The sequence below is a fragment of the Schistocerca cancellata genome, chromosome 2 (assembly GCF_023864275.1).
Source record: "Schistocerca cancellata isolate TAMUIC-IGC-003103 chromosome 2, iqSchCanc2.1, whole genome shotgun sequence".
Lineage (NCBI taxonomy): Eukaryota > Metazoa > Arthropoda > Insecta > Orthoptera > Acrididae > Schistocerca > Schistocerca cancellata.
In genome coordinates, this window is record NC_064627.1 from 63,843,589 (window position 1) to 64,420,304 (window position 576,716).

Here is a 576,716-nt window from a genome sequence, read left to right on the forward strand (position 1 = left end):
TGACTGACGACTGTGGCGGCAAATACGCTCCCCGATGACACATTTAAATTAAAGATAAATGCCTTTCGCAAAGCTGAAGCTGTCTACAACAACGTCCGTCGGTAACAAGTTTATAACTGAAGTGTTGCTAGAGGAGGCCGAAATGCACGCGTTTAATAACACGCTGACTGGCGTGAGGTCTGGAACAGTTAAGGGAATTAATAGTAGCTAATAAAGTACGTAGTTGATATAATACTTAACTTTAATCCACAATTGGTGTACATCGCTCTTCACGGTACATGTTATAATCTCAATATCAAATGCTATGGCGCCTTGCTAGGTCGTAGCAAATGACGTAGCTGAAGGCTATGCTAACTATCGTCTCGGCAAATGAGAGCGTAGTTGTCAGTGATCCATCTCTGGCTAAGTCGGCTGTACAACTGGGGCGAGTGCTAGGACGTGTCTCTAGACCTGCCGTGTGGCGGGGCTCGGTCTCCCATCACTGACAGTGGCGACACGCGGGTCCGTCGTATACTAGCGGACCGCGGCCGATTTAAAAGCTACCCACCCAGTAAGTGTGGTGTCTGGCGGTGACACCACAATAACAGCAATGGAGCTCTTATGTGGGAGCAGTTTTACCCCTCAGTTCTTGGATTAAACACTGTTGGACGGCAATGAAAGTTAATGAACCACATGATCATAGCTATTCTGTGAAACATTCGAAAACTCATTGTATATCCGCTGTTGCAATACAGAAATCTTAAACTGTATATCTTAGAATCAGACAACGAGTTTACCGTTACCAGTCGCTATTTATTTCTAAAACGCGTTTCAGATGCTTAAACTTCCGTCATCAAGGTAATTTATGTGGTTTGAAATGGCATCTATGTAGTGTGTCACGATTCTGGAGTAACTTGTGACACTGTTTCCAGTAAGTACAGGCTCTTGCTCTCGTGGTACGTCACATACAACATCACATTTTATAAACCACTGGGGGAAAAATCAGTGCTGCAGGTTACTCCGAAGTCGTAATATAATACATACATGCCATATTAATTCACATAAACCCATCTGAAGACGGAGAATCAAACTTCTAAACGCACTGTGGAAACAAACAGTGACTGGTAACAGCAAACTTGCAAATAATATTCGCAATGAAGCCTAACAAAAAATTTTCGCTTTCTCTATCTTCTCTACGCAGTACGTCAGAAACTACAGAAAACACGAACTCCTTAAATGAACTCGGAAAAGATGTACTAAAGGCAGCATTTACTTTCCAAAGGTCTTAAAAAAATAATATGGATCTTTCTTTGTACTGGAAGTATTTGCAGTGTTTGGAGTAAATAATTTGTGGAACTTCAACTCCTTAGAAACACTTCAGTACGAGTCTGACACCCCCTTGTGAGAGCCCGATGACTTTTCCCCTACGTAATTAATGTTCTCGTGTCAAGTCTTTACTGTGTATTACATTCTGTATGAAGCAAATAACCAACCACGTATAAGAATAAATGTTTTCGTGCCAAGTGTAAGTGTTTACTATGTGCAGACACTAGGAGTACTGTCTAAGAGAACCGTGAACGTTGTGCAACGAGGTGGTGATTTTCGTATGACAAAGTACTGTCCGAAGTATTTTCTAATCTTTTATGGTGTCTCTTCTCTCAATTTTTTCCTTTTCTTATGTTGGGGTTCCTTTTTCTGTTGGCTCGCACTCATCTAATAGTACTTTCAGTTAACAGTTGTTTCATCGTGACTGCTTTACGTCTGGCTTATGAACACCCATAGTTACGTAAATTGTTAGTAAATTTCATATTCATAAGGTATTAATCTTTAAAAGTTACATTTTTGTATTCGCCTAGCCCTTTTACGTGTCTTTCTATTATTGCTGAAAATACTCCTGCTCCTTCTTCGCCCACATCAATTTTATCTGTTCTGCTCTCTGTTTCTGGATCTGTTCGATGTTATGAGGCCGTTTTGTTCCTCTTTCTTGTTCATTCTTTGAAGATCACGTTCGGAATTTTGTTGCTGAATTAATTCCTTCTGTGTGTGTCCATTACGTTGGTGTTTGCTTCTTTGTGATCATTTAGTGTCTGAGTAGACCATGCTGGTTGTTCGTTTAGCTTCGTTAGTCTATCATCTATTGTAGCCAAATGTTCGGAGAACGACATTCTCCTTTTGCACACGTTGTGTGTATTACTTTCTCTACATATTCATAGACTGCTTTGTTAGGCCGCGACCTGCTGTTTTCTGGTTCTGTTGTCCACGGGGCAAGTGTACTTGTGATCAGTGTTCTTTCTATTTTCATGATTCTGTTTATGCAACCTTTTGGCACTAGTTTAAGAGTTTCGGCGCCATATGGAGCATCAGTTCTCACTGCTGTACTATAATGTTTAATTTTGGTATCTGAAGATAAAATCGTCTTCTTACATATGTTTCTGGTGTCTGTTTTTATGTTTAAGCTCTCCTTCTCATCATCGTTTATGCTTAGCCACTCATCTAAATAACTGAATGAGCTGACGTCATTGATTTTGTTTTGATTAAAGAGTAATTTCTGTGGACAGTGTTCAACGTTTCTTATAAATTCTGTCTTTGGCTAAGAAACTTGTGAACCGATTTTTCGTGCTTGAATTCTGTTTGTATTTTAGAGTTTTCTGGTAGGAGGAGGTGGGGTACAGTGGACACACTAAGTGAAACTGAATTTTCATGAAACCGTGGCTATTAACTGAAGCTTGTGTGGCATATACCGTAACGTATCGTACAAAATACTTACAGCTAAGGTAAGATTATATTCTAAGGGTCTATAAGCGTTTTTCTGAATGCTTACATAATGGCCATTTTTATCTACCTAATGGGACAAAGTGGCCAAACCTTTGTCACCATTCCGTAATGGTACGCTTATAGTTTTTGTTTCACTATTGACTATTATTAGGAGAGCAATAATACACATAAGAAAGAAACGTGTTGTAATACATATTTTACACAAAATGTCGACAATTACTAATGATATAAACCGAGAAATAAACGATTAATGATGGGAACTATTTCCGTCGAATTCATTCACAGTATATCTGCTCAGAAACACTATTAAGTCATATACAAAATTCACTTGTGGAGTTGCCATCGTATTCGTCACACCTAGGGCACAGTTCATGAGCCTAGCGTTTACAGCTGCCTTTTCAGATTATTCGTTGAAATGATGTGGTATTTTGTTGTGCTCTGCCATGCTAGTCGCCGCAGGTCGTTCATCGGCTTCCCAATTTCAAAAATGTTATTAAGGATTTCTTGGTCTTGTTCTTCACTGAACACTGCCCTTAAGCTGCCAATAATCTTTCTACTGCCAACTGAACCTCTATTTTTCCCTAAAATTCTTCGTGCTAGAGTATTACTTGAAATATTGAATTGTTTTGCTGCTGCTGAAAAAGACATTGTAACATTCTTTACTGCTTCAATTACCTTTTGCATTGCATCAGTGTTCTACGTCTGTTACCCTGTTTTCTGGACGTATTTTCTTGGCAGCCTGAAGCTCTTGCAAACGCTTGCAGAAGAGCAGTATAATGGATATTAGTTTTGCATATAAAACGATTTCCAATGTTTTAATTTCGATTATTATGCGATGCGCAAAATATGGAATTAGGTAATTCTCATTGGAACAAACACTGAAAATGGAATGCCGGGAATAACGACTACCTTTCGGAAAAAGTGGTCATCTTGGCCACTTTTCTTGACGTGTAGCGTGGCCATTTTCCCAATCAAACGCCATGTCTGTATTAGTGGCTCACACGCGAAACAATACAACCGACGTAAACGACAGTGACCTATATTTGTGAGCCAAAGGGCATTGCGTGAACCGTGATGTCGCAAAACCATATTGCTCCACCTAAAAATGAAGCCACTAAAGTAATATGAGTGACTTACCCTACATCAAATGATCGAAAAGGTTTTCACAGGAAGATAACGAGAAAGCTTCCTTTGTCAAACTCACTGACCAATAGAGTCGACTACAGCTAGTGTGGACACTTCTCGGTGGAAAGCACCACTTCTGAAGGCACCAACCTGGTCACTTTATCCTTCTTCTCTCTACGCTTGTTATCAACGCAATGTCATCGGCAAATGCCAAGTCGTCCACATAGTTATATATTATTACGTAGTTAACTGTACTGTTGAGGTCTAAAAATCAGAGCGCACACATACACTCCTGGAAATGGAAAAAAGAACACATTGACACCGGTGTGGCAGACGCACCATACTTGCTCCGGACACTGCGAGAGGGCTGTACAAGCAATGATCACACGCACGGCACAGCGAACACACCAGGAACCGCGGTGTTGGCCGTCGAATGGCGCTAGCTGCGCAGCATTTGTGCACCGCCGCCGTCAGTGTCAGCCAGTTTGCCGTGGCATACGGAGCTCCATCGCAGTCTTTAACACTTGTAGCATACCGCGACAGCGTGGACGTGAACCGTATGTGCAGTTGACGGACTTTGAGCGAGGGCGTATAGTGGGCATGCGGGAGGCCGGATGGACGTACCGCCGAATTGCTCAACACATGGGGCGTGAGGTCTCCACAGTACATCGATGTTGTCGCCAGTGGTCGGCGGAAGGTGCACGTGCCCGTAGACCTGGGACCGGACCGCAGCGGCGCACGGATGCACGCCAAGACCGTAGGATTCTACGCAGTGCCGTAGGGGACCGCACCATCACTTCCCAGCAAATTAGGGACACTGTTGCTCCTGGGGTATCGGCGAGGACCATTCGCAACCGTCTCCATGAAGCTGGGCTACGGTCCCGCACACCGTTAGGCCGTCTTCCGCTCACGCCCCAACATCGTGCAGCCCGCCTCCAGTGATGTCGCGACAGGCGTGAATGGAGGGACGAATGGAGACGTGTCGTCTTCAGCGATGAGAGTCGCTTCTGCCTTGGTGCCAATGATGGTCGTATGCGTGTTTGGCGCCGTGCAGGTGAGCGCCACAATCAGGACTGCATACGACCGAGGCACACAGGGCCAACACCCGGCATCATGGTGTGGGGAGCGATCTCCTACACTGGCCGTACACCACTGGTGATCGTCGAGGGGACACTGAATAGTGCACGGTACATCCAAACCGTCATCGAACCCATCGTTCTACCATTCCTAGACCGGCAAGGGAACTTGCTGTTCCAACAGGACATTGCACGTCCGCATGTATCCCGTGGCACTCAACGTGCTCTAGAAGGTGTTAGTCAACTACCCTGGCCAGCAAGATCTCCGGATCTGTCCCCCATTGAGCATGTTTGGGACTGGATGAAGCGTCGTCTCACGCGGTCTGCACGTCCAGCACGAACGCTGGTCCAACTGAGGCGCCAGGTGGATTGGCATGGCAAGCCGTTCCACAGGACTACATCCAGCATCTCTACGATCGTCTCCATGGGAGATTAGCAGCCTGCATTGCTGCGAAAGGTGGATATACACTGTACTAGTGCCGACATTGTGCATGCTCTGTTGCCTGTGTCTATGTGCCTGTGGTTCTGTCAGTGTGATCATGTGATGTATCTGACCCCAGGAATGTGTCAATAAAGTTTCCCCTTCCTGGGACAATGAATTCACGGTGTTCTTATTTCAATTTCCAGGAGGGTACATTGTGAGCTCCCTGTTCTCCTGCTCAGTAATATGTACGGGATTCAAGTGCTTATAGTTGTGTATAAGATGTTCGTTTGATTTGTAATTTAGTTGCCTAGTATTTTACCACCCCCTTTTTTCTTTCTTTTTAAGCAGACTCGCTGAGGAGTCGAACCGGCGATGGCTCCATTTGTGTGATCCGAGGCTGATAAATACACTAACAGAATTTATTAATTCAGTGCCAGAAACGATATATAGTAGATGCGCTAGTCTCACAACATCAGAAAGACGCAGTTGAAAAACATACTAACCAGTGGATTATATCTGATGAACTATGTTTTCTTTAGATTTTACTCATTAATTTTAGAACGTAAACTATGCTACATTCCTTAGTAAATGGCGGCGATTGCGCAGCACGCCACCTTAGTTCCGCCAGATTAATACTTGTGTTTCACCTATTGGCACTAATGAAGTGAATTGAAGTTGTGTGCCCGATGGAACACTATCCTGATATTTTATCTTTTACGGACAATGTTCACATTAGGAGGTAAGTAAGAGATGGGTATGTGAATCGTGGCTGGATATAACAATGGGTACGAGCTTGCTAACGAAAGGCCTGGTTCCAGTTTCGAGTCCCGGTGGACGGCATAGTTCCACTGCGTCACAAATTTTCAAAACAGCGAACATTCCTCTGAAGATTGTAAGATTTATTCACACTATTAAAGTAGTCGTACTACTATGGCATTGCAGTTGCGTTTGTAAAGTAGTGGGTTTCTGTAGCTGCTGTTCTCCTCACTGAATTCTTCACGAAAATAGTATATTACAATACAGGTATAATGTATAATTGTAGCTAACTTAAGTAATAGCTGCACCTTATTTCTTCATGTACCAGGACTCACATTTGAACTCAGTGTTGTCTGATCTTACCAGTAGTTGCTCACAAGATTTCAATGTGTTTTCAGGGTGATTGCTTCATATCTTTGGTAAATTTACTAACGCTAATAACGTCGTACGATAAAATACGAGAACTTAAAGAATCTTCAAGAACTATTTAAGGGATTATAACCTGCGTTTGACAACCATTCATAGCTCCCTGTTACGTCAGTTTAGATGTTGTGCAGTTATAGTTTGTGTATTTTAATCACAAACTGCCTTGAGGTGGAGGTCTTTCGGTGTGATCGTGAGCGAGAGGACAGCAGGGTGGCTGAAGCTTCCATTTTATATTTTACCTTTCATTGCCTGACTATCAGAAAACAAAACCCCATTTGTATCCAATTAGTTGTGTATGGGCGCTGGTGACGTCACTGTTGAGCGCCCTATAATATCTTCAACACCAGCATCACCTGTATAAGAAAACGTAAACAACGACTGCAACGTTACTGAAACGGCACTTGTTGAGTACGTACACCTTCAAGGACGTATCCCAGTCGCTTTTGTTCCCAACAATGTCTTTGTGTTAACATTGTAAGGTATGAATCAACATCTAGCTGTAAAGCATCCTTGCAAAGTAGGATTCTGAAGCCGATGGAGCAACAGAAGATGTAAATATTTGAGGACCATCGTAACTACATTCTCAGACATCAAGCAACACTTCCAACAGCTCGCAGCTAGATGACTGTTGCTCTTTCTCGTAGCATTTCTATCCAACCAGGGCTTTTCCACCGCTGAAGGAAGTAAAGTTAGTAAAGCGTTATGCATGTGCCACTCTGGTGTATAGAATCAGCTCAGTAAGATGGGTAGACGTGGAGTCGCGGTGTACCTGTCGAAGGAAACTACCATATTTGTACGTGCATATGAGCACCAGTGGTTTTATTTACATTCATTTTTATCTTACACGTCTAGTTCCGCAGGAGCAAATTTCAAGTTCCTGGAACGTTTCAGTACATGAAAAGTAGTAACAGATAAAATAAAATGCTTATGAACCCAAAAAAAAATTACAATCCGTAAGTCTACATAAGCGCAATCAACAATATAATACAGGAATCAGCTTAATTTTTCAAGGAGCTTCTCCACAGAATAGAAGAAATCACCCATGAAGAAACTTTTCAGTTTCTATTTGAAAGCGCGTGGATTACTGCTAAGATTTTTGAATTGTTGTGGTAGCTTATTGAAAATGCATGCAGCAGTATACTGCACGCCTTTCTGCACAAGAGTCAAGGAAGTGCGATCCAAATGCATATTGGATTCCTGCATAGTATTCACTGAGGGAAAGCTGCTAATCCTTGGGAACAAGCGAATATTGATAACGAGGAACGATAGAAACGAATATATATATAAACCGAGAGGCCAGTGTTATAAAAACCAAACTAATGAACAGGGGTCGACAAGAGGTTCGCCAACTTACACCATTTATTGCCCAAACCGCCCGCTTCCGTGCCAAAAATATCCTTTGAGAATAGGAATACACGAAAATACAATACCATACGTCATAAGCAAAGTAGACTACTTTTCATGTCGAACTACTACTTACTTCAGGTATCATTGGAATAGTAAAAATGCCAACATTAAGCCTTTGATCAAAATTCTGAATGTGGGCTTTCCGTGACAGTTTACTATCTATCTGAACACCTAGTAATCTGAGCTTTTCAGTTTCACTAATCATATGCCCATTCTGTGAAATTAAAACGTCGAGTTTTGTTGAATTACATATTAGAAACCGTAAAAACTGAGTCTTACTGAATTTAGCGTTAAATATATTGTCAACAACCTATGGACTTATGTCATGAACTGCACTATTTCAAACAGTGCCATGTTGCACACAACATCCTTTAAAACCAGCTAGTGTTATCAACAAACAGAAACATTTTAGAATCACATTGATACTGGAGGGCATATCATTTACATAAATAAGGAACAGGAGTGGCCCCAGCACTGATCCTTGGGGCAGACCCCATTTGACCATGCGCCACTCAGACCCCACATCATAGCCATTCTGAACACTGTGGATAATAATGTTTTGATGTCTGTTATTAAAGTGAGAGGTGAACCAGTTGTGACCTACTCCCCGTATTCCATAATGGCCCAACATCTGCAACAATATTTTGTGATCAAAACAATCAAACGCCTCAGTTAAATCAGAAAATAAGTCTAGCGTTCGAAAACTTTTGTTTAATCCATCCCGTACCTCATAGAGAACAGAGAATATACAATTTTCCGTTGATAAACCACTTCTAAAACCGAAAAACACATTTGACAGCAAATTATGTGAAATAAAATGATTAATTACCCTTACATACCCCAGCGTTTTCAATAACTTTAGTAAACACTGATGGCATAGAAACAGTTCTAAAATTGTCTACATTATCTCTTCCTCCCATTTTATAAAGCGGCTTTACTACTGAGTAGTTTCATCGTTCAGAGAACTGATCATTCTTAAAGGAAAAATTACAGATATGACTAAGTATAGGGCTAACATGTGCAGCACAGTACTTTAATATTTTGCTTGGCACACCATCATATCCATGAGAGTCCTTAGTCTTCAGTGATTTAATTATTGATTCAATCTCCCCCTTGTCAGTACCACAAAGGACTTTTTCAGACATTAATCTCGGAAACGCAATTTCCAAGGGAGCTATATGATTCCCTGTACAAACTAAGTTTGCATGTAATTCACTGTACATATATCTCACTTATCAGTAACAGAAATATCTTTACTACGAAACGACTTTATGTCGTCGACCTTTTACTGCTGACCAGATACTTCCTTCACCACTCGATCTTACCCGATAAGGGCCAAAGACGACAATTGCGCCTTACTGATCACTGGCTGTTCCAAAATCGAATGTTATTGCATTTGTCACTGAATGGAGTCAATATCAACCAGTTTTCAAGTGAACATGAGGCAAGAAACTGCACGCAAGGGACATATACTGTCTGGTACCCCGCAAAAGTCATTATACACAGTGGTACGTACATCCTCACATTTACAGTGGGCCAATTAGCACAGAGATTCGGCAGTAGCTCACTAGATGCGGGCATTGCGGTCCGAAGAGTCGTGCTTTTTCCTTGTCTCAAGGTGTTGCGCTGCCCAGTGAGGCGTTTAACCACATTGGGTGGAGGGTGTAATTCGGGCCAGTGATGGTTCTGTGGCGTCTTTTTGGTGTTTCCAGTGCTATGACTTGGAGCGACTCATTTGGGTTACTGTATACACCAGAGTGTTTATTTGGTCATTCATAGTGACGAAGCATTGAGTTTTCTCCTACATCATAAAGAACATACTGCCAACACTTCCCTCTTCCAATACGACAATAGGGTTGCACGCCTACGTTGCTGGTTTGACGAACACAGAAGTACACTATCACATATTGACTGGCCGCTACAGTCGCCCGATATTAATGCCATAGAAGATATCTGTTTGAAGTTAATCATTTTAAGAACTTTTTCGATATTCTTACTCGCCAGACTGAAGCCATTATCAAGACTACAGGTAAAACTACATGATATTAATGTGATATCTCCTGGGGGTCACTAATTTTTTGCCTTGTCTGCTTATCTATCTACGTATGTTATGTGGCTGGAATATTATAGTCTCATACACTTAGGTATTAAAATTCATGGAGAAGAAGTAAAAACTTTGAGGTTCGCCGATGACATTGTAATTCTGTCAGAGACAGCAAAGGACTTGGAAGAGCAGTTGAACGGAATGGACAGTGTCTTGAAAGGAGGATATAAGATGAACATCAACCAAAGCAAAACGAGGATAATGGAATGTAGTCAAATTAAGTCGGGTGATGCTGAGGGAATTAGATTAGGAAATGAGACACTTAAAGTAGTAAAGGAGTTTTGCTATTTAGGGAGTAAAATAACCGATGATGGTCGAAGCAGAGAGGATATAAAATGTAGACTGGCAATGGCAAGGAAAGCGTTTCTCAAGAAGAGAAATTTGTTAACATCGAATATAGATTTAGGTGTCAGGAAGTCGTTTCTGAAAGTATTTGTATGAAGTGTAGCCATGTATGGAAGTGAAACATGGACGATAAATAGTTTGGACAAGAAGAGAATAGAAGCTTTCGAAATGTGGTGCTACAGAAGAATGCTGAAGATAAGGTGGGTAGATCACGTAACTAATGAGGAGGTATTGAATAGGATTGGGGAGAAGAGAAGTTTGTGGCACAACTTGACAAGAAGAAGGGATCGGTTGGTAGGACATGTTCTGAGGCATCGAGGGATCACAAATTTAGCATTGGAGGGCAGCGTGGAGGGTAAAAATCGTAGAGGGAGACCAAGAGATCAATACACTAAGCAGATTCAGAAGGATGTAGGTTGCAGTAGGTACTGGGAGATGAAGAAGCTTGCACAGGATAGAGTAGCATGGAGAGCTGCATCAAACCAGTCTCAGGACTGAAGACCACAACAACAACAACATTTATCGTCTACATGGATCTCTTTCTGTTCGCGATAAATGGTGAATATACACTGAAGAGTGAAAAAAAACTGGCACTCCTGCCTAATATCGTTAGGGTCCCGCGAACAGGCAACACCAAGTGGCACGTACTCGACTAACGTCTGAAGTAGAGCTGGAGGGAACTGACACCATGGATCCTGCAAGGCCGTTCATAAAGGGGGTGGAAATCTCTTCTGAACAACACGTTGCAAGGCATCCCAGATGTGCTCAATAAGGTTGATGTCTGGAGAGTATGGTGGCCAGCGGAAGTTTTTAAACTCAATGTTCTTGGAGCCACTCTGTAGCAATTCTGGACGTGTGGGGTGTCGCATTGTCCTATTGGAATTTCCCAAGTCCGTCGGAATGCACAATGGACGTGAATGGATGCGGGTTATCTGACAGGATGCTTACGTACGTGTCACCTGTCAGAGTCGCATCTAGATGCATTAGGGGTCCCATATCATTCCAACCGCACTCGGTCCGTACCATTACAATGCCTCCACCAACTTGAACAGTCCACTGCTTACATGCAGGGTCCATGAACTCATGAGATTGTTCCCATACCCGTACACATCCAGCCACTCAATACAATTTTAAACGAGACTCGTCCGACCAGGTAGCATGTTTCCAGACATCAACAGTTCAATGTCTGTGATGACGGACGTAGGCGAGGTGTAAAGTTTTGTGTCGTGCAGTCATCAAGAGTACACGAGTGGGCCTTCGGCTCCGAAAGCCCATATGGATTATGTTTCGTTGAATGATTCGCACGCTGACACTTGTTAATGGCACAGCATTCAAATCTGTAGCAATTTGCGGAAGGATTGCACTAGTGTCACGTAGAACGGCTCTTTTCAGTCGACGTTGGTCCCCTTCTTGGAGGATAATTTTCCGGCGCAGCGATGTCGAAGATATGTTTTACCGGAATCCTGATATTCGTGGTACACTCGTGAAATGGTTTTATGGGAAAATCCCCGTGTCGTCGCTACCTCGTCGATGCTGCGCCCCATCGCTCGTGGGCCGACTATAACACCACGTTCAAACTCACTTCAGTGTTGATAAGCTACCATTGTAGCAGAAATAACCTATCTAACAACTGCGCCAAACACTTGTCTTATTGTAGGCGTTGCGACCGCAGTGCCGTATTCTGTCAGTTTACATATCTCTGTATTTGAATACCTGTTGACTATACCAGTTTCTTTGACGGTTCAGTGTATAATGGCATATTTGGTGCACAAGATGAAAAAAAGAGATGTGTGTGTGTGTGTGTGTGTGTGTGTGTGTGTGTGTATGTATGTATGTATGTATGTGTGTGTGTGTGTGTGTGTTTTGCGAAACGCGCCAAGCTAAACTGTTACACATGCCTCTTTTATTCCATACGAAGCTGATTAAGGGAGGAGACTTGTTTGATGAAAGAAGAATAAGTGAATTGCAGCCATAGCTGCATTAATAAATGGTAATACAACGTGGAATGTTAAGAATAGGTTGAAGGTTGCTGCATCAACAGATGAAGGTGTGGGTTATTTGTTTATTAAAGAGCATCTTATCCCATGGACTACACGTACTGGACTCTTTCTAGCCTTATTTCTCTTCGTTTTACCATGGTGCTGGAACGGCCTGTTTTTTGGATGACTTTCGTTAGAGTGCGAAGTCACGGCGCCTTGCATTTGGGACAGGACGAACGGATTGTTACAAAAAAGAGCAGTTCTTTGCCATGAGCGGACACTGCGGCCTTGGGTGCCTATGTTCGCTGAAATCGTGTCGCCAGTACACAGCCAGGGCGCCCAGCGGGTATTACGTACTTTACAGCACAGACCTGCCTAGTGGCAGAACTAAGGCCAAATCGCCGTGAAACAGATGGAGAGCGCCGCTTTCCTATGTTTCGAAAAAAGCTTTTTTAGGTAACTATTGCTTGCTTCCCCACAGAAACATGGCGTGCTGAAATAATGGCCCTAGCCTCATGAGTAGCTCTCTAGTCTCAGAGGTTCTCTGATGCGAGGCTACTGCTGGGTACAAAAGCGTTCCAGTGGTAAATTAGTCAGTGAAATCACGGAGCTGAATCGACGGGTTTTTTTTTAGAAGTAGGAAGACGATTTGCAGTATGGTTGGATTTGTACACTCCTGGAAATGGAAAAAAGAACACATTGACACCGGTGTGTCAGACCCACCATACTTGCTCCGGACACTGCGAGAGGGCTGTACAAGCAATGATCACACGCACGGCACAGCGGACACACCAGGAACCACGGTGTTGGCCGTCGAATGGCGCTAGCTGCGCAGCATTTGTGCACCGCCGCCGTCAGTGTCAGCCAGTTTGCCGTGGCATACGGAGCTCCATCGCAGTCTTTAACACTGGTAGCATGCCGCGACAGCGTGGGCGTGAACCGTATGTGCAGTTGACGGACTTTGAGCGAGGGCGTATAGTGGGCATGCGGGAGGCCGGGTGGACGTACCGCCGAATTGCTCAACACGTGGGGCGTGAGGTCTCCACAGTACATCGATGTTGTCGCCAGTGGTCGGCGGAAGGTGCACGTGCCCGTCGACCTGGGACCGGACCGCAGCGACGCACGGATGCACGCCAAGACCGTAGGATCCTACGCAGTGCCGTAGGGGACCGCACCGCCACTTCCCAGCAAATTAGGGAGACTGTTGCTCCTGGGGTATCGGCGAGGACCATTCGCAACCGTCTCCATGAAGCTGGGCTACGGTCCCGCACACCGTTAGGCCGTCTTTCGCTCACGCCCCAACATCGTGCAGCCCGCCTCCAGTGGTGTCGCGACAGGCGTGAATGGAGGGACGAATGGAGACGTGTCGTCTTCAGCGATGAGAGTCGCTTCTGCGTTGGTGCCAATGATGGTCGTATGCGTGTTTGGCGCCGTGCAGGTGAGCGCCACAATCAGGACTGCATACGACCGAGGCACACAGGGCCAACACCCGGCATCATGGTGTGGGGAGCGATCTCCTACACTGGCCGTACACCACTGGTGATCGTCGAGGGGACACTGAATAGTGCACGGTACATCCAAACCGTCATCGAACCCATCGTTCTACCATTCCTAGACCGGCAAGGGAACTTGCTGTTCCAACAGGACAATGCACGTCCGCATGTATCCCGTGCCACCCAACGTGCTCTAGAAGGTGTAAGTCAACTACCCTGGCCAGAAAGATCTCCGGATCTGTCCCCCATTGAGCATGTTTGGCACTGGATGAAGCGTCGTCTCACGCGGTCTGCACGTCCAGCACGAACGCTGGTCCAACTGAGGCGCCAGGTGGAAATGGCATGGCAAGCCGTTCCACAGGACTACATCGAGCATCTCTACGATCGTCTCCATGGGAGAATAGCAGCCTGCATTGCTGCGAAAGGTGGATATACACTGTACTAGTGCCGACATTGTGCATGCTCTGTTGCCTGTGTCTATGTGCCTGTGGTTCTGTCAGTGTGATCATGTGATGTATCTGACCCCAGGAATGTGTCAATAAAGTTTCCCCTTCCTGGGACAATGAATTCACGGTGTTCTTATTTCAATTTCCAGGAGTGTATTATGACACGTTGCCTTGGTGGGATTCTGTGCGCTGAGGAGAGTCCACGCTGCTGGGCCGTTGTTTATGTACATTTCGCTATTGGTCGAAGTGTACGACTTGACAGGGAGCAGGAAGGCGCTAGAAAATAAGAGGGGCGGTGAAGAGGGTGCGCAGTGGACAGAATTCGGACCGCGCGGTCGGGACACTGAAATGGTGGTCCAGAGAGGACAAGAAACTTCCTGGCAGATTAAAACTGTGTGCCGGACCGAGACTCGAGCTCGGGACAACTTAATTAGTGACTGGGGTTCAGAGTTGCAGCCGCAGCAATGTATCCCCCAAGGTCTCTACAGCAGAGCCTTCGCCACGTTACCACTGTTCAGCACAGCTGTCAGATGACATCTTGGGTTGTCGGCTGTTCTGCCGGATATCAGCGTCGTACTTGCACGATACTTGCAAGTACGACGCTGATATCCGGCAGAACACCCGACAACCCAAGATGTCATTAGACCGCCGGGAAAGCCTGAAGAGTTACACACCTGTCAGATAATAATTCCGGTGAGTTTAAGTTGCACGCATCGGCGTGATAGGGCACCGCACTGGCGAATTTCTGTACGATAACCTGTCTCAGATTCAAAGTTGCAGCACTGAGTGCATGAGCCTCGCGGTTAACCAGCAGGTGTCCAGTCATCCCTGTTCGTTTCGAATTAAGGAATTTTCAGACCAAATTACTTTTTTATATTTTTCATTAGAGGGGCTTAGTTATCTCGTTGGTGAAAGTAACCCTGCAAACCATTCAGAATTCTAAAGTCAAAATTATGTACAGTGTTATTACAATTGAAGCGATTTCACAGCTCTACAATAACTTTATTATTTGAGATATTTTCAAAATGCTTTGCACACACATACAAAAACTCAAAAAGTTTTTTTAGGCATTCAAAAATGTTAGATATGTGCCCCTTTAGTGATTCGGCAGACATCAAGCCGATAATCAAGTTCCTCCCACACTCGGCGCAGCATGTCCCCATCAATGAGTTCGAAAGCATCGTCGATGCGAGCTCTCAGTTCTGGCACGTTTCTTGGTAGAGGAGGTTTAAACACTGAATCTTTCACATAACCCCACAGAAAGAAATCGCATGGGGTTAAGTCGGGAGAGCGTGGAGGCCATGACATGAATTGCTGATCATGATCTCCACCAAGACCGATCCATCGGTTTTCCAATCTCCTGTTTAAGAAATGCCGAAAATCATGATGGAAGTGCGGTGGAGCACCATCCTGTTGAAAGATGAAGTCGGCGCTGTCGGTCTCCAGTTCTGGCACGAGCCAATTTTCCGCGGGCTACGCGTGAAACTTGCCCACACGCGTTCAACCGTTTCTTCGCTCACTGCAGGCCGACCCGTTGATTTCCCCTTACAGAGGCATCCAGAAGCTTTAAACTGCGCATACCATCGCCGAATGGAGTTAGCAGTTGGTGGATCTTTGTTGAACTTCGTCCTGAAGTGTCGTTTCACTGTTATGACTGACTGATGTGAGTGCATTTCAAGCACGACATACGCTTTCTCGGCTCCTGTCGCCATTTTGTCTCACTGCGCTCTCGAGCGCTCTGACGGCAGAAACCTGAAAAGCGGCTTCAGTCGAACAAAACTTTATGAGTTTTTCTACGTATCTGTAGTGTGTCGTGACCATATGTCAATGAATGGAGCTATAGTGAATTTATGAAATCGCTTCAATCATTTGTAATAGCCCTGTACATTCAGTATCTAAATCATTCAGCAATCTTGAATAATCTGTTCATTTTTACTATGTTTTACTGAATATGCACCTGCTTCTTTCGCTTCTTCCGTTTCTTTCTTCCTCTGTTAAGACAATTTTGATTTTGATGTCCGGCCACCTGTGACCATCCACCAACCCTTTATACTTCTCCCTGTCCTGTACTATTGCCTGCAGATTCCTTTCTTTTATTCCTACAGCCTTCGAGTCATCTCTGACTTCCTTCACTCAGTTGTTTCCCGTATGACATGTTGCATTCCATATCTTATTAGTCAACCTCTCCCCGTCCATCCTCATGATGTGTCCAATAAATCGTAACCTCTTCTTCCGTATCTCGCTCGATATGGGTGCAATATTTTCATACAATTCCCATCGTGTTCTGTGTATCCAGACATCCCCATGTTTTCTTGTGCCCCAGTGTGTCTCCCAGAATTTTCCGCTCCTCCTTCTCCAGCTATATACAATTTCTCTTGCCTAGTGTGATCGTTTCTGAAGCATACAGAGCAGCATTCCTTGCAGTTGGTGTGTAATGTCGCAATTCGGCATTCCGTGACAGATTTTTCTTGCCATATGTTTTCACTGCATACTGAAGCTTCTGTAGAAGCTGTGCCCTGTCTACTGCGCTACTGTGGCTCCGTATGCCACCAATTATCTTCTCCTCCAGACCAGATAGCCAAAACTGTTGACTTTCTCAACCACTTGGCCATCTGTCTTCCAGTCAGACTCAGTATTCAATGTATTGGTCTTCTTATATGCAGTCTTCAGTCCGACATTTTCTACTGTTTCGGCTAGATTTTTTAGTACCGTCTTTGCCTCTTCTTCTGCCTCATTTAAGAGTGCCATGTCATCTGCGAATGCCAGGCAGTCCACTGTTGCATCATGTTTGACATTGAACCCTATTTGCAAACCTTTTATCTTCATGTTGCTATTTAGTTGTCTCAACTCTCTCACTACTTCATCCAAAATCAGGTTAAATAAAATTGGTGACATTCCGTTCCCTTGCCGGACTCCTCTTTTTGTTTCGAAGCTGTCTGACAGCATACTGGCAGAAGTGTCGCTTACCGTTTCCTTTATTATTGCGTGTGTTTTATCACCCAGCCCTCTATCTTCTAACACAGAGTAGAGTACTTCTATCAACTGAATCGTAGGCCTTTTGAAAGTCCTCAAATGTCACTATTGGCTGTTTTCCTTTTTATTCCAAATATCTGTTCTGCACAGTTCCTCCGTTTTTTAAAACCACACTGATACTCTTCTATTGTTGGCCCCAGTTGCTCTTCAGCTCTGTTCAGCAAGATTCTCGACAAAATCTTGTACCCTATGTTTAAGAGAGAGATGCCCTTGTAGTTATCTAGTACTTTGTTGTCGCCTTTCTTGTGTAGTGGTATTACAATGCTTTCTTTCCAGTCTATTGGTATCTTCTTACTTCTCCAGATATCCATTATTATATTGTACATATTTCTTTCTATTTCAGGCCCACCCACTTGATGTCTTCAGCACAGGTACCATCAATGCCTGATGCCTCGTTGTTTCCGAAGTTTTTAATTGCCTCTGCTACTTCTGCCCTGGTGGGTGCATTGTATGGATTATCCTGACTTTCGTCCATAGAGCGTAAGTGTGTCCATTTTACTGTCGGTGCTTCTGCATTCAGCAAATCCCTAAAATACCTAGCCATTTCCTCACGCACCTCTTTCCCGTAAATATTTATTGTGCCATCTTTTGTCCTATTACGAAAGGTCCTTTTGCCTCGAAGCCTTTAATTCTGCTCTTCATTTCTCTCAAAAGATACGTGATTTGTGTTTCTTGAAGGCTGTGTTTGCTTCTTCAAGTTTCTCATTCCATCTACTTCTCTTGGAATTTTAGATCGTTTTGCTAGCAATTATTCTCGCATTCCGGAGTTTCGACCAGTCTTCTTGCTTGTTACAGGATTGCTGTTTTGTCCATGCTTTCCTCCTGGTCTCGACTGCATTCTCTCATTCATCCGTCCACCACTCATGCTTCCTCTTCTTGTTGTTAGTGGTCAGTCGCACTGTCTCTTCTTCTATCATATCTCTCACTCTCTTCCAATCACTCTGAACTACCATTCTCTTTGCATACTCTGCTCTGGGTTTTTTCAGAAGATCTACGTCTATTTTGTGGGTGTTTATGGTCCTACGTTTCCTTGCTCTGTTGGGTATCCATTTGTATTTTATTTCGACAAAATAGTGATCTGATTCCTCTCTGTGATTCTTGTCACGGATTGCTACATGGTGTAGCTGTTTTTCCCTCTATCCTGTTTCCAGGGCTGGCCCACATTGTTTTCTTGCTTGTCTTAGCTTTGTAATGGGTGGTCATTATTCTCATATTGTATTCCCTATACAGGACCACTAATCTCTCATCATTCTTGTTTGTTCCCTTGTCGGGTAGATAATCTCCCACAGGACCTCTAAATGTCCTTTCCGTGCCTATTTGCTCGTTAAAATCGCGTAGCAAAATAGTGACACTTCTTTTGTCCACATCTATCACTACCTTAACCAAAGTGTACCAAAAATGTTCAGTTCCTGCTTTGTCTTTTTTGGCAGGAGCCAATTCACGGAGTTTGGAGGAAGCCGAAAGGCACGCGTTTAAGCTCACGCAGGCTGGCGTGAGGTCTGGAAAATGACAAGGAATTATAGTAGCCAAAAATAGTACATAGCTTCTGGAATACTTAACTTTAATCGATAATTGGAGAACATCGCTCTTGATGATACATAATTACAATCTCAATATAAACTGGTAATGGCGCCTTGCTAGGTCGTAGCAAATGACGTAGCTGAAGGCTATGCTAACTATCGTCTCGGCAAATGAGAGCGTATTTGTCAGTGTAGCTTCGCTAGCAAAGTCGGCTGTACAACTGGGGCGAGTGCTAGGACGTCTCTCTAGACCTGCCGTGTGGCGGCGCTCGGTCTGCAATCACTGACAGTGGCGACACGCGGGTCCGTCGTATACTAGCGGACCGCGGCCGATTTAAAGGCTACCACCTAGCAAGTGTGGTGTCTGGCGGTGACACCACAGGTTTTGTTTCCTATTTTCATTGTCAGATATGACATCCTCTCATTTATGCCCTTCCACTCAGAGATACTATCCAGGTATCTACGATCTACTACAAAGGTTCTGCCAAACATAACAGGTTGCTTTGGCCCCCCAAATCCGGGTTTCCCTTTCAGAATTATATATCCCTCTGATTCCATCGTGTTTTCGTCCCTGAATGTTGTTTCGTGTAGTGCCCGTGTGGCAATAGCAAGTTCTCTCATACTATCAAGAACTTGCTTTAGCTTGCCCACCTTCATCATAGTCTGCATGTTTATGGTTCCCATTTTAAAAGCCTGTTTCGCTCTGATTTTTTGTCCGTGATTTAGATTGGATTTTTAGGTACTGATAGGTTCGCAGTTTTGTTCCGCACATGATGCAGGCTCCCCATATATATATATATATATATATATATATATATATATATATATATATATATATATATATATATATATATATAGCTAAGGCCATATATAACCGAAAATATTAACTTAGATCTTAAAGGTGCGCCTGGCTCACAATTAGTTTTCTGGGAATGGATAGCATTTTGCGCATAGCGGGTTTCACACATGTATACCAACGAAGAGAAAGTAGAGCCTGATAGTTAAATAACGTGTCGGACAATAGACTACCTAGAATAGCTGGCGAATGGTTGGTAAGGTGCTTAGCACATCTTGTTAATCGTGTTTTTTTTTACAGGCCTCAATTATTGAACTATATGAAATAAAATCGTCAAATCTTTTAGCGGTTTGCGTTAGGACGTTCAACTGCACGGTTGGCCGCGGGGCATGATGGGAATTAGTATACACGTTGTTGTTTGGTTTAGCGACGAAGCACATTTTCATTTGGATGAGTTAGTCAATGAGCAAAATTGGCGCATTTGAGGGAGTGAGAATCCGCAATTTGCGATTGATAAGTCTCTTCACCCTCAACGAGCGACTGTGTGTGGTGTGCAATGTCCACAGTCAAGGAATAATCGGTGCGATATTCCTTGGTAGCACGGTGACTACAGAACGGGTACGAGAATTTTTGGAAGATGATTTCATCCCCATTATCCAAAGCAACCCTGAGTTCCACAAGATGTGGTTCATGCAAAACGGAGCTCGACGCCATCGAAGCAGGAGAGTGTTTAATGTCCTGGAGGAGCACTTTGGGGACCGCATTCTGGCTGTGGGGTACCCAAAGGCCACTCGCATGGACTTGATTGGCAGCCAGATACACCGGATATGAACACATGTGTCCCCTTTTTGAGGGGCTATATTAAAGACAAGGTGTAGAACAACAACCCCAAAACAACTGCTGAGCTGAAAACAGCCTTTCAGGAGGTCATCGACAGCGTCTATGTTCCGACACTTCAGCCGGTCACGCAGAATTTCACTATTCGTCTGCGCCACATCATCGGCAATGATGGCAGGCGTATCGAACATCACATAATCTAAATCCATACATCTGTAGTGACGTTTACATTTTGAATAAAGTGTGTGCACGCCGTAGTTTGTAACTAATTTACGTTTCTTTTCATATAGTTCAATAATTGGCTCCATGTATGTAACGTCTTACCATTGCTAAAGCCTAGTTTACATGGCGACACTACATTGCGAAATTAAGCTTCGAAATTGCTACTAGCCACTGCACTTGCCCAGCCCGCGGTGGCGAAAGTCGTTGAAGAAACAGTTCAGTTTCGGGGCGTTCGAACTTTCACGACACTCAACTACGGTCTTTGGGCAACTGCTCTATACAGAGGTCGTTGTGAATCGTAATGGTAATCATTACAAGAAAAAATAACCACGTAATGGTCCGCTTGAGACAAGTCTTCGCGATATGAGCATCGAAGGATTGACAATGTTGCAGTTATTGACCAAAGTACATCCTGTAAAAAATGAGACATCTACAACTAAAAGAAATATCTTTTTGCATATGAAAACTTTTGTAGATGTTCGCAGGTGAACATCTTGAAGAGATTTACTTCACGAAAGGCGGAGATGCGCAAATGCGAAAGCTATCCAATGGACAGAAAGTGAAACTAACTGTGAATACAGAAAATTTACTACAAGTAGGTACGAAGTGAAAAGATTGATTTCCGAAAGTCAGAGATAAGATGCTTTCGAAAAAAACTGGCATCACGGGCATCCGGAAGGAATTTGGCAACTGTGGACATTGGGACGCGGTTTGAGTACTGCAGGAACGCGGAATTCAAATCCTTACGTACTTACTAGCTAGTGTGACTTCTTTCCTTATAGTATATTTAACTCTGTTAAGGTCGTTGAATCATGCTTCATCGATGGCTGAAATAGGTTCTGGAGTAATCGCTGTGCACGAGAGCTGACATCTTTTCTTTATCCAGTCACAAATTCAGGCACGTTTGTCCCTTTTGTTTTCTACAGGTTTCAATACTTGAAACGACTTAACTCCGCCACTACCAATGAATCTGCTACTCCTTTCATTCCAGAGACGAAAATATTATTTCGATACTCATAAAATCTCATAACTGAAGTGAAGACGAATATCGCTGTGTAGACAGCCATTAAAACTGGTTTCAAGAAACGAGTTTCGTAGTCCGGTGTCGACCGGTAAGTTATCCTTAAGATGCGGTTGCTAATGATCCGTAACAAACGAACAGAAGACACAGCAGTTACTAGTATTGCAGCTTCATGGTAGGTTCTTCGATGTGCCAGTCACTAAAACTGAAAAGCACTGTCATCTCCTCCCATGCTGCAGTGCCTACTCGCGTGTGTATTTATTTACATGTGTGGCTGACTGTGCCCTCACTTTCCCGGCGTCATTACATCCGTCACACGCCACTTCGTGCGCTCACGGTCCGGTAATAGCCCACCTTGCGGCCACTCACCTCGCCGCTTCTGGGCCGAGATGAAGACAAACACCCCTGGGAGCCGCGCGCCACTTTCCTGTGTTCACGCTCTCTCTTGCGGTCCCCGGTCCATTGTGTTCCGACCGAAACAAAAACAGGTCGTGGCCGCCCATCGGTTTACGTCGCCTCAAACCAGTGCGGCAGCTGGGATGTTGGTCTCCAGGTCTCCGACTGTCGTCCACCCGAAATACGACGTCTTCGCCGAAAAGAAAGACGTTCAGCAGAAAAACAGCCTCTAGCGTATGGAACAGCACGCAGCTGTTCAAGGCATATTTATTTGGAATGGGTGTCCGGAGATAAGGGACTATTGTCATTCCCAGCAATACTAGTAGTACTGTTGTTTATCCATGCACCACTTTTACAAGGATGTTGCCCATGTCATGGAATTACAATATCACAACAACAAAAATAAAGTAATTCGCATACGTAGTTATTTACATATTAACGTGTCTACGTTGCGGAGTATATCGAAACAACATAGGTACTGCAATATGTTTATAAATATGAAATGAAGGAACGGGAACAAAGCAAAACGGATAGGTAGAAAACATGACAGATAGCTGCTCAGCTTCTCATTGTGAAGACTGTGTAAGAGAATCACAATTTTAGGAAGCATTCTTGAGTGGAGCACAGCCATCGGTATAAAATGCTAAAAAAACGGTAAAAACAGTCTCGATATCGGTTTCGGCCCTTTCCTCGGACCATCTTCAGGCTTGTCACCGCCATTATGGCTACTGGTGGTGGCAGAAATCTGAAAACGCCTTCGAGACAGTTTCTATAGATTTTAGGAGGAGATTTAAATCAATGCGTAAGTAGCGTCAGTAAGAAACAAAACTGAAGTGGAAGTAAGAACTACCAAATAATTCAAATGGCTCTGAGCACTATGGGACTTAGTTACTGGGCTCATCAGTCCTCTAGAACTTAGAACTACTTAAACCTAACTAACCTAAGAACATCACAGACATCCATGCCCGAGGCAGGATTCGAACTTGCGACCGTAGCGGTCGTGCGATCCCGGACTGAGCGCCTAGAACCGCTTGGCCACAGCGGCCGGCAAGAATGGCCAAATCACTCAGTTACGTTCCGGACACGTCTTCCCGAAGAATATTCCATTTTACCAACCGAGTACTGATGTTACACACTCACACCGAAATCATCTTCGTATCCCTGGGACACCACAGCTGCTGGATTGGGAGGGGGGGGGGGGGCGGCGTCCACGAAGTTACTGCTCATAAAGTTAGCATAGTATTGACGTTATCTTGGATTGTGCACGCTAAAGGTAAATTAATCTTGCAGAAACCTCCAAAGATCAAGAACGCTCTTATTTCCTCCATGAAACAAGTAAGAGATCGACAGGTCTGTTATCAAATTCACTGCGCTGGTCTTCATGGAAAATAGGTCTCACTCTGAAACAGAAATGGCAAGCCGCTGTGGCCCAGCGGTTCTAGGCGCTTCAGTCCGAAACCACGCGGCTGCTGCGGTTGTTACTTCGAATCCTGCCTCGGACATGCATGTGTGTGATGTTCTTAGGTTAGTTAGATTTACGTAGTTCTAAGTCTAGGGGACTGATGACCACAGATGTTAAGTCCCATCGTGCTTAGAGACATTTGAACCATTTGGAAAGAGGTACTTTCAGTGCAATGTCTTGGGGAACCACAAACAGAAGAAAGGCAAGCATGTTCCTCATCAGCTGCCACACCTCTGCAGACGATCAAGTCGATGCTCATTTGTGTCAGGCTTGCGACACTGGAGGCAAAGCGTCGAGTCTGTCACTTTACTGGCACGTAGACGAAGTTGTGTCATGTATTTCCCAACAACAAGCAGATACCAGGTCACTCGAGCATTTGTGTCGACGAGGACATGACGCACAGAACGGCACACTACAGTCCACCATCTGCAGTGTTACAGGAATGGACCAGCGCTCTCCGACGCCACTGATTCTCTGAGAGATGTCTGCATTCTGGATTCTGAAGGTGGGTAACATTCCTCTTCCACATGCCTCGACCATGCCACACTCTCTGCCACTGGACGGAAACAGTGCAAATATAGCGGATGTGGTTTGAGAAGGCGGTAGATCGTGACCCATCATCAAGCATGGCAATTGTGAGCCCTAGAGAAACATTGAATAAGACTTCCTGAATGCCTGGTGACATAAGTGTGTACAGGCCGGTCACCAAGCTTGCAGTCCCAAGTATCCGCACTAGCAAAAAAATACACTCCTGGAAATTGAAATAAGAACACCGTGAATTCATTGTCCCAGGAAGGGGAAACTTTATTGACACATTCCTGGGGTCAGATACATCACATGATCACACTGACAGAACCACAGGCACATAGACACAGGCAACAGAGCATGCACAATGTCGGCACTAGTACAGTGTATATCCACCTTTCGCAGCAATGCAGGCTGCTATTCTCCCATGGAGACGATCGTAGAGATGCTCGATGTAGTCCTGTGGAACGGCTTGCCATGCCATTTCCACCTGGCGCCTCAGTTGGACCAGCGTTCGTGCTGGACGTGCAGACCGCGTGAGACGACGCTTCATCCAGTCCCAAACATGCTCAATGGGGGACAGATCCGGAGATCTTGCTGGCCAGGGTAGTTGACTTACACCTTCTAGAGCACGTTGGGTGGCACGGGATACATGCGGACGTGCATTGTCCTGTTGGAACAGCAAGTTCCCTTGCCGGTCTAGGAATGGTAGAACGATGGGCTCGACGACGGTTTGGATGTACCGTGCAGTATTCAGTGTCCCCTCGACGATCACCAGTGGTGTACGGCCAGTGTAGGAGACGCTCCCCACACCATGATGCCGGGTGTTGGCCCTGTGTGCCTCGGTCGTATGCAGTCCTGATTGTGGCGCTCACCTGCACGGCGCCAAACACGCATACGACCATCATTGGCACCAAGGCAGAAGCGACTCTCATCGCTGAAGACGACACGTCTCCATTCGTCCCTCCATTCACGCCTGTCGCGACACCACTGGAGGCGGGCTGCACGATGTTGGGGCGTGAGCGGAAGACGGCCTAACGGTGTGCGGGACCGTAGCCCAGCTTCATGGAGACGGTTGCGAATGGTCCTCGCCGATACCCCAGGAGCAACAGTCTCCCTAATTTGCTGGGAAGTGGCGGTGCGGTCCCCTACGGCACTGCGTAGGATCCTACGGTCTTGGCGTGCATCCGTGCGTCGCTGCGGTCCGGTCCCAGGTCGACGGGCACGTGCACCTTCCGCCGACTACTGGCGACAACATCGGTGTACTGTGGAGACCTCACGCCCCACGTGTTGAGCAATTCGGCGGTACGTCCACCCGGCCTCCCACATGCCCACTATACGCCCTCGCTCAAAGTCCGTCAACTGCACATACGGTTCACGTCCACGCGTGTTAAAGACTGCGATGGAGCTCCGTATGCCACGGCAAACTGGCTGACACTGACGGCGGCGGTGCACAAATGCTGCGCAGCTAGCCCCATTCGACGGCCAACACCGCGGTTCCTGGTGTGTCCGCTGTGCCGTGCGTGTGATCATTGCTTGTACAGCCCTGTCGCAGTGTCCGGAGCAAGTATGGTGGGTCTGACACACCGGTGTCAATGTGTTCTTTTTTCCATTTCCAGGAGTGTAGTTCAAATGGCTCTGAGTAGTATGGGACTTAACATTTGAGGTCATCAGTCCCCTAGAACTTAGGACTACTTAAACCTATCTAACCTAAAGACATCACACACATCCATGCCCGAGGCAGGATTCGAACCTGCGACCGTAGTAGTCACGCGGTTCCGGACTGAAGCGCCTAGAACCACTCGGCCACCGCGGGCGGCTCCGCACTAGCGGCTTGCGTTCGTGGCACATGGTAAGTCCTTCCGAGATACACAATTTAAGTCGGCCCCAAGAAAAATATGGTCATAACGGCCGACAAAAGAAGGGGCGATCTCATCTGAACAGAATCGCGACCGTCCCTGTCACTCGGCCGTGCCCAAGGAAGTGTAAACTATGACGATTCGGATACCATGGAAGGTCACAGACAGACCCATATCTGATGGCAGGTTCGCGGCTACCCCGCGCGGCGAAGGAATTTATTTTTGGGGTAAAAGAGGTGTAGCTCACGACATGCGGATGCCCAAATTTTTTTCATCCACTATTTGAGAATGAGGGAACTTAGTGATTTCGACAAACTTTATACACAATCTCTCGCTGACGACCCCCACAAAATGATGAAAGGAAAAAAGTGTATCAATTTTCTCTTTTCATGCCGTAAAACTATCGCTTTAATATTATCACTTCTTTCCTACTAACTGTATTCGTGACACATTTTGCAGGCAGTATTCACATATACACCGAATGAATCAGCAAACTGTATCACTGCACGACACATTTTCAGGAGATATGAAGTCATAAAGATTGAGCTCCATGAAAATGAAATTGCAGGGCGAAAATCGCTACAGGTACTAGTGAAATATGTGTACAAATATCTGTGAAAGATGTTAAATATATGTGAACCATATGCTACCTGTGCGTACTCGATCAAAACTACAGGTAAAAAGCTTCTCCTAAGCTCTTTGATCGATTTCAGATGAACTTGATATACATTTTACTTTCTATATGGAGCGAAATACTGTGGGATAAGAATCACCAGCTTGCTGTAGGTGTAGGTGTGATAATTTGTAGATTGAGAGAGAAGGTAGAGGGGGGGGGGGGAGATGGACACAGACAGGACAGAGAAAGAGGAGGAGGAAGCTGACAGAGAAAGGGAAGAGAATGAGAGGAACAGAGAGAAGTGGGAGGGGGAGATGGACAGAGAAAGGTGGAAGAGGAAATGGTGATAGAGAGGGAGGAGCAGAGTGTGGCTTAGAAGGGGTGAGGAGATGATCTTAGAGAGGGGAAGAGGAGATAGAGAGAGAAGGAGGTGATGGACAGAGAACGGTACAGCAGGTGGACAGAGAGAGCCAAAGGAGTAGATGTTAAGAGAGGAGGAAGGAGCAGATAGACAGAGAGAAGGTCTAGAGGGAATGGACTGTAATTTGGGGCAGGTGGAGATGGATACAGGGGAAAGGAAGAGATGGACTAACAGAATATTGGAATACCGTAAATACACACCCGGTCAACGCTGGGTACTGAGCTAGCAAATGAATAAAGCTTCTTTCATGTGTGACCATTGTGTTAGGATGTTCACTCATTTTCGCCACTACAGTTACATTTCCCTAAGACTTTTGTATGCGAAACAGGAAACTCCTGTGTCCTGTGATTTGGCAAAGTGTTTACTTTCACAGTACGAAAAATCCGTTACGTTGAACTTGTCCACACCAGAATCCAGAATGTTTTTCCTTAATTTTTGTTTTCGAGTCTGACACGAACTTCATTCTATAAAAAGCTTAGACTATGAGAGGAATGGCAGCTTGTTCTCTTGTTCGCATCCCTCGTTAAACCATATATGACAGTATCTTTTATTTGAGCTGGATCTCATACTAAACGAAGGCAAGGGTAAAAGAGAGCCAATATGAAGGATGAAGGAAGTTTAGTTTGGCGTATCTTGGGACATGAGGTTGTAAAAATAGAGCCCTCGACAAGAAAGTAATCTCATCGAAGGACATCTCGGCGTTCGCTTGAAGTGATGTAGCTAACCGACATCGCAATAGACAAAAGCAGACTGGAACCCTGCTGCTCTCGGGTATGTGTGATTTTAATCTTCTTCCCCTCTCTGGGTATCTACAGTACGACCAGTGTTCATTATATAGATTCAACTGCTTTCGTTTTCTGTCGTCAGAATTCTTGTCGTTATTTTAAACTCACTAATCCTCTCGAAATTGTAGCGAACTTTGCCTGCATGGCTAAAGAATTCTATCAACCAGATAAGTTGTAGAAACGACGAAACAAACATGCCAAATTCAAACGGACGCAAAATCTCCAAGATTGGCGACCTTTTACAGGCTCGAAATTTAGTGCGGACTTCAATGAGAGATGCTTATAATACATAGTTTCCACAACGAAACTTTGTCTCGGAAACTGGCAGAAAATTCAAGGAGATTCTGGTCGTATGTGAAGTATTCTAGCGGCAAGACACAGTCAGTGCCTTCTCTGCGCGATATCAAAGGAGATATTATCAAAGATAGTGCTGCCAAAGCAGAGTTACTAAACAAAGCCTTCCGAAATCTCTTCACCCAAGAAGACGAAGTAAATATTCCAGAATTCGAATCAAGAACAGCTACCAACAAGAGTAACGTAGATGTAGATATCCTCAGTTTAGTGAACCAACTTACCTTTCAGAGTATGCTGATACAATAGCTCCATACTTAACACTCATACACAACCACTCGCTCCCCAAAAGATCCGTACCCAAAGACTGGAAAGTTGCACAGGTCACACCAATATTCAAGAAAGATAGTAGTAGTAGTAATCCACCATTAACATCGATACGCAGCAGGATTTTGGAACATATATTGTGTTCGAACATTATGAATTACATCGAACAAAATGGTCTATTGACGCACAGTAAACACGGATATAGAAAAAATCGTTCTTGTGAAACGCAACTAGCTCTTTCTTACGCACGAAATGTTGGGTGCTATTGACAAGGCATTTCAGATTGATTCCGTATTTTTGGATTTTCGGAAGGCTTTTGACACTGCACCACACAAGCGGCTTGTAGTAAAATTGCGTGCTTACGGAATATCGTCTCAGTTAAGTGACTGGATTCGTGATTTCCTGTTAGAGAGGTCACAGTTTGTAGTAACTGACGGAAAGTCATCGAGTAAGACAGAAGTGGTTTCTGGCGTTCCCCAAGGTAGTGTTATAGGCCCTTTGCTGTTCCTTGTATGTGTAAACGATTTGGGAGACAATCTGAAGAGCCGTTTGCAGATGACGCTGTCGTTTATCCACTAGTAATGTCATCAGAAGATCAAAACAAATTGCAAAACGATTTAGAAAAAATATCTGTATGGTACGAAAATTTGCATTCGATCCTAAATAGCGGAAAGTGTGAGGTAATCCACATGAGTGGTTAAAGGAATCTGTTAAACTTTGGTTACACGATAAATAAGTCAAATCTGAAGCCAGTAAAATCAACTAAATACCTAGGAGTTGCAATTACGAACCACTTTAATTAGAAGGAACACATAGAAAATGTTGTGGGGTGAGCTAACCAAAGACTACGTTCTATTGACAGGACGCTTAGAAAACGTAACAATATAGTAAGGAGACTGCCTACACTACGCTTCTCCTTCCTCTTTTAGTATACTGCTGCGCAGTGTGGGATTCATATCACATAGGACTGAAAGAGTACATCGAAAAAATTCGAAGAAGGACAGCAAGTTTCCTATTATCACGAAATTGGAGAAAGAGCGTCAATGAAATGATACAGGATTTGGGGTGTACATCATAAAAAAAAGGCTATTTTCGTTGCAGCGGAATCTTCTCACGAAATTTCTATCACCAACTTTCTCGTCCGAATGCGAAAATATTTTGTTGACGCCGACCTACTTAGGAAGGAACGATCACCATTATAAAATAAGGCATATCATAGCTCGCACGGAAAGATATAGGAGTTTGTGTCTTCCGCGCGCTATACGAGATTGGAATAATAGAGAATTGTGTAGGTGGTTCGATGAACCCTCTGCCAGGCACTTAAATGTGATTTACAGAGTATCCATGTAAATGTAGATGTACATGTACATGTAGACGTAAATGTAAAATTATTTAAAAAACAGTCTTGATAGCAGCAGATGTTAACTTCTGACCGGTTTCGGTCTTTTAATTTCGGTTTATCATCAGAATTTGCTCTGTAATAACAAAAGTAAAAGTGGTATGTTACATAGAGAAGTCAATGATGTAAAATTATACTCTAAAGCGATGCATCGTTACCCATCTGGATGACGACGGAGGCGCCTGACCGGCTGTGGAGGCCTCAGTCTCTGTAACTGATTTTGATGGCTCAGCAGCCACGGGTTATACAAGGTAGAGAGAGGCGCTCCAGAGCCTAAGGCACCACCTCAGCTAATGGGGATCGACTTACATATCGTTTTGAGACTTCATTTTTAAATATCTATCCTCTAAATTTAACGAATAAATAAATTCATTTACGGTCCATAATCTATATTACTGCCAGCCTCATAAAGTCCCTGCTCATCAGACTTTTTGTCATTGTCCTGTATTCAGTTCCAAACTGTTCGGCAGTGTTTCATGGATTGAGGGCACGCAATAATATTGCTGGTAATTCGTCCATTGGGTGGAAACGTTAAGCTAGGCGACCTCCTTTGTTCTCTTCCGGAGGGGTAAACACGTGACGGCACCGAATTTCTCACTCTCCCTTCTCTCATGTTCTCCAACACGAAAATATTACCCCACACACGCACCCGTTACAGTCACCAAAACATAACACACTTAGACACACAGCTCACACTTCGCGACGGAAAAATACCCGCGGAAGTGAGGGATAGGAAAAACCTTCCCAATTAGGTGGCTGAATCTGCACTTAGGGTCTCCCAGCCATTCACCCCATGTGATTATAACGCCAGATGTGAATAATGGTCACCAAGTCTCTTTCAACTGTAACTCTTCGGGGTTACGCTAACAAAGACCCAATTGGATCACATTAATAACTGAATCAAATGCATATAACAGAAAAAACTTTCTTATTAGAAATAAAAGTCCTCATATTTCAACGACAATCGGGAACTACAGGGCTTTTAGAGTAATACCCGTTTCACAAGGCATTCTGTAAAAACGTGACGTCATTATGATGTCACACGCAGTATTGGCAACCGCAGGAATTGCTCTCAGTTTTGTAACAAGGAAGAATATGAATCTAATTTTTTCCTCGTTTCAGTCGCAGCGATATATGCTGTCCTACTAGGTACCTGGCTAAGCATGCACTTGGAAATCTGCTCATATTCCGAAATGAAGAGTCAAATGTTTGTTATAAGGAATAATATAATTTTATTGCTGCTCGTATCAGTTGCAGCAATTTAAACCGTCCTCCTAGATTCCTATCTAACCACACACTTGGAAATCATTCGGATATAAAGAGCCAAATATTTCTAGGAAGAATATGAATTTTATTGCTTCTCGTTTCACTCGCGGCAGTTAAAGCTATCCTCTTAGCTTCCTGTCCAACCCACAACCGTTAAAAAAAAAAAAAAAAAAAAAAAAAAAAAGAACCTGCTAAGGTCATCAGTGCCGAAGCTTACACACTACTTAACCTAAATTACCCTGAAGACAAACACACACACCCATGCTCGAGGACTCGAACCCCCGCCGGGACCAGCCGCACAGTCCATGACTCCATGACTGCACCGCCTGAGACCGCTCGGCTAATCCCGCGTGGCTCTCGTAAATCGACAAATATTTATTTGATCCTCCATTCACTCCTAAAAAAATGTAGGCAACATCGAATATTGCAGAACATAGTTGTTTCACATTCATAAGAGAGTCCTAAAATGTGTTAACAACTATAAGATGAAAAACAAAATATTTTCGACTATGCTATCAAATGGTTCAAATGGCTCTGAGCACTATGGGACTAAACATCTGTGGTCATCAGTCCCCTAGAACTTAGAACTACTTAAACCTAACTAACCAAAGGACATCACACACATCCATGCCCGAGGCAGGATTCGAACCTGCGACCGTAGCAGTCGCGCGGTTCCGGACTGAGCGCCTAGAACCGCTAGACCACCGCGGCCGACTATGTTATCCAATACGCTAGCACTTAGCCACGTGGCATTACTCTCTTGTCTTGGTTGTCATAGTACATCTTGAAAGATTATAGCGTAAATGCGTTATTAACTGAATTTAATGATGACTGCGAGTTTCGGCTAAAGTTTGAGTACGTCGTTACCTTCAAATGGAATACTGCAAGTTATTATACAAGCGCATTTCGTGCTTAATTTGTAAATTGTTGATCATAAGAACTCACTCCTGTGACAGATCTCTTATTAGAAAGTATTAACCGTCAATAAATCATTTGTGACGTTTAATTACAATAATAATTGTGAAAGGTCTCTGTTGGATTCCTTTCATGTTTGATTTCTTAAATGTGTTGTCATTTACGGCATAAATTCCTCTTCTAAATTTACTGTGGCGTTTCTGACTATCTGGAAGGAGACTGAGTATTGGAACGTGTTACTTTTACACATAAACAAGAACGATCTGTCACACTACTACACTTTAAAACACAGTTTATATGTAATTCATGTCACACAGTCTCATACAGAACCTACATCCGCTTTCTTTTATATACTGTATATGATAAGATACTGTCATCCCTCTTCCCTTCTGTGTGAGAGGATGAATGAGCTAATGTATTTCTAGTTGCATGCTTGAGGGTAGCAGACAAGCCTGTCTGCTAGAGAACAGTAGGACCAACGTCGGAACAGTATCCTTAGTATGGTCCTGTCCGTCGCTTGTCATGTTGGTATAGGAAGCTGCCCCTCTGGCCACTTCCGTTTGTATTTGTGAGCCACCCTCAGAAAGGGACCAGGTCAGTCTGTCCGTGGCGAGCGTCTGAAGTGGTAAGATCTCCGGCTAAGCGCGTGTCTGCTGAGTCCGTAGGACAATGGATTTCTTAAGTTCAGCCTAACTGAAAATTTAATCACCTTTATTTCAGGTTTAGTTCTAAAATATCTAATGTTATCTTAAATTGCAACGTAGTGTAATTTGTGTGTGAAGTTCAGAATATCTTCCGGTAGTTGCTTTGTCACTACTTTGTGAGTAAAGTGGAACCACGCGTTGATCAGTAACTCTAACTAAGATCATCAATCTTAAATGCGAATGTGCGTGAGATTATAACATCTCGTCTTGACAATATTTTTGAATATAGCAACTTTTCTTTATGTTCAACCCACGTGGGGTGTACTTTGTGAGACCACTATCATGTGCTTATACAATTGTTTGACCCATCAGGTTAATAGTAAGACGTTAGTAACCTGTTCGAGGTTTTTCTTTTGTAAATTGCTTTTCGATCTAATTTATTTTAATTATCAAAATTATTGTGGAGTTACACGCTTTGTGTAAACCAAGTTGACCACGTGAAGCATGTGGTGTAATCATCAAAGTAGCCCTCAGCTATTCTTTTTGGGAAGATTTCACAGAGAGTTAGTATGAATTTAGTATACCAGTGTGTGGTAATTACATGACGGACAGGATTTTGCTACGAACGTAACTTCTTTGGGTGAAAATTGAATCGGTTGGTTGTGGTTAATTTCCTCTTGCATATGTTTCAACGTTCTTCGTGTGTTATTTTATGAATGCAGTGTTGTATGCAGTCTCCCAATCTTGGCTCCATATTTGATGTGTTCCGTAAGATTACAGACTCACATTTTCCACAATCCTAAATAAGGCACCAGTTTAGTTATGAATCAAATTTAATATGCTGAAATTTCAATGGTCAATGTTAAAATAAATTTCCAAACATAAACTGATTTATTTCTTTTTATTTAAAGTCTCTTTTATATATATATCACCGGTTGTCGTATGACTATTAAAAGATTATAATTAATGTTAGTCTAGTTGGGAATTTGGTAAGCTAGGCTGGATACCTGGTGAAACAGTTGCGCAGTAATGCAAGGTTAACTTCCCCAGACAGCTCACAGCTTTTAACCCGCTTTTATTGTCAATCAGTACCGCTTTTATAGCAAATCAAAACTAACAACGTTACAATTGTAATGAATCGTACCAAGAAAGAAACGACGTTTTTTTGTAAATATCCGATACGCATGCATGAATTCTTGTGAGAGACTGTATCGAACGCTAACGAAAATGGTAGCAATTCCTGCGGTCTTCGATATTGCGCGTGACATCAAAATTACGACACGTTCGCAGAAAGCTTTACGAAATGAGTGTTACCCGGGACAGTGCCGCGCCCCACGAGAAAGACCTAGCACATTATGCGACGTCTTCTCTGAGGAGCGATGGCCTTCGACGCACTTACAGCTGGTGGACAGGCACTCGGCACGGATCGGTCAACAGATTGGTTAGCTGGCTGATTAGAGGGGAGGGGAGGTCATCGGTCCCATCGGATAAGGGAAGGATGGAGAAGGAAGTCGGCTACGCCTTTTCAAAGGAACCGACGCGGCATTTGCCTCAAGCGATTTAGGGAAATTACGGAAAAGTTAAATCAGGATGGTCGTACGCGGGTTTGAGCAGTCGTCCTCCCGAATGAGAGTCCACTGTGCTGACCACTGTGCTAGATAGTCTTCAGAGGCATCACACATTCTCCCACTGACCGGCCGTTACCTGATAACCAAAACAGAATTTTTTGTAGTCGAATAATATATTTACATTTAATTTAAAGCATAATAAAGCTTCACAGACTCTATAGTGCAGGGTTATTACAAATGATTGAAGCGATTTCACAGCTCTACAATAACTTTATTGCCGGCTGATGTGGCCGTGCGGTTCTAAGCGCTTCAGTCTGGAACCGCGTGACCGCTACGGTCGCAGGTTCGAATCCTGCCTCGGGCATGGATGTGTGTGATGTCCTTAGGTTAGTTAGGTTTAAGTAGTTCTAAGTTCTAGGGGACTGATGACCATAGATGTTAAGTCCCATAGTGCTCACAGCCATAGTGCTCACGCAATAACTTTATTATTTGAGATATTTTCACAATGCTTTGCACACACATACAAAAACTCAAGAAGTTTTTTTAGGCATTCACAAATGTTCGATATGTGCCCCTTTAGTGATTCGGCAGACATCAAGCCGATAATCAAGTTCCTCCCACACTCGGCGCAGCATGTCCCGATCAACGAGTTCGAAAGCATCGTTGATGCGAGCTCGCAGTTCTGGCACGTTTCTTGGTAGAAGAGGTTTAAACACTGAATCTTTCACATAACCCCATCACTTCATCACTGAAAACAAGTTTCGCACTGAACGCATCCTCTTCCATGAGCGGTTGCAACCGCGCCGGAAAGTCAAAGCGTTTGACTTTGTAATCAGGTGTCAGGGCTTGTAGCAATTGTAAACGGTAAGGTTTCTGCTTTAGCCTTTTCCGTAAGATTTTCCAAACCGTCGGCTGTAGTACGTTTAGCTCCCTGCTTCCTTTATTCGTCGACTTCCGCGGGCTACGCGTGAAACTTGCCCCCACGCGTTCATCCGTTTCTTCGCTCACTGCCGGCCGACCCGTTGATTTCCCCTTACAGAGGCACCCAGAAGCTTGAAACTGCGCATACTATCGCCGAATGGAGTTAGCAGTTGGTGGATCTTTGTTGAACTTCGTCCTGAAGTGTCGTTGCACTGTTATGACTGACTGATGTGAGTGCATTTCAAGCACGACATACGCTTTCTCGGCTCCTGTCGCTCACTGTGCTCTCGAGTGCTCTGGCGGCAGAAACCTGAAGTGCGGCTTCAGCCGAACAAAACTTCATGAGTTTTTCTACGTATCTGTAGTGTGTCGTGACCATATGTCAATGAATGGAGCTACAGTGAATCTATGAAATCGCTTCAATCATTTGTAATAGCTCTGTATATCTCGCCTCGCGATTGCCGCGTATTGCACAAATATCGTCACTGCCCACGGGAACTGCGGATGTCCTGATAACGGTCTTCCGATATACATAAATTTAGTTGGCTATTGCGAGAAATGAGTGTCGCAAACGAGATTTGTAACACTACGAAACGGAGAGTCAAATCTGAGTGGACGACAAGAAAACAGTGGTGTGGACGTTTGGTGTTTATAGAAGCTTCTGGCAGCAGCGTTGTTTACGTCCGCGAGATGCGAGCCCTTTAAACCCCAGCGGTGCAGCCCGGCAACCAGTTCATCGCGCCCCCCCCCCCTCTTCCTGTGTGTACGTGTGTCGGTGAAGCGTGAACCTGCCACCGCACCGGAGGTGGGCGGACGGGTTGGGGAAGCCGTCCCTTGTGGCCCCACAAAAAGAGGAGCGCCGAGCGCAGCGCTCGGTCGAACCGGTCCCCACAGAGGACGCGCTGCCCTTGGTGGCCGACGCGGCTGTTGCCGTTGCTGCTGCGGCCTGGACCACGACGGCCAGGAGGGTAGCCGCCCAGCACTTGCCGTGTAAGGACCTCGAGGATACTAGCTGGCGTCCAAAAGTTCCGAATTATATATGTTGGTGTGGTCTTCAGTCCGAGGAATGGTTTGATGCAGCCGTCCACCCAACTACTGCAAACTACAGCCATTTCAACTTGTTTGCTTTGGTCATCCCTTGGTCTCCTTCTACATCACCTCCAGCCCCACTTCCCTCCATTACCAATTAACGATTCCTTGATTCCTCAGGATGCGCCATATTAACAGATGCCTTCTTTTTGTCGAGTTTGTGACATTCGCTATTTTTGACTTCATTAAAACAGCAAATACGTGTAGTTAATACTTTTAGCCAGAAGGCAAACACTTGTTTATAAATAATGATTAATGTATAATGAGGCGTCGCATGGCGACAGTGGAATTTTCTAAATAATGCAATTCGTCGTCTTTGGGCGGCAATATAAACAGAAAAATACGGATAGATATGCGATCCTTCACTATTTTGTTCGCTGGAGAACAAATGAAGCCTTGAGCGCTAAAAAGACTTGTACTGTTTTTCTCGAGTAAGACGGACGCAGATTTGTGGTAGTCTGATCTAATTTTTACTAAAGGTATATAAACGTCTTATGTCTAAGTTTGAGTGAAGTGTAAAGAACTGTTATAATTTACCGTGACGACGCACGAGCGACTCAAAGAAGACAATGGCTATATAAAAGAGCGCTCAATGGACAGGATATGGACATAAAAATCTACCGTCATTGTAATATTAAGCTTAAGGTACGATATATGTTTTAGTTATAATAAATATTTGTTCTGGGAATACTGAATCATTTAGCAGTGCTCATTTCTATTATCTCCTCAGTATTATTTTCATTTTAATTATGCATTTTGCTAATATTACAGACACCAAGATCAGCAGTCCAATGTGCGTGTTACAATGATAAAAATAAAACTGTTTTATCGTCTTCTTGCATCAGCTTTAATATTGAATTTCCCTTTTGTGTGATGTTACACTTGTTTTTGCGCCCTTAAGAACTTTCTGGTCCCTTAGGAAATTGTTTTGTCATAACAATAACTTCACAACCGGGTATGATCGTATCTACGATCATGAAGTAATTAGAAAGATGATAATGCGATTTCTTAATCAATAGCACGCTAGTTGTGACTGCCTCAAGCCACGCGAAACTGCAAGTAAAAACTAATCACATCTCATAATGCAATATTTTATGACAATGGTCAATCCATGATTCTTACGCCAATTGTGATTGATAAAACAGTAACCTAAATCTCAATTTCCAACTTTCCATTGAATAACAACATCACTTTTATTTTGTAACATCACACTACATCACCTCCAGCCCCACTTCCCTCCATTACCAATTAACGATTCCTTGATTCCTCAGGATGCGCCATATCAACAGATGCCTTCTTTATGTCGAGTTGTGCCATAAATTTCGTTTTCCCCCGATTTGATTCAGTACCTCCACAACAGTTCCTTGGTCTACCCAACTATAACCTGCAGTTTCTTCTGTAACACCATATTTCGAATTTGTTTATTATTATTTTTCTTTTCCCAACTTTCGTACAAGGTTACAAACCTGACAAATAGCTTCAGAAAATACTCCCCAACACTTAAATTCAATGTCAAGAAATGTCTCATTTTCGGAAATTCTTTTCCTGCTCTACCTAGCCTGCATTATACATACTGTCTACTAGGACCATCATGAGTCATTTTGATGACCAAACACCACAGCGCCTCTACAACTTCTATTGCTTCATTTAGTCTAATTCCCCCTGCCTCGTGATGACTGGGTGTTGTGCGATGTCCTTAGGTTAGTTAGGTTTAAGTAGTTCTAAATTCCAAGGGGCCTGATGATCATAGATGTTAAGTCACATAGTGCTCAGAGACATTTTTAGCCCCCCTGCATTTCCCGACTGAATTCGACTACATTCCATTATTCTTGTTTTACTTTTGTTGACGTACATATTATAACCTCTATTCGAGACAGTATCCATCCCATTCACCTGCTCTTTCAAGACTTCTGCCGTCAAAATCTCAAAGTTTTAACTCTTCTTCCTGAACTTGAATTCGTTATACAAATTTTACTTTGGTTCCTTTCACTGCTTGCTCAGCGTGCACACTGAATAAATCTGCATAGGCTACAACCGTGTCTCACAACCCTTTCCCTTTCGTGTCCTCCAACACTTATAAGAGCAGTTTGGTTTATGGTTTATGTAGAAGTTGTAAGTAATCTTTTGCTCCCTGTAGTTTTACTATTACTGTCATAATTGCAAAGAGAATATTACAGTCAACACTGTAAACTGCTTTCCCCAAGTCTACCACTGTTATAAACGTGTGTTTGCCCTTTTTAATGTGTCTGTTAAGACATAGGGTCAGTATTGCCTCAAGACTCCTCTTTACTTCCACCAGTACATTTCTTCCACCTTCAAAAAGTCACAGAACTTCTCCTGTACACCCTGCGGGACTAGCATTCCTGGGAGAAATGATATTGCGAAGAACTGGCTCAGCCAAAGCATATGATGTTCTTTCCAGAATGAATCTTCCGCTCTGCAGCAGAGAGTGTGCTGGTTTGACACTTCCTGGCGGATTAAAAGTGTGTGCTATATCGGAACTCGAAACCTTTGCCTTTTGCAAGTCGATGGCCAACAGACTGAGCTATCAAGGCACGGCTCACGATTCACACCCCCCCCCCCCTCCCCCAAATATCCTTTCTTCTAGGAGTGCCACTCCCGCAAGGTATGCAGGAGAACTTCTGTGAATTTTCTAGGGCAGAAGATGTGAACTGGTGGAAGCAAAGATGCGATCGAGGATCGTGAATGTTTCTTGGATAGTTCAGTCGCTGGAGTGTTTGCTCGAGAAACGCGATTTCGAGTCCCGGTCGGGCACACAGCTTTAATCCACCAGAAAGTTTCAAATCAGCACGCAAGCCGTTGCAATAGGAAACTTCATTCTGGATACTACTGAAGCAGTCCCTTTGGGAGCAAATACACCAATCTCAACGTTTTCTCCACTTCTGAAAATCCCCTAGAAGTTTTCTTTTTTTCTTTTATGTGGGATTTTTAGGGTCCACTGCGATTCCATTTGAATCTCCACCACTGTATCAAATTTTTGCCATTTCAACTAGATTTTCTGGCAAGAGAAAGAAGTCACTCAGCTAAGCGTGGCGAATAAGGCGGGTGCGTAAGAACTGTCACCTTGTGTTTAGTAAAAAAGGAACCTTAATTAATATAGGCTGCATATGGGTGTGCATTGACATAGTGGAGCACCTAGTTGTTTGTACGCGATTTCTGTGGACGTCTTCTTCCAATGTCCTTCCCCAAACGTCGCGATAGAACTCTTTATTGATCACGTGACCATGAGGAACGATATCTTTATGAACCATCCTGTCACTATCAGAAAATGGATCGACAAGGACTTGATGTCATTCTTGACATGTAAAGCATTTTTGGCCAGAGTGAGAAAGAACACTTCCACTGCGGCGAAAGCAGCTTAGTTACAGAGTCATAGCCATAAATCTAACTTTCGGCGTCAGCAACAACATCTGAAAAGAGGTTTTACATCGTTTTGAAGCAGCTGTTGAAGTTCCCTGCAGACTTCCACACATGCTGCTGATTTTCTTGTCGCAGTCGTGGTACAAACTTTGCAGCAATCTTCCAGCTTTCTCATGTTCCATTCAAATGAAGGAATAGGTTCACAGGTATTACAACTTATTGAAAGTTGTTGCAGAGGTCTTGTACGCTCTGTCTACGACTGCATAGTACTCTTCCACCATTGTTATATGTAAAGATCACGCTAAATTTGTCCCTGTCTTTTTGAATACATGCTTCATTCTAAATTTTTCTTGGAATATCATTTGATGCGAAAGGTTACTCTCCCCATCCCACTGTTTAAGGAAGGGTTACCATTACTCGTTACCATAGTACACCATATGGTATGCAACAGTTTGAATATTTATTTACAAACAGAAACTTACCTTAGCCGCTGCCTCCTTGCTGTTTGCTTATGTACTTTCGAGAAATCTGCAAAAGTGTTGTCAAGACAAGAGGTAAGTGGAAATTTTGATTAGGGCCAGATAATTGTTTTGCTGCAGTTGCGCGTTTAATTTAAAGACGGGTTGTGTTCATACCAGTTACGTAAACGTAAATTCCGTCCACAGGGCCTGGCGGAATCAGCGGTACCGACCGGCCGCCGTGCCACCCTCAGCCCACAGGCGTCACCGGATGCGGATATGGAGGTCCATGTGGTCAGCACACCGCTCTCTCGGCCGTATGTCAGTTTACGAGACCGGAGACGCTTCTCTCATTCAAGTTACCCCTCAGTTTGCCTCACAAGGGCTGAGTGCAGCCCTCTTGCCAACAGCGCTCGGCAGACCGGATGGTCATCCACCTAAGTGCTAGCCCAGCCCGACAGCGCTTAACTTCGGTGATCTGACGGGAACCGGTGTTACCACTGCGGCATGGCCGTTGGCTCAGACCAGTTACAGTTCAATTCAAATTAGGTTCTGTTTAGTCAAGAGATAGCGTATACGAGTTTAGGTTGAATAACAGGTTGTGGGTACGTAGTTTTGGTAATACTTAGAGAATAGAATGGGAGGTAATTCTGAGCTAAATTTAAACAGAAACATATAGTGGGGAGGTTGCAAATACACTCCTGGAAATGGAAAAAAGAACACATTGACACCGGTGTGTCAGACCCACCATACTTGCTCCGGACACTGCGAGAGGGCTGTACAAGCAATGAACACACGCACGGCACAGCGGACACACCAGGAACCGCGGTGTTGGCCGTCGAATGGCGCTAGCTGCGCAGCATTTGTGCACGGCCGCCGTCAGTGTCAGCCAGTTTGCCGTGGCATACGGAGCTCCATCGCAGTCTTTAACACTGGTAGCATGCCGCGACAGCGTGGACGTGAACCGTATGTGCAGTTGACGGACTTTGAGCGAGGGCGTATAGTGGGCATGCGGGAGGCCGGGTGGACGTACCACCGAATTGCTCAACACGTGGGGCGTGAGGTCTCCACAGTACATCGATGTTGTCGCCAGTGGTCGGCGGAAGGTGCACGTGCCCGTCGACCTGGGACCGGACCGCAGCGACGCACGGATGCACGCCAAGACCGTAGGACCCTACGCAGTGCCGTAGTGGACCGCACCGCCACTTCCCAGCAAATTAGGGACACTGTTGCTCCTGGGGTATTGGCGAGGACCATTCGCAACCGTCTCCATGAAGCTGGGCTACGGTCCCGCACACCGTTAGGCCGTCTTCCGTTCACGCCCCAACATCGTGCAGCCCGCCTCCAGTGGTGTCGCGACAGGCGTGAATGGAGGAACGAATGGAGACGTGTCGTCTTCAGCGATGAGAGTCGCTTCTGCCTTGGTGCCAATGATGGTCGTATGCGTGTTTGGCGCCGTGCAGGTGAGCGCCACAATCAGGACTGCATACGACCGAGGCACACAGGGCCAACACCCGGCATCATGGTGTGGGGAGCGATCTCCTACACTGGCCGTACATCACTGGTGATCGTCGAGGGGACACTGAATAGTGTACGGTACATCCAAACCGTCATCGAACCCATCGTTCTACCATTCCTAGACCGGCAAGGGAACTTGCTGTTCCAACAGGACAATGCACGTCCGCATGTATCCCGTGCCACCCAACGTGCTCTAGAAGGTGTAAGTCAACTACCCTGGCCAGCAAGATCTCCGGATCTGTCCCCCATTGAGCATGTTTGGGACTGGATGAAGCGTCGTCTCACGCGGTCTGCACGTCCAGCACGAACGCTGGTCCAACTGAGGCGCCAGGTGGAAATGGCATGGCAAGCCGTTCCACAGGACTACATCCAGCATCTCTACGATCGTCTCCATGGGAGAATAACAGCCTGCATTGCTGCGAAAGGTGGATATACACTGTACTAGTGGCGACATTGTGCATGCTCTGTTGCCTGTGTCTATGTGCCTGTGGTTCTGTCAGTGTGATCATGTGATGTATCTGACCCCCGGAATGTGTCAATAAAGTTTCCCCTTCCTGGGACAATGTATTCACGGTGTTCTTATTTCAATTTCCAGGAGTGTATACTGAAGAGCAGAGAGACTGGTACACCTGCCTAGTATCGTTCACGCAAACACGCAGAAGCGCCACAAAACGACGTGGCATGGACTCGAATAATGTCTGAGGTAGTGCTGAAGGGAATCGACACCATGAACCCTGCAGTGCTATCCATAAATCTGTAACAATAAGGTGGAGTTCTCTTCTGAACAGCACGTTGCAAGGCATCCCAGACATGCTCAATAATGTTCGTGTTTGCTGAGTCTGGTTGCCAGCGGAAGTGATTCAACTCAGAAGAGTGTTCCTGGAGCCACTCTCAACAATTCTGGACGTGTGGGGTGTCGCATCGTCCTGCTGGAATTATCCAAGTTCTTCGGAATGCATAGCGGACATGAATGGGTGCATGTGATGAGACATGATGCTTACGTACGTGTCACATGTCAGAGTGGTAACTAGACGCATCGGGGGTTCCATGTCACTCTAACTACAGACGCCGCACACCATTACAGAGCCTCCACCAGCTTGAACAGTCCCCTGCTTGAACATACCATAAACTGGATAAAATAACTAGCATTTTGACAAGCGAGGAAATGATCATTTTAACAGAGCTGACGTAGGAATTTTATGTGCGTCTATTTTCGTAAGCGAATTGTATGATTTGCGAGTGAAAGTCGACTGCTGCCGCTGGAGAGCGTTGAGACCGCAAAATCACGTTAACCAACTCGTCCTCTATGGCTCGTCACGTTGCCTCGTCACGTTGGATTACCCGTCGGCGTTCACATCAAGTTTAGCCCATGTGACGACGGCTTTAGACGTGAGACTGTGCTGTGGCTGGCGCCAGCCTCGCTGCAGTCAACTTGTTAACTCACAATTGCAGTTCATCGCCCGATTGACTATACACAAGTGAAACCAACGATCACTGGGACTATTGCTTGAATTTACGATTTCTACGACAGTAGTAACAGTTCTTAAGCGTGGTTATCAGATTTTCAGTATTTACAAGGATCATCTTCACTTGCATTGATCAACAGCGATATCACCAGAAACAAGTGTCAGTTTTGGAACTTATAAAGAAGTGTATTTAAAACAGCACTTCTTGTTTGTTACTGTAGAGGATGTACAGTCGTCTTCGCCGCTGTCTTTTTCTTCTTCAGCGTTCATTTTTAAAGTATATTAGTTTTAATTCCGTAGCTGTATGTCCTTCCTTTTTTTTCTTACTCTATGTCTAATGAACTTATCCTATTGCTGGCCGCTCCCATTACTAGACTGCAGAGTACCTTCCGGCAGATGTCATTCTTTGTATGAAACATTCTCGTCCTTGTCTCGTCCAATATCGGTAACCTCTCGAGTTTTCGTCAAAATCCTCCATGGTTTTCATCAGAAAGAACTGGAGGTCGATGCTGATGCTGTGATGACTGTTTATAACGACGAGAAAGCTCGTCATTGATTGACATATGTGATCACTCCGTCATGCTGCCAGAGAGTGTTTCCATGCCTGCGCTGGTGTGCCAGTGAAAGAAAAATAGAATACCACACAGAGGCAACACCATGAAGGAAGTGAAGCAAACTGAACAACCCTCGTTCTGTTCTGTATTGACGAAATGAAGGAGCCTATTACGTGATAATATGCGAGGTAATTACGAAATAAATTTCAGCTGTGTTGCAAAAGACGAATAGAAAAATATTAACTGATAACATACTATTCTTTGACGTCTGTGTACGTAATTTTTTTTACATGGGAGCTGGAAAATCTAAAATGCTAGGCACAACATTATAATACTGATCACTTTTGTCATTCACTTCACTCGTACATAAAATTGGCTTCGAAATGTGAAGAACAAGAGTGTGTGTTCTGTAAAAATAACTTTGTGTTCTGCCTTACGGCAGGTCTTGTCATGGAGGAAGCCTCGTCAGAGAGGTCCACCGCATGAGCGTCTAGGGAAGTGATTGCAGTGGTGGTTTCCCGTTGTCTTCCACTGATGGTAATGAAATAATAATGAGGACAACACAACACCCAGTCCCAAAGCAGAGAAAATCTCCGACTCAGCTGGGAATCGAACCCGGGCCCCCTTGGCGTGACAGACCGCCGCGCTGAGCACTTTCTTTTTTTCCCCGTTGGTAATCGTTGTGTTTGGAAGTTGCAGACGACAATTGACACCCGTTCAAGTTTGCTTGCTGATCATTCCACTCAGTTTTTTTATTACAGAGGCCAACCAGCTCTCAGACCGAACACGCTGAACTACCGTGTCGGCAACCACTGAGCTATTGGGGCGGACGTGTTTTCTGTAGGAAACCAATTTTCTTTTCTCATCAGAATAGCCCATTTCTTAGTCAGCTGCTTGGTTTTCGATGTATGTGAAGGGCAAAATCTCTACGATCGTCTCCATGGGAGAATAGTAGCCTGCATTGCTGCGAAAGGTGGATATACACTGTACTAGTGCCGACATTGTGCATGCTCTGTTGCCTGTGTCTATGTGCCTGTGGTTCTGTCAGTGTGATCATGTGATGTATCTGACCCCAGGAATGTGTCAATAAAGTTTCCCCTTCCTGGGACAATGAATTCACGGTGTTCTTAGTTCGAGTTCCAGGAGTGTAAAAAGAAATACGTGGTCTTATAGTTTCTGAGCTTGCTCTTATATGCCAATCAAATGGTAGGTATGATTTTGAAACGAAGCTATTTATCTGACAAGATCATACACCAACTCTGTCACTTTCAAACCAAGCGTAGAATGGGTATACAAACATAGTACAGAGTTGCACCACAGGAAGCGCTGAATGACGTGCCAAAGCCTACCTTCTGTATGTATCTCCTTGGCTAGTTTCGTCGTCGGAACGTAAAGAATTCGGCGTTTTTCTCTGATCTTACCAGCGTCTACAGTTCTTTTCCACCCATTAGCAAGATTATAGCCGTTGTCTCGGTTGAAGCTGTTCTTGAACATTCTAATTTCTACTGGGTACTGCTTCAGTAACAGAATTCCAGCAAGCAGAGATGGGGATACGAGTTTAGATTCATCCAACACTATTCTACGTTTATTTTGGACACTGCGTTCAGATGATTTACCAAGTTTCAGCTTTTTAACGTGCCCTTGATGTTCTGCACAGCGGTCTGTAACGCTACTGAGCTACTGATGGAATGGCCGACTTAGTGCCTTCCACGCTCACATGAATTCCTATATATTCCAGGGAGCCTTAGGCCAAGACTGTCATTTACTGTGCACATCGTTTCCTTTATCTTCATGGGTGGCCCGAAAACAGGTCTCATGCTTCTTCTTCCCAGGATATTATCTGTTTTGCTAGCTGTAGCCCCGCAGAAAGGAAGAAGCGCTATAGGTAATTCTTCACTTGATTGATTCACAAGATTTTTATGTTTTCTTTTCTTGCAGACTGTTAACTTTACATCTGGAACCCCACAGCCATTATTACGTATCACATACTTCCGATAATTAAACTAGGACTGATCATTGTTACAAACATTTGTCGCTCTATATATTAAAGCATTTAAAATAGCTCTCACGTCTGAAAGGGTGTGGAAAGTCTGTGCGCCTAGATAAAACGCAGTGTGCGTCGGCTTGCGGCAGACGGTGCGGCACAGCCGCCAATCTGATTTTCTTTCGAACAAAAAATTTCAAAATGGAATATTTCCTTCGCACTCTGTGTCGATAGTGAGCCACACGTTCGGATCCATGCTATTCATATTAGCGGTGAATTGCCACACAGCTTCGCTGCCATGATCCACAATGTAAATGTGTCGTCCACATCCCTGTAAATACCTGTAAAGCGTAGACGGCTGATGTGGAACCATAACAGATGGAGAATTTCGCCGACGGTGGAGGATTTCGCCGATAGCTCTAGATTTTAGCCAGATCTGATATGACAAGTAAACCAGAGATCCTTTTATTGAATCATGTCGTCGAGAGAAACTTCGATCTCAGATACTATTCCTGTGTCCCTTTCTGACATGGTTCTTCAGGCTCTTTGCGGCACGTGTATACCACGAACCTTTGCCTCAGCTGACCTCTCGGTGGAAAGGACTCATCTGCACTCTTCGTATGTGTACGAGAGAAGGGACACAGACTTGCGTCGGCATGGACCGAGAGCTTGAGACTGGTCACAAAGTATCAGTGAAGACACGATTTAAGGGGCTCCGGAACGCCCTATACTTGTAATGTTAAAATAACGCTTATAAATTACATCTTTCCTCAGATAGTATTTGAGGTAGGAAGTTGAACTTTTTACAGATTATTTATTGGAATATGAGCTACAACTTAACACAGGGATTTTACAAAATTTTAGTTCAGTTATTAAACATGATTTTTTTCAATTGTAATGAAAATTCACAACATTTTTTTTGCAATTTTTTATTTATATATTCCAAAATATACAGTTTTTTGGAAAAAGGCTGTGTTAAATTATGCAGAAGGTACTGTGTAACATTCACTGAAAGTTTGAAACAAATATGTTTGGAAGATCCTTAGAAAACATGTAATTAGTATGAGAAAATAAAAGTTTTGGGAATCGAGCGACAAAGATTGGATTAACTTTTTAATGCATTCCAGGTCCATAGGATGGATTATCTTCATCCTCTGCAAACTCCTCCTCCAGCTTCCTCTTGTTCCTCCTCCTGTTTACTCTTGCTTGTATTTCTAGACTCTTTACAGCCCTGTCTGCAGCCCGAAGGCGTTCCTTGTCTAAAGCAAGCATCGCTCGTACCATGTTAGAACCTATCTTCATTCCCATATTTCTAAATACCTTGCACCTTACAATGTTGCCATCATTGAAAGTCGCAATAGCAACTTTACTTTTACTCATTATTATACTTCAACAAAACAGAGAGTCAAGAAACAGAATTAATTACGAATATTTTCGAGATAACGACAGAGTAAATAAACATGAAACAATCGACAATCACACCAGCGATATATATTGAACCATCACAGGTTAGCCACAACACATACTTTATCTCACATCACTAAAATGTACCTGATGAACACGGACGTTAATTATAACACCATTTGACAGCAGTTTAACAGCGCCACAGTGGGTCACGCCCGTGTAGAACACATTTCAAAAAAAAATTTAAAAATAGTTGTAGTCTTTGGAATTGAATAAATTATATATCTATTAAAAGGTAATAGTCTGCAGATTCAGAAAACGCAAAAAAGTAAAAATTGAACTTTTCATGATTTTGAGCCTTTCTGGAGCCCCTTAAAGAACAGGCAACTGCAGTAGAGCCTTAAATGTCAATCCGACAGAACAGTGTGGGTTTCAATACGAAGGCTTCTCTCAGCGTCTGACGTGTCTCTGGTGGCATCTAGAAGTGGGTGCGACGGCAAGTTGTCCTCTTTATGAGCTTCTTTACATGTTACAGGGGAGCGTTTTCGCAGAGAAATATGCGTCACAAATCATACAGTCTGTCTGATGTTGAAAGGAAGCCGTCAAGTTTTGCACCTAGTCTAATCGCGAGTGTGAGCTTAGTCGGCTCAATGGAAAAGAAGAGACGCTTACTTGAGTAATGATCTTGCTCATCCGTATTGGTCATACGTCTACAGTGAGTCAACTATGCTGTAAAATATCTCAGTCGGTGCTACTAAAACTAATTGCCACAAGTGGGAAATAATGAAGCTTAAAAATCAAAGGCGATGGCATGGGGCGAGGGAGACGGAAGTCTTTCGAATCAGAAAGTATGGCAATTTGAATTTACAAAAAATGATATACAGCAGATACCAATAATTCTAGGTGAAACTCACTCCTCCGAATGCCTTGCAAAATTATTTCTGGTGCATACTAACAAAGATGGAAAAGGAAATCCACAAAAATATACGAGAAAATCAAGGACTTTTTCGCAGCAGAAAATCATGTGCTGAACGAATCTTTCATGTCAGTTCCATAATAAGGCACCACGTGATGACGAGGTGTGTCATCACCTTTAAGAGGTAAAATGAAAATTCCTGAATGCTCCCGACAAGAAGAATTGCAAGAAGGTTCAAATGGTTCAAATGGCTCTGAGCACTATGGAACTTAACTTCTAAGGTCATCAGTCCCCTAGAACTGAGAACTACTTAAACCTAACCAACCTAAGGATATCACACACACCCATGCCCGAGGCAGGACTCGAACCTGCGACCGTAGCGGTCGCGCGGTTACAGGCTGTAGCGCCTAGAACCGCTCGGCCACTCAGGGGAAGCCGTGGTTGGGAAGGGAGTGAGACAGGGTTGTAACCTATCCGCGATATTATACAATCTGTATATTGAGCAAGCAGTAAAGGAAACAAAAGAAAAATATGGAGTAGAAATTAAAATCCATGGAGAAAAAATAAAATTTTAAGATTTGCTGATGACATTGTAATTCTGTCAGAGACAACAAAGAACCTGGAAGAGCAGTTGAACGGAATGGACAGTGTCTTGAAAGGGGAAATTAGATGAACATCAACAAAAATAAAACGAGGATAATGGAATGTAGTTGAATTAAGTCGGGTGATGCTGAGGGAATTAGACACTTAAAGTAGTAAAGGAGTTTTGCTATTTGAGGAGCAAAATAAATGATGATGGTCGAAGTAGAGAGGATATAAAATGTAGACTGTCAATGGCAAGGAAAGTGTTTTTGAAGAAGAGAAATTTGTTAACATCGAGTATAGATTTAAGTGTCAGGAAGTCGCTTCTGAAAGTATTTGTATGGAGTGTAGCCATGTATGGAAGTGAAACATGGACGATAAATAGTTTAGACAAGAAGAGAATAGAAGATTTCGAAATGTGGTGCTACAGAAGAATGCTGAAGATTAGACGGGTAGATCACGTAACCAACGAGGAGGTACTGAATACATTGGGGAGAAGAGACGTTTGCGGCATAACTTGACTAGAAGAACGGATCTGTTGGTAGGACATGTTCTGAGGCATCAAGGGATCACCAATTTAGTTGTTAGGTTGTTTTGGGGGAAGAGACCAAACTGCGAGGTAATCGGTCTCATTGGTTTAGGGAAGGACAGGGAAAAAAGTCGGCCGTGCCCTTCCAAAGGAACCATCTCGAAATTTGCCTGGAGCGATTTAGGGAAATCACGAAAAACCTAAATCAGGATGGCCGGACGCGGGATTGAACCGTCTTCCTCCCGAATGCGAATCCAGTGTGCTAACCACTTCGCCACCTCGCTCGGTCAGCAATTTAGTGTTGGAGGGCAGCGTGGTGAATAAAAATCGTAGACGGAGACCAAGTGATAAATACACTAAGGAGATTCAGAAGGATATGGGTTGCAGAAGGTACTTGAAGATGAAGAAGCTTGGACAGGATAGAGTAGCATGGAGAGCTGCATCAAACCAATCTCTGGACTGAAGACCACAAAAACAACATGTAGAAACACGCCTACCAACTTTCGTTTATGTCGCACAACTCTTTCTTCGTATTGTGATTTTTTTCCGTCAGTGTATTTCAAACTGCAATGACAGCCCTGGGTTTTTAGATAATCTCTGACGATCAGGCATCTACTTACGAGGGTGAGTTCTCAGAGCACCGAACCGTAGTAAGCGTGGAAGGCCGAGGAAATTTGGAAAGAGGGAATGGCAAAAGTAATGGCATCAGGAGATTTAAGAGGAGATCAATAGGACAGTGGAGAATCGTGAACATTGGCATAACGCTGAAAGGTGTAATAATAATAATAACACCCTCTGCCATACACATCAAAGTGGGCAGATGAGTGTAAATGTGGAGGTCTGGCCATGATCCTTATTTATTCTTGCGGTCTTAATCTGCACTCATGTTCAGAAAAAGAGAACACCTTGGTCGACTAGAGATAGGACTTGATACTGACAGAACATTAGCATTAGTATGCAGAAATGATTACCATTTCAGTCACCTTGGTTCAGTGTGTCAACAGACGTCGGAGGAGTGGACGACGGGTGTGAGGAAGTCGAGTGAATGCTTTGCAGACGCCGACATTGTCAAAAGACACGCCCGGAGGGGTCTGAAGTAGCGGCTGGGCTAGAGGTTCCGTTACTTCGCAGAAACTTAGCGAAAACACTTTCTGGCGGGCTACCAGCGAGGCGTAGGAATGACTTGTGTACCCAGACAGTTGTGGCGGGGAAAATTCCCGCGCTTTCTGCAAAATAGTAACTGTGATTGACTTGCTCAGGGCATAGCTCCGTGACGTAGCAAAATCAGCGCAGAAATTGGCGCCAAGAATCTCCATTGGTGGAATGGTAGTGCTCCGGCAATAGAGTGGAATTTTCCGCCGGTTTTCGAGTTGCTGATTGGAACGTTTAACCACGGCTACTGTCGTGGGGGCGGGAATGTTGTGTGTTCGGCCTGTACGGGTGCTCTAGGTAGTCGGCTCTCGCCTTTCAGTCGAGGACGTCGAAGCATCCAGCCATCGCCTCCGGTACGCCAGATCGTGTTCTGGCAGTTAAGAAGACAGTTTGGTAATGTATGTCCGCAGCACCAGCAGATAGGGATTTTCCTAGGTGATAATCAGAGCTCAGTAGATCGCGCCTGTTCGTCTTTTTCTAACTCTGTTCTGTCTTGAGTAGCAGTTATTAATGTTGGATTAGCTGTGTGTCTCTCTTAAGATTTGAGTGGCAAGGAATTGGCTCCACATACCACTTCGTCTTAAACCTCACAATCTAGTTTAGGGACAACTTCACCTTCATAGCGTTTGTTTGAGTATCCAATTTGAGCCAATTTGATGTATTATAAATGTTTCATGTGTTTTTGTTTATTATTTTGAGTTTAGTCTTAATAAATCATATTGTTATTTTGGACAGAACTTTCATTCTGTTAATCGGTAGAGCAACACATCATTTCTCATTACGTTAATGAAACCTTCCTTTATTTAACTTATTTATCAAATTAAATTATTGCAGGTGCCAAACTCTTTTCTACTCCACTTGCAGGCTTGATTACAGTCAGTTCGCGTATATTTTTTAATCCATGTGCAACAGCAAAAGTCGGAGTTAGAATAAGGGGGGTCTTAGGCATCATTTACATATGGAGATTCTAGAAGAATTTAGTGTTAAATACACTGCTTGCCCCGGCACCTCGCAGGCTTTCACCCCTGATAGCGTACCATGTGTTACACTGTTCCACTGTTGCGTGAGAGCCGAGAAAGACGCAGACCTCTCGTGCAATACCATTTGGGTAAGGTGTCAGTCTTCTCGAGGGGTGGTCTGACTGGTGCGACTTGATACATGTCGTCGTGCTCTTTGGCCTTCAGTGAACAATTACGGCAAATACCCGTTGCACTGCCGAAACATTTCGTCCCACACTTGCAGCAATGTCCTGGATGGATGCTTCACATTCTGTCATGCCAATAATGCTCCATCTTTCAATCTCACTGATTTGAAGGTACGGTTCACGCACCCATCTGCCAGGCATCCCGCACGTATGCTCCAGTCACACTGATCTGTTACCTTTGGTGTGTAGTGGCAAAGAGAGCCGCAGGCACATTTTATCAGTATTAGGTGTTGCGATGTCGACTTTGTACACGCAGGCCGACATGGTTCAAACTCTCAACCATTTCTGCAGAACATACTAATGTATATGTCCTGTGAATATGAACGTTCTATCTCCAGTCGTTCAAGGTGTTCCGTTTTTCTGAACATGAGTGCACGTGGACGTCGCAAGAACTCTGCAGCACAAATGGAACCCATTGAAATACTGCTAAGGATTCTGCTTCCGAAAGAAACTTCTGCGACGAAGGGAAATTGTCCCTCATTCGGTATGTCTGCAGCAGAATCCTGTAAGAGGAAGTTGAATTTAAAAGCTCGTGTCTTATCTAGACGAAAGCTACAGTGGGAGGCCATTACGGCCAGGGTCCATCAGCTGGAAGCGGGGCCATAACAGTGTCCGCTATTACCATCTTCATAATCGTGTCTCCTGGGAAGGGTTCGGGGAGGGTGGGAAGGGCAGATAAGGTCGCTTCCTCTCTGCTCTCTCAGCGTGGGCTCCGAAATTGGTCTAGGGCTATGAAAATTGGGCACGCTGATGCGTAACGCGGGGAGCCACCCCCTGCAGGGCCGCCAACCCTCTCATCTCGCCTCCCTCCCCCTCCTCTTCCCAGCCTCCGTCTCGCGCATAATTACCGACTATCAGCGAGCCCCGCTGCAAGTTACGGTGACGTGGACCCCTATTACCCAGCGAGAAAATAACACCGGCTCCGAATTACGACCGGGAAAGGCGGAAAAAAAAGTGAGAAGACCACATCTTTTGGAAAAATTTTGTTTATGGGTCGAGTGGGTAACTCGGTAGCGCCGGGGAAAATTAGACCCCTTAAATCTATCGAGTAATACTGTAAAACCCGCCTTCGGACGAGGATTATTACCTATTAGTCGTGTAGTAAGTGAGGTTATTAAGCAAAGAGAAAAATGAATGTAAATAAAATTTTATGGGATAATCTTGAAAGTACAGATCGAGTGTGAAGAATAAGTCTGGTGTTCGGTAGAGAAATATTCTACCCGCTGTTGATTCTTCGTATTTTCCTCTTACATCTAACCAGCCATTTACATTATATATATATTACTACAAGCATGTTTTAAGTTAAATCTAATACAGAATACAACAGTCACAAACTCCTCTAGTGTAGGGTAAATCACGGTTTAGATTAGCTCACGAGAAGTACAACAATAAGTTCACGTTAGAGGAGTATAAATTTAAAGGATGAGCGTTAGCAGCAATGGACGAGACAGATAGGGTAAAAGATGACGAGAAAAAGGAACATAATAGCAAACAAATTAATGAAGATAGGAGAAATGATAGGGATGTTACTGTTTGAGAAACGGAAAGAGAAAGAATTGTATCTCAGAAAAGACGGGAAAATTTGCTCTGCTGTTTGACTGAGCGAAAACTGTTCATACACTCCTGGAAATTGAAATAAGAACACCGTGAATTCATTGTCCCAGGAAGGGGAAACTTTATTGACACATTCCTGGGGTCAGATACATCACATGATCACACTGACAGAACCACAGGCACATAGACAGGCAACAGAGCATACACAATGTCGGCACTAGTACAGTGTATATCCACCTTTCGCTGCAATGCAGGCTGCTATTCTCCCATGGAGACGATCGTAGAGATGCTGGATGTAGTCCTGTGGAACGGCTTGCCATGCCATTTCCACCTGGCGCCTCAGTTGGACCAGCGTTCGTGCTGGACGTGCAGACCGCGTGAGACGACGCTTCATCCAGTCCCAAACATGCTCATTGGGGGACAGATCCGGAGATCTTGCTGGCCAGGGTAGTTGACTTACACCTTCTAGAGCACGTTGGGTGGCACGGGATACATGCGGACGTGCATTGTCCTGTTGGAACAGCAAGTTCCCTTGCCAGTGTAGGAATGGTAGAACGATGGGTTCGATGACGGTTTGGATGTACCGTGCACTATTCAGTGTCCCCTCGACGATCACCAGTGGTGTACGGCCAGTGTAGGAGATCGCTCCCCACACCATGATGCCGGGTGTTGGCCCTGTGTGCCTCGGTCGTATGCAGTCCTGATTGTGGCGCTCACCTGCACGGCGCCAAACACGCATACGACCATCATTGGCACCAAGGCAGAAGCGACTCTCATCGCTGAAGACGACACGTCTCCATTCGTCCCTCCATTCACGCCTGTCGCGACACCACTGGAGGCGGGCTGCACGATGTTGGGGCGTGAGCGGAAGACGGCCTAACGGTGTGCGGGACCGTAGCCCAGCTTCATGGAGACGGTTGCGAATGGTCCTCGGCGATACCCCAGGAGCAACAGTGTCCCTAATTTGCTGGGAAGTGGCGGTGCAGTCCCCTACGGCACTGCGTAGGATCCTACGGTCTTGGCGTGCATCCGTGCGTCGCTGCGGTCCGGTTCCAGGTCGACGGGCACGTGCACCTTCCGCCGACCACTGGCGACAACATCGATGTACTGTGGAGACCTCACGCCCCACGTGTTGAGCAATTCGGCGGTACGTCCACCCGGCCTCCCGCATGCCCACTATACGCCCTCGCTCAAAGTCCGTTAACTGCACATACGGTTCACGTCCACGCTGTCGCGGCATGCTACCAGTGTTAAAGACTGCGATGGAGCTCCGTATGCCACGGCAAACTGGCTGACACTGACGGCGGGGGTGCACAAATGCTGCGCAGCTAGCGCCATTCGACGGCCAACACCGCGGTTCCTGGTGTGTCCGCTGTGCCGTGCGTGTGATCGTTGCTTGTACAGCCCTCTCGCAGTGTCCGGAGCAAGTATGGTGGGTCTGACACACCTGTGTCATTGTGTTCTTTTTTCCATTTCCAGGAGTGTATATACTCATGTTGAGAAAAAAGAACACTTTGAACGGCTATAACTAGGATGTTCATATTTAGAGGACATGTCGGTTAGTATGTACTATGACTAGCATTTGGACCATGTCTGCCCATGGGTTCAATATCAACATCGCTATCGCGACTCAACACCACCTACGGGTAAAATGTGCTTGCGGCTCTCGTGGTCACTATAAACCGAAGATAAAGGAGCAGTGTGAGTTGAGCAGACGTGCAGGGTGCCTCGCAGGCGTATGCACCGTATGGCGTGTGGTGCTGCTGGGTACAACCACAGATCGCAGTTGGTGCGTGACCGGGACACTGTGACCAGTGTGAATTGCGTGAATGACACCCTTTCTGCACAACACCCCAGACGCAAGATTTTAGCAACACGATGGATGACAGTTCTTTCACGAACACGTGCCTTTTTGTAAGACAATGAAACACGTACAGCTATCCTTAAGCTGTCATTCACTGTGTAGCTACCAGTTTCGACCCGTCAGTGCACCATCTTCAGGCCTTAGTTGATGCTGAAGGAGTTACCACGATCCATATACACAATGCATCAGTGGCGACAACTGGTTTACGCAGACTGTCTGTAACTGTGATGTCGGCTCTCCAATCATCAATGCTAATCATTTCTGTACTACATATTCCGTAAATATGAACGTACTATCTCCAGTTGTTCAACGCGTTTTTTAATTCTGAACATGCGTGTAAGTTAGTTTTCGGGAAACGTTGCGTGGGCAGCAGAAAGGAGGGCTTCACCTTCTCTCTTCTTCTTTATTGTTTTTCTTCTTTTAAGGGGAGGTTTACTATCTTTGGTCCGAAAAAATCATGTTCTTTGAGAATTTTTTTCTCAAGAGGTATCATAGATATCAATGTCAAATTTGGTCAAAATGTTTATTGATATTTCCTCTACAAACTGGAATTTTTTCGACCAGAAATGTCGAAGAGCAAAGGCGGAATGGCCGTCGGAACGAAACAAAATTTCGATGTAGACCTCCACGTGCGGTATGTCACAGATCAGCCGGCTCGTGTGTAATCAAAACTGAGTTGACGTTAGCGAAGTATATAAGATTCTTTAGGAGCTGTAGCTCGCTTAAGTTTTTTGGCCCATAGGAAACAAAATGGCGGCCATTTGAAAAATATAGGGTTTTTTTTCTACGATTTTTCGACTTCGTCGGCCAAGTAAAAATATGTATAATTGATGGATCGGAATAAAAGCGGTACAGCCCCTAGAAAATTTAGTTAGCTTCGTCGGAAACAAAGAATCATGTCAATCGGTTCAATAGATTTGAAGTTACCATACCGCGCAATAACGAAACGTCATTTCGAGAAAAACGCGTTTGAAGTTTTAACCACATATAAATGCAATATTATGCAACATACGTTCAATCTGCTATTCCTGGTCCCTCGACCTGGGTCATCCTGCCTTGCTCCGAAGCCGCTCGTATGGCCGGTGACAAGCGGTTTTCGGCCGCTTGAATCCGGTGGCTGTCCGAATGCTTGGCGCACTGCGTCGAATACAGTCCCAGGGCGACGTCCATCGTTGTAATGGTCTTCAGAATTGCTGAATACCCTTCGTTGAAGCTGCTCACTGCCAGGAAAGTCGCAGTCTCCACAGTCTTTGCACCACAATGCAAATGCTTTGGTGGGGGGGGGGGCTAACTTCCAAACACACGCGTTCAAACTTTCATTTCAGTTTTGTGTGTTTCCTCCCAAGCACCGGTAAAATAACTCGTCCTCTGAAAAAAATGAAACAGTTGCTTGAAAAAGCCCGATTTCAGGCAGGTGCATTTTTTTGTTCAACCGCGAATAATAAACATTTCCGTTCCGTATTCGGAAAAACCGTTTCAGGGGTGGATTCTAAATACTTTTATGGATCCAAAAACGCAATTTAAGAAAAATCGATTTTTGAAGCAAAAGATAGTAATCCTCCCCTACGTTATTTTATGTTTTATGAATGTGAATATTTTGGAAACTAAACTGCCTGGTAACGTATGTGAATGACTCTCAAGTTGATCAGATGTCAATGTAACATTGAAAGGTCTCTGTTGGATTCCTTTCATGTTTGATTTCTTAAATCTGTTGTCATTTATGGAATAAATTCCTCTTCTAAATTTACTGTGGCGCTTCTGACTATCTGGGAGGAGACTGAGTAGTGGAACGTGTTACTTTTTCACATAAACAAGAACGATCTGTCACACTACTACACTTTAAAACACAGTTTATATGTAATTCATGTCACACATTCTCATACGGAACCTACATCCGCTTTCTTTTATATACTGTATATGATAAGATACTGTCATCCCCCTTCCCTTCTGTGTGAGAGGATGAATGAGCAAATGTATTTCTAGTTGCACGCTTGAGGGTAGCAGACAAGGCTGTCTGCTAGAGAACAGAAGAACCAACGTCGGAACAGGTAGCTACGCTTTCTAAAAGCAAAGAGGTTTCTATCCTTAGTATGGTCCTGTCCGTCCGTTGTCATGTTGGTATAGGAAGCTGCCGCTCTGGTCACTTCCGTTTGTATTTGGGAAGCGCGCTCGGTAGGAGCGCAGGTCAGTCGGTCCGTGGCGAGCGTCTGAAGTGGTAAGATCTCCAGCTAAGCGCGTGTCTGCTAAGTCCGTAGGACAATGGATTTCTTAAGTTCAGCCTAACTGAAAATTTAATCACCTTTATTTCAGGTTTAGCTCTAAAATATCTAATGTTATCTTAAATTCCAACGCAGTGTAATTCTCGTGTGAAGTTCAGATTATTTTCCGGTAGTTGTTTTGTCACTACTTTGTGAATAAAGTGGAACCACGTGTTGATCAGTAACTCTAACTAAGATCAATCTTAAATGCGAATGCTTGTGTGATTATAACGTCTCGTCTTGACAATATTTTTCAATATAGCAACTTTTCTTTATGTTCAACCCACGTGGGGTGTACTTTGCGAGACCAGTACCACGTGCTTATATAACTGTTTGACCCGTCAGGTTAACAGTAAGACGTTAATAACGTCCTAAAGTGTTACCTCTCATGTTACTTACAGTGTCGTTGAGCCATTTTTCAACAGGAAAATGCTCGTCCGCAGGTGGTTCGTGTCTCTCCGAATGGTTTTCAGATCTGTGAGACCGCGTCAGATGTCAACTCCATTCCATGCCAGTATACAGCGTATCAAGTACTAGCTACAGTAGTTGTGCACAAGGCTTCCCTCAGGAAAGGATACAATGGCTTTATGACATCCAACCCAACCGAATCAGTACAAACACCCGGGTCAGAGGAGGTGACATGTCATACTGGTACGTGGGCTCATGTTGCTAAGTTCCCTGTAAATTTGATTTAATTTAGTAATCGCTGAAATAACAACATACTCTGTCTCTACACTTGTAGTTTCAGTTTATTTCTTCCTCCAATTCTGGCTTCTTCAGCTTTGCAATCAGGCAGTGTACATAAGTGAGACATTGTATTTCGATTACGATGCAATGACTGGTACGCAATCTCTGACGAAATGTACTGTTGTATAGGGAAATTGGGGTTCAGATTTTTTGGTTACTGCTCTATGAAAAGCAATGAAGGACTACCCACACACGGTAGAGCTTCTTCAACGCCAGTTAGAAGTAACGTACAGCGGTAGGTTTCATGAATCTACGTCGGAGCATCCAGATCTCCGTAAACAAACTGCATCTCACTTTACGGTACACCATTTGCCGCCAGTCCCTACTTACGCAACTGATTGTAACCTAGAACCATGTATTGTCAAAACCAAACCTCAGCCACAGTGGCTATATACTTAACAGGAATAATAAAAAGTTAGGGCTCTAACATACCCCAAGATAATTTTGTAAATTCCATCTAAGAATAAAACTGTGCTGCTTTTTCTTAGAAAACTGTGAAACAAAACAGGAAACATCTTGAAAACAAAAAATAGTTCAGGATCCTCTACAGCTCGAGTACGGTACATAAGTGCGTATTGGATTACAAACGCGTACAGTCTACGTGAGTGGAGTGTGTAGGATGAGGAAATATGTTCACAACTGCGAAATTTAACCACCATCGTCTGCGTTCTGTGTATTGGAGTAACGACAGTGAGAATATGTGCACGACCGGGGCTCCAACCCGGATTTTCCGCTTTCTTTTATTTAGTTTTTTATATGCTTTTTTTTTTATCAACGGTGCAACCTGAAGTTCCACACTTGGCGGTACTAGATATGAACAAGATATATTCGTGTGTCTTCAAAATATCTGTCGGAAGTGGGAAACGAACCCATACCTCGCAACTAAGAAACGAGGATCATTCACCAGCTCACAATATTTTTTTTATACAAATATAAAACTGAACATGTTCGAAGTCTATTCCACGCCTTTCACAAGGAACCACAGCTAATATATGGTGAGTCGCGTAAGACGTAACAACCCCATCATTCCGTTGGTGATTGCACATATCGACAATCGGTGTTCGGCGAATCATAGCCGACTATGGGGCACATACCTTGGAACATTCACAATAATCACAACGTTTATATTGATAATGAGGCAAGTGCATGTTTTTTAAATGGGACGCTGTACTTTTTTTACCATCATTCGAACGATCTGGAAAATATGCGTATAGTGATGTAACGCATGTTGCTATTGTGATTAAAACTTCGCTTAAAAGACGCTGGGAAATTCTGTACGATTGAAGGTCGAGGCGGTCGGAAGCGGCTGCAGACTGTAAACACGCCTCGCGCGACCCGCAGGCCGAGTTGCCGTGCTCTGTGCAGCAAAAAAATGGTTCAAATGGCTCTGATCACTATGGGACTTTACATCTGTGGTCATCAGTCCCCTAGAACTTAGAACTACTTAAACCTAACTAACCTAAGGACATCACACACATCGATGCCCGAGGCAGGAGTCGAACCTGCGACCGTAGCAGTCGCGCGGCTCCGGACTTAGCGCCTAGAACCGCTAGACCACCGCGGCCGGCTCTATGCAGCATGCATGGCCTACGCTACGTAGGTAAAAGGTAAATCCACATCCGCCGTCTTTTAAGCAAAGTTTGAATCACAATAGCAACATGCGTTACATCACTATACGCGTCTTTTCCAGAGCGTTCGAATGATGGTAAAGAAAGTACAGCGTCCCATTTAAATAAACATGTACTTGCCTCATTATCTCGGTCAATATAAACGTTGTGGTTATTGTGCATGTACCAACGTATGTGGCCCATAGTCCGCTATGATTCGCCGAAAACCGCATGCCGATACGTGCAATCACCTCCGGAATAAAGGGATTGTTACGTCTCACGCGACACAGCCTGACGTCATAAAAGACAGAAAACTGTAATAAAGCAATGAGACATGCACTCCCGCAAAAAAACTAACTGACTTGCAACATTATGCCAAATAAAAGAACATCCGAATCTCCAACTCTCCAACAGGGGAGGGCCATTCGGTTTTTCAGAATCCGCAGTCTATAAGGGTTCGTTCGTGTATCCAGTCAAAACTAATCACGAGGTAAAACGTCAGAGAACTGGGACACCCAAACTGTTGAAATGATCCATTAATATTCTTCTCAAGAAACTGGCATAATCTGTTCCAAATTTTGTTTGTCGCAACGTCTTATCTTTTGTTCCGTTTAGTACATCAAAAATTGTAGCTCCTCAATTCCATTGTCCTCATACACTCCTGGAAATGGAAAAAAGAACACATTGACACCGGTGTGTCAGACCCACCATACTTGCTCCGGACACTGCGAGAGGGCTGTACAAGCAATGATCACACGCACGGCACAGCGGACACACCAGGAACCGCGGTGTTGGCCGTCGAATGGTGCTAGCTGCGCAGCATTTGTGCACCGCCGCCGTCAGTGTCAGCCAGTTTGCCGTGGCATACGGAGCTCCATCGCAGTCTTTAACACTGGTAGCATGCCGCGACAGCGTGGACGTGAACCGTATGTGCAGTTGACGGACTTTAAGCGAGGGCGTATAGTGGGCATGCGGGAGGCCGGGTGGACGTACCGCCGAATTGCTCAACACGTGGGGCGTGAGGTCTCCACAGTACATCGATGTTGTCGCCAGTGGTCGGCGGAAGGTGCACGTGCCCGTCGACCTGGGACCGGACCGCAGCGACGCAGTGCCGTAGGGGACCGCACCGCCACTTCCCAGCAAATTAGGGACACTGTTGCTCCTGGGGTATCGGCGAGGACCATTCGCAACCGTCTCCATGAAGCTGGGCTACGGTCCCGCACACCGTTAGGCCGTCTTCCGCTCACGCCCCAACATCGTGCAGCCCGCCTCCAGTGGTGTCACGACAGGCGTGATTGGAGGGACGAATGGAGACGTGTCGTCTTCAGCGATGAGAGTCGCTTCTGCCTTGGTGCCAATGGTGGTCGTATGCGTGTTTGGCGCCGTGCAGGTGAGCGCCACAATCAGGACTGCATACGACCGAGGCACACAGGGCCAACACCCGGCATCATGGTGTGGGAAGCGATCTCCTACACTGGCCGTACACCACTGGTGATCGTCGAGGGGACACTGAATAGTGCACGGTACATCCAAACCGTCATCGAACCCATCGTTCTACCATTCCTAGACCGGCAAGGGAACTTGCTGTTCCAACAGGACAATGCACGTCCGCATGTATCCCGTGCCACCCAACGTGCTCTAGAAGGTGTAAGTCAACTACCCTGGCCAGCAAGATCTCCGGATCTGTCCCCCATTGAGCATGTTTGGGACTGGATGAAGCGTCGTCTCACGCGGTCTGCACGTCCAGCACGAACGCTGGTCCAACTGAGGCGCCAGGTGGAAATGGCATGGCAAGCCGTTCCACAGGACTACATCCAGCATCTCTACGATCGTCTCCATGGGAGAACAGCAGCCTGCATTGCTGCGAAAGGTGGATATACACTGTACTAGTGCCGACATTGTGCATGCTCTGTTGCCTGTGTCTATGTGCCTGTGGTTCTGTCAGTGTGATCATGTGATATATCTGACCCCAGGAATGTGTCAATAAAGTTTCCCCTTCCTGGGACAATGAATTCACGGTGTTCTTATTTCAGTTTCCAGGAGTGTATATGTAATTCACCGCCATTCCTCCGATCCAGTTGATAGCATTGGTTTTTCGCCCAGGGAAGTATGTCATATCTCAGTAAAATCTTTGTGTAAGTGCTGTGGCTAAGAGAGGCTGTGATACGACGTGACCAGGTCCACAATTCCATCGCCTTTCCACACACCGAACGGGGTTCATCTGTGTCCATCGGCCCGCAATGTATGCGAAGAGGTGGATCAGCCATGATTATTACGTGCATCTGGCCCCTGTCATGTAATTTTGATTAACTAGAACTTATCTTGACGATCAAGCCGTCGAGTGCTTGTACGGGGGCTGCAGATAGCGCCACACGGGCGGCATCGGCGGAGTGGCAGGCTCTCATCGGGTACCGCCGTTCCATCTCGGTCCTGTCGTGATATCGCATAAAGAGACGATAAATACCGATGGTATTTTATTCGTCCGACGGTGCCAGATTCTGAGCACTGCCTGCATGAACGGGCCTGAGACTTGAGGCGGACGTTCGTAACGCGATGTCCATCATCTCACGTCACGAGGGTCAAAGTGGCATATGGATTCTTGAGTATCATGCCGTAGCTGACAAAATGTCCGAAGACCGTTATCGGGACAACCGCAGTTCCCGTCGGCAGTGACGATATTTGTGCAATACGCGGCAATCGCGACGCGAGATGTACAGGGCTATTACAAATGATTGAAGCGATTTCATAAATTCACTGTAGCTCCATTCATTGACATGTGGTCACGACACACTACGGATACGTAGAAAAACTCAAAGTTTTGTTCGGCTGATGCCGCACTTCAGGTTTCTGCCGCCAGAGCGCTCGAGAGCGCCGTGAGACAAAATGGCGACAGGAGCCGAGAAAGCCTATGTCGTGCTTGAAATGCACTCACATCAGTCAGTCATAACAGTGCAACGACACTTCAGGACGAAGTTCAACAAAGATCCACCAACTGCTAACTCCATTCGGCGATCGTATGCGCAGTTTAAAGCTTCTGGACGCCTCCGTAAAGGGAAATCAACGGGTCGGCCTGCAGTGAGCGAAGAAACGGTTGAACGCGTGCGGGCAAGTTTCACGCGTAGCCCGCGGAAGTCGACGAATAAAGCAAGCAGGGAGCCAAACGTATCACAGCCGACGGTTTGGAAAATCTTACGGAAAAGGCTGAAGCACAAGCCTTACCGTTTACAATTGCTACAAGCCCTGACACCCGATGACAAAGTCAAACGCTTTGAATCTTCGGCGCGGTTGCAACCGCTCATGGAAGAGGATGCGTTCAGTGCGAAACTTGTTTTCAGTGATGAAGCAACATTTTTTCTTAATGGTGAAGTGAACAGACACAATGTGCGAATCTGGGCGGTAGAGAATCCTCACGCATTTGTGCAGCAATTTCGCAATTCACCAAAAGTTAACGTGTTTTGGGCAATCTCACGGTTTAAAGTTTACGGCCCCTTTTTCTTCTGCGAAAAAAACGTTACAGGACACGTGTATCTGGACATGCTGGAAAATTGGCTCATGCCACAACTGGAGACTGACAGCGCCGACTTCATCTTTCAACAGGATGGTGCTCCACCGCACTTCCATCATGATCTTCGGCTTTTCTTAAACAGGAGATTGGAAAACCGATGGATCGGTCGTGGTAAAGATCATGATCAGCAATTCATGTCATGGCCTCCACGCTCTCCCGACTTAACCCCATGCGATTTCTTTCTGTGCGGTTATGTGAAAGATTCAGTGTTTATACCTCCTCTACCAAGAAACGTGCCAGAACGGCGAGTTCGCATCAACGATGCTTTCGAATTCATTGATGGGGACATGCTGCGCCTAGTGTGGGAGGAACTTGATTATCGGCTTGATGTCTGCCGAATCACTAAAGGGGCACATATCGAACATTTGTGAATGCCTAAAAAAACTTTTTGAGTTTTTGTATGTGTGTGCAAAGCATTGTGAAAATATCTCAAATAATAAAGTTATTGTAGAGCTGTGAAATCGCTTCAATCATTTGTAATAACCATGTACATTGACGTATCATGTCCAGGATTCGTAAGAAATTATCTTGAACCCGAACGCGAATCTGGAGCAGGTGTCGTCCTCCGTAGATCAAGGGTGAATGGAATCCCCGGGCATCTCGGCGTTTCAACCACCCGTAATGGGCCGAGGTCCCCATCCAGTCCGCGTCCCATGGACATTATCGTCCGATTTCGCCATGTTCAAAACTCTGGCTGCCGCGACTCCATACTCCGCAGATCCAATCTACGGACCTTCGCACCTCCTCTGCCGGTCCCATGAGCAACAGCAGATTATCCGCATACGCCCGACAGATGAAACTGTTGCCCGTCAACTCCATGGCACTGATAGCGGGCAACTTGTCTTACTAAGCTCATAATCTGAACGAAACCAACATCTCGGCCGTTCACTACCACTCTGGGGATGCCACCCAATAGCAGAAGCGTGATGGTCTGTGTGTAAACGCCATGCAGCGTATGACCGTCATGGTTACTACTTCCAAATGCTTGATCAAAACCGACAAGAGACTAGAGACGCTCTAAGTCGACAGGGCGGTGTCCAGTGCGATCTCGTCTCTACAGTCGCTGAACGCCGACTGTACATTGCTATGTATTCCAAGACACGTTTTATTTGTGGAAATATTGTGTGACAATACTGTCTCAGGTCGTGTCGCCATCATTCGGGCAAAGATTTTATAAATACCGTTAAGCATGATGAGCGGTCAGTATTGATCCACACTGTGATCTCCAGCTTTTCCCTGCACCTGGGGGAAGGTATCCTATAATGAAGACCGGCCTCAGGCACGAGTCAGGCTACATGAGCTCTTTATACATCGTTAGCCATCGGGCCATCATAATTTTTGTAAAAAATAAAATTCCAGGAATAAGCCGTCCTGTCCTGGTGATTTATTTGCTGCCCCTTTTTTGAGTACCTCCAATATTTGATCTTCCATGATCACTTCCAGGAGCACTTTCTCATCCATCTGGTCCAGTTTCGCCTTTAGTAGTCGCAAGATCTCCTCACCCCGCCATGGGGTCGGTCTGGGCACTAGTGAACAGCCGACGAAATCTGTCCAAAAGTGTGGAAGCAATGTCCATTTGTTACTTCAAACGCAGACCGCGATATGGAATATGTTGATTAATGTTCGGTGGAATCGTCGCTTTTCGTGGAGCACATGATTTAAGGAGAGGGGTGGGATGTTCCATAACAGAAGCGTTTTGCATCAAGGCGGACTCACAATCCCGTATTGTTGTTTTTGTATGCAAACACGGCCTAATGGAAGAGTTTCAAGATAAAATTACTGTCATTGCCTGTTTGTCTGTGGACAGAATTATAGTTACTATAGAAAAATTAGTCTCGAGGGACAGTTACAATAAGACTAAAATAGTGTATAACGAACCATTCAGAAACTGAGAGCCACTCTGCAAACTGTGGAGGTGAGCGTGCTGTGAATTACTGGGAGAATATTTACTTATTTATTATTGCTGCTACCTAATAAACCTGCAATCTCGTTACCTAATGCATGCTCTATAACACAAATTGTAGTTGTACAAATATTGAAACATGCTTTCATGCTATTTTTATTCGGTGTTGAATAATTGGTTTCAACTACAATAAATCCGTTCTACGAATTAACCACCAATCCCTTAAAAGTAAATATCTACATTATGTACCTTCATTACAAGTGCTATTTTATGTAGGAATTACGACTTGGTATTCCTGCAGCGACTGGTGTTCCAGCAATCAGATTATCGTTGAAGAAAAACGAAGTGTAACTGCTCACTATGTTTGTACATTAAATTACTATAGTCTGAGTACAAGTGATTCATTCTTTCCTATATTACCTAATGAACTTCACTAGTAGTCATTCTGACACTACTTAATTTTCTCTCTCGGAGCATGAGTGACCACTAGAGTAGTAGGACAACAAGGATGTCTCCCTAGTCTGCATTTATGCCAAATTTATTCAAGATGTGGATCCAAGATGGCGGCGAGAGATGTGGCACCGTCACAATGACTTCATGGTGAAGATCAAATTTTAGTGGGAAAATAGGTCAACTGGACTACCTCCAGTAACCTAACTGCCTCACCAACCCTCCCTCCCAGCCCACCTCCCACCTCACCACCCTATCCAAGAAAATGGCAGGACATTAAAATTTTAGTGGGGAAAAAAGGGCACTTGGGCTACTTCCACTAACCTAAGAAAATGGCAGGAAGAAAGGTCACTTGGGCTACCTTCACTAACCTAAGTAATCCCACCGCCACCTCTTCCTAGGAATTGACAGGGAAAGGACTCAGCCTGTGCTGGGCTGCTGGACAGGATGGACGTAAGTTTTTATTTTGCAGGCAGTCTTTATATAAACCATTTGAGACAGTAGCTCCCTCCAGTGTGTTCACCATGAGGTCCAGAGTCGAAATGTTCAAATGTGTGTGAAATCTTATGGTACTTAAATGCTAAGGTCATCAGTCCCTAAGCTTACACACTACTTGACCTAAATTATCCTATGGACAAACACACACACCTATGCCCAAGGGAGGACTCAAACCTCCGCCGGGACCAGCTGCACAGTCCATGACTGCAGCATCTTAGACCGCTCGGCTAATCCTGCATGGCCTCCAGAGCCCAAATGATCTAGTACACAGTACTGCCACCAGAGGTTGCTGTCATCCTTTGGCGGTCTGGGGGGGGGGGGGGATGGCGGGAAAAGGGCTCAGCCTGTTCAGACCTGCTGGAGAGAGGAAGGACTGTATTTTATTTATGTTCAAACAATTTATTTAGTGATGGATTTCACATAGTTCATTTATTACTCTGATACAAAACTCTGATGTGCTCAGGGTCACACTAAATAGCCTACATACCTGAAAACAACTCGTAAATCACCAAAATAATACAGTACACTGATGTACAGACACACAAACAACTCGTAAACTGTCAAAATAATGCTGTATAACGCTCTGCCACCATGCTCACAAAGCTTAAATAGCCGAAAATAATGCAGTGTATAAACACTTATTGCACGTAAAATCTCTTTAGAACCATCGTCAACTGCAATGTATCAGCAAACTGCTCCCTACAGAGGCTTCAGATAGCACACGCACCAACGCCAGCCAGATGTGGGCCAGTGCTTGAGAGACAAACGCCGGGGTGCAAACCATCACTCACACGCCACTGCCGGTTACATCCAGCAGGCGAAAGTCGCCCCTATTTTTGGATATACAGTTAGTGTTGTAGGCCTCTCCGTTAGGACAGCTCCTACCGTTAGCCAGAAACGTGGATTATTCCCGCCACAGGTCACCGGCGCAGACATCATAATCCTAGGAAACCAGCCACATATATATTTTATCACCATACTTACAACAAAATATTATAATCGCGATCTCAATTGGACGACATTCAACAGTGAGTGAAGTATTGGAAATGCACCCTGGTGACAACTGTGGCTCTGGAAAGAGAAATGTCTGTATCATTCTTATGACCTGACATAGTTTCCCCTTTGCTATCACAGTGTTCTACGTCAAATCCATACTTTCCTTACGACTGGACATAGTCATTCCCTTTGGACATGAAAGAACGCACACACACATACTATGTATAATACTCTGCCAGTAACTGATTGCTGGCGATACGCCTGCCGGGGTGGCCGAGCGGTTAAAGGCGCTACAGTCTGGAACCGCGCGACCGCTGCGGTCGCAGGTTCGAATCCTGCCTCGGGCATGGATGTGTGTGATGTCCTTAGGTTAGTTAGGTTTAAGTAGTTCTAAGTTCTAGGGGACTGATGACCAAAGAAGTTAAGTCCCATAGTGCTCAGAGCCATTTGAACCATTTTTGCTGGCGATACGAAATAATACCGACCGAAAATCAACGGTGGGTGGACATGTCTCATAAGTTCTTGTGAGTAGTACCACTGTGTCTTAGAAAGAGAGATGTAATCGTCTTACAAACAACCAGATGTTAAAAAATACGACCATATTACTATCACAAGCAGTCTTTCTTCTACAGGCACACACAAGTACCCATCTAGCACATGATGGAACACACACACACACACACACACACACATACTTTATAACTATATAACACTCCGCCAATAACTGATTGTTGGCGATACGAAATAATACTGAGTGAAAATCAACGTTGGGTGGACATGTCTCCATCACCCGTCCACTGGCACGCTCTTGGTTACGACATGATTATTGACTGACAGCGCTTTCTAGAGTTGGAGTTTTCTGGGGGCGGGGGGTGACACATTCTGATGATGGGTAGCACCAAAACAGTGATCGCGTACATGACTGAAACATGAGGAATCAGTCGAAACGGAACGCAGAGCCATCAGCTATTTCGAAAATATGACAGATGAGTTTAAACGTAGTTTGGAAACTCACGCCGACGCCGTAAAACTCTTCCAATTTCCTTATGTTGTAAATGACTTTTATTTGAAATCATTCAGTGTGCACGGTGTGTTATGGTAACAGCAGTAATAATGTGGTTTACATAGTGCGGCGTCAAGAGGTAGCCCAATTGACCTACCTTCCCTCCAAAATTCAAACTTCCCGCCATGGGGGCTTGGCAGAGGGTGTGTGGCACTTTCCAGCCACCTTGGGTAGCGGTATTCACGTCATCAGCTGACGTCATGGCAGTCATGTAGAATGATGTCAATTCCGTCACAGTGCAACATCTTGGATGACTGTACTTTGGGATGATGTTCTTGTTGCCTGCTAGAGGCCACGGATCAGAACGTCTTAATGAATGACGTCGTTCGCGTCATCAGCAGCTTTCTTGAATGACGTCAATCGAGTTACAGTGCGACGTCTTGGATAACGGTACTTTGGGGTGATGTCCTTGTCTGCAGGATGCAGTAGATCAGAGCATCTTAATGTCAGTTTAGAACCTGAAAAAGACCTCGAAGTCTTGGCAGAAAAACAAAATATTTGGCAGTGTACAAAGCGTATTAGAGCAGAAAAAAATAATGTTTCAAACAACGAGACAGGATCACTGGGAGAATCCCTTGTGGCTTACAGTATGGTCTGTGCGATACGATCATCCTCCTACAGCACATGTGATGGAACTTTAAACTGGTCTGTGCAGTTGATCAATACCTGTATATTTAATACGATCGTCACATATGTTCAATGCCTGCGTGGATGAAGTATTTGTTTTCGATATATTGGAGGAGGTAGATGCGGTAAAAAATATTATCTAGTTACCTATCAGATGAAGTTAGTTGAGCTTTTATAGGTCGCAATTTTTCTCTGATGAATGGTACAGAATAACGAAGACAGCATGTTGGGGGCATAGATGCGAATGGACATGTAGTATTTGTATGTAGTTTGGAGAAGCACCACGAAGCAGTAGGAAAATCCACGTCCCTCTTCCAGTTCCCATACTGTCTTTTGTACTACTTTATGTTGCAGGAGCAGGCTTCGTTTCTGTCGAATGGTCAAAACACAGTTCTGCCACAGTAACTCAGCTTCGCGTAGTTTCTCCATGGATTGCAGGAGGTGGTAGATATAGTTTCCTCTGACCCCTACTCAGTTCGTACTTACACTGGAATGATCACGTGGGCAAAGGTGCAGATATGGTACCGTAGAGTCAGGGGAGGCATTTGCAGTATGCATAGGGGCTACCTAAAACAAGGCGGTAATTTTACTGTAGTAGACAGATTCGAGAAACGTGACTCATTTCGGGATATGAGAGTGCCAGTAATACGATTCACTAGTGGCTGTAATCATTAATGGACTTCTCCATAGGATCAAATGCAGGTACGTGCTTGAATAGAAAGACTTGATTCCAAATCCCAGACAACATTTCTAGCGGATAGAGTGGCATTAGAGATCTGAAATTCTTGTGATCATTTCTTACGACCTCAATCATCACACCATCTACTACTGTTTGTGATCTTTCTCAATCAACTATTTCCAATAGCCCGGTGGAGATATCACCGACCCTCTGACATTGCATTCAGACAGAATGCATTACAAATTCTGGAGAAATACCTAGCGGTGAAGGCGTGGGGGAGTTGCAAATATCGGTTTCATACCATGCTCCTTAGCCGAATCACTTTCAAAATGCGGTAATTTTATCACAAGGTTGCACCATCTGATATTGTACACTCCTACAATAAACAACTCTTGTTTGGAAAAAACCACATCAGTCAGAGGTAATGATTGATTTATAAAGCCAGTTTAGCTTTTGACATGGATACTTGTGTGCACCTGTATAACCAAGACCGCTTCTGACAGTAACATACTGTAGTTGCTGTTATCGTGTTTTTTAACATCTGGCCGATTACGTCTCTCTTTCTAAGACACAGTGGTGGCACTCGGAAGAAAAACTTATGAGACATGTCCACCCATCATTTATTTTTGGTCAGTATTATTTCGTATCGACAGTGATCAGTTACTAACGAAGTATTGCACTTAGAAGTAGTATGGGATGCATGATAGGTTCGCCTTGAGCATCAGCCTTATAATGTATGTGTTTGTGTTCTGACATGTGCAAAAGGGAGTGACTATGTCCAGTCGTAAGGAAGGTATGCTTTTGACGTCAAGTACTGTGATAGCAAAGTCATAAGAATGGTACAGATATTTCTATTTCCAGAGCCACAGCCAGTCGTGGTGGCCGAGCGGTTCTAGGCGCTTCTGTCCGGAACCGCGCGACTGCTACGGTCGCAGGTTCGAATCCTGCTTCGGGCATCTATGTGTGTGATGTCCTTAGGTTAGTTAGGTTAAAGTAGTTCTAAGTTCTCAGGGACGGATGACTTCAGATGTTAAGTCCCATTGTGCTCAGAGCCATTTTGCACCAGAGCCACAGCCGTCAACGGGTGTATTTCCGCTACTTCGCTCGCTGTCGAATGTTGTACCAATGAGACCTCAATCGTAACATTTAGTTGTAAGTACAGCGATAAAATATATATGTGACCGGTATCCTAGGGTGATGATTCTACCTGTGCACGCTTGGCGTGCACTGCTGGTGACCTTGTAAGGTGTCAGGCAAATCCAACACCTTCCATGAAAACCCTGACATGATAAGCAAATCCAGTAGTATGTCACATAGCTCTGAATAAATCGTGACATTAAATTAACCAAAGTAATACGAGTAACGAGTGAGCAAATGGAATACCACAGACTAACACAAGAATGCCTAAATGCATGTCATACCTTCCCACCGTGAGACAGGCGCAGTTCCGAGGGGAGAAACGAGAACAGAAGCCGAGAGCAGAACCGTATTAAGCTAGAAGGCCCTACGATAAGGGACGGACACCCACGTTTCCAGCTAACCGCCAGGACCACCCCCCAGCCCATGTTAAAAGCTAGAGCCCTCCAGAAGAACAGTATAGTTCTTACGATAACACTAAAAGGGCACCACCAGCCGCAAGTTTTAGCGTGAGACTTTTTCGCGTGTCTGTTACGTTGCAAACCTAAAAAACATTGCCCCACCACGAAAAGTATAACGTTTCTCATTGGATAGAATTTTTGTAGGCGGAGCTTAAGGTTAACATTGAGACCCTGATTGTTCAGATGAAAACACAGCCAGATAGTTTTTTTTAAAACCAACTTCGGTAAATTGTAGTAAGGAGAAGTTAGAAAAGAGTTGCTTCTGAGACGGCGAGCTGTATGGAGCTGTGCCGGCCGTTGCCCCCTGACGAACACCGACAAGGTAATAAACGCACGCAATGCCGCATTTTTGAGCGCATAAGGCTTCACTCAGAACTGCAGAAGTCTCATCTGTTACATCCCCTTTTTACGTAATACTAGTGTCGATCGTCAATTGAAGCTCATGGTATTCACATTTGCTACGTAAGTTAAAATCTGAAATGCAATTATTTTTCTGTTATATAATTATTGAGAAGCCACATTAGCCACTGTAATTTACGACAAGTTAGATAAGTATTTAAAGGTAATTGAGGGTCACTCTAGACCATTTTGATAGTTTTCTCTTTTGTGAAACTTAATTTAAACCTAGATTATAGATATGATATGGCATAGGTCATCCTTTGATCCATTGTAGAACTTGGAAACCCACTCAGGGAATATTCGTTCACATTTTTGTTGAACGCAGTTGGTTTTTATCATTCTGTATTGAAACATTTCCTTTTATTAATAGTGCAATTTATGAACAATGTTTTGTGAGTAGAATAAAATTTCCAGTGGTAAACTTAACTGCTTTTTCGACGTTATTTTACCAGCTAACTAAAAATAGGAAAGCCTTGAACCCCTTCCACTAAATTTAGTTAGTATTAAGATTCTTTTACAGGGAGTGCAGTGGAGCTGACGCTGAAATCATTAAGTATCTGGTTATATCATCACCAGTCTCACTGAACTCTTCTCAACTCTACATGTCATGTGTGGTCTGGCGTCTCCTTACCAGCAACAGGTCCCAGGTTCAAACTAGTCAGTTCCCTAAAAAACACGCTCAGAGCGTCGTTGCGCGAAAGTGGTAGGGAGACCCGACATAGAACATTAGACATCACTTAGAATGTTAGAACCTGTGCGGGTATGATTCACATTTCCTGTTAATAGTAGAAGCCCTCCAAATGGAGAGACCTTTTGGAGTGCAGGAATGTAGATGAATTAACCATGTTGTCCTCTAGACGATCGAATAGCGAACTAAGAGTGTGTTGGATAGCTTTCGTGATCGCGTGGAAATTTGACGAGATTCAATATGAACATGTGTTTGCGCTGGACCATTATTCCCTCCCATATAAACTGTTTGGTTTACTGTTTCTTCATATTTCCCATCTACATTTAGTTGAGAGAAGATCGATTGTGGTGTGCACATCTAGCAGGCAGAAGACATGTTTGCCAGTTCTCTAGACATGAGAAACACCTTAGTTGACTTTGTAAATTATAGGAATGATTTGGAATCTACTACATCACGGACATTGGTATCCATGAGCAGAAATATCTGTTTCCTCTATTTGTTTCGAGTTCTCTCAGGAAGGTCCTTACAGATAGGATAATTTTCTAGTTACTCAATGGTCTACAGCATGCACCACCTAGCTCAAGTTTGGAGTTTGCTGAGAAATAATTCCCAGTCCTCATCTTCGGAATTCTGTTGCGTGAATGATCGGTAGGATACTGCTGTGTGCAGACCATGCGAGAATATATTAGTTCTTGTAATCCCTAAATCAGGAGATGGGTGTAGAAAAAGCTGGGAAGCAGGTCTGGACCAGAAACAGTAGTGCGTTCGTGTCGAGGGGGAAACGAGGCCGAGTTTGTAGAACAGTTCTGAAAGTGGCTTCGGCCCACTGAGGGCACACTGGTCACCTGCTGGGAGTGGATGCCCACCAACCTCGCAGGGAAACATATTGTCCCGCGAGTGCTGTCTGACTTCGTGGTATACATATGAATGATGTGAAAGGGGTGACTTTAGAATGACGCTTACTAGATCGATATGGTATGTGTTGATATATTGACGGGTCGGAGATTAGTTTCATGTTCTAATATTCAAGCTCCTGTCCTCAGTGGGAGGGCAGTGTAATTGAGTAAGAGTCTTTGCGTATTGGACGATATGTAGGGGCACTTTTCAGGGTTTAATTGTCAGTGCAATATGGCTATCTGTGTAAAATAGTTTCTTGCTGTTGAAAGTGTCATCTGCAGAAAGAAATAGAAAAGGTGGATTGTGCTTTCACATTGAAGGCATTAGTAATTCGGAGGGTAAATTCGATAAGAGCCATTCATAATCCCCCATTTATTCATGTCCTTTGTGCTGGGATATAGAAGTCTCTACATAGTGGTGAGAACGTTTGTGTATGTTGAAAGCATGAAGGGTAACACGTGATGGACAGGGTGCCATGTTACAGCCATCATGAGGATTGCATTCGGCGTTATTCCGCGCTATTTTAGTAAACAGCTTCTATTAGTGCAAGAATTTCTGTGCATTGACTATTTCTGGGGTAATATACAGTTTTCAAGAGGGCGACTTGGCTCCTATTTTACAAAACCATGTGACATCAGATAACATTGAGAACTTAGTTAGATGTGCTTCTGATGATTTGTAGCTAAACACGCGCACTTCACGGTGCTGCGTCAGTCACGTTGAGGCATGTACACACAGCTGGACGCAGCTCGCATGTTCCTTTAGGATCACTAGAGAAAAGCAGCCTGTCCTATTCTGGAACAGATTTCTAGAGCGCGGTCTGTGACGTCAGGTATAGCGGCAGCAACGGTAAACACAAGGCATTTAGCATATGGGATCGTTGTGAGTTCACTTTGGAGTTCTGTGGTGGAGTTGACAGCAGCGTGTGCTATACCTCACGCGATCGGCGAGGACCTGATGGTGGAGGAGGAGACGCTGTGGAATCGGGCCGCTGTGAGCAGCCGAGTTGCTGCAGCCCTACTCTGCTACCCTGAGGGAGAACGGCCGATGGACGCCAGAGCGATGCTGTGGAGGCCGCAGCCGAGGTGGGGTCGGGCCGGGGGCAGGGGCGGCGGCGGCGGCGACGGGGGCGGCTGTGGCTGCGGCTTCGAGCGTCGAGTGACGGATGTGTTTTTTACTATCGATCTTTTGTTTAAATTGTATTCCATCGATTTCACCAACCAATAGGATGCTGCGAATTAAAAAACTATCGCATACAAGTGAAAAAATCGATTTAATTAATTTGCATAAAGTTTTTATATCAGTGTGGTGTTAGTGGTACAATAGCTCACGGGAGGGTGTGTGTGAGTGGGTGACATGGAGCAGAGCAGTAGGTTAAGTACAGAAGACTAGGCTAATTTGCATAATTTTTAGTATGTGAAATGCAGTACAAAAGATTAAGGGGGTGGATAGCAAAGAAGAATGCGCCAGAAATGTCGTTCAAACGCATGTGAAATTCGAAAAGTGTACCAGAAAATGGTGGGATGACATAACTAATTACTTAATTTGGTATCAATAGCGGTAGAATAATTTAAGGAAAAAGGCTTGACATGGAAAACCACCTAACAGAACAATAGGTTAAGTGCCAACAAAGGGCTCAACATTAGGTTAAGACACCCGGAGCACAGTGCCGAACATTCGGTTATGTGTCATGTTTGCTCCATGTAATTAATTCTTACAAGACCCACGTGTTTCCAGACAGCAGAAAATGATGAGCAGGAGAAATCCAACCCCCAAAATCTGATTTTTTATAAATAAACAATATACCCCTGAATATCCTGTTATGAGGCCCTACCTCTCCACCATCAGACCGCCATCTTGGTTAACGTCATGGAGGGGTCGACAGTGCTCTGTGGTGGTGGTACTGTGTTCTAGATCCAGACCTCGTCGTGAACACACTTGATGGTGGTACTGCCTCTAATTGTTTAAATAAATAGTGCATGCAAAATAAAGACTTATGTCCAGCACAGGTTGAGTCCTCTCCCTGCGATTTCCTAGGATGAGGTGGTGGTCAGATGACTTAGGTTAGTGGAGGTAGTCCAAGTGCCCTTCCATTCATGCCATTTTCTTAGGTTAGTAGAGATAGCCCAAGTGGCCTGTCTTCCCTCCAAACTTCCCACCAACCAATCCCTAGGAGGAGGTGGCGGTCGGGTGACTTCAGTTAGTGGAGGTGGTCCAACTCCCCTTTCTTTCCCACCATTTTCTTAGGTTAGTAGAGATAGCCCAATTGATCTATCTTCCCACGAAAATTCAAATATCCCACTAATCCCTAGAATGAGGTGACAATTGGATGAATTAGGTTAGTGGAGGCCCAAGTGACCTATCTTCCTGCGGTTTTCTAAAGTTAGTAGCGATAACTGTGTTGTGATGCATTATTCTGTTGGAATTTGAACTTTCCGCCATTTCTCTGGGGGAGGGGAGGGGGGTTAGGTTAGTGGAGGTAGCCCAATTGGCCTTCTTGCTGCCAAAATTCAAACTTCCCGCCAAAAGCCGCCATCTTGAATGACGTCACAGACGACATCTTGGATGATGTCATGCGCTATTGCGAAGTCTACACGCCACCATCTTGGATGGCCTCATCGCCGCCATCTTGGATACATCTGGCAACAATGGAAAGTGGCGCTCAACATAGGTTGCCCCTATACTCACACTCGACCACGTTGTGACTCAGTAGATGATGTTTTCCACTTTCACTGTCCCGGGTTCGATTCCCGGCGGGGTCAGGGATTTTCACCTGCCTCGAGATGACTGGGTGTTTGTGTTGTCCTCATCATTTCATCATCATCCAGGAAAGTTTCGAAATTGGACTGAGCAAAGGTTGGGAAATTGTACGGGCGCTGATAACCACGCAGTTGAGCGCCCCACAAACCAAACATCATCATCATCATCATTCACTGTATGCGGGGCCGAGCGAGGTGGCGCAGTGATTAGCACACTGGACTTGCTATCGGGAGGACAACGGTTCAAACCCGCGTGTGGCCATCGTGATTTCCCCAAACCACTTCAGGCAAATGCCTGGATGGTTCCTTTCAATGGGCACTCCCGACTTCCTTCCCTAATGGGACCGACGATTTCGCCGTTTGCCCCGCATCACAAAAAAAAAAAATAAAAAAAAAAAAAAAAAAAAAAAAATCAACAAACCAACCTGTATGCGGTATAAATCTTGAAACATCGAACACCTCAGCTACGATGATTACAGATTCAACCTCCAGACGAAATGCAGCAATTTTCCCATGTTCGAATTCACTTATCTCCGTTATAATGCACTCGAAACAATACAGAGTACGGTTGCGACCACGACTGACAGCTGCAACATATTGAAGACATAGCACAGGTGTCGTTCGTGCTCAGATATAACAGCGCGACGTGCAGACTTCGCTGGCACATGCATTTATGTTCAAGCAAGCATTTTTCGGGTGTTTCCATTCTTTTATCCAGCTCCTAAATCTCTTGAAGTTCATTCGGAAGCAGATCAATTTACTTTGCTTTGGTAATCCTTGTGATCTACTTAGACTTTTCAGTTTGTGAGTGGAAGTCTCGCACATAGCAGATTGGGCTACAGAGACAGCGTCATCTGCATAAACGCAGTGGAACAGAGCGAGCCGGCCGGCGGGAATGCTAATGCGGCCTCCGGCGCCGGTCACGCCTTCATTGCCAGCTGCCCGAGGCCACAGGCAGACCGCAGTGTCACCTTTCAACTGTCAGCCCGCCTGCGGCTGGCCGCTTGTTAGTCGGCTGGCTCGTTGCCAGGCAACTAATTTGCAGCAGCTGTTTGCACGTTACAAAAGATCGTTTATCTCCGCGTATTAGCTTGACGTAATGGCATTTACGGCGATTTTATGGCCAGGGTGGGAATGGAAATCTTCAGATTCCTTCGAAACGAGTAAGAATAAATAAATAAATTGCTTGTGCTACTAACAAATGAAAAGATGTCATACGGCATTTCTCTTCCTCTAGGATACCGCTAAGAACGTAGCTCTCTTCCATGAATATCCCACAGAAACCGACCATAATTTGTCAAGACTTAGTAGCACTTATTTACTGTATCATAAAGTTATACTGCCCAAAGTGTACGCAACATTTGTCTACTTTTTGGATTCCTAATGATAACTATTTATCAGACCTCTTCTCTCGACTTCCTTATGTACGACGTCACTTCTTGCCGGCCGTTGCGGCCAAGCGGTTCTAGGCGCTTCAGTCCGGAACCGCGCTGCTGCTACGGTAGCAGGTTCGAATCCTGCCTCGGGCATGGATGTGTGTGATCTCCTTAGGTTAGTTAGGTTTAACTAGTTCTAAGTCTAGGGGACTGATGACCTCAGATGTGGCCACACACTTTTGAAGAAATGCTGATGTGTGTGTGTGAATCTGAAAATATCTTTCAGCACACACCAATATCAACCCACCTTAACTAACGTATACTACCGACGGGGAAAGGGTGGGGGTAATCTATGCCTATCTTAAAAAAAAATTCGTTAACTGTTGCTGAATTACATTCATAACATGCTTTTTAAAGGTGTATTGATGTGTAAATAAAGCCCTGAACCGGAAAACACTGAATATGACATAATGCTTAGAGCCATTTGAACCATTTGATGTCACTTCTGTTCATAGTATCTGACTCTCACTCACCGCGAAGGAACATCCTCAGTATCTTCGTCATTTTACAACCAAACACAGTGTATTCCGTTATCCAGTTGTATTTAATTTTTCTCCTCCATCTCTTCTTCGCTTCTCTCGTAAGTATTCAATGCACATTATCGTGTCCTGTAGAATCATTGTTGCAACTCCCTTTCTTTCCTGTTTCTACTGTGTATTTAGAGCGGTTTAGTAATCTTTGTGCAAAATACTGAGGTTGATTTCGTTTGTAATTTTAAGCTGTGCTCGCAACAACAATTCTGTAAGCAACGTCTACGGCCTTTGATTACTGCATTATGATTATTCTTATCATTGTATAGAGTGAGCTCTCAATACATTCGTTATATTCTTGAAGAAACGTAATGCATCATTTCCTGCTCGGAGCGTACAGACCTCCCCTTTAATACAGTGTTTCAAGTACATTTAACATGGAACTTAATATTTGTTCTTTTTTGAAAGTAATTATAATAACACATTCGAGGGAGAGTAAGATATTTATTTTACAGTCCCTATGCGTTGTGTTCGCGTTGGTTGGGGTCTGTGGCCAGTAACAGCATCTCTGGCGGCCAGCGGGGTTCACTTTACTACTTTACGGCCCATTCTGGAAAACTCTACTTAGAAACGGGGTGACTAACTCAAAAAAATGGCTCTGAGCATTATGGGACTTAATTGCTGTGGTCATCAGTCCCCTAAAACTTAGAACTACTTAAACCTAACTAACCTAAGGACACCACACACATCCATGCCCGAAGCAGGATTCGAACCTGCGACCGTAGCGGTCGCGCGGTTCCAGGCCGTAGCGCCAACAACCGCTCGGCCAATCCCGCCGTCTGACTAACTCAGACGCAGAAATTAAACAGCATTAAAATATTTGTGAAATACATATCCACAAGTATCAATGTAGCTCAAATTACGCTGCTACCTTTCCTAGCTAGCTGATCAGGCGTACTATTCTTAACGTTCTTCACTATCGCAGAACCAAGAGGTCGTCAGGGGGAGGGGGGGGGGGGGGGGGGAGGGAATGGAGGGGAAACTTTGCGCCTACCTATTCATACTTTTAGTAGATGTCACTTTACCCACTGAATCTCATATTCAGTGTTTTCCGGTTCAGGGCTTTATTTACACATCAATACACCTTTAAAAAGCATGTTATGTATGTAATTCAGCAACAGTTAACGAATTTTTTTTAAATATAGGCATAGATTACCCCCACCCTTTCCCCGTCGGTAGTATACGTTAGTTAAGGTGCGTTGATATTGGTGTGTGCTGACAGATATTTTCAGGTTCAGAACCCTACACACACACATCAGCATTTCTTCAAAAGTGTGTTTTTAATATAAGTCAACAATAGTTAACGATTTTTTTACGATGGGCTTAAATTACCTGCGCCCCCCCTCCCTTAGGTAATGTGCGTTATGGAAAGTGATTTGCTATGGCTACAATTAGTGCTTTTACGGCTTTACCATATAGTACACGGTTGTCAAGTACAAATTCTCGACACCATGTCATCGCAAAATATAGGCGCCTGAACGTAGCAGTAAAAAATTACATTCCCAGATACTTACAAAGGCTGCAAATAATGCTATGAAAAACAAATGGCATCTTTACTAACAGATTTCTTCTACTTCTCCTTCCCCCTCCCTCCCTCACTTTCTCTCTCTCTCTCTCTCTCTCTCACTCTGTGTGTATGTGTGTGTGTGTGTGTGTGTGTGTGTGCGTGCGTTACTGATTCTAATTTTACTGTCAGTCCCTTCGCAGAGACGCAAGGTGTACGGAATATACTTAAGGTTTCAGAATATGAACGGGAATCATGTGATTGACAAGTTTAATGTGTCCAAGTAAGGGGATATCAGCGTGAAAGGCGAATACGCAATATCGGACCGTCAACTGCGACGGCAAACGTGAATTGCATGCGAGTGAATTTGTTGATTCGCATATACAAAGTAGGGCTGTTAATAAAATATCGATATTTAGATATTTTTTTCCAAAATTATCGACATATACCGGCAACATATTTTCCCGACATATCGATATTTAAATGGCAATATCGGAGGCCGACATTTTTGTTTTATATTATATTTTTTTCAAAATTTGCGGAACCAATCTGAAGTCGTCCTTTTAAAATTGTAGTAGAACGTAATTTTACTTTCAATGTGTGAAGGAGTCTTACTACTTTTTGGGCTTTCGTCATGTCCAATCTTGCTCCTTGATAGTATGAAGCAAGTAGATACTGTTCCAAAGTAGTAGTCCGGTTGCATGGAGGGAGAGTAGGAGGGGGGCGGGGGTGACGGAATTACAAGTTTTACAGTAGTTGCATAAAAATATAAAGTTATAACATAACTAGTGTACTATTTCTTCACATCGGCATTCTTCAAAAACAGTTGCTGAGAATAATGAACAAAAATGTAAATGATGAGATTGGTCTTTGCGATGGGCGGAGACGTGTGAGAGGAAATGCCAAAATAATCGGCGCACGGCGCTATCAAAAGAAACTGCAACTTTCCGCTTCACAACGCAATTTTGGCACTAGACAACTCCTAGATCACTGGCGATGGCGGACATAAAAAACCAAGGAAGTCGAAACGAATTGTTCTGGACAAATCCGATATGTGACGAAACCGAACGACCGACACCTTTTATTGTCCCACTTACATGCAACTACCATTATTAGTAAAGTGATTCTTGCCAAGTGTGAACATGCATAGTTTTCCCTTCAGTTCTTGCTCTAAAGAGGATAAGCAGGCTGCTAGTTTGTTGATGTACAGAATATGTAACAATAAATCAGTACTTCAATGTACAGCTCTAATATCGGCAGTATATTTACAATGTGAAGCCGATATTTTTATGGGGTGGTACGACGATATTTTTGCCGTCAATAAATTGATACCCTGTCAATATATCGGGAGCCGGCAACGATGCTTTTTAAATATCGATAAATCGGATACCCGATATTTTTTTTAAAATATCAACAGCGCTTTACGTGTCGTCTGCTTGCCACTGTAGAGTCTTGTCCCATGGGAAGCAAGGAGAGGGTGTTGTTTGGTGGACGGCATCCTCTTTCTACAACACAACTGCACACTTGTATTATCAGGGTACTTTATTCATAAGAAGAAGAAGCTACTCATCTTTAAGCAAGTTGTTGCGGTACAAGCTCTCCCGTAATGGTCCACGCTAGCCTCACCGCTGGTGAAGTGCACGTCCCGCTGTGCACTCTCGTGACTGTGCACTCTCGTGACTAATAGTCACTCTCGTGACTATTTGCTGCCTGAGACTGAGACTCTGATTGCCACTGCGACTATCTGCGACAGCAAATGACTGGGCTGCGACTGAATGACTATGACTGACTGGGACCTCCAGTCTGCTATGGCGAACTAGATACTGGTGGTCGAGAGGGCGTTGGAGGCGCGTTGCTTGCGAGTCTGTCTTTGGTTTCTCTCCTGATAGGCGCGCTTGATTCAGCACATGTTGTCGATCTTCTTGCAACGTGTTTGCCGACTGGTGTGCTGGCGCCAGCTTACGTCAGCACGGTCCTAGTACAAAGCCGTCAGTTTCCACCTTAACTGAACCATCGCAATGTACAGAATATAGTGGAAGGCTTGCAGTACTGGAAAGTGTGCGCAAATGGGATATCGAATCCGCAGGTGATCCACATTCACCATACCAATGAGCGACAAGAACCTCTTTCACAATGAACGGGTGAATTAAACTGGTGTGTGCTTCCTCATAGAATGTAAAGTCCGGGTCTGGTGCCTCTCGACTCATGCATGTTTCGTATAATTAAAGTATGTTTTTTGTGGTAACTGTTCTATGTTATGGTTCAGGTGAGAACGATTACCCAAAGGAGGGCAGCACAATGCACATTTGACATTTCAGAAACAGAACAGAAGAGTCGCGATCAATGATGGACCAGATGTTACTCTTATGACATGTAACTGCTATGCGTAGAGGAAGTGTCACTTCAACTACGTGTGCATTCCGAACGATCTGCGGCAGTTAATAACGAAGTTAGAACCATTTTTGCATCACTACAGCTATAGAAATCATTTTACGTTCATGGACATAGCTTTTTTTATTTTGTCGAGCGGTTCTAGGCGCTTCGGTCCGGAACCACGCGGCTGCTACGGTCGCAAATTCGAATCCTGCCTAGGGCATGGATTTGTGTGATCTCCTTAGGTTAGTTAGGTTTACGTAGTTCTAAGTCTAGGGGACTGATGACCTCAGATGTTAACTCCCTTAGTGCTTAGATCCATTTGAACCATTTTTGTTATTTTGAAACCACTTCATTGTTGTAAAAGTACTGTCTTGACTGGAATAGAATTGTCTTCAGTGATGAGCCCCGCTTCCAACTGAGTTGCGATTATCAGTGAAGACATGTCTGCAGACGCCTCTGACGCTTTTGCGGTATCAACATGACTATCGCCCGTCATACAGCCCGACTGTCAGATCTTGGGACCATTTCCTTTCATAGTAGGCGCCCCTTGGTTCTCATCCGCATTTCCCATACAGGACAGCGGCGCGTTGACGGCGTTCTACATCCCGTTTTATTATCCTTCGCGGCTAGCCATGCTGAGCTTACATTTCGACAAGGTAATACCCGCCCGCGAACCATCAGAATTTCTATAATTTGACCTCGTGCTTGCCAAACCCCATATTGGCCAGCAATATCGCCGGATCTCTTCCCATTTCAGAATGTGTGGAGTATTACGGGCAGGACCCTCCGACAAGCTATGAATTTTGATTATCTCAAGCGCCAATTGGAGAGAATTTGTCACGTTATTCCTCAGGAGCACATCCAACAACTCTATCAATCAATTCCAAGCAGAATAATTGTTGCAGAACAGTCAGAAGTGGACCAATGTGTTACTGACTTGCTCAGTGTGTGAAGCTCTTTCTCTTTAATAAATCATACCGAGCGGGGTGGCGCAGTGGTTAGACACTGGACTCGCATTCGGGAGGACGACGGTTCAATCCCGCGTCCGGCCATCCTGATTTAGGTTTTCCGTGATTTCCCTAACTCGCTCCAGGCAAATGCCGGGATGGTTCCTCTGAAAGGGCAAGGCCGACTTCCTCCCCAATCTTTCCCTAATCCGATGAGACCGATGACCACGCTTTCTGGTCTCCTTCCCCAAACAACCAACCAACCAACTTTAATAAATCATCCAGATTTCCCGAAATTGTAGTCATTCATTTGTCTCTACATCTGCATCACATCTAGCGATATCCTCCCATTCAGATAATTAGTTCGCAGCGCGTCGTCTTTTATTATTATTATTTTTTTTTTTTTTTGTCAGGGACCAGCTGAGAGTCATCTCCAGGTAACCGAAATAAAATTCTCCCGTTATCGCCAATTTTTATATTTATATTGCTAGATTACATTGAAAGGGTACAGTACCGCCCGACATTGAAAATACGTACAACATTCTTCGTTATTCTTGTCAGAACAACATACTTTTTGTAATAATAAGTCAATTTCACTTAATACACCGAAGCCGGATACCAGTGTAGGAAAGAAGGACAATTTATTTATTTAATTGATCACATGTGCACTCCCACAACATAAATCCCTACATCCAATTTGGTGAGATCTGCGAAATGAATGAATGTATGGTCGTCTGCTAACCGCAGATAGTGAATGTGCAATATATGATGTAAGTAGGCTGTTTATGTTTTTTTATTAGCAACGTTATGTAGCGCTCTGTACAAAAATCACTGGCTGTGCTGTGTGCAGTCTGTGGCTAGTTTGCATTGTTGTCTGCCATTGTAGTGTTGGGCAGCTGGATGTGAACAGCGCGTAGCGTTGCGCAGTTGGAGGTGAGCCGCCAGCAGTGGTGGATGTGGGGAGAGAAATGGCGGAGTTTTGAAATTTGTAAAAATGGATGTCATGAACTGCTGTATATATTATGACTTTTGATGAATATTAAGGTAAATACATTGTTTGTTCACTATTAAAATCTTTCATTTGCTAACTATGCCTACTAGTAGTTAGTGCCTTCCGTAGTTTGAATCTGTTATTTAGCTGGCAGTAGTGGCGCTCGCTGTCTTGCTGTAGCTTGAGTAACGAAGATTTTTGTGAGGTAAGTGATTTGTGAAAGGTATAGGTTAATGTTAGTCAGGGCCATTATTTTGTAGGGATTTTTGAAAGTCAGATTGCGTTGCGCTAAAAATATTGTATGTCAGTTTAAGCACAGTCTTGTATAAATTTTTCAAAGGGGACGTTTCATATGTTGACCCTTAGCCGAGGATACCTCACTGGAATCTTCTGATTTTTTCTTGTAGTTTGTGTAATTAGTGTAGATTTTGTTTATTGCTAGCGCGTAATTGTAGAGAGAATCTCCTTTGTAGTTGCAGCCTTTCATTGTTGTACAGTAAAACAGTTGTGGCATGCATGTAGATTTGCACCAAGTATTTCGCAGCTGCGCTTGCAATTAACGAGATATTATTTTCAGTGCTATGTAAATGTGTTCTCTTATTGTTGCTCTTCAAATTGTGTTGTCATGTGAAATACTGTGACAATAATGGCGTGTGAAAAACGTAATACTAGGCTCCAAAGTAAACTGAGAAAGGACAGTGAAGACGAAAGCAGTGTGTTAACGCCACCATGTAATGAATTAACTAATATTCAAAGTAGTAATTTGGTAACTGTGCATAGAGAAATGGAGCGGGCGTTAAATAATGGTGTAGACAGTGAAACAGGTAGTGAACAGGGAAGCATTATCGATCGATCGGTCGGCAACAGCTCGCCTCAGGAATCGGGAATGACAGAACACAATATTGCAAATTCTGTAGACTCAGGTTTTGGGTTGTCACCGTTTTCTCAAATGAGTCGAGACACATTTTCCGCTTGTCAAAATATGAATGTGGCCGGTGCAAATTCACTGCCGAAAAGCACTGAGGAACATATTTCAGACACCAGTGCATTGTTATTACAATTAATCCAACAAATGGGACAAAAGCTTCAAAAGTTAGACACAATGGAACAAAATCTTCAAAAGTTAGACACAATGGAACAAAATCTTCAAACGTTAGACACAATGGAACAAAATCAGAGACAAACACAGCAACAGTTAGACACAATGGAACAAAATCAGAGACAAACACAGCAACAGTTACACACATTGGAACAAAATCAGAGACAAACACAGCAAAAGCTTCAAAAGTTAGACACAATGGAACAAAAGCTTCAAAAGTTAGACTCAGTGGAACATACGCTTGAACAAACACGTGAAGATTTAACTACTGAGTTACATAAAATCGAATCGAAATGTCAAAAGGTCTGTAATGACGTAAAAACACAAATTTGTGAGCACTTCCAACCTATTTTTTCACAGCATGAAAATGAATTACAGAATCACGAAGCAGCCATAAAAGAACTGCACACTATTGTTCATGAAAATCACGACACCTTGCAAGCTAAAATTGACTCAGTTGCATCTACCGATTCGGTTACGCAACTTGCAAAAACTCAAGAAAACTTAAAGGACACAGTAGATACGATTTCAACACAAATGGACACTCTGAAACTTGGTTCAGAAAAACACACTGAGGAAATAAGTACACTAACGGAGAAAGTAGCCGAACTTTCGGATCAGTTCACTAACTTATCTGCAAAGGTAAATGATGATCTGAATGACACAAGACCTGTAGCCATCTCTGACACAGAAGAGTATGAACAAATTAAGAAATTCAAACCAAATCAGAATCACATTAATACGCAATACAAAAGAGAAATCCGGGAAGTACAAGATCAGTTGGCACAAGTAATACAAAAATTTCATATTTCAGAGGACACTCGCGCTCCAACACGGGAAGAGGAACTTAGAAATACGGAAAAGCCACAAAATAATAACACAGGGCATTTCGGAAATTATGAAAGAAATTGGCAAGGTGCACCGAATTTTGAAATGGAACCGCCGACACGACGTAACAATGACCGATATGCTACTCGCCGACACGATGATTTTGACTATAAACTGTTCATTACTACATGTAAATTCAAAACGTTTAAGAATTCTGCCAACGACATTCATCCACAAGCGTGGCTCCATCAATTCCCTTATTGTTTTCCTCCCAACTGGTCATTGGAGCACAGGTTAGAATTTATGTGTGGCTACTTGGAGAATGAACCAGCTGTAAGAATGCGATCGGTCATTCACGATTGTCACAGTGAAGGAGATTTTTATCATGCCTTCCTCTCAGCATATTGGTCTCAAACTACACAAGACTGAGTAAAACATAGCATCATAATGCTGAAACATTTCGAACAATCTGAATTTTCCAGTCTTGTCAAATATTTTGAAGACATGTTGCATAAGAATCAGTACCTGTCAAACAGTCTCAGAACTCATCCGCATTTACTTAATCAAATTACCTGAACATTTACGGCATATTATTTTGGCAGGACGTTGCAAAGACGACATTGAAGCTTTTCAGGGACTCTTACAAGAATTAGAAATTGACACAGACAGTCGCAGGATGCGAAAACAGGAAAACAATCACTACAGGTCACATCCGTCACAATTCCGTGATGACAGAAACAATAACTGGACACGACAATTCTATTCTTACAATGTAAATCGTGACCAAAAGAGACACCACCCGTATGACAACCACTGGCGGAGTAATAGTTACAGAGAAAGATCGCATTTCCGTAGTAATGAATATGACAGAGACAATCATAGAAACAGACAATTTGGCAACCAGAACAATTATTATCACGGGAGACAGAATAACTTCAGACGCAACGGTCCACCGTGCAGTGATAATTCAGGGAGAAATTCTCCACCACTTAACCGACAAGAAAGAAACTACAGGAACTACCGACATGACGACAGACGATGTGATCGTAACGACAGACGTGAATTTCATCAGAACTGGCGGGATTTAAACAGGGCTGGGCCCTCTCGGCAAGGCGAATTTGTAGAAGTTAGGTCTCCTAATCCCAATAACGACACGCGCCAACAAAGAGACAGACAATGACTCGCACCACAGGCAGCCACTTGTGCCCGCTGGCTCAGGGAAGAATAACATTGACGCTAACCCTGAGCAAAATTCCAGTATTCTTTACAGACGAATACTGCATGATAATTGCATTCAAGTTGAAATTCTGCGTACTGAGAAGAGCAAAGGGTTACACCACATCTCACATGTAAAACTGTTTATTGAGAGATAAACTGTTTTTTAATTTAGTCTTTGCTATAAAATTTTTCACTTAACGTTACTAGTACTCTTTGTCACACTTACAAACTGTTAACATGCAACTATGTTTTAAAGCTAACTAACTATCCAGTCAAGCACCTAGGTAACTTAGACAAGTAATTGCGAATGCATTGTTATTGCGAACAGATGACACAGTGTTGTTATTTATACATTCTTCCTTGTTAGTTGCACGATTACGTAACGACTATGAGGCTCACATACTTGGAACATATACCGGCACTGCTAATGAGATTTTCATGCAACATTTTGGTTTGCTTGAGAGTGGATTCTGGATTTCAGGTGCTTTCTGTGAAATGCCAGATGACACAGTGGTTGGTTTGTGTGACAGCTACACGATTTTATCACGACGCTACTAATGAGTGACAATTTACAATGTTGCTTTTGGGGTGTTTCTGTTTCATATCTGCACAGTTTTTCTGTATTATTCTGGAAAGTAAAACATGTTTTAGTAGTAACTTTTGTGGTATAGCTACAACGAGACAGCCTTTTCCGTAGCACAACAATACGTTACAGCACAGTAATTTCTTCATCACAACAATAAGCGTAATAACTAAGATATCTATACGCAAAGCATTTCACGTTTGTTTATGATGAGGTGAGAACATTGACTTCAGCAGAACTTTGTTTACAGAGGAAGATAACTACGACACTTCCACAGAGATTATCTTACAGCAAGACGCACATTTAGCGGTACAGTACACGTATTTGAGTGATTAATTTTGTACTTAAATCATTTATTTTTAAAGATATTTGAAGTACAATGATACAAAGGTTTTCCGTAATACATTTCATTCTATTGTTGTAATCTGTAACACCTGAGGGTATAATTACATTAATCCTCAGTGGGGTACACGCCTACTTTGTGTACCATGTGTTTGGCAAGCACAAGGAGCCCTAGCTAATATGGTATTTGCTTATACAACCTTACACATCGGTACCATATTCCTCTAACACACAAATTACACAGCTATCTGATCATTTAACTGAGAGATAAACATTTTTTTTTACTACATCAGTGACAGATGTTTACGCAATTACACAGCTGGATAACTTCACACTTATGAAATTATATTTTGTCTGTACTGTGTGAACCCTTCATATTTTTCAGAACCATTGTGATATTATGAGAGCTTTGAATGATTTATTTGGTATGGGATCATGATTTTTAAAGTACGTTTGAGGTAGATGACACTTTTGAAACGAGCAGACAATTTTTTGTAGGTTTTAAAATATTCAGAAAGCGATGACGATTTTGAAATGTGATTGATCTGTTATGATGTTATTATTATGACAACGATGTGTATTATGCTGTTGAGGTATGCTTATGATCAATGAGATGATGCTATATGAGGAATTTGATTATGATACGTATTTATTATGATGAAATATTGAAGAAGTGTCGACGAATAAGGTAAGGAATAATGAGTAGTGGTTAGGGACTCTGGTTTGTGAAGAAGGTTGTTGGAAACCAAGAATCGTACCTGAAGAGTTATGAAATGTATGTAAATGCGTGAATGTATCACAATGCCGACGAAAGTTTTTTGGACTCTGTTATATCAATAGCATTTTGTCTCTACAGATTTGTAACGCAAATTCTTGACCTGTGAAATATTTTTATATGAGACTGTCACTGTAGCGGAAACTGCTGTCGTAAATATTTCCGTAAGAAAGTTAGCGGACCACCTGCACGTAATGTGTCGTGTGCACCCAGCTGTGTCAGACGCCTGAAAAAAAAGCCATTAGTGAGGGCCTTTTCAGAGGCACAGGTAGAAAAAAAAAGGAAGGCCATTATCCTCGCTAATGACATTCCTTTGTAGAAAGCATCGCAAATACGACACACTCAAACTTGAAAACATATGATAACACTGTGGAGCTCTTACTTTATGATATTTACTGAAATGCCTAATAAAATGACGAGATATATTTTTATGTCTATACACCTGATTATGACTACTGTCTTTCTAGTTGAGAGATTTTTCTACTAACTTATGAAATGCCTCATGACTAATGAATGATGTTTTTATGCATTGGTTTGCGTAATTGCTCATTTCATTTGATATCGGTTTTCCAGTTGTATTGCAGCATTGGTTTTATAAAATAAACTTAAATGCATTTGCTAATGTGAACACTTTCTGTCAACAGATCTATTAAATAATTATTTTATGATCCACATTCTTCGAAAAAGGAGCTCTTGGAATGGAAAGAACAATAAGAAGGGACTAATAACAGTAACTGCATATATAATTTTCTTTTCAAGTACTTGGTAATTTTTTGTAGAATTAGTTTTTGTGGTGCACCACTTTAATTACATAGACATTAAGATGTGATTATACATTTCCCTTATCTGCATTGTTGTCTTTAGTGTACTATTTTTTCTGCTTGTGGATTTGTCATTTTAGATATAAGTTATTACATTTACTGTTGCTTGCTTTGCCAATTTCCATTTTTTTGTCATTGCTGTTTGTGTTAATTGTTTTGTGCTGCTGCATTGCCTCATCCCTTAGTTTAGCTTCTGAGCTCAGTAGATTTAAGTTAGCTTAAGAGGGGGTAGACTATATAAGAGAATGAGTTGCGATGAATTGGAAGAAATGCATTGAGAAGTTATACGAAAAAAGTACAGAAAGCAGGTATAGGGAGTATTTTCTTGGAAATAAATGATGAGGTAAGATAATGGAAAATAAATAATGATGTAAGAAAAATGTGAACATATAAATACAGAAAGCATGCTTGGATAGGATTTTTTTGGTGGAAACAAATGTTGAGATAAGAGGAAAGATCTGTGAAATGAAGTTTTGGGTTGGACTGCAGTACCAAATGTTACACTGAACACGAACCTTGTCTTTCCTTTCGTATTATTCCGCTATGTGTTTATGTACCCTTGTGTATTTGTCTTCTTCCTGTCTTTATGTGTTTAGCTAAAAGATTTACATTGTAGAATTTTTCTGATAATATGTTATTTACCTTGAAAAGATGCTTAGATATTATTTATTATGTTTTGTTTTAATGCTAATGTGTGAAGTTGATGTTCCGAAAGTTATTCTGATCTTTTATGTATGTACTCATGTCATAATTCCTGTAACACTGATGTATATGTTATTTCTATTTTTTTGTAAAGCCTGTATTACTACAAATGTTATCTGTATTGTTATGTTTTTAATGGTGTATTTTGTACCTTTGTAATTGTATTCTCATGTTATAATATTGTAATTGACACCAGTTCATCGAATTAAGTAACTTGTAAGCATTCATTTCACTGCACACATTTCTGTTGGTCATAGTAATGCACAATATGTGAGAAGTTGGGACTGTTAGTGTTTGCACGTGTGTCACTAATTCAGCAAGGGACTGGATAATAGCATTGCTGGTTCTAAGGACAATTCCAAAAACTTTGTGAGTGTACAAGTGATAGTTTATGGACTTGCTATATTCTCCACAAGACTCTTCGATGGTGAATGTGCACCTGCACAGTCGCAACAGATGGCTGCTGGCTGTCTCTACAAGGACTACAGTGGGTCTGCATCTTTGATGACCCACCAATACCATTATTTCTACAAGGACTGCAGTGGGTCTGCACCTTTGGTGGCCCACCAATACCATACTCTCTACCAGGACTACAGTGGGTCTACTCTGTGATGACCTACCTACCAATATTCTTCAAAACGTCGAATGACTCTGCTGTGGGTTTCCTCTGTTGTGGCCCATTACCTGTCACCATGTCAAGAGTCAGCACTGTCTTTCCGTTGGAAGGACAACACTACTTCTTCAAGACTGCATGGAAATCCACTACTTCGTTGTGCATTGTCTTTTACTGCTCAGACTTTCAGAAAAGAAACAGTACTTTTACTGTGATGAATGATCAGGACTGTCTTTATGGACTGTGAGAAAATTTTAGCTTTTGACCAACATTGTATCAATAAGTGTGCGCATTTGATATATTTGTTATTGTAATTATGAAAAATTTTATCAGATCATTACTGGCCACTGCCCAAAACAATTTGTAAAATTTTTTGTGGGGAGCATGGGGGCTATGTAAGTAGGCTGTTTATGTTTTCTTATTGGCAACGTTACGTAGCGCTCTGTACGAAAATCACTGGCTGTGCTGTGTGCAGTCTGTGGCTAGTTCGCATTGTTGTCTGCCATTGTAGTGTTGAGCAGCTGGATGTGGACAGCGCGTAGCGTTGCGCAGTTGGAGGTGAGCCGCCAGCAGTGGTGGATGTGGGGAGAGAAATGGCGGAGTTTTGAAATTTGTAAAAATGGATGTCGTGAACTACTGTATATATTATGACTTTTGATGAATATTAAGGTAAATACATTGTTTGTTCTCTATTAAAATCTTTCGTTTGCTATCTATGCCTACTAGTAGTTAGTGCCTTCCGTAGTTTGAATCTGTTATTTAGCTGGCAGTAGTGGCGCTCGCTGTTTTGCTGTAGCTTGAGGAACGAAGATTTTTGTGAGGTAAGTGATTTGTGAAAGGTATAGGTTAATGTTAGTCAGGGCCATTCTTTTGTAGGGATTTTTGAAAGTCAGATTGCGTTGCGCTAAAAATATTGTATGTCAGTTTAAGCACAGTCTTGTATAATTTGTTCTAAGGGGACGTTTCATATAATTAGTTCGCAGCGTGTCGTCTTTTATTATTATTATTGTTATTATTATTATTATTATTAATATTTTTTGTCAGGGACCAGCTGAGAGTCAGCTCCAGGCAACAGAAATAAAATTCCCCCATTCTCGCCAATTTTTATATTTATATTGCTAGACTACATTGAAAGGGTACAGTACCGCCCGACATTGAAAATAGGTACAACATTCTTCGTTATTCTTGTCAGAACAACATATTTTTTGTAATAATAACTCAATTTCATTTAATACACCGAAGACGGATACCAGTGTAGGAAAGAAGGACAATTTATTTATTTAATTGATCACAAGTGCACTCCCACATCATAAATCCCTATATCCAATTTGGTGAGATCTGCGAAATGAATGAATGAATGGTCGTCTGCTAACCGCAGATAGTGAATATGCAATATATGATAATCTTTGAGACGGTCCTTTGGTCACCTTTGGTGGAATCAAAGAGATGAAGTGTATCTGAGTTTTGAGTGCCTATAATGTGGCTGACCAATACGGTAGCTAGGTGCTCCCACACCACGGCGAAGGTGCGAGATGACCTGAAGAACGGCCATGTTTCAGCACTCTGGCGCTGGATCTTGTGTTAGTAAGACCTGTCTTAGGTGTGCTCCGTATAGACAATAGAGTGGAGAAAATGGTATGCATGTGAAATACTTAAGAGTAGTTTGGAATAATTATTTATCTATTTCAGGAACTTTTTGGGGGAGAATTAAATTACAGGCAGGTAATATTATGGGGATCGTAGTAATCTTCGGAAGTGACCAACGGTCACAGTGAAACCACGTGTAGCAATAAGTTGAAATACTTGCGAGGGCTAGTGCCAAGTTGAAATACTTGCGAGTGCTAGTACTAAGTTGAAATACTTCCGAGTGCTAAAGTTAAGCTGAATTACTGGCGTGTATAGTGTAAGTTGGAAATATTTAAGAAATGGCGTGAGCAGGACTTGAAATTAGAGATGAGCACTTCCACGTGGTGAGTACTGTATGAGTCTCAATCCGGGTATGAGACAAAGGACAAAGAGAAGTGCTCGTCCAAGGTATCAGTTGAGGACTCGCGTGTGTGACGAATATGATCTTAGTATTACTTTGCGTGTTATGTTTCCGTGTGACGCTGGACTCAAACTCTAATACTCTGAGAGAGAAGCAACGTGAGCCAGCCGTCTATCAAAACGCCACTTGGCTTGCATTGCACAGGAAGACGTGCATATATCCTCCAGAGTTCGTAGTAGGAAAGAAAAGTTACGAAGTGGGGCAGTGTCGTGTGAAACTGGGATGAATACTAATTGAAGCGGGAAAGCTGAAAGTGAAGTGATTCTAACGTTGTGACTATTCTTTGTGGTGTATTGTATGTTGCCAGTGTGATGTACACTCCTGGAAATGGAAAAAAGAACACATTGACACCGGTGTGTCAGACCCACCATACTTGCTCCGGACACTGCGAGAGGGCTGTACAAGCAATGATCACACGCACGGCACAGCGGACACACCAGGAACCGCGGTGTTGGCCGTCGAATGGCGCTAGCTGCGCAGCATTTGTGCACCGCCGCCGTCAGTGTCAGCCAGTTTGCCGTGGCATACGGAGCTCCATCGCAGTCTTTAACACTGGTAGCATGCCGCGACAGCGTGGACGTGGACCGTATGTGCAGTTGACGGACTTTGAGCGAGGGCGTATAGTGGGCATGCGGGAGGCCGGGTGGACGTACCGCCGAATTGCTCAACACGTGGGGCGTGAGGTCTCCACAGTACATCGATGTTGTCGCCAGTGGTCGGCGGAAGGTGCACGTGCCCGTCGACCTGGGACCGGACCGCAGCGACGCACGGATGCACGCCAAGACCGTAGGATCCTACGCAGTGCCGTAGGGGACCGCACCGCCACTTCCCAGCAAATTAGGGACAATGTTGCTCCTGGGGTATCGGCGAGGACCATTCGCAACCGTCTCCATGAAGCTGGGCTACGGTCCCGCACACCGTTAGGCCGTCTTCCGCTCACGCCCCAACATCGTGCAGCCCGCCTCCAGTGGTGTCGCGACAGGCGTGAATGGAGGGACGAATGGATACATGTCAACTTCAGCGATGAGAGTCGCTTCTGCCTTGGTGCCAATGATGGTCGTATGCGTGTTTGGCGCCGTGCAGGTGAGCGCCACAATCAGGACTGCATACGACCGAGGCACACAGGGCCAACACCCGGCATCATGGTGTGGGGAGCGATCTCCTACACTGGCCGTACACCACTGGTGATCGTCGAGGGGACACTGAATAGTGCACGGTACATCCAAACCGTCATCGAACCCATCGTTCTACCATTCCTAGACCGGCGAGGGAACTTGCTGTTCCAACAGGACAATGCACGTCCGCATGTATCCCGTGCTACCCTGGCCAGCAAGATCTCCGGATCTGTCCCCCATTGAGCATGTTTGGGACTGGATGAAGCGTCGTCTCACGCGGTCTGCACGTCCAGAACGAACGCTGGTCCAACTGAGGTGCCAGGTGGAAATGGCATGGCAAGCCGTTCCACAGGACTACATCCAGCATCTCTACGATCGTCTCCATGGGAGAATAGCAAGTTGCATTGCTGCGAAAGGTGGATATACACTGTACTAGTGCCGACATTGTGCATGCTCTGATGCCTGTGTCTATGTGCCTGTGGTTCTGTCAGTGTGATCATGTGATGTATCTGACCCCAGGAATGTGTCAATAAAGTTTCCCCTTCCTGGGACAATGAATTCACGTTGTTCTTATTTCAATTTCCAGGAGTGTATTTCATGTAATTTAAGTATGTGTGGTTTGCATGGGAGGAGTAGCAAGATAGGTTCAGAGGCAGTGGATTATGCATGTTCCTTTTTGTACCGCTCGGTCTGGAGGAAATTTTCGTGATGATGGGTGTGAGAGTCGAAGTGTGAGATATAGCAAAAGATCCACCATCCTATCCAGAAAGTGCACTGTAGCGTTAGATAATTACGAGACCATAAGATAGAGACTCACCAATGTAAAGCCAAGCCCACTGGGCGGAGTTTCTCATGTGTAATTATTGTATAAAAATGTAATAATAGAATAATAGAATTTATCGGAATAAAAAAAAATATAGTGAAAAGAAAAAGATTGGTGGCCTTGTTCTTCGAATAGTGTGTAGTCATGATATCAAGAATTTATCATGTGTGCGCCATTCACATTCAGTGCGATGGCCACGTGTTGATCAAAGCCGTTGGGTAAGAAAGAAAATGTGGTATCGCCAGGGCGTAGTGAACAATCAGAGTTGTGTAGTCAAATGTGTGTTATCCGTTTCCGTGGCGTAATATTCAAGCAAGAGAATAATTTGTAGCTTAATTGTGAGTACTAGAGCTCATAATCAGTCATGGATGTTACTCGATAAATAAGAATAAATCCACTCGCTTGGCAGACCACTGATCTTGTAGGCCTGAGTGCTTGATGCCACAGTATGAGCAAGGCATGTGGATGCCTCTCAACATTTACATTTACAGGTTTTCTCAGTAAAAATTACTGATTATTTCTCCTCAAGAATGCCTCTGTGGTACGGGTACAGAAGATACTGTTACAGAGAAATCCAACAAAGTATTACACCGAGGCGACAAGCCATGACATAGCGTGGGATAGCGATATGGCCTTACACAGATGGCGGCAGTATCGCGTACAGGAACTGTAGAAGGGCAGTGAATTGTCGGAGATGTCATTTGTATTCAAGTGACTCATGTGAAAAGGACTCCTACGTGACTATGGAGCACGATGGCAATTAGCACACTATGAAAGTCGAATGGTAGTTGCAGCTAGATGCATGGGACTGCCATTTCAGAAATTGTTAGGGAATACAATATTCCGAGATCCACAGTGTCAAGAGTGTGCCGATAATACTGTGCCGAGAATACTGAATTTCAGGCATTATCTCTAACCACGAGGAACGCAATGTCCGATGGCCTACACTTGGCGACAGAGAGCAGTACCGTTTGCGTAGAGTTGTAAGTGTCAACAGGCAAACAACACTGCCCGAAATCAATGTGGCGGGTACGATGGACGTATTCGTTAGGACTGTGCAGCGAAATCTGGCGTTAATGGGCTACGGTACCATACCACTGACGCGAGTGCCTTTGCTAACAGGACGACAGCGTCTGCAGCGCATCTCCTGGGCTCGTGACCACATCGGTTGGACTCTAGACAACTAAAAATCCGTGGTGTGGTCATATGAGTCCCGATTTCAGTTTGTAAGAGCTGATAGTTGAGTTAGAATGTGGCGCAGATCCCACGAAGCCATGGACCCAAGTTGTCAATAAAGCACTGTGAGAGCTGGTGGTAGATATATAAGCGTGATTACATGGAATGGACTGGGTTCTCTTGTCAACTGAACCGACTATTGACTGTGCGAGGTGCCGGGGCAAGCAGTGTATTTAACACTAAATTCTTCTAGAATCTCCATATGTAAATGATGCTCTAAGCCCCACCTATTCTAACTCCGACTTTTGCTGTTCCACATGGATTAAAAAATATACACGAACTGACTGTAATCAACCCTGCAAGTGGAGTAGAAAAGAGTTTGGCACCTGCAATAATTTAATGTGATAAATAAGTTAAATAAAGGAAGGTTTCATTAACGTAGTGAGAAATGATGGGTTGCTCTACCGATTAACACAATAAAAAGTTCTGTCCAAAATGACAAAAGATTTATTAAGACTAAACACAAAATAATAAACAAAAACACATGAAACATTTATAATACATCAAATTGGCTCAAATTGAATACTCAAACAAACGCTATGAAGGTGAAGTTGTCCCTAAACTAGATTGTGAGGTTTAAGATGAAGTGGTATGTGGAGCCAATTCCTTGCCACTCAAATCTTAAGAGAGACACACAGCTAACCCAACATTAATTGCTGCTACTCAAGACAGAACAAAGTTAGAAAAAGACGAACAGGCGCGCTCTGCTGAGCTCTGATTATCACCTAGGAAAATCCCTATCTGCCGGTGCTGCGGACATACATTACCAAACTGTCTTCTTAACTGCCAGAACACGATCTGGCGTACCGGAGGCGATGGCTGGTTGCTTCGACGTCCTCGACCGAAAGGCGAGAGCCGACTACCTAGAGCAACCGTACAGGCCGAACACACAACATTCCCGCCCCCACGACAGTGGCCGTGGTTAAACGTTCCAATCAGCAACTCGAAAACCGGCGGAAAATTCCACTCCATTGCCGGAACACTACCATTCCACCAATGGAGATTCTTGGCGCCAATTTCTGCGCTGATTTTGCTACGTCATGGAGCTATGCCCGGAGCAAGCCAATCACAGTTACTATTTTGCAGAAAGCGCGGGAATTTTCCCGCCACAACTGCCTGGGTACACAAGTCATTCCCACGCCTCGCTGGTAGCCCGCCAGAAAGTGTTTTCGCTAAGTTTCTGCGAAGTAACGGAACCTCTAGCCCAGCCGCTACTTCAGACCCCTTCGGGCGTGTCTTTTGACAATGTCGGCGTCTGCAAAGCATTCACTCGACTTCCTCACACCCGTCGGCTTAACGCTTTCCAGATCAGCAGAGCCCGCCTGTCACCGGACCACCCGGGTGACGATAGACGCTGCGTGGGAAGTCCGCGTGTGAAGGAATAGCGACTTTTCACTGCATGCAATTAGAGAGGAAAATCGTAAGATAGAAATATGAGAGGGGGCTCATGCCACCTCTCAACTGGAAATTGTTACGTTCGGCTGCTTGGAGACCATTTGCAGCTATTCTTGAACTTCATGTTCCCAAACAGTGACGTCATGTCACCGGGCCACAATTGTTCGCAAGTGGTTTGAACATTCTGAACAATTCGAGCGAATTATTTAGCTATCCAGATCGTCCGACATGCATTCTATTGAACATTTGTGGGAGACAGCCGAGAAGTCAGTTCGTGCACAACGTCATTCCCCTTCAACACTTTTGGAACTGTGGACGGCTGCAGAGGCATCATGGTTCATTATTTCTGTGAGGGACTTCCAGTGACTTGTTGAGTCCCTACCACATCGGGTTGCTGCAGTACGCAAGGCAAAAGAAGGTACGACACGGTATTAGAAGGTACCTATTATTGTCTAACTCAGATTGATTATTGATTACAGATTTCATAAGTGCATAAATGTATGGTGCCAACGGCCTTGCCGCAGTGGTAACACCGGTTCCCGTCAGATCACCGAAGCTATGCGCTGTCGGGCTGGACTAGCACTTGGATGGGTGACCATCCGGTCTGCCCAAGCGCTGTTGGCAAGCGGGGTGCACTCAGCCGTTGTGAGGCAAACTGAGGAGCTACTTGACTGAGAAGTAGCGGCTCCGGTCTCGTGAACTGACGTACGGCCGGGAGAGCAGTGTGCTGACCACATGGTCGTCCGTATACGCAGCGAGTGATGCGTGTGGGCTGAGGTGGCCACGGCGGCCTGTCGGTACCGTTGGGCCTTCATAGCCTGCTCGGTAGGAGTTAAGTTATAAATGTACTGTGACGCTGCAGTTAATACGCCCAGGTACTTACCGAGATGCCTTCAAGATATATGTGTATGAACTTCACACATAATTACCTTATTTGGACAACGAATATGTTTTGCCTACGTGAGTAGTTACCCCAAAGTATTATCCCATAAGGCATTATTGCATGAAAATGTGCACTACATGTTAAATTACTGGCTTCTGTATTATCAAAGATGGCAGTTACTTTTATGGCAAAAGTACGTGAAACGAAACGTTTTGGTATCCGAGGTTAATATGATGTGGAATGTTTTTGATTGTACTGGATGATTTCTTTTTAAGTTTAAAGCTCGCCTACTTGTGCAGAACCTGTCAGTGACTTTCACAAAATATCATATCTGTTTTCTATTCGTCTTTGCTCAGCGTCAGAATTGTACTTGTATCATCTGGAAAAAGCACTACGTCGTCCTCCTGACGGAAATAAAATGACAGGTATTAACATAAGAAAGGACAGTAATGGACCAATAATCGAACCCCGTCGGACTCACCATGCAGGTGATGCGACGTCCCTCTTTGTATGACTCGAACAGCATCCGATAACTTTCTGCATTCTAACAAGTTTGTTTGCGTGACCATCCTCCGCAGCAACCATAGAAATACTTGTTTTGTAAATAAAACCGCCTTTTCCTGCAACAGGTGGTTTTATTCACAAAACAAGTATTTCCGCATTCTGTTTCTTAAGTAAGGACTAACCCTGTGCTGAATACGAATTCCATGAAAATTTAACTTAACTGATACCTTCGATAAGTCGCAGAACAACTGAATCGATGATATTTTATCTTTTAAAGACAGAATGGGAAAAGATCAAGAAGAAGGCATCGTAATAACTGGGAGAATTATGAGAGCGTGCTGAAAAGCAATGCCTTCGAATTTTTTCCTGAAATCTCTTTAAACTTTTTTCATAAAATAAGTTATTAATATCCTAAATCTATACTCTTCATGTCTACATAACTGTAGCCCTTTGTCGCTAAAGCGCTCCGAATTGTAGCGTGTAACATGCCGGTGTTTAAGTAATTACATGGTAACAGTTATTGAACTATATGAAAAAAACGTAAACTAGTTACAAACTACGGCGTGCATAGACTTTATTCAACATGTAAACTTAACTGCAGATATTTTGATTTAGATTATGAGATATTTGATATGCCTGCCATCATTGGCGATAATGTTGCGCAGACGAATAGCGAAATTATGTATGACCCGCTGAAATGTCGGAATATCGATGCTGTCGATGACCTCCTGCATGGTTGTTTTCAGCTCAGCAATGGTTTTGCGTTTACTGCTGTACACCTTGTCTTTAATATAGCCCCACAAAAAGGAGTCATATGTGTTCATATCCGGAGAATATGGCGGCCAATCGAGGTTTATGCCAGTGACCTCTGGGTACCACAGAGCCAGAATGCTGTCCTCATACTTCTCCTCCAGGACATCAGTGAACCATGATTTATTTTCAAAGAATATTCTTAGGAATTTGTTTTATTTACTAGCGAGTCATCAAGAACATTAACACATTTAATCACACTATGTAAGCGTGGAAGTATTTGCTAGTGAGTAACTGATGAAATCATAACCAAATTCCTTTTAACAAATGGGAATTTTATTCACTTTAATAGTGCCTAAACGAATTTTTTTTAAAGTAACAGATTTAAAATTATAATCAGAAAGCACCCTCTAAACATCAAAGTCACAATTTATTCAGAGGCAGAAGGAAACAAGTTCTGACTGTATGAGCTTTCAGGCAGAGAATCTTGCCGCTCCCTTTTGACACGGCCGTAGTTGTGACCGCTCACCACAGCCTCTGAAAGACTACACTGGTGCAAATCTGAAACACATCAGATAACTTTAAACTAAGAGTTTTAACAATTTACACAAGCACACTAAACTATGCACCCCCCGTAGGAGGGATGGAAATGGTACAAAACACTAACAATTAAAATATTAACCTTGCCACCGAAGGTGCAATTTGATTTTAAGTTCTAAGAAAAGTCTTACGGTGAAAGGGTGGCAACTTTATATGCTAAAATGATCATTTAAATGAAAGCCCATGACATGCAATCTTATATAAAATTCTACAAGGTTGGCCAAACAATAGTTAAGATGCGCCACAGTACACAGATACCGCCTCTCAAGATCATAGGCAATAATATCAAAGTTTCCAAAGATCAAAACATATTTCAGGTACTAGGCCGATACATTCCAAGCAATAAATTCTTTAACACACCAAATCCGACAAACATGACAGAGGCAGCTACTAACGTACGGTAGATTGATAGGGAGATTACCGAACAACCCGAACCGCAGGTTGCTCTAACCCGCCCCTACTCCACAAGGGAAAAACGGACCACCCAATTTATAAACAACCACCTTCCCGCGGGTGGGCAAACGGAGAAGAATGGTGGGACGACCCCAAAAGGAAAACTGTCGGTGACCTCACCAAGAAAACAACTAGAATTTAGCAAGAGTAAATCAAAAAACATACCACCACTCACTTAACTTCTAATAAACTGCGATTTCTCGAGAAGATCTGGCGCACCACCCCCAAATCGCTCTCCCGAACCGTCCGCTGCCAGCCGCTTCAACGGACGCAGGAAGGCGCGCCGATCTCCGTCTCACGGCGTCGCAGCTCACACCGGCCAGACTGATGTCGTGGTTGACTCCCGTTGCTCTCGTGTCGACCGCGAAGTCACTACCCCTCGCTATACGCTACGGTCCACTGTACTCACGTGGCGACCTCACGTGCGCCGACGCCCAAATTGGACAAGTCGTCTTGTGTCTCAGTGCGCGACCGACCAATCGATCGATCCAACGGCCAATGAACATTGCCTAAGCAAACTCGAGCAGACTGACGGCCTAACCTGCAGACTCAGATGCAGGAACTAAGCCCCGACCGGCTGACCACTCGCTGAGTTCTCTTACTGGTGGAGTGGAAAGACTCTCATTTTGCCGGGCTTTAAAGGTTGACCCGAACGACAGACATATTAGCACTGCAACCGTCAGACATACTCTAACTGCCTAACAAATGCGGACGAGAGACAGACTAGCAAGCTGGGAACGAGAGACTGACCCAGACTCTCTGACTGGCGAGCTCATAGCGTAGTTTAAATGCACGTGAACAGGCAACCTTTGCCCTTTCCCACCAGAGGGAGACACCAAAGCTGCGATCGCCACAGCGGCGCCACCGCCAGAAACGGAGGGCGACTGCTTCACACTACGCACTGCTGCGCGCTCTTCAAAACAGCAATTTTTACCACGGCTCAATCAGACACTCTCCTGCTTCGATGGGGTAGAGTTCCGTCTTGCTCGAGCCACATCTTGTCGAAATCAGGGTCACTTTAGGTAATGGGAATGAAGTCAGCTTCCAAAACCTTCACGTACCGTACGGTAGTCACCATGCCATGAAGGAATATCGCACCGATTATTCCATGGCTGAACATCGCCCACCACTAGTAATCGTTGAGGGTGAAGAGACTTCTCGATCGCGAAATTCGGATTCTCAGCCCCACAAATGGGCCAATTTTGGTTACTGACGAAGCAATCCAAATGAAAGTGGTCTTCGTCGCTAAACCAAACCACATTAATTGCCATGATGCTCCGCAGCCAGCCGTGCCGTTTGAACGTCTTATCGTAAACGATTCAGAAGTTATGACGATTTTGGATTGAGTTGTTTTGGGGAGGACACCAGACAGAGTGGTCATCGGTCTCATTGGATTAGGGAAGGACGGGGAAGGATGTCCGCTGTGCCCTTTCAAAGGAACCATCCTATCATTTGCCTGGAGGGACTAAGGGAAATCACGGAAAACCGAAATTAGGAAGGCCGGACGCGGGATTGAACCGTCGTCCTCCCAAATGCGAGTCCTGTGTGCTAATAACTGCGCCACCTCGCACGGTATGACGATTTTATTCCATACAGTTCAATAATTGCCATCCTGTGTGTAGTTGCGTGAGACACAGCGCGCTGTGATAGAGTTGTGAATTCGAAGATGGTTCAAATGGCTCTGAGCACTATGGGACTTAACATCTTAGGTCATCAGTCCCCTAGAACTTAGAACTACTTAAACCTAACTAACCTAAGGACATCACACACATCCATGCCCGAGGCAGGATTCGAACCTGCGACCGTAATGGTCACGCGGTTCCAAACTGAAGCGCTTAGAACCGCACGGCCACACTGGCCGGCTTGAATTCGAAGAGCTCGTTCACAAAAGAGGAACCACATTCTACAGCATGAGAACGCCTGACCACCCACGCGTGCTGCGACATCTGCAACAATCCGACGCCTTGGGTTCACTGTCATCGATCATCCTCCGTACCGTCCCCACTTGGCCCCATCCGATTTTCATCCGTTTCCAAATCTTAAAGAACCATGGACCTTGCCGTTGGTGGGGAGGCTTGCGTGCCTCAGCGATACAGATGGCCGTACCGTAGGTGCAACCACAACGGAGGGGTATCTGTTGAGAGGCCAGACAAACATGTGGTTCCTGAAGAGGGGAGCAGCCTTTTCAGTAGTTGCAGGGGCAACAGTCTGGATGATTGACTGATCTGGCCTTGTAACATTAACCAAAACGGCCTTGCTGTGCTGGTACTGCGAACGGCTGAAAGCAAGGGGAAACTACAGCCGTAATTTTTCCCGAGGAGATGCAGCTCTACTGTATGATTAAATGATGATGGCGTCCTCTTGGGTAAAATATTCCGGAGGTAAAATAGTCCCCCATTCGGATCTCCGGGCGGGGACTACTCAAGAGGACGTCGTTATCAGGAGAAAGAAAACTGGCATTCTACGGATCGGAGCGTGGAATGTCAGATCCCTTAATCGGGCAGGTAGGTTAGAAAATTTAAAAAGGGAGATGGATAGGTTAAAGTTAGATATAGTGGGAATTAGTGAAGTTCGGTGGCAGGAGGAACAAGACTTTTGGTCAGGTGATTACAGGGTTATAAATACAAAATCAAATAGGGGTAATGCAGGAGTAGGTTTAATAATGAATAAAAAATAGGAGTGCGGGTTAGCTACTACAAACAGCATAGTGAACGCATTATTGTGGCCAAGATAGACACAAAGCCCATGCCTACTACAGTAGTACAAGTTTATATGCCAACTAGCTCTGCAGATGATGAAGAAATAGATGAAATGTATGACGAGATAAAAGAAATTATTCAGGTAGTGAAGGGAGACGAAAATTTAATAGTCATGGGTGACTGGAATTCGTCAGTAGGAAAAGGGAGAGAAGGAAACATAGTAGGTGAATATGGATTGGGGGGAAGGAATGAAAGAGGAAGCCGCCTTGTAGAATTTTGCACAGAGCATAACTTAATCATAGCTAACACTTGGTTCAAGAATCATGAAAGGAGGCTGTATACATGGAAGAAGCCTGGAGATACTGACAGGTTTCAGATAGATTATATAATGGTAAGACAGAGATTTAGGAACCAGGTTTTAAATTGTAAGACATTTCCTGGGGCAGATGTAGATTCTGACCACAATCTATTGGTTATGAACTGCAGATTGAAACTGAAGAAACTGCAAAAAGGTGGGAATTTAAGGAGATGGGACCTGGATAAACTGAAAGAACCAGAGGTTGTAGAGAGTTTCAGGGAGAGCATTAGGGAACAATTGACAGGAATGGGGGAAAGAAATACAGTAGAAGAAGAATGGGTAGCTCTGAGGGATGAAGTGGTGAAGGCAGCAGACGATCAAGTAGGTAAAAAGACGCGGGCTAATAGAAATCCTTGGGTAACAGAAGAAATATTGAATTTAATTGATGAAAGGAGAAAATATAAAAATGCAGTAAATGAAGCAGGCGAAAAGGAATACAAACGTCTCAAAAATGAAATCGACAGGAAGTGCAAAATGGCTAAGCAGGGATGGCTAGAGGACAAATGTAAGGATGTAGAGGCTTGTCTCACTAGGGGTAAGATAGATACTGCCTACAGGAAAATTAAAGAGACCTTTGGAGAGAAGAGAACCACTTGTATGAATATCAAGAGCTCAGATGGCAACCCAGTTCTAAGCAAAGAAGGGAAAGCAGAAAGGTGGAAGGAGTATATAGAGGGTTTATACAAGGGCGATGTACTTGAGGACAATATTATGGAAATGGAAGAGGATGTAAATGAAGACGAAATGGGAGATAAGATACTGCGTGAAGAGTTTGACAGAGCACTGAAAGAGCTGAGTCAAAACAAGGCCCCGGGAGTAGACAACATTCCATTAGAACTACTGATGGCCTCGGGAGAGCCAGTCATGACAAAACTCTACCATCTGGTGAGCACGATGTATGAGACAGGCGAAATACCCTCAGACTTCAAGAAGAATATAATAATTCCAATCCCAAAGAAAGCAGGTGTTGACAGATGTGAAAATTACCGAACAATCAGTTTAATAAGTCACAGCTGCAAAATACTTACGCGAATTCTTTACAGACGAATGGAAAAACTGGTAGAAGCCGACCTCGGGGAAGATCAGTTTGGATTCCGTAGAAATACTGGAACACGTGAGGCAATACTGACCTTACGACTTATCTTGGAAGAAAGATTAAGAAAAGGCAAACCTACGTTTCTAGCATTTGTAGACTTAGAGAAAGCTTTTGACAATGTTGACTGGAATACTCTGTTTCAAATTCTGAAGGTGGCAGGGGTAAAATACAGGGAGCGAAAGGCTATTTACAATTTGTACAGAAACCAGATGGCAGTTATAAGAGTCGAGGGGCATGAAAGGGAAGCAGTGGTTGGGAAAGGAGTGAGACAGGGTTGTAGCCTCTCCCCGATGTTATTCAATCTGTATATTGAGCAAGCAGTAAAGGAAACAAAAGAAAATTTCGGAGTAGGTATTAAAATTCATGGAGAAGAAGTAAAAACTTTGAGGTTCGCCGATGACATTGTAATTCTGTCAGAGACAGCAAAGGACTTGGAAGAGCAGTTGAACGGAATGGACAGTGTCTTGAAAGGAGGATATAAGATGAACATCAACAAAAGCAAAACGAGGATAATGGAATGTAGTCACATTAAGTCGGGTGATGCTGAGGGAATTAGATTAGGAAATGAGACACTTAAAGTAGTAAAGGAGTTTTGCTATTTAGGGAGTAAAATAACCGATGATGGTCGAAGTAGAGAGGATATAAAATGTAGACTGGCAATGGCAAGGAAAGCGTTTCTCAAGAAGAGAAATTTGTTAACATCGAATATAGATTTAGGTGTCAGTAAGTCGTTTCTGAAAGTATTTGTATGGAGTGTAGCCATGTATGGAAATGAGACATGGACGATAACTAGTTTGGACAAGAAGAGAATAGAAGCTTTCGAAATGTGCTGCTACAGAAGAATGCTGAAGATAAGGTGGGTAGATCACGTAACTAATGAGGAGGTATTGAATAGGATTGGGGAGAAGAGAAGTTTGTGGCACAACTTGACTAGAAGAAGGGATCGATTGGTAGGACATGTTCTGAGGCATCGAGGGATTACAAATTTAGCATTGGAGGGCAGCGTGGAGGGTAAAAATCGTAGAGGGAGACCAAGAGATCAATACACTAAGCAGATTCAGAAGGATGTAGGTTGCAGTAGGTACTGGGAGATGAAGAAGCTTGCACAGGATAGGGTAGCATGGAGAGCTGCATCAAACCAGCCTCAGGACTGAAGACCACAACAACAACAAAGAACACCTTCGAAGACTTCACTTTCATAGTGGTGAAGCAGTAGAAGCAGAGGCAAAGTTGTGGCTCGATCAACAGGATTAAACATGATTCAGTGACGGTATCAACAAACTGGTCTGTCGTTGGTTGGTTGGTTGGTTGATTTGGGGGAGGGTCAAACAGCGAGGCCATCGGTCGTATCGGATTAGGGAAAGGTGGGGAAGGAAGTCGGCTGTGCCTTCTCAAAGGAACCATCACTGCATTTTCCTGAAGCGATTTAGGGAAATCACGGAAAAGCTAAATGAGGATCTCCGGACGCGGATTTGAACCGTCGTCCTCCCGAATGCGAGTCCAGTGCACTAACCACTGCGGCACCTCACTCGGTCTGTTTTTGGGAGAGATGCGTTCGTCGCCAGGGTGACTATGTTGGGAAATAGATATGCAGACATGAAAAATAAAATTGTAGAATATTAATATAACCTTTAAAATTGTTCACGTAAAAAAATTGGGAGGTATTACTTTTCGGCAAGGCCTCACTCATGAAGAACAACAGTGGGTGGATAAAGAAATATGATCGAGTCACACCTGCACCTAGTACGAAGAAATGACGACGAAGACGATGGACTCAGCCGCCAAGAAAACTAGAACGCTCTACGGGCAGCAACCGAGCGAGGCAGCTCGAAAGATTGGGAAATATTAGGGATAAGCGTCGTGCTCCGTCAAGCGTAAAGACTCAATGAAGCAGGCCGCACGTCGAGAGTGGGCGAGACTGGGTGACGGAGGGAGGAAGGGAAGGGGGGGGAGGGGGCAGGTAACAGGCCGGTAGCTGGCCGGGTTCGTCGAACCCTGCGCGGAGCGTGCCTTGGCGGCCCGCTCCTCTGACGTAACGTGGCGCCCCACCTCCACAAACTGCACGACGCCCACGCGCCTTGCCAAGTGAGAAGCCCGCCGCCGCATTGTGCAATACCACCTCCTACCCCCCCCCCCCCCCTCCTCTTCACCACCACCTTACCTCACCTCGGCGCGTAATGAGCGGCAGTATTGTTCCCAGGACGCGGTACCTGCAATCGCCCAGATGAGGTCGCCGGTCGTTGCCGCCAGCGCTCAGAGGTTACCGTGGGGACTCTGCGATTGTCTTCTTTAACCCTACAGACAGTAGCGCCATCCATCGCAGTATGTCATCTCCGCCTGCTCTTGGCTTTCCATCCCTCGATTTAGCCACCTAGATAAAGATACATTCTGCTACCTCTTCCTGCCCTCACCGATATATCCATCTCAAATTAAATGTGTCATTAGCCTAACTATAAAAGTTTAACTCTATGACACATTGGATGTTTTTAAACAGGAATTAAGGGCCCCTCTGAGAGTCTCTAAGATCCGGAATCTGTTGATAGGCTTAGACAACTGCAGGGATATAAACGTCGGAAGACTGACAATAACGAAAAATTACACAAAAACTCTGCTGTAACGCGCAAAGATTACGGTGAACACTGTAAAGAAACGACAAAACAAAGTACATCAAAACACTTAAAGAGGAAAGGTTTAACTACTACAGCAAAACGCCTATCTATAACATACAGAGTGTTTGTATCCATTTGGGACAACTAAATATCTCGAAAACGACGCATCGTATGAAAAAAATGTTCTAAGTGAAAAATTAATATTGCCAAAGGAGATACCTATCTGTGCTGCAACTGGCCACCTCCTAACCTTCTCTCCAGCGTGGGCGAGGTCAACTATATTGTTGTGTCCTGCCCACTCATCTAATTTGGGATGTCTACGAAACTTGCTTCTCGCCTCTCTACACAACAATTCGAGCAAATCCAATTAAAGAATTTTTATTACAGTAAGATAAATGAATATACATTGAGAATTTACAATGATGTATCGCGATCGATGGCCTACAGACACAATAAGAAATCTCATCAGTATAGACAATCCCTAATACAAGTGAAGTTATACAGTTGCCAAGTCGCTGCAGTAGAGCTCATAGCATTGGGGCCCGCTCAGGCGGCCCGGCGCTTACGTTCTCTTCACCTGGTAGCCGCTGCTCTCTCTGTGTCGTCCTAGAGAGGGGTCGGTCAGCTTACTGTAGGCTGACGTCTTCTCCACAGCCCTCTCTCCTCTATCGTACCCACCCGGCGCTTGACTTACTCCGGAACATTTATATTTTCAAATCGGAACCCTCCCGCTTCCCCCTCCCCCAATTTTTATATTGCTATTCTACAGGGTGTTTCAAATATGACCGGTATATTTGAAACGGCAATAAAAACTAAACGAGCAGCGATTGAAATACACCGTTTGTTGCAATATGCTTGGGACAACAGTACATTTTCAGGCGGACAAACTTTCGAAATTACAGTAGTTACAATTTTCAACAACAGGTGGCGCTGCAAGTGATGTGAAAGATACAGAAGACAACACAGTCTGTGGGTGCGCCATTCTGTACGTCGTCTTTCTGCTGTAAGCGTGTGCTGTTCACAATGTGCAAGTGTGCTGTAGACAACATGGTTTATTCCTTAGAACAGAGGATTTTTCTGGTGTTGGAATTCCACCGTCTAGAACACAGTGTTGTTGCAACAAGACAAAGTTTTCAACGGAGGTTTAATGTAACCAAAGGACCGAAAAGCGATACAATAAAGGGTCTGTTTGAAAAATTTCAATGGACTGGGAACGTGACGGATGAACGTGCTGGAAAGGTAGGGCGACCGCGTATGGCAACCACAGAGGGCAACGCGCTGCTAGTGCAGCAGGTGATCCGACAGCGGCCTCGGGTTTCCGTTCGCCGTGTTGCAGCTGCGGTCCAAATGACGCCAACGTCCACGTATCGTCTCATGCGCCAGAGTTTACACCTCTATCCATACAAAATTCAAACGCGGCAACCCCTCAGCGCCGCTACCATTGCTGCACGAGAGACATTCGCTAACGATATAGTGCACAGGACTGATGACGGCGATATGCATGTGGGCAGCATTTGGTTTACTGACGAAGCTTATTTTTACCTGGACGGCTTCGTCAATAAACAGAACTGGCGCATATGGGGAACCGAAAAGCCCCATGTTGCAGTCCCATCGTCCCTGCATCCTCAAAAAGTACTGGTCTGGGCCGCCATTTCTTCCAAAGGAATCGTTGGCCATTTTTCAGATCCGAAACGATTACTGCATCACGCTATCTGGACATTCTTCGTGAATTTGTGGCGGTACAAACTGCCTTACACGACACTGCGAACACCTCGTGGTTTATGCAAGATGGTGCCCGGCCACATCGCACGGCCGACGTCTTTAATTTCCTGAATGAATATTTCGATGCTCGTGTGATTGCTTTGGGCTATCCGAAACATACAGGAGGCGGCGTGGATTGGCCTCCCTATTCGCCAGACATGAGCCCCTGTGATTTCTTTCTGTGGGGACACTTGAAAGACCAGGTGTACCGCCAGAATCCAGAAACAATTGAACAGCTGAAGCAGTACATCTCATCTGCATGTGAAGCCATTCCGCCAGACACGTTGTCAAAGGTTTCGGGTAATTTCATTCAGAGACTACGCCATATTATTGCTACGCATGGTGGATATGTGGAAAATATCGTACTATAGAGTTTCCCAGACCGCAGCGCCATCTGTTGTTGAAAATTGTAACTACTGTAATTTCGAAAGTTTGTCTGCCTGAAAATGTACTGTTGTCCCAAGCATATTGCAACAAACGGTGTATTTCTATCGCTGCTCGTTTAGTTTTTATTGCCGTTTCAAATACACCGGTCATTTTTGAAACATCCTGTATGTCAAAAGAAAAATACGGCTTACGCACACCATTGATTCCCATTCGTGGTAGATGGCGCTGTAATAGACGAACATGAAGTGTGCCTGTTTTTGGAATTAAGAATCGACGCATTTGATCTAAACGTTTGTGTCCTGAATGTTGATACCAATATTCAAACATGCTTGGGTGTTGCAAGTGTGATCGAACACTACAAATAATATGGCTACATATTGACATTTCTAGCAAAAAAGTTACTTGTATGGTAAAGTAGTTTTCTGTTCCCTACGGGGTTAATTACGGTGAGTCCCCAAACCATCGGAACGCTTGATTTCGGTGGCTGCACTCGAACCCCGCCGTCAGGATGACTGATTTCGGTGTGTGTTGCCATCCAACCGCCGTATCTCTACCGCTGGCTTCTGGGAGGCTACCCGCGGAATGCAAACGACAACCATTGCCATAAAGTAAAATGTCCACCAAGTTACTGTGACAGGCGCACCTCGGATGGATACTCACCGAAATCAAGCACCCGAGGCAAAGGGGACTCATCGAAATCAAGCACCCGAAAGGTGAGAAGCAAGGGTATTCACCGAAATCAAGCATCCGTATGGGAACAGAAAGCTGTTACACCCACGTTGTTTTTCCTGGATCGCGATAAACGTAGTTCCTAGCTTGACATTGAAACAGCTAACGGTATTGTACTGTACAATTAAATTAGCAATACTAGAGTAAATTTCAAACATAAACATCAACCTTTAGAATACAAAGGTTTATATTTACAGCGTAGTCCTAAATGAAATGTAGAATCAAAGCCGTCGGTTCTTAACTGCACAAAACAGACACACTTGACATTCGTCCATTACAGCGCCATCTACCATGAATGGAACACAATGGTTTGAGTGAACTGTACGTATTTTTTGACGTGTAACCCGATTATGCAATAAAATGCGAAGGGATTTCCCTATTTGAAAATACAAAAGTTGACGTCTCCCACACTGGAGGGGTGGTTAGGAGGTGGAGAATTGTAGTACAGACAGATATCCCTGGGGTGTGGATCTTAAGAAAACACCGAAAGCACAATGGTAATCCGTTGTAGTTGCCACACAATTTTTTATTCAATCATGAAGCATTATCAAAAAACTATCTCAATAATAAAGGCGATTGCCTTATAAAGGCAGATCACTTGGATAAGTGACGAACAAATTTCTCTAACAAGAACAAGACCCATAAAAACTTGAAAATTGAATATAACTAGTTAAACTAACTCAGATAAACTTCATTACTTAGATGGAACTAATATCCACAAGATTCCTATAAAAACTCTAATTACTTCCAATCAGCTAAAGAATACATTAAGTGCCAGAACACAGTTCTTCTAAGATTTGGCTAGCCAACTTTCCTAAATAAAACACTGTTCCTAAAAGCTTTATTAGAATAAAAATCACTTACACTTCTAAGGAGGTGCTTCAATTTGACCAAACAAATTTTCGAGATTACTTAACTCAGTTGATTAATCGACAATGTTGTTAAAATCATAACTACTAGGACATGACCATGTGACAATAGCCCCTAAAATGAGGCCGCTTCAATACTGTGTGTGAATTAGTGACTGAATCGAGCACACCAAATGATTTTAATCAATACTAGAGATCCACTAGACAGCAAATAAAATAGAAATGTACTCAACTTTCCACTGCAATAGAACTTCAGACACCATAACTCTTCACGGGAAGGATGGAATCACAAATACAGTAACAACATAACCAGAGATGTAAAGTGGGGGAGGGGGGGGGCAGAGCCTTAAATATCACTCTGCCACCGTGGTACTCTGCTCCCAGTTTGCTCGCGTCGACCACTGCCAATGATCTGTTGAAGTTATATATTTATGGCTGAGCGAATAATGTTAGCTGAAATAAGCATTTTGAGGCTGAAAATGTTATCTTGTGTTTGTTCACTAGTAGCTTGATTTCTCGAGACGGTCCGCTTTGAGCTTCATTAAAGGTCCAGCATCATTAGTGGGTTTTTTATTTCTTTCTATAAAACAGGAAAAGTGCTCTCTACTACTTGTAAACATATAAATTTGAGTTCTTAAGACAGTTTTTGCGTATTTGAAAACGACAAAGTTTTGTATATATACCTTGCTGCCACATGCTTTGGATTTCCTGGATTTTTATGCTACGTAATGCATTTGTTTTGCTTCACAGTATGTCATCCGCAGCCACATACAACTTAACGTAGAACAGTTTTTACTTCGAAATTTTACGACTGGAAACGATATGGTCAAAGCTACCATTAATTAATTCTGTGTGAAAGACTGTCGTGCGCGCGCGTGTGTGTGTGTGTGTGTGTGTGTGTGAAGAGGGGTTTGGGGCGTTTATAGGTTGGTTTAGTCTGATTGTCCTTTGAGGGCAGAGAACAGTGTTCTGATGCTGAGAACTGTGTATTCATTTATCACTTGTTTTGCCTCAATTATGGGTTTTTGTGTCAAATAGTTGGCATCAACTATTAGTATTTGTGTGAGGCTGTTGTTGCATTTGAGAATTTTGAAGTCAGTGTTGATGTTAGTTTAGCTGTGTTTCATATCCATAAGACGCCCAACACATGTTGAATGAGAGCTGTTACTTTTTAATGTTTTTCTGTGTTCTTTGTATCTGGTATGAAGTTCCTGCTTGTCTGTCATACGTAAACTGACTTGCCATCTTGGCATGTCAACACCAGATGTGTTTTGTTTGTCTGTACTTGTGGTAGTTACCCTTAGTTTTTGAGTGTGTTGCCTATTCTGAGGGCTGCTTTGTTGTAAGTGATAGTATACCATTTGCTTCTTGTTATGGGTGTTTCTTGCTCATATGTGCTTGTGTGTGTGTGTGTGTGTGTGTGTGTGTGTGTGTGTGTGTGTGTGTGTGTATGCATGTGTGTGCGTGTACTATATGTGTTTGTATTCTGTGTGTCGGTGTTATATGTCTTCATGTGCTCTGTCTCTGTTTTTAAGTTGGTGACAGGTTGTTTGTTTTTGTGTGTTAGATGTCTCCTTTATTTTTACTTTTATTTTTATTTTGTGCTTCAGTTTCTGTCTAATGTTTCTTTCGTATCCATGCTCTATAGCTATTTGTTAGATTGTCTGTAATTCATTTTTGTTATCCTCAGATAGAGGCAGACATTCTGAGGCATGAGATACACAATCCTGTCTAGAGAACAGTGACCAATACTTTCAATGAAATCAGCCTCCGTGAGTTTTTGCCAAGTCACGGACCTTGAAATGTGATTCACCAGTTCGCAAAAGGACCACTAAAATAATGTCCTAAAGTTAAAATGATAAGAATTATCTCGGCACACATTTAAACACCAAACTGCAATAATCAACTACAAGGTAGAATGGAAGAAATATCTCGGCATGGCTTGGAACCCCAGACACCGACTTACGCACTACTCGTTGCACTTCTAGCTACGTATTTAGCCATGCTTCATGATTGGACGTAGCCACACTTCCTTAACTGCCGTAAAGTATCAAGACACGACCCCGAGTCGCGTGATAAACAACTAGAACAATTCCAAATAGTTTTTATTATACTGGCATGTTTAGTTAAGATGCACGCACCCCACCGAAGCAACTCCACGACTCCAATTCATTCGGCCTGTGTAGCTTGTAACAGACTCGAAGGAATTTGTCCTCCCAACCTCTAGGAAAACGCAATGGATCGGCGTTGCACGATTCAACACGCCGCAGCGGCTGGCCACGCTCCTTCGTCGTGCCGACTCGGCCTCTCCGCGTGCTGCCTACGTACACACAGTCCCACGTCACCACGCATCACACGGGCGATACCCACACAAGAGACCCAGCAGAACGCACGCGCTGCCGTTAAATGCCCGCCGCCATAGATATGAAAAAGAGCAATCGACATCGAAGTCGACTTCGAAAATATGAAAATGAGAATCGATGGCAAGTGGCACCAGAAACGCACCAGCTCACTCCCCTTTACTAATATTTACTTTTCATCCACAACATTTTTTTTCGTACGACGTGTTATATTCGAGATATTTAGGTGCCTTGATTTATAAGAAACATCCTATTTACAAATTACAGCCCTCTCTGCGTTTTTCTGTCTATATCTTGCAGATAATCTCCCGAACTGCTGTACAGGTTTTCATACGGTTTTCACTGATAGATTGGCTCATGAGGAACATTTGTGTTTATTATTTGTTGTTCATAATATGATATGTGCGTGATATACGTACGTTTAACTGTTCCATATTTAATTGGCTTTTGAAGTGACATCTCGAATACGTGCTGGAAACTATTTACTGGTCAGCTGGAGTGGAAGTGGTATCTGGCTCGAAATAAATCTAGCTGTAGTCGCAACTCCAGAGAGCAACGAAGCACAAGGAAACTCTCTGCCGGTTCTGGCGAATAAAGAAAATCTGATACAACTGGGCCGTTACAAAAGGTTCTGAATTCAATCCACGACACTGACGCCTAGTCTGGTGGTCATGAAATTTATGCCTTCAACTCTCGTCCATCTCGTTATTCTTGGCCTTATCTCGTAAGTTCAAGGGGTCGGCATCTGAATTTCAATTTGGCAGTTTTAGTAGCAGAGGCTGCCGGGTGCCCTTCCTGTCACTACATCCCCCCTCCTGCCCGGAATTTGTGTACCCTGTCTGCATCTAGTGTTATCCCGTGTGACAGTGTGAGAATGTTTTCTAAAAGGCTGCGAATCGATTAAAAGGTAGAATGTGTGCACCAGTGTGGCGTTCCAATACCAAAATTTTGGAAACCGCCGAAAATCCGTATCCAGGCTAGTCAGCACATCGGCACTCGTCGTTAAATTTCTGGGTGGATTCAACTCAGGGTTGGCGTGCCTCCCCGAATGAGGGGATGAGTATGTTAATGAGTGCGGCTATCCAGGGAGGTTGCTAACTCTCCTTCTCTTGCCTTTAAAATGTTTTTGTCACTAGGTTCAAATGGTTCAAATGGCTCTGAGCACTATGGGACTTAACATCTATGGTCATCAGTCCCCTAGAACTTAGAACTACTTAAACCTAACTAACCTAAGGACATCACACAACACCCAGCCATCACGAGGCAGAGAAAATCCCTGACCCCGCCGGGAATCGAACCCGGGTACCCGGGCGTGGGAAGCGAGAACGCTACCACACAAGCACGAGCTGCGGGCTTTTGTCACTAGGAATCGAACCACCAAACTCTGAGTTAGTCATTACAGCGCGAACAAGCGTTAAAGTCATCTTTACTGCAGTGGCGTAGAAGTTGAAATGAATCGGGCTGGAGCCGATCCGTCGGTTTCATGTTTACTTAGATTGCTAGTTACTGAATCAAGGGACTCAGACATTCTCTCAAATGGTTCAAATGGCTCTGAGCACTATGGGACTCAACTGCTGTGGTCATAAGTCCCCTAGAACTTAGAACTACTTAAACCTAACTAACCTAAGGACAGCACACAACACCCAGCCATCACGAGGCAGAGAAAATCCCTGACCCCGCCGGGAATCGAACCCGGGAACCCGGGCGTGGGAAGCGAGAACGCTACCGCACGACCACGAGATGCGGGCTCAGACATTCTCTCCCTATTCGTATTGGTACGATGCGTTTTCTGGTATACAAACTGATCTCACGTAACGAGTGCAGTGGTTACAGTTTCCCTCTAACAAAATATTTTCAGTTAACTGCATACAGGTTTCTTTGAGGCACCTGGCTAGTCTTGGCTAAGTCGAAGTGCAGAAGCTGGTAGCAAACTTTCCCCGTTTGAAAATTTTCTACGTGGCTGGAACAGCAACCATAGAATGAAATCTTCGTGAAGAAATAGTAGGCAGCCAATCAGGTTGAAAGTAATGTGTAACTACTCAGTGCAGGGCAACACAATGATGTTAAAGTTTGATTTTGTCCGGAACTATGTGGGACTCATGCAATACGGTGCGAAATGTAGACTAGCCAGTACATCAAACACTTTGCCTGCGAGAAGGAAATCTGTTTTCAATGAACTTTATGTATGATACAAACGACCCTGCCGCAGTGGTAACACCAGTTCCCCTCAGATCACCGAATTTAAGTCCGCATCTAGTAGCTGAGTGGTCAGCGCGACGGGATGTCATACCCGGGTTCGATTCTCGGCTGGGTCGGAGATTTTCTCCGCTCAGGGACTGGGTGTTCTGTTGCCCTTATCGTCATCATTTCATCCCCATCGACACGCAGGTCGCCGAAGTGGCGTCAACACGAAAGACTTGCACCAGGTGAACGGTGTACCCGACGGGAGGCCCTAGCCACGCGGCATTTCCATTTTACCGAAGTTCAGCGCTGTCGAGCTGACCTACCCCTTGGATGGGTGACCATTCGGACTGCCGAGGGCTGTTGACAATCGGGATGCACTCAGCCCCTGTGAGGCAAACTGAGGAGCTACTACACTAAGAAGTAGCGGTTCCGGTGTCGTAAACTGACATGCGGTCGGGAGAGCGGTGTGCTGACCGCATGGCACTCCATATCAGCATCCAATGAATGACGCCTTCGGGATGACACGGCGGACGGTCGGTACCTTTGAGCCTTCATGGCCTGTTCCGGCGGAGTCCAGTTCTTTATTTGACTACAAAACAAACGACTCAGATTAAAATATTGGTCTTAATCTTTATCTTAGTCTTCTAAATAATAGCTTTGCCAGAACCGTTAATTTAATTACACAGCAAATCAAACTAAAATTTAATGCATCTGAATTTCTGACAAAACTGCTTGAAAACTCACGAGATAGCACTTTACTGAGATCTTCTACTGGTTAGGTTAGGTTAGTTAGGTTAGTGTTGTTTAACGTCCCGTCGACAACGAGGTCATTAGAGACGGAGCTCAAGCTCGGATTAGGGAAGGATGGGGAAGGAAATCGGCCGTGCCCTTTCAAAGGAACCATCCCGGCATTTGCCTGAAACGATTTAGGGAAATCACGGAAAACCTAAATCAGGATGGCTGGAGACGGGATTGAACCGTCGTCCTCCCGAATGCGAGTCCAGTGTGCTAACCACTGCGATCTTCTACTGGTATTAAGCCTTTGAACTACTCTATCATTCCCACAAATAACATTCTGACAATCACTGTGTCTTACACAGTGAGCATGAATTCTGATGACAATTAACTTCAGTGAGCATTGACCTACCTGTGCGTACGCTGCTTTGAAAACTGACAGTATTAAGATAATGACGAGAATGTCAAAGATCAGACTTCTTTTACTGTACTTGCGATGGGCAATCCAAGGCGGTATCTTATCACTTTTCCTAAAAATGCTTCTGCAGCTTACAACTCGCTATGTGCAGTGCGAGGATACAAGCACATTCATAAAGGTAACAAATGAAAAATGAGGAACTAAACTTAACAACTGATAAACGAGAATAAAGACTCCAAGTATAGCTATGCTTCATTAAGTCAAAGCTACAATACACATCTTCATAAAGTTCATACACCTAGACAAGTTAGCAAAATATTTCTTAATAACTTGCCTTTATACAACTACTTCACTTCACCCTTTTTTTTAATGCAACATATGGTTTTGTCAAATATAAGACGAAACCATATGTTGCATTATAAAATTTCTACGCCAAACTTCAGTCATACCCAATGTTCTAATAATAAGAAACTACACAGTTACAAATATAAAAAAAAAACTTGATTAGCTTACACGATGGCTTACAGAATTCCTCTATTAATACAATTCCACTTAATCAGTATTTTTCATTAAAACATGCTATTGCAAAATCCTTTCTAAATGATGCTGCCTTCACTGCACAGCAAACCGGCTTTCATCCTTTTAAAGCCAAGTACATTGCCAGACTGTCTAACACACACTGCCTGCTATTATCTTCAAAAGAAGTAACCTCTCTGACCAACATGTGTGGTCTCAAGAACAGGCTTGCAAGGAATATAGTTATGTCGATACTACCGAAGTTGAGTACATCTATCACATTCGCAGCTTTATTCAGAATTGTGGCCAAAACTTCTGAAAATCGACATGGCAAATCGGACACCCCTCTTTCAAGTTGTCATAAGGATGGTTTCAACATTTATAAAGAAAGAAATTAGTTACAACTGGATTACATGTTGTAGCGAAAGGACGTTAAAATCCCCGAAAGGCGTCAGTAAAATGTAAAATTTTACCTCCGCAGTATTAAAAACCAGCCCAACAAGGTGGTCGTCATTGGTATACTTCATGCAGCAGCCATTGACGCATGGGGAGGCTTCTGGTTGGCGTTCTGTAAGCATAGGTGGTCTCGGTATCGCGAATGGTGCTGCTTTGCCAAGCGGAGAAACTGTGCCCAGAGAATTTGGTCTGTTGGTAAGAACTTTCAGGGGTCGTGGGAGAGCACTCACTCACACACACACACACACACACACATACACACACACACACACAGTAAACCTGCTTTGTTATTTCACCATATCGCATGTGGCGCTGCGGTAGCGAGCGCACAGAGCATGTCCGGAGACGTTGAACAGTTGTGTCGGGTGCGATAATATCTTGCGGGGGCCGTAGCAGCTTACACATTAAGCCCACTTAGGAATTTCACTGCGTCGCGATTGGTGCAAGTCCGGCGAGCAGGAGCCGCTTCTGGAAATTTTGGACAGTGGTTTGGACTGCAGATAAAATCTTGCGGAGTAATTGGAGCGCTGTCTCGCACATTAGGCCTACTCCTGGATTTCACCACCGCCACCCGGGTGCCAGTACTTGGAGGTTATCAACCCGAGCGTTTGACGCTGGAAATAGTGCACTCGTTGACTGGACGTTGTCTTCCAAGTTATCCAGAGTGGGAGAGCTGTCGTCGACTTTCGCAGAGGCGAAAGCTGGAGTTCTGTGTCAATGGCCATGGCTTCCACAGTTTTCCCAGGTTGGGGCTCAGCACCAAATTATTGTAAATTTGTGTAAACTAAAAAATTTAGACATTGATTCAAGTAATAACGAACTTTACGTAAGAGAGAGATAAATTTCTGCTATGTGGCGTCTCATTGACACTGTTTCCAACAACCTGTCTGACTGAACAACAATTTCTGGCAGCCCTTCCACAGAAAGCTCAAATTAGTGTCATTATTGAAGTGCTCTTGGTCGGGGCTTGAAACAGAATAATAGCCAGGATGTAAAGCAGAATGACACTCTTGGTTGGGACAAAGCCTGCTCTTCGACCGGACGGTGCCCGCAGTGAGAGATTCAACCGTCGTGTTGGACATGGGCAGCTGTTTCAGAGCTGACGCCTTCTTCAGTTGCTGAAGTAACAGTACATCTTTTCGCCTCTCAATTTTGGTACGTTCTGGCACCAAATCTAGGCGAGATGTTAGTGATGAGGTAGGAGTAGGCATGTTTTCAGTTACAGCACGGGGCATCTCGTTTCAAATCGCGCTCTGGCAGTCAATGGCTTAACTGTCACCCAGTTATTAGGGTTCCTGCATGTATTTTCTTAAGTCCACTAGAACAGCGCAATCATCATCTCCGATGCGAAACAGTGTACTTAATTTACCTGAATGACCTCGTTAATCACCACACCCTTCCACGTGGAGTCTGCTGCTCAGTTTTTGTCAACTGTTCAATTGCTAAGGTGGTCATGTACCGATGTACACTAGTCTCCAGTTTGTAAGAGAATAACTATTACATTTTCTTATCATGTGCTCTTCCACCTGTGGAATATTTTGTAACAAATGATGGTCTAAATTTCCGATCTTTCAAATCAGTTTTTAGAGAGGGTCCCCTTTGGCCCTGTTGTCACTATCAACCTCAACATCAACCACATACATGACTCACTTGTCTTGGCTCACTCCCTTCCAAACTGTTTCCGATGCGCACAGTTAATCAAATTCATCTGAGTTTGCTCGGGGGATGGGGAAATATGGGGATTTATTCGATTCACATCACAGCCACAGTTTAACCATAGCCCAGCGGAGGCTTGCACATTAATTAACCAGAGCTTGTGATTCACTTGGTCTATCGTAACGTGTAACATATTAAGAGCAATTCCTAAAAATTTCATTGACAAACCATTCCGTATCGTCGTCTAGCCAACATAGTTTCTATTTAATTTCCTGGTATGAAAGCTATATGCATGATTTTAAGTGGCAGTATTTCTCTACGTAATTAATTTTTCACAGTATTTTCCACTTGCGTGTACTGTAATCCATAGCCAGCATACATTATTATTGGCTAGAAACGGAACTTGTTGTAGGTGATAAACTTAAATAAAAGGGAGGGCAGACAAAGCGATTACATACCAGTAAGTTTTGACTGTATTTTGTGATCAGAATTGCTTTATTAAATTTTCAACAGCTGATTCCAGTGTGGCTAATCGAAACCGGCGGAAACGAAAGTACGTAAATATGCTTAGTTTCTCTGTCTCAGTGTCTCTCCCTCACTCTTTCTCTCTCATCTTCTCTCTCTCTCTCTCTCTCTCTCTCTCTCTCTCTCTCTCTCACACACACACACACACACACACACACACACACACATTCACACAAACACATTCTCCTACCTTTTTTCTTCTCTTCCTACTTACTCTTTTGTTTACACTCAGCACTAAAATCCCCTTCAGAGTACCTTATGTGATCTGCTTACAGAGTAACGGAGGAAAACTAAGATTGTTGTGATCGATTTTTACTGAGATAGGAGCATCATGTAACAGATGCTGAGGCTAAATGTCGGATTCCACAATGGATGTTCATGCTCCACTACTATTTCTAGGGAGCTGTTAAACAGAAGTGGAGAGAGTCTATCACCTCGTCGCACACCAGTTTTTATAGCAGAAAGATGGAAGAGTTATTCGATGAATTTGACTTTGGAGTATGTGTTCATGAGGGTTTCTCTGATTAAGTTAGTCGTTTTATTTAGTATAGACATGAGGGATTTCCGGTCTATCGAGTCGTCTGCTTCCTGAAAGACGAGGAAAGAGCTAACATATGAGTTCTTGTAGAAATAGCATTTGATTTTGCTCTTGATTTTGGGTAGGTGATTGGTTTCTGAATTTTAGATTTGTTCTGAGCAGGGTCTACCTTTCCTGAAACCCACATGGTATTTTCCAAGCTGATGATCTAATTGGGGCTCTGCCCTATTTAGTAGGACTTCAGAGAATATCTTTTTACGTCTTGGAGTGAAATCCCCCCGTAGTTATTAGGGTCTGTTTTGGATCCTTTCTTATAGAGTGGGTGAGTGAGAGCCGTCTTCCACTCAAATGGTTAAAAAATGGTTCAAATGGCTCTGAGCACTATGGGACTCAACATCTATGGTCATCAGTCCCCTTGAACTTAGAACTACTTAAACCTAACTAACCTAAGGACATCACACGAGACCCAGTCATCACGAGGCAGAGAAAATCCCTGATCCCGCCGGGAATTGAACCTGGGAACTTCAAATGGTTCAACTGGCTCTGAGCACTATGGGACTTAACATCTGAGGTCATCAGTCGCCTAGAACTTAGAACTACTTAAACCTAACCAACCTAAGGACATCACACACATCCATGCCCGAGGCAGGATTCGAACCTGCGACCGTAGCGGTCGCTCGGTTCCAGCCTGAACCACCTAGAACCGCTCGGCCACACAAGACGGCAGTTCATCTGGGATTCTTTCATTTGTCCAGATTTCTTCAGGTATGTTTCGGAGAGAGTCTACAGCATTTTTGTTAACATATTTCGAATGTTCAGCTATGATCTGGTTTCCTCTCGTGGCTTTAATTTTTTGAAATTTGAAATGACTATATGCAGTTCCTCGGTGGAAGGTGGTTCATAGCTAGGATTGGTTAGTCTTAGGGTCTTAAAATCCAATCCTCCTATGGGTTCTCAACAGTTTACGTTTTTGAATAAAACTTCTCGGTTTTCCAGCCGCGTCAATTCAAATAAAATACTTGAGCTTTCAATGGCCATCTCCGCCATCGTCGTTAGGAGTTCACTGACTGCCGGGGCTTTTTTTTTTTCTTTATTGTTATTTTTAGCACCTTACACAAGGCGGGCTGTCAGCAGCAGAGTACGCCGCTCTTCAGCCTTGAGTTTTACAATAGTAAGACAGAGAGGGGGCACAGAGAAAACTAACAAAACGGCTGGCAAAACAATGTAGACACTACAAAACAAAAAAACATGGAGCCGTTCACGCTGGACGAGAAAACATCACTGACACTAATGGACACGGCGCACAGAACATGGATGACGGCGATGGTACACGTGAACAGTGGCGGCGTAACGGCGAACAAACACTAAACACAAACGAAGACACACACACGATACACTGATGGCGATGACCTCCGGCGCGCGTATGTTCACTGTGCGTGTACGAGTCCGGGGACCTGCCAAAAGAGGATGAGGAGGAAGGGGAGTGGGAGAGCGAGAGGGGAGAGCAGAGATGCCACGGGCAGGGGAGATAGGGGGGGAGGAAGCGGGAGGGGGAGCCCGGGGGAAGAGGGGTGGAGGGAGGGGATGGGGGAAAAGGAAAGAGAAGGGAAGAGAAGAGAAAGGAGGGAGGGTGCCGAAAGGAAAGGACACCGGAAGTGGGGGGTGGTGCAGGGTCAAAGTTGATAGGAGGGGTAGATGGAGGGGACGACATCATCAGGGAGGGGGAGCTGGCGGAAGCCACCTTGGGAGAGGGTGAGAAGGGTGGAGAGATGGAGACCGGGTGGGACGTGGGAATACAGGTGCGGCAGCGGGTGGGGATGGGAGAGGATCGGGGGTACGAGCGGGTGAGGAGGATCAAGTTTATGGGAGGTGTACAGGATCCGTATCCTTTCATGGAAAAGGAGAACGTGGGGGAAGGGGATGAGATCATACAGGATCCGCGTGGGGGAGGGGAGACGGATGCGATAGGCAAAGCGGAGAGCTCTGCCAGGGCTGTTACGGTCTCTCTTATATAGGCATGATGACATAATCAGCAGCCTATCAGATCGGTCCAATGTGGCGCGCGCGCGTAACTCGACCCGGGAAGCTCGTGGCAACACCGGTGACGTCAGGTGGCGCCAGGGGGAGGCGCCACGTTTGAAACTGCCGCTCCCACGTCGCGCGTCTGTCTCTGCTTTCTTTCGATGTCCAACGGCCGTCCCCATGCCCTGCTGAGTGTATATCCCTGACCGTAACATCCCCGGCAGTCAGTGAACTCCTGACGATGATGGTGGAGATGGCCACTGAAACCTCGAGCATTTTATTTTTGACGCGGCTGGAAAACCGAGAAAGTTTTATTCATGTATGCCGTCGCGAAAGACTCCGAGGACACATAGTTTAGGTTTCTGAAATATTCCGCCAGTATTTTTCAATTATACCCACTGTTGAGGGAAATACTTTCGTTTTTGTCGTGGAGCTGTATGGTCAGTGTTTAAAAGTCTTATAAAATTCCTTGATTATTATTATTACTATTATTATTATTACTATTATTTGCAAAGAATCCTGTTAGGACTATGCAGAGTACATAGAGGTGCGCATTTGCCTTCCTTTGTGCCCATATTTGCTCCACTCTCTACCTGTGGGCTTCCTTTCTCTGTACAGACGATGTTGTCCCAGTTTGTTTCTTCGGTTTTTCCTCTTCGTCAGTTTGCCAACTGTGAATTTTGGACCTGAAGATTTCGCTGTTCTGGATATCTTCTGGAGCTTTTCGTGCCAATTTCAGATCAGTATTTATCTGAGCAGCCCATTTCAGAGTGTCCATTTGGGTTTGCTCCTGTCATCGAAAAAAAAAAAAGAAAAGAAAAGAAATCAAAGAAATTCGATTACTTGATTCGTAATTCTGTCTGGTTTCATCCTTTTAACATATCCATAGAATCTTGACCTTAGTTTCCTAATCTGTGTATGGATATTTGCATACTGCTTGGTTTTCTGCCTACTTCGGTGAGTAGGTATTATCCATCTACAAAATATGGGTCTACAAATTTTTTTGCGATTTTGTGTTCCATTTTCCCATTTTTTACAATGTCTGTTTTGCTTTTCCAAATTAGTGTACCTTATCATTAAATCCATTCTGGTTTAATTAATGTGTTGCAATTTCGTATTTTTTATACTTGGAGATACATTTCTTGTAGATATTTTGAGTAAGTCGGTAAGCAATTTCCATTTTATGGCACTTCATTTCGTTTGATTTTGTTTCAGTGTTATTTTATGGAACTTATGGGACGAAGTATTTAAACTGAATTCTCCTATTTTCGTCTTCACGAATTTTGGTGCTTTTTTCTTGCAGGTCATGTACTCTGATCAGAAGATACCTGGAGACCGACTATTTTTGCAGCTTCTTTCAGTTCCGTAAGATGTTGGGCTGACGGAATGAAACATGTTACGATGGCTGAATTCTCTGCAAATTCTAGGCAATCTATGGACACGGTCTAAGATTTAAAAAAGAAAAAAGAAAATGAAAACGACGCACCACGAAGGAATTATCGGAATACGACGGAAATCGGTAAATATGATGCACGTATACAGGCAAACAAATGGCTACAATTTCAGAAAACATTAATCATTTATTGAAGAGAAACAGCTTCATAATTTGTGTAAGTCAGTATAGCGTTGGTCCACCTCCAGCCGTTGTGCAAGCATGCCGTCTCATTACACAGCAGAAGCCGTTTGTTTGTCGTTCACGGCACCATTACATCACAGTGGTATCTACACGATATCCTATGTCCCGTTTTGTTGCCCTTCATGGCAAGCCATCCTGGTCTTATATTTCAGCAAACAAATACCCGCTCCCTTACGGCGAGGGCTTCTGCTACTTCTCTTCGTGCTTGCTGACCCTAACTTTGCGAGCAAGGTCGCCAAATGTCTTCCCAGTTGAGAACACTTTGAGTATTATGGGCAGAACTCCCCCCTCCGAACCCCCCCCCACCCCCCCCCCCACCCCCGCCCAAACAAACTCGGGATTTTCACGATGTAACGCGCCAACTGAACAGAATTTGGCACAGTATCCCACATGAAGACATCCAACAACTCTATCAATCAATGCCAAGCCGAATACCTGCTTGCATAATGGCCAGAGAAGGACCAAAGCGTTACTGACTTGCTCAGTTTGTGAAAATGTTTCACTTGAATAAATAATCCCGTTTTCCTGAAATTGTAATCATTTGTCTGTCAGTACATACAGGGTGTTTCAAAAATGACCGGTATATTTGAAACGGCAATAAAAACTAAACGAGCAACGATAGAAATACACCGTTTGTTGCAATATGCTTGGGACAACAGTACATTTTCAGGCGGACAAACTTTCGAAATTACAGTAGTTACAATTTTCAACAACAGATGGCGCTGCAAGTGATGTGAAACATATAGAAGACAACGAAGTCTGTGGGTGCGCCATTCTGTACGTCGTCTTTCTGCTGTAAGCGTGTGCTGTTCACAACGTGCAAGTGTGCTGTAGACAACATGGTTTATTCCTTAGAACAGAGGATTTTTCTAGTGTTGGAATTCCACCGCCTAGAACACAGTGTTGTTGCAACAAGACGAAGTTTTCAACGGAGGTTTAATGGAACCCAAGGACCGAAAAGCGATACAATAAAGGATCTGTTTGAAAAATTTCAATGGACTGGGAACGTGACGGATGAACGTGCTGGAAAGGTAGGGCGACCGCTTATGGCAACCACAGAGGGCAACGCGCAGCTAGTGCAGCAGGTCATCCAACAGCGGCCTCGGGTTTCCGTTCGCCGTGTTGCAGCTGCGGTCCAAATGACGCCAACGTCCACGTATCGTCTCATGCGCCAGAGTTTACACCTCTATCCACACAAAATTCAAACGCGGCAACCCCTCAGCGCCGCTACTATTGCTGCACGAGAGACATTCGCTAACGATATAGTGCACAGGATTGATGACAGCGATATGCATGCGGGCAGCATTTGGTTTACTGACGAAGCTTATTTTTACCTGGACGGCTTCGTCAATAAACAGAACTGGCGCATATGGGGAACCGAAAAGCACCATGTTGCAGTCCCATCGTCCCTGCATCCTCAAAAAGTACTGGTCTGGGCCGCCATTTCTTCCAAAGGAATCATTGGCCCATTTTTCAGATCCGAAACGATTACTGCATCACGCAATCTGGACATTCTTCGTGAATTTGTGGCGGTACAAACTGCCTTAGACGACACTGCGAACACCTCGTGGTTTATGCAAGATGGTGCCTGGCCACATCGCACGGCCGACGTCTTTAATTTCCTGAATGAATATTTCGATGATCGTGTGATTGCTTTGGGCTATCCGAAACATACAGGAGGCGGCGTGGATTGGCCTCCCTATTCGCCAGACATGAACCCCTGTGACTTCTTTCTGTGGGGACACATGAAAGACCAGGTGTACCGCTAGAATCCAGAAACAATTGAACAGCTGAAGCAGTACATCTCATCTGCATGTGAAGCCATTCCGCCAGACACGTTGTCAAAGGTTTCGGGTAATTTCATTCAGAGACTACGCCATATTATTGCTACGCATGGTGGATATGTGGAAAATATCGTACTATAGAGTTTTCCAGACCGCAGCGCCACCTGTTGTTGAAAATTGTAACTACTGTAATTTCGAAAGTTTGTCTGTCTGAAAATGTACTGTTGTCCCAAGCATATTGCAACAAACGGTGTATTTCTATCGCTGCTCTTTTAGTTTTTATTGCCGTTTCAAATATACCGGTCATTTTTGAAACACCCTGTAAATTTCACCTGTACCGATTTCCGTCTCATTGTGATAATTCCTCTGCGAGTACTTTTGAAAATTGCCTCTACCTAAAACGATTGGTTGGTTAGTTCTGTGGACTGGTTTCGGACAGCACCATTCTTGCATCACTTTCTCACGTATGCAGCTGAAATGTAATGGAGACATCCCACCTCTTCGTCTTACTCTTCTTGTGTTCGAAAGGAATTGAGAGTTTTCCAATAAATTTATTAGCTCATATTAATGAGTTTTCCCTGTAGTTATTTACACCTGCTCTGTCTCCCTTGTTGAGTAATAAGTGAATTAACGCATGTTCCCAACATTTTAGAATTTTTTCTGTTTGCCAGAAGCTTTGGACGATTTTGGTCATTTATTGTAGTGTTTGAATCTGATGACCTGAGGATTTCCGCTGTGATTCCATCTTCCCCGGATGCTTTTTTGTTTTTGAGTCTTTTCATATAGCTGGCAAATTTCTCGTCGTCTGACGGTAACGAACTTGGACTAGTGGCCTCTGGTTCTTGCGGTGTTGGTTCTCGGCAGTTAAGTAGTTGTTTGAAATACCTAGCACGTTCCTTGACGTTTTCTTGATTGTTTAGGGCCGATTGCGCTTTTTCTCTCTTTCTGGTTGATGTCCTGTGAGGCTATGTTTGAAGTTCTCATAGAAATTTTGTGTGTTGTTTCCTTCGAAAACTTTCTCAATTTCATCTATTTCCTTTTGGTTTCCCCGGTTACTCTGGCGGTATCTTACCTCACTGTCGATAGTGTCTTCCCGTTCTCTTCTATTATTATTATTATTATTATTATTATTATTATTATTATTTCTTTCCTTTCTCAGACGTTATGTCTGGTTAAAAATGGAAAATGACGCGGACCTTGATCAAGCGTGACTTTCTTTATCTGTACGGTATATGTTACATGGCATTTAGGAACTTTCGGGTAATTGAACATGTATCAATAATTACAGATTTCTGTAGTTGTATATATACGTTTGGATGTAGCTGTATTGCGTTGATGTACTGGTGGATATTGCCTGGTATGACTTCTGTAGTTGATAGTAAAATTGGTATAATGTCAACTTTATCCTGATCCCACATGTCCTTGACTTCCTCAGCCAGTTGGATGTATTTTGCAATTTTTTCTCCTGTTTTCTTCTCTATATTTGTTGTGTTGAGTAGGGATATTTCGATTAGTTGCGTTAATTTCTTCTTTTTATTGGTGAGTATGATGTCAGGTTTGTTATATGGTGTTATTTTATCTGTTATAATGATTCTGTTCCAGTATAATTTGTATTCATCATTCTCCAGTACATTTTGTGGTGCATACTTATATGTGGGAAGTGTTGTTTTATTAGTTTATGTTTTATGGCAAGTTGTTGATGTATTATTTTTGCTACATTGTCATGTCTTCTGGTGTATTCTGTATTTGCTAGTATTGTACATCCGCTTGTGATGTGATCTGCTGTTTCTATTTGTTGTTTGCAAAGTCTGCATTTATCTGTTGTGGTATTGGGATCTTTAATAATATGCTTGCTGTAATATCTGGTGTTTATTGTTTGATCCTGTACTGCAATCATGAATCCTTCCGTCTCACTGTATATGTTGCCTTTTCTTAGCCATGTGGTGGATGCGTCTTGATCGATGTGTGGCTTTGTTAGATGATACAGGTGCTTTCCATGTAGTGTTTTCTTTTTCCAATTTACTTTCTTCGTATCTGTTGATGTTATGTGATGTAAAGGGTTGTGAAAGTGGTTATGCAATGGTGTAGCTGATGTATTTATATGACTGATTACTTTGTGTATTTGGTAGTTTCTGTTCGTTCTATAAAGAATTTTTTAAATTGTCTACCTGTCTATAATGTAGGTTTTTTTATGTCGATAAATCCCCTTCCTCCTTCCTTTCTGCTTAATGTGAATCTTTCTGTTGCTGAATATATGTGATGTATTCTATATTTGTGGCATTGTGATCGTGTAAGTGTATTGAGTGCTTCTAGATCTGTGTTACTCCATTTCACTACTCCAGATGAGTAGGTCAATATTGGTATAGCATAAGTATTTATAGCTTTTGTCTTGTTTCTTGCTGTCAATTCTGTATTCAGTATTTTTGTTAGTCTTTGTCCATATTTTTCTTTTAGTTCTTCTTTAAAATTTGTATTATCTATTCCTATGTTTTGTCTATATCCTAGATATTTATAGGCATCTGTTTTTTCCATCGCTTTTATGCAGTCGCTGTGGTTATCCAATATGTAATTTTGTGTGTTTTCCCTTGACTATGCTATTTTTCTTACATTTTTCTGTTCCAAAAGCCATATTTATATCACTGCTGAATACTTCTGTTATCTTTATTAATTGATTGAGTTGTTGATTTGTTACTGCCAGTAGTTTTAGATCATCCATATATAGCAAATGTGTGGTTTTGAGTTGGTATGTTCCAGTAATATTATATCCATAATTTGTATTATTTAGCATGTTGGATAGTGGGTTCAGAGCAAGGTAGAACCAGAAAGGACTTAATGAGTCTCCTTGGTGTATTCCACACTTAATCTGTATTGGCTGTGATGTGATATTATTTGAATTTGTTTGAATATTAGGTGTGGTTTTCCAATTTTTCATTATTATGTTTAGGAACTGTATCAAATTAGGCTCTACTTTGTATATTTCCAATTTTTGTAGTAACCATGAGTGGGGTACACTATCAAAAGCTTTTTGGTAATCAATGTATGCGTAGTGTAGCGACCTTTGTTTAGTTTTAGCTTGATATGTCACCTCTGCATCTATTATCAGTTGCTCTTTGCATCCTCGTGCTCCTTTGCAACAGCCTTTTTGTTCTTCATTTATAATTTTGTCCGCCCCCGGTAGCTGAGTGGTCAGCGCGACGGACTGTCAATCCTAATGGCCCGAGTTCGATTCCCGGCTGGGTCGGAGATTTTCTCCGCTCAGGGACTGGGTGCTGTGTTGCCCTTATCATCATCATTTCATCCCCATCGACGTGCAAGTCGCCGAAGTGGCGTCAAATCGAAAGACTTGCACCAGGCGAACGGTCTACCCGACGGGAGGCTCTAGCCACACGACATTTCATTTTCATTTATATATTTTGTTCTGTGTTGTATGTGTCATTAATTTCTGTGTAATGACTGAAGTTAATATTTTGTATATTCTTGGTAGGCATGATATGGGGCGATATTTTGCTGGGTTTGCCGTGCCTGCTTGATCTTTAGGTTTCAGTTAAGTTATTCCTTGTGTAAGTGTATCAGGGACTGTGTAAGGGTCTGCAATGTAACTGTTAAATAATTTAGTTAGATGTGAATGTGTTGAGGTGAACTTCTTTAGCCAGAAATTTGCTATTGTATCGTTTCCAGGGGCTTTCCAATTGTGCGTAGAATTAATTGCTCAGGTGACTTCATGTTGCAAAATTATCACTTCAGGCATTTGTGGTATCATCTCGTATGTGTCTGTTTTTGCTTGTATCCACCGTGCATGTCTGTTATGCTGTACCGGGTTTGACCAATGTTGCTCCAGAAGTGTTCCATGTCTGTTACGTTTTGTGGATTGTCTATTTTAATGTGTGTGTTATCTGTTCTCTGGTAAAATATCTTTTGGTTTGTGTTGAATGTTTGGTTTTGTTTCCTTCTATTTTCACTTTTTTTGTATCTTCTAACCTTTTTCGATTTGTCTGATATTTCATTTCTCATAAATTGTGTTAGCCGTCCGATGTCTTTTCTCAGTTTTTCTATTCTGATCTGTAGCCTGTGTTGCCATGCTGGTTTTGTGGGTTTCTTCTGTGTGTTGGTTGGTTCTGATCTCTGCCTAGTGTGTATATTTAGTGTAGTGAGTGCTCCACAAAGTCGGCCAGAGGGCGCTGTGGTCGGCGTAGTTAGTCTCCTCTCGTAGTGCCACCCTAAGAGAGCGTGCACCTACGTTGTGGCATCATAAGTATCGACGTCACAACTACATTCAGAACCTTAGGCCCGGAGGAAAAGCCTATCTGAAAAGTAAATTTTCGTCTTCTGTTATGACTGTGTAAATTTCAGTTCAACTGCAATGATTTGACAAGTGAGTGAGAGTTCTAATGTTTTTAGAAAGGCTTCTGCAATATGGTGCTGTTTTCTGCTTTACACAGTACTCTTACTTCTCGCTTCTGCTGAATACACACTTTATTTACTTCAGGTGTATACTGGCCCAGAATATACACTCCTGGAAATTGAAATAAGAACACCGTGAATTCATTGTCCCAGGAAGGGGAAACTTTATTGACACATTCCTGGGGTCAGATACACCACATGATCACACTGACAGAACCACAGGCACATAGACACAGGCAACAGAGCATGCACAATGTCGGCACTAGTACAGTGTATATCCACCTTTCGCAGCAATGCAGGCTGCTATTCTCCCATGGAGACGATCGTAGAGATGCTGGATGTAGTCCTGTGGAACGGCTTGCCATGCCATTTCCACCTGGCACGTCAGTTGGACCAGCGTTCGTGCTGGACGTGCAGACCGCGTGAGACGACGCTGCATCCAGTCCCAAACATGCTCAATGGGGGACAGATCCGGAGATCTTGCTGGCCAGGGTAGTTGACTTACACCTTCTAGAGCACGTTGGGTGGCACGGGATACATGCGGACGTGCATTGTCCTGTTGGAACAGCAAGTTCCCTTGCCGGTCTAGGAATGGTAGAACGATGGGTTCGATGACGGTTTGGATGTACCGTGCACTATTCAGTGTCCCCTCGACGATCACCAGTGGTGTACGGCCAGTGTAGGAGATCGCTCCCCACACCATGATGCCGGGTGTTGGCCCTGTGTGGCTCGGTCGTATGCAGTCCTGATTGTGGCGCTCACCTGCACGGCGCCAAACACGCATACGACCATCATTGGCACCAAGGCAGAAGCGACTCTCATCGCTGAAGACGACACGTCTCCATTCGTCCCTCCATTCACGCCTGTCGCGACACCACTGGAGGCGGGCTGCACGATGTTGGGGCGTGAGCGAAAGACGGCCTAACGGTGTGCGGGACCGTAGCCCACCTTCGTGGAGACGGTTGCGAATGGTCCTCGCCGATACCCCAGGAGCAACAGTGTCCCTAATTTGCTGGGAAGTGGCGGTGCGGTCCCCTACGGCACTGCGTAGGATCCTACGGTCTTGGCGTGCATCCGTGCGTCGCTGCGGTCCGGTCCCAGGTCGACGGGCACGTGCACCATCCGCCGACCACTGGCGACAACATCGATGTACTGTGGAGACCTCACGCCCCACGTGTTGAGCAATTCGGCGGTACGTCCACCCGGCCTCCCGCATGCCCACTATACGCCCTCGCTCAAAGTCCGTTAACTGCACATACGGTTCACGTCCACGCTGTCGCGGCATGCTACCAGTGTTAAAGACTGCGATGGAGCTCCGTATGCCACGGCAAACTGGCTGACACTGACGGCGGCGGTGCACAAATGCTGCGCAGCTAGCGCCATTCGACGGCCAACACCGCGGTTCCTGGTGTGTCCGCTGTGCCGTGCGTGTGATCATTGCTTGTACAGCCCTCTCGCAGTGTCCGGAGCAAGTATGGTGGGTCTGACACACCGGTGTCAATGTGTTCTTTTTTCCATTTCCAGGAGTGTACATCTTGTCACACTACAGTACACAATCACAGTACAGTGCTTTCACTAGAAAATCATGTGTCGGGTTGTACAGTGCGCGCAAGTAATGCCATGTAATTTTCCTGAGCTCGACATCACACTCACCTTGGGACGATGCTGACTCCGTTTCCAAGGCGGACTGAAGGGTGAATACGAAGAAGCGCATAACGCATAGTAGCATTTGTACTGGCCTGGTATCAGTTTTTCTAACGGGATGAAGGGAGTGCAACGTACATAGCAGAAAGTTCGTGGTCCTAGAGTCTATAGTAGGTACTGAGAGATTGTAGTGGCGTAGATCAAAACTATGCCTTGTATTATATGTTATCTAATCAAAACTGTGCGTGGTCAAAATAACACCGTATTACAGGTACCAGAGCAGTTGTTAAAACCCTGGCGTCTTATTCGGGAGGACCGAGTCTGCTATGCCCAGCCATCCTGATGTAAATTTCCCATAATTTTCCCAAATCATTTCAGGTAAATGCTGGAACTGTTCGTTCAGGAAGGCAACAGGTGAAACCTGTCCTACCCTCGTAAAAACATGCAAGTACATGTACATTGGATGTGTATGTACATTTGAATTATCTAAAGTCATGCTATTATGATGACAAATCACACATCATTGTGAAATGATCCTTGAATCAATGAATAAATAAATAAAAAAAATACTTCACTGCTTAACTGTGTTTCAGAAAAAAATTTGGAATTTCATACTCAAAAATCACAAAATTGAACGTATAATTATTCTGCAAAGGAAAACAAATGGATTTAAGATAAGCTGCCTGACTTTTACAGACAACTTTGCAATAATTTCAGAAAATCTGACAGAAGCAGTTACTCAAATAAATGTTCTGGAGAAAAGAACATACACAACTGGAGTCAAAATTTCAGCTTAAAAAACAAAATTCATCGTAAATATGAAAACTACGCAAAAATGTATACAAAAACGAATAGGTAAAATGGGGCACATTAGTAAATTTAAATATATTAGAGAAACTATGCAGCAGAATGGACTGGAAAAACTGACAAAAAGTTTTAAGAGTTAATAAAATGGAAGGAGCATATGGTTTGACAAAAAATATCTACGACAAGAAAAGCATATATCGAAAAACAAAATTAAAATACTTCACCGCAGTGCTAACACCAGAATATTTATATGCATGTGAATGCTTAACGATGAACTATAAGCTGCACAGAAAAGAAGAACCTAAAAGACGGCTGTTTAGAAAGAGAATAGGTGAGGATAAAACAAATTGCAGATGGCTGGAAAAGAAGAGATAACGAGAAGATCTACAAAAACTTTGAGAAAATACAAGAAATACTGGGGAAGCGAAGGTTCATCTTCTTTGGAAAAATCTACCAGACGAATGAGCGAAAGCTTAACGAAAAAAAAAATCCTGTATTTCTGGGAAAAGAAGTGGACAAATGCATAGATTACAGAAATAAGAGAAGAATTAGGAAGAAACAGCCTCATAGAATCGCAAATAGCTAAATGAAATGTAAAGTTAAATTTCGAAGGCTTTCAAGACAAAAGAAACGAGATACTGGGAGAAACTTGAACAGAAGAAAGGAAAAGACAGGATGGAGAGTACCGGAAAAACCGGAAATAACAAATACTTGAGAATAACACTTTGTAGGGACATCAAACGGAACTATTAAGAAAGCTCAGTCGTTGGTAAAGTAGGTAGTAGCTTTCCGTTTATTGGTACTAGAGAAATGCAGTCAGTCTACAAAGGAAATTGCTTACAAATCACTCGTGAGATCCTTCCTAGAATACCGCTCAAGTGTGTTGGAACCGTACCAGACAGGTCTGACTGGGGATACTGAACGTATACAGCACGAATTATCACTAGTTTCATCTGCGGAAGAGTATTACAGACATATTGAAAGAACTGAACTGGCAGACATTTGAAGACAGACGTAAGCTAACACAAGAAACCCTACTCACTAAGTTTGAGGGGCTGGTTTAGAATCATGACTCTAGAAATAGGCTACACCTCCCTTCATATCGCTCCCATTGGGATCGGGAGGACAAGGTCAGACTAATTAAAACACGCACAGAGACACTGAAACAATCGTTCTTCCAGCGCTCCATAGATGAATGTAACGGGGAAGGTTCCTAATAATTGGAACAGTGGGACCATAGGCGCATCCGGAAAAAAAGTAAGACGGTGGAAGGGGCTGCTTAGCTCCCTGCCCACAACAGCATAGGAACTAGTGTTGAAGAAGCCCGGATTCTCAGATCTCAGCCTGAAACTAATTTACATTATACGATTTTTCCAGCAGCCCTGGGGCTGCCAAATGAAACTGCATTGCTCCAGGGACCTATTCAGGTCCGGAATATCTATAACACAAGACCCAGAAGAAGGCCGCTGCAATCGTGGCCGAAACGTTGGCTTTTCTATAGCAGCAGTAGTTTTTTACATTAGGACGCGGTACCAAACCCAGAAAACTTTTATGTCGACTGACTCTGGCCGCGGAAGCCTACGCAATTATATCTATAACATCTGTTATGCACACGCACAGACTGAAGCGAAAATTAAAATTTGTAGCAGTGCCAGGCCGGCCCGGGTGGCCGAGCGGTTCTAGGCGCTACAGTCTGGAACCGCGCGACCGCTATGGTCGCAGGTTCGAATCCTGCCTCGGGCATCGATGTGTGTGATGTCCTTAGGTTGGTTAGGTTTAAGTAGTTCTACGTTCTAGGGGACTGATGACCTTAGAAGTTAAGTCCCATAGTGCTCAAAGCTATTTGAACCATTAGCAGTGCCAGGACGCGAATATGGGTCTGCTGCTCACTAGGCAGAGCACTAACCACTACACGCCTTGGCACAGGGGCTTTGCACAACTGCGCGGACTGCCGTAGGACGTCTCTCTCCTCAGTGCAAATTCCCATTCACGCCTTCGCCCACCGGTATTTGGACACCATCGTAGAGGCTCTCCAACCTGGATTTCAGATAGGATCCCCCGTTCCGTTCGATGCTGAGGTGTTGCGAGGTGCCAGGGCTAGCAGTGTATTTAACACTAAATTCTTCTAGAATCTACCTAAGTAAATGATGCTCTAAGCCCCACCTATTCTAACTCCAACTTTTCCTGTTGCACAAGGATTAAAAAAAATACGCGAACTGACTCTAATCAACCCTGCCAGTGGAGTACAAGAGAGTTTGCCACCTGCAATAATTTAATTTGATAAATAAGTTAAATAAACGAAGGTTTCATTAACATAGTGAGGAATGACGGGGTTGCTCTACTGATTAACAGAATGAAAGTTCTGTCCAAAATACCAATATGATTTATTAAGACTAAACACAAAATAATAAACAAAACCACATGAAACATTTATAATACATCAAATTGGCTCAAATTGGATTCTCAAACAAACGCTATGAAGGTGAAGTTGTCCCTAAACTAGATTGTGAGGTTTAAGACGAAGTGGTATGTGGAGCCAATTCCTTGCCACTCAAATCTTAAGAGAGACACACAGCTAACCCAACATTAATTGCTGCTACTCAAGACAGAACAAAGTTAGAAAAAGACGAACAGGCGCGCTCTGCTGAGCTCTGATTATCACCTAGAAAAATCCCTATCTGCCAGTGCTGCGGACATACATTACCAAACTGTCTTCTTAACTGCCAGAACACGATCTGGCGTACCGGAGGTGATGGCTGGTTGCTTCGACGTCCTCGACCGAAAGGCGAGAGGCGACTACCTAGAGCACCCGTACAGGCCGAACACACAACATTCCCGCCCCCACGACAGTGGCCATGGTTAAACGTTCCAATCAGCAACTCGAAAACCGGCGGAAAATTCCACTCCATTGCCGGAACACTACCATTCCACCAATGGAGATTCTTGGCGCCAATTTCTGCGCCGATTTTGCTACGTCACGGAGCTATGCCCTGAGCAAGCCAATCACAGTTACGATTTTGCAGAAAGCGCGGGAATTTGCCCGCCACAACTGCCTGGGTACACAAGTCATTCCCACGCCTCGCTGGTAGCCCGTCAGAAAGTGTTTTCGCTAAGTTTCTGCGAAGTAACGGAACCTCTAGCCCAGCCGCTACTTCAGGCCCCTGCGGGCGTGCCTCTTGACAATGTCAGCGTCTGGAAAGGATTCACTCGACTCTCTCACACCCGTCGGCTTACCCTTTCAAAGTCAGCAGAGCCCGCCTGTCACCGGACCACCCGGGTGACGAGAGACGCTGCGTGGGAAGTCCGCGTGTGAAGGAATAGCAACTTTCCATCGCATGCAATTAGAGAGGAGAATCGTAAGATAGAAATATGTGAGGGGGCCCATGCCACCTCTCAGTGTTATTCCAATACAATTGGACAGCCTCTGCGATACTCTTCAAGTTTATGGTGCCTACTAGTGGTTTGAGGTGTGAGTGGGAATTTGTATAGAGGAGTGAGGCTTGCTAAGGTAGTCACCGTAGTTGTACAAATCCCCTATGTCTGGGTGACGTAGTGGTTAGCACATCTTCATAGTGAGTAGGAGACTTTAAGTCCACCCTGGTTCCCCCCTGAATGAGACGTACCCTTTCCCATCCACTTCACAGTGGTTTACAGGGTATGGAAGTAGATGCAGATGTGTATGTAGACCAAGGACAGAAGAGGAACCGAACTTGAAGGTATTACTTTTTTTTGTCTCGGATTTAGCTTGTTATTCGACTGGGAAGACCGAGTAAGGAATGAAGAAGTGTTAAGAAGAATTGGAGAAGAAAGTAACATGCTGAAAGTCATCAGAAAGAGAAACTGGAACTGGATTTGACGTTTTGAGGAGAGACTGTTTTTTTTTTTTTTTTTTAGAGGTGGGACCCCTCCACGCCCGCACCAACGTGGTGACCAGACCAAAAGTTCTACTGTCACCTCCGTCAACATGTTAGTTATCTAATAGGTGGATCACATGATGCTGGGCTGTGATGTTATCCGTGCGTCTGGGTAAGACTACGCATTAACATGGTCCATCAGGTGATAGATAGTGGACGAAACGCGAATGAGGGTAGCAATTTGAAGAGCAGAGGGAAAAAAGTGCCAAGGCTCATGCCGTGGGAAAAAAACCTCTGCGACAGTGGTATGGGTAGTAAGAGCAGCAGTGGCTTACTAGCTGCGATAGTTCATGCAAGGTTGGGTTTGTTAGTATGGGTATCATGCATCATTACCGTGGCAAGCGGTGGCGATGTATCCGAGTTTTCTGCAGCCGCTGCATTCCTGGAACACTGAAGATCGTTATATAGTAGTGGGAGATCGGCCATAGATCATCTCACAATGTGGGGTGTGAGTGGAGCTTGTCTGCATGCAGTGTACAGTACGGCTTCCCTGCGTGGTGCCAGTTATTCGGCAAGTGTTTTCGAGCTGGATATCCAGTAATGGTGTCTGATTAAGAGGGGCTCACCTGTACCGTTGTGTTTGCGTGTACTTGGCCATAGATGTTAGGTCCTTACAAGTATGTCTTTTCGTCTTTTATGTTTCCATCTACGGTTGTGGTCGTAGTTCCCTAGATTCAGAATAAACTGGTTCTGCGAATGTCTGGAGTTTCTGTATAGTCTTGTGGTGAGTTTGTGGATTTTCTCCGTGAGAGTCTCATGTCGGTATTCCCGGTGAAGATCCGCGATGCGTGTGTATCGTGGAGCATTGCTTATGATTTTGAGTACTTTGTTTTTTGTCTGCAGACGGCGCAGGCGTGTGGGCGCAGGGTATCCCCAGACAGGAGCAGCGTACGTCATCAGGGGTCGAATAATTGTCACGTACATGGACCTCGACACCCTTCTGTTGAGTGTGCTACGCCTGTTAAGCATAGGGTAGAGCTGTTTGATCCTCGCGCTTGCTCAGTTGGTCATGTGTTGTACGTGGTCCCCCCAGAGTAAATGTCCGGTCCAGCCAGACACCGAGGTATTTGACTTTCTCGCGGAAACGTATTGGGCGTGCATGTAGAGTTATTGGTCTGCAGTATCGGTGTTTGCGCAGTTGCTTGAGGGACTGTTTATTGAAGGACGGAACAGAAGGAATGGTGGAGGGAAAAAGGGGAAGAGGAAAAAGGAGATATCAAATGCTGGACAATATCAGAGGAGACAAATATTCAGAATTGAAGACTGGCTCTGGGCAGACAATAGTGGAAGAGGCTTAATGCATGACAAAACCTGCTGTAAGGCTAAAAACCAATCTACTACTACTCAACTGGGGCCCAAGGAATTTTACGTGCTTTGTTTGGTTTAATGCATGATAATTAATGACTACTTCTACGAGAATGAGGAGTGAGCAAGCCGTTGGCGGTTCCGCACGCCGCGTTCTTGGCTTGGGGCGCGCGTACCTGTTGGCGTACACGGCTTGTTGGTTAAGGGGCTCCGGAACGCCCTATACTTGCAATGTTAAGACAACGCTTATAAATTACATCTTTCCTCACAAAGTATTTGAGGTAGGAAGTTGAACTTTTTACAGATTATTTATTGGAATATGGGCTACAACTTAACACAGGGATTTTACAAAATTTTAGTTCAGTTATTAAAGATGATTTTTTTCAATTGTAATGAAAATTCACATTTTTTGCAATTTTTTATTTATATATTCAAAAATTTACAGTTTTTTGGAAAAAGGCTGTGTTAAATTATGCAGAAGGTACTGTGTAACATTTACTGAAAATTTGAAACAAATATGTTTGGAAGATCCTTAGAAAACATGTAATTAGTATGAGAAAATAAAAGTTTTGGGAATCGAGCGACAAAGATTGGGTAAACTTTTTAGTGCATTCCAGGTCCATAGGATGGATTATCTTCATCCTCTGCAAACTCCTCCTCGAGCTTCCTCTTGTTCCTCCTCCTGTTTACTCTTGCTTGTATTTCTAGACTCTTTACAGCCCTGTCTGCAGCCCGAAGGCGTTCCTTGTCTAAAGCAAGCATCGCTCGTACCATGTTACAACCTATCTTCATTCCCATATTTCTAAATACCTTGCACCTTACAATGCTGCCATCATTGAAAGTCGCAACAGCATCATACACTCCAAAGTGAAGTGTTTCTATTCCAACAAATACAGTCTTGGGGATTCTCGACCATATAACACTATTTACACTTTCATTGGGGTTTTGAGTTTTTCTGTGAATACACTTTTTCAACAGTTCAGGTGCTGATAAGTCTCTGAAAATAGGTTTTATCACCTCCATTATTGCATGAGGCAGACTATGCTTATGAGTGTACACTTCACCAGTTAGCAATCCTTTGTTATATTTACACCAACTGTCTTCTTCTTTGGGACACAAGCTATGTTGTTTACAGTAATAACACATACCTTTGGCTTTCCAACATTTCTCCTTTTCTTAAAAGCCTTCAGAGGATTTCTAATAACTTTACTTTTACTCATTATTATACTTCAACAAAACAGAGACTCAAGAAGCAGAATTAATTACGAATATTTTCGAGATAACGACAGAGTAAATAAACATGAAACAATCGACAATCACACCAGCGATATATATTGAACCATCACAGGTTAGCCACAACACATACTTTATCTCACATCACTAAAATGTACCTGATGAACACGGACGTTAATAATAACACCATTTGACAGCAGTTTTTAACAGCGCCACAGTGGGTCACGCCCCTGTAGAACACATTTCAAAAAAAATTTAAAAATAGTTGTAGTCTTCGGAATTGAATAAATTATATATCTATTAAAAGGTAATATAGTCTGCAGATTCAGAAAACGCAAAAAAGTAAAAATTGAACTTTTCATGATTTTGAGCCTTTCCGGAGCCCCTTAACAAAGGAGCAGCCGCTGCTCTCCAGTAGTCACCTGCCGGCACCCGGGATGGCCACTGGAGGACAGCACAAAGCACTTCCGCCAGCCGCTGGCGCAACGAGCGGCATTCCTGGGACGGGACGGGACAGAGCGCTGCATAGAGGGCGGCCTTCCGGTACACGGGACGGCTGTTTAGCGCCGCATGGGAACGCCCTTATCGCTTACTGCCGCCTTGTCCAGCAGAGCGGCCGAACACCTACTGCCTTTCCCGACAACAGGTCTGCGGGGCTGCCCGAGGGCATGGCGGGAACGCAGCTAATGGAACTGATACCATCATCTACGTGTTTTTGTTGTTGTGTTCTTCAGTACGAAGACTGGTTTAATGCAGCTCTCCACGCTACTACATCCTGTGCGAGACTCCTTATCTCCAAGCAAGTACTGCACCTTTCGTGCTTCTGAACCTGCTTACTGTGTATCTCCCTTGGTCTCCTTCTACAATTTTCACCCTGTATAATTTCCTCCTTTACCGAACTGATGATTTCTTAAATTCTGAGGATTTGTTTCGTCAACCAATCCCATCTAATAGTCTAGTACTCCGTCCTCAGACCACGAGTGGCCTACCCGGACTATCCGACCGCCGTGTCATCCTCAAGTGAGGATGCGGATAAAAGGGGCGTGGGGTCAGCACACCGCTCTCCCGGTTGTTATGATGGTATTCTTGACCGAAGCCACTTAGTATTCGGTCCAGTAGCTTCTCAATTGGCATCACGAGGCTGAGTGCGCCCCGAAAAATGGCAACAGCGCATGGTGTCCTGGATGGTCACCCATCCAAGTGCCGACCACGCCAGTGCTTAACTTCGGTGACCTCACGGGAACCGGTGGAGCCACTACGGCAAGGCTGTTGCCCTTCCAATAGTCTAATAGTGCAATAAATTTATTTTTTCCGCTAACTCTATTCAGTACCTTCTCATTGTTAATCTATCTACTGATTTAATCTTCAGCAGATTCTGCAGCACCATATTTCAAAAGTTTGTAGTATCTCCTAATATGAACTGTTTATTGTTGCGACCAGACGAAAGCACTTTTCTCCGACCAAACCCCCTGGGTTCTTCAGTTATTGTGGGAGAAGTCTCGTCACACTAGAACATATGAAATATTAATTAACTTCAACGCATTAATGAATCATCATCATCATCATCATCATTTAAGACTGATTATGCCTTTCAGCGTTCAGTCTGGAGCATAGCACCCCTTATACAGTTCCTCCATGATCCCCTATTCAGTGCTACATTGGTGCCTCTTCTGATGTTAAACCTATTACTTCAAAATCATTCTTAACCGAATCCAGGTACCTTCTCCTCGGTCTGCCCCGACTCCTCCTACCCTCTACTGCTGAATCCATGAGTCTCTTGGGTAACCTCGCTTCTCCCATGCGTGTAACATGACCCCACCATCTAAGTCTGTTCGCCCTGAGTGCTACATCTATAGAGTTCATTCCCAGTTTTTCTGTGATTTCCTCATTGTGGACACCCTCCTGCCATTGTTCCCATCTACTAGTACCTGCAATCATCCTAGCTACTTTCATATCCGTAACCTCAACCATGTTGATAAGGTAACCTGAATCCACCCAGCTTTCGCTCCCATACAATAAAGTTGGTCGAAAGATTGAACGGTGCACAGATAACTTAGTCTTGGTACTGACTTCCTTCTTGCAGAAGAGAGTAGATCGTAGCTGAGCGCTCACTGCTTTAGCTTTGCTACACCTCGCTTCCAGTTCTTTCACTATGTGGCCATCCTGTGAGAATATGCATCCTAAGTTCTTGAAACCGCCCACCTCTTCTAACTTTGTTCCTCCTATTTGGCACTCAATCCATTTATATTTCTTTCCCACTGACATTACTTTCGTTTTGTAGATGGTAATCTTCATACCATAGTCTTTACATTTCTGATCTAGCTCTGAAATATTACTTTGCAAATTTTCAATCGAATCTGCCATCACAACTAAGTCATCCGCATATGCAAGACTGCTTATTTTGTGTTCACATATCTTAATCTCTCCCAGCATAAATGAATAAAAGATTAATTCTCTTTTGTGGTCCACAAGAATCGTATTAGAAAAGGAACTTAAAATGTGTCAAGTCGTCATTGAACCAATAACCATCTATGATTTGGAGTGCTGTATGATTATGAAGAACTGTAAGAAGGTCGAAACTTCGCCACATGTCTTCGTAACAAGAGTACTGGTTATTACATTTTTCATGCATTAGCAAGCATCAAGTGTTACACCAATTAATAAACAGTTCTGTTACAGTTAAGTGTTCCATATTTAAATGAAGAAGTCCATCAGAAACTTTAACTTTCACGTTAATCCTGTGCTTTGATGTCGACTCCTTTGGACAAGGTTACGAACTGGTAGGGGGGGGGGGGGTTCTAGGTCCACACTATATTGACCTCAGTAAGATGACGCTGCTATCCTGTGGGGGAGGTGTGGTCTTCTGGAACACCTCTCCTATGTTGCTACGGATTGCAGCGAGCCCTCGTCTGTGATATTGAACCGCGTTACCAACTTTGGTGTGCCAATTCGATCTCCGTCCAGTAACACACTTTTCATCAATGTTTCACTTCCGTACGAGGCTACACTCTCGAGAAGTACGTTCAGAAAATACTTCCTCGTATTTAAATTTATATTAGTTGTTAACAAACATATTTTCAAATCTCCTTTCAGAACTGGGAAAAATAAATGCTGTAGAAGTGAAATTCACTTACAAGGCCACAGCGTCTACACACTTTTATATTGGTGGTTGTAACCGATGGAGAAGATATCTCCTAAATGGTGAGGAAATTAATGGAAGAATAATGAAAATGAGGACTCGGGCTGAACATCTACAATACAGAATGTTTAACAAAGGGAATATGGTAGAACTTGAAATATCAAACATTCTAACTGTCAGTAATTGTGGAATTTATAAATACCTAGGTAGTATAAGTAATAAAGATGGACTACACGAAGATTACTTGAGAAACAGATTGAACTCAGGAAGTTTAGAATTTTACTTTTGTTGCTATCTGTCTCATAATCTCGTCTCAAGATTCGTCCCATTCTGTTAAGCTGCTCGTCCGAGTTGTTTCGTGCCTCCGACAGAATCAGCAAACCTCAGAGTTGACATATGTTTTCCCTTAAGTTTAATTCCCTTTCCAGATTTCTCTCTGGTTTACATCACTGCTTGATTAGTCTACAGGATGAATAACATTGGCCGGCCGTTGTAGCCGAGCGGTTCTAGGCGCTTCAGTCCGGAACCGCGCGACTGCTACGGTCGCAGGTTCGAATCTGCCTCGGGTATGGATGTGTGTGATGTCCTTAGGTTAGTTACGTTTAGGTAGTTCTAAGTTCTAGGGGACTGATGACCTCAGATGTTAAGTCCCATAGTGCTCAGAGCCATTTGAACCATTTGATCTGCTGCAACTCTGTCTCATTACGCTCTCAACTTTTCATTTACTTCGACTCTTACAACTGAAGTGTGGACTCTGTATGAGTGATAAATAACCTTTCGTTCCCTGTATTTTATCCCTGCTACCTTCAGAATGTCAAAGAAGATATTCCAGTCCACATTGTGAAAACCCTTATTTAACCTATTTTATAAGGTAAATCATACAGTCAGTATTGCCTGACACGTCCCTGCATTTCTCCGCAGTCCAAACTAATCTTCTCCGAGCTGAGCTTCCTCCACTTTTTGCATTCTTCTCTAAACAATTCGTGTCAGTATTTTGAGAAAATAATTTATTGGAACGATATTTCAGTAATATTCACACGTATCAACGTCTGCCTGCTTTGGAGTTCGAATTAGTACATTCTTCTTGAAATTTGAGGGTATTTCCCCTGTCTCATAATCTGACACATCTGGGGTAACTATTTTGTCGTGGTTCTGCAAGACCACTGCAAAATCGGTGCGTTTGTCTAAGTGCAATTTTGGTAGAACTGGCCTGATGATGCCCCACAATCTTATCGCCAGTGGTCTCACTACCAGTGTGGCTCTCTGGAGTTGACGTCACGTCTCTGGTATATTCAACATCCACCCTCGAAACCTCGAGTACTTGTGCAACCTCATATGCGGTGTGACTCGCGTGCTTTGCACCGTTTATCATCCCACGTTCAAACTGGCAACGAAATGTCATGTTCAGATGTTGTGTTTATACTCGTACCACACAATGCATGTAGCTGTAACCATCGGGCGTCATACACTGCACGTCTTCTGATACGACAGTCCTTCACGTTGCTTTTGGCCACCCAGATTAAGTCGTGCGTTTTTGTGGCTGTGGTACAAATTTCAGGGACCATGAAGTACGAAACATGCTGCAATTTGAGGTCCACTGATCCGGAAAGTACTGAACCGAAAATTACGAAGCCAAATGTGTTGTCTGGCAACTAGGCCAGTGGATTTTTAGAAATTACGAATCATTGTTTATTTGATGCAGAAAAACTGATGGATTTTGTATTTAACAGCTAACATTGTAAGGTAGGAATAAAAGGTAGGGATAAAAATAGGTATCTGCATGTACGTGGTGATTCAAAACACGTTTACAAACTAACACGGCACATCAGCATACAAGGATCAGTAGTCACATACAGGGTGTTTCAAAAATGACCGGTATATTTGAAATGGCAATAAAAACTAAACGAGCAGCGATAGAAATATACCGTTTGTTGCAATATGCTTGGGACAACAATACATTTTCAGGCAGACAAAGTTTCGAAATTACAGTAGTTACAATTTTCAACAACAGATGGCGCTGCGGTCTGGGAAACTCTATAGTACGATATTTTCCACATATCCACCATGCATAGCAATAATATGGCGTAGTCTCTGAATGAAATTACCCGAAACCTTTGACAACGTGTCTGGCGGAATGGTTTCACATGCAGATGAGATGTACTGCTTCAACTGTTCAATTGTTTCTGGATTCTGGCGGTACACCTGGTCTTTCAAGTGTCCCCACAGAAAGAAGTCACAGGGGTTCATGTCTGGCGAATAGGGAGGCCAATCCACGCCGCCTGTGTGTATGTTTCGGATAGCCCAAAGCAATCACACGATCATCGAAATATTCATTCAGGAAATTAAAGACGTCGGCCGTGCGATGTGGCCGGGCACCATCTTGCATAAACCACGAGGTGTTCGCAGTGTCGTCTAAGGCAGTTTGTACCGCCACAAATTCACGAAGAATGTCCAGATAGCGTGATGCAGTAATCGTTTCGGATCTGAAAAATGGGCCAATGATTCCTTTGGAAGAAATAGCGGCCCAGACCAGTACTTTTTGAGGATGCAGGGACGATGGGACTGCAACATGGGGCTTTTCGGTTCCCCATATGCGCCAGTTCTGTTTATTGACGAAGCCATCCAGGTAAAAATAAGCTTCGTCAGTAAACCAAATGCTGCCCACATGCATATCGCCGTCATCAATCCTGTGCACTATATCGTTAGCGAATGTCTCTCGTGCAGCAATGGTAGCGGCGCTGAGGGGTTGCCACGTTTGAATTTTGTATGGATAGAGGTGTAAACTCTGGCGCAAGAGACGATACGTGGACGTTGGCGTCATTTGGACCGCAGCTGCAACACGGCGAACGGAAACCCGAGGCCGCTGTCGGATCACCTGCTGCACTAGCTGCGCGTTGCCCTCTGTGGTTGCCGTACGCGGTCGCCCTACCTTTCCAGCACGTTCATCAGTCACGTTCCCAGTCCATTGAAATTTTTCAAACAGATCCTTTATTGTATCGCTTTTCGGTCCTTTGGTTACATTAAACCTCCGTTGAAAACTTCGTCTTGTTGCAGCAACACTGTGTTCTAGGCGGTGGAATTCCAACACCAGAAAAATCCTCTGTTCTAAGGAATAAACCATGTTGTCTACTGCACACTTGCACGTTGTGAACAGCACACGCTTACAGCAGAAAGACGACGTACAGAATGGCGCACCCACAGACTGCGTTGTCTCCTATGTCTTTCACATCACTTGCAGCGCCATCTGTTGTTGAAAATTGTAACTACTGTAATTTCGAAAGTTTGTCCGCCTGAAAATGTACTGTTGTCCCAAGCATATTGCAACAAACGGTGTATTTCTATCGCTGCTCGTTTAGTTTTCATTGCCGTTTCAAATATACCGGTCATTTTTGAAACACCCTGTAGGAACTGCGGGTCGCAAACGCCCCGAGAAGGCGCTTCGGTCACGGAGACCGTTGCTAAACAAACACGGGCGGAGCACTCGGAAACCGTCGCCAGTCACGCCGTGGAAGCGCTGGGGATCGTATAGTTAACTACACGTGCCGCGAAACGGCTGAGAAGGATTTAATTTACGGCGCGGCCAACTGCAATGGATGAAAAGCCGTGCGATTGTATCGTCGAAATATCCTGATAGAAAGAGGTGTCGCGCCACACTTTACTAACCATCCTGCATCGCCGATTGTGCGAAACCGACTCGCTCCATGTTCACAAGCTGGACACTGGTCACCAACGAACAGCACAGACAGTTGCGGTGAAAGAAAGCATTCTCGAAAGGATGCAGCGTACGCAGTCGGAAATTACACGAAGTGTATCCCGCGCAACTGATATCCCCCAACATTCCCGTCTGGCGCATTGTACACGACGAAGGACTGCCCCCGTTTCATTTCCAACGCGTCCAAGCATTGCAGCCGGTGAACTAAAACAAGCGCATCGGATTTGCGTGGTGGTTTCTGCAGGAATCCGCTGCACACCGAAGGTTCACAGCGAGTGCCCCGTTCACCGATGAGGTTGCGATCTCACTCGACAGTGTGATGAACGTTCACGACCTTCATACTTGGGCGGAAGTGAACCCAAATGCTACACGTACACATGCCACGCAGCGCAAATTTACCCTTAACGCGTGGGCTGGCATCGTCGGAGACGGTTTAATTGGCCGTACATTCTACAGCACTGTCTTGATGGTCGCACGTACCTCATATCGCTGTGAGCAGTTCTACCGGACATGCTGGATGATTTTCCCATGCCTATTCGTCGCTGCATTCGATTTCAACACGAAGGAGCCCTCGAGCGCTTCAGCAGAAAAGTGAAAGAACTTGCCCCCATTCTAACAGCCGTGTACCGCAAGTCTCTAGAGGAACGGAAGCTTCCAAATGATTGGAAAAGAGCACAGGTAGTCCCAGTCTTCAAGAAGGGTCGTCGAGCAGATGCGCAAAACTATAGACCTATATCTCTGACGTCGATCTGTTGTAGAATTTTAGAACATGTGTTTTGCTCGAGTATCATGTCGTTTTTGGAAACTCAGAATCTACTATGTAGGAATCAACATGGATTCCGGAAACAGCGATCGTGTGAAACCCAACTCGCTTTATTTGTTCATGAGACCCAGAAAATATTAGATACAGGCTCCCAGGTAGATGCTATTTTTCTTGACTTCCGGAAGGCGTTCGATACAGTTCCGCACTGTCGCCTGATAAACAAAGTAATCCGCACTGTCGCCTGATAAACAAAGTAAGAGCCTACGGAATATCAGACCGGCTGTGTGGCTGGATTGTAGAGTTTTTAGCAAACAGGACACAGCATGTTGTTATCAACGGAGAGACGTCTACAGACATTAAAGTAACCTCTGGCGTGCCACAGGGGAGTGTTATGGGACCATTGCTTTTCACAATATATATAAATGACCTAGTAGATAGTGTCGGAAGTTCCATGCGGCTTTTCGTGGATGACGCTGTAGTATACAGAGAAGTTGCAGCATTAGAAAATTGTAGCGAAATGCAGGAAGATCTGCAGCGGATAGGCACTTGGTGCAGGGAGTGGCAACTGACCCTTAACATAGACAAATATAATGTATTGCGAATACATAGAAAGAAGGATCCTTTATTGTATGATTATATGATAGCGGAACAAACACTGGTAGCAGTTACTTCTGTAACATATCTGGGAGTATGCGTGCGGAACGATTTGAAGTGGAATGATCATATAAAATTAATTGTTGGTAAGGCGGGTACCAGGTTGAGATTCGTTGAGAAAGTCCTTAGAAAATGTAGTCCATCAACGAAGGAGGTGGCTTACAAAACACTGGTTCGACCTATACTTGAGTATTGCTCATCAGTGTGGGATCCGTACCAGATCGGGTTGACGGAGGAGATAGAGAAGATCCAAAGGAGAGCGGCGCGTTTCGTCACAGGGTTATTTTGTAACCGTGATAGCGTTACGGAGATGTTTAACAAACTCAAGTGGCAGACTCTGCAAGAGAGGCGCTCTGCATCGCGGTGTAGCTTGCTCGCCAGGTTTCGAGAGGGTGCGTTTCTGGATGAGGTATCGAATATATTGCTTCCCCCTACTTATACCTCCCGAGGAGATCATGAATGTAAAATTAGAGAGATTAGAGCGCGCACGGAGGCTTTCAGACAGTCGTTCTTCCCGCGAACCATACGCGACTGGAACAGGAAAGGGAGGTAAAGACAGTGGCACGTAAAGTGCCCTCCGCCACACACCGTTGGGTGGCTTGCGGAGTATAAATGTAGATGTAGATGTAGATCTGCAGGAAACCTTTCCTGGCGGTGGGTTTGTCAGGTGGCCACCACGATCACCCGAATTGGTTCCTAATCCATTGTTTCCTCTGGGGATATATGAAGGGCCTTGTGCGCGAAGCATCGCCGGAGGACCTAGTGAAAAGGACTGTTGCGGCAGCAGGATGTCTTCGAGATACGCCAGATTTCTTTGAGAGCGTGCATCATTCAACACAGCGTCGATGTCAGGCATGTGTCGATGCATCTGCACAAATCATAGAGCATCTCCTGTAGTAATCGTCCATTTGTAGCTTGTGGCTAAATAATTGCAACGCCATTTAGTAGCTCCGGATGACCCACCGTTCCTGTTTGATTACTGATTCCTGTTGTATGCTGACGTGCCATGTCAGTTTGTAAACGTTTTTTTGAACCACCTGTACTCTATCTGATATTGCAAGGCCAGATCCGTCAATTATCTAGACTGGTGTCCCTGCAACTGCCGAAGTGGTACTTCTTCAGGAGTCGCATGTTTGTCTGGCCTCTCTACAGATATCAGTCCACTGCGCAGGCACCTGCAGTTGGCTGTCTGTATCGCTGAGGCACTCAAGCCGTCCTACCTCAGCGACGTCCTTGATTTGTGTGATAGGAAGGTTGCATTCTCACTTTACGCTGACGCTGACTGTAGAGCGATTCTACCGCCGCCAAGGCATATTTGTCGTAGGGAGCACGATGGCTAGTGGAGTACGTACGCAAATGTACTATAAGCATTTTTTCATCAGAGCACTCCTCACTTGCTCTTGCATTCTTCTTCGTTCTTACACATATTCCCCTGTTTCCCCGTGTCTTACACCTATTTTCTGAGTTTTTCCGTCTCGCGCAGTTTAAATTTTTTGAATGCTTTTTCTAAATCGAGAAGACTACTATATCGTCATCACTTTTCTGTGTTGTATTATCTGACAGTGGTTATACGCTGCTTGACAAAAACGTGAAGCACCTGGAAGATATGGTCGGATATCAAAGAACCTTCGTTTACACTATGGCGGATATGTAGATGATTTGGGGTGCAGTTCTTTGTAACTAGCAGAACGACCACGAGACTGCGTAACAATTGTTCTTTTTTAATGCTGTTTCCTGAGCTGGTAGGTTATGCAAGGATTGTAAAAAATGTCAGATGATCACTAGGATGCCACGTATTCGAGGGAGGCAGAGTTGTCAGCAACCGGCAGAGTTTGAAGACCTCATTGTGGGTCTCCACTGGTCCGGCTAGTCTAATCATGCCATATACACATTTGTGGGAGATTCACTATGAAAGTGGGTCAATGCTGGACTAAATTGCAACGTGAGGGCAGGCAAACTCGTCAAAATTCCGACCGAGCACGAGTGACCAACACAAACGAGAATGTTCATATCTTCAACCAGACGCAAAGGAACCGTCACGTCGCTGCACCGTCACATCAAGGTGTCATGGCACGGCACGTCAAGTCAATTTACGAGGTGCATTCAAGTTCTAAGGCCTCCGATTTTTTTTCTAATTAATTACTCACCCGAAATCGATGAAACTGGCGTTACTTCTCGACGTAATCGCCCTGCAGACGTACACATTTTTCACAACACGGACGCCATGATTCCATGGCAGCGGCGAAGGCTTCTTTAGGAGTCTGTTTTGACCACAGGACAATTGCTGAGGCAATAGCAGCACGGCTGGTGAATGTGCGGCCACGGAGAGTGTCTTTCATTGTTGGAAAAAGCCAAAAGTCACTAGGAGCCAGATCAGGTGAGTAGGGAGCATGAGGAATCACTTCAAACTTGTTATTACGAAGAAACTGTTGTGTAACGTTAGCTCGATGTGCGGGTGCGTTGTCTTGGTGAAACAGCACACGCGCAGCCCTTCCCAGACGTCTTTGTTGCAGTGCAGGAAGGAATTTGTTCTTCAAATCATTTTCGTAGGATGCACCTGTTACAGTAGTGCCTTTTGGAACGCAATGGGTAAGGATTACGCCCTCGCTGTCCCAGAACATGGACACCATCATTTTTTCAGTACTGGCGGTCACCCAAATTTTTTTGTGGAGGTGAATCTGTGTGCTTCCATTGAGCTGACTGGCGCTTTGATTCTGGATTGAAAAATGGCATCCACGTCTCATCCATTGTCACAACCGACGAAAAGAAAGTCCCATTCATGCTGTCGTTGCGCGTCAACATTGCTTGGCAACATGCCACACGGGTAGCCATGCGGTAGTCCGTCAGCATTCGTGGCACCTACCTGGATGACACTTTTCGCATTTTTAGGCCGTCATGCAGGATTGTGTGCACAGAACCCACAGAAATGCAAACTCTGGAGGCGATCTGTTCAAGTCATTCGGCGATCCCCCAAAACAATTCTCTCCACTTTCTCGATTATGTCGTCAGACCGGCTTGTGCGAGCCCGAGGTTGTTTCAGTTTGTTTTTCATATGATGTTTTGCCTTCATTAAACTGTCGCACCCATGAACGCACTTTAGACACATCCATAACTCCATCACCACATGTCTTCTTCAACTGTCGATGAATTTCAATTGGTTTCACACCACGCAAATTCAGAAAACGAATGATTGCACGCTGTTCAAGTAAGGAAAACGTCGCCATTTTAAGTATTTAAAACAGTTCTCATTCTCGCCGCTGGCGGTAAAATTCCATATGCCGTACGGTGCTGCCATCTCTGGGACGTATTGACAATGAACGCGGCCTCATTTTAAAACAATGCGCATGTTTCTATCACTTTCCAGTCCGGAGAAAAAAAAATGGAGGCCTTAGAACTTGAATGCACCTCGTAAGTCACGTGATCTGATGTCGCATGGCTGTCTCCAACTGCTTTTCCGCGGGCCTTGCGATCTCTACAAGATGATTTTCAAATGTTTTTTATGCGAGAATAGCACACACAAAACACTGTCGTACATATCTGTGGATGCTGTAGTCCACATTTGTACGAAAATGTCGTTTAATGGAATCAAATGGTTTGCAGCTTTCAGGGGTAGCTTTTACATTAGAGAAGGATGACACAAGTGCAAAACAACGCAAAAAAAAGTTTGGATGCGAAAGATGTCATTACGTGGTACGGAAGGGAAATTTCACACATTATACAAAGAGCTCGCGGAAGAGGGATCTGCATTTTATATTTTAGAGTGTCGAAGCATGAGTTTCTTGATTTATTACGTCAAATTGCTCTCAGAATTAATAAAGGGAACACATAATTACGCGCTGTTATCACATCCAGTGAGAAACTGGTCTGTTTTAGGTTAAGCTTAGTTGCCAGTGCTGTGCAAATTTTTGTTGGGTTGGGTTATTTGGGGAAGGAGACCAGAAAGTGAGGTCATCGGTCTCATCGGATTAGGGAAGGACGGGGAAGTAAGTCTGCCGTGCCCTTTCAAAGGAACTATCTCGGAATTTGCCTGGAGCGATTTAGGGAAAGCACGGGAAACCTAAATCAGGATGGCCGGACGCAGGATTGAACTGTCGTCCTCCCGAATGGGAGCCCAGTGTGCTGCCACTGTGCCACCTCGCTCGATAGATTTTTGAGTAATAGTAACATCTCTCTCAAAACCTGTCCCTTCAAGATGTATAGGTTTTCTTTCAATCTTGTATTTGAATTTTAACAGTTCAAGTGCTTTATTTGTACTGGGGTTAGCTAGCGAAACCACGTAAATATTGATCACTTATGCTTGCAAAACCGTTCCTCACACAATCCATAGAGCCACTTCACAATAAATAAGCCTGCCACTAAAACATATATAAACAAACAATTTTAATATACTACTTGATGTATGCTTCGCAGAAAAAAGCATCTTGCCACCATTAACAGCCTGAAGTTTTTTTTTCCATTTTTTTTATGAAACATTACAAATATCTGACAACATGCAAATAAATCCCACTTATTAATAAGATTCTGTCCGTCACTCGAGGTCTCGCGGTAGTGTTCTCGCTTCCCGAGCACGGGGTCCCGGTTTCGATTCCCGGCGGGGTCAGGGATTTTCACCTGCCTTGGGATGACTGAGTGTTGTTATGTCGTCTTCATCATCATCATTCAACCCCACTACGGCCGGAGAAAGACAACGGCAAAGTACCTCGATTAGGACCTTGCCTAGTACGGCGCACAGTAGTTCAGAACGGCCAAAAGTCGAAAAGTCAGAGTAATAATTCAAAATATCCAGTTTTCGGTTTTTGAGGTCGCTGATTACGAATTTGATATTAAAATTGTGAAATTCAAAATGGCGGACATTTTGGGAAAATTATCACTTCATCGGTCAGAAAATTTGCACCATTGGGTTGTCGGAGTCGCTGATTACGAATTTGAAATTAGATTCATGACAATTGAAATTCTAAAACGAAAAATAATTTTGTGTGATATGTAAATTTCTATTTTATTTCAAGTAAATAATTCCATTAATAGATAGTTCAGTAAACACATTGCTGTCAATGCCAGCGTTAAAATCTGTTAAAGATTTTTTTTATCGACACAAGTGTATTTCTAACGAAGCGAAACAAATGATAATCACGACTACCTTTAGGATAACGTTTCATAAATAACAACAAATATTTTCGCATATTGAAGTACATAAAATGTTTCGACATACCTTCATTAACATTTTCCATTTTGGAAAATAGGAATCGGACGCGTCGTCGTAAATTCTGTATGAATTTCTGAAGCACTGTATAACTGGGCACTGAAGCATCGCATGCGTGTTTCTACGAGAGGCCACTTACGACAGTCGCAGGGAAGCAGGTATACAATATTGTGACCTCTGCTTATAGGATCTGAATGCCCCATACCCACCTCTACAAGAATCCATTCCAAATACATCGATATTTCAACCTTCATTTCTCGACTTATGGCCAGGGAATCGGCGTCCTGAACCACTGTGCGGCGGTGCGGGTCTTCCGCATCGTTTCCCTACGCTCTGTCAAGAAGCATGGGACTTCATTTCCATTCCAAACAAATTCTACCGAAATTACTTTATTCAGTTCATGTTGCAGCTATATTGCTACCCATTACACTGTAAAATAGTAAATAGGGTACCGGTATGAATAAAAATCCACTTTATAAATGCAGCAGAGGGCAAGTAATTTAGTGCGCTCATGTCGTAAAATTCAGACTGCTGCCGCACAGCTTCATTTAATCTTTCTTCATTTATTATAAATTTTAACAAAAGAAGTAACGAAACGAAGCAATTTATAACGAACAATATACAACTGTTATCAACCACGAAAACCACTTCGGAACGAAATATGGAGACCTGAGCGTGACCGTGTATCGCGAGGAAATGAGATTGGACGTCATGTGATCAACAACGGACGAATGACATCACCCGTCAAAACTTTCTACTCCAGAAACCTTGGAGGGACGGGTCGACCAGCGTGGATGCCGCCATTTGAAATGCAATGCAGAATATTTTGATGGGACGTGACGTGACATGACGGGAAGTGTCAACTGGCCTTCACCGCTTCACATCTGCCCCTGCCGTCCGAGAACAAGGGATGGGCTATTTGAAATATTTCGTGTGTCCGAACCACTAGTCGGCGACTAGCTGCAGCCGGATCAGGGCATTACCGTCCCGTGCTTAGGCTGCCCTCAATACCACAACACAGACGGCTGCGTTTACAGTGAACCATGATGGGAAGAATGGACTGTTGATGAATGGCGTCGCAGTGTGCTCAGCGATGAATCATGGTTCTGCACCATTCCGGCTGAGCATCATCGTCGAGTATGGTAGTGCTCTTGGGATAGGTCCCATTCTTCCAATATTTTGAAGAGGCACAGAGGTGTTACTTCTGGCGTCATGGGGCGAGGTGGGGGGTGGGGGGGGGGGAGGGAGCAATCAAGGATGACTTCACGTCGAGGTTGGTAGTGATCGAGCGAATTCTGACGGCACAACGACTGTATGGGACGAACATTCTGCGTCTCCCTGTGTTCCAACTGGACAATGCTCGTCCACAGATGACAATCTCTTTATGAACTGTGTCAATAATGTTTAAGTACTCCCGTGGCCAGAAAGATCCTCAGATCCCTTCCTGATGGAGCATGTGTGGGATTACTACGGTCGTCAATTCTATCCCAGGACCAGGTACAACAGTCGTGGACCGGACTGCCTAAGGAGAGGCAGCAACAGCTTTACGAGACAAAAAATGGTTCGAATAGCTCTGAGTACTATGGAACTTAACTTCTGAGGTCATCAGTCCCCTAGAACGTAGAACTACTTAAACCTAACTAACCTAAGGACATCACACAGCCGGCCGGTGTGGCCGTGCGGTTCTAAGCGCGTCAGTTTGGAACCGCGTGACCACTACGGTCGCAGGTTCGAATCCTGCCTCGGGCATGGATGTGTGTGATGTCCTTAGGTTAGTTGGGTTTAATTAGTTCTAAGTTCTAGGGGACTGATGACCTCAGTAGTTAAGTCCCATAGTGCTCAGAGCCATTTTTTTTTAATTCAAATTGTCACTCATTAACGTTGAAATCATAGAATACTACGCTTTTGCCTTTATTGAAGTGCAAAATTATAAATTTCTCAACATTTAAAGCAAGCAGCCAATATTTTCATCACTTTCAAATCTGATCTAATTGTAACTAAACATTTGTGCCGCTTTTCTCCTACAGTACTTCATTCTGGGCAATATAATCATCTGCAGATAGTCGAGGGTCACTATTAACATTATCTGCTAGGTAATTAAGATACAATATGAACAACAAAGGTCCCAGCAGACTTTCCTGGGGCACACTTTTAGTTACTTCTGCGTCTGTCCATGACTGTCCATCCAAGCTATCACAGTGCCTCCTCAGTACCAAGAAGCCTCAGTCCAAACAAAAATGTCATTTGACACTGATAGTGACTTGGGTTTCTCATGCTCAGTGTTGTCACAAACCAGCCTGTTTTGCACGGGTAAGTTCATTTCTTTCAATTAAGTAATTGTGTTTGAAATCAGAAAATACTTCTGCTACCAATAGGTATTTCCTAAGCTCAGTGCCGCTGTTCTATTTGTAAGGATGTTATCTGTCCCGTTACCCTCCACTGTCGTGATGCACTTATGAGTCATTAGGATTGGAGTCCAACAACTATGCTCCCTATAAGAACAGTCTGTAGTTGGTATGTGGATAAAATAACTTGTTTTATGGCATGTATGCTCAAGACTCAACTTGTTGTTAATAGCCAGATCATAAATCATGCAATTCTTTTGGAGAAGTACTCCAGGAGCAACCCAGCATATATTTAATGAATTTAGGAATAATTGGGACGAAAGCGCCCCGGCTGGGAAGTGAACCACACTCCGCCTAAACAACAAACGTTATACACTCCTGGAAATTGAAATAAGAACACCGTGAATTCATTGTCCCAGGAAGGGGAAACTTTATTGACACATTCCTGGGGTCAGATACATCACATGTTCGCACTGACAGAACCACAGGCACATAGACACAGGCAACAGAGCATGCACAATGTCGGCACTAGTACAGTATATATCCACCTTTCACAGCAATGCAGGCTGCTATTCTCCCATGGAGACGATCGTAGAGATGCTGGATGTAGTCCTGTGGAACGGCTTGCCATGCCATTTCCACCTGGCGCCTCAGTTGGACCATAGTTCGTGCTGGACGTGCAGACCACGTGAGACGACGCTTCATCCAGTCCCAAACATGCTCAATGGGGGACAGATCTGGAGATCTTGCTGGCCAGGGTAGTTGACTTACACCTTCTAGAGCACGTTGGGTGGCACGGGATACATGCGGACGTGCATTGTCATGTTGGAACAGCAAGTTCCCTTGCCGGTCTAGGAATGGTAGAACGATGGGTTCGATGACGGTTTGGATGTACCGTGCACTATTCAGTGTCCCCTCGACGATCACCAGTGGTGTACGGCCAGTGTAGGAGATCGCTCCCCACACCATGATGCCGGGTGTTGGCCCTGTGTGCCTCGGTCGTATGCAGTCCTGATTGTGGCGCTCACCTGCACGGCGCCAAACACGCATACGACCATCATTGGCACCAAGGCAGAAGCGACTCTCATCGCTGAAGACGACATGTCTCCATTCGTCCCTCCATTCACGCCTGTCGCGACACCACTGGAGGCGGGCTGCACGATGTTGGGGCGTGAGCGGAAGACGGCCTAACGGTGTGCGGGACCGTAGCCCAGCTTCATGGAGACGGTTGCGAATGGTCCTCGCCGATACCCCAGGAGCAACAGTGTTCCTAATTTGCTGGTAAGTGGCGGTGTGGTCCCCTACGGCACTGCGTAGGATCCTACGGTCTTGGCGTGCATCCGTGCGTCGCTGCGCTCCGGTCCCAGGTCGACGGGCACGTGCACCTTCCGCCGACCACTGGCGACAACATCGATGTACTGTGGAGACCTCACGCCCCACGTGTTGAGCAATTCGGCGGTACGTCCACCCGGCCTCCCGCATGCCCACTATACGCCCTCGCTCAAAGTCCGTCAACTGCACATACGGTTCACGTCCACGCTGTCGCGGCATGCTACCAGTGTTAAAGACTGCGATGGAGCTCCGTATGCCACGGCAAACTGGCTGACACTGACGGCGGCGGTGCACAAATGCTGCGCAGCTAGCGCCATTCGACGGCCAACACCGCGGTTCCTGGTGTGTCCGCTGTGCCGTGCGTGTGATCATTGCTTGTACAGCCCTCTCGCAGTGTCCGGAGCAAGTATGGTGGGTGTGACACACCGGTGTCAATGTGTTCTTTTTTCCATTTCCAGGAGTGTATATTGCGCAACATCCTGAGGTACTTATACTTCATCTGCGGCTTTCATACAAACCTTCATTGTACAAACTGTGCCCAGCCTTCTCTCTTCCGTAGCCCTATTCAAGCTCACGTGTTATCCCGGTGTGGAAACACGCTGCGGCCACGGTTCCCGTTTCAAAGGCGATACGATACTTCAACCGCAAAGTTACGAGCCGAGGCTGCAGGGCGTCAGAAGGTTTCCATGTACTGGCATACATGCCATCACCCTCCATTGTTTCATCATCTGGGGAGACACAGCTACTAAAGACTGGTTTGTCGTACCTCCTCGGAGGATGTGTCGTCAGTTTTTTCGCCGTAAGTGGGGCTTGCGACTCAGAGGAAACAAAGGACTGGAGGAATTATTTTATAGGTTAAAGATTTTCACCGAAATTAGAATACCTTCTCTACTTTAAGTTTTCTTTTGTCTAATAAAAACAGTACTTCTTTCGCTTAATGACTGCGACAATAACCTGAGTATGTGAAGAACTTAGACTGAGCATCTAGTAGGTGAATGTGACCGGAAAAGTGACGCAGGTGGTTGTCAGAGTTCTGAGTGTGGTCAGTGCTGTCTAGAATTGTAGCTCTATCTGACCCATTCCACTTCCCTTAACCAGTGACACACTAGTGAAAAAAAAAAAAGACTAATCAGCAAAAGAAATACGATTCGACAGCGTGTCCTGTTTTAGCAATCTCTGAAATATTGTTATAAATCGATAAACAGCCTGTTGCAACATTCGAGAGCAATATAGGAAAAAATATATAGAAGATGAACATTAAATGCGAACATATTAGGTTAGGCTTTACTGTGACTGTTACTGGCATTAAATGAAACAGAAAGTTTACTGTTATCACGCACACGTGCACACACACACACACACACACACACACACACACACTAATATTTACCATAAATATTTAGTTATGTCATCACAACAGCACCCGAGTGTACAAGATATGGACCTCATTTAGAAATATATCATCACACCAACAGCTTGTACCCCTTGCCAGCTTGAAACTATTTGTACATCAAGTACTGACACAAATTGCACATCCATCTGCATATTTTTAAGCATTAAGCAATGTATTACCGCAACCTTTAGGCAGTTATTACATGTAACAGATACAGGGTGTTACAAAAAGGGTACGGCCAAACTTTCAGGAAACATTCCTCACACACAAAGAAAGAAAATATGTTAGGTGTCCGGAAACTCTTAGTTTCCATGTTAGAGCTCATTTTATCACTTCTCTTCAAATCACAATAATCATGGAATGGAAACACACCGCAACAGAACGTACCAGCGTGACTTCAAACAGTTTGTTACAGGAAATGTTCAAATGTCCTCCGTTAGCGAGGCTACATGCATCCACCCTCCGTCGCATGGAATCCCTGATGCACTGATGCAGCCCTGGAGAATGGCGTATTGTATCACAGCCGTCCAGAATACGAGCACGAAGAGCCTCTACATTTGGTACCGGGGTTGCGTAGACAAGAGCTTTCAAATGCCCCCATAAACGAAAGTCAAGAGGGTTGAGGTCAGGAGAGTGTGAAGGTTATGGAACTGGTCCGCCTCTACCAATCCATCGGTCGCCGAATCTGTTGTTGAGAGGCGTACGAACACTTCGACTGAGTCCGGCCTCGGTAGCTGAGTGGTCAGCGTGACGGAATGTCAATCCTAAGGTCCCGGGTTCGGTTCCCGGCTGGGTCGGAGATTTTCTCCGCTCAGGGACTGGGTGTTGTGTTGTCCTAATCATCATCATTTCATCCCCATCGACGCGCAGGTCGCCGAAGTGGCGTCAGATCGAAAGACCTGCACCAGGCGAACGGTCTACCCGACGGGGGGCCTTAGCCACACGACATTTCATTTCACTTCGACTGAAATGTGCAGGAGCTCCATCGTGCATGAACCACATGTTGTGTCGTACTTGTAAAGGCACATTTTCTAGCAGCACAGGTAGAGTATCCCGTATGAAATCATGATAACGTGCTCCATTGAGCGTAGGTGGAAGAACATGGGGCCCAATCAAGACATCACCAACAATGCCTGCACAAACGTTCACAGAAAATCTGTGTTGATAACGTGACTGCACAATTGCGTGCGGATTCTCGTCCGACCACACATGTTGATTGTGAAAATTTACAATTTCATCACGTTGGAATGAAGCCTCATCCGCAAAGAGAACATTTGTACTGAAATGAGGATTGACACATTGTTGGAGGAACCATTCGCAAAGTGTACCCGTGGAGGCCAATCAGCTGCTGATAGTGCCTGCACACGCTGTACATGGTACGGAAACAACTGGTTCTCCCGTAGCACTCTCCATACAGTGACGTGGTCAACGTTACCTTGTACAGCAGCAACTTCTCAGACGCTGACACTAGGGTTATCGTCAACTGCACGAAGAATTGCCTCGTCCATTGCAGGTGTCCTCGTCGTTCTAGGTCTTCCCCAGTCGCGAGTCATAGGCTGGAATGTTCCGTGCTCCCTAAGACGCCGACTAATTGCTTCGAACGTCTTCCTGTCGGGACACCTTCGTTCTGGAAATCTGTCTCGATACAAACGTACCGCGCCACGGCTATTGCCCCGTGCTAATCCATACATCAAATGGGCATCTGCCAACTCCGCATTTGTAAACATTGCACTGACTGCAAAATCACGTTCGTGATGAACGCTAACCTGTTGATGCTACGTACTGATGTGCTTGATGCTAGTACTGTAGAGCAATGAGTCGCATGTCAACACAAGCACCGAAGTCAACATTACCTTCCTTCAATTGGGCCAACTGGCGGTGAATCGAGGAAGTACAGTAGATACTGACGAAACTAAAATGAGCTCTAACATGGAAATTAAGCGTTATCGGACACATGTCCACATAACATCTTTTGTTTATTTGTGTGTGAGGAATGTTTCCTGAAAGTTTGGCCGTACCTTTTTCTAACACCCTGTATAATCTTAAGACCCCATGCCTTGTAAAGTTTGCTCTCATACTGCCACTCTTTCCACCCTCTCCCTCCTTCACACTTTCTCTCTCTCTTCCTCCGCCTCCAGCCTTTCATGTCCATCTATGAAACCCTACAAAAATTCTTATTTGTGTATAGTTTTACCATTGTAGCCAATATGATTATTGTACTTAAAGTTAGTAACACGTCAGCTGATTGTGTAAATGAGTATGAAGTTTAAGCTATTTTAACTTGTCAAAATCGGATTTATATACCACCTTAAGTATTTATTCCAACGAATGTATTCAACAATTCAAACACTACCTCCAAAATTTATTCTGTAATAATGTTTTTAGGACTATATTGTTTGTATTTTCTGACAATGTTTTCTCTTCTGCTATACGATCCATGCACCCAATAGTTTCCGACGCCATATTTGTTTACAAAATATGTCAGTGTACATGTGATGTGTTACGATAGTGAAAGCAACTTGTAACCACTGGAGGTACTTTATTTTATTTATTTTATGTATACCGTTAGATACACGTTTAATTTTTTGTCAAAAGAAACTCACAACCATGTTTTGAAACAGTGTTTTGCTTCTCCACTAGACATTGCCACAAGTTTCTCCAAAAAATCGTAAGACAACACACACACAAATGTCATATTAACAAATGTAAATCCACCTGATGATGGAGGTTTATACCTTTGAAACGCGTCGTGGAGATAAATAAACAGTGACTGGTAACAGTAAACTTGTTGTTTCATTCAAAAGATGAACAGTCAAACATTTTTTGAGTAACAGTCTTTTTATGGACTGATAGGTAAGACCACAACGCCTAATTAACAGAACCTATATGAAGAAAAAATAACTGTTCTAGCTACAACGAGTCCAGGTCCGTGAATCGCATATCATACCTCACATACACTGATGAGACAAAATACCGTAAACGCCATGTTGAAAGCTTACTGTTGCCAGTTTGGAACGCAGTTCATGGATACAACAAATCCTTGGTAGGATTCAAGGAGGAAGGAAGATTGGGTTTGTTGTCCCATCGACATCAAGGTCACTGGAGACGGAGCACAAGCTCGGACTGTTTCAAGTAAGGGGCAGGAAATCGGCCATGCGCTTTCGAAGGAACCATCCAGGCATATGTCTGGAGCGAATTAGGTAAATTAAGGAAAACCTAAATGTGGTTGCCCGGACGCGGGTTTGAACCTTCGTCCTCCCGAAAGCGAGTCCAGTGTGCTAACCACTGCACCTGCTCGCTCGGTAGGATTCAAGAGGTATGCGCACGACATTACGCACAGGTCACGCAACTCCCGTAAAATTCGTTCTACGGTTTATGAGTACGGAGTTGGCGCCCGACAGCGTTCCGGATATGTTCGACCGGGTTCAGATCAGGCAAGTTTGTCGGCCAGGACATCAACCTGAGTTGATTATCATGCTTCTGAAACCACTGCAGCACTTTTCTGGCCTTCAGACACGGACAGTTACATGACAGGAAAATGTCATTACCGTTGAGACGGACATTCACATCAGAGATTGTAACATTATGTGATTGCCTTATCATTTTAAATCATTCACTAATCGAGCAGTCGCTCGGCAACAGCTACAGTTAGCAAATAATGTTGCGAGAATGTAAAAGGTGAACGACCTGTGACGTAACTTGTTTATTGTCGAAGCGCCGTCAGAGATGCAGTGAGTTATTGACTTTGAAAACCGCGGCGCGAAAAACGGACAGAAGAAGAACACTTTTACACATTTTTTTTTGAGGTACGAGATATTCTCGATGAACTGTTACTCATTCTTCTCTTGTCTCCTGTAACTTGTGTCGGACGCGCATGTCTTGCCGCCGTATTAATATTGTTAAAATTAATATTGTTCTAGTGTAAAGTAAATGTGTAATACTAAAAGTGCCTAGCAGTAGATTTATTGTGCGACGTGTATGTGAAAACGTCAAAGGAATTGTTTTCATTAAGAGAAGTGCCAGTCAAAACGGCATCCATGTTAAATCCTTCATTGCAGTGTAAGTTCATCTATTAATTGCCATAAATTCAGAGTTAAATGGAACTGGTGTATGGACTATTCATTTACTATAGAATCTATGTCTCACTTCTTCATGAAATTATTTAATTTTCTATATGTTTCTGCCAAATAGAGAGTTCACAGTCACGAATTCTTTCGTCGAGTTCGGAGGGAAGTTGCATGCGGCGAAATATTTTCTCCGCGCCATATTCTACTGGTAATTCATGATAAACTACGGTCCCTTAGGAAATTCATGTTGAACTATCCAAAATAATTATATTTTGAATAGGCATTTACTCTCCTCTGCAATGCAACTTCCGACTGATCAGACGATCCAACAAGAAACAGCCGCACACGGTCGGCGTTCGCAAATACAGGGTGTTTCAAAAATGAACGGTATATTTGAAACGGTAATAAAAACTAAACGAGCAGCGATAGAAATACACCGTTTGTTGCCATATGCTTGGGACAACAGTAAATTTTCAGGCAGGCAAATTTTCGAAATTACAGTAGTTACAATTGACAACAACAGATGGCGCTGCGGTCTGGGAAACTCTATAGTACGATATTTTCCACATATCCACCATGCGTAGCAATAATATGGCGTAGTCTCTGAATGAATTTACCCGAAACCTTTGACAACGTGTCTGGCGGAATGGCTTCACATGCAGATGAGATGTACTGCTTCAGCTGTTCAATTGTTTCTGGATTCTGGCGGTACACCTGGTCTTTCAAGTGTCCCCACAGAAAGAAGTCACAGGGGTTCATGTCTGGCGAATAGGGAGGCCAATCCACGCCGCCTCCTGTATGTTACGGATAGCCCAAAGCAATCACACGATCATCGAAATATTCATTCAGGAAATTAAAGACGTCGGCCGTGCGATGTGGCCGGGCACCATCTTGCATAAACCACGAGGTGTTCGCAGTGTCGTGTAAGGCAGTTTGTACCGCCACAAATTCACGAAGAATGTCCAGATAGCGTGATGCAGTAATCGTTTCGGATCTGAAAAATGGGCCAATGATTCCTTTGGAAGAAATGGCGGCCCAGACCAGTACTTTTTGAGGATGCAGGGACGATGGGACTGCAACATGGGGCTTTTCGGTTCCCCATATGCGCCAGTTCTGTTTATTGACGAAGCCGTCCAGGTAAAAATAAGCTTTGTCAGTAAACCAAATGCTGCCCACATGCATATCGCCGTCATCAATCCTGTGCACTATATCGTTAGCGAATGTCTCTCGTGCAGCAATGGTAGCGGCGCTGAGGGGTTGCCGCGTTTGAATTTTGTATGGATAGAGGTGTAAACCCTGGCGCATGAGACGATACGTGGACGTTGGCGTCATTTGGACCGCAGCTGCAACACGGCGAACGGAAACCCGAGGCCGCTGTCGGATCACCTGCTGCACTAGCTGCGCGTTGCCCTCTGTGGTTGCCGTACACGGTCGCCCTACCTTTTTAGCACGTTCATCCGTCACGTTCCCAGTCCGTTGAAATTTTTCTAACAGATCCTTTATTGTATCGCTTTTCGGTCCTTTGGTTATATTAAACCTCCGTTGAAAACTTCGTCTTGTTGCAACAATACTGTGTTCTAGGCGGTGGAATTCCAACACCAGAAAAATCCTCTGATCTAAGGAATAAACCATGTTGTCTACTGCACACTTGCACGTTGTGAACAGCACACGCTTAGAGCAGAAAGACGACGTACAGAATGGCGCACCCATGGACTGCGTTGTCTTCTATATCTTTCACATCACTTGCAGCGCCATCTGTTGTTGAAAATTGTAACTACTGTAATTTCGAAAGTTTGTCCGCCTGAAAATGTACTGTTGTCCCAAGCATATTGCAACAAACGGTGTATTTCTATCGCTGCTCGTTTAGTTTTTATTACCGTTTCAAATATACCGGTCATTTTTGAAACACCCTGTATGTTTCAACAGCTGATTATAGCTATATGTTACAGCACAAAAGTAACATATTGTTATAATTAGCGACTACGAACGGGGACATTTATAACTGTATGTTTATGTATACACATTACGTAAACATATCGTTATAAGATGAAGGGGCGCAATAATGTTCACGCATTGCAAAGCTGTCGTGGTTTCTCCGACTATTACCACAAGCCCCGTGGCAGCACAGGTGAGTGTTCCCACAGCACAGTACTGCCCCCACCGGCATGCGTGCTGCGGTCCGCGTTTAGAGCAGGTGTTGGCTTGGGTGACTGCGTATCCGCACATGACCGTCGACTTCGTGTAACAAGAAACAGGACACTTGCAACCGGACGGGAGGCTTCTCTACTGTCCGTGTCCACTGCAGGCGTTTTTGACTATATCATTGGATCACCGGGGTAGCACAAAGGAGTTGACTGCTGCGGAACCATATATTCAGTAACGTGCACTCAGAAAAAAATGGTTCAAATGGCTCTGAGCACTATGCGACTTAACTTCTGAGGTCATCAGTCGCCTAGAACTTAGAACTAATTAAACCTAACTAACCTAAGGACATCACACACATCCATGCCCGAAGCAGTATTCGAACCTGAAACCGTAGCGGTCGCTCGGCTCCAGACTGTAGAGCCTTAACTTCCGAGGTCATCAGTCGCCTAGAACTTTGAACTAACTAAACCTAACTAACCAAAGAACATCACACACATCCATGCCCGAAGCAGTATTCGAACCTGAAACCGTAGCGGTCGCTCGGCTCCAGACTGTAGCGCCTTAACTTTTGAGGTCATCAGTCGCCTAGAACTTAGAACTAATTAAACGTAACTAACCTAAGGACATCACACACATCCATGCCCGAGGCAGGATTCGAACCTGAAACCGTAGCGGTCGCTAGGCTCCAGACTGTAGCGCCTAGAACCGCACGGCCACTCCGGCCGGCGCACTCAGAAACACTTCTCCCTGAACCAGTATCACACAACTGTCAGGTCCGTCACAGGTCGCCGCCTATCCTGCTTCACAGAGCGGGCAAGAAGCCTCCGATGTCCACGTACTGTGATGGGTAGTGGACGTTGAGGACCCTGTCAACCACTCGTCGTTTCACCGTCCTTCGACCACTGTCTATAGATGTTCTAGGTAGTGGCTCGCCAACAGCCGCCCAGCTTCGTCGTTACCGAGATGATCTGTCCCTGGCGCAGTGTCGTAACATTTTCCACTTTGTTAAAATCGCTTACGTCAGTGAATTTCCCCATTTGCACCTCGTATATTCCTTACAATAATTTTCCAATGTATTTGCTCGCTTGAGTCGGGGATGTCCAACGTGCAGCCCGCAGCTCGCTTACGGCCCAAAGCAAGTATCAGCGTGGCTCAAGAAGTGAGCGTCTATCAGAGAACTGGTAGAAGACCTTTTATGCTAACTAATGATAAACTGAATATTTTCAGTCGAGACTCTTGCCACACGATACTATACTCCCACTGCCCCCCCTTTTTCTTTTAGTGCTAAGAATATTATGTGGGGCCCAAAAATACCCGTCTTCTTCTATTCTGGCCCAGGTAAGCCGAAAGGTTGACCTGGCTTAAATACTTTCTCCATCATGTCGCGTGCACGTCACAGCATTCATACGATACAGCAGTACCTCTGCATGCCCAAAATAACTGCTCATCGTTATTCGGAATATCACAGTCACTGCAATATCGTATTTATCCGCCGACACCGGGCAAGAGGCTTTCAACTAAAATATCTCCCCTGTACTGGAACATACATAATGGATGTACGAGTACAGGCCGTAGACGCATGGTTGACTACATATAGAAATTTGGGTCTGGCCGTGAGTCGTGTTCAGACAGCCAAATGGCAAGGTGACCACTCATGATCAGCGGAAAATCTGGGTCCGGCACAACTTTTCATTGTCATCACTCCTTTATAAAACTGATATTTGTCCATGTTAGAAACTGCGAATACATTCCTTGTAAACAGCATTCCTAAAGGCAGTGGGAATTGTTATTTTCGATAGTCAATGTATAACCTAAGTGAAGGTGATCTGGCGACCCTCTTAGCACGTGCCAAATTAAACGAAGGCCACCGGCAAGCAGTCACTCTTCTCCAATAAATCTACTACAACTTTTATGGCAGATTAAAACTGGTACCGGATGAGGACTTGAACCCGGGACCATCTCTTTCAGAGACTTAGGAAGGTAGAAGAAAAGCACTGGCCGAAGTGAACCTGTGAGGGTGTGTCGTGAGCCAAGCCTGGAAAGTACATACAGTAAAAACATTGCCCCCGAAAGGTAAGGTTCTGGGTTCGAGTTCCCATTCGGTGCACAGTTTTAATGTGGCAGGGATTTCAGCCTCTGGGTAGATAACAGCTCAACTTAAACCGTCTGAGGTCTTAGTAAAAGTTGTCGCATTTGGGTATAATAAATACTGCTAAATAACTATGAAGGTATTCACCATTTGATACAATAATGATGATTCAGGAAAAAAGTTTTTGACCTTCCTTTGAGCCTTCATTGTGTGCTAGTTTGCGCCACTAATGTCCCCAATCCTTAGTTTAGTTTAATTATTAGCATGCTACGTTCATTATAATTGTGAATTCTCGCTATGATATCTGACAAGTGAATTTAAGTTTCATAAAATATTTTCCCAGTAAAATGTACGAAAACATGCTAAACATTTACACGACTGTCTTACTGTTTCTTTTTTCATAGCGTCATTTATGCATAACTATGTTCAGCCTTTCTCTCACTGTGATATGATTTCAGATTGTGTTTGAAGCTAATTTCACTATCTATTAATTTTTTCATATCACTGTGAACATCTTGAAAGGCTTTTCGGCTAAATACAGCATTTCCTTCTGTGTCACGATAAGGCTGAGTGATGGGTAGTATGAATCATTCCTTCTTACAGTATCGTATCTATCTATGTTACTGTTGTTTCCGAACTATGACTGATCATTCACAACGGATTTCATAAGCTTCTGTTATCCATTTTGGACAGTGGTTTTGAAAATACTACTGCTTATCACATAAAAGATTAATTAAAACACTTATATATGTCAATCACCTTTACTTTCCACGCGACGCGTTTTGATGGCTGAAACCTTCATCTTCAGGTGGCTCAGAGGATTACATTATGTATTTTTCTGCAGGATGGAACCAGCTATCTGTTTTACACTTTATTTCGCCGCAAATCTAGTATTATTTTCACTTGTTTAAAAAAATTAATGTTCCATTAGAAAGAAAGGTTATTTATCACTCGTACAGAATCCATACTTCAGTTGTAAGAGTCGAAGTCAATGAAAAGTTGAGAGCGTAATGAGACAGAGTTGCAGCAGATCAAATGGTTCAAATGGCTCTGAGCACTATGGGACTTAACATCTGAGGCCATCAGTCCCCTAGAGCTTAGAACTACTTAAACCTAACTATCCAAAGAACATCACACACATCCATGCCCGAGGCATGATTGGAACCTGCGCGCGGTTCCGGACTGAAGCGCCTAGAACCGCTCGGTCACAAAGGCCGGCGGAAAGAAGTAAACGAGGCATTCTGTCATGACTTGTGGATGTCAAGAAAGTGAAAGATCTTTCAAATATCGAGGGAACAGACTGCATTAATGTATACCTCCACGCAGAATTGCGTTCTTCTTGTATTAGCTGATATTGCGTCAATGTCATTGTAGCTTATCTTCCCTATTTGAAAGGTTACCTACGATGCCTCTTTCAGTGTGTGGCCAACAACAGATAATAACGATAAAGCCATTTTTGAATGCATGTTCCAGCAAATTGCAGTTCAATAAATGTTACCAGTAGGGAGTTATGATGGTATTAACTAGCATTTAAGCTAATAAGTCTAAGTTAGTTAATGTAAAAGATTGTGTTGTGAGTAAAGCAAGGGTTTCAGTTGCCTAGACAATGTTCAACTGTTTTTTTCTTTAACAAGCAGTAAATCATTTTTTAGTAATGGTAGCCACACTCCTTATCCAGGCGTTTTACATATATTTAATAAAGATTTAATTATTATCATACAGTTCTATGTTTAATTTGCACGCAAAATTATTGTATCTTTTTAACAGTAGTCTACTTACTTCATTTGCCAGAATATTCCATGCCAGGACCTCCCTGTGTCAGTTTTTCAAGACTAACTTGTTTGATGTAAACCTTGTACATTAAAGCAGCTCCATTTCTCTTAAGATGGTACTCTCCTGTACCCTTCACACACGCACACACACACACACACACACACATTTCTTATTATTTTGTAGTGGACACAAATGAACTGAACTTCTTCGTAGATGTACAGTATGATTCAACTGCCCCTACCGCTGGATTTTATGCAATCAGCAACGCCATCTAATATCATATACAAGATTTTCATATTCTTTTGCTGACTATGTCCAGAATATTGGTCTTACAGAAAAAATGGACAGGACTTTTCTGTAGAAGATTTAATGTAGTTAAATTTTGTACTGGGATACGTTTTAATTTGAGGCTGTAGTTTCGAATTATTCAAGAAAAACGTACAAACGTGACCTTCAAGCACGCTTTTCTTAAATAACTTGAAAACTGTGGCCTCTAGCGAAAGCTTATTCCAGTAATTTAACTGCTCTAAATTTCCAGCAAAATGGTTTTTTTTTTTTTTTTTTTTTTTTTTTTTTTTTTTTTTTTTTTTTTTTTTTTTTTTTTGCTGTAGGGCTAATAGTTTGCGCATAGTGAACGAAAGAATAATGTGGTTTTTGAAGGCGTTGCAGGTTGCATAAAACCGATCGGTAGGGACTGCTGAATCACCCCGTGTAATGTGGAGTACATCTTTCAATGAATGCATATTATGTTTTATAAATAACTTTCGTAAGGTTCACTTGCACCAACGATATACAAAGTTGGACCACGTAATAAAATGTCTTGACTGCAAAAAATGAACTTGCCTCGCGAGTGGTGAAGAACAGGCTGATACACTTTATAAGACCTACATAACATTGAATATGCATTCATTTATGTCTCTGTAGGAGCATAATCGCCGTAGTGGATGTGGTACAAGTTCACGCTTCTTGCTGCAGTGGACAGCAATCGACTAGCCGGATGATGTAATCCGTCGACGTGGCGAAAACGGGCCTCTGGGAACATAGCCGTCAGCGCTCAGCAGACCTCCGCGACATACATGAAGCACGTAAAAACAAGTGAAACACTTTGTAATTTACATTAAGCAAAAATATTAGTATAGTGAACTAATTACATTAACTATGTGTAGCGGCAAAATTCTCTGTGATAGTGCACTAAAATTAGATTTTGTCGAAGTTTAGTGACAGCATATATGCAGAGAACCAGTTATAAGCTTCCAGTAGAATGTCATTTTTATTTTCAAGCGCTGAATATTTTCCATCTTAACGGTATTACTGGCATCGTCAGCGAAGATAATTACTTCTTTTGTATGGTCATATCAGGGGCGTTCAATAAGAAATGCAACTCATTTTTTCTCGGCCAATTTTTATTGAAAAGAATGCTCTGGGACATCGTAGAATATTCCCGTTTCAGCCCCTATAGTTTCATGAAGTTCCGACAGACAGCAGCGCTATACGAAAGCTTCGAAACGGCTTCTGTAACGGAGGCGGTTTCCAAGCAGAGGGCTGTCAATGAGTTTCTTTTGGCAGAAAGCCAGAGCAACGCAGATATTCATAGGCGCTTACAAAATGTCTACGGAGACTTCGCAGCGAACAAAAGCACGGTGAGTTGTTGGGCGACGCATCTGTGATCATCCGGCCCCCCACAGCCGCGATTCCTGCAACGCTGAAACAAGCAGACGCTCTCATTCGAGGTGATCGACCGATCACAATCAAACACCTCGCAGCACAACTGGACGTCTGAGTTGGTATCGCTGAGACACCCGCCTACCGGTTGGGATACTCAAAAGTGTGTGCCCGCTGGAGTCCTTGCCACGTAACAGATGATCATAAAGAGCAACGAAGGACCGTATGTGAGAAATAACTTGTGCGTTACGAGGCCGATCGTGACAAGTTTTTCTCGAACATGGTCACAGTCGATGAAACATGGGTTCATCATTTCGAGCCGGAAACAAATCAGTAATTCTTGGAATGGCTCCATACCAACTTTCCTCCGAAGAAAATGTTCAGAGTTGTACCCTCACACGGTAAATTCGTGAGGACTGTCTTTGGACTCTGAGGGGGACTTCCTCCGTCATTGGGTAACGATCAACTCTGAATTCTATTATGATACCCTCATGAAATCGAAGAATCGACTTCAGCGTGTTCATCGCCACAAAAATGCAAAATAACTTCATTGGACTGCTTTTCCTCACCCAAAGTGGATCCACACGTTTCGACTTCCATCTTTTTCGCGCAGTGAAGGATGCTCTCCACGGCAAGCAGGACGTGTAGCGCAATCGGGACGGTAACGACAGTGGGTTGGTTACAAATTGCTGTCAACCTTTATATCGGAGATGAGAGGGAGAGAATCTCCTTGGTTTGAAGCAAAATAAGTTTCCTCAAAATAGGTTACAGAATTGCAGTAGGCAGAAAAGATTGGTTAGTTTCTATCAAGTTTAATCTCACATATACTGATGTTAGGTGTTGGACCATAAACCCCTTAGTAAGATTCAGTCTATTTATTCGGACTTGCTACTTCAAAGCTAACTGCTGGTACATATAAGACACAAGTACAAAGCAATCACTTGTTCTTGGTTAGCACTGAAATCTCTCGAAGTAATTGAGACAAAGACTGACAGCCTCTGTTCAACACTACTCCATAGAAACTCTAAAAATCCTACTTCACCTGCAGTTTCTGAGTGTCCACCCAGAGTCTATCACCGTCTTCTCGTAGTTGAAGTCTTTATCAGCTGTATCGGCTGCTACGGGCCTACTCGGCCCCGCTGGCGTCTCGCTGCGAAATCTCCAAACTGCCGGCACTGGCTCTGAGTATGCATCTGAATCTCTGCCTCTAGGTATTCCGCTGCCTGGCTTTTTATTTTGTTTCTCATGTACTTGAGTGCACACAAGTTAATTTGTTTCACACGACCCTTTCATTTCTAAGTGATCCGATTGCGCAAGAATGCCTATGGTTCCACACAACACTCTCGTTTTTAATTGGTCGGCTTGCGCAAGAATGACTTCGATTCCACATGACACTTTCGTTTCTAGCTGCACACAATTTTGTTCCACACGAGTCTTGTCCGCACGTGACTGACACTCCCTCTTGCTGTATTATCGCCCTGGTGTTTGCGTCTTCCAATGCGCAAGTTTGATTCATGCTGCTTCCTCTGACAGGACGTCAAACACTAAGTTATTTGATCAACAAGCCATACTTGGCAGCCTCCGCCGCTTATCGTGTCCCTTCGTCCTGGTGGACTATTTCTTAATGTCGGCTGGCTGTTTGCCTATGGAGCCTGGACTATTATTATGGTCACAAAAGAAACAATAAAAATTAAAATTTTCTATGGTCACACCAGCACCATGCGGGGATACAGGCCCTTCCAGTAAAAAGGAGTAAGACCGTCGCCTTAAGCTGTTATTGTGTTGAAAAATGGGTTCAAGTGGCTCTAAGCGCTATGTGTCCCCTTGACCTAGAACTACTTAAACGTAAGGCGTGGTGTGCGTACTGTAAGACCTTCAGTACACACACCATCAGATTATTTGACTTGTCGCTCTAACGAAGTAGGCAAGTGTTAGCATTATGTCTCATGGTCTTATCGTGGCATGTTTAATGGCTCTGAGCACTATGGGACTTAACATCTGTGGTCATTAGTCCCCTAGAACTTAGAACTATTTAAACCTAACTAACCTAAGGACATCACACACATCCATGCCCAAGGCAAGGTTCGAACCTGCGACTGGAGCGGTCACGCAGTTCCAGACTGAAGCGCCTAGACAACACGGCCCACACCGGCCGGCGGGCGTGTTTATCTTCTGCCATTAGGTTAGACGATAGAAATGCCACTTGCACGCTTAGAGTAGCAGATTGACGGTGACCAGCTTTAAACACAACTTGATTAATTTTCACACACATTTATTAAAATAATAAAAAGCATAGACAGTACATAACTTGATTCTGGATGCTGTTTACAATTGACAATCTGAAGTTCCTTTGGTCTTGGTACGTTAATCTTATTCTCACATATCTCTGATACTTGACAAAGTGTCTATTCATTTATCTTCATGGCTACGTACAGGAATATGGTAATGTTATTAGGCGCAGACTGAAACTTGACTATAGACTGGTACAGAAATGCAGACTGGTACAGACTAATGCAGACTGGTACAGACTAATGCATACTGACTAATCGGATGTCTGTACACTCATTATAATACCTCATGTGTTCATGTATCACTGCGCGAGTGTGATCCGCGAAGAGAAAAGGCTCTACATTAGCAGCAATCTCATTGGCTGTGTTACATATTAATACGCGGATCGGCGGAAGCAGAATTTGGTCCGTCTCTAAGGCAGCGCCATCTCGTAGTGTGGAGATGGACGAGCGCTGCGCCTGCGCTGTTGTGCTTAGCGGTGCGCGCTCTAGTGGGAAAGTTGTGTACGCGCTGACTACGCGAAACTATGTACACAACATAAGGACATCACACACGTCCATTCCCGAGGCAGGATTCGAACCTGCGACGGCAGCAGCAGAACGGTACTGGACTGCTGCGCCTAGAACCGCTCGGCCACCGCGGCAGGCTGAAAAATGGGATTTTGTAGCCGAAATAGCGGGGAACGATATGATGTATTGGAATCCTGAATAAAACCGACCTCCTTGCGTTAGGTACTGAACGCTCCTCGTAGGTTATTTATAAATAACAAGAACAAGAGAGGAGCTACTATCGAGCCCTGTGGTACGCTGAAACAAAGAGCGGATGCAGCTACCTAGAGAGAGCGTCAGTCTCTAAATATACAGAGGTATGACATAAGGCGAGTAACAAAGAAAGACAGCACAAAGGGAACAGGAGGAGAGAGAAAAGTGGCGGCGGCGAGGGAGTTTAATTAGGCGAGTCCCTCGCGGCGGGGGCAGACAGCGCGGCTCCCGCTGCGAGACGCGGTGCCAGCAGAGGCGTGGCGTGGCGTGCCCCGGAGTCTCAGCTGCCGTCGCGCTGACGGCGCGGGAGGGCTGGGGGCTTCCTGGAAGCGCGCAGCCTCTGCCAGGCCGGCACCAGCCGTATTCATAGCGGCCCGGCTCAGAGCTAATGAACTCCGCTGCCCTGTCCCTCCCTCTTCTGTCCGCACTCTCTGCACGGCGGCGTGCGGCGGGTCGAGTGGCGGCGGCAGCTACTGCCGCTACAGAACTGCACAGAAACACTGGCGTCTCTCGGTTTATTTCTTCTGAGAAACGCGAATCAGTGCCCACCGAAGGGAAGTTTCAGCTGCGTATTTCAATGCTTTCTACATTACTCGGCATTAAAATTGCTACACCACGAAGATGAGATACCACAGACGTGAAATTTAACCGACAGGAATAAGATGCTGTGATATGCAAATGATTAGATTTTCAGAGCATTCACACAAGGTTGGCGCTGGTGACGACACCTACAACGTGCTGACATGAGGAAAGTTTCCAACCGATTTTTCATACACAAACAGCAGTTGACCGGCGTTGCCTGGTGAAACGTTGTTGTGATGCCTCGTCTAAGGAGGAGAAATGCGTAGCATCACGTTTCGACTTTGATAAAGGTCGGATCGTAGCCTATCGTGATTGCGGGTTATCGTATCGCGACATTGCTGCTCGCGTTGGTCGAGATCCAATCCAGAATATGGAATCGGTGGGTTCAGAAAGGTAGTACGGGACGCCGTGCTGGATCCCAACAGCCTCGTATCACTAGCAGTCGAGATGACAGGCGTCCTATCCGCATGGCTGTAACGGATCGTGAAGCCATGTCTCGATCCCTGAGTCAACAGATGGGGACATTTGCAAGGCAACAAACATCTGCACTAACAGTTGGACGACGTTTGTAGCAGCATGGACTATCAGCTCGGAGACCATGGCTGCGGTTACCCTTGACGCTGCTTCACAGACAGGAGCGCCTGCGATGGTGTACCCGACGACGAACCTGGGTGCACGAATGGCAAAACATCATTTTTTCGAATGAATCCAGGTTCTGTTTACAGCATCATGATGGTCGCAACCGTGTTTGGCGACATCGCGGTGAACGCACATTGGAAGCGTGTATTCGTCATCGCCATACTGGCGTATCACCCGGCGTGATGGTATGGGGCGCCATTGGTTACACGTCTCCGTCACCTCTTGTTCGCACTGACGGCACTTTGAACAGTGGACGTTACATTTCAGATGTGTTACGACCCGTGGCTCCACCCTTTATTCGATCCCTGCGAAACCCTACGTTTCAGCAGGATAATGCACGACCGCATGTTGCAGGTCCTGTACGGGTCTTTCTGGATACAGAAAACGTTCGACTGCTGCCCTGGCCAGCACATTCTCCAGATCTGTCACCAACGGAAAACGTCTGTTCAATGGTGGCCGAGCAAATGGCTCGTCACAATACTCCAGTCACTACTCTTGATGAACTATGGTATGGTGTTGAAGCTGCATGGGCAGCTGTACCTGTACACGCCATCGAAGCTCTGTTTGACTCAATGCCCAGCCGTATCAAGGCCGTTAGTACGGCCAGAGGTGGTTGCTCTGGGTACTGATTTCTCAGGATCTATGCACCCAAATCGCGTGAAAATGTGATTACATGTCAGTTCTAGTATAATATATTTGTCCAATGAACACCCGTTTATCATCTGCATTTCGTCTTGGTGTATCAATTTTAATGGCCAGTAGTGTATATCAACGTTCCAACATTCCATTTACGATATGCCATAGTCGTGTGGTAATATGAGAGTTACCTGTGATTAATTTCGGCACCAGAATGACACCAGTCACAGAACCACCCTCCAGGTACATCACTCTGAGGTGACCAAAGTCACGGGATAGCGATATGTACAAATACACGTGGCGGCTGTATCACATAAACAAGGTGTAAAAGGGCAGTCCTTTAGCGCAACTGTCTTTTGCACTCAGCTGAAAATCTTTCCGATATGATTACGGCCGCAAGACAGGAATTAACAGTCTCTAAACGCGGAATGACAGCTGGAGCTAGACGCATTCAGTTTCGGAAATCGTTAGGGAATTCAGTACTCCGCGATCCACAGAGTCGGAACAGCGTGTCGAGAATGCCAAATTTCACCACGACAATGCTGTGGCCCACGGCCTCCGCTTGACGACCGACAGCAGCGGAGTTTGCGTACAGTTTTCAGTGTTAACACTTTGCCGTCCCCACGTCTCGTACAAATTTATTCGCTTGGCGCCAGCAGCGCTAATTCGGATTACTTGGCCTGTCGGTGGCCGCTCTTCACATTTCCTTTGATGACAAGCTTCAAACACATTGACTTTAATTTTTCCGGAAATCCTCTATTTTACCATATCGTTGCACAGACTCGAATATTCTTTTCAAGTAACTTCTCTGCAAGTTCTGCACAGTTATAATAATTATGCATGTAGAGGTGATGCCACTTTCCATAGGAAGGTGTCAATATTTCCATCACTGTTTTTGGTAAAGGTTGTCCAGCGCCGGAATATATCTTGAATGAGGAAATGAGTCCCGTACTCTAATCACAGAGCATCCGAATGAGTATGCCATATTTTCGACAGACTGTAAACTTTAAAATTTAAGTGTCCACGCCACGGTATCATTCCTTCATCAACTGAGATGTTTTGACTTAGATTAAACGTTTCTTTAAACTTTTTGTAAAAATAATCAGTTACGAATTGCACGTTGGAAAGCCCGTCGGTATTATCCGGTTTATTGTTCCTGTCGGAAAAATGTAAAAATGATAATATTTGTCCGAATCGGTTGTGGGGCATCGTTTCGCGAAATATCGGTGTGTCTGTCAACAGATTCGTTGACCAATAATCATCGATCCTTGCTTTTTATACAATTCCCGTAAGGATAGCAAGCCGAAAACATTTTCTAAGTTCGGGTCCCGTAACGTCGACAAATTTGGCACTTTTTTATCCAGTTTCCTTCTATTGCAATTCTGACTGTTAAATTGTTGGTTTCGTTGCTAATATATTCAAACAGATCGTTTCCAATATATAATTCTACGATATCCACTACGCTCTGTGTATCTTTGGGAAATATGTGTGGACCCGGAAATGCTTCAAATTTATTACTGGTCCTCAGTAAATCATAGTCTGTCTTCTGATCTTCTGTCTTCGTCCGAATCAGTTGGCAACCGTAGCGTTCGGCGAATTCTTCTTCGACGTATTTCACTATCAAAAATGGTTGAAAAGGCTCTAAGCACTATGGGACAACATCTGAGGTCATCAGTCCCCTAGACTTAGAACTACTTAAACCTAACTAACCTAAGGACATCACACACACCCATGCCCGAAGCAGGATTCGAACCTGCGACCGTAGCAATGTCATTATCTTCCGACGATTCCACTTCACTTTCATTTTTTGGATATTGAATGTCTTCTTCCCAATCGGCCAAGTCGTCAAAAACGTCGGTCAAGACGACTACACATTCATCGTAAGTAATCGTGTCGTCTCTTTCGTCTGCCATGATGAAAGTGCACAAGTAGTTATAAAAACAAAAAACTTGATAACGTGTGTAACTTTGTTTTTTTCATCAGTCTACTGACTGGTTTGATGCGGCCCGCCACGAATTCCTTTCCTGTGATAACCTCTTCATCTCAGAGTAGCACTTGCAACCTACGTCCTCAATTATTTGCTTGACGTATTCCAATCTCTGTCTTCCTATACAGTTTTTGCCCTCCACCGCTCCCTCTAGTACCATGGAAGTCATTCCCTCATGTCTTAGCAGATGTCCTATCATCCTGTCCCTTCTCCTTATCAGTGTTTTCCACATATTCCTTTCCTCTCCGATTCTGCGTAGAACCTCCTCATTCCTTACCTTATCAGTCCACCTAATTTTCAACATTCGTCTGTAGCACCACATCTCAAATGATTCGATTCTCTTCTGTTCCGGTTTTCCCACAGTCCACGTTTCACTACCATACAATGCTGTACTCGAGACGTACATCCTCAGAAATTTCTTCCTCAAATTAAGGCCGGTATTTGATATTAGTAGGCTTCTCTTGGCCAGAAATGACTTTTTTGCCATAGCGAGTCTGCTTTTGATGTCCTCCTTGCTCCGTCCGTCATTGGTTATTTTATTGCCTAGGTAGCAGAATTCCTTAACTTCATTGACTTCGTGACCATCAGTCCCGATGTTAAGTTTCTTGCTGTTCTCATTTCTACTACTTCTCACTACCTTCGTCTTTCTCCGATTTACTCTCAAACCTTACTGTGTACTCATTAGACTGTTCATTCAGATCATTTAATTCTTCTTCACTTTCACTCGGGATAGCAATGTCATCAGTGAATCGTATCACTGATATCCTTTCACCTTGTATTTTAATTCCACTCCTGAACCTTTCTTTTATTTCCATCATTGCTTCCTCGATGTACAGATTGAAGAGTAGGGGCGAAAGGTTACAGCCTTGTCTTACACCCTACTTAATACGAGCACTTCGTTCTTGATCGTCCACTCTTATTATTCCCTCTTGGTTGTTGTAAATACTGTATATGACCCGTCTCTCCCTATAGACGTGTAACATATTGTTACCTAAACAAAACACCAACAGAATGGAAAAGATACTAAAGTGCTGTCGCCGGCCACTGTGCGATACTGTGCACGGGACACCACTTTGGCGTCGCCGGCCGTTGACCGCTATTTTGCGCCCGACACCAGTGTGGCGTCGCCGGACGGTAAAGTGTTAATACACAAGCAGACTGCGTGAAATACCTGCAGTAGTAAATGTGAGATCTACGACGGACGCACCAGTTACGACAGTGAAGCAACGTTTGGCGTTAATGGGCTACAGCGGCAGACGAACAAAGACAGTGCATTTGCTAACAGCACGATATCGCCTGCAGCGGGTCTCCCGGGCTGGTTACTACATCGTTTACGCCCTAGACGACTGGAAAGCCATAGGCTGATCAGGCGAGTCCCGATTTTAGTTGGTAAGAGCTGACAATAGGGTTCGAGTTCGGTGCTGACCCCACGAACCTATGAAACAGTCGATAAGGCACTGTGCGAGCTGGTGACTCCACAATGGTTTAGCCGGTTTTCGCATGGAATGTGTTGTGGCGTAGCAAGACAGCCACGCCACTCGGAAGTAGCCGAAATGCACGCGTTACACACGCCGGCTGGCGTGAGGTCTGAAACAGGATACGTAATGAATGCTATAAAGAAAAGTACGTAGCTGCTGTAATACTTAACTTTAATCCATCATTGTGGTACATCGCTCTTGACGATACAAATGAGACTCTTTAAATACAAGCGCTGTAAGGCTAATGGCGCCTAGCTAGGTCGTAGCCATGGACTTAGCTGAAGGCTATTCTAACTGTCCCTCGGCAAATGAGAGAAAGGCTTCGTCAGTATAGTCGCTAGCAAAGTCTTCGTACAACTGGGGACGAGTCCTAGTACGTCTCTCTAGACCTGCCGTGTGGTGGCGCTCGGTCTGCAATTACTGACAGTGGCGACACGCGGGTCCGACATGTACTAATGGACCGCGGCCGATTTAAAGCTACCACCTAGCAAGTGTGGTGTCTGGCGGTGACACCACAGAATGTACTGGTTTCTCTGGCCCTGCTGAAGGGGTCATATTATGTTCGGCCATTCATGGACTTTCTTTCCTCTTCGCGGGTAAATGCTACCAATGTAAAGTAGATCCCTTTGGCTTAAACACTTCAGTGCGGGAATTAGACAAGCCCGCATCACGTGGTCGTGCGGTAGCGTTCTCGCTTCCCACGCCCGGGTTCCCGGGTTCGATTCCCGGCGGGGTCAGGGATTTTCTCTGCCTCGTGATGGCTGGGTGTTGTGTGCTGTCCTTAGGTTAGTTAGGTTTAAGTAGTTCTAAGTTCTAGGGGACTGATGACCGTCGATGTTAAGTCCCATAGTGCTCAGAGCCATTTTTGAATTAGACAATGTATATTTCCAAACAAGATTGCATTTTTATGATTGACGATGTGCCATGTCACTGGGCCACAATTGTGTCAGTTCGTGCACAAAATCCTGCACTGATAACTCTTTCGCAGTTATGGACAACTACATAGGCAGCATGGCTCAGTATTTCTGCAGGGGGCTTCCAACGACTTGTTGATTCCATGCTACGTCAAAGTCTTGCACTACAGTGGACAAAAAGGAAGTCCGACTCTATATTAGAAAGTTTCCCATGATTTATGTCACCTCAGTGCAGTATCTACTGAAATGAAGGAGGTTAGTCGTTTTGACATGGATTTATTGCAAAAGATGGTGTATGAAGTTTGATGTTCTACCACAATAATAAAGAGCAGATACGCAGGTAACACAGCGATAAATCACACTCATCTAAGTACTAACGATCAGTTGGAAACGTTGGTGGGACGGGGTGGCATACTCTATACAACGCCTCCCTCCTTGGGTAGCAACGTTAACGCTATCCGACTGATTGTGTCTTAAGCGACAGTGATTGTCAGGCCCTAAACTGTAAGACTGTGCTACATGCATTAATTCAACAACTGCTGCTGCGGATCGGAGGAAAACGTCGCAGAGGGTGCAAAGTACTTTGGAAAGTTCTTAATGTGCTGGAGCTGCGAACTTGCTCACAACAGACAATCACCCATCGTGAGTAAGTCCTGTGCTCGACGCTACAAATTAGGGATGGGGAAAAACCGGCCGGTTAAAACCGAGACCAGTATTTTAGTTCTGAATAACAGCCTTTTTTCTATATTTGTTTGGTATTGGTTATAACAGGTGTTTTTTTTTTAATTTTTTTACTAACAACCGGATTAGAAACGAAATATCAATCAGCCATAATAGCAATCCAAAAACTTTTTCTTTTGCAAACAAACCTTCTTAAGAAAAGAGTAATTTTTATATGTAAAGCTTCGATTTCTCTGAATTATTACGTTATTACATAAACAGGAAAAGGAGATCAGTGCCGTTTTAAGAACAATAGAGACAGAAAGGAGCAACAAACACATGAGATAAGAAGTGGTATAGCATTACTGAGATGTTACCATGTCTGGTGGCCTATTGGGTGGTACACATACACATGCAGTGTACGAGACTCGCCCTATCTGTTCTCGATGATAATTTATCGCTGGTATACTCGGACGTTAGTCGTATTATAGAATGGCACAGTCCCTGCTCTGGAAGTATCTTACAATGAGCGGTACCAATGAAGCGCAGTGCTCCATTTGGTTGGAAAGATTAAGAACGGCAGGAGCCACAACAGATATGCGACTTCATGTAAGGAGAAAACTTAAAACTTAACCACTCATTCGTAGTTAATAATAAAAATTGTAAGCAGCTGATCTGTTGCCTGTGACTACATAATATCCCTTCATCTGCTTGTAGCCCTTGAAAAGGGAGAAATTAACGCAAAAAATAGTCCCCAAGCCTCAGTTTTTCACCGTGTGGGACTGTCTATTCGTAATACCCAAATATTAGTATGATCCACGATTGCAATATGGCTTCTGAGCAGAATTTCAAAAAATTAGAATGAGTAGGTGTGGTGTCACCGCCAGACACCACACTTGCTAGGTGGTAGCCTTTAAATCGGCCGCGGTCCGCTAGTATATGTCGGACCCGCGTGTCGCCACTGTCAGTGATTGCAGACCGAGCGCCGCCACACGGCGTGTCTAGAGAGACGTCCTAGCACTCGCCCCAGTTGTACAGCCGACTTTGCTAGCGAAGCTACACTGTCAAATACCCTCTCATTTGCCGAGACGATAGTTAACATAGCCTTCAGCTACGTCATTTGCTACGACCTAGCAAGGCGCCATTACCAGTTAATATTGAGATTGTAAAACCTGTATCGTAAAGAGCGATGTACACCAATTATGGATTAAAGTTAAGTATTCCAGAAGCTATGTACTGTTTAATTCCTTGTCATTTTCCAGACCTCACGCCAGCCTGCGTGAGCTTTAACGCGTGCATTTCGGCCTCCTCTAGCTATACGGTGTTGGCTCTTCTGCCAACACATCAGTAATAGAACACCAGTGGTTTTGGCAGTATTCAACCACTTATCACTTTTTGAGAAAAACAGCGAGCTTGGACCGACTAAGTTTTCCTTTGTTCGTATATTTAATGTAATATTTGGTTCTATGTATCTTGAAGTTGGGGGAGGTAAAATTATTTCAGTCTTTGTTCGATTTCTAAGTTTATTACAGGAAACAATAGAAATTCAAAAACACGTATTTCAGCAGTTTTACCGCTCAGATTTAACATCGAAAAACACTTATATTACCGAAAACTGGTTGTTCCAGCGATAACCGCCAACCCTAAGCGGCGGCAGCACCTGCTGCAGCTACAGAACTGCTATGGAAGCGGAGATCACTCAGTTTATTTGCTCTGAGCAACACAAAAAGAAACCCACAGAAAGAACGTTTCGGCTGCGTAACTCAACCGTTTTTATACCAACGTTTCAGCGCTCCGTTTACGAAATGCCATGGTGGTGTGGTAATGTGGAAATTAGTTGTGTTAATCCCTGCACCAGAATAGCCCCTGACACAGAATCACTCTTAGGATACATTACTCTAATCTGCAAGCAGGGAGTATATACGCGGTATCGCCTATCGATAACACCCTACTGGCGCATCACACTTGCTAATGGAACTGCAACTTTCCATCCAACACTGACAGTAGCCGTGCGGGATCTGGCGGACCCAGTGGTGCACACCTGCTGTGCCACACCTCCAGCAGCTCTGGACTACGAGCGCCCCCTGCTGCCACCATATAGGACAATCGGCGGCAGCAACATAGCTCACAAGGGAACCTCCCCATCGCACCCCTCTCAGGTTTAGTTATAAGCTGGCACAGTGGATAGGCCTTGAAAAACTAAACACAGACCAATCGAGAAAACAGGAAGAAGTTGTGTGAAACTATGAAAAAATAAGCAAAATATACAAACTGAGTAGTCCATGTGCAAGATACGCAACATCAAGGATAGTGTGGAGCTCAGGAGCGCCGTGGTCCCGTGGTTAGCGTGAGCGGCTGCTGAATGAGAGGTCCTTGGTTCGAGTCCTCCCTCGCGTGAAAAGTTTACTTTCTTTATTTTTGCAAAGATATGATCTGTCCATTCGTTCATTGAAGTCCCTGTTCACTGTAATAAGTTTAGTGTCTGTGTTTTGCGACCGCACCGCAAAACCGTGCGATTAGTAGACGAAAGGACGTGCCTCTCCAATGGGATCGCAAGGTCATAGGTCAACCGATTCCTCCACAGGAAAACACGTCTGATATATTCGATACAACACTGATGACGGCATGTGTGTCACATGACAGGAATATGTTGTCAACCCACCTAACTTGTACACTTGGCGAATGGGTAAAAAGATTCTTCTACCTTGCCCGATTTAGGTTTTCTTGTGGATGTGATAATCACTCCCAAAAAAGTGATGAAGACATAAGCGTTTGTCACATAAACTGAAAAAAGTTAAACTTTTCACCCGAGGGAAGGCTTGAACCAAGGACCTCTCGTTCCGCAGTTGCTCACGCTAACCACGGGACGACGGCACTCCTGATCTTGCTCTTTCCTTGTTGTTGCCTATCTTGCACATGTACTACTCAGTTTGTATATTTTGCTTATTTTTTCATAGTTCCACACAACTTCTTCCTGTTTTCTCGATTGATCTGTGTTCAGTTTCTCAAGGCCTATCCACTATGCCAACTTATAACTAAATTTGAGGGGGGTGCGATGGGGAGGTTCCCTTGTCAGTAGTGCTTGGACCTACGAAGCTACGCAGACGCTGCCTGGTCGCACCTTTGTCACCATCGTTGTTGCTGTGGTATGACCTGAACTCTATCTCTCGTCGCATCATTTGTGGTGAGTCTTCAAGTTCGGAGAAATACAAGTTAAAGAAATCCTCTGTTTGCTATGTTACTTGTTCGCTAATCATTTATGCTACTGTCCGGCTTTTACGACAGTTGCCGCATCACTCTCAACCCCACCTCTTCTTATCATTGTGTACGGAGTCTACATGCGTATTAACAATGAGTGGCCCCAGTAGTGAATTGGCAAATTCGTAATAAAACAATAAATTACATAAAATATCCCACGGTAAAAGGCTCAGACTGTCAAGCGAACAAGACAATTACCAATGGTATTGAAATGAGAAAAGATATTCATTGTGACGACGTATTTATTGTGAAACAACATGCTTGAAGCGTGACGCTCAGTGACAATAATAAAGAGCAGCTACACAACTGAAACACCTATAAATCACAATAACATAAGTACTGATGAGCGGTTGGCAAAGCAGACGGGAACGAGTGGAATTCTCTACACGACGCCTTCCTCTTTGTACATCAACATTAACGCTACCTGGGTCATTGTCTCTTAGGTGACAGTGATTTTGAACCATTAAACTGCAAGCCTTTGTTACATGCATTAATTCAACAACTGCTGCTGCATGGCGGCTGCAAAGCATCTTGGAAAATTCCTGATGTGAGGGAGCTGCAAAAATACTAACCACAGGCAACTGCGCATCGTGAGTAAACACTGTTCTCGGCGCGACAAATCCACAAACCGGCGACCAAAACACCCGAGCACACCCTCGAACGTTGGACTCCTTCTTGATCACCAACTCTAAGCGCGCGTTTCGATCATCACTTCACGGTTTCTGGACCAACCCTCCTAAATGTCTCTCAAAAGCACCTCCTCCAGAACCGCTCCATGTAGAGCACCTCAAAAAATTGTAATTACCAACAGTCTGCGGCGGGATTTTTCCACACCAGTTCCATAATCAAATATCGGCACACACTCTCCTCCCATGAGATTGGTAAAAATTATTCGCCCAATAGAGCGGCTTGCCGTCAAACATTACTGACGCCCCTGGTACGTCTTCTCTTGTCATCATCCGAGCCCCAATCATGGCGCTTATTTTACGTGCACATGAGAAATTCAGGGGGTGTTGTGCATCGGGTTGTCACTCGCCTGCTGTTACAAGCCAACGATCTCTACACAGTGTCGACATGTTGCCTTAGCCGACTCGATTACCAGATCTGTGTCCAGTCAAATACATATGAGACACCATCGGACGACAACTACAGCGTCATCCACAACCTGTATAACTGTACCTGTATTGACTGGCCAAGAGCGACAGATAGGGAACTCCAACGGACAAACTGACCTCCGGCAGCTACGCACCCCTTCATTCATAATTCTGGCGGTCATGCCGGTTATTAATGTACCAACATTTCAAATTTGCAATGACTTATCTCACACATTAACCTGCGACAATGCAAAGTTAATCATATAAATAAGTTATCTAGACAAATGTGATGAAGAAGTTTCATTATTCTACATTAATTATTGCTTTGGTGTTGCGAATTTTTCCACGAGTGTATTTAGACGATAGTGCATTAAATGCCCTCCTACTCATGATATGAATCAGTTAAAAATGAAAGGAGGCAAGCATATAGAACTTGCCATCGTTCACATTTACGAGATTATCTAATACAGGGCGCTTAAAAGATATTCATCCCATTTCGCAACACTATATTGTGTACATAAATGAAGAGAGCGGTAATTTTTGTTGCTGTCAATCACAAGATTTCTTTATTGACATCTTGGGCGAGACCTTTCACTTTCATTCGTGTATTCTGGCATTTATACGTGATGTTTTCACGTGCACAGCGCCATATTATTTTGTTGCCTTTACTGATAGTATGCATATACTGATGAGCCAAAGAAACCGGTACACTTTCCTAATATCGTGTAGGAGCCCTGCGAGCACGCAGAAGTGGCGCAACAAGGCGTGGCATAGACTCGACTAATGTGGGAAGTAGTGCTGGAGGGAACTGACACCATGAATCCTGCAGGGCTGTCCATAAACCCTTAAGAGTACGAAGAGGTGAAGATCTCTTCCGAACAGCACGTTGCAAGGCTTCCCCGATATGCTCAATAACGTTCATGTGTGCGGCGTATGGGGGCAAGTGGAAACGTTTAAACTCATAAGAGAGTTCCTGTAGCCACAATGTAGCAATTCTGGGCGTGTGGAACATCGCATTGTCCTGCTGGAATTGCCCAAGTCTGTCGGAATAGTGATAAGGTGATAAGACAGGATGCTTAATGTGGTGTCACCGACAGACACCACACTTGCTAGGTGGTAGCTTTAAATCGGCCGCGGTCCATTAGTACATGTCGGACCCGCGTGTCGCCACCGTCAGTAATTGCAGACCGAGCGCCACCACACGGCAGGTCTAGAGAGACGTACTAGGACTCGTCCCAGTTGTACGACGACTTTGCTAGCGACAACACTGACGATGCCTTTCTCTCATTTGCCGAGAGACAGTTAGAATAGCCTTCGGCTAAGTCCATGGCTACGACCTAGCAAGGCGCCATTAACCATTTCAAGAGAGAGTCTCACTTGTATCATCCAGAATGCTGTATACAAATGATGGATTAAAGTTAAGTATTCCAGCAGTTACCTACTTTTCTTTATAGCATTCATTACGTATCCTGTTTCAGACCTGCGTGAGCTTAACGCGTGCCTTTCGGCTACTTCCGAGTGGCGTGGCTGTCTTGCTACGCCACAACACTTACGTACGTGTCAAGTGTCAGAGTCGTATCTGAACACATCAGAGATCCCGTTTCACTCCAAGTGCACACGCCCCACAGCATTACAGAGCCTCCACAAGCTTGAACATACCCGTGTTGACATGCAGAATTCATGGGTTCATGAAATTGTCTCCATACCCGTACTCATCCGTCCGCTCGATGCAATTTCAAACGAGACTGCCGGCCGGAGTGGCCGTGCGGTTCTAGGCGCTAGAGTCTGGAGCCGCGGTACCACTACGGTCGCAGGTTCGAATCCTGCCTCGGGCATGGTTAGTTAGGTTTAAGTAGTTCTAAGTTCTAGGGGACTGATGACCACAGCAGTTAAGTCCCATAGTGCTCAGAGCTATTTGAACCAATCAAACGAGAACTCGTCCGACCAGGCCACATGTTTCCAGTCGTCGACAGGCCAGTGTCGGTGTTCACGGGCCCAGGCGAGGCGTAGAGCTTTGCGTCCTTCAGTCATCAAGGGTACACGAGGGGTCTACGGCTCCGAAAGTCCATATCGGTGGTGTTGATGACCCAACATTGAAATCTGCAGCAATTTACTGAAGGGCTGCACTTGCGTCAAGTTGAACGATTCTCTTCAATCGTCGTTGGTGCCTTTCTAGCAAGATCTTTTTCTGGCAGTAGCGATGTTGGAGATTTGATGTTTTACCGCATTCCTGATATTCACGGTACACTCGTGAAACGGTCGCACGGCAAAATCCCCACTTCATCGCTACCTCGGAGAAACCGTCCCGGCCAATGACGCCAAACGCTCATTTCTATTTTTTACTTCACTCTTGATAACCTGCCGTTTTAGCAGCAGTAACCGATGTAACAACTGCGCCAGACGCTTTTCGTCTTATACAGGAGTTGACGACCGCAGCGTGTATTCTGCCTGTTTACGCAGCTCTGCATTTGAATGCGTATTCGTATGCCAGTTTCTTTGGCCCTTCAATGTATATACAAACAGGCGTAATTTTGTAATGAATAATGCATCCTTATATATAGTTAATGATGAATTTTCAGAAAGAATATGTTACTTGCTGTCTTCTTTTTACTTAAATCTTGATAACTTGCCATTGCAGCAGCATTAACCGATCTAACAACTGCGCCAGAAACTTTTTGTCTTATACAGGCGTTGACGACCGGAGTCCGTAATCTGCCTGTTTACGCAGCTCTGCATTTGAATGCGTATTCGTATGCCATTTTCTTTGGCACTTCAGTGTATATACAAACAGGCGTGATTTTGTAATAAATGATGAATCCTTATCTATAGTTAATAATGAATTTGGAGAAAGAGTATGTTACTTGCTGTCTTCTTGTTGTCAACTTACGCTAAGACTCACGCATTTCAAACACCAGTCACGCAATGAACGAACAATAGCAAATAGTCACAAAGTCATTTATATATAGTTAATAGAGTATGTATACTATTCTCCAGCATCGACAGAATTTTTTGTATGTAATATGAATTATTAATAATAATATATAAACGAATAATGATTCGCTTTACAAACGAAAAATATTTCAAGTACGAAAGATTTGTATGCACCGTCTGATCAAAGTATTATACCTGATCAAAAGTATCTATACACTTTTTAATCCCTGCGAACAGGTCTCGGAAGACTCTAACGGTACTGACCGACCGTCATGTCATCCTCTGCCCATAGCCGTCACTGATTGGGATACGCAAGGGCGTGTGATCAGCACATCGGTCTCCCGGCCGTTGTCAGTTTTCGCGTCCGAAGCCGCTACTTCTCAGTCAAATAGCATCTCAGTATGCCTCAAAAGGGCATTTCCTGTATCGGGAGTCCGATTATGGAACACTCATCCTCAAAATATTAGAGAAATTAAAACGCTTTCAAGCTTCAAAGGACAATTTATGGCTCACCTTCTGTCACAATAGCTACTTCTTCTTCTAGCTCTGTGTTGTCAACCATCCCTCTTCCACCACTTTTCCCTCCTTTTGAAATTCTCTTCTTTCCTAACAGTCATTACAGTTTTCATTTCAATCCTCTTCTCTGTCGTTATCCCTTCACTTCTTTTAATACCAAACAAGGCTTCCCAAATGCTGAACTAATCAGTAACTTTCTTAATGTCTCCGTTATTTTATTATTAATGTTACTGTGGTTCTATTATTGTTAATTAATACTTTTGTCAACAATCCTGCCACGCGGAATAGCCGCGTGGTTTGAGGCGTCCTGTCACGGACTTCGCGGCCACTCCCACCGGAGGTTCGAGTTCTCTCCTCAGGCATGGGTGTTTGTGTGGTTCTTAGCATAAATTAGTTTAAGTTAGTTCAAGAAGTGTGTAAGTCTAGGGACCGATGACCTAAGCAGTTTGGTCACATAGGAATTCACACCCATTTGAACATTTAACATTGCTAATTATTATTATTAAGTTTTATGCAATAACAAATAAATATAGTTTTAACTCTTCCACTATTTTGTCATCATTATTAGTATTATTATTGCCAATTACTATTTTTATCAATAATGCAGATTGTTATTATTGTGTTTGTTATGTAATATTTTTTGTATGTGTTGTTCCTCTTCAGATGCAAGACAGGGTCCTAAGGCCCTACTCTGGTCAGGCTAAGTAAGCAATTAATAAATAAATGTACTACGACATTGATCTATCGAAACTAGTTTTGTCTTTTTGTGGACTAGTTCATATACATGGCATGTAATGTGGTGGGACAAATCTGCATACTGGAAGTTTAGGTCAGTACACCTTTAAGAACGTAACAGAGTCGAAATTTTGAAATACCGTTTTCGATTTGCGGCCAGAAGCGCACTTATTACCTACTTGAACTGTGAGATGATTTCAGCTCTCCTCCTACGCTAATCGGTCTTCCACCGCTGTCAGCTCTTTTTATAGACCCTTTACCGTTCTAGTTATAGCGCAGGGGCTTGACTGTGAAGTTTTCTGAAATTGCCCCATCAATCTTCTTAATTGAATGAGGGAGGGGGGCGGGCAGTTCAAATAGCAGCGCGCCCAACTCGTCGCCATGATGGATTGCCACGCGCCCGCAGTTGCCCAGGTGATGATAGCCCCGGTCCGAACATCGTGCCCGATGGTTATCCTTCCACACTGACAGCCACTTCCGCCCAGAAAGCGACCAAAGCTACTTTTTCCTACCAACATTTAGTTAGAAAACGCTGTGTTTATAAATTAGCTATACAAAAGTAATCCTTATAGAAAAGTACCCTAGGGGTAAATATCTTACAGAAATGTTTGTGTATCTTCAAGTTTTATTTACAAAAGTTCAATGTGGATACCTTTTGTAACACGTCAATGTCCCATCTGTAATCAGTTTCCTGCGAGATCCTACACTCCTGGAAATTGAAATAAGAACACCGTGAATTCATTGTCCCAAGAAGGGGAAACTTTATTGACACATTCCTGGGGTCAGATACATCACATGATCACACTGACAGAACCACAGGCACATAGACACAGGCAACAGAGCATGCACAATGTCGGCACTAGTACAGTGTATATCCACCTTTCGCAGCAATGCAGACTGCTATTCTCCCATGGAGACGATCGTAGAGATGCTGGATGTAGTCCTGTGGAACGGCTTGCCATGCCATTTCCACCTGACGCCTCAGTTGGACCAGCGTTCGTGCTGGACGTGCAGGCCGCGTGAGACGACGCTTCATCCAGTCCCAAACATGCTCAATGGGGGACAGATCCGGAGATCTTGCTGGCCAGGGTAGTTGACTTACACCTTCTAGAGCACGTTGGGTGGCACGGGATACATGCGGACGTGCATTGTCCTGTTGGAACAGCAAGTTCCCTTGCCGGTCTAGGAATGGTAGAACGATGGGTTCGATGACGGTTTGGATGTACCGTGCACTATTCAGTGTCCCCTCGACGATCACCAGTGGTGTACGGCCAGTGTAGGAGATCGCTCCCCACACCATGATGCCGGGTGTTGGCCCTGTGTGCCTCGGTCGTATGCAGTCCTGATTGTGGCGCTCACCTGCACGGCGCCAAACACGCATACGACCATCATTGGCACCAAGGCAGAAGCGACTCTCATCGCTGAAGACGACACGTCTCCATTCGTCCCTCCATTCACGCCTGTCGCGACACCACTGGAGGCGGGCTGCACGATGTTGGGGCGTGAGCGGAAGACGGCCTAACGGTGTGCGGGACCGTAGCCCAGCTTCATGGAGACGGTTGCGAATGGTCCTCGCCGATACCCCAGGAGCAACAGTGTCCCTAATTTGCTGGGAAGTGGCGGTGCGGTCCCCTACGGCACTGCGTAGGATCCTACGGTCTTGGCGTGCATCCGTGCGTCGCTGCGGTCCGGTCCCAGGTCGACGGGCATGTGCACCTTCCGCCGACCACTGTCGACAACATCGATGTACTGTGGAGACCTCACGCCCCACGTGTTGAGCAATTCGGCGGTACGTCCACCCGGCCTCCCGCATGCCCACTATACGCCCTCGCTCAAAGTCCGTCAACTGCACATACGGTTCACGTCCACGCTGTCGCGACATGCTACCAGTGTTCAAGACTGCGATGGAGCTCCGTATGCCACGGCAAACTGGCTGACACTGACGGCGGCGGTGCACAAATGCTGCGCAGCTAGCACCATTCGACGGCCAACACCGCGGTTCCTGGTGTGTCCGCTGCGCCGTGCGTGTGATCATTGCTTGTACAGCCCTCTCGCAGTGTCCGGAGCAAGTATGGTGGGTCTGACACACCGGTGTCAATGTGTTCTTTTTTCCATTTCCAGGAGTGTATGAACTAAGAATTGATGTATGGTGACAGCTGCTTGTGTTATCCGTTGTCGCAGCTCAGCGATGTTTCCTGAAAGCGGAGAACAAACACTATGTCCTTAATGTAACTACATACACAGAAAACGATATTTCAGTGCCTGTGTTATTCTGAACTACGATGCAAAGTTCCTTTGGACATGCATGCATTCATGCCTCACCCGTGCGGTAACATACGTAACTGATGTACGAGCACAGGCTGTAGACGGATGGTCGACGATCTATGGAAGTCTGGGTCTGTCAGAGAGTCTTGAATGCATAGTCTAATGGTGAAGCGACCGCTGAGCTCTAGCCCCAATCCGGCACAAATTTTCGTTGTCATCTATCCATTCTACAGCTGATGATTGTCCATATTCGCAATTGCCAATACATTTAATGTGATCTATACACGGAAGTCTATTAGAGCTAAGCGATCGTGGTCGGCAGGATATCGTTGCAACATGTCCAGTACAAGTCGGCACGTTCCTACGGAAATAGGCCACAACTCCGCGATACAATGTGATAATGAGCCGTCTTGCTGAAAAATAAATTCTGTGCTCATATCCTGTCGTAATTCAGGCTTTAGATAATGTTCGAGCATGTCCAGAACTCAGAACTACTTAAACCTAACTAACCTAAGGACATCACACACATTCTTGCCCGAGGCAAGATTCGAACCTGCGACCGTAGCAGTCGCTGGGTTCCGGACTGAAGCGCCTAGAACCACACGGCCACCAAGGCCTCCCACACTTTACAGCACAAAAAACATTTACCTTAGATGAGTATCGTACATGTTCCATTACGTAACGTGGTTTCCGTTCACCCCTTATCCGAACATTTCGGCGATTCACTTAACCGCAGGTATGGAAGGTGGCTTCGTCACTGAACACAATTTCAGTAAGAAAACAGTCTTCAGTCTGTATTTTGTTACACATTTCTACAGAAAACTCAACTGGTTTTTCCTTCTCACTTTCTCTTAAAGCTCCCAACTGTTCCAATTTGCAGGGTTTGAGTGACCTTCCACACTGTAACTCTTGGTAAGTGGGTTGAATGAAAAGTAATGCCTCCACCTTCGTTAATTGGGTTTAGATGCGAATATTTTAATAAATCAAACGCAGAAATAATCCTTATAATGTGATCTTTAATTACCAATATTCACTTTTCCATACAACCACCCGCCAATTGGATACATTTGTGCCAACGACGAACAAGTTTTCTGTAACCGCCACGGAACAAGTCGACACTCTATCTTCGTAACGACAGTCTCACAGTTCTCTCTACGTCTTCATCAGAAGCATAATGATGTTCCCGCAGATCGCCTTTCACTATCGGAAACAGATGGAAGTCAGAAGGTGCTAAATCTGGATTGTATGGAGGATGCCTTAGGGTAGTGCGCTTTCATTTCTGGAGTCAGTATGCGGGGTACCCATCGTGCACAGATCTTCCGACAGCCGATCAAAGCAGTAATGTGACCCACACGTTCTTGTGAAGTGCCGATTGTGCTATCAGTTTCTCTCTGAGTCATACGACGGTCGTCCTGAATCAATCTGTCAACATTTTCCTTGTGAAACTCATGGCTGGTGCCACAGGATAGCAAACTCTTTGATTGTCACGCAGGTCAGATGTTCCCACCTCAAAATCCTTAAAGTTACTCACGCAACGACGCACAGTAAACACATCAACACAATCACCTTACACTGCTTTATTCTCTAATGAATCTCCTTCCTGGTGACACCTTCTGCTGTCAAGATTTCAATGAGTGCACGTTGCTTAAATCTTATTGACCGACCGTCTGCGCAGGGTTCCATACTTTACACTGTAGTTACACAACCGTTCTATGCTGAGGCCTCCCGCCAACTGGAGCTGTAGAGAAGAGGCTACGAAACAAGCCAGTACCTGCTGAATATCAACGCTGCCAAATGTTGAAGAGTGGGTTTACATTACTTTTCAGTCAACTCTCCTGTACTGAATTCTATGCTGGCCTGCCTCTTTGATTTACCCAGACTACGAATACAAGACTGCCTGCCATGTTTAAATGCTGCCTGAGAGACTGCTGATCGACACTCACACGGATTCCCATGTGATACACGGCCAGATTCAGTGAAAACGATTGTGTCAATTAATAACAGTTTGTCTTTGCTGTGGTAGCTTGCGATATTTAGTCCTCAATTCTCCCTGAACTGTAGTAGCGGATTTGGCTTCCTGAAAACATAAACAACACTGAGCACACTCTGCACCGTTAAACGATTCTTTGATGACTATTGAAATAACTCAATCGCTCGTGTCACCTGCCGGGAACGTAGCGAACTAACATTTTTACGAGGGAATTAAACTTGAAGATACACTACATTCAGCGCTGCTTCAACATTTCTATCATTTATTGACCCTTTGCACAATTAAACGTTATTTTGTATAACTAATTTATAATCATCCTGGATTTTATAAACGATTCGCAATAACCATCGTATTGTCTACCGTGTTCCAACATTTCTACGCAATCCAAACTCATCTTCCCCGAGGTTGGCTTCTATCAGTTTTTCCATTCGTGTTAGTATTTTGCACCCGTAGCTTATTAAACTGATAGTTCGGTAATTTTCACATCTGTCAACACCTGCTTGGAATTATTATATTCTTCTTGAAGTCTGAGGGTATTTCGCCTGTCTCATACATCTTGCTCACCAGATGGTAGTGTTTTCTCAGGGCTGGCTCTCCCAAGGCGATCAGTAGTTCTAATGGAATGTGATCTACCCCAGGGGCCTTGTTTCGACTTAGTGCTCTGTCAAACACTTCACGCAGTATTATATCTCCCATTTCATCATCATCTACGTCCTGTTCCATTTCCATCATATTGTCCTCAAGGAAATCGCCCTTTTATAGACCCTCTATATACTCCTTCCACCTTTCTGCTTTCTCTTCTTTGCTTAGAACTGGATTTCCCTCTCGATATTCATGCATGTGGTTCTCTTTTCTCCAAAGGTCTCTTTAATTTTCCTGTAGTCAGTATCTATCTTACCCTTGTGATATACGCCTCTACATCCTTACATTTGTCCTCTAGCGCCGACCGGAGTGGCCGAGCGGTTCTAGGCGCTACAGTCTAGTCCCGCGCGGCCGCTACGGTCGCAGGTTCGAATCCTGCCTCGGGCATGGATGTGTGTGACGTCCTTAGGTTAGTTAGGTTTAAGTAGTTCTGAGTTCTAGGGGACTGATGACCTCAGCTATTAAGTCTCGTAGTGCTCAGAGCCATTTGAACCATTTTTTTGTCCTCTAGCCATCCCTGCTTAGCCATTTCGCACTTCCTGTCGATCTCATTTTTGAGACATTTGTATTCCTTTTTGCCTGCTTCATTTACTGCATTTCTGTATGTTCTCCTTTCATCAATTAAATATCTCTTCTGTTACCCAAGGATTTGTATTAGCCCTCGTCTTTTTACCTACTTGATCCTCTGCTGCCTTCACTATTTCATCTCTCAAAGCTACACATTGTTCTGCTGTATTTCTTTCACCCATTCTTGTCAATCGTTCCCCAATGCTCTCCCTGAAACACTCTACAAGCTCTCGTACTTTCAGTTTATCCAGGTCCCATCTCCTTAAGTTCCCACCTTTTGGCAATTTCTTCAGTTTTAATCTACAGTTCATAACCAATAGATTGCGGTCAGAGTCCACATCTGCCCCTGGAAATGTCTTACAGTTTAAAACCTGGTTCCTAAATCTCTGTCTTGCCATTATATAATCTATCCGAAACACCTTCCAGTATCTCCAGGCTTCTTCCATGTATATTACCTTCTTTCATGATTCTTGCACCAAGTGTTAGCTATGATTAAGTTACGCTCTGTGCAAAATTCTACTAAGTGGTTTCCTCTTTAATTCCTTACCCCCATTCCATATTCACCTACTACGTTTCCTTTTTTTGCTTTTCCTACTATCGAATTCCAGTCACCCACGACTATTAAATTTTCGTCTCCCTTCACTATTTGAATAATTTCTTTTATCTCATCGTACATTTCATCAATCTCTTCGTTATCAAGCCGGTCGCGGTGGTTTAGCGGTTCTGGCGCTGCAGTCCGGAACCGCAGGACTGCTACGGTCGCAGGTTCGAATCCTGCCTCGGGCATGGGTGTGTGTGATGTCCTTAGGTTAGTTAGGTTTAAGTAGTTCTAAGTTCTAGGGGACTTATGACCTAAGATGTTGAGTCCCATAGTGCTCAGAGCCATTTGAACCATTTTTTTCTTCGTTATCTGCGGAGCTAGTTGGCGTATAAACTTGTACTACTGTGGTTTTTTCTTATGAAGTCATTATGCTGAAGTAGGTGTCAGATTAATTTAACTTGTGGTTGCTCCATGACGCCCACGAGAGACAACAGTTTTCTGAAATTTTAGGAGTACATTCAAAGACAAAACAAACACCTTTGGAAGGAGAACTGGAAGTGAAATGATGGTCCACGCATTGAGAAGCTGCTGGGTGTTGCGTTCTGCAACTGTAGAAGTAGGTTCACTGAAAATGGAGTAAAAGCGTCTAGAACGGTAGCAGGTAGCCAAATGAAACTCCACACGTTTCAGTTGGCGGTTTGGTTTCAGCGATCGCAAAATCACTTAAATGAATAACGGAATTGGCAGTTCAAGTGCACTCCTGTTACCTTGCCAGAAGGTTGTTGCATCCATATGAGACGGAATGCAGGCACTGATTGGATTGTGAAGTTCGTCATGCGGCCTCTGTTTTACCTTCCGTGGTAAGCTGACCCATAGCTGTTGCAACTCGCCGCGGATCTCCTCCGTATTGATAATGATACGGAGCTGAAGACCGTGCTGATCTCACGCACGTTAAATCTGGGACGCACCTGGGCACCTTACTTCTAAACACAGTAATACAGCGGAACATCACGGTGGCACGTGCCGTGTGAGGTCGAGCGTAGTCCTGTCGAAAGACTGCACCAAGATTCGGGATCACGAGAGGAAACGCACTTGGACGAATGATGTCTGTGACGTATCGCTGTGTCGCTACAGCTCCCTGAATGGTGCACTGATCCTACACCGAATGAAATCCTCACACAGTGACGCAAAACTTAATGCCGGTGTGTCTTCTCCCTCCGCTGCCGCTATACGAGGTGCATTCAAGTTCTAAGGCCTCCGATTTTTTTTCTAATTAACTACTCACCCGAAATCGATGAAACTGGCGTTACTTCTCGACGTAATCGCCCTGCAGACGTACACATTTTTCACAACGCTGACGCCATGATTCCATGGCAGCGGCGAAGGCTTCTTTGGGAGTCTGTTTTGACCACTGAAAATCGCTGAGGCAATAGCAGCACGGCTGGTGAATGTGCGGCCACGGAGGGTGTGTTTCATTGTTGGAAAAAGCCAAAAGTCACTAGGAGCCAGGTCAGGTGAGTAGGGAGCATGAGGAATCACTTCAAAGTTGTTATCACGAAGAAACTGTTGCGTAACGTTAGCTCGATATGCGGGTGCGTTGTCTTGGTGAAACAGCACACGCGCAGCCCTTCCCGGACGTTTTTGTTGCAGTGCAGGAAGGAATTTCTTCTTCAAAACATTTTCGTAGGATGCACCTGTTACCGTAGTGCCCTTTGGAACGCAATGGGTAAGGATTACGCCCTCGCTGTCCCAGAACATGGACACCATCATTTTTTCAGCACTGGCAGTTATCCGCAATTTTTTTGGTGGCGGTGAATCTGTGTGCTTCCATTCATCTGACTGGCGCTTTGTTTCTGGATTGAAAAATGGCATCCACGTCTCATCCATTGTCACAACCGACGAAAAGAAAGTCCCATTCGTGCTGTCGTTGCGCTTCAACATTGCTTGGCAACATGCCACACGGGCAGCCGTGTGGTCGTCCGTCAGCATTCGTGGCACCCACCTGGATGACACTTTTCGCATTTTCAGGTCGTCATGCAGGATTGTGTGCACGGAACCCACAGAAATGCCAAGTCTGGAGGCGATCTGTTCAACAGTCATTCGGCGATCCCCCAAAACAATTCTCTCCACTTTCTCGATCATGTCGTCAGACCGGCTTGTGCGAGCCCGAGGTTGCTTCGGTTTGTTGTCACATCATGTTCTGCCTTCATTAAACTGTCGCACCCATGAACGCACTTTCAACACATCCATAACTCCATCACCACATGTCTCCTTCAACTGTCGATGAATTTCAATTGCTTTCATACCACGCAAATTTAGAAAACGAATGATTGCACGCTGTTCAAGTAAGGAAAACGTCGCCATATCAAGTATTTAAAACAGTTCTCATTCTCGCCGCTGGCGGTAAAATTCCATCTGCCGTACGGTGCTGCCATCTCTGGGGCGTATTGACAATGAACGCGGCCTCATTTTAAAACAATGCGCATGTTTCTATCTCTTTCCAGTCCGGAGAAAAAAATCGGAGGCCTTAGAACTTGAATGCACCTCGTACTGGCAGACGGTGATCATCCGAAACAGTGCAGAACCGAGATTCAGCACTGAAAAGGAACTGATAACGCTCATCAGCAGTATATTCTTCCCAAGGGTGGCACCACCACAAAGGCACCCACCTGTATTTTAGTTTTAGTGGCAGCCTTGTCGTTGAATACTGATTCGGTGGCCTCGTTTCTACTAGACTCTGACCAATAGTGCGGGATGAACTTGTGTCTTTACTTGTGCTTGGATGGCACGTACAGATGTGGTGGGTTCACCTTGTGCTTGGTGCATAATACGGCAACGCACCCTTCATACGGGCTGACTTATTTAGTCCAGCAGTCGGCTGCTTTCACTTCCAACCCCCCCCCCCCCCCCCCACGTGCTTGGACTTTGCATATTTTCACCAACGAGACTCAACCAGATCCAAAAAAGATGCACTCTTTAAACTCTGTCAAGTTCTGATGATGTTATCTCGCACGAGCATTGACATCCTGCGTGCTCCTTCGCAGTGCTCACTAACCACGTGACAAAGGGCATATCCATACGCATGTGACAGCATGTTCTATTTAATATATTCCAAAACGGCCTCATACAGGGTGTTTCAAAAATGACCGGTATATTTGAAACGGCAATAAAAACTAAACGAGCAGCGATAGAAATACACCGTTTGTTGCAATATGCTTGGGACAACAGTACATTTTCAGGCGGACAAACTTTCGAAATTACAGTAGTTACAATTTTCAACAACAGATGGCGCTGCAAGTGATGTGAAAGATATAGAAGACAACGCAGTCTGTGGGTGCGCCATTCTGTACGTCGTCTTTCTGCTGTAAGCGTGTGCTGTTCACAATGTGCAAGTGTGCTGTGGACAACATGGTTTATTCCTTAGAACAGAGGATTTTTCTGGTGTTGGAATTCCACCGCCTAGAACACAGTGTTGTTGCAACAAGACGAAGTTTTCAACGGAGGTTTAATGTAACCAAAGGACCGAAAAGCGATACAATCAAGGATCTGTTTGAAAAATTTCAACGGACTGGGAACGTGACGGATGAACGTGCTGGAAAGGTAGGGCGACCGCGTACGGCAACCACAGAGGGCAACGCGCAGCTAGTGCAGCAGGTGATCCGACAGCGGCCTCGGGTTTCCGTTCGCCGTGTTGCAGCTGCGGTCCAAATGACGCCAACGTCCACGTATCGTCTCATGCGCCAGAGTTTACACCTCTATCCATACAAAATTCAAACGCGGCAACCCCTCAGCGCCGCTACCATTGCTGCACGGAGACATTCGCTAACGATATAGTGCACAGGATTGATGACGGCGATATGCATGTGGGCAGCATTTGGTTTACTGACGAAGCTTATTTTTACCTGGACGGCTTCGTCAATAAACAGAACTGGCGCATATGGGGAACCGAAAAGCCCCATGTTGCAGTCCCATCGTCCCTGCATCCTCAAAAAGTGCTGGTCTGGGCCGCCATTTCTTCCAAAGGAATCATTGGCCCATTTTTCAGATCCGAAACGATTACTGCATCACGCTATCTGGACATTCTTCGTGAATTTGTGGCGGTACAAACTGCCTTAGACGACACTGCGAACACCTCGTGGTTTATGCAAGATGGTGCCCGGCCACATCGCACGGCCGACGTCTTTAATTTGCTAAATGAATATTTCGATGATCGTGTGATTGCTTTGGGCTATCCGAAACATACAGGAGGCGGCGTGGATTGGGCTCCCTATTCGCCAGTCACGAACCCCTGTGACTTCTTTCTGTGGGGACACTTGAAAGACCAGGTGTACCGCCAGAATCCAGAAACAATTGAACAGCTGAAGCAGTACATCTCATCTGCATGTGAAGCCATTCCTCCAGACATGTTGTCAAAGGTTTCGGGTAATTTCATTCAGAGACTACGCCATATTATTGCTACGGATGGTGGATATGTGGAAAATATCGTACTATAGAGTTTCCCAGACCGCAGCGCCATCTGTTGTTGAAAATTGTAACTACTGTAATTTCGAAAGTTTGTCTGCCTGAAAATGTACTGTTGTCCCAAGCATATTGCAACAAACGGTGTATTTCTATCGCTACTCGTTTAGTGTTTATTGCCGTTTCAAATATACCGGTCATTTTTGAAACACCCTGTACCTCGCGTTCTACTGCATAAAGATAGAGGCAAGCGTTTCGGATAGCCCATGGGCTACGAATCATTCGTATCCCAACAGAAGGATTGTTTTACTGTAATTATGCTACAGTAAAGGATCAAAGTGTGAATGTTACACACTTCTTCCAGCTTAGGGAAATGGAGCAAATCGGTTGGTTCTTTGTCCATTCATTTGGTCTACGGTGCGCCTTAAGGGGCTTACGGAGGTACCACTTAGTTCAATTGCCGGCTCCTCGGGAAACCCGAAAAACATGATTTTTGGGTACCAAAACCGAGCCGCGGGTGCACAGCGAATGACTGTAATTTTTACGATACATTCCTAAGGTCCCGATACCAGCCTTGAAAATTTGTTGCTATCTTTATTTATTCCGAGATACAGAGGTTCAAACTTACCTTACCTGTACACATAAAATACGTATGTAAAATACAGTGTTAGACGAAAGCATAGTTAACACAGGGAAATATGCTGTAAAGTGTCTGCTGTAAAGTATTTCTGTTATCATCAAAAGGTTTCTGGGAATCCCATGTTACAGTACTGAAATATCCACAAAATTGTTGTTCACAAAATAGTACGCTCTAATATACAGGGTGAAGTGAAATTCGCGCACTCGGGTTCCGCAGCTCAACTCCTCACACACCAGCGATAAAAAAATGTCTGTCACAAAATTTCGTCCGGCGAGTACATTCGGATGAAAAAGGGCGCTAAAAAGTGGCAATCTGGCAACACTGTAACCACATGTATGGTAACTATCTCTTTCAGCACAAAGTCTTTGTGTTGTAGAGTTTGTGCAGAGGATAGGGTTTTGGGTGAGCATGCAGCAGGTCGATGGTTCGATCCTGGGTTGAGGCCTATGTTTTTTATTTGGTAAATGTTGTGCAGGTGGTACGGTTTCTGTCATCTTAACCGTCAACAGCTTTCCCACAAAAGTGTATAATAAGCAGTGACAGAGCGAATACACTGAAGTGCCCGTTCAAGAGTAAAGCTATTCTGTAAACAGTTAATTCGCTCAGCTATGCTAGTACAGGTTTATCGCAAAATTACTTTGTATACACATGAGACTGCCTCATTCGGTAACACCGCTCCATGTGGCTCAGTGACGAAAATATTACACTTTCGCTCGGTTGGTAGAGAGCTAAGATGTCCATACAAACATTTTGACTTTTTCCCTGCTTTCTCTAGATCAGTTCAGTCCATTGCTGAACTCCATCTTTTGACACAAACTGGTATAAGTTTTTGACAGTAATGTGTTAGTTTGAAACTTAAGCCGTGTATTTGTATGACCATCAGTAGTATGAGCTGTTAAGTTTCCTTCAAAATGATGGTTATTTTTTACCCAGCTGTCTGTGTGCAAGCTCTGGTTGCTAAGCAGCTACGAGGAATATGCTGAAACCTGTCAGAATATTGTCAAATAAGCAACACATCTAACAGAAGGCGGCGTACATCTGTTGCAGAATAAGATCGTGTTGTGTCGCTGAACTAAAAGTAGCCAAACAATGTTACCGTTACGTGCGACTCTGTCGTGTGAGCGCTTTTAAGACGTCAGGAAACTGAGGTGGGATCTCTATCAGAAGCTAACAGCACAAGTGGAAAACTTCCGTCCCATTTCATGATTGGTGTTTGAAAGGGTTATGTACAATAGACTCTATAAACACTTAGTACAGAAAAATATTCTCATTCGCAGTCAGTTTGGATCTCGGAAAGGATTTTCAATTGATCAAGCTTTATTCACTTTTACAGGTGATATGTGTTGTGTTGGCAGAAGAGCCAACACCGTGTTGCTAGAGGAGGCCGAAATGCACGCTATAAGCTCACGCAAACTGGCGTGAGGTCTGGAACAGGACAATGTAACTAATATAGCCAATAAGGTACGTTTCTGCTGGAATACTTAACTTTAATCCATAATTGGTGTACATCGCTCTTGACGGTACATGTTTTACAATCTCAATATAAACTGGTAATGGCGCCTTGCTAGGTCGTAGCAAATGACGTAGCTGTAGGCTATGCTAACTATCGTCTCGGCAAATGAGAGCGTATTTGTCAGTGATCCATCTCTGGCAAAGTCGGCTGTACAACTGGGTCGAGTGCTAGGAGGTCGAGTGCTAGGACGTCTCTCTAGACCTGCCGTGTGGCGGCGATCGGTCTGCAATCACTGACAGTGGCGACACGCGGGTCCGACGTATACTAGCGGACCGCGGCCGATTTAAAGGCTACCACCCAGCAAGTGTGGTGTCTGGCGGTGACACCACAATATGTTAGAATCAATAAATCAAAAGTTATTACCACTTGGAATATTCTGTGAACTGGCTACAGTTTTTGATTGCGGTAAGCATGATATCCTTATACAAAAGTTAAAATATACCAGGAATAGCAGGCTCATGGTTCTCATCCTGTCTTTTTAATATAAACCATTGTGTGTCTGTATCAGGCTTCCACATAACAATAGTCATTCAAAATATGAAACCATCAGACAAGGGGTGCCCAGGGCTCTATTTTAGGTCCCTTGTAGTTCCTATTATATATTAATGAGTTTCCATACGCAGTATCACAAAATGCAAATTTAATCTTATTTGCAGATGATACAAGTATTGGTATAAAAACAGTAACCGTGAACTCACTGAGCTATCAGCTAATGAAATATTTGTATCAGTGGGTGGCTCACAGAAAATGGATTGTCACTGAATTTTGACAAGACCCAGAACATACAGTTTTAGTACCTCTCAAAGAATACCTGATCCTATAAGAATAATGTATTCAAACAATGAAATTAAAGCTGTAGACAGTGTCAAATTTTTAGGGCTACAAATTGATCACAACCTAAATTGGAAAACCCACACTCTAGACTCAATGAAACGCCTTAGTTCAGCTACATTTGCAGTACGCCTGATAGCAGAAATAGGTGATTTAGAAATGAAGAAGTTAGTTTATTCGGCCTACTTCCATTCACTAATGAGTTATGGAATCATCTTTTGGGGAAACTCCTCTCACAAAGAGAACATTTTCAAAATTCAGAAACGAGTGATTAGAATTATAACTGGTGTCAGTCCTACATCATCATGCAGATACCTCTTTAAGAAACATGCTATTCTAACTACCACTTCTCAGTACATATACTCACTAATGTCCTTTGTCATTTCCAACATGGCTCTTTTTACGCAAAATAGTGCAAAACATGATTATAATACCAGAACCAAAAACAACCTGTACAAGGATTATAAAAGCTTAACATTAGTACAAAAAGGAGTGAAATACACGGGTACTCATGTATTCAATAACTTAGTAGAGCGTATCAGAGGTCTTGTAAGTGATAAAGATCGGTTTCAGAGTGAATTAAAGAACTTCCTGTTGGCCAACTCCTTCTACTCCATCGATAAATATCTTCACAAGGATTATAGCTCATAACTCTGTCTGCGTTATAATTGTACAATATCCATGTATCTGAGTTAAAAAAAAAAAACTTTGACTCTTTCCACATTCCAGAGACTCCTCTCCAACGGATCCATGGAACGATAAACGTAATGTAATAAAGTATAATACTAGAATTTTGAGATGGTAAAAACTGGGATGCAGACTTAGGAGATTCTGAGCGTGCTTCAAGAGAAGCACTACGTTCGATGTAGCAAGTTTTAACACACCGAACGGTAATTACACTTGGGTACACTTAGCCAATAAATGACTAAGTTAAGAACTAAACCGAAAAAATGAATACAATCGTACATGAAATACATTCAGTCGACTGCCAAATGAATTTAATTGCTGCTTATATTCAGTAAAATTCTAAAATACACAGACAAAACTTAGACGAGTAGCGTGGCTATGTGCTTACTCATGCAACGCCTCTCACTGGCTCTTAATTCCTAATTGCCACTAGACTCATCACCCCATATTACGAAGGGCTTTCAACAACTAATGCAGAATTTTTTCCCAAAAGCAGGTTAGTTTTATTCAGGATTCCAATACACCTTATTACTCCCCACTCTTTTAGCCACACAAACCAGTTTTTCAATATAATCTCCGCTCAGTGCGACGACCTTACGCCATCTTATTGGCCTGAATGCCCGCACAACTCTAGTGATCGACTCGGTCAATAACCTCCCCATCATCCACAAACTGCTCCCGCACAGTGCATCTTCCACAGGGCCAAACAGATGGAATGAGGTTCTCGGGTGCGCAGACTTGTATGGGGCCTCGTGTTGTCGTGGAGAAGGAGAAGGCCGTTTGCACTTTGGGGCGATAAACACGCTGAAGTCGTTTCTCCAAAATCCTGGGAGAAGCACAATACTCTCAGACTTGGTCATTGCACCGTGAGGCAGAACATCAAACAGAATAACCGCTTCAGAGTGCCAGAAGACCGTCTGCAGGGCTTAACCGGCTGAGGTTGCGGCTTTGAATTTGTCTTCGGAGAGGTGGCGTAGCGCCACTTCATGGACTGCTGTTTTGTGTCCGGTACGAAATGGTGAACAGATGCTTCATCGCCTGTGACGATATTCGCCAAAAAATTTGACACGATCAGCCTCGTAAAGCGCAAGGAATTCCGCACAGTTGATCCTTCGTTCCTCTTTATGGTCTTCTGTTAGGCGGTGAGGAACCAGAGGGCACACGCCTTTGAGTATCCCAACTGGTGGACGAGTATTTCAGTGTTACGAACAAAGATGTCCAGCTTTACAGGGAGGTGTTTTACTGTGATCCGCCGATCACCTCGAATCATACACTCCTGGAAATTGAAATAAGAACACCGTGAATTCATTGTCCCAGGAAGGGGAAACTTTATTTACACATTCCTGGGGTCAGATACATCACATGATCACCCTGACAGAACCACAGGCACATAGACACAGGCAACAGAGCATGCACAATGTCGGCACCAGTACAGTGTATATCCACCTTTCGCAGCAATGCAGGCTGCTATTCTCCCATGGAGACGATCGTAGAGATGCTGGATGTAGTCCTGTGGAACGGCTTGCCATGCCATTTCCACCTGGCGCCTCAGTTGGACCAGCGTTCGTGCTGGACGTGCAGACCGCGTGAGACGACGCTTCATCCAGTCCCAAACATGCTCAATGGGGGACAGATCCGGAGATCTTGCTGGCCAGGGTAGTTGACTTACACCTTCTAGAGCACGTTGGGTGGCACGGGATACATGCGGACGTGCATTGTCCTGTTGGAACAGCAAGTTCCCTTGCCGGTCTAGGAATGGTAGAACGATGGGTTCGATGACGGTTTGGATGTACCGTGCACTATTCAGTGTCCCCTCGACGATCACCAGTGGTGTACGGCCAGTGTAGGAGATCGCTCCCCACACCATGATGCCGGGTGTTTGCCCTGTGTGCCTCGGTCGTATGCAGTCCTGATTGTGGCGCTCACCTGCACGGCGCCAAACACGCATACGACCATCATTGGCACCAAGGCAGAAGCGACTCTCGTCGCTGAAGACGACACGTCTCCATTCGTCCCTCCATTCACGCCTGTCGCGACACCACTGGAGGCGGGCTGCACGATGTTGGGGCGTGAGCGGAAGACGGCCTAACGGTGTGCGGGACCGTAGCCCAGCTTCATGGAGACGGTTGCGAATGGTCCTCGCCGATACCCCAGGAGCAACAGTGTCCCTAATTTGCTGGGAAGTGGCGGTGCGGTCCCCTACGGCACAGCGTAGGATCCTACGGTCTTGGCGTGCATCCGTGCGTCGCTGCGGTCCGGGCCCAGGTCGACGGGCACGTGCACCTTCCGCCGACCACTGGCGACAACATCGATGTACTGTGGAGACCTCACGCCCCACGTGTTGAGCAATTCGGCGGTACGTCCACCCGGCCTCCCGCATGCCCACTATACGCCCTCGCTCAAAGTCCGTCAACTGCACATACGGTTCACGTCCACGCTGTCGCGGCATGCTACCAGTGTTAAAGACTGCGATGAAGCTCCGTATGCCACGGCAAACTGGCTGACACTGACGGCGGCGGTGCACAAATGCTGCGCAGCTAGCGCCATTCGACGGCCAACACCGCGGTTCCTGGTGTGTCCGCTGTGCCGTGCGTGTGATCATTGCTTGTACAGCCCTCTCGCAGTGTCCGGAGCAAGTATGGTGGGTCTGACACACCGGTGTCAATGTGTTCTTTTTTCCATTTCCAGGAGTGTAGTATTCGCACGTTCCATCATTGTAGGAGTCAACAGCTGTGTGTGTGTGCCGGGCACGCAGCAGATCGGGCAGGTTTTCGCAAACTAGTTGCGATTATGACAGACACATCGCCCAACGACTCACCGTGCTCTTGGTCACTGTCTGGTCTCCGTAGACACCCTGCAAGCGCCTATGACAATCTGTGGACTCTCTTATTTTCCCACCAAAAGAGATTCAGTAACAGCTGTCCACTTGGACCATACCTCCTCAACTAACTCCATTTTCTAGACTACGTGTTGCGCCACTACATGTCGGAATTTCATGAAACTACAGAGGTCAAAGTGGGATGTCCCACAACAGATCCCTAATTTCTCAGCCGAAACTGGCCTTACTCATTGAACGCCACTGATATACTCACTGATTCCCGGACCGCCAGTCCAGGCGTTGTTTTTACTTTCTTAAGCTCACGGCGAAATAGCTTCCAGGTTTCGCAACCACAGAGTTGGGTAGAATCGACGACTACTGGATACACAATCAGTTTGGTCCATAGTATCAGCGAATACCTTTGCTTTTAGGATGCTAGTGGTCAGGCCAAATCGTACATATGCATTGCTGAAACAATTTGCAGACAGTTGCAGCTCTGCGGGTGTATCAGGTGGAGAAAGATTGTCGATTGCATATTGCAGTTCAGTTATCTGGTCTGATTAAATAGTCCTCTGTCAAATCTGTATTTAACTTCCGTACCTGCAATGGCTGAAGACAATGTCTCGTAAACCACGGCTGTGAAGTACGGAGCAAACAATTTTGGGGCTATGAAATATACGTGTTTGATCCCATTGGTAATAAGGAATTTATTATATCTTTCATTCTGTTACAACTCTTGCCCAAACGTGATCATGTAGAGCTTCAATCTGTCCAACAAAGTATTCAGGACAGCCGAAACATAAGGCCTTTCATATAGTTTATCTGGGCACTGTATTAAAGGGCTTTTCTAGATCATCTAACATTAATGATAAGTGAAACTGTATATGGTTCCAGAGACCTTCTCAAGCCTCAAACATCTATGGTCTACACATACAGGGTGGTCCATTGATCGTGACAGGGCCAAATATCTCACGAAATAAGCGTCAAACGAAAAAAAACTACAAAGAACGAAACTTGTCTAGCTTGAAAGGGAAACCAGATGGCGCTATGGTTTGCCCGCTAGATAGCGCTGCCATAGGTCAAACGAATATCAACTGCGTTTTTTTAAAAATAGAAACCCCATTTTTTTATTTCATATTCGTGTAGTACGTAAAGAAATATGAATGTTTTAGTTGGACCACTTGTTTCGCTTTGTGATGGATGGCGCTGTAGTAGTCACTAACATATGGCTCACAATTTTAGACGAACAGTTGGTAACAGGTAGGTTTTTTAAATTAAAATACAGAACGTAGGTACGTTTGAACATTTTATTTCGGTTGTTCCAATGTGATACATGTACCTTTGTGAACTTATCATTTCTGAGCACGCACGCTGGTACAGCGTGATTACCTGTAAATACCACATTAACGCAATAAATGCTCTAAATGATGTCCGTCAACGTCAATGCATTTGGCAATACGTGTAACGACATTCCTCTCAACAGCGAGTAGTTCGCCTTCCATAATGTTCGCACATGCATTGACAATCCGCTGACGCATGTTGTCAGGCGTTGTCGGTGGATCACGATAGCAAATATCCTTCAACTTTCTCCACGGGGACGTCGGATCCGGTGAACGTGCGGGCCATGGTATGTTCAACCGTATGCGAGCTATGTGCTGGACGTCCATCATGTTGGAAGTACATCGCCATTCTGTCATGCAGTGAAACATCTTGTAGTAACATCGGTAGAACATTACGTGGGAAATCAGCGTACAATGCACCATTTAGATTGCCATCGATAAAATGGGGGCCAATTATCCTTCCTCCCATAATGCCGCACCATATATTATCCCGCCAAGGTCGCTGATGTTCCACTTGTCGCAGCCATCGTGGACTTTCCGTTACCCAATAGTGGATATTATGCCGGTTTACGTTACCGCTGTTGGTGAATGACGCTTCGTCGCTAAATAGAACGCGTGAAAAAAATCTGTCATCGAAACGTAATTTCTCTTGTTCCCAGTGGCAGAACTGTACACGACGTTCAAAGTCATCGCCATGCAATTCCTGGTGCATAGAAAAATGGTACGGGTGCAATCGATGTTGATGTAGCATTCTCAACACCGACGTTTTTGAGATTCCCGATTCTCACGCAATTTGTCTGCTACTGATGTTCGGATTAGCCGCGACAGCAGCTAAAACACGTACTTGAGCATCATCATTTGTTGCAGGTCGTGGTTGACGCTTCACATGTGGCTGAACACTTCCTGTTTCCTTAAATAACGTAACTATCCGGCGAACGGTCCGGACACTTAGATGACGTCCAGGATACCGAGCTGCATACATAACACACGCCCGTTGGGCATTTTGATCACAATAGCCATACATCAACACGATATCGACCTTTTCGGCAATTGGTAAATTGTCCATTTTAAAACGGGTAATGTATCACGAAGCAAATACCGTCCGCACTGGCGGAATGTTACGTGATACGTTTGTGACGATTAAAGCGCCATCTATCACAAAGCGAAAAAAATGGTCCATCTAAAACATTCATATTTCTTTGAGTACTACACGAATATATAATAAAAAATGAGGGTTCCAATTTAAAAATACGTAGTTGATATCCGTTTGACGTATGGCAGCGCCATCTACCGGGCCAACCATAGCGCCATCTGGTTTCCCCCTTCAAGCTAGACGAGTTTCGTTCTTTGTAGTATTTTCATTTGATGCTTATTTCGTGAGATATTTGGGCCGGTCACTACCAATAGACCACCTTGTACAGACTAAAGCAATGAATGGAAGTTCGTACCATGGCAGCAGTACAACCAGCCTCTCGTGCTCTCTAGGCACCACTACACCTCCCCGGCACAGTGGCTTTACACAGTTGCATGGGCTGCCCTACCACGCCGCCCTGCTCAATCCAATTCCCATTCGCGCCTCTGCCCACTTGTTATTCCCCCTAAACCACCATTGCAGAGACTTTCCAAATGTATTCCAGTAGCGAGGAGCGAGGTCTTGATATGGTAGTCCACGCAGTTGTGCAAACCCACTGTGCCCAGGGTGACGTAGTGGTTAACGCATCTGCTTAGTCACCTGCAGACCCAGGTTAGAATCCTGGCCTGGTACAAATTTTCATTCGTAGCTTCGGTCTGCATGTATACATCATAGATATCTGAGTCTTGAATAGGTATCTGGAACCATACACAGTTTCATTTGATTAAAGCACCTATGCCTGGCTTTCAGGAAGGATCGCCTATTTCATTCAACGCTCAGGCGCTATTCCATGCCAGCTGGAGATCTTCTACAATGCTGTTTGAATTTAGGGGGAATAGCAACTGAGCTGAGACGTGAATCGGAATTTTGATTGTGGAGGGAGGCGTGCATGGAGAGTCCATGTTGTTGTGCGAAGCCGTATTGGCAGGGTGGCGTAACGGCTACTGCGTCTGCCTGGTGAGTAGTTGACCTGGTATAGAATCCCAGCGTTGATGCAAATTTTCATTCGTAGCTACAGTCTGCTCAAATACTCGTACCCCATAAATAAGGAAGTGCTTGTTCGTTTCTTTCGTTTCTCCTGCAATTGTCGCACACAGAAGATCAAAAAATGGCTATCAGCACTATGGGACTTATCATCAAAGGTCATGTTCCCTAGACTTAGAACTACTTAAACCTAAAGGACATCACACACATCAATGCCCGAGGCAGGATTCTAACCTGCGACCGTAGCAGCAGCGCAGTTCCGGACTGAAGCGCCTAGAACAGCTCGGCCACAGCGGCAGGCTACAGAAGATCATATCTGTGGCGCCTCTGGATGGGCGAAATAAACACAGGGATTCGGAAAGTAAAATTTCGAAAAAAAGTAGAGTCGATTCAACAGAACTCTAGCAAAAGTTTGAAAAGGCACAGAGAGCATGGATATGCCACGGTAGGTATCACAGATGCTTAAGTCTCCCTTTAGAATGATGGTGACAAATGTGGAGTTCTTCTTGTCAGCTGGTATCTTTCAGGTTTCCCATATTGGATGAAACAGAAAGAAGGGTCTGGTTTTTAGAGGCAAGCCAATACTTTGCATGATCTCGAGGAAGAGATGTTGTCTGGTCCGGATGCCTTTTTCGACTTCATACTATCTGCAGCCTTGCTAAATTCATGAAACTTCGGTGGGGCTACCATCCAAGGTTGCGCTGCATGTCGTAGGGCATGTTTGAGTAATCGTCAGCAGTAGTAGGACAACGTGTAACACCATAGCTCATCTGCTGTATGGATCTATTTTGCTTTTGTCTTATTTAATGTTATAACATTGAGTATTTGTAAATATGTGTTTGATTGAACAGATAACACAAAATTGTATACTCTTTTCTTTGTTAAAACTTTGATGTCGTGGTTTGTTTCAATGCAAAGTAGTGTATCTGTACTGTAAATGCTTTGTCCCATTTGGAGGGAACAAAACTTACTGTATATGATTGTAATTTTATGTGAATAATTTTTTGTAGAGATGTCAATATGTGTAAATGTTTTGTTTTATTTAATGTATTTGTTTGCTGTTATGTAAACTGCTGATCCTCACTTAGGATTCTTAGTTATTCTGTATGTAAAAGGTGTAGTGGTTCCCCTCAGGAACGGAACTGTGTAGCGCGCGCAAATGGTGGTTGGCGTAGGTAGAAAAGGTGGAACTGATAGTCAGTCGGGGACGAGCCAGCAGTCGGGGACGAGCTACGAGTCCGTGCACTGCCATGTAACAGATGCATATTGTGCTGATTACGAGAGAGGCTTTTCCTGCTTCTTTCCAAAGCCTCGGATGGATGGATAAATAGCTGGAACTATTCTGGATTGTGTATCTATCATCGCCACCAAGAAATGACAGAGTCCAGCAATTCTGCCTACAATTCCACCTACCAACATGCACTTGCCACCACATTGCGCAATCATTGCAACGTAATACTATAATGATGTACAGTGAAGGATCAGCTTAATGGACGTGCTAATGTGCTGAAATATAAGGTAATTTATATCTGAATTTACGTACCTACCTTGATTTTTCTCCTCATCATACACCTCTCAGGTTCCTCTCCGTTTGAGCTAAAGTGATATCCGAGTGTCCTTACTAAAAGAAATTAAAGCCTAGAGTTTTGCTAATTAATGCCTCTTGAACTTAGTAAAAAGAAAGTTAAAGTTAATGTGGCAATAGAGTGAGTTAAAGTAAATGTTGTTTGCTGAAAATATTCCTATTAAAACTGCTTATTAAAGTGCTGTTGCCAACTTCAAAATTAAAAGTTCTTAAGACTGAGGCTTATAAAGTAAATGATCACATTGTTGCCTATAGTAAATTCTAAAAGGTGAGTCAACAGTGTGTTTCGCTGCAGTAAAAGTGGGAAACTGCAATAGTAGAAAACTATATGTTCATGATTGCTAAGTGTTTGTCTCTCTTGTGTATTAGAAGTGCATATTAATAGTAATGTTATAAAGACCATTCACTTTGTGTAAGTCCTGAAAGTAATAGTGTGTTTCGGTTTATGTTATAATTTTGCAAATAGTTTGTGCTTCTCTAACTGTTAGCTTCAATCTTAAAACATATGTGTGTGTCAGAGTTCATTGCACTCGCATGTGGTTAAGTCTAGGTTGTGTTTGTCCATTATAGTTACTTATACCTACTTTCTTAAACGAGAACGTTAATCTTTCTCTTGCCTAATTAGGCTGGCGACCATTTTCTTTATCCATTAAACAGTGCAGATAAGCAAAATTCCATTTGTTACTGTTCAAATATTAACGTAATTCTGACTTTCATTTCCGATAAGCCACCTCCGTTAGGAACAACACGGTCAAACTAGCAAAATTCCTCTCAGAGGGTAACACTGCTCTGTTGCTTTCTACCATAGTTGATTTTACAAAATAGTTTTATGTCACAACCTGTTTCTGGCATTGAGGTTATGGTGTAGCGGTAGCAGTTAGGAGTGTTATAAACGGTTTTAAAGTGAGCTAAAATCATGCGTACAGTTATTATGAAACGCTTCAAAAATAGCTCTTATTTGTTACAAGATTGCCGATGCTATGGAAGCTTATTTTATGACGGTTGCACATGGCGATGCTCTCATTTCAGCTACTATTTTAAAGTGGTTTTATGCTGATTGTATGCCTGACAGCCGTCATAAGTTTCATTTATCTGGTCTATATGTTCGTACCTGCACAAGTCAGTGGCTTGTGCTCGCACAAGTCAAATGAGTTTCACTGATTCACTGTACGGGTGTAACACCCATTTCTTGAAATTCTGTTATTTTTTATTTATTATTCGGACAATAGTATATGCAATTACGGTCCGTTTCATACAACTACCACTTGAAATGGCTCAACAGCCAAAATTAGCCAATAGCGGAAAATAACTAATAATCGCAACTGAAACACGGCCGCCATCGCGCTATCTTTGTTTCATTCCTGCCTCCCACGAGAGCCACGTGTAACTCACTTGTTCCGCAGAGATTCTCGGTCGGTAGCGAATTACGTGTGCTACAGGAGTATACCTTGCAAGCCATCGCGAGGTATTCTTGGTTGCACGAGCAGCTTTGACCTTTCACAGACAATTAGGACCTCTTCCAGTAAGAAAATGCTCCCTTGGCTCTTGCTCTTCTTCTACTGATCTGGTGTCTGGCGCTGACATGGAAGGCGTATAAGGCCCATGTCTTCTGTGTAGGACGCATTCAGCTTGCTACTACAAAGGATTTGGTAAATTTGCAGGTTGTCTCGTACATCCACGTTTCATCTGAGTCGCTGGAATTCACATACGCTTGGAAACTGTGCAAACTCAAGTTCGTTACGACGTTGCAATTTCATTCGAATTGCTGTGGGTTAAATTGACGCCTCTGTAATTCGATACCACCATAGTACGTGGCAATCTGTATCCGATTCTAGTTCAAACATCGATGCATTCAAGTGATTTAATCATTCTCTATCAGAGAGAGCTGTAAGATGATTCTGAATTTTTTTTTGTATGGTGACGTAAAGCTGGGATGTTGCAAAATTAACTGCCATGCACTGTAACCACCCTTGACAGTATCTGATTCTGAACTCTCTCCTTGATCATGATAACAAGTTTACAGTACATTTGTCACTCCTCAAAATTATTGCTTTTCATACTTGCCTTTGTCTAGGATTCCGAGCACGTACCCCTCTCCTATAATGCGCATACTTAAAACTGCTTCACGGAACAGTTCCCCATCCACTTATATTGCGTTCTACTCAGGAGCAACTACATAATAACGTAGCTTTCTCATTATTTTCTTCTGCAAGATTTTCTCATCACTACATGTAAGACTACGTGATACAATACTGCGAGACATACTGTTGTAGAAGCGGCGTCGCTGGATCTTACTTTCTCCACCACACCAGCTCGCAGATTAATAGGTTTTTCATGCATTATCGATCACAAATGGCAGCCAAATTTGTCCTGCACAAAGTGAATCTAAAAGGAACGGCTGAATACACGAGGAAAAATCACTGTTGTGTCTTAGTATCCAGTATTGAAATCTAAATTATTCTGAATTATTTCATATTAATCCTTGCAGTTGTGCTTGGGAGAGTTGTAACATCCAATATCTACCACTCTTTTAGTCGCATTGCGTTATCGAGCGTCTTATCCAATATATTGAGGTGAATTTCGGTGTGCAAACGGGTTCGTAATTTTCATGAACTTGCTGGTTCAAACAGGGCAATGAATGGTAGGCTTTCAGAGTAGAAGATGTAAAATATCGTAAATACACAGAAGAGATGTTTACGTATGATATGTCAGAACTATATGCAGGAACCAGCAGTTTCGCTGGTAATGTATAGCCAGTTAAGTACCAGCAAGAACAGTTCTTCAATTGAGAAATTAATTAGGTGGAAGTCGGACCTAAACCTCCCACTGACATCCCTCATATTTATTTTCCTTCGAAATCATTTTATATACCCTCACGATAAGGTGGAAATAGACTCGCCTCTCCGTTCAGGGTATGCAGTCAGTTGGTTGACCGAAATGCAAACGGAATTTGGAGTTACTGCCAGCCGTCACGTAAAACAAACTATTGTTGGCAGACAGGAGATTTCAGTTTAGAAGGTCAGTGAGTACCGAACGGTGGACGGAGTGCGACGTGCTTTAGGTGTCTAATTTGAAGTCACTGGTCACAGACGCTGCCTCGCTGCCCGGGCAGAGGAGCAGCGCGTATTTTTGGTGTGAGGCTGGGAAGACCCATCAGTACAAGCAGTCGCTGCCAGGAGGCTTCCTGGAAAGTCGGGAACTGCGCGTCCTTCTCAAGTCGCCAGCGAAAGAGCTCCAACAAACATCGCTCACCACCAGCTCTGGGGTGACAGCGATCCACTCACAGTGGCCGAGATTTTTTTTGCAAAGACTGATCAAAACAGAATGATACTGATTTTTTTCACAGATGTTAATTAATCCATTTAAGTTTTTACAAGATCTTCTTCAAAGTATTCCTCCCCCCCCCCCTCCACCCTATTTGAAAACAATTTTTATAGCGCCTCTGCCAGTGTCATTCTTTGTCGCGTCCTTGAGGGTCGCCTCATTGTTCTTGAGCACTGCGTCAGAATTTTCAAATCGAATAACCCGAAGCTTTGCCTTTAGTTATGGGAATAAAAAAGCAGTCACAGGATGCAGGATCGGAGCTACAAGGCGAATGCGATACATAGGTAATGCTGAATTGAGACAGAAACTGCATGATCGATTTGCGACGTGTGGCCGCGCGTTGTCATGATGGAGTCGCCACCCAGACTGAGAAACTTCTGGTGGTTGCCTTGCAGTGTGCTGCCTCAGTTCAGCCAGAAATGACGTGTAGTGTGATGCTATAACAGTAGAGTGAGAGAGAACTGAAAGCTGGTAAACGATTCCATGACAGCCAAAAATGTGATCACCATCATAGTCGCTGCAGGTGGAACAATTTCGCCATTTTGGTATTGGAGAACCTGGTGACTTCCACGCCGTAATGGTTCGTTTTCCTTCAGGATGATATTGATGCAGCCACGACTCATCACTGGTGATAATGGATTCCAGAAACCCATCCCCTGCATCAGCAGCACCTCACGGCTTGTCTCCATTCGCACAGCCTTTTGTTCGGAAATCAACAAACGTTAACCCAACGGGCACAAACACAGATCATATGGAGATGATCATGAATAATCGTAAAAACAACGCCATATGAAATTCTCAACACACTGCTGAAGTTACGTAATGTTATACGTTCTCCTCTCTGGCGCTGCAGTCCGGAACCGCGGGACTGCTACGGTCGTAGGTTCGAATCCTGCCTCGGGCATGGGTGTGTGTGATGTCCTTAGGTTAGTTAGGTTTAAGTAGTTCTAAGTTCTAGGGGACTTATGACCTAAGATGTTGAGTCCCATGGTGCTCAGAGCCACGTTCTCCTCATGGGCAATCACAGCAGCTGTGGTGATGTTGACTTCAGTCACAGCAGAAGCCGAAACACCAGGCCTACCTTACTTATCACAGACAAGTCGCCCTTCTTTGAAGTCCCTGAACCAGCTAAACACTGGTGCATGAGGTAATACATCTTCTCCTTGCGCTTCCTGCAGTTTTTCGTAGGTATCAGTGGGGTAGCCGTGATCTAGGGGTAGCGTCTTTGATTCATAATCAAAACGTATTTGGTCCCGGGTTCGATCCCCGCAACTGCCTAAATTTTGATAAATGATCAGCATTGGCGGCCGAAGACTTCCGGCATAAGAAGTCAGCCTCATTCTGCCAAAGGCCTTGTCAAAAGAGGGCGGAGGAGCGGATAGAGGTTCAGGGCACTCTCTTGTCCTAGGGGTGGGAAATTGCCCCTAAAGGCGGAAGAATCAGCAATGATCAACGACATGAGGACGCAGAAGGCAATGGAAACCACTGCATTAAAGACACGTAACGTGTATCCACAGGACATGTGGCCTGTAATTGAAGAAGTGTCATGATGATCTCTCCATTGGCAAAAGATTCCGGAATAGTCCCCCATTCGGATCTCCGGTAGGGGACTGCCAAGGGGGAGGCTACCATGAGAAAAAGATTGAATAATCAACGAAAGGATAACGTTCTACGAGTCGGGGCGTGGAATGTCAGAAGCTTGAACGTGGCAGGGAAACTAGAAAATCTGTAAAGGGAAATGCAAAGGCTCAATCTAATTATAGTAGGGGTCAGTGAAGTGAAGTGGAAGGAAGACAAGGATTTCTGGTCAGATGACTATCGGGTAATATCAACAGCAGCAGAAAATGGTATAACAGGTGTAGGATTCCTTATGAATAGGAAGGTAGGGCAGAGGGTGTGTTACTGTGAACAGTTCAGTGACTGGGTTGTTCTAATCAGAATCGACAGCAGACAAACACCGACAACGATAGTTCAGGTATACATGCCGACGTCGCAAGCTGAAGATGAACAGATAGAGAAAGTGTATGAGGATATTGAAAGGGTAATGCAGTATGTAAAGGGGGACGAAAATCTAATAGTCATGGGCGACTGGAATGCAGTTGTAGGGGAAGGAGTAGAATAAAAGGTTACAGGAGAATATGGGCTTGGGACAAGGAATGAAAGAGGAGAAAGACTAATTGAGTTCTGTAACAAGTTTCAGCTAGTAATAGCGAATACCCTGTTCAAGAATCACAAGAGGAGGAGGTATACTTGGAAAAGGCCGGGAGATACGGGAAGATTTCAATTAGATTACATCATGGTCAGACAGAGATTCCGAAATCAGATACTGGATTGTAAGGCGTACCCAGGAGCAGATATAGACTCAGATCACAATATAGTAGTGATGAAGAGTAGGCTGAAGTTCAAGACATTAGTCAGGAAGAATCAATACGCAAAGAAGTGGGATACGGAAGTACTAAGGAATGACGAGATACGTTTCAAGTTCTCTAATGCTATAGATACAGCAATAAGGAATAGCGCAGTAGGCAGTACAGTTGAAGAGGAATGGACATCTCTAAAAAGGGCCATCACAGAAGTTGGGAAGGAAAACATAGGTACAAAGAAGGTAGCTGCGAAGAAACCATGGGTAACAGAAGAAATACTTCAGTTGATTGATGGAAGGAGGAAGTACAAACATGTTCCGGGAAAATCAGGAATACAGAAATACAAGTCGCTGAGGAATTAAATAAATAGGAAGTGCAGGGAAGCTAAGACGAAATGGCTGCAGGAAAAACGTGAAGACATCGAAAAAGATATGATTGTCGGAAGGACAGACTCAGCATACAGGGAAGTCAAAACAAAACGGTCAAATAAGGCAGAAGGGATAGATAACATTCCATCAGAATTTCTAAAATCATTTGGGGAAGTGGCAACAAAACGACTATTCACGTTGGTGTGTAGAATATATGAGTCTGGCGATATACCACCTGACTTTCGGAAAAGCATCATCCACACAATTCCGAAGACGGCAAGAGCTGACAAGTGCGAGAATTATCGCACAATTAGCTTAACAGCTCATGCATCGAAGCTGCTTACAAGAATAATATACAGAAGAATGGAAAAGAAAATTGAGAAAGCGCTAGGTGACGATCAGTTTGGCTTTAGGAAAAGTAAAGGGACAAGAGAGGCAATTCTGACGTTACGGCTAATAATGGAAGCAAGGCTAAAGAAAAATCAAGACACTTTCATAGGAATTGTCGACCTGGAAAAAACGTTCGACAATATAAAATGGTGCAAGCTGTTCGAGATTCTGAAAAAAGTAGGGGTAAGCTATAGGGAGAGACGGGTCATATACAATATGTACAACAACCAAGACGGAATAATAAGAGTGGATGATCAAGAACGAAGTGCTCGTATTAAGAAGGGTGTAAGACAAGGCTGTAGCCTTTCGCCCCTACTCTTAAATCTGTACATCGAGGAAGCAATGATGGAAATAAAAGAAAGGTTCAGCAGTGGAATTAAAATACAAGGTGAAAGGATATCAATGATACGATTCGCTGATGACATTGCTATCCTGAGTGAAAGTGAAGAAGAATTAAATGATCTGCTGAACGGAATGAACAGTCTAATGATTACACAGCATGGTTTGAGAGTAAATCGGAGAAAGACGAAGGTAATGAGAAGTAGTAGAAATGAAAACAGCGAGAAACTTAACATCAGGATTGATGGTCACGAAGTCAATGAAGTTAAGGAATTCTGCTACCTAGGCAGTAAAATAACCAATGACGGACGGAGCAAGGAGGACATCAAAAGCAGACTCGATATGGCAAAAAAGCAAGAGAAGTCTACTAATATCAAATACCGGCCTTAATTTGAGGAAGAAATTCCTGAGGATGTACGTCTGGAGTACAGCATTGTATGATAGTGAAACGTGGACTGTGGGAAAACCGGAACAGAAGAGAATCGAAGCATTTGAGATGTGGTGCTATAGATGAATGTTGAAAATTAGGTGGACTGATAAGGTAAGGAATGAGGAGGTTCTACGCAGAATCGGAGAGGAAAGGAATATGTGGAAAACACTGATAAGGAGAAGGGACAGGATGACAGGACATCTGCTAAGACTGGAGGGAATGACTTCCATGGTACTAGAGGGAGCTGTAGAGGGCAAAAACTGTAGAGGAAGACAGAGGTTGGGATACGTCAAGCAAATAATTGAGGACGTAGGTTGCAAGTGCTACTCTGAGATGAAGAGGTTAGCACAGGAAAGGAATTCGTGGCGGGCCGCATCAAACCAGTCAGTAGACAGATGACCAAAAAAAAATCAGTGGCTGTGTGATTTAAGCGAACACAGAAATTTATTTTGTCGTACTGCTCCTCCTGCGTCAGATCCATTCTTTGGCATGCGAAATACAACGAGCGTCTACTAAACAGTGCATTACTACGATCCTACGCATACGAGAGTGCTGCCACCTAAAGACATTGTACATTTAAAAAAAATCCACTTTTTTCGAGTAGTCGTGGTACAGGTAGGATACTATGACAGAAGCTATAGCAAAAAATCAGTTTCAGCCTTTGTTGATCAGCACTCCTATTTCTTGCACTTATCGTGCTTAAGATTCCACTTTGTAACGTCATTGTAAAAAGTAAAGTCGTATGGCAAAGTTGCCTGCGACATCCCGCAGGGCAGGGACAGCAGCCTAATTGGAAAGCTTTCCCCATCCTCCACGCATTATCACAATTTCTTTCGAAAAGTATAAGAGTTGTGTGTTTAAGTGTAGGTGACCGCGACGGGGCTCTGTGTAGTTGGATGTTGTGTTAAGGGGCTCCGGAAAGGCTCAAAAGCACGGAAAGTTCAATTTTTACTTTTTTGCGTTTTCTGAATCTGCAGACTATTACCTTTTAATAGATATATAATTTATTCAATTCCGAAGACTACAACTATTTTTAAATTTTTTTTGAAATGTGTTTTACATGGGCGTGACCCACTGTGGCGCTGTTAAACTGCTGTCAAATGGTGTTATTATTAACGTCCGTGTTCATCAGGTACATTTTAGTGATGTGAGATAAAGTATGTGTTGTGGCTAACCTATTTTCAGAGACTTAGCAGCACCTGAAGTGTTGAAAAAGTGTATTCACGGAAAAACTCAAAACCCCAATGAAAGTGTAAATAGTGTTATATGGTCGAGAATCCCCAAGACTGTATTTGTTGGAATAGAAACACTTCACTTTGGTGTGTATGATGCTGTTGCGACTTTCAATGATGGCAACATTGTAAGGTGCAAGGTATTTAGAAATATGGGAATGAAGATAGGTTCTAACATGGTACGAGCGATGCTTGCTTTAGACAAGGAACGCCTTCGGGCTGCAGACAGGGCTGTAAAGAGTCTAGAAATACAAGCAAGAGTTAACAGGAGGAGGAACAAGAGGAAGCTGGAGGAGGAGTTTGCAGAGGATGAAGATAATCCATCCTATGGACCTGGAATGCACTAAAAAGTTAATCCAATCTTTGTCGCTCGATTCCCAAAACTTTTATTTTCTCATACTAATTACATGTTTTCTAAGGATCTTCCAAACATATTTGTTTCAAACTTTCAGTAAATGTTACACAGTACCTTCTGCACAATTTAACACAGCCTTTTTCCAAAAAACTGTATATTTTTGAATATATAAATAAAAAATTGCAAAAAAATGTTGTGAATTTTTCATTACAATTGAAAAAAAATCATCTTTAATACCTGAACTAAAATTTTGTAAAGTCCCTGTGTTAAGTTGTAGCCCATATTCCAATAAATAATCTGTAAAAAGTTCAACATCCTACCTCAAATACTTTGTGAGGAAAGCTGTAATTTATAAGCGTTATTTTAACATTGCAAGTATAGGGCGTTCCGGAGCCCCTTAATGTTGGCTGACGATGAGCAAAAGGAGAGGATGAAACCCGGCGCTGGCACCCAGCCTACTGTTCTCGAGTCTCCTCTACAAAAGTTAACGTGGGTTCCGCGAACAGAGATCCTGTGAAACTCAGCTCGATCTGTTCCCACACGAGATCCGTAGCGTTCTAGACAAGGGCGCGCAGGTTGACGCGGTCTTCCTTGACTTCAGAAAAGCATTTAATACCGTCCCGCACTGCCATTTAGAGAAAAAAGTACGAACTTATAGAGTACCGAACCAGATCTGCAACTTGATTCAAGACTTCCTTGCAGATATAACAACATGTCGCTCTTAACGGAATAAAATCGACAGACGTAAAGGTAATTGCCGGAATACACCAACGAAGTGAGATCGGACCGTTACTGTTTACATTTGTGAGTTAACGAGCATTGCGCTCTCTTTTAAATATATGGCCGATAGAGTCAGCCTGCAGGAATTGTGAAATGAACCCTGTCGTCCAGGACCGTGTGCCACAAAGGGCGCAATTCACCACGGGACAGGGAAACTCACAGGCGTCTATTGTCTATTGAGGCCTACGCGCTGTAGTGTGCGAGTGAGACAGACAAGAATCTATGTCATAGGGAAACCCAGGAGAAGGCGTTTGTGGCCAGGGAGACGTAGCAGTGTTAAATGTGGTGAACCTAAGATCGACCATGACGGGAAACATTTATGGAAACTATTTAATTCTGTAGTAGTGCAGGCAATGAAGCCACAGTAATTTTAATCTTCCATCCCAATCTACCTTCCCAACAGAACTTGAATATTGATCATATCCATAATAGTTTAGGATTTACTATTAAAGTGAAATTAACAAGATTTTTATCGATATCTCATATAGAAGCACATAATTAAAATGACAAATGTTGCAAATATCAACTCTGTCACTTCATTTGGTTAAAACTTTGTGTTCTGCCTTACGGCAGGTCTTGTCATGGGGGAAGCCTCATCAGAGAGGTCCACCGCATGAGCGTCTAGGGAAGTGATTCCAGTGGTAGTTTCATTGAAATGATAATGAGCACCACACAACACCCAGTCCCTGATCGGAGAAAATCTCCGACCCAACCAAGAATCGAACCCGGGTTCCTTGGCGTGACAGACCGTCGCGCTGACCACTCAGCTACTGTGGCGGACTCATTTGTTTAAAACATACAGTAAATTTAAATTGTCAGTATTATCAGTTAAGCATCAGATCATTTCCTCCACACAAAACACATTGAACGATGACAGCACGACATCAGACTTACTTTTGATCTTTATTTATTTATCAGAAAGCACACTGGTGCAAGGCTACAGGCCGTGACACTAAAAGTTAAGACGGAAATTGTCTTCATTTTATGTAAAAGAATGTAACGTTTATTATGTAATGGCTATTATTGTTACTTTATTGAGAAAGTGGAAGTGGTCAAGCTTTGATTATTTAAGGGGCTCCGGAACGCCCTATACTTGCAATGTTAAAATAACGCTTATAAATTACATCTTTCCTCACAAAGTATTTGAGGTAGGAAGTTGAACTTTTTACAGATTATTTATTGGAATATGGGCTACAACTTAACACAGGGATTTTACAAAATTTTAGTTCAGTTATTAAAGATGATTTTTTTTCAATTGTAATGAAAATTCACAACATTTTTTTGCAATTTTTTATTTATATATTCAAAAATATACAGTTTTTGGGGAAAAGGCTGTGTTAAATTATGCAGAAGGTACTGTGTAACATTTACTGAAAGTTTGAAACAAATATGTTTGGAAGATCCTTAGAAAACATGTAATTAGTATGAGAAAATAAAAGTTTTGGGAATCGAGCGACAAAGATTGGATTAACGTTTTAGTGCATTCCAGGTCCATAGGATGGATTATCTTCATCCTCTGCAAACTCCTCCTCCAGCTTCCTCTTGTTCCTCCTCCTGTTTACTCTTGCTTGTATTTCTAGACTCTTTACAGCCCTGTCTGCAGCCCGAAGGCGTTCCTTCTCTAAAGCAAGCATCGCTCGTACCATGTTAGAACCTATCTTCATTCCCATATTTCTAAATACCTTGCACCTTAAAATGTTGCCATCATTGAAAGTCGCAACAGCATCATACACACCAAAGTGAAATGTTTCTATTCCAAGACTCAAGACTCAAGAAACAGAATTAATTACGAATATTTTCGAGATAACGACAGAGTAAATAAACATGAAACAATCGACAATCACACCAGCGATATATATTGAACCATCACAGGTTAGCCACAACGCATACTTTATCTCACATCACTAAAATGTACCTGATGAACACGGACGTTAATAATAACACCATTTGACAGCAGTTTAACAGCGCCACAGTGGGTCACGCCCATGTAGAACACATTTCAAAAAAAATTTAAAAATAGTTGTAGTCTTCGGAATTGAATAAATTATATATCTATTAAAAGGTAATAGTCTGCAGATTCAGAAAACGCAAAAAAGTAAAAATTGAACTTTTCCTGATTTTGAGCCTTTCCGGAGCCCCTTAAGTATATTAAAATGTAAAATAATGTAGAACACGCTGTCGCCAAACAGATGGACGGTTTCAGGAATGGGAACTGCCCTAGGCAGTTGAGCGAGGATGTTCGGCGCGTGGGAAACAAGGCCGGGGACGGGCAGAGGGACAGTGCTCGTGCAGACGCGAAAGCTGTAGTAGTAATTCTAAATACGACCATTTTCTTTCTGAATAAACATTATTCTAACCAAATCGCAGCAGTGTGGCCTACATCATTTATGGGTCGTTAATTTAGTTCCCGATGTTATTATGACTGTTATTATATGTTACATTAACTTTGTTCCATACAATTTCGCAAACTTGCCATCAGCCAGACAATTTAACCAAAGGGTCACAAGTGTTTCATTTAGGACGTGTAATGCGACACATGGGTTTCAACCGAAGGTGATTTTGAGCCAAGACATTTCGACGAAGAGGAACCGCATGCGAGCCCGAACATCTTTGGGATGTTAGCTCGCATATTTTACATTAATGATATGCTGAAAATCGCCGGGTGCTCTTTAAGACTGTTCGCGGATGATGCGGTTGTCTACAAAACAGTAGCAACGCCAGGAGGCGGTATCGATTTTCAGGATGCCCCGCTGAGGATTTGTGAATGGTATGGGTTCTGGCACTTGATCTTAAACGTAAATAAATGTAACATATTGCGCACACATAAGAAAAGGAAGTCACTACTGTAAAGTTACAATATTGATGAAAAGCTGCTGGAGACAGTATCTACAATAAAATATCTAGGAATAACTACAGAGAGCGACTTTAATTGGAAAGATAACATAAAACAAACAGTAGGAAAAGCAGATGCAAGACTGAGAAGAATCTTAGGGAAATGTAACTCATCCACGAAGTAAGTGACTTATAAGGCGCTTGTTCGACCAGTTCTTGAGTATTACTCACCAATATAGGACCCTTACCAGGTACGACTGAGAGACGAAGTAGAGAAGATCCAATGAAGAGCGGTGCATTTCGTCACGAGATCGTGTAATCGGCGCGAGAGCGTACCCACATGCTCAACAAAGCCCATTGGCAGTCGTTACAAGAGAGGAGATGGGCATCACAGAGAGGTTCACAACTGAAATTTCGAGAGAGCGCTTCCCAGGCAGATTCAGACAACATATTACTTCCTTGCACATACATCTCACGTAATGACCACAAAGAGAACATTCGAGAAACTAGAGCCAATACAGAGGCTATCTCCATTAACAATGCCACATCTTCACATTTAGTTAGACATTGTGGAGAGGTATGGAATTTAATCCGAAACACCAATCCAAAAACTGGCGAGCAGTAGTTGTATCTCCCTCTTTTCCTTTGCCGTAAAGCCAAAGGGAAAGCTGCCAACAGCACGTGGCATACCCAGACGGTTATCCATCCAAGTACTGGTGGCGCCCTACTTCGCTTTAACGTCAGTGACCTGACGAGAAACGGTGTATCCAACGAGGCAAGGTCGTTGGCATACCTTACTGTTATCGCAATTCTAAGTTTTGTCAGCAGTTTCGCGCCTGAGCAAAATGCTGTCTTAGCTTAGATGTTAGACAAGCACTCGTGATTTCTCTACTAGAGTGCATCCTCTTTCAGGGGTTTCCTTTTTCTGTGTTATATAACCCAGACAAAAAGAACCATGTTTGACATCTTGATGGAAGGTCAGTGACTGTACTAAATACAATCAGAAAGAATATTTTCTGAAATAACTGCAAGCATTCGCCTTTTGTGATGGTTCAATTTTTGTTATACCACGACCGGCTTCAAGTCGGCAAGCGAGTTATCATCATAAGGTAAACAATTTTAATGATACTTTGTCGTACTGTGTGGGGTGGTTGTATATCTGTGGAAAGATACTGAAAACGAAACAAATGAGCACTGTATGTGGCGAGGTATCAGATTATAAAAGAAACACGTCAGTGTCGAATGTGGTGAATGTGGCAAACTATTAGGAATTATTTACATCATAAGATGACTTGAAGTCAATAGCTACAGTTACTATCATCCACACAGGTTTAATCCAGGTGCACATATAGCTCTGGATAACATAATTTATGTTTCTCACGTATGTTAATTCCACAGCACTGTACAAACTTTGCCTCAAACAACAACTCCCGCGTGTTTTACAGGATGTAAGGAGAAAAAAAATACAGTTTTGCGCTGGAGCAGAGATTCTATTTGGTGAAAACTTTCAGTTACAGAAGCTGCGCACTGATTGCAATAAATATGTAAATATCGATTTAGTTTACATTCTTTACTACAAAAGTAACATGTATTCATTGTTGCAATGTTAATATGGGCTATTTAATATATCCATGAAACCAGAGTTCAAGATGACGCTTCTTCTCCAATTTTTGCCACTTAATTTGCATGTAACAGTTTATTCTTGCTTCATATGTGTTAATTATAAACTAGATATCAGAGTTTAGCAAATTTGAAATTTGTGGTAAGTTCCTACGGGACCAAACTGCTAAGGTGATCGGTCCCTAGGCTCACACACTACTTAATCTAACTTAAACTAACTTACACTAACGACAACACACACACCCATTCCCCAGAGAGGACTCGAACCTAGGACGGATAAGCTGCGCAAACCGTGTCAAGGTATCTCAGACCGCACGGCTACCCCGCGCGGCCAGAGTTTAACATGTTGGTGGCTTCTTTTAATTATTATGCTATGTGGGCTGTTGGTAGGGCGGTACTGGGGGTGGAGGGCTTGTGTATGTGTGTGTGTGTGTGTGTGTGTGTGTGTGTGTGTGTGTGTGTGTGTGTGTGTGTCAGGGGAAAATGTTTGTGTGAGCATGTTTTTGTGTGTGTTAAGCTTCAGAGTACCAACTTAGCTTTTCAAGGTTAAAGATTTTTTAACATTCCGAAAAAAGGCTTGTTTGCTAAGTTAATTTCTTCATTTAAGACGGTGTGGAGTGATTTACGCTTAGGGGTGAAAATCTCTGATCGATCCGAAGGAAAACGTTTTATAAATAGAGTTATGTACATAGTTATAGGTCCTTCCAATAGACATGAAGTAGTAATTCCTCTTTCATTACAATGGACTCTCCAGCCAGCAACAGACTAGGTGTGGTAGTTCCTCTTGCATTACCGTGGATGCTAATGGCTCGGTTCGTAGACGCTAGACTATACATCTGGAAGTCAGGAGTACAATCGTCACACGGCCGTAACACTTTTTTTCTGTCCATTGCTGCTTCTTTCCCTCTAGCAAAAATTTGTATATGAGCTAAAATACCAAGTCGCACAGTGCTTTGCAGTCAACTTTAAACTGTAGGTATGACTGCAATAGCCGTGTAAGTCAGTTCAGTGGTCGTACAGGTACGTAGGCAATGACGTACCACTTCCTAAACGATCATGCTGAGTGTAACGTGACGACATATAAATAAGCCTTTGGAACCAGCTTAGCTTTAGCGTAGAAACAGTCAGACTGCTCAAAAACCCACTGTTTGCATGAAAATGTTGTACAGAATCCAAGCATGAACTAAATTTGAAGGCTCCTCATACAGGTAAATATTTTGACGTGCAGCTGAAAAAGTCCAGTAAATGGCTAACTTAGGCAACATCACTATGACTGATGGGGATACTGGGAATGGAGATAACGTAACTCTTATTTCAAGCATGAACGAAAACCTTAGGGAAAGTTGTATTAATGTATAAGAACGACATCACGGATATGGATTCATTCCTCGATTTAAAACATTGCAAATGCTGGGCTGCAAGGATTACCAACATTTGTATTGAAACTTCCTGGCAGATTAAAACTGTGTGCCGGACCGAGACTCGAACTCGGGACCTTTGACTTTCGCGGGCAAGTGCTCTACCATCCGAGCTACCCAAGCACGACTCACACCCCGTCCCCACAGCTTTACTACTGCCAGTATCTCGTCTCCTACCTTCCAAACTCTAAAGAAGCTCTCCTGCGAACCTCGCAGAACTAGCACTCCTGAAAAAAGGATATTGCGGAGACATAGCTTAGCCACAGCCTGGCGGATGTTTCCAGGATGAGATTTTCACTCTGCAGCGGAGTGTGCGCTGATATGAAACTTCCTGACAGATTAAAACTCTGTGCCAGACCGAGACTCGAACTCAGGACCTTTTCCTTTCGCAGGCAAGTGCTCTACCATATTTTTTTTTTTGATCGTTGTGTTTGGTCGTTGCGGACGTCGCAAGACATCCTGTTACAGTTCAGTGGTTGATCCTTCCACTCAGTTTTTTTATTACAGAGGCCAACCGGCTCTCTGATCGAACACGCTGAGCTACCGTGCCGGCTAAATTGTGCTGCCCCCTGTGAGAATCGAACTCACGACCCCTGGTTTACAAGACCAGTGCTCTGCCCCTGAGCATCCCATCTGAGCTACCCAAGCACGACTCACGTCCCGTCCTCACAGCCTTACTTCTGCCAGTATCTCGTCTCCTACCTTCCAAACTGTGTGGGAAAAATGAACATCTAAATCTTTCCGTTCTAAGATTTCTCTTATTTTATTATGATGATCGTTTCTCCCTATGTAGGTGGGTGACAACAAAATATTTTCGCATTCGAGAGAGAAAGTTGGTGATTGAAATTTCGTTAATAGATCTCGCCGCAAAGAAAACCGCGTTTGTTTCAGTGACTGCCACCCCAACTCGCGTATCAGTAACACGCTCACCCCTATTGCGCGGTAACACGAAACGAGCTACCATTCTTTGCACTTTTTCGATGTCCTCCGTCAATCCTACCTGCTAAGGATCCCATACCGCGCAGCAATATTCCTGCAGAAGACGGACAAGTGTAATGTAGGCTGTCTCTTTAGTGGGTCTGTCGCTTCTTGTAAGAGTTCTGCCAACAAAACGCAGTCTTTGTTTCGCCTTCCTCACAATATTATCTATGTGGGCTTTCCAATTTAAGTTGCTCGTAATTGTAATTCCTAGGTATTTAGTCGAATTGACAGCCCTTAGATTTGTGCGATTTAGCGTATACCCAAAATTTATCGGATTTCTTTTAGTATCCATTTGGATGACCTCGCACTTTTCTTTGTTTAGTGCCAATTGCCACTTTTCGCACCATACAGAAATTCTCTCTAGATCATTTTGTAATTGGAATTCATCGTCTGATGATTTTATTAGACGGTAAATTACAGCGTCATCTGCAAACAATCTAAGGGGGCTGCTCAGATTATCACCTAGATCATTTATGTAAATCAGGAAGAGCAGAGGGCCTATGACACTACCTTGCGGAACGCCAGATATCACTTCTGTTCTACTCGATGATTTACCGTCTATCACTACGAACTGTGACCTCTCTGAGAGGAAATATCGAATCCAGTCACACAACTGAGGCGATACTCCGTATGCACGCAATTTGATAAATAGTCGCTTGTGAGGAACGGTATCAATAGCCTTCTGGAAATATAGGAATAGGGAATTGATATGAGATCCCTTGTCGACAGCACTCATTACTTCAGAGCTAGCTGTGTTGCACAAGAACGATATTTTCTGAATCCGTGTTGGTTATGTATCAATAAGTCATTTTCTTGGAGGTGATTCATAAAGTTGGAGTACAGTATATGCTCCAAATTCCTACTGCAAATTGAGGTCAGTGATACAATAAGTAGAATATGTAAGTAATTATTATTATATGCTTTAAGTTGCTGTAACACAGCCTTATAAATTATACAAAGTACAGTTAAGTCACTACTTTATAAATCACCATTTCTGTGAAACTGGTGGACGGTTATAAAGTTTTATTATTAGCGGTGGCTGGCAGGTAAGAAAGGTGTACTACCTCTGCTGCAGACTCACTCACATCATTCTCCTAGGAAATGCCACTTGTACCCCTTCGCTTCTGACCCCCTCAGCTGTAACTCAAGCCAGGTTATAATTTTGAAATAAGTAATGTAAGAAATTATAGATGTCCTGTTGCGTCATCGATCAAATTTTTACAACAAAAACTTCTACCGCACTGGTTTTCCAACCGGTTATCTATGTGAGGAGGGTCCCCATGTAAAAGCGTTAGTGATCACGGGTGCTGGCCAACCAGAGACGTGTTAAGATTATAGCGATCAGAGAGTTCTCACGAACGTTTCCGAGATTAATGAGGTGCCATTTATTTACGAACGCGTTTTCCGTTGAGCAGGCAGCAGCTAACCGCCGCCCTGAATAGCCCGTCTCTCCCGTGGCCCTTTCCGTTCGCTTACCTGCTGCTCCACTGGGGGTCGTGAGATGCGTACGTGACGGACCTCGGACAAGCTGGTCCCTGGCCAGCCGGACAATGGGAGGGCATTTCACGGTCGGCAGGAAAAGGACGCCGTTCTGGTGATGGGGGGGGGGGGGGGGGGGGACGTCACGCCGATGCGTGACCGGCCCCAGAGCGTAGAACCAGACACGCCCCGTCCTAGCCCAACCTGCTGGCCTGCCTGCTTCAACGTCTCATTTTAATTAACAAAAAGGTATCTCCAGGAGGAGCCCAGAGAAGTGTGACGGGACCGCTCTTGTCCCGTATGTCGGTACGCATGCAACAACATGCACTACCAATGTGTTCCAAAAGGTTTACAACTGAAACAGCAATCAGCCATGGTTCAATAAGGTTTATTTCCGACAAACTACGACCGGTTTTGGGTTTTTTTATTTTTTTTGTGCCTTGTAACAACCCTGCCACAACAAAGGTCAAAAATTAATTATGATTGTAGTGTTGCTCACGCTGCTAAATATTGCATTTTCGGGCAACAACAAATTTATATTATGTGGCAGGTGTCATTACAGCACAGTTAATAAAGTCATTTCTTGAAATGATGGATAAACTAGGCTCTCATCTTTTCGTGTCTCCCACGCTGGTCTCGTTGTGAACTCATGGCTCAATCGTCGAAAATCTAGGTAGTGATGATTTCAAGCTCGGATGCAAAGAGGCCTAGGTGTTATTCTGCGATATTCAAAAGTTTTATAGATGTGTTTCATAAACCATTCTTGAAGATTAAACTTTTGAAAGTTAGCACAATGGTGATGTAAAAAAGTAATCAGCACTCCGAATTTAAGTTACACTTATGTTTAATTACTTTTGTTGCAATATCACGTAACTCGTTCCAAAACATCACTTCACAATATAAAACATACTTGAAAATATCTTCCTCACTGTTAAAGTTCACACTTCATAAACTAACTACTATTTGCGTCTTTTAACATGACGACAAAACCTTGACTTTCTAATAACCGCTTACAAGCCCAAAAATCAGAGTTACAAGTACGTCAGAGATCATAGTGACAAAAGAAAGAATACACATAAGAATATCATTGCAATATATACATATCGATGTATCGAAGTACCTCTACATTAATGAAATCAAATCTGAATGTTGTCACAGAAATATGTTAACTATTTTACAGAAACACAGTAGAATATTGCTGGTATCGAGAGGTTGAGGTGAGGTGCCATAATGGTTACGTAATTCAAGTACCATTACAACCTGTTCTTGTTTTGCTGCGCCAGGAAATCAAATCTGAATGTTGTCACAGAAATATGTTAACTATTTTACAGAAACACAGTAGAATATTGCTGGTATCGAGAGGTTGAGGTGAGGTGCCACAATGGTTACGTAATTCAAGTACCATTACAACCTGTTCTTGTTTTGCTGCACCAGGAAATCAAATCTGAATGTTGTCACAGAAATATGTTAACTATTTTACAGAAACACAGTGGAATATTGCTGGTATCGAGAGGTTGAGGTGAGGTGCCATAATGGTTACGTAATTCAAGTACCATTACAACCTGTTCTTGTTTTGCTGCACCAGGACAGGCAGAAAGCATTTTGTTCACTATTTGGTAAAGTATACAAAAAATTTATTTCATATGACCTCTGTTAAAGCACTTATGAAAAGGTTTTAAAAGTTATTAAAACGAGAAATGTGGTGAAAACTTACGGCTGTGTGGTTCTGTGCGACGACCGCATCCTGTGTTTTTGTTGTGAATTTTGAAATTAATACATTTGTGGACGTGCACTATTAGCCTGTTGTTCAGCTCCTTGAAAAACTCCTTACACCACAGCATCCTCTGTCTAATGGCAGCGCACACGATAATCATGTACAAAGCGTGGTCCAGCTCCACGTGAGTAACACAAAAAACGTTTTCAAATGATACAATCGTAAGGATATTAGCATACAGATGCTGTCAGAGTGAATGGGCTTAGTAAAATATGTCTTTGCTAGTGCAATGGAATTAATTTAAAAAACGAAGAGAAGGAAGTAAAATTATTTGCAATAGTTTTCAATATGCTGAATGGTTAGGACCGCACATAGAAAGGTTGTATATATAGACAATATCAAGCCATGTGTACAGTACATAAGCACAAAAACGAAATGAGCCCATGTCACTGTCGGTCGCAACCGGGAAAGTTCGGTCGCCAGGTTGCACGTCTCATTCCAGGTGACGCCACATTGGGCGACGTGCGTGTCGGTGATGATGATGATGATGACAAAACTACACCCAGTCCACGGTCGGAGAAAATCTCCAACCTGGCCGGGACTCGAACCCGGGCCCGCTGCATGCTTACCACTCAACTAAGCTGTGGGACACATAAGCACAATAATATTATAGTGATTAAAGTAAGTTTGAGCATTGAATCTGTGGTTGAGCAAGTTACAATTAGGGGAGCTTGTGGCAGAGAGGTATAAGTTGAATATTAAGAAGATCGCGAATATGTGTAACGTTGTTGGTTTAATTTGCTATGAAAGCGGTGCTTCTATTCAAGACCATAAAAGCGGTTTAAAAGCTGTGAGCTGTCTGGGGAAGTTAACCTTGCATTACTGCGCAACTGTTTCACCAGGTATCCAGTCTAGCTTACCAAATTCCCAACCAGACTAACATTAATTGTAATCTTTTAATAGTCATACGGCAACCGGTGATATATATATATATATATATATATATATATATATATATATATAATATTTGGAAATTTAATTTAACATTGATCATTGAAATTTCAGCATATTAAACTTGAGTCGTAACTAAGCTGGTGCCTTATTTAGGATTGTGGAAAATGTGAGTTTGTAATCTTACGGAACACATCAAATATGGAGCCAAGATTGGGAGACTGCATGCAACACTGCATTCATAAAATAAGACACGAAGAACGTTGAAACATATGCAAGAGGAAATTAACCACAACCAACTGATTCAATTTTCGCCCAAAGAAATTACGTTCGTAGCACAATCCTGTCCGTCATGTAATTACCACACACTGGTATACTAAATTCATACTAACTCTCTGTGAAATCTTCCCAAAAAGAATAGCTGAGGGCTACTTTGATGATTACACCACATGCTTCACGTGGTCAACTTGGTTTACTCAAAGCGTGTAACTCCAAAATAATTTTGATAATTAAAATAAATTAGATCGAAAAGCAATTTACAAAAGAAAAACCTCGAACTGGTTACTAACGTCTTACTATTAACCTGATGCGTCAAACAATTATATAAGCACGTGGTAGCGGTCTCACAAAGTACACCCCATGTGGGTTGAACATAAAGAAAAGTTGCTATATTGAAAAATATTGTCAAGACGAGATGTTATAATCTCACGCACACTCGCATTTAAGATTGATGATCTTAGTTAGAGTTACTGATCAACACGTGATTCCACTTTACAGACAAAGTAGTGACAAAGCAACTACCGGAATATATTCTGAACTTCACACTCGAATTACACTGCGTTGCAATTTAAGATAACATTAGATATTTTAAAGCTAAACCTGAAATAAAGGTGATTAAATTTTCAGTTAGGCTGAACATAATCCATTGTCCTATGAACTTAGCAGACACGCGCTTAGCCGGAGATCTTATCACTTCAGACGCTCGCCGCGGACAGACTGGCGAGGCCCCTATCGAGGGTGCTTCACCAATACAAACGGAAGTGACCAGAGAGGCAGCTCCATATACCAACATGACAAGGGACAGACAGGACCATACTAAGAATAGAAACCTCTCTGCTTTTATAAAGCGTAGCTACCCTTTCCGACGTTGGTCCTACTGTTCTCTAGCAGACAGGCTTGTCTGCTACCCTCAAGCATGCAACTAGAAATACATTTGCTCATTCGTCCTCTCACACAGAAGGGAAGGGGGATGACAGTATCTTATCATATACAGTATATAAAAGAAAGCGGATGTAGGTTCCGTATGAGACTGTGTGACATGAATTACATATAAATTGTGTTTTAAAGTGTAGTAGTGTGACAGATCGTTCTTGTTTATGTGTAAAAGTAACACATTCCACTACTCAGTCTCCTCCCAGATAGTCAGAAACGCCAGAGTAAATTTAGAAGAGGAATTTATGCCGTAAGTGACAACATATTTTAGAAATTAACATGAAAGGAATCCAACAGAGACCTTTCAATATGTTGACGTGCCAAAACTTTTGGGAAAATTTTTAAAGATGCTGCGGAAGGTGGAAGAGGCAGTCAGCTTCTTTTAAACGGGAGCATGTTCGCCTTTTCTTTTTGCTCTGATAGGAGGATTTTTCCGCTGGCACATAAAACGACCTGATGGATAGGGTGAGCACCATCTTCGACTATCTGCTGATGATGCACGAGCATATGACGTTTTTGAATGACTGAAGGAGGATGCAGGATGGCTTGGAGAGAAGCTTTACTTGATTTAATGACTGTCAGTTCGCTCTAAATGGGAGAAAAAATTAATGAAGGCAAGTAGAAAAAAGGTCCTGTAACATTGGAGGACAATAATAGTTGTATGCTGCTTGACGGTGATGTCAATTAAATATCTACACGTATTATTACAAAGTGTCTTGAAATGGAACGAGCACGGAAGTTTGGTTGTTGATAAGACGGATGGTCGACTTCGGTTTATTGAAAAACTTCTAGGAAACTGTAGCTCATCTATAAAGTAGACAAAGTACATGGCACTTGTGCGACCCTTGAGCATTGCTCGAGAGTTATAAATCCCCGTCAGGACGGACTAAATAAAGACGTCGAAGCAGTTCAAAAGTGTGCTATTGCACTTGTTAGCGATAGGCTGAGCAGCACACGAGTACTGCGGAAACTCTCCGTCAACTCTAATGTGAATCCATGGAGGGAAGAAGACATTCTTTTAGCGAAACAGTACTGAGAATGGGAATTTATGTTAAAGAATCGACATTTGTGATAGACTCCACAGCGATTCTGCTGCAGGCAACGTACGTTTCGCGTAAGAACCACGAACACAAGATAAGAGGAATTAGGGCTCGCATGGAAGGATACACACACCCGTTCTCTCCTTTCCCCTTCTGCAAATGGAACAAGAGAAAGGTTTGACTGACAGAAGTATAGGGTATCCTCTGCCATGCACCGGAGGTAGCTTGTGGAGTATGTATGTACGTGTAGATGAAGAGAGTAACAAGTTTGTAGGTGTGGCCATTTTGCACACCAAGCCAAGATTTTTAATTCAAATGTTTCAAATGGCTCTGAGCACTATGGGACTTAACATCTTAGGTCATCAGTCCCCCAGAACTTAGAACTACTTAAACCTAACTAACCTAAGGACATCACACATATCCATGCCCGAGGCAGGATTCGAACCTGCGACGGTAGCAGTCCCACGGTTCCGGACTGCAGCGCCTAGAACAGCACGGCCACAGCGGCCGGCAGATTTTTAATATTCTTATTATACGTTCGAACACCTTTTTGTTTTGCAACATAATATTTACGTTCCAGACGCTTTTTACCTTTACGTTAAAGCAATCTTCAGTGGATTGTTGTTTCTTTTTGTTACTTATCTGTCCTCAAAAATCTGCCTTTTCTCTTGTCTGATCATAGATTACGAGGTGCACACCAATTGCACTTACACTACCTGATCAAGAGCATCTGCCGTTACCTTACTGTACGTTCGGGTCTACCGTCAATCCGTTGACGAATTGCCATTATCTTTGCTATCTCTCTCTCTGCATGTGGCTACAGTTTCCTGGTATTGTGAAATTCCTTCAAACAATAGCACCATCCATGCCGACGGTACGTTACATCTGATCTTTTTCGCTCCGAAGACGAACTGAATTACATTTGCTTGGAAGTTCTTTGTCGATTCACACAGGTGGTGCGATATTCCGTAAGCTGTTGTGGTGTCACTGCAAGGCACCACACTAGCTAGGTTGTAGGATTCAAATCGGCCGCGGTCCATCAGTACACTGTCGACGTTAGCAGACCGAGCGCCGACACTCGGCTGGCCTTACGAGACAAGATAGCGCACTGGCCAGCTCTACAGCCGACTTCAATAGTAATAGCTTCAGAGATCACGTGTGCAAGAAGCTAGTTAGCATAGCCTTCAGCTAAGTCAGTAGCTACGACCTAGCCAGGCGCCACATACAGTTTATGCATTGACAATTGATGTGTATGCGTGAAGCAATCAGAATTGTAAAGACGTATTCGCAGTTCAGTCTACAACTGCACTTGTAAATATTATTGTACAAAGTCGAGATCGACGTTCACCGCTGAATCGGAATTAAAGCTATGTATTTAACTGTATTCCTGTCTACTAACTTTCTAATCAGCTAAGGTGTTCCAGATACATACCATCAAGCATAGTTTATTGATCCTCACGTCAGCCTACGTGATCAACGTGTGCAATTAAGGGGCTCCGGAACGCCCTATACTTGAAATGTTAAAATAACGCTTATAAATTACATCTTTCCTCACAAAGTATTTGAGGTAGGAAGTTGAACTTTTTACAGATTATTTATTGGAATATGGGCTACAACTTAACACAGGGATTTTACAAAATTTTAGTTCAGTTATTAAAGATGATTTTTTATTTATTGTAATGAAAATTCACAACATTTTTTGCAATTTTTATTTATATATTCAAAAATATACAGTTCTTTGGAAAAAGGCTGTGTTAAATTATGCAGAAGGTACTGTGTAACATTTACTGAAAGTTTGAAACAAATATGTTTGGAAGATCCTTAGAAAACATGTAATTAGTATGAGAAAATAAAAGTTTTGGGAATCGAACGACAAAGATTGGATTAACTTTTTAGTGCATTCCAGGTCCATAGGATGGATTATCTTCATCCTCTGCAAACTCCTCCTCCAGCTTCCTCTTGTTCCTCCTCCTGTTTACTCTTGCTTGTATTTCTAGACTCTTTACAGCCCTGTCTGCAGCCCGAAGGCGTTCCTTGTCTAAAGCAAGCATCGCTCTAACCGTGTTAGAAGCTATCTTCATTCCCATATTTCTAAATACCTTGCACCTTACAATGTTGCCATCATTGAAAGTCGCAACAGCAACTTCACTTTTACTCATTATTATACTTCAACAAAACAGAGACTCAAGAAACAGAATTAATTACGAATATTTTCGAGATAACGACAGAGTAAATAAACATGAAACAATCGACAATCACACCAGCGATATATATTGAACCATCACAGGTTAGCCACAACACATAATTTATCTCACATCACTAAAATGTACCTGATGAACACGGACGTTAATAATAACACCATTTGACAGCAGTTTAACAGCGCCACAGTGGGTCACGCCCATGTAGAAGACATTTCAAAAGAAATTTAAAAATAGTTGTAGTCTTCGGAATTGAATAAATTATATATCTATTAAAAGGTAATAGTCTGCAGATTCAGAAAACGCAAAAAAGTAAAAATTGAACTTTTCATGATTTTGAGCCTTTCCGGAGCCCCTTAATGGCCACACCTCGTGATCAGACTAAGAGTCAAATTGCGTGACTCAGCCGGGCTACCCTTTTTCCACGAGGCCCATAGTTCCGCCTCATACGTAACAGTTGTCACGTTCAATAACTACGGAACTTTAAGTCAAGGAAAGCGGCAACATCTGGGCGAGTAGTCTTTGGCCATCAGGATGTCATGGGCGAACGGAGCGAGCTGAGCCTCACGAATCATTTGGAGGAATGCTTGTTGAAAACTATGGACACGTATTTCTATCCTCCACACACACGAGCTAAAACACGTTTCACAATTCTACAACAATCTGGCGCCAGCAATGTAGGCCTACAACAAGTGTGCATGTGTCCGACGGCCCATTTTGGAAACAGGAATGACAGTTACTTTCTTTCAGTCACTTGGAGGGCTTTGTTGCTCCACCGAGCTACAACAGACTGCCACTAGTAAAGGCGTCACGTATCGCTACATATGACCAAATAAAAGACTAAATTCTTGGGTAGTGTCACAAGATAAGTCCCTGCAAGTAACTACATATCGCATGCTCTTCGTTGTAAATGTAGGCTCATTCAGATCGCAGTGATATTAACTACAACTTAACGCTTTAATTGAACAAACTGTTCTACGACGATTCAAATGTCTGACACTGGAACATGTGATTGTACTTTATCGGTCATCAGCATATACGCTCTTCAGCAGACACACCCTTACAAACTGCAAACCCCGTGGAAGTGACGTTCCAAGTCCATTCCGCCTTCCTCAGTGTGCGTCGACTACAGTGCGGTACACTTTTATGTCCCTGGGGAAGGTTCTTGTCGCCGGCCGGAGTGGCCGAGCGTTTCTAGGAGCGACAGTCTGGAACCGCGCGACCGCTACGGTCGCAGGTTCGAATCCTGCCTCGGGCATGGATGTGTGTGATGTCCTTAGGTTAGTTAGGTTTAAGTAGTTCTAAGTTCTAGGGGACTGATGACCTCAGATGTTAAGTCCCATAGCGCTCAGAGCCAAGGTTCTTGTCCATGTGTGTTAATCTCACCCTCCGACGGAAGTCCAGCCGCCAACTGTTGTTTGATCCAAGATCGTTACAGCTAACTGTGACCCATTAACTTGCACAAAATCGCAGTTAAAGTCTGAGATTAGTGGGCAGGCATTGATGTTTAAAGATACACAGAAATAACAACTTCCGTTTTATTCTGCACCTCAGCACAACTTACGAACATGCTCCCACGAATTCAAATATCACGTAGTGTCTTCAGCGCGATGTGGTTTCAAATGTCTACGACACTCCTGAAAGAAGTTTTCTGGAAGGGGGTGAGAAGCAGACTGACTGCTGTTTCATGTCCACCTAATTCTGTGATGCGTGCCGTCGACATCTGGATCATTCGCCATCATACTGGCATGTCTAAAAGTTACGGCAGAGTGGAGCATTAGTGATTTAACTCCCCCCCCCCCCCCCCAGCTATCCGGGGAGTGCAGAAATTGTAAACACTACAAGCTAAGTGAATGAATCCTCTTTGAGCGCACAGGACAACGGAATACATTATCAGGAGTGGCGCATTTATTTGCTCTATAATAATTATACCAGGAGGGAGTAAGGTTGCAGTTTAATGACAGTCGACGGAGCCCTGGCTGCATTGCTCGATAATGAGCTGTACTCTGGTCAATTGGTGCACTCGCCTCACATGACTTGGGAGGCGCTCTTAACTAATATAAGTCTGAAGAGATATGAAATAAAAATGCGGGCCTGCAGAGAAATATCACGCTGGCAAAGGAGCCTTACACGATATCAGATTAATAGAAGGCGAGTGTGGTTGACATCAGTGATTCTTATGTCTTTAAAGCTGTATCTATAATGACTGTTCACAAGTACTGGTACTGTTTTAAGAAATGTGTCAAAAACAAATTTAACATAAACGAATTACCGCCTGATGCATACAACAGCGTTACCATTTAAAAGAGTATTGCAGGATTGTCTTATTCTCCGCTACAAAAAATTGTAATAGAACAAACAATTGAAATGGCATGGGAGTCGGGACAGGTTCCATCAGACTGAACAAAAGCAGTAATCACACCAATCTTTAAACATGGAAACAGAAAAGATTGTAACAACTACAGAGGTATTTCTTTAATCAGCGTTGTGGGCAAAATCTTCTCAGATATTGTTGAAAGGAAAGTGCGAGTATTAGTTGAGGACCAATTGGATGAAAATCAGTGTGGGTTTAGGCCTCTTAGAGGTTGTCAGGACCAGATCTTTAGCTTACGGCAAATAATGGAGAAGTGTTATGAGTGGAACAGGGAATTGTATCTATGCTTTATAGATCTAGAAAAGGCATATGACCGGGTTCCTAGGAGGAAGTTATTGTCTGTTCTACAAGATTATGGAATAGGAGGCAAACTTTTGCAAGCAATGAAAGGTCTTTACATGGATAGTCAGGCAGCAGTTAGAGTTGACGGTAAATTGAGTTCATGGTTCAGAGTAGTGTCAGGGGTAAGACAAGGCTGCAACCTGTCTCCACTGTTGTTCATATTATTTATGGATCATATGTTGAAAACAATAGACTGGCTGGGTGAGATTAAGATATGTGAACACAAAATAAACAGTCTTGCATATGCGGATGACTTAGTTGTGATGGCAGATTCGATTGAAAGTTTGCAAAGTAATATTTCAGAGCTAGATCAGAAATGTAAGGACTATGGTATGAAGATTAGCATCTCCAAAACGAAAGTAATGTCAGTGGGAAAGAAATATAAACGGATTGAGTGCCAAATAGGAGGAACAAAGTTAGAACAGGTGGACGGTTTCAAGTACTTAGGATGCATATTCTCACAGGATGGCAACATAGTGAAAGAACTGGAAGCGAGGTGTAGGAAAGCTAATGCAGTGAGCGCTCAGCTACGATCTACTGTCTTCTGCAAGAAGGAAGTCAGTACCAAGACTAAGTTATCTGTGCACCGTTCAATCTTTCAACCAACTTTGTTGTATGGGAGCGAAAGCTGGGTGGATTCAGGTTACCTTATCAATGAAAGTAGCTAGGATGATTGCAGGTACTAGTAGATGGGAACAATGGCAGGAGGGTGTGCACAATGAGGAAATCAAAGAAAAACTGGGAATGAACTCTATAGATGTAGCAGTCAGGGCGAACAGGCTTAGATGGTGGGGTCATGTTACACGCATGGGAGAAGCAAGGTTACCCAAGAGACTCATGGATTCAGCAGTAGAGGGTAGGAGGAGTCGGGGCAGACCGAGGAGAAGGTACCTGGATTCGGTTAAGAATGATTTTGAAGTAATAGGTTTAACATCAGAAGAGGCACCAATGTTAGCACTGAATAGGGGATCATGGAGGAACTTTATAAGGGGGGCTATGCTCCAGACTGAACGCTGAAAGGCATAATCACTCTTAAATGATGATGATGATGATGAACAAACATTTTTAATTAACTCCATCAAATATCACCACAAATGTGTATAATTCTAAATTTAAACATTTTGTTCATATTAGAGTACTTATTGTGTGAATGTAAACTTCGTTTATATCTGTTATAATATTAATACTGACTTCTTTCTTAGGCGCTGCTGACTATCCAACTCCATAATGTTTATCCTACTCGGTATGCAGTTAAGTTGTCACAGTATGACTTATTGCAGTATGTTATGAGTTAATTTATGGCTTTTCTTATGTACTACCTTAGCTATGTTATCATTTAATTGACGGCTGCTCTCATGTATTACCTTGGCGTCATGGTTTAGATAGCACGTGGTGTATACTGTTTCTTAACCATACCAGTAAAACTCCACTTGTAGGCTTATGTAAAAATGGACTGCGTTCCTCCTGAAAACGTAGGTACCAATACTGTAAACGCATCGTATAACTTACACAGATAACTTAAAGTTCTCTGTAGTGGAAATGGAGACATGTAATATTTAGCGAACGCTCCATACTTGTTTACATCTTTTTGCAGTACGTAAATACTCAAAAGATGTTTCCTTGTCGAACAGTTCCGCTTGCGTTACTATACGCAAATAATCAACGTTAGTGTCTGAATGAAGCTATGGGCTGACGTTGTCGGATAAGCTTAGAATCATTTATACCCTACTGGAGATTCAAACTGTCGAACATATCCAAACCTAAGCAATGAAAAGAAACAAGAAATTTATAGTAGCAGGAAATGTGAACCAGAAGGATATTCCGTAACGCATCACCCAACGTAGTTATTAAGCAGCTATTGACTTTAAACTAGATCCTACCTGATTTTGTTGCGGTAAATTGAGAAAGTATCTCTCTAAACAATTATTGGGGAAGCAATAATAAATCCCTTTTATTATTAAGAGCTTCTCCTCCTACATTTAATAATGGAAATTCCAGAAAATATCTTGATGTTAGGAATTATTATTTTGGGATCATAAATATATTTTACTGCTACGAAAAATTATGTCTGGTATGGATATTAAATGTTTTTCTTTCTGACTCGAAATACATCGAAAATTCTTTGAATTGTGGAACATTTCTTCGCCAGACTCAATTCAAAGTTAACGCAAGGTTCTACTAGTGCGGTTTTACGAGAAGATAAATTTTAAACCATCAAAGATGCTGCGTTAACTGAAAATCAGACTTCGTAAATAAGTTTAAAATGCAGGTTGTTCAGAATGAAGAGCGTGAGAAACGAAAGTAAATTATCTTTGAGCTACTTTGGAATTAAATTAAAATACTACTCATATAACATAGTACAAAGCATTGACCACATTTTCGAAAATCGTAAGGTAGGAAATGATTTCCGTTTCACAGCAAGAACAAATTTTTAAAATTGAACACTGGTAATTATTATTTAATGGTAACTCAACTTACATGAACAGGCAGCAACCCTCTATGCATCGAATGGCTTCCGGAGACACGAGCGTAAGAGAAGACCAGAGCTTCTTTTATATAGTAGTTCATGGGACCTTTATATGTCACCAAGAAATCTAAAGTTACAATACACTATTTGTGACAATTATTCTTTTTTAAGCGTATATCTCTGTAATTACTATTACCGCTAATTAGAGGCGTCACAGCACATTTCATAGGATATAATTTATCGTAAGTCACGCAGATAATATTTTTATACCGGTGGTCGGTAATATATTTCCAAAGTATCCAGATTGTTGAGGGTTGAATAACACTTAGGCGGTTTTTTGTTCTACTGATTTTTATTTGTATGAACTAGTTTTCGGCTTATTAGGCCATCTTCAGGTAACTACTGGCTATTGTTTACAAGGAGCTTATGTTCTTACGAACCAAACATTCTGGACTAAGATACAACGCACTTACATACGATCTTTAGTTGTGGTATTGTCTTTGGAATCGTCAAATGGGTCTTTTGACTTTTTTTTCTGTAAAACTTTTATTTAACATAACAAACCACATTTTATAGTTTTTCAGTACCATGTATGACAACAATTAGAATTACAATACTCATTATTACAAAATTACAATTTTTTGGTTTTTGTTGTGAACAATTGCACTGGACACAAATTGTTGGTTGTACGACAGCGATGTTTCCTTTGGGGGTTACATTTTTGTATTAATAAATACCAAATATTACATTGTTACAGTTGAGTTACAGTTAGGAATGTAAACAAATAAGGGATATTACATTATATAAGGTGTGAATTTGTTTACTATTGGGACAAAAAAATGGTTCAAATGGCTCTGGGCACTATGGGACTTAACATCTGTGGTCATCAGTCCCCTAGAACTTAGAACTACTTAAACCTAACTAACCTAAGGACAACACACACATCCATGCCCGAGGCAGGATTCGAACCTGCGACCGTAGCGGTCACGCGGTTCCATACTGAAGCGCCTAGAACCTCACGGCCACACCGGCTGGCTTTGTGTTGTGAATGTAGATGTTCTAGGAATGTGTTCAGTTGTCTGTTGGTACCTCTCCACATAGACAGTACATCATCTACATATTTGTACCAGTATTTAATATTATTACTGATGGGTTCATTTTCTAGGAACTGTTTTTCAAAATTGTCCACGAATATTTCAGCTATGAACAAAAACTGAAGAGACCCGTTGACAATTCCAAAGACAATACCACAACTAAAGATCGTATACCAGTGAACTGCATCTTAGTCGTAAGAATACCAGCTCCTTGTAAACAATATCCAGTAGTTATCTGAAGATGGCCTAATAAGCCGAAAACTGGTTGATACAAATGAAAATTAGTACAACAAAAAACCGCTAAAGTGTTATTCTGCTCTCAATATGGAAATGTTCTATCAAGAAGCGACGGAAGAATCCATAAATAAGGTATGCAAATTAGCTCGCCCCCGTACAAATAATCTGTTACTGTCTCCCTACATCTCAGTCTTAATACAGTTGGGTTTATAGGTTTCTTCTCGCTGGAAAGATGATAATCTCAGTCCCTCCCTAACAGCTGTGTTTGATTTCGCCCTCACAGCGGGTGAGATTCCTCTAGGTTGCGTTTACCTGCGGTTGCCGAGGATAGTCTTCCACACGACCCACCACAAACGGCTGCTGCAGCCGTCCTCAGATCTTTCACGAATTCCTAATCTCCAGTCCGCCATTTATCTGCCGAATCCTATTCAGAGGGTGAGTGGCATATCTCAATAACAACCTGCCTTCCCACGGCCGGCTCTTTTTTTGCCACCGGCCACCGTTTTACGAGCCGAGTGGACCCCGTCTCGTCTTTTTATGTTTCCCCGATGGCGGTGCGTTTCCCACACCACCCATCCGTCTCGAGCCCGTCCCGATGCTCAACATCCCGCATGAATCAAGTTGCCGCCGCACAAAGCGCACGCGGGGATCCCAAGTAATGCAGGGCGAGTCTTCTGAATGCTCGCCGGACCATTTGTAGCAACCGGCGGGGCAAGAAAGCTCTCAAAAGACGGTATACACACAGCTTCGCTTTGCCTAAGAAACAACTCTCATTTTTATGGCTTCACAACTCTAGCCGAGAGCACCACCTTTTCAACTGATGGCAAGGGTCCCTGCAGGTATACTCTGGAGTATAAATTAAACAGAAACGCAAGGTCTCCAGGTCTTCATGCTGGTAGGACTGAACGTGGTTGTGGTCATATCTCTGCATCTCCCTGCCAAGTATTCAGTCAGTGTAAAGAAATATTTAAAGGAACAGCAGTCACTCTTCTGATCTGTGGCCAAGCTGTCTGGAGGCAGCGAGATATTACTGAATCTACATCTACATACAATTTGTACAGAAACCAGATGGCAGTTATAAGAGTCGAGGGACATGAAAGGGAAGCAGCGGTGGGGAAGGGAGTAAGACAGGGTTGTAGCCTCTCCCCGATGTTATTCAATCTGTATATTGAGCAAGCAGTAAAGGAAACAAAAGAAAGATTTGGAGTAGGTATTAAAATCCATGGAGAAGAAATAAAAACTTTGAGGTTCGCCGATGACATTGTAATTCTGTCAGAGACAGCAAAGGACTTGGAAGAGCAGTTGAACAGAATGGATGGCGTCTTGAAGGGAGGATATAAGATGAACATCAACAAAAGCAAAACGAGGATAATGGAATGTAGTCTAATTAAGTCGGGTGATGCTGAGGGAATTAGATTAGGAAATGAGACACTTAAAGTAGTAAAGGAGTTTTGCTATTTGGGGAGCAAAATAACTGATGATGGTCGAAGTAGAGAGGATATAAAATGTAGACTGGCAATGGCAAGGAAAGCGTTTCTGAAGAAGAAAAATTTGTTAACATCGAGTATGGATTTAAGTATCAGGAAGTCATTTCTGAAAGTATTTGTATGGAGTGTAGCCATGTATGGAAGTGAAACATGGACGGTAAATAGTTTGGACAAGAAGAGAATAGAAGCTTTCGAAATGTGGTGCTACAGAAGAATGCTGAAGATTAGATGGGTAGATCACATAACTAATGAGGAAGTATTGAATAGGATTGGGGAGAAGAGAAGTTTGTGGCACAACTTGACCAGAAGAAGGGATCGGTTGGTAGGACATGTTCTGAGGCATCAAGGGATCAACAATTTAGTATTGGAGGGCAGCGTGGAGGGTAAAAATCGTAGGGGGAGACCAAGAGATGAATACACTAAGCAGATTCAGAAGGATGTAGGATGCAGTAGGTACTGGGAGATGAAGAAGCTTGCACAGGATAGAGTAGCATGGAGAGCTGCATCAAACCAGTCTCAGGACTGAAGACCACAACAACAACAACACATCTACACCTATATACACAGTCCGCAAGCCACCGAAACGTACATGGCGGAGGGTACTCTGTACCACCACTATGCGGGGCGGTGTGGCCGAGCGGTTCTAGGCGCTTCAGTCCGGAACCGCGCGACCGCTACGGTCGCAGGTTCGAATCGTGCCTCGGGCATGGATGTATGTGATGTCCTTAGGTCTGTTAGGTTTAAGTAGTTCTAGGGGACTGATGACGTCAGATGGTAAGTCCCATAGTGCTCAGAGCCATTTGAACCAACCACCACTATTAATCACTTTCCTGTTATTCTCACAAATTGAGCCATGCTAAAACGTATGCCTGCCTATAGGCCTTCGTACCAACCCTAATTTCACTTCTCTTTGTGGTCCTTACACGTAATGTAAGCTGGCGGCCGTAGGAACGATCTACGGCCAGCCGCAGATGTCGGTTCTCTTTATTTTCTTAACGGTGTTCATCATTTGAACTTTCTGCTCTTGCATTTGCCATGTTTATAGTTAAAATTGTTCGATATAAGTTTCGTCTGTTATGCTAAACACTTTTTTCGTGTGACGCAAACTTGCTTCGGCACCTCTGTGCCATCACCAGTGGCTTTTATTTAACAAAATCAGTTAAATGAGAACATATTTTGAGTGATAGCTAATCTACAAAATTAGCCCTAAATAACAGTTTGTTTCGTCATTACAGTAATTGTCCGTCACACTCTTCTTGAGGATCAGTGGTTGCCGAGTAAACACATCATTTCATGTCATCTCGATTAGATCCAGTTAGATCCAGTGTTCTGTCGGTGGTCCGCGTCTTTCGAACACGATATTTCGGAGCCGTTGCTCGACGTCTTAATTAAGTGTTCCCTGATATGAAGACATCGAGTTAAGACGTCGAATATCGTGCTGGGAAGACGTGGGCCACCGACAGAACACTCGATCTTATCGAGATGACATGAAGTGATGTGTTGACACGCCACGTTGCAGATGAGATGCTATCAGTGCATCATAATGCGCAACTGATCCTGTGCCGGCCGGTGTGGCCGTGCGGTTCTAGGCGCTTCAGTCTGGAACCGCGTGACCGCTACGGTCGCAGGTTCGAATCCTGCCTCGGACATGGATGTGTGTGATGTCAAAAATGGTTCAAATGGCTCTGAGCACTATGGGACTCAACATCTTAGGTCATAAGTCCCCTAGAACTTAGAAATACTTAAACCTAACTAACCTAAGGACATCACACACACCCATGCCCGAGGCAGGATTCGAACCTGCGACGGTAGCAGTCCCGCGGTTCCGGACTGCAGCGCCAGAACCGCTAGACCACCGCGGCCGGCTGTGTGATGTCCTTAGGTTAGTTAGGCTTAAGTAGTTCTAAGTTCTAGGGGACTGATGACCACAGATGTTAAGTCCCATAGTGCTCAGAGCCATCTGAACCATTTGAACTGATCCTGTATAAGCGTATAATGTTAAATTAAGATAATAACAAAACAAGTAAAAACTGTTATTTACGCCTAATTTTCGTAGCTATCGCTAAACGTATGTTCTTATTTTCACAAATTTGAATAAATAAAACACACTGATGATGGTACAGAGGTGCTTAAACATGTCTGGGACACACGAAAAAATAGTGTTTAGCGTAGCAAGCGGACGTTATGTTGAATAATTTCTGAACAGTGTTGCGCGAAAAGAACGTTATTTTCCCTCTTTGGATTCCCATTTGATTTCACATAACATTTCCCTAGTACTCGTATGAAATGATAATTACATCAAGACCCTAAGCTGTCTGAAACGTCCCCTTTGAACATTTATACATGACTGTGCTTAAACTGACACACAATATTATTTAGCGCAACGCAATCTGACTTTCAGAAATCCCTGCAAAGGAATGGCCCTGACTAACATTAACCTGTACCTTTCACAAATCACTTACCTCACCAAAAATCTTCGTTACTCGAACTACTGCAATACAGCGAGCGCCACTACTGCCAGCTAAATAAAAGATTCAAACTACTGAAGGCACTAACTACTGATAGGGATAGTTAGCAAATGAAAGATTTTAGTAGAGAACAAACAATGTATTTACCTTAATAGTCATAATATATATAGCAGTTCATAATATCCAGTATAACAAATTTCAAAACTCCGCCATCTCTCTCCCCACATCCACCACTGCTGGCGGCTCACCTCCAACTGCGCAACGCTACGCGCTGTTCACATCCAGCTGCCCAACACTACAATGGCAGACAACAATGCAAACCAGCCACAGACTGCACACAGCACAGCCAGTGATTTTCATACAGAGAGCGCTACGTGGCGGCGGCGTTACCAATATAAGAACCTAAACAGCCTACTTACATAGCCCCCATGCTCCCCACAAAAAATTTTACAAATTGTTTTGGGCACTGGCCAATGCAGATTTGAAAATTTTTTTCATAATCGTAATTACAATAACAACGAAATCAAATGCACACACTTATTGATACAATGTTGGTCAAAATGTTGGTCAAAAGCTAAAATTTTCTCACAGTCCATAAAGACAGTCCTGATAATTCATCATAATAGTAATTACAGTTTTTTTCACAAAGTCTCATTAGTAAAAGAAATTGCACACAGAAGTAATGGATTTCCATGCAGTCTTGAAGAAGCAGTGTTGTCCTTCCAGCGGAAAGACAGTGCTGACTCTTGACATGCAGACAGGTAATGGTCCACAACAGAGCAAACCCACCACAGAGTCAGTCGAAGTTTTGAAGAATATTGGTAGGTAGGTCGTCACAGAGCAGACCCACTGTAGTCCTGGTAGAGATTACGGTATTGGTGGGCCACCAGAGGTGCAGACCCACTGCAGTCCTGGTAGAGATTGTGGTATTGGTGGGGCATCAAAGGTGCAGACTCACTGCAGTCCTAGTAGAAATAATGGTATTGGTGGGTCATCTAAGGTACAGACCCACTGTAGTCCTTGTAGAGACGGCCAGCAGCCATCTGTTGAGACTGTGCAGGTGCACAATCACCATCGAAGAGTCTTGCGGAGAATATAGCAAGACCATAAACCACCACTTGTCCACTCACAAAAAATTTGTTTGAAATGTCCTTAGAACCAGCAATGCTGTTATCCAGTCCAGTCCCTTGCTGAATTATTAACACACGTGCAAATGCTAACAGTCCCAACTTCTCACATATTGTCCATATACTATGACCAACAGAAACGTGTGCAGTGAAATGTAACTTACAAGTTACTTAATTTGATGAACTGGTGTCAATTACATACTTACATGTCGACAGGCGTTGATATACATCAACGGGGACAGTTGGAAATGCGTGCCCCGACTGAGATTCGAACCCAGGATCGCCTGCTTATATGGCAGACGCCCTATTCTTCTGAGCCACCGAGGGCACAGTGGATAGTGCGACTGCAGCAATTTATCCCTTGCACGCTCCCCGTGAAACCCACGTTCCCAACTTAATGTCCACACACTACATTCGGAGCGCCCCTGCCCATTACACTCATTACTCGAGGCAGACAATCTTACCGAGTCCGGTAAGAGTTCGGGCGATGCGTGTGCATCCGGACATTCCAAAAGAACAGATTCCATCTTCATATAGTTAAGGCTAACCGGCCATTGATCCTCTTCTGTGCGGATGCACACGCATTGCCCCAACTCTTACGGGACTCGGTAAGACTGTCTGTCGCGAGTTGAGTGTAATGGGCAGGCCACTACGAATGTAGTGTGCAGACACTAAGCTGGGAATGTGGGTGCACGGGGAGCGTGCAAGAGTTAAATCATTGCAGTCGCACTATCCTCTGTTCCCTAGGTGGCTCAGATGGATAGAATGTCAGCCACGTAAGCAGGATATCCCAGGTTCGAGTCCCGGTCGGGGCACAAATTTTCGACTGTCCCCGTTGATGTATATCAGCGTCTCTCGGCAGTTTAAGGTCTTGATTTAATCATCATTTCATTCTAGAAAGCTGCACGGTCACCGATGGTATCAGTTCTGTCGGACATATCCGAAAGAGCAGACACCATCTTCATATATTAATACTCGTACGTTGATCTAACCTGCTGATAATAATTCTAGCAGAGTCACGTCTAACGGCTTCGATGCATTTCTTTAATCCGACCTGGGGAGGATCCCAATCACGTAGAGCAGTACTTTATCATCGGTCAAGCCAGTATTCTACAGGGTGAGTCACGAAGAAAGCTACATGCTTTGAAGGGCTATAATAGGATATATTAGTGATTCTGAACAAAAAAAAGTCATAAGAGTATATGTCTTCTTGTTGACAGTTTCCCAGGAAACTAATGCAAACAGTGGGGAACAGAACAAATGCAGGTGAAAGCAAATGAAACATTGCGCTTCTATGTTTTGTTTATTTGTGTGTGTTTACTCACAAAATATGTTGAAAAAGTCAACTGTCAACTGCAATCTATTTTGCAGCTTCTGTGTTGATGACCCGAGCTCATTCGTACAGTCCTTTACGTGAGCACAAGCATGTAAAATACTAGCGAGAAGTTCCTCTTTCGTGTCCACTCTGCACTTGTAGGTTTCGCTCTAGTCAACCCCACAAACAATAATTTAATGCTCGCTCCTGTCCAACCAATACATCCTGTCTAAGTGGCTAGTTATCCCATCTGGGGCAGTGCAGAACTGTGATACATCGTTGAACACAATACGACGCCGTTCGTCTGCAGCACTTCCTTTCCGATCATGACATCACCACAAGCACAGCTAAAATAGAGATGGGGCTCCTCCACGCCCGCACCAACGTGGTGACCAAACCAAAAGTTCTACTGTCATCTCCGTAAACATGTTAGTTATCTAGTAAGTGGATCACAGGATGCTGGGCTGTGATGTTGTCCGTGCGTCTGGGTAAGGCTACGCATTAACACGGTCCATCAGGTGATACATAGTGGACGAAACGCGAGTGAGGGTAGCGATTTGAAGAGCAGAGGGAAAAAAGTGCCATGGCTCGTGCCGTGGGAAAAAAACCTCTGCGACAGTGGAATGGGTAGTAAGAGCAGTAGTGGCTTACTAGCTGCGATAGCTCATGCAAGGTTGGATTTGTTAGTATAGGTATCATGCATCATTACCGTGACAAGCGATGGCGATGTGTCCCAGTTGCTGCAGCTGCTACATTCCTGGAACAATCAAGATCGTTATACAGTAGTGGGAGATCGGCCATAGATCATCTCACTGTGTGGGGGATGCGTGGAGCTTGTTTGCATGCAGTGGCTTCCCTGTGTGGTGCCAGTTATTCGGCAGTGTATTTCAGCTGGATATCCAGTAAATGCGTCTGATTAACAGGGGCTCGCCTGTGCCGTTATGTTTGCGTATGCTTGACCATAGATGTTATGTCCTTGCAAGTATGTCTTTTGGTCTTTTATGTTTCCATCTATGGTTGTGGTCGTAGTTCTCCAGATTCAGAATAAACGGGTTCTGCGAATGTCTGGAGTTTCTGTATAGTCTTGTGGTGAGTTTGTGGATAACCTCCGTGAGAGTCTCAAGTCGGTATTCCCGGTGGAGGTCCGCGATGCGTGTGTATCGTAGAGCATTGCTTATGATTTTGAGTACTTTGTTTTGTATGAGCTGCAGACGGCTCAGGCGTGTAGGCGCAGCGTATCCCCAGACGGGAGCTGCGTACGTCATCAGGGGTCGGATAAGTATCATGTACATGGACCTTGACACCCTGCTGTTCAGTGTGCTACGCCTGTTGAGCATAGGATAGAGGTGTTTGAGCCTCGCGCTAGCTCGGTTGGTCATGTGTTGTATGTGGTCCCCCCAGAGTAATTTCCGGTTCAGCCAGACACCGAGGTATTTATTTGACTTTCTCGCGGAAACGTATTGGACGTGCATGTAGAGTTATTGGACTGCAGTAGCGGTGTTTGCGCAGTTGCTTCGGTCTTTTAGTGAACAGAACGGCTTCGCACTTGTCGACGTTTACTCTAACACGCCATTTCTCCATCCAAGGCTAGGGCACTCTGAGTGCAGTCTGTAGGCGTGACGTAATGTTTGATGGTTTCCAATCTTGCGCAAGGATGGCTGTGTCATCCGCGTAGATTGCCATCATTGTGTTGTGTGTGGTTGGGAGATCGTTTATGTAGAGGTTAAACAGTAGGGGCCCTAGGATGCTTCCCTGGGGTACTCCCACGTGTATACCGTGTCGTGTTGATTGTTTTCCCTGCACGTCAGTGTTGAAACTCCTGTCTGTAAGATATGAGTGTATTAAACGCAGCAGCCCGTCGGGGAATCCCGCGTCGCTGAGTTTGCGGATGAGGCCGTTGTGCCATAGACGGTCGAAAGCCTTTTCGATGTCCAGGAACACTGCCCCTGTAGCTTTGTTTATGTTGAAGCCATGTGTTATATGTTCAACGACCCGTAGGAGTTGTTGTGTTGTGGAGTGGTGATTCCTGTTTGTGTTGCGATGTTAACGGCGGCCTACGAATTTCACTTTTAATTCCTTTTCCTGGCTGCTGCTAGTCTGCGCCCAATGCTGTAGGGCACCACAGACTGTAGCAAGGAGACCGTTATTTGATTTCGGATGGGAGAAGCAGATGTGGAGGTGTTACGACGTGCTTGGTGCACGGTACGGCGATCCTCCATAGTGGTGCTCGAACGTCGACGACCGAAACCTTGACGTGGAGTATGACTACCGTCTCTCTCATTCCCATGCAGTCCAACATTAGTCCACCGTCACATCGCAGTGCGCCACAGATCTGGATATTACGCGGTTCGGGCAGCTGGACAAATGACGACTCACAATGAGCGCGCCCCCTTGAGAATCTGTCAGGTGACGCTTACACTGTGTCTCAGACGAGTAAGCGGCATCTGTGTGGTGTCACCGCCAGACACCACACTTGCTAGGTGGTAGCCTTTAAATCGGACCCGCGTGTCGCTACTATCAGTGATTGCAGACCGAGCGCCGCCACACGGCAGGTCTAGTCTAAAGAGACTCCCTAGCACTCGCCCCAGTTGTACAGCCGACTTTGCTAACGATGGTTCACTGTCTACATACGCTCTCATTTGCCAAGACGACAGTTTAGCATAGCATTCAGCTACGTCATTTGCTACGACTTAGCAAGGCGCCGTATTCAGTTACTATAATGTATTCTGAACAGATAATACTGTGAATCATGTACCGTCAAGAGTGACGTTCATCATTAACTGATTAAAGTTAAGTAACAAACTAATTACGTCCACTTTCTGAATTCTAATTCCTTGTCATGTTCCAGACCTCGCGTCAGTATAGTTCTTCCCTCCTCACGCCAGCCTGCGTGAGCTAAAACGCGTGCATTTCGGCCTCCACTAGTAACACGGTGTTGGCTCTTCTGCCAACACAACAATCTGCATGCCCTTCATGGTGATCATTCAACGCATGGCGCCGTTCACACTCCTTACATACCAGGACCGTTCTAAAAAAATTCAGGAAAACTCGTAATTTCGCGCCAGTGGAGTGTTGGAGCGCAATTCCGTTGTCATCCCCGTTGGCATGCCTGAGTTTAATGTGTAACCGCCGGAAGTTCCATTGCTGTATGTCTCTAAATGATGAAGGAGGCGTACTCAAGCAGTACTCGGCGTTACGAGTGGTTCACATGGTTTAAATATGACCGGACGGGAGTTAAAGATGACCGTCGTTAAGGCCGCCCTTCGACGTCTAGCGACGACGTTCATGTCAGGAACGTCAACGAAACTGAGCGTGTCAGTCAAAGAGTGACTGAGAGACTGCGGAAGAATGTAACATGTCAGGTGGATTATGTCATTAAATCTTTGACTCTGCATCTTGGAATGCATCGCGTTGACGCCGAGTTCGTCCCACGGTTCATGACCAGAAAGACCTTCGTCTCACAATCTGTGAAGAGCTTTTGGACAGCGCAAATGAGAACGAGATGACCCTTAAGTGAATCATAACCGGTGATGAGGCGAGGGTCTACGGTTATGATGTTGAGAAAAAGGTTCATTTTTGACAACAGGTAGGGAAAGGTCGTCAGGTCAGATCAAATGTCAAAGCCATGTTTATAGTTTTCCTTCACTTTGAAGCATTAGTTCATCATGCCACAGGAACAAACTTTAATCGATGGTACTATCGGGAAGTGTTGCGAGCCTACGAGAAAATGTGTGAAGGAAACGGTCTGAAATGTGGCGAGACAATTCATGGCTCTTACATTACGATAATGCATTCACATTTTCATCCCGGTTGGTGCGTGAATATCGCACTAAAAACGAAATTACTGTGCTGCCTCATCCTCCGTACTCTTCAAACCTGGAACTTGCGGACTTTTCTTTATTTCCGTAGTCGAAAATCACTTTCAAAGGACGAAGGTTTACAACGATGGACGAGATCGAAGAGTATAGGCAGATCCAGCAAGAGGCGTACCAAGACGGCTTCCGGAAGTGGAAACGGCTTTGGGAGCGGTGTACCAGTTGTGGAGGAGAGAGTATTTCGAAGGAGACGATACACAATAAGTAAAAGGTAAGCGCAGAAAAATCAGTGGTTCCGGAATTTTTTGCCGGCCGTAGTGGCCGTGCGGTTCTAGGCGCTACAGTCTGGAACCGACTGACCGCTACGGTCTCAGGTTCGAATCCTGTCTCGGGCGTGGATGTGTGTGATGTCCTTAGGTTAGTTAGGTTTAAGTAGTTCTAAGTTCTGCCCCCCCCCCCCCCCCCCATGAACCATGGACCTTGCCGTTGGTGGGGAGGCTGGCGTGCCTCAGCGATACAGATGGCCGTACCGTAGGTGCAACCACAACGGAGGGGTATCTGTTGAGAGGCCAGACAAACATGTGGTTCCTGAAGAGGGGCAGCAGCCTTTTCAGTAGTTGCAGGGGCAACAGTCTGGATGATTGACTGATCTGGCCTTGTAACATTAACCAAAACGGCCTTGCTGTGCTGGTACTGCGAACGGCTGAAAGCAAGGGGAAACTACAGCCGTAATTTTTCCCGAGGACATGCAGCTCTACTGTACGATTAAATGATGATGGCGTCCTCTTGGGTAAAATATTCCGGAGGTAAAATAGTCCCCCATTCGGATCTCCGGGCGGGGACTACTCAGGAGGACGTCGTTATCAGGAGAAAGAAAATTGGCGTTCTACGGATCGGAGCGTGGAATGTCAGATCCCTTAATCGGGCAGGTAGGTTAGAAAATTTAAAAAGGGAAATGGATAGGTTAAAGTTAGATATTGTGGGAATTAGTGAAGTTCGGTGGCAGGAGGAACAAGACTTTTGGTCAGGTGATTACAGGATTATAAATACAAAATCAAATAGGGCTAATGCAGGAGTAGGTTTAATAATGAATAAAAAAAATAGGAGTGCGGATTAGCTACTACAAACAGCATAGTGAACACATTATTGTGGCCAAGATAGACACAAAGCCCATGCCTACTACAGTAGTACAAGTTTATATGCCAACTACCTCTGCAGATGATGAAGAAATAGATGAAATGTATGACGAGATAAAAGAAATTATTCAGGTAGTGAAGGGAGACGAAAATTTAATAGTCATGGCTGACTGGAATTCGTCAGTAGGAAAAGGGAGAGAAGGAAACATAGTAGGTGAATATGGATTGGGGGGAAGGAATGAAAGAGGAAGCGGCCTTGTAGAATTTTGCACAGAGCATAACTTAATCTTAGCCAACACTTGGTTCAAGAATCATAAAAGAAGGTTGTATACCTGGAAGAATACTGGAGATACTAAAAGGTATCAGATAGATTATATAATGGTAAGACAGAGATTTAGGAACCAGGTTTTAAATTGTAAGACATTTTCTGGGGCAGATGTGGATTCTGACCACAATCTATTGGTTATGAACTGCAGATTGAAACTGAAGAAACTGCAAAAAGGTGGGAATTTAAGGAGATGGGACCTGGATAAACTGAAAGAACCGGAGGTTGTAGAGAGTTTCAGGGAGAGCATAAGGGAACAATTGACAGGAATGGGGGAAAGAAATACAGTAGAAGAAGAATGGGTAGCTCTGAGGGATGAAGTAGTGAAGGCAGCAGAGGATCAAGTAGGTAAAAAGACGAGGGCTAATAGAAATCCTTGGGTAACAGAAGAAATATAAAATTTAATTGATGAAAGGAGAAAATATAAAAATGCAGTAAATGAAGCAGGCAGAAAGGAATACAAACGTCTCAAAAATGATATCGACAGGAAGTGCAAAATGGCTAAGCAGGGATGGCTAGAGGACAAATGTAAGGATGTAGAGGCTTGTCTCACTAGGGGTAAGATAGATACTGCCTACAGGAAAATTAAAGAGACCTTTGAGAGAAGAGAACCACTTGTATGAATATCAAAAGCGCAGGTGGCAACCCAGTTCTAAGCAAAGAAGGGAAGGCAGAAAGGTGGAAGGAGTATATAGAGGGTTTATACAAGGGCGATGTACTTGAGGACAATATTATGGAAATGGAAGAGGATGTAGATGAAGACGAAATGGGAGATATGATACTGCGTGAAGAGTTTGACAGAGCACTGAAAGACCTGAGTCGAAACAAGGCCCCGGGAGTAGACAACATTCCATTTGAACTACTGATGGCCTCGGGAGAGCCAGTCATGACAAAACTCTACCATCTGGTGAGCAAGATGTATGAGACAGGCGAAATACCCTCAGACTTCAAGAAGAATATAATAATTCCAATCCCAAAGAAAGCAGGTGTTGACAGATGTGAAAATTACCGAACTATCAGTTTAATAAGTCACAGCTGCAAAATACTAACGCGAATTCTTTACAGACGAATGGAAAAACTGGTAGAAGCCGACCTCAGGGAAGATCAGTTTGGATTCCGTAGAAATGTTGGAACACGTGAGGCAATACTGACCTTACGACTTATCTTAGAAGAAAGATTAAGAAAAGGCAAACCTACGTTTCTAGCATTTGTAGACTTAGAGAAAGCTTTTGACAATGTTAACTGGAATACTCTCTTTCAAATTCTGAAGGTGGCAGGGGTAAAATACAGGGAGCGAAAGGCTATTTACAGTTTGTACAGAAACCAGATGGCAATTATAAGAGTCGAGCGGCATGAAAGGGAAGCAGTGGTTGGAAAAGGAGTAAGACAGGGTTGTAGCCTCTCCCCGATGTTATTCTATCTGTATATTGAGCAAGCAGTAAAGGAAACAAAAGAAAAATTCGGAGTAGGTATTAAAATCCATGGAGAAGAAGTAAAAACTTTGAGGTTCGCCGATGACATTGTAATTCTGTCAGAGACAGCAAAGGGCTTGGAAGAGCAGTTGAACGGAATAGACAGTGTCTTGAAAGGAGGATATAAGATGAACATCAACAAAAGCAAAACGAGGATAATGGAATGTAGTCGAATTAAGTCTGGTGATGCTGAGGGGATTAGATTAGGAAATGAGACACTTAAAGTAGTAAAGGAGTTTTGCTATTTAGGGAGTAAAATAAACGATGATGGTCGAAGTAGAGAGGATATAAAATGTTGACTGGCAATGGCAAGGAAAGCGTTTCTCAAGAAGAGGAATTTGTTAACATCGAGTATAGATTTAAGTGTCAGGAAGTCGTTTCTGAAAGTATTTGTATGGAGTGTAGCCATGTATGGAAGTGAAACATGGACGATAACTAGTTTGGACAAGAAGAGAACAGAAGCTTTCGAAATGTGGTGCTACAGAAGAATGCTGAAGATAAGGTGGGTAGATCACGTAACTAATGAGGAGGTATTGAATAGGATTGGGGAGAAGAGAAGTTTGTGGCACAACTTGACTAGAAGAAGGGATCGGTTGGTAGGACATGTTTTGAGGCATCAAGGGATCACAAATTTAGCATTGGAGGGCAGTGTGGAGGGTAAAAATCGTAGAGGGAGACCAAGAGATGAATACACTAAGCAGATTCAGAAGGATGTAGGTTGCAGTAGATACTGGGAGATGAAGAAGCTTGCACAGGATAGAGTAGCATGGAGAGCTGCATCAAACCAGTCTCAGGACTGAAGACCACAACAACAACAACAAGTTCTGGTGGACTGATGACCACAGACGTTAAGTCGCATAGTGCTCAGAGCCATTTGAACCGTAATGTTTTGAGGAGACCTCGTACACTTCCAGGCGCGGAAACAACGCTAATGCACTCTCGTGTCCTTTCTACCTGCCTCAGAGAATTATAGCTCTAGTTGTATACGTACCCAACGATAGCCTCTACCGTTCCAGCGTTACGTTGGCACCCGACCGTGTCTTGGGGCAGTGTATAGCCGCCGTCAGTCAACACTGGACAGCAAAATAATGATACTATCGTAGGATCTACGCACTAGAAAAAGCTTTCTACAAAGCAAAATTATGCAAGGTGTGTGAAGCGCTCAGAAAAAAAGGTATAAGCTGTAGAGAAAGACAGGTCGTCTACAATAAGTACAAGAAAGAAGAGGAACAATAAGAATGGAAGACCGAGAGAGAAGCGCTCGGATTGAAAGGACGTAAGGTAGGTGTTTCCACCCTACTGTGAATCTGTAAATCGAGGAATCAATGTTGGACGTAAACCAAATGTTCTGGAGCGGGAAATAGGGGTGAAAAGAGATCAGTGATAAGATTCGTTGATGATATCACTGTCCTCAGTGAAAGTGGAGGATTATTACAGTATCTATTGTGTGTAACGAACAGTCTACTGAGGACGGATTGTGGAATGAGCGTATACCTGAGAAAGACAAAGGTACTGAGAAAGATCAGAACTGAGACTATTTATGGATTCTACCGTTACTTCTTGGCAAAACAATTCATACACTGTTTCTGTTCTACTGATTTTTGTTTATTTCAAAGTAGTTTTTGGCATATTGGGCCATCTTCAGGAAACAACTGAATACACTGTGAAAGGGACACTAGTTCAAATGGCTCTAAGCACTATAGGACTTAACATCTGAGGTCATCAGTCCCCTAGACTTAGAACTACTTAAGTCTAACTAACCTAAGGACATCACATACATCCATGCCCGAAGCAGAATTTGAACCTGCGACCGTAGCAGCAGCGCGGTTCCGGACTGAAGCACCTAGAACAACTCAACACTAGTTCTTAGGTAACCAAACATTATATCCAGAGAGACAGTTCACTTGGATAGAGTTTTGCGCATCAGACTTGTTTCTTGACGTTGAAATTACACTTTACATAATGGACAATGTTAAGCACAGTAAATAATTCAGCTACACAATATTACAGACTGCCTGTACCATTGTGCGTTGCAGGGAGAGCTGTGTATTGATCGCTAAACAGATACAAAATGGTCTCGAAACACAATATATCCGCTTCGCTTTGTACTGCCGCGATCGCGTTTTCAGATAAACGTATCAGGGGAGTGGGAAAATCGAGTAATAAAACGTGGAAACCAATTGTTGTTGTTCGCTTCTGCTGAATACGCTCGCTCTGTATCGTAATCAGGTTGCGAGTATTCAGCTGGTACGCGCACACATTTTAGCACATCGGATGTAACGCCGGGAAAATAGGAAACGCAGTTAATGCCTCACCTGGGCAGTTTAATTTCTATGAAGCTTAATTTCGAATACACAATTAACGAACCAGAAATTAATAATGTGTGGCAGAGGGAATGAATTCGTAATTTTATTGTTATTACTATTACTAGCTCAGCACCCACTGTTTCGCTAGCATTTGCTTGGTAATTAAAAAAAATTATGAATCCATGTCAGACATATTGAAAAGTTAATACACACATTTCTTTTTCTACGCAATTATGATAAACCTGGTTTGTCGTGGTGATTGCTAAATAGCTTTCTTTGATTTAGTTCACAAACTACAACACCTTCTAAACTATTCACTCTAATTAAGGTCACAGTAGGATGGTCTTCTCCGAATGCACTTCTGACCACAAAGCGATTCTGGTAGCTGGAGTCAGAGGTTTTTCTTAATCCTGCCTTTTGAGTTCTTCTGATGGTACTTCCATAGAAACTTTCATCCCCTAACACACATTTCTTTATTTCCAATCGGGAAAGTCAAATACCGATCGAAGACATGCTCGGAAAAACGGGCTTACAGATAAGTGTTGCCATTTGTTGCTGGGTACGGGAACTGTCAAAACTGACATTGATCTCACACCTAAGTGATACATTAAGTGATCCAAAGTATCCGGACTCTTAGCTGAAAATGAAATACAAGTTCCTGGCGTCCTCCATCGGTAATGCTGGAATTCAATATGATGTTGGCCCACCCTTATCCTTGATGACAGCTTCCACTCTCGCAGGCATACGTTCTATCAGACGCTGGAAGATTTCTTGGGGAATGGCAGCCCATTCTTCACGGAGTGCTCACTGAGCAGAGGTATCGATGTCGGTCGGAGAGGCCTGGCACGAAGTCGGCGTTCCAGTACATCCCAATGGTGTTCTATAGGATTCAAAAAAATGGTTCAAATGGCTCTGAGCACTATGGGACTTAACATCTGTGGTCATCACTCCCCAAGAACTTAGAATTACCTAAACCTAACTAACCTAAAGACATCACACACATCCATGCCCGAGGCAGGATTCGAACCTGCGACCGTAGCAGTCGCGCGGTTCCGGACTGCGCGCCTAGAACCGCTCGGCCACACCGGCCGGCTATAGGATTCAGGTCAGGACTCTGTGCAGGCCAGTCCATTACAGGGATGTTATTGTCGTGTAACCACTCCGCCACAGGCAGTGCATTATGAACAGTGCTCTATCGTTTTGCAAGATGCAGTCGCAATCCCCGAATTGCTCTTCAACAGTGGGAAGCAAGAAGGTGCTTAAAACATCGTTGTAGGCCCGTGCTGTGATAGTGCGACGCGAAACAACAAGAGGTGCAAGCCCCCTCCATGAAAAACACGACCGCACCATAACACCACCGCCTCCGAATTTTACTGTTGGCACACTGATCAGGTTAAATAAATAAATAAATAAAATATACACTCTGGCAGATGACGTTCACCGGGCATACGCCATATCCACACCCTGCCATCGGATCCCCACATTGTGTACCGTGATTAATCATTCCGCACAACGTTTTTACACTGTTCAATCGTTCAATGTTTACGCTCCTTACACCAAGCGAGGCGTCGTTTGGTATTTACCGGTGTGATGTGTGGCTTACGAGCAGCTGCTCGATCATGAAATCCAATTTTCTCACCTCCCGCCTAACTGTCATAGTACTTGGAGTGGATCCTGATGCAGTTTGCCTGGATAGATGTCTGCCTATTACACATTACTACCCTCTTCAACTGTCGGCGGTCTCTGTCAGTCAACAGACGAGGTTGGCCTGCACACTTTTGTGCTATACGTGTCCCTTCGCGTTTCCACTTCACTATCACATAGGGAACAGTGGACCTAGGAATGTTTTGGAGTGTGGAACTCTCACGTACAGATGTATGACACAAGTGATACCCAATCACGTGACCACGCCCGAAGTCCGTGAATTCCGCGGAGCACCTCATTCTGCTCTCTCACATACCTAATGACAACTGAGGTCGCTGATATGGAGTACCTGGCAGTAGGTGGCAGCACATTGCATCTAATAAGAAAAACGTATGTTTTTGAAGTGTCCGGATATTTTTGATCACATAGTGTATTTAGCTGTGATACCAATGTCAGTTTTGATAGACGGCGTATCCAGCAACAGGTGACAACACAAGTTTTCACATTTGTGGGTCAGCCCATTTTCCCGTCCGTATCTTCAGTTTTCGTAGTTTTTAACGAAGTATTTTCATATAAATTTTCATCTCCTATTTCGGTCTCTTAGGGGTCGAATTTCCAAAAACCCTGAAACACATTTTTTTTAAATTTCCAACCGAGAATTCAAATACTAGTTTTCATAGATGTAGCTTTACAATTGCTTTAGTAGTTCCTTAATAATGATTAATTTTCAAAACAATCTTTCACTCACAATTTCACCCCCTTAATGTTTGAATCGCTAAAAATGCTAAAACAATACTTTTTTTCATTTCTGACAGACAAACCAAATATCAATTTTCGTAGTACTAGCTTCAAAATCGTCTCAGTAGCGATAAATTTCCAAAAGACCTTTTACCTTCCAGTTTACGCCCTTGGGAGTCGTATTTCCAAAAATCTGTTCTTAATCCCCACTGTCATGAAACGAGAGCACTACTTTACTCACTGCACTAACAGGCGTGAAAAAATTGAATATAATGGTTTGGCGTGCCACGACAAAGGGGACCTCTCTTGGAGTCATCTCTTACGGTTGTTCCCAACCTGGGGATAATTATCCGCTGAGGGTAAAATGAAATTATCTAAGGGGTAAAAAACTTCTCTAGTGTTTGGGTCTCGAAGCTAAACTGTTTTCAAAAGATCATTATTAATATCATCGCTATTTCATAAAACTGTAATACTGATTACATAAGATACCAATAATAATTTTTTTTTATTTCAACTTTCTTCCCTAGTTGCCAGCCCCTCACCCCACCAACAACAATTTTCGTATGTGTCTTATGAAACCCCGAAATATGAGTCTATGATACAATTGGTATCGCTCAATTGTAATAACGTTTTATTTATACGTATTTATAGAAAGATGAAGTAATTCTCAGTGCATTGCGAATGATACATACAAATCCTACTCAGAAAAGAAAGCTAATTATTCATTTTGATGGTAGATGACTACTACAAAACGTATTTTCTCTGCACCACTCCTCTCCCTACTGACAATTACTTCGCTCAAACTCTGCAACTCCATTTTAAAAGGGTGTACACTATACCTACTGCTTCTGCACCACTTGATTCCTGGGCTCCTTAGCCCTCTAACGGTAGAAACTGGAAGACCTGCGGCTGCCAATGCTTTGCGCCTGACCACTGTGCCGGCCAGAGTGGCCGAGCGGTTCTAGGCGCTACAGTCTGGAACCGCGCGACCACTACGGTCGCAGGTTCGAATCCTGCCTCGGGCATGGATGTGTGTGATGTTCGTAGGTTAGTTAGGTTTAAGTAGTTCTAAGTTCTAGGGGACTGATGACCTCAGAAGTTAAGTCCCATAGTGCTCAGAGCCATTTGAACCATTTGAACCTGACCACTGCAGCTCCTGTAGGAGCCATCTTAATTACAACTGTATTGCGATCTCAGTTGGATCGTTTATTGCAGCCAATTGGATAATGAAGCAGTTCCTGGTCCATTGTGGGAATTACATATAACTCGGAGAAGGTGTTTTCATGAGATATTTAAGAAGATATGTATCAATTTTACAGTCACAGATGGATAACATAATGTACATGCGCAGTAGAATGACTATGTGAGGAAAAGGAAGACGTTGTTCATACATGCGTTTCACATGCTGTAACCTCCACCACATTGTCTCAGGCGTTAATGCTAGTATTTGAAACAAAAAATGTAATTATTGGTAACTTATGTAATCAGTAGTACGGTTTTATGAAATAGCGATGATAATAATAATGATCTTTTGAAAATAGTTCAGCTTCGAGACCCAAACACTAGAGAACTTTTTTACCCTTTAGATAATTTCATTTCACCTCTCAGCGGGTAATCATCCCCAGGTTGAGAACAACTGAAAGAAATAACCCCAAGAGAGGTCCGCTTTGTCGTGGCAAGCAAAACTCTCATCTTCAATTTCTTCCACGCCTATTGGTTCGGTGAGTAAAGTGGTGCTCTCGTTTCACGACAATAAGTCTTCAAGTCCCCGACAAGTCTTCTGGATTCGCGGATTGCGCGGTTTTTAATGCAGAAGATCCTTTCAACAAAACCACTGACTAGATCACATCGTAGTTGACTGTGTTTTTAAAAATTGCTTGATTAAATACTGAGAACGGGTCTCTCACGGCATATCAAGTTACACAGACGTATTTCCGAAGTGCACTATATTAGAGTCCTTGTTGGAATAACGTTTTGTGTTATTTTACCTTTAGAAGTCCTCCTTCTTCCATATTTTCTGCGGAAAGTTTCATTGATAATTAACGGTAAGCATGTTGTTTCTACATGACCGGTCTCTAATGGTTCAAATGGCTCTAAGCACTATGGGCACTGAGGTAATCAGTCCCCTAGACTTAGAACTACTTAAATCTAACTAACCTAAGGACATCACACACATCCACACCCGAGGCAGGATTCGAACCTGCGACCGTAGCAGCAGCGCGGTTCCGGACTGAAGCGCCTAGAACCGCTCGGTCACACCGCCCGGCTGACCGATCTCTAGCACATTTTAGCTACAATGTTCGCGATGACGTTTATCAAGAGTCATGGGTTGAGAGCGTAAGAGCAATTTTGTGACCAGGTCTCAGGCGCTGCAGACATGGACTGTGCGGCTGGTCCCGGCAGAGGTTCGAGTCCTCCTTCGGGCATGGGTGTGTGTGTTTGTCCTTAGGCTAATTTAGGTTAAGTAGTGTGTAAGCTTAGGGACTGATCTGATGACCTTAGCAGTTAAGTCCCATGAACCTCGATTTCTTTTTTTTTAGATGCTGTTGTCACTACCGGTTCCGGTTCCAAATTTGTTCACGATCATCATGCAGCTGAAGACAGAGAGACTGCGGTGATCATACTTCGACACAGTACTGCAACATTTGCTGTTTTTCATTACTGCTCCTGATTTTTATTTCGGGAAACCTCTGTAAGACGAAAATCTCATGAAAAGATGCTTTATCAGTTATATAATCATATGCAGCCATCTGATACTGTTAATAAGATTTGAAAGGAGGCAACAAGGCGAGATTATAATAAAAAATACATAATGCCTTCATATGACACCTAGTGAAAGCGGAAGACATATAGTGTATGAGAAAAAGACCATCAGACTGACTGTGTTTCGCTTTTTGTTTCTGATTAGGCTGACCTGTTTCAGAGATAAAGCTGTAGTGTCAGGGTTTCTGTGGTTCACTTAAAGCTCATGATATTACACTGATGAAGCAGTTTCACCTGGAGAATGTTATGTGGTTACATAAACGGGAAAAGGACTGGAACAAGCCACTGGAACAGATAAAATTCCCGCTGACCTATTAAAAGATTATGGAGACAGGCGAAAGAACAACTGCACAAAGTCATGGTTATACCATGATGATCGAAAACTATCAATGGATTTAATGTGAAGTAAAACGATTACCATACCTAGAAAAGGAAACGTTAATGAATGTTCTAATTATCGGACCTTGGCGTCACTAAGCAGTGGTTCAAAAATTCTACCCGGTACTGTTAAGCAAAGACTAAAAGCTAAAGTTAACTTACATTTAGGAGGCAATTAACTAAAATAATGCTGATAGATAAACCGAAAAGGCAAATAAGGGCAAACATTAAGACAGAAAATAAAATAATAATGCAAGTGAATGAATTTTGTTACTTGGGCAGTGTAGTAACATTTGTATGAATGTGTGGCGTCTGTTCTTTCGGATATGCATGAGAGAGCAGACACCACGTGAAATGCGTAACTGTGATACTTGTCACATGTTGAAGGGGGAGGGCGGAGAAAGGAAAGGAAAAGGATGGAACTAACTATATCAGTTGCATCGGGACTTTATGCGGAATCAGTGGCGACGAATGAAAAAGTGTGCCAGACCAGGCTTTAGTCCCGGTGCGGCATGCATTCTCACTCATCGCCGCTGATTCCGCATAAAGTTCCGATGCAGCTGGTATAGTTAGTTCCTTCCTTTTCCTTTCCTTTCTTCGACCTCCCCTTCAATTTTTACATAGTACAATAACAGATGGAATCAGAAGTGCATAATGAATGTTAAAAGAAGGATTGGAGTGACTCAGCAAGTATTAAAAATAAGAGTAATTGGTTTAAAAAAAACAACTACCATAAAACAGCAAGGAGAAAGAGATTGATCAAAACATTTAATTAAAGCCATAGTTTTGAAGTGTGGACTCTAGGGAAACAATAAAAAGAAAGAATAGAAGCGAAAGAGATGTGTGTATGGATAAGAGACACAAAAAACTACTTGGTCTGAAATGAAATCTAATGAACAACTGTTAAAAGTAATTAAAGAGAAGGCGATGCTGATTAACGTGATACAGAGAGAAAAAATTTAATTACTTGGGCACCTAATTCAACATAACAGCTTCATAAAAGTCTTAAAATACAAAGTCCTGGGGTAAGAATCAAAAGGGTGTCATAAAACATCCATATTACAAATTGTTAGCAGTGGGAACAAGTTCATTAGTTACAGCAAGATGGAGGGACGGACAAGGGTGGCTACATTAACAACGCGTTGTCTTTAGTTTCTGATGGTGATGAGTAAAAACCAACCTAAAGCGCTATAACAAGCGGAAACCAAAAAAAACTTAGAATAATTTCACCATAGGTCACGACTGAAGCACTTTGTCGCATTTTTTCTGTACTCTATAGTAGCGCAGGAGGTTTCAGTATCAAACATGTTTCTTTTGCCATTTTGCATAACAAAATACAACTGCTTAGCTGAGACTGCTTTGCCAGGCGTTACGAAATGCTTCAGATTAATCTTAGGAACACTGACGATGCAGCTTCCATCCAGAAATACGTGTCGGAAATAAACTCCTAAAAAAACAAAATACAGGGCTATTACAAATGATTGAAGCGATTTCATAAATTCACTGTAGCTCCATTCATTGACATATGGTCACGACACACTACAGATACGTAGAAAAACGCATAAAGTTTTGTTCGGCTGAAGCCACACTTCAGGTTTCTTACCGCCAGAGCGCTCGAGAGCGCAGTGAGACAAAATGGTGACAGGAGCCGAGAAAGCGTATGTCGTGCTTGAAATGCACTCACATGAGTCAGTCATAACAGTGCAACGACACTTCAGGACGAAGTTCAACAAAGATCCACCAACTGCTAACTCCATTCGGCGATGGTATGGGCAGTTTAAAGCTTCTTGATGCCCCTGTAAGGGGAAATCAAAGGGTCGGCCTGCAGTGAGCGAGGAAACGGTTGAACGCGTGCGGGCAAGTTTCACGCGTGTATCTGGACATGCTGGAAAATTGGCTCATGCCACAACTGGAGACCGACTGGAGACCGACAGCTCCACCGCACTTCCATCATGATATTCGGCATTTCTTAAACAGGAGATTGGAAAACCGATGGATCGGTCGTGGTGGAGATCAGCAATTCATGTCATGGCCTCCACGCTCTCCCGACTTAACCCCATGCGATTTCTTTCTGTGAGGTTATGTGAAAGATTCAGTGTTTAAACCTCCTCTACCAAGAAACGTGCCAGAACTGCGAGCTCGCATCAACGATGCTTTCGAACTCATTGATGGGGACATGCTGCGCCGAGTGTGGGAGGAACTTGATTATCGGCTTGATGTCTACCGAATCACTAAAGGGGCACATATCGAACCTTTGTGAATGCCTAAAAAAACTTTTTGAGTTTTTGTATGTGTGTGCAAAGCATTGTGAAAGTATCTCAAATAATAAAGTTATTGTAGAGCTGTGAAATCGCTTCAATCATCTGTAATAACCCTGTACTGGCACCAGTTGATAGCCTTTTATTTATTAAGTTTGTAGACCATAACGTTGTTCCAATTATGCAGGGTGGTTGTAATTAAATTTTGGCTACTTGAAGCAGTGGAAATGAAAAACTATTTACCATCTTGAGCCATTGTAGACGAAAAACTACTTGCCATATTCGTACTCACTCGCCTTGACAGGAATGATGTCCAAACAGCGCCCTACATGATTTGCGCTGTTAGTAGTGCCAGTGTGTTGATTTGCAGTTGCGCCCCTGCTAGTACGCTGACGTAGGGCCGAAAACAAGCACCATTGTGCTTTACAGTTGCAGACACTCTGGACAAGGTGAACAGAGACTTCACCTGTAAAGCCGTTTTATCATAACAGCAGCAAAAGTGTTGCTGCTCTTCGTGGCTATCGATGTATTAATGGAATACGGAGCAGATTCTTTCCGCACCGGGGTTGAATAACATGATTCGGAAGTTCAAATTAACTGGCGTTTTCGGAATAGCTCCTGCATGGCCACAAAGATCAGCAGATTTGAACCAGCGCGATTTCTGGCATTGGGGTTACCTGAACGACAGAGTTTATCACCGGAACACTAACACACGTTGGAGGTTGGAGATGGGAATCGTGAAAGAGATTTTCGGGCAACAGCTAAGCAATCTCTGGTGCGATCCCAAGTTGTCCTGGATGCAGATGTCCGTCAAACTGAACAGCATTTGTAACGTGGAACGTAAACATGGTACGCAATTAACAAATGTTACAGTCTCCAGTGTAAATTAAAATGTGTCCTTTTCACTGGTTAATTCCTTATTTCTATTCCGTATGCCCTTACAAATGTTTACACAAACTTGCATTGTCATACCATTGCTTGTTTTTCACTGGTGGCCTCTCAGTTAGCGAAATTTTTGTTATAACCGCCCTGTAACTGAAAGAAAATCAGTTCTGCGTGTTTGAGTACGTTACATTACGTAAATGTACCGAAGAATCGCTGCAAATCTCAGAATAGGTAGTTGCCTGTTTTGAGAGCTCGGAGAGCGATCGTTAAGAGATGTGGGTGAGGTTTCTTGTGTGCGACACAGGTTTCGCAGGACACTGACTTATATCCGTTACGTTTTCAACACATGGTAGAACATCCACTGCAGTAGTTGTGTATCTTTCATACCGGTGTTTCATCAGTAAAATTGTTTACAAATTATTATGAATAAGTGTACCTCCCGTATTAGTGTGTAGTGTTATCGAGGCAATAATGGCTACCCCGTGACAGCTCTGGAAGCCTGAAACGTGAACGTGAACACAATTCTGTGAGTATTCTATTTGAAAGAGGCTAAAGGTTGTGTGTCCTTAAATTAGGAGTGAAGATACTTTCGTCGTGTATCATGTTGCGAGATCAGCAGCTTCTTGGCGTCGGGTAGCAGTTATGCATACACTCTTGAAATAAGTCGGCAGCACAGTTAGTGTGTGTCAGTATGTATTGGATCGGTGCATAAGTTCGCAGCGTTTTTCCATAAGTTTAATAAACGTAACAGGTACACATGAAAGGGACGTTGTCATCAATAATATATACTCCTTCACTGTTTACAACAGCCTACCAACACTGGAGTAACTTTTCCATTTCGCAACTGTAGAAATAACGTAGTTTTTAGGTAAAGAACTAGTCCAGCCATGAAACTTCCTGGCAGATTAAAACTGTGTGCCGGACCGAGACTCGAACTCGGGACCTTTGCCTTTCGCGGGCAAGTGCTCTACCAACTGAGCTACCCAAGCACGACTCACGCCCCCTCCTCACAGCTTTACTTCTGCCAGTACCTCGTCTCCTACCTTCGAAACTTTACAGAAGCTCTCCTGCGAACCTTGCAGAACTAGCACTCCTGAAAGAAAGGATATTGCGGAGATATGGCTTAGCCACAGCCTGGGGGATGTTTCCAGAATGGCAGAAGTAAAGCTTTGAGGACGGAGCGTGAGTCTTGCTTGGGTAGCTCAGTTGGTAGAGCACTTTCCCGCAAAAGGCAAAGGTCCCGAGTTCGAGTCTCGGTCCGGCACACAGTTTTAATCTGCCAGGAAGTTTCATATCAGTGCGCACTCCGCTGCGGAGTGAAAATCTCAGTATAGTCCAGCCATGTTCAGAGCGTATTTTCAACTGGAAAGGAAGTTTCTTGAAAACTGTTCGATAGAGAGCGGAAAAGGTGAAAATCTGAGGGCACAAGATAAGGTGATTAGGGGGTGTGGGAAATGATTTTCCCAACACAATTCCTGTACAGTGTTTTTCGTTAGTCTAGCAGAATGCGGTCCGGATTTATCGTGGAATAGCATGACTTCACGCAGCCTACCTGGCCGCTGTTCTTGAAACGTGTCTGCAAAACGTCTCAGTTGTTGACAATAAAAGTCAGCAGTGATAGTCACACCTCGGGGAAGCCATTTGCAGTACACCAAACCTCGCTGTTCCACCAGGTGCGTAATGTGTGCCATGTCCTTAGGTTAAGTAGGTTTAAGTAGTTCTAAGTTCTAGGGGACTGATGAAAAAAATGGTTCAAATGGCTCTGAGCACTATGGGTCTCAACATCTTAGGTCATAAGGCCCCTAGAACTTAGAACTACTTAAACCTAACTAATCTAAGGACATCACACACACCCATGCCCGAGGCAGGATTCGAACCTGCGACCGTAGCAGACCCGCGGTTCCGGACTGCAACGCCAGAACCGCTAGACCACCGCGGCCGGCCGGGGACTGATGACCTCAGTAGTTAAGTCCCATAGTGGTCAGAATCATTTGAACCATTTTGAACCCTGAAAGTCTTCCTGAACTTGTAGAGGCACTAACGTCAAAGCTATCTTCCTTAAAAGGAGAAAAACAGTTTCTTGCCGTGGTCTGTTCAATGTCATTATCCCCACACGCGGCGCAAATGCTTCTGGCTGTTTCCGTTGCTATCGCCCCTCTATAACAAAAGAATTCTTCGTAATGATTCAATTTCTCCACTTGGCAATCCATTTTTCTAGCGTCCGCAGCTCCACTCAGTATTTCCAAACAACAAAATGACGATACGCGAACTCAAATAGAAACAGTGAACTACAAATAAAAAATGACAACCGATAAGCAAATGCATAGCAACCATAATACCAACATGCAAAACAAAAACGCTACGATCTTCTGCACCAGCCAAATAATTACATGGAATTGTGCTACTTACCAACAGCAGATATGAATAACCAAGACAGTGACTTTCAAATGATCGAGGTGGTAGTAAACGAACAGCATGATAGATCAGGACTGCAGTAGGTCGAAGGCACTGTGGCTGACGTGATAGCTAACAGATTCTGGCTATTGCATTATTAAATCACTTTGCGAACAATGCAGCCAAAATGTGTGTGTCTACTTGAAGAGTGTATGCAGATCTTTACCAAATACTTGTGGTCCTCATTACACGTGTGATTCACCAACCCGCAGTTAATTAAACAATTACAGCGCCTAATTATTAGATGATGGTTGAGATGAAAAGCGTCGAGGAGAGAACGGGTACGTGTGATCTAGGCAGACAGTCGCTATATATACTGATATACGTGTTTGCATGTGTAACTGTGTGTGCGAGTTTCCATTTCGAGGGAGGAATGTCTTCTGTACTCTGTAGTTGTCTACACTTTTTTTCCTTTGCCTAATGTTTGTTACAAGTATTTCTGAGACACTCTTCAACGTCTATATCACTCCCGCTTTCAAGTTAGATGCTTGGGCGAAGCTTAGTTGCCGGCCGGAGTGGCCGAGCGGTTCTAGGCGCTTCAGTCTGGAACCGAGCGACCGCTACGGGCGCAGGTTTGAATCTTGCCTCGGGCATGGATGTGTGTGATGTCCTTAGGTTAGTTAGGTTGAAGTAGTTCTAAGTTCTAGGGGAGTGATGACCTCAGATGTTAAGTCCCATAGTGCTCAGAGCCAATTTGAACCATTTGAAGCTTAGTTTATCAGCTATATTTTTGTGTTTCAGGGGGTAACAGCTTGACGACGATAGACGTAATACATAGAGCCGTGATGTCAGTGTTACGCATAGGACAATCGCCTGCCGCCAGCACGCTGTGTGAGTGGGGAAGTCCTGAAATAGCCGGCTGACGTCCCCGCGACATAATTCACCAGCGCGGCACCTGCGACCCTGATACCAGTCGCACCGGCCAAATCGCCAGCTGCCGAGGCCCGTCCGATACGATTCGTTAATAGCGAACTAACAGCTGGCCAACACGCAGCAGGAGTACATGCCAGGGACAGCCGTGGTGCCCTCTGGCCATATAACTGCCATCCGTCCGCCACGACATGTAACAGCTGCGCGTAATTTATGGTGAACGAGTCTGGTGGAAACTTGCGTAGGGAATAATGTTCTTGCTGTTGTGGACCTCAATCCGAAGACTGGTTGGATGCAGGTTTACACGCTACTCTAACTTGTGCAAGCCTCTCCTTCTCTTCACAACTACCACAAACTACAGAGGATGGACAAAAAAATATAGAGTACCAAAACCACAACACATTACCATGCCTAACACAGTGTGGAAAAAACAGCTGACACTCAAAGAAGCTTTTAGTCGTCCCGGGATGGTTAAATGTAGGTTTTGTATGATTTCCAAAGGAATCTTATAACGTTTTTATTGCAGAATAGTGGCAAGTCGAGGTAACCATGATGGAACTGGATAGCAGTCACGTACCCTTCCTTCCAAAGCAGAACACAAAGGCTTACTATTATTGAGATCTCGTCACTGGTGGCGAGGGTAGATGTGACAATGCATCCTCCTCCTCACAAAACCAGTCCCAGAAATGTGACCACTGTGAACAGCGCTTCTGTCTTCTTGAAATACAGCATCACCATTGGGGACCAAACAGTGTACCAATGATTGGACATGACCAGCCAAAATGATCACATAACCCTTGGAAATAATGCTACCTTGCGGAGCAACGATGGGGCCCATGGAATACCGCCATAGGGGTGCCCAAATCATCACTGAACCCCTTCTATGTTTTGGTCTTGTGATGTAAACTCGACCATAGGTTGGAAACAGTGCGAAACAAGACCCTGCCGACCAAATGACTTGCTTCCATTGCTCCACAGGCCAGGTTGCATGGCTTCGGTACCAAGTTTTCCTATTACGGGCACTTTCCTCATTTATCAGTGGTTCTGGAATTGTTTCTCGCCCTCTAATTCCCTACTTATTGAGCTCCCATCGTTTTGTTTTGGCGCTGAGTGCGACATACTCTGCTACAGTGTGTTTTGCAGCTACCGTCCACTCATTTTTCGTCACAATCCCTTTCAATGACCATATGTCACGATCACTCAACACACGCTTTCCCCTCCATTGTGGCTTAGTGAATGACGTGTTTTTGCTTTCCTTGTATGCGGTATAAAATTCGATACGGTGCTTCTTCAAACACCAAACACTTTGGCTACCTATGTTACGAAAGTACCCACGACACGAAAAAAAAAAAAAAACACTCCGTCTACAGGCCAAAAGTGGCCCATCGGGACCATCCTACCGCCGTGACATCCTCAGGGGAGGATGCGGATAGGAGGTTCGTGGGGTCAGCACACCGCTCTCCCGGTCGTTATGATGGTATTCTTGACCGAAGCCGCTACCATTCGGTCGAGTAGCTCCTCAATTGGGATCACGAGGCTGAGTGCACCCCGAAAAATGGCAACAGCGCATGGCGGCCCAGATGGTCACCCATCCAAGTGCCGACCACGCCGGACAGCGCTTAACTACGGTGATCTCACGGGAACCGGTGTAGCCACTGCGGCAAGGCCTTTGCCACCCACGACACAAGCACCAACAATTTGCAAACTTTCCAACTGACTTATCTTCAACATCATAAAGCACTCATAACTACACAGAACACTGTTCTGAGGACGACTGACACTCGCACCGTACTGACGGCAATACGCGGGTGCCGTCCGTGGTCAAACACAACAGCACAATCTACGGGCTGGGCTAGCATCTTCATTTATCTTCGACAAGAATGGAATTTGAAGCAATGAATTAAAATTTGTGCTACGGCTGGGTAGGTTCAAATGGCTCTGAGCACTATGGGACTTAACATCTATGGTCATCAGTCCCCTAGAACTCAGAACTACTTAAGCCTAACTAACCTAAGAACATTACACACATCCATGCCCGAGGTAGGATTCGAACCTGCGACCGTAGCGGTCGCGTGGTTCCAGACTTCAGCGCCTAGAACCGCTCGACTACACTGGCCGGCCCTTGTTTTACTACACTTTTACATACCTTAGACTATTTATGAAACTTAAGAATTTTACGATAGTAGATATGAATTTATTTTGTCATACTACGACGCACAAGAGTTCCTATTTGTTATTCTGTAACTGGGAATTGGACGTAAGTACGAAAATAATGACGAATAGCAATTATGAGATTCGTGAGAAATTGTCAAAATTGAGGATCACGATGCAGACGACGTGAAAGAATTATGCTACCTTGGATGCAAACTACTGCGGGCGAAGCTAAGAGGACGTCAGAAGCACGTATTGGCCTCAATTTGAGGAAATATTTCTGTTAATGTATAAAGGGGGCACAGCACTGTATGGGAGTGAATCATGGACTGTTGAAACAGAAGAGAATCAAAGAGTTGAGACGTGGTGTTGCAGGAGGATGTTCAAAATTAGGTGGACGATAAGAAAAGAGGAGGGTGTTCGCGGAATCAGTGAGGAAAGAAATTTGTGGAAAACAGAGACTTGAAGAATGAGGAATATGCTAGAATTTTTATAGTAGTACCGGGAACTGTAGCTAGGAAAAATTTTAGGAGAAGGGAGAGATTGGTATACATCCGAGAGATAACTAAGAACTTTGGGTGTAAGTGTTGTTCTGAGGTGAACAACCTGGCACAGATGGGGAAGTCGTGGCGAGCCGCTTCAAACCAGATGACTGATGACCCCCTCCACCTGCTTCCTTGCCTCCCTCAGAAAAAAAGTAAGGGAACTGTCGGCGTCTGTCAGAAGTAACAACGTTAACGGATATCTGTATTTCCATTCCAAACCATACACTGACAAATTCAGGGTGGCGTATGGAATTGTCTGCTAATGTGGCATATTCCATCACGGATACCAACACTGTGAAAAAAGCAATTCAGCACTGTTTTGGTATTTGATTTGCTCATTCGAGCATGTTTTCGGTCGAGAAGATGTCTGAGTGTGTCATTCCTCGGTTTGCCGTTTTGTCTCAGGATCGTACTAATAAAAGATCACCTGTGATCACACGTATGAACCATTCGTGGTCATCGGCAATCCTCTCAAGAAGATGAACGCACACGTTTATTCGATTGTCCTCTGGTCAGTTATGAGGTTTTTCGCGATCATTTCGGCACAAGTCTTTCGTATGTACAAAACTTCGGTCGAAATTTGGTGTTTGGAGAAAAAGTTTAACAGGTCACACATCATCCTTAATGTTAAATACCGGTCTGATCTCACAAGACTTCGTTTTCGTCAATTTTTGAAGTTGAAGGTCTCCCTGAGCGAGTTCCATCGTCAAAGTATTATTGGCCCTCCAACCATCAATCGTGCCAGCGAAAAACTTTTCAAAGGTAACACTCACGGATTCCCCAAGTTTAACACCAAACTTGATGGCCTAACATTGCTCTGAATTCCGCTGTTCCGTTTTCGTAACACACAAGACAAACACACGTCTAGTCTTAACTACTTACCGCACACGTTTCACTTCCGTGCAAGGTTACACTCTAGAATCTACACAAAAGCTTTCAGAAAAGAAGTCTTAACACTTAAATTTCTATTATATGTTAACAGACAACTGTCAGAAATTTTTCCGCCCAATCAGAAGTCTGCATTTTACATCCTCTTTAATTCGGTCGTCATGAGTTATTTTGCTGCCCGAAAATAAAAATTCATGAACTACTTTTAGTGTTTCACTTCCTGTTGTAATCCTTCAGCATCACCTGATTTAATTCGAGTACATTCCTTACCCTTTTTTGCTTTTGCTAATTGTCATCTCGTAACTTCTTTTCGAGACACTAACCATTCCATTCAAATGCCCTTCCAAGTTCCTTAAAACTGTCTCTGATAGAATAACAATGTCATTAGAAAATCCCAATTTCTTTTATTTCTTCTCCTTGGCCTTTAATTCCCATTACAAGTTTCTCTTTTATTTCCTTTACTGTTGACTCAATATCTCCATTGATGTTCTCGGTAGTCACAAATGATCTGGCAGATAACGTCGGTAACTGTGTGAGGCTACTGAACCGGCCGCCGTCGCCGAGAAGTTGTAGGCGCTTCACTCAGGAACCGCGCTGCTGCTACGGTCGCAGATTCGAATCCTGCCTCGGGTACGGGTGTGTGTGATATTCTTTGGTTAGTTAGGTTTAAGTAGTTATAAGTATAGGGGACTGATGTCCTCAGATGTTAAGTCCCATACTGCTTAGAGCCGTTTAGAGCCATTTGAGGCTACTGATGGACGATGTTGGTATGTAAAGGGAATTGGCGGCTTTAGTTGAAAAGAGGTTCTTAAAACAGTAAGACATTGATCACCACTTTGAGCAAAGCTAGTAACTGATGCTTGAAATGGTCTGTTGAATTTCAGTGGGCAGGAACAGGTGAAAACATTGGATACTTATATTGCTTCTGTTATAAGTGACTAGCTGAGTACCTAGCGTTATATTTATTCCAGTCTTCTATTAGTCCATCTCCTCAACCCCTTCTGTCTGTCCAACAATTCCTTCACCTCACATCTGTCTGTCTCCTCCACCCCCTCTGCCCACCACCTCGAGCCCCACCCCACTCTCTGTTCATCTCCTCCTGCCCCTCTCTCTGTCCATCTCCTTCCCTCCACTCTCTCTCAATCTGCTACTCCTTCTCTCTCTCCAACTGCTCCTTCGACACTGTACATTTCTTCCTCCCCCTATAATTCCATCTCCTCCTCCTCCTCTTCCTCTCTCTGTCAGTCCACTCCTCCTCGGCAACTTTGTCTTTCTTCTCCTCCCCTCCCCCTATTGATCTCCTCCCCTTTCCCTTATGTATCCATCTTCTACTCCCCCCAACACTGTCCATCTCATCCTCCCCAATTTCCATGCTCTTCTCCTCTCCATATTCATCTCCTCCGCTTTCCTTCTGTGTCCGTCTCCTCCACTCTCCTCTCTGTGTCAACCTGCTGCTACGCTTTCACGCGTATATGTACACATTTTTCACCTGCATGCCTAGTGAGGTCCGGAGCTCGTGGTCGTGCGGTAGCGTTCTGGCTTCCCACGCCCAGGTTCCCGGGTTCGATTCCATTTCCACGGCCCAAGCGACTGGCGACTCTCTGGATCCTCGCCATGACAGCACACGCCATCGTAGCGCGCAGGCAGACCGACCAGCTGGCCTTCCTGATGGACCTCTGGGAGGAGAACAAGACGGCCCAGCAGCACAGGCGATACCACGAGAACTTCAGAAACTTCCTGCGGATTCCACTGCAGACAGCAATCGCCAGAGTCCTTCCCAGCCTGTGACCCTCAGCACCGCCACCAGCCACCTCACCACACTCACCACAAGAGGAACGTGTGCAGTGATAGTGAACAAGTGCAACACAAAAGATAAAGTGCTTCTCTTCTCGCATCAAATAGTGAAGTATAGTAGCATAAAGTGTTTCTTCTTAGTGAAATCAGTGACACAAAGTGCTCCTTAGTGGAAAGTGCCAACTACTCATAATTATTATTAGATATTTTTTAAATGATTTCCTTTACTTTGTGCCTATAAAGTTCTATTGATTACTCACACTATCCTTTCTGCTTCTCTTACGTAATATGACAAAAATTTTCTCTCTTCTTCAATTTAGGTATATTCTGTAGTATATGTAAAAAAAAAGTTTCTTCCACTTGTGCTCCACCTATCATGGTGACATTTCCTTCATACTGTCCCACTTAACAGTGTAACTAGAGGAGGAGATCAAACCAGAATACACAATGTGCCTGTGGCATCACAAGTGCATCGCATACAGAAACATAAACTCAAAATCAATGCATCGATGCCAAATATAAACTGTTATGCCTGTCCTGCAATGTGTACCCCCCTCAAAAACAAAAAAAAAAAAAAAAAACGGCTAATAAATTAAAACGCCACGCATGATGCGGGAGTTTTTCACACCTCGTGAACTATGTGTCATATAATGATATATTTTTCTAGGTTCATTCAGCGGCATATATAGATACTGTGCGCTAAATACATTTACTAAAAAAAAAAAAAAAAAATCGTAGCACCGCGAAGGAACTGTACGACATAAACGAAAGCTTTTCGGCGTCTTTCTAATTCTTAAAGATGATATCTATTCAAATTTCGAGGTATTTGCAAAAGAGTGGCGCTAGTAGCCCCGCTGTGAGGATGCAAATCAGCTTTTCTTCAAAAACAGCCTGAAACGCTCATGAGGGTTAGTTATCACTGAGTTTGAACGAGATCATTTAGTAGAGCTACAAAAAGCTGGATGTGCCTTCTGCGATACTGCAGGCAGACTTCGTAGGGATGTAGCCACTGTACATGATCGCTGGCAGTTGTGGTCACGAGAATGTACTGTCGCATGGGGACCGGGCTCCATATAGACACGTGGTACCACCGAGGGAGAAGACTATCGTGTTTGACACACGGCTCTGGCGCATCGTACTGTATCTGCAGCAACGAATTTGCGAGGTGCCGGGGCAAGCAGTGTATTTAACACTAAATTCATCTAGAATCTACATATGTAAATGATGCTCTAAGCCCCCCCTATTCTAACTCCGACTTTTGCTGTTGCACAAGGATTAAAAAAAATACGCGAACTGACTCTAATCAACACTGCCAGTGGAGTAGAAGAGAGTTTGGCACCTGCAATAATTTAATTTGATAAATAAGTTAAATAAACGAAGGTTTCATTAACATAGTGAGGAATGATAGGGTTGCTCTACCGATTAACAGAATGAAAGTTCTGTCCAAAATAACAATATGATTTATTAAGACTAAACACAAAATAATAAACAAAAACACATGAAACATTTACAATACATCAAATTGGCTCAAATTGGATACTCAACCAAACGCTGTGAATGTGAAGTTGTCCCTAAACTAGATTGTGAGGATTATGACGAAGTGGTATGTGCAGCCAATTCCTTGCAACTCAAATCTTAGAGAAAACACATAGCCAACCCAACATAAATTGCTGCTACCCAAGACAGAACAAAGTTAGAAAAAGACGAACAGGCGCGCTCTGCTGAGCTCTGATTATCACCTAGGAAAATCCCTGTCTGCCGGTGCTGCGGACATACCTTACCAAACTGTCTTCTTAACTGCCAGAACACGATCTGGCGTACCGGAGGCGGTGGATGGTTGCTTCGACGTCCTCGACCGAAAGGCGAGGGCCGACTACCTAGAGCACCCGTACAGGCCGAACGCACAACATTCCCGCCCCCACGACAGTGGCCGTGGTTAAACGTTCCAATCAGCAACTCGAAAACCGGCGGAAAATTCCCCTCTATTGCCGGAGCACTACCATTCCACCAATGGAGATTCTTGGCGCCAATTTCTGCGCTGATTTTGCTACGTCACGGAGCTATGCCCTGAGCAAGCCAATCACAGTTACTATTTTGCAGAAAGTGCGGGAATTTTCCCGCCACAACTGCCTGGGTACACAAGTCATTCCCACGCCTCGCTGGTAGCCCGACAGAAAGTGTTTTCTATAAGTTTCTGCGAAGTAACGGAGCCTCTAGCCCAGCCGCTACTTCAGACCCCTCCGGGCGTGTCTTTTGACAATGTTGGCGTCTGCAAAGCATTCACTCGACTTCCTCACACCCGTCGGCTTAACGCTTTCCAGATCAACAGAGCCCGCCTGTCACCGGACCACCCGGGTGACGAGAGACGCTGGGTGGGAAGTCCGCATGTGAAGGAATAGCGACTTTTCACTGCATGCAATTAGAGAGGAAAATCGTAAGATAGAAATATGAGAGGGGGCTCATGCCACCTCTCAAACTGAGCAGCTGTTGACACTATAGTGACGCTAAGAACTGTTACAAATAGGTTTCTTCAAGGACAGATCCGAGCCAAATGCCCTGTAGTGTGCAGTCCACTGAACCCGAACCACCGCCATTTGCGACTTCAGTGGTGTCAAGCGACAGGTCATTAGGGGGCAGAGTGCAGGTCTGTTGTGTTTTCTGATGAAAGCTGGTTCTGCCTCAGAGCCAGTGAAGGCCGTGTGCTGATTAGAAGGAGGCCAGTTGAGGGCCTGTAACTATCCTGTCTGCGTGCCAGAAACACTGGACCTGCACCTGGAGCTATGATCTAGGATGCGATTTCGTGTGACAGCAAGAGCGCTCTCGTGGTTATCCCCCGCAATCTGACTGCAAATCTGCACGTGAATCCTGTGCTTCGACGTGTTGTGCTGCCATTCTTGTACAGCATTCCAGGGGTTGTTTTCCAACAGGATAACGCTGGCCCTCATACCTCCGTCGTAGGCCGACATGCTCTACAGAGTGTCGATATGTTGTCTTGACTTGCTCGATCACAAATCTGTCTCCTTTAGCACACATATGGGACATCACTGGATGATACCTCCAACGTAGTCCACAAACAGCATTAACCGTTTATTGACCGACCAAGTGCAAGATGCTCCGTCCCACAAACTGACATCTGGCACCTGTACAACACAATACATTCACGTTTGTGTGCCTGCATTTCAACATTCTGGCGATTACACCGGTTATTAATGTACCAACATGTCGCATCTGCAAAGGCTTATCTCGTACTTTAACCTGTAACCTTGCAATACTAAACACTTAAATACGTTATCTATACAAATTACTTTTTTTTATAATGCGATATTTTCTCCGTCAGTGTACGTCGCGAATAGATTTAGTAGCAAACCAGTAATAAATTAAAACTCCATATATAATGCCGCAATTTTTCACGCGTCGGTATTTGGCGTCGTATCTCCTAAATTATGTGTCATACAATGATATATTTTTGTACGCACATTCAGCAAAACATGTGTATACTGTCTGCGAAATGTGTTGTGAATGAAATTAGTGGCAAAGAATTAATAAATTTAAACGTCTTGCGTGATAAAGTTTTTCACGCATGTCGTTGTTTATGACGTCGTATCTCCTAACCTAAGCATCGTACAATGGTCTAATTTTTCTGGCACATTCAGTGATATATGTGAATACTGTCTGCAAAATTTGTCATGAATATATTTAGTAGGAAAGAAGTAGTAAATTAAAACGTCATGCTTCATGCGGTGGTTTCACTGCATCAACAGCGAAACTGTAGTAAGCGACAAATTTATTTCCTTTCATCATTTTGTGCGAGTTGTCAGCGAGAAAAACTTTCGTAACGGTTTGGAATTATGTGTAAAGTTTGTTGCAAGTCCATAAGTGCTCTGATTCTCAAATAGTGGATGACTAAAACGTAGCTATTCGTAAATCATAACCTATACTGCTTTTTTACCCCCCATCCCTACCCCTTTGATGGGTGGATGGTCCTTATTCCCACAGGGCTTCTTTCCAGACGGTAAATGAAATGCGTACGAAGATATATATGTACAAAATGAAAATACCGTGTGGCTAGGGCCTCCTGTTGGGCAGACCGTTCGCCTGGTGCAAGTCTTTCGAGTTGACGCCACTTCGATGACTTGCGTGTCGATGGGAATGAAATGGTGATGATACGGACAACACAACACCCAGTCCCTGAGCGGAGGAAATCTCCGACCCAGCTGGGAACTGAACCCGGGCCGTTAGGTATGACATTCCGTTACGCTGATCACTCTTGTGCCAGGGGCGGACTATATATATATATATATATATATATATATATATATATATATATATGGTATTTTCAAAAATGACCGGTATATTTGAAACGGCAATAAAAACTAAACGAGCAGCGATAGAAATACACCGTTTGTTGCAATATGCTTGGGACAACAGTGCATTTTAAGGCAGACAAACTTTCGAAATTACAGTAGTTACAATTTTCAACAACAGATGGCGCTGCGGTCTGGGAAACTCTATAGTACGATATTTTCCACATATCCACCATGCGTAGCAATCATATCGCGTAGTCTCTGAATGAAATTACCCGAAACCTTCGACAACGTGTCTGGCGCAATGGCTTCACATGCAGATGAGATGTACTGCTTCAGATGTTCAATTGTTTCTGGATTCTGGCGGTACACCTGGTCTTTCAAGTGTCCCCACAGAAAGAAGTCACTGGGGTTCATGTCTGGCGAATAGGGAGGCCAATCCACGCCGCCTCCTGTATGTTTCGGATAGCCCAAAGCAATCACACGATCATCGAAATATTCATTCAGGAAATTAAAGACGTCGGCCGTGCGATGTGGCCGGGCACCATCTTGCATAAACCACGAGGTGTTCGCAGTGTCGTCTAAGGCAGTTTGTACCGCCACAAATTCACGAAGAATGTCCAGATAGCGTGCTGCAGTAATCGTTTCGGATCTGAAAAATGGGCCAACGATTCCTTTGGAAGAAATGGCGGCACAGACCAGTACTTTTTGAGGATGCAGGGACGATGGGACTGCAACATGGGGCTTTTCGGTTCCCCATATGCGCCAGTTCTGTTTATTGACGAAGCCGTCCAGGTAAAAATAAGCTTTGTCAGTAAACCAAATGCTGCCCACATGCATATCGCCGTCATCAATCCTGTGCACTATATCGTTAGCGAATGTCTCTCGTGCAGCAATGGTAGCGGCGCTGAGGGGTTGCCGCGTTTGAATTTTGTATGGATAGAGGTCTAAACTCTGCCGCACGAGACGATACGTGGACGTTGGCGTCATTTGGACCGCAGCTGCAACACGGCGAACGGAAACCCGAGGCCGCTGTTGGATCACTTGCTGCACTAGCTGCGCGTTGCCCTCTGTGGTTGCCATACGCGGTCGCTCTACCTTTCCAGCACGTTCATCTGTCACGTTCCCAGTCCGTTGAAATTTTTCAAACAGATCCTTTATTGTATCGCTTTTCGGTCCTTTGGTTACATTAAACCTCCGTTGAAAACTTCGTCTTGTTGCAACAACACTGTGTTCTAGGCGGTGGAATTCCAACACCAGAAAAATCCTCTGTTCTAAGGAATAAACCATGTTGTCTACAGCACACTTGCACGTTGTGAACAGCACACGATTACAGCAGAAAGACGACGTACAGAATGGCGCACCCACAGACTGCGTTGTCTTCTATATCTTTCACATCACTTGCAGCGCCATCTGTTGTTGAAAATTGTAACTACTGTAATTTCGAAAGTTTGTCCGCCTGAAAATGTACTGTTGTCCCAAGCATATTGCCACAAACGGTGTATTTCTATCGCTGCTCGTTTAGTTTTTATTGCCGTTTCAAATATACTGGTCATTTTTGAAACACCCTGTGTATATATATATATATATATATATATATATATATATATATATATATATATATATATACAGTGTGCGTCGCCTAACGCTACCGCTGGATATATTTCGTAAACCACATCAAATACTGACGAATCGATTCCACAGACCGAACGTGAGGAGAGGGGCTAGTGTAATTGGTTCATACAAACCATAAAAAAATGCACGGAAGTATGATTTTTAACACAAACCTACGTTTTTTTAAATGGAACCGAGTTAGTTTTGTTAGCACATCTGAACATATAAACAAATACGTAATCAGTGCCGTTTGTTGCATTGTAAAATGGTAATTACATCCGGAGATATTGTAACCTAAAGTTGACGCACTCCTCCGCTGTTGGATCGTGTGTATCGGAGAGCACCGAATTACGTAGGGATCCAAAGGGAACGGTGATGGACCTTAGGTACAGAAGAGACTGGAACAGCACATTACGTCCACATGCTAACACCTTTTTATTGGTCTTTTTCACTGACGCACATGTACATTACCGTAAGGGGTGAGGCACACGTACACACGTGGTTTCCGTTTTCAATTACGGAGTGGAATAGAATGTGTCCCGACATGTCAGGCCAATAGATGTTCAATGTGGTGGCCATCATTTGATGCACACAATTGCAATCTCTGGCGTAATGAATGTCGTACACGCCGCAGTACATCTGGTGTAATGTCGCCGCAGGCTGCCACAATACGTTGTTTCATATCCTCTGGGGTTATAGGCACATCACGGTACACATTTTCCTTTAACGTACCCCACAGAAAGAAATACAGAGGTGTAAGATCAGGAGAACGGGCTGGCCAATTTATGCGTCCTCCACGTCCTATGAAACGCCCGTCGAACGTGTACCTCACCCCTCATGGTAATGTACATGTGCGTCAGTAAAAAAGACCAATAAAAAGGTGTTAGCATGTGGACGTAATGTGCTATTCCAGTCTCTTCTGTACCTAAGGTCTATCACCGTTCCCTTTGGATCCCTACATAATTCGGTGCTCTCCGATACACACGATCCAACAGCGGAGGAGTGGTACTCAAGCGTCAACTTTAGGTTACAATATCTCCGGATGTAATTAACATTTTACAATGCAACAAACGGCACTGATTACGTATTTGTTTATATGTTCAGATATTCTAACAAAATTAACGGGGTTCCATTTAAAAACACGTAGGTTTGTGTTAAAAAACATACTTCCGTGCATTTTTTTATGGTTTGTATTAACCAATTACACTAGGCCCTCTCCTCACTTTCGGTCTGTCGAATCGATTCGTCAGTATTTGATGTGGTTTACGAAATATATCCAGCGGTAATGTTAGGTGACTCACCCTGTATATTGACGGATAATTTGTATGGATTTGTATTGGTAATCTGTGTGGATAGTTGTAACAGAGGCTACCTCTAGCGTAAGAACAGGTTAGAGGAAACACAGATTTCAGGCGGAAAAACGAATAACTGTTAGTGATAATTTACTAACGTCAAGACTAAGCCGTGAACCTGTCCCTAGTGTCAGTATCGCACGGAGGAACAAAATCATATTTTTCCACATTATGTTCGCTGAAGATATATTACTGTATAGGACAAAACACGTCTGGAAAATAAATATTGGTAAATACAAATAGCAGTACTGGAAACTAATGAAGTCAGCGTTTAAAAATTTTGTCATGGAGAGTAAACGGTGTTCTCTATATCTTTCTACATTCGGCTATGGCTTTTTTTTAATTTATTTTGTATCAGTTTTGGAGCAACTATGGGTTCACGCACGTGAGCAGTGTGATCGATGTTGTATACTACCGCAAACATAATCTCCTTAACGTGCTCTGGCATCTGTCTCTTAAGCGGATATAATTACAGTGTTACACGAGTATTTGATCTATTGATATGTGGTATGTTTTCTATAGAACATTTCCTTCAGAAGAGACACCACTGGTGGTACGGGGCTCGTAAAGAGACTACATTACGAGAAATGAGAACTTCAGGCGCCTACAGGCATTGTAAGAAACCAATTATTAAAGTTCGAAATTTCTGCCAGAGTGGCACTTGAACCCAGCTGCACCGCTTATCTAAAACGCTTTCCTTAACCGCCTCGGCCATCCGAACGCGCTTTCCGTCAGACCCAAATTCTCAACTTCCTGCTCACCGTACCACAACAGCCCCTGCCCTTTAATCCCGTAGCTGCAGGCTTCTGATCCCCGTAGGAGTTCGGACGTTGGTTGTGCAACCCCACTGAAACTTTTTCATCAACTAGCCGTGGCGCCCACAGAATTACGGATAGGAGTGGTGCATATTCTGTCCGACATGAGTAACTGGGGCGAAAGGAATGGACAGAAAACGGCATAGGAAACAGATAGGAAGGAAATATTGACTTCCAATCGGACAGGGTTCAAGGATCGTACTGGCGTAAGTACGACACTTGTTCTGTACCGCAAAGACACATCTCATGCTGAATATTCGCGGTGAGCGTCATTAGTTGCACCGGCATTGTGAGAAAACTATTGGTCCGCATTTGCTCAGGTAGCTGCAGTTATCTGTCTCCAGTCCAGCATCGCTTTAGGCAGAAACACGCGTTCTTCAATCTGTAAAGGGAACAGACACTGTATTCGTTGCAACAAAAGCTCGTGAATGGTTTTAGCATGTCATTTGCGTCTAATGGGCACGTCCTCAATTCCCTCCAAGTAACAATGAAAACCAGAATTTTACTGGTTATAATTGACCAAGGGCACATTTTATAACATCAGTTGAAGTTCTTGCACAGTCAGATGTGTTTAGTATATGTTTTAATTAAATAAACTGATGTGTCCATTTGAACAGCCATTAAAATTCTTCTGGGTCTGTGACTGCATTGTCAGTGTATAAAACTTCCGGTATTTCAATCACGATTGCAAGTGGCCTTCCACAGGACTTTTCTTTTAAAAAATAAAAGATCTTGTGTCTATTAACACCCGCCATTAATATTAAATTTAATACAGTGCTTTTCTCCACTTAAGTATCCACAGCTGGGGCCATAAATTCTTCGCCTTAGTCATCCCGCCGTGCGCAGTAATTTCACCTTGGATCTCAAAGACGTGTTGGGCTCTTAATTAACGCCCTTCGTCCTTGTTCAGGGTAAACATTTTAAATATGTGCGAGGTTTGCAGGAGAATTTTACATTTACTGCAGCTGAAGACAATGACTGAGTCAATGGCAGAAGAACAATCAGAAGAGTAAATTGGCCTCGAGTGCTTTTGGTAAGTAGCAGTACTGGCCACTAAAACTGCAACAGCATGTAGGGGGCCGTCAACAAAGGTCACACTGACGTGAAGCATACTTCCTCCTTGCATAAGTAAAATATTATAATTTCAGCACAACAGTGAAAGTAGATCGAAGGAACTTTATCTACATTCTTTACATTGGGAAACGTAACGTAGCAGGTTTCTCGTCCAGAAATTAAATTTCAATTTTGTGTGATTATAAGCAAGTCGGAGTATGCCTCGTGTGAGAACGAAAAGCACGTCTGCCAGCACTTGTTGGAACTGGACAGCAGCAGAACCATGGCTTATCGCGGCTCGTGTTTATCAAGCGCAGCATTGCTGCTCGCGTTCGCTGGGATGCCAGGACTCTTATACGATGAAGGAATGGATGCAGGTGGGCAATACTCAACACCATGCAGGATCTCAACGACCCCGGGCGAGCAGCGCTTGGCTGTGGAAGACAGTACTGCCACTCCATTAACTTTAGTCAGGAAATGAGCTTATTTGCTGCAATGACGTCGAAACTGTGGCATTTTTTAGATAATCACTAATTTGAGTCAAAATACAAGAACAAATGGAGGAATTCTGTGAGCAAATACAGGTAACTGATAGTAATAGTCGGAGACATTATGTCAAAAGTAATTCAAATTAAAGCAGAAGCCCTGCTGAGTATAAAATTAGAGGAATATTTAGGAAACGACACTCATGTACTGAACGAGTAACTAACCCGAAATCTTGTATGTCATATTTAATTTCAAAAGTCAAACACACACACGTGTGAACACGAAGAATGTTAGTCTAAGTATGGAAAACTGTGTGGTGCACATACACACAATTTTAATTTACACAATGCAGAAAAAATGTATTAGAAAAATTGGCAAGAAAACATTAGGTTTAAATAATGCATAACAATGAAAGAAAAGCTGTGATACTTACTAACGTAAAATATAGCGGACATTTTACCCCTACTTTTTACATGATAAAAACTCAATCATTGTTTTTTGGCGTAATGAAGACAGTCTGTTATATGACGCATAGTTGCGCCATCGTCTCATAAACATTAAATCGGCAGGCGTAGCAGTGGGCTGCTGCTCCAAATAACGTAGCGCGAGATCGAGGGCTTCTGCTGTGTCACTGTTTGGCACCGGCTCTCCTTGGTCGCTTTCAGGCTCATTGTCACTTCCGTCACAGCAGTCCACTTCTTCCTGGTCTGGAGTCACAGCAGCAACTAAATCAGCGTCAGTAATACTCTCCACACGTACCCCATCCGCTGCCATCCACTCATCTACACTCCTGGAAATGGAAAAAAGAACACATTGACACCGGTGTGTCAGACCCACCATACTTGCTCCGGACACTGCGAGAGGGCTGTACAAGCAATGATCACACGCACGGCACAGCGGACACACCAGGAACCGCGGTGTTGGCCGTCGAATGGCGCTAGCTGCGCAGCATTTGTACGCCGCCGCCGTCAGTGTCAGCCAGTTTGCCGTGGCATACGGTGCTCCATCGCAGTCTTTAACACTGGTAGCATGCCGCGACAGCGTGGACGTGAACCGTATGTGCAGTTGACGGACTTTGAGCGAGGGCGTATAGTGGGCATGCGGGAGGCCGGGTGGACGTACCGCCGAATTGCTCAACACGTGGGGCGTGAGGTCTCCACAGTACATCGATGTTGTCGCCAGTGGTCGGCGGAAGGTGCACGTGCCCGTCGACCTGGGACCGGACCGCAGCGACGCACGGATGCACGCCAAGACCGTAGGATCCTACGCAGTGCCGTAGGGGACCGCACCGCCACTTCCCAGCAAATTAGGGACACTGTTGCTCCTGGGGTATCGCCGAGGACCATTCGCAACCGTCTCCATGAAGCTGGGCTACGGTCCCGCACGCCGTTAGGCCGTCTTCCGCTCACGCCCCAACATCGTGCAGCCCGCCTCCAGTGGTGTCGCGACAGGCGTGAATGGAGGGACGAATGGAGACGTGTCGTCTTCAGCGATGAGAGTCGCTTCTGCCTTGGTGCCAATGATGGTCGTATGCGTGTTTGGCGCCGTGCAGGTGAGTGCCACAATCAGGACTGCATACGACCGAGGCACACAGGGCCAACACCCGGCATCACGGTGTGGGGAGCAATCTCCTACACTGGCCGTACACCACTGGTGATCGTCGAGGGTACACTGAATAGTGCACGGTACATCCAAACCGTCATCGAACCCATCGTTCTACCATTCCTAGACCGGCAAGGGAACTTGCTGTTCCAACAGGACAATGCACGTCCGCATGTATCCTGTGCCACCCAACGTGCTCTAGAAGGTGTAAGTCAACCACCCTGGCCAGCAAGATCTCAGGATCTGTCCCCCATTGAGCATGTTTGGGACTGGATGAAGCGTCGTCTCACGCGGTCTGCACGTCCAGCACGAACGCTGGTCCAACTGAGGCGCCAGGTGGAAATGGCATGGCAAGCCGTTCCACAGGACTACATCCAGCATCTCTACGATCGTCTCCATGGGAGAATAGCAGCCTGCATTGCTGCGAAAGGTGGATATACACTGTACTAGTGCCGACATTGTGCATGCTCTGTTGCCTGCGTCTATGTGCCTGTGGTTCTGTCAGTGTGATCATGTGATGTATCTGACCCCAGGAATGTGTCAATAAAGTTTCCCCTTCCTGGGACAATGAATTCACGGTGTTCTTATTTCAATTTCCAGGAGTGTACGTATCCGTCACCAGCTTCTTCACATTCAGGGATTGTCTGTATCATTTGTAGTACTCTTCATTTTCGACTTGATTGTCCTGAAATTCAAGAGGTGTCCACAGTTTTCTCCAGAGTAATTTCTGAAATATTCTGCCATGGTCAGCGGCCCAATAAATAACACCCTTCACATTGGTCTTTTTTATTTTGCCCACTAAAGGAATGCTGCCATGTTGGATAAGCATTCTTAAAAAATTTTTTCTGGAAATCAGTTTTAATGTTTGCACTACGCCCTGGTCCATCGGCTGTAGAAGTGGTGTAATATTCGGCGGCAAAAACTTCGCCACAATTTCTCCATCACATAATGCAGATGGAGCGTTATTAATCAAAAGGTTTCAACAGAGGCAAATGATTTTCCTTAGAAAACCGTCGAACAAAGGGAACAGACTGGCGTGAAACCATTCTTTGAACAGCTTACCGTCCATCCATACGTTTTTCTGTATGCGATAGTATACGGGCAGGGACTTCATTTTGCAGTTTTTAAAAGCTCTGGGCCTAGCAGATTTGCCGATAAGCATTAAATGCAGCTTTTGATCACCAGCAGCGTTGCTGCATGCTAATAAAGTCACCCGATCTTTGCACATTTGAAAGCCAGGGGCATGGTCTTCTGCTTTTGATGCCAGGCTTTTTCTTGGCAATGCCCTAAAATTGAGGCCAGTCTCTTCAGCGTTATAAATTTGTTGGGGAGAATGCTTTCCCTCTATTATCATTTTTTCAGACACACCCAAGTATTCCATCACTGCATCATAGTCAAAAGAAAGCTTCTCTCCAGTAATTGTTAGCTGACGGATTCCATGACGTTCTCTGAATCCGTCCAACCAACCTGTACTCGCACTAAAAGACTCGTGACCATTCATTAACTTGTTCAGGTAAACAGCCTCCCCTAAACCAGTGCTTCACTCAAAGGAGTTCCCCTTACTCTTTCCTGCATAAACCAAAGGATAAGAGCTTCATCCAATTTATCCTACTGGAACTGTTTCAAAGTCTGCCGAATTTCGAGTGTTTTTCCCGAAGACGTTGCACAGGACTGTTTAAGCTTCACTCGGTTATTCTTCCAATCACAAATGGTTGCTTCACCAACACCCAATTCCGTTGCCAGTTTAGATACATTCTCACCATTGCCTATCAGCTTCAAAGCATTCAGTTTTTCTTTTTGTGAGTTAACGTTGTATGTTTCCGTTTACTCCTGACGAAAATACGCACACCACTACACCTGAGCGAATACAATACAACTGTTACGCGTGTCAGCGCTCGATAACTAACATAACCAAGCGCTTTGCGAGCCATCTGGCAGTGCACTGATCTAAGACACTACAAAGGTCTCAACAATGCACAACAACAAGGGCAGGGAGTGAGAGTGAGCCATTGTTCCCACACTTGTTCCCATTTGTCACCATGGTGTACCTAATTATCTGCTTGGTATACTTCATTCTAGAAATTCGTCAGTGTAATTCCGGCTAATCCAAACAAGGTCTGGCCCCAATTAGTTCGGTAGTTCGGATTAATGGGATATATATATATATATATATATATATATATATATATATATATATATATATATATAGAAAGAGATCGAACATGAAAACAAGAAGAAGTGCTCGTTAGGCAAGCAGATAATTAGGTACACCATGGTGACAAATGGGAATAATTGTGGGAACAATGGCTCACTCTCACTCCCTGCCCTTGTTGTTGTGCATTGTTGAGACCTTTGTAGTGTCTTCGATCAGTGCACTGCCAGATGGCTCGCAAAGCGCTTGGTTATGTTAGTTATCGAGCTCTGGCACGCGTTAACAGTTGTATTGTATTCGCTCAGGTGTAGTGGTGTACGTATTTTCGTCAGGAGTAAACGGAAACATACAACGTTAACTCACAAAAACAAATAAAATAAGAAGTAGGAGCAACCAAGTAAACATACAGTTACGACAAATGGCAAATATTGCCTATAGTTCTCGTACGAAAAATCTGCAATTCATACCTATCTAGCAGTGGTATTCCACAAAAGTTAGTTTTTTCTGAGATATGAAAACTAGAAGACAAATATTTCGTCAAATGGAAGAGCGTCAAAGCTTTGTAAGTGATGTATGAATGCTAACTCTAACTAATGAATACACAACAAGAAACACATATTTTGGCCGAAAGAACCAGTAGATGTTAATAATAATTTATTAATGTGAAAACTATGGAGTGACCTCTTTTGGTGTGCTGGCATTGCATGTAGAAACAAAATTGTACGAGTATTATTCCAGATTAGACTCAAATGGCTCAAATGATACTGAGCACTATGGGACTTAACATCTGAGGTCATCAGCCCCCTAGAATTTAGAACTACTTAAACCTAACTAACCTAAGGACATCACACACAGCCATGCCCAAAGCAAGATTCGAAACTGCGACCGTAGCGGTCGCACGGTTCCAGACTGAAGCGCCTAGAACACAGCGGCCGGCTATTCCAGATTAGATACACTCAAGATATCTTAATGTATAGGGCGAAACACTCCTGCAAAATAAATAAATACAGAAGGCAACATCCGTGGTGGCACCCTATAGTCCTGGGAGCACTGTCGCGCTTCAGCACTGACTGAAAGCTCATTATTTTAGTATTTTATCATTTGGTGTAATTTATCAGATAGCACATCAGTACATTTAGTAACATTTTAATCAGACTGACAACGCCCACAGAATCCTAACTAAACTAAACTCCGCCCGACCAGGTCGTGAAAGGCAACGGTATCGATCGACCGCTGTGTCATCCTCAGCCCATAGGTGTCACTAGATGCGGATATGGAGGATCATGTGTTCAGCACGCCGCTCTCCCGGCCGTATGTCAGTTTAACAGACCGGAGCCGCTACTTTTCAATCAAGTAGCTCCTCAGTTCACCTCAAAAGGGCTGAGTGCAACCCGCTTGCCAACATCGCTCGGCAGACAGGCTGGTCACCCATCCAAGCGCTAGCCCAGCCCGACAGCGCCTAACCCTACATATTCATATTCGTAGTTAACTTCAACGACTTTGAAAATGACATCTTACATCACAAGGAAGCAGCATGACCGTAGTCGGCAGGCAATGAGCCATTCTTCAAATTACGACGTCCGTCCGGAAAAATTATTCATTCATTAGCATTTCATAACATGTATTTTCCCTAAAGTATGGCTCGAAAAATTTTTGTTTTATTTTTTTTTCTGGAATAAACATTGGGAAGGTGTACTTCTAAAGTACTTGTGTCGTCAGAAAAACGAACCCATTCACTTGAAATACCACATTAAAATTATCGCAGCTTTTAATGTTTCGTCCGTAAGGGACAGCATGATGAGGGCTACGACTGGTGATAAATATAAATCAAACAGTTCCTGCTCCAATCACTTGTTTATTTTTCCACTACGCATTTCGATGGTTCACGCCATCATCCTGACGGTGGAAATTCTTTTTCTTTACATAGCTAGTGTTGGTGAAAAATGCAGATGGCATTTCGTAGTAGAAGACCAAGGTAGGTGTATGTCTTTTGTTAATGATACAAAATTATTTGTATCGAAAAGGCGCTTTTGGGATTACAAACATGAATTTCTGACATAAACTGTACTTGCAGGGGCGATAAAGTCGCATAAGATCTGTATATTGCTGCCTGATTTACGTCCTCTCCAATGTATATTATGTTTAAACTGTCACTTCAAATATGATGTACATATTAGAGATATGCTTGTTTACGTTGGATACAAAGATGAAAAATTAAATAGTTTCTGCATAAATATGTTTTTCTTTTTTTTTTAAAAAAAAAGTGAATGAACTGCAATCCTTGAAGTACAATTAGCCGTCAGAAATTCATGTTTTTCTTAACCTCAAAAGTGCGTTTTCTAAACAAACTATTTTGATCATTAGCAGAAGACCCAATATAACCTACACTGCCCCTGGTCTGCTACTGTGAAGACTTTGTAGTCTTAACGAACACCGGCTATGTAAATAAACAAGTCTGTACCTGAAAGTGATAGTACGAAGCTTCGAAAAGCAGAGCGGCAAAATGAACAAATGACTGACGCAGAAGCTGTTTTATTTGTATTTGTCACACTATTATCAAAAAAAAATGGTTCAAATGGCTCTGAGCACTATGGGACTCAACTGCTGAGGTCATTAGTCCCCTAGAACTTAGAACTAGTTAAACCTAACTAACCTAAGGACATCACAAACATCCATGCCCGAGGCAGGATTCGAACCTGCGACCGTAGCGGTCTTGCGGTTCCAGACTGCAGCGCCTTTAACCGCACGGCCACTTCGGCCGGCCACTATTATCCTCCTTTCAATCCTGTCCCTGAGGAGTTGAATAATTCTGTAAAGTAATAGCGCGGAGGGTTTTTGCAGACAAAGTGCAGCTTCAAGGAAGGTAACCTGATGGCTTCCGCTCACCACAGTGCATTCTACTACCTGCTACCACGGAACAGCCGGTGAAGCGTAACAACCTACTTTCCGTCTAGCGCAGCGCCGACGTTTCCTGAAAAACAGTCAAGGCCCCGCGGATTTCTTATGATTCTCGAGCTCTACCTGTGATGTCAGCTGCGACTTCAAGGTACCGCACGTCGCAGACGCTGCCTATGACACCTCTGTCCGATCCCATAGTGACCAGACTCTGCTGGCCCTACCTCACAAGTGAGGGCGTATTCTTGTTCGTGCACACGCTTACGTCATTTACACCGTGTTCAGTTTACAGCACAATAGTACAGGGTTATTACAAATGATTGAAGCGATTTCACAGCTCTACAATAACTTTATTATTTGAGATATTTTCACAATGCTTTGCACACACATAAAAAAACTGAAAAAGTTTTTATAGGCATTCACAAATGTTCGATATGTGCCCCTTTAGTGATTCGGCAGACATCAAGCCGATAATCAAGTTCCTCCCACACCCGGCGCAGCATGTCCCCATCAATGAGTTCGAAGGCATCGTTGATGCGAGCTCGCAGTTCTGGCACGTTTCTTGGTAGAGGAAGTTTAAACACTGAATCTTTCACATAACCCCACAGAAAGAAATCGCATGGGGTTAAGTCGGGAGAGAGTGGAGGCCATGACATGAATTGCTGATCGTGATCTCCACCACGACCGATCCATCGGTTTTCCAATCTCCTGTTTAATAAATGCCGAACATCATGATGGAAGTGCGGTGGAGCACCATCCTGTTGAAAGATGAAGTCGGCGCTGTCGGTCTCCAGTTGTGGCATGAGACGATTTTCCAGCATCTCCAGATACACGTGTCCTGTAAAATTTTTTTCGCAGAAGAAATAGGGGCCGTAAACTTTAAACCGTGAGATTGCACAAAACACGTTAACTTTTGGTGAATTGCGATTTTGCTGCACGAATGCGTGAGGATTCTCTACCGCCCAGATTCGCACATTGTGTCTGTTCACTTCACCATTAAGAACAAATGTTGCTTTATCACTGAAAACAAGTTTCGCACTGAACGCACCCTCTTCCATGAGCTGTTGCAACCGCGCCGAAAATTCAAAGCGTTTGACTTTGTCATCGGGTGTCAGGGCTTGTAGCAATTGTAAACGGTAAGGCTTCTGCTTTAGCCTTTTCCGTAAGATTTTCCAAACCGTCGGCTGTGGTACGTTTAGCTCCCTGCTTGCTTTATTCGTCGACTTCCGCGGGCTACGCGTGAAACTTGCCCGCACGCGTTCAACCGTTTCTTCGCTCACTGCAGGCCGACCCGTTGATTTCCCCTTACACAGGCATCCAGAAGCTTTAAACTGCGCATACCGTCGCCGAATGGAGTTAGCAGTTAGTGGATCTTTGTTGAACTTCGTCCTGAAGTGTCGTTGCACTGTTATGACTGACTGATGTGAGTGCATTTCATGCACGACATACGCTTTCTCGGCTCCTGTCGCCATTTTGTCTCACTGCGCTCTCGAGCGCTCTGGCGGCAGAAACCTGAAGTGCGGCTTCAGACGAACAAAACTTTATGAGTTTTTCTGCGTATCTGTAGTGTGTCGTGACCATATGTCAATGAATGGAGCTACAGTGAATTTATGAAATCGCTTCAATCATTTGTAATAGCCCTATATATGGCAATAGCGATGGCAGTGTCGTCTTTTTCACATTTGCAGGAACCACGCATTTAAATTTGTAACAAATTCAAAAAATCATTTTTCGCCGACGAATCATAGTGGGCTAGCTTAATTATTACAATACTGAGTGAATTCGCTGACAGAATACAGCTCGTAGATGTTAAACATAGGATGGCATCTGGAGACGAAAAATTTTGAAAGTAGTGGGTGCATCTCCTCCAAGCTGTTGAAAAAAGAAATATTCATAAGAATCGAATTGAAAACTGACGATCTATTAGATGAAGATAAATTTAGTTTTGGGAAAGGTAGAGGCTGTTTGGACGTTGCACTTGATAAATGAGGCAAAATTTAAGAGCAATCAAGACACTTTCATAGGATTTGTCAACCTAGAACAAGCGTTCGACATCGAAAAATTTTACAAGATCTTTGAAATTTTCATAAAATAGGTATAACATATGCGGAATGGTTGGTAATATATGTATACAGTATTTACAGTAACCAAGGGGGAGCAGTAAGCATGGAAGACCACGAAAGCAGGGCTCGAACTGAACAACAAAGATGTAGTCTTCCTCGTCTTGCCTTTTAATCTACACATCCAAGGAACAATAACCGAAATAAGATATAGGGTTCATCAGAGGGTGAAAGGATGTCAATAATAAGATTCGCCTATGACATTGCGATCCTGACTGAATCTGAGCTAGAATTACATTGCAGGTTACTGAAGTGAACAGTATAATGTGCCCAGAATGTGATTTGGGAGTAAATCACATGAAGTTGAAACTAGAGAGAAATAACACAATGGCAGAAATGCGATTAGTGATAACATCAAAACTGGGGAGCACGAAGTAAGCTAAGTGAAGAAATTGTGGTAGCTTAGAGGCAAAATAAGATAATGTGGATGAAGCAGCGTGCACAAAGCAAAGTAGCTCAGGCAAAGAAGGCGTTCCTGGCTAAGAGAAATCTCGGCTGGGGACTGTTCAAGCTGGTGGAGGCTCTGTAATGGTGTGGGGCGTGTGTAGTTGGTGTGATATGGGACCCCTGATACGTCTAGAAACGACTGTGACAGATAGGCACATACGTCAGCATCATGTCTGATCACCTGCATCCATTCATGTCTATTATGCGTTCCGACGGCCTTGGGCAATTCAAGCATAAATCCGTAAGAGTACAAGCCGTTGGAGATCCCTTCTGAACAGCACGTTACAAGGCATCGCAGATATGCTCAATAATGCTCATGTCTGAGGAGTTTGGTGACCAGCGAAAGTTTTTAAATTAAGAAGAGTGTTCCTCGAGCCACACTGTAGCAATTCTGCATGGATCGGGTGTCGCATTGTCCTGTCGGAATTTCCCAAGTCCGTCGGAATGCACAATGGAAATGAATGGATGGAGATGATCAGACAGGATGCTTACGTACGTGTTACCTATCAGAGTCGTATCTAGACGTATCAGGGGTCCCATATCTCTCCAACTGCACGCACCCCACACCATTACAGAGCCTCCACCAGCTTTAACAGTCCCCTGTTAACATACAGGGTCCTTGGATTCATGAGGCTGTCTCCATACCCGTACACATCCATCCGCTCGGTACAATTTCAAATGAGATTCGTCCTACCAGGCAACATATTTCCAGTCATCAACAGAACAATGTCGGTGATGAGGGGCCCAGGCGAGGCTAAAGCTATTTGTCACGCAGTCATCAAGGGTACACGAATGGGACTTCGGCTCCAAAGCCCAAATCGATAACGTTTCGTTGAATGGTTCGCACGCTGACACATGTTGGCGGCTCTGCATTGAAATCTGCAGCAGTTTAAGGAAGGTTTGCACTTCTGTCCTGTTGAACGTTTCTCTCAGTCGTCGTTGATCCCGTTCTTGGTTCATATGGCTCTGAGCACTATGGGACTTAACATCTGGGGTCATCAGTCCCCTAGAACTTAGAACTACTTAACCGTAACCAACCTAAGGACATCACACACATCCATGCCCGAAGCAGGATTCGAACCTGCGACCGTAGCCGTCGCGCGGTTTCAGACTGAAGCGCCGATCCCGTTCTTGCAGGATCTTTCTCCGGCCATAGCGATGTCGGAGATTTGATGTTTTACCGGAGTCCTGATATTCACGGTGCACTCGTGAAATGGTCATATGGGAAAAGCCCCACTTCATGGGAGATGCTGTGTCCCATCGCTCGTGCGCCGACTATAACACCTCGTTCAACCGCACTTAAATCTTGATAACCTGCCATTGTAGCAGCAGTAACTGATCTAATAACTGCGCCAGACACTTGCCGACCGTAGCGCCGGATGCTGCCAGTTTACATATCTGTGTGTTTGAATACCAGTTCCTTTGGCGCTTCAGTGTATAAAGTGAAGTTCTACATAATACCATCTACGAGATGTATACAATAGAGTTGTATACAATCAGTGGAAAAGTAAGTAAGTAATCAATTAGGGACCTAATAATTTATAGTCTTTATACACAATTTTTAATACGAGTCGAAATAAGGATAATAAAAATAGTGCTATAAATAAAAACAAAAATAAAAATTTTTTCATCCCGACAATATGTCTTAATCATATAAAGCATTTAGAAATTACTTTGTAGCAGCTACAATCTAAAACTTGAAGTGGTTCGATACATGTGCATAGGTCTATTAAAAGGAAAAATACTTGCGCATGTTGACCAACACCAATTGATATCGTATTAAAATCTTATTAATGAGAAAAAGCAATCACTCTTATAAAGTAAAAATACAAATGGTGAAGTACACTCCTGGAAATTGAAATAAGAACACCGTGAATTCATTGTCCCAGGAAGGGGAAACTTTATTGACACATTCCTGGGGTCAGATACATCACATGATCACACTGACAGAACCACAGGCACATAGACACAGGCAACAGAGCATGCACAATCTCGGCACTAGTACAGTGTATATCCACCTTTCGCAGCAATGCAGGCTGCTATTCTCCCATGGAGACGATCGTAGAGATGCTGGATGAAGTCCTGTGGAACGGCTTGCCATGCCATTTCCACCTGGCGCCTCAGTTGGACCAGCGTTCGTGCTGGACGTGCAGACCGCGTGAGACGACGCTTCATCCAGTCCCAAACATGCTCAATGGGGGACAGATCCGGAGATCTTGCTGGCCAGGGTAGTTGACTTACACCTTCTAGAGCACGTTGGGTGGCACGGGATACATGCGGACGTGCATTGTCCTGTTGGAACAGCAAGTTCCCTTGCCGGTCTAGGAATGGTAGAACGATGGGTTCGATGATGGTTTGGATGTACCGTGCACTATTCAGTGTCCCCTCGACGATCACCAGTGGTGTACGGCCAGTGTAGGAGATCGCTCCCCACACCATGATGCCGGGTGTTGGCCCTGTGTGCCTCGGTCGTATGCAGTCCTGATTGTGGCGCTCACCTGCACGGCGCCAAACACGCATACGACCATCATTGGCACCAAGGCAGAAGCGACTCTCATCGCTGAAGACGACACGTCTCCATTCGTCCCTCCATTCACGCCTGTCGGGACACCACTGGAGGCAGGCTGCACGATGTTGGGGCGTGAGCGGAAGACGGCCTAACGGTGAGCGGGACCGTAGCCCAGCTTCATGGAGACGGTTGCGAATGGTCCTCGCCGATACCCCAGGAGCAACAGTGTCCCTAATTTGCTGGGAAGTGGCGGTGCGGTCCCCTACGGCACTGCGTAGGATCCTACGGTCTTGGCGTGCATCCGTGCGTCGCTGCGGTCCGGTCCCAGGTCGACGGGCACGTGCACCTTCCGCCGACCACTGGCGACAACATCGATGTACTGTGGAGACCTCACGCCCCACGTGTTGAGCAATTCGGCGGTACGTCCACCCGGCCTCCCGCATGCCTACTATACGCCCTCGCTCAAAGTCCGTCAACTGCACATACGGTTCACGTCCACGCTGTCGCGGCATGCTACCAGTGTTAAAGACTGCGATGGAGCTCCGTATGCCACGGCAAACTGGCTGACACTGACGGCGGCGGTGCACAAATGCTGCGCAGCTAGCGCCATTCGACGGCCAACACCGCGGTTCCTGGTGTGTCCGCTGTGCCGTGCGTGTGATCATTGCTTGTACAGCCCTCTCGCAGTGTCCGGAGCAAGTATGGTGGGTCTGACACACCGGTGTCAATGTGTTCTTTTTTCCATTTCCAGGAGTGTATATACACTCTGAGACAAAAAAAAAAATACACACCACGAAGGAATTATCCAAATGGGACTGTAATCGGTAGATGTGATGTACGTGTACAAACATATGATAACAATTTCAGAAAAAAACTGAATGAATTATTCAAGAGAAAGAGCTTCATAAACTGAGCAAGTTAATAATGCGTTGTTCCACCCCTGGCTGTTATAGAGGGAGTTATTCGGCTTGTCACTGATTGATAGAAGTGATGGATGTCCTGACGGATATCGTGCCAGATTCTGTCCAATTGGCACGTTAGATCGTTAAAATCCTGAGGTGTTTAGAAGAACATGACCGTAATGCTCCAAACGTTCTGCATTGGGGAGAGTTATGGGAGTTTGCTGGCCAAGGTAGGGTTTGGCAAGCACGAAGACAAGTAATGGATACTCTCCCCGTGTGCGGGCGGGCATTATCTTGCGGAAAGTCCAGGGTGGCTTCCCGTGAAAGGCTGAAAGACGATTACTGTTAATGAAGTAAAAGATCCACGCAATGGACACCAAATGAAAAAGCTACTCCTTATGTTTCTGATCTAGACTGCCATAAAAATGCGAAGGAACTGTTAATCAGAACTCAGGGAGAAATTGCAGTCTAATTCACAATCGATTTATTGATCTTAAACAAGAGAAGACAACAAAATTATTAAAGATACATCATACAAAAATTATTTATTTAACAAAAGCCTTACTAAAATGGGATCTATGGTGGACAAAGTGATCCTCTGGGGATCGACACGTGACACTAACCAGAACACTACTCGCTCTATCTCACTTCATACACGTGAATCCAGGTTATGGCATCAAACTACGCCACCACCAAGCATCTATATTCTACAATACAAAAAAAAAGGAAAAATACGGTTCGAAAGAAGAGGGTGCTGAGAAATAGATATTATAGGCCTACGTCGCAGCAGCGAATACTTTACCGTCTTACTGGTCAATGCGGCACACCAGAACGCGTTCGGCGACTGAAGTCACGGACGGCGGAAATACACTCCTGGAAATGGAAAAAAGAACACATTGACACCGGTGTGTCAGACCCACCATACTTGCTCCTGACACTGCGAGAGGGCTGTACAAGCAATGATCACACGCACGGCACAGCGGACACACCAGGAACCGCGGTGTTGGCCGTCGAATGGCGCTAGCTGCGCAGCATTTGTGCACCGCCGCCGTCAGTGTCAGCCAGTTTGCCGTGGCATACGGAGCTCCATCGCAGTCTTTAACACTGGTAGCATGCCGCGACAGCGTGGACGTGAACCGCATGTGCAGTTAACGGACTTTGAGCGAGGGCGTATAGTGGGCATGCGGGAGGCCGGGTGGACGTACCGCCGAATTGCTCAACACGTGGGGCGTGAGGTCTCCACAGTACATCGATGTTGTCGCCAGTGGGACCGGACCGCAGCGGCGCACGGATGCACGCCAAGACCGTAGGATCCCACGCAGTGCCGTAGGGGACCGCACCGCCACTTCCCAGCAAATTAGGGACACTGTTGCTCCTGGGGTATCGGCGAGGACCATTCGCAACCGTCTCCATGAAGCTGGGCTACGGTCCCGCACACCGTTAGGCCGTCTTCCGCTCACGCCCCAACATCGTGCAGCCCGCCTCCAGTGGTGTCCCGACAGGCGTGAATGGAGGGACGAATGGAGACGTGTCGTCTTCAGCGATGAGAGTCGCTTCTGCCTTGGTGCCAATGATGGTCGTATGCGTGTTTGGCGCCATGCAGGTGAGCGCCACAATCAGGACTGCATACGACCGAGGCACACAGGGCCAACACCCGGCATCATGGTGTGGGGAGCGATCTCCTACACTGGCCGTACACCACTGGTGATCGTCGAGGGGACACTGAATAGTGCACGGTACATCCAAACCGTCATCGAACCCATCGTTCTACCATTCCTAGACCGGCAAGGGAACTTGCTGTTCCAACAGGACAATGCACGTCCGCATGTATCCCGTGCCACCCAACGTGCTCTACAAGGTGTAAGTCAACTACCCTGGCCAGCAAGATCTCCGGATCTGTCCCCCATTGAGCATGTTTGGGACTGGATGAAGCGTCGTCTCACGCGGTCTGCACGTCCAGCACGAACGCTGGTCCAACTGAGGCGCCAGGTGGAAATGGCATGGCAAGCTGTTCCACAGGACTACATCCAGCATCTCTACGATCGTCTCCATGGGAGAATAGCAGCCTGCATTGCTGCGAAAGGTGGATATACACTGTACTAGTGCCGACATTGTGCATGCTCTGTTGCCTGTGTCTATGTGCCTGTGGTTCTGTCAGTGTGATCATGTGATGTATCTGACCCCAGGAATGTGTCAATAAAGTTTCCCCTTCCTGAGACAATGAATTCACGGTGTTCTTATTTCAATTTCCAGGAGTGTATGTTATTAAATGCGCGTTCCCGAGAAATGCAAGTACGCGGTCTCGAGTTCGGTTAATTCAGAACGCAGGTACTTTGCTGGTCTGCCAAACCAAATTGACTCCGTGCCACGACTGTGCGTGTCGGAGTACGCCGACTCAAGACAAATAAGTACACCCACGTTGTGACCGTGATGATATAAGCAGTACCTCTGACGGTTCAGAAGGTGACTGGCACAGGCTCTAAGTCGCACCCTAGCAAAGGACACAAGTCTCACCGTTTAGGTAGAGACCTGCAGTTCTTTACTAGCGTAGCGCCAGTACAAGAGACGTGTACAAGAGTGCTGATCTCCCTTTCTCCCTGTTTCCTCGTCAGCTCGGTTCCAAAAGCACGTCCCTTTTTTGTCTTCCCCCATTTTCGCACAAGCCAATCACGACTGGAGCCCGGCATTCAAAGCTGGGTGAATGGTCTTTGCACTGCAAACCGATTTGACCAATCAGAGACTTGAAGTTAATTGGCAGAAAACGGAAAAAAATTCAGCTTCGCGGCCTCTTTCCCATACGTTTGCCGTGTCTTTTGCTCACACAATACAGGGTGGAAGCACAGCCCTCCATAAACAGCTTGTTATCTCTCCTGTTGCGTCCATTTCAAAGTTTGCAAAGAACGGCCATAAACTCCCACTGACAAAACATGTTTTGAAACAGAGTTTGGACGTTTGGGCGCCAGTTTTCCTGTCCCATGGACATTTCCAGAACGTTTACATTCCTTTTGGCGGCTTGCTCGCTAACATGCCTACAATGCACTGTCGGCGACTTTTCGGCGCTAGGCCGTATACCTGGACGTCTGGCGCCAAAGCTAATGTGTTTTGCACAATGCGACTACTGCACGCGGCCGTCTGGAAATGTCTCTTCGTCGTTCCCCAGAAAAAACGCGCTTTGTCGCCCCACCAACGCTGTGCTTTTACTGCAGTCGTTTAAGTCGGCACCCTGTTCCTTTGAACGCAGGCAAAGCTTACCGTATTTCTTTCCCTGAGCACACAAACAAGACGATAAACTGCTGCCCACCATTTCATCACAATGTATGAAGTCAAATCGCCGTAGATCGTATTCCCTACGCCGAATCAGAAGTGAGAGTGCCCTGCAATCTCTCAAGGCAACAAAATGGGACCTAGAGGTGCCTACAAAGCGCGTGGTAATGTGTTCCTGAGCAGCAGATCCAGGCATTCTTCTATTCCATGCCACAACGTCTAGAGTCTTTGGTTGCAGCAGGTGTCAGCTTCACACTGTACTGAATTGTCATGGTGAAAGTACATGTACAGTTCTGTAATTCTGTATTGTCATGTCCCCAGTCTGTGGAGTAAATTCTATTTAACCACATATCTCTTTGTTGGTGTTTCAGTTTTCACAAACGTTGGTGTATTTAACTTGAATAGTCTCTTCCACGAACACAAAAATTGCTCTTGTACTTACCTATTCGTTGTTGTTGCGTTGTATGCTCTAGTGAACAATAGAAGAGTGGATAAATATCGCTGAGTGGCGCCGGACTGTTCCCACTTGTTTTTATTTTCCCCGCGGGCTGACTGGACAATCTGATCTGCGAGCGCGCTCTGTGGGTCCCCCGCCACGGCGGTAATTGCATCATCGCCGCTGTTCCCCAGCCAAGGGCAGCGGCTCCCGCTAACATGGACCAGATCCACGGCGGGAAGGCAGCGAGAACACAGACTAGCAGGAGCGGCACGGCAGCCGCCAAGCGCTTTGCAAGACACGATGGCGAGTTAACAGTGTCGTCACACACCTGGCGCCTGTGTGTGTTTGTAAGTGTGGACTGCTTAGTGTATCTGCGCTGTCGATGTAACTAAACACTCCTTCTCATACAGGACAACTATTTAGTTAGAAGATGACTCAGTTCACTCTCTAAATTTAAGCGATTTATACGAGGTGCATTCAAGTTCTAAGGCCTCTGATTTTTTTTCTAATTAACTACTCACCCGAAATCGATGAAACTGGCGTTACTTCTCGACATAATCGCCCTTCAGACGTACACATTTTTCACAACGCAGACGTCATGATTCCATGGCAGCGGCGAAGGCTTCTTTAGGAGTGCTTTGACCACTGGAAAATCGCTGAGGCAATAGCAGCACGGCTGGTGAATGTGCGGCCACGGAGAGTGTCTTTCATTGTTGGAAAAAGCCAAAAGTCACTAGGAGCCAGATCAGGTGAGTAGGGAGCATGAGGAATCACTTCAAAGTTGTTATCACGAAGAAACTGTTGCGTAACGTTAGCTCGATGTGCGGGTGCGTTGTCTTGGTGAAACAGCACACGCGCAGCCCTTCCCGGACGTTTTTGTTGCAGTGCAGGAAGTAATTTGTTCTTCAAAACATTTTCGTAGGATGCTCATGTTACCGTAGTGCCCTTTGGAACGCAATGGGTAAGCATTACGCCCTCGCTGTCCCAGAACATGGACACCATCATTTTTTCAGCACTGACGGTTACCCGAAATTTTTTTGGTGGCGGTGAATCTGTGTGCTTCCATTGAGCTGAATGGCGCTTTGTTTCTGGATTGTAAAATGGCATCCACGTCTCATCCATTGTCACAACCGACGAAAAGAAAGTCCCATTCATGCTGTCATTGCGCATCAACATTGCTTGGCAACATGCCACACGGGCAGCCGTGTGGTCGTCCGTCAGCATTCGTGGCACCCACCTGGATGACACTTTTCGCATTTTCAGGTCGTCATGCAGGCTTGTGTGCACAGAACCCACAGACATAAATGCCAACTCTGGACGCGATCTGTTCAACAGTCATTCGGCGATCCCCCAAAACAATTCTCTCCACTTTCTCGATCATGTCGTCAGACCGGCTTGTGCGAGCCCGAGGTTGTTTCAGTTTGTTGTCACACGATGTTCTGCCTTCATTAAACTGTCGCACCCACGAACGCACTTTCGACACATCCATAACTCCATCACCACATGTCTCCTTCAACTGTCGATGCATTTCAATTGGTTTCACACCACGCAAATTCTGAAAACGAATGATTGCACGCTGTTCAAGTAAGGAAAACGTCGCCATTTTAACTATTTAAAACAGTTCTCATTCTGGCCGCTGGCGGTAAAATTCCATCTGCCGTACGGTGCTGCCATCTCTGGGACGTATTGACAATGAACGCGGCCTCATTTTAAAACAATGCGCATGTTTCTATCTCTTTCCAGTCTGGAGAAAAAAAATCGGAGGCCTTAGAACTTGAATGCACCTTGTAGATAGTATTTTGCTCACAGTTGTTTTGGTCTTCAGTGCGATGACTGATTTGATACGGCTCTCCTCGCTTGTCTATGCTGTGCAAGCCTCTTGCCTAACTATTGTAATCTACTTCCGTCCGTCGTGCTGTAATTGAGTGGTGGCCGCCCTCTACAAACAGTGTTTAATTCTCCCCCCCCCCCATTCCACCCCACCCCCACACACATACACAGACCTTCCTCCCATTACCAAACTCACGATGTTGCTCGATGTGTCGTATAAACCAACCAATCACTCCTGTTAGATAAATTGTTCGATAATTTCATTTTCTTCCGTTCTCGATTCCATACCTCTTCATTAATTTTCCGGTCTACCCACGTACTCTTCAGCTGTCTCCTTTACCACCACATTTCAGTAGCTTCTACGAGGGTGGTGAGATAAGTCTGGTAAAAAAACCAAACAACATGTTTGTTTCCTAAACAGCTCACTTCACTTCTCCGCATAATCTCCATTGAAGGATATACACTTCGTCCAGCAATCCTCCAGCATTTTCATCCCATCGGAAAAATAGGTTCCGTCTAACTCTGCAAAATACTCGTTGACTGGAACTATCACTTCTATATTTGATGAAAATTTCTTCCCAGCAAACCAAAGTTTCTCTCCCCAAGTTGGGGGCCACTGGCCCAGTACGTTTTGAAATAAAAGTCAAAGCTGTCAGTTACATAGTTTTCAAAAAAAAAAAAAAAAAAAAAAAAGTCGATGGGAAATTTTTGTTCAACTGAATAAACTAAGATCTGCCGATTGCTACACGTTGTTGGTAACCTTTACTGTGTTGGCCGCTGCAATGCGAATATGAAACTGTAAGTGCGGCGTCTTTGACAGAATACGCCTTTAGCACTATGAAACAGAGCAAAATGGCTCGTCTTCGCGTTCTCACGGTTGAGCGGATGTTGGTTCTGCAAAATGGTATTAAAGAAGTTGAATCTGAAGGAGAAGATGTGGACGATATTTCGACTGATTCTGTCTAGACAAAATACTGCAGGAAGCTAGGATGAATCAAAGGGTAGCGGTGAAGGTTCTTATGACTCTCCATGTGCACATAGTAATATAAAAAGTAAGAAATAAGACGTTTGTGAGGCGGTATATTTTGTTTTACTGACGAATCTTATCAAACAAACTCAAAAATACACTGAAATGCAGGTGCGTACAGCACTGCGAGTTGATAAACGGTCATTACCGACAGAAGGGCTTTGAATTTCTTGCCTCTCTGCGCCTACGCGTCGCTGTATGGAAAGGAGCAGAAGTGGACCTTCTTGGGTCAGAGATAAGGGGAATAAAGTTTTATTAACTTGTCACATAATCGCTTCATGGAGATCATGAAGTCCTAAGGTTTGGTTCGCGGTCGACTAGACCGGGGCCCCTGAAAAATGTAGCTCTTATCAAAGAGAGTGATAGAAAAATTGTCAGTGTCGGTTCGTTCACTACATAGCTTGAAAAACGTGAGAGGTATGGACAGAAATATGGATAGCTGTCGATAAAAATTGCAAGTATGTGCTAAGTTCTTTCCCATGTCTTGGTAAAAATGAAACTTGTCCTGGTGCCCAACGATTTAGTAACTTTGTTGTGAACAAGCATGTAGGGTCATACCAAAGTAAAGGAAGCAGTTTTACATATGACAATTTCTTCATCTTTCACTAACAAGGTATCTGAAAACAAACCGAACAAGCTTCCCTGGTTCAATAAACAAAAGAAGAAGGGTAGTGACTGAGTGCATGAAGAAGAGAACTTATGCAGGACTGCAACTTTGTGAAACGTCGATTAATCCTCACTCTGCGTCAAGGAAAGCCAGGAAAGACTGTAATAATTCTCAGTTCCCTGCGTGAAGATGGCCGGCCGCGGTGGCCGTGCGGTTCTAGGCACGTCAGTCCGGAACTGCGTGACTGCTACGGTCGCAGGTTCGAATCCTGCCTCGGGCATGGATGTGTGTGATGTCCTTAGGTTAGTTAGGTTTAATTAGTTCTAAGTTCTAGGGGACTGATGACCTCAGATGTTGAGTCCCATAGTGCTCAGAGCCGCTGGAACCATTTTTTGCGTGAAGATGTTCAACTGAAACTGACGCGAAATCAAACCCTGACACAGAGACTCATTACAATGGAACAATGGCCCTCGTAGAGCGAGGTGGCCTCTTCATACTTTTTGTAATACTCTAGATTTTGAACACACCAAGCTCGTAGAGGAATTTGCCAAAGTTAGTAAGAAATCTGAGGCACAGCTGTAGCTATTAACGCTGAATCTTCAGACAGAGATAGAAAATCTGTCTCGGGGCTATCGTTGAAGTAACCGATTTGTAACAGTTCTTCTTGTAACTGTAATACCAGCTGCTGCTCAAATACATGCTGCAGATGCAGCACAAGGCGCCAGGGCCGTACGGCGAACACGATGGTCTTCCCTCTCGGTGGTGGCACGTGGCCGTCCGAAGCCCGGTCTCCTTGCGACCGCACATTCCAATGACCACCGCTACCAGCATTCGTGTTGTGGTGTCGCCGGCAGACACCACACTTGCTAGGTGGTAGCTTTAAATCGGCCGCGGTCCATTAGTACATGTCGGACCGCGTGTCGCCACTGTCAGTGATCAACAGACCGAGCGCCACCAAACGGCAGGTCTAGAGAGAAGTACTAGGACTCGCCCAGTTGTACGACGACGTTGCTAGCGACTACACTGACGAAGCCTTTCTCTCATTTGCCGAGAGATAGTTAGAATAGCCTTCAGCTAAGTCCATGGCTACGACCTAGCAAGGCGCCATTAACCATATCTGAGAGTCTCACTTGTATCATCAAGAATGCTGTATACAAATGATGGATTAAAGTTAAGTATTACTGAAGCTACGTACTTTTCTTTATAGCATTCATTACGTATCCTGTTTCAGACCTCAGCAAAGCCTGCTTGAATTTAACGCGTGCATTTCGGCTACTTCCGAGTGGCGTGGCTGTCTTGATACGCTACAACACGTGTGTAGTGGCCAAATCTTTCCAAGTCTTCCTGAAATATCGCAGAAGAAACATTCAGCTTCTCATACCCCTATTACACGACCGCGTTCAAACTCAGTGAAATGTTGATAAAGGCGTCATTGTCGCCTTGAAGGAATTCTTCACTGACGTCAGCTCAGCACGTCCATCAAACGTAACTAACGATCATGACCGTTACAGCGTGTATTTAGTGCAAACTAGAATTGCATCCTCATAGGTGCTTTACTAGACCCACTCTGGCGACTGACGCGAATTTTGGATAGACATTATCTTTCAGATGTAGAAACACACCCACGAAATTTCATTTATGACACAGAACTCCCTATTGGATTTGAGATTTTTTCCTTTTTTTTTGCATCAGTGTACATTGTAAGGAAAACTTTTTGACTTGGATGTATTTCTATAAAAACACAAGATCTCTCTATGATATTACGAAAAATTTCCGAACATTCGCATATTTTATTTCTACAGGCATAGGAAAATATGCAATGTTTGCAATAAAAACAAGATAACACAGCATTAGAGTGTCTTATTTGTAACAGGAAATCCACAGCGCCAAAGATCGCGCCAGAGAGTATTGTTCCGCCGCCTCCACTGGCAGTGATTATTGAGACGTAGCGGCAAGCAGTTCTCGCCGAGAAGTTGTGGTGGACACTGCTTGTCCTGAAGTCAGAGTGAGATGAGGTAGTGGAGAGTGTTGTTCCATGTTTTATGCAGTGGTTTGATGGGAGAGATAGCAGATGTTGTTCTAATGGAGATATTGTAATGGTCAGAGTGCATTTCGTCAATATATATGGAGGTATTTTCTTTTATTCTTTTATTCTCTCAGTGACCTGAATAATGTGTCATTACAGGTTCAGTCAACAAAGCATCTGGCGTGTGTTCTTGTATTAGAGTGTAATTCTGGTTTTCTTGCGCAATTATAGTATTTCTAATTTTCTTTTATCACGTCAGTATAATTGGTATTTAAAAATTCTTGTCTTGTTGAAGAAGAACCGTGCCAGATGTGCGTTGAGTCATACTACCACATACAGAACAGCTACACTTGTGTTTGTTGTTTCGTAGGTTTTATAGTTGCTGGGGACTTAATTAATTAATTGTGCTAACAGAAATTTTCTTACATTCTTTGTTGTCATTCTAAGCAGTCAGATTGCGTACTAAAACTAGTCAGGGCCAGCCGTTTACGAGACTTGCGTAATCGGACTTAGCTACTAAAAATATTTGCATTTTTTTTATTTAACTAAGCCCCCATGCACAATCAGTGAAAAGAACAGCCTATATCGCGATGGTTATTCTATTAAAATGACCAGTTTCCGCCCAGTCTTCGCCATCTTGGGACAGCACTACCAGCTAAAATTGACGAAGCATAGAAAAGTCAGTTGATCTCAGTCCAAGACTAGGCCGAAACATCGGTATCTAGACTGCTTTTTTTCATTAATAATACACTACTGGCCATTAAAATTGCTACACCAAGAAGATACGCAGATGACAAACGGGTATTCATTGGACAAATATATTATACTAGAAATGACATGTGATTACATTTTCACGCAATTTGGGTGCATAGATCCTGAGAAATCAGTACCCAGAACAACCACCTCTGGCCGTAATAACGGCCTTGATACGGCTGGGCATTGTGTCAAAGAGAGCTTGAATAGCGTGTACAGGTACAGCTGCCCATGCAGCTTCAACACGATACCGTAGTTCATCAAGAGTAGTGACTGGCGTATTGTAACGAGCCAGTTGCTCGACCACCATTGACCAGACGTTTTCAGTTGGTGAGAGATCTGGAGAATGTGCTGGCCAGGGCAGCAGTCGAACATTTTCTGTATCCAGAAAGGTCCGCACAGGACCTGCAACATGCGGTCGTGCATTATCCTGATGAGATGTAGGGTTTTGAGGGATCGAATGAAGGGTAGAACCACGGGTTGTAACACATCTCAAATGTAACGTCCACTGCTCAAAGTGCCGTCAATGCGAACAAGAGGTGACCGAGACGTGTAACTAATAGTTCCCCACACCATCACACAGGATGATACGCCAGTATAGCGATGACGAATACGCGCTTCCAACGTGCGTTCATAGCGACGTCGCCAAACGTGCATGCGACCGTCATGAGGCTATAAACAGAACGTGGTTTCATCCGAAAAAATGACGTCTTGCCATTCGTGCACCCAGGTTCGTCGTTGAGTACACTATCGCAGGCGCTCCTGTCTGTGATGCAGCGTCAAGGGTAACCGCAGCCATGGTCTCCGAGCTGATAGTCCATGCTGCTGCAAACGTCGTCGAACTGTTCGTTCAGATGGTTGTTGTTTTGCAAACGTCCCCATCTGTTGACTCAGGGATCGAGACGTGGCTGCACGATCCGTTACAGCCATGCGGATAAGATGCCTGTCATCTCGACTGCTAGTGATACGAGGCCGTTGGGCTCGAGCACGGCGTTCCGTATTACCCTCCTGAACCCACCTATTTCATATTCTGTTAACAGTCATTGGATCTCGACCAACGCGAGCAGCAATGTCGCGATATGGTAAACCGCAATCGCGATATGCTACAATCCGTCCTTTATCAAAGTCGGAAACGTTATGGTACGCATTTCTCCTCCTTACACGAGGCATCACAACAACGTTTCACCAGGCAACGCCGGTCAACTGCTGTTTGTGTATGAGAAATCGGTTGGAAATTTTTCTCATGTCAGCACGTTGTGGGAGTCGCCACCGGCGCCAATCTTGTGTGAATGCTCTGAGAAGCTAATCATTAGCATATCAGAGCATCTTCTTCCTGTCGGTTAAATTTCGCATCTGTAGCACGTCATCTTCGTAGTGTAGCAGTTTTAATGGCCAGTAGTGTATAAAGCTTACAAGATCACTGTTTCCCAAAAATATTGCCAAAAATTTTAAAAAGGATTAAGTACAAGCTGTAGATGCCGCGACTAGAGATTGGAAGTTTTAGTCCTGACCTCGTGTTTAACGGCACGCATTGTAAGGTAACGTAGTATTGCATTTCTCTTGCCATCTTGTGTTACGGCACGCCAGTAAGGAACGAGAAAGCAGAGAGGGCTGTGAAGAAGAAGTCAGCGAATCGCACGCTGACCGATCGCTCTCCAGGACGACAATGCGACAGCAGCGGCCTCTATGCGAAGAGAACATAAACGCAGCGCTCGACTGGCCGCGGCCCAGTTCTACAGCAACTTGAAGACTAGCAGCTACACTCATGCTTATAAATTAAGGACAATGCTAATACGTTATGGTGTGTGGTTTTCGGGTTTAAATCACCTCGGGGTATGACCATGCGGTGCATCTGACCTGCGATCGTCGCACGATGGCGCTGGCAGCAGCCCAAATACGCAGGCGTGTGTTGGTGCATGTCAGATTACGGTGTAGCGAGTAAGTGTGCAGACGTTTTCAGACGTGCTAATGGTGACTGTGTTGAAAATGGCTCAAAGAGGTCATACTGATGACGTTATGAGGGGTAGAATACTAGGGCGACTGGAGGCTGGTCAAACACAGCAGGTCGTAGCACGGGCCCTCCGTGTGCCACAAAGTGTGATCTAACGATTATGGCAACGATTCGAGCAGACATGAAACATGTCCAGGCGCTACAGTACGGGACGTCCACAGTGCACGAAACTACAAGAAGGCCGATATCTCACCATCAGTACCCTCAAACGGCCACGGAGTACTGCAGGTAGCCTTGCTCGGAACCTTACCGCAGCCACTGGAACAGTTGTCACCAGACACACAATCTACAGCCGATTGAACAGACATAATTTATTCGCCTGGAGACCTGCAAGGTGCATTCCACTGAACCGTGGTCACAGGAGTGCCCGTAGAGCCTGGTGTCCAGAACACAGTACATGGGCATTGGAACAGTGGTCCCAGGTTTAGTTCACGGACGAGTCGAGGTATAGCCCGAACAGTGATTCGCGAGGGGTTTTCATCTGTCGTGAAAGAGGAACCAGGTGCCAACCCCTTAATGTCCCTGAAAGTGAGCTGTGTGGAGGTCGTGGTTTGACGGTGTGGGGAGGGATTATGATTGGTGCACGGACACCCCTGAGTGTCTTTGACAATGGAACTAACAGGTCAGGTGTATCGGCACCTCATTTTGCACCAGTATGTCCGCATTTTCAGGGGTGCAGTGGGTCCCACCTTCCTCCTGATGGATGATAGCGCACTGCCACACCGAGCTGTCATCGTGGAGGAGTACATTGAAACAGAAGATACCAGGCGAATGGAGTGGACTCTCTGTCCTCCAGACCTAAACCCCATCGAGCACGTGTGGGATGCTCTCGGCCGACGTATCGCTGCACGTCTTCAATCCCCTACGACACTTCAGAAGCTCCGACAGGCACTGGCGCAAGAATGGGAGGCTATACCCCAGCATCTGCTCGACCATCTGATCCAGAGTATGCCAACCCGTTGTATGGCCTGTGTACGTGTGCATGGTGATGATATCCCATGTTGATGTCGGGGTACATGCGCAGGAAACAATGGCGTTTTGTAGCACATGTGTTTCGGGACGGTTTTCTCAACTTATCACCAATACCGTGGACTTACAGATCTGTGTCGTGTGTGTTCCCTATGTGCCTATGCTATTAGCGGCAGATCTGTGTAGTGCCACGTTGTGTGACACCACATTCTGGAATTATCCTTGATTTATGAGTATACAAGCGTCAAAGCCAATTACTTTGCTCGTACATTCTATGTAGCTCAATCTTCAAACTGTTATACTGAAGAGATTTCTTATTTTGTCTGTCGCCCTTTCCTTGCGACACATCTGCGAAATTCTCCAAGTTAAGTATTGTCATGTACTTTACGTAATAAAACTCATTAATACTATTTGCTTGAATTGTTGTCTAGCGTTCCGAGAAAGCAAGTTTCTTTTAAACCCCGCACCTTTTTCCAAAGCTGTTTCTCAGAGGAAGACCGCACTGCAGTTTCTTCTCTAAAGCATCGCACAAACGAAAAAATGGCTGACATCGAAATAAGTGTCCAAGGAATAGAAAAGCAACTGGAATCACTCAACAGAGGAAAGTCCACTGGACCTGACGGGATACCAATTCGATTCTACACAGAGTACGCGAAAGAACTTGCCCCCCTTCTAGCAGCCGTGTACCGCAAGCCTCTAGAGGAACGGAAGGTTCCAAATGATTGGAAAAGAGCACAGGTAGTCCCAGTATTTAAGAAGGGTCGTCGAGCAGATGCGCAAAACTATAGACCTATACCTCTGGCGTCGATCTGTTGTAGAATTTTGGAACATGTTTTTTGCTCGCGTCTCATGTCGTTTCTGGAAACCCAGAATCTACTCTGTAGGAGTCAACATGGATTCCGGAAACAGCGATCGTGTGAAACCCAACACGCTTTATTTGTTCATGAGACCCAGAAAATATTAGATACGGGCTCCCAGGTAGATGCCATTTTCCTTGACGTCCGGAAGGCGTTCGACACAGTTCCGCAATGTCGCCTGATAAAAAAAGTAAGAGCCTACGGAATATCAGACCAGCTGTGTGGCTGGATTGAAGAGTTTGTAGCAAACAGAACACAGCATGTTGTTATCAATGGAGAGACGTCTACAGACGTTAAAGTAACCTCTGGCGTGCCACAGGGGAGTGTTATGGGACCACTGCTTTTCACAAGATATATAAATGACCTAGTAGATAGTGTCGTAAGTTCCATGCGGCTTTTCGCGGATGATGCTGTAGTATACAGAGAAGTTGCAGCATTAGAAAATTGTAGCGAAATGCAGGAGGATCTGCAGCGGATAGGCACTTGGTGCTGGGAGTGGCAACTGACCCTTAACATAGACAAATGTAATGTGTTGTGAATACATAGAAAGAAGGATCCTTTACAGTATGATTATATGATAGCGGAACCAACACTGGTAGCAGTTACTTCTATAAAATATCTGGGAGTATGCGTGCGGAACGATTTGAAGTGGAATGATCATATAAATTTAATTGTTGGTAAGGCGGGTACCAGGTTGAGATTCATTGGGAGAGTCCTTAGAAAATGTAGTCCATGAACAAAGGAGATGGCTTACAAAACACACGTTCAACCTATACTTGAGTATTGCTCATCAGTGTGGGATCCGTACCAGGTCGGGTTGACGGAGGAGATAGAGAAGATCCAAAGACGAGCGGCGTGTTTCGTCACAGGGTTATTTGGTAACCGTGATAGCGTTACGAAGATGTTTAAGCAAACGCAAGTGGCAGACTCTACAAGAGAGGCGCTCTGCATCGCGGTGTAGCTTGCTGTGCAGGTCTCGAGAGGGTGCGTTTCTGGATGAGGTATCGAATATATTGCTTCCGCCTGCTTATAACTGCCGAGGAGATCACGAATGTAAAATTAGAGAGATTCGAGCGCACACGGAGGTTTTCCGGCAGTCGTTCTTCCCGCGAACCATACGCGACTAGAACAGGAAAGGGAGATAATGACAGTGGCACGTAAAGTGCCCTCCGCCACACACCGTTGGGTGGCTTGCGGAGTACGAATGTAGATGTAGATGTAGGTTTGACGATTAGGCAGGATTCAGCACCATGGTCTGATATGAAATGGGAGGAAGGAGGGGTGATCGCCGGGTCTGCTCCGTAGGTAACGGCTGCTGCCTGTGCGACTTGACGGGGAATCACGCCTGCGTCACGTGCGGGTAGGCGGTGTCGGCACGCTGCACGCGGGCCGGCGTCGCCCCCGCGCCTGCAGCACAGTGGATCACAGCAGACGAGCGGCGTGACCTCGCGTCACTTGCGGGCGCACGCCGCCGCTGCCCCTCCGCGGCCACTCGCGGTCCAACTGCCGCCACGCTGAGCCCGCTGGACATTCGGAATTTCTAACGAGAGCCTTCGGGATCGCACCTCGGACACACGCGTCTACGCTAGAGATGGGCAAAACTGTTCTTTTCAGAGATCGGATCAGAACTGTTCACTCCCTGAAATGAATTAGCTCTTTTACATGACTCACCACTCATTTACAATAGAAAATAAATGGAAGGCACATTGCCCTTTAAACTTGGTTTATTCCAGTACTATACCTGTATTTTGATCTTATTTGATCCTATTTTGAAGTAACACAGATAATGAGTAAGAATTTTGTATTGTTTATTGAAATTTCCACGATATGACAAAGTTTTTGATTATTGATTTATTTTGCACTATCGTGGTTTTTTGGGTGATAGGAAAATGTTGTAACTTGAGATTTACATTAACAATATATTTGGCTATAATGTATTAAAATTTCATTAACCTCATACAAATACAGCGCAAGCCATATATTTTTAAAGTGAACGTTTCCTTCCGAAGACGCCTAATATCGCAAAATCCGTACCCGAAAAAGAAAAAAAAATATAAATTTGACTGTAAAACGAAAGTGCTGCATATAGCCTTACGCAGAATAAAACAAGGAAAATATTGGTGTATCACATTTTGCGATACGTTTATCGGTTCGCTCGTAATTAAAGCGTAAATTCGAGTGTCCATAATAAAAATCCTATAGTAAGAGGAGTCGTCAGGAACCTAATCTGATCAGTTTAAACAAATAAAAATAAAATAAAAACAAATGATGTATACATAACATAATAATGTAATATACATAGCGGTATTACTACGAAGAACAATATCCAGTAGAGACGAACTCCGATGCAGAAGCACTGAGTCGAGCAGGTCGAGCCGTGAGCTGTATTACTGCGTGAGCTCAGACCGCAGAGACCAAAGTGACACCTGAGTTGCTTTGCTCAACGCTCTGGCTAGAGTCGAGAACGGTGGGGTGAGCGTTGAGCGGGCGAGTTCCGAGGGTGGGGGGAGCGGTGAACTCACCCGCTCCGAGACAAATCGTCTATTCTCTTGCGAGCAGGTTGTTGCAAGTAGTTCCTATGTTATGCGCTAGGTGGCTCTCTGTCCTGTTGCTCGCATCAACTGCCCAGGGGGCAGGACGTGCGACTGAAACGATCGCCGACAGAGTGCGATGCGAAGTTAAGCTGCGCCAGACACTGCACGCGGCAGACGATGCACAGAGACGGCACGGCATATGTGAAACACAAAATCCAATGGGGCACTGCACAATGCAGGCAGCCAAGGTAGAAGCAGGGCAAAGGCCGGCGCTGGCTGTGTTGTGTGGCATGCACTGTGCTGTGACCAGCAGAGGCGCTGCTGATATGCTCCATCTCTCTCTCTCTCTCTCTCTCTCTCTCTCTCTCTCTCTCTCTCTCTCTCTGCCATGGGAAACGTTTGGAGCTACCGTTCTTTTTTTCTGAATCACTGATTGTTCACTCCTTTGAAAGATTCAACTCTATGAATCAGTTTAAGAACGGATCCCCCATCTCTAGTCTACGCCAGCAGTGGCCGGTCTCATGTGCCCGGTCACAGGACACTGGCCATCGACATCACGCGGACGTCCATCCCGGTCCCGTCTTCCGCGACCTCTTCCCAATGCTGCACTGGGCAGGTGAGGGTCGCGGTGAGTGGGAGGGGGAGCGCACGCTGTAGGGACGGGCGCCACTCACGTGCTCTGCGGACGCGCCACTTGGCAGGTAGCTGCCCTCCTGAGTGACCACTACGGCGGCCGGAACACAAGTTACGCCTTTTCTTTTATTGCTATCATCAGCATGAAGAGCGCACAGCTTCCTGACTGTCAGGCTAGTGTCACGTGTCACAGACTTCGGTAGAGGAAATGCCTCACTCCAGTAAATTGTTCTCTGAGGGTCGCGTTCACAAAGAGTATTACTCATAGTTCCAGCCAATGCACTGCAAGCAGGTAGTTGGATCCATAATAATTACTCGTGGAGTGAATTGATTGAGTCGTCAATAGAAGCAAATTTATTGATCAAATTACACAATATTGACCCTAAGTACACTGCTGGCCATTAAAATTGCTACACCAAGAAGAAATGCAGATGATAAACGTGTATTCACTGCACAAATATACTACACTACAACTGACATGTCATTACAGTTTCACTCAATTTTCGTGCATAAATCCTGAGAAATCAGTACCCAGAACAACCCCCTCCGGCCGTAATAACAGCCTTGATACGCCTGGGCATTGAGTCAAACAGAGCTTGGATGGTGTGTACAGGTACCACAGTTCATCAAGAGTAGTGACTGGCGTATTGTGAAGAGCCAGTTGCTCGGCCACCATTGACCAGACGTTTTCAATTGGTGGGAGATCTGGTGAATGTGCTGGCCAGGGCAGCAGTCGAACATTTTCTGTATTCAGAAAGGCCCGTACATATATATATATATATATATATATATATATATATATATATATATATATATATATATATATATCCAGCAACCATTATGAGTTCAAACACAAACGAATTTCCGGTACTGGCTGCGAGTGGGCGTTGATTTAAGTCAGTGAGCCAAGTTGAATATTTGACCAGACCAGGATTCGAAACTGTGTCTCCTATTTCCTGTCCAACCTTAATTATCAGTTTATCCAAACACTACTAATGTAGTGCCCCTTGCCCGTTAATCTCATAACTCGTGGCATTTCTACGATTCCCATAATAGTTCGAGCCTGGTGTATATACATGTATATATGTAAAGGTGAGACGGCCATAACTCTCCTCAGTGCAGATTTCACAAGAGACGGACCTTGACAACAGCGGTCAACAGTTCCAAGAGGTTTTTCTGTAAGTTTTCTGCAGAGACACAGTACAGTCATGCCTTAATTCACTCTCCACCTTCGGGATTACATCGCACAAATGCAGTTGTCACATTCTCCGATAAAGCCTCGATCCTTCTGCAGTAACGCCGCTTGAGCCAGGTCACTGAGCACACCGTATGCCCCCAGGCTAGTCCTCGCCCGCCACGTTTCTGGCTTGTCCTTCTCCAGTCAACAATCACTTCCTCGCGGACGACCACCGAGCCAGAGAACCTGGACACTTCCCAGCCCGAAGAGCTGTCCGTCGATGTCGCTATCGATAACTACCGACATGCCACACTGCAACTGTCCATACACTTTGAAACTCCTCAGGAAAGATTTTCCGTAAATGCTACATATATTTGTTTTTGCTGTTACTGTTATTCTGGTCTTCTGTCCATCACTGCCTGGACGGAGCTCTTCACGGTAGTCTATCCTGAGGAAGTCTCTTCATCTTTCAATAACTGCTCCAACGTACATCCACTTGAATCTGTTTACAGCATGCGTCCCTTCTCTCGATTCCATCACGCGTCGTTTCAACCGGTCCCTTCCTTTAGTCAACATCTGACATATATTTCTTTATTCGCCATTTCAAGGCAATATCTCCTCATTAGTTGTACTTCCGTGCAACGAATATCAAAAGTTGGAACGCGCTTGGTAAGCTAGAAAATCTGAAAGGGTAAATACAAAGACTCAATCTACACACAGTCAGGGTCAGTGGAGTGAAATGGAGACAAAAAAAGATTTCTGGTCGGATCAATAAAGGTTCATCAACAGCAGCAGAAAATGGTGCAACAGTAATAGGTTTCTGTATGAAAAAGAAGATAAAGCTGGGCATCAGGTCAGACATATCGTTCTTGCCATCAGAATTGACAGCAAAGAAGCTTACGTGAAATGCCAACAAGAAAAATATGAAGAAATCGAAAAAGATATGGTCGTCAGATGGACATACTCAGCACGTATAGAAGTGAAAATTACTTGCGGTGAAATAAAAAGAAAGGGCATCAACATTTAGAGTAAGTAGAGAACTGCACTGTAAACGCAGAGGAGAGAGTGAAAGATGGAAGGAGTACATGGAAGGTCTGTAAGAAAGGGGGAGGGGGAGGCGGGAGGGGAAGAACTTGTCTGATGACGTCATTGAGGAAGAAATGGGAGTCTTTATGGAAGACGTAGGTGATGCAGCAGTAGTCAGAGTTTTACAAAGATGTGAAAGACTTGCCATCAGATAAGGCAGAGTGCATTGAATACAGTCCTTCGGAATTTCTGAAATCATTCGAGTAAGTGACAACCAAGTAACTATTCAAGTTGGTGTATAAAATATGCAGGTCTTGATACATACCACCATAATTTTGGAAAATAATCATCCACGCAATTTCGAAGATAGCAATAACAGGTAAGTGCGATAACCATGACACAATCAACGTTACGCAAACGCATTCAAGTTGCTGCCAAGAATAATGAACAGAAGAATGGAAAAGTAATCCGCAATGGATATGCTGAACAAAAATGGAACAGTAAGTTCAGGATCTCTCAAGTGAGAGTAAGTTTGGCTCAGATAATAGAAAAACACCAGAGAGGCTGTTCTGACATTGCGCTTGATAATGGAAGTAAGACTTTTAAAAAAATTCAGGACACCTTCATAGGAATTTGTCGACCTAGAAAAAGTTTTCGACAGTGTAAAATGGTGCAAGATGTTCTAAATAAAAAAAAACGTGTAAGCTAGTGTGGAGGGGGTGGGGGAGGAGACACGTCATGTACAAGAACCAAGAAGGAACAATAATAACAAAAGACCAAAAACGAAGTGCTCGAATCGAAAAGGCTGTGAGTCGGAGATACCGTATTTCGCCCCAACGGTTCAATCTAAGTATCGAAAAAGCAATGTCAGAAATAAAACAAAGCTTCAAGAGTGCAATTACAATTAAGGGTGAAAAGATGTCAGTGTTAAGATTCGCTGATGACGTTGCTCGTCTCCATTAAAGCGAAGAAGAATTACTTGACGAGCTAAATGGAATGAGCATCTAGTGAGTACATAATGTGGACTGAGAGTAAACGGAAGAAAGGCGAATGTAATGAGAAGCAGGAGAAACGAGATTAGTGATAAACTTACCAAAATAGGTGAGCACTAAGTAGGCGAAGTTAAGGAATTCTGCTGTTTGTAAGAGATATACCACTTGTTGGCTGGGTCAAGGAGGACATAAAGAGCAGGCTAGCACTGGAAAAGAGGGCATTTCTAGCCTAAACAAGTCTACTAGTATCAAAAATCTGTCTCAGTTTGAGCATGAAATTTCTGAGGACATACGTTCGGAGCACAGCATCGCTTGGTAGTGCATCAAGGACTATGGGGAAACCGGAAAAGAAGAGAATCGAAGCGTTCGAGATGTGGCGCTATGGAAGGATGCAAAAACTTAGGTGGACTGGTAAGATGAGATATAAGGAGGTTCTCTGCAGAACCGTAGAAGAAAGGAACATATAAAAATAGCTTACAAGAAGAAGAGACAAGATGATATGACATGTGTTAAGACATCAGGAAATAATTTCTGTGGTAGCAGAGGGAGCTGTAGAGGATAAAAACTGTAGAGTAAGACAGAGACTGGAATACGTCCAAGAAATAATTGTGGGCATAGGGCGGAAGTGCTGCTCTAGGATGAAGAGGTTGGCAGAAGAGAGGGATTCCTGGCGGGACGTATCAGACCGCACAGCAGAATCATTAGTTCAAAAGGAAACAAGGGTACACTCCAGGCAAAATACATCCAGGAAAAATTTACAGACATTTAAATACGGGGTATTCTGAAATTCCCGTTGCAAAATTCTTGAACTTATAGAGGGAAGTGGGTACATTATATTTTAAGCGGGAACCCATGGCCGGAAACGTACCGCTTCCGCGCTATAGCCCTTTGAAAAGATGTTTGCTAGGTACGTATGCAACAGAGCAGTCACGATGGGTGTGCTTACGTCGGATCGGCTGATGTCATTATACATCTGTCCCACTTCTCTGACCGGGTTCGAGCCTCATTTGCGTGTTTGTGAATGTCAGAGCAACGTAGCTGAGTAAACGTTCCGCGGAATACACCGACACGAACCTTCTTAATGACGAAGATCACGATAATGGAAGACCCGCTTATCGCCTTTATCACGATCGTTCTCCACAACTTCCGACTTCATCATATACCCTTTTCGCCACAATTACGCAATGGCTTCGAGAAAGGTGTTTCGTTCACCGTCAGCAGGACGGACTGAAGTGCTCCAATGAGACGTCGTACAGCATCACGTTGAAGAGAACCCGTCAACGAGTACACGAGCAATTTCTTTGGCTATTAACTAGTGGAATTTTAAAACAAGTGAACCACGCCTAATCAATTACTCGTAAAAGTGCTGTCGTTACCAACATGTTCTCAAATGGTTGTAGCACGGAAACGGTAAGCTTTCCAGTTCAAAATATTATCTACTCAACCCCGTCTACAGGCGTAGAAATTTGTAACAGGAATTTCCGAACACCCTGTACATATTCGATACTAACAAATTCCTCTTTTTCACTACAAGAAATCTGCTTTTTATATCCCTTCTAGTTGGACAATCATCAGTTACTCCGTTGCCCAAATATCGATACACATTTTCTGAACTCGGTGTCTCATTTTCTAATCTCATTCGCACTGCATCACCTGACAGATTTCTCCAAGATTCCATTAGCCACTGGCCGCTGTGACAGAGCGGTTCGAGGCGCTTCAGTCCGGAACCACGCGGCTGCTACGGTCGCAGGTTCGAATCCTGCCTCGGTCATGGATGTGTGTGATGTCCTTCGGTTAGTTAGGTTTAAGTAGTTCTAAGTCTAGGGGACTGATGACCTCAGATGTTAAGTCCCATAGTGCTTAGAGCCATTTGAACCATTTGATCCATTAGCCATGTTTTACTTTCATAGATGTTCATATGATGACATCTTATGAAGACACTACTGATTCCTTTCAACTAGCCTTCGAAGTCGTTTGCCGTAGACAGAATTACACTGCCATCGTAAACCTACAGTATTTATTTCTTCTTCCTGAACTCTCCAATTCTCTTTCAAAATTTCTCGTTGGCTCCATGTAGAGACTCAATACTGAAGATAGGCTACCATCTGGTGTCACTCCGTTCTCAACTACTGCTAAGCCACAGTTACAAAATACTGACACAAATTATTTACAGGGGAGTGCGATAACACGTTAAAGCCGACCTCAGGGAAGATCACTTTGGGTTGTGGAGTAATGTGTGTGCTAATGAGATGTAAAAACAATGATCATAGCATCCGTAGATTTAATGAAAGCTTTTGATTATCTTGGTCAGATGATGAGTGAAATACACAGACACACAGAATCACTTAACAGATAAATTAATGAAACGAACAGTTTTCCGAAATTCCTTCATCAAAGAAAACGGTAAATATTCTTGAAATCAAATCAAGTGCAACTGTCAACATGGCTAACTTTTAAGTAGATATCGTCGGCGTAGCGAAGCAGCTTGTATCACTTAATAGAGGCAAGGCCTCCGGTCCAGACTACATACGAGTCAGCTTTCTTTCAGATTGTGCTACTACAATGGTCCATACTTAGCAGTCATACACAACCAATCGTTCGTCGAAAGATCCGTACCAATGGCCCATAAAGTTTCACAAATCGCACCAGTATCCAATTAAAGAAATAGGAGTAATCTGGCGAATCACATACTTATTCATATATCGCTAACGTCGATTTGCAGTGGGATTCTGGAATATATATTTGAAAGGTCTCTGTTGGATTCCTTTCATGTTAACTTCTTAAATCTGTTGTCATTTACGGCATAAATTCCTCTTATAAATTTACTGTGGTGTTTCTGACTATCTGGGAAGAGACTGAGCAGTGGAACGTGTTACTTTTACACAGAAACAAGAACGATCTGTCACACTACTACACTTTAAAACACAGTTTATATGTGATTCATGTCACACAGTCTCATACGGAACCTACATCCGATTTCTTTTATATACTGTATATGATAAGATACTGTCATCTCCCTTCCCTTCTGTGTGAGAGGATGAATGAGCAAATGTATTTCTAGTTGCATGCTCGATGGTAGCAGACAAGCCTGTCTGCTAGAGAACAGTAGGACCAACATCGGAACAGGTAGCTACGCTTTATAAAAGCAGAGAGGTTTCTATTCGTAGTATGGTCCTGTCCATCCCTTGTCATGTTGGTATAGGAAGCTGCCTCTCTGGTCACTTCCGTTTGTATCTGTTAACCACGGTCGGTAGGGGCCCAGGTCAGTCTGTCCGCAGCGAGCGTCCAAAGTGGTAAGATCTCCGGCTAAGTGCGTGTCTGCTAATTCTATAGGACAATGGATTTCTTAAGTTCAGCCTAACTGAAAATTTAATCACTTTTATTTCAGGTTTAGCTCTAAAATATCTAATGTTATCTTAAATTGCAACGCAGCGTAATTCAAGTGTGAAGTTCAGAATGTCTTCTGGTAGTTGCTTTGTCACTACTTTGTGAGTAAAGTGGAACCACGTGTGGATGATCCGCAACTCTAATAAGATCATCAGTCTTAAATGCGAATGTGCGTGAGATTGTAACGTCTCGTGTTGACAATATTTTTCAATATAGCAACTTTTCTTTATGTTCAACCCATGTGGGGTGTATTTTGTGAAACCAGTACCACGTGCTTATACAATTGTTTGACTCATCAGGTTAATAGTAAGACGATAGTAACCAGTTTGAGGTTTTTCTTTTGTAATTTGTGTTTCGATGTAATTTATTTTAATTACCAAAATTATTGTGGAGTTACACTCTTTGTGTAAACTAAGTTGACCACGTGAAGCACGTAGTGTAATCATCAAAGTAGCCCTCAGCTATTCTTTTCGGGAAGATTTCTCAGAGAGTTAGTATGAATTTAGTATACCAGTGTGTGGTAATTTCATGACGGGCAGGATTGTGCCTCGAGCGTAGCTTCTTTGTGTAATAATTGAATCGGTTGGTTGTGGGTATTTTCCCATTGCATATGTTTCAACGTTCGTCCTGTGTTATTTTATGAATGCAGTGTTGTATGCAGTCTCCCAATCTTGACTCTATATTTGATGTGTTCCATAAGTTTACCAACTCACATTTTCACAATCCAAAATAAGGCACCAGTTTAGTTATGAATCAAGTTTAATACGCTGAAATTTTAACGGAACAATGATCAATGTTATAAAAAATGTTCAAATATAAACTGATTTATTTAAATTGTCTTTATATATATATATATATATATATATATATATATATATATATATATATATATATATATATATATATCACCGGTTATCGTGAAATGACTACAAAAAGATTATAATTAATGTTAGTCTGGTTGGGAATTTGGTAAGCTAGACTGGATACCTGGTGAAACAGTTGCTCAGTAATGCAAGGTTTACTTCCCCAGATAGCTCACAGCTCTTAACCCGCTTTTATTGCCTTGAATATCAGCACCGCTTTAAGAACAAATTAATGCATCAACATTACATATGGTGTTCGTCGAACATCATGGTTTAATTCGAAGAAAACGATTTATTGACAAACAGCTAACACGGATACAGAAAATATTGTTCTTGTGAAGCTCAACTAGGTCTTTATTCCGTCGAAGCAACGAGTGCGATCGACAGAGAATGGCAACCTCATTCCATATTTTTGGATTTGCAGAAGGTTTTTGACACTGTTTCTTACAAGTGACTTCTAATCGATTTGGGTGCCTATGGAATATCGCCTCAGTTGTGCGACTGGATTCGTGATTTGCTCTCAGTAATTGACTGAAAGTCATCGAGTGAAACAGAAATAATATCTGGCGTTCTTCGAGGAAGTGATATAGGTCCTCTGCTGTTCCTGATCTACATGCACGATTTAGGAGACAATTTGAGTTGCAGTCCTAGATTCTTTGCAGGTGATGCTGGCATTTACCGTCCTATAAAGTCATCACATGACCGAAGCTAATTGCAAAACGATTTAGACAATGTGTCTATAAAGAGCAAAAATTGGCAGTTGACTCTAAATAATGAAAAGTGTGACGTTATCCACATGAGTACTAAAAGGGAATCAGCTAAATTTCGGTTACAAGATAAAACACACAAATGTAAAGGATGTAAATTCAATTAAATAATTAGGGTTTGCAATAAAGAATAACTTAAATTCGAACAATCACGTATATACTGTTTCGGGGAATGCAAACGAGAAACTGCGATGGAGTATTTCTGGGCGGTGTGAGGTCCGCATCAGGACATCGAAAAAATTCAAGAATGTCAGCTCGTTTCGCATTATCGTGAAATAGGGGAGAGAGTGCCAAGGAATGGGTGTGTCTATCACTAAAGCAAAGACGATTTTCATTGTGGCGGGGTCTCTTCATGAAATTTCAATCACCGACCTTGCCCTCAGAGTGTGGAAATATTTTGTTGACACCCCCCCTACTTAGGGAGGAGTGATCATCTTAATAAAATAAGAGAAGTCAGAGCTCGAGAATGATTTAAGTGCTGGTTTTTCCAACGCTGTTCTACGATGGAACAGTAGAGAAACAGAGGTTCGATGAACCCTCTGCCACGTACTCAATTGTGAATTGCAGAGTAATCATGTAAGTGTAGATCCACACATGTTGCACGCAAGTTAAGTAAGCAATATATTATAAAAGTAAGTTTGCAAAGTGCGTCCCGCTAAAACACAGAAACGAGTCCTGGTAGGATCAAGGGAGTTATCCCTCTATCCCCCATCGATGAAGAAGATTCCCGCGTTTACCTGAGGGGCGTGCTTTCGAAGATATAAGGGCTGGGAAGTTTCACCCTATAGAAACTTCTATAACATTCGAGAGTATTAAATGGTCAGCATGTTCTGGAATGTGCACGAATAGTCAAGAACATTGGGGAAGATACCAAAATGTTCGGAAACATCCAAGAACATCCCAGATCCTTCTTGATATGTTCCAGAGTTCAACCACTGGCGGGGCTACCCATTGGTAGGGGTATATAAAGCAAGACCCGCCATGGATTTGAATGTCAGGAACCGCAAAAGTAGTGCAGTGAGTGAATAAAAACGAACAGGGAAGTGTGAGTAGTCAAAGTAACACATTGAGTGAATATAAACTGAAAATAAAGTGTAAGAAGTGTATAAGTGTACTTAGTGTATTTGTTAGTAAGAAGTTGAGTTGCTTTATATTTTAGACAGTGCCCAAAAGTAAAAGAGGTAGAAATCTTGCCAGTTATGAAGTAAAACTGCGAAATCACAGAGAACAGCGAAAAAGCTAAACAGACGTAGAGCGCGAAGCACAGTTAAGTTCCCAACGAACGACAACGAGCACCGTGAGAAGCAGAGAAATCGAAGAACAACGAAATGAACGGATTGAAGATTCACGAATTGTTACTCAGTCTTGTAGTGAAAGACTTCGAACTGAAGCTAGGCACGAAGATATCGCCCTACGAGAAGAGCGGACGAGGACAAGCAAACAGTGCAAGCTAACGAATGAAGCATTCCACTACGACCCGAAGGAAAAATATAACAAGCACAAACACGTCTTAATCGGGAAAATGCCAATTTTGCAACGCAAAAAAATTCATTAGAGGAACAGCAGGATTCTGTTGCGTGAGTGGAAAAATTCGATTACCACCACTGGAAACACCTCCGTAGCAACTTTTACATTACATGACCGGGAAAACACCTGGATCAAAACACTTTCTTCAGAATATAAAAGCGTACCTCTGAAACGGCGGGTTCCTCGGCTAATTCATTAAATAATTAGTATATTTAGTAAACAGGAGTCTCGCAAACCATCTGTGGTGTGCGTACTGTAAGACCTTCGGTACACACACCATCAGATTATTTGACTTGTCGTTCTAAGGAAGTAGGCGAGTGTCAGCAATATGTCTCGTGGTCTTATCGTGGCGTGTTTATCCTCTGGCGTTAGGTCAGACGATAGAAATGCCACTTGCACGCTTAGAGTAGCAGATTGACGGTGACCAACTTTAAACAGAACTTGATTAATTTTCACACACATTTATTAAAATAATAAAAAGCATACACATTACGCAACTTGATTCTGGATGCTGTTTACAATCGACAATCTGAAGTTCCTTTGGTATTGGCACGTTAATCTTATTCTCACATATCTCTGATACTTGACAAAGTGTCTATTCATTTATCTTCATGGCTACGTACAGGAATATGGTAATCTTATTAGGCGCAGACTGAAACTTGACTATAGACTGGTACAGACTAATGCAGACTGGTACACACTGGTGCAGTTCAAATGAAGACTGACTAATCGGAGGTCTGTACACTTGTTATAATACCGCGCGCGTTCAGGTATCACTGCGCGAGTGTGATCCGCGAGGAGAAAAGGTTCTACGTTAGCAGCAATGTCATTGGCTGCGTTACATATTAATACGCGGATCTGCGGAGACGGACGAGCGCTGCGCCTGCGCTGTTGTGCTTAGCGGGGCGCGCTCTAGTGAGAAAGTTGTGTACGCGCTGAGTACATGGAACTATGTACACTACACCATCACTTATGTGGATCCCGCGCAACGTTAAACCGGCCTTATCTGATGCGACCTAAGGTCAGTAACAACTTCTGTATAGAATCGGATACGGATTCCATCGGGCCATGGGTCTTTGGTCAGTTTCAACGCGTTCAGCTGTTCGGCAACAGGAAGGGACAATTCTGTCGCGCGCACGACAGGAAGGCAGAAAGCGGCGTGCAGGTGGAGAGGACGGAGACAGGTGCCTGATCGATCCTTCCGCCAGTGCACAGCACGCAGCATGCCGTCGCTGTTCGCCGGGCACCTGGCAACACGACTAGGAGCTCGCACAGTCAGCTGATGGGGGCGCCTGCTTCCGGCCGCCGTGAAGGACAGCGGCAGGTCGCGGCGGATCGTTTTTCCGGCGCTTTTCCGCCGCCACAATGGCCGTTTCTTTTCTCTTCCCGCTGTATCGGGAGCACAATCAGCGACACGACACCGCAGCCCGCCCGCCTGGCCTTGAGAGGCTCCCCGGGTGACGTAACTGCCGCCATTAGGAGCTAGGCTAGGCGACCGCAGCGGCTGGTAACAGCCTGAGTGTGTGTGCGTGGAGGCTCCCCCTCTGTTCTTTGTTCGGGCGCTGACTTGCTGCAGTGCGGGCCGCAGGAACACGCTCGCCGCTGCCAGCGCAGCGAAGCGCGGCGCTGCGCTCGTCCTTGGCCGTGATCCCAGCCCGTGACTTTGGGCCGAGGGAAGGGGGCGAGGGGGGCTGCCAAGGCCCTGACGCCCGCAGCGAAGATGACCCACCAATACTTTATATGTCACCCGTTTTGGACCACTGACGATAACATTGAGCGCCAGGTCGGAAGTTCAGTCTTTCGTAAGGCTCATTTGGAAGTATTGTCTTAAAATCCATGATAGGAAAAGTATTTGCCGCTGATGACATACATATCAACCTTCTATGGTATGCATGTATTATGCTTCACAAAACGGACATCGTCGACAGTCAAGAAATCTTCAAGTCGCAGTTTCGAATCCTGCCTCGGGCATGGATGTGTGTGATGTCCTTAGGTTAGTTAGGTTTAAGTAGTACTAAGTTCTAGGGGACTGATGACCTTAGAAGTTAAGTCCCATAGCGCTCAGAGCCATTTGAACCAAGAAATGTTCAAAACAAACCATTAATTTGCACAATGAACGCCGAATAAAAATAATGGAGAGCCACAGTGGTCACGAAGGTTCGCACCACCAAGAACGAAGACGAACTACTTGGGAGTTACAAACCGTGCGAGACGTTCAGCTAGGTTGTTGTTGTTGTTGTTGTGGTCTTCAGTCCTGAGACTGGTTTGATGCAGCTCTCCATGCTACTCTATCCTGTGCAAGCTTCTTCATCTCCCAGTACCTACTGCAACCTACATCCTTCTGAATCTGTTAAGTGTATTCACCTCTTGGTCTCCCTCTACGATTTTTACCCTCCGCGCTGCCCTCCAATACTAAACTGGTGATCCCTTGATGCCTCAGAATATGTCCTACCAACCGATCCCTTCTTCTAGTCAAGTTGTGCCACAAATTTCTCTTCTCCCCAATTCTATTCAGTACCTCCTCATTAGTTATGTGATATACCCATCTATTCTTCAGCATTCTTCTGTACCACCACATCGACTCTTAAAGAATGCGTATAGAATTATAATGCTGTAATGGGGTGATAAGAACTGACGGAATGTGATGGCATGAAACCGAATGCAGACCAGTCCGCAGTGGAGCTTATCGTATATAATGTAAGGCGTAGCTGCAGATAACGTGTTTCGTATACACGAAAGAAACGAACATCCAGAGGCTGAATAAGTCCAGTGGTTCCAGGTAGTATGAACTAAAATTTTACAAACTCTTTAGGAGAGATAGTTTGCTCTACATGAGTATGATTCTTACATGCTGACCAGGAATTAAGCAAAAGCAAGTTGTTTTGACCAGCAATTGGCCAAAAGCGGTGCTCATACCAAAGTTGTAGTTTTCTTTGCCCACTGTTGCTTGCGGTGACGTAAATATTCCCTACTACCCTTGCAAGACCACGCACACAAGAAAGAATCGTAGGCAACAGAGCACCTCCAACTTCTCACAAACATAACTGTCCAGCCAATTTACCAACCAGATTAACACTCGGCATAATTCTTTACGAATGCGTTAACGCATTGATGTTAGTTGATCCTGATAAACGTCTCCTGGTACTTCTAGTTGCCAGGGTTTGCACTTACTAGATAACTAACATGTTGATGGAGGTGACAGTAGTACTTTCGGTTTGGTCACCACGTTGGTGGGGCCCCATCGCTATTTAGGGTTTCTTTCGTATTCATTTCCTTTTCAAATCCCGCTAGGTCACAGTTGAAGAAAAATTCCTCACTGAACGATAGGATGTTGTTGTTGTGGTCTTCAGTCCTGAGACTGGTTTGATGCAGCTCTCCATGCTACTCTATCCTGTGCAAGCTTCTTCATCTCCCAGTACCTACTGCAACCTACATCCTTCTGAATCTGCTTAGTGTATTCATCTCTTGGTCTCCCCCTACGATTTTTACCCTCCACGCTGCCCTCCAGTACTAAATTGGTGATCCCTTGATGCCTCAGAACATGTCCTACCAAACGATCCCTTCTTCTGGTCAAGTTGTGCCACAAACTCCTCTTCTCCCCAATCCTATTCAGTACCTACTCATTAGTTATGTGAGCTACCCATCTAATCTTCAGCATTCTTCTGTAGCACCACAAGTTTCTTTATCTCATCTACAAGTTTTTGCGCCGATTCCCCAGTCTGCTGCGCATCGTCACGTGGAAATTTTGTTTGAAATTTCGTTATCTTACGTCTTCCAATTCTATATCACTGTATGAGGTAATGCAACCCTCCACCGCTACCCTTGAGATCACTATAATCTATTTCACGCGCAATTTGATGTTGTAAAGTAGTATGTCACTATCATGGACATTCTGTAAATTGTATCGGGCATCCTTGAAACGCGCAAAAACCAGGTTTTGTAATAAGTATTATAGGCTCTAACAAATGATGGTTGCTGTACTTTTTCATTTTATCTGCTATCTTTGTCGCCATTTAACTAGCGTTCCAGATTCACTGCCATTATTGGTTCAAATGGCTCTGAGCACTTTGGGACTTAACTGCTGTGGTCATCAGTTCCCTAGAACTTAGAACTACTTAAACCTAACTAACCTAAGGACATCACACACATCCATGCCCGAGGCAGGATTCGAACCTGCGACCGTAGCGGTCGCGCGGTTCCAGACTGAAGCGCCTAGAACCGCTTGACCACTCGGCCGGCACTGCCATTATTCTCCGTACTTTTACTTCAGTACTACTATTTCCGTTTAGCTTTCTATGTGCAAACTAAGTTCAAGAATCGTATAGCCTGATGATGGTCCAATATAAACAAAAAAGGTCACTGAATAATACATAACAAACAAGTGCATCCGTTGTACATGCAATTACATTCCTGAACCAAATTAGATTGACGGAACAAAGTGACTAAGGCGCTGCGGTCATGGACTGTGCGGCTGGTCCCGGCGGAGGTCCGAGTCCTCCTTCGGGCATGTGTGTGCGTGTTTGTCCTTAGGATCATTTAGGTTAAGTAGTGTGTAAGCTTCGGGACTGATGACCTCAGCAGTTAAGTCCCATAAGACTTCACACACATTTGAACATTTTTTTTTTTAAGAAAGAGACGTAATGGCTAAGGTGCTGACTACATTTCAGCATCTATGTCTACATACATACTCGGCAACACATACGGTGCATGGCGGAGGTTACCACCTGACAATACTAATCGTTTTCCTTTCCTGTTCCTCGCAAATAGATCGAGGGAAAAACGACTATCTATAAGCCTTTGTAAGAGGCCTGATTTTGCTCATTTTATCTTCGTGGTCCAGTAGAACTGATATGCGCTCGACTTCAAATGAATGTTGTCTAAATTTCGGCCAAAGTGCCTCGCGGAAAGAGAGTCGTATTCCCACCAGCGATTTCCATTTGAATAGAGGAAGCACCTCCGCAATACTTGGGTGCTGTTCCATCCTACAGGTAACAAATCTAGTATCCCGCCTGAAACGATTCAATGTCTTCCTTTTATCCGACCTGATGAGGGTCCTAAATCAAGAATGGGTCGCGGTAGAGTTCCATACGCCATCTCCTTTATAAATGAACTACACTTTCCCAAAATTCTCCCAATAAAACTAAGTCTAGCATTCGTCTTCCCAACTACCAGCCTGACGTGCTCATTCCATTTTATATTGCTTTGCAATGTTAGGCCTAGATATTTAATCAATTAGGTTGTGTCAAGCAGCACATTACCAATGCTGAATTCCAATGTTACAGCATTTTTTTCTTATTCAATGGCATTAATTTACGTTTTTCTACCTTTAGAGCAAGCTGCTATTCATCACACCAAATGGTAATACTGTCCAAGTCATCTTGTATCTCCCTACAGTCATTCAAGGACGACAATTTCCCATACACCACAGCGTCATCAGGAAAGAGCGATAAACTGCTATGAGTATAAGAACTGCCATATCACACTTCCCTGGTGCACTTTGACAATACCCTTGTCTCTGATGAACACTCGCCGTCCAGGGCAGTCTACTGGGTTCTGTTCCTTAAAACGTCTTCGAGCCACTCACATATCTGCGACCCTAGTTCGTATGTATTGGCCTACCGGGGAGGACCGTGTCAAACGCTTGCTGGACATGTGGGAATATGGACCCTGCCTGTTGCCTTCGATTCTTGGACTGTAGGATATCATGTGAGAAATGGCAAGCTGAGTTTCGCACGAGCGATACTTTCTAAATCCGTTGGGATGAACGAGGTTCAAGTCCCGTTCGCTCACACTGGTTTATGTTCTAACTTAATTTATTAAAATCAGTTGAAATGAATAGCGAGACTTTATCTTGAATAAGCGTATGGTATTTGTTGTTATGTTTTTCGAGCCTTTTTCTCTAAGGGACATTAAACCCTTATGAATGCACAATCTTCCAACGTACTTCAGTTATAAAGAAAAACAAAGAAACGCCACGTCTTGCGTGTTCATCGCTAAGGGTCAAATCCAAATATCAACGGCATCGCTAGTAGAGTGCTGCAACGCTCCATGTTTGACCGGTCACGGCTCGCCTGTTGACGTGGGGACCGAGCAGCTCGTGTCCGGTCCCATACGACTCGGCTCGGCCACGTACTCGCCCCATGTCTGTTGTCCGGATTCCTGATACGCGGATAACCGAGCATGACCGGTCACCGCTGACGCCTCACCTCGCCTCCCCACGGCTCGCTGCACTGTACTGTACTTTACTGTACAAATCCAACGCCTCTCTCTCTCTCTCTCTCTCTCTCTCTCTCTCTCTCTCTCTCTCTCTCTCTCTGTCTATCTATCTCTTTTAATACAAAAGTAACGTTTCCAAGAACGGGTACGTTACACAACTAAATTCATAGAGCACTTTCTTTTATAATATTTACTCCCGTCTTCCTAACGTCCGGGAATTTTGTTGTAAATAAAACATTGATCACAAGCGACCAATCTGTGTTAATGTAATGAAATGTAAGCGTCAAATAGTGCACCTGATTATGCGAATCAGTCCACATATCAACTATCGCAGCACATGTTTTATTAATAACTTCCGCAATAACAGAAAGCATTATACTGTTTCGTATCGCATCAGCTTGTTCTTTGACATGTCTGCTTATAGTAGAGGGATGTGGCATGACATCTGCCACGTTAACTTTTCCATAATGCGCACCTAGATGTATTAATTCTTGGCCTAGTTCTCTGAAACCTTCACCGCAAACAGCATTAAAAGGTGTCATATCTTTAGCACACATTGCAACACACTTTGCTGTAATACCCTTTTTTTATTACTGCCGGTATTCCTGAAGGAGCTGTATCTTTGTGAGGTTTCTTGCAACTCTGTTTCTTTAAAAGAGTGGTTCGCGATTGGAAACACAATAATGTGGAGCAGTTTATGCACGATACGTACCCAGTAGACGCACTGTTTTCGTCTACAACCACCAAAAATATGCTCCGTACTTGGCTTTTTAGACCTTCCCGTCTCTTCAACGTGTAAACATTGACTTCAATCTTACGTCTTACTGCACTGGTTTCCTCGCACTGCATGATTGCAGAGAGTCACGGCTTCTATGCTCGGTCACTAGAACTAGAGCGGGCAGCCTATCCAGTTAGCGTCTGCTCGCCCATCTCGTATTTTGTGCTCGCTTACTCGGTCATGCAGGACTCTAATCGCTAGTCCCCGAAGAAGGAGAGCAGACATGCAAACTAGAGCTAAGCAGGGCCGAATGTTTGAATTACACACGGCTCACTTATTGGCAAAGAAACGTAACACCATGTGCAAGGGAGAAAACATTAATCTCCACTCGTACTCCTTCTGTATATAGTTTACTTTCTCGTATCTCCCGATAAGCGGATCGTGCGTAATCGTGAAGGTAGACTACCGATGCGGTCTTAAAATACCACGTCTTCATATCAGCTAGCACGTGAGTGCCCTTTTCTCAGGGATGTTTCATTGTTATACTACACGCCTCCGACATATCACTAATGTCGCTCTCTTCAAACATAATGGTTGTTTCGATAAAACGATAGACGCACCTCGACGTAACAGTACCCGACGTTTAGAGTCCTTAAATTTTATTCATGCCTGCTCTGCACTTAACGCTGCTTTTTTATTAGTTTGTCCTTCAAACCTCCAGTTATATAATCGAAAAGTGGCACAGTTGACAGACTCGAATTCTGAAGCAGCAAGAATATTAATCTACGTTCACCTATCCCAATTAACGTTTTGCAACGGTTTCATTCAGTCACCTCATGAGAACACCGATATATTCCCTGAACACCACCCGTATCCGAACCCCAATTATTGTCCAAGTGAGCGACTTCGCTCTAGTTTACAATCTCGATTTCGTCGGGGCGCTAAACTCTGTTTCTCCCTTTCCGAAACTTCAACAGACCAACTACAGACAACGGGCAGCACAGCAAAGACGAGACAAAGGACCAGTAGACGAGGCCAGGAAACGAGAACGAAGTCCGACAACAGTGAAAGAAAAGTGAGACCCTGTGATCCGTCGCCATGCGGTCTGCAGGTACCAAGAGACTGCTGGACAAGACAGCATGGCAGATGTCACGCAGGACATGCAGAGGAACACGAGAAAGCATAAAATCCAATAACAGCAAAATCGATTGTCTTTCTCACTCTGTAGTTAGGGGCAAATGCGCTCCAATGTTATAAGATCATGTCCTACTTGATAGTGCTGCACGGATTAGATTAGCGATTTTAACACCATCAAACGTAATCGTAGCAGAAGTAAATTACGAGTGTAAGTATTTGTAACATAAGATTTAGCAGTTGAATTGCTGTAGTAAAACAGATATTGTAGTGGTGATTATAGGGACTGCCATTGATTAAAACAGATGTGTTGTTGTTGTTGTTGTGTACGGAATTCTAGTCACAGTAGAATTAATTGCAGCAAGTGATAAAGATAATAGTAGAATTAGTTAAAACAGATTGAAATAACAAAAACCTTTGGCTTATTTCTGTGACAATGACAAGAAGGGAAAGGACGCCACGTAGAGCAGCGGCGAGGAAACGATTTATATGCATTTACTTTCTATACCCTTTTATTCTTAATTGTCATTGCTAGTCAGAATCACCTCCAAGTCACAACGGATTGCGATTAGTAGACGAAAGGACGTGCCTCTCCAATGGGAACCGCAAACATTTGATCGCAAGGTCAGAGGTCAACCGATTTCTCCACAGGAAAACACGTCTGATATATTCTGCACGACACTGGTGACGGCATGTGCGTCACATGACAGGAATATGTTGTCGACCCACCTAACTTGCACACTTAGCGAATGCGTAAAAAGATTCTTCTACCTTGCCCGATTTAGGTTTCCTTGTGGATGTGATAATCACTCCCAAAAAAGTTTGTCTCATTTTGTTCGCTTTCGTTCGTTGTATCTGCTCGGTGCGGACTTCGTAAGACACCCGTTTAAGTTCGTCGTTGATCGGTTAACTCAGTTTTTTTATTACAAAGGGCAGCTAACCCTCTGATCGACCACCCTGAGCTACCGTGCCGGCTGACTTGAAACAAGGACCTCTCCTTCCACAGCTGCTCACAGTAACCACGGGACCACGGCGCTCCTGAGGTTAGATCACCCTTGATGTTACCTATCTTGAGCATGGACTACTCAGTTTGTATATTTTGCTTATTTTTTCATAGTTCCACACAACTTCTTCCTGTTTTCTCGATTGATCTGTGTTCAGTTTTTCAAGGCCTATCTACTGTGCCAACTTATAACTAAATCTGAGAGGGGTGCGTTGGGGATGTTCCCTAGTTAGAAGACTGTTGCCTGTGATGAGTTTAGCCTAGTTAAATGGTTCAAATGGCTCTAAGCACTATGAGACTTAACATGTGAGGTCATTAGTCACCTAGACTTAGAACTGCTTAAACCTAACTAACCTAAGGACATCACACACATCCATGCCCGAGGCAGGATTCGAACCTGCGACCGTAGCAGCAGCGCGGTTCTGGACTAAAGCGCCTAGAGCCGCTCGGCCTCAGCGGCCGGCGCCTAGTCATTCTTGGAACAAACAATAAGCACTCTGTCCGCAGCTCGTGGTCGTGCGGTAGCGTTCTCGCTTCCCACGACCGGGTTCCCGGGTTCGATTCCCGGCGGGGTCAGGGATTTTCTCTGCTTCGTGATGACTGGGTGTTGTGTGATGTCATTAGGTAAGTTAGGTTTAAGTAGTTCTAAGTTCTAGGGGACTGATGACCATAGATGTTAAGTCCCATAGTGCTCAGAGCCAATAAGCACTCTGTGAGATAACTTCCCAAAGATGTTTTGTCGCACATGTGGTTCCTCTTCGTCGAAATGTCTTGGCTCAAAGTCGTCGAGGGGCTGAACAGCACGTGTCGCATTACACGCCCTTCATTAGACACTTGTAACCCTCTGGTTAAATTATCTGGCTGATGGCAAGTTTGCTAAATACAGAGTTAACATAACATATAAGAACAGTAATAATAATATCGGGAACTAAATTAACGACCCATAAATGATGCAGGCCACATAGTTGCGATTTGGTTAGAATAATGTTTATTCAGAAAGCAAACTAATAGCGAAATTGGTCGTATTTAGAGTTACTGTTACACTCGAGCGCATATGCATTTGACACAGTTCGATCAATCACAATCTCATCGCGAAATACAAGTTTAATATTCCACATTGATATCTTCACGAAAAGTTAAGAGTTCACACCAAGCGCGCGGCTGCTCACCGCTCAGAGACTAAGTCCCGCTTTACCACAAAACGCGAAATTTTCTAAGTCGTCTCAATTGCTAGCTGCCTAAAGACCGACTCCCCGCTTCCGCGTCTCAATCCGAACTGTCCTCTTTGGTGTCTCTAGCCGAACTGTCCGCTTTCGCGCCTACACCAGCTCTGTCCCTCTGCCTGTCTCCGATCGCGTTTCCCGCGCGCCGAACATCTTCGCTCAACTGACTAGCGCACTGAGTATTCCTTGATACCTCAGGACGTATACTGTCAACCTGTACTTCCTTCTAGTTAAGTCGTACCATAAAGCTGCATTTCGATTCAGTAGTTCCATAAAATTACTCGATATGTAGGTTTGTCTTCAGCATTCCTTGTACATATTTCTCTTCCGCACAAGGCTACACTATAGACGAATACTTTCAGGAAATAGTTCCAAGCATTTATGTTTAGACTCCGCGTCAATTAATCTCTGTTTCTCAGGGAAACTTTTCTTCTTATTGACACCCTGTATTTATTTCCATTTTACCTCTGCGTCGCCAATTATCTTGGTGTACAATTGCTATAAACGTCTACTACTTTTACGTTTTCATTTCCTAATCGGCCAGAAACACACAACTTAATTCGTCTCTTTACTTTATCTTCGTCTTTTGACTTCATTTCAAAGCACTACGCATTCTGTTCACCCCATGTTCTACGTTATTTCCCGTCTATGACCGAATTCTCATTGTTGTTGTTGTGGTCTTCAGTCCTGAGACTGGTTTGATGCAGCTCTCCATGCTACTCTATCCTGTGCAAGCTTCTTCATCTCCCAGTACCTACTGCAACCTACATCCTTCTCAATCTGCTTAGTGTATTCATCTCCTGGTCTCCCCCTACGATTTTTACCCTCCACGCTGCCCTCCAATACAAAATTGGTGATCCCTTGATGCCTCAGAACATGTCCTACCAACCGATCCCTTCTTCTGGTCAAGTTGTGCCACAAACTTCTCTTCTCCCCAATCCTATTCAATACTTCCTCATTAGTTATGTGATCTACCCATCTAATCTTCAGCATTCTTTTGTAGCACCACATTTCGAAAGTTTCTATTCTCTTCTTGTCCAAACTATTTACCGTCCATGTTTCACTTCCATACATGGCTACACTCCATACAAATACTTTCAGAAATGACTTCCTGACACTTAAATCTATACTCGATGTTAACAAATTTCTCTTCTTCAGAAACGCTTTCCTTGCCATTGCCAGTCTACATTTTATATCCTCTCTACTTCGACCATCATCAGTTATTTTGCTCCCCAAATAGCAAAACTCCTTTACTACTTTAAGTGTCTCATTTCCTAATCTAATTCCCTCAGCATCACCCGACTTAATTCGACTACATTCCATTATACTCGTTTTGCTTTTGTTGATGTTCATCTTATATCCTCCTTTCAACACACTATCCATTCCGTTCAACTGCTCTTCCAAGTCCTTTGCTGTCTCTGACAGAATTACAATGTCATCGGCGAACCTCAAAGTTTTTATTTCTTCTCCATGGATTTTAATACCTACCCCGAATTTTTCTTTTGTTTCCTTTATTGCTTGCTCAATATACAGATTGAATATCATCGGGGAGAGGCTACAACCCTGTCTTACTCCCTTCCCAACAACTGCTTCCCTTTCATGTCCCTCGACTCTTATACCTACCATCTGGTTTGTGTACAAATTGTAAATAGCCTTTCGCTCCCTGTATTTTACCCCTGCCACCTTTAGAATTTGAAAGAGAGTATTCCAGTCAACATTGTCAAAAGCTTTCTCTAAGTCTATAAATGCTAGAAACGTAGGTTTGCCTTTCCTTAATCTTTCTTCTAAGATAAGTCGTAAGGTCAGTATTGCCTCACGTGTTCCAGTATTTCTACGGAATCCAAACTGATCTTCCCCGAGGTCGGCTTCTACTAGTTTTTCCATTCGTCTGTAAAGAATTCGTGTTAGTATTTTGCAGCTGTTGCTTATTAAACTGATTGTTCGGTAATTTTCACATCTGTCAACACCTGCTTTTTTTGGGATTGGCGTTATTATATTCTTCTTGAAGTCTGAGGGTATTTCGCCTGTTTCATACATCTTGCTCACCAGATGGTAGAGTTTTGTCAGGACTGGCTCTCCCAAGGCCGTCAGTAGTTCCAATGGAATGTTGTCTACTCCGGGGGCCTTGTTTCGACTCAGGGCTTTCAGTGCTCTGTCAAACTCTTCATGCAGTATCGTATCTCCCATTTCATCTTCATCTACATCCTCTTCCAAATTTCTTCTCTCTGAATGTCCCTTAGTTGCCTTTAGCGTCTGTGTAATGCACGTACTGAATGACATAGGGCATGGGCTACGCCTCCGTCCCGCTCACTTCTCAGTTACTGCTTCACTTCTATACCCTTCGACTCACAGACGTGCCCAATGCTTGTACGAGTCGAAGAACGTGACCGTAGTCGACTACCTTCCTGAGCCACACCCTACCGAGCTAATGCTGCGCTCTTGTAACGGTCAGGATGTACTTCGTAAGCGAAATCTCCGTCTGTATCAAAGAACCCCCATGTAAGAAACAAGGTAAAATCCCAGAACGAATTTTCGCTCCTCAGCCGAGTAAAAATTCATTCTGAAAACAATCCTCTAGGCCGTCGCGAAACCACTTCTCAGCAGTATTGTTTCTGCCGGGCGCAGTCTCGCAAGGTATGCGGACGAACGTCTGTGTAGCTTGTAAAGTAGTATGGCATGTTACGCGTATAAGCGCAGATATTATGATCGTTGGTACTTCAGTGAGTAGATTGTCTTTTCTCTGCGTCTAACAGTCTTCCCACAAACACGTCACATTGTTTACTACCAGTTGTTTTGTGCACGGTCGTAACTGCGCCACTAAGTGAATTACGCCTGTCAGTACAGAATAACCGTTTTACATCCATGCGTCAGCACCTCAACACCCGACTGCTGCCCAGGGGAAAATATGCATTAATAGCTTGCTCTTGCAACATGTACTTGGAGGTACTAACCAATCTAAAAACATACTTGTCCTAATAGCTATAACTGTTTGAATGCAGATGAAGTAAATGGTGATGCAGTGTTGTTCAGTACACTGTCCTGAGTCACCAATAAAAATATCTGCCCGTAAGCCACTAACGCACTGTGTAGATTATGCAGCTAAGACATCAGTCAGCAAAATTAGCAGTTGTCTTTCAGAGAACAGATTAATGCTTAACTGCAACAACACACAGTGCCCGCAGTTTCGGAACTCCGGTAAAAGGGTTGCACTAGTGTCCCAAGCTGGTCGAACAGTCATTGAAGCCGGCCACTTTAAATTCTTAGGATTAAAGTTAGAAGCAGGGCTTTTTTGGAAACATGACGTCAATGTGCAGACAGTACACTCATGTTCAGAAAATACAAAAGATGTTGAACGACTAGTGATAGGGCGTTCATATTCACAGGACTTGTACCGGGTTATCAAAAAGTCAGTATAAATTTGAAAACTTAATAAACCACGGAATAATGTAGATAGAGAGGTACAAATTGACACACATGCTTGGAGTGGCATGGGATTTTATTAGAACCAAAAAGAAAAAAAAAACCATATTGCTAGACGCGTGAAAGATCTCTTGCGCGCGTCGTTTGGTGATGATCGTGTGCTCAGCCGCCACTTTCGTCATGCGTGGCCTCCCAGGTCCCCAGACTTCAGTCCGTGCGCTTATTGGCTTTGGGGTTACCTGATGTCGCAAGTGCATCGTGAACGACCGACATCTCTAGGGATGCTGAAAGACAACATCCTACGCCAATGCCTCACCATACCTCCGGACGTGCTTTACAGTGCTGTTCACAACATTATTCCTCGACTACAGTTATTGTTGAGCAATGATGGTGGACATATTGAGCATTTCCTGTAAAGAACGTCGTCTTTGCCTTGCCTTACTTTGTTATGCTAATTATTGCTATTCTGGTCAGATGAAGCGCCATCTGTCGGACATTTTTTGAAAGTTTGTATTGCATTGGTTCTAATGAAACCTCATGTCATTCCAAGCAAGTGTTTCAATTTGTACCCCTCTATCTACATTATTTCGTGATTTATTCAGTTTTCAAATTTATACTGACTTTTTGCTCACCCGGTACATTAATATGTTCTGCAGAAATGATTAGCAGCTGGACCATGTCCGTCCGCGGCTTGTAGGTCAGCATCGATATTACGGCGCAACCCCTCCTACTGGTAAAATGTGCCTGTAGCTCTCGTTGTCGCTGTAAACCGAAGGTAATGGATCAGTGTGACTTGAGCAGACGTCCAGGATACCTCGCAGACGTGTGCGCGAACCGTACCGTCAAATCAGTGATTTGAAAGAGGGTGCATTTTGGCATAAGATAATGTTGTGCATCCGTCCGGGAAGTTGCTGCTCGTGTGGGACTAAGTGTTTCGGCAGTGCAACGAGGGTGTGCAGAATGGCCACGGAAAGCCGTAGAACACGACGACATGGGTCTGGTCGCACGAGCTCGACCACCCCCCGAGAATATCGACACTTCTTCCGAATGGCATTACGGGACAAACCTGCGTCCTCCGCGGCTCTGACGCAACAGTGGAAGACTGGAACACATCGTACACTATCAGGGGGACAGTGCGTCGCCATTTATTACGGCATGGGTTACCTACTCAAGTCCACTTCTCCGCCCACCTTTGACGAATGTGTAGAAACATGCAAGACGGCAATAGTGTACGGAACGGCGTCAATGGGGACAGGAATGGCGTCAGGTAGTGTTTTCGGACGAATCCAGGCTCTGTTTGCCTGAAAATGACGGCCGCATTTGGGTTGGCCGCAGACAGGGGCAGCGGAATCACAGTGGCTTTATTCGTACAAGACAGCCAGCGATTCCTCAAGGCCTTATGGAGTGGGGTGCTATTGAGTACAACCACAAATCACGTCTGGTGCGTGGCAAGGGCTCTATGACCAGTGTGACCTACGTGAATGACATCCTGCGAGCCGTAGCTATAGCTTTTCCGAACAACACCCCAGACGCCATTTTTCAACAAAACAATGCACGACCATATATTGCTTCACGAACACGTGCGTTCTTGGTGCCACAGGCTGTCAGGCTTTGCTCTGGCCCCACCCGATCACCAGACATGTCGCTCATCGAAAATGTGTGGGATTTGGTGAAAGGACGGGTGCAGCGCTGTGACCCAGTGCCAAACACCAAAGGTGAAGTTTGGAACCGGGTGAATGCAGCACAAATGGCTGTACCACAAGACATTCTCGCCTTATATGCGTCGATGCCATCAAGTATGGAACAAGTTATCAGGGCCCATGCCGGACCCTGTGCCTACTTGGCAACTGGACACTTACTAAACCAAGGTGACTGAAATGCTAATCATTTCTGCAGAAGATGCTAACGTACATGGGCTGTCAATATGAACGTCCTATCTCTTGTCGTTGAAGGTGTTCCTGTTTTAACATGAGTGTGAACATTTCTGTCTGTTGTAAGAATAATCACAACAGTCTCTGGCACGGGAACGCGAAGATCTGACTGCTGTTACTTACTTTCACTCTACTATCTAGTATGGTGTTACATTTTGGGGCTCTCTGTGCATTCAGCAAGCATATTCTTAGCCCAAAAGAGGGCACTCAGACTGACGTTTGGTGTCAGCTGCGAACTTCGGGTAGGACGTCGTTTAAGGGGAGCCGGAGGTGGTCAAATCCAAAAAATTACGATTTTTTTTTGCTACCGAAAATTAATTGGAACATTCCTCTTTAATGTAAACTTTGAATTATTGTTCTACTCGCCCTAGAAGTGGAGTTATTACCATTTTCCCCCACGCCTGCAGAGGAAATGGGCGGCCGCTGAATGCATCTAACACCTTCTCGTGACTTCCTGGCGAACTGCTTGGGATTTTCTCGGCCTGTTACGCATACAGCGCCTTATGTTACGCATACGGCGAGTGTGCAAGGGTTGGCTACATTGTTTTCTGTGACAAATGAAGCGCTAAGAGCGCGGAACATCGTCTCTTTGCTGTTTACCGTTTCGAATTGGTTCAGTGTTGCGCCTGTTGTTGGTAGTATTATACTTCTTGTGTAAAGCGTTGTTCTGGTTACGATGCCACGTCTTAGTAACCGTGTGTATAAGAAGAGGAAGAACGTAGGGAAAAGAAAATTAACACTAATACCAAGTTGCGATACTACAATTACTGAAACAGTGCGTTCTTCTGCTAAGCAGCACATGGCCGGCCATAGCCCTGTGACATCTTCTAGCAAATACTACCTTGGGGATGTTGACTCCAAAGGTTTCAAGACTATAGAGGAACTGAAACCATATGGAAATGAATTTGTAGTTGAAAAGTTGGAATGCATTGAGCATGTGCAAAAGCGTATGGGTGCACGGCTTCGAAGGCTCAAACAAACTTTGGGTTCAAGTAAGCTCATTGATGGAAAGACAATAGGAGGGAGAGGCAGGCTTACTGATGAGGTGATTGAACGTCTACAGGGATACTATGGGTATGCTATAAGGCAAAATACTAGTAATGTTAGTGACATGCGAAAAGCAGTGTGGGCATTGTTCCTTCATACTGCCTCTTCCAATGAATACCCTCAACACAGCCTGTGCCCAAAAGATTTCTGGTGCAAATATAATGCAAAAAAGGACTATGATAACAAACATGGTTTGCCAGCAGCTGTGATAAATGCAATAAAACCAATTTTTCATGACTTAGCACAGCCAGAATTGTTACACAAATGTCTACACGGAAAGACGCAGAATCCTAATGAGAGCGTAAACAGTTTGATTTGGAAAGTGATTCCTAAAATTGTGTTTGTAAGCATAAAAACGCTGCACTTTGGCATTTATGATGCAATAGCAGCCTACAACCAAGGGAACAGTGTCAAGTGTGAAGTTCTGAAGGCATTAGGATTTACAGCTGGAGTGAACACTGTACGAGCACTAAGAAATATTGATAGAGAAAGGATAAGAGGAGCAGAAAGAAGAGAAAGGCATATGAAGTATGATGGAACAACAGGCCAGAAAAGGAGACAGAAGAGGAAGCTTTTGGAGGATGAAGAAGAAGACCCTGATAATCCATCCTATAGTGCAGGAATGTATTGAGAAACTTTGATAGCCATTTCCCGTAAATTAGAATTTTTCGAATATTAGGAACATTTTCTCAAAATCCACTCAAGCTAGAGAGATGAAATTTTTATACAGCACTCCTAGTGGGCAATCTTACATTGTAACACAGCCATTTGGCAATATGTCCAGTAGTTTCATTTCAGTTTAATTATAAAGCAATTATTTGTAAAAAAAATTGGGTCATTAATAAAAAAAATAATTGAAAGGAAACTAGAAAAGATACTCCAAAATCCTTCTGTCATAACTGCAATACTAAACTACTCTATATGTAAAAAAAATTCAATTTTTTCTATTTGGTAATTTATTCATAAATGTTCCTCAAACTTAGTGATTTTAACGTTGGCAGCGTAGGCACCTCCGGCTCCCCTTAAGAGTCTCAGAATTCCCTGTACATGTATTCCATCGTGGAATTTGTTACTGCCAATGGCAACACATTCAGAAGAAACTGCAACATTCACTCACTGGACACTAGACAGAAAAATGGTAAACACTTCAAAAAACGCACCCTTAGGCGCTGTGCAGAAATATGGGCACTATTATTCATCCGGATTAATCTTCAATAGGTTTCTAGCAAAACTGAAAACAATGACTGATGAGCTCTAGGTGTTCAAATAGAAGTTGAGAAGTTTCCTTGTTGCACATTCCTTCCTTCCATTCGGTGCAGTAGTTCCTGGCAAGAGTTAAGAACTTTTTTTTCTGTGATGTCTTATTTATTCGTATACCCTCAAACAATTTTTTACTGTTTTATTAATTCTTTAGTTTCTTTCGTATACAAATTTCCTACTCAGCATTCTGTACACTATGTACTGACACGTCCCATGAGGTACTAGCGGGTGCTTATAATTAAAGTGCAGCTATTGACGAAGGTGCGGTCTGGCTGTAATTATCGTATAGCAGTGAAACTTTGTAGATATTCTACTGCGTTAATGTAGAAAAATTGGTTCCAGCTTTCCCAAACAGCTGCAAATGTGGTGCTGTGAATGCAAGAAAGACGCACGTAAGTGTCTCCATACGTAACGGATTAGGAAAGGACCGTGGGCATAAAGGCCAAACAAGTGACAAAATCGTAATGTCGATTTTATTATTAACCGCCGCTTTCGCAGCTTGCTCAATATGAGCACTGAAAACGTCGACGAGATGATGCATCGTTAAAACGCAGTGATGAACCGTTGCTCGCAGCAGTTGAGTTGAATATGAGCTACGTGATCCTGTATACTGGCCATCAGATCCGGTAGAGACCGAAGCGTTCTTTTAGATATCTCCAGAGCCAAGAGGCACATGGATTCAGATCACGTGATCTTTCAGGCCATGTATCTACGTCTACATCCACATCCATACTCCGCAAGCCACCTGACGGTGTGTCGCGGAGGATACCTTGAGTACCTTTACCGATTCTCCCTTCTATTCAAGTCTCGTATTGTTCGTGGAAAGAAAGACTGTCGGTATGCCTCTGTGTGGGCTATAATTTCTCTGATTTTATCCTCATGGTCTCTTCGCGAGATATACGTATCAGGGAGCAATATACTGCCTGACTCCTCGGTGAAGGTATGTTCTCGAAACTTCAACGAAAACCCTTACCGAGCTACTGAGGGTCTCTCTTGCAGAGTCTTCCATTGGAGTTTATCTATCATCTCCGTAACGCTTTCGCGATTACTAAATTATCGTGTAACGAAGCGCGCTGCTCTCCGTTGGATCTTCTCTATCTCTTCTATCAACCCTATCTGCCACGGATCCCACACGGGTGAACTGTATTCAAGCAGTGGTCGAACAAGTATACTGTAACCTACTTCCTTTGTTTTCGGACTGCATTTCCTTACGATCCTTCCAATGATTCCCAGTCTAGCATCTGCTTTACCGACGATTAATTTTATATGATCATTCCATTTTAAATCACTCCTAATGCCTACGCCCAGATAATTTATGGAATTAACTGCTTCCAGTTGCCGAACTGCTATATTGTAGCTAAATGATAAAGGCTCTTTCTTTCTGTGTATTCGCAGCACATTACACTAAACCTCTGGAGATACCACGTTCGTGGAAGGTTGACTTAAGCAGCTCTTTCCCGGGGTGAGCGACATGAAGTGTTGCCCCATTTTGCATGAAAACAGTGGTTTCCGTACAGTTTTGCTCTGCCAAAACAGAAGTCACATTTTGCACAAGCAGGTCTCAATAACGTGCAGACATCGCATTACACCTGGCAGGCCCTCTGGGTGTATTCTCTTCACAGAAGAACGGACCGAGAATAAAGGTGCTAGTGAATTCACACCACACAATCACATATAGCGAGTATAGTGGTTCTTCGTGCCTAAATTCGGCAGGGCGTGTGCTTATTCACTGCACCCTCAAGTGTAAAATGTGTCTCGGCACTCCACAGAATACTGCCCGGACACATGCCATCAACTTCGATCGGTGTCAGAAACTGAACACAAATTCAGTATGTTTCTACGGATCTTGAGTTCTCAGCTTCTGCACAGTCTGGACCTTGTGCGGATACCAGTGTAAAGAACACCGTAAAACTTTCCGCACTGTTGTCCACGGTATGGACAGTTTTTGTGACATCAATCGAGCATCTGTGGCGTATGCTGTAACGGCAGCAATAAGAATCTCATCAAGAACTCTCTTTCTCCAAGTACCACACTAAGCTCACACGTGTTATCGACTTTTTTTTCATATTCTTTAAACGATATCGAGCCTCTCCTCAGATCTTTCAGTCGGCAATACTCTCTCAATTGCTGCCGTTCACATAAAACAGTTTCAGTATCAGCGCACGGTCACTTTTCTCAATAGCAGCACGGTTGACTCACGTTATGGCTTGTCACGTGACAGCGTGGATGTCATAGCGTCGTACAAACCATGTACAGCGCCAGATTTGTAACTGGCGACTGCAACTGGAATTAATTGTTTTCGTGCGTAATTCGGTTCCCCATTAACGCATTAGCATATCTAACAAGGGAACATCCCCATCGCACCCCCCTCAGATTTAGTTATAAGTTGGCACAATGGATAGGCCTTGAAAAACTGAACACAGATCAATCGAGAAAACAGGAAGAAGTTGTGTGGAACTATGAAAAAAATAAGCAAAATATACAAACTGGGTCGTCCATGCATAAGATAGGTAATATTAAGGGCTATGTGAGGCGACGAGCTCCGTGGTCCTGTGGTTAGCGTGAACAGCTGCGGAACTCCTTGGTTCATATCTTCCCTAAACCGAAAATTTTAACTTTTTATTTTCAGTTTATGTGAAAAACTCTTATGTTTTCATCACTTTTTTTGGAGTGATTATTACATCCACAAGAAAACCTAAATCGGGCAAGGTAGAAGAAACTTTTCACCCATTCGCCAAGTGTACTAGTTAGGTGGGTCGACAACATATTCCTGTCATGTGACGCACATGCTGTCACCAGTGTCGTATACAAAATATCAGACGTGTTTTCCTGTGGAGGAATCGGTTGACCTATGACCTATGACCTTGCGATCAAATGTTTTCGGTTCCCATTGGAGAGGCACATCGCAAAACACAGACACTAAACTTATTACAGTGAACAGAGACGTCAATGAACGAACGGACAGATCATAACTTTGCGAAAATAAAGAAAGCAAAATTTTCAGTGGAGGGCAGATTTGAACCTAGGACCTCTCGTTCCGCAGCTGTTCAGGCTAACCACGGGACCACAGCGCTCCTCGCCGCACATTGCCCTTAATATTGCCTGTCTTATGCATGGACGAGCCAGTTTGTATATTTTGCTTATTTTTTCATAGTTCCACACAACTTCTTCCTGTTTTCTCGATTGATCTGTGTTCAGTTTTTCAAGGCCTATCCATTGTGCCAACTTATAACTAAATCTGAGGGGGGTGCAATGGGGATGTTCCCTTGTAAGAAGATTCGCTACCAGACGATAATTACAGTCCAGGCAGGACCTCCGTGGGTAGCTGCACTTTTAATTATAACCACCCGGTACCTGCGACTCGCATGGTCTCACCGCATCTGGTAGATAAGTGAATAAAAGGAGAAACGTACTAGCAGAAGTAGTGCTGTGAGGGTTGGTCATGTCTTCCGTGGACAGCTCGATGAGTAGAGCATTTATCCGCGAAAGGCAAAGGATCTAGTTTCGAGCCCCGGTTCGGCAGACAGTTTTAACCTACTAGGAAGTTTCAAAATTATTTGTTGGAGTTAAATATTGAGTCTGCTCACTGACATTTGCAATCCTCGAGTGTAACACCTCTGCTGGGTGTGCTACGCAAGACGAACGGCACAGTAAAGTAGAAACAGTAAGCTTTTACTTTTTAACACTTCTCTTGGTGTGTTGCGGATCGGAGCTGACGTCACGCGGAGCAAAGTGTCTTGCCCGGGGCATATCGTGTGACCGCCGGGGCGTAGCGGTGCTAACTGAGCCAGCCAGCTAGGCAACACTCCAAGCTGGAGGAGCGTCTGCTTGACCGTAACCTTTCGGCTGCCACACCGCACCGCACCACAAACCGGTTCTCGCCCGCCTTTTAAACCGGCCGTAGGGCGATGCTGCGCTGCACGCCGATGCACAGATGTTGCCGTAATGCCGGTAAACTTTCCCAAAATGTATACAGGAGTTGGCGGCCGGGAAGGGTTCACCAGAACGAGCATCGGCATCTGGAACGGCGTTGGCTGTCAGCTCTGAAACTTGAAATCTGTCGACATGCCACAGCATGCGCTACATAACACGTTTCAAAACGCCGCGCGTAAAGACGGAAGTTTTCCGGGGCTCATACTGTAAGTTGCCCCCTATGTGTTTCTGCATGAAATTTAGCCCAACTTTACCCCCACTCCATAAAAGGTATTTTTGTGTTAGCAGAAGAGCCAACACCGTGTTACGAGTGGAGGCCGAAATGCACGCGTTTTAGCTCAAGCAGGCTAGCGTGAGGAGGGAAGAACTATACTGACGTGAGGTCTGGAACATGACAAGGAATGAGAATTCAGAAAGCGGACGTAATTAGTTTGATACTTAACTTTAATCCATTAATGATGAACGTCGCTCTTGACGGTACACGATTCACAATATTATCTGTTCAGAATACATTCTTGAAGATAGTACTTATAGTAACCGAATATGGCGCCTTGCTAGGTCGTAGCAAATGACGTAGCTGAAGGCTATCCTAGACTGTCGTCTCTGCAAATGAGAGCGTATGTAGACAGTGAAACATCGCTAGCAAAGTCGGCTGTACAACTGGGGCAAGTGCTAGGGACTCTCTCTACACTAGACCTGCCGTGTGGCGGCGCTCGGTCTGCAATCACTGATAGTGGCGACACGCGGGTCCGAAGTATACTAACGGAACGCGGCCGATTTAAAGGCTACCACCTACCAAGTGTGGTGTCTGACGGTGACACCACAGGTATACTTATTACCAAAGCTATGTACCCACAAACTGTCGCCCAACTTAAACTCGTATGCGAACCGATGACTAAACAGAACCCAATCTGAATTGAAATGTAACTAGTCTGAATATATCTTGTCCATATATTATTAATTGCGCAACAGTTATCTCGCCCTAATCAAAATTTCTACCTGGCGTCTTGGCAACACTGTTGCAGATTTCTCGAAAGAACAACAGCAAGCAGGCAGTGGCTAACAGTAAAATCCCCAGATATCAGACACTCAGATCGCTACCAAACGTTGTATGTCGATAAGATCATCAACCAAATCACCGATTTAGCTCGTGCAGTGTGCTGTCTTCCAGTAGAACACGAGCAAATTGTAATTAAAAGTAACACCAAAACTACGAAGCACAGGAAAAGTGTATCCGTGAAACAGTGTGTTGAAGACCTCGCGTAAATGAGTTTGTAGGGCGTGACGTCATCATACCAAACGTCCAGCGTTCAAATCCCGCAGATGAAAATTATTTTTAACTGTTTACGCGTGAAACTGTTGTATGGGAGAACATTTTCCTGACAAGTAAAAAGACTTTTCGGTGTTTGTAGCAATGTTCTTTTGGCAGTCTGCTTCCGCTTCGTTAGTCGAAAGGAGCAAACCTATAGAGTACATCTGTACAGATAGATCTGATGGTCTGCCGCTCATGTTCGGCAAACCACCACACATATCTGTACAGATGTACTCTAGGTGATCTGAAGAGGGTACAATGCTAACAGAGAATTTATACAAAAACCAAACAGCTTAGTCAGTTGATATGTTATTGCATAACTCAGGGAAGTGTGGTGGTCTTTCTCTGAGCAAGTGAACAAAGTTAAATAACTGACCTTAATCATTCCAACAAACTAGTTTAATTTAGACTGGCCGGATGGATTTCAGTACTATTGCCATTATCTGCGAACAGAGCACCAGGTAAGAGTGAGCAGAAATTTTGATAAACTGTTTTTGATGTTACTGAGCAACAGTCATAGAATAATTTTCAAATGAACACGCCACTATTTGACATTGTTGTTGTTTATTTAATTACGATCCGGTTTCGGCCTTCATGATCAGTTTTGACCTTGATGTCCTGCAATATATGTTAATAACATATACTATCACTTGAAAATGTCATTAAAGGCCGAAACCTGAGTCGTAATTAAATAAACAACAATAAAGTAAGATGGCGGTGTGTTCATTTAAAAAAAGAAACTATGATGGTGAAAGTGGAATGATCTGGACAAACTTCTGGGCTAAAGTTAAATCACTCAGTTCCTAGGAACAATACAATGAACTCTAACATGTACACTGAGATGTCAGACAATGTATGAGGACCTAGGGAATGTCTAACATTTGTACAAGATAATGCATCAGTGCATATTTCTGCTACAACCGAAAAGTGGTTTGAAGATAATGATATCGATGTATTGCCTGGTCTGCACTTAGTCTGGATATGAACCCCGTGGAAAACCTTTGGGGAACACTTGCCGCCGGCAGCTGTAGCCGAGCGGTTCTACGCGCTTCAGTCTTGAACCGCGCTACCACTACGGTCGCAGGTTCGAATCCTCCCCCGGGCATGGATGTGTGTGATGCTCTTAGGTTAGTTAGGTTTAAGTAGTTCTATGTTCTAGGTGACTGATGACCACAGATGTTAAGTCCCATATTGCTCAGAGCCATATGAACCATTTGAACACTTGCAAGACATGTTTATCGCAATGAAAGGTGCGATACGGTAAGAGTGTTCGACAGTTTCGCGACAAAAACCACAAATCCTAACAAAATCGGTGCCGAATACATCTTTTGAGGTAATTGGGGAGAACGGACGTCAGACAATGTACTAAGAGCGCAATAACACAATAGGACAGAGAGTGCCTTTAAACCAGTTTTCATCCGGGAAATGCAAACGACTTATTTTGCTACTCGAGTCATGAAAGAAACTATGCAATTCCGTCATGACTGTGGCTTATATATATGCCTACTACTTTCATAATACATTCGTTACAATATGCTACAGACATTACTTTCGTAGGAACCATGGCTTTATACTGATTTGCACTACTGTATGGTTTCTGCAAAATATCACCTTTGGCAAAACACCAAATGTTAACTTTTCCTTTTGTTATTAAGACACGTTTCTGTACCTATTTTTCGAACTATAGTTGATTATATACCTGCCATAGCAAATACTTCAAAGTACCACTCGCGGCCGAGGTCGAATCCGAACACCTTCGGACGCGCGAGGAAAACTACGCGACATACTGCTCTGCACCAGAAAGCCAGTTCTGACATTGCGGTTGATAATGGAAGCAGGACTGATGAAAATTCAAGACACGTCCGTAGGATTTGTCGACCTGAAAAAGCGTTCGATAATATCAAATGATGCAAGACGTTAGAAATTCTACGAAAAATGGGGTTAAGATATAAGGAAAGACGGGTAATATACAATATGTACAAGAACCAAGAGAGAACAATAAGACTGACAGACCAAAAACGAAGTGCTCGGATTGAAAGTGATGCAAGGCAGGGATCGAGTCTTTCACCCCTAATGTTCGATCTATACATTGAGAAGCAATGACGGAAATAAGAAAAAAAAAAAAGATTCAAGAGTGGGATTAAAATTCAAGATTTGTTGATGACATTGCTATCCTCAGTGGATGTGAATAAGAATTACAGGATCCGTTGAGTAGAATAACCAACCTAATGAGTAAGGAAAATGGATTGAGAGTATATCGAAGAAAGGCGAAATTAATGTAAAGTAACAGAAATGGGAACACCGAAAGACCTAACTTCAGAATTACGGGTAACGAAGTACACGAAGTTAAGGAAGTCTGCCCCCTAATCAGCGATATACTAACCCATGATGGACGGAACAAGGAGAACATAAACAGCAGACTAGCACTAGCAAAAAGGGAGGGTTTTCCTGACAAAGAGAAGTCTAGCAGTGTCAAACATATTCCTTAATTTGAGGAAAAAATTTCTGAGAATGTTCGTTTGGAGCAGAGCATGGTATTGTAGTGAAACATGTACTGTGGGAAAACCGGAAAGGACGAGGACTGAAGCGTTTCAGATTTGGTGCTACAGACAAATATTGAAAATGGAGTGGACTAATAGCGTAAGAAATGAGGAGTTTCTCCGTAGAATCGGCGAGGAAAGGTACAAATGGAAAAAAAAAAACCTGGCAAGAAGAAGGCACAGGATGCTCGGACGTTCTGTTAAGACATCAGGGAGTGAGTTCCATTGTACTATAGGGAACTGTAGAGCCTAAGAACTGCAGTGGACGACAGATTATAATACACGCAGCAAATAATTGAGGACGTAGTTTGCAACTGCTACTCTGAGATGGAAAGATTGGCACAGGAAAGGAATTCGTGGCAAGCCGGATAGCCGCATCAAACCACTCAGAAGAAGACTGACAGCTCAAAAATAAATAAGTAAATAAATAAATGATATGTTCACGAAGAGACATTTTAATGCACGGAACCTTGTGTTTTGATTAGTTACATATAAACCATCTGCTTGGACTCTATACTGTACTGAAATTCTGTTGTACAAATGAAGTCACGAACACAGGTGTTGCTGACGTTGATCTCCTCATTAACGTTATAATAACCTGACCCTTGGTAAACTAGTTTCAGCTATTGTCGAAGACATACTGTTCTATCTAACGTTGCCTGTCCTTAAACAGGAGACATCATCAGGGGCTGCAACGACAATTGCTTGGATCTATGTTCTCTGACATACGATGAAAAAATTGTAAGTCTACTAGTAAAGAGAGTAAAACAACTAAACTGTTCATTCGAAACAGTGAAACGGTCATCACGTTGTGTCCTCATCCGAACTCTATCCAAGACATGGCCACAGGAACATGTACAGGGAACTGAGTAGCTCAATTTTTAGCACGAAACCCCAAAACGTGTCTGACATAAGTTCTTCAACTTTTTTGTTTCAATATTCCCATATTTTTCGGATTTTATAACGACAATGACACTTAAATGCGATACTGGTTAGACATGGTCAGACGGTAAGTTCCAGAGATCTGGTCACATGGTCGCACAACATGATCCGTTACTGCTGACTTATTCAGTGCTGCCTGTATGGCAGATGCACCTGTAGGGTAAGGTTCACATATTTCGGGTGGTTTCCTAATGCCGGGTAGCTGAGTATCTCCCTTGCTTTGTGCTGCACTCCGTAGCTGGCTCCAGCGACCAGTGGCGAAGGTCGTTCTGACACGCCATTGTGAATTTGGTGCAGGTGTCGTATACGTATTCAGGCTTTATAAGGTCAACTGACCAGCAGCGGCTGCGGTCACATAAACTGACAACGGGACGGCGGTGTGCTGAACACATGCCACTCCATATCCGCGTCCAGTGATGCCTCTCGGATAAGGATAACACCACGGTCGGTTGGTACCGTTGAGCCTTCCGAGGCCTGTTCACACGGAGAGAGAGGAGATTCGTTCGCTATCTGTGTCAGGAGTATACAAAATTCCTCGCATGCTCAGTTAGGTGAGTTAGGCGTACACCATAACAACCAACAGAAGCAATAATATTCTGTTTGAGGAAGACAACAGTAAGAAAAGTGGAAAAGGAGAACATTCATCATCATCATCATCATCATCATCATTTAAGACTGATTATGCCTTTCAGCGTTCAGTCTGGAGCATAGCCCCCCTCATCTATTTTCAAAAAAATTCGGAGATCCAGTTTACTGTACTGGAATATCGTAAAGGAATTCCATTTGTCTTCTTCAGTCTGTGATCACGGACATTGTCTTCAGACCGTTGATTTCAGTGAATAATGAGACTCTCACACATGAATACAGAAAAAAAATTACTGCATCTCCAAATTGAGATATAGTGAAAACATCATAAACAATACGACGATGAGACTTTCGGTCATAATTCACTATTTAAGACTGATTATGCCTTTCAGCATAGCCCCCCTTATACAGTTCCTCCATGATCCCCTATTCAGTGCTAACATTGGTGCCTCTTCTGATGTTAAACCTATTACTTCAAAATCATTCTTAACCGAATCCAGTTACCTTCTCCTCGGTCTGCCCCGACTCCTCCTACCCTCTACTGCTGAATCCATGAGTCTCTTGGGTAACCTTGCTTCTCCCATGCGTGTAACATGACCCCACCATCTAAGCCTGTTCGCCCTGACTGCTACATCTATAGAGTTCATTCCCAGTTTTTCTTTGATTTCCTCATTGTGGACACCCTCCTGCCATTGTTCCCATCTACTAGTACCTGCAATCATCCTAGCTACTTTCATATCCGTAAACTCAACCTTATTGATAAGGTAACCTGAATCCACCCAGCTTTCGCTCCCATACAACAAAGTTGGTCGAAAGATTGACGGTGCACAGATAACTTAGTCTTGGTACTGACTTCCTTCTTGCACAAGAGAGTAGATCGTAGCTGAGCACTCACTGCATTAGCTTTGCTACACCTCGCTGTCAGTTCTTTCACTATGTTGCCATCCTGTGAGAATATGCATCCTAAGTACTTGAAACCGTCCACCTGTTCTAACTTTGTTCCTCCTATTTGGCACTCAATCCGTTTATATTTCTTTCCCACTGACATTACTTTCGTTTTGGAGATGCTAATCTTCATACCATAGTCCTTACATTTCTGATCTAGCTCTGAAATATTACTTTGCAAACTTTCAATCGAATCTGCCATCACAACTAAGTCATCCGCATATGAAAGACTGCTTATTTTGTGTTCACATATCTTAATCTCACCCAGCCAGTCTATTGTTTTCAACATATGATCCATAAATAATATGAACAACAGTGGTGACAGGTTGCAGCCTTGTCTTACCCCTGAAACTACTCTGAACCATGAACTCAATTTACCGTCAACTCTAACTGCTGCCTGACTATCCATGTAAAGACCTTTAATTGCTTGCAAAAGTTCGCCTCCTATTCCATAATCTTGTAGAACAGACAATAACTTCCTCCTAGGAACCCGGTCATATGCCTTTTCTAGATCTATAAAGCATAGATACAATCCCTGTTCCACTCATAACACTTCTCCATTATTTGCCGTAAGCTAAAGATCTGGTTCTGACAACCTCTAAGAGGCCTAAACCCACACTGATTTTCATCCAATTGGTCCTCAACTAATACTCGCACTTTCCTTTCAACAATACCTGAGAATATTTTACCCAAAACGCTGATTAAAGAGATACCTCTGTAGTTGTTACAATCTTTTCTGTTTCCATGTTTAAAGATTGGTGTGATTACTGCTTTTGTCCAGTCTGATGGAACCTGTCCCGACTCCCAGGCCATTTCAGTTATCCTGTGTAGCCATTTAAGACCTGACATTCCACTGTATTTGATGAGTTCCGACTTAATTTCATCCACCCCAGCCGCTTTATTGCACTGCAATCTATTGACCAGTTTTTCCACTTCCTCAAATGTGATCCTATTTCCATCATCATTCCTATCCCATTCTACCTCGAATCTGAAACATTACTGATCGCATTTTCACCTACATTGAGCAACTCTTCAAAATATTCCCTCCATCTGCCCAAGGCATCCACAGGATTCACCAGCAGTTTTCCTGACCTGTCCAAAATACCTTTGTCATTTCCTTCTTACCTCCCTTTCGAAGACTGCTAATTACACTCCAGAATGATTTTCCAGCAGCTTGACCCATAGTCTCCAACCTGTTTCCAAAGTCTTCCCAAGATTTCATCTTGGATGCTGCAATTATCTGTTTGGCTTTGTTTCTTTCTTCAACATAACTTTCTCTGTCTACCTGGGTTCTGGTATGTAGCCATTTTTGATACGCCTTCTTTTTTCTTTTACAGGCTGCCTTGACTGTATCATTCCACTAAGCTGTTTGCTTCATCCTACTTTTACACACTACTGTTCCAAGACATTCTTTAGCCACTACTAGTACTGTGTCCCTGTACCTTGTCCATTCCTTTTCCAATGACTGTAATTGACTACATTCAACTAACTGGTACCTTTCTGAGATCGCTGTTATGTACTTGTGCCTGATTTCCTTATCCTGAAGTTTCTCCACTCTTATCCTCCTACATATGGACCTGACCTCCTGCACTTTCGGCCTCACAATCCCAATTTCACTGCAGATTAAATAATGATCAGTGTCATCAAAGAATCCCCTGAATACACGTGTGTCCCTCACAGCCATCCTGAATTCCTGATCTGTTATTATATAGTCAATGACAGATCTGGTTCCCCTGCCTTCCCAAGTATACTGGTGAATGTTCTTATGTTTAAAAAAGGAGTTTGTGATTACTAAGCCCATACTGGCACAGAAATCCAAGAGTTGTATCCCGTTCCTGTTGGCCTCCATATCCTCTCCAAATTTACCCATAACCTTTTCATACCCTTCTGTTCGATTTCCAATCCTGGCGTTAAAATCACCCATGAGCAGAACACTGTCCTTGTCCTTTACTCTAACAACTACATCACTGAGTGCCTCATAAAAACTATCCATCTTATCTTGATCTGTCCCTTCACAATGCGAATATACTGACACAATCCTACTTTTCTTGCTAGACACTGTCAAATATATCCACATCAGTCGTTCGTTTACATACCTTATTGCAACTACGCTGGGTTCCATTTCTTTCCTGATGTAAAGCCCTACACCCCATTGTGCTATTCCTGCTTTGACTCCTGACAGGTAGACCTTGTATTCTCCCATTTTCTCTTCTTTCTCACCCCTTACCCGAATGTCACTAACAGCTAAAACGTCCAGCCCCATCTTACTTGCAGCCTCTGCCAGCTCTACCTTCTTCCCAGAGTAGCCCCCATCGATATTAATAGCTTCCCATCTCATTACCATTTGTTTGCCAAGTCGTATCTTAGGAGTCCCTGGTTTGTCAGTTAGAGATGGGACTCCGTCACCTCCAAAGGTCCGAGGCATTTTGCTCTGATTGTTGCCAGCATCATATTTAAAATACCAGGGAAGCAGGTTGCTAGCCTTACTTGCCCCGAGTCCCATTGGGTTTTACCCCTAACGGCTGAGGGACTAACCGGTGGATTTGGTAGTCTTTGCCGTATGAGCACAAAGATGACCACGACTCAGAATATGTCCGAGATGCCCAGCCTTATTCCAAAGTAACTGGTATCCCGACTGTCGTGACCACTTACTTGGCCACTCATACGTTGCCCGTGGTTCATGAACTAGGACATGACTACAGGAACCCACACCATGAACCACATTCAAAGTTGCAATTTTTTCACGAAATTGGTTTTCGGTGCTTATGTTTTCTCTGTACTCTTTTTCATGTCCGTACAACTGATCCAGGTGCCAAACAATGCTGAAAGTCTTAAATGGTTCAAATGGCTCTGAGCACTATGGGACTAAACATCTGTGGTCATCAGTCCCCTAGAACTTAGAACTACTTAAACCTAACTAACCTAAGGACATCACACACATCCATACCCGGGGGAGGATTCGAACCTGCGACCGTAGCGGTCACGCGGCTCCAGACTGACGCGCCCAGAACCGCACGGCCACACCGGCCGGCTGAAAGTCTTAGAAACGTTCGTTGGTTATACGCATGGTCTTTGTGCAAAGCTGTGCTTTCCTCTGGAGATGCAAAATTTAAAAGAAGTGATACTACAGTTGTACTACTTTGATCCGTGCGTGCGCGCGGGAACGATAATGTCTCGTCTGTATCTTTGCTAGACCCGCAAGTACTATTTACCTTCCGCTATCGGGGTGTGGCGACTTAAGCGGAGCGATCGTGGTCGCCGGCGGAGTCGAGCGCTGGAGGAAGTGGGTTAAATGTGCTGCTTGGTCCCTGTTGTGGCCGAGAGGAAGGTTTTTGCTTGGGGCCTTTGTTTCTGGTGCATTTCCTGCAGCCCAGGCCTGGCTGTTAACTTCGAGAAGCGGCTTAAGAGGAGGAAGTGAGCTCGAGTGCGTTAACATTGGCGCAGAACATCAGCGACTGTGAAATCGTCATTCCAGCGCGATCGCAGAGGATAACTGTTTTTATGAGAGGCTTACATTAAACATTGTCGTTTCCAACTTTACCGCAGATCGGCATTGAACGTTAACTTACTGCTGTCACCCATGGTAGACATTTCATATTTTTATTCGTCAGTCTACAGCATAATTCCATAATTGTCTTAGTTTGTACTCTTCTGTAATTTTACATCTTTTAAAATTTTAGCTAGCTAATTTTGTGCATCGCTCGTAATTTTAGTTGCCGGATTTGATTTGTGTTTAAATCGATGTTTTAACTGTCTAAATGCTGTTTCTAATTCTTTTGCTTCCTGTCTTACACTAATCCGTTAATTGCTATCCTATTCATTTATTATTACCATTCCATGGTACCAGTCGGTGGTTATGCCAACGCCAGTCAGACAGAAGTATACTTCCTTTATTGTTTTGAAGCGAGTCTGATTAATTAATACAGCTAGTTAAAAGTTTTGTAATGTTGAATAATCTCAGTGATACTTGAAGTTAAGTTCAGCTAGGTGTAGGTTCTACGGGTTATTATCTTCATAGATATGTGAAAATGTGTTTAAAAAAAAGGGGGGAGTTATGTATAAAACAAGTCCGTGGCCGAGCGGTTCTAGGCGCTTCAGTTTGGAACCGCGCGACCGCTACGTTCGCAGGTTCGAATCCTGCCTCCGGCATGGATGTGTGTGATGTCCTTAGGTTAGTTAGGTTTAAGTAGTTCTAAGTTCTAGGGGACTGATGACCTCAGATGTTAAGTCCCATAGTGCTCAGAGCCATTTGAACCATTTAAAATTAGTCAATAAAAACTTCGTGTTAATATCGTTCTAATGTCCTGCCTACCAGTGTCCCCGGCACCTTACCACTTCCCAACAACCTCTCTCTTCCTCCTCCCTCCTCCACCCCTCGCTCTCACACACACGTACACACAAACACATCACACATAGAAACTTAATTCTGTGTATTACCACAAACTGAGCCTAGTGCCTCAATATAAATGGCAATCGGAACAAAATCTTTCTTCCTACTACTTTCCCGGAAGCTGATACATTTGAGGCCGTTGTTACGTACAAAATAAAAATTGATTGTTGCAAACAACAAAACATAACTAGCCGCTGTTAATAACGCCATTTATTTACACAAATAGCGCTGTTGCCTGTTTTGGGCTGACAGATTCATCTGCAGAAAGTTGTTCACCTTTATATGACATTTGTCGTTGTTTACATTAATTGTTGGGAAAACAGGCAACAACTGCTGTGAACAATAACACTATCTGATATAATATATTCTTAATCTACATTAAATCTGTATGCGTATATTTCAGGAAAAATACCTTCTGAGGATGCCACAGTTGTGGTGAAACATTTCTGAGTATTAAATCAAAAGAGTAACTGGGCACCCTAAAGAGTATTTATTTTCTAATTGGTCTCTCTCTCTCTCTTTGTTTTTTGTTTTTACTGAGATGCAGTGAGCAGCGTATTTCTCGATTTTCTGGATACAAATTAGTTGTCTACGAACAATACTCTCCTGAGAAAGGTGCTGCAAAATGATTGGCGGTTCCTGCAGGAAGTGTCGTGGCTTCTTCCACTACGGTATTCATTTTCGGAATGCAGCCTGCTACCAGCTGAGAGAAAGAAGCGGTGACGCCCTCTGCAGGACCTGCCCATCATTTTGCGCACAATCCTCCGGCACATAGAACGCCAATTGTGACTGATTTGTGCCCTAGTTAGTGCTGGAAAGTGCTATACCGCCTACCACACTCCCCGGACTAAAGCAAAAATTTGGAAAATTGTGGTAAGGGGAGCCAACTGCGAAGGTCATCGGTCCCTAGGTTTACACACTGCGTAAAAGGGAACTTAACAGCAAACATAAACATAGCCAAAGCCTTGCATACAAACAAAAATTATACGAAGCGAAATGTAGTGTGAGGAGGGCTATGCGAGAAGCGTTCAAAGAAATCGAAAGTAAAGTTCTATGTACTGACTTGGCAGAAAATCCTAAGAAATTTTGGTCTTAGTCAAAGCGGTAGGTGGATCAAAATCAAATGTCCAGATGCTCTGTGACCAAATGGTACTGAAACAGAGGATGACAGACTGATGGACGAAATACTAAATTTCTGTTTCCAAAGCTGTTTCACAGAGGAAGACTGCACTGTAGTTCCTTCTCTAGATTGTCGCACAGATGACAAAATGGTAGATATCGAAACAGATGACACACGAATAGTAAAACAATTAAAATCACTCAAAAGAGGAAAGGCCGCTGGACCTGATGGGATAGGAGTTCGATTTTACACAGAGTACACGAAGGAACTTGCCCCCCTTCTTGCACCGGTGTACCGTATGTCTCTAGAAGAGCGCAGCGTTCCTAAAGATTGGAAAACGGCACGGGTCTCCCCCGTTTTCAAGAAGGGACGTCGAACAGATGTGCAGAACTATAGACCTATATCTCTAACGTCGATCAGTTGTAGAATTTTGGAACAGGTATTATGTTCGAATATTATGACTTTTCTGGAGACTATAAATCTACTCTGTAGGAATCAGCGTGAGTTTCGAAACAGACGATCGTGTGAAACCCAGCTCTCACTATTCGTCCACGAGACTCAGAGCGCCATAGACACGGGTTCCCACGTAGATGCCGTGTGACTTCCGCAAGGCGTTCGATACAGTTCCCCACAATTGAACAAGGTAAGAGCATATGGACTATCTGACCAATTGTGTGACTGGATTAAAGAGTTCCTAGATAACAGAACGCAGCATATCATTCTCAATGGAGAGAAGTCTTCTGAAGTAAGATTTCAGGTGTGCCGAAGGGGTTGCTATTCACTATGTATATAAATGACCTTGTGGTCACCTTTGTGTTCATACGGCAAAGACTACCAAATCCACCGGTTAGTCCCTCAGCCGTTAGGGTTAAAACCCAATGGGACTCGGGGCAAGTAAGGCTAGCAACCTGCTTCCCTGGTACTTTAAATATGATGCTGGCAACAATCAGAGCAAAATGCCTCGGACTTTTGGAGGTGACGGAGTCCCACCTCTAACTGACAAACCAGGGACTCCTAATATACGACTTTGCAAACAAATGGTAATGAGATGGGGAGCTATTAATATCAATGGGGGCTACTCTGGGAAGAACGTAGAGCTGGCAGAGGCTGCAAGTAAGATGGGGCTGGACGTTTTAGCTGTTAGTGACATTCGGGTAAGGGGTGAGAAAGAAGAGGAAGTGGGAGAATACAAGGTCTACCTGTCAGGAGTCAAAGCAGGAATAGCACAATGGGGTGTAGGGCTTTACACCAGGAAAGAAATGGAACCCAGCGTAGATGCAATAAGGTATGCAAACGAACGACTGATGTGGATAGATTTGACAGTGTCTAGCAAGAAAATTAGGATTGTGTCAGTATATTCGCATTGTGAAGGGACAGATCAAGATAAGATGGATAGTTTTTATGAGGCACTCAGTGATGTAGTTGTTAGAGTAAAGGACAAGGACAGTGTTCTGCTCATGGGTGATTTTAACGCCAGGATTGGAAATCGAACAGAAGGGTATGAAAAGGTTATGGGTAAATTTGGAGAGGATATGGAGGCCAACAGGAACGGGAAACAACTCTTGGATTTCTGTGCCAGTATGGGCTTAGTAATCACAAACTCCTTTTTTAAACATAAAAACATTCACCGGTATACTTGGGAAGGCAGGGGAACCAGATCTGTCATTGACTGTATAATAACAGATCAGGAATTCAGGAAGGCTGTGAGGGACACACGTGTATTCGGAGGATTCTTTGATGACACTGATCATTATTTAATCTGCAGTGAAATTGGGATTGTGAGGCCGAAAGTGCAGGAGGTTAGGTCCATATGTAGGAGGATAAGAGTGGAGAAACTTCAGGATAAGGAAAACAGGCACAAGTACATAACAGCGATCTCAGAAAGGTACCAGTTAGTTGAATGTAGTCAATTACAGTCATTGGAAAAGGAATGGTCAAGGTACAGGGACACAGTACTAGAAGTGGCTAAAGAATGTCTTGGAGCAGTAGTGTGTAAAAGTAGGATGAAGCAAACAGCTTGGTGGAATGATACAGTCAACGCAGCCTGTAAAAGGAAAAAGAAGGCGTATCAAAAATGGCTACATACCAGAACCCAGGTAGACAGAGAAAGTTATGTTGAAGAAAGAAACAAAGCCAAACAGATAATTGCAGCATCCAAGAAGAAATCGTGGGAAGACTTTGGAAACAGTTTGGAGTCTATGGGTCAAGCTGCTGGAAAACCATTCTGGAGTGTAATTAGCAGTCTTCGAAAGGGAGGTAAGAAGGAAATGACAAGTATTTTGGACAGGTCAGGAAAACTGCTGGTGAATCCTGTGGATGCCTTTGGCAGATGGAGGGAATATTTTGAAGAGTTGCTCAATATAGGTGAAAATGCGATCAGTAATGTTTCAGATTTCGAGGTAGAATGGGATAGGAATGATGATGGAAATAGGATCACATTTGAGGAAGTGGAAAAAATGGTCAATAGATTGCAGTGCAATAAAGCGGCTGGGGTGGATGAAATTAAGTTGGAACTCATCAAATACAGTGGAATGTCAGGTCTTAAATGGCTACACAGGATAATTGAAATGGCCTGGGAGTTGGGACAGGTTCCTTCAGACTGGACAAAAGCAGTAATCACATCAATCTTTAAACATGGAAACAGAAAAGATTGTAACAACTACAGAGGTTTCTCTTTAATCAGCGTTGTGGGTAAAATCGTCTCAGGTATTGTTGAAAGGAAAGTGCGAGTATTAGTTGAGGACCAATTGGATGAAAATCAGTGTGGGTTTAGGCCTCTTAGAGGTTGTCAGTTCCAGATCTTTAGTTTACGGCAAATAATGGAGAAGTGTTATGAGTGGAACAGGGAATTGTATCTATGCTTTATAGATCTGGAAAAGGCATATGATCGGGTTCCTAGGAGGAAGTTATTGTCTGTTCTACAAGATTATGGATTAGGAGGCAAACTTTTGCAAGCAATTAAAGGTCTTTACATGGATAGTCAGGCAGCAGTTAGAGTTGACGGTAAATTGAGTTCATGGTTCAGAGTAGTTTCAGGGGTAAGACAAGGCTGCAACCTGTCTCCACTGTTGTTCATATTATTTATGGATCATATGTTGAAAACAATAGACTGGCTGGGTGAGATTAAGATATGTGACACAAAATAAGCAGTCTTGCGTATGCGGATGACTTAGTTGTGATGGCAGATTCGATTGAAAGTTTGCAAAGTAATATTTCAGAGCTAGATCAGAAATGTAAGGATTATGGTATGAAGATTAGCGTCTCCAAAACGAAAATAATGTCAGTGGGAAAGAAATATAAACGGATTGAGTGCCAAATAGGAGGAAGAAAGTTAGAACAGGTAGACGGTTTCAAGTACTTAGGATGCATATTCTCACAGGATGGCAACATAGTGAAAGAACTGGAAGCGAGGTGTAGCAAAGCTAATGCAGTGAGCGCTCAGCTACGATCTACTCTCTTCTGCAAGAAGGAAGTCAGTACCAAGACTAAGTTATCTGTGCACCGTTCAATCTTTCGACCAACTTTGTTGTATGGGAGCGAAAGCTGGGTGGATTCAGGTTACCTTATCAACAAGGTTGCGGTTACGGATATGAAATTAGCTAGGATGATTGCAGGTACTAGTAGATGGGAACAATGGCAGGAGGGTGTCCACAATGAGGAAATCAAAGAAAAACTGGGAATGAACTCTATAGATGTAGCAGTCAGGGCGAACAGGCTTAGATGGTGGGGTCATGTCACACGCATGGGAGAAGCAAGGTTACCCAAGAGACTCATGGATTCAGCAGTAGAGGGTAGGAGGAGTCGGGACAGACCGAGGAGAAGGTACCTGGATTCGGTTAAGAATGATTTTGAAGTAATAGGTTTAACATCAGAAGAGGCACCAATGTTAGCACTGAATAGGGGATCATGGAGGAACTGTATAAGGGGGGCTATGCTGAAAGGCATAATCAGTCTTAAATAGTGAATTATGACCGAAAGTCTCATCGTCGTATTGTTTATGATGTTTTCACTATATCTCAATTTGGAGATGCAGTAATTTTTTTTCTGTATTCATGTGTGAGAGTCTCATTATTCACTGAAATCAACGGTCTGAAGACAATGTCCGTGATCACAGACTGAAGAAGACAAATGGAATTCCTTTACGATATTCCAGTACAGTAAACTGGATCTCCGAATTTTTTTGAAAATAGATTGCTACACGGTAATTTACTTGCGGTAAAGTCAATCTAGAAACTGAAGAGCCAGATGGCGGAATCCCACTGTCTGTACCCAGCTAAGTCACTAGGATCTCCTACAGCTGTTTTAGAATATTAAATTGAACTCTGCGCAGCACAGTGCACAGACAGGCCCGACTTGTGTACATTTTTCACTACACTTAACACTGCACGGAATACAAAAAGCAGCAACAAATATAGTCGCATAAGCTACGCCTGGTCCTGGCCACCTCGCGTCAGTAGCTACACACATGCAGAGCCCGTGTAGCGCACGTGGCAGTCCTCGGGCGGGCTTGTCCTTGACGGTGACCTTGACCTTGACCGCCTCCGCAGCAGCAACAGCCGCACGCACGCACGCACGCACGCACGCACACACGCTGGCACCTCCCGTCACGTCGCCTCATCGCAGCGCCACTGGCCGAAACAGGCGGCCCCCAGCTGTTTCTGCCGCATCCTGTCTCCTACACTGGCAGGAAGACGCTGGTAACAACGCCTCATGTACCGAGGAACTCGACACTGTTCTACTCTAATCACAGAAAACGACACCTCAGAGGGTATGAATTAAATACAGGGCTATTACAAATGATTGAAGCGATTTCATAAATTCACTGTAGCTCCATTCATTGACATATGGTCACGACACACTACAGATACGTAGAAAAACTCATAAAGTTTTGCTCGCCTGAAGCCGCAGTTCAGGTTTCTGCCGCCAGAGCGCTCGAGAGAGCGCAGTGAGACAAAATAGCGACAGGAGCCGAGAAAGCGTATGTCGTGCTTGAAATGCATTCACATCAGTCAGTCATAACAGTGCAACGACACTTCAGGACGAAGTTCAACAAAGATCCACCAACTGCTAACTCCATTCGGCGATGGTATGCGCAGTTTAAAGCATCTGGATGCCTCTGTAAGGGGAAATCAACGGGTCGGCCTGCAGTGGGCGAAGAAACGGTTGAACGCGTGCGGGCAAGTTTCACGCGTAGCCCGTGGAAGTCGACGAATAAAGCAAGCAGGAAGCTAAACGTACCACAGCCGACGGTCAACAGGATGGTGCTCCACCGCACTTCCATCATGATGTTCGGCATTTCTTAAACAGGAGATTGGAAAACCGATGGCTCGGTCGTGGTGAAGATCATGATCAGCAATTCATGTCATGGCCTCCATGCTCTCCCGACTGAGCCCCATGCGATTTCTTTCTGTGGGGTTATGTGAAAGATTCAGTGTTTAAACCTCCTCTACCAAGAAACGTGCCAGAACTGCGAGCTCGCATCAACGATGCTTTCGAACTCATTGATGGGGACATGCTGCGCCGAGTGTGGGGGGAACTTGATTATCGGCTTGATATCTGCCGAATCAGTAAAGGGGCATATATCGAACATTTGTGAATGCCTAAAAAAAACTTTTTGAGTTTTTGTATGTGTGTGCAAAGCATTGTGAAAATATCTCAAATAATAAAGTTATTGTAGAGCTGTGAAATTGCTTCAATCATTTGTAATAACCCTGTAATTCTGTGTATTAGGCCGCGTCATTATGAAGCACTAGAAACAATTAAAGCACCGACGTTTCGAGCGTCTGTACAGGAGCCCTCTTCAAGGCGACTAACGGCTAGATTCTGGTAATAGTGTTCCTTACACTGTCTTATTTCGGTTGTCAGACGGCTACTGACGCCACGTTCCGGGATGCAATTGGACAATACGACGTTTGCTACGATTGAGAGATGACCTCATTATCAAATTCTTAAAATTATTATGCCATGCTATAATCATAATGGAATCACGTCTTTCCAAAAGATGTGTTTGTAAATTAAATCTGGACAACTATGCTCCACGCTGATAAAAAGTTCCTTCCGTGTTGTGTGTGTGTTTGATGCTTATGGGTGTACAACAGCGAGGTTATCAGCGCCCTTACACACATTAAAAGAAACGAACGAGGATAAATTTACTATAATGCTGTTCATACACGCTAAGACAACGGGAAAGAATAAAAGATGCTATACAGGAGACTAAAACAAGTAAAACGACAAAGGAGCTAAGCGGAGGGCACAGGAAAATGTCACTGGTTGACCACCTACATAAAATATGGGTGCACCAGTCATTATGTTAACACATTAAAACCATCTCCCCAATATCTTGGAAGAAATGTTGGACAATTTACAAAGCTTCAACATTCTAACTATTTTCCTTTGAACGTTACGGAAAACAGAGGGCGGATCTGTCGGCAAATAAGCCGCGGCCCGCTGGTCGGAAAATAAAACGCAGTCCACTAAAATATGTGGTACAGTGATCTGTACGCCACAGGCACCGCACATTGTAGGGTCCTCTCGCCGGAGCAAGAAGACATGCGTCATACAGATGTGGCCTATGCGAAAACGAGCAAGGAGGACCTTGTCCCTTCTATGTGGCTGAAAGGAGGTACGCCACGGCCGCTTAGTGTGGTCTTTACTAGACGCAGCTTATTGTCTGTCACTTCCAGCCACTCATTCTCCCACCAATGCAAGGCTCTGGACGGCACACTGAAATAACTGAGGAACATGGCACACCTCCTTGGCTGCTGGATCCGCCCTTTCGTTCCCCGCAATATCCACGTGTCCTGGAACACAGCAGAAAGACGCCTCTTTCCCCAACCGTTGTAGTTGGAGGAGGGAATACTGGATGTTCTGGATGACTTTATCTGCTGGGTACAAGTGTTGTCGAGAGTGAGGGACACTCACAGAATCGGAACAGACAAGAAATTTAGCGCTGGAAGAACGTCTCATCTGCTCCAGTGCCTTCAGGCTCACATACAGTTGAGCGTCGAAGACAGTTAAGTCTCGAGGCAGTCGGACCTTGAGGACACGAGCCCAGAAAACAACAGGGCAACCAACGGAGTCCCCCTGTTTAGATGCATCCGTAAAGACAGCTACATAGATCTTTGGTGTTCACATAAAATGTCAGAAAACAGCACATGAAACACAGAAACAGGAGTGCAGTCTCTCCTGCACTTCACTAGCTCTAAAATGAGAGTAGCCCTCGGCAGAAACCTGAGTGGCAGACGGTTAAAATCCTGTATTTGAGGTTGGACCGCCGGCCGGAGTGGCCGTGCGGCTCTAGGCGCTACAGTCTGGAACCGCGAGATCGCTACGGTCGCAGGTTCGAATCCTGCCTCGGGCATGGATGTGTGTGATGTCCTTTGGTTAGTTAGGTTTAAGTAGTTCTAAGCTCTAGGGGACTGATGACCACAGCAGTCCCATAGTGCTCAGAGCCATTTTTGAGGTTGGACCTGCTCCACTCCAAGTGACTCCAGCAAATGCCGCACACGAATTCCAAATGGCGTTGTTGCTCGTGGACAATGGGACAAAAGACATTCGAGAGGGGCACGAGCAGCGGTATGGTAGAGGGGTGAATTTGGCGCTGCGAAGAATGTACATGCCTGACTCACCATGAGGAGTTGCTGTCGAATTGTAAGTGTCGGTTCACCAGACTCAGCACAGAGACTGGGTATGGGGCTAGTCCTACAAGTTCCTTCTGTAAAGTGTTGCCTAGAGGCAAGAACCCGCTTCCGAGTCCTATGCCTTTGCCACAAGATGACTCCAAATTTCCTTCTTATTTTGCTCTTACAAAACAATGAGGTCGGAGCCTCATAAACAATTAGCTTATTAGAGGTGCGTATTTAACCAAATATTAGTTGGGGCAAGGAGTTACGTAGAATGTTCTTTTGGTATGCTAGTGAAGAAATTTTTTGGTATGTTAGTGCCGAAGTTCCAAGTGTTGGGTTCATAGTGAACTACAGTGCACATTTCTGTTTGTTTCTATATCTTCTTTGTTTTCCGCAAAGTCCTTAAATTAATTTCAATTACTGCACCTATCTCTGGAATTTCACTTACAGTCATTTCTCACCCCTTATGTTCCGCGTTCCCGTTGCTCCGTTCAGCACTGCTGTTGTAAATACGTATTCCACGAAAAGAATGAATATTGAACTGAGGACCACTTCTTGCTGTCCTAGGTACAGAGACGATCGCAGAACAAAAGGAGAAAGTCTCGTAATTGTCATTATACAACGCACAAGTATAGCGTGCCGATGTGTGGCACGCCACATTCATCTATCAGCGATGTGTAACACCAGACTACGTGGTTACGTCACATTTGTCCGGTAGGAGCTGCCCCGTTACACTGCGTGTGTTCCATAGCAAGCCACGTGCTACACTTGGTCTGCAGTTGTCTAAATGACATCGTGTACAAGGCATGCCGCTGCACCGATTTCACATTTTTTATGCGGCTGCTGTTGTGTGCAACATGGTAGCTTCCTTCATTTCACTCCTTCCCGTCTCTCGGCACGGTCCCAGTGAAATGAAATGTGTACAAATGCTTGCGTGAGTTTTAACTTAGCGTCGATTGAAAAAAAAAGGACAATATAATGGATTCACCCATGTTGATTACATAAAGGCCTGCGTTGTTTTGCGTACCTTTATGCTTGAGAGAGACGGCTATGAAACTGAAGATACATTATCGTTAACTGGGTTTGAAGAAATGCAGGCAGCTGGTCAGATTCCTCTAGAAATTTCAGCAAATGGTACGAAGAAGATAATGATGGATCGCTTTCTGACTTCAGATGGCAATTTTCTAGAATACAGGGTGTTCGGAAATTCTCCTTACAAACTTGTAGAACTTTTAAAGGGGTGTGAGTGGATAATATTTTGAATTGAATCCCATGTCCGGAAACGTACCGTTTCCCTGCTACAACCATTTGAGAATATGTTGGTAGTGCGACCACTTTTACAGGTAACTGATTTGGCGTCACCCAGTACACCACTTGTTTTAGAATTTTACCCATTAATAGCCAAAGAAATTGCTCATGCACACTTTCACGGGTTCTCTTCAGCGTGCGACGTCTCCTTGGAGCACTAGAGTCACGCTTGCCCACGTGGCAGGTACCCTTTTTCGAAGCCGTTGCGTAATAGTGAACGATCTTGATAAAGGCGACGACCAGCTCTTCCATTACGGTGAGCTTCCGATTCAGAAAGATCATGCCGCTGTATTCTGTGAACGTGTACTCAGCCATGTAGCTCTAACAGTCACAGACACGTGACTGAAGCACGAACCAGGTCAGGCCCGCATCTCGTGGTCGTGCGGTAGCGTTCTCGCTTCCCACGCCCGGGTTCCCGGGTTCGATTCCCCTCGGGGTCAGGGATTTTCTCTGCCTCGTGATGGCTGGGTGTTGTGTGCTGTCCTTAGGTTAGTTAGGTTTAAGTAGTTCTAAGTTCTGGGGGACTTATGACCACAGCAGTTGAGTCCCATAGTGCTCAGAGCCATTTGAACCAGGTCAGCGAGGTAGGGTAAACTTCAAATGACATGAGGTTCACTGCATTCATACCCCCACATTTCGCCGCGGTGATACTTTCCTGTGACGTCACTCTGACTGGTTCGTATTACTAGAGTAAATACGCATTCAAGAACAGAAAAATGTTAGAAACTGCCTTCCTGACACTATGTTATTCATGTGAGCTCTATAATTTTTAGTGTTTAAGACAGTTGTTGCGCGCACACGACAGAAATAATGCACAAGAAGCTCTGTTTTTAATATTTATATTAGATGGCGCCATCCGATAATGGAAAGAATGGGTGCCAGAAGGAATCGTACAAACAAGAATTAATTTAAAAATGTTCAAATGTGTGTGAAATCTTATGGGACTTAACTGCTAGGGTCATCAGTCCCTAACCTTACACGGTACTTAACGTAAATTATCCTAAGGACAAACACACACACCCATGCCCGAGGGAGGACTCGAACCTCCGCCGGGACCAGAATAATTATTATGTTAGTGAACTATTATATACTGATGAACTTGTATTAACGTCAAATTTTGAAGACTAACAACGAAAATCAATCCATCTTCCAAACTTTGTCGGAAAGGGTTATTATTTTAAGACAGCACTACGTAAAACTAAGGCAATGGCATTCCATTGGAAATACCCAGAACGAATCAAAATTGTAATTCAAGATGATATGATAAGTTCAACACTTCATTTACCTACGGTCCTATACCATTTTGAACGAAGTTAAGCGTGTAGATGTTAAATTACAGAGATATAAACCTGGATGTGACACTGTACGCAGAACATTAAAAAAATACGTGAAGAATCACAAAACTGAAAATTCTCTAAGCTGATGGCCGCCCATGTTTTACTGTATGGTAATGAAGCTAGGGTTAGAAGAGGAAAGATTCAAGTCACCTACAGGCAGCTGAAATAAATTTTTTCCATCTACATATACATTCCGCTAGCCACCAAGGGGTGTGTGGCGGAGGGCACAATTCGCGCCAAAGTCATATTTCCCCCCATCTGTTCCACTCGCGGATCGCGCGAGGGAAAAACGACTGTCTGAACGCCTCAGTACGAGCTCTTATTTCCCTTATCTTTGAATTGTGATCATTGCGCGACTTGAAAGTTGGTGGTAATAATATATACTCTACATCCTCGTTGAAGATCGAATTTCGGATTTTAGTTTGCAGCATCTTCTGTTTAGCGCGTCGTCTATCTGCAAGAGTGTCCCACTTCAAACTTTCTATGAGATTTGAAACGCTCTCGCGATGGCTAAATCTACCAGTCACGAATGTTGCCGCTCTTCCTTGGACCTTCTCAATCTCTTGAATCAGACCCAACTGGTAAGGGTCTCATACAGACGAACAATACTACAAGACTGGACGAACTAACGTATTGTAAGCTATTTCCTTTGTTGAAGGACTGCATCGCTTCAGGATTCTACCAATAAGCCTCAATCTAGAGTTCGCCTTACCCGTTACTTGTGTAATCTGATCATTCCATTTGACATCATTTCGAATAGTCACATCCAGATACTTGACGGATGTTGCAGCTTCCAAATACTGGGCATTTATTTTTTACTAGTACATTAATGGGGATTTTGGCTTTGTTATACGCAGCAGGTTACACTTACTACGCAGCAGGTTACACTTACTAATATTGAGAGATAACTGCCAGTCATTACACCACGCATTTATTTTCTGCAAATCCTCTCTGATTTGTTCACAACGTTCATGCGATACTACTTTCCTGTAGACTACAGCATCATCGGCAAACAGTCCAAGGCCGCTGTTAATACCATCAACCAGATCGTTAATGTAAATCGTAAAAAGCAGAGGACTTATTACGCTGCCCTGGGGCACACCTGAAGTTACGCTTGTTTCTGTTGAAGTCACCCCGTTCAGGACAACATATTGCTCCCTGTCTGTTAGAAAACTTTCTATCCAACTGCATATGTCACCGGATAGACCGTAAGCGTGAACTTTTTGTAGCAAGCGACAGCGCGGAACTGAGTATAACGCCTTTCGAAAATCGAGAAATATGGCATCAATCTGGGAGCCGGTATCTAGAGCCTGTTCTATATTATGCACACAGAGGGCCAGCTGTGTCTCGCATGACCGCTATTTCCTAAAACCGTGCTGGTTTCTGCAGATGAGCTTCTCAGCGTCTAGAAAGGTCATTATGTCTGAACAGGAAATATGCTCCATGATTCTAACAAATGGATGTCAGTGAAACTGGCCGGTACTTATGTGCATCCGATTTTCTACAAAGTAAAGTTTGGCCCGTTGTAAAACCATAGCAGATGATTGTCAAATATGATGCGACGCCGCCGAGGTAAAACTTCTTGCATATTTGCGCACAAACTGTGTACAACATGACACCCGTTAAACTGGCGGTCGGTTTGTAAGCCTGCAAACAATGATTCGATTCGTGACAGTGAACTGTTATATTGCATTGCACTGGATAGTCCCGATCAGTCTGTAATATCCTGGATCAAGTTCCTAACGCAGCGGGAAGAAGCTCTTTCCGAATCCAGTTAAGTGCGTTAAAGTTTTGTTTTCATATGGTATTATTTGTATAACTTAATTTATGTTTCATTTTGCAACATATTATTTTTCTAAAGTGTATGCTGTCTCCAAAATCGTCTGTCTTGCGAAAATGTTAACAGAGTGAATGAAATGACAGTTCAGAGAAATATGTCGTTAGTTAATGTGGCGTCGTTATTCCTCCAGTCAGAGCAAGGACGCCGAGGAATGCATTTCACACTGTATTATTTTTAATAACCTTTAATAATACACAACATAACAAAATAAGGAAGTGCAAAATGGCTAAGCAGGGATGGCTAGAGGCTTCTCTAACTAGGGGTAAGATAGATAATACCTACAGAAAAATTAAAGAGACCTTTGGAGATAAGAGAACCACTTGCATGACCATCAAGAGATCATATGGAAACCCAGTTCTAAGCAAAGAAGGGAAAGCAGAAAGATGGAAGGAGTATATAGAAGGTCTATACAAGGGCGATGTACTTGAGGACAATATTATGGAAATGGAAGAGGATGTAGATGAAGATGAAATGGGAGATACGATACTGCGTGAAGAGTTTGACAGATCACTGAAAGACCTGTGTCGAAACAAGGCCCCCGGAGTACACAACATTCCATTAGAACTACTAACGGCCTTGGGAGAGCCAGTCCTGACAAAACTTTACCATCTGGTGAGCAAGATGTATGAAACAGGCGAAATACCCTCAGACTTCAAGAAGAATATAATAATTCCAATCCCAAAGAAAGCAGGTGTTGACAGATGTGAAAATTACCGAACTATCAGTTTAATAAGTCACAGTTGCAAAATACTAACGCGAAGTCTTTACAGAAGAATGGAAAAACTGTTAGAAGCCGACCTCGGGGAAGATCAGTTTGGATTCCGTAGAAATGTTGGAACACGTGAGGCAATACTGACCCTACGACTTATATTAGAAGCTAGATTAAGGAAAGGCAAACCTACGTTTCTAGCATTTGTAGACTTAGAGAAAGCTGTTGACAATGTTGACTGGAATACTCTCTTTCAAATTCCAAAAGTGGCAGGGATAAAATACAGGGAGCGAAAGGCTATTTACAATTCGTATAGAAACCAGATGGCAGTTATAAGAGTCGAGAGACATGAAAGGGATGCAGTGGTTGGGAAGGGGGTGGGACAGGATTTTAGCCTCTCCCCGATGTTATTCAATCTGTATATTGAGCAAGCAGTGAAGGAAACAAAAGAAAAACTCGTAGTAGGTTTAAAAATCCATGCAGAAGAAATAAAAACTTTGAGGTTCGCCGATGACATTGCAATTCTGTCAGAGACAGCAAAGGACTTGCAAGAGCAGTTGAACGGAATGGATGGTGTCTTGAAAGGAGGATATAAGATGAACATCAATAAAAGAAAAACGAGGATAATGGAATGTAGTCGAATTAAGTCAGGTGATGCTGAGAGAATTAGATTAGGAAATGAGACAATTAAAGTAGCAAAGGAGATTTGCTATCTGGGGAGAAAAATAACTGATGATGGTCGAAGTAGAGAGGATATAAAATGTAGACTGACAATGGCAAGGAAGGCGTTTCTGAAGAAGAGAAATTTGCTAACATCGAGTATAAATTTAAGTGACAGGAAGTAGTTTCTGAAAGTTTTTGTATGGAGTGCAGCCATGTATGGAAGTGAAAGATGGACGATAAATAGTTTGGACAAGAAGAGATTAGAAGCTTTTGAAATGTGGTGCTACAGAAGAATGCTGAATATTAGATGGGTAGATCACATAACTAATGAAGAAGTATTGAATCGGATTGGGGAGAAGAGAAGTTTGTGGCACAACTTGACTAGAAGAAGGGATCGGGTGGTAGGACATGTTCTGAGGCATCAAGGGATAACCAATTTAGTATTGGAGGGCAGGGTGGAGGGTAAAAATAGTAGAGGGAGACCAAGAGATGAATACACTAAGCAGATTCAGTAGGTACTGGGAGATGAAGAAGCTTGCACAGGATAGAGCAGCATGGAGAGCTGCATCAAACCAGTCTCAGGACTGAAGACCACAACGACAACAAAATTAGGAGCAAGACCCGTAGGGCAAAAGCTGCTTTGAGCATGCACAACGTGAAGTGCAAGTGCTGGCTATAGAATGTCGTCTGCGTTATCAGACGAGACAGCATCGGTGATCTACGGCAACTTCCGCTAATGTTCGCAAAGAGTATCCACCCTCTCTGTCACACGCCGCTACGGCGGGCCACGCTGATACGCCACGCGCCTTTAGGTCTTTAGGTGCTGCGCTGCCGAGGAATTAAACCAACGTTCCAGAGCGTTCGCAAGATCCGAGATCTGTTGAGAACTAGAAATTATTCCGTAGTTGCTTTCCATACAGCAGGCGACGACTAGTTCCTATCTGAATGCGGCGAAGTCTACATCGGCGAAACTGGGAGATCGTTCAGCACTCGGGCGCCGGAGCATGAACGCTGCGTGTGTCTGGGGCAACACAAAAAATCAGCTACAGCTGAACACCACCAGAGCCGTGGCCGATCTGTCAAGTTTGAAAACTTCGCGTGCTTGCTCAGCAGCCGTTGATGCAGCAGAGAAAAATAAGACGTGATATAATAATTTAACGCCCTAACAGCATGAGCAGATGACATAGCTACAGCTTACCGTCACCTTGGCGGCCGGTGATCCCTTCCCAGCGGACCACGTATGTTCACCGGCCCCACATGTCCCGGATTCAATGCTGTATACAAGCGCCCACTAGAAAATTGTTGTTTGGCATGAACATCTCGATGCAGGAAAACACTAACCCCTGGGAATAAGCTGCTGACTCACTGTTGTCTACCGGTCACCTGCCAGACCAGCACAGGTGCTGCTTATGATAGCCATTCCCTCCATAGCAATTTTCACTTCGAATTGTCCGATGGTATCCTAGAATATGACGCCAATAACCATCTGCCAGCCGAAATAAGACAGTATGCAGGAAAGACCATCACTATAATTCAGCAGTCACTCACTCTGAAGAGGAACGCTGCAAAGACGGTGGAAACTTCGGTATTTTAGTTGTTTTGAGTGTTTCCTATCGATGTGGTCTGATTTCCGAAGTAATTATATTTAAAGCGACACTGACCGTGGAAGCCTACGAACTGAAAACTCAGCATGTGTTTACCGTCGAGTCTAGATCTTTTCATACACTGAGGTTTTAGCAATGAAATGACTGCTCGTTGTAAGTCTTCCTAACCTCTCCTTTTATTCTGTACAGGAAAACCTCACAGGAGCGTAAAGCCTTTTGCCTTGTTGTTTATTTGTGTATATTCTTCATCATCGTCGCAGTTTTTCAGTCTCACATTCGCTACTGTATAAAGGGCTTTTCTGCACTGTTCCATCACAATTACCTCCCACTCTACAAATCAGTGCTGCTGCTGCTTGCTTTCTATTGTCGACCACCCATCTTCCACTACGCAGTAACGGTGGTCTTTTCTTAGCTCTGGAATACATCAAATAACCTCCTTACCAAGGCGAACACAACGAGGCGAAAGAGAGAAAAGGAATCTTCGTAAATTGAAATAATATTCTATCCCGCTGCGTAGACAGATGTGCCAGTTAAGTATCAGACTAAAGACAGCTAGAAATTGTAATGGGTACTGACTAGTAACAAGCGTACCCAGAGATAAATTTGAAAAAGAAAAAGCGCAAAATTGTTTCGTCATTCAGAGTCTGAAAACTTATATAGAAGGGAACTGTGGGACCTCAAACGCTCAGAACCGCCTGAAAATATGCTTAGAACATAAATCGTTCATCCCAGAAGTAGTAGTGTCAGTCGTTCGCATGCAAAACGGCGCGTGTTACCATGAGATGTATCTGAATGATCACCTATTAAAGGTCTAAGAGAGGAACTTCGATAAATCAAAAAACAAGATATCGATATAATAGAATCACACATACTTTAGTGTCGTGACTTCAGATTTATAGTTCTATAGGTAATATAAGTTCTACTCGAGAAAGATCGTTGATTTTGTAAGTTAACAATGCGAGAAACTCCAATTAAATTTACACGACCATTATTTCATCATCAGACTTCACTCTGTGATATACAATCATCTTTTTGCACCGAAGTAAAAGCGTATGTTACGATATGCATGGAAAAAGGGCTCATTATGACATTAACATATCAACAACATCATTTAAAAATGTAATTCGTGTGGCGTTCCTTAATGGACTATTTGAATGTAGTAGTGATGGTGAATGTGAAAAAATGGCTTTAGTCATACGAGCATGCCGTTCTGTACTACTTTGATTTGACTCTATTATCATCATGTAACATACAGTAAAAATATTAAGGTCCTGCATCAAATAGTTTTTTCAGAAATGGGTTTGATAAGCAGGGTGTGGTCCCCTTAAAATTCAGGGTGGAAGGATATAAATGATGCGATTAGCTGGTGACATTGCTATCCTGAGTGAAAGTGAACGATTACAACAGGAATGAACAGTCTAATGATTGCAGAATACTAACTGAGAGTAAATCGAAAAAGACGAAAGTAATGAGAAGTAGAAGTATTTAAGTATTCTACTACCTAGTCGGCAAAATAACCGATTACGGACTGAGCAAGGAGGAGATCAAAAGCAGACTAGCCTTGGCAAAAGGAGCATTGCTGGCCAAGAAAAGTCTACTAGTATCAAACATAGGCCTTAATTTGAGGAAAAACTTCTGACACTGTACGTCTGGAACACAGCATTGTATGGTAGTGGAACATGGACTGTGGTAAAACCGGAACAGAATAGAATCGAAGCATCTGAGATGTGGTGCTGCAGACGAATACTGAAAATTAGGTGAACTGATAACGTAAGAAAGGAGGAAGTTATCCGCAGGAAGGAAAGGAATGTATGGAAAACACCAACAGTAAGAAGGTACAGGATGATAGGACGGCTGCTAAGGCATCAGCGAATGACTTCCATGGTACCAGAAGCAGCTTTAGAGGGCAAGAACTGTAGAGGAAGACAGAGATTGGAATACATCCAGCGAATAATTGACGACGCAAGTTGCAAGTGCTACTCTGAAATGAAGTGATTGGCACAGGAAAGACATTCGTGGCGGGTCGCATCCTTCGGAAAAACCCTTGCCACTACCGAACCAGGGTCCTCCATAAAGCAGTAAGTTACGGAGGCGGACAATTAAAATATTAGCACATCGAATTGAATTCACTACTAGGGAGCTGAGAAGACACGATAATGTAGGCACCCTGTTCTCTAATTTAGGATACGAACTGCACTAGCGCACGGACTGTAAAGTTGACCCACCATATTTAATCCTGTGCAAGCAAACACAACAATTTAAAATTGATTTCACTCCGTTAATAAGACGTCTGCGCATGGAAAACGTATGTTTCTAGACAGCGTGGTGATACACTCCATTTGTTGAAGATGATGTATACGAGCGAATCCAGTGAGAACTTGTCATAGAAAATTGTAGGAGAATTCATAATTTGCAGCACTCAGATCTTCCTGTAATTACAAGGTTATAAAACTCTAGCGTCTCCAACACAGTCTGCCGCAGACAAACCGCGATAAACTGTCCGGAAGGTGGTTTGGAAATTCAAGTGTAGCTCTCCTTCGAAAGTATCATATTCAACAAACACACGTGCCTCTGAGAATTTATATTACACGTCCTCAGGAGAGTGCAACCGAGTTGACGCCTGTGTTGTGGATGAAACATCTCAGATGTTTGTTGACGGCTTACCTTTGCCTGCTATCGTCGCTCCGTGCTCCTCCTGTATTTCACAGCTTCGTTAATATTTTGCTGAATGGTAGTGGAAACATTCGTGTTGCTCCCAGTTCAACTCGTCTCGAACTGATGCCAAGCAACGGCACCTTTGGGAATTCCCGCATTGTTGAGAAACAGCGTCACAGTTAAGAAAGCTATCAACCGATAACAGCAGGGCCGTCACTACCGGAGCTACCGGAACGGTGCCCCCGAGCGTAAGGTGTACCTAGAACCGAAAGCAAAGACAGGAAAGAAGGAACAAAATTAAATTTGAAGGAAAAATCATCATCATCATCTTTTAAGACTGATTATGCCTTTCAGCGTTCAGTCTGGAGCATAGCCCCCCTTATACAGTTCCTCCATGATCCCCTATTCAGTGCTAACATTGGTGCCTCTTCTGATGTTAAACCTATTACTTCAAAATCATTCTTAACCGAATCCAGGTACCTTCTCCTCGGTCTGCCCCGACTCCTCCTACCCTCTACTGCTGAATCCACGAGTCTCTTGGGTAACCTTGCTTCTCCCATCTACATCTACATCTACATCTACATCGATACTCCGCAAGCCACCCAATGGTGTGTGGCGGAGGGCACTTTACGTGCCACTGTCATTACCTCCCTTTCCTGTTCCAGTCGCGTATGGTTCGCGGGAAGAACGACTGTCTGAAAGCCTCTGTGCACGCTCTAATCTCTCTAATTTTACATTCGTGATCTCCTCGGGAGGTATAAGTAGGGGGAAGCAATATATTCGATACCTCATCCAGAAACGCACCCTCTCGAAACCTGGCGAGCAAGCTACACCGCGATGCAGAGCGCCTCTCTTGCAGAGTCTGCCACTTGAGTTTGTTAAACATCTCCGTAACGCTATCACGGTTACCAAATAACCCTGTGACGAAACGCGCCGCTCTTCTTTGGATCTTCTCTATCTCCTCCGTCAACCCGATCTGGTACGGATCCCACACTGATGAGCAATACTCAAGTATAGGTCGAACGAGTGTTTTGTAAGCCACCTCCTTTGTTGATGGACTACATTTTCTAAGGACTCTCCCAATGAATCTCAAAGTGGTATCCGCCTTACCAACAATTAATTTTATATGATCATTTCACTTCAAATCGTTCCGCACGCATACTCCCAGATATTTTACAGAAGTAACTGCTACCAGTGTTTGTTCCGCTATCATATAATCATACAATAAAGGATCCTTCTTTCTATGTATTCGCAATACATTACATTTGTCTATGTTAAGGGTCAGTTGCCACTCGCTGCACCAAGTGCCTATCCGCTGCAGATCTTCCTGCATTTCGCTACAATTTTCTAATGCTGCAACTTCTCTGTATATTACAGCATCATCCGCGAAAAGCCGCATGGAACTTCCGACACTATCTACTAGGTCATTTATATATATTGTGAAAAGCAATGGTCCCATAACACTCCCCTGTGGCACGCCAGAGGTTACTTTAATGTCTGTAGACGTCTCTCCGTTGATAACAACCTGCTGTGTTCTGTTTGCTAAAAACTCTTCAATCCAGCCACACAGCTGGTCTGATATTCCGTAGGCTCTTACTTTGTTAATCAGGCGACAGTGCGGAACTGTATCGAACGCCTTCCGGAAGTCAAGGAAAATAGCATCTACCTGGGAGCCTGTATCTAATATTTTCTGGGTCTCATGAACAAATAAAGCGAGTTGGGTCTCACACGATCGCTGTTTCCGGAATCCATGTTGATTCCTACATAGTAGATTCTGAGTTTCCAAAAACGACATGATACTCGAGCAAAACACATGTTCTAAAATTCTACAACAGATCGACGTCAGAGATATAGGTCTATAGTTTTGCGCATCTGCTCGACGACCCTTCTTGAAGACTGGGACTACCTGTGCTCTTTTCCAATCATTTGGTACCTTCTGTTCCTCTAGAGACTTGCGGTACACGGTTGTTAGAAGGGGGGCAAGTTCTTTCGCGTACTCTGTGTAGAATCGAATTGGTATCCCGTCAGGTCCAGTGGACTTTCCTCTGTTGAGTGATTCCAGTTGCTTTTCTATTCCTTGGACACTTATTTCGATGTCAGCCATTTTTTCGTTGGTGCGAGGATTTAGAGAAGGAACTGCAGTGCGGTCATCCTCTGTGAAACAGCTTTGGAAAAAGGTGTTTAGTATTTCAGCTTTACGCTTGTCATCCTCTGTTTCAATGCCATCATCATCCCGGAGTGTCTGGACATGATGTTTCGAGCCACTTACTGATTTAACGTAAGACCAGAACTTCCTAGGATTTTCTGTCAAGTCGGTACCTAGTATTTTACTTTCGAATTCACTGAACGCTTCACGCATAGCCCTCCTTACGCTAACTTTGACATCGTTTAGCTTCTGTTTGTCTGAGAGGTTTTGGCTGCGTTTAAACTTGAAGTGAAGCTCTCTTTGCTTTCGCAGTAGTTTCCTAACTTTGTTGTTGTACCACGGTGGGTTTTTCCCGTCCCTCACAGTTTTATTCGGCACGTACCTGTCTAAAACGCATTTTACGATTGCCTTGAACTTTTTCCATAAACACTCAACATTGTCAGTGTCGGAACAGAAATTTTCGTTTTGATCTGTTAGGTAGTCTGAAATCTGCCTTCTATTACTCTTGCTAAACAGATAAACCTTCCTTCCTTTTTTTATATTCCTATTAACTTCCATATTCAGGGATGCTGCAACGGCCTTATGATCACTGATTCCCTGTTCTGCACTTACAGAGTCGAAAAGTTCGGGTCTGTTTGTTATCAGTAGGTCCAAGATGTTATCTCCACGAGTCGGTTCTCTGTTTAATTGCTCGAGGTAATTTTCGGATAGTGCACTCAGTATAATGTCACTCGATGCTCTGTCCCTACCACCCGTCCTAAACATCTGAGTGTCCCAGTCTATATCTGGTAAATTGAAATCTCCACCTAAGACCATAACATGCTGAGAAAATTTATGTGAAATGTATTCCAAATTTTCTCTCAGTTGTTCTGCCACTAATGCTGCTGAGTCGGGGGGTCGGTAAAAGGAGCCAATTATTAACCTAGCTCGGTTGTTGAGTGTAACCTCCACCCATAATAATTCACAGGAACTATCTACTTCTACTTCACTACAGGATAAACTACTACTAACAGCGACGAACACTCCACCACCGGTTGCATGCAATCTATCCTTTCTAAACACCGTCTGTGCCTTTGTAAAAATTTCGGCAGAATTTATCTCTGGCTTCAGCCAGCTTTCTGTACCTATAACGATTTCAGCTTCGGTGCTTTCTATCAGCGCTTGAAGTTCCGGTACTTTACCAACGCAGCTTCGACAGTTTACAATTACAATACCGATTGCTGCTTGGTCCCCGCATGTCCTGACTTTGCCCCGCACCCGTTGAGGCTGTTGCCCTTTCTGCACTTGCCCGAGGCCATCTAACCTAAAAAACCGCCCAGCCCACGCCACACAACCCCTGCTACCCGTGTAGCCGCTTGTTGCGTGTAGTGGACTCCTGACCTATCCAGCGGAACCCGAAACCCCAACACCCTATGGCGCAAGTCGAGGAATCTGCAGCCAACACGGTCGCAGAACCGTCTCAGCCTCTGATTCAGACCCTCCACTCGGCTCTGTACCAAAGGTCCGCAGTCAGTCCTGTCGACGATGCTGCAGATGGTGAGCTCTGCTTTCATCCCGCTAGCGAGACTGGCAGTCTTCACCAAATCAGATAGCCGCCGGAAGCCAGAGAGGATTTCCTCCGATCCATAGCGACACACATCATTGGTGCTGACATGAGCGATCACCTGCAGATGGGTGCACCCTGTACCCTTCATGGCATCCGGAAGGACCCTTTCCACATCTGGAATGACTCCCCCCGGTATGCACACGGAGTGCACTTTGGTTTTCTTCCCCTCCCTTGCTGCCATATCCCTAAGGGGCCCCATTACGCGCCTGACGTTGGAGCTCCCAACTACCAGTAAGCCCACCCTCTGCGACTGCCCGGATCTTGAAGACTGAGGGGCAACCTCTGGAACAGGACAAGCAGCCATGTCAGGCCGAAGATCAGTATCAGCCTGAGACAGAGCCTGAAACTGGTTCGTCAGACAAACTGGAGAGGCCTTCCGTTCAGCCCTCCGGAATGTCTTTCGCCACCTGCCACACCTTGAGACGACCTCCCACTCCACCACAGGTGAGGGATCAGCCTCAATGCGGGCAGTATCCCGGGCAACCGCAGTCGTAGTCCGATCGGAGGATGCGTGGGACGAGCTGGCCGTCCCCGACAAACCCCCATCCGGACCCCCACAGTGATGCCCATTGGCAACAGCCTCAAGCTGTGTGACCGAAGCCAACACTGCCTGAAGCTGGGAGCGAAGGGATGCCAACTCAGCCGGCATCCGAACACAGCAGTTGCAGTCCCTATCCATGCTAAAAACTGTTGTGCAAAGAACGTCTGAACTAATCTACAGAGAGCGCAAACAAAACGACACAAAATTGAAACGGTTATTAAAATACAAGATTGCCTAGTAAATGCAGTAATGCTGCCACTTGTGCACTGCTGACACACTGCTCGGCGGCGGAAGGAGACTACGCGATTTAACACTATTCGAGTACTAAAACGCGATGCTACAACTCTCAAATACTATAATACGCCCGAAATTTATGAATTAAACAATGCAAGTACCAAAAACACGCAAAGAAATTAAGAATTAAACTATGTAACAAATGAGTGAGCTAGGAATATACGACTTGCTGCTGCAGCTGCTTATCCAACGGCGGCAGGGAGCACACTGACAGTGACCAACCTAAGTACAGGGTTATTACAAATGATTGAAGCGATTTCACAGCTCTACAATAACTTTATTATTTGAGAGACTTTCATATCCGTAACCTCAACCTTGTTGATAAGGTAACCTGAATCCACCCAGCTTTCGCTCCCATACAACAAAGTTGGTCGAAAGATTGAACGGTGCACAGATAACTTAGTCTTGGTACTGACTTCCTTCTTGCAGAACAGAGTAAATCGTAGTTGAGCGCTCACTGCATTAGCTTTGCTACACCTCGCTTCCAGTTCTTTCACTAAGTTGCCATCCTGTGAGAATATACATCCTAAGTACAGGGTTATTACAAATGATTGAAGCGATTTCACAGCTCTACAATAACTTTATTATTTGAGATATTTTCACAATGCTTTGCACACACATACAAAAACTCAAAAAGTTTTTTTAGGCATTCACAAATGTTCGATATGTGCCCCTTTAGTGATTCGGCAGACATCAAACCGATAATCAAGTTCCTCCCACACTCGGCGCAGCATGTCCCCTTCAATGAGTTCGAAAGCATCGTTGATGCGAGCTCGCAGTTCTGGTACGTTTCTTGGTAGAGGAGGTTTAAACACTGAATCTTTCACATAACCCCACAGAAAGAAATCGCATGGGGTTAAGTCGGGAGAGCGTGGAGGCCATGCCATGAATTGCTGATCATGATCTCCACCACGACCGATCCATCGGTTTTCCAATCTCCTGTTTAAGAAATGTGGAACATTATGATGGAAGTGCGGTGGAGCACCATCCTGTTGAAAGATGAAGTCGGCGCTGTCGGTCTCTAGTTGTGGCATGAGCCAATTTTCCAGCATGTCCAGATACACGAGTTCAACCGTTTCTTCGCTCACTGCAGGCCGACCCGTTGATTTCCCCTTACAGAGGCATCCAGAAGCTTTAAACTGCGCATACCATCGCCGAATGGAGTTAGCAGTTGGTGGATCTTTGTTGAACTTCGTCCTGAAGTGTCGTTGCACTGTTATGACTGACTGATGTGAGTGCATTTCAAGCACGGCATACGCTTTCTCGGCTCCTGTCGCCATTTTGTCTCACTGCGCTCTCGAGCGCTCTGGCGGCAGAAACCTGAAGTGCGGCTTCAGCCGAACAAAACTTTATGAGTTTTTCTACGTATCTGTAGTGTGTCGTGACCATATGTCAATGAATGGAGCTACAGTGAATTTATGAAATCGCTTCAATCATTTGTAATAGCCCTGTACTTGAAACCGTCCACCTGTTCTAACTTTGTTCCTCCTATTTGGCACTCAATCCGTTTATATTTCTTTCCCACTGACATTACTTTCGTTTTGGAGATGCTAATCTTCATACCATAGTCCTTACATTTCTGATCTAGCTCTGAAATATTACTTTGCAAACTTTCATTCGAATCTGCCATCACAACTAAGTCATCCGCATATGCAAGACTGCTTATTTTGTGTTCACATGTGTTTGAAGGAAAAAAGGAAAAAAAATTAATCAAGAGATATACACCGCTCTACGAAAATAATCAAAGCTGTTTTTGGAAAATCGTAACAGGAAACTTAAACTTTGATGAATTCATTATATCTATTGTGGACGGCGAACTGGAAGTGTGATTTAAATTAGCGATTTATTTGGATATTCACTGAAGAGCCAAACAAACTGGTACATCTGCCTAACATCGTGCAGGGCCCCCGCGGTCACGCAGAAGTGCAACAACACGACGTGGCATGAGTCGACTAATGACTGAGGGGAACAGACATCACGGTTCTTGGAGGGCTGTCCATAAATCCGTAAGAGTACAAGGAGGTGGAGATCTCTTCTGAACAGCACGTTGCAAGGCATCCCAGATATGCTGAACAAGGTTCATGTCTGGGGAGTTTGGTGGCCAGCGGAAGTGTTTAAACTCAAATGAGTGTTCCTCGAGTCATCTGTCTTTGGGGTGTCGCATTGACCTGCTGGAATTGTGCAAGTCTGTCAGAATGCACAACAGACATGAATGCATGCAGGTGATTACGCAGGATGCTTACGTACGTGTCACCTGTCACAGTCGTATCTAGACGTATCAGGGGTCCCATATCGCTCCAACTGCACACGTCTCACACCATTATAGAGCCTCTACCCGCTTGAACAGTCTTCTGCAGATATGCAGGGTTCATGGATTTATGAGGTTGTCTCCATAGCCGTACACATCCGTCCGCTCGATACAATCTGTAATGAGACTTGTCCGACAAGGCAACATGTTTCCAGACATCAACAGTCCAATGTCGGTGTTGACGGGCCTCGGAGAGGCGTGAAGCTTTGCATCGTGCAGTCATCATGGGTACAAGAGTAGGCCTTCGGCTCCGAAATCCCATATCGATGATGTTTCGTTGAATGGTTCGCACGGCAAAGGATCGAAATCGGCAACACTTCGGTCACGTTGAAAGATTCTCTCTCGTAGTCGTTGGTCTCGTTCGTGGAGTATCTTTTGCCGGCCACAGCGATGTCGGAGATTTGATGTTTTACCGGATTCCTGCTATTCATGGTAGTCAAATAGTCGTGAGTGAAAATCTCCACTTCATTACTACCTTGGAGATGCCGTGTCCCATCGCTCGTGCGCTGACTACAACACCACGTTCTGATTCACTTAAATCTTGATAAACTGCCATTGTAGCAGCAGTAACAGATCTAACAACAGCGCCAGATACTTGTCTTATATAGGCGTTGCCGACCGCAGCGCCGTATTCTGCCTGTTTACGTACAACTGCATTTGAACACGGATGCCTGCACCAGTTTCTTCAAATGCTTCAAATGGCTCTAAGCACTATGGGACTTAACATATGAGGTCATCAGCCCCTAGAACTTAGAACTGCTTAAACCTAACTAACCTATGCACATCACACACATCCATGCCCGAGGCAGGATTCGAACCTGCGACCGAAGCCATATTTGTTCCATGAATAAAGGGTCACAATATACACGGAAGCCCCAAAGAAAATGGTATAGACATGCATATTCAAATACAGAAATATGTAAACAGGCAGAATAAGACGCTGCGGTCGGCAACGCCTATATAAGACAACAAGTGTCTGGTGTAGTTGCTAGATCGGTTACTGCTGCTGCAATGGGAGGTATCCAAGACTTAAGTGAGTTTGAGCGTTGTGTTAGTCGGCGCACGAGCGATGGAACACATCATCTACGAGATAGCGGTGAAGTAGGGATTTTCCCGTACAACCATTTCACGAGTGTACCGTGAATATCAGGAATCCGGTAAAACATCAAAACTCCGACATCGCTGTTCCAAAAACAGAGCTTCCAAGAAAGGGACCAACGACGACTGATGATAATTATTCAACGTGACAGAAGTGCAACCGTTCCGCAAATTGCTGCAGATTTCAATGCTCGGGCATCAGCGTGCGAACCATTCAACCGTTCGATATGGGCTTTCGGAGCCGAAGGCCCATTCGTATACCCTCGATGACTGCACAACACAAAGTCTTAAGCCTCTCCTGGGTCCGTCAACACCGGCACTGGACGTTTGATGATTGGAAATATGTTGCCTGGTAGGACGAATCTCGTTCGAAAGTGTATTAAGCGGATGGAGTTGTACGGGTATGGAGACAAGCTCATGAATCCAAGGACCCTGTATGTTAGCAGAGAACTGTTCATGCTGGTGGAATCTTTGTAATAGTGGGGGACGTGTGCAGGTGGATTGGTATGGCAACTCTGGTACGCCTAGAGACGACTCTGACAGGTGTTACGTACGCAAGCATCCTTTCCTGTCACATGCATCCATTCATGTCCATTGTGCATTCCGACGGACAGAAGGACAATGCGACAACCAACACGTCCGAATTGCTACAGAGTGACCCCATGAACTCTCTTCTGAGTTTAAAATCCTGGCCACCGAACTCTCCAGACATGAACATTATTGAGCATATCTGGGATGCCTGTTCAGATCAGATCTCCACCTCCTCGTACTCTTATGACTTTATGAACAGCTCTTCCGGGCTCATGGTGTCAATTCCCACCAACACTATTTCAGACATTAGTCAAGTTCATAGGACGTCGCGATGCGACACTTCTGCGTGCTCGAGGGGGCCCACACTACGAGGTTCATTCAAGTTCTAAGGCCTCCGAATTTTTTTCTCCGGACTGGAAAGAGATAGAAACATGCGCATTGTTTTAAAATGAGGCCGCGTTCATTGTCAATACGTCCCAGAGATGGCAGCACCGTACGGCAGATGGAATTTTACCGCCAGCGGCGAGAATGAGAACTGTTTTAAATACTTAAAATGGCGACGTTTTCCTTACTTGAACAGCGTGCAATCATTCGTTTTCTGAATTTGCGTGGTGTGAAACCAACTGAAATTCATCGATAGTTGAAGGCGACATGTGGTGATGGAGTTATGGATGTGTCGAAAGTGCGTTCATTGGTGCGACAGTTTAATGAAGGCAGAACATCGTGTGACAACAAACCGAAACAACCTCGGGCTCGCACAAGCCGGTCTGACGACATGATCGAGAAAGTGGAGAGAATTGTTTTGGGGGATCGCCGAATGACTGTTGAACAGATCGCCTCCAGAGTTGGCATTTCTGTGGGTTCTGTGCACGCAATCCTGCATGACGACCTGAAAATGCGAAAAGTGTCATCCAGGTGGGTGCCACGAATGCTGACGGACGACCACAGGGCTGCACGTGTGGCATGTTGCCGAGCAATGTTGACGCGCAACGACAGCATGAATGGGACTTTCTTTTCGTCGGTTGTGACAATGGATGAGACGTGGATGCCATTTTTCAATCCAGAAACAAAGCGCCAGTCAGCTCAATGGAAGCACACAGATTCACCGCCACCAAAAATATTTCGGGTAACCGCCAGTGGTGAAAAAATGATGGTGTCCATGTTCTGGGACAGCGAGGGCGTAATCCTTACCCATTGCGTTCCAAAGGGCACTACGGTAACAGGTGCATCCTACGAAAATGTTTTGAAGAACAAATTCCCTCCTGCACTGCAACAAAAACGTCCGGGAAGGGCTGCGCATGTGCTGTTTCACCAAGACAACGCACCCGCACATCGAGCTAACGTTACGCAACAGTTTCTTCGTGATAACAACTTTGAAGTCATTCCTCATGCTCCCTACTCACCTGACCTGGCTCCTAGTGACTTTTGGCTTTTTCCAACAATGAAAGACACTCTCCGTGGCGGCACATTCACCAGCCGTGCTGCTATTGCCTCAGCGATTTTCCAGTGGTCAAAACAGACTCCTAAAGAAGCCTTCGCCACTGCCATGGAAACATGGCGTCAGCGTTGTGAAAAATGTGTACGTCTGCAGGGTGATTACGTCGAGAAGTAACGCCAGTTTAATCGATTTCGGGTGAGTAGTTAATTAGAAAAAAAATCGGAGGGCTTAGAACTTGAATGCACCTCGTACATTAGGCAGGTGTACCAGTTTCTTTGGCTCTTCAGTGCATGTAGGGGACTGAATGTATCTTATCACTGTGTGATTTGTATCATTATGTCTTGGAAATTCTGGCAGCAAAACATCTGTGCTGGTTAGTTTATTCTTTAATGATTTTTTGAGGATACTAGAGCTTGTGAATGTAAATCTTTATCTGTTAGTGGAGATTCATACGTAACTCTTTGTCAGCAGTGTGTAACACAGAAAACTTGTCACTGATATCAGAGAGTCCAATGTTATACTTTAGTAACCCCCCTTACTCGAACACTGGGACATTATTGTGTTTCTGTACCGGCCTCCACCACTCGACTTTGCACTGCCTGAGCACACTCCTTTGTGACTTCCGGTGGCGCCACTAGCGCGGGACAGTGACGGGATACTTCGCAGATGTGCCACTCGTCGGCACGGTAGAGACCTATCAGCCTGAAGAAAGCGATAATATCGGGTGGTTATAATTAAACTTTCCCTCTTTAACGCGTTATAATTAATCACCCTAAGACTACCAAACTTTGTAGCTTTAATGTCAACGACATGGAGAAGAGAAACAAGGCAGAATTAGTTCAAATGAAACACTTTTAATGTGCTGCTACGGTACATCATACCATTACATACCGTTACAATTACTGCTTCAAAAGGGACTCAATATGGCGCCCATCAGTGTCCTGAAGAGTCTGAAAGCGGAGGATTGCATTCTGCACAGCACAATGAACCGTGTCCGTAGGTTTGCTGGCGACCTCCCTTGATATGCTGCGCTTCAGATCGGCACATGTGTGAATGTTCGCCTGGTAAAGCCTCTCCTACAGGTAGCCACACAACCATTACATACCGTTACCATTACTGCTACAAAAGGGACTCAATATGGCGCCCACCAGTGTCCTGAAGAGTCTGAAAGCGGAGGATTGCATTCTGCACAGCACAATGAACCGTGTCCGTAGGTTTGCTGGCGACCTCCCTTGATATGCTGCGCTTCAGATCGGCACATGTGTGAATGTTCGCCTGGTAAAGCCTCTCCTACAGGTGACCACACAACTAGAAATCAGAGAGAGTGATGTCAAGTGATCGTACCGGCCAAGCATTTGGAAACCATCGGCTGACATTCTATCATTTCGGAGCAGCAGGTGCCGCCTAGCCCAGGCGCCGTGCCGCTAACGAACCTATTGCCTTTCGTGACATCTTTTGCAATAACGACTGCGCGAATCGACGGTATCTTGAAAGGAAAGAAAGAGCAGCAGATGCTGCTGAGGACTCTCCCTCGAGCGTTTCCGATGACTTTTTGAGCTCTTATTCGTCATGGCATTCAGGCAGTCTAGGGTGCTGTCGGTTGTTGCACACGAATGCGAAATACCTGCATTGTGCGTTTCCGCAAAGTGATTTTTACGCCACAATTGGCGATCGTCCTACAAGTTGTATCGGATGTGGAGGGCAGAGCGTAGCAGTTTCCGTGGTGTAGCGGTTACAACGTCTGCCTAACACGCAGAAGGTCCCCGGTTCGATTGCGGGCGGAAACACGTTTTCGTCGCACTCAGCAAGACACTTGCTACGATCTGTACTGTGAGCATTTAAATCAACTTCAAACGTTCCACCAGCATCTTGCATGAAAACTGTTGAGTTCAATGCGACTCTCTCCTGCAGGACGGATATAGCATTCTGGCGAAGCACATAGCTGTCACAATGCATGTCTTTGGTCCTTGAGCGCCAACGTGTTCAAAAAAGAATGGGCAAATGACGAACGTCATATGGTGACACGTTCACCAAACAGAGGGACTTCACGCACAGTGACTGGAGGTGGAGATCCCCACACTCGGCAATTCTGTGTGTTCACATCACCTATAAGAGAAATACGAACTTCGTCTGTCCACAGGATGACAACTTCAATCCCTGCGAGAAAGTAGAGAGAGAAGTCAACACGCCGTTGTGCGTCCTTTGGTGCAAGCTCCTGAACGATATGTAACTTCTAAGGATACCATTTGAGAATGGTTCGAAGCACCTTCCGACCTTCCGTACAGTGGACCGCCGGATGTTCAAGTGTCGTGACACAGCACGCGCATTGACTGACGATCGGGAATTGAGCGCAGCGTTGTCTGTCATAGCAACAGTTATTTCATCAACCACCTGTGGTGCAACTGGTGATCGGCCTCTTCCCGGAGCGACGCCCAGTTCTCCAATTGATTCGATCTTCTTCATCATGCTCCGCACAGCAGGTGGAGAAAGAGGACCCTTCCATAATCCTTTCAGCCGGCGATATTCTCGAAGTGTAGCTGAAGCATTACTGTTGGTTTGATAATAGAGCTTCACCAATAATGCCCTGCTCCTTCTGTCCAAGTCCATGTTGACATGTCAACATGTGCACTGCGACTGGTCAGGTGTGTGCGACTACGAAACACGATGACTGATCACAGCACCTGGTGGCCATAGTTGCAATTGGACGACGGCGCTGTGGCGCATCTAAATCATGCACAACATATGCGGTGTCACCGCCAGACACCACACTTGCTAGGTGGTAGCTTTAAATCGACCGCGGTCCGTTAGTACATGTCGGACCCGCATGTCGCCACTGTCAGTAATTGCAGACCGAGCGCCACCACACGGCAGGTCTAGAGAGACGTACTAGCACTCGCCCCAGTTGTACGACGACTTTGCTAGCGACTACACTGACGAAGCCTTTCTCTCATTTGCCGAGAGACAGTTAGATAGCCTTCAGCTAAGTCCATGGCTACGACCTAGCAAGGCGCCATTAACCATTTCTAGAGAGAGTCTCACTTGTATCATCAAGAATGCTGTATACAAATGATGGATTTAAGTTAAGTATTACAGAAGCTACGTACTTTTCTTTATAGCATTCATTCCGTATCCCGTTTCAGACCTCAGCAAGCCTGCTTGAATTTAACGCGTGCATTTCGGCTACTTCCGAGTGGCGTGGCTGTCTTGATACGCCACAACAACATATAATTGACAATAATCCTACCAAGGTTGGTACTCATAAGGTAATTAGTTTTCGTGTTATAACGTGTTAAATAGGGAAAGTATAATTATAGCTACCCGATACGTTGTTTGGGGTGGCACGTTTACCATACAGAGGAACTTCATGCACAGTGAGTGGAGGTGGAGATCCCCACAGTCGGCAGTTCAGTGGTTTCTACATATACTAAAGTTCCGTCCGAATAGTCCTCAGAACACCCTACGGGACTGACCGACCGCCGTGTCATCCTCAGCCCATAGGCATCACTGGAATCGGATAAGGAGGAGCATGTGGTCAGCACATTCCTCTCCCAGCCATTGTCAATTGTGGTTTGTGTATATAGTTTTCTATATACGTGAGTCGTTCAATAAGTAATGCGCCACATTTCTTTTTAAATTTCATTAATACACATAGACAAGCGTTCTTGTTGGTGCTTCACATTTGATGTGTGTTCTGTGTGCCTGTGATGTTCCGAACCGTTCTGGCAGATGGCAGAGCCGTAGTACAACGTCAAAATGGAGTCTACATACGACTCACGTAACACGCAGCGAGCTGTTACTGAATTATTGCGTGCGGAAAAAGAAACCGTGGTGAGCATCCATAAACGTTTGTGTGCAGCGTATCGCGATGCTGCAGTTGATAGGAATTCAGTTGGGTGATGGGTAAAGAAAGTTACAGCCTCAGGAAATACAGAAACGGAGCTCCATGATCGGCCACGCTAGGGACATCCTGTCACAGCGACTGCTCCACACTTGCTGAACCGTGCGGATGCCATTATTCTTGCCGACCGGCGCATCACGACTCGACAATTAGCTCCACAGGTGACGGTTGGCTTTGGAAGTGCGTCTGCAGTGATTGTGACCCTCGGATATTCAAAGAGGTGCTCACGATGGGTTCCACGAATGCTCACAGCGGATCACAAGATTCAAAGAATGGCCATTTCATCTGAATTGTTGGAACATTATAAGATCGACGGAGAGGCCTTTCTGTCACGGAGCTTTACGGGGGACGAAAGCTGGGTGCACGACTTTGAGCAGGTAACCAACAAGCAGACCATGGAGTGGCATCATCCTCATTCACCACAAAAGAAGAAATTCAAGGCAACCTCCTCTGCCGGAAAAGTCATGGTGACAGTATTCTGGGATTGTGATGGCGTGATTCTCGTGGATGTGATGCCAAAGGGTCAACCATCAATTCAGAGGCATACGTGAAGACTCTGAATAAACTCAAGAACCGTTTCCGACGTGTCCGATCGAACAAGAATCCAGCAGAAATCTTGCTCCAACACGATAATGTACGCCCCCCACACAAGTCTGAGAATGGAAGAACACATCGCCAAATTGGGTAGTACATCACTGCCTCATCCACCCCACAGTCCAGGCTTGGCACCCTCGGAATTCTATCTATTTGGGCCGCTGAAAGATTCTCTACGGGGAACACACTTGATGACGAGAGTATAAGTCGTGTAGCGAAAACATGGCTAAGCTACAGGAAGAAGAGCTTTTACCAGCAGGGAATACGTGATCTACCACAACGTTGGCGTACGTTCGTAGAACGTGATGGAGACCAGGTAGAAAAATAGGACATGGACAAGACATTTTCATGTATGTTGTTGTTGAGGTCTTCAGACCTGAGACTGGTTTGATGCAGCTCTCCATGCTACTCCATCCTGTGCAAGCTGCTTCATCTCCCAGTACGTACTGCAGCCCACATCCTTCTGAATCTGCTTAGTGTATTCATCTCTAGGTCTCCCTCTGCGATTTTTAGCCTCCACGCTGCCCTCCAATACTAACCGATACAGTTCCCCACAGTCGTTTAATGAACAAAGTAAGAGCATATGGACTATCAGACCAATTGTGTGATTGGATTGAGGAGTTCCTAGATAACAGGACGCAGCATGTCATTCTCAATGGAGAGAAGTCTTCCGAAGTAAGAGTGATTTCAGGTGTGCCGCAGGGGAGTGTCATAGGACCGTTGCTATTCACAATATACATAAATGACCTGGTGGATGACATCGGAAGTTCACTGAGGCTTTTTGCAGATGATGCTGTGGTGTATCGAGAGGTTGTAACAATGGAAAATTGTACTGAAATGCAGGAGGATCTGCAGCGAATTGACGCATGGTGTAGGGAATGGCAATTGAATCTCAATGTAGACAAGTGTAATGTGCTACGAATACACAGAAAGATAGATCCTTTATCATTTAGCTACAAAATAGGAGGTCAGCAACTGGAAGCAGTTAATACCATAAATTATTTGGGAGTACGCATTAGGAGTGATTTAAAATGGAATGATCATATAATGTTGACCGTCGGTAAAGCAGATGCCAGACTGAGATTCATTGGAAGAATCCTAAGGAAATGCAATCCGAAAACAAAGGAAGTAAGTTACAGTACGCTTGTTCGCCCACTGCTTGAATACTGCTCAGCAGTGTGGGATCCGTACCAGATAGGGTTGATAGAAGATATAGAGAAGATCCAACGGAGAGCAGCGCGCTTCGTTACAGGATCATTTAGTAATCGCGAAAGCGTTACGGAGATGATAGATAAACTCCAGTGGAAGACTCTGCAGGAGAGACGCTCAGTAGCTCGGTACGGGCTTTTGTCAAAGTTTCGAGAACATACCTTCACCGAAGAGTCAAGCAGTATATTGCTCCCTCCTACGTATATCTCGCGAAGAGACCATGAGGATAAAATCAGAGAGATTAGAGCCCACACAGAGGCATACCGACAATCCTTCTTTCCACGAACAATACGAGACTGGAATAGAAGGGAGAACCGATACAGGTACTCAAGGTACCCTCCGCCACACACCGTCAGGTGGCTTGCGGAGTATGGATGTAGATGTAGATGTAGATCCCTTGATGCCTCAGAACATGTTCTACCAACCGGTCCCTTCTTCTTGTCAAGCTGTGCCACAAATTTCTCTTCTCTCTAATTCTATTCAATGCCTCCTCATTAGTTATGTGATCTACCCATCTAATCTTCAGCATTCTTCTTTAGCACCACATTTCAAAAGCTTCTATTTTCTTCATGTCCGAACTATTTATCGTCCATGTTTCACTTCCATACATGGCTACACTCGATACAAATAGTCGCTGACACTTAAATCTATACTCGATGTTAACAAATTTCTCTTCTTCAGAAACGCTTTCCTTGCCGTAGCCAGTCTACATTTTATATCCTCTCCGACAATTTTCATGTATATTATCGCCAAATTCTGACACTTAACAATAAATATGTTCTGAGAAAAAAATGTGGGGCATTGATTTTTGAACGACCCTCGTATCTGGAATGTATGCTTCTTATTGTGATTGGAAATAGTCACATGAAGAAATTTAATTCCTTCTGTTGTCTGATGTTCATCCGTGAAGCTGATCTTTGGTTGCATTTTACCTATTTCACTTTATAGGACGTTACGTTTTTCTTTTGGGCCACTGGATTTTGCTGAACAAGCAGCAGAGAGCGCTTCGTATCGCAACGCCACACACACACTTGTTGACGGCCGGCTGATTCCCGTGGACAAAGGCGGCAGGCGTGTCCTGGGGTAGCTGAGGTGAGGCGCGGCCCGTTTGTTTGCTCGAGTTTCCCGCCGCTTCCTGTGGCGTGGGCGCCGACGCGGGAGCAGCTCCTCGCCCTCGGTGCGTAGCTCCTTTGTCCGCACGCACAGTAACAGAATATGTCGCCTCCCTGCGGTGCGCGCATCCTCCCCCCGGCCACCGCCTTTTTCGTCTCTACTTCCACAGTCCGCCGCGGTAACCGGCCGGCGGCCCGTGAGCAGACAACGTGCCGCGCCGTCACCCCGCACCGTCTTTGTTGTCCGACGAGTGCAGAACCTGCGAGGAACCGTCTAGACTCAGTACAGCAAAAGGCTCATTATGTAGATACGGGACCGCCAGAGATAAGCAGTGTTGCAATGATGACTGAGACTTAGAATGTTTATAAACAAGTGCGCTTACAAAACTGCCAGATCGTACAAAGGCAAAGCAGTAAAGGAAACAAAAGAAAAATTCGGAGTAGGTATTAAAAACCATGGAGAAGAAATAAAAACCTTGAGGTTTGCCGATGACATTGTAATTCTGTCAGAGACAGCAAAGGACCTGGAAGAGCAGTTGAACGGAATGGACAGTGTCTTGAAAGGAGGATATAAGATGAACATCAACAAAAGCAAAACGAGGATAATGGAATGTAGTCGAATTAAGTCGGGTGATGCTGAGGGAATTAGATTATGAAACGAGACATTTAAAGTAGTAAAGGAGTTTTGCTATTTGGGGAGCAAAATAACTGATGATGGTCGAAGTAGAGAGGATATAAAATGTAGACTGGCAATGGCAAGGAAAGCGTTTCTGAAGAAGAGAAATTTGTTAACATCGAGTATAGATTTAAGTGTCACGAAGTCATTTCTGAAAGTATTTGTATGGAGTGTAGACATGTATGGAAGTGAAACATGGACGGTAAATAGCTTGGACAAGAAGGGAATAGAAGCTTTCGAAATGTGGTGCTACAGAAGAATGCTGAAGATTAGATGGGTAGATCACATAACTAATGAGGAAGTATTGAATAGGATTGGGGAGAAGAGAAGTTTGTGGCACAACTTGACCAGAAGAAGGGATCGGTTGGTAGGACATGTTCTGAGGCATCAAGGGATCACCAATTTAATATTGGAGGGCAGTGTGGAGGGTAAAAATCGCAGGGGGAGACCAAGAGATGAATACACTAAGCAGATTCAGAAGGATGTCGGTTGCAGTAGGTACTGGGAGATGAAGAAACTTGCACAGGATAGAGTAGCATGGAGAGCTGCATCAAACCAGTCTCAGGACTGAAGACCACACCAACAACAACAACAAGACAGCAACAGTGGTCAGATGAGAGAAGAGGAATAAAGTTGCTGACATGCGCCTCAGTGACATTAGTGGCATGCGATTTTGCAACTGTTGAACCTACAACACTTCGAAGATTAACAAGTAATGAAACTTTACATATTGTGGGCACATAGTATAAATTTTGAGAGGCATCAAAGGGAAGCAGTGATTGAGAAGGCAGTGAGACGGGGTTGTAGCCTACACCCTGTGTTCTTCAATCTGTACATTGAGTAAGACATAAGGGAACTGAAAAAAAAAAAAAAATTCGAGTAGGAATTAAAGTTCAGGAAGGAGAAATAAAAATTCTGAGATTTGCCTACGACAGCGAAATTATGTCAGAGACAGCAAAGGACTTGCAAGAGCTGTTGAACGGAACGGACAGCGTCTTAAAAGGAGGACATAAGATGAGTAATAGCAAAAGCAAAAAGGATAATGGAACTTAGTCGAATTAAACCAGGTGATGCTGAACGGATTGGATTAGGAAACAAGACGCTTAAAGTAGTAGATGAGTTTCGTTATTTGAGCAGTAAAATAACTTACGATGGCCAAACTAGAGATGTATAAAATGTAGACTGCCAATGGCAAGAAAAGCGTTTCTGAATAAAAAAAATTTGTTAAAATCGAATATAGATTTAAATGTTAGAAAGACATTTCTGAAGATATTTGACTGGTGCGTAGACAAGTATTGAAATAGAACAAGGGCGATAAACAGTTCAGACAAGAACAGAATAGAAGCATTTGAAATATGGTGCTACCCAATAATGATGAAGATTAGTTAGGTAGATCGCGTAATTAATGAGGAAGTACTGCATAGAATTGGGGAGAAAACAAATTTTGGTGCAATCTTACTAAGAGAAGCGATTTTTGGGTAGGACACATCTGACACGTCAAGGGATCGCCACATTAGTATTGGAGGGAAGTGTGGGAAGTGAAAATCGTAGAAGGAAACTAAGAGATAAATACAGTAAGCGGGTTCAGAAGACCGTACAGGGGATATGCAAAATAATGAACAGTGCTAGTAATGGGATGGTTGTGTTTGATGGTCAACAAGACACGTAGGGCAGGTGTCTCTCTGTACTGTGCGTGTTCAGTACGGACAAGGTATCAATGCAGGTTGTTTATGAGTAGTGAACACTTCGTTTTTGTGTTCAGAAGCGGGGAACGACGTGCAGTGAAAGACCTAACAGAGTTCCAGAGGGCGCAGATTGTGTAGGCCCATTTAGCTGGAGCATCAGTAACCAAGACAAGAAACTTACTGAATGTTTCAAGAGCAACTGTTTCAACAGTCATGACAGCCTACACAAAACATGGAAAGACATCACCGCGTGAACGTAATAGTGGGCGCAAATCAAAATTAAATGCCAGAGATCGTCGCACGCTAACACGAATTGTGTCAAAACAACACAACACTACGGTGGCCTAAGTGACTGCTCAGCTCACTACCCATCTTCGAGACCTCGTGTCTATCGACACGGTCCGATGAGAACTCAGTGGAACTAATGTTCATGGACGAGCTGCTATACCGAAACCTTTAGTGACGACAACAAACGCAAAGAAGCTTAAAACATGGTGGAGCGTAAATCCTGGACGGCTAATTGTGGAAACGCGTCGTGTGTTCCGATGAGTCAACGTTTCCGTTATTTCCAACAACGGGCCGGGTTTACGACTGGAGAACACCAAAAGAAGTCCACAGTCCTGATTGCTTGATTCCAACGGTTAAACATGGAGTTGGAAGTGTAAGGGTTGGGAGCCAGATAATGGTATTCTGCTGGTCCCATCATTACCCTCAAAGGCCGTATTACAGCTAACGATTGTGTGAACATTTTAGGTGATCAGTTCCATCCCATGATTCAATTGCTGTTCCCCAACAATGACCCCGTATTTGAGGATGATAATGCACCCATTCACACAGTCAGGACAGTACAGTCGTGGTATGAGGAGCATCAACTGAACTGCCACGTTTTCCCTGACCAGCGTAGTCCCCGAAGTTGAGCATTATCGAACCTTTGTGAATGGTATTGGAGCGGAGATTCCGGAGCAGATTTCCACCTCCCTCGTCCCTTGCAGGAGTTAGAAGAGGTTCTGATCGAAGAGTGGCATAACATTCCATTGGAGACTATACAATCATTACATGCCAGTTTTACAAGAAGTATTGCAGCTGTATTATGGGCATATTAACAAACAACTCACGAGTAAGTACAGGTGCTCACATTATTTTGCCTATTCCCTGTAGGTTGCAGTAGTTATTCGCAGATGAAGATGCTTGCACAGAATAGAGCAGAATGAAGAGCTGCATCAAACCAATTTTACGACTGAAGACAACCACCACCACAACAACAACAGCAACAACAGTGTAACAGGAAGAAAACTTATTTGTATTTGTAGGTAATTTGGGAGTATATAAGAGGCGGAACTACGGGCCTGCCATCTCTGGCAGCAGTACTCGTTATGCCATCGCTGGGCATCGAATCGGCCAGCTCGGATTGCAAATACGGCTCACTACGCTGCTTCTGCGCTATGCTAGCGTTCATCAGTCGTAAGGGCTGGGGAGTGGCGAAGTGCTAATCTCACAGTAACCGTTGACTAGTGTTTTCACTGGGTGAGGGATCAGGCGTAGTGCCGGCAAGGGCAACAGTTGAACACCCTCTGTTTCAAGGTAGGCCAGGACAACACGGGCAACATACGACCGTGCGTCATCTTGTTGAAAAATAGCGTCACGGGAACCTCGACGATGAGGTACCGCCGTCATTTTAAACACATAAGAAATGTGAAGTCAACTGTCCAAATTACTGGTTATGTCATAAAAAGGTGATCGAATTATTTTATACACAGGGCAGTCAGAACTGAAAAAGAATTTCCAAACCATTTTTTACTATAATATCTCTTACTTACAAACTGATGGAATTCACGGTGAATGAAGACTCTTCAAACAGCTTTAGCTGTTTTTTTAATCCTTTATTGAGAACGCTTCTGGCTTCGCACCGTTAATGGTGCATCCTTAAGTGATGCACTGTTAATTAAAACATGTGTTTTTAGAAAAGCATTTTATAAAAAGCAGGGCGATTAAATTTATAAGAATTTTTAAAATATTTGTCACAGTGTGTTTCCTGAAATATTGTGATTTTTGAACATAAAACCCCATTACTGGCATGATTAGCCCTCAGACAGTCGGGAAGCTACGAGTTTCCATAATTCAATTGCAAATCGAAATTGATAACCTATTACGGGCTGTTGTCAATAGTGAAATTGGCATTAAGCATCAGTAGGTAAATGTCAGACTGGACACATGGGGTGATAATATCTAGCATAAAAAATAGCTACAGCCTCTAAAAGTTATGGCAAAGCGACTAAAAAGCTTTAGCAATGTTCGCGGTATGTAGCGTCTGCGGGCTCTACGAAAGTAAATAACAGCAACTTACGAAAAATCGATTTTATGATCACTCACCATTAAGCATATGTGAAAAAAGCGACTGTATATTATGCCAGTGCTACCTACTAGTAACTGGTGCTGTTGTACTAGATATTCATACTGACAAATTTTCATCCCGGGTTTGATCTCATAAATCATGCGATACCCGGCGATGGAAAATTATGAAAACGGAAAAACCTACGGCAAGAAACCTCTTGCAGTACCTCCTATGGTCTTTTGTGCCGCAGACGTTCCACTGCAGTATATCTGGTCGACTGTCACGGTAAACCAACGGCAAGTCCCGTAAATGTGAAAGTAACGTTACTTGTCAAGGGTTTTGCGCCAAAACGCCTTCAAAAAAGCATAACACAAGAAAAAGCATTCCTATAAAACGTGTTTACTCCGGTGGGCTTGGAACCAGTACGGGAAATATCCGGACACAGCTGTTGTGCGGTAGACTGAGTCTCGAACAACTAACTCAGAATGGGGTTTGCGTTATGGCAATAAAGAACCACGCATGCACTAAATTTTAGACGGTAGGGCCCTGCATACATGCAGTTCGTCAACAGCTGAAGCACGGGCATCGTATCACAATGTGGTGGTAACAATGCATAATGACAAAGCGAAAATGTAGTGGAAGCCAGTTTTAATAAACGTCTGGGGTAAAATCCTGTTCTAAAAAACTGTAGCGGTACGAAACCGGTGGTGTTCCCAACAAAGGGCTACAGAACAGCTAAAGCAGCTACATTCACCGCGAATCCCAACAGGTCATGAGATCCCTTTCAGTAAATAAACGATTTTAAAGATCATAATGAGATTTTCACTCTGCAGCGGAGTGTGCGCTGATATGAAACTTCCTGACAAATTAAAACTGTGTGCAGGACCGAGACTAACTCGGGACCTTTGCGTTTCGCGGGCAAGTGCTCTGCCAACTGAGCTACCCAAGCACGACTCACAAACAAAAACTACGCGAAGCGAAATGTAGTGTGAGGAGGGCTATGCGAGAGGCGTTCAATGAATTGGAAAGTAAAGTTCTATGTACTGACTTGGCAGAAAATCCTAAGAAATTTTGGTCTTATGTCAAAGCGGTAGGTGGATCAAAACAAAATGTCCAGACACTCTGTGACCAAAATGGTACTGAAACAGAGGATGACAGACTAAAGGCAGAAATATTAAATGTCTTTTTCCAAAGTTGTTTCACAGAGGAAGATTGCACTGTAGTTCCTTCTCTAGATTGTCGCACAGATGACAAAATGGTAGATATCGAAATAGACGACAGAGGGATAGAGAAACAATTAAAATCGCTCAAAAGAGGAAAGGCCTCTGGACCTGATGGGATACCAGTTCAATTTTACACAGAGTATGCGAAGGAACTTGCCCCCCTTCTTGCAGCGGTGTACCGTAGCTCTCTAGAAGAGCGCAGCGTTCCAAAGGATTGGAAAAGGGCAGAGGTCATCCCCGTTTTCAAGAAGGGACGTCGAACAGATGTGCAGAACTATAGACCTATATCTCTAACGTCGATCAGTTGTAGAATTTTGGAACTCGTATTGTGTTCGAGTATAATCACTTTTCTGGAGACTAGAAATCTACTCTGTAGGAATCAGCATGGATTTCGAAAAAGACGGTCATGTGAAACCCAGCTCGCGCTATTCGTCCACGAGACTCAGAGGGCCATAGACACGGGTTCACAGGTAGATGCCTTGTTTCTTGACTTCCGCAAGGCGTTCGATACAGCTCCCCACAGTCGTTTAATGAACAAAGTAAGAGCATATGGACTATCAGACCAATTGTGTGATTGGATTGAGGAGTTCCTAGATAACAGGACGCAGCATGTCATTCTCAATGGAGAGAAGTCCCCCGAAGTAAGAGTGATTTCAGGTGTGCCGCAGGGGAGTGTCATAGGACCGTTGCTATTCACAATATACATAAATGACCTGGTGGATGACATCAGAAGTTCACTGAGGCTTTTTGCAGATGATGCTGTTGTGTATCGAGAGGTTGTAACAATGGAAAATTGTAGTGAAATGCAGGAGGATCTGCAGCGAATTGACGCATGGTGCAGGGAATGGCAACTGAATCTCAATGTAGAAAAGTGTAATGTGCTGCGAATACACAGAAAGATAGATCCTTTATCATTTAGCTATAAAATAGCAGGTCAACAACTGGAAGCAGTTAATACCATAAATTATCTGGGAGTACGCATTAGGAGTGATTTAAAATGGAATGATCATATAATGTTGATCGTCGGTAAAGCAGATGCCAGACTGAGTTTCATTGGAAGAATCCTAAGGAAATGCAATCCGAAAACAAAGGCAGTAAGTTACAGTACGCTTGTTCGCCCACTGCTTGAATACTGCTCAGCAGTGTGGGATCCGTACCAGATAGGGTTGATAGAAGATATAGAGAAGATCCAACGGAGTGCAGCGCGCTTCGTTACAGGATCATTTAGTAATCGCGAAAGCGTTACGGAGATGATAGATAAACTCCAGTGGAAGACTCTGCAGGAGAGACGCTCAGTAGCTCGGTACGGGCTTTTGTCAAAGTTTCGAGAACATACCTTCACCGAAGAGTCAAGCAGTATATTGCTCCCTCCTACGTATATCTCGCGAAGAGACCATGAGGATAAAATCAGAGAGATTAGAGCCCACACAGAGGCATACCGACAATCCTTCTTTCCACGAACAATACGAGACTGGAATAGAAGGGAGAACCGATAGAGGTACTGAAGGTACCCTCCGCCACACACCGTCAGGTGGCTTGTGGAGTATGGATGTAGATGTAGATGTAGACCCGTCCTCGCGACTTCAATTCTGCCAGTACCTCGTCTCCTACCTTCCTGCAAGGTTCGCAGAAGAGCTTCTGTGAAGTTTGGGAGGTAGGAGACGAGGTACTGGCAGAACTGAAGCTGTGAGGACGAGCCGCGAGTCGTGTTTGGGTGGCTCTGTGGGTAGAGCACTTGCCCGGGGAAGTCAAAGGTCCCGAGTTCGAGCCTCTGTCCGGCACACAGTTTTAATCTGTCGGTTTTAAAGATTCTTAAATATTAATTAAAGTGATCGTGCTGTGTAACAAATGCCACCTGATATCGTCACGTCAGTTACTTAGCCCACTATGACGATGGCACATGCAATCTGACAACATTCGTTCTACCAGGATCTTCCACGCACTGTCTGGACCGCCCTATACTGTACGCAGTGCGGAGCTAAGTGGCTAGCGTGTGTGACTGCTATGCTGAAGAACCGGCTTCGATTCCCATTACTGACGGGATTTTTTCCTTTGTGGGAGAACTGCAACGGCATACACTAAGCCTCGTGAAAGCAACTGAAAAGGTACTTGAGGGAGAAGTAGCGGCTCCAAGGTCTGGGAAGCTGACCACAGCCGGGTGAGCATAGTGTTGACAGAAGCAGTTCGGATCTTTTACATTAGTGTTTCTGAGAGGTTTCACATTAATGTTTCGTTAACTCTCCCAAACAGTGAAGTCGTAAACAGTCGTTCATTAATCCTAAGAGGTGTTAAGTGCACTCAGTTTAAAGCTAGACACTTTAAAGCTAGACAACCTAAGTAAGCTAGACAATGTTGTGTACCTCTAGCCCGGACACCCTACATAATTTGTCATGGAGTTCGTGTAATGTTTCTTCAATCTACGTCTCCGATAACATAATTTAAGTGATCTGTATTTAGGAAACTTCAGCAAAGAGTATAATCATAATCAATCATTCTTTTTTAATTTTTATTTTACGTTATGCCTTTCGCAGTCTGTATTTCATCTTCAGGTGAAGTACGAGCTTGATTATGAGGTTCGTCTGCTTCTGCTTCCGTTTCCGTGACCTAGCTGTCTATTTTTAATGATAGATATTCATTGGCATTAACTTCATTCTTTAATGGTGAAAAAACAAGAGGAATTTCTTTTAGTGGCTGCACATTTCTTTACTACTACAGCATGCTGCATGGAATTACTTTCTTTCTTACTTTTTTCCGCAGAGGAAAAAATTTTCCACTTCGTAGATGACACGGAGCGAGGAAGCGTATCGATGACAGATACGGGTTTTCTATGGTTTCACTAAATACCAGGGTGGTCCTCTTGAAAAGCTCCGGGAGATATTCCGCCGAATCCTGTGTGATATTCGCCTGTGTAGGAATGTGGGAGTAAAGCCCCTCTTGGGGCAAAAACGAGCACCGAGTTTTTCAATTGACTGCCATCGATTCAGAAGCTGAAAACTTGGTGGCAGGTTTGTCTTATTGCAACTTATCGTTCCATGGAATTTCGTCCCAGGACGTCGCTCCAGGGGTGAGAAAATGAAGTGAGTCTCTTTTTTACAACTCATTGTAATATTTCTGTTTTTTTGCTTGAATGTTGTACAACGTAGGGTTTGACGAAAAGAATCAATGAATTACTCAAGCATTTAAGCTTCACTTTCACATGTAAATAATTGTTCCAGCTGGTCCCAAAAATTAACAATGGTGCATTTGGCAGAAAAAGGTGATATGAGACAAATGTTCGCAGATGTTTTTGGTGTAAATCCCCGCAGCTCCAGCCATGAGACGACAATTTTTCATTGATAATTCCCAGGAAATGTGACATTCAATACACACTGTGTGAAGTTATCTGACTTGAAGATATAATTCTGCTGTCTAAAATAAAGATTTAAGGATAACTTTCTGGCAAAGGGTAGAAATCTATGCTTTTAACGTTGACATCCAACGAAGAAAGAATGGAAGAAGAATACCTGGGAAAAAAGAGATTGCTATTGAGAAGGATAGACGATCCAAAGAAACATATGAGCGTGCTACAGAAACAAGACGGCGGAAGCTAGATTTTATCACAGAATCCCAGAAGAAAGAAGGAAAACAGATCAAACGGCCAGTTGATTGTTCTTCGGAGTCAGATTCAGACTTCTCACATCGTGACAGTAGCTTAGATATTAACATTGTCTTGCTATGTTTACGAAGAAGAAGATGAAGAGCCTGGGATTTCAAGGCACAATCAGAGGACATAATACACTATTTACTATAAATAGCTTAGCCTTAGTAACTGAACTCTTTCACGTTACCCTTGTAAGCATCATTTCGTGGAGAAGAATGTACTATTTTTTACATGTACTTTTAATTATTATCCTCAAATTTACGTGACATTTACTTGAAAACTGTGTTGGATAATTTTGTTTCAATAAAGCAATTTTACAGAGGGTTATTTTAACTGTTTTTACTACGCAGTCATCCATTTTTGTCCATGTTTATCTCAATGTTGTTGTTGTGGTCTTCAGTCCTGAGACTGATTTGATGCAGCTCTCCATGTTACTCTATCCTGTGCAAGCTTCTTCATCTCCCAGTAACTACTGCAACCTACATCCTTCTCAATCTGCTTAGTGTATTAATCTCTTGCTCTCCCTCTATGATTTTTACCTTCCACGCTGCCCTCCAATACTAAATTGGAGATTCCTTGATGCCTCAGAACATGTCCTACCAACCGATCCCTTCTTCTAGTCAAGTTGTGCCACAAACTCCTCTTCTCCCCAATCCTGTTCAATACTTCCTTATTAGTTACGTGATCTACCCATATAATCTTCAGCATTCTTCTGTAGCACCACATTTCGAAAGCTTCTATTCTCTTCTTATCCAAACTATTTATCGTCCATGTTTCACTTCCATAGATGGCTACACTCCATACAAATACTTTCAGATACGACTTCGTGACACTTACATCTATACTCGATGTTAACAAATTTCTCTTCTTCAGAAACTTTTTCGTTGCTATTGCCAGTCTACATTTTATATCTTCCCTACTTCGACCATCATCAGTTATTTTGCTCCCCAAATAGCAAAACTCCTTTACTACTTTAAGTGTCTCGTTTCCTAATCTAATTCCCTCAGCATCACCCGATTTAATTCGACTACATTCCATTATCCTCGTTTTGCTTTTATTGATGTTCATCTTATATCCTCCTTTCAAGACACTATCCATTCCGTTCAATTGCTCGTCCAAGTCCTTTGCTGTCTCTGACAGAATTACAATGTCAGTTTATCTCAAATGACGCATAAATTGGCACTGTGGGACTTTAACCAGTTTTTTAGCTAAATTGTAGATTCTCAATTATTAGCAATCAGACAGCGCTGTAATTTGGACATTTTATAGCTAACAATCCAGATTATGACTTCAGTTTAAAATCGTGGGACAATCTACACCTTATTTCCCATAATATTAGAAAAAGTGAAAATGTCGAGGCGGTTTCCCCACCTAGCCCACCGTCTGAATGTCCTTGTTAAAACGTCCCCTTTTGAAGAATTGTATACGAGAGTGCTTAAACTGACACAAAATATTTTTAGCGCAACGCAATCTGACTTTCAAAAATCCCTACAAAGGAATGGCCCTGACTAACATTAACCTATACATTTCACAAATCACTTACCTCACCAAAAATCTTCGTTACTCAAGCTACTGCAATACAGCGGGCGCCACTACTGCCAGCTAAATAAAAGATTCAAACTACGGAAGGCACTAACTACTGATAGGCATAGTTAGCAAATGAAAGATTTTAATAGAGAACAAACAATGTTTTTACCTTTATAGTGTTGAAAAACCATAATATACATGTTCATGACATCCAGTCTTACAAATTTCCAAACTCCGCCATCTCTCTCCCCACATCCACAACTGCTGGCGGCTCACCTCCAACTGCGCAACGCTACGCGCTGTTAACATCCAGCTGCCCAACACTACAATGGCAGACAACAATGCAAACTAGCCACAGACTGCACATAGGACAGCCAGTGATTGTCATACAGAGCGCTACGTAACGTTGCCAATAAGAAAACATAAACAGCTTACTTACATTGTTGTCGACGCAAAGTTGATCCCCAAAGTGAAACTGTAATTGGTGTGTGAAATCGTTACTGAGTGATGCAACCAGTGACACTGCAACGAGGGACCCTCCAGGTGGTAGCACAGGCTCGCGGTCCGTCCAGATTCCCAGAACAGGCCCGCCGATTAGCATTCAGCCCGGCACCACTGGTCTTCCGGAGGATCGCAGGCCCAGGTCGCAATGATAAGCTACGGCTCCACGCCGTCAGTGCGCCAATTCAGCCGATCTGCTGGTATTCGAGGGGCCTGACCCTCCCCAAGTGGTTCTCCGTAACGGCCGCTACCGCTGCGTCATCCGGCCGCATACACCGCCGATTGCCGGAGGTCAAGGCGGGGTCTGCCCTCAGGACCATTGGTGCCGGCCTTGGGGCTTCCGTAGGCAATGACACTATATCCGTTATTCTGGAAATTTCTGTGTTGCAGGAGTACTACATGTCCTCGCTGCAGCTTTCAAAGAAAGACTTTTATCGAGTTTAGGGCCTCGTCGACGTTTACACCAATGGAATAAACCACAAACTTATTAGGTGGGGAAGAAACTTTAATTGGTTTAACTACACCAAAAGCGCCTTGTACGAATGAGTCTTGGTAGTAAATTGATCCAGATCTCGTGTCGTTGTGGAATGTTATATTCAGTGAACCACCGTGTTAGACTTTTTCTGCAGAGACCATAAACTGTGATGTTGACACTAAAGGCAACCATGGTAGGGAGGAATGCTAACGAGCTAATTCAGGTGGTGGTAGCATCATTTCTGAAGGAATATTTACCAAAATTTGTTGATTTTCAGAAGAGTTCTGAGTGAATACTGTACAGTTGTCCAGAAGTTTCTGGATGTTTCTAAGAGTCAGAGTGTGCCCCAAGATATCAGTGGAATCTACAGCGGGCAGTGAATGTTGCATCGCACTGCCGTCATTATCTACACCTACACCCACATCCATACTCAGAAACCCCGCTAATGCAGTGTCCTACGTACCCATCAGAAGCGACCGACAGCGAGCTACGTCTGAACATGCGACACTCCGTCAACAAACAGCAGCATAAGGCGACATGCTCGGGTGCGAGCGACGACCTCCCGCTACGAGATGGCTACTAGAGCCGAACAGCTGTGCCTACAAAACGGCGCCCCTCAACCGTGGAATATTGTAGCTCTACATAGGAAAACAAGCCCCCGCATGAACCATGGACCTTGCCGTTGGTGGGGAGGCTTGCGTGCCTCAGCGATACAGATGGCCGTACCGTAGGTGCAACCACAACGGAGGGGTATCTGTTCAGAGGCCAGACAAACGTGTGGTTCCTGAAGAGGGGCAGCAGCTTTTTCAGTAGTTGCAGGGGCAACAGTCTGGAGGATTGACTGATCTGGCCTTGTAACATTAACCAAAACGGCCTTGCTGTGCTGGTACTGCGAACGGCTGAAAGCAAGGGGAAACTACAGCCGTAATTTTTCCCGAGGACATGCAGCTTTACTGTATGATTAAATGATGATGGCGTCCTCTTGGGTAAAATATTCCGGAGGTAAAATAGTCCCCCATTCGGATCTCCGGGCGGGGCTACTCAGGAGGAGATAGTTATCAGAAGAAAGAAAACTGGCGTTCTACGGATCGGAGCGTGGAATGTCAGATCCCTTAATCGGGCAGGTAGGTTAGAAAATTTAAAAAGGGAAATGGATAGGTTAAAGTTAGATATAGTGGGAATTAGTGAAGTTCGGTGGCAGGAGGAACAAGACTTTTGGTCAGGTGATTACAGGGTTATAAATACAAAATCAAATAGGGGTAATGCAGGAGTAGGTTTAATAATGAATAAAAAAATAGGAGTGCGGGTTAGCTACTACAAACAGCATAGTGAACGCATTATTGTGGCCAAGATAGACACAAAGCCCATGCCTACTACAGTAGTACACGTTTATATGCCAGCTACCTCTGCAGATGATGAAGAAATAGATGAAATGTATGACGAGATAAAAGAAATTATTCAGGTAGTGAAGGGAGACGAAAATTTAATAGTCATGGGTGACAGAAATTCGGTAGTAGGAAAAGGGAGAGAAGGAAACGTAGTAGGTGAATATGGATTGGGGCTAAGAAATGAAAGAGGAAGCCGCCTGGTAGAATTTTGCACAGAGCACAACTTAATCATAGCTAACACTTGGTTCAAGAATCATAAAAGAAGGCTGTACATGGAAAAAGCCTGGAGATACTGAGAGGTTTCAGATAGATTATCTAATGGTAAGACAGAGATTTAGGAACCAGGTTTTAAATTGTAAGACATTTCCAGGGGCAGATGTGGACTCTGACCACAATCTATTGGTTATGACCAGTAGATTAATATTGAAGAAACTGCAAAAAGGTGGGAATTTAAGGAGATGGGACCTGGATAAGCTGAAAGAACCAGAGGTTGTACAGAGTTTCAGGGATACCATAAAGGAACAATTGACAGGAATGGGGGAAAGAAATACAGTAGAAGAAGAATTGGAAGCTTTGAGGAATGAAGTAGTGAAGGCAGCAGATGGTCAAGTAGGTAAAAATACGAAGGCTAGTAGAAATCCTTGGGTAACAGAAGAAATATTGAATTTAATTGATGAAAGGAGAAAATATAAAAATGCAGTAAATGAAGCAGGCAAAAAGGAATAGAAACGTCTCAAAAATGATATCGACAGGAAGTGCAAAATGGCTAAGCAGGGATGGCTAGAGGACAAATGTAAGGATGTAGAGGCTCGTCTCACTAGAGGTAAGATAGATACTGCCTCCAGGAAAATTAAAGAGACCTTTGGAGAGAAGAGAACCACCTGTATGAATATCAAGAGCTCAGATGGCAACCCAGTTCTAAGCAAAGAAGGGAAGGCAGAAAGTTGCAAGGAGTATATAGAGGGTTTATACAAGGGCGATGTACTTGAGGACAATATTATGGAAATGGAAGAGGATGTAGATGAAGACGAAATGGGAGATAAGATATTGCGTGAAGAGTTTGACAGAGCACTGAAAGACCTGAGTCGAAACAAGGCCCCGGGAGTAGACAACATTCCATTTGAACTACTGATGGCCTCGGGAGAGCCAGTCATGACAAAACTCTACCATCTGGTGAGCACGATGTATGAGACAGGCGAAATACCCTCAGACTTCAAGAAGAATATAATAATTCCAATCCCAAAGCAAGTAGGTGTTGACAGATGTGAAAATTACCGAACTATCAGTTTAATAAGTCACAGCTGCAAAATACTAACGCGAATTCTTTACAGACGAATGGAAAAACTGGTAGAAGCCGACCTCGGGGAAGATCAGTTTGGATTCCGTAGAAATGTTGGAACACGTGAGGCAATACTGACCTTACGACTTATCTTAGAAGAAAGATTAAGAAAAGGCAAACCTATGTTTCTAGCATTTGTAGACTTAGAGAAAGCTTTTGACAATGTTAACTGGAATACTCTCTTTCAAATTCTGAAGGTGGCAGGGGTAAAATACAGGGAGCGAAAGGCTATTTACAGTTTGTACAGAAACCAGATGGCAGTTATAAGAGTCGAGGGGCATGAAAGGGAAGCAGTGGTTGGGAAAGGAGTAAGACAGGGTTGTAGCCTCTCCCCGATGTTATTCAATCTGTATATTGAGCAAGCAGTAAAGGAAACAAAAGAAAAATTCGGAGTAGGTATTAAAATTCATGGAGAAGAAATAAAAACTTTGAGGTTCGCCGATGACATTGTAATTCTGTCAGAGACAGCAAAGGACTTGGAAGAGCAGTTGAACGGAATGGACAGTGTCTTGAAAGGAGGATATAAGATGAACATCAACAAAAGCAAAACGAGGATAATGGAATGTAGTCAAATTAAGTCGGGTGATGCTGAGGGAATTAGATTAAGAAATGAGACACTTAAAGTAGTAAAGGAGTTTTGCTATTTAGGGAGTAAAATAACCGATGATGGTCGAAGTAGAGAGGATATAAAATGTAGACTGGCAATGGCAAGGAAAGCGTTTCTCAAGAAGAGGAATTTGTTAACATCGAGTATAGATTTAAGTGTCAGGAAGTCGTTTCTGAAAGTATTTGTATGGAGTGTAGCCATATATGGAAGTGAAACATGGACGATAACTAGTTTGGACAAGAAGAGAATAGAAGCTTTCGAAATGTGGTGCTACAGAAGAATGCTGAAGATAAGGTGGGTAGATCACGTAACTAATGAGGACGTATTGAATAGGATTGGGGGGAAGAGAAGTTTGTGGCACAACTTGACTAGAAGAAGGGATCGGTTGGTAGGACATGTTTTGAGGCATCAAGGGATCACAAATTTAGCATTGGATGGCAGTGTGGGCGGTAAAAATCGTAGAGGGAGACCAAGAGATGAATACACTAAGCAGATTCAGAAGGATGTAGGTTGCAGTAGATACTGGGAGATGAAGAAGCTTGCACAGGATAGAGTAGCACGGAGAGCTGCATCAATCCAGTCTCAGGACTGAAGACCACAACAACAACAGGTAAACAAGGCATTAAAAGAGCACTGTGTATGAAATTTACGAAAGGAGGGATCTACGAAGATCACCAGACAAATTCGTCGAATATACCTGGATGATCAGAGAGACTTTCCACTGTCCAATCAACAAATTAAAGACAAAAGTTTCTTTCATTCACGAGAACTTTAAAGGGCCAATAAGTGTGGAAAAATGACTGACTACTGTAAATCAGGAAGAATGAGATAGATACAATCAGTAAATGGTGTCTGTTCTGTATCGGTAGCGTTCTAGGCTCGAACCACGCCTGTTGCTTGGTCCTGGGTTCGGTACTTCCTGTGCTTTAACTGACTAAGCTACATTCCTGCTACCAATTCTGTGCACTGTTTTATCTATACTTTTTATACTGCATCTCAAAGTATATTTTTAAGGTTTTACCAAATTGCTTGATCTTTTGAGTGCATGCACACTTATCCCAGAATACGACACACATTAAATTCCAAATAAAACACATTGAACAACCACGAATTTTACTGACATTTGTTTTTGGAAACTTAATTCATCTGAAATTAATGTTAAGGCCAAGCGTTTCAATTAGTCTAAATAGTTTGCATGAGTAAAGCATACAAGATTGTGGAAGGAAGTCAAAAGTTTTGTGGAATGACTTGTCTGAAAGTGAGAAACAAAATATATTAGACAAACATTTGATGCGTCATATTTTCTGTACACGAATTCGAACATCATTCGAAGGCACATCAAACGTTTCTCTGATCTTTTTTATTTATTTTGGACAATTTATTTTATAAAATGTTTGATCAATTTCTTTCATTTCTATATATTCATTTTTATTCATAAAGCCTGATCTTATTGATACCTTATTTGCCTTCCTAGCTTCTTCTCCTCTCGAATTTCCTAAATTTAATACTTGATTTGAAGAAATCCTTTTTGATAGTTAAATATCACACCAGTGTATCTGTTTATGCGTAAGATAGCTAGGCCTTGAAGAGATGAATTTTTTGATTCTTCATTTCCATAGCTAGAACCAGCTGTTGGTGAAATATTTCAATTTTCCTTAAATCTGTAATTAGGTTTTCCTTAATTACCCTGATTACTTTCAAGTAATTAAATACTTCGTTGCAGCACTGGACCTTACGCTAGTCCCTTTGATACCCAATTTACCTATTTTTCACTCTTTGTTTGGCTATGAAAACTAGGACAAAACCTCCATGTATAATATATAGGGATTCTCTTTCTTCGCTCCAGTCGAACATTCGACCAAAACGTTTAGAGTGTTAATCATACGAGAAAACACGTCGTTTTTGCGCGGCCTTATTTCCAGAAAACCTCGTTTCGATATCTTGAACCGTTTATGAGATACGACAATTTTTACTACCACTTGATTCCCGATGCGTAAGAAAGGATTCGGACGCGCCGCGAGCGACCAGTACCCTGATATAACAACAAGTATGTCCGAGAATGAAAGAAGGTCATTCCGCTCTCAACTTTAAATATAATTTCGATAAATATACATTTCATATTCAATAATGTATATAGCCTACGCAATGCGATTTTATCTCTGAAAACTCTTTAAAACTTCGTGCAGTCATTTGCTTAGTTTCGTGCAGCACAGAAAATATGACGAATGACGAAAATAGATTCAGACCTTCATCTAGCGAAGATATCAAGCTGTAAGATGCGGAAGCATAAAATTTTTTCACCGGATAGTTTCCTTAAAATCGGATGATGAGTATTTCGTAGCAGCCGGCACATCTGTCACAGGGCTTTGCCGAGAAGACTGGTAGCTGTCGCTCTCACAGTTGCGCGGGCTGCAGCCACAAGATTCAAACACGTTTGAATTCAAACGTCGCAAGATGCAGCAGAGGACAGGCAGCGCCACAGACGTCGCTCTCGTAGGACACTTCCGTAACTATACCTGCGGCTGTGCTTTTTCGCCTGACGCTGTCGTGCGCCGTCGGTCGCTTCTGTCGCTTACGTAGGACGCGGCCCGTGGCGGGCGGTTTATTGCTGTCACTCTTCATCACTGACCTTCCCCCCCCCCCTCCCTAATCACCCCCCTACCACTCCCGTCCTACTGGCTGTTCCAGTCGCGGGTGACATGGGAGGATGGCTGGCAAACCTCTGTGTGAGCTCGAATCTTTCAATTTTTACCCGTCATAGATTTTACAAAGGATGTACGTAGGGGAAAGCAGATATATTGGTTGAGTCGCCGAGGGAATAACAACGACGAAATTTTAAAGGTATACCACACCGTGATGCATAACCTCGCTCTAGCACCGTCTGCCACTGAACTTGGACTAGCATCTCCATTGTGCTCTAAGGCTAATAAACGAACGTATGTCACCTCAGTAAATTCTTTCCCGCACGTGTCCCAAGTTGACAAGCAACATTCAAGTATTGGTCGAATGAGGGTTTTATAAGCAGCCGAGGATTCTTCCAGTGAATCTCAGCCTGGCATCTGCCTTATCTGCCGTTCCACTCTGAATAGCTCCTTACGCATACTCACAGATATTTAACGGATGTGACTCCTTGCAGTGCTTCTTAGACAATCGAGTAATCATTCAACAATGGACCTTTCCCCCTATTTATGCGCAATAAGTTACATTTATTTGTGTCGAGGATCAACCGCCAGTACCTGCACCACGTGTTGATCCTCCGCAGGTCTTCCTGTATTTCGCCACTATTTTCTACCGTTGTGGCTTTCCTCAATCACGCACCCGCAAACATTTGCGAGTGTCAGGGCACGGAATTCACGGTATGAGCGGCGCGAGAGCGATATTATGCGACGTATTATGTAACTTTTTAGTTAAGGGGGGTAGGGAGGCACCACAGGACATTTTAATTTCTACTGTCTATACTTTTCCAAATAAATTCATAAAACTTTGTCAGCACGACCAGGAAGGATTGAGGACTCACACTCACAGCAGTGGAAGTTCAATAAACGTAGCAAAATACCTTTTTTTTACATATGAAATTTCATCATTTTTTCACTTTGAATTTGTTTCTGTAGGTACACTTTTCTTCCTAAGTAAGAGAGATTCTTCGATGAATTTTGCACAGCATACAAGCGGTACTTACAGGTGTATGAAACTCTACAATTTTCCAAATCTATTAACAACTGTGGTAAAAATTGAGATAATTAACTACAAAATTTGAGTTTTTTCTAAACAAGAAGTTTAAAATGTAGCTGTTCATTCATTTTTTCATAAATTAAATAAATTCTAGAGTTTCATACACATGTAACTACAGTTTGTATGCTGTGCAAAATTCATCGAAGAATCTCTCTTACTTAGGAAGAAAAGAGTACCTATAGCACAAATGCAGCCAGTAGTAAGTGAAAAAATGATGAAATTTCACATGTAAGAAAATGTATTTTGTTAGGTTTTTCACCTTCCACTGCTATGAACATGAATCCTGAATCCTTCCTGATCATGCTTTCAAAGTTTTATGAATTTATTTGTAAAAGTATAGATAGTGGAAATTAAAATGTCCTGTGGTGCCTCTCCTGCTCCAAGACGGCCCCGTTTGACGTTCTACCCTCCTTAAGGAGACGCGTATAGGCGGTCGTGAATGTATGCTCGGAACAGTTACGCGCCGGCCGGAGTGGCCGAGCGGTTCTAGGCGCTACAGTCTGGAACCGCGCGATTGCTACGGTCGCAGCTTCGAATCCTGCCTCGGGCATGGATGTGGGTGATGCCCTTAGGTTAGTTAGGTTTAAGTAGCTCTAAGTTCTAGGAGGAGGAGGAGGAGGAGGATATTAGTGTTTAACGTCCCGTCGACAACGAGGTCATTAGAGACGGAGCGCAAGCTCGGTGAGGGAAGGATGGGGAAGGAAATCGGCCGTGCCCTTTCAAAGGAACCATCCCGGCATTTGCCTGAAGCGATTTAGGGAAATCACGGAAAACCTAAATCAGGATGGCCGGAGACGGGATTGAACCGTCGTCCTCCCGAATGCGAGTCCAGTGTGCTAACCACTGCGCCACCTCGCTCGGTCCTCTAAGTTCTAGGGCCTCAGCAGTTAACTCCCATGGTGCTCAGAGCCAACTGAACCATCTTGAACAGTTACGCTTCTAAAACTGTCTTGATAAGGGTCGTCAACGTCTTTTTGTCCCAGAGTAAGGAGGTTAAAATAGTCACTAGTTCTCCACCAAAACATTTTATTCTCTCGTTGCAAAGGCTTGCTAACATTTAAATTTTTATAAAGTGTAAACGAAATCACTTTTTCAGAAATGTTTAAACTACTATTGCCAGTCAGCATTTTATACCCACACTATACGAGCCGTTGCCAGTTATTTTTCTGCCCAGGTAGTAAAATTCATCTGCTAGTTTCAGTATCTCACTTTCTAATCTACGTTTATCAGTACCACATGATATGATACTTCTACTACCTTTGTTTTATTCCTGTTGATGCTTATCGTGTAAACTCTTTTTAAGATACCTACCCGTTCTGTCCCATTGATTTTTAATACTCCTTCCAAATTTCTCCTTTATTTCCTTCATAGCTTGTTCGAGGCACAGACTCAATAATGTCAGGGACAGACTGCAGCCTCATCTCATTCCTTTATCAATTACTACTCTTTTTTTAAGTCTTTTGCGTCTTAGACCTGTCGTCTTGTTTCCGTACAAGTGTAAATGCCCTTTCGCTCCGCGTATCTTACCAATGCTACCTTCCAGTTTCAGAGAATATTCCATTGAACACAAATACTTTCCGGAAATGATTGCGACAATTGGGACGTGATAACATAGACGAATTGGTACTCTGTTGCAGCGAAATACAACACTGAGCATGACAAAAGTAATGCTTCGTTTATGTTCAGGAGAGTGCAGAACGTTCTTATAGCCCTCTCTCAGAACCAGATCTTCAATCATGGTCTGTGATTTTATCTTCGTATAACCCATCGTCAATTGTTCCTGCGAAAAATCTTTAACTATATCCGGAGGGTTGAACGTACGTGTGAATATGCGCGATTCACTTGTTTGTTCAATATCCTCTGTTAGCTCAGGTTCACCTGGATCTCGTAAACTAAAGTAACATTTAAGAATATGCGCGTACGAAAACGTTCTTCAAACGATTCTTCCTTTAGACCTGCTGCAATCCTGTTGATTAACTGGAAGTTGCTATCTCAACTTACGTAATTTTTTCACTTCAAGTTCTTCCGGCGGACAGAACACAGATTTTGCCCGATTACGGGATGTCATTACATTATGAGAGGCCTTCCACTCACGCGTTAGATCACTGTAGTGCTATTTTGAACGCACGCGGTTAAATAAAGAAGTACATCATACGTTTTTAAAGGATAATATACTTTAATAGCTCAGCAGATTATCAGAATTACAGAGAAATATCCTCTACGCTGCGTACTATCAGTTATGGACTACATTATTTCTACATATTCACTGATTTCAGAATAACTAGATGATTCGCCGTATTCGACAAGTACAGGGGCGAAACCAATACCGACCGTTGTAACGGGCCGGCAGTGATTTCTTCCCTGGCGCATTATGATGCCTCATTCAAAATACGATTGGCTGAAATGGGAGAAGGTAAGAGAAGCGAAGACGATTTAAAAGGTTTAAAAAAATAAACAGTGTGGCGCGGAGAATCAAATAGGTATATCTTTTACATATTTTATTGAGTCTGTACACAGAGCAAGCTATGAAGGAAACCAGGGAAAAATGCGGAGAAGAAATAAGAATGTTGAGGCTTCCTGATGACGTTGTAATTCTGTCAAAGAAGGTAAAGGACTTGTAAGAGAAAGTGTACAAAATGGACATCCCTCTTAAAAGAGATTATAAGATAAACACCGTTGTTGTTGTTGTTGTTGTGGTCTTCAGTCCAGAGACTGGTTTGATGCATCTCTCCATGCTATCCTAACCTATGCAAGCTTCTTCATCTCCGAGCAACTACTGCACCCAACATCCTTCTAAGATTGCTTAGTGAATTCATCTCTTGGTCTACCTCTACGATTGTACCCTCCACACTTCCCTCCAATACTAAATTGGCGGTCCCTTGATGCCTCAGAACGTGTCTTACCAACCGATCCCTTCTTCTAGCCAAGTTGTGCCATAAATTCCTCTTCTCCCCAATTCTGTTCAGTACCTCCTCATTAGTTATTTCGCTCCCCAAACAGCAAAACACATCTACACTTCAAATGTCTCATTTCCTAATCTAATTCCCTCAGAATCACCTGATTTAATTCGACTACATTCCATTATCCCCGTTTTGCTTTTGATGATTTTCATCTTATATCCTCCTTTCAAGACACTGTCCATCCCGTTCAACTGTTCTTACAGGTCCTATGCTGTCTCTGACAGAATTACAATGTCATCGGCAAACTTCGAAGTTTTTATTTCTTTTAGATAGGTTTTAATTCCTACTCCAAATTTTTCTTTTGTTTCCTTTACTGCTTGCTCAATACACAGATTGAATAACATCGCAGATAGGCTACAACTCTGTCTCACTCCCTTCTCAACCACTGCTTCCCTTTCATGTCCCTCGACTCTTATAATTGCCATCTGGTTTCTGCACAAATTGTAAATAGCCTTCTGCTCCTTGTATTTTACCCCTTTCGCCATCAGAATTTGAAAAAGAGTATTCAAGTCAACACTGTCAAAAGCTTTCTCCTAAGTCTACAAATGCCTTTTCTTAATCTGTCTTAAGGGGCTCCGGAACGCCCTATACTTGCAATGTTAAAATAACGCTTATAAATTACATCTTTCCTCACAAAGTATTAGAGGTAGGAAGTTGAACTTTTTACAGATTATTTATTGGAATATGGGCTACAGCTTAACACAGGGATTTTACAAAATTTTAGTTTAGTTATTAAAGATGATTTTTTTTCAATTGTAATGAAAATTCACAACACTTTTTTTGCAATTTTTTATTTATATATTCAAAAATATACAGTTTTTTGGAAAAAGGCTGTGTTAAATTATGCAGAAGGTACTGTGTAACATTTACTGAAAGTTTAAACAAATATGTTTGGAAGATCCTTAGAAAACATGTAATTAGTATGAGAAAATAAAAGTTTTGGGAATCGAGCGACAAAGATTGGATTAACTTTTTAGTGCATTCCAGGTCCATAGGATGGATTATCTTCATCCTCTGCAAACTCCTCCTCCAGCTTCCTCTTGTTCCTCCTCCTGTTTACTCTTGCTTGTATTTCTAGACTCTTTACAGCCCTGTCTGCAGCCCGAAGGCGTTCCTTGTCTAAAGCAAGCATCGCTCGTACCATGTTAGAACCTATCTTCATTCCCATATTTCTAAATACCTTGCACCTTACAATGTTGCCATCATTGAAAGTCGCAACAGCATCATACATACCAAAGTGAAGTGTTTCTATTCCAACAAATACAGTCTTGGGGATTCTCGACCATATAACACTATTTACACTTTCATTGGGGTTTTGAGTTTTTCTGTGAATACACTTTTTCAACAGTTCAGGTGCTGCTAAGTCTCTGAAAATAGGTTAGCCACAACACATACTTTATCTCACATCACTAAAATATACCTGATGAACACGGACGTTAATAATTACACCATGGATGTAGGTTGCAGCAATTGCGGTAGAGACGAACAGACTTGTACGGTGTAGACTAGCCTGGAGAGCTGCATTAAAAACAGTCTTCGGAATGAGGACAACAGCAACAACAATTCAGACTTATGAGTTGCTTCATACACGTTTCTGGTTTCTGTTAGTTGGGAATTAAGTATCCAAAATTGTATCTTCCATCCTGCAGCAGAGTTTACTTCTTGACAGATTAAAGATACGGTCCAGACAGGAACACTTATCTCTAACTTTACCTTTCGGGGCGCAACGATCTTATCGGGTGAGCTATCCACGGACATCTCGAAATCGTCCTCTATGTTTCATGGCCTAGACCTTGTTTCCAGAACGAATCTTTTGTCTGCTGCGTTCGATTCTCGTTTTGATATCAATTGTACTCTCAGTCTCTTAAATTGCCGTAATGACGTAGAGAAGAGTGTTGTACTGAAGACTGGTAAAAATTAAGGTAACGTATGATGTTGGAGGTGAAGATGTACTAAAAAATTTAACAAGGAAAGACACCTAACATACGGAGCTTCTATGAAGGTCCGACGCACAGTCTATTTCTCTACTGGAGAAAAAAGCATCTCTAAGTAATTTTCCGAACGGGATGGAAATCGGTAGGTGTGATGTAAGTGTACAGACAAACAAATGATTACAGTTTCAGAACTATTAGGTGATTCATTCAAGACACAAATTGACCGAGTCAATAATGCGTTGATCCACCTCTGGCCCCTATGCCAGCAGTTATTCGTCTTGGCATTGATTGACAGAGTTGTTGGATGTCCTCGTGAGGGATGTCGTGCCAACTTGTGTCACATGGGCGCGTCAGGCCTTCAAAATCCAGAGATGGTTCAATGGCCCTCTCAGTTCGGGAGAGATCCGACAACCTTGCTGGGCAAGGTAGGTTTCGGCAAACACTAACACAAGCAGTAGAAAATGTCGCCATGAGCGTAAGGGTGTTATCTACACTCCTGGAAATTGAAATAAGAACACTGTGAATTCATTGTCCCAGGAAGGGGAAACTTTATTGACACATTCCTGGGGTCAGATACATCACATGATCACACTGACAGAACCACAGGCACATAGACACAGGCAACAGAGCATCCACAATGTCGGCACTAGTACAGTGTATATCCACCTTTCGCAGCAATGCAGGCTGCTATTCTCCCATGGAGACGATCGTAGAGATGCTGGATGTAGTCCTGTGGAACGGCTTGCCATACCATTTCCACCTGGCGCCTCAGTTGGACCAGCGTTCGTGCTGGACGTGCAGACCGCGTGAGACGACGCTTCATCCAGTCCCAAACATGCTCAATGGGGGACAGATCCGGAGATCTTGCTGGCCAGGGTAGTTGACTTACACCTTCTAGAGCACGTTGGGTGGCACGGGATACATGCGAACGTGCATTGTCCTGTTGGAACAGCAAGTTCCCTTGCCGGTCTAGGAATGGTAGAACGATGGGTTCGATGATGGTTTGGATGTACCGTGCACTATTCAGTGTCCCCTCGACGATCACCAGTGGTGTACGGCCAGTGTAGGAGATCGCTCCCCACACCAAGATGCCGGGTGTTGGCCCTGTGTGCCTCGGTCGTATGCAGTCCTGATTGTGGCGCTCACCTGCACGGCGCCAAACACGCATACGACCATCATTGGCACCAAGGCAGAAGCGACTCTCATCGCTGAAGACGACACGTCTCCATTCGTCCCTCCATTCACGCCTGTCGCGACACCACTGGAGGCGGGCTGCACGATGTTGGGGCGTGAGCCGAAGACGGCCTAACGGTGTGCGGGACCGTAGCCCAGCTTCATGGAGACGGTTGCGAATGGTCCTCGCCGATACCCCAGGAGCAACAGTGTCCCTAATTTGCTGGGAAGTGGCGGTGCGGTCCCCTACGGAACTGCGTAGGATCCTACGGTCTTGGCGTGCATCCGTGCGTCGCTGCGGTCCGGTCCCAGGTCGACGGGCACGTGCACCTTCCGCCGACCACTGGCGACAACATCGATGTACTGTGGAGACCTCACGCCCCACGTGTTGAGCAATTCGGCGGTACGTCCACCCGGCCTCCCGCATGCCCACTATACGCCCTCGCTCAAAGTCCGTCAACTGCACATACGGTTCACGTCCACGCTGTCGCGGCATGCTACCAGTGTTAAAGACTGCGATGGAGCTCCGTATGCCACAGCAAACTGGCTGACACTGACGGCGGCGGTGCACAAATGCTGCGCAGCTAGCGCCATTCGACGGCCAACACCGCGGTTCCTGGTGTGTCCGCTGTGCCGTGCGTGTGATCATTGCTTGTACAGCCCTCTCGCAGTGTCCGGAGCAAGTATGGTGGGTCTGACACACCGGTGTCAATGTGTTCTTTTTTCCATTTCCAGGAGTGTATCTGTTCTTGAGGAGAAGAAGAGAACGCAGACCACGTTTTTCTTGGGTGCCCAAGACTAGATGGAAGTACTAAAATCCTGTTTCAAGAACGTTTGATGCTTGGTCGTCTGTTAGCAACGTGCATGTTGGCCTTTTTAGGAACAGAAGATCATAGACATTTCCACGCGATGTACAAATTCATCGTTGACTCAGTTCTCCACATCCACAACCATCGTATCGCTGATTGCAGACGACATAAAAGTGCCAGAATGAGATTTTCACTCTGCAGCGGAGTGGGCGCTGATATGAAACTTCCTGGCAGATTAAAACTGTGTGCCGGATCGAGACTCGAACTCGGGACCTGTGCCTTTCGCAGGCAAGTGCTTTACGAAGTTTGGAAGGTAGGAGACGAGGTACTGGCTGAACTAGGCCTGTGAGGACGGGGCGTGGGTCGTGCTTGGGTAGCTCAGTTAGTAGAGCACTTGCCCGCGAAAGGCACAGGTCCCAAGTTCGAGTCTCGGTCCGGCACATAGTTTTAATCTGCCAGGAAGCTTCGACTCAGAAGCGTTCTATAACATTAGATTTTGTAATAACTGTATATTTTACGAAAGTATGAGTTGGCTGTATGGTGAGGCGAGAGGGAAGTAAAATCAATTTTAAAAAATATCACACGGAGAAATCTGGCGATAATGATCTTAGCCACAGCTTGATTCTTCGCTGTGATTTGTCTGTCCAGTAGCGTGGCAGCACTCTTTAGTTTCCGAGCGGGCAGGATTAGGCCGGTGTATGACCTACTGAGAGGGACGCGTGCGGTCGTGTCGCAGGATGCGTGACGACAGCAGGAGCGTGAGCACGTCGCGTGCGCCAGTGCGGGCTGTGCTCGGCCTTGGTGCAGACTCTCCAGAAGGAAGGTCTTTCTGCACGCGGGATGCATCCTTCCGGCACGCTCCGGGAGGACGGTGTGTCCTGCATCCTCTGACCAGAGCTGTATGTCCACTGTAGTGGGACGCGAAATTGAAGCGTCACCCATCCACCAGTGTCAGCCCAGTTTACAGGTGAATATAAGTTTAATTTAGTTTTGTTTATGTATTTTTTTAATATTTGTAATAGCTGTGAATTATCTAAAAGTTTTTGTATTTTTTTATGTTTCATGTACGGAGAGGGCGGCGCAACGAACGGAGACAGCATCTTCGCTGCCGCGACCAGAGAGAAAATTGCTGGCCACTATACGTCGCGGGTCGACAGCCAAAGAGCAACAGAAGATCCTGGAACCGAGTTGTTGCGTCGTGCTTCTAAATATTGAAAATGAATTTTTTTGTAATGTTTTGTACAACAATGACGTCATAGAGAGCTTAATCTTATTGAAAATGTCAGTCCTAGTTTGTCAAGGTTCAGGTTCACATCTGTATGTAGGAAGCTAATAAAATAGTGGATGCTACTAAAGTTGAAACACGTGTTCTGAGGATTTATTTATGAAGAATTATGTGAATTGATTAATAATATATTTAACAAGATTATTGAATTTTGACAGCGGTCATCGCAACTTTGAATCTCAAAAGTTTATTCAATGTGTGATTCTAATATCGATTAAATCAAGATAACTTGTGTCAATATAATTTCTGAGGAGAAACAAACGAAATTTAAATTGAAAAAATTTACGCAAACCAATTGGCCCAAGTGACGTAATTCTTTGCATACGACTCAACTGATGTTTTACAGTTTCGTTCAAGAACCATTCTCTGACAATGAAAAAAGAATATAAATCATTTTGAAGTGGGTTGTAAGTGACGTAGGTGACGAAGTCTGCACATGGTCATATAAAAAGAAAATCACTTATAAGAAACTTACGTCAGTACACTACACCACTTCAACCAAATGTGTTCTTAGGACAGCGTCAGAGCAATCACTTGCAGAGTTTTTTGGGCATGCATGCCTCCTACAGAGAAGTTCAGAATTACTCAGACGTGGGATGATATTTATCTATTCACCTAACTGCTGCCGTTCAATACAATGTCCTTTGTGCCACGGAATCTGTTGCGTATGACTATGCACAATGGTAACGGTAGGTGGGCTACAAAGTGGTGCGGCAGCTATCGTCATAGGAAAGCTGGACAGGAGCAGAAATGACTAGCGAACGAGTTAACACTGCGAACAGAAAATTTACTTAATTTTTATATCTCCAAGTGTCCGAAGACTCATTACAAATATTAGAGCAAGAAATAGAGTCCAGCTCACACAATAGCAACAAGGATGAGACTCTCCAAACTAAAGCATGAAAGACAGAGACGGCGCTGCGATCAGGCGGTGTCTGCGTAGCAGTCTCCAAGCTCCAGTGACCTTTGTGGCTGCTGCCGGCCACCCTGTATTACCGTGGCAGAGGGTGTTCGTGGTTCGGAGCCACAGGTGGTGTGGCTCAGCAGCCGTGCACTGTTGGCTCCGCCGGATACCACACGTCTGCTCTGCTATCGATAACTGACAGAAACTTGCAATTCCGTTGTCATCTTTGACTCCCGAGGGGGCGGGGGGGGGTGGGGGGGGGGAGGTTGGGGGGGTGGGGGAGGAGAGGCTGGAATCGATATGTGAGTTTCATTCTTTAGCAGAAGATCCTCGCCAAGCAATTCTATATTCTGACTATGTACATTAAAGAACACAGAGAAGCTGTATGACAATGTGAAAAGGAGCAAGAACAGAGAAATCACTCAGATAACAGGAACTGGAATGCTGTCTGTGAGAAGAATAAATAAAATCTGTCAGAGATATACTAAAAATTTGATGAGAAAAGACAGGCTGGTTAGAACAGAAAAATGGGCTGAAGCAAGGGAGTTATTACTTTCCATCACCATTTTGAATACGATAATGGCAGGAATAATAACACAAACTGGAGACGAAAATCTGAAAACAATGATGTTTGCAGATGACCAAATGGTATAAGAAAACTAAAGTATTTGTCAAGGCGTGTGCGATAGTACAAATTCAAGTTTAACTCCGAAGAAGTGTGAAGTGATGATGACAAGGAAGAATAAGATGAGAGCAGAACGGATATGAGTAGTGAAGGGCACGTGCTAAAGATTCTAAGTTTCAAGTAGCTGAGGAGTGTGACTGCAGACAATAGGAGCAATGACGAGGGCAGTAGTGAAAGGTAAAAGCAACCAAATGAAGAGTGTAAGAAGCCTAGTAAGGGCAAGGATGTACCACCAAAATGCAAACAAATGCTATACCGAGCTTATTTTGCTACAGTACTCATGTATTTGTTGGAAAAGTTGATAATGTAGATAAGGCAGATGAGCAGGACACAGGAATGTCAGACGAAATTTCAGTGACATGGGATAGAAATAACTATAATGGATAGAGTAAGCAATAAGACGGCGAGAGAACTGGCGACAGAAAAGCCCATGCAAAAGATCACAGAAAATACAAGATTAAGCTGGTACACAATTTTTAAAACAATAAGAGTTCCTGGATTCTAAGGCAGGATCATGAAATAATAGTAGGAGGTAAGAGACGTAGAGGAAGACTGAGATGGATCGTGGGAGTGAAGGAATGCGTGAAGAAGAGAGGAGAACACTGGGTCAGAAACGTGCTTCAAAAATGGTTCAAATGGCTCTGAGCACTATGGGACTTAACTTCTGTGGTCATCAGTCCCCTAGAACTTAGAACTACCTAAACCTAACTTACCTAAGGACATCACACACATCCATGCCCGAGGCAGGATTCGAACCTGCGACCGTAACGATCGCGCGGTGCCACACTGTAGCGCCTAGAACCGCTCAGCCACTGAGGTCGGCCAGAAACGTGGGAGGAAGAGACGAACAGCTGGAGGGGTTTATGTTCTCAACAGACCCAGTCAGAAACTGGAAACCGGAGAAGATGACGATGGTGATGTTAAATAAATCACGAGCAACAATGAATTCCACTCCACCTACCATGTACCTTCCGTATCATTTTTTCTCACATTCCGAGAAAGCATATAAACCAAAGCTATTTGATCATGCAACGACTCTATATATAATTCACAAAACGACGATAATTGTTTAAAAAGTAGAAAAAGTGGCTATTACGTATGTAAATAAAGATGTTCGAGGAATCTCAGGCAGAATAGCACGATTCGTTTGAAAAACAAATAAAATATGCTGAGCTCAAGTCAATCAAGTGTATGCACCAGTGTGTTCGATTCTGATCCAGAAGGAGGGCAACCCTACTAAGAGTTGTACAAGCTGACTGTGGTGTCACCGCCAGACACCACACTTGCTAGATGATAGCCTTTAAATCGGCCGCGGTCCGTTAGTATACGCCGGACCCGCGTGTCGCCGCTATCAGTGATTGCAGACCGAGCGCCGCCACACAGCAGGTCTAGAGACACTTCCTAGCACTCGCCCCAGTTGTACAGCCGACTTTTCTAGCGATGGTTCACTGACAATATACGCTCTCATTTGCCGAGACGATAGTTAGCATAGCCTTCAGCTACGTCATTTGCTACGACCTAGCAAGGTGCCATTACCAGTTACTATTGATGCTGTAAAACATGTACCGTCAAGAGCGATGTTCACTAATTATGGATTAAAAGTTAAGTATTCCAGCAGCTACGTACGTTTTTTGCTAGTCTCATTTCCTTGTCCTGTTCCAGACCTCACGCCAGCCTGCGTGAGCTTAAACGCCTGCTTTTCGGCTTCCTCATAGTGGGTTGGCTGTCTTGCCAGCCCACAACATTGACAAAATGACTGAAAATTCGATTACAAGATACTATTGGAATATTAACGTGAAAGTGCTGAAAGTAGCATTTGTAGAACAGGAGAAGCTATTTAGGCAGTTCGTGTGGGGCTGTTATGTGTCTGTATACGCCGCGATTTTTATTCAATGCCCAGTGAAAGCACTGTTAATTTGTAGCAAGAATTTTGAGTCACACAGTATCTAACGATACCTCTCCTGAACCCAGACTGCAAACTTCGTCATAAGTTTTGTGCGCTTCCCCTTTCTTACTTTCTCCCTAATGGGGAGACTGCTAAATTACGATCATTTTTCACTGGAACAAAAGGAAGGGTGGAACAGTAGATATGAGTAATTCGCTCAAGTGATTAATGTCTGTTGGCTTAGTTCCACGGCTTTGTCAGTCTTTGTTACAAGAACGAGAAAGGGAAAGTACTCATTAGTTTCAAAATAGCCAGAGGAAAAGAGCTGCAAAGCTACGCGTTTTAACACTCTTGTTACGTGGAATGTTCCACGTTTATCACACTGTGCTGCGAACAATGACTATGTGTAATGTATAAAGTGCGTCCGCTGCAGAATGAACGTCACAGATTAACAATGCGCCACTAAAGAGCAGCGGACCAGAACGGCAGACAGTCAGAGTCATCCTGAGTCACCCGCAGGGGAAGGTGATCAGCACATTAGACAACAGGTGAGAGAGACGGCGTATTACGTCTACGGACACCAACTTCTCTATCAGCTGACAGGTGGATCCCGACTGCTTACCGTGTATCTAATAAACGCTACTGTTTTGTCTTTATTGTAATGTTTTCAGTCAACATTCGTTGAGCATAACGATGAAGTCCTGTGCAGCATTTGATTAGAGGGAGAAATATGTACAAGAATGTAAAATTTCATTCCGCAGGTGACATTTTATTCATAATATAAAAATTTTGCTCGTATACAGTATTTTTCGACACCAAAGCTTTACATTATAGACTGAAGTTAAGGAGGGATATCGTTACTGAGCATATACGAGGGCAGTTCAATAAGTAATGCAACACATTTTTTTTCTGAAACAGGGGTTGTTTTATTCAGCGTTAAAATACACCAGGTTATTCCCCAATCTTTTAGCTACACAACACTATTTTTCAACGTAATCTCCATTCAATGCTACGGCCTTACGCCACCTTGAAATGAGGGCCTGTATGCCTGCACGGTACCATTCCACTGGTCGATGTCGGAGCCAACGTCGTACTGCATCAATAACTTCTTCATCATCCGCGTAGTGCCTCCCACGGATTGCGTCCTTCATTGGGCCAAACATATGGAAATCCGACGGTGCAAGATCGGGGCTGTAGGGTGCATGAGGAAGAACAGTCCACTGAAGTTTTGTGAGCTCCTCTCGGGTGCGAAGACTTGTGTGAGGTCTTGCGTTGTCATGAAGAAGAAGAAGTTCGTTCAGATTTTTGTGCCTACGAACACGCTGAAGTCGTTCCTTCAATTTCTGAAGAGTAGCACAATACACTTCAGAGTTGATCGTTTGACCATGGGGAAGGACATCGAACAGAATAACCCCTTCAGCGTCCCAGAAGACTGTAACCATGACTTTACCGGCTGAGGGTATGGCTTTAAACTTTTTCTTGGTAGGGGAGTGGGGGTGGCGCCACTCCATTGATCGCCGTTTTGTTTCAGGTTCGAAGTGATGAACCCATGTTTCATCGCCTGTAACAATCTTTGACAAGAAATTGTCACCCTCAGCCACATGACGAGCAAGCAATTCCGCACAGATGGTTCTCCTTTGCTCTTTATGGTGTTCGGTTAGACAACGAGGGACCCAGCGGGAACAAACCTTTGAATATCCCAACTGGTGAACAATTGTGACAGCACTACCAACAGAGATGTCAAGTTGAGCACTGAGTTGTTTGATGGTGATCCGTCGATCATCTCGAACGAGGGTGTTCGCACGCTCCGCCATTGCGGGAGTCACAGCTGTGCACGGCCGGCCCGCACGCGGGAGATCAGACAGTGTTGCTTGACCTTGCGGCGATGATGGCACACGCTTTGCCCAACGACTCACCGTGCTTTTGTCCACTGCCAGATCACCGTAGACTTCTGCAAGCGCCTATGAATATCTGAGATGCCCTGGTTTTCCGCCAAAGGAAACTCGATCACTGCCCGTTGTTTGCAACGCACATCCGTTACAGACGCCATTGTAACAGCTCCGTACAGCGCTGCCACCTGTCGGAAGTCAATGAAACTATACGAGACGAAGCCGGAATGTTTGAAAATATTCCACAAGAAATTTCCGGTTTTTTCAACCAAAATTGGCCGAGAAAAAAAATGTGTTGCATTACTTATTGAACTGCCCTCGTATGAATGGTCTTCTACTTAACATGCATCAGCGTAAAAAATTTACGAATTTACTGATACACGGTGTATAATAGCGGAGGTGTACAAACTTATACATAGTTGGAAAAAACATTCTAAATCGGACGAAAATTGGCAGATGCGGTGTACATGTACGGACAAACAAATAATTACAATGACGGGAAAAAAATTGAGCAAGTGAATAACGTGATGGTCCACTCTGCCCCTCATGCAAGCGGTTATTGGGTTTCCAATTGATTGACAAAATTGTGGGATGTCCTCCTGAGGTACAACGTACCACTCTGTCCATAGATCGCCAGCCCGAGCTGGTTGGACTGTCCTGTCAATAACGCTCCAATCGTGGAGAGATCCGGCGACCTGTCGGACAGATTTTGGCACGATATCCCTCAGGAAGATATCCAATAACTCTATAAATCAATACGAAGACGAATAATAGCGTGCATAAGGGCCAGAGGTGGACCAACGCGTTACTGTCTTACGCAATTTGAGGAGCTGTTTCTCTTGAGTAAGTCATCCAGATTTTGTTGTTGTTGTTGTTGTGGTCTTCAGTCCTGAGACTGGTTTGAAGCAGCTCTCCATGCTACTCTATCCTGTGCAAGCTTCTTCACCTCCCAGTACCTACTGCAGCCTACATCCTTCTGGATCTGCTTAGTGTATTGATCTCTTGGTCTCCCTCAACGATTTTTACCCTCCACGCTGCCCTCCAATACTAAATTGGTGATCCCTTGATGCCTCAGAACATGTCCTACCAACCGATCCCTTCATCTAGTCAAGTTGTGCCACAAACTTCGCTTCTCCCAAGTCCTATTCAATACTTCCTCATTAGTTATGTGATCTACCCATCTAATGTTCAGCATTCTTCTGTAGCACCACATTTCAAAAGCTTCTAATCTCTTCTTATCCAAACTATATATCGTCCATGTTTCACTTCCATACATGGCTACACTTCATACAAATACTTTCAGAAATGACTTCCTGGCACTTAAATCTATACTCGATGTTAACAAATTTCTCTTTTTCAGAAACGCTTTCCTTGCCATTGCCGGTCTACATTTTATATCCTCTCTACTTCGACCATCATCAGTTATTTTGCTCCCCAAATAGCAAAACTCCTTTACTACTTTGAGTGTCTCATTTCCTAATCTAATTCCCTCAGCATCACCCGACTTAATTCGACTACATTCCATTATCCTCGTTTTGCTTTTGTTGATGTTCATCTTATATCCTCCTTTCAAGACACTATCCATTCCGTTCAACTGCTCTTCCAAGCCCTTTGCTGTCTCTGACAGAATTACAATGTCATCGGCGAACCTCAAAGTTTTTATTTCTTCTCCATGGATTTTAATACCTACTCCGAATTTTTCTTTTGTTTGCTTTACTGCTTGCTCAATATACAGATTGAATAACATCGGTGAGAGGCTACAACCCTGTCTTACTCCCTTCCCAACATCTGCTTCCCTTTCATGTCCCTCGACTCTTGTAACTGCCATCTGGTTTCTGTACAAATTGTAAATAGCCTTTCGCTCCCTGTATTTTACCCCTGCCACCTTTAGAATTTGAAAGAGAGTATTCCAGTCAACATTGTCAAAAGCTTTCTCTAAGTCTACAAATGCTAGAAACGTAGGTTTGCCTTTCCTTAATCTTTCTACTAAGATAAGTCGTAAGGTCAGTATTGCCTCACGTGTTCCAGTATTTCTACGGAATCCAAACTGATCTTCCCCGAGGTCGGCTTCTACTAGTTTTTCCATTCGTCTGTAAAGAATACGTGTTAGTATTTTGCAGCTATGGCTTATTAAACTTTTTGTTCGGTAATTTTCACATCTGTCAACACCTGCTTTCTTTGGGATTGAAATTATTATATTCTTCTTGAAGTCTGAGGGTATTTCGCCTGTTTCATACATCTTGCTCACCAGATGGTAGAATTTTGTCAGGACTGGCTCTCCCAAGGCCGTCAGTAGTTCCAATGGAATGTTGTCTACTACTTGTTTCGGACTAGGTCTTTCAGTGCTCTGTCAAACTCTTCACGCAGTATCGTATCTCCCATTTCATCTTCATCTACATCCTCTTCCATTTCCATAATATTGTCCTCAAGTGCATCGCCCTTGTATAGACCCTCTATATACTCCTTCCACCTTTCTGCTTTCCCTTCTTTGCTTAGAACTGGATTTCCATCTGAGCTCTTGATATTTATACAAGTGGTTCTCTTTTCTCCAAAGGTCTCTTTAATTTTCCTGTATCTATCTTAACGTAGTAGGTGAATATGGATTGGGGCTAAGAAATGAAAGAGGAAGCCGCCTGGTAGAATTTTGCACAGAGCACAACTTAATCATAGCTAACACTTGGTTTAAGAATCATGATAGAAGGTTGTATACATGGAAGAACCCTGGAGATACTAAAAGGTATCAGATAGATTATATAATGGTAAGGCAGAGATTTAGGAACCAGGTTTTAAATTGTAAGACATTTCCAGGGGCAGATGTGGACTCTGACCACAATCTATTGGTTATGACCTGTAGATTAAAACTGAAGAAACTGCAAAAAGGTGGGAATTTAAGGAGATGGGACCTGGATAAGCTGAAAGAACCAGAGGTTGTACAGAGTTTCAGGGAGAGCATAAGGGAACAATTGACAGGAATGGGGGAAAGAAATACAGTAGAAGAAGAATGGCTAGCTTTGAGGGATGAAGTAGTGAAGGCAGCAGAGGATCAAGTAGGTAAAAAGACGAGGGCTACTAGAAATCCTTGGGTAACAGAAGAAATATTGAATTTAATTGATGAAAGGAGAAAATATAAAAATGCAGTAAATGAAGCAGGCAAAAAGGAATACAAACGTCTCAAAAATGAGATCGACAGGAAGTGCAAAATGGCTAAGAAGGGATGGCTAGAGGACAAATGTAAGGATGTAGAGGCTTATCTCACTACGGGTAAGATAGATACTGCCTACAGGAAAATTAAAGAGACCTTTGGAGATAAGAGAAACACTTGTATGAACATCAAGAGCTCAGATGGAAACCCAGTTCTAAGCAAAGAAGGGAAAGCAGAAAGGTGGAAGGAGTATATAGAGGATCTATACAAGGGCAATGTACTTGAGGACAATATTATGGAAATGGAAGAGGATGTAGATGAAGATGAAATGGGAGATACGATACTGCGTGAAGAGTTTGACAGAGCACTGAAAGACCTAGGCCGAAACAAGTAGTAGACAACATTCCATTGGAACTACTGACGGCCTTGGGAGAGCCAGTCCTGACAAAACTCTACCATCTGGTGAGCTAGATGTATGAAACAGGCGAAATACCCTCAGACTTCAAGAAGAATATAATAATTCCAATCCCAAAGAAAGCAGGTGTTAACAGATGTGAAAATTACCGAACAAAAAGTTTAATAAGCCATAGCTGCAAAATACTAACACGTATTCTTTACAGACGAATGGAAAAACTAGTAGAAGCCGACCTCGGGGAAGATCAGTTTGGATTCCGTAGAAATACTGGAACACGTGAGGCAATACTGACCTTACGACTTATCTTAGTAGAAAGATTAAGGAAAGGCAAACCTACGTTTCTAGCATTTGTAGACTTAGAGAAAGCTTTTGACAATGTTGACTGGAATACTCTCTTTCAAATTCTAAAGGTGGCAGGGGTAAAATACAGGGAGCGAAAGGCTATTTACAATTTGTACAGAAACCAGATGGCAGTTATAAGAGTCGAGGGACATGAAAGGGAAGCAGATGTTGGGAAGGGAGTAAGACAGGGTTGTAGCCTCTCACCGATGTTATTCAATCTGTATATTGAGCAAGCAGTAAAGCAAACAAAAGAAAAATTCGGAGTAGGTATTAAAATCCATGGAGAAGAAATAAAAACTTTGAGATTCGCCGATGACATTGTAATTCTGTCTGAGACAGCAAAGGACTTGGAAGAGCAGTTGAATGGAATGGATAGTGTCTTGAAAGGAGGATATAAGATGAACATCAACAAAAGCAAAACGAGGATAATGGAATGTAGTCGAATTAAGTCGGGTGATGCTGAGGGAATTAGATTAGGAAATGAGACACTTAAAATAGTAAAGGAGTTTTGCTATTTGGGGAGCAAAATAACTGATGATGGTCGAAGTAGAGAGGATATAAAATGTAGACTGGCAATGGTAACGAAAGCGTTTCTGAAGAAGAGAAATTTGTTAACATCGAGTATAGATTTAAGTGTCAGGAAGTCATTTCTGAAAGTATTTGTATGGAGTGTAGCCATGTATGGAAGTGAAACATGGACGGTAAACAGTTTGGACAAGAAGAGAATAGAAGCTTTCGAAATGTGGTGCTACAGAAGAATGCTGAAGATTAGATGGGTAGATCACATAACTAATGAGGAAGTAATGAATAGGATTGGGGAGAGGAGAAGTTTGTGGCACCACTTGACCAGAAGAAGGGATCGGCTGGTAGGACATGTTCTGAGGCATCAAGGGATCACCAATTTAGTATTGGAGGGCAGCGTAGAGGGTAAAAATCGTAGGGGGAGACCAAGAGATGAATACACTAAGCAGATTCAGAAGAATGTAGGTTGCAGTAGGTACTGGGAGATGAAGAAGCTTGCACAGGATAGAGTAGCATGGAGAGCTGCATCAAACCAGTCTCAGGACTGAAGACCACAACAACAACAACATCTTACCCCTAGTGAGATAAGCCTCTACATCCTTACATTTGTGCTCTAGCCATCCCCGCTTAGCCATTTTGCACTTCCCGTCGACCTCATTTTTGAGACGTTTGTATTCCTTTTTGCCTGCTTCATTTACTGCATTTTTATATTTTCTCCTTTCATCAATTAAATTCAATATTTCTTCTGTTACCCAAGGATTTCTACTAGCCGTCGTCTTTTTACCTACTTGACCATCTGCTGCCTTCACTACTTCTTTCCTCAAAGCTTCCAATTCTTCTTCTACTGTATTTCTTTCCCCCATTCCTGTCAATTGTTCCTTTATGGTATCCCTGAAACTCTGTACAACCTCTGGTTCTTTCAGCTTATCCAGGTCCCATCTCCTTAAATTCCCACCTTTTTGCAGTTTGAGTCCACATCTGCCCCTGGAAATGTCTTACAATTTAAAACCTGGTTCCTAAATCTCTGTCTTACCATTATATAATCTATCTGATACCTTTTAGTATCTCCAGGGTTCTTCCATGTATACATCCTTCTTTTATGATTCTTGAACCAAGTGTTAGCTATGATTAAGTTGTGCTCTGTGCAAAATTCTACCAGGCGGCTTCCTCTTTCATTTCTTAGCCCCAATCCATATTCACCTACTACGTTTCCTTCTCTCCCTTTTCCTACTACCGAATTTCTGTCACCCATGACTATTAAATTTTCGTCACCCTTCACTATCTGAATAATTTCTTTTATTTCAGCATACATTTCTTCAATTTCTTCGTCATCTGCAGACCTAGTTGTCATATAAACTTGTACTACTGTAGTAGGCGTGGGCTTCGTACCAATCGTGGTCACAATAATGCGTACACTATGCTGTTTGTAATAGCTGACCCGCATTCCTATTTTCCTATTCATTATTAAACCTACTCTTGCATTACCCCTATTTGATTTTGTGTTTATAACCCTCTAGTCACCTGACCAAAAGTGTTGTTCCTCCTGCCACCGAACTTCACTACTTCCCACTATATCTAACTTTAACCTATCCATTTCCCTTTTTAAATTTTCTAAATTACCTGCCAGATAACCCTCCGTTGTGGTTGCACCTACGGTACGGCTATGTGTATCGCTGAGGCACGCAAGCCTCGCCACCAACGGCAAGGTCCATGGATCATGGGGGGCGATCCAGATTTTATGAAATTGGAATCATTTGTTTATCTGTAGGCGTACATCATTTCTACCGATCTCCGTCCCAATCGGATAATTCTTCCGTAGGGCGTCGTCTTTTTTTTGTTTTCTTTTGTTTAAGAGCACACTTTTAAGGTCGCTTTATTAATCAGTTTAAGTGATGCTAACATCTTTGGACATGCTAAGTTCAGAAATGTCAAGGGTTTCGGTGTAACACATAACGTTTTTTGACAACGTGATTATGATTTTCGAGAAAATTCATGCAAAACACCTGCGTTTTCAAAAATTATTTAAAAAACGACAAAATAACGCACTCTCACAACATTTTAATAAAGTATTATGTTCTACAGGACTTATACAAAGGTATAAATGTTAGTCTCGCTTTTTTCCCCTCAAATATATATTGCATTTTCTTCTGTGCTCTGACTGAGGACATTCACTTTGCGGCATCCAGCAGTAGTCAGCTTTGAGACTGACAACCCGTCGGTCCTGGTAACCCAGTTCTATTTGTTTAATGTCTTGATGAACCCGTTCTCCCTGTTGCTCATTCTGAGAACGTAATTTTTTTAGAAAATAGTTCGCACTGGATTTCAGAAAATACAGCGTCAAGCTGACTGAAGCATCCAGTACTTTCAAGCTATCCAACATGTTGTAACGTTTATGGCTAAAGTAAGGCATGATGATGTTTATGTCTAACAAAGATCAATGCTGACTGTGTGCTGACTGTGTATCTGATAACGTGTACCTGTATATTTACCTGACCCGTTTTTAAAGAATCTGTCTGCTAGCATGAAAGCAATACAGTAAACCCAAAGTAATTAAAACCTATGCACGATAATGACAAATTAGAGTTAAGTACATTCAAAACTATTCGATCTTACTACGGCGAGAAAATCTGAACAAATACAAAAACGTCCCTCTGCGAAAATTCATAAATCGTGTGAAATAAATTTCTTACCTCGAACTGGCGTCGCCTAGGATAACGCGTTGTTCTACTCTCAGCTCCACTAAACAAACTACAGTTGCAAAAGCCAAAATTCAAGTTATCTGACTGAGACATATTTCGAATTTGTTTGAATAAAAACGACTTGGAATTTGGAGGCGGGACATGACTGGGGAGGAAGGCTGTAACATCTTAGTTGAAAATCTTACTATATTGTGAAACTGACTCGCAATTGTTAAGCCATATCATAAAACTTACATTTACGGAAACAAATGATCTTTACAAAAAAAGAAAATAAAAAAGTTGGGGTTACATACAAAGTTGGTCTACAGCAAAAGCGTATAAATATAAGGGGCATTCAAATGAAACCCTGTCACTAGTGTAAAGTAACTGTAAGGATTTTACTAACTGAAAATTGTAGTTATATACAGTACGAATACTCAAAAATAGCCGCCAAAACTGTTGGCACATTTATCCCAGTGCGTTACAAGTTTTGTCAGGACTGGCTCTCTCAAGGCCGTTAGTAGTTCTAATGGAATGTTGTCTACTCCGGGGGCCTTGTTTCGACTCCGGTCTTTCAGTGCTCTGTCAAACTCTTCACGCAGTATCGTGTCTCCCATTTCATCTTCATCTACATCCTCTTCCATTTCCGTAATATTGTCCTCAAGTACATCGTCCTTGTATAGACCTTCTATATACTCCTTCCATCTTTCTGCTTTCCCTTCTTTGCTTAGAACTGGGTTTCCATCTCATCTCTTGATGGTCATGCAAGTGGTTCTCTTATCTCCAAAGGTCTCTTTAATTTTCCTGTAGGCAGTATCTATCTTACCCCGAGTCAGAGAAGCCTCTACATCCTTACATTTGTCCTCTAGCCATCCCTGCTTAGCCATTTTGCACTTCCTGTCGATCTCATTTTTGAGACATTTGTATTCCTTTTTGCCTGCTTCATTTACTGCATTTTTATATTTTCTCCTTTCATCAATTAGATTCATTATATCTTCTGTTACCCAAGGATTTCTACTACCCGTCGTCTTTTTACCTACTTGACCATCTGCTGCCTTCACTACTTCATTCCTCGAAGCTTCCAATTCTTCTTCTACTGTATTTCTTTCCCCCATTCCTGTCAATTGTTCCCTTATGGTATCCCTGAAACTCTGTACAACCTCTGGTTCTTTCAGCTTATCCAGGTCCCATCTCCTTAAATTCCCACCTTTTTGCAGTTTCTTGAAGATGCTTGTAGGCTGCTGTCGGATCCAGGCCGGTACCCAGTCACACAATTCCTCGTGGGCGGTGCCCACGCTAATATCCAGTAAGCCATGGATCTTGTCCACGCTGATTCTGCTGTTGTCCGGGACTTCCGCAATCATTTCCGGTGTGATGACGCGATGAGCCTGTCCAGGACGAGCGTCGTCTTCTAGTGACCCGCACCCCTCAAGGAACTGTTTGCGCCATTCCACAACACTTGAACGACTCAGACTGTACTCACCGAACACAGCCTTCACCCGCAGACACATTTCACGGCCTCCAACTCCCTCCGCCGCCAAAAATCGAATCACTTCTCGTTGTTCCTGCTTACTCGCCTGCATGTTTGGTATTGGACGATAAGTTGTGTGACCACCCTCTCCTCTGCGAGAAACCACACTGGCGCTATGCAACATCAAACGGTGGGCACGCGTCAGTCTCTCTCGCAATAGATGGCGCCACCATACCCACAGTTACGTGGTGCCACATTACGTGCAAGGCAAATGTACAGAGTGTTTCAAAAATGACCGGTATATTTGAAACGGCAATAAAAACTAAACGAGCAGCGATAGAAATACACCGTTTGTTGCAATATGCTTGGGACGACAGTACATTTTCAGGCGGACAAACTTTCGAAATTACAGTAGTTACAATTTTCAACAACAGATGGCGCTGCAAGTGATGTGAAAGATACAGAAGACAACGCAGTCTGTGGGTGCGCCATTCGGTACGTCGTCTTTCTGCTGTAAGCGTGTGCTGTTCACAACGTGCAAGTGTGCTGTAGACAACATGGTTTATTCCTTAGAACAGAGGATTTTTCTGGTGTTGGAATTCCACCACCTAGAACACAGTGTTGTTGCAACAAGACGAAGTTTTCAACGGATGTTTAATGTAACCAAAGGACCGAAAAGCGATACAATAAAGGATCTGTTTGAAAAATTTCAACGGACTGGGAACGTGACGGATGAACGTGCTGGAAAGGTAGGGCGACCGCGTACGGCAACCCCAGAGGGCAACGTGCAGCTAGTGCAGCAGGTGATCCGACAGCGGCCTCGGGTTTCCGTTCGCCGTGTTGCAGCTGCGGTCCAAATGACGCCAACGTCCACGTATCGTCTCATGCGCCAGAGTTTACACCTCTATCCATACAAAATTCAAACGCGGCAACCCCTCAGCGCCGCTACCATTGCTGCACGAGAGACATTCGCTAACGATATAGTGCACAGGATTGATGACGGCGATATGCATGTGGGCAGCATGGCAGCATTTGGTTTACTGACGATGCTTATTTTTACCTGGACGGCTTCGTCAATAAACAGAACTGGCGCATATGGGGAACCGAAAAGCCCCATGTTGCAGTCCCATCGTCCCTGCATCCTGAAAAAGTGCTGGTCTGGGCCGCCATTTCTTCCAAAGGAATCATTGGCCCATTTTTCAGATCCGAAACGATTACTGCATCACGCTATCTGGACATTCTTCGTGAATTTGTGGCGGTACAAACTGCCTTAGACGACACTGCGAACACCTCGTGGTTTATACAAGATGGTGCCCGGCCACATCGCACGGCCGACGTCTTTAATTTCCTGAATGAATATTTCGATGATCGTGTGATTGCTTTGGGCTATCCGAAACATGCAGGAGGCGGCGTGGATTGGCCTCCCTATTCGCCAGACATGAACCCCTGTGACTTCTTTCTGTGGGGACACTTGAAAGACCAGGTGTACCGCCAGAATCCAGAAACAATTGAACAGCTGTAGCAGTACATCTCACCTGCATGTGAAGCCATTCCGCCAGACACGTTGTCAAAGGTTTCGGGTAATTTCATTCAGAGACTACGCCATATTATTGCTACGCATGGTGGATATGTGGAAAATATCGTACTATAGAGTTTCCCAGACCGCAGCGCCATCTGTTGTTGACAATTGTAACTACTGTAATTTCGAAAGTTTGTCTGCCTGAAAATGTACTGTTGTCCCAAGCATATTGCAACAAACGGTGTATTTCTATCGCTGCTCGTTTAGTTTTTATTGCCGTTTCAAATATACCGGTCATTTTTGAAACACCCTGTAGAATCACTGATCAAGTTTCATTTGAACAAATATCATACCTGAATATTGATTACCTTATTGTAGATCGACGTAACAATATGTAGAAAGGTTCTTCATCAAAATTTCGTAATAATATTTGTAGCATTTTCTTAATGAATTTTGCTTCAAATCTTCCATAAATCGTTCACATACAACACTGAAATTTTGACAGTGGATATTGAATACTAAGCGACTGCCCACTCCGGAGCGTCGCAACAGACGCTGCCAGCCTCTGTAGCGCTACTGCTGCTACTCCCGAGTAACAGCTGCCCACTACCGTGCGACCTGACATAAGCTATTTTGTTACACATACTCTGCCTCAGCGATAGCTGCCTCGCAGCGTTCTTTCACACGTTCATCTTTGTAATCGATATATCGCTTATGCTCTTGGACAAAACGTTAAAATTTATAAGTTTCATTATATATACCTATTTCAATGTTTCTTACTATTTCTCCTAATTAAGGTCTTTGCTGTTGCCAAAAAGCTTATTGACAAATTGTGTAAAGGATATCCAAGATGATCTTTAAATTTCACTCATTCTGTCTTCGAATGTTTCTTCTTTCACTAGTTTCCAAATTTCGTGGCTGACGAACACCCCCTTCTGTCGTCTTAGCTTCTAATAGCCACCGTAACTAACTTGCCTATTTGTCTGGTAAGGGTTAATAAATTGTTTCAAATGCCATGTTTTATGCAAAGTGGAGGCAGAAGGTGTTGCGTTGGCTGAAGAGCCAACACCGTGTTACTAGAGGAGGCCGAAATGCACGCGTTTTAGCTCACGGAGGCTGGCGTGAGGAGGGAAGAACTATACTGACGTGAGGTCTGGAACATGACAAGGAATTGCAATTCAGAAAGCGGACGTAATTAGTTTTTTTTCTTTATTGTTATTTTCAAACCCGTACAAACAGGCAGGCTGTCAGCAGAATGTTACGCCGCTCTTCAGCCATAGAGTAGATAAATAAACAACAGAAAGGATACACAGATGTGACAGAACGGTGGATAATAAAACAGTAGACACATAAAGACAAACACGGAGCCGTTCACACTCGACGATAATCCACATTACGAACTGTTGTCACGACGCCCTAACACTGAAGATGGCGATGGCACAGGTGAACGATGGAGTGCGACGGTGAACACTGAACACGACGGCACACACGAGACATTGATGGCGATGATCTCCGGCGCGCGAATGTCCACTTAGCGTGTCCGAGTCCGGGGACCTGCCAAGAGGGGAAGAAGGGTGAGATGGGGGAGAGTGGAGAACAAAGATGTCAATGGCTGAGGAGATGGCAGGAGGAGTAGAGGGACAGGGGAGGGGAAGCCTGGGGGAGGAGTGGGGAGAAATGGAGAAGGTAGGGAAGAGGGAGAGAAGGGTGGTAGGGTGCCTAAAGGAGCAAAAACAGGAAGAGGGAGGGAGGATAAAAGTTGGTAGGGGGGTAGATGGAGGGGAGGAGGGCATCATCAGGGAGACGGAGCTGGCGAAAGCCACCTTGGGAGAGGGTAAGGAGGGTGGAGAGATGGAGACTGGGTGGGATGTGGGAATACAGGCGCGGCAGTGGGCGGGGGCGGGAGAGGATGGGCGAGACAAGCGAGTGAGGAGGATCGAGTTTGCAGGAGGTGTACAGCATCTGTAGCCTTTCAAGGAAAAGGAGGAGGTGGGGGAACGAAATGAGATCGTACAGGATCCGCATGGGGGAGGAGAGACGGATGCGATAGGCGAGGCAGGGAGCATGGCGTTCAAGGATTTGAAGGGATTTATAAAAGGTAGGGGGGGGGGAGATCCAGGCCGGATGGGCGTAACAAAGGATAGGGCGGATGAGGGATTTATAGGTGTGGAGTATGGTGGAGGGGTCGAGACCCCACGTACGGCCGGAAAGGAGATTGAGGAGAAGGAGTCGGGAGCGTGCCTTGGCTTTGATTGTCCGGAGATGGGGGGGTCCAGGAGAGTCGACGATCGAGGGTGACGCCAAGGTACTTAAGGGTGCGGGTGAGGGCGATAGGACGGCCATAGATAGTGAGATAGAAATCAAGGAGGCGGAAGGAAGGGGTGGTTTTGCCTACAATGATCGCCTGGATTTTGGAGGGATTGACCTTGAGCAACCACTGGTTGCACCAAGCGCTGAACCGGTCAAGATGGGATTGGAGAAGGTGTTGGGAGCGCTGCAGGGTGGGGGCAAGGGCAAGGAAGGCGGTGTCATCGGCAAACTGGAGAAGGTGGACGGGGGGTGACGGCGGCGGCATGTCCACCATATATAAAAGGTACAGAAGGGGAGAGAGGACGAAGCCTTGGGGCACACCAGCAGAGGGAAAAAAGGTGTAGGAATCCGTGTTTATGGATGGTGACGTAGAAAGGACGATGGGAGAGAAAGGAGCAGATCAGAAGGACGTAGTTAATGGGAAGGGCGAAGGTTTGGAGCTTGAAGAGGAGACTGGAATACCATACGCAGTCATAAGCACGTTCGAGGTCCAGGGAGAGGAAGATTGCGGAGCGACGGGAATTAAGCTGTTTGGAAAGGAGATGTGTGAGGTGAAGGAGAAGGTCGTCTCAAGAAAAGGACGGCCGAAAGCCACACTGGGTGACGGGAAGGAGGCGGTGCTGGCAGGGATGCTGGTGGATGTGTTGGGTGAGGATAGAGTCCAGGACCTTGCTGAAGACTGAGGTAAGGCTGATGGGACGGTAGGAGGAGACGGCGGAGGTGGTTTACCAGGTTTAAGAAACATCAGGATATGGGAGGTTTTCCACAGGTCGGGGTAGTAACCGGTGGACAGGACTACATTGTAGAGCCTGGCCAGGGTGGAGAGGAAAGAGACAGGAGTTTCACGAAGGTGACGGTAGGTGACACAATCGTGACCAGGAGCGGTGTTGCATTTCATGCAGAGTGTAGCAATGAGATCCTGTGTAGTGATAGGGGCATTGAGTTCCGTGTGTGCAATGTTGTCCAAGTAATGGAAACCAGGTGCGAGGGGAGGGACAGAGGTGTCAGTTCGATCGCGGACATCTGGGAAGAGGGAGTAATTGAACTGGGGATCATCGGGGATGGGAAAGGCATCGAAGAGGTGAGAGGCAAAGTGATTGGCCTTACTAAGGGTGTCATGGAAGTGGTGATCATCATGGAGAAGAGAATAGTAGGGGGAGGGTTTAGTTCCGGTAAGGTGATGGAAGGCTGACCAGAACTTGGACGAGTTTATAGGTAGGGTAGCATTTACATGGGTGCATGTCTGTCGCCAGTCCCGGCGTTTCTTAGCCGCGAGCAAGTTTCGGAAGTGTCACTGGAGTTGCCGGTGGCGTCGGAGTGTGTCCGGGTCACGCGTGTGGAGGAAGGCACGGTAGAGACGGCGGGATTTACGGAGGAGGAGGACGGCCTGTGGGGCTAAGGTAGGATGGTGGGGGTGGATCGCGACAGTAGGGACGTGGGCCTCAACGACCTCAGACAAGGTCTGCTGGAGAAAGGAGGCGGCATGGGTTACATCGTCAGGGTGGTGGTAGGTGAAGGAGTGGCTATCGACCTGGGTGGAGAGGGTATTCCGGTAGGCATTCCAGTTGGCACGGGAATAGTCATGGACGTACTTAGTGGGAGTGTCATGACGAGGGTCGGGGTGGGGGCGACGACCGTCGGAAACGGTGAGGAGGACAGGGAGATGGTCGCTACCAATAGGCTCCAGGACATCCACCGTTATGTGGCCAAGGAGGTTAGGGGAGGAAAGGATAACATCAGGAGTGGAGTTGGATTCGGGACAGGTGTGCTGGGAGATGGGGATGAGGTCACCTTGAAGGGAGGAGAGGAACCGATGCCACTGCCGCAACTGGGCGGCGGAACGACTGTGGATGTTGAGGTCAGCGGCGATCACGTAGGATGAGAAGGTACAGTCAATGTGGGAGAGGAAGTCGAAGGGAATAGGGATGTTGGGGCGGACATAGATGGTGGCGCAGGTGACGGTAAGGCCGGGGAGGAGAGGTTGGAGCTGAACTGGGATCTGGCGGTGGTGACCAATGGCAACTCCGCCACGCGCAATCGGGAGGGGATTATCGGAGCGGTGAAGGAGGTAGGATGATGTGTGGACAGTGTGGTGGGGTTGGAGGAAAGTTTTATTGAGGAGGAAGGCATCCACGTGGTGGGTGGCAAGGGTGTGCAGGAAGAGGTTCTTATTGGTGGGAAGGGAGCGGATGTTGTTGAAAAGGATACGGTGCTGTCGCGCCATGACAGGGAATTAGACAAGGGTGTCAAGACGGGAGAAGGTGAAATGGGCCTGGTTGTTGGAGTAGGTGGCATACAATTTTAAGTGGAAAATGGAACAGGCGGCGGGGTGGACCTGTTGGAGGGTGTGAGGGCGCTGGAAAGGGTGGACGTTTTGTAGGACAATGGTGAGGAACCTGATGATGTCCTCAGCGACAGGGGGTGGGGGACGAAGGGATTTGCCAGGAGGGGTGGGGGCGTCCAGAGGACGGACAGGGACGTTGAGTTGGGAGTAGGTGGGATGGGGGAGACTGCAGGTATTGCAGGAGTGAGGGAATTGAAGGTTAGGGCACTGCCAGAGGAAGTGCGCTTGCCTACAATGCGGGCAGGTGGGGACCTCATGGCACTCGGCTGTTGGGTGTGCATTATAGTGCAGACACCTCTGGCAGCGCAGGGATTGAGGAGGGAAACAGGAGGGGTCGACCTTATAGCGCTGGTTGAAGAGGAGGGCACCCTCCTTCAGGAGATGGTCAATGGAGGGGGCGTCCTCAGAGAAAACCCACATAAGGCGGGTGGGGCCGGCCGAGTTGAAAATGCAGCAGACCGCCCGCACCCCCAGCGTTGGATGCGCCTTGAGCTCCGCCAACACTTCCTCCTCCATGATCGACGGACTGAGCCGAGTGATCATGGCAGTGAGGGTTGGCGGGCGACGTGGGGGTTGGGGTTGGCGGGTAGGAGATGGAGAAGGAGCAGGGGTGAGGGAGGTGTTGGGGCTAAAACAGGTGATGGGGAGGCGGGGTGGAGGATGTCAGTATGGAGGGTTGGGCTGGGGAAGGAGATGAGAATGGAATCTCGTCTGGGAGTGAGGAGAGAGATGGGGGCACCAGGGAGGAGGAGGAAGGAGAGATTCCGGGCCTCGAGAAGGGAAGGATCGGGATGGGAGAGGAGGTATTTGTATAAAGAGGGGGGAGGAGGAGGAGGAGGAGGAGGAGGCGGAGGGAGCAGGGCCAGGCGGGGAGACATCCATGGCATCCGGGGGGGGGGGGGGAGGAGGACAGGGCAGGGCCTTTTTGGGAGCAGAGGATGTGGTGGTGCCACTAGGGCGTTTAACGGCGGCAGAAGTGTGGGTGGTGACATGAGGGACGGGAGCTATAGGGAGGTGGCGGGAAGGGGCAGGTCCCAGCGTGGACGCAGCAGTCGGCGCCGGAGATGGTGAAGGCGACGGCGACGGCGACGGCGACGGCGGTGGCAGTGATGGCGACGGCGATGGGGAAAGTTGGGCATGGGCAGTGGCCCGACGGGCCACCACCCTAGCTGAAGCTGCAGCGACAGGCTGGGGGAGTGGGGGGAAAGGAGCAGAGGGAAAGGAGCGGGAGGAAGAAGCTGGAGAGGGGGCGACAAAGAGCGAGGGCGAAGGGAGAGTGAGAAGAGGAGGGATGGAAAGAGGGGGGTGTGACTGGGCACACCATGTAATGGTAGTGGTGGCGGCGGAGGAGGAAGTATAAATTATGGCTGTGGTGGTAGTGGTCGAAGTGGTGGTGGGGGCTGACATGACGACAGGGATAAACAAAAATGCACAGGACGAAAAGGAAAGGAAAAAACTGGGGACAGACGAAGACGAAGACAAAGACAAAGACGGATGAAGACGAAGACGGATGAAGACGAAGACGGACGAAGACCAGAGTCCCACGCTGGCGCCGACGACGGCTGGCACGAATGCCGCAGCTGCTGCTGCTGCTGCCGCGGACGGGGCCGGGGCCGCTGCTGCTGCTGCTGCTGCTGCTGCTGCTGGAGGGCTGGCTGGCTGGCTGGACTGCGGCTGCTGGAGGGCTGGCTGGCTGCTGCCGGCTGGATCGCTGCTGCTGGTCGGGACCTGGCCGGGATCGCTGCTGCTGCTGCTGCTGCTGCTGCACGGCTGGATCGCTGCTGCTCGGCTGGCTGGCTGGCTGGCTGGCACCTGAAAACCTAGCGCTTCGATTAGTGCTGGAATGGCACAATCGAAGGGCGGTATCCTTGCGGCGTACCGCCGGAGATGGACGTAATTAGTTTCATACTTAACTTTTATCCATTAATGATGAACGTCGCTCTTGACGGTACATGATTCACAATATTATCTGTTAGTAACTGAATATGGCGCCTTGCTAGGTCGTAGCAAATGACGTAGCTGAAGACTATGCTAAACTGTCGTCTCGGCAAATGAGAGCGTATGTAGACAGTGAACCACCGCTAGCAAAGTCGACTGTACAACTGGGGCGAGTGCTAGGGAGTCTGTCTAGACTAGACCTGCAATCACTGACAGTGGCGACACGCGGGTCCGACGTATACTAACGGACCGCGGCCGATTTAAAGGCTACCACCTAGCAAGTGTGGTGTCTGGCGGTGACACCACAAAAGGCTTCATTTTTTGCACGTTTGAATCAAAAAGTCCATTTTCCCCTCCAACTTTTTGCGTTCTAATTGGCCTGTTTTTTTGAGACCTCCGCTTGCCTTTCGCACGACTGTCCATTTGTACAGGAAGCTGTGTTCCGTCTTCACAACTTAAACAGACTCGACGTGGTGATTATGACTTGTCGTGACCGCAGCCTTCACCCCAAAATGCGCAAAATCATTTTGTTGACAAAGTCTGAATTGTCCGTTGCTGCCTTTTCTCTGGAAGTTGGCCACAGATGTATCAGAAGTGCTCAAGAGAATTAATTTAACCTCCTGCACCTACGAAATTCGCAAAATCAGGAAGCAGTCGATTTATTACCCGTTGCTGAAGTTTACATAAAAACGATATGTAGAACGAACATACAACCCTCAAAATTAGTGTCCCCGAAATACCCGATGGTTGTAATAAAAGAGCAGCTACTCACAGCGATCTATCGAGGGCTGTAATTATCGTACCGCAACGACACTTGTTACACATTAATACGGAACCGAATAACACTGCAAAATATTAGTTCAAATTTTGGCCACCAGGTGCTAACCTGGCGCTGCACAGTATCGCGTTGACGTCCGCGGTGCTGACATTGCACAAACTATGTAGTGGTGATTAATAATATAATCAACGTTATGCCTTTCTCACATGTCTGAAGTTTTCTGTCCACATCGCGTTCCTAATCAATTACAAATGGAAACATTTCCACGCGTCTTGCTTGCATTCATAGCGCTAGATTTGCACCTGTGCACCTGTGCAATTTCAACTTATTTTTTTCCACTTCAAATCGTTTCCACATTAACGCATTAGAATACCTACCAAGTTTCGATCCAATACGGTAATTACAGTTCACACTAGACTATCAGCCGTAACAAGTTATTATATTATATCGGTAGCTGCTAGCTATAAAATTTAATATCTTTTTGTAGTAGGATACACTGCAAACGTTCACAAAATAATGCTGGTATTACAGCAACGATTAAATAAGTAAATTCTGCGTATCCAAAGGATATTCTTTGTGTCGAAACTGCGCTGCGATTGAACATTCTAAGTAAATTACTTTAAATCAGCGCCCAAAAATACATCAGGAAAACCCCTTTACCTTCAAGAAAAAGTTTCATTGTCAACCAGTGTAATTAACAGAGGTTACTGACAGAGGTGAAATCACATAAAAATAGAAGCAAAGGCGTACCAGTAAATGTTGGTCCGCAAGCGAGACATGCAAAACTTTCACGAATATGGTAGACTATCCGCCACTGACTTGAATATGAACTAACGTTCTATTTAGTAGAAATGTACTTCAGATGTAAAGTTTTCGGTAATTCCTCATCTAATAAACTGAGCTGACATTTCGTCATGCCCCATGGTTTGGGAATGTGGTATACGCATGATGCGGCACCAACACGTCCTGCTGCTCAAGTAAGAGGACATCAGTTTAGTCCTAGATGGTTAGGTCTAGCGGGACACGTATCGTTGTCTCCAAAGTCATCTAACCACTTGATTTTTTTGTTTTTTCCAAAGAAATTTCTGCCATTTGATACCATGGCCTCGAAGTTCATCTAACTTCAATTTTTTTTTTAAAAAAAGAAACCTCTGCCATTTGATTGTAGATTTGTAATTTTATCTCCACCCATTGGAAATGAAGAACACTCCAAATGCTTAGTTTGGCAAGCAGCTAATGATTTCCTTTAGTAGAGGACCACAAATATATAGGACCTGTTGGAAGAAATTTCCTCCTTTTGACTGTAGACAAAAATTATAAATCTACAGTGAAATGACGGAAATTTCTTTAAAAAAGCGCTAATTGGACGTGGTCCTCCATTAAAGAAAAAGTCATGATGTATCACCAATATTTGTTTTCCTCGGCATTAGCACGTAATCGGAAAACAGAAATCCGTTATTGAAGTGAACCAAACAAAATATGTTACCTGTATGTATGGGAATACATTTTTATAGATGTTAGTGAAAAAATCTGTTACTTTGGTTGATAATCAGTGCAGCGCGCTGCGATTTAGATTGATCGTCAGATCCAGTTGTATGACGAAGATTTTGAAGCAACAGCTGTTTCCTTAATTATCAGTTTTTCCCTATTATGTTTACTATCTCTATTGGATTTAAGAACAGTCGTTAAACGTAAACGATTACTTTGCACAAACCGAGACATGATGGATGAAAATGGATACCTCTTCTAACAGGCACAAAGAAGAAAATACTAGAATTTTTTTGGGTATCGTCTGAAAATGAAATGGATTCTACAGGCATATAGTCTTCCAAACCCGCGTCAACGGTGACTGGATGCTGCACGACGTAGCCAAAAATGGTAATTCACTGAAAATATGGTAAAAAGTGTGTGCTAAAAGAATATCCAGTTAGATGCCTTGCACCCACATTCCGAAAGCCTCTATGAACTGCGCGGCAGAGGACACTTCACGTTGTACTACACTTAGGGCTCCTTCCCGTCCAATATCGTATGGAGTGCGGGAGTAATAAGTGTTTAAATGTCTCTGCGAGCGCGCAATATCTAATCTTGTCTTCACGGTCCCAGTGGGTGAGGGCCATTGTATGTTCCTAGATTCTTTACTTAGTACTGTTTGTTGAAACTCTGTAAGAAACCTTTTATAGGACAGTTGGCATCTAATAATGGGCAACCAATGCTGTACAATCGCAATAAAGTCATGAGATGTTCAATTCTCTCTTTTATTCAAAAATGTTCAAATGTGTGTGAAATCTTATGGGACTTAACTGCTAAGGTCATCAGTCCTTAAGCTTACACACTACTTAACCTAAATTATCCTAAGGACACACACACACACACACACCCATGCCCGAAGGAGGACTCGAACGTCCGCCGGGATCAGCCGCACAGCCCATGACTGCAGCGCCTGAGACCACTCGGCTAATCCCGCGCGGCACTCTTTTTATTAGAACATGTTACGCGTTTCGGGATTACACCCATCTTCAGGCATCACAAACTTCATCTCCTTCCTAACCAACCAGGCGTACATCCTTGACAACTCAAAGTGTCCAATAACATATAACTACGACACAAGCAGTCTTGAAGCAGTCTTGTGTCGCAGTTATAGTCATATGTTATTGGACACTTTCTTTGAGTTGTCAAGGCTGTACGCCTGGTTGGTTAGGAAGAAGTTGAGGTTTGTGATGTCTGAAGATGGGTGTAATCCCAAAACGCGTAACATGTTCCAATAAAAAAGTCAATCGAACATCTCATGACTTTATTGCGGTTGTACAGCATTCGTTGCCAATTATTAACAGAAAAATGATCGAAAGCCTCAGACGGTATTTTATGCCCTGTGTATCAGTTGGCATCTATGCTCAAGTTGTGTGTACGGCTTCTTACACGTCGGCAGGGAGAGATGGGCTACAGAGTGGTTCGGCAGCTGTCATTGTAGGACATCTGGACAGGATCAGAAATAATCAGCAAACATATTAACACAGTAAACAGAGAACTTGCTTAACTTGTATTTCTCCAAGAAACGATGACTCAGTACAAGTAATGCAGCAAGAACCAGAGCCCAGCTCATACAGTAGCAACGGTGATGATGTTGGAGCCATGACTAGGTGGTGTCTGCGTGGTGGCCCATAGAGAAGTGTCTCCAAGTGCGACTGGGCTGAGTCGCTACCGCGGTCCGTCCCATATCGTGGCGGCAGGGGGTGCTCGAGGTACAGAGCTGCTGAAGGCGTGGCTCAGCAGGCATGCACCGTTGGCTCCCCTGTAGCCCACACGACCGCTGTTGGCGTCAAACGGAAACTTGCAGTTCCGATACCAATGTAACGGTGCGTGTGGAGCAGTACTGATACATGATACCACACAAGCAACTGCCAAGCCAGAATCAAACAAACCTGTGACCATCCATACTGCCCTTGTTCAGTGCCCACTGTTAGTCATGTAGGGTATAAGGGTGTGACACACCTGAGCAATATTATAGGGTAAAATGCACTAGGCTTTTGTAAGCTGCCTTCCTTTCATAATGGCTATATTTATTTCGTAGGATCCTACCAATGGACAGCCACCTGACTTCCCTACGATCTTCGTATCTCCATAAATTGTTGCACCCAGATTTTTGTATGAGTTTACTGATTCTAATTGTAACTCATTGATATTGTTCCCATAGGAGGCTACGTTCTTGCGTTTCTGATGTGCAGAATTTTATGTTTTCGGACATTTAAAGCAAAGTCTTTGCACCACTTTTAAATCTTATCAACAAATGACTGAATATTTGTGCAACTTTCTCAGATAGTACTTCATTATAGGTAACTGCATCACTGCAGAAGTTTACCATGTCATTAACACTCAACATGAACTGTGAGGCTCATAAAATTCTTACCTGGGATAACCCTGAAGTTACTTTTATATCTGTCGGTGCCTTTCCATCCAACGTTACACATTGCGCCCTCTCTACCAAGAAATCCTCAGTCTACACTCAAATTTCGCTTGATACCATATATGATTGTAATAAATTAATAATCGCTGGCGTCTAACTGATTAAAACGCTGTTTGGAAATCATAAATACTGCATTCCCCTGAGTGCCTTGATCTTTGCTTTCAGGTAGTTATGTGAGGAAAGCACAAATTGTTTTTCACATTACCCATTATTTCGAGATGCACCATTAATTTTGTGCTCAAAGTACAATCTAAGATTCTATAACAGAGATATATCACTGATGTTGGACATTAGGTCTTCGGATCATTTACGAAAAGATATGACCTGTGCTTTATTCCTATCACTGGACACGCCTTTTTCTCCGATGTATGTAGACTATATTATGAAAACAGCTGGGCCAAAGAAGTAGCCAGAGAATGATTCTGCTGGACCCTGGAGCCCTGTTCAGTTTTAGTGGTTTCATCTTTTTCTTAATCCCTGTGGAGGTAAAATAATTTGAAAATAAATAATTATTAAAGAACTCTTAAAGTATTTTTAAAGTTACGTCTATGAAACTTGGTATTTGATTCCCAGGTTACAAATAAAAAGTCTTTCAGTTTTTTTTTGTAAATTCACACGCAGACCGGATGAAACTTTTTACGTAATATTTCATCATGAAAATATTTTTAAATGTGTGAAAAATTGCATTAAGCTTCTCAGTGATGAAAAAAATACGTGTTTCACTGTTTTTGAAAATTCAACCCCTATGGAGGTAAAATACGGGGTGAAAATATTTATGGAAGTATTTCATTCCGCAAGCGTTTTTCACAATTTTTGGAAATTCAACCTTTAAGTTGGTGAAACAGGCCACACGATGCAATAACGGATCATCTCCCAGCCCAGATATGGACCTTGTACCACACGCATCGTTTAGAAAGGTGGTGTTCGAAATTCTACACCTGAGGGGCGAAATATGGGGCGAAAGTACTTTTGAAAATATGGCGCTATTAAGACAGTTTTAAGCAATCAATATCAGTTTTTGGTCAGAAGTACAATCGGGAAGACCATAATTTTTCTATGGCCTTAATTAACATGAAAAATTTCGAGGACATTGCAATTTGTGAACAACATAAAAATTCGACTAATAAAAGAAAGATCTCTGCAGACCATACAATATAAGCGAGCAAAGCAGAGGTGCTAAGCAGTTTTTGTTGTGGACTTCAGTCCAGAGACTGGTTTTATGCAACTCTCCATGCTACTCTATCCTGTGCGAGCTTCTTCAAATCCAACTAACTGCTAAAACCTACATCCTTCTGAATCTGTTTAGAGTATTCATCTCTTGGTCTCCTTCTACGATTTTTACCCTCCACGCTTCCCTCCAATGCTAAATTAGTGATCCCTTGATGCCACAGAACGTGTCCTACGAACTTATTCCTTCTTTTAGTCAGGTTGTGCCAAAAATTCCTCCTCTCCCCAATTCTATGAAGTAGCTCCTCACTAGTTACGTGATCTAGCCATCTAAACCTCACATTTCGAAAGCTTCTGTTCTCTTCTTGTCTAAACTATTTATCATCCATGTTTCACTTCCATACATGGCTACAATCCATACAAATACTTTCAGAAAAGACTTCCTGACACTTAAATCTATACTCGATATTAACAAATTTCTCCTCTTCAGAGACGCTTTACTTGCCATAGCCAGTCTACATTTTATATCCTCTCTACTTCGAACTTCATCATATATTTTGCTCCCCAAACAGCAAAACTCATGACGGAGCGAGGTGGCGCAGTGGTTAGACACTGGACTCGCATTCGGGAGGACGACGGTTCAATCCCGCGTCTGGCCATCCTGCTTTAGGTTTTCCGTGATTTCCCTAAATCGCTCCATGCAAATGCCGGGATGGTTCCATTCAAAGGGCACGGCCGACTTCCTTCCCCGTCCTTCCCTAACCCGATGAGACCGATGACCTCGCTGTCTGGTCTCTTTCCCCAAAACCAACCAACCAGCAGAACACATCTATTATTTTAAGTGTCTCATTTCCTAATCTAAGTCCCTCAACATCACCCGATTTAATTCTACTACATTCCATTATCCTAGTTTTGCTGTTATTGATGTTCATCTTATATCCTCCTTTCAAGACACTGTCCATTTCGTCCAATTGCTCTTCCAGGTCCTTTGCTGTCTCTAGCATAATTACAGTATCATCGACAAACTTCAGACTTTTTATTTCTTCTCCATGTATTCTAATTTCTTTGTTTCCTTTACTGCTTGCTCAATAGACGGACTGAAAGACATCGGCGATAGGCTAAAACCCTGTCTTACGCCTTTATCAACCATTGCTTACCTTCTGTGCCCCTAGACTCTTATAACTGTCATCTGGTTTCTGTACGAATTGTAAGTAACCCTTCGCTCCCTGTATTTTATCCATGCCACCCTCAGAATTTGAGCGGAAGTATTCCAGTCAAGACAGTCAAAAGCTTTTTCTAAGTCTGCAGATGCTATAAACGTAGGTTTGCCTTTCCTTAATCTGTCTTCTAAAGTAAGTCGTAGGGTCAGTATTGCCTTGCGTGTTCCAACATTTCTACGGAATCCAAACTGATCTTTATCGAGGTCAGCTTATACCAATTTTCCATTCTTCTGTAAAGAATTCGTGTTATTATTTTGCAATCATGACTTATTAAATTGATACTTCGGTAATTTTCACGTCTGTCGACACATGCTTTCTTTGGGATTGGAATTATTATATTCTTCTTGAAGTCTGAGGGCGTTTCAGCTGTTTCAGTCAGTAAGAGCACTTGCCCGCGAAATGCAAAGGTCCCGAGTTCGAGTCTTGGCCCGGCACACAGTTTTAATCTGCCAGGAAGTTTCATATCAGCGCACACTCCGCTGAAGAAAGAAAATTTCATTCTGTGTCATACCTCTTCACCAGATGGTAGAGTTTTGTCATGGCTGGCTCTCCCAAGACTAACAATAGTTCCAATGAAATGTTGTCAATTCCTGGGGCCTGTTTTTCACTTACGTCGTTCAGCGCTCTGTCAAATTCTTCACGCAGCATCATATCTCCCATTTCATCTTCCTCTACGTCTTCTTCCATGTCCATAATATTGCCCTAAATTACATCGCACTTGTTTAGACCCTCTATATACTCCTTCCACCTTTCCGCTTTCCCTTCTTTGCTTAGGACTTGTTTTCCATTTGAGCTCTTGGTATTCATGCAGGTGGCTCTCTTTTCTCCAAAGGTCTTTTTAATTTTCCTGTAAGCCTCATCTATCATATCCCTTGTGATATATGCTTCTACATCCTTACATTTGTCCTCTAGCCGTCCTTGCTTAGCCATTTTGCACTTCCTGTCGATGTCATTTTTGAGACGTTTGCATTCCTTTTCGCCTGCTTCATTTACTGCATTTTTTTGTATTTTCTCCTTTCATAAATTAAATTCAATATCTCTTATGTTACCCAAGCATTTCTGTTAGCTCTCGTTTTTTTACCTACTCGATCCTCTGCTGCCGTCACTATTTGATCTCTCAAAGCTACCCATTCTTCTTGTAGTGTATTTGTCAATCGCTCCCTAACGCTCTCTCTCAAACTCTCTACAACCTCTGGTTCTTTCAGTTTATCCATGTCCCATCTCCTTAAATTTCTACCTAAGCTAGTCACGTGATATTCAGAATGCTGCACCAAGCAGGTTAGTGTAATGCTGCATATGTAGTACTAGCACAGTTGTCTCAACTTTTCTTTGTTTTCCATAAACCATAGGAATTTCGAACCTTTCTGTAAATGTGAACAAACCATAAAATACTATATTCTACCACAATTTTCAGGTCTGATGAACTCAATCGCAGACAATTAAAATCATAGGAAAACTAGGACTGTCACCTCTTAAGTGACGTATACCTGACCAAAGCGCTGGCACAATACCGCTGTACTGTAATAAGCCCTGGCCCTCGAAGCGGCCCGTCGTTCCGTATTCTGGGAAACAGCTTAGTCAGTCGTCTAACGAGGTGCAGTTCAACATCGAAATCCGAATCACCGTGCAATTCGGTACTTTTCATGCACAAGGCTTTACGGGAGCAGAAGACGTGTCAAACTCCTTAGGACCCATTGAGCGTCCGAATTAGTACACGGCCAGACTTACCGAAGGTCAAAGTCACACATAGAGCAACATAATCAATATTCCGAACCGTCGAACATAGGTATGAAAGAGTCAGTCCTAGTGTATCTTATACTGATAATTTTCTTTCGTTTAAGTACATGATATATGAGCGAAACTGTCAGTATCTTGTGAATCTCCAATAAAGTTAATGACATCCTTCGAAAGTAGAGGCAAAACATAAAATAGGTGCTGGCTGTGCTCCTGGGTGCTTTCCACACATTTGTATTGTATTCGTGTCTACAAAGAGTCTACAGTGCCTTATAGGGCTCTTTTAATAAGGCCCAGTCACTGATATAATGCAAGACGCGATGTGGAACTGACTTTCAGTCTTTCTCATTAACAGCAAAAATCAAAAGTTGGTTTTAATTTTTGATTTCATTATGCAATAAATATAATGGTTTTTAACAGCGAGTCGTTAAAATCTTGCAGCAAAAGCTGCGGGTGTCAATACAGGAAGCTCATTAAACAAACCTTCTTAACACATGCTAGAATTTACATGTGCTAGTTATTGAAGGTGAGGGTAATCCTGTGGAACATTCAAGATATGGCGGTCTCTCTCTCCCTCTCTCTCTCTCGCTCTCTGTCTCTCTCTACGTCCCTCTCTCTCTCTCTCTCTCTCTCTCTCTCTCTCTCTCTCTCTCTCTCTCTGCCCTGAAATGTTGCTTCAGGCTACAGGCATTAATTAGAAGATTAAAATTAATTAGAAGCTTAAAACGAGACAACGTGGTCAAAATAAAATTTCGTTCCCAGCGATGTGGAGTTATTACTGCTATAATCAGCTTCCGTTAATGCATCTAAAAACGTCACCCATATGTTGGAGGTAACCTGTTGGGTATTCATTACGAAGGCATCGCGGAATTCGACAGGCTTTGCCGCTGAATCTCATTGCTCCTGGTGCTGTGTTGTCCTTGCAGAGACCTAGCACAGGAAGTGATTGGCGGTCAACAACTAAATCCCGGGCTACTATTTTGTTAATGACCATTTTATTGGGATGAACGGACACAAGCCATATCTCTTACGGAAAATCATATAACTTCTTTCAGACACTAGAAAATATATTTTGGAAGGCAACAGGTTTATGTAGGATATAGGTAAGAGAGATAAATAGGAGGGAGAGGGGGGGAGGGAAGGGATAAAACTGTGGAAACACCAAAAACACAACACATTACCATGCCTAATACGGTGCAGGAAAACCGTTGTCAGTCAAAACAGTTTCAAGTCGTCTCGCAATGCATAAATGCAGAACCTTTATTATTCTTAAGGGAAACTTGTAGCATTCTTCCTGAAAAATAGTGGCAATTTCAGGTAACTATGATTGAGATGGATAGCGCTCTTGCACCCTTCTCTCCGAAGTAGACTACAAAGGCTCAGTAATATTGAGATTTGGTAACTCTGATAACCGGGGAACATGTGACAGTTCATCCACATGCTCATAAAAACAGTCCTGCCCAGGCGAGCAGTGTAAACAGAACAACATAGCACCACCACTGGCGAACAACGTTGTACCATAGGATGGACTGGATCAGCCGAAACAGTCACATGGTCCTTGGCAGTAACGTGATCTTCCAGAGTACCCGTGGGACCCGGGGAATACCACGATACAGGTGTCCAAATCATCACAGAACCACTGCCGGAAGTTGGAAAAAGTGTGCAGCAAGACGCAGCCTACCAAATGACTTTCTCCACTCTTCCGTAATCCAGGACTTCTGGCTTCAGCACCTCGCTTTCCTGTTGCGAGTGTCTGCATCATTGATGAGTGGTTTTGGAATATTAGCTCGCCCTGCAAGAGCCTGCTCCTGGAAATCCCTTCATGTTGTTTTGGTGCTGACAGGGTTCGTGTATGCGGCATTCAGTACTTCAGTGACATTTTCAGCTATCGTCTTCTTATGTTTCGTCACAACTCACTTTATTGGCCGTCCGTCACGAACACTCAACACTCATTTCGTCCCCGTTATGACTTAACGGATGATGTCTTCTCTCCTTTCCCTGTGCGCCTTGATATAAATTTTCAGTTCACTGCCTCTTCGAACACCAAACTCTTCGGTTCCATTGGTTATGGAAGCACCCGCCATACGAGCACCAACAATTTGGCCACGTTCGACTCGCTTAGGCCCGACATAACGTAGTCACAACTACACAGATCTCAACTCTAACGACTACTGACACTTGTAACCTGTTGATGACATTGGTTCAAATGGCTCTAAGCACTATGGGACTTAACATCTGAGGTCATCAGTCACCTAGACTTAGAACTGCTTAAACCTAACCAATCTAAGGACATCACAAACATCCATGCCCGAGGCAGGATTCGAACCTGCGACCGTAGCAGCAGCGCGGTTCCAGACTGCAGCGCCTAAAATCACTCGACCACAACAGCCGGCTTGAAGACATTGCATAGGTGTCGTTCGCGGTGAACTACAACAACGTAATCTGAAACCTCGGCCAGCAGCTGCCTTTACGTAGAAGCATTCATTTGTTGCTTGTTTACACTTTTGTGTCCAACCGCTGAATCGGACATGCCGAATGGCGAACGCGCCTTAAGGGGTTCCGGAAAGGCTCAAATCGTGAAAAGTTCAATTTTTACTTTTTTGCGTTTTCTGAATCTCCAGACTATTACCTTTTAATAGATATATAATTTATTCAATTCCGAAGACTACAACAATTTTTCTATTTTTTTGGAAATGTGTTCTACATGGGCGTGACCCACTGTGGCGCTGTTAAACTGCTGTCAGATGGTGTTATTATTAACGTCCGTGTTCATCAGGTACATTTTAGTGATGTGAGATAAAGTATGTGTTGTGGCTAACCTGTGATGGTTCAATATATATCACTGGTGTGATTGTCGATTGTTTCATGTTTATTTACTCTGTCGTTATCTCGAAAATATTCGTAATTAATTCTGTTTCTTGAGTCTCTGTTTTGTTGAAGTATAATAATGAGTAAAAGTAAAGTTATTAGAAATCCTCTGAAGTGTTGACGAAATGAAGAAGGCTGTTTGGGCTCTTTTTTTTTCATACTTCTTCAACCGATGAAAATCCCCAACATAGCTTGTCTCCCAAAGAAGAAGACAGTTGGTGTAGATATAACAAAGGATTGCTAACTGGTGAAGTGTACACTCATAAGCATAGTCTGCCTCATGCAATAATGGAGGTGATAAAACCTATTTTCAGAGACTTAGCAGCACCTGAACTGTTGAAAAAGTGTATTCACGGAAAAACTCAAAACCCCAATGAAAGTGTAAATAGTGTTATATGGTCGAGAATGCCCGAGACTGTATTTGTTGGAATAGAAACACTTCACTTTGGTGTGTATGATGCTGTTGCGACTTTCAATGATGGCAACATTGTAAGGTGCAAGGTATTTAGAAATATGGGAATGAAGATAGGTTCTAACATGGTACGAGCGATTTGCTTTAGACAAGGAACGCCTTCGGGCTGCAGACAGGGCTGTAAAGAGTCTAGAAATACAAGCAAGAGTAAACAGGAGGAGGAACAAGAGGAAGCTGGAGGAGAAGTTTGCAGAGGATGAGGATAATCCATCCTATGGACCTGGAATGCACTAATAAGTTAATCCAATCTTTGTCGCTCGATTCCCAAAACTTTTATTTTCTCATACTAATTACATGTTTTCTAAGGATCTTCCAAACATATTTGTTTCAAACTTTCAGTAAATGTTACACAGTACCTTCTGCATAATTTAACACAGCCTTTTTCCAAAAAACTGTATATTTTTGATTATATAAATAAAAGATTGCATAAAAATGTTGTGAATTTTCATTACAATTGAAAAAAAATCATCTTTAATAACTGAACTATAATTTTGTAAAATCCCTGTGTTAAGTTGTAGCCCATATTCCAATAAATAATCTGTAAAATGTTCAACTTCCTACCTCAAATACTTTGTGAGAAAAGATGTAATTTATAAGCGTCATTTTAACATTTCAAGTATAGGGCGTTCCGGAGCCCCTTAATTGCACACGCCGATACACAGTTAAATCAGTCTAACTAAGAATCACTAGCCTTGCTTTTCCCCACGGAACAGGGTTAAACTTCACACCACTCCGAAGTTGACAATCAAAGCTCTCTAGCTATCCAACAACATGCTGGAAAGCTCCGAGATCCGGGTACTGAACAGGAATATGTACACTGCTAACAGTCCATACAACGGTACCAAGTTACTTCTAACGACTTTCACTTGTAATCATGATAAACATGAAACAAGGTAACTTTTAAGTCAATGGAGAGAACAGTCAGCCGGCCGGAGTGGTTGAGCGGTTCTAGGCGCTTCAGTCTGGAACCGCGTGACCGCTCCGGTCGCAGGTTCGAATCCTGCCTCGGGCATGGATGTGTGTGATGTCCTTAGGTTAGTTAGGTTTAAGTAGTTCTAAGCTCTAGGGGGACTGATGACCTCAGATGTTAAGTCCCATAGTGCTCAGAGTCATTTGAACCATTTGAACAGTCACACTAAAATACCACATTCAAGTTTCGACGGAAACAAACGGAATTTATTGGCTTCAGTTTAAACCAAGTGCGTTACTTTTATCCAGATAGCTATGGACTCTGCGATCTGATATGAGAAATCTGCCAGTGTCCCCATTCGGAAACAGACTTTCGAAAGTTTGTAAGCTTACCTATTGGAAGAGTAGCCTTGTTGATCCCGAACGATAACCCTCGTGAGTTCTGAAATCATTACTACTTTGACATACGTCCGACCTTTGTATCTGCACAGTGAGCGTACTAATGTGTGCAAACTTAGCTTACCACTTATCGCGCAAATGGACAAAACATCAGCACTGTCTTCTCATGTCTAGGTTGTCAAACAGACATTCTAAATAAATATGACTCTGGCCCTGTAAGGCAGCTAATATTAGGTGCGGATCGTAACAAAAATCATTATAAATGCTGCTGTAACGTACCTAGACTGCATGAATTAATAAAAGTGAAAGTTTGGGGTCTATTCTACAAATACGATACAGCTACTCCCTTTTTTATTCTACATATCATTTATCAACTGTTGCTTTCAGGTGTCAAGTGATAAACAACAATCATGTTCAATTACTTTAGACACTCAGTAACAAAATATTTAATTCTTGGACTTACTGAAATGACAATTATTAAAATCGTTATCTCTACACATGGAAATTTTTTATCACAGGAAAGAATTATTATTAAAAATCCTCATCAGCTCGTTTAAATCTACATTGGTGTAGCTGGTGAATGCACTGAGTTCATGGAGAATCATCATCATCATCATCATCATCATCATCATCATCATTTAAGACTGATTATGCCTTTCAGCGTTCAGTCTGGAGCATAGCCTCCCTTATACAGTTCCTCCATGATCCCCTATTCAGTGCTAACATTGGTGCCTCTTCTGATGTTAAACCTATTACTTCAAAATCATTCTTAACCGAATCCAGGTACCTTCTCCTCGGTCTGCCCCGACTCCTCCTACCCTCTACTGCTGAATCCATGAGTCTCTTGGGTAACCTTGCTTCTCCCATGCGTGTAACATGACCCCACCATCTAAGCCTGTTCGCCCTGACTGCTACATCTATAGAGTTAATTCCCAGTTTTTCTTTGATTTCCTCATTGTGGACACCCTCCTGCCATTGTTCCCATCTACAAGTACCTGCAAGCATCCTAGCTACTTTCATATCCGTAACCTCAACCTTGTTGATAAGGTAACCTGAATCCACCCAGCTTTCGCTCCCATACAACAAAGTTGGTCGAAAGATTGATAGGTGCACAGATAACTTAGTCTTGGTACTGACTTCTTTCTTGCAGAAGAGAGTAGATCGTAGCTGAGCGCTCACTGCATTAGCTTTGCTACACCTCGCTTCCAGTTCTTTCACTATGTTGCCATCCTGTGAGAATATGCATCCTAAGTACTTGAAACCGTCCACCTGTTCTAACTTTGTTCCTCCTATTTGGCACTCAATCCGTTTCTATTTCTTTCCCACTGACATTACTTTCGTTTTGGAGATGCTAATCTTAATACCATAGTCCTTATATTTCTGATCTAGCTCTGAAATATTACTTTGCAAACTTTCAATCGAATCTGCCATCACAACTAAGTCATCCGCATATGCAAGACTGCTTATTTTGTGTTCACATATCTCAATCTCACCCAGCCAGTCTATTGTTTTCAACATATGATCCATGAATAATACGAACAACAGTGGAGACAGGTTGCAGCCTTGTCTTACCCCTGAAACTACTCTGAACCATGAACTCAATTCACCGTCAACTCTAACTGCTGCCTGACTATCCATGTAAAGACCTTTAATTGCTTGCAAAAGTTTGCCTCCTATTCCATAATCTTGTAGAACAGACAATAACATCCTCCTAGGAACCCGGTCATATGCCTTTTCTAGATCTATAAAGCATAGATACAATTCCCTGTTCCACTCATAACACTTCTCCATTATTTGCCGTAAGCTAAAGATCTGGTGAATGAGAATCATGGAGAATAAATTTACTTTTTCAACTAATTAAAAAACTCTCATGTACTCAATTTGAGGGTAGGCTAGTATCCACGCTTTTCATATTCAGTGGTCAAAGCCTACGCAAGATGGCTTGAGCAAATCTATACTCAACATTTATTGTGGCCTAATGCGCGATGGCACTTTACCAAGCGACATCTGCAACGGCATTGTCTCCATGCTGGATCTGAAACGCTAATTCCATACTCTGGCCTTGACTGAATTCACTGAGTCACAACTTCCCTGTGTTCCGTAGAACGTCAATCTTTCCCTAGTTGAAATAATGGCTATTGCACACTCGCTATGGGTTGGAGCGATGTACACAATTTCTTTGCCCGCAAAAATTCCCGCAGGAATAATTAACTACCAGTTTGCTATCTGTCGCCACGATATGTGAAGCCTATCGTCCTCATTTCGCGGAAAGCAAAGCTCTAAACACCCTCGCTTATTTCCACACACTTGTGTGGACCGCCGCGAGACGAGGGAGAGAGAGATTGAAATTTTAGGTCTCAAAATGCTTTTATATAACGGGGATCTCTTCCCCGTGTCGCATATGCATCGCCAAGTATGGCATAAGCCAATCACCGTCTGACTAGACGTGAATACATTTTTATTTTTCTTGCTGCGTCGCAGTCTAGCCCTGTTAATGACATGCAGCCACTTGCCCTCGGTCCCGGCCTTATTTACATCAGAAGGAATAATTTGTTGTTCTGGCGTTATCCCTTTCTGCGCTGAAGCTCGCCGTTCTCTCGCTAAATGGGACTTTTATGTTATCAATAACCACCTGCTCGGTTCGCCTACCAAATGTGTTTCACTTTAAGTGGTTTGTTCATGCCAGTCCATATATTAGTAGATATTGTTTTGTTGGTTTACGGTACATGAGATTAACTGCAATTGTCTTTTCTTGATATAATTATTATTTTCTGAGGATCTCATACTGTATTGTCCTGTCATTATGGATCAAGCTCATGTAAGGTCCGTAAAATTCGGACGTCCTAAAGGTTTAAAACACAATCCCCACATCGGAGGGCACACGACTTCAGTCTGTGGTAGTACCCCTTCCAGATCCTCCTGAGATGAATTAATTATGGGCACCAGGTTGTTCAACGATTCCTCTGAGGCAGTAAGTGCGAGACAGAAATGCTCTGGATGATAGGGCATCGGTTCGAACTTACTTGCCTGGTTAAACAGCAACATTGTGACATTTGATCGATTCCAGAGCTGCAAGGCAGGCCGTATCGTATTACACGGTCCAGTCCTACTTATTCGACCACAGCCTTGTGATCGATGTGCCGCAGGGGAGTGTTATGGGACCATTGCTTTTCACAATATATATAAATGACCTAGTAAATAGTGTCGGAAGTTCCATGTGGCTTTTCGCGGATGATGCTGTAGTATACAGAGAAGTTGCAGCATTAGAAAATTGTAGCGAAATGCAGGAAGATCTGCAGCGGATAGGCACTTGGTGCAGCGAGTGGCAACTGACCCTTAACATAGACAAATGTAATGTATTGCGAATACATAGAAAGAAGGATCCTATATTGTATCATTATATGATAGCGGAACAAACACTGGTAGCAGTTACTTCTGTAAAATATCTGGGAGTATGCGTACGGAACGATTTGAAGTGGATTGAGCATATAAAATTAATTGTTGGTAAGGCGGATACCAGGTTGAGATTCATTGGGAGAGTCCTTAGAAAATGTAGTTCATCAACAAAGCAGGTGGCTTACAAAACACTCGTTCGACCTATACTTGAGTATTGCTCATCAGTGTGGGATCCGTACCAGGTCGGATTGACAGAGGAGATAGAGAAGATCCAAAGAAGAGCGGCACGTTTCGTCACAGGGTTATTTGGTAATCGTGATAGCGTTACGGAGATTTTTAGCAAACGCAAGTGGCAGACTCTACAAGAGAGGCGGTGTAGCTTAGTTTCGAGAGGGTGCGTTTCTGGATGAGGTATCGAATATATTGCTTCCGCCTGCTTATACCTGCCGAGGAGATCACGAATGTAAAATTAGAGAGATTCGAGCGCGCACGGAGGCTTTCAGACAGTCGTTCTTCCCGCGAACCATACGCGACTGGAACAGGGAAGGGAGGTAATGACAGTGGCACGTAAAGTGCCCTCCGCCACACACCGTTGGGTGGCTTGCGGAGTATAAATGTAGATGTAGATGTAGATGTAGAACATACGATAACCACTCACAGACGGCAGGTGGCATCTCCGGGAGTGGAAAACATACAAACCGTATCGGGGAGACGCGGAAAACAGTGGTGGTGGTGGTGGTGGTGGTGGTGGTTAGTGTTTAACGTCCCGTCGACAACGAGGTCATTAGAGACGGAGCGCAAGCTCGGGTTAGGGAAGGATTGGGAAGGAAATCGGCTGTGCCCTTTCAAAGGAACCATCCCGGAATTTGCCTGAAACGATTTAGGGAAATCATGGAAAACCTAAATGAGAATGGCCGGAGACGGGATTGAACCGTCGTCCTCCCGAAAACAGTGAAGTCGTTGTCATAACGCGGATAAGGAGCCATTTTATCTCACATCCAAAAAGGCATGATCATTGGCTTTCGGGCCAGAAGTGGAAACAATTCCGAAACGGCTAAGTTTGTAAACTGCTCGCGTGCCGCCGTGTTTAAAGTATAGCGTGCATGACAAAATGGCACTATCCACCCACGACACGAGAATACCCAACTTTAGTCATCCACTATTTGAGCACTTAGAGAATTCCAACGAACTTTACACATAATTCCACACCTTCATGAAACATTTTCTCGCTGACGACTCCCACAAAAGATACCATGGGATCACGTTACATAGGAGCACTTGACACAAATATCTGCTAAGCTCAAAACCAGAAAACCATAAATTCTGCGGCTGTCGTTGGGGATCGTCATCAGACACTCGCCGGTTATCAGCACTCGGTTTAGTATACTCAGCAGCAGAGTACTGTACGCCTGTCTGGCTTACTAGTCCACACGTAAAAATATAGACGTACAACTTGATGACGCCATGCGTTTTGTTAGTGCGTCAATACGATCTACTCCCTCATGCAGGCTACCTATCTTGAGCCACATTCCACCTCCGGATCTCAGACGGAATAGCGCGCTACTGCGTAAATACCAGAAGACTGCTAATAACAATAGTGGACGACGTAATCCCTGCGGAGCGTAAAAGACTAAGATGAAGACTTGGCACTCTCATCACAGCCAGGAGTCTCGTGGAAACTGTATTCGATCCCATCGATGAATGGAAACGCTGCTGGCAACGAAACTGCTCCCCGCAATGTCTGAAGCTGTCCTGTATGCAGAAGAAATCCCCTGGATTCGACCATCCTCAGGCAATTAGAACTATCGCGAACAGCATCCGATGTGGAGACACTCTCTACAAGTGGGGCAAATCTTCATCACCATCCTGTGACTGTGGCGTGGAACGACAGACAGTTGCTCGTATTGTATCGACAAGTCCCGCACGCGCCTACAAGGGTCCTTTGGAAGATTTCCTCACAGCAGCGAGTGATGTTATAAAATACATACACTACTAGCCATTACAATTGCTACACCAAGAAGAAATGCAGATGATAAGCGGGTATTCATTGGACAAATATATTATATTAGAACTGACATGTGATTACATTTTCAGGCAATTTGGCTGCATAGAAATCAGTACCCAGAACACCCACCTCTGGCCGTAATAACGGCCTTGATACGCCTGGCCATTGAGTCAAACAGAGCTTGGATGGCGTGTACAGGTACAGCTGCCCATGCAGCTTCAACACGATACCACAGATCATCAAGAGTAGTGACTGGCGTATTGTGACGAGCCAGTTGCTCGGCCACCATTGACCAGACGTGAGAGATCTGGAGAATGTGCTGGCCAGGGCAGCAGTCGAACATTTTCTGTATCGGGAAAGGCCCGTACAGGGCCTGAAATATGCGGCCAACAATATCTTGCTGACAAGTAGGGTTTCGCAGAGATCAGATGAAGGGCAGAGCCAAGGGTCGCAACATAAAAAAAAAATGGTTCAAATGGCTCTGAGCACTATGGGACTCAACTGCTGTGGTCATCAGTCCCCTAGAACTTAGAACCAATTAAACCTAACTAACCTAAGGACATCACACATATCCATGCCCGAGGCAGGATTCGAACCTGCGACCGTAGCAGCAGCGCGGCTCCGGACTGGAGCGCCTAGAACCGCACGACCACCGCGGCCGGCCGCAACACATCTAAAATGTAACGTCCTCTGTTGAAAGGCCGTCAATGAGGACAAGAGGTGACCGAGACGTGTAACCAATGGCACCCCATACCATCACGCCTGGTGCTACGCCAGTATGGCGATGACGAATACACTCGTCCAATGTGCGTTCACCTCGATGTCGCCAAATACGGATGCGACCATCATGATGCTGTAAACAGAACCTGGATTCATCCGAAAATATGACATTTTGCCATTCGTGCACCCAGGTTCGTCGTTGAGTACACCATCGTAGGCGCTCCTGCCTGTGATGCACCGTCAAGAGTAACCGCAGCCATGGTCTCCGAGCTGATAATCCATGCTGCTGCAAACGTCGTCGAACTGTTCGTGCAGATGGTTGTTGCCTTGCAAACGTCCCCATCTGTTGACTCAGGGATCGAGACGTGGCTGCACGATCCGTTACAGCCATGCGGATGAGATGCCTGTCATCTCGACTGCTAGTGATACGAGGCCGTAGGGGTCCAGCACGGCGTTCCGTATTACCCTCCTGAACCCACCGATTCCATATTCTGCTAACAGTCATTGGATCTCGACCAACGCTAGCAGCAATGTCGCGATACGATAAACCGCAATCCCGATAGGCTACAATCCGACCTTTATGGAAGTCGGAATTGCGGAAACGTGATGGTACGCATTTGTCCTCCTTACACGAGGCATCACAACAACGTGTCACCAGGCAACGCCTGTCAACTGCTGTTTGTGTATGAGAAATCGGTTGGAATCTTTCCTTATGTCAGCACGTTGTAGGTATCGCCACCGGTGCCAACCTTGTGTGAATGCTCTGAAGAGCTAATAATTTGCATATCACAGCATCTTCTTGCTGTCGGCTAAATTTCGCGTCTGTAGCACGTCATCCTCGTGGTGTAGCAATTTTAATGGCCACTAGTGTAAAAGACCTTTATATCCGTGTATAGTTGTTGTTATTTGTGGTATTTTATACGGGAGAGCTGTGCTTAAACGTTTATGTGTAGTAGTTTGTAATCTTAACATATGTATTGCCCCTACGATAAATAAGTAACTGGTATAGCTTCCATGTGATACCTTGTGGGAGAGGGATCTTCGCCTAGATGACTTCGGCCTGTTCAGTGCTTCCCCACCGCAGATCGGAGATAGACATTTCTGTGACCAGCAAGTCCGAGAGTATTTTAGCGAAACAAAAGGCTATTGTTCATACTTTCTTGCCAGCTGAAAGCGGAACGGGCGTGTGTGGGCGCCTCGCGGCGGACATCAAAATTTCGTCGCAGTTTCTCCGGCTGCAGCGGAAGAACGTGACGCCTGGTCGGTACGTTTCCGCTCCGGCCGGCGGCGCCCACACGCTCGCTTCCGTCTCGTCTCGCACGCTTTCTTGCCTTTCTCCCGCATCGCCCGTATGTTACACGCCGCGCTATCAGATACGCGATTCCTTCCGGTCTTTCTCTCCGCGAAACCGGTAGCCCTCATTCTGTTCTTCAACAGCTCCACAAATCTCTTCCGCACTTGTTTTACAGGCATTAGGGAGACTGGGTACGGAAACTAATATAGCATTCTACATTAAATTCATGTATATCATACGCTGCAAGCCACCTAATGGTACGTGGCAGAGGATACTTTTTGTACTGTTCCGCACTTGTTTTACAGGTATTAGGGAAACCGGGTACGGAAACTAATACAGCATTTTATATTGAATTCGTGTATATCATACCCTGCAAGCCACCTAATGGTGTCTGGCAGAGGATACTTTTTGTACCACTAACTGAGTCCTCCAAAAAATGGTTCAAATGGCTCTGAGCAGTATGGGACTTCTGAGGTCATCAGTCCCCTAGAACTTAGAACTACTTAAACCTAACTAACCTAAGGACATCACGCATATCCATGCCCGAGGCAGGATTCTAACCCACGACCGTAGCGGTCGCGCGGTTCCAGACTGTAGCGCCTAGAACCTCTCGGCTACCCAGCCGGCTGAGCCGTCCAGCCTGGTTCCAGACGCGAATAGCTCTTGGGAAGAATGACTGTCGGTGAGCCTCTGTATTGTCTCTCATTTCTCGAATTCTCTCCTCGTGGTCATTACACGGGACGTATCTAGGGGCAAGTAATATGTTGTCTGACTCTTCCTGGAAGGTCTCTTTCGAAATTTGAATAGTAAATCTCTCCGGAATGCACAACACCTCTCTTGTAACGTCTGCCAATGGAGTTTGTTGAGCATCTCTGTAACGCTCTCGTGCCGACTAAACTATTCAGAGTCCGCAGCTCGTGGTCTCGCGGTAGCGTTCTCGCTTCCCACGCCCGGGTTCCCGGGTTCGATTCCCGGCGGGGTTAGGGATTTTCTCTGCCTCGTGATGACTGGGTAATGTGTGCTGTCCTTAGGTTAGTTAGGTTTAAGTAGTTCTAAGTTATAGGGGACTGATGACCATAGATGTTAAGTTCCATAGTGCTCAGAGCCATTTGAACCATTTTTAAACGATTCCGTGACGAAACGCACTGCTCTTCGTTGGATTTTCTCTACCTTTTCTATCAGTCTGTTTGGTGGGCTCCCAGGTACGTGAACAACACCGAAGAATGGGTCGAACGAGCGTTTTATAAGCCACTTCCTTTGCGGATGACTTACATTGCCTTAAGATTCTTCCTATGAATCTAAGTCTGGAAACTGCTTTTTCCATTATTTGTTTTCTACGGTCCTTCCACTTCGCTCTGGACAGTTACTGGTATATATTTTACGGCAGACTCTGTTTCCAGCGCTTTGTCATCAGTAATGTAGCTATACAGCAGTGGATTTATTTTCCTATGTACGCGCAAGATGTTGCTTTTTCTTACGTTCAGGGTCAGCTGCCAGAGACGGCACCATTAATCAATTCTCTGGAGGTCATTCTGCAAATCGTTACTATCTCCTGGCGTTGCTACTTTGCAATAGACAACCGCACCATCTGCGAACAGCCTTAGAGAGCATCCGATGTTTTCTACTTTATCATTTGTGTACATTGTAAACAGATTTATTGTTAACAAGTCTTATTTTTAATCGATGACGTAACCAATCTCATTATCAACAACTTTTTCCATACAGTGGGGAATTTTCAATGCTGGATGCATAGAAATCAACTGGCTTTTGAGAAAAAAAATCTGGAGATGGCATGTTGGACATCTTCCACATTTTCACGTTTTTTGCCACATAGAAAAGTAGCGATCGAAATAAATGGAAGCCCGAAAGCGCAGTATCGGGCGAGTGTGGCGAGTGAGGCGAAGGCACTAATTTTTTCTAGTGCTTGTCTTGTACAGAGTGGTCTTGTATTAGCATTTTGCAGAATAACGCCTAATCTGTTGACAATGACTGAGAACTTTTCAATTACAGAATGATTTCGTCACTGTAAATGTCTGCATTCACAGTTTGTCCAAGTGTCAGCACCCCAGAATGAACAAGCCTCGAATACTCCATCAGACACACATTAGCGCCTTTTCGAGATGTAAACCTGGCTTAACTGTACTTCCTGGGGATTCATTTGGAGAAGCCACTGCCTTTTGTGTTTTCGATTATCGAAGAGGACCCATTTCTCATTTCCAGTGGTCAAGCGATCATAAAACGCTTCTGTCTTGTGCCGCTAAAGTTAAAAGGAGAATATAGTGGATTGGTTAGTTTTTTTCGTCTTAAACAATCTGGGGTGTGTAAGAGAGCGAAAGAAAGACCATAGTCTGCAGGTAAAAAAGTTAAAAAATTTGTCCATAATTCCGTTTACTTGAATTACGCACGATTCGTCGAAATGTTTGACACATACACCTGGTTGTCTTACTTTAGAGGAATCCCTTGGGATGTGACGAAGCCACACATTACGGCTAGTTTCATCGGATGGCAGTGAGAAATATTGTTGTTACTCAGTTTATGATTTGTAATTCGGTCTGCATCCGCACTTGTATGGCATTTCGGTATTTCACAAACTCTTTAAACAAAATTTAATTTCGAATTACCTGTCACAATTAATCTGTAATACTACAGTTTACTAATAATAACGTGTATTGTAACTGGAGCATTTTACATTAAATTTTGATGTTACGTTCCTTCTTGATATAAGTGTTTACTTCCAAACACTTCGGTATAAAATTACGAAAAGCTGTTGAGCCATGTGCACTCTTGGACAGCCGGCCGGGGTGGCCGAGCGGTTCTAGGCGCTACAGTTTGGAACCGCGCGACCGCTACGGTCGCAGGTTCGAATCCTGCCTGGGGCATGGATGTGTGTGAGGTCGTTAGGCTAGTTAGGTTTAAGTAGTTCTAAGTTCTAGGGGACTGATGACCTCAGTAGTTAAGTCCCATAGTGGTCAGAGCCATTTGAATTCTTGGACAGTCAATACATTAGTGGCTTGCACAATGTGATGTACTTATTTTAAAACTCTGAAATGGCGCCAATACAATTTTCACTATAAGTTGCCAGCAAAAAGCTAGTCCAACTCGTAATACAGACCCGTTTTACAAAAGAACAATAGTACTTGGAAGCCAATAAACTGTTGTATGTGGTGACATTACGTCAACGTGTAAAAGCTGATTATAAAATAGCGCCTGATCATATAATAGAACTGGAATGGTGCTCATATTTCATTTTGTAAGAATCTCTACTCCCACATTTCGTGTTTTATATTGACCATAAGCTCTCTTATCATCAGATTTTATACGCTGACGTAATTCCTCGACAAATAACGGTTTTTAGGGTTATAAGTATATTGTTTTTTGCGAAAAAATGCTGTATTAAACAATATGACTAGCATTCCAGTTTTATTATATGATCAGACGCTATTTTATAATCAGATTTTAAAAGCTTATTTGATTTCACGACAAATGACAGTTTATTGGCTTCCAAGTACTATTGTTCTTTGTAAAGCAGATCTGTATTACGAGTGTGACTGTCTTTTTCTGGCAATTTGAAGTAAAAATTGTACTTCAGAAGACACCATCCTGATTACCTCTGACAGCTGCGATCGACCCCAGTCGTTGTGGTAACACATGACGTCCATGATATACATCTTTGATACTTGCTGGCCATCTTACTACGCTGTGTCCATGGCAACGGCGTCCGTAGATAACAAGTTCAGTCCAGAAAAGGGCGCCAATGTTCTACTAAATTTCATAAAAAAAGGTTAACTTTCGACGTTAACAAATGACGACAACAACGCGAACGTCAAAACCATCTTCCCGAGAAAAATTTGGTTTTGACGTCCCGTTCTGTTCCGTTGTCGGCCTGTGTGAATGCATGTACTGAAGAGAACTCTTATGGTGCAGCTGAAACAGTTTCATTTCCAACACGATCCGCGTCAGCACTCGAATAAAAATGTCTATTTCTTCAGCTGATCTGCACGATTTCAAAAAGAAGGGCGTGTGATTAAAGTTTAAAGATACGTCGTAGACGACGTCGTATTGTGCGGATGTGAGCATTTCAGTGTTACAGTCGCGGCACTCGATTTAATCGATTTGAGTGAAACCACGCAAGTAATAAATCTGAATAACTGGACAGAGATTTAAAGCTGGTTTCCCCCGAATACGAGTTCACTGCGTTGATAATCGAGACTGGCAGAGGGAGCACACTCTCTGTCACTCCATGTCTCACACCGCCATGCTTCTTGAATTTGTAAGATCGAGGACACCTTTGAGGACGCTAATATTCTTTTCATTTATGTTGTGACATTTGGAACCTGTCCCTTTTAACAACGTTCGCGCATACTTTTAACCTCGGGCGGTAACTATGTATGGCGGAGCGTAGAACAGCGATAAGGAAATCAGTTCCAGAAGTAAGAAACAACTATGAACGCTGTGCCCGGTGCTATTTCAATGACTTGGGTCAGCTGACAACAAATTAGACTTTTTTCTGTTACGGTAATTTTTTTAAATTTCACGTATCTGCTACTTTACGTAAAAAATTAGATACAGCATTGACAACTAAATAGACATCCGATTCAACCATTTTCTGATGCAAAACTGAGCGATTATTCGTGTACCCCTATATCAGCTGATGCAAGGCATACATAGCGTTAAGCCAGTTCCAGATGCTAACGTTCATAATCAAGTTCTAATTTCCTCGTTGTTAGCAGGGTGTAAGCAACTCACGAGACGACCAGAAATTCAATAGGAGTTTTTCTGACGCAAGGTTTCATCAGGGAGAGCTTATGTGAAGCGTATATAAGCTTTCAATGAAAACAATTGTTTGTATGTGAGAAAACTGAAAACATTGATTTCAAAAACTTTCACCTCATGTAACGTGTGCTTTCGTATTGTATTTTATTGATGAGCAAAACCGACTGTTGGTTGGCCCTGTGTTGCCCATGTGAACAGTGTCGTAAAATAAAAACTTCAATATTTATTTGATAATACCAACACTGTTAACAGAAAATTAACTTGTTTGTTAGCACGACACCTGGCAATCCTAACTACACATAGTGTGCGCAAGAATGCAAGGTGAGATCTGCCCTGAAATAAAACTCACTTACCTCTTGCTCAGCATCCTGTTTTTTGTGTCGAAACTACTGACCTTCTCGAAAACAATACAATTAACAGTTGCAGCAGCAAAAGATAAACAATCTAAATTTGTATAAGAAAATTAATCTGACCTTGTGTGGCATAAGGAGCAATGCACACACGAGAAAACTTTAAAGGTTTACTATGAGTCACGGAGGTGGGTTTCGCTTTAAGGAAAATCGCTTTTTAAGAAATCTGGTTCTGATTACTGACAAAAAGACTGCACAACATAAGAAGACTCTAACAATCACAAAATTCTCTCATTACAAAGAAACTACAGCTATACTTTTAAAATTTCTCTAAAACCTTCTCCATCAATTGAAAGAACGAGAAAGTATTATAAATCTTCTCCATCAATAAAACGAAGAAGAAAGTATTATAAATGAGTTCTCATCTCCATAACAAAGTATTCCAAATCGCTTCTTCCAGATTACGGAAAACAGCTCCCATTTTCTGAAAAACCTAACTGCTCGCTACTATACCTCAAGCAAGACCGTCCCAGCTCTTTACAGCATCCTGACTAGCAAGTCAACCATGGATAAAACAAAACACCGAGTTAAGGATCTTATTCTTCCTAGGCATCGTCAGTGCAATTCATTTTTCTGTTCTTTTCATGGCTCTGTTGGTTCTTCTGCAGGCATTAGACACGCATGGAACATGTTTTGAGTCACTAATATGTCACACTTTCGCATTTCACTACCCATACCGTGTCCTGTATCCATATTCACTTGCTGCAGGGCCGCTGAGGGTTGGAAGATTCAGCAGATTTGTTCTTATCCGCATGATAAACATAAATGAAGTAGCAAGTGAACGAGAATGGCTGCGAATATTAACAATATCAGTCCTTTTCGGCTCTACACAATGACACAACAACCAATATAAACCAGATCAAAAATCTGTGCTGGACTGGGACTCGAACCCAGAACCTTGCTTTTCGCGGGCAGTACGCTTACCGACCGAGCTGAGCTATCCAGGCATGACTCATAGCCAAACCTCATGGCTACAATTGTGACAGTACTTCTCTCGTGCCTTCCGAATTTGAGAGAAGCTCTCCTGTATACCTTGCGGATGAAAGGAGACTGCGGAGAAACGACTTATTCACAGCCTACGGCACTGTTTCCAGAACGAATCTTTCACTGTGCAGCGGAGTGTGCGTTGTTTTGAAACCTGCTGGCTGATTAAAACTTTGTGCTGGACTGGGAATCGAACGTGACACATTGCCTTTAGCGAACTGGAGAGTAAAACATTCAGTCTGCAAAGATGACGTTTTTCACAAGAGATCCAGGAGCTTTCGTACTGGGCATACCTAACACGACTGTCGGAATCCGATAACTGGTTGACAGTATCTTTCAGTTGTACGAGGGGCTTTCACTAAGTAATGCAACATATTTTTCTTTCTGAAAACAGGTTGATTTTTGTAAGCATTATAAAGCACCATATTATTCCCTACTCTTTAGACTACATAAAACTATTTTTGAATGTAATCTTCGTCCAGTGCGACGTCAATACGCCATCTTATTGGGAGGGCTTGCGTGTTCACACAATACCGCTCTACCCGATGCCTTGCTGCATCAGTAACCTCCCCATCATCCACGCACTGATTCGCGCGTAGTGCATCCATCATTGGGCTAAACAGATGGCAGTCGGAAGATGCGAGAATCAGGCTGACGGATGGATGAGGAATAATTGTCCAATGAAGTTTTGTGAGCTGCTCTCTGATGCGGAGATTTATCTGAGGCCTTGTGTTGTCGTGGAGAAGGAGAAGATTGTTTGCATTTTTGTAGCGTCGGACGCGCTGAAATCGTTTCTCCAGTTTTCAGAGGGTAACAATACAATTCCGAGCTGATGGTTGGACCATGAGTCCTCCCTCCATCAAACAAAATAGCCCCTTCAGAGTTCCAGAATACCGTCGCCATGACTTTACCAGCTGAAAGTGTGGCTTTGAACTTTTTCTTTGGAGGAGAAGTGGAGTAGGCCCCTCATGGACTGCCCTTTTGTTGCCGGTTCGAAGTGACGAGCTCATGTTCCATTGCCCGTGACAAAAAATCGTCACGATCAACTTCGTAATGCGGAAGCAATTATTCACAGATGGTCTTACGCTGCTCTCCTGTTGGGCAGTGAGTAACCCAGCGGCCACACACCTTTGAGTATGCCAACTGGTGGACGAGAGTGTCAGCTCTACCAACAGAGACGTCCAGTTTTGCAGCGTCGTGTTTGATTGTGACCCGTCGATCACCTCGAATGAGAGTGTCCGCACGTTCCAACACTGCAGGAGTCACGGCTGCGTGCTGCCGGCCGGCACGTAAGAGATCGGACAGGTTTTTTCGCGACCTTGTTGCGATGATGACAGACGCGTCACCCAACGACTCACCGTGCTTTTGTTCACTGCCAGGTCTCCGTAGACATTCTGCAAGCGTCTATGAGATTCTGGGATGCTCTGGTTTTCCACCAAAAGAAACTCAGTAACAGCTCTCTGCTTCAATAGCACCTCCGTTACAGAAGTCATTTTGAAGACTACGTAGAGCGTCACCACCTATCGGTACTTCATGGAGCCATAGGGGCTGAAGCGAGAATATTCCACGATGTCCCGCAACAAATTGTGCATTTTTTCAACCGAAATTTGTTGTGTCTAGACAAGACAGTCTAGACACAAGGAGAGGAAACCGAAAGGGCACGCGTCAACTCACGCCGACTGGCGTGAAGTCTGAAACAGGATACGTAATGAATGCTATAAAGAAAAGTACGTAGCTGCTGGAATACTTAACTTTAATCCATCATTTGTATACAGCATTCTGGATGATACAAGCGAGACTCTCAGATATGGTTAATGGCGCCTTGCTAGGTCGTAGCCATGGACTTAGCTGAAGGCTATTCTAACTATCTCTCGGCAAATGAGAGAAAGGCTTCGTCAGTGTAGTCGCTAGCAAAGTCGTCGTACAACTGGGGCGAGTGCTAGTACGTCTCTCTAGACCTGCCGTGTGGTGGCGCTCGGTCTGCAATTACTGACAGTGGCGACACGCGGGTCCGACATGTACTAATGGACCGCGGCCGATTTAAAGCTACCACCTAGCAAGTGTGATGTCTGGCGGTGACACCACAAAATTGGCCGAGAATAAATATGTTTCATTACTTAGTGAACGTCTCTCACACACCAGACTCCTAATCGAAGCGACCCTGAATACGCCGTAGCTGTCGAGCGGTACCACGTCGGCATCATAAAATGCAGCCTCGGCAGAGACGGTGGCAGCCGCGGTGGCACCAAGGTTGGACAGAGGCTGGCGACCAGCTGAGCTGGCCCCTGTTTAGAGCGGGCGCGCTAAGCCACTGTACGTGCGGCCGCAGGCGTCCTCTGTGCGCGCCTCGCTCTTCCTCCTTAGCCGTTGCTAATGCCCACACTGCGGCGCCCGGTTAGCGCCCAAGTTCTAAAAGCGGGCCGCGCTCGCATTAACGAGTACGCTTATAGCTCAATTAATTGGCGAGGCAGTGCTAATCGAGTAAAAATTGCGGCAATGGCGGACCGCACTAAAGGCAAACGTCCGGCTAAACACGGCGAACGGCCGTGTCTAGAATCGGCGTCGCACACACACTGGTAGCAGCGCCCCAGTTCCCAGGTATACAGAGTGATTCAAAAAGAATACCACAACTTTAAAAATGTGTATTTAATGAAAGAAACATAATATAACCTTCTGTTATACATCATTACAAAGAGTATTTAAAAAAGTTTTTGTTCACTCAAAAACAAGTTCAGAGATGTTCAATATGGCCCCCTCCAGACACTCGAGCAATATCAACCCGATACTCCAACTCGTTCCACACTCTCTGTAGCATATCAGGCGTAACAGTTTGGATAGCTGCTGTTATTTCTCGTTTCAAATCATCAATGGTGGCTGGGAGAGGTGGCCGAAACACCATATCCTTAACATACCCCCATAAGAAAAAATCGCAGGGGGTAAGATCAGGGCTTCTTGGAGGCCAGTGATGAAGTGCTCTGTCACGGGCTGCCTGGCGGCCGATCCATCGCCTCCGGTAGTTGACGTTCAGGTACTTACGGATAGATAAGTGGCAATGTGGTGGCGCCCCATCCTGCTGAAATATGAATTGTTGTGCTTCTTGTTCGAGCTGAGGGAACAGCCAATTCTCTAACATCTCCAGATACTGTAGTCCAGTTACAGTAGCACCTTCCAAGAAAAAGGAACCAAAAACTTTATTGGCTGAAATGGCACAGAAAACGTTCACCTTAGGCGAGTCACGTTCATACTGAGTTGTTTCCCGCGGATTCTCGTCGATTCACTTCTGCCGTACTCAATAACACAAAAAGCTTTTTTTTGAGCGGTCGCCATCTTAGCATCAACTGACGCTGACGCCTAGTCAACAGCGCCTCAAGCGAACAAATGTACAACTAAATGAAACTTTATAGCTCCCTTAATTCGCCGACATATAGTGCTTAGCTCTGCCTTTTGTCGTTGCAGAGTTTTAAATTCCTAAAGTTGTGGTATTCTTTTTGAATCACCCTGTATTACGACGAAGGAAGAAAGGAAGGTTACAGATTCTTCTTAAAATCATGTTTAACGACGTTTTTAAAAACATTTTCTTATGAGTAATCACCACAAGCTGCCAAGAGTACTTATTTTATTTTGGAATTAGTTTCCACCTTGAGGACATCACGTGGCCGAGCCTGAGTGCAGTACACAACGAAAGCACACAGGTTTTACATTTTATGTTAAAAATGGTGTCTAGAATAGGGTCAATGATTCAGTACATGTGTACTGATGGGTTTAACATTATCATACAACAATGAATTTCCATATAGTATTACCATTTCAGAATAAAGCTTGTACAGGGTATGAGGTTTTCCTCCGGTTTCGGGAGGGTATTCCTTAGGTTATTTAAACAAAAAATGTAAATAAAATAATGGGATCAGATCCATAATTAAGGAGCTACAGTAATTGATAAACTCAGGAGAATGGCAGAAAAAAAACTTTTATTGTAGTATTTCACTATAAAAAAATGCACATATTAATTAATTTTGAAGCAGTCTCTTGCATTCAGAGTGGATTTAAACCGTGTTCAACATTTCCTCCCTGCATCTGAAAGCAAAGATTTGCACGGGAGTGAACCGCGCGAGTAGCATTTCGTATATTTCACATGCTCATTCCTTATTGACGTTGCAGCATCGAAAATGCGCTGTATCAATTCTTCTCGTGTTTTCACCTTAACTTCGCACACGATGTCTTTCATCCACCGCCAGATGCAGTATTCTAGGGGTCTTAAAAATCTGGCAGGCCACTTGATAGGACCCCCGCGACCTATCCATCGATGTGGGAACTGCTTATTAAGATAAGCTGTTACCACATGGTGAAAGTGTGCTGTTGCCCCGTCATGTTGGACGTACATGTGGAGTCTTGTTCCCAGAGGAAAATATTCAGGAAACTGCAGTAACTCTTCTCGTAAAAAGTTACCGTACATCTGATCATTTAAATTTCCCTGGTGAATAAACGGCCCTGGTAACTGGTCACACACAACACCACACCAGACACTGATACTCAATCTGCGTTGAAATTGAGATACTACAGTGGCATGGGGATTTTCGTCTGCCCAGACATGCATGTTATGCATGTTGTTGATGCCATCTCTTGTAAAAGTTGCCACATCACTGAACATTATGAATCGATAGAGCTGCCGATTTTCATTTAACAAATTACAAAAGCGCAAACGATTTACACTATCATGTGGAAATGGTTAACTTTCTGCACACAAAAAGCGAACAGTCCATTGTCATACCTTAGACTGTGAAACGTTCAATTGGGTAGCCTGGCGTCTTGGTACTTGAACGAGGACTGCGCTCTACTCTCAGTCCGGAACCGCGCGACTGCTACGGTCGCAGGTTCGAACCCTGCCTCGGGCATGGATGTGTATGATGTCCTTCGGTTAGTTAGGTTTAAGTAGTTCTAAGTTCTAGGGGACTGATGACCACAGATGTTAAGCCCCATAGTGCTCAGAGCCATTTGAACCATTGTTTTTGCGCTCTACTGAATGAAGAACGTTTTCCTCTTCTCGAACGTCACGAAGTCTTTCGGAGTAAATACGAATACTGGGAAGAGTTCGATACGCTCCACTAAATGTTTTGGCACCCGGAATCCTATGATTAGGATACCGATAGTGATATTTGGCAACAGCAGCTTTCGCATTAACATCACAGAGGCCCTCTCTGTACACCATCTCTCAGTACTCTGCGATGAAAACTTGTATGGCTTCGCAAAGTGCTCTGTACACAGGAGACAATAACAGTAAATATTGACTGCAGTATCAACAACGTGCCTGTTATGCAAACGCACCACTCGCTGCACTTGTCTGCCTAAGACTGATCGTGTGTCCTGTGAACACAAGAATAGCGCTCCATACGCCGTGGCATGTTTCGGAACTCTGTTGTAGTTCCTTAATTATGGATCTGATCTGATTACTGTATTTACATTTTCTGTTCCAGATAACCCAAGGAATAGCCTCCATCAACCGGGGAAAACCTTGTGACTCGTCCTTCGAATGAGAAAGGAACAGATGGAAAAAAGAATGTAAACTGTTTATTATTTCAAAAGTAATCACTGGAATGGTTAAAACATTTAGCCTAGTGTGAGACAAGGCGGTCAGTGTTTTCATGCAAACATCTCTGCGGTTGCCTGCAGATCCATGATTGTACCCTGTTGTGCAACTCTTTCTCCGAAGGAAATTTTTTTTTCCTTTATTGGGTTTTGATTCCCCCTAAAGGGGGCGGGCTGGCAGCAGCTTATTACGCCGCTCTTCAGCCTACAGAATTTGTTTTAAAAATATGAAGATAATAGAAAATAATAACAGTTGGCGGTGAAATCGGTGACTTAAAGGCAAAAATGGCAGAAAATTCTGGAGCGTAAAACATAAAACACAGGGTCGATGAAGCTAATAAAACACACAGGAAGCAGAAAAACAATAGGCAGACAATTAAAAAAACACGGCGGCAGTCTGGGTCCTGAGATATAAAAAGCACACCCAGCGACAGTATGATTTCTGTTCGCAACACTGTGGAAGGACGCTCAACACCGAACACTCACTTAAACACTGCGCTAAAAGTTGGCACAAATACGACATACCACACCCGAGAGCAGGTGGGGGGAAACTGGTCAGATGACGGGAAAAAGGGAGGGGGTGGGGGAGGAGAGAAAAAGTGAAGGGGGAGGGGGGGAAAGGAGCCAATGGAAGAGGAGGATCCAGAAGAGGGGTGGGGGGAGCTGAGCAGACGTGCCAGGGATTGGGAAAGGCAGAGGAGGGGAGTACAAAAGGACTCGGGGGGGGGGGGGGGGGAAGAGAAAGGAGATGATAGGTGGGGAAAAAACACAGGATGAAAGGGGGGAGGAAGAGGGAGCCCAGGGAAAGGACGGAGGAAAGGAGGGGGGGTGAGGATCAGAGTTGATAGGAAGGATAAATGAAGGGAGAGAGGGCATCATCCGGGAGGGGGAGCTGATAGAAGCCACCTTGGGAAAGGAGATGTAGGGTGTAGAGATGGAGGGTAGGGGGGACACAACGGTGAAGACGTGGCAGGGGGCGGGGATGGGAGAGGAGAGGGGCAACCAGGGGATGAGGGGGTTCAAGACGGCGGGAGGTGTAGAGGATGCGGATATGTTCGAGGAATAGGAGCAGATGGGGGAAAGGAATGAGATCAGAGAGGATCCACGTGGGGGACGAGAGGCGTATAAGGAAGGCGAGGCGGAGTGCATTACGCTCAAGGATTTGGGATTTGGAGGGACTTATAGAATTTGGGGGGGGGGGGCAGATATCCAGGCAGGACTGGCATAACAGAGGATGGGACGGATTAAGGATTTGTAGGTGTGGAAGATGGGTGCAACCCCCAGGTCCGGCCGGAGAGGAGTTTGAGGAGTCAGAGGCGGTTGTGGGCTTTGTTTTGGATGGAGTGGAGATGAGGGATCCAGGTGAGGTGACGGTCAATAGGGAGGCCAAGGTAGGTGAGGGTGGGGGTGAGGCGGACAGGACATGCGCAGACAGTAAGGGAGAAATCCAGGAGCCGGAAGGAGCGAGTGGTACGACCTACGATGATTGCCTGGGTCTTGGAAGGATTGAGTTTCAGGAGCCACTGGTTACACCATGCAGCAAAAAGGTCAAGGTGATTCTGGAGAAGGCGTTGGGACCGTTGGAGGGTAGGAGCGAGGGCGAGGAATGCGGTGTCATCAGCATATTGCAAGAGGTGTAGTGGAGGGTGGGGGGGGGGGGGGCTGGGGCATATCAGCCGTGTACAGAAGGTAGAGGAGAGGGGAGAGGACAGAGCCCTGGGGCACACCTGCAGAGGGGTAGAAGGTGTGGGAATTGGCATTATGGATGGTAACATAGGAGGAGCAGTGGGAGAGGAAGGAGGCCACCAGACGGATGTAGTTGATAGGAAGGGCGTAGCTTTGGAGTTTAAACAGGAGACCGGGATACCAGACACAGTCGTAGGCCTTTTCGAGGTCAAGTGAGACAAAAATGGCGGAGCGACGGGAGTTAAGCTGGAGGGAGAGGAGATGAGTGAGGCGGAGGAGTTGGTCATCAGCAGAGAAGGAAGGTCGAAAGCCACAGTGGGTGTTTGGGAGGAGGTGGTTTTGGTAGAGGTGGAGATGGATGCGCCGGGAAAGGAAGGATTCCAAGAGCTTGCTGAACACCGATGTGAGACAGATAGGAAGAGGCATGAGATGGAGGCTTGTTGGGTTTGGAGAACATCAGGATACGGGAGGTTTTCCACAGGTCGGGATAGAAGCCAGTGGCAAGGATGACATTGTAAAGGGTGGCAAGGATGGAAAGGAAGGAGGGAGGGCAGTGTTTGAGGTGGCGGTAGGTAACGCAGTCGTGGCCGGGAGCAGTGTTGCGTTTAGTGCGGAGTGTGAGGCTGATGTCCTGTGTAGTGATGGGAGTGTTAAGTGCAGATGGTGGGGTGTGGCCCAAGTACTGGAAGCTAGGAGCAAGGGGAGGAACAGAGGTATTCGTACGGTCCATGACATCAGGGAAGAGGGAATAATCAAAGTGGGGTCCGAAGGAAATCGACGGCCGTGGATATCTTTCTTCGGTGCTCTAAAAATATGAAAATCGCATGGGAAGAGATCGGGACTTTATCGAGGATGTGTAAGGGCTTGCCAGCGAAACTTCTGGGCAGGCCGACTAGTAGCCAAGGTTATACCGACTACGTTGCAGAGTGTCTTTAAATTAATGGTCGTCGATGTGTTTCGGACGAAGAGCTGCACTCGTGGGTGGTGTGGTATCGATAATTCCGATGCCACAGCGTAGGTTGGCACTACGAGAGCGGACCAACTACGCCGACCACAGCGCCATCCAGCTGACGCTGTGGAGCTCAACGAGCGCCGCTCTACTTTCTGCACAGTTGATCAAGAGCAGACGTCCTGGATGCTACGCTTCTACTTCAGAATGTGTTGGCTCAGTATTGAGACTTTGTACTACTCACGGCGGGAATACGGCTTCGCACCTCCGAGCTCATCATCGCAAAGTTATGTAACCACTTATTAACTCGTTTTTGCCTGTAGTAAATGTGCTTTTACTTAACATGCAGTACCGTAGTGGTTTACGAGGTGCATTCAAGTTCTAAGGCCTCCGATTTTTTTTTTCTCCGGACTGGAAAGAGATAGAAACATGCGCATTGTTTTAAAATGAGGCCGCGTTCATTGTCAATACGTCCCAGAACTGGCAGAACCGTACGGCAGATGGAATTTTACCGCCAGCGGCGAGAATGAGAACTGTTTTAAATACTTAAAATGGCGACGTTTTCCTTACTTGAACAGCGTGCAATCATTCGTTTTCTGAATTTACGTGGTGTGAAACCAATTGAAATTCATCGACAGTTGAAGGAGACATGTGGTTATGGAGTTATGGATGTGTCGAAAGTGCGTTCGTGGGTGCGACAGTTTAATGAAGGCAGAACATCGTGTGACAACAAACCGAAACAACCTCGGGCTCGCACAAGCCGGTCTGACGACATGATCGAGAAAGTGGAGAGAATTGTTTTGGGGGATCTCCGAATGAGTGTTGAACAGATCGCCTCCAGAGTTGGTATTTCTGTGGGTTCTGTGCACACAATCCTGCATGACGACCTGAAAATGCGGAAAGTGTCATCCAGGTGGGTGCCAAGAATGCTGACGGACGACCACATGGTTGCCCGTGTGGCATGTTGCCGAGCAATGTTCACGCGCAACGACAGCATAAATGGGACTTTCTTTTCGTCGGTTGTGACAATGGATGAGACGTGGATGCCATTTTTCAATCCAGAAACAAAGCGCCAGTCAGCTCAATGGAAACACACAGATTCACCGCCACCACAAAAATTTCGGGTAACCGCCAGTGCTGAAAAAATGATGGTGTCCATGTTCTGGGACAGCGAGGGCCTAATCCTTACCCATTGCGTTCCAAAGGGCACTACGGTAACAGGTGCATCTTACGAAAATGTTTTGAAGAACAGATTCCTTCCTGCACTGCAACAAAAACGTCCGGGAAGGGCTGCGCGTGTGCTGTTTCACCAAGACAACGCACCCGCACATCGAGCTAACGTTACGCAACAGTTTCTTCGTGATAACAACTTTGAAGTGATTCCTCATGCTCCCTACTCACCTGACCTGGCTCCTCGTGACTTTTGGCTTTTTCCAACAATGAAAGACACTCTCCGTGGCCGCACATTCACCAGTCGTGCTGCTATTGCCTCAGCGATTTTCCAGTGGTCAAAAGAGACTCCTAAAGAAGCCTTCGCCGCTGCCATGGAATCATGGCGTCAGCGTTGTGAAAAATGTGTACGTCTGCAGGGCGATTACGTCGGGAAGTAACGCCAGTTTCATCGATTTCGGGGGAGTAGTTAATTAGAAAAAAAAATCGGAGGCCTTACAACTTGAATGTACCTCGAACCTCACCTGCTCCTACTCGCTTCCTTCACTCGGCCTATTTTGCAGATCGCAGAAGCAGACCCACGAACCGCCTTCCAGGCGCGATACAAAAGGTACCACATGGCTCTGTGGGCAACCGCAAATTGTTATCTGCGTATATGAGTCGCTGATGAGGTTATTAACAGGCATGATACCTACAATAACTGCCATTGACTTTTTTATACATGGTTGTTAGAAAACATTATGTGTTATCTAAATTGTATTAATATGTTCTTTAAATGCATAGCAATGAGCAAAAAAAAATTGTAATATTAGCTGCAATATGCTTGTTAATTTAGACTTTCATCTTTTACTTAGTGTCGTAAAATTAAAATATTGTATTATGCAGAGAAATTTGATCACTGGACCACCACTGTTAATTTCAATCCCCAGTAAATGTGTTGCCATAGTAAATCATTCACATCAGAATGCGGTGAAATATGCTCCAGACATTGTTTACAGGGTAGTACATTAGCTGTGACGTATTTGAACAGTATAGATGGTGATACAGTACTCCAACGATAAAATTCCGGAGGTGGCTCAGGGACGTATCCGGTGGTGGCTCATTACAGAGTACCATCTTGTCGATTGATTTCATATCCGTCCATTTATCTGCATATTTGCATTGCGTTGGAAATATCTACACGATAAAGCAATGACGATGGAATGCGCTGCATGTCTTTATTTTTGACATAAAACTTTTTCTATTCACTCGCGGATCTTACACTTTGTCCTAAAGCTTCCTTTCAGAACTGCTCGGTTGTGTCTCGGGTTTTGTTCCTCATGAAATGCGTGATGAAGAGGTTCAGCTGAGACGGTGACCGAAATGCACCTCGTGTACGGGTTCATTAAATGCAATGGGATAGCGACACCACGGCGGAGCTATTCCCGCAGCGGCAACAACCGCATCAGACTAAATTTACATCTGAGCGTTATTGCGGCACCCTTCGAAATGACACCTTTCAGAGTGCGGCTTGACCAAAATCGAACTCGTGAAAAGACTTAGTCAGGGTTTTAAGTACACATCAGTCAGAATGGGTTACCAGGCAAATGAAGCAATGTTACGTTAGCAAGTCTGTAGTGTGTCAGTCCTACATGAGAGTACAGCGTGTTTTGAGATTCTTTTTTCGGAACATAGTCAAATTATGTGCTACATTCCATACGGAAGCTTGCCGTGCTTAATACACTTTCGCCTTGTGAATTTATATCAGCCATGTGATCGATGTGTCCCAGTAGGACACATTGCAAGAAACTTTGGAAAATTTTTTCTCTGGTGTAGTTTTTGTTTATCCTACTTTAGGACATGGAATAAACAGTTGAGCAAGCATGGGCATAACTTGTAGTGACTTGGTTATGTCAGCATTTCTCGGTTGCCTGGTCTCATTATTTTTCATAATTGTTGTCAGATGTAAGGGCACAATTCCCATTACATATTCTCCAACTAATGTTTTACATTTGAAAATGACGACGTAGTTCGTTGAAACTGGTAATGTAAGCCCTTTTTTTCTTTTAAGAAAAAAATTATGTATTGTGACTATGGGTTCCATATTTTAGTATAAAATAAACATTTAACTTACGTTATCGTCACACACCTTTACGACAATTGTGTCGGAATAGAGAAAAATCAGCCACCATTTGACAAACTTTATTACCATTAAGAAATATATACTAAGAGAAACAATTCCCGTGGTGAGCAATGTTCACGTTAAACAGCAATTAAAAAGGGAACAACAGTTTGGATATCAACATCAGTTTTAAAATGAAACAGAGCCTTTCATCAAATTATAAATGTTATAGACAAGTTCATTAACTGGAAATCATTAATGTCAAATCACGACCGTTATCATCATTTACACCACAGACTGTATATATTTTAACAAAGAGCCCAGCTTAGGAGAACAGCAACAGGCACAAATAAGTTAAATACACTTTTGCATTACCTTTGGCTGACTCAACATTTGAAGAACCATGAAACTAAGGCGCACTGACCTCAATTTTAAAAATGTTTCAAATGGCTCTGAGCACTATGGGACATAACATCGGAGGTCATCAGTGCCCTAGAACTTAGAACTACTTAAACCTAACTAACCTAAGGACATCACACGCGTCCTTGCCCGAGGCAGGATTCGAACCTGCGACCGTAGCGGTAGCACCATTCCAGACTGAAGCGCCTAGAACCGCTCGGCCACCCAGGCCGGCGAATTTTAAAATCGAATAAAAAAGTATGAAATTTCAGGACTAGGCGCTGCCTCTTTATCTCCGACGCCGTAGCTAAACTTAGAATTCAATGAGTGCAGAAACAAATTTAATATTTGGCGCTGTGGCCTTTGTTTTCCCCCTCCCCTCTTTTTAAGGTAAAACTAAAAAGACCGGCCACAGTTAACAATGCGCGTCCAAAATGTTCGGTGGAGGTAAATCCCTTAAGCACGAGGTTTAAGCCGCACAATGCAGATTACTTGCGTTTCCTACACAAAAGAGTAAATAGAATCCATCCGGGCGATGACCTGACACAGTATGGAATGACTAAACACAATCTGTTGGCACCTAGATACCGCGCCCACCAAGTTCAGACAACTTTGGTCAAACCAAGCGTGAGGCCCCAAAGCCAGTGCCGTTATGGCTCCTGACACTGACAGAAAAGGTCGGGGGGGGGGGGAGGGGGGAGGGAGGGGGAGAGGGGCGGGGAAGGGGCTTGCCACACTAAATAAACTACTAAACCAAAAGAATGAGCAGTTTACAACAGGAGTAGCTTCCTATAGCAATTTTAAAACAAAAAAGGCCAAGTTTAGAAACGCATTACTCTGTTAAAACAAGGAGGACTAAACTGGCATAGAATAATTGGCCACTTAGCCTTCCGAATGAGAGAAACAGCAGTTATATAAAAGACTAAATAGATTACAATTACGCAGGTTAGCGAGTGGCGACATCCACTGACGGCGTAGGCCTTTAGAATGAGAAAAACAGCAGTTTCAAGAAACAGGTGAAAAATTACAATTACGTAACTTGGCGAACGGTTACCTCGTCGACGAAGATGGTACACGCTGGCGTGACGTGTAGAAGCGCAGCAGCATACCCACTAGGGGCTAAGAGTCCCATAAGGCGGCAAACCACGTTGTTCGTGACGCTGGAACAGACTAAAGGCGCGTCTAAGTCCAGGCCACCACTGCTGCCTCAACACTGCCGCGCAAAAGATGGAACAGAAAAATAATTCCGGAAGTATTGCCGAGCGTGGACTAAGAAATCTAAACAGCCAGAATTCCGCAACTCAACTTGGCTCCTCTCCGATTTACAAAGGCACCAGGTAGCGCCGGCTTTAGGGTGGGGCGACCCGGGCGGTCGCCCAGGGCGCCGGGGCCCAAGGGGCGCCACATACTAAACGCGTGTAAAAAAAAAAAAAAGAAAAATACAATTTACAATCACCCATTTCGCGAAACTAAAATATTATTCAGTCTCATTCAACATACGTCGCTAATCTCACGAGTGCGCGATGAATTCGGGGTAGCAGAAGAGAAATCATGCTGAATGCAATCTTCGTATTGTCTGCATTTCCATTTAAAAAAAATAAAATACTCAAATTTACGATGGAAAAAACCATGTTATGATCATAAGATGACGCCATTAACCACTTAAGACGATTTCTAGAAAACAGTCAAATACCGTGTTGCAAAGCACTGCCAGGTTCGCTATTTATACAATAAAGGGCGCCAACTGGACGACTCGCCCGGGGCACCTGGATGGCTAAGGCCGGCCCTGGCACCAGGAACGATACCGGCGGGGCAATGGGACTCTTTACAGGACCGGAATAATCATGCTCACTTGTAAAAGTTCGACCAACCCTTTCAGACAACAAGAAGTTTCTTAGAGTCAAAATTGACGCAAGGCGGCCATGCAACAAGGGGCTTAATTTCGCAGCTACCACGCGCAACTGGAATACTACAAGGCAGATTAATCAGTTCTGAGATATTTGAGTGACCTCTACACTAAGAAAGGCGTAGTAGGCACACAAACTTCCCATGTAAAATGTAAACTTTCATTGCCGGAATTGTCACAATGCATAAAATATTCCCGGCTATTATGCCGTGATCGAAGGGATTTCACTTTAAAACCCGATGTTTCGTCCTCATATGTGGAGGACATTTTCAAGGGGGATGATGGCTTTGTTGAATGTCCGATTTACACCCTGACTCTTGTAAGGTAACAGGGGATAATATGGAACTCTTTCAAGTAGTTTAAAATTTAAAGCACGGCAGCAGAGATAATATGCTGGGCAAAAATAGACCGGAAAATATTTGTTTGTGTTTTGATGGACGTTGTAGTTCCGTTGGATAGTGTTTTGGTTTTATTTTAATTGCAACGAATTATATAAGTGTGGTGATAATTTGTAAAATTATATAATGTATTTAGATTTAAGTATTTAAATATTATAAAATACTGTAAACGAATTGTGGCCATGTTTAGCAATTATTTTGACTACTGTGGTGTCATGTGACCCGACTCAGGACTGTGGATGTGAGCGGGAAAATCGGGGTCTTTTGTGGTTGGCCGTTGTGGTGGCGAGTTGGGAGCGGCAAAGTTCCGCGAGTGCAAGCATGGACGCCAGGGTATGCGATGGAACAAAGTGAAAGTGTGTGGGTGTGAGACAAACAGTGTACGAATTGCACCGATTATTATTTGTGAACTTAAAAATGCATGGCCACAACGTTAAAGTGTTTCTTTTGAATAAATAAGTTTCAATCTGAACGTGTATAGTTCAATTCACTGCTCTTCAAAAGCCAGCCAATATCAGACTCAATAATAGGGGCGATAATGCAACCGTTTACTACCAACCCCCTTTACAGATGAGCCACGTGACAAAATAGGTAGTAAACGAGCCCGAGTTCTGTTGCACTCTCTACTGACTACATTAAAACTCCGTTTCCGCGAGATTCCACGCAGTGGCGTGACGTCACGTGGTTTGAGTACCCGACTGCAATTGGGCGTTGTCGACTGCCATCGTCCGCTGTTGCTATCATCCCATGGTGGAAGACGCGTACACATCTTCTTCAACACCGGAATCCAAATGTCATTCAATTTCACGCCCTCCTCCTTCGTACTGAAATTCCTGGGGGGTTTCACAATCACTATGGTCTCTCTGTATATCCTTCCGTGGTATCCGCTTGTGGCTGCCAGTACTTGAGTCCTATCAAAATGGATATGGAATATGATGATCTCCTGGCTGTAAAGCACTTTCCACAACAGCTAATCTGTCAATATGAAACCTCCCCTTAGAAAAAATTATGAATTACTGTGCTGGTAAACCCCTTACGTTATTTGATTTCCAAACAGCTGAGCAAAACTGAACATACTCAGAATTTCTCTCTTTACTTATTCTGATCATCACTAAACTGACGCCGCGCGGGATTAGCCGAGCCGTCTGGGGCGCTGCGATCATGGACTGTGCGGTTGGTACTGGGGGAGGTTCGAGTCCTCCCTCGGGCATGGGTGTGTGTGTTTGCCCTTAGGATAATTTATTAAGTACTGTGTAAGCTTAGGGACTGATGACCTTAGCAGTTAAGTCCCACAAAATTTCACAACATTTGACTTTTTTTTTGACTAAACTGACACACAATATTTTTAGCGCAACGTAATTTGACTTTCAATAATCCCTACAAAAGAATGGCCCTGACTAACAATACCTTTCATGAATCACTTACCTGACAAAAAATCTTCGTTACTCGAACTACTGCAATACAGCGAGCGCCACTACTGCCAGCTAAATAAAAGATTCTAACTACTGAAGGCATTAACTACTGATAGGCATAGTTAGCAAATGAAAGATTTCGATAGAGAACAAACAATGTATTTACCTCAATAATGTTCAAAAGTCATTATATATATATATATATATATATATATATATATATATATATATATAAACTCCTGGAAATTGAAATAAGAACACCGTGAATTCATTGTCCCAGGAAGGGGAAACTTTATTGACACATTCCTGGGGTCAGATACATCACATGATCACACTGACAGAACCACAGGCACATAGACACAGGCAACAGAGCATGCACAATGTCGGCACTAGTACAGTGTATATCCACCATTCGCAGCAATGCAGGCTGCTATTCTCCCATGGAGACGATCGTAGAGATGCTGGATGTAGTCCTGTGGAACGGCTTGCCATGCCATTTCCACCTGGCGCCTCAGTTGGACCAGCGTTCGTGCTGGACGTGCAGACCGCGTGAGACGACGCTTCATCCAGTCCCAAACATGCTCAATGGGGGACAGATCCGGAGATCTTGCTGGCCAGGGTAGTTGACTTACACCTTCTAGAGCACGTTGGGTGGCACGGGATACATGCGGACGTGCATTGTCCTGTTGGAACAGCAAGTTCCCTTGCCGGTCTAGGAATGGTACAACGATGGGTTCGATGACGGTTTGGATGTACCGTGCACTATTCAGTGTCCCCTCGACGATCACCAGTGGTGTACGGCCAGTGTAGCAGATCGCTCCCCACACCATGATGCCGGGTGTTGGCCCTGTGTGCCTCGGTCGTATGCAGTCCTGATTGTGGCGCTCACCTGCACGGCGCCAAACACGCATACGACCATCATTGGCACCAAGGCAGAAGCGACTCTCATCACTGAAGACGACACGTCTTCATTCTTCCCTCCATTCACGCCTGTTGCGACACCACTGGAGGCGGGCTACACGATGTTGGGGCGTGAGCGGAAGACGGCCTAACGGTGTGCGGGACCGTAGCCCAGCTTCATGGAGACGGTTGCGAATGGTCCTCGCCGATACCCCAGGAGCAACAGTGTCCCTAATTTTCTGGGAAGTGGCGGTGCGGTCCCCTACGGCACTGCGTAGGATCCTACGGTCTTGGCGAGCATCCGTGCGTCGCTGCGGTCCGGTCCCAGGTCGACGGGCACGTGCACCTTCCGCCGACCACTAGCGACAACATCGATGTACTGTGGAGACCTCACGCCCCACGTGTTGAGCAATTCGGCGGTACGTCCACCCGGCCTCCCGCATGCCCACTATACGCCCTCGCTCAAAGTCCGTCAACTGCACATACGCTTCACGTCCACGCTGTCGCGGCATGCTACCAGTGTTAAAGACTGCGATGGAGCTCCGTATGCCACGGCAAACTGGCTGACACTGACGGCGGCGGTGCACAAATGCTGCGCAGCTAGCGCCATTCGACGGCCAACACCGCGGTTCCTGGTGTGTCCGCTGTGCCGTGCGTGTGATCATTGCTTGTACAGCCCTCTCGCAGTGTCCGGAGCAAGTATGGTGGGTCTGACACACCGGTGTCAATGTGTTCTTTTTTTTTCCATTTCCAGGAGTGTATATATATCAGTTCATGATATCCAGTATTACAAATTTACTCCTTCTGATGGACACACGTCCAGATCGTACGCTCTCAAAATTCTGCCATCTCTCTCCCCACATCCACCACTGCTGGCGGCTCACCGCCACGCTACGCGCTGTTCACATCCAACTGCCCAACACTACAATAGCGAATATTACAACAATGCAAACCAGCCACAGACTGCACACAGCACAGTCAGTGACTTTCATACAGAGCGCTACGTGGCGTTACCAACATAAAGACCTAAACAGCCTACCTACGTGCTCTTCAACTCCTTTTTTGACAGTTAATACCCACGTACACCTCCTCACAACTACACGGAATCGTATAAATTCCAACTTTTTCCAGCGGTTGGCGAGCATCCTTCGCCGACTTTAGGTGATCTCGTATCTTCGGTGTGGTTGTGTAAATTACGGTGATGTCCCTCTTTTTCAAGATTTTTCGTATGCGGTCAGCCACGTCCTTAATCAATGGCAGGAAAACTTTCGATTTCACCGGCGCTTGAGCATTACTGTGATTTCTACACTGTGGTCCTAACGCTCTTTTCGCCTCAGCGAACGAATAACCATTCTTGAGCAAAGCATTGGTGAGATGTTTTAATTCCGTGCCAAGCAGTTCCGGTTCACAGATTTTCCTTGCTCTATCCGCCAACGTTGTTATTATGTCTCGCTTTTGTTGCTGTTGGTAGTTCGAATCCCAGTGTAGGTAACGTGGGTAACGTGTGCGTGGGTTTTCGGTAAACCGTGTGGCCCAAGCTACCATCTTCTTTCTCGAAAACTAGCAGATCAAAGATATTTAATCTTCCGTCTGCCTCCTCCTTCTTGGTAAACTGAACCTTCAGATTGATCCCGTTCAGATGTTTGTAAATACGATACTGTTCCTCCCTGCCATGCCGCCACAAACGAACCGTATCATCCACGTAACGGAACCAAATACTTGGTTTCTTGTTTCCAATGCCTACTCCTCGAATTTTTCCATAAATAACTTCGCGGAACATGCTTTATAGCCAAAAGACCACCACATTCATTTTGATAGGACTCAACTACTGGCAGACACAAGCGGATACCATGAAAGGCTATACAGAGAGGCCATAGAGGTTGTGAAACGCACCAGGAATTTCAATAGGAAGGAAGCGGGCGTAAAATTGAAATTTAGATTCCGGTGCTGAAGAAGATGTGTACCAGTGTTCCACCGTGGGATGATAGCAACAGCGGACGACGGCAGTCGACAACGCCCAATTGCGCTCGGGTATTCAAACCATTTGACGTCACGCCACTGCGCGGAAGCTCGCCGAAGCGGAATTTCGCTGTAGTCAGCAGCGGCCAGGGTGTGAATCGGACACTGAACAAAGCTACGATCCACTTGAAAATGTCCTCCGCAGATTGGGACGAAACGTGGGGGTTTTAAAGTGAAATCCCTTCGACCACATCATAATAGCCCGGAATATTTTATTAAGTGTGAAATTTCCCAAATGTCCAAAATGAGTATGTCTCGTCAAAATTTATACCCACGTGACACAGGGAGAGGGGGACCTCGCCGGCCAAGCACCGCCGGCCCCAACTCACTACTCCCCGTAGCAACGCCTTACGTCCCCATCTCGACACTCAACACCACCACCAGACCCCTTAGACAAACAGCACACTCTGTATCGCGTCAGCTAACTCAAGCGGACGAGGCGGTCAAATCGTAAAAGGAAAGGTACCCGACAGGGCTCACCCTATGTTCTGTACTGTAATTGGAGACTGCATATTGCAAGTATTTTAAATGTCCTGGAGGTATTGTTACAGAAAAAAGATAAATTCGTAAACTAACCCAACAAATCTTCACTTAAAACTTCCGGGCTGATAGGCCGTGGTCGAAGTATAAAACACTCTCCTGCGGGAGACGAAACGTCAGGAGAGTGTTTTATACTTCGACCACGGCCTATCAGCCCGGAAGTTTTAAGTGAAGACAATACCGGCCGTGAAGGCTTACATTGTATGATAACCCAACAAATCATAGTTACATTATTACTCTGCAACGAGTCGCCAGCGACCACGATGCCATTACATACAGGTGTCCGCTTAGAGTCGCCGAGCGGTTTGAGGCGCCATGTCACGGACTGCGTGGCCCTTCCCGGCGGAGGTTCGAGTCCTCCCTCGGGCATGGGCGTGTGTGTGTGATGTTCTTATCATAAGTTAGTTTAAGTAGTGTGTAAGTCTAGGGGCTGATGACCTTAGCAGTTTGGTCCCTTAGGAATTCACATACACTGCATGGGGGCTTAATTATCTTATAATGTAAATATTTTTACTGTCTGTCCGGTTACGCAGCCTCGTAACCGGTTGCCCCTGAGTAGTATTAGTACGCAATCTCACTGCATAAAATAACAACAAAGAATGAAAGAAAACTTCCGTTAACACAATTAATTAATTAAGTCCCCAGCAACTATAAAACCTACGAAACAACAAAACACAAATGTAACTGTTCTGTGTGTGGAAGTGTGATTCAACGTACACATCCGGCACGGTACTTCCTCAATAAGACAAGATATTTTAGATACCATTTAGACTGAATTAATTAAATAAAACTGAAATACTATAATTGCACATAGAAACCCGAAATACAGTCTAATACATGAACACGAGCCAGATGCTTTGTTGACTGAACCTGCGACCAAGAGGCATTATTGTTTAAGACATTGAAATAATAAAAAAAGGAATTTTTTTACCTTCATATATATTGACGAAAAGTACACTCTAGTCCATCAAAGCAATATGACAATATCTGAACAAGCACTCTCCATGGGAACTTCTCAACAACGACACGCTACTGCAACATCTCCACAAGCACTCTCTACCACCGCCTCTCGACAAGAACTCCGCCTACCATCGCTTCTGAACAACTACTGCCAGTGGAGGCGGCTGAATAATACTCTTTGGCGCAATCTCTGGCGCTGTGACTCAGTGCAGCCACCTTTCAACACACAGACGTGACAAAAGTCATGGGATAGCAACATGCACACAGTTGGCAGTTGTATCCTGTACACACGTATAAAAGGGTACTGAATCGGGGGACATGTCATTTGTGAAGAGGTTTTCGACGTTATTGTGGCCGCACGATGGGAATTAACGAACTTTGAACGCGAAATTGTAGTTGAAGCTAGATGCAAGAGACATTCCGTTTCGGAAATCGTTAGGGAATTCAATATTCCGAGATCCACAATGGTAAGAGTGTGCCGAGAATAGCAAATTTCAGGCATTACCTCTCACCATGGACAGCGCAGTAGCCGAAGGCCTCCGCTAACGACCGAAAACAGCGTTGTTTATGTAGAGTTGTCAGTGTTAATAGGCAAGCAACACTGGGTGAAATAATCAGTATCAGACTATGACGAGCGTATTCGCCTGGACAGTGCTGCGAAATCTGGCGTTAATGGGCTGTGGCAGCAGACGGCCGACGCGAGTGCCTTTGCTAAGACCACGACGTTACCAGTAGCGCCTCTCCTCGGGCCGTGACCATATCGGTCGGATGCTAGACGTCTGGAAAACCGTAGTCTGATTAGATGAGTCGCGATTGCAGTTGGTTAAGACCTCATGGTAGGGTTCGAGTGTGGCACAGATCCCACGAAGCCATGGGCCAGGTTGTCAACAAGTCACTGTCCAACCTGGTGGTGGATCGATAATGATGTGGAATGGACTGGGTCCCCTCACTCAACTGCACCGATCATTAACTGGAAACGGTTATGTTCGGCTACATCATTTGCCGCCGTTCATGGAGTTCATGTTCCAGAACAGCGATAGAATTATTATGGATGGCACTGCGTTATTTCACCGGGCCACAATTGTTCGCGATTGGTTTGAAGAACGTTGTGGACAATTCGGATGAATACTTTGGCCAACCGTCGAACATTTATGGCACGTAGTTGAGAGGTCAGTTTGTGCACAAGATCCTGCGCCTGCAAACACTTTCGTAGCTATGGACAATTATAGAGGCAGCATGGCTCAATATTTCTGCAGGGGACATCCAGAGACTCGATGAGCTCGTGCCACGTCTAGTTGCTGCACTACTCGAGTCAAAACGGAGTCCGATTTGGTATTGGGAAGTGTCCCATGACTTTTGTCAGCATTGTGTAGCTCTCCAACGTGATTAATGAGATCAGATTATATTGTATAGTAGCTGTAGTGAACAATTCAGAAAGTCGCTACATCCATCATTGATGATGATGAAGTCACATACTCCGAGGATCGTAGAGGACGATGCGGGAGACCCGCACCGCTGTGTTAGGCAAGGCCCTATCGGAGGTGGTTTGCCATTGCCTTCCTCCGACCGTGTTGTTGTTGTTGTGCTCTTCAGTCCTGAGACTGGTTTGATGCAGCTCTCCATGCTACTCTATCCTGCGCAAGCTTCTTCATCTCCCAGTACGTACTGCAACCTACCTCCTTCTGAATCTGCTTAGTGTATTCATCTCTTGGTCTCCCTCTACGATTTTTACCCTCCACAGTACCCTCCAATGCTAAATGTGTGATCCCTTGATGCCTCAAAACATGTCCTACCAACCGATCCCTTCTTCTAGTCAAGTTGTGCCACAAACTTCTCTTCTCCCCAATCCTATTCAATACCTCCTCATTAGTTACGTGATCTACCCACCTTATCTTCAGCATTCTTCTGTAGCACCACATTTCGAAAGCTTCTATTCTCTTCTTGTCCATACTAGTTATCGTCCATGTTTCACTTCCATACATGGCTACACTCCATACAAATACTTTCAGAAACGACTTCCTGACACTTAAATCTATACTCGATGTTAACAAATTTCTCTTCTTCAGAAACGATTTCCTTGCCATTGCCAGTCTACATTTTATATCCTCTCTACTTCGACCATCATCAGTTATTTTACTCCCTAAATAGCAAAACTCCTTTACTACTTTAAGTGTCTCATTTCCTAATCTAATTCCCTCAGCATCACCCGACTTAATTTGACTACATTCCATTATCCTCGTTTTGCATTTGTTGATGTTCATCTTATATCCTCCTTTCAAGACACTGTCCATTCCGTTCAACTGCTCTTCCAAGTCCTTTGCTGTCTCTGACAGAATTACAATGTCATCGGCGAATCTCAAAGTTTTACTTCTTCTCCGTGAATTTTAATACCTACTCCAAATTTGTCTTTTGTTTCCTTTACTGCTTGCTCAATGTACAGATTGAATAACATCGGGGAGAGGCTACAACCCTGTCTCACTCCTTTCCCAACCACTGCTTCCCTTTCGTGCCCCTCGACTCTTATAACTGCCATCTGGTTTCTGTACAAATTGTAAATAGCCTTTCGCTCCCTGTATTTTACCCCTGCCACCTTCAGAATTTGAAAGAGAGTATTCCAGTTAACATTGTCAAAAGCTTTCTCTAAGTCTACAAATGCTAGAAACGTAGGTTTGCCTTTTCTTAATCTTTCTTCTAAGATAAACCGTAAGGTTAGTATTGCCTCACGTGTTCCAACATTTCTACGGAATCCAAACTGATCTTCCCCGAGGTTGGCTTCTACCAGTTTTTCCATTCGTCTGTAAAGAATTCGCGTTAGTATTTTGCAGCTGTGACTTATTAAACTGATAGTTCGGTAATTTTCACATCTGTCAACACCTGCTTTCTTTGGGATTGGAATTATTATATTCTTCTTGAAGTCTGTGGGTATTTCGCCTGTCTCATACATCGAGCTCACCAGATGGTAGAGTTTTGCCATGACTGGCTCTCCCGAGGCCATCAGTAGTTCTAATGGAATGTTGTCTACTCCCGGGGCCTTGTTTCGACTCAGGTCTTTCAATGCTCTGTCAAATTCTTCACGCAGTATCGTATCTCCCATTTCGTCTTCATCTACATCTTCTTCCATTTCCATAATATTGTCCTCAAGTACATCGCCCTTGTATAAACCCTCTATATACTCCTTCCACCTTTCTGCCTTCCCTTCTTTGCTTAGAACTGGGTTGCCATCTGAGCTCTTGATATTCATACAAGTGATTCTCTTCTCTCCAAAGGTCTCTTTAATTTTCCTGTAGGCAGTATCTATCTTACCCCTAGTGAGACAAGCCTCTACATCCTTACATTTGTCCTCTAGCCATCCCTGCTTAGCCATTTTGCACTTCCTATCGATATCATTTTTGAGACGTTTGTATTCCTTTTTGCCAGCTTCATTTGCTGCATTTTTATATTTTCTCCTTTCATCAATTAAATTCAATATTTCTTCTGTTACCCAAGGATTTCTATTAGCCCTCGTCTTTTTACCTACTTGATCCTCTGCTGCCTTCACTACTTCATCCCTCAGAGCTACCCATTCTTCTTCTACTGTATTTCTTTCCCCCATTCCTGTCAATTGTTTCCTTATGCTCTCCCTGAAACTCTCTACAACCTCTGGTTCTTTCAGTTTATCCAGGTCCCATCTCCTTAAATTCCCACCATTTTGCAGTTTCTTCAGTTTCAATCTGCAGTTCATAACCAATAGATTGTGTTCAGAATCCACATCTACCCCAGGAAATGTCTTACAGTTTAAAACCTGGTTCCTAAATCTCTGCCTTAATATTATATAATCTATCTGATACCTTTTAGTATCTCCAGGATTCTTCCAGGTATACAACCTTCTTTTATGATTCTTGAACCAAGTGTTAGCTATGATTAAGTTATGCTCTGTGCAAAATTCTACAAGGCGGCTTCCTCTTTCATTCCTTCCCCCCAATCCATATTCACCTACTATGTTTCCTTCTCTCCCTTTTCCTACTGACGAATTCCAGTCACCCATGACTATTAAATTTTCGTCTCCCTTCACTACCTGAATAATTTCTTTTATCTCGTCATACATTTCATCTATTTCTTCGTCATCTGCAGAGCTAGTTGGCATATAAACTTGTACTACTGTAGTAGGCATGGGCTTTGTGTCTATCTTGGCCACAATAATGCGTTCACTATGCTGTTTGTAGTAGCTAACCCGCACTCCTATTTTTTTGTTCATTATTAAACCTACTCCTGCATTACCTCCGACCGTAATGGGGATGAATGATGATGATGAAGACGACACAACACCCAGTCATTTTGAGGCAGGAAAAATCCCTGACCTCGCCGGGAATCGAACCCGGGACCCCATGCGCTAGAAGCGAGAACGCTACAGCAAGACCACGAGCTGCGGACCACATCATAATTACATGTTGAAATTTGTATTTATTCTATAAGTGTGCATAATCATAGAGCAGCAGTCCAAGTAGTATACAGGGTGAGTCACCTAACGTTACCGCTGGATATATTTCGTAAACCAAATCAAATACTGGCGAACCGATTCGACAGACCGAACGTGAGGAGAGGGTTAATACAAACCATACAAAAATGCACGGAAGTATGTTTTTTAACACAAACCTACGTTTTTTTTAAATGGAACCCCGTTAGTTTTGTTAGCACATCTGAACATATAAACAAATACGTAATCAGTGCCGTTTGTTGCATTGTAAAATGTTAATTACATCCGGAGATATTGTAACCTAAAGTTGACTCTTGAAACCTCCGATGTTCGCCGGCCGCGGTGGTCTAGCGGTTCCGGCGCTGCAGTCCGGAACCGTGGGACTACTACGGTCGCAGGTTCGAATCCTGCCTCGGGCATGGGTGTGTGTGATGTCCTTAGGTTAGTTAGGTTTAAGTAGTTCTAAGTTCTAGGGGACTTATGACCTAAGATGTTGAGTCCCATAGTGCTCAGAGCCAGCCTCCGACGTTCAGTTGCGTGTTGTAACAAACACGGGCCACGGTCGGCGAGCAGCATCTACAGGGACATGTTTACGATGACGACCGTGTTTACGAGTGTGGCTGTAGTGCACTGTTGTGGTTTGGTCTAGCTGTCGCAGTGTCCGCATGTAGCGCTTGCTGCTATTGTTATTCTGCATTCGTCTCCGCACGCAGACCAACTGTAGTACACCGTGTGACCAGACGTCTGTGATAGTTTAGTGTTGTAGTAACTGTGACCATGGTGTATTCGAACTCTGAAAAGGCGGAGATGATACTCATCTATGGCGAGTGTCGACGAAATGCAGCTGAAGCCTGCAGGGTGTATGCAGAACGGTACCCGGACGGAGAGCATCCAACGTGCCGCACATTGCAAAACATCTACCGCCAACTGTATGCAACAGGTATGGTCGTAGCACGCAAACGGGTCCGTAACAGGCCCGTCACAGGAGAAGCGGGTGCAGTTTGTGTGTTAGCTGCTGTTGCCATGAACCCACACATGAGTACACGGGACATTGCGAGAGCCGGTGGACTGAGTCAAAGTAGTGTCATGCGCATACTGCATCGTCACCGCTTTCACCCGTTTCATGTGTCGCTACATCGGCAATTACATGGTGATGACTTTAATCATCAAGTGCAATTCTGTCAATGGGCATTAACAGAGAATGCGTTGCAGTTCTACCTGTTTACCGACGAAGCGGGTTTCACAAACCACGGGGCAGTGAATCTACGGAACATGCATTACTGGTCCGTGGACAATCCTCGCTGGCTCAGACCGTGGACTGTAAATGTATGGTGCGGAATCATTGGCGACCACCTCATTTGTCCTCACTTCATTGCAGGGGCCCAAACAGCTGCAACATACATCGGGTTTCTACAGAATGATCTGCCAACGTTGCTCGAAAATGTCCCACTGGAAACGCGTCGACGTATGTGGTATCAGCATGATGGTGCACCTGCACATTCCGCAATTAACACTAGGCTGACCCTTGACAGGATGTTCGACGGGCGTTTCATAGGACGTAGAGGACGAATAAATTGGCCAGCCCGTTCCCCTGATCTTACGCCTCTGGACTTCTTTCTATGGGGTACATTAAAGGAGAATGTGTACCGTGATGTGCCTACAACCCCAGAGGATATGAAACAACGTTTTGGGCAGCCTGCGGCGACATTACACCAGATGTACTGCGGCGTGTACGACATTCATTACGCCAAATATTGCAATTGTGTGCAGCAATAATTGAAAACGGAAACCACGTGTGTACGTGTACCGCACCCCTCATGGTAATGTGCATGTGCGTCAGTGAAAAAGACCAATAAAAAGGTGTTAGCATGTGGAAGTAATGTGCTGTTCCAGTCTTTTCCGTACCTAAGGTCCATCACCGTTCCCTTTGGATCCCTACGTAATTCGGTGCTCTCCGATACACACGATCGAACAGCGGAGAATTAACATTTTACAATGCAACAAACGGCACTGATTACGTATTTGTTTACATGTTCAGATGTGCTAACAAAAATAACGGGGTTCCATTAAAAAAAAACGTAGGTTTGTGTTAAAAAACATACTTCCGTGCATTTTTGTATGGTTTGTATTAACCAATTACACTAGCCCCTCTCCTCACGTTCAGTCTGTGGAATCGATTCGTCAGTATTTGATGTGGTTTACGAAATATATCCAGCGGTAATGTTAGGTGACTCACCCTGTATAATGTCATTGTCCTGTATTATTTTAGTGAAACTATCGAATAGTGATGTATGACCCCATGGTAGTATAATATGTGCCTCCTATTACGTGTACAGGCAATAGCGTAGACTTGGATGCGGGTAGGTAACTCGGAACAGTGTAATGTGTGTAGAAGATTGGGTTTCCACGTCTCGTCGAAGATGAGGTCAATAGGGTCGGAACACAACCTTGTATCGGGGAAGGATTCGACTATGTCCCTCCAAAGGATTAATGCGCCATTTGCCTCAAGGGATTAAGGGAAACCAAGGAAAACGAAAAGTAAAATGACCGCAGCGGATTCGAACAGCTGTTGTACCGAATGCAATCCCACTTTCCTAGTACAGTGCTATCTCATTTGGGGGAGTACAGGGTATAGCGAACTTCAAGCGATTTCACGATATTGTATCTTCTACATCAATGCAAACAGAAACTTGGAGTGAATTTTAACTAAAGCATGGAAATACAGACTTTTTATTGTCAATACAAGCGTATCACATTAAAAGGGTATTTAGTTTACAAGCACGCACCCGCAATATTGGTGCATTTTTTAAAATTACGTTTAGAATAAAATTTTCATTTACAATTTGCAAACGTTCAATGTACCATTTACGAGCCGTATTAGAAATATCCATACTATGGACCAATTCGTCGCATACTCTAGCGAACCTGTCTAAAGTTACTGTTTAGTGCAATTACTATTCGGCATCTCAGTCTTTTCAAAGGTGTTTGAAGAGGAAGCACTTAGACGAAGTGTTTCACTTAAAAAGTCACATAGCGTGAGATCAGACGACCCTGGAGGCCAGTGGTAAACTGCGAGTTCCCTTACGGGCGATCCATCGTTAAAGGTACGAGGAGATGCACAGTTGTAACTGATCTGCACCGGTTAAATCAGAGACCGCAAAATGCTAAGATATCGTCATCTCGATCGTAATGAACGAACGAGCATGCTAATCGTAAAAGGGAGACCCCTACTGCTAACCACATGCTCCGGTATCTGACAATTGGCGCCGATGGTTAAGTTGAAATCCATCCCAAGTTTCTACCTGCGTTCACGTAGAATATACACGGTGCTCAGAAATAGTCTGAAAAGCCTGTAAGGTTGTTGAAGGTTAAGCTGTGCTGAGAAATAACTGTTAAGAAAAAAATTCGATATGTTGCGCCGTTTGCGTCTTGATTAGCATTGAAGTTAGCCCGTAAGGCCGTTGCGACCACAAATTCAAACGACCCCCCAGATAAAATTAGTGGCGGTTTGTTGTAGGCCTAATAGCGTAGATGACAGCGCACAGTACTGCTCAGTCTTTGGTTCGGGTTCGATCCTTAATACCGTCCCATGTCCAGTTGTTGTATCGCTCTCTTCTTCGGTTTCAGGAAGCTAAAGGAAGAGCACGTATGGTGACACCGTCTCTGGCGGGCCGGCTTCATTGGCTAACTTTAGTGCTAATTAATTCGGAAATGGTGTAATGTATCGAATTTCTTAACAATTATTTTTCGGCACAATTTATCCAGCAACACCCTTACAAGCGTTATACACTCCTGGAAATGGAAAAAAGAACACATTGACACCGGTGTGTCAGACCCACCATACTTGCTCCGGACACTGCGAGAGGGCTGTACAAGCAATGATCACACGCACGGCACAGCGGACACACCAGGAACCGCGGTGTTGGCCGTCGAATGGCGCTAGCTGCGCAGCATTTGTGCACCGCCGCCGTCAGTGTCAGCCAGTTTGTCGTGGCATACGGAGCTCCATCGCAGTCTTTAACACTGGTAGCATGCCGCGACAGCGTGGACGTGAACTGTATGTGCAGTTGACGGACTTTGAGCGAGGGCGTATAGTGGGCATGCGGGAGGCCGGGTGGACGTACCGCCGAATTGCTCAACACGTGGGGCGTGAGGTCTCCACAGTACATCGATGTTGTCGCCAGTGGTCGGCGGAAGGTGCACGTGCCCGTCGACCTGGGACCGGACCGCAGCGACGCACGGATGCACGCCAAGACCGTAGGATCCTACGCAGTGCCGTAGGGGACCGCACCGCCACTTCCCAGCAAATTATGGACACTGTTGCTCCTGGGGTATCGGCGAGGACCATTCGCAACCGTCTCCATGAAGCTGGGCTACGGTCCCGCACACCGTTAGGTCGTCTTCCGCTCACGCCCCAACATCGTGCAGCCCGCCTCCAGTGGTGTCGCGACAGGCGTGAATGGAGGGACGAATGGAGACGTGTCGTCTTCAGCGATGAGAGTCGCTTCTGCCTTGGTGCCAATGATGGTCGTATGCGTGTTTGGCGCCGTGCAGGTGAGCGCCACAATCAGGACTGCATACGACCGAGGCACACAGGGCCAACACCCGGCATCATGGTGTGGGGAGCGATCTCCTACACTGGCTGTACACCACTGGTGATCGTCGAGGGGACACTGAATAGTGCACGGTACATCCAAACCGTCATCGAACCCATCGTTCTACCATTCCTAGACCGGCAAGGGAACTTGCTGTTCCAACAGGACAATGCACGTCCGCATGTATCCCGTGCCACCCAACGTGCTCTAGAAGGTGTAAGTCAACTACCCTGGCCAGCAAGATCTCCGGATCTGTCCCCCATTGAGCATGTTTGGGACTGGATGAAGCGTCGTCTCACGCGGTCTGCACGTCCAGCACGAACGCTGGTCCAACTGAGGCGCCAGGTGGAAATGGCATGGCAAGCCGTTCCACAGGACTACATCCAGCATCTCTACGATCGTCTCCATGGGAGAATAGCAGCCTGCATTGCTGTGAAAGGTGGATATACACTGTACTAGTGCCGACATTGTGCATGCTCTGTTGCCTGTGTCTATGTGCCTGTGGTTCTGTCAGTGTGATCATGTGATGTATCTGACCCCAGGAATGTGTCAATAAAGTTTCCCCTTCCTGGGACAATGAATTCACGGTGTTCTTATTTCAATTTCCAGGAGTGTAGATTGTTTCCGACAAAACTATATAGCCTTCTGAAATTGGATATATCTTCTTGAAAATTACTGTATAACAACGAGCCCACCAATAGGAAGGTGTATTGACAATTTTGGTGACAATCTTAGCGAGCCACCAAAAAACACGCTTTTCGTCATTATTGGTGTTTGCAATTAACTTGTTCCTCAAGGGAAAAAAAACTCCAGCAGTCAGTTCGCTGACTTCTGTCTGTCATTTTTTGGGACTGGGAAGTATCACGAAGGAAACATGTGGATGAAGCGAACAGTACAGGATATCCTTAAAAAAGGCATGAAAGCTTTTAGAATTAGCGAAGTATAACTCGTGCTCCGGTTAAGCATTTTTTGTCCGAACAACCATATTAGGATGTATACAATCACCGCCCAGTCCCGAGTGTTTAAAGAATCGAACTCCCAGGCGCAAAAAAGGTAGTTTTTCACGTATCTCAGTGTTGATGACGTAATATCTTCTAATCTACTCGTGGCACAATAATTTTGCAGTCACATTTAGTTGTGTATGTCGATGCTGTCTGCAAAGTGTTCCGAATAGGGTAGGTAGTAAAGACGTAATGAATTAAAACGTCATGCCCGGATCTGATGTTTACTACATGATAAGCCAAAATGGGGGAACTGATAACCTTTTTCCCTTCCAACACTTCGGAAGCAAGAAAAAGTTTCGAAAAAAATTGAAACTATATGCAAAATTAGTTGGGAGTTGCCAAGTGGTCTCATTCGCAAATAATACGAGTATGAAATGGGTAATTTTCGCGCCATGACCTACACTGTCTCTAAGCATACGCACAGTTTTTAAACTTTAACATACTCTAAGACAAAAAAGGCAAAGTACTATGAAGGAATTCTGCAAATTGGCCACAAACTGGTTATCATACAGGTATCGACGGAAAATTAGAAACTGTAAACGTCGCTGCCGATGGATGAGTGTGTGTCGCTGCAGTGTAATTTCACCTCGCAGCTGACGAGGACACGTCGATATCAGCGCACGAAGTCTTTGCTAATGTCATTACGTGTACTCAGTTGGACAGTAACTATATCTCACAAACAGGCGCGTGAAATCAGGCGTCAGCATTTGAGAGACGGTTCCAGTAATAGCCGAATCGCTCGACGTTTGAATGGCATCGATGCCCCTATGGCCGACCAGAGTGTCAAGAAGGAAGCGGTCGACCTAGAGAGACGGCAAAACCCGAGGACCGGAAACCAGTCAGAGAGCCACTCGGAACTTCAGTGACCACAAGGACAATTAATAAGCGGATCACGCAATGGGGGTGCTTCCGCCGACTACCATTGATCTACTCACGCCAGCAAGCCCATTTGCAGTGGTGTCGAGCACATTCAACCTGGAATCTCATTTACTCGAGTGGAACTGTGTTCAGTGATGAATCCCGCTTCAAACTGAGTCCCGACGACCAGCGAAGTGCTTTCGGACATCCCGGACGGCGGTGGGGCACCAACCCGATTGTCGTCCGCCATACGGCCCTATAACCAGGAATGATCGTCTGCGGTGTCATTCATTTCATTTCATAGCAGATCCTCTTTGGCTGTTAGTAAAAAAAAATGGCTCTCAGCACTATGGGACTCAACATCTGTGGTCATAAGTCCCCTAGAACTTAGAACTACTTAAACCTAACTAACATAAGGACATCACACACATCCATGCCCGAGGCAGGATTCGAACCTGCGACCGTAGCGGTCACGCGGTTCCAGACTGAAGCGCCTTTAACCGCACGGCCACACCGGCCGGCGGCTGTTAGTCACGCGCACTTACAGCAGAGCGGTACGTCTACGGTGTTCTACGCCCCGTTTTGTTGCCCTTCATAGCGAATCATCCAGGGCTTACCTTTCAGCAAGATAATGCCCTCCGGCACACGGAGACAGTTTCTACTGCTTGTCTACGCACTTGCCCAACCCCAGCTTTGCCAGCAAGGTAGCTGCATCTCTCCCCAATTCTGAGGAGCGGAAACCTGTCACAGAGCCACTCGGAACTTTAGTGAACACAAGGACCATTAATCGGCAGCTCACTCAATGGGGGCGCTTCCGCCGATCACTATTGATCTCTTCACACCAGCAAGCCCATTTGCAGTGGTGTCGAGCATATTCAACCTGTTGAAGCAATATGAATTGACTCAACCAACCAGTTCGAGATTTTGACGATCTAACGCACCAATTGGACAGAATTTGGCACGGTATTTCTCAGGACGACATCCAACAACTCTGTCAAACAATGCCAAGCTGGAGTGCTGCTTGCGTAAGGGTCAGAGGTAGGGCAACGCGTTATTGAGTTGCTCAATTTATGAAGCTCTTTCTCTTGAAGAAATCATAGAGTAAGCCGAAAGCGGTCAATGAAAAATATTTTCGTGATCTCGACTGTTCAATCTAACGTAAATTCCAGGTAAGATTACACCTCTTAAAGAGTAATTTGTGAACGTAGTTTACATTTTTAATTTCAATCAATACTACAATCAAATAATGAAAATGAGTTACTTACAATGAAATGAATACCCTTCATCGCGCTGTATACAGCTGTTGATATAAGTCAACGGGGATTGTTGAAAAATGTGTGCCTCGATCGGGACTCGAACCCGGGATCTCCTGCTTATATGGCAGACGGTTTATCCATCTATTCTTTTCTTTTTCTTTTTTTTTCATCTGTGCGACTGCAGGGACGTATCTGTGGCACGCCTCCCGTGAGACCCACATTCCCAACTTATTGTCCCCCACTATATTCATAGTGCCCCTTCTCTATATACTCGTTTCTCGCGGCTTTTTGCCGATTCCCGTAAGAGTTCGGGCACTGTTAGTACTTCCGCACAGAAGAAGATGGTCAAATTGCCGGTGAGCCTTACATAAAATCAGTTATTTGTGGCCCCTGGAAGCTGTTAGAAAGGCAACCTGAAACTGGGACTTGGCCACTGTTTTAACCATTTAATAAAATAGACGTGACGTATTTCAGTGTAGCGTTGAAGTTGTAGTCCGTTTCTACACTGAAGAGCGAGCAGTAATTGTTTTGGGGGATGTGGCCTTTATCGGAAAAACATTACAGCTGTCCTGCACTAACATGTAAGAATCATGTTCTAGTGCAATGTGTGGTGTCCACGTGTTAGTCCATGTGTTAGTCATATTGTGTATTCGGTACATCACTAAACCGATCAGTTAAAAATAAACGGCGCATATTGCATCTGAGCATTGCGTTGCCGCTGATTTCAAAGGCACGCTGCGGGAGAGTCTGTATTACTGTGCGAAACATTCTAGTTGCTCCTCTCGAGGTAGTGGTATACAAAAAGTGAGGGCTCTGCTCCTCACTCTTCGACTTGCAGACAAGCTACTCAGTTGTTCACAATTTGTAAACGTTGCTGCTAATATACAGGACGTTTCAAAAATGACCGGTATATTTGAAACGGCAATAAAAACTAAACGAGCAGCGATAGAAATACACCGTTTGTTGCAATATGCTTGGGACAACAGTACATTTTCAGGCGGACAAACTTTCGAAATTACAGTAGTTACAATTTTCAACAACAGATGGCGCTGCAAGTGATGTGAAAGATATAGAAGACAACGCAGTCTGTGGGTGCGCCATTCTGTACGTCGTCTTTCTGCTGTAAGCGTGTGCTGTTCACAACGTGCAAGTGTGCTGTAGACAACATGGTTTATTCCTTAGAACAGAGGATTTTTCTGGTGTTGGAATTCCACCGCCTAGAACACAGTGTTCTTGCAACAAGACGAAGTTTTCAACGGAGGTTTAATGTAACCAAAGGACCAAAAAGCGATACAATAAAGGATCTGTTTGAAAAATTTCAACAGACTGGGAACGTGACGGATGAACGTGCTGGAAAGGTAGGGCGACCGTGTACGGCAACCACAGAGGGCAACGCGCAGCTAGTGCAGCAGGTGATCCAACAGCGGCCTCGGGTTTCCGTTCGCCGTGTTGCAGCTGCGGTCCAAATGACGCCAACGTCCATGTATCGTCTCATGCGTCAGGGTTTACACCTCTATCCATACAAAATTCAAACGCGGCAACCCCTCAGCGCCGCTACCATTGCTGCACGAGAGACATTCGCTAACGATATAGTGCACAGGATTGATGACGGCGATATGCATGTGGGCAGCATTTGGTTTACTGACGAAGCTTATTTTTACCTGGACGACTTCGTCAATAAACAGAACTGACGCATATGGGGAACCGAAAAGCCCCATGTTGCAGTCCCATCGTCCCTGCATCCTCAAAAAGTACTGGTCTGGGCCGCCATTTCTTCCAAAGGAATCATTGGCCCATTTTTCAGATCCGAAACGATTACTGCATCACGCTATCTGGACATTCTTCGTGAATTTGTGGCGGTACAAACTGCCTTAGACAACACTGCGAACACCTCGTGGTTTATGCAAGATGGTGCCCGGCCACATCGCACGGCCGACGTCTTTAATTTCCTGAATGAATATTTCGATGATCGTGTGATTGCTTTGGGCTATCCGAAACATACAGGAGGCGGCGTGGAATGGCCTCCCTATTCGCCAGACATGAACCCCTGTGACTTCTTTCTGTGGGGACACTTGAAAGACCAGGTGTACCGCCAGAATCCAGAAACAATTGAACAGCTGAAGCAGTACATCTCATCTGCATGTGAAGCTATTCCGCCAGACACGTTGTCAAAGGTTTCGGGTAATTTCATTCAGAGACTACGCCATATTATTGCTACGCATGGTGGATATGTGGAAAATATCGTACTATAGAGTTTCTCAGACCGCAGCGCCATCTGTTGTTGAAAATTGTAACTACTGTAATTTCGAAAGTTTGTCTGCCTGAAAATGTACTGTTGTCCCAAGCATATTTCAACAAACGGTGTATTTCTATCGCTGCTCGTTTAGTTTTTATTGCCGTTTCAAATATACCGGTCATTTTTGAAACACCCTGTAGCTACGTCTCGGCGGCAGCAATGAAACGCCATTGTCTGCGATGCCACGGCTGTTACTGTTTCGGGCTGCTATCGAATACATCACACATCCATTCTTTCACGACGCACTCTGTTCCTTCATACAGATACCAGGGAAAATGAGTTCGCACGCACAGATCTCAACAAGGCCGTCGCTAATTCACAGGTGGTGCGCAAATTTGCTCTTCGCTGAGTACAGGCGGCCACTTTGGCGCAATGCGGTGCGCCAAGTGCACGCGTATGCTGTGCGTTTTATGCGGCGTGTCCCACATCTGGATGGCTCCGTGTTTGAATAAACGGAGTGCTTTCTGTTGACTCTGGCTGTGGACGCTCCTCTGCTGAGGATGGCGGCCACTGCATGTGTCAGACGGCGGTCTCGCGAACACGCGGTCCTTCGTTCGTTCTGCCATCTCAGAATTTTGGAAGCTAGAAAATCACTAATTATTTCGCTTCTCTATTAATACTGTACGGATTCATGGCAGAAGGTGTTGTTTCCTATGGGATATTTTTAGTACCTCCCCATTAGATTATAAGGTGGATCATCACAAAAATTATTACTCACCCGTCTCCTTATGGACATCTTTTTCATATAAAAGTAACTGCAGCAACATGGTTATACGGCCGCAGGGTATTCATTCCTGAATTGTCCTCGAAAAACCAGGTCTCAAAATTCAAGGTTTTTTAGTGGAAGGTCGGCTAGTATCGGAGACGTAAGCTTTTTCGAAATTTTTAGAAGTTTATATTGGAACCTTCTTCACACCAAGCGATACTAAGCGATTTAATAGAAGTATAAAACTCCGTGTCATAATCGTCCAAGCTCATTGATCTTTTAACACATTTTTTCATCTTTAGTATTATACTAGTATAACTTTTTCAGGGTTGGACTGGAAATGAAATTTCAATGTGTAAAAACATAAATTTTATTGCAAAAAGCTTCAACTGAGCCGTAAATGCTTATCTACTTGAACTTGTCTGTCATCTCGGTCTGGTATATATACTTCTTCCTTGTTGAAACCTGCTGCTCATTGGAATCTCGTGAATTCAGCTGTCATCTGCCTTAAGTCTTTATGTCTTTTTATAAAATAATAGTAAAAGTTTTTATCCTCAAAGTTTTTTGTGTTATTGAACTGATGCTTTCTTGTCAGTTGATGTGCATGTTTGTACACTAGATTTAACAACCCTTCTTTACTCAAAGGCGCAATCCTACTATGTAAATTATAATCATTCTGGAAACATCCCCCAGGCTGTGGCTAAGCCATGTCTCCGTAATATCCTTTCTTTCAGGAGTGCTAGTTCTGCTAGGTTCGCAGGAGAGCTTCTGTAAAGGTAGGAGTACAGCTGTGACGAGGGGTTGTGAGTCCTGCTTGGGTGGCTCAGTTGATTGCCGGCACGGTAGCTCAGCGTGTTCGGTCAGAGGGTTAGCTACTCTCTGTAATAAAAACAATTGAGTGAACGAACCAACGAAAAATCGAAACGGGTGTCATCGGACGTCCGCCCCGAACAAATTCAACGAACAATATAGAACAAAATGAGATCAACGAAAAAAAAAGTTGGTAGAGCACTTGCCCGCGAAAGGCAAAGGTCCCGAGATCGAGTCTCAGTCCGGCACACAGTTTTAATCTTCCAGGAAATTTCAATTATAATCTTGTTTATTGTTCATCACTGAATGTTCACAGAAAAACATTATTTTCTCAAACAGGTTTCATGGCCACCTCTTTGTTTTCTCGTATCTGTCACCTAGTGTACCTCTTGAAATTGAATAATAATGAATTAAACATTGTCCACATTCCTACAGGAACACAAGTTTTTTTTATTAATCTCCAAACATGTTGGACCATAGCTGCAGCATCTTCAGTTCTTTCTTCTCCTTTATTGTTTCTCAAATAGACACACACAAACTTCATATACCGAGCGACATGGCGCAGTGGTCAGAGCACAGTGGACTTGCGTTCGGGAGGACGACGGTTCAAATAAATGGCTCTGAGCACTATGCGACTTAACTTCTGAGGTCATCAGTCGCCTAGAACTTAGAACTAATTAAACCTAACTAACCTAAGGACATCACACACATCCGTGCCCGAGGCAGGATTCGAACCTACGACCGTAGTGGTCGCTCGGTTTGGACGACGGTTCAAACCCGCACCTCGCCACCCTGATTTAGGTTTTTCGTGATTTGCCTAAATCGCTTCAGGCAAATGCCGGGATGGTTCCTTTGAAAGGGCACGGCCGACTTCCTTCCCCATCCTTCCTTAATCCGATGGGACCGATGCCCTCGCTGTTTCGACCCCTCCCGCAGATCAATCATCGAATAAATTTCGTAGAGATTAGAAATACGTTGTCACCAGATTTTTTTCACGTTCACTTAACAAATGTTTACCTTATGCCCCTGTGGTTTCTACCAGAAATAATCCACAAGTTAATATTAACACAGCATGTCATTTGCAACACATCGAGATTTGGTCACACGTCTGTACTGAATTTGCTTAGACTAAAATCTCTAAGCTACGTATTCCTTAAGAATAGTGGTATACGCTCCCGTTTTGACGCTTGCCAAGTCCACTTGTCCTGAGCTCTACAAATTATTTGCCTGCTAAATCTGTTGTTACTACTTTTTTTGTTTAAACTGATCTGAGGGCATCGACAAAATTTTTTGAGGGGTCGGTTTTGAAAACTATTTGGTCTGGTTTGCTATTTATAGAGTGTGTTGCGAATTTATAACAGCGTTTACTTACGTTTTCTTGAATTCATTGGCGAACATCGGATGTTACTACGTTGGTACGGCTTTCACGCACTTATCACTGCACATCTAATTTTCAGGTGCGCCGTTGACAGTAATTTGTTTCACTGCATTGTTTTCGATTGGTCGTCGCATAAACTGATTTATAGTTATGTTCCCGTGTTCTTATTTTGTGTGTGTGTGTGTGTGTGTGTGTGTGTGTGTTGTTTGAAGGTTCGCTTAGAGTATCGAATAATATTTAACAGAACACACACACACACACACACACACACACACAAAGGAGGAAACGAACAAAATGTTTCATTAATATGTAAGGCTACACTCTTGATAAATTCTTTCAGAAATGACTTCTTAAGATCTAAAATTATATTTAGCCTTAATAGATTTCTGATTTCCAGAAATGATTTTCTCTCTTTTGCTATCTAGATTTTATATGCTCTCCACTTGAGTCATCCTCACTTGCGTTGTTAGTTCTTTTAGTGCCTCATTTCCTAAACTAACAGACAGATGATACAAAAGTGGCGACGAGGAATGCGATGCCTCCTTAGATTCCGGCAATATATTATTATGAACATTAGCCACATCTTTGAATTGAAGTTAGTGTCTTTACTATCGAGCGGGGGGGGGTTCACAAAATGTGCTATACCTATAACGTACAAAACAATATTAATTTGATGAGATTAGCGAAACCAAGTACTGGATGAAGGAAACTCGAGTGTATCGCCACAATTGAGGAGCTCAAATACTATTTCTGTATGGCAGAAGACCTTAGTGGTGAACATTTGACGATTGTGTAGTAGTATCCTTATATTGCGTGGTGACGCAACTTGCATCTCACCGCTTCGTTTAACTAGTGGAATCCAAAGATGGTGATGCCATATCGTGTGATCTTGCAAGCTTCTGAGTCGATCTACTTAGAGGCGTGAATCGAGCAGTCGATCTGAACATCGATTAAACAAAGATTATCATGAGGATGTAGATAAACACTAACCCCTGTACCGCAAACACAACAACGGTAGTATCCCAAATTTGACTCAACAACTGAAACGTATTCTGCATTGAAGAGTTATAAACAAACAGGAAAACGAATACTAAGCCTTGACATCAGTAGGAACGAGTGCACTTGTATTCAGCATCAGGTTTCATGTGCGATCAAGCATTATTAAAAAAAAAAAAAACTACAAAATTATATCAGGGAACGCACGACAGGTCACAGTCGAGCGAGAGAGATACACATTACCAAAGGCAAGCAGCAGTGGTGTATGATGGCTTGTTACATAGGCTGTTGATCGTAGAATATCGCTTTGTTGCGCAGACCGATGCCAGTGGTTGTCTTTCGATCATGTGAATCACGTAAATCATTTACGCCTCATGAAAAGTAAACGTCATTCTCCATTTTCAAAGGTTCTCACAGCTGTTGCCAACATGACGCCTATCTCGAGGTCCGCTGTGGTACCACTGACTACGAGGACGCTACGTTTTGACTGCTCCAGGTGACTTATACAGGATGTCTAGGAAGTTGGGACGAATATTAAAGTGCTGTAGAACATACACAATTTATTGAAAATGGAATGTTTTTTACTTTTATTTTTACAAACACATTAATTAACTTCTCCCTCTTACATATGAAATATTATGTCATCCAGATTATCATGCAAGGCCGCGCGGCAACGACCAATGCGCTCATTGAAATTCTCAAATGGTTCAAATGGCTCTGAGCACTATGGGACTTAACATCTGAGGTCATCAGTCCCCTAGAACTTAGAACTACTTTAAACGTAACTAACCTAAGGACATCACACACATCCATGCTCGAGGCAGGATACGAACCTGCGACCGCAGCAGCAGCACGATTCCGGTCTGAAGCGCCTAGAACCGCTCGGCTACAGCGGCCGGCTTGAAATACTCGATGACGCGTTTACAAAACTTTCCATTCAGCAGAGCAATCGCTTCACGGGATGGGTGACATGTCGCCCTATTTTGTTGAAACAAAAAAATCGTCATTTTCATCAATGAGAGGGAAAAACCAATCAGAAAGCATGTTTCGGTAACCGTCCTTGTTCACAGTGACGGCAGGTCCCTCATTATTTTCTAAAAGGTACGAGCCGAAATCACTCCTCCTGTCCAGAACCCACACCACACAGTCGAGCATTGTGGATGCATTTCATCTTCCACAGTCATTCGTGGATTTCCTTTACGCCAAATTCTGCAGTTTTACCTATTGACGTACTCACTGAGATGGAAGTGCGCCTCATTGAGAAAAATTATTCTTTTTGTAAAGTTCTAGTTCTCCGCTTGTCGAATAAAGACCCACTGAGCAACTCGATGACTCTTTCAATGATCAGCGGGCTTCAACTCATGTGTAAGCTGATTCTTGTACGCATGCATTTTCACATCTTTTGAAAGGATTTCACGCTGTGAACTTGCCCGCATCTCGTGGTCGTGCGGTAGCGTTCTCGCTTCCCACGCCCGGTTTCCCAGGTTCGATTCCCGGCGGGGTCAGGGATTTTCTCGGCCTCGTGATGGCTGGGTGTTGTGTGCTGTCCTTAGGTTAGTTCGGTTTAAGTAGTTCTAAGTTCTAGGGGATTGATGACCATAGATGTTAAGTCCCATAGTGCTCAGAGCCATTTGCTGTGAACTTGGTAATAAATTCAGTTGTTGAGCTCATCGGCCAACAGATTTTGGGGGGCTTACGGTCAAGGACGACAGCAAGGTTTCTTGTGTTCGAAGAGATCGAGGTAATCCTGTTTTTTTAACGTTTGAAACAGAAACTGCGGTCTCAAACTTCCGTATCAACTTCCGAACTGATGATTCGGTTGGAGCAGCATCGCGTGCGAGTGTCACACGTGATTCACGAACGGTTGCCGTGGGGCTTTCACTGTTTTTATAGTAACTTTTTATCACTTGGATACGTTGTTCGGTTGTCATCTGCTCCAAGACGAAAGTAAACATGAAACAATAATGCTCACCACACAAAAGCTACAAGGCTACTAATGGGAAGTATCGGAGATAACATATGTGAAAAAACCACGGCTGCCAACCGACTTATGACAAAACTACGCAAAATTAAAATTCGTCCTTACTTCCCGGACACCCGTAAATGGTGACGCTGAGTGACGCTACCGGGTCCGTTTAAAAACTCGCTGCCCCCTAAGAAAACAACAGACGCAATGGGTGAGAAGTGGCAAGCCATTCGACGTCTCTCTTTTCATTTAGTGTGGGTATTACTACCGACTAAAAGAATAATGAGGAAGTGGAACATTACAATAATAGCTTACAAAAGCAAACTTCATTGCTGATACTGTATGTAGAGACTTCTAACCAACTTTATGTCGTAACTATTTTTCCCAGCAAGAAAACAGTAGACTGTGAGGGTGCAAAGTGGGAAGCCATTTGACGTTTCTCTTTTCATTTGATGTGTGAATAACCGTCAACGAAGAGGATTATGAGGAGGCGGAATATTACGACAATAGCTTCTAAAAGCAAACTGCATTGCAGGTACTGTATGTAGAGACCTGTAACTAACTTCATGTCTTAATTACGTTTAATATGGTGCAGGTCTTCATTTCCTTTACTTTCAGAGAGTGCTTGGGAACAGGGCACACACTGCATTTGAGACAGACGGCGCAGTGTCCAACTTAAAAAAAGAGAAAAGGGAGCCCGAGTAGCCGGCAGGGACTCTGGCACTTGTGAGAAACGGTACGGGTAGTGTGAGGTGTTGTCATCGTGAAAGTTGTGTCGCGGAGCGAGTCCCAGGGGCGACCGGGTTCTACTGCTCATTTACGACACGTCTTCAGCCTAGAGGTCAAGCAGTGCCGAGGGAAAGAACTTTTATGAGTGCGAGACCGGTGCTCTGCCATGTTCAGAACAGTGACTCAGCAGATAACAGTCTTTTAATTTCACAAAAGAAACATAAGATGCAGCAAAATAAGAGCGTAGCGTTGTGCACTGTTTCTTACTTTCTTAGGACCTGTGAGGCGAGGCTAGCTGCTGGATGTGCAACCGCGCAATTTCTAAAAAACATCGGGAGGATGAATGATAGGGAGAAATTTTTAGGAGAACTTCTGAGGTCATTGGAGAATGACTTTTCGATCTACCGTCCTTTTTCCTAAAAATTTCTCCCTATCATTCATCCTCCGGATGTTTTTTAGAAATTGCGACGCGGGCGGGAGTTTTTCAGTTACACGATTGGTGAATTAACAAGACAACGCTAATAGCAACAGGGGCGGGACTGGGAGTATCCAACGGTGAGCACAGCATTATCTTAACACCACCATCCCACAACGTTGATTTGGAAGAGGTGGACAACAAGATCTTGTTCATTGTCTTTGGCCATCCAGATCTCCAGACCTAACACCTTCCGTTGACAGAGCCTTTGTCCCTCCTACAGCAGTTACTCTTGAAGATCTGAGAAATCGAATTGTTGAGGCTATCGATTCTATAAACAGGGAGCTCTTGATTCGAGTGTGGAATGAAGAGGACTATCGTGTCGATGATTCTCGAACAACGCATGGTGCTCGTATTAAGTGGATGGTGTTAGTGTTGAAACGTCCCCTTAGAACAATTGTACAGGACTGTGCTTAACCTGACACACAATATTTTTTAGCGCAACGCAATCTGACATTCAGAAATCCCTACAAAGGAATGGCCCTGACTATGAAAGATTTTTATAGAGAACAAACAATGTATTTACCTTAATAGTCATAATATATATAGCAGTTCATGACAAATTTCAAAACTCCGCCATCTCTCTCCCCACATCCACCACTGCTGGCGGCTCACCTCCAACTGCGCAACGCTGCGCGCTGTTCACATCCAGCTGCCGCTGCCCAACACTACAATGGCAGACAACAATGCAAACTAGCCACAGACTGCACACAGCACAGCCAGTGATTTTCATATAGAGTGCTATGTAACGTTGCCAATAAGAAAACATAAACAGCCTACTTACAGTGTCTGTGCGAACACAAAATTTTGAATCTTCCTCTATCCAATGACCCAAACAACGTGTTACTATCTTTCACAGTTGTTCTGTAATAAATAACTGTATTCTATCTTTTCTTCTTGAATCACCCTTTATTTACTAACAAGGAACCCATGGAGTGCAAGGTCGCAAAAGGACAAAAGACGCCTCGGCATTCGACGCCGCACAACCCAGAGCAACGGCAACGATAAACAAAGCAAATTGCATTACATCTACAAGAAAAGTTGCCGAAGTTGACATTTCCTCAGAAAGGAACACAAGAAATTTCGCAGAAGGAGAAAGATGTGGCAGATCAAAAAAAAAAAAAAAAAAAAAAAAAAAATGGTTCAAATGGCTCTGAGCACTATGCGACTTAACTTCTGAGGTCATTAGTCGCCTAGAACTTAGAAGTACTTAAGGGGCTCCGGAACGCCCTATACTTGCAATGTTAAAATAACGCTTATAAATTACATCTTTCCTCACAAAGTTTTGAGGTAGGAAGTTGAGCTTTTTACAGATTATTTATTGGAATATGGGCTACAACTTAACACAGGGATTTTACAAAATTTTAGTTCAGTTATTAAAGATGATTTTTTTTTCAATTGTAATGAAAATTCCCAACATTTTTTTTGCAATTTTTTATTTATATATTCAAAAATATACAGTTTTTTGGAAAAAGGCTGTGTTAAATTATGCAGAAGGTACTGTGTAACATTTACTGAAAGTTTGAAACAAATATGTTTGGAAGATCCTTAGAAAACATGTAATTAGTATGAGAAAATAAAAGTTTTGGGAATCGAGCGACAAAGATTGGATTAACTTTTTAGTGCATTCCTGGTCCATAGGATGGATTATCTTCATCCTCTGCAAACTCCTCCTCCAGATTCCTCTTGTTCCTCCTCCTGTTTACTCTTGCTTGTATTTCTAGACTCTTTACAGCCCTGTCTGCTGCCCGAAGGCGTTCCTTGTCTAAAGCAAGCATCGCTCGTACCATGTTAGAACCTATCTTCATTCCCATATTTCTAAATACCTTGCACCTTACAATGTTGCCATCATTGAAAGTCGCAACAGCATCATACACACCAAAGTGAAGTGTTTCTATTCCAACAAATACAGTCTTGGGGATTCTCGACCATATAACACTATTTACACTTTCGTTGGGGTTTTGAGTTTTTCCGTGAATACACTTTTTCAACAGTTCAGGTGCTGCTAAGTCTCTGAAAATAAGTTAGCCACAACACATACTTTATCTCACATCACTAAAATATACCTGATGAACACGGACGTTAATAATAACACCATTTGACAGCAGTTTAACAGCGCCACAGTGGGTCACGCCCATGTAGAACACATTTCAAAAAAAAATTAAAAATACTTGTAGTCTTCGGAATTGAATAAATTTTATATCTATTAAAAGGTAATAGTCTGCAGATTCAGAAAACGCAAAAAAGTAAAAATTGAACTTTTCATGATTTTGAGCCTTTCCGGAGTCCCTTAAACCTAACTAACCTAAGGACATCACACACATCCATGCCCGAGGCTGGATTCGAACCTGCGACCGTTGCGGTCGCTCGGTTCCAGACTGTAGCGCCTAGAACCGCACGGCCACTCTGGCCGGCGGCAGACCAAATGTTACAGTGAGTGCAAGATGAATCAGTGGAAGGAGTGGCGTCGTATATGCTCGACTGTATGGAATATGTTTGAGGAGCACAATGACGACGATACGTGCTTAACAAGTGAAAGTGATAGTGTAACAGGTGTCGAGCCGTGTACTTCATCATCTTTGTCGGACAGGTAGCCGCCAATACCGTGCCAGTATAACGTAGTAAAGGGCAGTCGTTGTCCAACGAGCGGGTACTAAAGATAATTGCGTACATGAGGAGATCATCCGCAGCATAGGAAAAAAGAAAAAAAAAAACATTTATGAACAGATTTCGAATGAGTACGCAGCAATATGACCATGTAGCGGATAAGAAAAACTACGGATATTCAATGGAGGACAAGGCACACTTGTTACAAAAACGTGTTTGCGCGTTTCAGGGATGCTCGATACAGTTTACCCGATGTGCATGGCACTGATCTGCTACGTTATGCACATCAAATTTCACGTGACATAGAGAGCTGCATGGTCCGATGGTATCTGTTCTTTCAGACATGTCCGAAGGAACAGACATCATCTTCATATAGTTAAGGCTAACCTGCCATTCACTTTCTTTTACTGTACTGGATGCACACGCATTGCCCGAACTCTTGCGGGACTCGGTAAGATTGCCTGCCGCGAGTAATGAGTATAATTGGCAGGGACACTACCAATGTAGTGTGTGAACATTAAGTTGTGTATAGCTAAAAATAGTCCAGTTACGATTTGAATTACCGAGCACAGCCCTAATAGGGACCCAAAATTTCATCAAAATGAAATGTTTGTTCGTGCAGGTAAGTCAACTAAAGAGTTGTTAATAATTTTAATTAAAGGATATGTCAATCGTAAGGGCTTATTCATTAGTAAATTATCTTATTTTACGAATAGGCCCCGGGAGTATGGGTCTCACGGGGAGCGTGCAAGGGATCGCAATCTTGATAAAATATTTTTTATTGGAGCGAGTGACCGGTTTCGACTCTATGGAAGAGTAATCTTCAGACTCCAGAGCGGTGGATCGACACTCTGCTAGACGAGTTCCATCGACCCTCGACGCTCGTGTAACTGCAGTCTGAAGATGACTCTTTCATAGAATCGAAACTGGTCACTCGCTCGAATAAAAAATATTTTAACAATATTGCGATCAAGACTGTTTTAAATTTTAATTTTAACTTCCTGGACACTTCTTTCTGTCGCCCTCCTTATGCACATGATGAGTCATTAGCAGTAATATTTTCTCTGTCATAGTTGCTAACATAACAATTTCAATTTTTAAATGAACGTACCAACATTCGGCTGTATTGTTATTTACTTAGTTTCGATCCATGTTTCGGCCTTTCATGTCATTTTCAAGCGACTGAGTTTATGACAGTCACTTGCAAATGGCAAAAAAGGGCGAAACATGGGTCGTAATCAAATAAACAACAATACATTCAAATGTCGAAGTGCTCGTTTGAAAATTATTGTATGACTGTTGCTTAGCAACATCAAAAACTGCTTGCAACACTAGTCTTGCTAGTGGTTGAACTTTCGATCTCGCATTCAAGGAGGGCGCTTAAACAACGGTTGGCTGTCATATCTTGTCTGGCGGGAAGGAAACAGCGGGCTGAACGATTCAGACAGAAAATTGAGCGTTCGACGTGGAGCTTGGCGCTGAACGGATCTCTGTGGGCTTCGGTCTCCACTTGGGCAGCCGGCCGTTGGTCCAGGGTTCGAGTCGGCACGAGCGCCAGCCACCCCCGCTCTGTACTTCAGAGAGGCGGCCGTGGCAGTGACACTCTACACGTCTCATGCTGCTCTTTTATGGGGAGTGTTATTAGCAGCACCATCATCTTAGGACAATACTTATTCGGAGTCGGCCGTTGTGGCCGAGCCGTTCTAGGCACTTCAGTCCGGAACCGTACTGCTGCTACGGTCGCAGGTTCCAATCCTGCCTCGGGCATGGATGTGCGTGTCGTCCTTAGGTTAGTTAGGTTTAAGTAGTTCTAAGTCAAGGGGACGGGACTGAGGAACGTCAGATGTTAAGTCCCACAGTGCTTAGAGCCACTTATTCAGAATGAAGTCAGATCATTGAAGTTATCTGTCCGACGTCCACCAGTGCCTTGGTACGTTATTGCATTTCTCAGTACAACAGTTAGGCAGGCAGTTAGAAACTCGTATGTCACTTCAGAATATTGAGTTCATAGGCTACGTTCATAAACCTTTCAAAAACATTTCAAGTAACTCTGGGAACCAGCAGGTTTGCAGTTTTGCGATATTAACTTAATATTGTCAGACGGGGTAAAATACTGGGAGCGAAAGTCTACTTACAATTTGTACAGCAACCAGATGGCAGTTATAAGAGTCGAAGGGCATGAAAGGAAAGCAGTGGTTGGGAAGGGAGTGAGACAGCGTTGTTGAGCAAGCAGTAAAGCAAACAAAAGAAAAATTCGGAGTAGGTATTAAAATCCATGGAGAAGAAATAAAATCTTTGAGGTTCGCCGGTGACATTGTAATTCTGTCAGAGACAGCAAAGGACCTGGAAGAGCAACTGAACGGAATGGACAGTGTCTTGAAAGGAGGACATAAGACGAACATCAACAAAAGCAAAACGAGGATAATGGAATGTAGTCGAATTAAATCGGGTGATGCTGAGGGTATTAGATTAGGAAATGAGACGCTTAAAGTAGTAAAGGAGTTTTGCTATTTGGGAAGCAAAATAACTGATGATGGTCGAAGTAGAGAGGATATAAAATATAGACTGGCAATGGCAAGGAAAGCGTTTCTGAAGAAGAGAAATTTGTTAACATCGAGTATAGATTTAAGTGTCAGGAAGTCGTTTCTGAAAGTATTTGTATGGAGTGTAGCGATGTATGGAAGTGAAACGTGGACGATAAATAGTTTGGACAAGAAGAGAATAGAAGCTTTCGAAATGTGGTGCTACAGAAGAATGCTGAAGATAAGATGCGTAGATCACGTAACTAATGAGGAGATATTGAACAGAATTGGGGAGAAGAGAAATTTGTGGCACACTTTAACTAGAAGAAGGGATCGGTTGGTAGGACATGTTCTGAGGCATCAAGGGATCACCAATTTAGTATTGGAGGGCAGCGCGGAGGGTAAAAATTGAAGTGGGAGACCAAGAGATGAATACACTAAACAGATTCAGAAGGATGTAGGTTGCAGTAGGTACTGGGAGATGAAGAAGCTTGCACAGGATAGAGTAGCATGTAGAGCTGCATCAAACCAGTCTCTGGACTGAAGACCACAACAAAAACAACATTGTCAGACAGTCAGATGCATTTCATGTTGGTGGTTTATTTGAGTAAAATCAATGTGTTCATCTAAAACCTATTTCTGTTGACACCTTCACTCAACCTAAATTTTCAATATTATGCAATTCTCCACTTCAGGATTCACAGCTAGGGCCTTAACATTTTATTGCGTTAGTTAATCCATTTGTGCACAGTAATTCAGCTTGGGCCTTAAAGCTCTTCGTTTATGTCTACGTCTATACTCTGCAAATCACTGTGAAGTGCGTGGCAGGGGTATACCCCATTGTAATGGTAAATAGGGCTTCTTCCCATTCTATTCACGTATGGAGCGGGGCAAGAATGATCGTTTGAATGCCTCTGTGCGCGCTGTAATTATTCTAATCTAATACTCACGACCCCTATTTGAGCGATATGTACGGGGCTGTAGTATAGTTCTAGAGTCATCATTTAAATCCGGTTCTTGAAACTTGTTAGTAGAGTTTCTAGGGATATTTTATGTTTATCTTCAACAGTGAGCCAGTTCATTTCCTTTAGTATCTCTGTGACGCTCTCCCAAGGATCAAACGAACCCGTGGCCTTCTCTGTATACGATTAATATCCCCTGTGAGACCTATCTGGTATGGGTCCCACACACTTGAGCACTATTCTAGACCCGATCGTCCGAGTGATTTGGAAGCAATCACCTTTGTAGATTGCACTTACTCAGTGTTCTACGAATAAACCGAAGTCCTCCACCTACTTCACTCACGACTGGGCCTATGTAATCATTCCATTTCATTTCCTTGCAAAGTGTTACACTCTGGTATTTGCATCAGTAGGCCGATTCCAACAGTGGCTCACAGATATTATGGTCATAGGATACTATGTTTTTCCTCTTTGTGAAGTTGTGTCTGCCTCCTAATGATTTTTCTGAGTCAGCTTAACAGTTTAGAACACACACAACATATGGCAAGGGTAGACGCTATTTTCTATTGCCACCATGAATGGCCGATCATTGAAAAAGCTATGTCCGTCTTGCAAGCGAATTCCGAGTGAACTCTCCAGATATCGTAGTTTTCCACTACCTGGCTGGTCCTAAACTCTACCCAAATAGATAAACTCATCTATCAGTTATTAGTTGTGTTTTCTAACCTAACACCCTCAGCGTCTCCTTTTTTGGTTGGACTACATTCTATAACTCTTGCTGCATTGCTGTCTGTTGACACAGCATGAAAGGCATACAGTACTATAGTTCCTGTGTTATTCCGAACTGCGATGCAGTGTACTGTGGCGACTACAGCCGTTATGAAATGCATGAAATGTATTCGCATTTCCGAATGTGGACATCAACTGTATAATGGAATGACGACAAGGCACGCATCGTAATTTGGAATAATACGAGGGCAGTTCAATAAGTAATGCAACACTTTTTTTTTCTGAAACAGCGGTTGTTTTATTCAGCATTGAAATACACCAGGTTATTCCCCAATCTTTTAGCTACACAACACTATTTTTCAACGTAATCTCCATTCAATGCTACGGCCTTACGCCACCTTGAAATGAGGGCCTGTATGCCTGCACGGTACCATTCCACTGGTCGATGTCGGAGCCAACGTCGTACTGCATCAATAACTTCTTCATCATCCGCGTAGTGCCTCCAATGGATTGCGTCCTTCATTGGGCCAAACATATGGAAATCCGACGGTGCGAGATCGGGGCTGTAGGGTGCATGAGGAAGAACAGTCCACTGAAGTTTTGTGAGCTCCTCTCGGGTGCGAAGACTTGTGTGAGGTCTTGCGTTATCATGAAGAAGGAGAAGTTCGTTCAGATTTTTGTGCCTACGAACACGCTGAAGTCGTTTCTTCAATTTCTGAAGAGTAGCACAATACACTTCAGAGTTGATCGTTTGACCGTGGGGAAGGACGTCGAACAGAATAACCCCTTCAGCGTCCCAGAAGACTGTAACCGTGACTTTACCGGCTGAGGGTATGGCTTTAAACTTTTTCTTGGTAGGGGAGTGGGTGTGGCACCACTCCATTGATTGCCGTTCTGTTTCAGGTTCGAAGTGATGAACCCATGTTTCATCACCTGTAACAATCTTTGACAAGAAATTGTCACCCTCAGCCACATGACGAGCAAGCAATTCCGCACAGATGGTTCTCCTTTGCTCTTTATGGTGTTCGGTTAGACAACGAGGGACCAAGCGGGAAGAAACCTTTGAATATCCAAACTGGTGAACAATTGTGACAGCAGTACCAACAGAGATGTCAAGTTGAGCACTGAGTTGTCTGATGGTGATGCATCGATCATCTCGAACGAGTGTGTTCGCACGCTCCGCCATTGCAGGAATCACAGCTGTGCACGGCCGGCCCGCACGCGGGAGATCAGACAGTCTTGCTTGACCTTGCGGCGATGATGACGCACGGTTTGCCCAACGACTCAGCGTGCTTTTGTCCACTGCCAGATCACCGTAGACATTCTGCAAGCGCCTATGAATATCTGAGATGCCCTGGTTTTCCGCCAAAAGAAACTCGATCACTGCCCGTTGTTTGCAACGCACATCCGTTACAGACGCCATTTTAACAGCTCCGTACAGCGCTGCCACCTGTCGGAAGTCAATGAAACTATACGAGACGAAGCGGGAATGTTTGAAAATATTCCACAAGAAATTTCCGGTTTTTCAACCAAAATTGGCCGAGAAAAAAAATGTGTTGCATTACTTTTTGAACTGCCCTCGTACAAGCACTGCGTTATCGTATTTATCCGCCAATACCGGCCAAGCGACTTTCAAGTAAAATGTCTCCCCTGTAAGGGAATATACGTAATGGACGTACAAGTACCGCTTGTGGACACGTGGATGACGACATATGGAAGTTTGGCTCTGGCAGTGAGTCGAGCTCGGATGTCAAATATTAAGACGACCGTCCGCAATAAGCGGGAAATGCGGGTTCGAGTCCCGGTCCAACACAAATTTTCAGTGTCGTCATTCCATTTTACAGCTGCGGATAAGTTTCATGAATATGGAAGGCTGTGTAGTTTTTGTGGCTGTCGATGCTGCCGCAGCCGCCCTACGGCATGGGCGGATCCCTCTGCACAGTATTTTCGTGTCGCGCCTTTGCCCGCCGCCCAGCGGCAGGGGCTCCGCCCAGATGTCGTTATTTATTTCCCGCCGTGTGCCCGGCTTATTAACAAAGCGCCCTTCCGCCGGCTGCCTATATTTACACCGCGTTTGATCTCTCTCCCAGGCGGCCAGCGAGCCCTCGTAACTTTGCCGCTAATTGTATTTCGAGCCGCTGAGAGCGTTATTAGAGACGGTGTCCGAGTGCGTGTACGAGCTCGGCTTGTTGTAGAATGTACATTACGTGGCAAAAACGTGCCCTTAGCTACAGACAGCCGCACGAAGCACTCCGCGCCTTGCAGTTTGAGCTACCGGCACCTTCATTACTATTATTATTGCTAAACTACGGGCCATTAAAACTGCTACACCAGATGTGCTGCGGACGCGAAATGTAACCGACAGGAAGAAGATGCTGTGATATGAAAAAGATTAGCTTTTCAGAGCATTCGCACAAGGTTGGCGCCAGTGGTGACACCTACAACGTGCTAACATGAGGAAAGATTCCAACCGATTTATCAACACAAACAGCAGTTGACCGGCGTTGCCTGGTGAAACGTTGTTGTGATGCCTCGTGTAAGGAGGATAAATACGTACCATCACGTTTCCGATTTTGATAAAGGTCGGATTGTAGCCTATCGCGATTGCGGTTTATCGTATCGCGACATTGCTGCTCGCTTTGGTCGAGATACAATGACTGTCAGCAGAATATGGAATCGGTGGGTTCGGGAGGGTAATACAGAACGCCGTGCTGGATCCCAACGCCCTCGTATCACTAGCAGTCGAGATGACAGGCATCTTATTCGTATTGCTGTAACGGATCGTGCAGCCACGTCTCGATCCCTGAGTCAACAGATGGGGACGTTTGCAAGACAACAACCATCCGCACGAACAGTTCGACGACGTTTGCAGGAGCTTGGACCATCAGCTCTGAGACCATGCCTGCGGTTACCCTTGACGCTGCATCACAGACAGGAGCGCCTGCGATGGTGTACTCAAAGACGAACCTGGGTACACGAATGGCAAAACGTCATTTTTTCGGATGAATCCAGGTTCTGTTTACAGCACCATGATGGGCGCATCCGTGTTTGGCGACATCGCGGTGAACGCACATTGGAAGCGTGTATTCGTCATCCCAATACTGGCTTATCACCCGGCGTGATGGTTTGGGGTGCCATTGGTTACACGTCTCGGTCACTCTTGTTCGTATTGACGGCACTTTGAACTGTGGGCGTTACATTTCAGATGTATTACGACCCGTGGCTCTACCCTTCATTCGACCCCTGCGAAACCCTACATTTCAGCAGGGTAATGCACGAGCGCATTTTGCAGGTCCTGTACGGGCCTTTCTGGATACAGAAAATGTTCGACTGCTGCCCTGGCCAGCACATTCTCCAGATCTCTCACGCCTGGTCAATGATGGCCGAGTAACTGGCTCGTCACAATACGCCAGTCACTACTCTTGATGAACTGTGGTATCGTGTTGAAGCTGCATGGGCGGCTGTACCTGTAGACACCATCCAAGCTCTGTTTGACTCAATGCCCAGGCGTATCAAGGACGTTATTACGGCCAGAGGAGGTTGTTCTGGGTACTGATTTCTCAGGATCTGTGCACCCAAATTGCGTGAAAATTTAATCACATGTCAGTTCTAGTATAACATATTTGTCCAATGAATAGCCGTCTATCTTCTGCATTTCTTCTTGGTGTAGCAATTTTAATGGCCAGTAGTGTATTACCGAAACATACAGTTCCCACCCCGTTATTCGAAGTCAAGCGCTTAAGAAAAAGTTAGAACGACAGCGACTTCGATTTAACTAGAATGTGTGGCGTCCATACGATAATTTGAAGAGGGGGATGGGTGTAATGTCAATATTTTGGAAGGCGAATGGCAACGTGGATGTAGCCATAAAATTGTTCCAGTTCCAACCTTGTTAAAAATCTGCGTAATACCGGCTTTTAATTCATTTCCTTGAAAGAATAACGCCTATCTACACTATATTTTTTTTCTTTTCTCTGAGAGCTAGAGGGGCGGGGCGCAGGCCGCCCAACCCCCATCCCGTTGCCCCAGCTATGGAAGCCCTTGTGACTGGTCAAGTTGAAATCAAGAAAAAGTCGAAGTAAAAATTATTAAATGCTACTGTAGTGCCAATAACATACAACTTTTTCCAGAAGAAAGCAGGAAGTAACAACTAGAAATACAAACTAAAGTTATTTATTTTTATTTCTTTTAATATTTCAAACACATACGAAATTGCGAGAGTGCATAAGAAAACTTGACTTTCATTCGTTTTTCCATGCTGAATAAATTATGCCATCAAGGCTAATATTCTTTTCAGATTCTTCTTAAAATTGAAGTATCTCTTTTTTTGTGAAGTGATTGAGTCACTCCATACGTACGGCGAACTCTTCAATGCCCCGACTTATGACTCTGGCGGTTTTTTTAAGCTGATTACTCGTACTTGAAAAGTTTGTGGCACAGCTTGACTAGAAGAAGGGATCGGTTGGTAGGACATGTTCTGAGGCATCAAGGGATCACAAATTTAGCATTGGAGGGCAGCGTGGAGGGTAGAAATCGTAGAGGGAGACCAAGAGATTAATACACTAAACAGATTCGGAAGGATGTAGGTTGCAGTAGGTACTGGGAGATGAAGAAGCTTGCACAGGATAGAGCAGCATGGAGAGGTGCATCAAACCAGTCTCAGGACTGAAGACCACAATAACAACAACAACTCGTACTTATTCGAAGTAATTTTTTGCAAGCCACATTGATGTTCGAACTTCACGTGCAATAACCAGTCATAGATGGCAAGTGGTACTAGTGGCAGTGGAGGATACATGATGCGAGTCACTGTCACTGTCATAATGTGGAAACGGAGCGAATTATCTGATGTTCAAAACGACACGATCATTGGCTTTCAGGCTAAGGGGGGAAGCATTTCCGGAAAGGCTAAATTTGCAAACTATTCGCTTGCCGCCTTGGTAAAAGTATAGTGTGCGTAGCAAAACAGTGATATCCAATCCTGGTGGCGAGGCAACTGTTGTGCACCACGGGTCATTGATGACAGGGGCGAAAAACGGCTACGGAGCTGTGTATGGGCGAAGAGACGTGCGACTGCTGAGCCGCTGAGGGGCGACAGGTGGCTACCAACAACGGCCGGCCGCGGTGGTCTCGCGGTTCTAGGCACGCAGTCCGGAACCGCGCGACTGCTACGGTCGCAGGTTCGAATCCTGCCTCGGGCATGGATGTGTGTGATGTCCTTAGGTTAGTTAGTTTTAAGTAGTTCTAAGTTCTAGGGGACTGATGACCACAGCTGTTAAGTCCCATAGTGCTCAGAGCCATTTGAACCATTTTTGAGCCAACAGTGCCTTCTCAACGACAGTTCAGGGAACGGTACAGAGTATGGACCTCATAAGCAGGCGCTTGGTTCATGTACCCCTGGTGAATGTGTAAGTAGGCTGTTTATGTTTTCTTATTGGCAACGTTACGTAGCGCTCTGTATGAAAATCACTGGCTGTGCTGTGTGTAGTCTGTGGCCAGTTTGCATTGTTGTCAGCCATTGTAATGTTGGGCAGCTGGATGTGAACAGCGCGTAGCGTTGCGCAGTTGGAGGTGAGCCGCCAGCAGTGGTGGATGTGGGGAGAGAGATGGCGGAGTTTTGAAATTTGTTATACTGGATATTATGAACTGCTATATATATTATGACTATTAAGGTAAATACATTGTTTGTTCTCTATTAAAATCTTTCATTTGCTAACTATGCCTATCAGTAGTTAGTGCCTTCAGTAGTTTTAATCTTTTATTTAGCTGGCAGTAGTGGCGCTCGCCGTATTGCAGTAATTCGAGTAACGAAGATTTTTGGTGAGGTAAGTGATTTGTGAAAGGTATAGGTTATTGTTAGTCAGGGCCATTCCTTTGTAGGGATTTCTGAAAGTCAGATTGCGTTGCGCTAAAAATATTGTGTGTTAGTTTAAGCTCAGTCATGTACAAATGTTCAAAGGGGACGTTACATATGGCGACCCTGCCAGGATTTATACAACTTTACACATCGGTACCATATTTCTCCAACACAGAATTACACAGCCACCTGATTATTTAACAGAGAAACAAACATTTTTTTTACTACATCAGTGACAGATGTTTACGCAATTACACAGCTGGATAACTTCAGACTTATGAAATTGTATTTTGTCTGTACTGTGTGAACTCTGCAAATTTTTCGGAACCATTGTGATACTATGAGAGCTTTGAATGAAGTATTTGGTAAGGGAGCATGATTTTAAAGTACGTTTGAGGTAGATGACACTACTGAAATGAGCAGAGAATTTTATTTAGGTTTTGAAATTATTGCAGAAAGCTACGACGTTTTACGTAACGTTGCCAATAAGAAAACATAAACAGCCTACTTACAAATGTTGTTCATCAGCGAAGAAGGCTGCAATCTGCACTCTAACACCGCAGCTGGACGTCCACTGTGGGGCGACAAGTAGCCTCTCTAGATGAACCACATGTTCTCTTCCTTCGGACGGATGGCGTGTACGGCGTGAATCGTCTGAAAGCAAACACTCTGCAATAATCGTCGGAAGGCTCCATGGCGGAGAAGACAGTAATTGTGGTCTCGGCAGTGTTTCCGTGGGATTCCCCGCTTGATCTCGTCGTTCTGCGAGGCATAATGGATCAACACAAGTACACGTCTACTCTTGTGGATCATGTCCACCACTAGATGCAGTTTGGCCGTGCGGTTCTAGCTCTGCAGTGTGGAACCGCGAGACCGCTACGGTCGCAGGTTCGAATCCTGCCTCGGGCATGGATGTGTGTGATGTCCTTAGGTTAGTTAGGTTTAACTAGATTTAAGTTCTAGGGGACTAATGACCGCAGAAGTTGAGTCCCATAGTGCTCAGAGCCATTTGAACTAGATGCAGTTTGTTTTTCCTCGGCGCAACGGCATCTACCAGCAGGATAATGCAACGTGTCAAACAGGTCGCAGCGCACGTGCGTGGTTTTAAGAGCACAAGGGTGAGTTTACCATACTCCCCTGACCATCGAACTCTCCGAATTGAACCCAGTCGAGAATCTGTGGGGCCACCTATATTGGGCTGTTCGCACCATGGATCCTCAACCGAGAAACCTATAGCAGCTGGCCACGACGCTGAACTCGGCGTTTTTTCCACATCCCTAACTGTTTCTTTCAGAATCTGACTGAGTCTCTTCCGGCGGTCCACGCTGCAAGAGGTGGTTATTCAGGATTTTGACAGGTGATCACATTAATGCCACTGGACAGTATGTACTGTCTGTGGTGCGTTATGGGTAGTTGAGAAATCGAAACTGTATCACTATAGCTTGAATGTGAAAACAATAATCCGAACAACTGAAGAAACATTTCGAATTACCGACTGTTAGATAGTCGATGACTTCGAATTATAAAGCATCAGCTCAAAATGTTTTGAGACAAAGTAGACAAAAAATTTGGTAACATGAAGACGGTGGTTTTCATGCTTCAGATTTTCTACCTAGTCTCCTGCACTTGAGTACAGTGCACATAAGGCTTATGCAACCATTTTAAACTTCCATAAAAGTCCTTCTTCGCGATTTTCAGCTCACGCGTCACACTATCTTGAGTGTCGTTATGTCGTCAATGCGTTGACTCTTCACTTGAACTTCCGCACTTTGTTGTTTTGTGGTAGGATCGTACTGATAACACCAAAACCTGTCACATGTCAAAATCTTTACGAGAAAAGAACAGTCCAAGTTTTGCATTTCAGTCAAGTTGCTGCAGGCGTCCAGGCGCCATTGTTTTTATTCGGGAGTCAAGGTGTATTGGACAAACTTTCTACACCCTTTCCTCTTCTCCAAAACATCCTGGAGGGTGTGTTGACACTAGATTTACAGATGTTGTTCCATTACTATTTGTGACGCAACGACATTGACACACTACAGTCATACGTCCCTCCCTGTTTACAACTGTTCGTTCGGATGGGCAGCTATTCTGTACGTTGTTAGTTCAAGCTGCCATCGTAGCTAATGCGCTGATCCAGCTTACATACAGGGCGGTCAGAAATCGTCTGAAAAGCTTGTGAAGGTGTTTCAGGATGGACTGCGCTCAGAAGTAGTTGTTACGAAAAAATCCGATACGTTGCACCGTTTCCGATTTAATTAGCATTCAAATTAACCAACCAGGCAGCTGCGCGTGTCAACTAAAGCGGCCAGACAGAGACGGTGTTGCCGAGCGTGTTCTTCGTTTCGTGGACATCAGAGCGACGCAAAAATTGGACATGGAAAGGTTATAAGATTTAAACCCGAGCGAACAATTGACACTAATATATCTGGCGGGCCATTGAATCTGATTGCGCAAGGGTCTGAGATGCTATCTTCAGTGCTAGTTAACTCGGAAACGGCGCAAAGTATCGAATTGGAGTGAAGTTAGCTGTTGAGAAGGCAGCGCCGCGGCTGTAATAATGTGTGTAGAAGGATGGAAACCTCGAGGATGAGAGTTTTCGAAATTTAAAGTTCGAGCATGCTCTGAGGTCTTTCTTTAGTCCCTCGGCTTATCACGGCCTCTTGGCTCTTTATATTCTAACTTCCTTGGTTATCGTCACCGAAGCATGCCCAAAAGGAAGTCTTAACCACTAAAAATGAGGACTCTGGCAACATTATTTCTGGTCTTACACTTCGGGTGCGTTTTCGGAAGCACTACTCTATCCCATTCCTTTGCCTGTGATCATTTATTGAATCATATAGATAGTGATTTTTCATACAGAACAAAAATTGAAATGTTTTCAGCGTCGATTGGGCCAAAAGTCCACCACAACCAAATGAATTCATACAGAACCTACTGCCCTCCCGTTCCTCTTCTGTCCGCGAGTTCCTTTCTTTTATTCCACTGACTTTCTTCCTTCTGCAAAGTTGTTAAGACTTTCGTGGCCGCCTGTTGACAGACTGCTTGTTGGCTTGTGTATCGGATTTGTTTGATGATTTTTCTGACGTTTCGCCAGCACGAGTGGCTGGCATTGTCGAAGCTTCACCCCCCATTGCTGGTGGTGGAGTCGATCTCACGGCCGCAGATTATATGTATCTAGCGCGCCAACGTCCAAGGGCTTTCCCGTGGTCATTTCCGGTGCGATTCTCCTCTTGCTACACGAAACGGTCGTTCACTGCAGCACGACAATCCAGATACGTCCACCTTGAGGCTTTCTTCTTTATTGTTGAAGCAATTCTCATGCTTGTGTACCCTGTGTGATCAAAAGTATCCGGCCACCTGGCTGAAAATGACACAAGTTCGTGGTGCCCTCCATCAGTAATGCTGGAAATCAACATGGTGTTGCCCCTCCCTTAGCCTTGATGACAGCTTCCACTCTCGCAGGCCTACGTTCAGTCAGGTGCTGGAAGGTTTCTTGGGGAACGGCAGCCCATCCCTCATGGAGTGCTGCACTAAGTCGGTCGGTGAGGCCTGGCACGAAGTCGGCGTCAAGAAACATCTCAAGACTCTGTGCAGTCCAGTCCATTAAAGGGATGTTATTGTCGTTTAACCATTCCGCCACAGGCCGTGTATTATAAACAGGCGCTCGATCGTGTTGAAAGATGCAGTCGCCATCCCCCAATTGCTCTTCAACAATGGGAAGAAAGAAGGTGCTCAAAACATCAGTGTTTGCCTGTGCTGTGATAGTGCCACGCAAAACAACAAAGGGTGCAAGCGTCCTCCATGAAAAACACGACCACACCATCGCCTCCGAATTTTACTGTTGGTACTACACACGCTGGCAGATGACGTTCACCGGGCATTCGCCATACCCACACCTTGCCATCGGATCGCCACATTCTGTACCGTGATTCGTCACCCCACACAACGTTTTTCCACTGTTCAATCGTCCAATGTTTATCCTCCTTACACCAAGCGAGGCGTCGTTTGGCATTTACCGGCGCCATGTGTGGCTTATGAGCAGCCGCTCGACTATTAAATCCAAATATTCTCACCTGTCGCCTAACTGTCATAGTGCTTGCAATGGATCCTGATGCAGTTTGGAATTCCTGTGTGATGTTCTAGATATGTTCTAGATAGATGTGTGGCTATGACACATTACGACCCACTTCAACTGTCCGAGGTCTCTGTCAGTCAACAGACGAGGTTGGCCTCTACGCTTTTGTTCTATACGTGTCACTTAACTTTTCCACTTCACATCGGAAACAGTGGACCTAGGGATGTTTCGGAGTGAGTAAATCTCGCGTGCAGACGTATGACACAAGTGACACCCAATCACCTGACCACGATCGAACTCCGTGAGTTCCACGGGGTGTCCCGTTCTGCTCTCTCACGATGTCCAATGACCACTGAGGTCGCTGATATGAAGTACCTGGCCGTAGGTGGCAGCACAATACAGCTAATATGAAAAACATATGTTTTTGGCGGTGTCCGGATACTTTTGATCATACAGTGTATATCTCCTTTTTCGGACCGCTTTCTGAATGCAAAACATCTGGTAATGCTGATAAACAACGAGTCTATACTACACGTTATTCTAATTCAGCCCTTTCACTTTTCTTGGTCCGTTACAGTGACGTAATATTTGGTTTCAAGTGTATCTCACAAATTTAAACTTAAATCGGGCAATATTTACATTAGAACCTCCCATATTTCACAGCTCTTTTCACAAACTGAAAATAAGGAAGGCCATTCAGGGAATTGCGTATCAGCATTCTGAAGTGTAGCTGCCTCACGGCATTGTTCACATTTCTGAAAGATTCTAACTAAACCACATAAAGGTTACAACAACTGCGGTCTTCCTATATCGTCAGTGAGAAAAGAAATTGGAGCCACTAAAGAGCTTAGTAAGCGCAAGTGATCATGTGTGGCTCAGTTGTTAACAGCCACGATACATTTTCAAAAATGGCTCTAAGCACTATGGGACTTAACATCTGAGATCAGCAGTCGCCTGGACATAGAACTACTTAAACCTAACTAACCTAAGGACGTCACACACATCCATGCCCGAGGTAGGATTCGAACCTGCGACCGTAGCAGCAGTGATACAGTTTATATTCCATATCTGGCCCAGAATTTTTGTCAGGAGGTTTCCTGATGCTGGAAAGTAACGCATTCTATCTGATCAAGTTGTAAGTAGGCTGTTTATATTTTCTTATTGGCAACGTTACGTAGCGCTCTGTATGAAAATCACTGGCTGTGCTGTGTGCAGCCTGTGGCTAGTTTGCATTATTGTCTGCCATTGTAGTGTCAGGTAGCGGCAGCTGGATGTGAACAGCGCATAGCGTTGCGCAGTTGGAGGTGAGCCGCCAGCAGTGGTGGATGTGAGGAGAGAGATGGCGGAGTTTGAAATTTGTGAAAATTGATGTCATGAACTGCTATATATATTATGACTATTAAGGTAAATACATTGTTTGTTCTCTATTAATATCTTTCATTTGCTAACTATCCCTATCAGTAGTTAGTGCCTTCTGTAGTTTGAATCTTTTATTTAGCTGGCAGTAGTGGCGCTCGCTGTATTGCAGTAGCTTGAGTAACGAAGATTTTTGTGAGGTAAGTGATTTGTGAAAGGTACAGGTTAATGTTAGTCAGGGCCATTCCTTTGTAGGGAAATTTAAAGTCAGATTGCGTTGCGCTAAAAATATTGTGTGTCACTTTAGTGAATGTTTGAGTACGTTCAGTTTTGCTCAGCTGTTTGAAAAGCAAATAGTGTAAGAGGTTTATCAGCACAGTCGTGTATAAATAGTTCTAAGGGGACGTTTCATATTAGGTTTTGAAATTATTGGAGGAAGCTATGACGATTTTGAGAATTGACTGAGATGTTATGATATTTTTACGACGACGATGTGTATTATGCTGTTGAGGTATGTTAATGTCAATAAGATGATGCTACCATATATGAGGAATGTGATTACGTGTTTATATGTATATGAATAATGAATAGAAGTTAGGGACTCTTGACTTGTGAAAAAGGATGTTGGAAACCAAGAATCGTACTTTGAGAGTTATGAAATGTGTGTAAATGCGTGAATGTATCACAATGCCGGCGAAAATTTTTTGGACACTGTTATATTCATAAGATTTTGTTTCTACACATTTGCAAAGTAAATTCTTGACCTGTGAAATATTTTTATATGAGACTGTCACTGTAGCAGAAACTGCTGTCGTAAATATTTCAGTAAGAAAGGTAAGTGACCTTGACGTAATGTGTTTTGGGTGCCCAGCTGAGAGGTAGTTGTCTGACAAAAGAAAGCCATTAGGTGGAGAGAAAAAGAGGCCATTATCCTCGCTATTGACATTCCTTTAGAGAAAACATCGGAAATACGACAAGTTCTTTACTTGGAAAGATACTTACATCTGCGTCTTTCTACGAGAGTTGAGAGAATTTCTACTAACTTATAAAATGTCACATGACTATTGAATGATATATTTATGCTTTGCTTTTCATAGTTGCTTATTTCATTTGATATCTAGTTTCCAGCTGTGTTGCAGCATTGGTTTTATAAAATAAAATTAAATGTATTTGCTAATGTGAACACTTTCTGTCAACAGATCTATTAAATAGTTATTTTATGATCCACATTCTTCAAAAAAGGAGCACTTGGAAAGGAAAGAACAATAAGAAGGGACTAGTAACAGTAACTGCATACGTAATATTGTTTTCAAGTACATGTTAATATTTTTTTTACAATAAGTTGTTGTGGTGCACCACTTTAATTACATAGATATTAAGATGTGAATATACATTTCCCTTATCTGCATTGTTGTTTTTACTGTAATATTTTTTCTGCTTGAGCTATGTCATGTATAGATATAAGTTTTATATTTTTTATATTTGCTGCTGCTGTTTGCCAGGCATAATGTTACAGAATTTGACTTTGTATTACGCTGTTAAGTCAGTTTTACTACGGATTTAGTTTTCTTGTTGCTGCACATTGGCTCATATTAGTTGTAATGTTGCATTGCTTGGTAATTTAGATTTACTGTAGCTTGCTTTGCAATTTTCCATTTTTTTTTTTGCATTGCTGTTTGTGTTAATTTGTTATGTGCTGCTGCATTGCCTCGTCCCTTAGTTTAGCATCTGAGCTCAGTAGATTTAAGTTAGCTTAAGAGGGGGTAGCCTATAAGACAATGAGTTATGATGAATTGGAAGAAATGCATTGAGAAGCTATACGAAAAAGGTTTGGCAAAAAAAAGTAGTGTACAGTGGAGAAAAACAATTTTTGACAGAGGATGTGAACAGAATACAGAAAGCAGGCTTAGATAGGACTTTTGGGAATAATGATGAATGAAGGGAGAGCTCCAAGAAGCAAAGAAAGTTTTGTTTGCAAAATACTGCAGTAAAACAAACCCTGTCCTTTCCTTTTGTGTTATCCCATTATATGTTTGTGTACCCTTGTGTATTTGTTTTCTTCCTGTCTCTGTGTAGTTTCATAGAATTTTTTCTTCTTCTAATACTAAGCTACATTCACTATGATGAGGAATACTGTTATCCTCAAATATAATTGGCATTAATAATATGTTATTTACCTTGTAAATATGCTTAGACATTATTTATTCTGTTTTGTTTTAATGCTCATGTGTAAAGTTGATGTTTCAAAAGTTATTCTGATCTTTTATGTATGTACTGATGTCATAATTCCTGTAACACTGACGTATATGTTTATTTCTATTCTTTTGTAAAGCCTGTATTACTACAAATGTTATCTGTATTGTTATGTTTTTAATGATGTATTTTGTACCTTTGTAATTGTATTCTCATGTTATAATATTGTAATTGACACCAGTGCATCAAATTAAGTAATTTGTATGTTACATTTCACTGCACACATTTCTGTTGGTCATAGTATATGGACAATATGTGAGAAGTAGGGACTGTTAGTGTTTGCATGTGTGTTAATAATTCAGCAAGGGACTGGATAACAGCATTGCTGGTTCTAAGGACAATTAGAAAAAAAAAACTTTGTGAGTGCACGAGTGGTGGTTTATGGACTTGCTATATTATCCGCAAGACTCTTCAATGGTGATTGTGCACCTGCACAGTCGCAACAGATGGCTGCTGACCGTCTCTACAAGGACTACAGTGGGTCTACACCTATGATGACTCACCAATACCACAATTTCTACAAGGACTGCAGTGGGTCTGCGCCTCTGGTGGCCCACCAATACCGTAATCTCTACCAGGAGTCCAGTGGGTCTGCTCTGTGATGACCTACCTACCAATCTTCTTCATAACTTCGACTGACTCTGCTGTGGGTTTGCTCTGTTGTGGCCCATTACCTGTCAGCATGTCAAGAGTCAGCACTGTCTTTCAGTTGGAAGGACAACACTACTTCTTCAAGACTGCATGGAAATCCACTACTTCCGTGTGCATTGTCTTTTACTGCTCAGACTTAGAAAAAAAAACACTGAAATTTTACTGTGATGAACAATCTGGACTATCTTTATGGTCTGTGAGAAAATTTTAGCTTTTGACCAACATTGTATCGATAAGTGTGTGCATTTTATATCTTTCTTACTGTAATTGTGAAAAATTTTTTCAAATCTGTATTGGCCAGTGCCCAACACCATTTGCAAAAATTTTTTGTGGGGAGCGTGGGGGCTATGTAAGTAGGCTGTTTATATTTTCTTATTGGCAACGTTACGTAGCGCTCTGTATGAAAATCACTGGCTGTGCTGTGTGCAGCCTGTGGCTAGTTTGCATTATTGTCTGCCATTGTAGTGTCAGGCAGCGGCAGCTGGATGTGAACAGCGCGTAGCGTTGCGCAGTTGGAGGTGAGCCGCCAGCAGTGGTGGATGTGGGGAGAGAGATGGCGGAGTTTGAAATTTGTAAAAATTGATGTCATGAACTGCTATATATATTATGACTATTAAGGTAAATACATTGTTTGCTCTCTATTAATATCTTTCATTTGCTAACTATCCCTATCAGTAGTTAGTGCCTTCTGTAGTTTGAATCTTTTATTTAGCTGGCAGTAGTGGCGCTCGCTGTATTGCAGTAGCTTGAGTAACGAAGATTTTTGTGAGGTAAGTGATTTGTGAAAGGTACAGGTTAATGTTAGTCAGGGCCATTCCTTTGTAGGGATATTTGAAAGTCAGATTGCGTTGCGCTAAAAATATTGTGTGTCAGTTTAAGCACAGTCTTGTATAATTGTTCTAAGGGGACGTTTCAAAGTGCTTAAGGAGTGAATAAGGTTTGCCCTTAGTCTCGGTACTGGTCAGTCTTCCCAGGTTAGATCGACAGCTTTTGTGGACTTTGGAAAAGTATGAGACTGACGAATTAGAGTCCGCAAGTAAGTAGTGTTCGAGAAATCCTATAGCAGAATACTGACAGTGATAAATGGAGTACGACCTTCGAGATTCCGCCTGTAATTGACTATTTGCTTCTCACGAAGTTTCATTTTAGCATCTATCCGTAGTTTGTTACGCTGCAGACTCGACAACTGAAAAAATCTACCTATCTTTATTGGGAGCGTAGAACTAAGAATCTAATGAGCAGAGATAAGTAAAGTTGCAAGGATCGATCATACTTTTAGAATTCAAATTTGGTTTATATGAGAATCGACGAGATAAACAGCTCCTCGTCTCCGAACTCTTCGTTGATCCTCTGGAACAACGTTGAAAGGCCAGCTGCAGTTTCTTGTCTAGTGTTTCTGGTTATGTCTAAAATAATGTCGACGCTACAACCTTATCGTGCTAATCTATTCGAGAATTTGGCCCAAAGCAGCTGATTACACGTTACTCTGTGGACATTACCAACGTTATATGCGTTTGAGGAAGAGGTGTTTGTTCCCAGGTGAAAATCTTACGTGGTCACTGCTATAAAACCTCGGAGGACATAAGCATTTCTAACACATGTAAGTGTGTCGTGTGTGCCCGAGAATTGTGAAAGCTGGGCGGGAACGTCATTGACACAGATGGGAACCCAGCGGACCGCCTGGAAGATCTCCAGCGGACTTCGACTGTTCAAGTGGGATGCATATAATTGTCTCTCTTCGCCGCTTTGAATGCCGCAAAGTTCTTTCGCTCAGCAGGTGTCTTGAAAATTCTTTTCTCGAGGCGAATGGAATAACGACACAGAGACTTCATAATGAGCATTTGAATTGCATAACTGTTCTGAGAAAGGTGGCGGTAAGACATACGGCTGGGTGGGACACCTGAACATGTGGTATTCAGATGCGGTGACTTGGCACACTACCTCATATACTAACCAAAGTAATGCTAGTAAGCTACATGAGAGGCACTTCCGCTAGACTACAAAAATTGTCAGAATGCATCAGTAATTTACTTCCAAGCGAGTGATCAATATTTAACGACTAGACTTAATTTCCATACAGGTAAAATAGTGACGATGCGGACAATCACATGCCATTTACTTTGCTATCAACTCTACAAACGTTATTGAGAAGGTCCTGGAGAAGATAACGGAAACACATTTCAACACGTAATTCACTGTCAGGATTTTTGAATGTAAGAAAAGCGAATTAACAGAAAACGCAAGGTACACTTACTGCGTCTGTCTTCTAGTGATCAATAGTAACTGAGGTAGATATCTCGTTTGATTTAATAAATAATCTAATTCTATGGACATGATATACCTTCGCATAACTTGGCACATTGTGGAATCAGGGGAAAATATCAAAACTGGATGTTGTCATGTAGTGTCAAAACGCAAGGAAAGGTGAACTGCTACTGGATATGACATACGATTCTTTCTTCTTCTTTTTGAAGAGGACGAAAGTTCCGTTGTGGGGGGCAAGGAATTTTTTAAACGAGACAGTAGGTTACATAAGCTTGAGGTTTGCAAAGAGTGGATTGATGTTTAATTGTAATAAAATACATTGCATTCTGTTTCTGATATATATTCGTATATAAGCAAGATCATACAGATACAAAACCGTTACGGCATCACTGAAAACAGCTGTAAATAGGAATACAAAGAAAGATAGGAAGACATTTGTGCTTGAAAGAGCGGCAAGAAACATTTAAAACTACATGAGACGTCAGCATAAATCTTTCATCTCCAGCGCTAACAGTGTTGAGTATCAACGGGCAGAGTTCAAGGGCATTCTACAATACGCTTCAGACAGATTACTCCGAGCAAAGTTGTGAGGACTGTGAAAGAGCCACCGTGGTTCGACAGGCATGTTACAAATTCAAAACGGTTCAAATGGCTCTGAGCACTATGGGACTTAACATCTGTGGTCATCAGTCCCCTAGAACTTAGAACTACTTAAACCTAACTAACCTAAGGACATCACACACATCCATGCCCGAGGCAGGATTCGAACCTGCGACCGTAGCAGTCGCGCGGTTCCGGACTAAGCGCCTAGAACCACGAGACCACCGCGGCCGGCTCATGTTACAAAGCTGTGACGAAAGCAAAAAAGGCTTCACTACAAATTTAAACGTAGTCAAAGCCTCACACGCAAACAAAAATTAAACGAAACAGCGATTAGCGCAAGGAGAGCCATGCGTGAAGCGTTCAACCATTATACACTCCTGGAAATTGAAATAAGAACACCGTGAATTCATTGTCCCAGGAAGGGGAAACTTTATTGACACATTCCTGGGGTCAGATACATCACATGATCACACTGACAGAACCACAGGCACATAGACACAGGCAACAGAGCATGCACAATGTCGGCACTAGTACAGTGTATATCCACCTTTCGCAGCAATGCAGGCTGCTATTCTCCCATGGAGACGATCGTAGAGATGCTGGATGTAGTCCTGTGGAACGGCTTGCCATGCCATTTCCACCTGGCGCCTCAGTTGGACCAGCGTTCGTGCTGGACGTGCAGACCGCGTGAGACGACGCTTCATCCAGTCCCAAACATGCTCAATGGGGGACAGATATTGAGATCTTGCTGGCCAGGGTAGTTGACTTACACCTTCTAGAGCACGTTGGGTGGCACGGGATACATGCGGACGTGCATTGTCCTGTTGGAACAGCAAGTTCCCTTGCCGGTCTAGGAATGGTAGAACGATGGGTTCGATGACGGTTTGCATGTACCGTGCACTATTCAGTGTCCCCTCGACGATCACCAGTGGTGTACGGCCAGTGTAGGAGATCGCTCCCCACACCATGATGCCGGGTGTTGGCCCTGTGTGCCTCGGTCGTATGCAGTCCTGATTGTGGCGCTCACCTGCACGGCGCCAAACACGCATACGACCATCATTGGCACCAAGGCAGAAGCGACTCTCATCGCTGAAGACGACACGTCTCCATTCGTCCCTCCATTCACGCCTGTCGCGACACCACTGGAGGCGGGCTGCACGATGTTGGGGCGTGAGCGGAAGACGGCCTAACGGTGTGCGGGACCGTAGCCCAGCTTCATGGAGACGGTTGCGAATGGTCCTCGCCGATACCCCAGGAGCAACAGTGTCCCTAATTTGCTGAGAAGTGGCGGTGCGGTCCCCTACGGCACTGCGTAGGATCCTACGGTCTTGGCGTGCATCCGTGCGTCGCTGCGGTCCAGTCCCAGGTCGACGGGCACGTGCACCTTTCGCCGACCACTGGCGACAACATCGATGTACTGTGGAGACCTCACGCCCCACGTGTTGAGCAATTCGGTGGTTCGTCCACCCGGCCTCCCGCATGCCCACTATACGCCCTCGCTCAAAGTCCGTCAACTGCACATACGGTTCACGTCCACGCTGTCGCGGCATGCTACCAGTGTTAAAGACTGCGATGGCGCTCCGTATGCCACGGCAAACTGGCTGACACTGACGGCGGCGGTGCACAAATGCTGCGCAGCTAGCGCCATTCGACGGCCAACACCGCGGTTCCTGGTGTGTCCGCTGTGCCGTGCGTGTGATCATTGCTTGTACAGCCGTCTCGCAGTGTCCGGAGCAAGTATGGTGGGTCTGACACACCGGTGTCAATGTGTTCTTTTTTCCATTTCCAGGAGTGTATAACAAAATTCTGTCTACCGACTTGACACCAAATCCTAATCTTAAATCAGTAAAAGAATCGACGTCATCAGTCTAGAAACTCTTTGACTATAATGGCATTGAAATGGAGAACGATACAAATAAGGACCTATATGCTAAACTTCCTTTTCCAAAACTACTTCACAGAGGAAGATCGCACTATAGCGCCTCCTTTAAAATGTCGCACAAGCGACAAAGTGACAGAATCGAAATAAGTGATCATCGGTAGAAAAGTAAATGAAGTACACTACTAGCCATTAAAATTCCTACACCAAGAAGAAATGCAGATGATAAACGGATATTCATTCGACAAATATATTATACTAGAACTGACATGTGATTACATTTTCACGCAATTTTGCATAGATCCTGAGAAATCAGTACCTAGAACAACCACCTCAGGTCGTAATAACGGCCTTGATACGCCTGGGCATTGAGTCAAACAGAGCTTGGATGACGTGTATAGTTACAGCTGCCCATGCAGCTTCAACACGATACCACAGTTCATCACGAGTAGTGACTGGCGTATTGTGGCGAGCCAGTTGCTCGGCCACCAGTGACCAAACGTTTTCAGTTGGTGATAGATCTGGAGAATGTGCTGGCCAGGGCAGCAGTCGAACATTTTCTGTATCCAGAAAGGCCCGTACAGGACATGCAACATGCGGTCGTGCATTATCCTGCTGAAATGTAGGGTTTCGCAGGGATCGAATGAAGGTAGATCCACATATGAAATGTAACGTCAATGTGAATAAGAGGTAACCGAAACGTGTAACAAATGGAACCCCATACCATCACGCCGGATGATGCGCAAGTATGGCAATGACGAATACACGCTTCCAATGTGCGTTCACCGCGATGTCGCCAAACACGGATGCGACCATCATGATGCTGTAAACAGAACCTGGATTCATCCTAAAAAATGACGTTTTGCCATTCGTGCACCCAGGTTCGTCGTTGAGTACACCATCGCAGGCGCTCCTGTCTGTGATGCAGCGTCAAGGGTAACCGCAGACTTGGTCTCAGAGCTGATTGTCCATGCTGCAAACGCCGTCGAACTGTTCGTGCAGATGGTTGTTGCCTTGAAAACGTCCCCATCTGTTGACTCAGGGATCGAGACGTGGCTGCACGATACGTTACAGCCATGCGGATAAGATGCCTGTCATCTCGACTGCTAGTGATATGAGGCCGTTGGGATCCAGCACGGCGTTCCGTATTACCGTCCTGAATCCACCGATTCCATATTCTGCTAATAGTCATTGGATCTCGACCAACGCGAGCAGCCATGTCGCGATACGATAAACCGCAATCGCGATACAATCCGACCTTTATCAAAGCCGGAAACTTGATGGTACGCATTTATCCTCCTTACAAGGGGCATCACAACAACGTTTCACCAGGCCACGCCGGTCAACTGCTGTTTGTGTATGAGAAATCGGTTGGAAACTTTCCTCATGTCAGCACGTTGTATGTGTCGCCACCGGCGCCAACCTTGTGTGAATGCTCTGAAAAGCTAATCATTTGCATATCACAGTATCTTCTTCCTGTTGGTTAAATTTCGCGTCTGTAGCATATCATCTTCGTGGTGTAGCAATTTTAATGGCCGGTAGTGTAGTTCTTTCCCAGCGCTATCCTCCATTCGGTTAACCTATAACGTGTGTTCTCCCATTTTACACAGAAAAAAGTCTCTATGAGCAATGAGAAGGCCCTCGTGTGCACAGCAGAGCACCTATGTCCAACTTTTGTTTAGTTATGTTAGCCAATCCCTCAAAATCTCATCTCAGATAAACATTTAGTTTTTGTGAAGTCATGACAGCCAGCGGCATCTGACAACTTCAAAGACCAAAACACTGTGGATCTTCATTCTGGTTTCGAGATGTTCATCGGTGGCAGCCAGTGCTTTGTGGATAAAAACAAAACTTTCTTTCTTTCTGCACAGTAGTGCCTTCTGATAAAAATGCTCCTCCTATTTCCACTGCATTGCGTAAGAGGGCTTGCGCCGCAGGAGATCCTGCCTGTGTTCATCCGCAATACTCTGAATGCCCCAAAGCGGCAATACAAAGAACTGTCCGGCGCATGGGCTGTCGACCTGTCCCTCCCTTGAGTGTCATTCTATGGGCCGTCGACCTGTCCCTCCCTTGAGTGTCATTCTGTCAATTAGCTCTGAGAATGCTGGCCTGGTTTTACTCGCTGTCAGCCCATCATGTACGCCCGCACTGCCCAGAAACCTTCCGAGACGCTATCATTTATATAAGGCGTGCAAATCTGAATCAAGAGTAAATGAAGAGTAAGGTTACATACTGAAATGCTGACAAGCATTAGTACTGTGGTTTCGATATTCCTCAGTGTCAACAAAATATTCCGATCAAACTAGTCTTTCATTATGGATTTACATATGGTATGTGACTTTTTGCTGAATAACAGTCGCGTATCAACTGGAACAGGAAAAGGGGGAGGGGGGGTTAGCAGTACAGTGGTACACAAAGTACCCTCCACTTGTCCCTATAAGTTGGCTTGCGGAGTACAGATTTTGGTGTGGATGTAGATGTATCCCGCAAAACTTACTTTTTTTTTAATAATCACTGAAATAATTACGGGTGACGACAGATGGGGTGTTTTCTTGCAAACAGCATATTTAGCACACTGGACTCGCCCTCTGGAGGACAACGGTTCAATCCTGCTTGCAGCCATTATGATTTAGGTTTTCCGTGATTTCCCTAAACCCCTCCAGGCAAATGCCGGGATGGTTCCTTTGAAAGGGCACGGCCGACTTCCTTCCCTAATCCGATGAGACCGATGACCTCGCTGTCTGGTCTCCTCCCCCAAGTAACCCAACCCATCATATTTAGCAGCTTTTATTTAAAAAACAAATCAATGGTACAGTTCCAAGTATGAAGATGATCTGAACTTTTACTAAGTCTCGAACAAGAAAACTAGTTTACTACGTTCGCTTTCAGTCTCATGTGTCCTATGTACACTGCTAGGAAAAAAAATTAGTACACATGGAAAGATAATGGCGATTTTGATCCGAAGACGGCAATGCCACCTGGAGAGTGCTAGATTACTGGTAATGGTTTCAACTTCGTCCACCAGCAGATAGTAGTGTAACTACCAGAGCACCGTCTATATCTACTCCTTAATAGGGACTGTTCGCAACCAGAAGGCTCAGTGTGGTGCAAACGTGTGAAGCAAACAGGCAGCCATGGCTAGCAGACGGATTCGTGCCTCCTACAGCCAACTGAGAGAGTTTGAAAGGGGCTTTCCCAGTGGCGGGATGGTTCTTTCGGGGAACTGCCACACAACTTGGACCTGCTGCGCCAGTTGCGCAACGATGCTAGTGTCAGTGGTCATGTGAATATTCTAGAACCCCTCTGCCACAGCTCTGATAAGAGGACTTGTGACCCTAAATGTGTCAACATGACCTATTCTGAACCAGTTATTAGCAGCTCTAGCCTGTCTTCCACTCGTGCCGCAGCGTCGACGTGCGTGGCTCGACCAGTGCCGTTGGAGGCTCACTTGGAAGATAGTGTGGCTAACCGTGGTCTTCAGCTATGAAACCAGATTCTGCCTGCCCCGTCAAGTGACGGTCGTTTGTGTGTGCGACGTAGACAAGGTGAGCGCTGTCTCACGAAGTGCATTCATCCAACACAGACTGGCCCCATGTCTGTCCTTATAGTCTATGGTGCGACAAGCTACAGCTCTCTTTAGTGGATCTGGAGGAGAAGCTAATCAGCGCTCGGTACGTGCAGAATATCATCAGACCCCTTCTTTTGCCATTCTTACAACAGGAAGGTGATGTGCTGTTCCAATGGGATAATGCTAGCCTACACATTGTCTGTGAAATTCAACATGCTATCCAAGAAGTGCAGCAACTTCCGTGCCCAGCACCATTTCAGGACCTGTGAGATATGATGAGGCGCGAAATGACTCCTACGACGCGTCAGCCAACAACTCTTACAGGACTACGTGAAAAGGTCGAGCAAGCGTGGCGCATCGTATCCCAGGACAGTACTTGCCATCTGTACAATTGGCTGGATGCCAGATTCAGTGCTTCCACAGCCACGACCTTGGTGGCTACACCACGTACTAACAGGGGTGTTTCAACACGGGTCGATACCTGGTACCTCAGAACCCGCTTGTGTTATTGATTTGTGATTGTAATCATTTCATGCACTCTGAAACATCCCCTTTTGAAAAATTGTTACATGACTGTGCTTAAACTGACAAACAATATTTTTTACCGCAACGCAATCTGACTTTCAGAAATCCCTACAAAGGAATGGCCCTGAGTAACATTAACCTGTACCTTTCACAAATCACTTACCTCACCAAAAATCTTCGTTACTCGAACTACTGCAATACAGCGAGCGCCACTACTGCCAGCTAAATAAAAGATTCAAACTACGGAAGTCACTAACTACTGATAGGGATAGTTAGCAAATGAAAGACTTTAATAGAGAACAAACAATGTATTTACCTTAATAGTCATAATATATATAGCTGTTCATAATATCCAGTATAACAAATTTCAAAACTCCGGCATCTCTCTCCCCACATCCAGCACTGTTGGCGGCTCACCTCCAACTGCGCAACGCTACGCGCTGTTCACATCCAGCTGCCGCTGCCCAACACTACAATGGCAGACAACAATGCAAACTAGCTACAGACTGCACACAGCACAGCCAGTGATTTTCATACAGAGCGCTACGTAACGTTGCCAATAAGAAAACATAAACAGCCTACTTACAACTCCATATGCACTGTTTCAGCAATAGATCTTGAGTGAATTGGCATTCTCTCACAGGGCGTGCCAGTATTTTTTTTCTGGCGGTGTGTAAACACTTTGCATGCAATCACAGTGATATGCGATGTGAGATCACGAATTCAGAGTAGGTCGTTCTCCGGTGTCAGTCTTCCAGTCCCATGGAATAATTTGGTTTCATTCAAAAGCCACATAATAAAAGTATCTATTAATTTGTTCAAATGGTTCAAATGGCTCTGAGCACTACGGAACATAACATCGGAGGTCATCAGTCCCCTAGAACTTAGAACTACTTGTTGTTGTTGTGGTCTTCAGTCCTGAGAGTCATGCTACTCTATCTTGTGCAAGCTTCTTCATCTCCCAGTACGTACTGCAGCCTACATCCCTCTGAATCTGCTTAGTGTATTAATCTCTTGGTCTCCCTCTACGATTTTTACCCTCCATGCTGCCGTCCAATACTAATTTGGTGATCCCTTGATGCATCGGAACATGTCCTACCAACCGATCCCTTCTTCTAGTCAAGTTGTGCCACAAACTCCTCTTCTACCCAATCCTATTCAATACCTCCTAATTACACTCCTGGAAATTGAAATAAGAACACCGTGAATTCATTGTCCCAGGAAGGGGAAACTTTATTGACACATTCCTGGGGTCAGATACATCACATGATCACACTGACAGAACCACAGGCACATAGACACAGGCAACAGAGCATGCACAATGTCGGCACTAGTACAGTGTATATCCACCTTTCGCAGCAATGCAGGCTGCTATTCTCCCATGGAGACGATCGTAGAGATGCTGGATGTAGTCCTGTGGAACGGCTTGCCATGCCATTTCCACCTGGCGCCTCAGTTGGACCAGCGTTCGTGCTGGACGTGCAGACCGCGTGAGACGACGCTTCATCCAGTCCCAAACATGCTCAATGGGGGACAGATCCGGAGATCTTGCTGGCCAGGGTAGTTGACTTACACCTTCTAGAGCACGTTGGGTGGCACGGGATACATGCGGACGTGCATTGTCCTGTTGGAACAGCAAGTTCCCTTGCCGGTCTAGGAATGGTAGAACGATGGGTTCGATGACGGTTTGGATGTACCGTGCACTATTCAGTGTCCTCTCGACGATCACCAGTGGTGTACGGCCAGTGTAGGAGATCGCTCCCCACACCATGATGCCGGGTGTTGGCCCTGTGTGCCTCGGTCGTATGCAGTCCTGATTGTAGCGCTCACCTGCACGGCGCCAAACACGCATACGACCATCATTGGCACCAAGGCAGAAGCGACTCTCATCGCTGAAGACGACACGTCTCCATTCGTCCCTCCATTCACGCCTGTCGCGACACCACTGGAGGCGGGCTGCACGATGTTGGGGCGTGAGCGGAAGACGGCCTAACGGTGTGCGGGACCGTAGCCCAGCTTCATGGAGACGGTTGCGAATGGTCCTCGCCGATACCCCAGGAGCAACAGTGTCCCTAATTTGCTGGGAAGTGGCGGTGCGGTCCCCTACGGCACTGCGTAGGATCCTACGGTCTTGGCGTGCATCCGTGCGTCGCTGCGGTCCGGTCCCAGGTCGACGGGCACGTGCACCTTCCGCCGACCACTGGCGACAACATCGATGTACTGTGGAGACCTCACGCGCCACGTGTTGAGCAATTCGGCGGTACGTCCACCCGGCCTTCCGCATGCCCACTATACGCCCTCGCTCAAAGTCCGTCAACTGCACATACGCTTCACGTCCACGCTGTCGCGGCATGCTACCAGTGTTAAAGACTGCGATGGAGCTCCGTATGCCACGGCAAACTGGCTAACACTGACGGCGGCGGTGCACAAATGCTGCGCAGCTAGCGCCATTCGACGGCCAACACCGCGGTTCCTGGTGTGTCCGCTGTGCCGTGCGTGTGATCATTGCTTGTACAGCCCTCTCGCAGTGTCCGGAGCAAGTATGGTGGGTCTGACACACCGGTGTCAATGTGTTCTTTTTTCCATTTCCAGGAGTGTAGTTATGTGATCTACCCATCTAATCTTCAGCATTCTTCTGTAGCACCACATTTCGAAAGCTTCTATTCTCTTCTTGTCCAAACTATTTATTATCCATGTTTCACTTCCATACATGGCTACACTCCATATAAATAGTTTCAGAAACGACTTCCTGACACTTAAATCTATACTCGATGTTAACAAATTCCTCTTCTTCAGAAACGCTTTCCTTGCCATTGCCAGTCTACATTTTATATCCCCTCTACTTCGACCATCATCAGTTATTTTGCTCCCCAAATAACAAAACTCCCTTACTACTGTAAGTGTCTCATTTCCTAATAACTAACCTAAGTACATCACACACATCCATGCCCGAGGCAGGATTCGAACGTGCTACCGTAGCGGTCGTGTGGTTCCAGATTGAAGCGCATCGAATCGCTCGGCCACAGCGGCCGGCTTATTAATTTGTCAACCTATGGTTTTTTCCAGCTGTTCTATCCCATCTACCGGTTTACATTTCATCACTTTGTGTCATAATAAAAGGTGTACTACTTTACTTCTGCCGTTTGCCGATAGGTGGCGACAACGGTAAGTAGCCCTCGAAAGAAACAGATCGCAGACGTCAGTCAGTTATCTCGGACCTCGGTCAACATAACCTCATTCAAACATTAGTCGATTTGTGTCTGCATCATAAAGTTGTTCTAAATTCAAACTGTCAGTTTACGAGCCTAATTCTCGTCATTTAGGGAGTTGTTACTGTTTTGTTTCAGTATGAAGAAAACAGCGGCTGAGTCTCATCGAATGCTCACAGGTACGTATTGGTAAGGTCGCTATTAGTGAAAGAACGTGTCGTGAGTGGTTTCAACGCTTCACTAACGGTGATTTCAACGTCGTAGACCGGCGTAGTGGTGGAAGAGAGAATGTTTTCGAAGATGCAGAATTGAAGACATTGCTGAGTGAAGACTCGCGTCAAACTCAAGACGAATTGGCACTATTACTGGGAGTTGAAGATTAGGTGGGTAGATCACGTAACTAATGAGGAAGTATTGAATAGGACTGGGGAGAAGAGAAGTTTATGGCACAACTTGACTAGAAGGAGGGATCGGTTGATAGGACATGTCCTGAGGCATCAAGGGATCACAAATTTAGCATTGGAGGGCAGTGTGGAGAGTAAAAATCGTAGAGGGAGACCAAGAGGTGAATACACTAAGCAGATTCAGAAGGATGTAGGTTGCAGTAGGTACTGGGAGATGAAGGAGCTTGCACAGGATAGATTAGCATGGAGAACTGCATCAAACCAGTCTCAGGACTGAAGACCACAACAACAACGAAGTGGGAGTGACACAGCAAGCCATTTCAAAAGGTCTTAAGGCTATGGGCATGATTCAGAAAGATGGAACTTGAGTCTCGTGTAAGCTGAAACCAAGAGACGCTGAACAGCGTTTGTGTGTTTGTGAACAGTTGCTTCAGAGCAAAAACGGAAGGAATTTCTGCATCTCATTGTGACCGTGGACGAAAAGTGGGTTCATTACGATAACCCTAAACGCAAAAAATCATGGGGATATCCCGGCCATGCTTCCACGTCGACGGCCAAACCGAATATTCACGGCTCCAAGATCATGCTCTGCATTTGGTGGGACCAGCTCGACGTCGTGTACTATGAGGAGATAAAACCAAGTGAAACAACCATAGGTGATCGTCATCGAACGCAATTAATGCGCTTGAGCAGAGCGTTAAAAGACAAACGGCCGCAATACAGCGAGAGACACAATAAAGTGATTTTGCAGCACGACAACGTTCGACCCCAAATTGTAAAAGATGTTAAAACGCACTTAGAAACGTTAAAATGGGAAGTCCTAAACAGACATTGCTCTCTCTGACTATCACCTGTTTAGATCAATGGCGCATGGCCTGGCTGACCAACACTTCCGATCTCATGAAGAAGTCACAAATTGGATCGATTCGTGGATCGCTTCAAAACATGAACAATTTTTTAGACGCGCTTTTAGTACACTGCCCGAAATATGGGAGAAAGTAGTGGCCAGCGATGGAAAATACTTTGAATGATACATGTGTAACTGATTTGTTTCATTAAAGCCTCAAATGTTGGGAAAAAATGGTGGAAGCAAAGTTGTACACCTTGCACATATGGAGTTTCCACTACTGTAACCACAATTCGTACTTCATATTTACCTATAAGCCAGTTAGAAGCAACGCTGAATGTGATTTTTCCCCGTGAGTAAAGTTTTTTGATAGGTATGAGTAATGGCCGTCGCAGGCATCAATGGGAAAACACCAGTGGCTATTTGATCCTTGCATTAGTCGTAGCACCATTACAGCTTTTTTATTAATAGAATAAATATAATGTTTTAGAAAATATTATTACACTAATTGCAGTTCCAAATAAAGAAAAAAATGTAAGTTCTTTAGGTCATATATAAAGCAGATCTCTCGTGAAAAGTGAACTAGTCAAATAGATAATCAATTCACAATAACAATCTCTTCAAGAGACATGTCTGAGAGTATATTACGAGTTATCATGTTACTTTAGAGCTTGTGTGAAAATTGTTGAGCCATATTCCGAAGCATAGGCAAAAGAACTTCCTTTGTCAGTATCTTCGGTAGGTTCAAATTAGAATGTACCAAGGCCAACGTTTTCATTAAATTTCAAGGTAGTCGGAGATTGTTTTTGGCATTAATGGGTCTCACACGGTCTTGCTTTGCGATCAACAGATAACGATCGAAGTAACCTGCATATAAATATTACAGTCAAGGAAAACACATTTCCATCAGAACTCATTTAAATCGCCAAGCTTCGAAATAGCCCGTGGAGTACAGTCAGCAATGAAAAAGAAGTTGCTGAAAACCAGAGTGGTACCAGCAACATTGAATGTGACGTCCTTGGATGTGATATTTACGTAATTGGCCTTGTCGAACAACAAGAAAGTATCGCATTAATTTCATACCTTGAAGGTGACTTTAAAAGCATGAATGGTTAGCCAGCTAATGTCAGTAGTGAACGTTTACATAGAATGCAGGTTATACAGTTAAAAATCGACAGGTGCTTTGAATTACGTGTAACAAGTGAAACTCAAGCTGTTGGGTGTGAGAAAAAATATAAACAACATATGGAGGATGTGGTTCCAGGGGATATTGCCTTGTGCATAATCTTTTCGCTTAGGCAGTGAACACCCGGCTGAAGAAATTTTGCAATTTTAGGACGTCTTAGTCGACAATAATCAAACAGAAACAGTATTTGAAGCCCTTACATGTGGATGCTCTCGCGTTTCGTCCATCTATTACTTGGTGTTGCTATGTTTATCAAATTAATATTGATTTGTGAATTACACATGCAGCAGATTTTATCATCTGTCTGGCAGATTAGGAAATGAGACAAAGCAGTAGACTAGTCTTCGTATTTGGATAACAAGATCACAGACTATGGCCAATGTAGAGAGGTTATAAAATACAGACTGCAAAATCAATAAAATCTTCTGAAAACAGGAGATTTGTTAACACTGAATATAAATGTAAATGCTAGGAAGGCTTTCCTGAAAATATTTGAATGAATTGTAGCTTAATACGGAAGTGAAATGTCGATGAAAAGCGATTCAGGCACGAAGAGAATAGAAAATTTTTAAGTGAGGTGGTACGGAAGAATGATGAAGATTAAATACTCACATCGGATAATTAATGAAGAATAATCGAAACCGGGGAAGAAATTATAGCACAAATTGATTAAAAAAGAGCGTTAGTTGATAGAACAAATTCTGAGACGTGAAGGAATCGTTAATTTCCTTATAGAAGGAAGTTCGCGGGATGATAGCTGTGGACTAAGGCAAAGGGATGACTACACTAAGCAGACCAGATGAATGGAGGTTGCAGTAGTTAAGCACAGATGGAGCTTGCACAGTATAGACGGACATAGAAAGCCGCATCAAATCATTGTGTAGACTGTAGACGGCAACAACAACAAGAAAATATTGGAACTTTCAGCAATACAGCGCGTCAGCAATCGTAAGTATCGAAATAATTATCAAAAATCCGCCTCGATTGCACAAACTACCTGGTGTTTACCTAGGTTTCAGCGTGGGTAACAAATTTGTTCTGAAGAAGGCGTGGTTACCCACGCTGAAACCTAGGTAAACACCAGGTAGTTTGTGCAAACGAGGCGGATTTTTGATAATTATTAAGAAAACATTGCTATATTATGATACGTTATATTACATAAAATATTTGGTGCAGGTTGTGCCTCACAGCTTCTAAATGTCTGAAATCAGAAGATATTGCCACCGGGAAGCGAAAGTATGACTAGTTTATATACGAGGACGTGCTGAGGAGCAATGACTCTGATTTTTTTATGTAGAAATCCTTCAAGCTTTTTAAATAAAACAAACGTCATTAACATTCCACATCTACATTTTTCATGACTACAAATTTATCTTTCATTATAGTCACCCTGGCGACGAACGCATTACTACCATATAGATACGAGGACATACCCAAATATGTTATGTGGGAACCCTTCGAACTTTTTAATTATAACAAACATTATTAACATTCTATATCTAATTCTGAGCCCCCTAGCAGCAGAGGGCTGTAAATGTGTGGATAGGAAGTATAAAGGTGTAGAATGTTAATAAATCTTGATTTATTGAAAAAGCTTTAAGAATTTTCGCATAAAAAATCGGCGGCATAACTTTTCAGCACGCGCTCGTATTTTGTTGTAGTCTGTTGCAACGCGGCTCAGTTTTACTACTTTATAGCACATATAACACAGAATGTGCCCCATCGTATTTCAGTGACAGCGTTTCAAAATAACAATGATTATCTATTAGTTCGTACACTTTTGCACCTCTGAAAACAAAAGGTTCCCCCATCAAGGTGGCAGTTCACATTTCGAGCTACAAGAAACTTTTGCGTTCCGAAAGGCGTTGTGGTTGTGCCAAATTCTTCCTGAGGAGATGAGACTCATCGTCCCGGTGTAAAAACAATTTGCATTGGCGCTGTTCACTGTTAAGCGACCGCTTCTGCCAAAACTGCCGCGTACCATAATCAACTTCCAGAAAACTGATAAATCTATTCAGTCTAAATTAATTTCCAGCTAGAAGTTACAGTAAAAGATGTTTTGTCACCCTAGGCGAGAAGTCAAAAATGACGCCTTTTCTTTCTTGCTACCGTAGGTCTCCCTGATATCCCCCGCCCTCCACCACCACCAATGTCCAACGGCACAACAATGCAAACCTCCTGTTTTACTTTTAAACATTAAACTAACATCACCAGAAGTCATTTTCTGGGAAAAGTCCTCACTTTCCATGCTTTGTCCTCAATATCTTGAAAACTGTTCAAGCACAACAGTCCTCAATTTCTTATTTCTTGTCTTCAGTTTTCGGAATTACCCAAAAAAATTGAAATAGGAAGAATGTGCAGAGCATTTTAAACTAGAACCTAACCGAATATACCAGTGAAACCAAATTTGGCATCAACTAGTTATTTCATATAATTGCAGGAAAATGGAATAATAAAGGCGTGGAACAGTTTTCTGGTGCGAACGAATTCTTCCTTCGATTTAGAAATTATGCTGAAGGAAGACATGCCGAAGCATCAAGCTACGTCATCTGCATAATAAGGGTGTTGTTTCGTTTCTATGTTAACTGAAACATTTTTAGAATGCGGAATGAATATCATATTTTTCAGCATCCACTTTCTTGCGATTACATAAGTAAATGACATCTTATTTATATTTTATGTTGGGAGTTCTTCAATTTTTTATCTGCCCCGGTGTCGCCGTGGTCCAAGCGACTGGCTTCTAGTCACAGGTCCGAGATGGGACAACGCTCGAATCCTGGTCAGGCACGGACGTTTTTTTTTTTTTTTTTTTTTTTTTTTTTTTTTTTTTTTTTTTTGTCCAAAGGCACTGACTCTTTCCGTTCCCTGGAGTCAGTGTCCCTAAATTAGGGACGGGAGACTACTTATAGCCCATTGAGTTACTCACGATGGTCATTAAACCCTCAGTTATCAAATATTAAGTACATTCTTTTCATTAAACTCTTTCTTCAAGCGAAGTTGCTGGACTTTGAATATTCCTTCTGCTATACAGTAAATTCATGGTTTTAGATTTTTTTTCTTGCACAGAATCACAATGAAATTTCAGTACGAAATCGAAATATGGCTTTGTTTTTTATGTGCTGCCCCTATGACTAACATTTGAAATTTATGAGAAATAATACTTTGAGTAATAGTACTTTATTCTTGTTTTACACTTATTTCACATGAGAATTACCATTCAGATTCATTGTACGTGTACTGGACAATCATGATACAGTTCATAAATATTCTTTGTTAATCTTCGGCAAGCCAGCGCACGTGTCCCGCTAGACGCAGATGAATCAGGGTCAGATTTGTTTCTGTTTCCTACCCATTAGCGGATGCTTTAGTTTTGGGGTAAGTAGAGATAATGTGTTTACTTTTGTCAAGGTAAGTAAAGACTCATTAAGTAACTGCTCTATATGCTTTTAAAACAATTCGGTGTTTTAATTTTTCTTTTTTCCCCTTTTTTTTCTTTTCGTTTGCTTAGTGTTTTCGCTGTTTCATCTCAAATTACTTTTTTCCGAACTTGGATACCCCTAAAATTTTGCCACCTTAGGAGGGCGACTAGTCTCACCTGATGGTAGAGACGGCCTTGAGTATGGTTAAAGTTTACGTTAATGTCTGCCATATCTAGCTGCTAACATTTGACGTTAGTTTCTTATTCTGCAGGTTTGTTTACATGAGTGGTTGGGAATCCTATGCAATGATGAGTGGAGGCCAGCAGAACAGAGAGTAGTGCTAGCTTCGGGCCGTTAGGGGGCCGCAGAACTTATCAATGCCGCCACTGCGAGGGGAGAAGAAGAAGCCAGGCAGGAGGCACTGCTCAAATGATTCAAATGGCTCTGAGCACGATGGGACTTAACATCTGAGGTCATCAGTCCCCTAGAACTTAGAACTACTTAAACCTAACTAACCTAAGAACATCACACACATCCATGCCCGAGGCACGATTCGAACCTGTGACCGTAGCAGTCGCACAGTTCAGGACTGAAGCGCCTAGAACCTCTCGGCCACAACGGTCGGCGGAGGCACTGCGCTCGGGGTATTCAACATAGGCCGAGGACCGCCAGACAGCTGACGTTTGTACACTCCTGGAAATTGAAATAAGAACACCGTGAATTAATTGTCCCAGGAAGGGGAAACTTTATTGACACATTCCTGGGGTCAGATACATCACATGATCACACTGACAGAACCACAGGCACATAGACACAGGCAACAGAGCATGCACAATGTCGGCACTAGTACAGTGTATATCCACCTTTCGCAGCAATGCAGGCTGCTATTCTCCCATGGAGACGATCGTAGAGATGCTGGATGTAGTCCTGTGGAACGGCTTGCCATGCCATTTCCACCTGGCGCCTCAGTTGGACCAGCGTTCGTGCTGGACGTGCAGACCGCGTGAGACGACGCTTCATCCAGTCCCAAACATGCTCAATGGGGGACAGATCCGGAGATCTTGCTGGCCAGGGTAGTTGACGTACACCTTCTAGAGCACGTTGGGTGGCACGGGATACATGCGGACGTGCATTGTCCTGTTGGAACAGCAAGTTCCCTTGCCGGTCTAGGAATGGTAGAACGATGGGTTCGATGACGGTTTGGATGTACCGTGCACTATTCAGTGTCCCCTCGACGATCACCAGTGGTGTACGGCCAGTGTAGGAGATCGCTCCCCACACCATGATGCCGGGTGTTGGCCCTGTGTGTCTCGGTCGTATGCAGTCCTGATTGTGGCGCTCACCTGCACGGCACCAAACACGCAAACGACCATCATTGGCACCAAGGCAGAAGCGACTCTCATCGCTGAAGACGACACGTCTCCATTCGTCCCTCCATTCACGCCTGTCGCGACACCACTGGAGGCGGGCTGCACGATGTTGGGGCGTGAGCGGAAGACGGCCTAACGGTGTGCGGGACCGTAGCCCAGCTTCAAGGAGACGGTTGCGAATGGTCCTCGCCGATACCCCAGGAGCAACAGTGTCCCTAATTTGCTGGGAAATGGCGGTGCGGTCCCCTACGGCACTGCGTAGGATCCTACGGTCTTGGCGTGCATCCGTGCGTCGCTGCGGTCCGGTCCCAGGTCGACGGGCACGTGCACCTTCCGCCGACCACTGGCGACAACATCGATGTACTGTGGAGACCTCACGCCCCACGTGTTGAGCAATTCGGCGGTACGTCCACCCCGCCTCCCGCATGTCCACTATACGCCCTCGCTCAAGGTCCGTCAACTGCACATACGGTTCACGTCCACGCTGTCGCGGCATGCTACCAGTGTTAAAGACTGCGATGGAGCTCCGTATGCCACGGCAAACTGGCTGACACTGACGGCGGCGGTGCACAAATGCTGCGCAGCTAGCGCCATTCGACGGCCAACACCGCGGTTCCTGGTGTGTCCGCTGTGCCGTCCGTGTGATCATTGCTTGTACAGCCCTCTCGCAGTGTCCGGAGCAAGTATGGTGGGTCTGACACACCGGTGTCAATGTGTTCTTTTTTCCATTTCCAGGAGTGTAGATTCTAGAGTGGGAGAACAGCGCACTCTAGTGCTTAAGTGAAGAAAGCATTCGCAGCATTCACAAACCATGTTACAGGATGTATGCCAGGATTGGAAATTGATGTCAGGACTTTCACATTTTTAGTTCAAACACTCTTATTAGTAATCGGAGGCTTGACATGCTTTCAATCAAGACCGTAGCGCATGTGTAATTTTTTCAGTAGTTCTTTCTTTCCTCCTTGATCGACATTTGTCAGTCATTGTAAAACTTCTGCGAACATAATTGTTCCCCCAAATCTTTACCAAAGTGTTGACGTTTTAATTGCATTGTAACCTATGTTAATAATTAATGAATGTATCGGTTCCCCATCTACGTACCGTTGTGTTTATCTTGAAATCTACAGGTATTCGTTATAAACAGGGTTTTATAGTGACCATTGAGTAGTTTGATGAATTCCCTATTTTCATTATCATTGCGTGTTGCAGCACCCAAGTTTCACATGCGTTAGAGCCACGCCAGTTTCACTAATTCAGTTCATTAAGCTATCCACTGTGTGACACCTGTAATTAAATTCACGTGATCCTGTGGGGAGCAACCTGGTTATTGGTTATCTCACTAGATACAGGTCAGTCTGACATCCATAGGGATATGCTGATCGCACAGACATAATCTGGCAACTCCTACGTGCGACAATTTTGTAAATATATAAGGCTTTCAGTTTTAACTAAAGATATTGAAAATCTCGAAAACCACATATCGGATAAAAAAAAAGTAAATTTCCAATTTATTTTTCTGGAAGGAGACAACCAACGAAAGCACACTCCACTCGCCCGCCACCCCACCATGTGCGTAGGTGGCGGGGGCGACTTTGAAATCTTGAATATGAAGCCCCGTTTTTTATTGTAGACTAGCTCAGGTAACTGGCTTCGCTCAGGGAGTTGATAAGAGATAGTGTGATAGTTGGAATGAAAGGATAAAGATTAAAGTAGAAAACGTTAAAAATTTTTACTGAAAACATATTCTAACTACTGACAATACTTGTTCATTGATAAAACTTTTCGTTTTACTTATTAGGAGTATCAATGTAAAAATTTTACGAATTTCCTACTCGAGACCAAGTTACTTGTAGTTGACCGTGAGAGCAGCAGGAGTCTTTAGGTTGATGCCGCAATATTTTAAAGTTTGTCCTTGCGCTTTGTTAATTGTAAAACTGTAGGCTAATTTGAATCGAAATTGTAGTCTTTTAAATTGGAATGGCAGTTCACCGTAGAGATTTGTGGTATTGTAGGAGTAAACAGTGTGTGTCCTTTGTATCTTCCAGTCATAAGTTTGACTTCGTTGATATTCGATAGCTGTTTGACGATCATCCTTGTTCCATTACATAGTTTCGGTGAGGTGTGTTTTCTGAGTGGTATGATACAATATCCAATTTTAAGTCGAAGTCAATGTAATGGCGTTCCTGCTACTTCAAAGAGTTTAAAAATTCTCGAGGGAAGTTCACACTTTCTTCGACGATCAATATCATGTCGATCGATTTGCAATATCTCTCCTCACCAGGAAATTTTATTTTGAATTTTAAAGTTGATATCATAGGCAGTATTAATTTTAGTCTCCAAAATTGCCCTTTCATATAACCATTCCGGATTGGTACAGTTGCGAACAATGTTTGGTTAAAGTTGGTCAATGAGTCCGTTTTCGGCAGTGGCTATGTTGCAGATATCACCGTTGAGCTTAATGAAGCCGCTCGTCTGGTCAGTAGGATACGTGCCTTCGCCTATTTGTAAAAGTTGTTGAGCAACAAGTGCTGTTGTTTCGACAGTTCAACTCCCATATTTTTTGTTAGTCGCAGTATTTGTATGTGTGGCCAGAGATGTGATTTCTGTAAAAGCATGGATTGCTCTCGTGTGCTAGTGTTGACTTGATGATAACTGGAAGTATTTGTCGAATATCTCCTGAGAGTATGAACACAGCTTCCTCCCATCACTTCAGAGTTTCCTAGCAAGTCTTGTAATGTTCTGTCCGTGGCTTCGAGTTATTTTTTGTGCCATTGTGCACTCGTCCCAGAAGATAATTTTGGCTTGCCTTAGAAGTTCATCCCGTCCAGATGATCCTGACATTTTACGTAGCGGGAAATGTTCTTCGGCTATATTCAACGGTAGTTGTAGGGCGGAACGGGCATTTCGTCCTCCTTCCATAAGTGTTGCTGCAAATGCCGTATGATACCAGCGCGAGTGCGAGGTATTTAGAACGCATTTCCGCCAGCAATAGATTTATTACAAACGTTTTCCCGGTGCCGCATGATGCGTCCAAGTTCCGCCAGTTTTGTTGTAGATATTTTGTTGTAGATCCTGATCAGGATAATGTTGTAAACTTCCTTTTGGTTGTCATTGAGGAGTGGTTTGTTGTGACCAATGTATCGAAGTAGTTCTTTGTTGATGTAGCTTTTTTCCTTTTTGATTTCGAAGTTTAGCATACTGATAGCATCTTTTCGAGGTGGTTGCATGCCAATATGTATTAAGACCTGGTTGTTTATTGTTAAAAATTTATCTTCTAGGCGAATGAGTGCTTCAGTGAAGATGTCGTCGCTGAATTCGATGATCAGTTCAGGATGAGCTTTTCGGATTTGGTACAGTGTGTCATCACTCATACTCTCTTTGACGGAGTCCCACCTGTTTTGGATTCGATGGGTTACCTGTTGTTAGAATTATGGCGAATAAATCTTTCATTTGTTCAGCTGAGGCTGTGAATGTGGCTTCTTGTAGTGTTAATTCCCAATGAATGTCGTTTTCCAGTGGGCCTAAGCGTTGGCACGCTTCTCTATACGTCTGTCATAGGTAATCTGTGAAACTTACTGGTCTCCGTATTTCATATAGCAACATCCGGAGATAGAAACATCCGGCGTTGTTCTGATGAACGGTGCATACTCGGCCTAGTGCGCCAGTTTTCACAGTCCCTGATGATCTTCTACTGGAATTCCTAGTTTTCGCCGTTGAAAGATTTTTCTTGTTGTTGTGTACCACGTATAATATGTAGCGACGTCGACATAATGTTTTCGTGAATGGATCCGTCTGGCAAAGTTGGTAAAAAGTTGTGAATGTTATGTTGTGAGGTGGTTCGCTTCAATTTTTATGGAGGTGTGAAGTAAGTTCTCCGTCCATTCTCCAAACGTACTGCTGGTTTTTGCACAGTTGGTTCGCGTTCGTGTATGGGAAAACCGAAAATCCGCCACGCTGCTCCGGTACTGTTGATGTATTTTCCCATTTGGTAAATGAGGATCTCTTCTTTTCTGCTTTATTGTTCGCTGTCTTTGACTATTTGAAATACTGGCATGTCATTGACTCTGTTCGCATACTTATAAACATACTTCACTGAATTGCAGTATTCTACTTTTATGTGTGCTTGGACCATTTTGGAAAGTAGTGTGTTATTTGGTACTACCCATTGAATATCTATTTCCAGTTCATTGCTGCCTCGTATTCATGTGATTGCTGTGAAGCTGCCGCTTTTGGGTGGCCGTCTTCTGCATTTGGGACAGCTATCACCTCAGGTTTTTTTGTCGTTGAAGTACGGTTTTGGGTATTCTTTTGAACATTTTCCATCACTAATACATGGTGAATTCGGGTTTAGTGGCCCGCATGGTTCGTGAGTTATATTTTTCACTACTACGTCATACATTTCTGGATCTTCTTGTGGATTGGGAAATTCAGCTTGGATGATTTTGTCGATACCCGTGGGATGAATTCTGTCGTGTAGCCATATGAGATCGTGTGAGTGAGGCAGTCCTCGGTTTTGTCATCCGATTGTGTGCATCCAGCATCTAATGGTTCAAGAGATGTGATATTTTGTGATGACCTCAATAAATCTCATTTGATATTGTCGTGTCGAAGCATGGGGCTTGTTTGTATCTTGTTTGTTCTTTGATTTCTGGCCACGATGAGTTGAATGTGGATGTTATGAAGAGGTCGGGTCGTCCATATTTTCTTACGTAGGTCGTGGCATCTTGGTGTATTCGTGCGTGTGTTCCAGACTTCCTATGTATTATGAGGGTAAGATTACCATTGTTCCAATGTCGTTAATGTTTTCGTTACTTATGATTCTATCTCGAAGGTGGATTAGTCACCAGAAATCATTTGGTTTATAGTTGTCTTGAATATCTCAATCAGTTGATTGTATTTGTGTAAGATTCTCTGTACCGGTATATTTTGGACTATCTCTCGTCTAATATTTGTGGATCGTTGATCAGTTTCAGTTTCTTCATTTCCGAAGAAATAAACTTGCAGGAATTTATGTTCTTCTTTGGGTAGTGGTAGTAATTGTCACATGTTGAGATGGATTTGTCCTTTGATGGAAAAAACGTAACCGATTTCATCTGGCCTAGCGTTGACAGAAGTGACACTGAAAGAAGTCTTTTTGAAGCAGGCATCGTACGCTTTTATATTTTGAAGAAAGTGTTTTGGTTCTGGAGATTCCTCGGTCATATAATGTAAAGATTCCGGTGGATGTGCTTCCAATGGTGGTAATTGAATTTTTCCGTTCATCCAACAGAATCGTGGTGTTTCTCTACTGAATTTTTTCGCGTTGCAAGAATGGCGGATGTTATCCATTTCTTCGATTAAGGCGTGTTTGTGTATGTTACATTCTTTCTTCGGGTCGTAATGGAATGCTTCATTTGTCAGGGTGTACTGTCTACTTGTCCTCGTCCGCGCTTCTTGTAGGATGATATTTTCATGGCTGGTTTGAGTTCATAGTATTTTATTATAAGATTTTGTCGCAGTTCTTGATTCATCAGTCCGTTCATTTCCTTTTTCTTCGGTCTCTCTGCTTCTTGTGGTGATCATTGTCGTTCGTTGGGAACTTAAAAGTGCTTCACGCTGTCTGTCTGTTCTGGTTTTTCGCTGTTCCTTTCGTTTTCCCCGTTTTACTTTAGAACTGGCAAGATCTCTTCCTCTTTCCCACGCTTTTACGCCTGTCTTTGCTAAAAGCATGACTTGGATGGAACCACAGCCCTCCATAAAAAGATCGTTATCTCCCTTGTTGAATCAAATTCGAACTTTCCAAAGAAAAAAAAAAGTTCAAATGTGTGTGAAATACTATGGGACTTAACTGCTAAGGTCATCAGTCCCTAAGCTTACACACTACTTAACCTAAATTATCCTAAGGACAAACACACACACCCATGCCCAAGGGAGGACTCGAATCTCCGCCGGGACCAGCCACACAGTCCATGACTGCATCGCCTGAGACCGCTCGGCTAATCCCGCGCGGCTTATAACGGTCAGAATCAGTTAAACTTTAACCTGTTTTATTAATGCTGAATTCCCTGTCCACCTTCCTCAATCTCTCAAGCAATTGGGTTCCCCCTTTATTAGAAGCGATATTGGTTGCTTGCGTGGTTTACGCTGGATTAGATGGCGGTTAAATTCTCCGCATCCTGCTCATTTCAGCTCCAACAAGCAGAGCCATTTGCTATGGCCTGCAAATTCTACGTCGAGCAATCTGCAACCGGCTGTCCGGTGTTTAGGACACAGTGTGGGGGATTCCAGCGAAACGCGATCGGAACACACAGGTTAGCAGGGAGATGAGCGAATTAGCCTGCGTTGCACTCAAGAGCAGACTTCTTATCTGCAGCAGTCTAACGTGCCGCCAGCCGGGGTGGCCGTGCGGTTCTAGGCGCTTCAGTCTGGAACCGCGCAACCGCTACGGTCGCAGGTTCGAATCCTGCCTCGGGCATGGATGTGTGTGACGTCCTTAGGTTAGTTGGGTTTAAGTAGTTCTAAGTTCTAGGGGACTGATGACCTCAGATGATAAGTCCCATTGTGGTCAGAGCCATTTGAACCATTTTTTTTCTAACGTGGCAAATGCCTAGCAGGAACGGGAGTGAGAGGTGTCTCAGAAGGCGCGGGCGATGTTTCGCAGTGTTGCAGCTGCTCAAGCAGCGGGCGGACCACATGTGGTGACTGGTGAGTGGCTCCACGGCCTCCTGGTTAGAGTCGGGTGCTTACAAACAGACGGGCCGACGGAGCAGAGGCAACAAACAGCGCCTGAGCAGGCGCCGAGCCCCGCTCCGGATTTATCCGGCTTCCGAGCGCCCGCGTGTGTGTGGAGTGTGTGCTGGGGGCCGGCTATCTGCCGCAGCGAAAATAAACGCCCCGACGGCGATAGACGCACGGGGAAATTCCTGATCCCGCGCGCTGGCCGAAGCGATACTCCACAGCAGCGCAAATTGGCGACCCACTCGCTGTTGACGAGGGACAAACAAGAGCGCGGGGGAAGGCAAAAGGCTACTGTACACCGTCAAACAACGCCCTAGGGCGGCTAGTAAGCAGTGAAATAACTCGCTCTTCCCATCTGCCTCACCATCTGCACACAGCATGTAACATTAGTACTTGTTGTCTCTTGAACAAATCTCTTAACAGTGGAAAGGCATCAGGACCAGATGACACATCTGCAAGATTCTACAAAGATTAGGCGAAAGGACTTGCACCTCTTGTAGCAGCAGTTTATCGCAGTTCGCTGGAACAACGAAAGGTACCCAGCAACTAGAAAGACGTGCAGGTCATGCCCGTTTTTACAAGGGCCGCAGTACGGATGTACATATTATTTTATAGACCTACATTCGTCAATTGAAGAATAATGGAATATGTTTTATGCTCAAGAATCATGACTTTTTGGAGAAAGAAAAAAATCCTCTATAAAAACCAGCATGCTCTGCCCAAAAAAGATGTTTTTCTCCATGTTTGACGCCGTGTTCCGTCACTTCATGAGGCCATTTGACACCCACTCGACCTGCCGTCTACAGAAAAAAAAAGTGAGCTTACCGAGTACTGGACCAGATTTGCGGCTGGATTCAGGACTTCCTTGCAAATAGAGCTCAATACGTCGTTCTTAACGGAGCAAACTCGACAGTTCTAAAGCTAATTTTCGGTGTACTTGAAGGAACTGTTATTCAAACTGGTTCAAATGGCTCTGAGCACTATGGGACTTAAATTCTGAGGTCATCAGTCCCCTAGAACTTAGAACTACTTAAACCTAACTAATCTAGGAACATCACACACATCAATGCCCGAGGTAGGATTCGAACCTGCGACCGTCCATCCACTCGATACAATTTGAAACGAGACTCGTCCGATGAGGCCACACATTTCCAGTCATCAACAGTTCAACGTCGGTGTTGACGGGCCCTGGTGAGGCGTAAAGCGTCGTGTCGTGCAGTCATAAAGGGCACATGAGTGGGCCTTCGGCTTCGAATGCCCATATCCATGATGTTTCGTTGAATGGTTCGCACGCTAACACTGAAATCTGCAGTAGTTTGCGGAAGGGATGCACTTCCGTCACGTTGCACGATTGTCTTCGGTCGTCGTTGGTCCCGTTCTTGCAGGATCTTGTTCCGCCCGCAGCAATGTCGGAGATTTGATGTTTTACCGGATTCCTGATATTCACGGTACACTCTTGAAATGGACGTAAGGGAAAAATCTGCACTTCATCGCTACCTCAGAGACGCTCTGCCCCAACGCTAGTGCGCCAACTATAACACCACATTCAAACTCACTTAAATCTTGGTAACCTGCCATTGTAGCAGCAGTAACCGATCTAACAACTGCGCGAGACACTTTCTGCCTTATATAGGCGTTGCCGACCGCAGTGCCGTATTCAGCCTGTTTACATATCACTGTGTGTATGTATTTGAATACGCATGCCTGTACCAGTTTCTTTGGCGCTTCAGTGTAAAATATCTAGTAGAAAGTGTCAGAAGCTCTTTAATATTGTTTAAAGATGATGTGGTTGTCTATAAGAAAGGAGGAACGCCACAAGATAGTATCGATTTGCAAAATGGTCTACTCAAGATTGATGAATGATGTAATCCATGGCAGTCGACCCTGAATGTAAAAAAATGTAACGTACTGCGCATACATAGGGAAAGAAATCCAATACTACACAACTACACTATTGATGAAAAACTGTATGCACCATAAAATATCTAAGAGCAACTATCTAGAGCGACCTTAAGAGGAGTAGCCTCATACAATAAATAGGAAAAGCCACACTGATATTCGTAGGAAGAATCTTAAAGAAATGAAGCTCATAAACGAAAGAAGTGAATGACGATTTTTACATAATTTTTAGGTATACATCTCTATCTACATCAATACCCCGCAATCAACCTGGTGATGTGTGGAGGAGGGTATTTCTCGTACCACTAACTCATCCCATTTCCCTGTTCCACTCGCAAACGGCGCTTGGGATGAATGATTCTCGGCAAGCCTGTGTATTAGTTATAATTACTCGAATTTTTTCATCGCGGTCGTTTCGCGAGATGTTTGTTGGAGGAAGTAATACGTTGTCCGACTCTTCCCGGGAAGTACTCTCTCCAAATTTCTCCACGATGCACAACGCCTCTCTCCCAGCGTCTGCCATTGGCGTTTGTTGAACATTTCTGTAACGCTCTCGAGCCAACTAAACAGTCCCGTCACGAAACGCGCGCTCTCCGTTGGATCTTCTCTACCTCTTTTATTAGTCCCACTTGGTAAGTGCCCCGGATTGATGAACGTAACGCAGTAATCGGCTTGTATTCCACTTCTTTTTGTGGATGAATTCTCTTAAGAGTTTTCCAATGAATCGCAGCCTGGCGTCTGATTTTTAGGCCCTGTGTATTCATTCCACTGTAGATCGCTCCGGATACTTACTCCCGGGTGTTTCACTCTATTTACAGTCATTTGTCGACGATAGGGTAATGGTACACAGTTTCGGTCAGTGACCACTATTCATCACAGGTCACTGTTAACAGCATCAGAAACTGTAGTGGAACGAAATTGAAGCGTCACCCATCCACCAGTGTCAGCCCAGTTTGCAGGTGAATACAAGTTTAATTTAGTTTTGTTTATGCATTTTTGTAATATTTTGTAATAGTTGTGAATTGTCTAAAGTTTTTGTATTTTTTTATGTTTCATGTACAGAGAGGGCGGCGCAACGAACGGAGACAGCATCTTCGCTGCCGCGACCAGAGAGAAAATTGCTGGCCACTATACGTCGCGGGTCGACAGCCAAAGAGCAACAGAAGATCCTGCAACCGAGTTGTTGCGTCGTGCTTCTAAAAAATAAAATAAATGAAAATTTGTAATGTTTTGTACAACAATGATATCATAGGAAGTTTAATCTTATTGAAAATGTTAGTTTTGTCTCGTCAAGGCTCAGGTTCACGTCTGTATGTAGGAAGATAATAAACTAGCGGATGCTACTAAAGTTGAAATACGTGTTCCGAGGATTTATTTATGAAGAATTATGTGAATGAATTAATAATATATTTGACACGATTATTGAATTTTGACAGCGTTCATCGCGACTGTGAATCTCAAAAAGTTTATTCAATGTGGTTCTAATGTCGATAAATCAAGACAACGTGTATCAATATAATTTCTGAGGAGAAACAAACGACATCTAAAATTGAAAAAGTTTACGAAAACCAATTGGCCCGAGTGACGTAATTCTGTGCAAACGACTCAAATGATGTTTTACAGTTTAATTCAAGAACCATTCTGAGACAATTTAAAAAGAATATAAATAATTTTGAAGTGGGTTGTAACTGACGTAGGTGTCGAAGTCTACACATGGTCATATGTCGAAAGAAAATCATTTATAAAGAACTTACGTCGTTACACTACAAAACACAAAATGTTAGAAATGTAATGTTTACAAATAAGGTTTATTCATGCAGAGATATACAGAATGATCACTAACTATTGCCACCTAGAATAACTCCGAAAGTATGATAGTAGCTGAAAAGTTTGTGGGACAAATGTTGCATGAGACAACGGGGGCCATAATTATGACGCTGGCTTTTTGTTGCCAGGTCGGCTCGAGTCAGAGATATGAAGATCATCTTCCTTTTTTTAACTGCGATACGATAGTTTGGTACTTATTTTCTGATCGCGGCTATCGAGACGTATCAAATGATGTGTAACAGTAAGGTCTTTGAAGTTCAACAACGGTAAAAAAAATGGCTCTGAGCACTATGGGACTTAACATCTGTGGTCATCAGTCCCCTAGAACTTAGAACTACTTAAACCTAACTAACCTAAGGACATCACACACATCCATGCCCGAGGCAGGATTCGAACCTGCGACCGTAGCAGTCGCGCGGTTCCGGACTGCGCGCCTAGAACCGCTAGACCACCGCGGCCGGCAACAAAGGTCAAAAAGGTGGCATGAACATCCATTCACAGAAGGTGTTCGAAGTGATGACAATTGTTATCAATGCAGTGATTGTCCTGGGTTGAGTGGCGTTCCGTATCACTTCGGCACTTATCGAAGCACATACTCTGACAATTTTCTCTCATATATTGTGCAAATAGTAAATATTCGCCGAATACGGCGTATCCGTTTAACGTGCCATTGACATGTAAACACCATTCGACGGTTTCGCAATACAGCACTAATAGGAACGGTAAGACGTATCGTCGAATCAAGCGAATGTGAATGATGTGTTCTTTCGAAGAACAAGTCGATATGCTTCTCATTTACGGGGAATGTCAACGAAATTCAGTAAGAGCCAGAGACTTATAAGCTGAAACATATCCTCAACGTACTCACCTACACCTTGTACATTTAAATATGTGTATGATAAATTGAGAACAACTGGATATTTAACGCATCGGAAACATATCCGGCGAAGGAAAGTTACTAACGAGGAAACGGAAATTGGTACTGTTGCCACTATTGTTCGAGATCCATATGTTAGCGTCAAATCGCAAGGAAATTTGGCATGAGCGAGAGTAGTGTTGTTCGTGTTCTGCATCGCCATAAATATCATCCTTGTCATATCCGTCTACGTCAAGAATTAACTGGTACGCATTATACGGGTTGCATTGAATTCTGCCCATGGGCTCAACTTCAGATTCATAGGGATGACACATTTATTACCCTGATTTTATTTACTGACAAGGCTAGACTCACGTACCATGGAAATGTCAATTTGCACAACATGCATTATTGGGCAAATGAAAATTCATGCTGGCTGCGGCAGTTGCACACTAAAAACCGTGGTCAGTGAATGTATGCTGTGGGATTCTGGAGGACAGAATTCTAGGCCCGTATTTCATTGAAGGAGATCTTAATACTAGGAAGTACACCACATTCCTGCAAGAGACATTAGGTCTGTTATTGGAGGAAATACCTTTAGGTTCAAATGGTTCTGAGCACTACGGGACTTAACTGCTGTGGTTATCAGTCCCCTAGAACTTAGAACTACTTAAACCTAACTAACCTAAGGACGCCACACACAGCCATGCCCGAGGCAGGATTAGAACCTGCGACCATAGCGGTCGCGCGGTTCCAGACTGTAGCGCCTAGCACCGCTCGGCCACTCCGGCCGGCATACCTTTAGGAACATGGAAGATAATGTCGTATCAACACGACAGGTGTCCGGCACATGTTTCGCTGATGGCTAGAAATGAGTTGCAGAAACAATTCCCAAGTTGTTGGATTGGACGCGGAGGAGATGTGTTGTGGCTGGCTCGTTCGCCAGACTTGACGCCTCTGGATTTTTACTTGTGGGGATTCGTAAAAGACATTGTTTATAAACTCCAATTACACCTGGAGACATGCGAGAGAGAATTGTTAGAGCAAGTGCTTCGATAAATGCTGATGTGATAAGGAATAACATTCAATCCATGATAAGAAGATTGCAGCACTGCATTGATACCAGCGGTCATACCCCTTCTATTAATGGACGTTCATGCCACCTTTTTGACCTTCGTTGACCTTCAAAGACCTTAATGTTACATGTCATTGGATTCGCCTCGATAGCTACAATCAGAAAATAAGTACCAAACTATAGCATCTCATTACAAAAAAGAAAAAACAAGTTGACCTTCATATCTCAGACGCGGCCCCACCTAGCTTCACAAAACCAACGTCATATTTTGGCCCCCGTTGTACCATGCAACTTTTATCTACATCTACATCTACATCCATACTCCGCAAACCACCTGACGGTGTGTGGCGGAGGGTACCTTGAGTACCTCTATCGGTTCTCCCTTCTATTCCAGTCTCGTATTGTTCGTGGAAAGAAGGATTGTCGGTATGCCTCTGTGTGGGCTCTAATCTCTCTGATTTTATCCTCATGGTCTCTTCGCGAGATATACGTAGGAGGGAGCAATATACTGCTCGACTCTTCGGTGAAGGTATGTTCTCGAAACTTTGACAAAAGCCCGTACCGAGCTACTGTGCGTCTCTCCTGCAGAGTCTTCCACTGGAGTTCATCTATCATCTCCGTAACGCTTTCGCGATTACTAAATGATCCTATAACGAAGCGCGCTGCTCTCCGTTTGATCTTCTCTATATCTTCTATCAACCCTATCTGGTACGGATCCCACACTGCTGAGCAGTATTCAAGCAGTGGGCGAACAAGCGTACTGTAACCTACTTCCTTTGTTTTCGGATTGCATTTCCTTAGAATTCTTCCAATGAATCTCAGTCTGTCATCTGCTTTACCGACGATCAACATTATATGATCATTCCATTTTAAATCACTCCTAATGCGTACTCCCAGATAATTTATGGTATTAACTGCTTCCAGTTGCTGACCTGCTATTTTGTAGCTAAATGATAAAGGATCTATCTTTCTGTGTATTCGCATCACATTACACTTGTCTACATTGAGATTCAATTGCCATTCCCTGCACCATGCGTCAATTTGCTGCAGATCCTCCTGCATTTCAGTACAATTTTCCATTGTTACAACCTCTCGATACATCACAGCATCATCTGCAAAAAGCCTCAGTGAACTTCCGATGTCATCCACCAGGTCATTTATGTATATTGTGAATAGCAACGGTCCTATGACACTCCCCTGCGGCACACCTGATATCACTCTTACTTCGGAAGACTTCTCTCCATTGAGAATGACATGCTGCGTCCTGTTATCTAGGAACTCCTCAATCCAATCACACAATTGGTCTGATAGTCCATATGCTCTTACTTTGTTCATTAAACGACTGTGGGAAACTGTATCGAACGCCTTGCGGTAGTCAGGAAACAAACTTTTCAGCTCCTACCATACTTTCGAAGTTATTTTTGGTGGCAACAGTTAGTGACTCACCCTTTATAAAGAATAACTGAAGAGCAGCTTGATATGTTACATAATGTCACTTCAACAATTTATAAAAGCTGTGCAAAACTCCCAGCACCAATCACTGTCCCTTTGCAGGTCTTAATGCATTTCCCTGAAGTGTTCTTGTGGTATCAAGTATCGATACCAACCCAAGGGCTTCGCGATATTGTTAATGGAATGGCAAATATCCGTGTGAGCCCAACAGCAGTTGCCGGGGATCTGGCAGACGCAATGGTGCGCAATCGCTGAGCCACACGTCCAGCGGCTCTGGTCTACGAGCGCCCTGTACCGCCGTGATACAGGATGGCCGGTGGCAACCGCTCGCCCTTTTTACACTTGGAGCCTCATCCCTGTGACACCGTCGTCCGTGCTTGGTACGGTGAGGCTCATCCTAGTTACTATTACATTAGCTGGACTCCAATTCTTGCTGCTTTATTGGTAATGAATCCACATACACGTGGAGAAATACAGGTTATGTAAACCTTCTGCTTGTTGTGTTAACTTTTTCTTCATTTATTTTTACTCCTTCCAGCTGTCCTATGGTGACAGTTGTCACGCTACTCTGCAGCCCACCTCTCCTTATCATTGTGTACGAAGTTGTACACAACGCGACTGGCATTGCAACCTTCTCATTGTAAGAAAAAAATGGCTCTGAGCACTATGGGACTTAACTGCTGTGGTCATCAGTCCCCTAGAACTTAGAATGACTTAAATCTAACTAACCTAAGGACATCACACACATCCATGCCCAAGGCAGGATTCGAACCTGCAACCGTAGCGGTCACGCGGTCCCAGACTGTAGCGCCTAGATCCGCACGGCCACTCATTGTAAGAGGTCCATGACTAAGGAATTTATTGCTAGCGCACTCGAGCAGATGTAATTTCGATGGATTGCTCAAGCGCTGCCTGCAATATGTAAGCTATAAGAGAATCTCAGATCAGAGAGCAGTGTTGTATGCGGTAGGAACTGTGTGTCGGAAGGAGTAAGTAGTAGCTAGCAGTCTGGGGTATGGAGTTGGCTGGGCCGGTCGTGGGGAGCGATGGCGGTGCCTGAGCGATGTGGTATAAGGTAAAAGCAGCCTCGCGCATATGTACTATTGTTATATCAAGTCCCATGTAAACGTTTTAAAAAAGATCTCTTAATAATAATCTTTCTTATAGAAATTAACTTTTGACTATCATTCATCTCAATTTAAAGATGTTACTAATTTCTCCAATCCATGGTCATACCGATAATTATAAAGAAAAATCAGTTGTTTATTTTTATACATGACAAATCTCTCGGCCAGCGTTGCACTGAGCTGCGCCAGAAAAATTTCTTATAGGAGCAGATATATGAGCGTTATCCGGCGACTTTATTGAGGTAAGAAATTTCAATTTATTCAGAATGATCTTTCAGGGCCATGACGCAGCACTGCTGACGTCCAAATTTACCAGTTTAGATGGTTCAAATGGCTCTGAGCACTATGGGACTTAATATCTGAGGTCATCAGTCCCATAGAACTTACAACTACTTAAACCTAACTAACCTAAGGACATCACATACATCCATGTCCGAGGCAGGATTCGAACCTGCGACCGTAGCGGTCGCGCGGTTCCAGACTGTAGCGCCTAGAACCGCTCGGCCACCCCGGCCGGCACCAGTTTAGATTCACAGTCAGTTAATTATTGAAAGGTTATAAGTAAGCCACAATTTTATTGAGAGGTTAGTCACGTTATTATTGCGAGGTTACGGAATGTTATACACATTTTTTGTTAGGAGGTTAGTCACATTGTATTATTGGTAGGTTACGGAATTTATCTGTTGGGAGGTTACACTACATGAGAATGCAATATACATATTTTTACTGTTGGGAGGTTACACATGTATATATAAGTCCCCCCCCCCCCCCCATGAACCATGGACCTTGCCGTTGGTGGGGAGACTTGCGTGCCTCAGCGATACAGATAGCCGTACCGTAGGTGCAACCACAACGGAGGGGTATCTGTTGAGAGGCCAGACAAATGTGTGGTTCCTGAAGAGGGGCAGCAGCCTTTTCAGTAGTTGCAGGGGCAACATTCTGGATGATTGACTGATCTGGCCTTGTAACAATAACCAAAACGGTCTTGCTGTGCTGGTACTGCGAACGGCTGAAAGCAAGGGGAAACTACAGCCGTAATTTTTCCCGAGGGCATGCAGCTTTACTGTATGATTAAATGATGATGGCGTCCTCTTGGGTAAAATATTCCGGAGGTAAAATAGTCCCCCATTCGGATCTCCGGGCGGGGACTACTCAAGAGGATGTCGTTATCAGGAGAAAGAAAACTGGCGTTCTACGGATCGAAGCGTGGAATGTCAGATCCCTTAATCGGGCAGGTAGGTTAGAAAATTTAAAATGGGAAATGGATAAAAAAATGGCTCTGAGCACTATGGGACTCAACTGCTGTGGTCATAAGTCCCCTAGAACTTAGAATTACTTAAACCTAACTAACCTAAGGACATCACACACATCCATGCCCGAGGCAGGATTCGAACCTGCGACCGTTGCGGTCGTGCGGTTCCAGACTGTAGCGCCTTTAACCGCTCGGCTACTCCGGCCGGCCGGAAATGGATAGGTTAAAGTTAGATATAGTGGGAATTAGTGAAGTTCGGTGGCAGGAGGAACAAGACTTCTGGTCAGGCGAATACAGGGTTATAAATACAAAGTCAAATAGGGGTAATGCAGCAGTAGGTTTAATAATGAATAGTAAAATAAGAATGCGGGTAAGCTACTACAAACAGCACAGCTAACGCATTGTTGTGGCCAAGATAGATACGAAGCCCACACCTACTACAGTAGTACAAGTTTATATGCCAACTAGCACTGCAGATGATGAAGAAATTGAAGAAATATATGATGAAATAAAAGAAATTATTCAGATAGTGAAGGGAGACGAAAATTTAATAGTCATGGGTGACTGGAATTCGAGTGTAGGAAAGGGAGAGAAGGAAACGTAGTAGGTGAATATGGATTGGGGCTAAGAAACGAAAGAGGAAGCCGCCTGGTAGAATTTTGCACAGAGTACAACATAATCATAGCTAACACTTGGTTTAAGAATCATGAAAGAAGGTTGTATACATGGAAGAACCCTGGAGATACTAAAAGGTATCAGATAGATTATATAATGGTAAGACAGAGATTTAGGAACCAGGTTTTAAATTGTAAGACATTTCCAGGGGCAGATGTGGACCACAATCTATTGGTTATGACCTGTAGATTAAAACTGAAGAAACTTCAAAAAGGTGGGAATTTAAGGAGATGGGACCTGGATAAACTGAAAGAACCAGAGGTTGTACAGAGTGTCAGGGAGAGCATAAGGGAACAATTGACAGGAATGGGGGAAAGAAATACAGTAGAAGAAGAATGGGTAGCTCTGAGGGATGAAGTGGTGAAGGTAGCAGACGATCAAGTAGGTAAAAAGACGCGGGCTAATAGAAATCCTTGGGTAACAGAAGAAATATTGAATTTAATTGATGAAAGAAGAAAATATAAAAATGCAGTAAATGAAGCAGGCAAAAAGGAATACAAACGTCTCAAAAGTGAGATCGACAGGAAGTGCAAAATGGCTAAGCAGGGATGGATAGAGGACAAATGTAAGGATGTAGAGGCTTATCTCACAAGGGGTAAGATAGATAATGCCTACAGGAAAATTAAAGAAACCTTTGGAGAAAGGAGAACCACTTCCATGAATATCAAGAAATTTGATGGAAACCCAGTTTTAAGCAAAGAAGGGAAAGCAGAAAAGTGGAAGGAGTATATAGAGGATCTATACAGGGGCAATGTTCTTGAGGACAATATTACGGAAATGGAAGAGGAGGTAGACGAAGATTAAATGGGAGATATAATACTGCGTGAAGATTTTGACAGAGCACGGAAAGACCTAAGTCGAAACAAGGCCCCGGGAGTAGACAACATTCCATTAGAACTACTGACAGCCTTGGAAGAGCCAGTCCTGACAAAACTCTACCGTCTGGTGAGCAAGATGGATGAGACAGGCGAAATTCCTTCAGACTTCAAGAAGAATATAAAATTCCAATCCCAAAGAAAGCAGGTGTTGACAGATGTGAAAATTACCGAACTATCGGTTTAATAAGTCACAGCTGCAAAATACTAACGCGAATTCTTTACAGACGAATGAAAAAACTGGTAGAAGCCGACCTCGGGGAAGATCAGTTTGGATTCCGTAGAAATACTGGAACACGTGAGGCAATACTCACCCTACGACTCATCTTAGAAGAAAGATTAAGGAAAGGCAAACCTACGTTTCTAGCATTTGTAGACTTAGAGAAAGCTTTTGACAATGTTAACTGGAATACTCTCTTTCAAATTCTAAAGGTGGCAGGGGTAAAACGCAGGGAGCGAAAGGCTATTTACAATTTGTACAGAAACCAGATGGCAGTTATATGAGTCGAGGGACATGAAAGGGAAGCAGTTGTTGGGAAGGGAGTAAGACAGGTTTGTAGTCTCTCCCCGACGTTATTCAATCTGTATATTGAGCAAGCAGTAAAGGAAACAAAAGAAAAATTCGGAGTAGGTATTAAAATTCATGGAGAAAAAATAAAAACTTTGAGGGAGACAGCAAAGGACTTGGAAGAGCAGTTGAACGGAATGGATAGTGTCTTGAAAGGAGGATATAAGATGAACATCAACAAAAGCAAAACGAGGATAATGGAATGTAGTCGACTTAAGTCGGGTGATGCTGAGGGAATTAGATTAGGAAATGAGACACTTAAACTAGTAAAGGAGTTTTGCTATTTGGGGAGCAAAATAACTGATGATGGTCGAAGTAGAGAGGATATAAAATGTATACTGGCAATGTCAAGGAAAGCGTTTCTGAAGAAGAAAAATTTGTTAACATAGAGTATAGATTTAAGTGTCAGGAAGTCATTTCTGAAAGTATTTGTATGGAGTGTATCCATGTATGGAAGTGAAACATGGACGATAAATAGTTTGGACAAGAAGAGAATAGAAGCTTTCGAAATGTGGTGCTACAGAAGAATGCTGAAGATTAGATGGGTAGATCACATAACTAATGAGGAGGTATTGAATAGGATTGGGGAGAAGAGAAGTTTGTGGCACAACTTGACCAGAGGAAGGGATCGGTTGGTAGGACATGTTCTGAGGCATCAAGGGATCACCAATTCAGTATTGGAGGGCAGCATGGAGGGTAAAAATCGTAGAGGGAGACCAAGAGATGAATACACTAAGCAGATTCAGAAGGATGTAGGTTGCAGTAGGTACTGGGAGATGAAGAAGCTTGCACAGGATAGAGTAGCATGGAGAGCTGCATCAAACCTGTCTCAGGACTGAAGACCACAACAACACAACATATAAGAAAGATTATTATTAAGAGATATTTTTAAAAACATTTACATGGGACTTGATATAACAATAGTACATAAGCGCGAGGCTGCTTTTACCTTATACCACATCGCTCGGGCACCGCCATCGCTCCACACGACCGGCCCAGCCAACTCCATACCCCAGACTGCTAGCTACTACTTACTCCTTCCGACACACATTTCCTACTGCATACAACACTGCTCTCTGGTCTGAGATTATCTTATAGCTTACATATCGCAAGCAGTGCGTGAGCAATCCATCGAAATTACACCTGCTCGAGTGAGCTAGCAATAAATTCCATAGTCATTGACCTACTACATTATAAACCACCGTATCATCTCCGAACAGCCTCATGGATCTTCTGACGTCATGCACTGGACCATCTCTACAGGGTATTTCACAATTCTTACTACAAGTGTTTAGGGGATGTAGAGGGGATTTAGCAGATAAAGTTTTGATAAGGAACCCATGTCCGGAAACCTACCGTTTGAAGATAAAGTAAGTTTGAAGAACGGATCACTTTCAAATATCCCGGATCACGGTACACACACAATGGCGATAATGAGGTTCGATGTGTGCTCTACAGGTCCCTGACGTTCCTTGCACAAGATTCATTATCTGTAACATATGCTTTCATACACTCGGAGCACAGTCTTTGGTACGCGTCCACAGCGCACCAAAGCCAACCATCCCAGATGTGAACTTACCAGTTTCCCGCAGTCGTTCTTGTGTTCGGAGGAAAATGGTGTGTGATGGTCTTTGGTGGTTCTCGATACATGCGTTGCTCAGCTCTACCGTTATGTACCGTTCTTATGAAGAGGGAGAACTGGAAGTGATGCCATCTTGAAATCTATTTCATATCCAAATGATTCATTTCCGAAGTCCGACTATATTGGTCAGTGGTCAGAGGAACTGAATGCCACACGGGGGATCCAGTTTCGATTCTGGGAACCACCACGGACTTTCCGTCTGTGGAAGGACTGGTACAGGGTGCACTGAACCCGTGAGGCCAACTGAGGAGCTTCTTGAGCGATTCGTAGCGGTTCCAAGGTCGAGAAACTCGATAACGACTGGGAGGGCAGTGTCGTGACCACGCGCCCCTCCATACCGCATCCAGTGAAACCACTGTCAGAGCATTACACGGCGGTCCGTCTGCCACGATTGACCCTCTAGCGTCATAATGCGAACTTTACCTACCTTACAGTTCCCGACATGAATTCCCTATCATACCACTATAAAGTTCTTTCCACAACCCCTACAAACCTGTAGTAGGAATATAAATCAGCCTGTATACATTTAGACAGTGACAGTCCTGTAACACTTGCTTGGGGTACTCCTGAAATCACCTTTACATTTGTCGATTGTGTTTCGTTAAGAGCGACGAGTTGAGTTTTAACTGTAAGGAAGACCTGAATCCAGTCATGAATCTGATCCGATACTCGACAAGCTCGTGTTTTGTTCTCTAAACGAAAGTACGGAATTACATCTAATGCCTTCCTGGAGTCAAGAAACGTGGCGTCAACTTGGTCCCAGATGCCTACTGCGCTCTGGATCTCGTGGACGAATAAAGCGAGCTTCGTTTCGCAAGATCTCTGTTTTCTGAATACATGGTGACTTTCATATGGAATATTTTCTTTCTGCAAAAACGTCTCAATGCTTTACCATGAAACGCTTTCCATACCTCTACATCAAGACCTCAGCGGTATTAGCCTGTAATTATGTGCATCTGTCTATGGCTCTTCTTGGAAATGGGAATGGCCATCACCTTTTTCCATTTGGTAGGTACAGTGGCATCTGTAGTTCCAGGGATCTACGATAAGCTACTGCAAGAAAGGGAGCAAACTCTACACCAGACCTCAGTGGTATCTGCTTGTAATAACGTGTATGTGTCCTATAGTCCTTCTTGAAGATGGAAATGCCCTTCACATTTTCTCAGTTGGTAGGTACAGTACCATCCGTTGTTCCAGCGATCGACGATAAACTAGTGTAAGTTCATTCGCATAATCTCTGTAAAATCTTGCAGATATCTCAGCTGGGCCCTATTCCTTTCCGCTATAAAGTGATTATTGTGGCGTCTCTATTCCACAATCATTTGTCTCAATGTCTGTCATTTCAGTGTTAGTGTGATGACTCAAAAATGGTTCAAATGACTCTAAGCACTATGGTACTTAGCATCTGAGGTCATCAGTCCCCTAGACTTAGAAAAACCTACCTAACCTAAGGACATCACACATATCCAAGACCGAGGCAGGATTCGAACCTGCGACCGTAGCAGCAGCGCGGTTCCTCACTGAAGCGCCTAGAACCGCTCGGCCACAACGGCCCGCAGTGTGATGATTGAAAGGAGGAACCGTATTACGATATTCTGCGATGAAATAGCTTCGAAAGACCGAATTTAGTATTTCGGCCTTGTTTCTTTGATCTTTTTGCTTAAGGACATTAGGAGGTATGAAAAGCAGATGTTTATTCCAGCTGTTGCAGACTAATCAATAGCACGAGTATTCCTACTTTTAACTCAATTTTTACTTGAAGTAACGACTGTCACAATATTCTGTACTTTTTGTTTTATTGTATGAGCATAACAGTCGAGATCACGTTTTCTTTTACTTAGCTCAATTACTCTATGTTCAGATCTAAAATTAAAACATAGGCCTCTGCAAACGGCTGGAGCATTGTGAGAATGAATCCATCCGCTTCGGTTTATTCAGCAACTACGCAATGTTCAGCCACATGGCTCAACGTTTTCCACACCCTGCAAGTGGACGTTCAGCTTCGACAAACTCCGAGTATTGAATCAGGCACATTTCACTTTCTCCTGTTCAGTTCTGCCCGGCGCTAAGAAATGTCTAACATGAGAAGTCAAGATGCTCTCATACGGTTACGCACAACATGATATAATACAGTGAAATTCTGTAATCCGACTGAAATCTTGACAGCTATCTCGGAGAACCATCATAAGAGTGTTAGCCAGCAGTTTCAACCTTGAAGGTACCTGGGAGTCTTCACCCCGCCGGATGCAGGACAGGAGGGACTGCCATTCACCGCTGAGGATGATGAGCCACTGAAATCTTTGACTTCCGCGATGTGAATCAGACAATGCCACATATATTTTATGGATTGGCTCTTGCATATTCTCGCCAGATTCATGGAGGTACTGCGTTGGTCTGGTCCCGATAGGAGAAACCTAGATAGTGCACGTTAATTTTTATTTTTCTTTACTTGGGAAGGAATGATGTATTACCGTGGAAATAGTGATTAACTTTTAATTCTACACATAATATTTTCTTTGGTACAATGACAGAAAATGTTTTATATTCCTAACGCTACAGTTGGTTTTCATCAAAACTACATTGTCAGCTCAATGCACACAGCAAGAGAAAAAAAAAAAATCTAAAACGAAAATTGCTTCTCATACTGATTGAACGCAGAGTCAGATGGTCCCCAAACTATGGTTTGTCAAACTGTATAAAACGCAAGGTGTAAGTGTTAGATGAGGACTGTTCTCCCACTCCTTATGCACCGAGCGAAAGTGATACTCCAAACGCTCATTAGTGGCGCTGCAAAGGCTGCAAGCTTGGTGCTGCAAGCTCTGCTCATCTCTTGTAAAATATTGTGCAATAAATGGAGTGTACGTCATCAAATGTTCAACAAAATTTGGCAGAAATTACAATAGAAACTTGCTGCCTTGTGCATAACTTCATCAGCGAAAGAAATAGATGTAAGTTTCGAGGACACATTTTGTGCTGCTGGACTAGAGGATGAGATGCGAGTAAACAAGTCTCTACCTGGAAACGCTGCTATATGCATCCGAACAGCGTTTGCTTATTACTTTATAAATTAAAGTGCATAGAAATGGTTTAAATGTACAACAAATTTGAAATCAGGACTAACATGCAGCTGTGGTCTAGCGGTGGTCTAGCGGTTCAGGCGCTCAGTCCGGAACCGCGCGACTACTACGGTCGCAGGTTCGAATCCTGCCTCGGGCGTGGATGTGTGTGATGTCCTTAGGTTAGTTAGGTTTAAGTAGTTCTAAGTTCTAGGGGACTAATGACCACAGATGTTAAGTCCCATAGTGCTCAGAGCCATTTTTGAAAACTGAATACAGATCCAGCATGAAAACAAGAAGCATGTACACTGAACTGTGAGGAAAAAAGCAAAATAGAAACAGTGAACGATTCTAGCTCGCGATGTGAGATATCAAGCGAAGCATAATAACAGTGGCGTCATGGCTGTGTGGTAGTGGCGTCGGACTGCGAACTGGGACATTCATGTTCACTCCCCCATCGTACCCCATCATTTTTTTCTTTCTCACAAAATTATGAACTGTCCGTCAGATTATTGAAGTGTTTCGTTCTCCTTCTGTAGTCTTGATAATTGTCATATTATTCACAGCTTACAGAATATGAGTCATGTGGTAAGAACATATTACCGTCGCAAGAGACTGTTATGAAAACTGAGAACAGACGAGATTACGCATACACCCCTCACAGAACAAATAAAGGGGCGTGAACTATGTTACAACGAAGGAATTCAAGAGTCAAAACTTCCGAAACCGAACGCAGAAGTCGTAACATGTGTAAAAAAAGTAAGACACACGCTGTTGCACGTTACACAACCACACAGACACAAATTCGAATACGGCAAACAGACACTTCAGGGACAGGACGGACAGTTTATAATTTTGTTAAAAAAAAAGGAAAGAAAAGGAACACGAGGGCGATTTGAAGCCGTAACTGCCCCCTTCCAACTCCAACAACGTAGCCACGTAACCACTACGCCGTTACTAGTGCATTCATCCGCTACTGTACATCTTTAGTTGGACCGTTCACTGTTTCTATTTTGCTTCTTTTTTCATAGTTCAGTACATCTTCTTCCTGTTTTCATACTCGATCTGCGCTCAGTTTTTGACGCGCTACCCACTGGACCATCTTACCACTAAATCTGAGGGGTGGACGATGGAGAGTTTCCTTTGTTAGTGGGTAGGTCGTTGCCTTTTTTTTCTTGTATACGGAGTTAACCCCAAATTTGTGGAAGTAATTCAGGGATATTTTCTGAACATTTTGATATAAGGGACGCGTCGTATTGGCTACAGAGCTAACTGAATATCGCTTCATTTCACCACGACATGCACTGTCTGACTCGTTTGGAAACAAAGTTTTTCTACTCGTTCAAGGTACATGTTGTTAACAACACTAATGCCTAATCTTCTCTTAAACCTGAAACTTGCAATCACTGTCGTCCGATTCTGTCTTCGGTTTGCTTTTTCCAGCAATGCTGGTTGCATGTCAGTCAAACACATCACGATGGATACGTTTACTGTTAGACAGTTGGCCGATATATAGCTTCTATATGCAATGGAAGAGCAGAGCCACGACCCTCTGTTGAGGTTTTACCTCATCGACGATTACCACATCACAGTACTTTACTGATGGTGCCCTGTCACCGTTACAGGCAGCCTCTAGAGTTCGGTCTTGCAAGCTATTAAGCACACTCAGCTCCATCCTGTCAGGGTCCTACTCGAGCGCCAGCAACTTCTTTGTTCGTTCAGCACGTTCCATCTTGCGCTGTGCAGAAAGTGTGGCTTATCGACAGCTCTGTCTGGGCGGGGTGTTACTCGTGAACTGAACGTGTTTTTTCACTTGGTAACAGATAAAAGCGACGGACTTGTGACTGGAGAGTCGTTCCACTTCATAAGCAGTGCCGACATTCCAGCATGCGGGAGCCGTAAAACGACAGCTCGAATAGTGTTTTGCGTTCGTGGCTGCCGTCCTGTACTCCACGATTATACGATTTAACGTCCCGTGGACGACTAGGTCATTAGAGACGAAGCACAACCTCGGACGGTGTCAAGAATGGGAAAGGAAATCAACCGTTCCCTGATCACAGGAATCGATACGCTGGCGTCTGTATTGAGCAACTTAAGGAAATGCAGGAAAACTTCGATCTGGTTGGCCGGATGGCGATTTGAATCGTCGTCGTCCCGAAAGCGAGCACTCTGTATTCGCGAGAGCCAAGACTGGTAAATAAAAGTGGAAGGTAAGACTGAAAAGAGTGCGAGACAGAAATGTGATCTTTCGCCCCCTGTCGTTCAGTCTATACATGGAAGATACAATGACGGAAAGAAAAGGAAGATTCAAGGTTCATTCGGTGTTCAAGAATATCCATGGTAAGACTCGCTAATGACACTGCTATCCTCAGTGAAGGTGAGGCAGGACCTGTTAAGTGGATTGAGTACACACTTCGGACTGAAAGTAAACCGAAGAAAGACGGAGCAAAAATAAGATTAGTGATAAGATACACGTAAAAAGTGGTGACTATGAAGTAGATGAAGTCAAGGAAGTCACCCATGACGGAAGCAAAATAATACATGACGGACGTAGCAGCGAGAATTTCAGAAGCAGACCTCCACAGGCAAAAAGAACATTCTTCGCTAATAGAAATGTATGAAGAAAACATTTTTCAGAATGTACGTTTAGAGCGCACTATTGGGCGAAATTGAACAGAAGAGAATTAAGGAGTGTTAGATTTTGTGGTAAAGAAGGATGATGAAAATTAGGTCGACCGATGAGAACAGACGACGTTCTTCGAGGAATTGAAAAGGAGGTTGCAGAAAACCCTGACAAAGTGGGACAGGATGGAATGACACGTATTGAGCCACCAGGGAATAACTTCCATCGTTCGTAAGGAAGCTGGAATAAACCTGACAAGTAACTGGACGCGCTAAGTCCTGCGACTGATGACCCCACATCACACCAACACAAGCCAAAAAATCTGTTGTGTGTAATAATACGCTGTTTCAAATCCCAAATAAGTCGACATTCACAATTATTTCCTTACCCATATAAAATAGAAAACATTGCCATAATAGCGGGAAAGTTTTCCCATTCCATTGTGGCGGCAACCGTTTTGTGTTATTTCAGAACAAAGACAACCTTGGCTGCGAAGTTATTGAATACTAATAGCCCCTTAAAACATAATTCCGCTACTTTCCCTCATACCAAAATAAATAAATTCAGAAATAATTCCGCCACCATAAAATAAAAGGTATCACTGCACCAACAAGTGGAACATTGGTGACATTGAATCATAGTATACTTGATTTCTGCCAATCATTTGATCGTTCAGCACGTTGTCCTTATCAACATTGAGGTGTTTAATAATTTCCATCTCCTTGAGCTAATTCATTTCTTTTTCCTTCTGAGCAAGGTTTAGCATTCTCATGGTTTCAAGAGTGGGAGACTGGTGGCCGCTTGACTTAAGATGATTCATAATCTCGAATGAAGTTTCTGAAAGGAGGCCGCCGCCATCTTCGTTGTCCGACAAGGCAAGCTCATATAAGACTTTCTCCATCCCATTGCGGTTGGATGGTTTTGTATTAATAGTCTTGATGACAAAGTTTTTTTGATATCTATGACGCCTTTCACCCTTTTGGGACATCAACAGATTGTATCTAAGGAAAAAAATCTATTAGAAGAAAATAGAGTAAGGGGCATGGTCCTTTCTTGTACGACTACGCAAGTAAAATGAACTAAAAGTAAACTTACTCAAGGGTAGCTGTGTATGTCACTTATCCGTTGTCAAAAAATGTAAAATGGAAATTAGACACAAGAGTAAATGGATATATGACCCATCCGTCATAAAATGTATAAAACGAATCGTGGACCTCGTTAAAGAGAAAGAAAAACGCCCGTCCATCATCAAGAAGGCACAAGCAGTTGCCGGAAAAATTTCAAAAACTATCGCAAAAACTATCTCAAGCACACCAAGAAACTCCGCCATAGCAGCACAGAACAGGACCACGCTTACAAAATAATCCACTTCGGAAATCGTTAGGGAATTCTATATTCCAAGGAACTCAATGTTCAAAATGGTTCAAATGGCTCTGAGCACAATGGGACTTAACATCTGTGGTCATCAGTCCCCTAGAACTTAGAACTACTTAAACCTAAGTAACCTAAGGACATGACACACATCCATGCCCGAGGCAGGATTCGAACCTGCGACGGTAGCGGTCACGCGGTTCCAGACTGAAGCGCGTAGAACCGCACGACCACACCGGCGGGCTACACAATGTCATGAGTGTGCCGAGAATAACACATTTCAGGCATTACGTCTCACTATGGCCAACGCGCTGCGCAGTGACTGATGATCTCTACTTAACAACCGAGAGCAGCTTCGTAGAATTGTCAGTGGCAAAACTGCGTGAAATAACAGCAGAAATGAATGG

General features: G+C 44.1%; 1 non-coding gene and 2 pseudogenes across 1 annotated transcript; 2 read left to right on the forward strand and 1 right to left on the reverse strand.

The window, feature by feature from the left end:
* Positions 1-40,488: 40,488 nt before the first annotated feature.
* LOC126164128 (5S ribosomal RNA) lies at positions 40,489-40,606 on the reverse strand (annotated as a pseudogene).
* A 56,828-nt stretch (positions 40,607-97,434) lies between these two features.
* On the forward strand, positions 97,435-97,553 carry LOC126164208 (5S ribosomal RNA; annotated as a pseudogene).
* Positions 97,554-385,943: 288,390 nt separating this feature from the next.
* Trnav-aac (transfer RNA valine (anticodon AAC)) lies at positions 385,944-386,016 on the forward strand. Its single transcript has one exon. It is a non-coding gene; the product is annotated as a tRNA-Val (tRNA).
* The last annotated feature ends 190,700 nt before the right edge of the window (positions 386,017-576,716 follow it).